We start from the raw sequence: 576,716 nt of genomic DNA, 5'->3' as shown, positions 1-576,716 counted from the left end.
TGCATTAAAATGTAATAACGGGAGGATCAAAAGATCGTATCTGCAACAAAATAGTATCACTAAAAATGTCAGCTCGGCATGCAAATAATAAGCCCTCACCCAACCTGAGATCACGGAAAATTGGAAATGCTGTAGGTATTGGAAAATGGCACAATTTTTTTTTTTTTTTTACAAATTTTTGAATTTTTTTTCAACACAAATAAAAAAGAACCTAGACATGTTTGGAGTCTGTGAACTCGTAATGACCTGCAGAATCATAATGGCAGGTCCTTGTAATGACCTGCAGAATCCTAATGGCAGGTCAGTTTTAGCATTTAGTGAACATGGTAAAAAAAAGAACTGTGGGATTGCACTTTTTTGCAATTTCACTGCACTTGGAATTTTTTTCATGTTTTCCAGTGCACAATATGTTAAAATCAATGGTGTCGTTCAAAAGTACAACTTGTCATGCAAAAAACAAGCCCTCACTTGGCCATTTTGACCAAAAAATAAAAAAGTTATGGCTCTGGGAAGGGGAGCAAAAAGCGAAAACGCAAAAACGGAAAATGGCCCGGGGGTTAAGGGGTTAAACAGGAGTCTTGTGTGGTGAGCGAGCGTGCATACAGACCATGGAGCTTTAGTGCATTACTTATTGTTTTCTTTGAAACAATTGCACCTGCTGATTCCAGGCCCTTCTGTAACTCTCCATAGGTGGTCCTTGGCTCTTGTACAACTCATCAACTGTAACCAATGCCATTAGTATGTTTTGCAGAAATAAGGTTGCAGAGGTCTTGATACAGCTCACTGATTTTACACTTCATGAGATGTTTCTTGTGTGGCACCTTTTTATAGACCATCAGTGGAACCAGCTGATCTTATTTTTCACTAATTGGCAGGATTGCTTTCTAATTACTGATATATTTTAACTGGTGTCATACCTTTCCATTGATTTTTGCACCTCTCTTTTTCATGTGTTCAATACTTTTACCCTGGGTTATTTCTCATTATTATACATAACTTAATTTATGGACTTCTATGCAGGGCCAGTTTTGAACAAAGTGAGGCCATGGGCAAAAGTTTAAGGTAGGGCCCTAAATAGTCACATATTGCATCATCACACTGAAACATTTTGGTCATAGTTCAGATTATTAACTGAGTGTGACTAACAATATCGAAGGTGTTCGGCACTTGTTTACTGACCTCTTTATACTGGCTAATGAAGAATGATGGGGACAGAACAGTCTATTGCTGCTGAGTGAAACAGCTGTCGTGTGGCAGTAGATTTGTTCCAGTGTGCTAGATCTCATGCTTTTGTACTGATGAGGGGCAGCACCCTGAAACATCATGTCTGCAAATTAAGATTCTGGTTTGGCTTTTATCCTTAGTTATGTAGCGTGGCTCATTAAAGTGTCTATATTGACTTTTAGGATTACTACTTCCTATAGGTGTCACTAGAGTTCTAGTCCTTTTCCTCTCTGAAGAGACAATTTGCATATAGAACTACTTTGGTTACTGTTACTGAGATGTAATACATTGCATATGCATACACTGAGATTTTGTAAATGTGCATTGTAATTTGTACTTTGCTGCCATCTACTGGTTACTGTATGCTTATGAAAGTTAGGTGATTAACCTCCTCACAATGAGCTACCATAGAAATTGTTGGGAGGAGCGTCCCAGCTCAGTGCACATGGGTCGCCCTCACACCCAGGGCAGCGGGGTACCCGGTACCGGGCCGGTGTCAGGGGGGATGTGTCACAGCAGCAGTGACCCGGTCCGTGGCCCTGGGTGCCCAATATCAATGGCAGTGATGTTAATAGTGTAATAGTTTATTTAGATGGTTCGTGACACCACCCGTGGTGTTTGGCAAGCAAGATGTTGAGCCAATGCTGCATACAGATCCGCTGGGACTGATGGTGTGGTGCAGCAAAGATGGTGTAGCTCCCCACAGGTGGAGCTGTAGTCCCAGGTCAGTGTGGGTGCAATGGATGAGGAGAGGCGCAGAATGGTATAGATGCTGGTACCCAGATGTAGCGGTGCTGAAGGTGTTAGCGGCGAATGAATGGAGGACACCAGGGCTTGCAGTTTCAAAGCTTTACTCAGAGTTCATGGTATCCACTGGTGCCTGCCTCCGTGCCGTGTCCTCCGGGGTAGAGACTCAATCAACCTCCCGGGCAAGTCAGGGTTCTCCTCTCCAACACTCCGCCAACATGTACCTTTCCTGAACGACTCCTCTATTGCACCTTTTAGTGTGAAGAACTCCAGTACCTTGGTTACTCTGGAATGCCTCTCTTCAGATGTTCCTAGAACCTTACTTGTATGACAGACAGCTGTAGCCTCTATCGGGGACTCCCTTCTCAGAAGTCCTGGCTCTCTATCCAGTTGCTGTTGTGTCCCAAGTCTTTGATGGGAGTAGTGCATTTACAGCCAAATGCTACACCGGTGTCTGCTGCAGAACCATAAGTGTCCATACAACCTCAGGGACCGGGCCCCGGCCTTGCGCTGAGAACCTATAGGCAGGGTTCCTCTTCCAACCCACAACTCCTCTCTGTTCTCCTACTCCTTTGTTCCACACTGTTCCTTCTCTCTCTTATGGAAGCTTAGGTTGCAGGTCTACGTCTTTCTCCTTCTCTTCTCTTTCCGGTGCCAGCTGGCTCAGATCACTGAGGCAGCTGCAGCACTCTTTCTAAACTGAGCTCAAATTGAACTCAAAACTAACTTCAGAACTGAACTCCTCTCGTCTGACCTCCTGTCAGACTGACCTACAATTCTCAACTTTCCCTCTCTTTTATACTAACTCCACCCACCTCCCAGCACATCTCGTGTTACGAAGCAGGGTTCCACGAAGGGTGCTCTGCTACCCCCAGCCTGAAGCTGCTACGCGGACTTACTGAACTATCCTGTGTGTGGGATGCAGATGCTGGCGTGTGGAAAGGAGTTCCCAACTTACCTAGGCGGTGGGGCACCACACCTTAGGAGAAGGTGCAGTACCTCTGTGGCAACTGAGCCTCAGGGGCGCCACACACACACTTCCTGTGAGCTGGTTTAAAGAAGCACTCCCATCAAAGGGTGTATCCTTTTAATATATTGCAATCATCATATACACTCACTGGCCACTTTATTAGGTACACCTGTCCAACTGGGTGTTAAGACTTAATTTCTAATCTGCCAATCACATGGCGGCAACTCAGTGCATTTAGGCATGTAGACATGGTCAAGACAATCTCCTGCAGTTCAAACCGAGCATCAGTATGGGGAAGAAAGGTGATTTGAGTGCCTTTGAACGTGGCATGATTGTTGGTGCCAGAAGGGCTGGTCTGAGTATTTCAGAAACTGCTGATCTACTGGGATTTTCACGCACAACCATCTCTAGGGTTTACAGAGAATGGTCCGAAAAAGAAAAAAAATCCAGTGAGCGGCAGTTCTGTGGCCGGAAATGCCTTGTTGATGCCAGAGGTCAGAGGAGAATGGGCAGACTGGTTCGAGCTGATAGAAAGGCAACAGTGACTCAAATTGCCACCCGTTACAACCAAGGTAGGCAGAAGAGCATCTCTGAACGCACAGTGCGTCGAACTTTGAGGCAGATGGGCTACAGCAGCAGAAGACCACACCGGGTACCACTCCTCTCAGCTAAGAACAGGAAACTGAGGCTACAATTTGCACAAGCTCATCGAAATTGGACAGTAGAAGATTGGAAAAACGTTGCCTGGTCTGATGAGTCTCGATTTCTGCTGCGACATTCGGATGGTAGGGTCAGAATTTGGCGTAAACAACATGAAAGCATGGATCCATCCTGCCTTGTATCAACGGTTCAGGCTGGTGGTGGTGGTGTCATGGTGTGGGGAATTTTTTCTTGGCACTCTTTGGGCCCCTTGGTACCAATTGAGCATCGTTGCAACGCCACAGCCTACCTGAGTATTGTTGCTGACCATGTCCATCCCTTTATGACCACAATGTACCCAACATCTGATGGCTACTTTCAGCAGGATAATGCGCCATGTCATAAAGCTCGAATCATCTCAGATTGGTTTCTTGAACATGACAATGAGTTCACTGTACTCAAATTGCCTCCTCAGTCACCAGATCTCAATCCAATAGAGCATCTTTGGGATGTGGTGGAACGGGAGATTCGCATCAGGGATGTGCAGCCGACAAATCTGCGCCAACTGTGTGATGCCATCATGTCAATATGGTCCAAAATCTCTGAGGAATGCTTCCAGCACCTTGTTGAATCTCTGCCACGAAGAATTGAGGCAGTTCTGAAGGCAAAAGGGGGTCCAACCCGTTACTAGCATGGTGTACCTAATAAAGTGGCCAGTGAGTGTATATCACTGTGTACTTACAATTGCTCATTTTGCCCTTCTACCATTAGGTTTTCCATAAGGTCTATGGCATCATGTGATTAAAAAACTGACTAGCTGAATCCTTCTAAGCTCTATGTAGAAAAAGGAGGTGATTTTTCCCTGCATGAGTCATCAGTCACTGCAAAGGTCCCTGGCAGGGGAAGGTGGGAGCAGCTGGGTGCGGAGTTGAAGAGAGGAATGATTTCTGCAAGGACAAGACACTTTCTTTTTCTACATAGAGCAGAGAAAACAGAAGAATTAGCAGGGTAGAAAGGCAAAATGAGCAATTGTAAGTGCACAGTGCTATATAATATGACGATTGCAATATATTAAGAGGATAAAAAAGAGGAGGAGTGCTTCTTTATCCAGTCTAGTCCTGTCTAGTAAAGGTAGAGGAAGCAAGCTCCATTGCTCCATGAATCCATTCCAGTCCACACTGAGGCAACATCATTCTTCACAGTGGCCTCCACAAAGAAGTGAGCCCTAAAACAGTCAGGCATGATAAGGCTGAACAAGTACTTTCCTGCATACTGGCTTTTCCTATGTGCTTCCAGCCAGAAACCAGATCCATCGTGTCTGCCAAGCCACAAACTTTGTTCCCCCTGTAATAGGGAACAATAAGGCCAAAACCATGACTACTTCCACACTACTAGTGTGGCAACACGGGGAGCCAACCCATGAAGGCTCTGCCCTCAGTGTAGCATTACCTGGACTGTGTATAATATTTCCTACAAAAGCAAGTGCAAGGACCTGTGCTCCAGCCTCCCTGAGAGGCCCTAAGCGTACTTATTTCATAAGGAGAAGACACCTTCTTTCATATGCACAATATGCAGTGTAACCTATTATCAATTAATGCCACTTTGTCTTTAAGTAAAAGAGACTGTACCCTGTTTTCTGCATCAGAAAAGTGTTACGTTAACAAGTTCACATGTGTGTCTGGCTGCTTGAAATTGCATTGACAAACACCATCTCTAGAGGAGTGAATCCGGTGGGGGGTCTTATATCATCTCCATAAGTGCCACCTCCTAATATTGACAATTTTTGTGGACACCACAAGGGAAATGTTTAGGGGCCAGCGAGTCACTTCAGCTACCATGACATTAAAATCTGCTGCCCATGGAACTATATGTCCCAGCTGGCCCCTCTACAACATATGGTGCCTCCTCTGTAGCGCAACGCAAATCTGTCGTCATACATCATCATCTAATATATACTTACCTTGTAATGTCTTCACATCCTGTTCCATCCAGATGTGTCCGGATCCCAGAATTCTAAGAGGCGGAAGTTCACCGACCACCATTTTCGGACACCCAAGTGATGGGTGTCTCAATATGGAAACTGCTGGTGGTACCAGCCTCTTGCGCAGTAGCACCAGAGGAACACCGTGGCGAACACGCCGCCGGGATCAGCCGAATTATTCGATTCACTGACCGCTGACATTTTTGTACAGGAGAATCACTTGTGCAGTTTTAATGTGACCGCCGCTATCTGTCTGCACAAAGATGGTGGCAGTCTGATTTACTGCGCTTGCGCGAATTTTGCACAGGTGCAGTGAATCATTTGGGTGATCCCGGCAGCAGATGCGCAACTTGTCTACAGGCAGATGAAGTCGGTCACATTGAAGGAGTTTTCCCACGGGGTGAGAGAGACAGAACACAGGGGGGGACAGCTAAAACGGGACAGCACATGAGGGGAGAACACAGCACAGGAAGGAGAGAAACTGCAAGGGGGATAGAACATGGGCTATACAGGTCAAAGAACAGAGCACAGACAGGAGAAGTCAGCACATGGGGAAAAAAGAGTGGATAGGTGGGTGAGCACATGGGGGGAGAGATTGTCAACGCTGCAAAGCCTGCCCCCCATCGTGACATTACCGCCCTCCCGATGCGATAGCATCGGGCCTCCATCTAGTTTTATCATAAGCACTTCTGCAGTTTAGACTGAGCGACGTGCTGTTGAGAACAATGATTTTTATTCCACCTTAAACAATTACAACAAATTAATTGACTTAACACTATGTGCAAATAGTCATGATAAAACATCACTTTTACAGTATTTTAAATCTCTAAAATCTCCAAAAGTGAATTAAAAACAAATAAGTCTGGCCAATATGAATGTATTTGACAGGAAGCTCCCAATGAAAAGCAAACAAATATAATATTCATAGGGGCTATAGTAACCCTGATAAATAACTATAGTGTCCCTGCCTTGCCGCGGAGGTTGGCACCCTACACAAAACCCAAATAGCACCCTTGTTTAGTGTCAGCTCTCCCTAACTGGCCCTACCAGGTCCTGTCACAGGACAGTATATATTAAGATATATATATATAGGATAAAAAACTTTGTGTACCAAATCATTTTAAACCAACCAGGGTGAACCAAATATAAAAATACATATTTTTGGACTTGTAATTTATAGACAAAATGACTTACACAAAGGTTCACTGATATAATGTATTCTCATGCTTAAGCAGGGCCATCTTATTTTTCTTTAATTATTGTATTGTTAACGTTGTTACTTATGACTTATGTTTGGAACTGTTAAACTGTAAAACGCTGCAGAATATGTTGGCACTATATAAATAAAGATTATTATTAATGCATCACATCAATGGCACGCACCAAAAAAGTTCCTTGATATTGTGTACTTGCATGTTCAGTTCTAGGTCTATATTATGTACACATGTTTCCCCAGACAATCTAAGAAATGGTTGAAAAAATGAAAACTTCATGCAAATTATTCCCAAGCATGCATTATTCTCGATGCTTTTCCTCTACTATATATGCGCTCTTTTTCCCATTACCGTCATTGCATATCCTGGTCAGGTGCCAGGAAGGGGTTTTTAACCCGGGTGTGCTTGGTACAATGACTCTGCTGCACACCAGTACGTTGTATCTTTGTGGAACAAATATTTAAAAAATGAGAGGGACTTTTTATACCCCAAAATTCTGGTCCAGGCTGTCTTCTATTCGATATCGAAGGTGCACAAGGGTCTCAACCCTCTAAAAGGTCGTCTGTTTGTGCCCAAAGTTTTGCATCAGCCCATTTTTCCTTTTTTAAAATGTAAAAAAATGACATATATATATATATCTACTATATAATTGTCTAATTCTGTCTGTCTGTCTGTAATGGAAATCCCGCCTTGCTGATTGGTCGTGGCAGTTAGGCCGCGACCAATCAGCGACAGTTGCTTAGTCGTCGCGGCAACACGGCTGCATTGCTTATTGTACAGGCACATTACAGCCGTTAAAGGCATCACTGCTGCATCACTCATTACACAGGCACAGTCCTGTACATATTTTGGAGTACAACACATTAGGTAATTAGGTAACAGTAGAACAGTGGCTGCAGCTCTGGGTGTAACTGGAGTACAATACATTAGGTAACAGCAGAACAGTGACTGCAGATCTGGGTGTAACTTGCGTACAATACATTAGGTAAAAGCAGAATAGTGACTGCAGCTCTGGGTGTAACTGGAGTACAATACATTAGGTAACAGCAGAACAGTGACTGCAGCTCTGGGTGTAACTTGCGTACAATACATTAGGTAAAAGCAGAACAGTGACTGCAGCTCTGGGTGTAACAGGAGTACAATACATTAGGTAACAGCAGAACAGTGACTGCAGCTCTAGGTGTAACTGGAGTACAATACATTAGGTAACAGCAGATCAGTGACTGCAGCTCTGGGAGTAACTGGAGTACAATACATTAGATAACAGCAGAACAGTGACAGCAGCTCTGGGTGTAACTGGAGTACAATACATTAGGTAACAGCAGAACAGTTTCTGCAGATCTAGGTGTAACTGGAGTACACTACATTAGGTAACAACAGAACAGTGACTGCAGCTCTGGGTGTAACTGGAGTACATTAGGTAACAGCAGAACAGTGACTGCAGCTCTGGGTGTAACTTGCGTACAATACATTAGGTAACAACAGAAAAGTGACTGCAGCTCTGGGTGTAACTGGATTACAATACATTGGGTAAGATCTGAACAGTGACTGCAGCTCTGGGAGTAACTGGAGTATAATACATTAGGTAAGAGCAGAACGGTGACTGCAGCTCTGGGAGTAACTGGAGTACAATACATTAGATAACAGAACAGTGACAACAGCTCTGGGTGTAACTGGAGTACAATACATTAGGTAACAGCAGAACAGTGACTGCAGATCTGGGTGTAACTGGAGTACACTACATTAGGTAACAGCAGAACAGTGACTGCAGATCTGGGTGTAACAGGAGTACATTAGGTAACAGCAGAACAGTGAGGCTGTGTGCCCACGTTGCATTTTTTAAAGCATTTTTAATGCATTTTTCGGGGTCAAACCGCATCCCATTCATTTTAATGCATTTTGGTCTTTTTGTGCCAATGGATGCGTTTTTTACCGCTAAGGAAACGCTTAGCGGTAAAAAACCCATAATGCTCATTAATTTCAACTTAGGTCCGCGTTTTTGGCTATTTCCTATAGTCCAAAAGACGCGCGGAAAAAAAGGCATCAAAACGCGCGGTTTTTGCGCAAAAATTGTGGCAAAAAACGCGCATTTTCTGGGAAGGAGACCAGTTTCCTGAGCATTTAAAAACGCTAACGGGGGCACATAGCCTGACAGCAGCTCTGGTTGTAACTTGCGTACAATACATTAGGTAAGAGCAGAACAGTGACTGCAGCTCTGGGTGTAACTTGAGTACAATACATTTGGTAAGATCTGAACAGTGACTGCAGCTCTGGCTGTAACAGCAGTATAATACATTAGGTAAGAGCAGAACGGTGACTGCAGCTCTGGGTGTAACTGGACTACAATACATTAGGTAAAAGCAGAACAGTAACTGCAGCTCTGGGTGTAACTGGACTACAATACATTAGGTAACAGCAGAACAGTGACTGCAGCTCTAGGTGTAACAGGAGTACAATACATTAGGTAACAGCAGAAAAGTAACTGCAGCTGAGTGTAACTGGAGTACAATACATTAGGTAACAGCAGATCAGTGACTGCAGCTCTGGGAGTAACTGGAGTACAATACATTAGATAACAGCAGAACAGTGACAGCAGCTCTGGGTGTAACTGGAGTACAATACATTAGGTAACAGCAGAACAGTTTCTGCAGATCTAGGTGTAACTGGAGTACACTACATTAGGTAACAACAGAACAGTGACTGCAGCTCTGGGTGTAACTGGAGTACATTAGGTAACAGCAGAACAGTGACTGCAGCTCTGGGTGTAACTTGCGTACAATACATTAGGTAACAACAGAAAAGTGACTGCAGCTCTGGGTGTAACTGGAGTACAATACATTGGGTAAGATCTGAACAGTGACTGCAGCTCTGGGAGTAACTGGAGTATAATACATTAGGTAAGAGCAGAACGGTGACTGCAGCTCTGGGAGTAACTGGAGTACAATACATTAGATAACAGAACAGTGACAACAGCTCTGGGTGTAACTGGAGTACAATACATTAGGTAACAGCAGAACAGTGACTGCAGATCTGGGTGTAACTGGAGTACACTACATTAGGTAACAGCAGAACAGTGACTGCAGATCTGGGTGTAACAGGAGTACATTAGGTAACAGCAGAACAGTGAGGCTGTGTGCCCACGTTGCATTTTTTAAAGCATTTTTAATGCATTTTTCGGGGTCAAACCGCATCCCATTCATTTTAATGCATTTTGGTCTTTTTGTGCCAATGGATGCGTTTTTTACCGCTAAGGAAACGCTTAGCGGTAAAAAACACATAATGCTCATTAATTTCAACTTAGGTCCGCGTTTTTGGCTATTTCCTATAGTCCAAAAGACGCGCGGGAAAAAAGGCATCAAAACGCGCGGTTTTTGCGCAAAAATTGTGGCAAAAAACGCGCGTTTTCTGGGAAGGAGACCAGTTTCCTGAGCATTTAAAAACGCTAACGGGGGCACATAGCCTGACAGCAGCTCTGGTTGTAACTTGCGTACAATACATTAGGTAAGAGCAGAACAGTGACTGCAGCTCTGGGTGTAACTTGAGTACAATACATTTGGTAAGATCTGAACAGTGACTGCAGCTCTGGCTGTAACAGCAGTATAATACATTAGGTAAGAGCAGAACGGTGACTGCAGCTCTGGGTGTAACTGGACTACAATACATTAGGTAAAAGCAGAACAGTAACTGCAGCTCTGGGAGTAACCGAAGTACAATACATTAGGTAACAGCAGAACAGTGACTGCAGCTCTGGCTGTAACTGGAGTACAATACATTAGGTAACAGCAGAACAGTGACAGCAGCTCCGGGTGTACCAGGAGTATAATACACTAGATGGTGGCCCGATTCTATTGCATCGGATATTCTAGAGTCTCTGTTAAAATAAAAAATAGTTATATACTCACCTTCCGATGGCCCCCGGACCCTGTCCCGCCTCTCACCACGCTCCTGGCATCTTCCGGTCCCAGTAATGCTTATCGAGAAGGGCCGGAGATGACGTCGCGCTCACGTGAGAGTGACATCATCAGCGGTGTTTCGCGCAAAGCATTACTGGGACCGGAAGATGCCGGGAGCATGGAGAGGAGAGAAAGAGTCCAGGGGCCATCGGAAGGTGAGTATATAACTATTTTTTATTTTAACAGAGACTCTAGAATACCCGATGCGATAGAATCGGGCCACCATCTAGTATATATATATACACTGTATATACAGCTCTGTCAAAAATAAGAGACCACCGCATCAAAACCCTGTCATGGGTAACCCATTCTCCAGACCTGAACCCCACTTAAAACCTCTGGAATGTAACAAGAGGATGATGGATAGTCACAAGCCATCAAACAAAGAAGAACTGCTTAAATTTTTGCACCAGAAGCAGTGTAAAAGACTGGTGGAGAGCATGAAAGTTGTTTTTAAAAATCATGGTTATTTCACAAAATATTGATTTCTGAACTCTTTCTGATTTAAAACATTAGTATTGTTGCTTCTAAATGATTATGAACTTGTTTTCTTTGCATTATTTGAGGTCTCAAAGCACTGCATTTTGTTTTTTTTATTTTAACCATTTCTCCATTTCAGAAAAAAAATACAAAATTTATTGCTTTGAAATTCAGAAACATGTTGTCAGAAGTTTATAGACTAAAAGAACAATTTTCATTTTTCTCAAAAATATACCTATAAAGAGAAAAATCAGACAAACTGAACATTTGAAAGTGGTCCCTTAATTTTTGCCAGAGCTGTATATATACAATGCATTGTGAAAGTATTTGGCTCCCTGGAACTTTTCAACCTTTTCCCACATATCATGCTTCAAACATAAAGATACCAAATGTAAATTTTTGGTGAAGAATCAACAAGTGGAACACAATTGTGAAGTTAAATGAAATTTATTGGTTATTTTAAATTTTTGTGGAAATTCAAAAAGTAAGTGGGGCATGCAATATTATTCAGCCCCTTTACTTTCAGTGCAGCAAACTCACTCCAGAAGTTCTTTGTGGATCTCTGAATGATCCAATGTTGTCCTAAATGACTAATGATGCTAAATATAATCCACCATGTGTGTAATCAAGTCTCCGTATAAATGCACCTGCTCTGTGATAGTTTCAGGGTTCTGTTTGAAGCACAGAGAGCATCATGAAGGCAAAGGAACACAACATGCAGGTCCATGATACTGTTGTGGAGAAGTTTAAAGCCGGATTTGGATACAAAATGATTTCCAAAACTTTAAACATCCCAAGGAGCACTGTGCAAGTGATCATGTTGAAATGGAAGGAGTATCATACCACTGCAAATCTACCAAGACCCGGCCGTCCCTCTAAACTTTCATCTCAAACAAGGAGAAGACTGATCAGAGATGCAGCCAAGAGGCCCATGATCACTCTGGATGAACTGCAGAGATCTACAGCTGAGGTGGGACAGTCTGTCAATAGGACAACAATCAGTCGTACACGGCACACATCTGGCCTTTATGGAAGAGTGGCAAAAAGAAAGCCATTTCTCAAAGATATCCATAGAAAGTGTTGTTTAAAGTTTGCAACAAGCCACCTGGGAGACACCAAACATGTGGAAGAAGGTACTCTAGTCAGATGAAACCAAAATCGAACTTTTTGGCAACAATGCCAAGCAATAAGTTTAGCATAAAGGCAACACAGCTCATCACCCTGAACACACCATCTCCACTGTCAAACATGGTGGTGGCAGCATCATGGTCTGGGCCTGCTTTTCTTCAGCAGGGACAGGGAAGATGGTTAAAATTGATGGGAAGATGGATGGAGCCAAATACAGAACCATTCTTGAAGAAAACCTGTTGGAGTCTGCAAAAGACCTGAGACTTGGATGGAGATTTGTCTTCCAACAAGACAATGATCCCAAACATAAAGCAAAATCTACAATGGAAAGGTTCACAAATAAAAGTATCCAGGTGCTAGAATGGCCAAGTCAAAGTCCAGACCTGAATCCAATCGAGAATCTGTGGAAAGAGCTGAAAACTGCTGTTCACAAACGATCTCCATCAAACCTCACTGAGCTCAAGCTGTTTGCCAAGGAAGAATGGGCAAGAATTTCTGTCTCTCGATGTACAAAACTGATATAGAGATATAGATATATATTTATAGAGACCTACCCCAAGCGACTTGCATCTGTAATCGCGGCAAAAGGTGGCACAACAAAGTATTAAGTTAAAGGGGCCGAATAATATTGCACGCCCCACCTTTTAGTTTTTGAATTTCCACAAAAATTTAAAATAACCAATAAATTCCGTTCAACTTCACAATTGCGTCCCACTTGTTGCTGAAAAAATTTACATTTGATATCTTTATGTTTGAAGCATGATATGTGGGAAAAGGTTGAAAAGTTCCAGGGAGCCGAATACTTTCGCAAGGCACTGTATATGCTGTATATACTGTATGTACACTACCGTTCAAAAGTTTAGGGTCACTTAGAAATGTCCTTATTTTTTAAAGGAAAGCACAGGGTTTTTTTGCAGTGAAGCTAACATTAAATGATTCAGAAATACACTCTATACATTGTTAATGTGGTAAATGACTATTCTAGCTGCAAACTTATGGTTTGTAATGCAATATCTTCATAGGTGTATAGAGACCCATTTCCAACAACCGTCTCTCCAGTGTTCTTATGGTACTTTGTGTTTGCCAACTGTGTAAGAAGGATAATGGATGGTTAGAATACCCTTGAAAACCCTTGTGCAAGTATATTAGCACAGCTGAAAACAGTTGGGCTGATTATAGAAGGAATAAACCTGACCTTCTTTTGAGCTAGTTGAGAATCTGGAGCATTACATTTGTTGGTTCCATTAAACTCTCAAAATGGCCAGAAAAAAAGAACTTTCATGTGAAACTTGACAGTCTATTCTTGTTCTTAGAAATGAAGGCTATTCCATGTGAGAAATTTGTCACGGTATGCTTCGAGTCTTGGGTAGGGAGTGTAGGAGTTAACTTTGGGAGCCTCTCTGTGGATCTGGGGAGGGTTTTTATAGCATCAGGGGAGAGCCATCCCTTGTCGTTTATACTCCTATCTGAGTGTGCCCGACCCTGCTCTGTCCGTGCTTCACGCCAATTATTGTCTGTCTGCCTGGTATTTTGATCCTGCTCTGTTACGGTTTAAGTCTTTGGTTCGCTGACTCTGTACCTGCTTTGCCCGTGCTGTGTATGATCTTTGGCTTTGTCTGACCTCCCTTCTGAATAGCCCTCCGGTACCGCGCCTGCCCGTGTTGTGTATGACCCTTGGCTTTGTCTGACCTCCCTTCTGAATACCCCTCCATTACAGCGCCTGCCCGTGTTGTGTATGACCCTTGGCTTTGTCTGACCACTCTGTGATTCTCCCGTGTCACCAGTTACAGCAGCGTTTTGGGAGCGCAGCGATAGCTCCGCTCTCTCCCTCTGACGCGCGGTCACGTGACCGCAGCTCCTGCGGGCTTTGAGCGCTTCCATTCTGCCCTGCCCTTCCCGCAGGTCCTGGACCCGGGTTGTCTGCACCTATGTGGTGCCCCTGCCTCCCTCTGCGAGGTAAGACGCTGTGTATCAGTCCACCACCCTGTGTGCTAGCCCCCTGAGCTGTCGGGCAGGAACCCGGTCCCAGACTAGAAGTCTGACAAAATTGCCAAGAAACTGATGATTTCCTACAATGGTGTGTACTACTCCTTTCAGAGGAGAGCACAAACAGGCTCTAACCAGAGTGGAAAGAGAAGTGGGAGGCCCCGCTGCCCAACTGAGCAACAAGACAAGTACATTAGAGTCTTTAGGTTGAGAAATCGACGCCTCACAGGTCCTCAACTGGCAGCTTCATTAAATATTACACGCAAAACGCCAGTGTCAATGTCTACAGTGAAGAGGCGACTCCGGGATGCTGGCCTTCAGGGCAGAGTGGCAAAGAATAAGCCTTATCTGAGACTGGCTAATAAAAGGAAAAGATTAACATGGGCAAAAAAACACAGACATTGGACAGAAGAAGATTGGAAAAAGTGTTATGGACAGACGAATCCAAGTTTGAGGTGTTTGGATCACACAGAAGAACATTTGTGAGACGCAGAACAACTGAAAAGATGCTGAAGAGTGCCTGACGCCATCTGTCAAGCTTGGTGGAGGTAATGTGATGGTCTAGGGTTACTTTGGTACTGGTAAAGTGGGAGATTTGTACAAGGTAAAGGGGATTTTGAATAAGGAAGAGTATCACTCCATTTTTCAACGCCATGCCATACCCTGTGGACAGCGCTTGATTGTAGCCAACTTCATCCTACAACAGGACAATGACCCAAAGGACACCTCCAAATCATGCAAGAACTATTTAGGGAAGAAGCAGGCAACTGGTATTCTATCTGTAATGGAGTGGCCAGCGCAGTCACCAGATCTCAACCCCATTGAGCTGCTGTGGGAGCAGCTTGACCGTATGGTACGCAAAAAGTGCCCATAAAGCCAAACCAACTTGTGGGAGGGGCTTCTGGAAGCATGGGGTGAAATCTCTCCAGATTACCTCAGCAAATTAACTGCTAGAATGCCAAAGGTCTGCAATGCTGTAATTGCTGCAAAGGGAGCATTCTTTGCCGAAAGCAAAGTTTGAAGGAGAAAATTATTATTTCAAATAAAAATCTTTGTTTCAAACCTTGTCAATGTCTGGACTAAATTTTATATTCATTTGGCAACTCATTTGATTAATAAAAGTATGAGTTTTCATGGAAAACACAAAATTGTCTGGGTAACCCCAAACTTTTGAACGGTAGTGTATATGTATATCTATATTTTTTTTAATCCAAAATACAAAGCAAATTTGTCAACTTTGGCCTTTTAAAGTTCATTTCATCTTCAACATGCTTAACTGTTCACAATAACGCTAATTTTGACCAAAGGTGTCAAACATTTGACATGCCACTGTACTTCCCAACAAATTTGCATAAAGAACACAATGAAGACGGTATAGTACGAGAACCATAAAACAAGGTTATCTTTTAAACTAGATATATTGACACTTAAATAAATGGTACAATTTGACTGTAATCAGACCTAAGAAATATTGGTTCTGGAACATCCCTCACCCTCACTTCTCATCACCTTGCATTATCCCTCTGTGGAACAGTGCAGTAAAGAAAGATTAGCATAATTACTTACTGTCATTAAGTATGGCTGCATTACATATGCAAATCAGAGACAAGGGAAGTGTCCAAGAGCATCAGCCACTCATGTGATCAATTGCAGCTCTGCTGTGGCTAGAGGAACAGGCATCTTGCAGGATTAACTGCCAACAGCTGGGATATTTCGGTTGGTCACCAGCAGGCAATGGCCTAGTAAGAGACATGGAAAGCAGAGTACAACATTAGAGGGAATTCTAGTTTGCATAGCAAAACCTACTGATCTTAATCATTTGATCATTCTCAGGACAAAACTCTCAAACACAATCCCAATTATCAAAATTCAGTAAATAGCAAAATAGGATATTATTTAACACTTACTTGACTGTTTGCTGTAGTTTCAAAAAATTACTCTTTTATCAGCAGGAAATTATGACTAGTGGACTAGTAAATCTGTTACCATGCAGTTCTCCATATTCATGAGCGCTGTATAACTCCACCTCCCATATCCCACCTTGAAGATATGTCAAACGATGTAATGTATTGTGGTGATTGGAATGTTTTACATTGTTAGTGATAGAGATGTATTCTGTCCAGCACTAGTTAGCTACAAGGGAGAGACAGAGTTAATAGCTGGGACTAGCCCAGAGGGGAGGGGATAAGTGAGGGCAAAACTGAGAACTTCTTGATAGTGATTCAGTTAAGGCCGACCTCTGGTATGATTAGTCAACAAAACTGCATTGAAGTGGGTGTCCCTGTGGCGAGACGGAGTTGACCTCATGGATAGTAAAACCCAGCAGAGAAGGGAAAAAGCTGTAGGAAATGTGAACAGCATTCCGGTGTTGAGATATAAATAGTGAGAGAGTGAAGGAAGAAGTATCCGAGCCTGAGGCAGGAAGCCTAGCGGGATGGTGCGGAGTAGTCTGACAGTAAGGTAATGGAACGGAAAGGAAAGGTGAAGCAAGACGAAGAGAAAATGCCTGGCGTGGTAGTCCAAAGGCATCAGTAGAAAAGGAAACTGTGTAGCCACCATGTTGCCACAGAAAATTATTGTATGGAGAAAAACATGCAGGTAGGAGTTTAGGACTGGACTGTAGTGTAATTATTAAGAATGAGGGAAGATTCTGAAGTAGTGTGCTGGGCTGTGCTAAGATTAGAGGAAGTGACTGAGGAAGAAAGAGTGTTTCCAGGAAAGGAGCAAAAGTTTGTGATGATGTCGCTTGTTGTTAAAAAAATGTCTTTGAAGATAAATGCCTACTATTCGCTGTATATAGTTCATACCAAGTTAATCTTAAGTAAAAATATGCTTAGTCAGGGGTATATATAGAAACTATGGGACCCAATAGCAAAAGTCCTTCCCTCTCAGTGGAGTAGGCAGAATCACGGCCTCCAAGGTGGGGTCACAAAATGGCATACCTCATAACTTTTAAAGATAGGGAGGAAAACATGTATTGCAACAGGTACAGAGTAATTTTGCTCCTTCTTAAGCCCCTTACTTTTTTCACTTACTACAATTCACCTTTTGTGGCCCCATACAGCAGGGGTCCCCAACCTGTAGCTCGGGAGCCACATGTGGCTTACCAACCCATGAATTGTGGCTCGCGACCATCTGCCAGCTTGGTGCATTAGCTCCAGTTCTAGCAAACAGGTGTGAAGAGCACATCTCAAAATAGTAAATTTTGTGAGTAACCATGCATAGAAGTGCAGATCTGGATGCACATTTACTGGTCTTAGAGGTTTAGACATGTTTTAGGTAAGGTACGCTGGAGGATGGTCTTATCTGTTAGAGGAGGTGCTCAAAGCTGGATGTGACAGTATGTTGGGAGTCCTTGATGGGAGAATACTGAATGGGGGTATTGTGGGAACCCCTGGACCTCAGTGTACTGCTTTGGAGTGATTTCTGTGGAAATGTTTTGGTTATCATTATACCTGTATTGGGGGCTTTGATTGACAATACTTTGAAGGAGGTGGGAGCTGGATGTGGCTCTCGATCCTCTGTGCTGAATGTGACTCGTGATCCTCTCTCTAAGCTGAATGTGGCTCTCAAGGTCAGAAAGGTTGGGGACCACTGCCATACAGTATAATGCATCTAACACACTGCATAATAACCCCACCAACACACATGTTGTTTAATAAGTTGTTCAAAGATCTTTCCTGGTATAGAAGCAAGGCTCACTGGCCTATAGTTCCATGGGTCCACTTTCTTCCCCTTTTTGAAATTAGGGACAACATTTGCTCTTCTCCAGTCTTCTGGGACTTCTCCTGATCTCCAAGAATCTTCAAAGATTATGGAGAGTGGCTCAAAAATTTATTCTGCTATCTCCTTCAGTACTCTGGGGTGTAATTCATCTGGACCTGGAGACTTGAATTCATTTATGCTAGCTAAGTGTTTCCTCACTATCTTTCTGTTTATAGATAGCCTGGATTCTTCTATTACTTTAATAGGACAGTGAAGATCAGTTAATGTTACATTTCCTTTCTGAGAGAAAACAGATGCAAAATAGGAATTTAAAAGTTCAGCTTTCTCAACATCCTTTCTTACCATTTCATCATTTTCATCTTGTAAAAATCCTATAGTATCTGTGACTTTTCTTTTACTTTTGACATATCCCCAAAATCCTTTTTTATTGCTTTTGACGTCTCTTGCAAGCCTTATTCATTGTCAGCATTACCTAATCTGATGCGTCCCCTGCAGGTTCTGCAGACAGCATTATATTCTTCTTTCCATTTGCTAAACATTTATTTCTTCCTTTTTAGCTTGTGTTTAAGTTCTGTGTTCATCCATCCTGGTTTAAATTCTTCCTTTCTTTCCTCTTTTCGGAATTGTTAACGATTGTGCTTTGAGAATCTTATTTTTCAAAATTTCTCATCCTTCCTGGACATTTTTGTTCTTAAGGATATCCCTCTGATTCTCTTTCTGAGTCCCTTAAAATCTGCCTTTCTGAAATCTAACCTTGAAGTTTGAGTCTGAACAGATCTTCCTCTTCTAGTTATCCAAAATTCTAAAATAGCATGGTCGCTACCTCCTAGGATCCTAGCACTCTTACCTCCTCAACCATTTCCTCCCTGTTTATAAGGATTAGATCCAAGGTAGCAGATGCCCTTGTTTTCTCTTCTACCTTTTGGAAGATAAAGTTGTCAGCAAGAGAGGATAAAAATTTGCTTGACATGTTAGTTTTACCTGAGAGAAAATCCCAACAAATGTCTGGATAGTTGAAATCTGCCATAACCACTATGTCATATTTTTTGGAGAACTTGGCCATTTGATGCATAAAGAGTTCATCCATATCTTCAGCTTGCATAGGTGGCCTGTAGTACATGCCTACAATGGTGTCCTTTCCGCTGTTCTCTCCTTGTATTCTTACCCAAACAGTTTCCACAGAACTCCCAGTCTCTGAAGCTTCAATCTCTGTGCAGATATATGCGCTTCTAACATACAATGCGACAACTCCTCCTCGTTTATCAAGTCTGCTTCTTGCAAATAAGTTGTATCCTTCTAGCCTTGTATTCCAATCATGTGTATCGTCCCACCAAGTTTCAGTGATTCCAATGACATCATATTTCTTTTCCTGCGCTAGTAGTTCTCCTTGTTTGTTGCCCATGCTTTGTGCATTTGTATAGAAACATTTTCATTTGTGATTGGTTTCTCTTTCTCCAATATTTTTATTATTTAGAGTTTACAATACTATTTGTCAGGTGTATGGCTTTTTCGGCCTTTTGTTTCCCTTCCCACATTGTTCTAGTTTAAAGCTCTCATGATGAGTGTAGCAAGGCGACTTCCAAATACAGGATTTCCAGTCTTCGTAAGGTGCACCTCATCTGTAGCAAGTAGTCCATCATATACGTAATTTAACCCTGTGATCCAGAAATCCAAATGCTTGCTGATGGCACCATCGACATAGCCAGTTGTTAACCTGCAGAATCTTATTCCACCTCCTTGTTTCATGGCCATCCACTGGGAGGATGGATGAGAAGACCACCTGTGCTCCCAGTTCTTTCACTTTCTTACCTAAGTTTTCAAAGTCACTGCAGATGGTTTCCAGGTCGTTTCTTGCGGTGTCATTTGTCCCAACATGTATTAGCAGGAATGGATAGTCATCTGTAGATCTGAAGAGTCCTGATATCCTGTCAGACACCTCTTTAATTTTTGCACCTGGAAGACAGCACATTTCTTTTCAGGTTATATCCGGGCTGCAGATAGCGGCCTCTGTTCCACTTAATAGGGAATCCCCTATGACCACAACTCTCCGTTTCTTCTTCACATTTTTCTTCCTCCAACTAAGAGGACTCTGAGGGCATACAAGGTTGTTCTTTGTGGGCAAAGTCTTTTCTTGATGTATTTCTTCATCGTTCTCCTGCATGAGATCCTGGTACTGGTTCCTGAACAGTATGGGTGCTGACTGCCTCTTGATCCTTCTGCTTCTCTTGGTCACATGCTTCCATTTCTCTGTTTCTTCAGGTGCATTTCGAATTTCTTCTTTTTCTGTAACATGAAGAGATAATTCTGCTCTGTCTAAAAACTCTTCACCTTCCTTAATGATCTTCAATGTAGCTAACTTCTCTTCTAGATTTTACAACTTTTCCTCCAACAGGGACACAAGCTTGCCTTTGTGGCATGTGCAGTTTGGCTTTTCCACTGGTAAGTCTGTGAACATGTAGCAAGAAATGCAGCTCACCAAATGGCTCCTGGCCTCTTCCATGTTTTTATTGCTAATGATATATGAAAGTGGTGCAGCGGCCAAAATCCAATGTTTTTTGAGCTCACGGAGACTTCACTTATCGCAGAATGCACTGGGAATATGCAATTTATCTCCTCAGGACTCCTTCCCTGGTTTCTTTTGCCTTCCCCATGACTCACAATCCAGAAATGTCAGTGGTTGGATGAAAGATGCAAGAGTCTGTCTTGATCCCAGAAACTCACTCAGCAAACAGGTCACAGGTGAGGATGTTACCTCTAGTAGCCAGTCAAACCCATTTGTGTCTACTTCTGTGCATGTTATCAGGCCAAAATCACCAGGGTATATGAATTTTTGATCAGGGTCATTTGGATGTTTTGGGTTGTCATTATGATTTAAAAAGAGAAAACACAGTAGTTTGACAATAAATGGCTTCACCCAACCACTAACCATCAGTGGAGAAAAAGTTTTGGTGCTATCATTCATATTCTCTGAAAAAAGGTCAAGAAAGCAAAAATTTTGCTGGAATATGTAAACTTTTGAGCACAACTGTAGCTAGATATGTATTAGATAGATAGTCAGACAGACAGACAGACAGACAGATAGACAGACAGACAGACAGATAGATAGATAGATAGATAGATAGATAGATATGGGATAGATAGATATGAGATAGATAGATAGATAGATAGATAGATAGATAGATAGATAGATTGATATGGGATAGCTAGATAGATATGAGATTGATTTTATTGCAGTTAATTTTGGAAATCAAATGCTAAATGCTAGAATGCCTTGGCACTGTATATTTCTTCCCCCATCCCCCAGCACACCCTTTCCTAGCTACAACCTTCTGTTTTGCAGCTGCCTATAAAACCGACAGGGTCCGCATGAGACGGCTGCCCTATTGTCTGCTGAGCCTGGCATGGTGCCCAATCCACACATCATAGGTCCCCTGGCATGCTGCAGAGTGACATTTCTTGATATTCTACTATTGTTCTCCAAGTCAGAGCACAGACGCCAAATAAACTGCAGCGAGCCTCCTCACAAAACAAAAAGCTCATTGGGGTCTGTCTGCACATAGACTGTGCACAGTGACAGTGTGTGTAATTAGAAAGGTACTCCATCAGAATTACAGCTGACAGGGACGGAGATGAAGAACATGGCAAATACACAGGCTAAGTGACCATTGTATCAGAAGAAAATAACTCTAAATCAGTAGAAAAGGTCATAATAACAAAACCAAAAAAACCCACATTAGAGGAAAGTGTTACAATATAGATGTTTGATAAATATTTTTTTTACAGTCATTGTTGTATGCTGCTGCTTTTTTATGCAATACTCAAGGGTCACAACAGGAGGCGCTAAAGAGGTAAAGATAGAAAACCAAGTTCCAGCGTTTTACATTGCACTGCCCAGCCACAATACTTATATTTCCATCTCATTTGTAACCCTATGAAAGTGAGGTTGTTTGTCGCGTTGAATACTTCTGTTTCATCTCCAAAAACTGATGTGGGATTTTGGAATTGCAACTTGAAATTATTAAATGCAAAAAGACTAATAATTTGGTACAACTACTGGTGATATCACAATGCAGTTTCCATTGGTTTGCAGGAACAAAATTGACTGCACTGAAAACACGAAATAGCAGTTCAGCTCCGCTACATCCGTATGGGCATGACTATAAGTATGCATATATGTGTGTTCATCCAGGTGTAATTTTTTTTTAAATGCCGTTTTCCAAATTAAACCTTGTCTGGGATCAGATCTAGGGTCCTAAACAGGTACTATATGAATATGCATGCTGGGTGGGACAAACTATTCTTATCTTCTGTCACATGCTATGTGTCTCAGCAGCTCTAGACTAATCAGGAGCGTCTCCCCCCTTCAAAATGCTTTTAGTTGTCAGAATACATTACAGCCGCAAGAGAGAGAGAGAGATACGAAACAAAAAGACCACATGCTTAATTAAAAAAAATAAATCCCTGCTTACCGGTGCTAATTAATTAGCATGAAATTGCCTCCCTCCGATATGACAGCGGCAGAAGGAAATCTCGCCGTTTCGCTCGTCTCTTATTAAAAGTGTCTCGTCTGATATTTGTGTCAGTCTATTCCTTGTATCGCAAGCTTTATTATCATTTTGGATTTTTTTTTGTTTTCCCCCCTTCCTTTAATCGCTGGATAAAAATTCCGGGGTTCAGAGACAATTGAAAGGACTGCCAGCTGCAGTGTTCTGCTTCCGGTGCGAAGAGAAATGGTAAGCGCATCAGGAGTTGGAAGAGTGATGTGGTTGCGTGGGAAATCGGGTCATGTTAGGAAAGGGAGGAGGGAGACGGAATATTAAGAGAGAAACAAGGAAGAGCACACTACATTGACGGTAACCTCATATTGCTCTGACAATACAGAATATTTCAGGTCACTTTCAATAGAAATAGCATTTAGTTTGCTCATCAGCCAAAACAATAAATGTATGGGTTGTCTTCTACCCAATTGAAAGCATTTAAAAATACATTGGGGTATGTATTAGGCTAGCGTCACACAGGTGCAATGAGATGAGTTGAAAAATGTTTAAATTGTCAAAAAAATCACTAAAATCTGTAATTTCTTTTGTTTTTTATTTTTGTTCAATAACTGATTTTCTTTTTAAGTTTATATTAAAGAAGCACTCTGAGCAAAGTTTTTATCCTCTTAATATATTGCAGCCATCATATTATATAGCACTGTGTACTTACTTACAATTGCTCATTTTGCCTTTCTACCCAAATAATTCTTCTCCTTTCTCCACTCTATGTGGAAACAGGAAGTCTCTTGTCCCTGCATTTAGCATTATCCTCTACTCCTGACCCAGCTCTTCTGCCCCTCCCCTCTGCCAGCGACTTTTGCAGCGACTCATACAGGAAAAATTGACCTCCTGTTTCTACGTAGAGCTTAGAAGGATTCAACTTGTCAGTTTTTAAAACTTAGTGGAAAAGAGAACAATTAGCTGGGTAGAAGGGCAAAATGGGCAATTGTATGTCCACAGTGCTATATAATATGATGATTGCCATATATTAAGAGGATAAAAACTTAAATGGGAAGAGGAGCGCTTCTTAAACTGGCGAAATGGCACATACACAGATGAGGAAAAAGGTAACAATGTTTTGAACTTTTCACTTTCAGGCTCCAGATCTCACCATCCACTTCTGCTTTTCCAATGTGAGACCACCATCATTTTTATAGACAATCTTCTTGGCTATCGCATACATAAATTTGACCTGCAACTATTTTGCATATGATTAAATATGTAGATTTTTGTTATGTAACTGCATTGTTACTGTTTTGCTCCTAGCAGTGGCAAAATCTTTTTCTTCTGTATAGTACGAATTGTAACCCGTTCTCATATTCCCTAATAGCTCAGTGTTATTAGGTTGATTCCCAAGTGAAAGATCACTGATTCAAATCAAAGAGCAGCCATGAAGAAGATTTCCAAAGTAAACAGTAATAGTATCATCGAGGTCATCGACAGCAGTCCCTCGGCTATGATAATTGCCAAACTACATCATGTGAGTGTCATGATAGTTGAAAGAATACAAAATAAAGTCTGTTCATCCATTGAAAAGCCAAAAGGTGGACGTCTAGGCAAAATATCTGAGTCATCAAGTCAGCTCATCATAAGGTCTATCAGTTCTGGTGCAAAAAACACGGCAGTGGAGATGGTTCGTATGTTTGGTAATGGTGAGATCACAGACGCCCAAGCAAGCGCCGTGCGACACACGTTACACAAGTCTGGAATGGTGACCCTAAAAAAGGTGAAGAAGTCTCGACTTCACTATTGTCATAATAAGCGTCAGTTCAAATTTGCAAAAAAGGTAAAAAATTGGACAGTACAAGATTGCAAACAGGTGATTTAACGCTATGAGACAAACGTCAATAGACTAGGCTCTGATGAGTGTAAATGGGTGTGGAAGAAATAAGAGAAAAAGGGGCTAACAGATCGAGAAATTTAAGGAACTGTCAAGTTGGTGGAGGAAGCCTGATATTGTCACGTGCCCCATCCTGAGTGACACGGCCAGCAGGCCGGTAACTGATACAACAGGACACGGCACGTGTAATTGTCCTATGTGACACGGCCCGCAGGCCGGTAACTAATACAATAAGACAAGGGAATAGGGAAAACCTGGGTAACAATAACAATGTCGAGACATGCTTGAATCTGATTGACAGCATGCCCAGGAGAATTCAGGAAGTGTTGGAAGCCAAATGTGGATTTACAAAATAATAAAATTAAAATTTAGATTTTTAGGAGCAAAACAGTAACAATGCAGTGACATGACGTGAATCTGTATAACTAATTACATGTTAAATAATTGCAAGTCAAATTTATGTATGAAATATCCAAGATGATTGTCTGTAAAATGATGGTAGTCTCAGATTGGAAGGAATAGTTGATGATGAGATATGGAACCTGAAAGTCAAAAGTTCAAAACATTTTTACCTTTTTTGCTCATCACTGTATATAAGAAAACTAAGTAAATAACAACGTTTGAGTACCATTTTTTTTTTTCTAATAGATATAGCTCAAGTAAAGAGTTTCTTAAGTGTGTATATGTGAGCAAAACAACTACAGTATTTCTGGCAAGTATATGAGTTGTGTTCCTAATTTTCTAGCAATTTTTTATCTGCAGCCTTTAATTTTCTGTTGTCCCATAGCTATTGGGTAGAGAGTAACTGCTATGATGTCTCCAATACACAGCATAAAGAGACATGGAGGATTTCTGCTCTCCTACCTCTTTCTAGTACATGGTCAGACATAGCAACGTCATGGAGAACTTAACAGCAATACTTAGTGGTGCAGATGTGAATCCAGCTAAAACAAAGCAGCAGTATGTAGGACAATATAGAGTAATGGCGCGTGAATATAGCACTGGAGAGAGATAAACACTGGAAAGTTGTCTGTGTTTCCCTCTGCTTTCTTTCTCTCACTTTTAAGGAGGAGGATCGGGCTGCGGGTACCTGTATTGAGCTGGGTCCGGAACTGTCGAGGCTGCATAACATGTTGCCTGATGAAAGGAATAGGGGACCGGAGAGGCCCCATGACCTGGGGCGAGGGGGCATGTTTAAACAGGAAACAGAGCCGAAAGCGCGCAAAGCGGCAGTCAGTTTCCCACCGTCAGGGAGAATGCAGGAGGGTGAGCAGTGCATTCTGCATCCTGAGCATACGCGCTGCGACGCACTGCTGTCAACATCTCCTGGTCACTCCAGTGGGAAGGCGAGTGTAGAGAGCGCCGTGCGCCCAGGTGCAAGACCATGCAGTCCCCTCTGCCGGACAGCACAACCAGTCGTCGCTTGATCCCGGGATTTCTGCAGCTCTATTTACTTTTAGCTGCACAGGCTTATGGACTAGAGGCTCAAGGAGTAAAACCAGAGACCGCCCATTGACGCCAGAAGTTGCACCGTCGTTTTTGGGACCCCATCTGTTGATACTACCCCAGTCGTTACCGGTACTACAACGGATCATCTGCCGCCGAGGAACCTAAGGACATGATAAGTTTGATAACTGGACTGTTGTTACTTTGCAAATTCTCGCTTCAACTTAACTGTTTATTCCTCTACTAGATGGTGGCCCGATTCTAATGCATTAGGTATTCTAGACTCTCTCTCTCTGCGCCGCAAATATCCCGATGGAGGCATGCATCGTTTGAATGCGCTGATTGGTCACGGCCGACCAGGCGCGACCAATCAGCTCTGCGGGATTTCCATTAAAGACAGACCGACAGACAGAATTCGACGATTATATAGAAGATTGTTGCAATTAAACTGTTATACTGTTAACCCTTGCGCTGCCTCCCTTGCGTCACTGCATCCTGCAACCTGCTTACACACTCACGCCCTGTTCCCTCTACATAGTTTTCAATAGACAGCTGTAATATGACCTCTAAGGGTATGTGCACACGTTGCGGATTCCATTGCGGATTTTTCTGCACGGATTCAGCAAAATCCGCAGGTAAAATGACCTGCGTTTTACCTGCGGATTTTTTGCAGATTTGTGCAGATTTCGCCTCCATTTTTACACCTGTGGATTCCTATAATGGAATAGGTATAAAAACGCTGCGGAATCTGCACAAAGAAATGCAAAAAATAAACCGCTGCTTTTCTGCGCGGAATTTTCCGCAGCATTTGCACAGCGGTTTTTGTTTTCCATAGGTTTACATGGTACTGTACACCGCATGGAAAACTGGACCAAATCCGCTGTGGATCCACAGCCAAATCCACAACGTGTGCACATACCCTTACTCAGCTTGTATGCTGTTAGGCCAAATTTTAGCTTTATTGACTTAATGAGCTCAGGAGAGGGGGAAGAATAAAAAGTGTGTGGTAAGCAAAGAAAAGAGCATATTTCTCTAAGACACATTATAAAGTTTCTTTAATTTGCTTGTATTATTGATTTATGTAAAGTTTGTTGAAATTACATTTTCCTTTTAAAATATACAACGTCGGCTATCGGCAGCCTACACTTTGAGGAAGTGGAGGCAGTTTATACATTCACATCAATAGTAGAATTTTCCTTCTATGTCTATGCAGAGGATTTGGAACTGTATTTTCAATATAAAAAATAATTGGTCAGTGTTGCTTGAAGATATATTAAAAATGTAATCTTCAAATAATGATGGGACAGGGTAGGACAATTGTAACGCTAGTGGATGTGGATCCACTGCGCCAAGGGCTGGGCTTACCCTTGAGGGGTGTGACTAGGTGTCTACTGGGTCTTCACTATGGCTTCTGATGAGGAGGATACAGGAAAGATGTATATCTTTGTACCATGTTAGCCAGTAGATAGAAAAATATTCAGGATTGAGAGTCCTCAGTAGTTGATACCTTTTAATGGCTAACTGAAAAAATGGTAACACATTGCAAGCTTTTGAGACTACTGAGGAGGATAGGCAGTCTTGCCAGTAGACACCAGTTACCATTCCAGGGCAGTCCCCTGACCTGAGGGTCAGAGGCGTTGGTATGTGGTAACCAAGGGAAAAGACAAAGAGGTGGTCAGACAATCTGAGGTCAGGGCAGGCAACACATTTTCAATACACATAGCCAAGGCCAGGACCAGAGAGATCAGACAGGAGACAGGCTTGGTGAACAAGCCAGGTCATTAATAGAGATGTGTGGACTTTCAGAAAACGTTTGCCAATCTCAAATTCGGCATGAACGTTGCACGTTCGGATTCATGTTTGGATTCCCGAGCTTTTTTTCCTAAAAATCTTAAAAGTCAGCCAATGTTTTGTAAATGACCGAGTTCACTAAGAGCTCTTTCAGATGTCAGTGTTTCCGGAAGCAGCACGAGACGAAAACGTCCAAGACATCCCTGTGTCATCTGAGTGACACATACAGGCTCCTGGGAATCAGCGGTACTGTTCACGCTGCTCCCCGGTGACGGGTGCTAAAATAAAGACAGGTCACATCACTGTTCCCTGCTTGCGGTGCGATCAGCGCTAGCAGAGGACAATGTTGAGAGTTGTATTCAACTGTTAACAGTGAAAGTAGGTGGCAGCTGATGGGAGTAAATAAATACGTTTAAAAAATGACAGCTGTGGGTGGCAATCCTCAGTTGTCAGCTTCAGCAAGGCTGGTTATCAAGAATATAGGGGTCCTCACGCTGTATTTTTTAATTATTTAAATAAATATGCACATTGATGTTTCACATCTTGATATCATATCTCAGGGGGTTTTATGTGAACATACTTATGTTTATGTTTTTGAATGCCATATAAGTGAACCATTTATATCTATTTAGCATGTGCCTTTTTCATGCCCGGCTCATATGTATAATTGTGGAGCGCCACTGATTTAATGTCCCACATGGTCACTCTTCAGGGGGTGTTGTTCATTTGTCATGGTTTATACATGTTTTTAAGTGTTTTTTTAACATATTTTCATGTATGTCAATGGTGTCTAACAAAGGTTATATTTTATGTTTATTTTTGTGTCAGGTGGGCACACCATTATTTGTTTGGTCTTTTCTCTTTAGTACCTACACCAGCAGACATGGCTTCCCAAATCATCACTGATTGTAGAAGTTTCACACTAGACCTCATGCAGCTTGGATTGTGTGCCTCTCCACTCTTCCTCCGGACTCTGGGACCATAATTTCCAAATGAAATGCAAAATTTACTTTCATCTGAATGGCTTAGGCTAGTTTCACACATCAGGTTTTCGGCATCAGGCGCGATCCGGCGTCGTGCCGGAACGCCGGATCCGGCAAATGTTTAGTAAAACCGGATGTGACGGATCCGGTTTTCTGCCGGATCCATCTTTTTCTTGACAGACAAAACCGGATCCGTCTCATCCGGTTCATCTGTTTTTCTATCCGTTTTTCGACAGATTACGCCGGATCCGGTTTTTAAAATTGACCCTTGTGGCCTTCCGAACGGGATTGGCTACTGGAAAACTATATATAGCATGTTCCTACAGCCCTTCTTTGACAGGTTGTAGAGGAGAAAGTGCAGGTTGGAGAGAAGAGCAAGTTACTGGCGAAGATGGATGTTGTCATTGGAAATATTTTGAAGAATTTGGCGGATTTTATAGCGGAGGCGAATCGTTTGAGGGTGATTGTTCTGGAGAAGGAGAGAGCGAGACAGCAGCGCATCAGGCATCGTAGACAACGTTTGTGGATCCACCCCATCACAGCCAAGAGAATGACGCGTGGGGTCTATTCTACACTATGCATGGACCTTCGACGAAACCCGGATAAATTTTTTGGATATGTTAGGATGAAAATGGAGAATTTTGATTACTTGGTGGAGCGCATTGCACACCTCATAAGAAAAGCGGACACCTATTGCCGCTTCTCTGTTTCACCCGCAGAGCGTCTGATGGTGACTTTAAGGTAAGCCACATTTATTGGATGTGATCGCATCAGAGCACACTTTCACTGCAATCTTGTTGGTGGTAGTTTGTATCTCCAAGTGTTATAGCTCAGTTTTGGTATGTAATGCTGTGATTTAAAACTAATTTATTGTTTTTTAATTCCCCACAGATTTCTTGCAACTGGAGAATCCCTTTCGTCACTGCATTTCCAGTACAGACTCGGGATTTCCACCATATCTGGAATTGTGAAGTACACATGCCGTGCACTGTGGGACTCCTTAGCTGAAGAGTTTTTACCAGAACCCACAACAGAGAGGTGGATTGAAATTGCTGACAAGTTTCAACAGATATGTCAGTTTCCCAACTGCTTGGGCGCTGTGGACGGGAAACATATCCGCATTGTAAAGCCAGCTGGATCGGGATCGGAATATTTCAATTACAAGAAATATTTTTCAATTGTCCTCATGGCCATCGCTGACGCGGAATACAAATTTATTGCGGTTGATATTGGGGCCTATGGCCGCTCCAATGACTCTCAAGTTTTCAAACTGTCTGCCATGGGGCGTAAACTGTATGGAAACACCTTCCAGTTCCCACCACCTAGACCGCTGCCGCAAACATCTGGTCCACCTATGCCATTTGTCTGTGTAGGGGATGAAGCCTTCCAGCTGTCAGAACACCTTTTGAAACCATACTCTAGCAGAGGATTGACAAGACCAAAACGCATTTTTAATTACCGCCTCACAAGAGCAAGAAGAATGGTTGAATGTACCTTTGGTATTCTGACAGCCAAATGGCGGGTCCTATTGACTGCGATCAACCTCAAGACAGAAACTGTGGACGAGGTGATCAAAGCGTGCGTGGTACTCCACAATTTTGTTATCTGCAAGGAACCCATTTCCATTGAGGACACCTCTGAAGAAACCACCTTGCAAGATTACCATGACATTACCACTAGAAGTTCTGTGACGGTTTCAGTAATGAGGGACAATTTTGCACTATACTTTATGTCACCTCCAGGCAGAGTACACTGGCAGGATGACAGAGTGTGAAAGATTTGTGCCCTAACCAAACTTGTGTACCTTCTGTACCAACAGTATATACCTTTGCCAACCAAAGTTGGCTATCTTGTCATGGTCTCTATTTTTAGCTTTAGGCCACAGGTGTGTACCTGGTTGTGTTTTATGCAAAGTATTTCACCTTTTAACAAAAGTTGTGTACATTGTTAGGAAATCACCAACAATAAACACAACTTTTTAGGTGAAATACTTTGCTTCAAACACAACCAGGAACACAACTGTGGCAAAAAGCTAAAATTTACCCACAGTTATATACCTAGTTTTGAATACCATTTCACCTTTTAAATACCCTGTATTTAACCTTTTTCGCCGCAGAAAGAAATGACAGACAACCAGTGTAAAATAATTTAACTTTTATTGAAAAATGTTTTTTTTAGTAAACTTTTTTAAAATTTTAATAAACTTGTTTAATAAAGCTTTGAAACCATAAAACTGGTCATTTTTATTTAAATACACACATTATAAATCTGTGTAGTGTGTGGTGGAAATACTGCTGGAGGGGCTGCAGGACACTTCGACACTGGGAGTGTGGAGAGAGGACTGGGATCGTGGTGGGGAAGGAACAGTTTGAGGTGAAGGTGTGGAAAAAACTACAGAATGGGTGGACATGTGGGAAGCAGAAGAGGTGATGGGTGGTGGAGTGGAGGGTTGGGCAGGGACTGTAGGAGCAGATGATGATGACGGCAAGTTGTATGGGGAAGGAGTTTGGTACGGGGCAGGTTGCTGGAAGTGGGGAGATGTCTGGTACGGGGCAGGTTGCTGGAAGTGAGGAGATGTCTGGTACGGGGCAGGTTGCTGGAAGTGGGGAGATGTCTGGTACGGGGCAGGTTGCTGGAAGTGGGGAGATGTCTGGTACTGGGGAGGTTGCTGGTACTGGGGAGTTTGCAGGTACTGGGGAGGTTGCTGGTACTGGGGAGGTTGCTGGTACTGGGGAGGTTGCTGGTGCTGGGGAGGTTGCTGGTGCTGGGGAGGTTGCTGGTGCTGGGGAGGTTGCTGGTGCTGGGGAGGTTGCTGGTGCTGGGGAGGTTGCTGGTGCTGGGGAGGTGGATGGTATGTAATAGGAGGGGGAGGATGGAAAGTGGCTGGAGGGGGTGTAGATGTAATAGGAGGGGGAGGATGGAAAGTGGCTGGAGGGGGTGCAGATGGAGGAACTACTGTGGTGGTGGGAGGAGGAGGTTGGGAGGTAACTTGCTGGAGAGCAGCGTGGCATGAATGCATTACATGCATCTGCTGGGCAGGAGAGAGCGTTTCCATGTGCTCCACAACAGACCTGAAAAAGGTGTGGTTTGGCGAAGATCTTGCTTCTGAATGCATGGTTTGCAGAAGTGTCTTCACCTCCAGAATGCTGGAGTTGATCTGCGGATAGCCTGCGGAGATTTGCTCTGACAAGACTTTTAGACAGTTCTGGAAAGATGCATTCAGATGCAAGAACTCTGGCGCATAAGTCTTTTCCTGACCCCTCTGCCGCTGCCGCCCAGTACCCGCAGGTGTACTAGAGGTGGCAGGGGCAGAAGGGTGGGGTAAAGGGAAAGCGATCTCCTCACCAGCAGCTTCATGTAATGTAGGCGGCCACGATGCTCCTGTGCTGGTGGATGGGACAGATGGGTCGAATGTGTGGGAAGGCTGGGAAGGTGCAGATGTACCGGGGCGGTCGAAGTGTCCCTCGGTGCCGGTCTCCTCAGGGATCGCCTCAGAAGGGTCCAATCGTGCAGGCTCCCGAGTGCTGCTCACCGTGCTGTGGAATAAAGAGAAAAAAAAACAATTAAAATAGTGACATGGTATGGCCCTGGCTGAAAAAAAAAAGTTACATCTAAACATTTTTTTGTCACATGTGGTGTGTAATATTTACCTTCTGGTGAGCATTGTCTCCCGGAGGAACGACAGGGCTCGTGCGTACTTGTACTTGCTCCTGCGTCCTCCAGATCCACTCGGGGCCCGCATCTCTTTATTGAACTCCTTCTTGAAACGATCCCTCACAGACCGCCACCGCTTCACAATTCTCTCCCCTGAAACGAGAAAGGACAAAGTGGTTAGTATACAACATCAGTGTTTCCCAAACTCCAGTCCTCATGGTCCCCAGGGGTCATGTTTTCAGGATTTCCAAAGTAAATAGAAATCCTGAACACATGATCCGTGGGGACCACGAGGACTGGAGTTCGGGAAACACTGGTTTAAATCAAGCAACCGGTACTGTATATACTTACGCTCTTTAATCTGGGCCCGAGCTTCGAGGTCCTCCCAGCGGTCCACAAGGAGCGAACAGATTTCCTCCCAGAGTCGTCGGGTAACGATCAGGTCAGCGTGGCGGCGGTCAGCCATATTCCAGAGAGGCTCCCTTTCTCTGACGAGATCGATGAGGCGGTCCACATCAATCCCTCCATCCTCACCGTCAGAGTCGGGAGCACGCTGTGAAGGCTGTTAAAGAAAAAGACAAAAATAACATAATTAGCCTCCACAAAAGAAATGAAATAAAAAGTGCAAAAAAACAAAGCAAAAATATTTATACTTACACGCTGGTGACCGCCGCGTTGCTGTCGCCGACGACCCTGGGAGGCACTGCGAGGACCTCTTGGCCGAGCACCAGATTGGGAAGACGAGAGAAGAAAACAAAAAATGTTATGTCTTTGGATGTAGGCATTTGTTTGCTGTGTGTGGTCTGCAGAACATTGTTTTCTATGTGTTGTGTGTAGTGTGATGTTGTGTTTCTGCGTTTGATGCAAAAAACTTACCAATTGTGAGCCCACTCCAAGTGTCTGTCCACCCCTTCCTTCTTCTTCTGGGAGCTCCTCTTCATCTTGTGATTCCTGTTTTGAAATAAAAGGCAATGAATACACATATATTACAGAGATGATGGATTTTGGAAATAAAAACTTACCGTCAAACGCTGACGATGCGAGGGAGGGCTCCCAGAAGATGTGCTGTCTTCCTCATGGCCAGACTCCATGGCTGTGGGTGGTGTTTCTGCTGCTGCCATTGCTGCTGCTGCTGCTGCTGCATCTATTGGGCGGCTGTTGAATAAAGAGAAACAAAGGGCCAATGAATATCTTGATATTCCATAGCCCTAGTTTGGAGGAATGGGGGATTTGATAATTACCGTCTCTCATCTGCTGCTGGACTCCCCTCCCGTTGTTCAGCATGCTGCTCCATTTGGGGTGGTGCTGATGGTGCTGCTGCTGCAGATGTCTGCTGCCTTCTCCTGCTCCTGGTTCTTGGCTTGGGTGGCATGTTGGGTGTGGCTGAGGGTCCCATTGTCTTGCTTTTATATATGTCCTGTGGGCAGAGCTACTGAGCATGCTCAGACCAAAGAAACCGGATCCGGCTGTCGCCGGATCAGGAGCATTGCGGCGCTCATAGGCTTTCATTGTATGAAAAAGCCGGACACGTCGGATCCGGCATGTCCGGCTTTTTCGCCGGAGACAAAAAACGTTACAGTAGCCGTTTTTTCCAGACGCCGGATCGCGTCACATTGCCGGATCCGGCGAAAATCGAATGAAACGCATGGCCATCCGGCTCGATCCGGCTCTAATGCAAGTCAATGGGGGGAAACCGGATCCGGCATTGCATTTCGCCGGATCCGGTTTTAGTCAAAAGCGCCGGATCGCACCTGACGCCGAAAACCTGATGTGTGAAAGAGGCCTTACCCTCCTTGTGGAGTGTGTCAATTACTGCCTTCTGGACATCTGTCAAGTCAGCAGTCTTCCGCATGATTGTGGAGCCTACTGAAACAAACTAAGGGACCTTTTAAAATGCTTTGGAAGCCTTTGCAGGTGTTTTGAGATAATTATTCTAATTTACTGAGATAATTACTTTTGGGTTTCATTAGCTGTAAGACATAATCAGCAACATTAAGGCCGGTTTCACATGTCCTGATATTTCAGGTACCGGAAAAAAATGGTACCGGAGATATCAGTGTCCGTGTGTTGTGTCCTAGTGTTGCAGCCTTGTTCCACCCGTGTGCCACTGGGGAAGAAGCGCTAATGTAAGCTCTGTTCCCTGGCGGCAGGTGCTAAACACGGCTTTCATCCATTCTCCCCTGCTCTGCCGCGATCAGCGCGAGCAGAGGAGAATGAATGAATGAATGAATGAATGAAAAACTGACCTGCTGTGACCTCAGGACGTGGGAAAATGCAAGTGATAAGGTCAGTTAACAGAGCTTGAACTGCCGTGACCTCATCACTTGCATTCTCCCACGGTCCTGAGGTCACAGGAGTTCATGCCGGCAGTGAGCACAGACTCAGTCACATCACTGCTAGTTACTGAGCCTGTGTCATCTGCTTCTCATTCATTCCCCAGTAGTTTACAGCCGGAGCAGTCACATTAGCACGACAGGTATGGTATATTGTTGGTTTATTATTTTAATTTTTTTGCAGAAGATCGAGTGCATCGCTTGCATTAGCAGTATAATAAAGATGGCAAAACTGTGTGGTGTATGATTTCATTAAAATATTTTATTCTTACTGGGCGGTATTTATTTAACCCTTTGCCAACTATAGGATTAGTAATGGATAGGTGTCTTATTGACACCTCTTCATTGCTAAGCCGTGGGCTTGATGTCACCTTACAATAGGAAGGTGACATTAACCCCACAAACATTAACCCCATTTGCCACCACTACAGGGTAAGGGAAGAGCTGGGCAAAGCTCCAGAATTGGCGCATGTAATAGATGCTCCTTTTCTGGGCAGCTGCGGGTTGCTGTTTTTTGGCTGGGGGGGGCCATATCTATGGCCCCTTACCAGCCTGAAAATAGCAGCCCGCACCTGTGAATTTTGCCGGGTTAATTTAAAAATATAGGGGGAATCTACTTCAGGTTTTTCATTCATTCATTCATTTTTCTCTGCTCACCAGCAGAGCAGGGAAGAATAATGACAGCCGCGTTCAGCACCTGCTGCCGGGTAACAGCGGCTTACAGTAGCGCTACTTCCCCGGCGGCTGTCCGTGCACGTGTACACATGTGCGGCACGTTTTGCTGTCCGGGTGAAAACAGACATGTCTGCGTGTTTTGCACATGGACACACAGTCCGTGAAAACACGCTGATATGTGCATAGACCCATTCATTTGAGTGGGTCTATGTGTGTCAGTGTCTCCAGTACGTGAGAAAACTGTCACCACATGGACCGGAGACACTAATGTGTGAAAGGGGCTTAACAGAGATAAACACGTGAAAAAGATCACTGTTTGTAATGACTCTATATAATATATAAGTTTCACTTTTTGCATTGAAGAACTGAAGTAAATTAACTTTTTGATGATATTCTAACTTAGTGAGAAACACTTGTATGTATTGCAGGTTAGCTATGACCTCCAGTATGTGGAAACGACAATACACAACAGGATGAACAAACATCAATATTTTTTTTTTTATATAAAAGTCTTTGTACAATTTACTACATCATCAGTGACCTCTATAAAGGTCAGAAGCAATATCCTGTAAACCATACATCTGATGAAGGAGCCTGATCGGCTCTGAAACGCGTAGTGTGGTAATAAACTATTAAACCTACTTTTGGATCATCATCTTCGTGGCAGCGCTTTCCAAGTCTGCGGTATTTTGCTCTATATCATAGTTCATTATTAAGCATACTAAATGTGACAATCCCATTTTACCAGCCATCCAGTATTATATTCTATATAGTGTGAGATAAATGAGGAAAACCTTTTACAGACTATGAAAGTAACGTAGAGCTGTAAAGGAGCAGGGGAATTACCTGTCATAATATGTCTATCCGGAATTGGGAAGAGAGCCAGCGTTAGGAGACACAACAATCCCAACATACGATTTCTTTATCTAATAATATTGGCACATAAACTCTATAAAATCTGTACGGAATCTGTAAAACATGTCATCTGACAAAATGTGCATCATGCTATGTCTTTGTCCTTGTCAGGCTATGAACAGTGCCCTAAGGGCATCGTGCCATCTGGATCCCAGGTCTGAGAATTGGATGCGCAGTAAAGAAAATATTTATAAAAGAAAATTGGGAGCCAGATCAGATAATATTATGTGTGAAAAATCTTGTAATGTTCTAAAATACACAGAATATTGATATCTTATAGGCAGTATTTAAAAATTAGAGTTTTTTTTTCCCAAAGAGAAGAGAATCTGTCACCAGGTTTTTGCCACCTAATCTAAGAACAGCATAATTTAGAGTTAGAGATTCTGATTTCAGCAAAGTATCACTCACTTTTTTTTTTTTTTTTTAAATCACTGGTTAGATTATCACCAAAGGACTAGTAAACCTGCTGCCTTGTAGGTCTCCATATTCAAAAGCTATGCATATTCCCGTCTCCACCACTGATTGGCAGCTTTCTGTGTATGTATGTAAAGTGCCGGAGGGAGGTAATCGTGGATGAGCTGCTGCTCCATGGCGCCCTAGCACTTTACAGGAAAATAGAGTCCCAGTTCCAATGTGCTACCAGGTGTGGGGTGTGTAACACTCACTTGCAGGCCACCATCTTCAGGAGCCTCCACACAAAGATCAAGGGATATCCAGTTCTTTTTAATACACAGAAGTTTACTGGACAGTTCAAGTTCAGCAGATTAAAACATGCAGTATCGGGCACAACACTTCTTATTTCTAGTTTCCTTGATGCAGCACATTTTCAGCATTGCTATCAGTGGCGGATCTTAATAGGGGCGGATGGGGCGGTCGCCCCGGGCCCAAGGTTTTTTGGGGGCCCAGGGCAGGGGCCAATCCGGTCGGCATCTGTGTGAGCCGCCGCCGCCCAGTAGCGTAGGAAGGGGGTTGCGGGGGGGTGCAGGGGGGCGGGCTGCCCCAGGCGGCACGTGTGTGGGGGCGGCGCAGCACGGCAGGAGCAGAAATTCCTCCTCTCTGTGCTGTGGGACTCGGGAGAGAAGCGTGGAGGCGGCCGGCCGAGGCACAGTGAGGAGAGAAGAGGACTGAGTATTAGCAGGAGATTTTGGCAGCAGCTAGCGCAGGTGGGTCACAGGTCACTCACCATTTGGGAGGAGGATGCTCTGCCTCTCCCCAGCCTCCCTCCATGCTCAGTCAGCTGCTGAGCTCTCCCTGCGGGCGGCTTCCTTCCTCAGTGTCACACAGAGTCACTCACACTCACACACACAGCAGCCAGGCAGTCGCAGGCAGCCTGTGTAAGGCTGTGTGCACACACTGCGGATTTTGCTGCGGTTCCGCAGCGGTTTTTGACATGTCAATTCTTTCTGCGGATTCTCCTGCGGTTTGCCATCTCCTCTATTGAGGAGATGAAAAACCGCAGGGCAAAACCGCAGAGCAATCCGCAGGTAAAACCGCAGGTATTTTGACCTGCGGTTTCACCTGCGGATTTTACAAAATCCGCGCGGATGAATCCGCACCTAATCCGTAGCGTGTGCACACAGCCTAAGTGTAACTTATATGTTAACACAAAAAAATGGAGTGAAAGTCCAAAATATTTTAGAAACGTAAGAAATTTGAGGAACAACCCCGTTATCCCGTGCTAAAGTGCTTACCCATCATGTGCTCCAGGACAAGTGCAGCGCCGCCACCAGCGCAAGTGCAGCGTGGCGGCGCTGCACTTGTCCTGGAGGCTGGAGCACATGATGGGTAAGCACTTTAGCATGGGATAACGGGGTTGTTCCTCAGGATGCGCACCTGGGTTCTTCCCTACACTTTGTGTCCCGGTTTTATGGCCCACCATTACAAGAAGCACTTGGCTCCTTTTCACTTAATATTATATGGACAGGACAATTAGCAGCTGATATTACCCGATTCCTTCATTGTAGATGTTGTTTATAATTGTCAGTACGATTTTTATGTATAATAAATTTCTTACGTTTCTAAAATATTTTGGACTTTCACTCCATTTTTTTGTGTTAACATGTTATGTGGGAGTGTCCATTATCGATCCCCTTTGAGTCATAATTTTACAAATGGTGACTCGCCTGGGGTACATTGCGAATTGTTCCATTTGGTATTGTTTTATATATATATATATATATATATATAAGTGTAACTTATACTGCGGCCAGGGGCAGAGGAGGCGGAGCTGAGCCTGCACATTACTGTCTGTGCTGCCTGGGAGCACTGTCGCAGGCAGTGTGTCAGAAATGAATGTCTGTCTGTGACTGTGTGATTAATCATTAACATCCCTAACCAGTAGCCGGCCAGGCCGGTACCCCCTCCCAAGCGCGGCCATTTTATTCCTTTCCAGACCCCGCATCCGAGCAGGCCATTCACCGCCCGGGGGGGCGCCAAATTCGGGAACAGCCGATTTAATTTTATATTGTTTGACCATACAATACAATTTCTTGTGAGAAAAAAGTAATTTTTCTTTGTTTTTATGGTCTAATAAATGTTACAATTTGTATACCTAAAAATCAGCATATGCAGTGTTTTTGTGAGAAGAGCCACAAAATTTTGACAGAAAATGTTTTCCTGGGAAGTGGGGTACAGGGGCCCAGGTTTTATGAACAGCCCCGGGCCCATAGTCCACTTAATCCGCCACTGATTGCTATCCATTACTCCTGGACTATTCCCGATTCTGTCGGCCAAAAGGATTTCCTGTCCAGTTCCACAGTACACCCGGGATCCGCTACCTTCCCTACATGCGGTTTCACGTCCATCTTCCTCTATATGCCAGTGAATGAGACACTCTTAGTAGCACCTATATCGAGTCTCTAGCTCAGGACATTGCAGCAATGTCCACAGGCCTCCCACTGACCCAAGCAATATATTCTCGCTTTCACAATCAGCCCACTGCACCTTGAACTTGACCTTACTAACAAACTTCTCTGTCTGTTTTCACTTGGATTAGCCTCTCTCACTATGGGCTAGACCCAAACTTTAACTATGTCTGTCCCTTAAGAACATTATGCATTATTTTTCTAAACACTAAGCACAATACGCTTACAATATTTATTAAAGTCTATCTTACCCTATACTTATTCTGTATTGCACACTACTCACATTATGCATAGGCTTTACATAACAATTCACATTATCTACTATATAATCGTCTAATTCTGTCTGTCTGTAACGGAATCCCGCGTCGCTGATTGGTCGCGCCTAGCCGGCCGCGACCAATCAGCAACAGGCGCAGTCCGGCCGCGAATTGGCACGGCATTCAAATAACGCACACCACCGCTACCTTCAGGAGAACTGCTGCGCTAGCCGCTGAACTCCCGATAGTTGCCACGGGTCATCTCCTGCCACACGGAGGTCAGCGGTGACGCAGCCGGGAGATGACCGGCGCAGCGCTCAATGTGTGGATGGTACCCAGGGTCCGGAGGAGAGTCGACTCTCCTCCAGCCCCTGGGTACCATAAACCTGTTAAAAATAGAAATAAAATAGTCATATACTCACCTTCCGACGGCCCCCGGACTCTTTCCCTCCTCTCACCACGCGCCCGGCATCTTTCCGTCCCAGTAATGCTTTGCGCGAAAGATTGCTGATGATGTCACGCTCTCGCGAGAGTGACGTCATCTCTGGTCCTTCGCGCTAAGCATTACTGGGACCGGAAGATGCCAGGAGCATGGAGAGGAGATCGGGGGCCGTCGGTAGGTGAAAATATCCTTTTTTAAATTTTTTACATTCTATCTTTTACTATTGATGCTGCATAGGCAGCATCAATAGTAAAAAGTTGATGACAATTGTCAAACACTATGCTTGACAAGTGTGACCAACCTGTCACTCACATTCCAAGCGATGCTTCAAATCGCTTGGAATGCGCTTGAATTCCGCACTCGAAAAACGCATGTTTTCCGCGGGAACACACATGCAAATTCGCATGCCTTTTTCCCGCGGTGGGAGTTGCGGAAATGCTGCGGAAATTTCCGCAGCATTTTTGCAACGTGGGTACTTAGCCTCAGTGTGACACGCAGCAGCGACCAGGCCCCCGCTGTGAGATCGCCGATCATGGTGGATCGTCCTGGCCCATCTTTTGAACGTCGGTTTCCCGCTGGCCATATTCTAGAATACTCGATGCGTTAGAATCGGGCCACCATCTAGTATTTCATGATTATCTAATAAATTTCAAAACCGCAGGACATAGTTTACACTTCACACGACATGTATATAAACATATATATATTGTGGTAGATAGGCTCACTCAGCTGTACACGGAGGTAGACATGGGAACACAGCGCGCGGCACTTAGAAACCCGATGTGTACCTTGGTTAACAGCTCCCTGCACCAGCGCACTGGTAACTAAGGTACACATCGGGTTTCTAAGTGCTGCGCGCCGCTTAGAAACGCGACATTTACCTTAGTTACCAGCGCGCTGATTGCTGATCGCTGGTCTCCCGCCTGTCACACGTGCTGGCCAGCGGGAGACCGGCGATCAAAAAAAATCCTGGCCATTCCAGGACGATCAGCGATAACCGGCGGGGGGCCGGTCGATGGTGAGTGTCACACACAGTGATCTCGTTGAGATACACCCTGGGGTGGAGATAAAGAGGAAAACCTCCCACCCACTCAAAAACCCAGCGCTTAAAATGGCCGATTAACCCCTCTCAACACTTAGTGTACTGGAGCAAACATCTGGGTTTCAAATCACTGAACACACTGTATGTCGCCTCCTGCACTGGTAGATGTGCAGCAGAGAAAACAGTTTTTAATCAAAACTTCAGCATCCACTAAAGCAGACCAGGGCAAAGTGTGGCCCACGGACCACATCCGGCCCTCTGGCTGTCTCAGTCTGGCCCACGGACCGAGACAGCCGTGGGGCTGAAAACCTGAGGTCCGCCGGCTGCACCGTGCCCGCCCGCTCGCTGTCTCCCACAGTCAGCCATCATGTCATCGCGTCAGCTGTGTACCGCCGGAGAGTCAGCGCATTGGAGACAGCAACAGAAGCAGGGAGGCTGGGAACGGGAGAGAGGCGAGTATGTGTTTTTTTTTCATGTGTATGAACATGAGGATTCTATGGGGGTGAACATGAGGATTCTATGGGGGTGAACAAGGTGGATTCTATGGGGGTGAACATAGGGATTCTATGGAGGTGAATATGTGGATTCTATGGAGTGAACATGGGGATTCTATGGGGATGAACATGGGGTGAACATGAGGAGGCTATGGGGGTGACATGCTGCACATGGGGAGGCTAAGGGGGTGTCAAGCTGCACATGGGGAGGCTATGAGGGTGTCATGCTGCACACAGGGAGGCTATGGGGGTGTCAGGCTGCACACGGGGAGGTTTTGGGGGTGTCATGCTGCACATGGGGAGGCTATGGAGGTGACATGCTGCAAATGGTGAGGCTATGGGAAGGCTATATACTGTCATGCAATATATGGGAAGATTGTGTGGGGCTCAATCAGTGTATGGGGAGGCTGTGGGGGCCTCATGCAGTATATAGGAGGCTCTGTGGGGCCTCATTCAGTAAGTGGAGAGACTGGGGCTCATGCTGTACATGGGGAGGCATTGTGGGGCTCATGCTGTACATGGGGAGGCTTTGTAGGGCTCAAGCTATACATGGGGAGGCTGTGTGGGGCTCATGCCTTATATGTAGTAGGCTGTGTGAGGCTCATGCTGTATATAAGGGGCTGTGGGGGGGTTCAAAGATACAGTATATACAGGGGTGTCAGTATTATTATTATTATTATTATTATTATTATTTATTGTTATAGCGCCATTTATTCCATGGCGCTTTACATGTGAGGAGGGGTATACATAAAAACAAGTACAATAATCTTAAACAATACAAGTCATAACTGGTACAGGAGGAGAGAGGACCCTGCCCGCGAGGGCTCACAATCTTCAAGGGATGGGTGATAATACAGTAGGCGAGGGTAGAGCTGGTCATGCAGCGGTTTGGTCGATCGGTGGTTACTGCAGGTTATAGGCTTGTCGGGAGAGGTGGGTCTTCAGGCTCTTTTTGAAGGTTTCGATGGTAGGTGAGAGTCTGATATGTTGTGGTAGAGAGTTCCAGAGTAGGGGTGATGCGCGAGAGAAATCTTGTATGCGATTGTGGGAAGAGGAGATAAGAGGGGAGTAAAGAAGGAGATCTTGTGAGGATTGGAGGTTGCGTGCAGGAAAGTACCGGGAGACGAGGTCACAGATGTATGGAGGAGACAGGTTGTGGATTGCTTTGTATGTCATGGTTAGGGTTTTGTAATGGAGTCTCTGGGCAATTGGGAGCCAGTGAAGGGATTGACAGAGGGGAGAAGCTGGGGAATAGCGGGGGGACAGGTGGATTAGTCGGGCAGCAGAGTTTAGAATAGATTGGAGGGGTGCGAGAGTGTTTGAGGGGAGGCCACAGAGCATGAGGTTGCAGTAGTCAAGGCGAGAGATGATGAGGGCATGGACTAGGGTTTTAATGCTTAATTATGCTTAATGCTTAATTATGATCAATATTAAGTGATACAATTAATATTAATAAATTAATATTGAGTAGAATTAATTTCAAGTTATTAGTTCAGCCCTCCACAACAGTCATGGTGTCTCATTTGGCCCCTCGGGAAAATTAATTCCCCACCCCTGCACTAAACATCATTGGTATAGGGAGCTCTGCCCCTCCATCATACTGCCCTCAGATGGAATATTAAAAACCTGGTGACTCAGTCCCTTTACTATGTATGAGAACCTCATGTATCTTCCCCAATAGATGATCTAAAAGGAAAAAAGTTTGGATATGTTGAGTTACAACGCCCAATACTTTTCTTTGCCTGGGACAAGGAGATAAAACACTGGCAATGGTGTCTGGTAGCAGCTTACTCCTCTTTCCCCTTTGAAAATACATGTACTCTTGGATCTCCATATATGTGTATGGGGGAGTTGGGAGAGAATGCTGACCACTATGTATGGTGTGTGGGCACCTTCAGGGTCAAGGGTTGCAGAAGTTCAGGCGCATAGTTTGGTGGATGACTACTGTATTTATGCATGATCCTTAGGTGCTAGGTGCCAAAGAGGTACCAACAAGTCATTCTGCTTTGATCAGGGAATTTAGGTATAAAGTTAGGATAACAAGCTGAGTCATTCTCACCAGTCAATGAAAGTCTAGCTGCTACAATACAGATATTAAGGACATTTGTTTATCTATATTGAGTCCATACATGTGGATTCTAAGGCTGGCTGGACACTTTTGAATTTAAATTTCATTTATAATCCAAAATTCCATTGAGTCAAAATTTTGACTGTGCCTTTAAATATCTAAGAAAATTTCACTAAGCAATGTCCTGGCTTTAAAAGTTTCTGGTAGTTTAATTAATAGAAATAACGTAGAAAGATAACTGCAGATGTACATGTAGTAGTATAAGACCCACTTTCAAAGCTTACTTGCCTCTTTCCTTGACATTACAGTAAAATCAAAAGAAATTAGACACCATTGGAAAGCAAAATGTGGGTGTCCACAAGTCCGGTACATCGTTGGAAGCAATGTTCAAAGGCCTAAAGGTACCGCTTTCATCTGTTCAAATGATAAGTTGCAAGTTTAAAGCACACAAAAAAACTGGAAGAGGATCTACATTGACAGCAATCTTGTTCTATAGTGACATGATCTGAAAGGCTGCTCAGCAAGGGAGAGACTGCAGCTCCAAAACTGCCACAAAAAGCCTGGTACAATTTGCAACTGCACATAGGCACAATTACCTTAATTTTTTACTTTTTTGACAAAAATCCTCTTGTCTGATGAAATAGAAATGGGCAATGCAGCACCTCCCCAAATAGGCAGAGCATAGATAAAGTGGCACAAGGATTCCTAGCGCCACTGCCACTTTGTTCTACCGCTTAGTGAGAGTAGTTCAATCCTCTCTGATAAGACACTTGTGGTATATCCTGCATTGCCAGTCATGTCTATGGTAAGAAAAGCTTTTCAAGGGGATGAAAGTATATTTCTGTGCCATAATCTTCAGACCTGTGGATGCTATGTAACACTATATAGACTCTATTTCCGATGGGGCCTAAGAGCGTAATGTTGAACAAGAGATTTTCCATTTCCTTTGACACATATATTATCTAAAGTAACACCTTGTCTGCCAGTCAGACATAGAAGTTTCAGTATGAGACTGATAAATGAACAGAGGTGAAGGTTCACATATATTGCGTCTGTAGGATATTGCCAGGTGGCACAGTGCACTCACACTGCAATATTCTGTGATAAATTGCTGAAGAACCATCCACTTGGCTGTGATAGATGGTACCTGATGGTGTATTAGACTTCTTAGGCCAATCACTTTCATAGCAGTTTTGCAACCTCTTACTGATTAATAAATGGGACCATCAAAGGCAAAAAGGCTCAATCTGCAGAATATGAAACCCTGAGCTATTCATTCTTATCTCTAAGGCCTCTTTCACACATCAGGTTTTCGCCGTCAGGCGCGATCCGGCGCTTTTGACAGAAACCGGATCCGGCGAAATGCAATGCCGGATCCGTTTTCCCCCCCATTGACTTGCATTTGCGCCGGATCGCGCCGGATGGCCATGCGTTTCATCCGGTTTTCGCCGGATCCGGCAATGTGTCGCGATCCGGCGTCTGGAAAAAACGGTGACTGTAACGTTTTTTGTCTCCGTCGAAAAAGCCGGACACGCCGGATCCGGCGCGTCCGGCTTTTTCACACAACGAAAGCCTATGAGCGCCGCAATGCGCCGGATCCGGCAAAAGCCGGATCCGTCGGCCGGATCCGGTTTTTTGGTCTGAGCATGCTCAGTAGCTCTGCCCACAAGACATATATAAAAGCAAGACAGTGGGACCCACAGCCACACCCAACATGCCACCCAAGACAGCAACCAGGCGCAGGAGAAGGCAGGAGACCACTGCAGCACCATCCGCACCACCACCACCCCAAATGGAGCAGCAAATAGAACATGCTGAGGAGGGGAGTCCAGCAGCAGATGAGAGACGGTAATTATCAAATCCCCCATTCCTCCAAACTAGGGCTATTGAATATCAAGATATTCATTGGCCCTTTGTTTCTCTTTATTCAACAGCCGCCCAAGAGATGCAGCAGCAGCAGCAGCAGCACTGGCTTCACTGGCAGCAGCTGTAACACCACCCACAGCCATGGAGTCTGGCCAGCAAGAGGACAGCACATCTTCTGGGAGCCCTCCATCGCATCGTCAGCGTTTGACGGTAAGTTTTTATTTCCAAAATCCATCTTCTCTGTAATATATGTCTATTCATTGCCTTTTATTTCAAAACAGGAATCACAAGATGAAGAGGAGCTCCCAGAAGAAGAAGGAAGGGGTGGACAGACACTTGGAGTGGGCTCACAATTCGTAAGTTTTTTGCATCAAACGCAGAAACACAACATCACACTACACACAACACATAGAAAACAATGTTCTGCAGACCACACACAGCAAACAAATGCCTACATCCAAAGACATAACTTTTTTTGTTTTCTTCTCTAGTCTTCCCAATCTGGTGCTTGGCCAAGAGGTCCTCGCAGTGCCTCCCAGGGTCGTCGGCGACAGCAACGCGGCGGTCACCAGCGTGTAAGTATAAATATTTTTGCTTTGTTTTTTTGCACTTTTTATTTCATTTCTTTTGTGGAGGCTAATTATGTTATTTTTGTCTTTTTCTTTAACAGCCTTCACAGCGTGCTCCCGACTCTGACGGTGAGGATGGAGGGATTGATGTGGACCGCCTCATCGATCTCGTCAGAGAAAGGGAGCCTCTCTGGAATATGGCTGACCGCCGCCACGCTGACCTGATTGTTACCCGACGACTCTGGGAGGAAATCTGTTCTCTCCTTGTGGGCCGCTGGGAGGACCTCGAAGCTCGGGCCCAGATTAAAGAGCGTAAGTATATACAGTACCGGTTGCTTGATGTAAACCAGTGTTTCCCGAACTCCAGTCCTCGTGGTCCCCACGGATCATGTGTTCAGGATTTCTATTTACTATAGAAATCATGAAAACATGACCCCTGGGGACCATGAGGACTGGAGTTTGGGAAACACTGATGTTGTATACTAACCACTCCTTTCTTGTTTCAGGGAACAGAATTGTGAATCGGTGGCGGTCTGTGAGGGATCGTTTCAAGAAGGAGTTCAATAAAGAGATGCGGGCCCCGAGTGGATCTGGAGGACGCAGGAGCAAGTACAAGTACGCAGAAGCCCTGTCGTTCCTCCGGGAAACAATGGTCACCAGAAGGTAAATATTACACACCACATGTGAAAAAAAATGTTATATGTAAAAAAAATTTTCAGCCAGGGCCATACCATGTCAGTATTTTAATTGTTTTTTTTTCTCTTTATTCCACAGCACGGTGAGCAGCACTCGGGAGCCTGCACGATTGGACCCTTCTGAGGCGATCCCTGAGGAGACCGGCACCGAGGGACACTTCGACCGCCCCGGTACATCTGCACCTTCCCAGCCTTCCCACACATTCGACCCATCTGTCCCATCCACCAGCACAGGAGCATCGTGGCCGCCTACATTACATGAAGCTGCTGGTGAGGAGATCGCTTTCCCTTTACCCCACCCTTCTGCCCCTGCCACCTCTAGTACACCTGCGGGTACTGGGCGGCAGCGGCAGAGGGGTCAGGAAAAGACTTATGCGCCAGAGTTCTTGCATCTGAATGCATCTTTCCAGAACTGTCTAAAAGTCTTGTCAGAGCAAATATCCGCAGGCTATCAGCAGATCAACTCCAGCATTCTGGAGGTGAAGACACTTCTGCAAACCATGCATTCAGAAGCAAGATCTTCGCCAAACCACACCTTTTTCAGGTCTGTTGTGGAGCGCATGGAAACGCTCTCTCCTGCCCAGCAGATGCATGTAATGCATTCATGCCACGCTGCTCTCCAGCAAGTTACCTCCCAACCTCCTCCTCCTCCCACCACAGTAGTTCCTCCACCTGCACCCCCTCCAGCCACTTTCCATCCTCCCCCTCCTATTACATCTACACCCCCTCCAGCCACTTTCCATCCTCCCCCTCCTATTACATCTACACCCCCTCCAGCCACTTTCCATCCTCCCCCTCCTATTACATACCATCCACCTCCAGCCACTTTCCATCCTCCCCCTCCTATTACATACCATCCACCTCCCCAGCACCATCCACCTCCCCAGCACCATCCACCTCCCCAGCACCATCCACCTCCCCAGCACCAGCAACCTCCCCAGCACCAGCAACCTCCCCAGCACCAGCAACCTCACCAGTACCAGCAACCTCCACAGTACCTGCAAACTCCCCAGTACCAGCAACCTCCCCAGTACCAGACATCTCCCCACTTCCAGCAACCTGCCCCATACCAGACATCTCCCCACTTCCAGCAACCTGCCCCGTACCAGACATCTCCCCACTTCCAGCAACCTGCCCCGTACCAGACATCTCCCCACTTCCAGCAACCTGCCCCGTACCAAACTCCTTCCCCATACAACTTGCCATCAACATCATCTGCTCCTACAGTCCCTGCCCAACCCTCCACTCCACCACCCACCACCTCTTCTGCTTCCCACATGTCCACCCATTCTGTAGTTTTTTCCACACCTTCACCTCTAACTGTTCCTTCCCCACCACGATCCCAGTCCTCTCTCCACACTCCCAGTGTCGAAGTGTCCCGCAGCCCCTACAGCAGTATTTCCACCACACACTACACAGAATTATAATGTGTGTATTTAAATAAAAATGACCAGTTTTATGGTTTCAGTTTTATAGTTTCAAAGTTTTATTAAACAAGTTTATTAAAATTTTAAAAAAGTTTACTAAAAAAAACATTTTTCAATAAAAGTTAAATTATTTTACACTGGTTGTCTGTCATTTCTTTCTGCGGCGAAAAAGGTTAAATACAGGGTATTTAAAAGGTGAAATGGTATTCAAAACTAGGTATATAACTGTGGGTAAATTTTAGCTTTTTGCCACAGTTGTGTTCCTGGTTGTGTTTGAAGCAAAGTATTTCACCTAAAAAGTTGTGTTTATTGTTGGTGATTTCCTAACAATGTACACAACTTTTGTTAAAAGGTGAAATACTTTGCATAAAACACAACCAGGTACACACCTGTGGCCTAAAGCTAAAAATAGAGACCATGACAAGATAGCCAACTTTGGTTGGCAAAGGTATATACTGTTGGTCCAGAAGGTACACAAGTTTGGTTAGGGCACAAATCTTTCACACTCTGTCATCCTGCCAGTGTACTCTGCCTTGAGGTGACATAAAGTATAGTGCAAAATTGTCCCTCATTACTGAAACCGTCACAGAACTTCTAGTGGTAATGTCATGGTAATCTTGCAAGGTGGTTTCTTCAGAGGTGTCCTCAATGGAAATGGGTTCCTTGCAGATAACAAAATTGTGGAGTACCACGCACGCTTTGATCACCTCGTCCACAGTTTCTGTCTTGAGGTTGATCGCAGTCAATAGGACCCGCCATTTGGCTGTCAGAATACCAAAGGTACATTCAACCATTCTTCTTGCTCTTGTGAGGCGGTAATTAAAAATGCGTTTTGGTCTTGTCAATCCTCTGCTAGAGTACGGTTTCAAAAGGTGTTCTGACAGCTGGAAGGCTTCATCCCTTACACAGACAAATGGCATAGGTGGACCAGATGTTTGCGGCAGCGGTCTAGGTGGTGGGAACTGGAAGGTGTTTCCATACAGTTTACGCCCCATGGCAGACAGTTTGAAAACTTGAGAGTCATTGGAGCGGCCATAGGCCCCAATATCAACCGCAATAAATTTGTATTCCGCGTCAGCGATGGCCATGAGGACAATTGAAAAATATTTCTTGTAATTGAAATATTCCGATCCCGATCCAGCTGGCTTTACAATGCGGATATGTCCACAGCGCCCAAGCAGTTTGGAAACTGACATATCTGTTGAAACTTGTCAGCAATTTCAATCCACCTCTCTGTTGTGGGCTCTGGTAAAAACTCTTCAGCTAAGGAGTCCCACAGTGCACGGCATGTGTACTTCACAATTCCAGATATGGTGGAAATCCCGAGTCTGTACTGGAAATGCAGTGACGAAAGGGATTCTCCAGTTGCAAGAAATCTGTGGGGAATTAAAAAACAATAAATTAGTTTTAAATCACAGCATTACATACCAAAACTGACCTATAACACTTGGAGATACAAATTACCACCAACAAGATTGCAGTGAAAGTGTGCTCTGATGCGATCATATCCAATAAATGTGGCTTACCTTAAAGTCACCATCAGACGCTCTGCGGGTGAAACAGAGAAGCGGCAATAGGTGTCCGCTTTTCTTATGAGGTGTGCAATGCGCTCCACCAAGTAATCAAAATTCTCCATTTTCATCCGAACATATCCAAAAAATTTATCCGGGTTTCGTCGAAGGTCCATGCATAGTGTAGAATAGACCCCACGCGTCATTCTCTTGGCTGTGATGGGGTGGATCCACAAACGTTGTCTACGATGCCTGATGCGCTGCTGTCTCGCTCTCTCCTTCTCCAGAACAATCACCCTCAAACGATTCGCCTCCGCTGTAAAATCCGCCAAATTCTTCAAAATATTTCCAATCACAACATCCATCTTCGCCAGTAACTTGCTCTTCTCTCCAACCTGCACTTTCTCCTCTACAACCTGTCAAAGAAGGGCTGTAGGAACACGCTATATATAGTTTTCCAGTAGCCAATCCCGTTCGGAAGGCCACAAGGGTCAATTTTAAAAACCGGATCCGGCGTAATCCGTCGAAAAAACGGATAGAAAAACGGATGAACCGGATGAGACGGATCCGGTTTTGTCTGTCCAGAAAAAGACGGATCCGGCAGAAAACCGGATCCGTCACATCCGGTTTTCAGAAACATTTGCCGGATCCGGCGTTCCGGCACGACGCCGGATCGCGCCTGACGCCGAAAACCTGATGTGTGAAAGTAGCCTAAGATGACATGCTTGGAAAATGGCACTTGTACATCAGTATAACATGTGCCACCTACTGTATATTTCTGCGTATTTTAAATACCCCCAATCCAATTGTATATTATGCAGATAGCGGCATTTTAGGTGGCAACTGCGGTACAAATGCTCCCTGGAGAGATGCAGAATATTTAGCCGAAAGACTAAAAGCGAAATTCCTTTTGGAGTTGGCAAAGCACAGAGACTCAGAGATCCATGGATTGCCAGTGTGGATTTCTATAATTGCTAAATTATACCTTTGCATCTAATAGTGTCTATTACTATGTGCATAACATGTAATGACTGTGAACCCACTGCAAGAAGCAGGAGGCAGATAATGGATTCCCGTCTGTGACACGCAGTGTCTGGGTTCTGTCTGAGCCAGGTATCTCACGTCTCCGCTCTTTAAATTCAGTTTACCATTTTCCTTGCCTTAAGTGACAGAAAGTGTCTTCAATTGTGGAGGTGTTCTCTTGATAAAAGGATCTAAAGCTTAATTAAGGTACAAATGTAACATTTTCACACCAACGTTATAATGTTGTTACAGCAAAAAAAAACAGTATAAACAGCAAAAAAACAAACCATTCTTTATACATCACATACGAGCTAGCATATGTATGGTATTATAATTGTGACACTTCACTTTAAAATAAATGAAAATGTGAGCGAAAGATAACCTTTTAAGAAATGTGCAAAACCTTTAAAAAATTAGGTAATAAAATGACATCACATCATACCTCTTTGACCTGTTTCACACCATAGGTAAACCTCCATAATATGGATCTGTAGTGCAGGCATATTCATGGTCATACTAGCGTTATAAGTTCTGTTTCTCTGTTGTAGCAGATAAATAAAAATTGATCTGACAAGTGGCGCGCAATGGGGACCTTATTGACTGGGATCTGCTTGGTTTCTGTTAAGTTCTCCATCATTTTACTGTAAAGATAGGCAGCATGCAACATTTTTCTTCTCTGGTGAAAATTAAGAACTTGTGACATTGCAGTCTATACAATCGGATATCAATTTTTGGACTAAAATTACCTTTGCAGGGCTGGAGTCCAGGTTTCAAATCCCACCAAAGTCAACAACTGCAAGAAGTTTGTATGTTCTCCACATGTCTGTGTGGGATTCCTCCGGGTTCTCTAGTTTCTTCCCACACTCCAAACACATTCCGATAGAGAATTTAAATTGTGAGCCCCAATGGGGAAAGCATTGATTATGATGTATGCAAAGCGCTGTGGAATATGACGGCGCTATATAATCAAAGGAAAATACCGTAATGCATACAGAATGAAGATGTAGTTTAAATCAATGTCAGATTGCATGATATTGAATATTGCACATTTTTGAAATTGGTCAAGTGAATAAAGCCTTACAGATGAAATTGCATCAGTATTTCTGATTAGTTAAAAAGATGGACAGGAAATCGAACTACAAAAGACATGTAAAAAAAAATTGGATTCAATACTGATAAAATATTGATGACATAGTGATGCAATCCAGATCAAATCAAAATCACACACAATAGACCCTGTAGTCTATTCACTGCCCATCAATTCCCAAGAACAGCAGGATTTTTTTATTCTTTAGTGTGTTGCCAAGGTTAGCCACCACCTCAAAGGTGGCGTGTATTAGGCAAGCGATGCACGCTTGCAAGCTGTTCAGCATACGGCCGAGGGATCGCTGGACCTGGCTAGCGTCAATGCCCCTGCGCTCCGCTGATGCTTTAGAGGTAAAACTTCCTTTGATAGCAGCATTGAGCGCACACAAAGTGAGCCGTGCCACCAACCTTTACTGTCAATCACCATTTCCAGGCAAGCAGGAAGCCAGGAGGCCGGGGAGTGGTGCCCTCATGAAAATTGAAAGTGAGTCAACCCGTTTAAATTACCCTGACCCCTTTGTTCTGCTGATTGGTTGGTGGTCAGCAAATACAATGAAAGCTATTAATCTATGCTTTATAATCGGGTCAATTTTTGTAAAATTGTGACCCCCTATTTTGGAGGCACTGTTTTTGTATTGAGCCAGTTGTCAGATTGTGAGACCAGACCACTTTTAGGGAACATAGTTAATCCAAGCCATTTAATTCTCTTCAGAAAAAAATACTATGATTAAGTACAATTGTGTGAAGTTAATCACAAGAGATTATTGCACCCCACGCCCCCTCAAAAAAAGCATGTTTTTATCTCTAAATGAGCATCTCATCAGCTTAACATAATTGCTTAATTTCTCTTGGGATCAGAGATTAATCGCTTATCCCATTAAATTCCTTGGACAAAATTAATTGTTTAGCGCTCTTGAGGGGCATGTGGTTGTAATATTGGCCAATTGCAGTACACCATTGTATTGTTCTTTTAAGTGGAGACAATTAGTGATACAACAAAGGATAAATGTAAAAAGATAACTCGATGAACAGGGCATACAGGGACTCATGTAAGAATGTGTCCCCAGAGCGGGGATGTTAGGCCGGGGTCACACTAGAGAGGAATACAGACGAGTGAGAGGCGTAAAAAGCACGCATTAGACACGGACAAATGATTCTCTATGGGGTACCTCGCACCAGCCGTATATTTCTCATCCGTATTCTACGGTCCGTGCCAATCGCAGCATGCACTTGAGGAGCAGCAGAAAATTAGTAAGTACAAGCCAAAAAATGATTAAAATTAGCTCAGAACAAAAAATGAATATAGATTCAGCACCCTCCTTCCTGTGCTTGAACTTTTTTCCTCATGAGGCCGTTAGATTTTGATGTGACACGTGGTTTGACACTGCCATAATTTGGGCCAGGCCACAAGCTCCCCATCCTCCTAGCCAAACAAGTTATTTTAAGTGTAGTTACTTGATACATAAACTAATGTGACCCTGTGTATCTGGCCTGTATGCCCCAATTACATATGCCACCATGGGTAGAAAGCACACCCCAGAAGGCCCCATGCCTAGACTACTGGTAGCAAATGTGACCTATCAAATATGTAAATTTGACAATATTTCCTGTCACATTGCAGTGGAAGATGTCATGAGACGCTGGCGAAGCATCCGGGACCAATACCGCCGGGAACGTCAGCAGCGGTCCAGGAGTGGGGATGCGGGCTATGTGAAGAGACAGTACGTCTACTATGGCCGCCTCTCCTTCCTCACCCCAATTCTGGATCTCAGACTGTAAGTAGATACCTCACACCACATTACACAGATACTTTACAGGGCCAAAAATATGTAGTTATTTTTGGCTCTGTTCTATTTCATAACAGAACTCAGTCCAACCTTACGGACAGAGGAACTGACTCGGAAACAGACCCCATCATCGATCCTGGGTCTGCAGGGGAAGAGGTGGCTGGCCCATCTTCTCCCCCTACTAGGAGCAGGGGTGAAGATTTGAGTCAGGATGTGCCATTGCCTGCGGCCCAAAGCCCACCACCAGGACCATCTGGTGCTGCTGCAGCATCAGCAAGAGCAGAGGAGCAGGGCAACATCAGCAGCAGCCCAACTGGCCACATCCGGGGCTCCCCACAGCCTGCTGCCACATCCCGGCGAGGAAGAAACCGAAGGCGGCAAATACCTGCCACTGATACCCGCACTAATGTGGACACTGGGGTACTAAATTATTTAGCCAGAGTAAATAGTGATGATGGGGAGGAGGCATACTCACGCAGCCTGGCCAATTATCTCCGTGCCCTTTCCCGTGAGGTCAGGCTCCGTATTAGAGGATGTTTTCAGATCCTGCTTGATGCGTGCACATACCCCACTACGCCCTACGAATTATTTGAATATATTGAGAGGTGGCAGCTTTCCCCAAGAAATCTCATGTGCCTTAGGCACCCCCCACAAATGCATGCTCAAGCAGGATCTGAGGATCCTCAAATACGTGGGCCTATACCTCACCCCCTTCCTCCCACTACCCAACCTTCAATACAGCAGCCACAAATGTCTGCCTCTAGCCAACCCCACCAATATGACCACTTGTTACCACCCAGTGTAGGAGGCTGGTCCCAACCTGGTTGGGGACGATATGGCTATGTTGGGGGGTATGAGGCATGTGCCTACCACAGCCAACAAGATGCCCCTCCCCATTATTAATCTGGCCAGTACCCCCAACATTCACAGGAGGCAGGACACTTCCCACATCATGGGCATCAGTATGGCCCCACACAGGGCGATGTTGGGCACAGTAGCCAGCAGCAACCACAGGCTGCTCTTCCGCATTCTCCTTCCCCAACATATGAGAATTTATAATTCTCTGTCCACAATCAGTCTGATGCCAGGAGATGTCCAGTGCGGTTTCACTGATGCTACAAATACCATTCAAAAGGAAAAAACAGGTGGTCTCCATCACCAAAGTTTGTTAAAAATGTGAAAAGTCACATATTTGCAGAATGTTTGCTAATCAGATTAATAATCCACCATGACAGGCAAGGCTACCTTACGCCTTTCAGACAGATATTACATGTGTGTAGAACAGAGAATATTTAACCATGCTATACTGGTCAAGTGACAGGATGAAAATACACTACTCATTTGTTAAGACATAGAGAGAGCGTGATGTTATTAAGGCTGGTCGCCTTGATTTGTTACTATACATAGCTGGCTAAAAAGGTGACTACTTCACTAAGGCCAGCACGCTTTTCCTAGGCATTAGCAAGTGAGTAGTATATTGTCATCCTTTCACTTTACAGTATAGCGCGGTGAAATATTCTCTTTTGTACAGAGATATAATATCTGTCTAAAAGGCGTAAGGTAGCCTTGCCTGTCATGGTGGAATATTAATATGATTGGAAAACATTCAGAAGAAATGTGAGTGTTATCTTTTAGCAATAATTTTGGGGCTGGAGACTACCTCTTTTTTCCTTTGATACCAAAAAAAGAGACAAGGTGTAGATCCCATATATATAAAAGTACAATACTTTATTAGAAAATGTAATACAGTATCATAAACATGATTAAATACATAATTATTGTATATGGCCAAGAAATATATACTATATCAGACTAGTAATTACACATCCAGGTCATAAATAGACCAGTGTTGAGGATTTTAAATAGATTGGCCTGATGGCTTAAAACAAGCCACTAGAAGTAAACAGTATCCAAATAAATTACAGGAAAAAGTCACGAATATTAATAGTGACACTCTTACCCATAGTCCCTCTTCCCAGAATCCCAAGACACGCAGCCCCAACGCGCGTTTCACATTGGCTTCCTCGGGGGTCTCCTTTTTTCTTTGTAGGGAAATTTTCTCATGTAGCAATGTTGATATTGCATATTGTTTTTTGTTTGTTTGTTTGAAAATGTTACTTTTCAAAAAAGTTTTATTATGCAAAAAGGGCAATTTGGCCCATTGCCATAGTTTGCATATGGCAATATTATGTTTGCCTTTAAAAAAAAAAAAAAGGCAAAAGTAAAAATTTGTCTACTACAAATTTGTCTACTACACTTTACGTATCTGTGTGATTTCTCTAAAACAGTGTCAGCATACTAACATACGCTTACCAATGCAATGAAACAGTCATAGAATCCGAAGGGGTATAAATATATATATTTAGACACACAGAAAAACCAAAATTATAACATTGACACAGCATGCTCTTGCCAAGAAGTTTCCCCCTCAGGTGAGATAAAGTAATTTGTGAAAATATCACGCACTTTCAGCCCAGACAGCGGTCTACGTTGAGGGTAGATAAGTGGTCTCACCCTACGCACATTGTCCGGCCTACGCACAACACCAGCAGAGGAGGAACAATCATGTATCCTGGTGTAGTTATGAAGAACCACACACGCTTTAACAACTTCATTAACATTTTGTTCACTCAGCTGCATGGCAGACTGGAGTACCCGCCATGTGGCACAAAGAATGCTAAAGTAACACTCCACCAGTAGCCTAGCACGTGATAGGCGCAAGTTAAAAATTCTGCACCTGTGGTCAAGGTTGCGACGGGGATATGGCCTCATGACATTGCGCGTTAACTGAAATGCCTCATCTGCCACAAGGACATAAGGGACTGATTCTTCAGTGGAACCTGGTTGCTGGCGTGGTGTTGGTAGGTCCAACTGGTTGGTGCGTAGCCGCCAAGCCATTATGGAAGTATTGAAGACAAATTGGACAACAACTTTTGGGGTTCAATTTCTCCTGTTACCCTTGGGAAAATAAAAAAATTGGGGACTAAATGATCAGGTTTGTGGAAAAAATGCAATTTTTTTATTTTCACGCCCGGGCGTTATAAACTTCTGTGAAGCACGGGGGGGGGTTCAAAGTGCTCACCACTCATCTAGATAAGTTCCTTGGGGGGTCTAGTTTGCAAAATGGTGTCATTTGTCGGGGGTTTCCACTGTTTTGGTACATCAGGGGTTTTCCAATCGCGACATGGTGTCCGATCTCAATTCCAGCCAAAAAAGTCAAATGGCGTCGCTTCCCTTCATGCGCCCAAATAGTCCTATACACCCACATATGGGGTATCAGCGTACTCAGGACAAATTGCACAATAACTTTTAGGGTCCGTTACCCTTGGAAAAATAATAATTGGGGGTGAAAAGATCATTTTTGTGGAAAAAATATGATTTTTTAATTGTACCGCTGTACGATATAAACTTCTGTGAGTTCAAAGTTCTCACCACATATCTAGACAAGTTCCTTGGGGGGTCTAGTTTCCAAAATGGGGTCACTTGTGGGGGTTTGCCACTGTTTAGGTACATCAGGGGCTCTCCAAACGTGACATGGCGTCCGATCTGAATTCCAGCCAATTTTGCATTGAAAAAGTCAAATGGCGCTCCTTCCCTTCTGAGCTCTGCCATGCGCCGAAACAGTGGTTCCCCCCCACATATCAGATATCAGCGTACTCAGGATAAACTAAACTGCACAATAACTTTTGCAGTCCAATTTCTCCTGTTACCCTTGGTAAAATAAAAAAAATTGAATCTGAAGTATTTTTTTGTGAAAAAAAGTTAAATGTTCATTTTTTTTAAATATTCAAAAAATTCCTGTGATGCACCTGAAGGGTTAATAAACTTCTTGAATGTGGTTTTGAGTACCTTAAGGGGTGCAGTTTTTAGAATGGTGTCATTTTTGGGTATTTTCTATCATATAGACCCCTCAAAGTGGCTTCAAATGTGATGTGGTCCGTAAAAATAAAATGGTGTTGCAAAAATGAGAAATCGCTGGTCAAATTTAACCCTTATAACTTTCCTAACAGAAAAAAATTTTGGTTCCAAAATTGTGCTGATGTAAAGTAAACATGTGGGAAATGTTACTTATTAAGTTTTTTGTGTGCCGTATCTCTGTGATTTAAGGGCATAAAAATTCAAAGTTGGAAAATTGCGAAATTTTAAAATTTTTTGCCAAATTTCCATTTTTTTCACAAATAAACGCAAGTTATTTGAATGAAATTTTACCACTAACATGAAGTACAATATGTCACCAGAAAACAGTGTCAGAATCACCAGGATCCATGGAAGCGTTTCAGAGTTATTACCTCATAAAGGCACAGTGGTCAGAATTGTAAAAATTGTCCCGGTCATGAACTTGCAAACCACCCTTGGGGGTTAAGGGGTTAAAGGCATTCATTGACACAAAATTAAGTCCCCTTTGTAGTACAGCAAAATCATCCCTAGAGAGTGCATATGATGACAAATTAATTATCTGGCTTTGAGTAATTGTGGCCTCCGTCTCAGGTCGTACCCTGTCGACAATCCTCGATCCAAAAAAGATTGTGAGGATGAGGATGAAGAGGGTACAGCTACAATAGGATTTACAGAGCCCCCTCTCCCATTCCCCCTTTGCCTGTATTGATTTCTTCGTGCACGCCATTTTCCCCTCACTTGTCTTCCCCTGCCGTGATACCCAGTTATGTTATCTGTACGCTCTGTATCAGAGGTATCTCTATCAGATGAAGATACTTCAACAGGGGTAATATTTTGACAATCGTACGCTGTGTTGTCCCTAAAAACACCAAGGACACGTAAAAATTGGCTATGCTTACAGGATATTCTCCCATCTCACACACTCGGGCTCAGATTTGTGTTTTTGGACCTTCTCTGTAAGACAATTAAGTTTTTTGGTAGACTCCTCAAATAGTTTTTGCTCCTCAGACAAAAGAAGCTGCATGAACCGGATTGAGGCCTCAATAGACTCTTTTGTCAAGGCTGTTAATAAATGGGGGTTCGCGGTTCGGGGTGATGGATGTATGTTAATCTGAAGGCCTTTTGGAACAATGCTATTTTTAATATAATTTTCCAGACCTTTTATCTCCCACCACAACTTTATATTCTTTTTAAAGGTCAACTACACCTCTTTGAAAAGTGTTTTAAGAGACGAGTTATCAGCACTCTCTAGGGAAGTTGGATTAGCAGAAAAGACCTGATTGGTGTCCTGTGCCCATAAATCAGTATTGATGGGAACTGATAAAAAAACAGCCAAATAAAAAGAAATTGTGAAGCACTAATCTCAATCTAATATATCAGGAAAATAGAATTAGCATGTGAACATATATTTCCCCATAAAAACAACTTTATTTCATCAATATAAAAAACACCTACCCAGTGAAAAAGGTTAGATACCCAAATAATAAACTGACCATAATTTTACCTATAGATTCAATACAGTAGGCCTAAAATTGCCCCTGCCTGACTGTAGAGGTTAGCACCCTAAAAGTACGATTTTTTGGCGCCCCCCACTCAACGTGGACTGTCCCTCACTTCCCTATCACAGTCCTATCAATATAGGTTGGAAAACAATATCATATAGGATAGAAATGAAGAGAGTCTTTTCTCAAATCCAAACACACTTCACATGAATTACCTGTGGGTATCTTAATGGCAACACAATAAAATATCAAAAATCATCACAAATTCATGACTGGTACTCCACAATAATGCACATTATAGACTATTTCTAGTTAAGGATAGGCATATGAAAAGGGCATACAGAATATATAGCAATAACCTTGATAATCACGTGCCACAATCTGATATAGATTCAAAACCATCCCCTATAGACAATCCAATAATTTTTAAAAAGTTCCTAAATAAATAAAAAAAAATTCCCTAATAAATTCCTTTTTTTGTAAATTAAAAAAAATAATAAAAGTACACATATTTATTATTGCTGCATCCGTAGCGACCCACCCTATAAAACTGTCCCACTAGTTAGCCCCTTTAGTGAGCCCCTTAAAAAAAATAAAAAACAAAGCAAAAAGCAATGCTTTATCATCATACCGCTGAACAAAAAGTGCAATAAAGACAAATATAAATAAACATGGTACCGCTGAATACTTCATCTTGTCCATACAGCATCATCAGCGAAAAAATTAAAAAGTTATAGCTCGTAGAATAAAGCGATGCAAAAATAATTATTTTTTATATAAAATTGTTTTTATTAAACATACAAAAATGATATAAATGAGGTAACGCTGTAATCGTACTGACCCAAAGAATGAAACCGCTTTATCAATTTTACCACACGTGGAACGGTGTAAGCGCCCCCCCAAAAGAAATTCATGAAATGCTGTTTTTTTTGTTCATTCTGCGTCTCAAAAATTGGAATAAAAAGCGATCAAAAAATGTCACATGCCCAAAAATGGTACCAATAAAAACGTCAACTCGTCCCGCAAAAAAAAGACCTCACAGGACTCTGTAGGTCAAAATAGTGAAAAATTATAGCTCTCAAAATGTGGTGATGCAAAAACTATTTTTACAATAAAAAGCGTCTTTTAGCGTTTGACAGCTGCTGTATTTATTTCCATTTTCCCATTAGGGTTAGGTTTAGGGCTAGGGTTAGGGCTAGGGTTAGGTCTAAGGATAGGGCTAGGGTTAGGGCTAGGGATAGGGCTGAGATTAGGGTTAGGGGTGTGTTGGGGTTAGGGTTGAAGTTAGAATTGGGGGGTTTCTACTGTTTAGGCACATCAGCAGCTCTCCAAACGCTACATGGCATCTGATCTCAATTCCAGCCAAATCTGCGTTGAAAAAGTAAAGCGGTGCTCCTTCCTTTCCAAGTTCTGCCATGCGCCCAAACAGTGGTTTACCCCCACATATATTGTATCAGCCTACTCAGGACAAATTGCACAACTTTTGGGGTCCAATTTCTCCTGTTACCCTTGGGAAAATAAAAAATTGGGGGCAAAAATATAATTTTTGTGAAAAAAATAAGATCTTTTTTTATTTTTATGGCTCTACGTTATAAACTTCTGTGAAGCACTTGGGGGTTCAAAGTGCTCACCACACAACTAGATAAGTTCCTTGGGGGGTCTAGTTTCCAAAATGGGGTCACTTGTGGGAGGTTTCTACAGTTTAGGCACATCAGGGGCTCTGCAAACGCAATATGACGCCCGCAGACTATTCCATCAAAGTCTGCATTCCAAAACGGTGCTCCTTCCCTTCTGAGCTCTGCCATGCACCCAAACAGTGGTGCCACCCCACATATGGGGTATCGGTGTACTCAGGACAAATAAACCTTGTTGTTCTATTGCTGTTCTCATTATTGGAGGATTTTCAAGTCCTCTTTTTGTACTGTGCTGTATTATTATTTAGTGTTAGGTACCCGTAAGCGTGGAGATCTTTGACGTAGGTTACGGGCTCACGTATTTTGGCCAAAATATCAGCTAATACTCCACATTTTTTTAAAATGTGTTTTTTGCACTTTTTATTTGGGGTGCAGTTGGGCCCATTTGGTCTTGTAAACTGCGGTGTCTGTTCACACGGCATGCATTTTGTTAGCGCGGGGCAGCCCGCCTGAACTAATAGAAGGGTGTTGGTACTAGGCTGGCCTGGATGCTGTGCATGGCCTTAGTGTGAACAGCGCCGCATACAAGTTGTTTTGTGCATCAACATACCAGGCAATCGCCCCCTCCATGTATTGGTAGGCTGGAGCAGTTGCTTGATTGGTATTTTTGCACCTGTGTTGCCATCTTTATTATATGGGTCCACTGCATCCTGATAGTGCATTTGTTTGGAGGCCTGGACGAGTAAACCTTGTTGTTCTACTGCTGACATCAGGGGCTCTCCAAACGTGACATGACACCCACAGACAATTCCATCAAAGTCTGCATTCCAAAACGTCACTACATCCCTTCCGAGCCTTGACGTGTGCCCATACAGTAGTTTTCTCCCACATATGGGGTATCAGCATACTCAGGACAAATTGGACAACAGCTTTTGGGATCCAATTTCACCTGTTACCCTTGGGAAAATAAAAAATTGGGGACTAAAAGATCATGTTTGGGGAAAAAATATGATTTTTTTATTTTCGCGCCCGGGCATCATAAACTTCTGTGAAGCACTTGGGGGTTCAAAGTGCTCACCACACATCTAGATAAGTTCCTGGGGAGGTCAAGTTTCCAAAGTGGGGTCACTTGTGGGGGGTTTCCACTGTTTTGGCACATCAGGGGCTCTCCAAACGTGTCATGTCGTCCGATCTCAATTCCAGCCAATTTTGCGTTGAAAAAGTCAAACTGTGCTCCTTCCCTTTCGAGCTCTGCCATGCTCCGAAACAGTGGTTCCCCCCACATATCAGGTATCAGCGTACTCAGGACACATTGTACAATAACTTTTGCAGTCCAATTACTCCTGTTACCCTTGGTAAAAATAAAAAAAATTGGACCTGAAGTAATTTTTTTGTGAAAAAAAGTTAAATGTTCATTTTTTTTTTAAACATTCAAAAAATTCCTGTGAAGCACCTGAAGGGTTAATGAACTTGAATGTGGTTTTGAGTACCGTCATGGGTGCAGTTTTTGGAATGGTATCACTTTTGGGTATTTTCTATCATATAGACCCCTCAAAGTGAAGTGGACTATCATCTAGGAGGCAGCCTAGTTATTATGTTCTTGCGCCCAATATGTGCAATTAGATCCCCTGAAGAGTCAGCAAATGATGAAACGCGTCGGGATGCACAGGGACATTGTAGGGCTAATTTTGTGAGGGTCAGATGTGGACTGCCCTTGTTAGGGCGGGAGTCATGGGTGTTAGGTTTGCAATCCCCTGTAGGGTCTGATTAGGGTAATGCCTTGTCTCCTGACCTGACTTGACTCTGATGGACATCTGATTTTTGGACATCTTCCAAGACGCATGGGTGAGATCTTTCCTTTACTAAGAGTGTTTATGGATTGCTGTTTTTTTATGTCTTTTCTCTGCATATGAATGGGCATATTCCTTGTTATACCTAAACAGGGTAGAGTGTTGTGAGTTCATTTGGTCCACCAGTTGTGAGTTCTCCTTCCAGGCTCCCTCTGGTGGTAACAGGAGGTAGTGAGGCTGATTTAATCACTAGAGATCTGCCACCTGATAATGAGGATGACGATTGGACCTCAGGAATCTCAGACTGGATTTAAGACAGCCGACGCCCTATTCTGGTGCTGGTGATTCCTTCTGGCTTGTCAGGTCTTGGTTTTCATCTCTGTTCCAGTCATCTAAAACTAAGTTTTTCTGCTAATGTTCACACTTGATTTTGTTGGTCTATTCAGTTTTTTGTGTGGTCAGCCAGCCCTGGCTAGGGCTGCGCTAAATTTCCACTCTTATTTATCTGTATTTGCCAATTTGCTTTTTGTCCCTTATTAGATTGGCCTCTTTTTGCTCTGTCTCAGAATATTTCAGAGTGCTGATATAGTGGGAGAAGTCTAGTGACTTCAGGGTTAATTTTGCTATCAGAAGTGTTGGACTTTATTTTTGTAGGGTTTTTTGCAGATTGCAGACAGTGTCTTTCCTTTCCTATCCTTTCTAGCTAGTTTGGGCCCCATCGTTTGCTCAGCCTATTTTCCTGCCTGTGTTTGTGCTTTCATCTTGTTTCACCGTCAATACATGTGTGGGGGCTGTCTTTCCTTTGGGTTCTGCTCTGGGACAGTTAGTTTTCATCTTTTCTTGCTTCAGGCTTATTTAGTCCTCCGGCTGTGATGAAGCATCTAGGACCATCATAGGTACGCTCCACGGCTGCTGCTAGTTGTGTGGCTAGGATCAGGGATCTGCAATCTGCATAGTTACCAACCTCTCGGGTTTTCTGTGACTTAGCTTGTTGTGTTTTTTTCTCCTCGGTGACCCATTCATAACAGAATCACCAGCAATACCGCAGATTCTAGGGTACTCAAAAGCAGGAAAAGTGTCAGAATTGTTTTATATTTTTTTAATATTTTTTCCTCTTTTTCTCTGGGGCCGTAGGAGGATAGTTTTTTTTCCTAAGGGAGATTAAGCAATTGTCTGATCGTGTGGAGCAACTTGCTGCTGAAGTGCAGGGAATTTCCACCTACCTCATTCAGTCACATGCTGCTGAACATAAGATCCCTACGCCTGATGTGTTTTCTGGGGATAGGTCTAAATTTCTGAATTTTAAGAATAATTGTAAATTATTTCTGGCCTTGAAGCCTAACTCATCTGGGAGCTCTGTGCAGCAGGTTAAAATTGTCATCTCCTTGCTGTGCGGCGATCCCCAGGATTTTTTCTCTGACACCTGAAAATCCTATTCTGACTAATGTAGATGCATTTTTTCAAGCCTTGGGGTTATTGTATGATGAACCTAATGCTGTTGATCAAGCTGAGAGAACACTGTTGGCATTAAACCAGGGTCAGGATTCTGCAGAGTTATACTGTCAAAAGTTGCAAAAGTGGGCGGTCCTTACTACATGGAATGATAGTGCATTGGCAGCTCTCTTTCGGAAGGGTTTATCAGAGACCGTAAAAGATGTTATGGTGGGATTTCCTGTTCCCTCTGGTCTGGATGATTCTATGTCATTAGTCATTCAAGTTGATCAGCGTTTATGTGAACGTAAAACTACACGGGAGGCGCTGCCACCTTTTGAAAAAACGTCTGAACCTATGCAATGTGATGTGATGGGGTTTTGCCTAGGGCGCAACGTCAGGAGTTTAGAAGGCGTAATAAGCTGTGTTTTTTCTGTGGAGACGTCTCTCATACTATTTCTGTCTGCCCTAAACGAGAGAAACGTTTTGCACACACATTTGCTGTGGGCAGTGTACAACCTAAGTTTCTTTTGGTAATTACTCTGATCTGCTCCTTATCCACGTTTTCCACGAAGGCTTTTGTGGATTCAGGAGCAGCGTTGAATCTGATGGATTTGGACTTTGCTAAACGTTGTGGTTTTTCCATGACGCCTCTGCGGACGCCTATTCCTTTGAGGGGTATTGATGCTACTCCTTTGGCGGAGAATAAACCTCAGTTTTGGGCCCAGGTGACAATGCGAGTTGCCCCAGACCACCAAGAAAATTGTAAATTTTTGGTGCTGCATAATTTGCATGATACTATTGTTCTGGGTTTTCCTTGGTTGCAAACTCATAATCCAGTTTTGTATTGGAAATCTGGGTCTGTGGTGAGTTGGGGTTGTCAGTGTGTTCTTAGGGACGCTCCTGTTTTCTCCACCTCTCCTCAGTCTCATGATATTCCTGATTATCTAGCCGATTTTTCTGATGTATTTAGTGAGAGCTATTCTGCGTCTTTGCCTCCTCATAGGAGTTATGACTGTGCAATTGAGTTGATGCCTGGGTGTAAATTTCCCATGGGTCGGCTTTTCAACTTATCAGTACCCGAACATGATGCTATGCGATCCTATATTAAGGAGTCGCGGGAGAAGGGTCATATTAGACCATCCTCGTCACCTTTAGGTGCTGGGGGTTTTTTTGTGGCCAAGAAAGATGGTTCATTAAGACCGTGTATTGATTATCATTCCCTTAACAAGATGACGGTTAAATATCAGTACCCGTTACCTCTGATGTCTGATTTATTCTCCAGAGTTAAGAGTGCCTGCTGGTTTACTAAGCTTGACCTCAGGGGGGCGTATAATCTTATTCGCATCAAGCACAGGGATGAATGGAAGACGGCGTTTAATACTCCGGAGGGACATTTTGAGTACCTGGTGATGCCTTTTGGGCTCACTAATGCCCCTTCTGTCTTCCAGTCCTTTATGAATGATATTTTCCGTGACTTTGTGGATACATTTTTGATCATTTATCTGGATGATATTTTGATCTTTTCTAGTGATTGGGATTCTCATGTGGAACACGTCCAGACTGTGTTACGGATTTTGAGGGAGAATTCCCTGTTTGTTAAGGGATCGAAATGCCTCTTTGGTGTACAGAGGATTTCATTTTTAGGATTTATCTTGTCTCCATCGACTATTGAAATGGACCCGGCCAAGGTACAGGGCATTTATGATTGGGTTCAGCCTACTTCTTTGAAGGCCCTCCAGAAGTTTTTGGGTTTTGCTAATTTCTATCGTAATTTTTCTGGTTTTGCCAAACCACTGACTGATCTGACCAAGAAGGGCGCTGATGTGCTGAATTGGTCTCCTGAGACTGTCTCAGCATTTCAGGAGCTTAAGCAGAGATTTACTTCAGCTCCAGTTTTAGGGCAACCTGATGTCTCACTTCCATTTCAGGTTTAGGTAGATGCTTCTGAGATTGGTGCAGGAGCTGTTTTGTCCAAAAAAGACCCTGTGACTTCTAAGATGAATCCCTGTGCCTTGTTTTCTCAAAAGTTCTCCCCATCTGAACGCAACTATGACGTGGGGAATCGGGAATTGTTGGCCATGAAATGGGCATTTGAGGAGTGGAGACATTGGTTGGAGGGAGCTAGACATCAAGTTGTGGTCCTCACCGATCACAAGAATTTGATTTATCTGGAGTCGGCCAAACGCTTGAATCCTAAACAGGCTAGATGGGCCTTGTTTTTCACGTGTTTTAATTCTGTGGTCTCTTTTCTTCCGGGCACTAAAAATGTTAAGGCAGACGCCCTTTCTAGGAGTTTTTTTGCTGATTCTCTTAATGTGACCGAGCCTACTACCATCCTAGATGAGGGGGTAGTTCTTTCTGCCATTTTGCCCGATTTGAGACGCGCCCTGGAGGAATTTCAGGAGGGTAAACCTGAGCGTTGCCCTATGGGAAAATTGTATGTTCCTGACCAGTGGAGAAAGAAAGTGATGTCTGAAATTCATTGCTCCGCATTGGCTGGTCATCCAGGTATTTTTGGTACCAGAGATTTGGTGAGTCGGTCTTTTTGGTGGCCTGTCTTATCTCGTGACGTCAGGAGTTTTGTACAGTCCTGTGGGACTTGTTCTCGGTCTAAACCCTGTTCTTGTTCTAGTGGGTTGCTGATGCCCCTGCCGGTGCCCAAGAGGCCATGGACCCATATCTCAATGGATTTTATTTCTGATCTTCCTGTCTCTCAGAGAATGATTGTTATCTGGGTGATTTGTGATAGATTTTCGAAGATGGTCCATCTTGTACCACTCCCAAAGTTGCCATCTTCCGCTGAGTTGGTGCCCTTGTTTTTACAACAGGTGGTTCGGTTACATGGGATTCCTGAGAACATTGTGTCCAACAGAGGAGTCCAGTTTGTTTCCAGATTCTGGAAAGCCTTTTGTTCCAATCTGGGAATTCAGTTATCCTTCTCTGCGTTTTATCCCCAGACCAATGGACAGACTGAGAGAACAAACCAGACCTTGGAGATTTATTTGAGATGTTTTATATCTGCTGATCAGGATGATTGGGTCTCATTTTTGCCCTTGGCCGAATTTGCACTGAACAATAGAGCTAGTTCTGCCACTTTGATGTCACCCTTTTTCTGTAATTTTGGGTTTCATCCTCGATTGTCTTCAGGGCAAGTGGAATCTTCGTCCTGCCCAGGTGTGGACACTGTGGTTGAGAGAAAGCAGCAGATATGGGACCAAGTGGTGGATAAGTTGTCACTCTCTTAGGAAAAGGCCCAGCAATTTTCCAACCGGCATAGGACCATTGGTCCCCGGTTTAAAGTGGGTGATATGATTTGGTTGTCGTCTAAGAATTTTCCTATGAAGGTTGCATCTCCAAAATTTAAGCCAAGATTTATTGGACCTTATAAGATTTTGGAGATTCTTAATCCTGTTTAGTTTCGATTGGCTCTTCCAGTTACGTTCAAGATCCATAACGTATTTCACAAATCTCTGTTGAAGAGGTTTGTTGAGCCAGTGGTTCCTATGGCAGTACCTCCTGACCCTGTGTTGGTTGAAGGCAATGTGGAATATGAGGTAGAGAAAATATTGGATTCTCGTTTGGTTAGACGGAGACTCCAGTATTTGGTCAAACGAAAGGGTTATGGCCAGGAGGATAATTCTTGGGTCTCTGCCTCTGATATTCATGCCAATAGATTGGTTCATGCTTTTCACCGGGCCCATCCTGATCGGCCTGGTGGCGTGGATAAGGGTTTTGTGACCCCTCCTCAAGGGGGGGTACTGCTGTGAGTTCATTTTCTGGTCCACCAGTTGTGAGTTCTCCTTCCAGGCTCCCTCTGGTGGTAACAGGAGGTAGTGAGGCTGATTTAATCACTAGAGATCTGCCACCTGATAATGAGGATGACGATTGGACCTCAGGAATCTCAGACTGGATTTAAGACAGCCGACGCCCTATTCTGGTGCTGGTGATTCCTTCTGGCTTGTCAGGTCTTGGTTTTCAGCTCTGTTCCTGTCATCTAAAGTTAAGTTTTTCTGCTAATGTTCACACTTGATTTTGTTGGTCTATTCAATTTTTTGTGTGGTCAGCCAGCCCTGGCTAGGGCTGCGCTAAATTTCCACTCTTATTTATCTGTATTTGCCAATTTGCTTTATGTCCCTTATTAGATTGGCCTCTTTTTGCTCTGTTTCAGAATATTTCAGAGTGCTGATATAGTGGGAGAAGTCTAGTGACTTCAGGGTTAATTTTGCTATCAGAAGTGTTGGACTTTATTTTTGTAGGGTTTTTTGCAGATTGCAGACAGTGTCTTTCCTTTCCTATCCTTTCTAGCTAGTTTGGGCCCCATCGTTTGCTCAGCCTATTTTCCTGCCTGTGTTTGTGCTTTCATCTTGTTTCACCATCAATACATGTGTGGGGGCTGTCTTTCCTTTGGGGTCTGCTCTGGGGCAGTTAGTTTTCCCCTTTTCTTGCTTCAGGCTTATTTAGTCCTCCGGCTGTGACGAAGCGTCAAGGACCATCGTAGGTACGCTCCACGGCTGCTGCTAGTTGTGTGGTTAGGATCAGGGATCTGCAATCTGCATAGTTACCAACCTCTCTGGTTTTCTGTGACTTAGCTTGTTTTGTTTTTTTTCTCCTCGGTGACCCATTCATAACAGTAGAGGCTGTGTATGCCCTTGATAAGGTAACCATTCATGATTGGACTCTGGTTGTCATTTACATTGTCCTGACCAAGTAATTTTGTCTGTCCAGGTTTTTCTACTTGGAAATAGAACAAGTCATATGTATATACTCTGGGTGATCTGCTGTGGCAATATATGCAGACACTCTGTGTTACAGTCTGTGGCAATTGATTTAGTGTGTTTTTTAACTTCACTTAATCTTTGGTAGCTTTTTTATATATACTATTAAAAGTTATGTTTTATTATTTCTCCATTGCTGTTTTGCTGCTCAACTTTTAACCCTTATAAATCCCTAGCAAAAAAAATTTTGGTTCCAAAATTGTGCTGATGTAAAGTAAACATGTGGCAAATGTTTTTTGCATGCCATATCTCTGTGATTTAAGGGCATAAAAATTCAAAGTTGGAAAATTGCGAAATTGCATTTTTTTTCACAAATTAAGGCAAGTTATATGAATGGAATTTTAGCACTGACATGAAGTGCAATATGTCACAAGAAGAGCAATGTCAAAATCATTGGGATCCATGGAAGCATTGCAGAGTTATTACCTCATAAATGGACAGTGGTCAGAATTGTAAAAATTGGCACGGTCATTAACGTGCAAACCACAGTTGGGGCTAAAGGGGTTAATGATGTGTCATGCTTTGCTTAGTGACTCTAATACATACGAAACATTACGGAGAGATCCAACCTTAGACTACAAAAGGGAACTGTCAGGGATTTTGGATCATGCTAAGGAGGAGGGTCTTATCTCTGAAAATGAGTGGAAATTTATGGTACTAAACTGTTAGGCATCAGGATCCGGGTGCTGCACAGCAGGAGTCCCAAGCCTTTCCGTCGGCGGTGTCCCATTCCCCTCCGGCCGCAGTGGAGCCTGTTCAGCATACTCCACGATCCTAGCGTTCTGCCAACACTAGCATTGTGGGTTTGGTTGCTGCTGCTACCTCTGGTCCAGTTATGGCAATGCAACCTGTCCAGCAGCAAAAGACTCCAGAGTCTAAGTCCTTCCTTCAATCTACTGAGCATGCTCATGAGACGATCTTCCATTGGGGATCGGGAGTAACATGCTCAGGTATTCCAGTTCTGATTGGTCCATCTGGAGGATCAGGAAGGTCCCGGAAGGGCACGGCTATAAAAGGCTTGCATGGCTGCCCAGCCATGCGCTATAATAGACTCTGAGGCTAATGTATATAGTGTATGTATGATGATGGATGAATGAGCCTGGTGACTGATGCATTATAATTCCCCCTTCGGATATTACGCATGAGTTAGGGTTAGGAATTAGAGTCAGCACATTAGCTCTAACACTGCATAGCGCCACAGTGTTGCTCGTCATCTCCCGCTACCGCCTAGGACATCGGCCAGTATAAGCCTCCTTGGCCACTGCTACTGCAGCGTCCGTTACAGTAGCGCCGTGTTTGCGCTTTCCAGCACTGTTGTTTGGATGGCTAGTGGCGTCTGTCAGAGCGGACACTGCACACGTTGCAAGCAGTGGTTCACACCACCGTGACCTGTGACGCTAACAGGTTGTGATTGTTCGCCGGCTGGTACGTGTTACGTGAAGTAACGGAGCTCGTGCCTGCTAGCACCAGCTCAGTGGTTACCCACTGGTGTCTGGCTTTCCTCCTACACGCCTTTCCCTCATTGTTCAGCAGCAGTTGGTCACCTCTGCACAGTTGGCCCGGGCTGCAAACACACCTCTTCTATTATACATTCTTTATTTATTGGGTGCGTTCCGCCAGCCCGTATCACCAAACAATCCCATCATACCGACCTTCTATGCCTTGCCCAAGGTCCACAAGGGTCTAGAACCCTTGAGGGGCCATCCCATTGTGGCAGGGATTGACTCACTGACTCAAAATAGTGGAATTTATCTTGACAGAGCCCTGAGATCATTTGTTGTGTCTCTCCCCTCGTATGTTCGTGACACATCTCATCTTCTTAATGTCTTGGAGGGGATTACTGTGGAGGCCGACACCTTGGTAGCGTCAATCGACGTGGAGGCACTCTACAGTAGTATCCCCCATGATTTTGGAATGAAGGCTGTTTTTCATTTTTTACAAACAAGAGCAGTTGAATGTCGTGGACATATTTATTGAGAAACATTTGCTCTTTACCCTCACTCATAATTATTTTCTTTTTGACAGCAAGTACTTCCATCAGCTCAGGGGCACCGCGATGGGGAGCCCTTGTTCCCCCACGCATGCTAATATTTTCCTGGGTTGGTGGGAGGAAACCCATATTTTTGGGGAGAGTGAGGGTTGGTGGAATCCTTACATCAGATTCTTTGCCAGATACATTGACAATATTTTTGTTTTTTGGTCTGGCCCAGAGGATATTTTCTGCCGCTTTTTAGAGAGTATCAATGTGAATACTGGGCTTAGGTTTACCTCTGAACATCATAGTACAAGTATCAATTTTCTGGATTTGACAATCTCAAATTAATCTGATGGTAGTATCTGTACTTGCACATATCGCAAGCCCACTGCCACGAACAGTTTGTTGAGATGGACAAGCCACCACCCTATCCCCCTTAAAAAAGGAAGACCCAAGGGGCAGTTCCTCCAACATAGAAGGAACTGCTCCGACTTGGGTAGTTTCAGAAGACAATCTAAGGACCTCTACCAAAAGTTTAGAGCAAGCATCCATGTAGGGTATTGGATGGACCATTAAATGAGGCTTTTTCTGTTGAGAGTCAATTCCTCCTAACAAATAATAAGGCTCAGACTGATGTTGAGAAAAATTTGGTTAGATTGATTGGAATTTTTGATGGTCAATCCGAAAGGGTATACCAGATTATAAAAAAACATTGGGGGATCCTTTTGGCGGACCCGAATATAAATAAGTTTGTATCAGCAAAATCAAGTATTACTTATAGGAGGGGTCGTTCGATTGGGGATCGCTTGGTGCATAGCCTGTATCAGAGACCCAATAGAGCAGGAACCTGGTTGGATAGGAGGCCTCTTGGTTTTTTCAAGTGTGGAAACTGTTCCAGATGTAGTTTGATGACTCAGAGTAAGATCTTTTCTGGTGCGGCAAGTGGCAGGACCTTTTCCATTAGAGATTTTGGAAACTGTAGATCTATGGGATTAGTGTACAAAGCTATGTGTATGGATTATATTGGAAAGACAAAAAGAGAGCTGAGGGAGAGGGTGGGCGAACATCTGGGTGACATAAAGAACAAAAGGAATACGCCTGTTGCCCACCATATAAGCGAGATACATGGTGGCTGGGCGAGCGATCTCACCTTCACCATGACTGAGCTAGTCAAACAAAAAATTACAGGAGGGGACCTAGATAAAACCATTGTGAGACGGGAGGCGGAGAGGATTTTTAGATTGCAATCCCTCTCCCCGAAAGGGTTGAATGAGTGTCTCTCCTATGCATGTTTTTCATTTGACTTTATTGGGTATTGGTCCATGGGCCTTATATGTAATTGTCCTGTTTCCCTGTTTGATGGATAGGCTGTTTGAACTCCATATTGATACATGTCTCTACATGAACCACATGGAGGGTATATATATATATATATGGTTATATTTTGTTAAGTTCTATATTTTGGTTGCTTGTATTGTTGTCTCAAGCTACCTTTTAGCTCTATTTTCATGACTAATGTGCTTTTGTTGGACAGAGGCATCTGGTTAATGGGATCTACAGTATATATGGAGATAGAATGTAACATTAGAACTTAATCCCATTAACTTTTGTAGCGCTCCAGGGGGGTTTAATACAATGCCCAATCCCCCTTTTTTTCATGGCCAGATTAAAGTTATTTGTTTGTGTGTACCACAGGTTGGTGGGCGGAGTGCACTGTCACGAGGATATGGAATGGAGGTTATTTAAGTCCGCCCATTTGACTGCCGACTTATGTCACCTATCATGGTATCCGACATTCTATACATCCTTATTACCTCCTGATGAACCGTGATGATGGGGAAACGCGTCGGGGTGCATTCAACTCATGCTAAGTCTACTCCTCAATATTTATCGCTAACTATTCTCTTATAATGTTTTGCCTCTATAATATACTTGTGCCTAATGCATTGTGATGGGCTGGAATATGGATTGTGTTATGATTGAGTCACCGTAGGAGGCAAAAACAGAAATGCTAGCTATCGGATTGCAGACCCCTGAACCTATCAACACAACTAGCAGTAGCCGTGGGGGGTTCCTACGATGCCCTAGACCCCTCGATCACAGCCGGAGAATTAAATAGGCCTAAAGAAAGAAAGGGGAAATCTAAACTGCCCCAGAGCAGACCCCAAAGCAATAGGCAGCTCCCAACATATAATGACGGTGAAGCAAGATGAAAATACTAACACAGACAGAAAGATAGACTGAGCAAAGACGGGGCCCAAGCTAACTAGATAGAAAAGGACAGGAAGGCTGCTGTCTGCAATCCGTGAAAAACCCTATAAAAATAAGAGCCAACAGACTGACAGTGAAAAAGGCCCTGAAGACGCTAGGCTTCAAAAAAGCTATGTCAGTACTCAGGAATATTCTGAAGACAGAGCTACAGGCAAAAGGAGATTCAGCTCACCCCAGCAGGGAATGGCAGAATACAGAAAAGCAAGGAAAACAAAAAACAAAACAAAAATGCTAACAGGCAAAACAGAAAACTTAGCTTTAGAGGAGCAGGAATCAGACTGGTGTCCTAGAAGTCCACAGAGAAATCACCCGCAGGGCAGAAGGGCGTCGGCAGCCTTATATCCTGTCCGTGACTCCACTCAGCCAGTCATCCTCATTAGGCTCAGGTGCCTGATAATCAGGCTCATTACCTTCTTTTACCAGAATAGGGAGTTCACCAGACCTCAGTGACGAAGGGGAAAATGAACTCACAACAGTACCTCCCCCTTGAGGAGGGGTCACCGAACCCTCAACCACGCCACCAGGGCGATCAGGGTGAACCCGATGAAATGCACGCACCAATCTTTTGGCATGAATATCAGAGGCAGAGACCCAGGAATTATCCTCCTGACCATAACCCTTCCACTTAACCAAATACTGGAGTCTCCGTCTAGCCAGATGGGAATCCATTATTTTCTCTACCTCATATTCCATGTTACCTTCAATCAATACAGGGTCTGGAGGTGCCACCCCAGGAACAACTGGTTCAACAAACCTCTTCAACAAGGACTTATGGAACACATTATGGATTTTAAATGTGACAGGAAGAGCCAAACTAAAAGAGACCGGATTAATAATCTCCAAAATCTTGTAAGGTCCAATAAATCTAGGCTTAAACTTAGGAGAAGCCACCTTCATAGCAAAATTTTTTGATGATAACCACACCATATCACCAATCTTAAACTGGGGACCAATGGTCCTATGTCGATTGGAAAACCGCTGGGCCTTTTCCTGGGAGAGAGATAACTTATCCACCACTTGGTCCCAGATCTGGTGCATTCTCTCCACCACAGTGTCAACACCTGGGCAGGCAGAAGGCTCCACCTGCCCTGAAGAAAATCGAGGATGAAACCCAAAGTTACAAAAAAAAGGTGACATCAAAGTGGCAGAACTAGCTCTATTATTTAAAGCAAATTCGGCCAAGGGCAAAAATGAAACCCAATCATCCTGATCAGCGGAAATAAAACATCTCAAATACGACTCCAAGGTCTGGTTTGTTCTCTCTGTCTGCCCATTGGTCTGAGGGTGAAAAGCAGAGGAGAAGGACAACTGAATTCCCAGCTTGGAACAGAAAGTCCTCCAAAATCTAGACACAAACTGAACTCCTCTGTCAGATACAATGTTCTCTGGAATCCCGTGTAAGCGAACCACCTGTTGCAAAAACAGGGGCACCAACTCAGAGGAAGATGGCAACTTAGGGAGTGGTACAAGATGAACCATCTTAGAGAACCTATCACAAATCACCCAAATAACAGTCATTCTTTGAGAGACCGGCATATCAGAGATGAAATCCATTGAAATATGGGTCCATGGCCTCCTGGGGACCGGCAAAGGCATCAACAACCCACTAGAGCGAGAACAAGATTTAGACCGGGAGCAAGTCCCACAGGACTGCACAAAATTTCTGACATCATGAGACAAGGTGGGCCACCAAAAAGAGCGACTCACCAGATCTCTAGTACCAAAAATACCTTGATGACCAGCCAATGCAGAGCAATGAACTTCAGACATCACTCTCTTCTTCCACTGGTCAGGAACATACAACTTTCCACTGGGACAACGCTCAGGTTTGTCCTCCTGGAACTCTTGCAGAGCAAGTCTCAAATCGGGTGAGATGGCAGAAAGAACTACCGCTTCGCCTAAGATGGTAGCAGGCTTGGTCACCACAGGAGAATCAGCAAAGAAACTCCTAGAGAGGGCCTCTGCCTTGACATTCTTAGTTCCAGGAAGAAAAGAGACCACAAAATCAAAATGTGTAAAAAACAAGGCCCACCTAGCCTGTCTAGGGTTCAAGCATTTAACCGACTCTAGGTAAATCAAATTCTTGTGGTCAGTGAGGACCACAACTTGATGTTTAGCTCCCTCCAACCAATGTCTCCACTCCTCAAATGCCCATTTCATGGCCAACAGTTCCCGATTCCCCACATCATAGTTACGTTCAGATGGAGAGAACTTTTGGGAAAAGAAAGCACAGGGATTCATTTTAGATGTTACAGGATCCTTTTGGGACAAAACAGTTCCTGCACCAATCTCAGAAGCATCCACCTCTACCTGGAACGGGAGTGAGACATCAGGTTGCCGCAAAACCGGGGCGGAGGTAAATCTTCGCTTCAGCTCCTGAAAGGAAGCAACAGCCTCAGGAGACCAATTCAACACATCAGCACCCTTCTTAGTCAGATCAGTCAATGGCTTGGCAATACTAGAAAATTTTGCTCTAAATTTCCGATAAAAATTAGCAAAACCCAAAAACTTCTGGAGGGCCTTCAAAGAAGTGGGCTGAACCCAATCATAAATGGCCTGTACCTTGGCCGGGTCCATTTCAATAGTTGACGGAGACAAAATAAATCCCAAAAATGAAATCCTCTGTACTCCAAAAAGGCATTTCGATCCTTTGACATACAGGGAATTCTCCCTCAAGATCCGGAACACAGTCCGAATATGTTCCACATGAGAATCCCAATCCTTGGAGAAGATCAAAATATCATCCAGATAGATAATCAAAAATTTATCGACAAAGTCTCAGAAAATATCGTTCATGAAGCACTGGAAGACAGAAGGGGCATTAGTGAGCCCAAAAGGCATCACCAGGTACTCAAAATGTCCCTCCGGAGTATTAAACGCCGTCTTCCATTCATCCCCCTGCTTAATGCGGATAAGATTATACGCCCCCCTGAGGTCAAGCTTGGTAAACCAGCAAGCACCTCTAAGTCTAGAGAATAAATCCGAAATCAGGGGTAACGGATACTGATATTTAATAGTAATTTTATTGAGGGCACGATAATCAATACAAGGCCTTTAAAGAACCATCCTTTTTGGCCACAAAAAAAAAACGGCACCTAAGGGTGAAGAGGATGGTCTAATATGACCCTTCTCCAATGCCTCCTTAATATAGGACCGCATAGCCTCGTGCTCGGGTACAGATAAATTGAAGAGCCGACCCTTGGGAAATTTACACCCCAGGCTTAGTTCAATTGCACAGTCATAACTCCTATGAGGAGGCAAGGAAGCAAACTCATTCTCACTAAATACATCATAAAAGTCCGCCAAATAGTCAGGAACATCATGCGACTGAGGAGAGGTGGAAAAAACCGGAGCCTCACTAAAGGCACACCAACAACCCCAACTCACCACAGACACAGATTTCCAATCCAAAACTGGATTATGAATTTGCAACCAGGGAAACCCCAGAACAACGGCATCATGCAGACCATGCAATACCAAAAATCTGCAATTTTCTTGATGGTCTGGGGCGACCCGCATGACCACCTGGGTCCAAAACTGAGGTTTATTTTTAGCCAAAGGAGTAGCATCAATCCCCCTCAAAGGGATAGGCGTATGTAGAGGTGTCATCGGAAATCCACAACTTTTAGCAAAATCCAAGTCCATTAGGTTTAGCGCTGCTCCCGAATCCACAAAAGCCTTGGCGGAAAATGTGGACAGGGAGCAGATCAGAGTAATTGCCAGAAGAAACTTAGGTTGAACACCACCAACAGAAAACGTGTGTGCAAAGCGTTTCTCTCGTTTAGGACAAACAGAAATAATGTGCGAGGCATCTCCACAGAAAAAACACAGCTTATTACGCCTTCTGAACTCCTGACGTTGCGCCTTAGACAAAACTCTATCACATTGCATAGGTTCAGACGTCTGTTCAACCGGTGGCAACACCTCTCGTGCAATCCTGCGTTCACGTAAACGCCGATCAACCTGAATGGCTAATGACATAGAATCATCCAGACCAGAGGGAACAGGAAATCCCACCATAGTATCTTTTACGGCTTCTGACAAACCCTTCCGAAAGAGAGCAGCCAAGGCATTATCATTCCAGGTAGTAAGGACCGCCCACTTTCGGAACTTTTGACAGTACAACGCTGCAGAATCTCGACCCTGGTTCAATGCCAACAGGGTCTTTTCAGCCTGATCAATAGCATTAGGTTCGTCATACAACAACCCCAAAGCTTGAAAGAATGCGTTCACATTAGTCAGAATAGGATCATCTGGTTTCAAAGAAAACGCCCAATCCTGGGGATCGCCACGCAGCAAAGAGATGACAATTTTAACCTGCTGCGCGGAGCTCCCTGACGAGTTAGGCTTCAAGGCAAAAAATAATTTACAATTATTTTTGAAACTCAAAAATTTAGATCGATCCCCAAAAAATACATCGACAACATAGAAAAACATTTTCCAGTGTCTCCAGGAGATAAAATAACAATTGCTTTATTGAAAATATAAAATCTTCTTACCATCAAGTAAAAACAACATAAAGAGGCATATGGAGGGGAGCACTTTCCTACGCGTTTCACCCTGAACTATCCTTAATAATTAAGCCCTTTCAGGGTGAAACGCGTAGGAAAGTGCTCCCCTCCATATGCCTCTTTATGTTGTTTTTACTTGATGGTAAGAAGATTTTATATTTTCAATAAAGCAATTGTTATTTTATCTCCTGGAGACGCTGGAAAATCTTTTTCTATGTTGTGCATGCACTATACACCCGGGTCAGGGTGTTTCCGTGCGTCGGAGGTGTGATAAGGAGTGAAGAGGGGTGAGCAGAAAATTTCCTTTTGTGCAAAAAATACATCAGGTGTAGGGATCTTTGGTTCAACCGCATGCGAACGAGCAAGGTAGGTGGAAATTCCCCGCACTTCCGCAGCGAGCTGCTCCACACGATCAGACAATTGCTTTATTTCCATTGAGAGAGAAAAAAAAAATTCCCTCTACGGCCTCAGAGATATAGAGGAAAGAATATACACACCTTTTTTTTTTTTTTTAAACACAATTCTTTCCTGCTATTGAGTACCCTAGGATCTGCGGTATGGCGGGTGATTCTGTTATGTGTCAGGAACACCGCACTGCACTTGCTCACTGTGCCAGTGCGGGTGTCCTGAGTACAAAGACAGTACTCACAGATACCTGTGGAGCAGGGCAGCAGCGGTGACGATGCGTGCTTCAGAGTATCAGGACCTGAAGCACATGACTGCTGGGGGCGTGGCCTAAGCTCCACAGATCTAGGAGCTGCAGGGAAACTCCTAGAAAGGTAACTACGGGGCAATGTTACCAAGGGGCATAGACAGAGACAGAAACCAGATGAAGCCAGGGTCAAAGCACCAGATAGCAATACAGTACCACGGGGTTTAGACAGAAAGGATAGTCAGGACGTAGCAATAGGTCAGAAAACCAGAACGGGCAATAGACGGTACAATAGGGACAAACTGTAACGGAGTAACGATAGCCAAGCCAGGAGGTCAGAACCGGAGAAGACAGTAGTACGAAAGCGAGAGACGGAGTACAGAGTGAGGGAACAGGCCGGGTCATACACGGGAATCAAACAAGCAACGCAGAATACACGCACACCAGGGGTCAGACACACCAGAACAACAGTATAGCTGACAGAGAACCCTGGTAAAGAGTGAGTATAAATACCCCTCCCAGATCCAGAAAGAGGCCACGAACACCTAAGGCTACTTTCACACATCAGGTTTTCGGCGTCAGGCGCGATCCGGCGTCGTGCCGGAACGCCGGATCCGGCAAATGTTTAGTAAAACCGGATGTGACGGATCCGGTTTTCTGCCGGATCCGTCTTTTTCTTGACAGACAAAACCGGATCCGTCTCATCCGGTTCATCCGTTTTTCTATCCGTTTTTCGACGGATTACGCCGGATCCGGTTTTTAAAATTGACCCTTGTGGCCTTCCGAACGGGATTGGCTACTGGAAAACTATATATGGCATGTTCCTACAGCCCTTCTTTGACAGGTTGTAGAGGAGAAAGTGCAGGTTGGAGAGAAGAGCAAGTTTACTGGCGAAGATGGATGTTGTCATTGGAAATATTTTGAAGAATTTGGCGGATTTTACAGCGGAGGCAAATCGTTTGAGGGTGATTGTTCTGGAGAAGGAGAGAGCGAGACAGCAGCGCATCAGGCATCGTAGACGACGTTTGTGGATCCACCCCATCACAGCCAAGAGAATGACGCGTGGGGTCTATTCTACACTATGCATGGACCTTCGACGAAACCCGGATAAATTTTTTGGATATGTTAGGATGAAAATGGAGAATTTTGATTACTTGGTGGAGCGCATTGCACACCTCATAAGAAAAGCGGACACCTATTGCCGCTTCTCCGTTTCACCCGCAGAGCGTCTGATGGTGACTTTAAAGTAAGCCACATTTATTGGATATGATCGCATCAGAGCACACTTTCACTGCAATCTTGTTGGTGGTAATTTGTATCTCCAAGTGTTAGGTCAGTTTTGGTATGTAATGCTGTGATTTAAAACTAATTTATTGTTTGTTAATTCCCCACAGATTTCTTGCAACTGGAGAATCCCTTTCGTCACTGCATTTCCAGTACAGACTCGGGATTTCCACCATATCTGGAATTGTGAAGTACACATGCCGTGCACTGTGGGACTCCTTAGCTGAAGAGTTTTTACCAGAGCCCACAACAGAGAGGTGGATTGAAATTGCTGACAAGTTTCAACAGATATGTCAGTTTCCAAACTGCTTGGGCGCTGTGGATGGGAAACATATCCGCATTGTAAAGCCAGCTGGATCTGGATCGGAATATTTCAATTACAAGAAATATTTTTCAATTGTCCTCATGGCCATCGCTGACGCGGAATACAAATTTATTGCGGTTGATATTGGGGCCTATGGCCGCTCCAATGACTCTCAAGTTTTCAAACTGTCTGCCATGGGGCGTAAACTGTATGGAAACACCTTCCAGTTCCCACCACCTAGACCGCTGCCGCAAACATCTGGTCCACCTATGCCATTTGTCTGTGTAGGGGATGAAGCCTTCCAGCTGTCAGAACACCTTTTGAAACCGTACTCTAGCAGAGGATTGACAACACCAAAACGCATTTTTAATTACCGCCTCACAAGAGCAAGAAGAATGGTTGAATGTACCTTTGGTATTCTGACAGCCAAATGGCGGGTCCTATTGACTGCGATCAACCTCAAGACAGAAACTGTGGACGAGGTGATCAAAGCGTGCGTGGTACTCCACAATTTTGTTATATGCAAGGAACCCATTTCCATTGAGGACACCTCTGAAGAAACCACCTTGCAAGATTACCATGACATTACCACTAGAAGTTCTGTGACGGTTTCAGTAATGAGGGACAATTTTGCACTATACTTTATGTCACCTCAAGGCAGAGTACACTGGCAGGATGACAGAGTGTGAAAGATTTGTGCCCTAACCAAACTTGTGTACCTTCTGTACCAACAGTATATACCTTTGCCAACCAAAGTTGGCTATCTTGTCATGGTCTCTATTTTTAGCTTTAGGCCACAGGTGTGTACCTGGTTGTGTTTTATGCAAAGTATTTCACCTTTTAACAAAAGTTGTGTACATTGTTCGGAAATCACCAACAATAAACACAACTTTTTAGGTGAAATACTTTGCTTCAAACACAACCAGGAACACAACTGTGGCAAAAAGCTAAAATTTACCCACAGTTATATACCTAGTTTTGAATACCATTTCACCTTTTAAATACCCTGTATTTAACCTTTTTCGCCGCAGAAAGAAATGACAGACAACCAGTGTAAAATAATATAACTTTTATTGAAAAATGTTTTTTTTAGTAAACTTTTTTAAAATTTTAATAAACATGTTTAATAAAAATTTGAAACTATAAAACTGAAACCATAAAACTGGTCATTTTTATTTAAATACACACATTATAATTCTGTGTAGTGTGTGGTGGAAATACTGCTGTAGGGGCTGCGGGACACTTCGACACTGGGAGTGTGGAGAGAGGACTGGGATCATTGTGGGGAAGGAACAGTTAGAGGTGAAGGTGTGGAAAAAACTACTGAATGGGTGGACATGTGGGAAGCAGAAGAGGTGGTGGGTGGTGGAGTGGAGGGTTGGGCAGGGACTGTAGGAGCAGATGATGTTGATGGCAAGTTGTATGGGGAAGGAGTTTGGTACGGGGCAGGTTGCTGGAAGTGGGGAGATGTCTGGTACGGGGCAGGTTGCTGGAAGTGGGGAGATGTCTGGTACGGGGCAGGTTGCTGGAAGTGGGGAGATGTCTGGTACGGGGCAGGTTGCTGGAAGTGGGGAGATGTCTGGTACGGGGCAGGTTGCTGGAAGTGGGGAGATGTCTGGTACTGGGGAGGTTGCTGGTACTGGGGAGTTTGCAGGTACTGTGGAGGTTGCTGGTACTGGTGAGGTTGCTGGTGCTGGGGAGGTTGCTGGTGCTGGGGAGGTGGCTGGTGCTGGGGAGGTGGATGGTGCTGGGGAGGTGGATGGTGCTGGGGAGGTGGATGGTGCTGGGGAGGTGGATGGTATGTAATAGGAGGGGGAGGATGGAAAGTGGCTGGAGGGGGTGTAGATGTAATAGGAGGGGGAGGATGGAAAGTGGCTGGAGGGGGTGTAGATGTAATAGGAGGGGGAGGATGGAAAGTGGCTGGAGGGGGTGTAGATGTAATAGGAGGGGGAGGATGGAAAGTGGCTGGAGTGGGTGCTGGTGGAGGAACTACTGTGGTGGGAGGAGGAGGAGGAGGTTGGGAGGTAACTTGCTGGAGAGCAGCGTGGCATGAATGCATTACATGCATCTGCTGGGCAGGAGAGAGCGTTTCCATGCGCTCCACAACAGACCTGAAAAAGGTGTGGTTTGGCGAAGATCTTGCTTCTGAATGCATGGTTTGCAGAAGTGTCTTCACCTCCAGAATGCTGGAGTTGATCTGCTGATAGCCTGCGGATATTTGCTCTGACAAGACTTTTAGACAGTTCTGGAAAGATGCATTCAGATGCAAGAACTCTGGCGCATAAGTCTTTTCCTGACCCCTCTGCCGCTGCCGCCCAGTACCCGCAGGTGTACTAGAGGTGGCAGGGGCAGAAGGGTGGGGTAAAGGGAAAGCGATCTCCTCACCAGCAGCTTCATGTAATGTAGGCGGCCACGATGCTCCTGTGCTGGTGGATGGGACAGATGGGTCGAATGTGTTGGAAGGCTGGGAAGGTGCAGATGTACCGGGGCGGTCGAAGTGTCCCTCGGTGCTGGTCTCCTCAGGGATCGCCTCAGAAGGGTCCAATTGTGCCGGCTCCCGAGTGCTGCTCACCGTGCTGTGGAATAAAGAGAAAAAAAAACAATTAAAATACTGACATGGTATGGCCCTGGCTGAAAAAAAAATTTACATCGAACATTTTTTTTCACATGTGGTGTGTAATATTTACCTTCTGGTGACCATTGTTTCCCGGAGGAACGACAGGGCTTCTGCGTACTTGTACTTGCTCCTGTGTCCTCCAGATCCACTCGGGGCCCGCATCTCTTTATTGAACTCCTTCTTGAAACGATCTCTCACAGACCGCCACCGATTCACAATTCTGTTCCCTGAAACGAGAAAGGAGTGGTTAGTATACAACATCAGTGTTTCCCAAACTCCAGTCCTCATGGTCCCCAGGGGTCATGTTTTCAGGATTTCCATAGTAAATAGAAATCCTGAACACATGATCCGTGGGGACCACGAGGACTGGAGTTCGGGAAACACTGGTTTAAATCAAGCAACCGGTACTGTATATACTTACGCTCTGTAATCTGGGCCCGAACATCGAAGTCCTCCCAGCGGCCCACAAGGAGCGAACAGATTTCCTCCCAGAGTCGTCGGGTAACGATCAGGTCAGCGTGGCGGCGGTCAGCCATATTCCAGAGCGGCTCCCTTTCTCTGACGAGATCGATGAGGCGGTCCACATCAATCCCTCCATCCTCAACGTCAGAGTCGGGAGCACGCTGTGAAGGCTGTTAAAGAAAAAGACAAAAATAACATAATTAGCCTCCACAAAAGAAATGAAATAAAAATTGCAAAAAAACAAAGCAAAAATATTTATACTTACACGCTGGTGACCGCCGCGTTGCTGTCGCCGACGACCCTGGGAGGCACTGCGAGCACCTCTTGGCCAAGCACCAGATTGGGAAGACTAGAGAAGAAAACAAAAAAAGTTATGTCTTTGGATGTAGGCATTTGTTTGCTGTGTGTGGTCTGCAGAACATTGTTTTCTATGTGTTGTGTGTAGTGTGATGTTGTGTTTCTGCGTTTGATGCAAAAAACTTACCAATTGTGAGCCCACTCCAGGTGTCTGTCCACCCCTTCCTTCTTCTTCTGGGAGCTCCTCTTCATCTTGTGATTCCTGTTTTGAAATAAAAGGCCATAAATAGACATATATTACAGAGAAGATGGATTTTGGAAATAAAAACTTACCGTCAAACGCTGACGATGCGAGGGAGGGCTCCCAGAAGATGATGTGCTGTCTTCCTGGTGGCCACACTCCATGCCTGTGGGTGGTGTTCCAGCTGCTGCCATTGCTGCTGCTGCTGCTGCATCTATTGGGCGGCTGTTGAATAAAGAGAAACAAAGGGCCAATGAATATCTTGATATTCAATAGCCCTAGTTTGGAGGAATGGGTGATTTGATAATTACCGTCTCTCATCTGCTGCTGGACTCCCCTCCCGTTGTTCAGCATGCTGCTCCAATTGGGGTGGTGCTGATGGTGCTGCTGCAGATGTCTCCTGCCTTCTCCTGCGCCTGGTTGCTGTCTTGGGTGGCATGTTGGGTGTGGCTGTGGGTCCCACTGTCTTGCTTTTATATATGTCTTGTGGGCAGAGCTACTGAGCATGCTCAGACCAAAAAACCGGATCCGGCCGCCGGATCAGGCTTTCGCCGGATCCGGCGCATTGCGGCGCTCATAGGCTTTCATTGTGTGAAAAAGCCGGACGCGCCGGATCCGGCGTGTCCGGCTTTTTCGCCGGAGACAAAAAACGTTACAGTAGACGTTTTTTCCAGACGCCGGATCGCGACACATTGCGACACATTGCCGGATCCGGCGAAAACCGGATGAAACGCATGGCCATCCGGCGCGATCCGGCGCAAATGCAAGTCAATGGGGGGGAAACCGGATCCGGCATTGCATTTCGCCGGATCCGGTTTCTGTCAAAAGCGCCGGATCGCGCCTGACGCCGAAAACCTGATGTGTGAAAGAGGCCTTACCCTGTGAGTGCAGGGCAAGAACTCTGTTCAAACCATGACATTATGATTGAGTCACCGTAGGAGGCAAAAACAGAAATGCTAGCTAAGTCCAGAAAACCAGAGAAGTTGGCAGCTATCGGATTGCAGACCCCTGAACCTATCAACACAACTCGCAGTAGCCGTGGGGGGTTCCTACGATGCCCTAGACCCCTCGATCACAGCCGGAGAATTAAATAGGCCTAAAGAAAGAAAGGGGAAATCTAAACTGCCCCAGAGCAGACCCCAAAGCAATAGGCAGCCCCCAACATATAATGACGGTGAAGCAAGATGAAAATACTAACACAGACAGAAAGATAGACTGAGCAAAGACGGGGCCCAAGCTAACTTAGATAGAAAAGGACAGGAAGGCTGTTGTCTACAATCTGTGAAAAACCCAACAGACTGACAGTGAAAAAGGCCCTGAAGACGCTAGGCTTCAAAAAAGCTATGTCAGTACTCAGGAATATTCTGAAGACAGATCTACAGGCAAAAGGAGATTCAGCTCACCCCAGCAGGGAATGGCATAATATAGAAAAGCAAGGAAAACAAAAAAACAAAACAAAAATGCTAACAGGCAAAACAGAAAACTTAGCTTTAGAGGAGCAGGAATCAGACTGGTGTCCTAGAAGTCCACAGAGAAATCACCCGCAGGGCAGAAGGGCGTCGGCAGCCTTATATCCTGTCCATGACTCCACTCAGCCAGTCATCCTCATTAGGCTCAGGTGCCTGATAATCAGGCTCATTACCTTCTTTTACCAGAATAGGGAGTTCACCAGACCTCAGTGACGAAGGGGAAAATGAACTCACAACAGGATTGTCTATAGGGGATGGTTTTGAATCTATATCAGATTTTGGAATGTGATTATCAATTGGTGCATTCAACTCACGCTAAGTCTACTCCTCAATATTTATCGCTATCTATTCTCTTATAATGTTTGGCCTCTATAATATACATTACATGTGCCTATGCACTGTGATCGACTGGAATATGGATTGCATATAGGGGATGGTTTTGAGTCTATATCAGATTTTGGCACGTGATTATCAAAATTATTGTTATATATATGCCATTTTCATATGCCTATCCTTAACTAGAAATAGTCTATAATGTGAATTATTGTGGAGTACCAATCATGAATTGTGATGATTTTTGATATGTTATCGTGTTGACATTAAGATACCCACAGGATATTCATATGAAGTGTGTTTGGATTTAAGAAAAGACTCTCTTCATTTCTATCCTATATATTATTTTCCAACCTATATTGATAGGGCTGTGATAGGGAAGTGAGGGAAAGTCCACGTTGAGTGGGGGCGCCAAAAAATCGTACTTTTAGGCTGTGTGCTAACGCGTTTTTTAAGTGCTTCTGCAGCGGCAATGCCACCACAGAAACGCTTAAAAAACGCTAGTTAAAATGCATCCTATGCAATGCTCTGGGATTACGCAGTTTCTGTGCCCATGCCGTGGTAAAATCCACAGCATATCTATTACTTTTGCTGAATTGCAGCGATTCCGCCACCATAGGAGTGCATTGAAACGCTCACTTTGCGCATGTGGCCATGCCCACCATGCATAAAATGAGCGCTTCATGTGCTGATGGTACCCAGAGTCTGGTAGAGAGGAGACTCTCCTCCATGCCCTGGGTACCATATTCCTGATAAAATAGAATTAAAATAAAAAATAGGGATATACATACCCTCTGTCATCCCCCGGAGTCCTCAGCAGTGCACGCGGCGCTGCCGGCAACTTCCGTTCCCAGGGATGCATTGCGAGAATCACCACAGATGACGTCACGATCGCATGACCGCTACATCATCTGAGGTGATTCTCGCAATTCATCCCTGGGAAAGGAAGTTGCTGGGAGCGCCGCGTGCACCGCTGAGGACTCCGGGGGCCGGAAGAGGGTAAGTATATCCCTATATTTTATTTATTTTTTATTATTTTTAACATTCTATCTTTTACTATTGATGCTGCATAGGCAGCATCTATAGTAAAAAGTTGGTCACACTTGTCAAGTACTATGCTTGACAAGTGTGACCAACCTGTCAATCACTTTTCAAAGCGATGCTTCAAATTGCTTGGAAAAGCGCTAGCATTCTGCAAGCTAAAAAACGCTTGCAAAACGCTTGTGTTTTGCGGGAAAATGCATGCGAATTCCGCATGTGTTTTACCCGCGACGGGGAGTTGCGGAAATGCTGTGGACAATTCCGCAGCATTTGTGCAACGTGGGCACATAGCCTAAGGGTGCCAATCTCCACAGCCAGGCAGGGGCAATTTTAGGCTTACTGTAGGGAATCTATAGGCAAAATTTTGGTCAGTTTATTATTTGGGTATCTAACCTTTTTCACTGGGTAGGTGTTTTTTATATTGATGAAATAAAGTTGTTTGGGGAAATAGATGTTCACATGTTTTTCGGTGACCAAATACTTATTTTCCACCATAATTTGCAAAATAAATCTTGCCAAATCAAACATGGTGATTTTCTGGATTTGTTTTCTTATTTTGACTCTCATTGTTGTCGTCTATCCATGATGCCAATTTCAGGCCTCTCTCATCTTTTTAAGTGGGAGAACTTGCACAATTGGTGGCTGACTAAATTACACCATGTGACAAAACGACGGACAGATGACAGACATTGTTGTTTTGCATTTTTGCTTTATTACAGGGGATGAGGGATGCAATGGAATGGGCATTAGGTGAGTATAACTGTGTTTGTTATTTTTAAATAAAAAAGGAAAAGTGTGGTTTGCTTTTATTTCAAATAAAGGACTTTATGTGGGCTGTGTGTTTATTTACAATATAACGTTAGGATTAGTAATGAATAGGTGTCTTATAGATGACTTTCTATTACAAACCCGTGGGCTTGATGTCACCTGACAATACAAAGGTGACATCAGCCCCACAAATATTAACTCCATTTGCCACCGCTACAGGGCAAGTAGGAAGTGCCAGGCAAAGCACCAGAATTGGTGCATCTAATAGCTGTGGTTTTTCTGGGCAGCTGCGGGGGTCCATTAGGCTGGGGGGTCCATTATCCATGGCCCCTTATCAGCCTGAGAATACCAGCCTCCAGTTGTCTGCTTTAGCAAGGCTGGTTGTCAAAAATGAGGTGGACCCTACACCGGTCTTTTAAATTATTTATTTAAATAATTTAAAAAGTAGCATGGGGACCCTCTATTCTTGAAAACCTGCCTTAACGACCCAGTGTTCGGGGGTTCAAACCCAAACAATACCACGGACTTCCTAGTGAAGTCTGTGTTCGGTGTCCGTGTCCAAACAATAGGTGTTCGGCACGGACGCCGAACATTACTGTTCGGCTTCGTCCATCTCAATATTCTTAATGCGGGCATCATAAACACCCTTAAAAAAATTATAGCGAGGGTAGCATGATTACTCTGCTGATATGGTTGTGGAGGAGGAGGAGAAGAACGAGGACGACACAAAAAAACACTAAACCTGAAGCATGTTTGGGTGGGAAGGGGTGCATGGGAATAGACCAGAAATAAAACGAAAAAACACTGGATTTGAGTTTATTCTCTGTTGCTGTCATCAGGTGGTGTTGAGAAGTCTGGCCCAATCCAGCCATTGTTCATTTTGATAAAAGTCAGTCTGTCAGCATTTTCAGTTGACAGGCGGATGCACCTATCAGTTATAATAGCCCCGGCGGCATTAAAACTCACTCTGAGAAAATGTTAGCGGCAAGGCAGAGACAGTTCATGCTACGTGTCTAGCTTGGATACCCAATAGTTGTAAGGCACAGAGAAATCAAGGAGGACCCTGGTATGGTCGACAAGGTGCTCCTTCAGCATCTTCCAAAATGTTTTCCTCCTTGTTAGAGTACGCCACGCATCAGGATCGGGGTGCTGCGAGGGTCTGTGAAAACTGTCCCAGGCCTTTGATAATGTTCCCCTGCCTTTGCTGCATCTGGTGTGTGTCTCCCTTGTCTCTACTCCTTGGTTGTCCAAGGAACTGTGACCTCTGATGTCAGCATTGTTAGATTGGAATTTTTTTAAATAATTCTTCAACTATGGCCTTCTGGTACTGCAACATTTCATTAGACTTCTCCGGCATGGGAAGGAGAGATGGAAAGTTCTCCTTGTAGCATGGGTCTAGAATGATGACCAAACTGTAATTAGTGTTGGCCAAAATGCGTTCAACACGAGCATCACGGAAAGGCAGCGGAACATAAACTCAGCCATGTGTGCCAGATTGCCAACAGCCAAGACTTCCCTGTCTCCACTAAGAGGATGAATGTCCGTCTTCTCCTCCTTGTCCTCGACCTCCTCTTTGTCCTCCTTCTCCTCATCTTCAGGACATCTACATTGAAGAAGAAGTAGGATCGTCTGTAGCGCAGGCAAACATCATGTGTTTCTCCTCCTCCTCATTATCACCCAATCTGCGTTGAGAACATGAGATGAGGCTGGACTGTGTAGCATCACCCTGTATAGTTTCTTGCTCCATCTCAACTTGTTCTGCCTGAAAAGCCTCCTCTTTAGTTGTGAGCAGCGAGCATTTCGGTAGACGGAGAAGGTGATTATTACGTCATTGCTGCTTACCATGTTGGTCGAGTCCTCAAATTTTGGAGAACCACACAGATGTCAGACATCGATGCCCACTCATCAGCTCTTAAGTGCGGAGGCTGATCATAATACCGATGGGCATGTTGTAGCTGCTAGTCAATCACTACAATCTGCTGCTCACAAAAACTTGCCAACATATGTAAAGTTGAGTTCCAACGTGTGGTGACATCGCACACAAGTCAGTGGGCTGTAAGTTGCAAACGCTGCTGCAGATCTGCCAGGGTGATGGCAGCTGTAGCTGATTTGTGGAAATGGGCACACAAGTAGCTCAGGCAGAGTGAGTAGGTTTTAAGAAGCCGCTGAACCACTAGGTTGAGAACTTGGGCCAGGCATGGTACGTGTGCAAGGTTGCCAAGCTTCAGAGCCACCACCAAGTTACGGCCATTGCCACACATGGTCATGCCTGGTTGTAAGGTCAGGGGAAAGAGTCACCGATCAGTCTGATCTGTTAGACCTTTCAACAACTCTGTGCGGTGTGCGATTTGTTACTTAAGCAGATTAGCTCAGCAGAGCCTGTTGCCACTTGGCCAAGGCAGGGCTTCAGTGCTTCCAGATTTCCACTGATGTTGACATTTTGGAGATGGAGGGTGAGGAGGTGCCAGAACTGGTGTAGAAGGTGGGTGAAACCATGATTGAACCATAGCCACCAATCCTCATTGTCGGTAGCACATGTTCCTTCCCTGGGTCCAAATGGGTCCCGGAATCCCCGATATTTACCCAGTGTGCCATCAGGGAAATGTAGCATTCCTTGCCACAAGCACTTGTCCGTGTGTCCGTGGTTAAGTGGACCTTCCCAGTAACAGCATTGGTCAGAGCATTGCTGATGTTATGGGACACGTGCTTGTGTAAGCTGGGGACAGCACACCGGGAGAAATAGTGGAGGCTGGGGACTGAGTACAAAGGGACAGTCTCCGCCATGAGGTAGCAGAAAGCTTCCATCTGCACAGGCCTAAACGGCGACATTTCCAGGAAAAGCAATCTGGTAATGTGACTATTTAGTTTTGTAGCCTTTTGCGTATTTACGCTTGCATTCCAAGGGCTGGGATACGGACAATTGAAAGCTCCGCTGGGACAAGAACGTGAACATGGTTGCTAACGGTGGTAGCAAGTGTGCAGGGTGGGAGATATCATCACCTGCATCATGGACAGGAGATTGGCGTGCATGTAGAACAGGGGAAGAGGCAGTGGTGTCACCCGCCGATACTGTTTCTGGACCCTGCCGTTCGGCTCTTTGCTGTCATGTGCCTGAGCATGCTGGTGGTGGTCAGGCTGGTAGCTGTGCTGCCCCTGCTGATGCTGGCATGGCAGATGTTTCAAATGGCCTTTTTTGGGTTAACTGGACTGTCTTTTAAAAAGCGCCAGACTCTGGAACACCTAACCCTTGACCTGGCAACTTCACCTGTGTTGGTGCTCTGGGGAACAGTTGCCCGCCTTGTGTCTCTGGCCACCTCACTGCCTCTCCCTGTCTCTTGTAGTGCTGCAGATATCTCCCTCTCTATGCTGCTGTCATCGCTCTGCATGTCAACTTCCCAGGTTAGGTCAGCTACTTCATTGTCCACCACCCTGTTTTCCACTTCTACACCCTGGTCCTACTTCTGACTTAACAGCATCACTTGTTGGCAATTGTGTGTTATCCTCATCCACCTCTTGCAACAGTAATTGCATTTTCTCATCATCGCCTTCTTGTGACCGTGGCTGCTCAAATATTTAGGCATTGCTACATGTGATCTTTTCACTTCCCACTTGAAACGGGCAGGGTGAGAGGCCACAATCTATAAATGTAAATGTGATCACCTCTTCGGAGTGTCCAAGTGGGATGACTTGTCTCCAGGCACTGGGCATAGTGGGAGGAAGGAGGGTCAAGGTGAGGATTATGTGGTACAGAATCACAGCTACTGAGACTGGACCAAGCGGAAGACAGGGTGGTGCTGGCAAAGTGACTGGAAGTGTTATCTGCTATCCATCCAACAACCTTTTCACACTGGTCTGGTTTCAAAAGTGGTGTTCTGCGTCCCCCTACAAAGTGGGACAGAAAGCTAGGTCAACATGATGTGTTGTGAATTCACTTTCTGGTGTGCCTCTGGTTGCTGGTGAGGGTGGTGGAGCTGGTTGTATTGACAGAGGAGTCGTGAGTTCTGTTTCCAGGCTCCCTCTGGTGGTTGCAGGAGGTAGTGAAGCTGATCTAATTAACAGAGACCTGCCACCTGATAATGAGGACGACGATTGGACATCTGGAGTCTCTGGATTTAAGACAGCTGACTCCCTCTACCCCTGCTGGTGATTTTTCCTGCCTCCTGAGGTCTTGGTTTTCAGTTCAGTCCCTGCATTCTCAAGCTAAGTGTTCTTTGCTATTGTTCACATTTGATTTGGTTTTGTCTATTCAGTTTTGTGTGGTCAGCCAGCCCCGGCTGGGGCTGTGCTGCATTTCCATTCTTATGTTACTGTTTGTGCCAGTTTGCTTTTTGCCCCTTATTAGATTGGCCTCTTTTTGCTCTGTTTTCAGAATATGCCCGAGTGCTGATATACTAGGTGAAGTGTAGTGACTTCAGGGGTTTTTTTGCTATCAGAAGTGTTGGACATTTTTGCAGGGTTTTTTGGTGTGAATGCAGACAGTATCTTTCCTTTCCTGTCCTTTCTAGTTAGTGTGGGCCCCATCGTTTGCTCAGCCTATTTTCCTACCTGTGTTTGTGTTTTCATCTTGTCTCACCGACAATATATGTTTGGGGGCTATCTATTCCTATGGGGTCTGCTCTGGGGCAGTTTAGATTTCCCCTTTTCTTGCTTTAGGCTTATTTAGTCCTCCGGCTGTGTCGAGGCGTCTAGAATCATCGTAGGTACGCTCCAAGGCTACTGCTAGTTGTGTGGATAGGATCGGGGGTCTGCAATCCACTTAGTTACCAACCTCTCTGGTTTTCTGTGGCTTAGCTTGGTCTTGTTTTCCTCCTCGGTGACCCTGTTCACAACAATGATGTGTGTGTTTGTTGTGCTCGAACAGCAGACACAGTTTCACCTTGCCACAGCCTCGGAGCTCGCCATCAGCATCACGTCAACTTCCCTTTCACTTACTACGCGCCTTGCTCATTTTAAATTATTAATAACAATGGGAAGTCCAGATGTAGAAAAAGCTGGCACTTCAAATTAGGTAAACAAAATAATCGGACTAACATTCGAGGTTGCCAAGTGAAGAGATCCAGAGAATAACTAAAATTTCAATGCTATATTAGATAATATTAAAACCATGACACATAATAAAATCATTATAGTAAAGTACAAGAGCGCCCTAACTAGGGGGTACACTGAACTGTGTGATAGAATCAGACATATCAAAAACCTATATTATATACCTAGGCAGATATAATTAAAGTCAAGTGACTCACTAAGAACTTATAGATATGCAGTTGCACCGTGCATTTACTGCCTGACTAGGTAAAGGCTATAATGGTGTGCAATCCATAGAAAAATAAACAGTACATATTACTGGTGCATATCTATAAGTTCTTAGTGAGTCACTTGACTTTAATTATATCTACCTGGGTTTATAATATAGATTTTTGATACGTCGGATTCTATAACACAGTTCAGTGCCCCCCCTAGTTAGGGAGCTCTTATACTTTACTATAATGATTTTATTATGTTTTATGGTTTTAATATTATCTAATAAAGCATTGAAATTTTAGTCATTCTTTGGATCTCTTCACTTGGCAACCTCATATGTTAGTCCGATTATTTCGTTTACCATTTTAAATGATGCATGATATATACTTGTTTTACTGCAGAAGAAATATAGGGATTCTATTGATAACCAACCAAGTCTGGCTGTATGTTTTTGACTCACAACTGGTGCAGTTTAAATGGCATATAATATTTCCCTGCTGAAAAAAACTTTGCAGGATTACTATGACAGGAAAATTTGCCCATCTCAAATGGACTTATTTCACTGCTAGCACTACATAGCGATGCTATTGCAACCAACCAAGTCTGGCTGTATACTTTTGATTCACAGCTGGTGCAGTATAAATGCCATACAGTATATATAATAATTCCCTGCTGGAAAAACTTTGCAGGATTACTACAGCAGGAAAAGTTGCCCATTTCAGATGTACTTCTTACACTGCAGTAGCAATATAGCAATGCTATTGCTAAACAATCAAGTCTGGAAGTATGCTTTTGATGCACAACTGGCACAGTATAAATGACATAAAATATTTCCCTGCTGAAAAAACTTTGCAGGATTAGTATCGCAGGAATATTTCCCCAACTTAGATGGACTTGTTACAGTGCAGTAGCAATATAGTGATGCTATTGCTAACCAACCAAGTCCAGCTGTATGCTTTTGACGCACAGCTTGTGCAGTATAAATGGAGTATAAGATTTCCCTGCTTACAACAATTTGCAAGATTAACAGCAAAAAGAATATTATTAGCCCTGAGAAGGGCTTTTGGTATGAGTTGCAGCAGAAAGGATGTGCAATTAACCCTATCCTATCATACACTATCCCTTCAGCACAATCTCTCCCTACGTGCTGCTAACAACAGTATGAATATTGATTATAATTAGTCCTAATAAAGGTTGTTGTTGCAGTTGAAAGAAATATTGATGCTGTCTAAGCCCTGCCTATACACAGCTACAAATCTGTCCCTAGCTCAGCAGTGCAGCAGCTCTCCCTGCAATCCCTGTGTCCATTGGTACACTGTGTCGACCATGACATCATAGGCCTTATATAGGCCCGATGATGCTATACGGCCAACCAACCAAGATGGCTACGGCATTACAGTGACTCTTAGTCAATCCCCGCATGTTTATTGCCTGTCTAACAAGCGCCAAACATGGGGGCCAGGCCTTGGACTTATGCGCGAGCATTCAAAAATACTTACTGCTGCTTGAGCGAGTAACGAGCACGATAACTCATCACTACTTACTACACCTTTATCTTTTCCTTCTGTTTATGACTAGCAAGGAGCGAATTTGTTCGAAAAATGATCACCAAACATAAAATCAGAACAAATATGACACATTCGGATTTGAGATTGGAAACACGAGGAAAATTTTATAAAATCAGAAAAAACATTTAGTAAAAAGTGCAGGAAAATATTTGCATTGCCACTAAAGTATTTTCAGCACTGTGGCTACGAAAATAGTGGCGTATGATGAGCGTGAGCATGAGGCACGTGTTTGATGAGGGTAGGGGGTTTGCAGAGCTCAGAGAAGCGGCGTGCTTGTCATATCCTATACAAAGACAACTGACAAATTCTGTTACTGGACGGGCTACTCCACTAACTTTCCTTGGCAGACGCACAGTGGTATGCCTTGTTGATGAGGCCCAGAAAGAGCATGTGCTTGAGTGAATGGTAAGTGCAGCTTCAAGTGACCTCTCCTCCTCTTCCTTCACCTTAACATCACACCCAATACAGTCCACAGAAGTGGCAACCAAATTCCCCTTGCTTCCCCCTATGTCACAACTCTCCAACCGTACAAATGACTGTTGGGAACCACAGATGGGTGAGTCTGAAGAGCTGTTCACACATTCTATGCCATGGGCATCAGAAGTGTTCTCAAAAGCTTCACAGAGTCAAGAGGAGGAAATCTGCACCGATGCCCAAAATTGTTTTAGCTTGGATCTGGGACAGGACAAAGTAGGGTCCGAGCAGCATCCTGACCCATTCACCAGACGTTAACCCCAGGGGGAGGGTGATCCTGATGAGACTCAGATATCTGAGGCTCATGCTGACTGTACTGTGCTGTCAGGGCAGAAAAAGGAGTAGGGTGGACTCCAGAGGTGAGGAATGTGATAGCACAGAGGATGATGATGAGGTGGTAGATCCCAGAGCTAACTCACGTAATCTGTCATTTTACAAAAAAAACAGAGTAGAGGGAAAAAGTGCAATAATTTGACTACTACATGAATGAACCACATGCGCAATCAACATGCGTTAGTTTGGGAATCCCACTGAGCTAAAATGCAGATCAGCTGCACCATCAATCGCATCTGCTGCTTCTTCCTCCTCCTCTGTTACTGTGCCAAGTATTGTGATGCAGGTCTCTAATCTCAGAACCTCAGGTTCTTTACCCGTTTTAGTCACACTGACTGAGAGCCTGCCGTCAGCTTTAAAGGAAGCAGACAATGACATGCCTGCTGATTTTGAATAATCTCAGAGAACGAGCATACCACAACGTTCTCAATCCACCGCACCATATCTGCCTGCACCTCCATCATGGTCTAGCAGTTTGTACGGTTCACCATACTCTGCCCTCTCTCATCAGTGAGCCAGCCCATGGTCCCGCAGTTGTGGTCACATAAAAGATTGTTTCCTCCTACACATGACAAAGCTAAAAGGTTGAACTCCACTATCTCCAATCTGTTGGTCACGGAAATGCTGCCTTTCCCCTGGTAGATACAGACAGTTTCTGAAAGCTGATGGCCGTTGCAGACCCCAGTACCAGTTGCCCAGCCACCATTGCTTTTCGAAGAAAGCTGTGCCTGCGCTACACCAGCATGTCGCAGTCAACATCACCCGTTCCTTGACTAAATCTTTGTCTGACAGGGTGCATTTAACCACAGACACTTGGACGAGTAAGCATGTCCAAGGGCATTACATCTCGCTAACTGGGCACTGGGTGTTAGGAGTCAGGTTCCTGCATCTGCTCTGCAGGAATCGAGACCCTTACATTCTACGGTCTCTTGCTCTTTATCTACCACAGAGGAGATTGCCTTGCAGCAAATCTCTCCAGGGGCTAAGTCCCTCTGTCCTCCTACTGAGCATGCTCATGAGACGGTTTCCCATTGGAGATCGGGAGTCATGTGATCAGGTCCTGCTCCAGATCTCATTGGTCCATCTCGGAGATCTGGAAGCTTCCGGAAGGTCCCGGCTGCTATAAAAAGCGTGCATGGCCATTCCGCCATGCGCTAGTATAGACTATACTGCTATGTGTGAATGGTGACGGATGTATGATTTTGGTGACTGACTTATTATGAAACCCCTTCCCTCTGATATTACGCATGTGGTTAGGGAATTAGTTCAGCAGTCTGTGCCAGTCTGTGGCAAGCCTTAGGCCACTGTACACACCGCACCTCTGCGCTAGCGTCCAACATAGTGCCTGCTTTGTAGCTGTGTCGTCCAGCGGCAGTGTCCTGCGCCACGCTGCAGTTGCAGCCCTTCTTGGCGTTTGCAGTAGCGACGCCGCACACACGGTAGGTCTAGATGGACGCAGCCCCTCTGTCTTTAGTTCCTGCTCCTGTGACCTTATACCGTGTGTGCATTTACCTGAGGCCTGTGACTCTAACAAGCTCAGCCTTTTGTATGTTTTTGTTGCGGCGCCTCTGTGTGTGAACAGAGCCCGCTCTGCGCACTTCGGGTGAAGTTGAACCCATGCGCATTATATCGCCATATTGCTCGTCTGCCATTACTCAGCAGCGGTTGGAACACCTACTGCACGGTGGACCCCGAGCGGCGAACGCACTTTATTATTATTTTTATTTAGTGCGTTCCGCCGTTCCTAACATTATACTAGCGCCAGGGTCTGGCTAGTGATGGCAGATCAGCAGCAACTCCTCAGTGCATTCGCCAGCTAGAGGGCCGGTTGGCTACTCTTGAGAGTGTTATCGCAGTGGCGAAGTCTTCTGAGGCTGCTGTACAGGCGATCGCAGAGGCAGTTTCTCGTATGTCCACGTCCTCCCACGCGCCGACAGTTACCCGCCTCCCGTCGCCCGATAAATCTTCTGGCGATGGCGCCTCCTGTAGGGGTTTCGTCAGCCAGTGCTCTATCCAGCTGGAGTTACTGGCTGCACGATTCCCTACGGGGCGGGCCAAGGAGGGGTTTATTGTTTCCCATCTGTCGGGCAAGGCCTTGGAGTGGGCTACGCCACTATGGGAGCGTGGTGACCCAGAGGTTCGGACCGCTGCTCAGTTTTTAACAGCTATTAAGCAGGTTTTCCTGGGACCACGGGTCATGCACGACACCTCTCTACAGCTACTGGCTTTGACTCAGGGATCCCTCTCGGTTAGTCAGTATGCCGTTCGTTTTCGGACACTGGCTTCCGAGCTGGAGTGGTCTGACAAAACCCTCATCCCTGTGTTTTGAAGAGGTTTAGCTGAGCATGTTAAGGATGCTCCTTCTACCAGAGAGGTTCCTGCAAGTCTGGAGGAGCTGATTGCCATTGCCACCCGTATTGACCTCCGTTTTTCAGAGCGCGGGCTGGAGCGTCCTCAATCCAGACAGAAGGTTACTCCGGCTCCCAACCTCTTTGAACCTCTGGAATCAACCGAGCCAGGGTGTTCATTCCCAGAGCCCATGGAGGTGTCTTGCGCCAGTCTCGAGGTGCGTCCGACAATAACTTCCACTTGCGGCTGCCACTGTCAGCACTCTGTTCACCAGGATAACGGGGCCGCGCAATGGCCAAACTCTGTGCTGCCGGGCAAGACCTTTGTCCCCCCTCGCCTTCGGCCAAAGTTCCTCACATGGGCACACGTGTCCAGGGCGGGTGGTCACTGTGGTTACATGCAGACCACAAAACTTCTGGCAGGGTCGTATTGGTGGCCGCACAGGGCTTGGGACATTAAGAAATATATTCAGGCATGCGCCTCGTGTGCTCGGGTAAGCTTCCTTAAACAGAGAGTGGAGACATTCGCCAACACACCACGGCGTCCCACTTCAACTCATGCTCCGGGCGGTTTTGCCGTTCCCGTTGTCTCCCACGTGTCCCTTCTTAAACCTGGCGATCTAGCCGCCTCTGATACCTTCCACGTGTCCCGGTTTTCCGTGTCACCTACCGGGACATCAGACTTGCCTTCGGACGAGTCTGAGGCCTATGCCTCTGATGGGCATAGGGTGGTGTATTGGAAGGCTCAGAGAGGAGGGGGCCCTAGGAGGGGGGGTAATGTTAGGAGTTAGGTTCCTGCATCTGCTCTGCAGGAAACCAGACCCTTACATTCTGCGGTCTCTTGCTCTTTATCTACCACAGAGAAGATTGCCTTGCAGCAAATCTCTCCAGGGGCTAAGTCCCTCTGTCCTCCTACTGAACATGCTCATGAGATGGTTTCACATTGGAGATCGGGAGTCATGTGCTCAGGTCCTGCTCCAGATCTCATTGGTCCATCTCGGAGATCTGGAAGCTTCCGGAAGGTCCCGGCTGCTATAAAAAGCGCGCATGGCCGTTCCGCCATGCGCTAGTATAGACTATACCGCTATGTGTGAATGGTGACGGATGTATGATTCTGGTGACTGACTTATTATTAAACCCCTTCCCTCTGATATTACACATGTGGTTAGGGAATTAGTTTAGTAGTCTGCGCCAGTCTGTGGCAAGCCTTAGGCCACTGTGCACACCGCACCTCTGCACTAGCGTCCTACATAGCGCCTGCTTTGTAGCTGTGTCGTCCAGCGGCAGTGTCATGCGCCGCACTGCAGTTGCAGCCCTTCTTGGCGTTCGCAGTAGCGACGCCGCACACATGATAGGTCTAGACGGACGCAGCCCCTCTGTCTTTAGTTCCTGCTCCTGTGACCTTATACCGTGTGTGCATTTACCTGAGGCCTGTGACTCTAACAAGCTCAGCCTTTTGTATGTTTTTGTTGCGGCGCCTCTGTGTGTGAACAGAGCCCGCTCTGCGCATTTCGGGTGAAGTTGAACCCGTGCGCATTATATCGCCATATTGCTCGTCTGCCATTACTCAGCAGCGGTTGGAACACCTACTGCACGGTGGACCCCGAGCGGCGAACGCACTTTATTATTATTTTTATTTAGTGCGTTCCGCCGTTCCTAACATTACTTTATACTAGCGCCAGGGTCTGGCTAGTGATGGCGGATCAGCAGCAACTCCTTCAGTGCATTCGCCAGCTAGAGGGCCGGTTGGCTACTCTTGAGAGTGTTATCGCAGAGGCGTTCCGCCATTACTAACACTGGGTGACTGGTGGCTGTGGGGGAAGATGCTGCTCCACAAGTCTTGGAATCCCCAAGGCTTGCAGGACAAACCTCTATATTTCATACTTCTTTCACTGCTTTTGCCTCTTTCATCTCCTCTAGGACCTCCACCTGCACCCTCAACCTCTGGCTTAATTAGACTTGCGTTTCAACAGGGCAGAGCGAATCCCCACCACCTGCGTACTGCGCAGCCAGGTCTCACCGCAATTCGGTAGTGTTAAAACTGATATGCGTTAGAGATCGCAGTCATACAGCTGAAGAATTGTGGACAGCTCTCCAAGCCGAGTTTGAGCAATGGCTGTCTCCGCTGAAGCTGTATCCAGGGAAGGCCGTGTCCAGTAACGGTGCGAACCTGGTGGCGGCCCTACACCGAGGCAAGCTCACACATGTGGTACAGCATTTTCTCCACCACTATCCTGACCTGGGTGACCTGCTGCAGAAAGCACTGAAGCTGTGTGCTCACTTCCACCGTTTCGCATCCCTCAGGTGATCGAATTGCATCGATATAGAGGTCTTTGTTCATGCCAGTTAACAGGTTGATATTAGTTGTGCCGACACTGTGAAATTCCACTCTGCACATGTTTCAGCGACTGTGGCAGCAGCAACAAGACCTCACGCAGTATGCCATGTTGTATAGCCTGGGCGAACGCAGTACGGACGTGGTGCATATCAAGTTTACAGAGTGGGCACAGATTAAGGACCTCTGCACCCTTATGCACAGTTTGAAATGGCTACTAAGATGGTAAGCGCTGACAATGCCATCATTAGCATCACTATTCTGGTCATCTATGTGATGGAGAAGACTGCAGCATGATCAACGTACAGTTATGATTCGAAATAGTGCTGACTACTGGGTTGCCACTCTCCATGTTATAAGACCAAATTTTGCCAGATGATTCTAACCCAGGAAAATAATTAATGCTGGAATATCAAAACACGCTTTTACACAACCTTAAGAGAGGTTTTCCCCAAGACAGCAGTGAGGCACAGTGTGCACCACAGCTCTAGGCTTTCAACCTCAAGCATATCAATTTGTCAACACCAAAACATTAGCAGAAGCTGCAGTAGTGTAAGTGGAAGAAGCAACTTCTGTGAGTCCTTTGACACGTTTTTTAGACCAGCTCATGCACCAAAGTCCAAGTCTGACACGTGGTGAACGAATGGAAAGGATGGTGCAGGAGTATCTAGAACTGAATATCAATACCATCAGGGAAGGTTTGGACCTTTTCACATTTTGGTCTTCAAAAATGGATGAGTAGCCTGAGCTTGCCTCTCACGCCTTGCAGGCTTTATCATGCCCGGCAGCCAGCGTACTCTTAGAACATGTCTTCAGCGCTGCTGGTGGTGTCCTCAAGGGTAAGCGCATCCGGCTGTCCCCTGAAAGTGTAGACCGACGGCCTAACTTTCATCAAGATGAACAAGTCATGGATCTCCAAGGACTTTTGCACCCCAATCGTAGACTGTACAGACTAGGCAATGTTGCATTTTTTAGTGTGCTGCATTAATCTCGTGTAATTGCACTCTATGATCTCTTTAGTGTAGCTTCTGTACCTGATGTTGCTGCAGATGTTAACGCCAATTTGTCAAAATGTGAACAGTCATGGTTGGTTTCCATTTGTTGGGTTGGTTGTAGTGGAAGACGTGTCGGTCCCTATTATACTATTATACTCTCGTGAAATTGATACCACTTTGGTGGTGTCTACCAATAATTTTTGGAATTGTGGAGAGTCCTGATTGGGTCTCTCCATCTGCTGAGCTGGCTGTAGTGAAAGAGATTTCGTTCTCCATTATACTACTTCTACTTTAGTGAAATTGATGCCACTTCAGTTTTGTGAGGCCCTAATTTTTGGAAATGTGAACACTCCTGGTTGGGTGTCCCTGTGATGGGTTGGCAGTGGCGGAAGAGATGTCAATCCCTATTATACTATTTCTACTGTGGTGAAATTGATTCCGCTTTGCTGGTGTCTGCCAATAATTTTTGGAAATTTGAAGACTATTGGTTGGGTCTCCATCATGCATGTTGCCTATTGCAGTAGGCCTCCGAGACCATCAGACTTCCACTTCCTTTGTGTCAACTACCCGTGTTACTACTGTCCTTAGATTTTTCTGACAATATTAACCTACAAAACTGTTACTTGTGCCACCTGATAGTGGCTAAGCATGAAAGCAGGTTGAGCTGTTGCATGTGGTATCAGGGCTCCCAGCACAGCAGGCTTACACCGATCCCTCACCCCACCTTTTCTTAATTTGAAGTTCAATTCAAAGTTGTAAATGCTAACCCAGACCCCGATACCTCATGTATGGCTGATTGCTGCTGTGTCATGCTACAGTTTGTACTGTGGGTTAATTGATTCCACTTTCCTGGTGTCTGTCCCTCATTTGATGTGTTTTGGCAGCTTTTGTACCCGTTTGAAGGTGTTGTGCATGCGTTTGTTTTGCCTCCCATTGAAGTGAATGGCGTTTGTTTATGTTTGGCCAATATTCGACAAATAAATTGGTGAATATTGCAAATTCGGCGATATTAATCTGAACCGAACATTGAAATATTCGGTCATCTCTAGTTATAATGCACCCACCTGGCTTTTGACCTCCTACTCCTTGACTATCCTGTCTCACGCTTTGCCATGAGAAGTGACTCAGCGTCACACATGGCTTAGTTGCTGTGATTCCTAAATGCTTACACTTTACAATAATGTCACTAACAACTGATTGTAGAATATCTAGTAGGGAAGAAATTTCATGAACTGACTTTTTGCTATGGTGACCTAATATTACAGGATTATGCGCAAATTCAATAAGCTCTTTGGAGGGACCCATTCTTTTCAAATGTTTGTAAAGGAAGACTGCATGGCAAAGGGTTAAATAAAAAACCTAAATTCAATGATTAAAAAGAGTGTTACCAATAGTTATGTCCATGTAGAATGTATGACGATGCTTTTGGTAGAAATAGGCACAGAATTTAGTGTTATGTTCTTGTTGTTTCTGAACTTAGCCTAAAAGTTTTAGAAAAAGACAATACTTGTTGCACTCCTTTTGACTTTTTTTCTTAATAAAACTATTGTAATCCTGAAGAAAAATCATTTTTATCCATGTCACTTGTTATATTCACACATGTTATGGTAAAATCACAGTGTTTGCGGCAATGATTGGTGATGGAAAAAAAAAGCCTCAACAGCCTCGATTCATAAGGCTGTGTGCCCTGGAAGCTTTTTTTCACATTTTTGAAACGTTTGTCCTGGTCAAAACACTTCAAAAATGCACACAAGAAGCATCCCATTCATTTTAAATGAATTCCGCACTTTTTGTGCACATTGATGCGTTTTTTTCCGCGAAAAAAATGCTTCGCGGTAAAAAACGCAGCATGCTCATTAATTTTGCTGAAAAGTCCGCGTTTTTAGCTATTTTCTATGAGTCAGAAGACGCGCAGAAAAAAACGCATCAAAAACGTGTGTTTTTTGTGCAAAAAACGCATGGAAATAAAACGCGTTTTCTGGGAATGAGTCCGGTTTTGAAGCAGAAATTTTCTGCATACGTGGACACATAGCCAAAAAGTGTTTTTGCTTTCAGAACAACACAGGTTTTGATGAATTCAGGGCGAACATGTGAAGACAACTTAATTGGATTAAACTTCACTAGTTGAACTCAGTGTTTAGATATTGAAGGCATTGCTGCCTCCTGATGGACATATCAGGAAGTACATTTTCATTGCTATCAAAGCACCACTGCAGCATATTTTTTTATTTACCTCCTGGAGTAATTGCATTAATGTAAGTCTCCTGCCCATAGCAATTTACTTACCTGCCGCTGTCTTCTTTTGTTATCGGTGCTGCTTCCATTATCTTCTGCAGGTTGCGACCTGCCATTTCACTCCACTGTTTGCTGGGTGATCCGAAGTGACAACTGAATGTAAGTGTATGAGAGCCAGAACGAGGCCAGAATTAGGCTCTCATACACTTATATTGACAGCTTGTTACCTTACCTTGACCTCTGACTTCAGGTTGTGGTCACAATATGTCACATCAGGACCGGAGCGGTGCCGGTAACAGCTGAAGACAGTGGCTGGTAAGGGTCAGAGAACTTAAGAATAGTAGCACCACTCTTACACTGAAATAAAAAAAAAATGATGGAGTGGTGTTTTAAAGGGGTACACTGGGGAGATAAAACATTTTTGTTCTGTCCATGCCCTCAAACTGTAAAACTGAGATGCCCAGTGCACTTCTATTATCTTTATGCCCCCTCTTCTCAGGCTGGCCGTTACTCACAGGGGGAGCTGCACACTGGTGTGTGATGTAACTAGAGTTGAGCGAATTTTTCAAAATTCAGTTGCAATTGTGATTGGTGGAGAATATTGTTTTTGCAACGTCATGGGAGTCAATTGGGAGTAGAAATGAACAAATATCATCAAGCATAATTTGGCGCGAATAGGATACCAATATGGCACAAATAATTCAGATTCGGCATGGGCAAATTCAAATTCGGCGACTGATTCCAAACATATTCACTCAACTCTAGACGCCACGTCCCAGATGTGAGGGAGGAGCAGCTCCTATCACGCTGAATTACAAATGTTATAATGATAACAGAACTGCACTGGGCATCTAATCTTTATAGTGTATGAGGGCAGGGATATTAACCTTTTTTTTTTCAATCTCCCCGGAGTACTCCTTTACGATATTTTACTTATCTATACATCATGGTCAGGTAGGGGTTCCCGATCAATGATGCATAGTTATGTCATGGCAATCGTGTGTGGGACAGGAGCTGTGCCAGCGTGATCGCCACCGGGAGCTCAGTTTACCTGATAGCCGAGCCCCAGCTATCAAACCATTCCAGCAAAATCTACACTCCAACATGGTTTTCCTTCATTTCTGAGCTTTGTACTGAGCCTCAAAAGTAGTTTTTGACCACATATGGAGTATTGGCACCCTCAGGTGAAATTGCATAACAAGTTGCACCACTCACTCTCTTCTATTATCCCTTTCAAAAATTAAAAACTTGCAACATTACAGTGGAAAAAATTGTACATTTTTCATGTATTCAACCTACTGTTGCGCAATTCTGTGAATCACCTGAGAGTTAAAAATGCTCACTACACCTCCAGATGAAATCCTCAAGAGGGGTAGATTCCAAAATGGGGTCTGCTGTTTTGCCATCTCAGGGTCTCTTCAATTTTGACATTGCATCCGCAATCTATTCCAGCCAAAATTGAGCTCCAGAATTCAATTCACTCTTCTACCCTTTTCCACCACATGGGGTAACGGCATACGCAGGAAAAAATGCACAAGAAATTTTATGGTCCATTTTCTTCTGTTACCCATGTGAAAATTAAAAATTTAGGGCTGAAGAAATATTTTTGTGGAAAAATGTTTTTAATTTTCAACTCAACATTAAAAAATTCTGTAAAGCATCTGCAGGCTGAAAGTGCTCACCACACCTCTAGATAAGTTCCTTGGTTGGTGTAGTTTACAAAATAGGGTCACTTTTGGGAGATTTCCACTGTTTATGCACATCAGGGGCTTTGCAAACACGACATGGTGTCCCTTAACTATTCCGGCCGATTTTGCGTTCCAAAAGTCAAACTGTGCTCCTTCTCTTCAGAATCCAGCTGCACGCCCAAACAGTAGCTTTCCACCACCTATCGGACATCAGCGTACTCAGGAGAAATTGCACGGCAAATTGTGCAGTCCTTTTTTCTTGTTACCATTGTGATAATGCAAAATTTGGGGCTAAAGATACATTTTTGTGGGAAAAGGTAACATTCATTTTTTTCTTCCACATTAATTCCTGTATAGCACCCGAAGGTTTAATAAACTTCTCAAATTCAGTTTTGAGCACTTTGAGGTGTAATGTTTTTAAAATGGTGTCACTTTGGGGTATTTTCTATCATATAGGCCCCTCAAAGTCACTGCAATTGTGATGTGGTTGCTAAAAAATTGGTTTTGCAAATTTTGTGGGTAAAATGAGAAATTGCTCACCAAAATAAAATTTTAACCCTTTCTAAATTCCTAACCAAAAAAAATGTTTAAAAAATAATGCTTATGTAAAGCAGACATGTTACATTTTATTAGCGATATTGAGTGATATAATTTGGCTTAAGGGCCTAAAAATTACAAGTTTGAAAATTGTGAAATTTTCGCCAAAATTCTGAAATTTTTACAAATATACCCCAAAAATATAGACCTAAATTTACCACTGACAAAGTACAATGTGTCACAGAATAACAATGTCACAATCACTGGTATATGTTGAAGAGATCCAGAGTTACCATCTCATAAAGTGCCACTGGTCAGAACTGTAAAATTTGGTCTGGTCAGGAAGGTGAAAACAGGGGGTAAAGGGGTTACGGCTTTATGATGGAGTGATGAATAGAGAAGAAATAGAAATACAGTGGGAGAAAAAAAGCATTTAGTCAGCCACCAATTGTGCAAGTTCTCCCACTTAAAAAGATGAGAGAGGCCTGTAATTGACATCATAGGTAGACCACAACTATGAGAGTCAAAATAAGAAAACAAATCCAGAAAATCACCTTGTCTGATTTGGCAAGATTTATTTTGCAAATTATGGTGGAAAATAAGTATTTGGCCAGTATTAACAAAAGTTCATCTCAATATTGTTATATATCCTTTGTTGGCAATGACAGAGGTCAAATGTTTTCTGTAAGTCTTCACAAGGTTGGCACACACTGTTGGTGGTATGTGGCCCATTCCTCCATGCAGATCTCCTCTAGAGCAGTGATGTTTTGGGCCGGTCGCTGGGCAACACGGACTTTCAACTCTCTCCAAAGGTTTTCTATGGGGTTGAGGTCTGGAGACTGGCTAGGCCACTCCAGGACCTTTGTATACTTCTTACAAAGCCACTACTTCGTTGCACTGGTGGTGTGCTTAGGATCATTATCATGCTGAAAGACCCATCCACAATGCCCTTGCTGATAGGAGGTTTGCACTCAAAATCCCATGATACATGGCCCCATTCATTCTTTCATGTACACGGATCAGTTGTCCTGGTTCCTTTGCAGAGAAACAGCCCCAAAGCATGATGTTGCCACCCACCCCCATGCTTCACAGAAGGTATGGTGTTCTTTGGATGCAACTCAGCATTCTGTCACCTCCAAACATGATGAGTTTTGTTTCTACCAGAGTTCTACTTTGGTTTCATCAGACCATATGACTTTCTCCTAATACTCTTCTGGATAATCCAAATACTCTCTAGCAAACTTCAGACGAGTCCAGACATGATTTCATCACACCAAGCTGCTTGCCTATTACAGATTCAGTCTTCCCAGCCTGGTGCAGGGCTACGATTTTGTTTCTGGTGTCCTTCGACAGCTCTTTGGTCTTCACCATAGTGGAGTTTGGAGTGTGACTGTTTGAGGTTGTGGACAGGTGTCTTTTATACTGATAACACGTTCAAACAGGTGCCATTACTACAGGTAATGAGTGGAGGACAGAGGAGCATCTTAAAGAAGTTACAGGTCTATGAGAGCCAGAAATCTTGCATGTTTTTAGGTGACCAAATACTTATTTTGCACCATAATTTGCAAAATAAATCTTGCCAAATCAGACAAGATGATTTTCTGGATTTGTCTTCTCATTTTGACTCTCATAGTTGTGGTCTACCTATGATGTCAATTACAGGCCTCTCTCATCTTTTTGAGTGGGAGAACGTGCACAATTGGTGGCTCACTAAATACTTTTCTCCCCACTGTATCTTCATTGAGAATAGCCAGAACCACTGCTACAATGCTCTGAAGCAGAGGGAGGCCATTCAAGTGTAGATTGCGTCTCCACTAATTGAAGCAATGATGAGGTTTCCATTAGCACAATATGGTGGCATGGGGGTTAGTACTGTTCCCAAACTTCAAAATATTCCAGTAGGTTAACTGGTCCAAATGGAATGGAATCTTTGACTGTGAACACTGTCAGGGGCAAGAAGCAATGTGGGAATTTTGGGGTCCAATCATTTCTAGTTAGCTCCTAGTTTGCATATTGTTCTTTGCGCAGCATCAAGCCCTTGCACCCCATACTGTAATTCTAGGGTCAACAGCCACCATCAGAACGATGATTACACACAACAGAACCAAGTATGCATTTTTCTTACCTGGGATACTAATGTGAATAGTACCCATAATATAAAATACCCGTAAATTATGCCATCAGTATCTCCTCTGTATTATTACAGATGTAGATTCCTCCAAAACCTGCAGCACCATTGAAGCAACTAGAAACCCATAATTATTCAGTATGTTTTGCGTGTCTGTGTGAACATTTTACTTCTCAGCTCCACTTTATGGCTTTTGCTGCCAATCGACAGTAAAATCTGAAAATATCCCACACACATGAACTAAGACTGAAAAGGTTTATTTTTGATATTATAAATGGTAAAAACGGCAAAGTGCATGAAAAAAAACAAGCAACTGTAAAGTTTACTTAAAAATCTTCTTGGTTCCAAGAACTAAGGGATTTTTAAAATGAAAGATTACTGCTCGTTGCCCAAGTTACCGTCCACTGCTGCAGTTTATCAGACACGGCTTGTCTTGTAGATATGGAGTGTAGCACTTACAAGCTGTTTGTTATACAGAGTGCAAGTGCTGCTGTAAAGTTGGCCAGATCCAGTGATCACTGCGCTCCTCTGATGCTGCAGGGGTAAAACTGCGTCATCTTTTCGCAAAGAGCACAGTGCTGGTCTGAACTGTCAATCAGCATGATGTAGAAAAACCCTTTACGGTAACCCTCCACTCTGACAAAATACATTGGGGATTGTGCAATTTTAGGTTCTAATGTATATGAATGATACATGTGAATTAGAGAGGGTGCAGAGGAGGGCAACCAAGTTCATTAATGGAATGGGTGGACTACATCACCAAGACAGGTTACCAAACTTGTTACTCAGTATGGAGAAATGGCAGCATAGGGGTGATCGTATTACAATGTACAAATGATGGAACAGTACAGAGATCTTTCTAATGTTCTTTTTACACCTAGGCCTGCGACAGGGACAAGGGGGCATCCTCTAGGTCTAGAAGAAAAAAAAAAAATGTATAATCAGATTATGATTCCTTACACTACAAGCAATAGGTCTAATGAAACTATGCCATGGCGTGTTGTAAGGGTAAGATCACTAGACAAGTTCAAGGGGTACCTGGATGCACTTCTTTCAAAAATATAATATTTCAGATTATGGTCTCCAAATGCTACTATTGGATGCTGTTCCAAGGTTCTAGTTTAATTGGTGTACATGGATTCGGGAAGAAGTTTTTTCCTAATGTAGGGAGATTAACATCTGCCCCATGGGGGTTTTGCCTTCTTCTGGATCAGCATGTTAGATAGGTTAAGCTTGATCATTTTACAGTTGAAAGACGACATCAGTGTATTAGACGGGGGTTTGAACAGCCCCTTTACTTGAATACTACCATAAAGTACTTCAAAATCTATAAAAACACAAAGATGTGAAATATGTCAAATTAATGACATCTTGATTTCAAGAATCACATTTTAAACCAGTTTACACATCTGTATCAGTCTTATACGCCCACAACTCCGATCAAAATTCCCATGACATAATGACAAGTGTTCAGTGCAAAATTCCTTTAATTGGCCACAAGTTCTTCTAGTCGGGCACAAGAGTGTAAAATAACTTGGAGATTTCTCTGATAACAATTATACTATTATATTCTTTATTGCCTTCCCACTGGTTCTCTCCTTTTAAAAAGGTACATATTGTATGACTCATGAATTCTGTGTCGAATACTTTACTCTGTTCCTTACATGAAACTTCCACGAAGATACCGTAACTTCAGTAGTTTAGGATTTATTTGGAGAACCATTTGGCCAGGATGTTGACAGAATCTCACACACAAGTCTATAGCGTCTTCTATAGTATTGCAGCTCTTTAAGGATGTTATACTACATTATGATAGTATACGGGCATGTCTGTTCAGCTGGTGCAGTAATTCAGTGAGAATGAGATGGCAATATGCAGCCATAGGAGCTGGGGGGACTATCACCAAGATTAGTAACCAAGAATGAATGTATGGATGGATGCACGTTTGTTAATCTACGGTATGCTCCATTATGGATCAGAAGAATTTTTCACGTAGATTCAGGTTAAGGCCAGGTTTTTTTTGTACTTTGTTTTTATTGTGTTTTTATTCTCATGGTAGACTATTAGTTTCAGTAGATGCCCCAATCATTAATTGTAGGTACAGTATAGGTGTAAGCATGTGGATTCAAGCCCATACATACAATAAGTACTGTGCCTGGTTTGTTACAACACAATGACCTAAACACCAAATTGATTGCCACAAAATTTTGCTTAACCCCTTCATGACCGTAACTTTTTTTGATTTTTCGTTTTTCGCTCCCCTCCTTCCAAGAGCCATAACTTTTTTATTTTTCCGTCAATATGGTCGTGTGAGGGCTTATTTTTTGCGGGACATCATTGATTTTAGCATGTTGTGTACTCGAAAATGGTAGAAAACTTCCAAGTGCGATGAAATTGCAAAAAAAGTGCAATCCCACACTTGTTTTTTGCTTGGCTTTTTTGCTAGGTTCACTAGATGCCAAATCTAACCTGCCCTTATGATTCTCCAGGTCATTACGAGTTCATAGACACCAAACATGTCTTAAGCTCTCTTATCTAAGTGGTAAAAAAAAAATTCCAAAGTTTGCTAACAAAAAAAAAGTGCGCAATTTTCCGACACCCGTAGCGTCTCCATTTTTCGTGATCTGGGGTCAGGTGGAGAATTATTCTTTGTGGGACGAGGTGACGCTTTTAATGATAGCACTTTTGTGCAGATACGTTCTTTTGATCGCCCATTATTGCTTTTTAATGCAATGTCACGGCGACCAAAAAAACGTAATTCTGGCGTTTTGAATTTTTTTCTCGCTATGCCATTTAGCGATCGGGTTAATGCTCTTTTTTATTGATTGGGTGATTCTGAACGAGGTGATACCTAATAAGTGTGATTTTTTTTAATAGTTTTATTTTGATTGGGGCGAAAGGGGGGTTGATTTGAACTTTTAGGTTTTTTAATTTTTTTTTTATTTTTAAACATTTTTTTTTTTTTTACTTTTGGCATGCTTCAATAATCTCCATAGGAGGCTTGAAACATGCACAACTATCAGCTCTGCTAGATATGGGCGATGAGCAGATCGCCCATATGTAGCAGATTTAGTGCTGTGCTTTGAGCGGCGGCCACCGGGCGGCGCTCAAAGCGATCTGCCTGCAACAACCATAGAGGCCTCTATGAGACCTCTGGTTGTCCAGGCAACGAGTCTCCGACCCCCGATCATGTGACTGGGGTCCGCGAAGAGCTCACTTCCAGCACGGCGGCCGGAAGCTCTAGTTAAATGCCGGATGTCAGCGCTTGACAGCGGGATTTAACTAGTTAATAGGCACAGGCGGACGGTGATTCTGCTCGCGCCTATTGCGAGCACATGTTAGCTGTTTATAACAGCTGACATGTCGTGGCTTTGAGGAGGGCTCACCGCCGGAGCCCACCTCAAAGCAGGGGAGTCTGACCGCTGACGTACTATCCAGTCAGCGGTCAGAAAGGGGTTAAAAGTGTGTTTTAGTAATCTGGAGTCACCATTTAATAATCTGGACAAGAGCTCATGAATAAAATGATGCATCTCTGATGTGATTTGGCCGACAATATGGAAAGGTGAATAAAAGCATCAGGTGAGTATTACGTGGAACGGCAGGGAGTCATATTAACCCCTTTTTATAATTTAGAAAAAAAGATTCCCCACCTCTGCCCTGCCAAGGGCCATTTGGTTATTTATACCATCCCTCAGGGGCCGTACAAATTGTGCGCCAACTCCGCCCACAAAGTACCTCCTGACGCTGGCACTCACATCCCGATGTAATCTTTCACTGCACATGCCTCAGCGTTCAGTTTGAACACTGTGTGCACGTACTCACATAACAAGAAGAAACTAAAGAGTCGGTGGCCAGCAAAATACAGCTGCCGGTCCAAGTACTGCGGTCATAGAATGATAGAATCATAGAATCGTAGAGTTGGAAGGGACCTCTTGGGCCATCTGGTCCAATCCTGCTCAAAGCAGGATTCGCTAAATCATCCCAGTCAGATGTCTGTCCAGCCTCTGTTTGAAGACTTCCATTGAAGGAGAACTCACCACTTCTCGTGGCAGCCTGTTCCACTCATTGATCACTCTGTCAAAAAGTTTTTTCTAATATCTAATCTGTGTCTCTTCCCATTCAGTTTCATCCCATTGCTTCTAGTCTTTCCTTGTGCAAATGAGAATAAAGTTGATCCTTCTACAATGTGACAGCCCTTTAGATATTTGTAGACAGCTATTAAGTCTCCTCTCAGTCTTCTCTTTTGCAAACTAAACATTCCCAAATCCTGCAACCTTTCCTCATAAGACAGGGTTTGCAGACCGGTCACCATTCTGGTCGCTCTTTTCTGAACTTGCTCCAGTTTGTTGATGTCTTTTTTAAAATGTGGTGCCCAAAACTGGACACAATATTCCAGATGAGGTCTGACCAAAGAGGAGTAGAGGGAAATAATGACTTCACGTGATCTAGACTGTATGCTTGTTAATACATCCTAGAATTGCATTTGCCTTTTTTGCTGCTGCATCACACTGTTGACTCATATTCAGTCTGTGATCTATTAGTATACCCGTCTTTTTCACATGTGCTGTCACTTAGCCCTATTCCTCCCATTCTATATATGGTTTTTTCATTTTTATTGCCCAGATGTAGTACTTTGCATTTCTCCCTGTTAAAAACCATTCTGTTAGTTGCAGCCCACTTCTCCAGTTTATTTAAATCTTTTTGAATCCTCTCTCTCTCTTCTCTAGTATTAGCTATCCCTCCTAGCTTTGTGTCATCAGCAAATTTAATCAGTTTACCCTCAATTCCTTCATCTAAATCGTTGATAAAGATGTTGAACAATACAGGGCCCAGGACAGAGCCCTGTGGTACCCCACTTGAGACATTCTTCCAACTGGATGTGCAGCCATTTACGACCACTCTTTGGGTCCGATCACTAAGCCAGTTATGAATCCACCTAACAGTTGCCTTGTCCATTCCATACTTAGTCATTTTTTCAATAAGGATTGTATGAGAGACTTTGTCAAATGCTTTGCTGAAGTCAAGATATAATATCTACAGCATTTCCTTGATCCACCCAATCAGTGATACCGTCATAGAAGGAAATTAAGTTAGTCTGACATGACTTATTAGTTACAAACCCATGCTGACTCTGTTTAATCACTTCATTCTTATCCAGGTATTGACATACATGTTGTTTAATAATTTGTTCAAAGATCTTTCCTGGTATAGAAGTCAGACTCACCGGCCTATAGTTGCCTGGGTCCACCTTCTTCCCCTTTTTGAAGATAGGAACAACATTTGCTCTTCTCCAGTCTTCTGGCACTTCTCCTGTTCTCCAAGAATTTTCAAAGATTATGGAGAGGGGTTCAAAAACTTCTTCTGCTATCTCCTTCAGTACTCTGGGGTGTAATTCATCTGGACATGGAGACTTGAATTCATTTAGGTTAGCTAAGTGTTTCCTCACTATCTTTCTGTTTATAGATATCCTGAATTCTTCTATTCCCTTAATAGGACAGTGAATAACAGTTGATGTTGCATTTCCTTTCTGAGAGAAAACATGCAAAATAGGAATTTAAAAGTTCAGCCTTCTCAACATCCTATCTTACCATTTCATCATTTTCATCCTGTAAAAATCCTATAGCATCTTTGACTTTTCTTTTACTTTTGACATATCCCCAAAATCCTTTATTATTGCTTTTGACATCTCTTGCAAGCCTCAGTTCATTTTCAGCTTTAGATAATCTGATTTGTGCCCTGCAGGTTCTGCAGACAGCATTATATTCTTCTTTAGATATGCCTCCCTCTTTCCATTTTATAAACATTTTTTTCTTCCTTTTTAGCATGTGCTTAAGTTCTGTGTTCATCCATCCTGGTTTCCTTAAATGCTTCCTATTCTTCCCTCTTTTCGGAATTGTTAACAACTGTGCTTTGAGAATTTCATTTTTCAAGATTTCCCATCCTTCCTGGACATTTTTGTCTTTAAGGATATCCAGCCATTGGATCCCTCCAATTCTCTTTCTGAATCCCTTAAAATCTGCCTTTCTGAAATCTAACCTTGACGTCTGAGTTTTCACAGGTCTTCCACCTCTAGTTATCCAAAATTCTAAAATAGCATGGTCGCTACCTCCTAGGGTCCCAGCCACTTTTACCTCCTCAACCATTTCCTCCCTGTTTATAAGGATTAGATCCAAGGTAGCAGTTCCCCTTGTTTTCTCCCTTACCTTTTGGAAGATAAAGTTGTCAGCAAGAGAGGATAAGAATTTCCTTGACCTGTTAGTTTTGCCTGAGAGAGATTCCCAACAAATGTCTGGATAGTTGAAATCTCCCATGACAACTATGTCATATTTTTTGGAGAACTTGGCCATCTGATGCATAAAGAGTTCATCTATATCTTCGACTTGCACAGGCGGCCTGTAGTAAATGCCTACAATGGTGTCCTTTCCATTGTTCTGTCCTTGTATTCTTACCCAAACAGTTTCCACAGAACTCCCAGTCTCTGAAGCTTCAATCTCTGTGCAGATATACGCGTTTCGAACATACAATGCGACACCCCCTCCTCGTTTATCAAGTCTGTTTCTTGCAAATAAGTTGTATCCTTCTAGTCTTGTATTCCAATCATGTGTATTGTCCCACCAAGTTTCAGTGATTCCAATGACATCATATTTCTTTTCCTGTGTTAGTAGTTCCAATTCTCCTTGTTTGTTGCCCATGCTTTGTGCATTAGTATAGAAACATTTTAGTTTGTGATTGGTTTCTCTTTCTCCAATATTTTTATTAATTAGATTCTTTCGTCTTTGTTCTTCCTTTCCACTTCTAATAGCAGAGTTCTCAATAGCATTTGTCAGGTGTATGGCTTTTTCTGGTCTTTTGCTTCCCTTCCCATGTTGTTCTAGTTTAAAGCTCTCCTTACAAGTGTAGCAAGGCGACTTCCAAATACATGCTTTCCAGTCTTCGTAAGGTGCACCCCATCTCTAGCAAGTAGTCCATCGTATAAGTAGTTCACTCCGTGATCCAGAAATCCAAATCGTTGCTGACGGCACCATCGACGTAGCCAGTTGTTCACCTGCAGAATCTTATTCCACCTCTGTGTTCCATGGCCATCCACTGGGAGGATGGAAGAGAAGACCACCTGCGCTCCCAGTTCTTTCACTTTCTTGCCTAAGTCTTCAAAGTCTCTGCAGATGATTTCCAGGTCGTTTCTTGCGGTGTCATTTGTCCCCACATGTAGTAGCAGGAATGGGTAGTCATCTGTAGGTCTGAAGAGTCCTGATATCCTGTCAGACACATCTTTAATTTCTGCACCTGGAAGACAGCACATTTCTCTTGTAGTTATATCCGGTCTGCAGATAGCGGCCTCTGTTCCTCTCAGCAAGGAATCCCCCATGACCACCACTCTCCGTTTCTTCTTCACATCATTTTTCTTTCTCCATCCAGGAGGACTCTGAGGGCGTACAAGGTTGCTGTTTGTTGGCAAAGTCTTATCCTGATGTATTTCTTCATCGTTTTCCTGCGTGAGAGCCTGGTACTGGTTTCTGAGCAGTATGGGTGCTGACTGCCTCCTGATCCTCCTGCTTCTCTGGGTCACATGTCTCCATTCCTCTGTTTCTTCAGGTGCACTTCGAATTTCTTCTCTTTCTGTAACATGAAGAGATAATTCTGCTCTGTCCAAGAACTCTTCACCTTCCTTAATGATCTTCAACGTAGCTAACCTCTCTTCGAGATTTTGCAACTTTTCCTCCAACAGGGACACAAGCTTGCATTTGTGGCATGTGAAGTTTGGCTTTTCCACTGGTAAATCTGTGAACATGTAGCAAGAAATGCAGCTCACCAAATGGCTCCTGGCCTCTTCCATCTTGAAATTTCTTAAAAACGATGAAAGATGAGCCAAATTTCGCACGCCGATAGGCGTGCGGTTTTTCCGATTTCCTCTTTTCAGCTGCAACGGCCAAAACCCAGTGATCGTTGAGCTCGCGGAGACTCTTCACTTATCCCAGAAGGCACTGGGAATATGCAAATGATCTCCTCAAGACTCTTCCCCTGTTCATCAGTAATCTACCTGGGGCTCGATAAAAGGTCATCAAGGGCTGTAAACTGCCCCCAGGCCTGAGGTTGCCCATCCTTGTCTTAGACCAGGGGTGGGGAACCTCAGGCCCCAGGGCCATATACGGCCCTCGACGACCTTTTATCAGGCCCCCAAGCAGATTCTCAGGGACTGCATTCTTGGGCAGGGAGCTATATTTTGATTGCCACAAGCTCATTAATTTCTTCTTGCTCTGTTAGCACACACACACGCAGTATTCACTACTGAACATTGAAGGGCATGCAATGAAAGATTAAGTCATGAAACCAGTGCCAGAGTCAGGATGTAATTTGTGGGCGGAGTTTGTACGGCCCCCGAAGGATGGTATAAATATACAAATGGCCCTTGGCAGAAAAAAAAGATTCCCCACCCCTGTCTTAGACCATCAGACAAGGAGGCATTACATTTGTCCACAAAAAGTTATAATATTAAAAAGATTGTACTCCAGAAAAAAAGTTTTCTGCCAGAAACACAACACAAGTCTATGGGTTATATCTGAAACATCTCATCTCCATGCTCAATAGAGAAGCACTGCAATCGCAGACCCCGCCCATGAACCGGTGTGGCGCTGTTCCAGAAGAACAATGCCAACGTTCTTTATTTATTACCCTCGACCACTAGGGAATTGTGAACTAGATTAACTAGAAATCATTTTTTCTACTTGATTTTTGTTATATATGCTAGTATTAGCTGATGTACAGAGACAACCAAACCAGATCTGCATTTGTAACATTTATTTTAGGAAATACATTTTAAAACACATCTTTATTATTTATACAAAAAAAAAGACTAGTTATCATAATGCATATAAATCAAATAAAAGGCCACTTTAGGAAGTCTTGGATCTTTTTAGCCCTAAACAAAAAAATAATAAAAGCAAAAAAAAAAAAATAAAAAAATAACCAAAACAAAAAACACAAACACACATTTAGTTTCTTCCTCTTAACAAAGAGCAGAACAACAACATCACAGACAGGGTGGCATCTTTTCAAGTGCATTAAGCATCCTGCCTCTTCATACCTTTATCCTTAGTATGTGAAATATATATCTTTCGGTTGATATAGTATTTTTTATTTGCTAAAATATAGCAACTCAAAATTTTTTTAATTTTTTTTTATAGTTTTTTTTGTTTAATCGAACGCAGCTTAGCGAGTAAAAGGCTTTTCAGAAAGGGATAAATTGGAGATCATTACAGTAAATGACAATTCACAAATGACGGGGGGAAAAAAAAGTTAAATACACAAGAGACAATTTATTTTCAACTCATTTGGTAGGGAGCACATTAGTTTTCCACTCAGTGTAATCATTTTCCATTCCTACCAGCAATAAAGCTGTGAAAATAGGGTGGGTATTATAAACGGGGTCCAAAAGTGAAATCAGACAAACATAACTTATATTAAAAAAAAACAAAAAACAAAATAAAGTGGAATGTAACGAAAAAAAAAAAAAAGAGAACAAGCAAATTGAGATAAATAAGTGAAGCATAAAACTTTGGTAGGGGAGCAACTACCCCCCACTGAGAAAAGCACTAATAGACGATTAATAACCTGTTAAAGGAGGAACTGCAAGGAATTCAGCAATACATAGAAAAGATCTAATAGTCTAAGGCCCTAAACACCATTTAATAAACATTCTCGTCTCCATCTTTGTTCCCTGCCTCCCATTCTTCTTTACAGGTGTAATAAATACTGTATCTAACCTATAGTTCAGCAGTGGGATGCAACACTTTCACATTCATGGTTAACCTTCCGCACGTAGGAATTTGGCAATTTATAAGGAGGGTAACTGGGAAATCCTTCGCACCGTCTATTAGGTGATGGGGTCCACTGTCAGAGAAGGCACCACATAGGGCTAATTTTTTACCCTATTCCTATTGAAAAATGACTGTGATGTATTACCATAGGCCAATGATTGGCTTGACAATACCCACCCTATAAAATTGTGGCTTCACTATTCCCCAGTCCCCCAAATCCTTTACTGCGTCATTACCCTCTCATTTTTATGGCACATCCTTGCAGATCAAAGACAAGATCAAAAAGGAAGTCTCTGAAAATTAATGGGCTAGCCTTCCCAATTTATCCTTCCCAAAGATCCCTCCCGCTAAATGTCACGGGAGCAGAAAACACATGAAAGGAAAACTGAAAGACAGGATGGATCAATAAGGGGAGCGCTAGGCCTGGGAATTACATCTCGTTGGAGGAGTAGTCTTTTTCTGCCGTGCCATTGGAGAGTATGTTTCCTTCTTGGAGCCGCTTGACACGGTACGCCTCAAAGTGAATACTGCTTGTGATATCTTTGATATTCTGCATGTGCGTCCTGCAAGAGATGAAATACAATATGCAATTATATATACAGAGAATAACAAATCCTTCCAGTCTATCAGAAGTGGAGGAAAGCAAATAGCTCACAGCTATAGACGAATACGCAACCGGGCAGGCAAATATCACCAGAGAAATGCGTGACATCATCAGAGGAAGGGAGGAAGGAAGCTGTGGGTGTAAATGAGCACTACGCAGGGAACAACTATTGTTCCTAGTGAAACATGTCATTCACTACAGTTTGGTTGGATAAAAATTCTACAGGCAGTGACAAGTGAACCAAAATATTAAGCACCTCTCTATCATTAAAGTAGATCGTAGAAAACATGATGGGGAAATTGATCAAGAGTCACAATTGCAAACCACACTGCATCGTGACGCGAACAGATTAACAATAGACAAAACACGGCTCTTTATTAAAAAACCACAAGGAGGTAAAACAGGGACATCAGCACTCTGGAGGCATGAAATGGTCTCTTGGATAGTGGGAATCAAGAATGATGAAAATGCCACCTACAGCTAAGCGGGGTCTATAAACGTGCAGAAGTCTTCAATATGTATGCCTATATAAACCTTGAAAGAGTTCTCCTATGATTAACCTTTATCGCAATCTGTGTTTGCTAGATGGTGGTCCCCCGTGGCTGCAGACTCATAAGGCTGTGGCATGGAGTGGTAGCTGTGCATGTTCCCGGTCCCTCTATAGAAGCATAACCAAGTAAGTTCATTCGGGGTCCCAGTGGTTGCATTCACACTAATCCAATATCTTGGATCTGACCGCCACATTCTCTGGTCTTCTCCTGCAGCATGATGCCCATGTGTGTTTGACAAAGGGAATTAAGACTGTAAACCCCATTGGGTGCAGAGATTATTTTAATTATGAAAAGACTGTCACGTCCAAACAAAAAACTGGTGTGAACAGGTGCATAGTAAGAGTAGCCATCTCCATACATGAACTATATGAAATTTGAAATGAATTACTGTTCTACAAAATTGGAAAAACAAAAATACTTAGCACATAATTTGGCCAATTCAGGTGTGAATAGCAGCCACGGCAAGGTGACCTTCTTTGCTGGGAACCTAATCTAATGTGACTCCTCATGGTATGAGAGCCTACATTTATATGGGTAGATAGGCTCCTGCTGTAATTAAAACCACCATGGGTTGATGGGTGGAGTGCTCAGTCAGGGAGCCAATATACAAATATCAAAAGACTGACTGTCATTTCCAAACAGAAAACTGATGTGTACAGGTGTAAACTAAGAGTAGTCATCACCATACAAAACTAACAAATAAAGTTGCACTCTGTAGTGCTATAGCATGCACAGATGAAATATGCTCTCTGGCTGAGCACTTCATCCATCAGCCTGTGGCAGTTTTAATTACAGAAGGTTCCCATCTAACTACCCATGTAAATGCCATCAGCCATGAGAAGAGTCACATTATATTAGGTTCCCAGCAAAGGAGGTCACCTTGCCATAGGTTCCGGGCACACATGAATTGGCCAAATTATGTGCCAAGTATCTTCATTTTTTCCTATTTTCTAGAGTAGAAAGCAATTCAAATTTCAGGTTTACATGCTATAGCACTACAGAGTGCAACTTTGTTAGTTATGTATGGAGATAGCTACTCTTCGCATGCACCTGTACACAGCAGTTTTTTGTCAAAGAGTAATGTTAGTTATGAAAAGTTCTGTACAACGCTGTGGAATATCTTGTGTTTATACAAAGCACACCAACAGAATGCCAAGACTGACTTTCTGGCCACCTTTAACGATGATCTGTCACCAACTATAAATGTGTATTTTACTTACCTGGTAGAGAGGCCGCTGTCCTCCCGAACCTGGCATTGCCTTTTTTTTCCTTCCACGTGCCTCTACGTTCCTAACGTATGTATGGCCCGCTCTTTTTTTTTTTTTTTTTTTAATGTAAATCTGGTCTTGTTAGCAAAGTAAGGGTTGTCCTCCACTCTTAAGAGTCTTTTTTAGAGGAGCACGCCCAGTTGCCTAAAAAGACTAGCTATATATACACAAAAAAGAGGAAGCCATCTCAGGAATGGAAAGGTGCAGAAACAAAAGAAAAACAGGAGAACAGCAGCATTTACCCAAGCTTCAATGACAAATTTTTGGAAGTTTTAAAGGAAACCACAGGAGACCCCCCCCCCCCAAGTCTTTAATATCTAAGCATGGTACCTTGAAAACACTCACCTGATCAGAAGATCTCGCAGGCAGGCAAATTCACAATGAGCTATGTTTTCAACTAGAAGGATAAAAGAAGAAAAAATTGGAGTTACTATGATTTGTGCAGAACACATGAATTGCAAAATTACAAAAGCATATGACACAAAGTAAAATTCCAGTAAGATTCTATAACAAATGTCTGCACACAGCAGTGCCAACATTGTCGCAAGCACCGGAGCTAGGGCACATGGACTATTGGTTGCATGCTAGATTAGGAAAATCTATATATTAAACATTAAAAGTGGAATATTTTCCAGATATTTGTCTTTGCAAAACCATAGTTACTGAAAATATAAAACACGTTGCATTTATAACCACTAGGTGGCAGCCGTGAACCACATGTAAAACTACAAACAAAAAGCCAGAATACCTAAGAAGGCCTGCAGCACAGGAGAAGCCGAAAACCAACAAAACAAACAGTCTGAGACACAACTTTGTGAGGTGTTCACAAAAAAAAATAAATAGGACTCTTCTCCTCTGGTTCTAGTTAGTAAAATGCGTATAGGACTGTTCAAGTTGAACACAGTTACACCGTCCTTAGTTTTGGACACGCTGCTTGTCTGAAGCCAAAAAACAACGTGAGCCTGCAGGGTGGAAAGAGGGGGTGGTGGGAGGAGAGGGGTGCGCAAGTAACCTCGATCTGAATAGAAAAGTACAGACGTGGCAGGAGATGCAAACCACAGATCATGTGCTAGGCTGGTTACAACACTGCGAATACAAGAGTCACAACCTGCAGATAAATGAGGGCAGAGGAACAATGGCGACAAATGTAAATATGATATTACTTCTCCATTCTTCATCTCATCTGCCCTGGCAGCTTACTTCCTTAAAGACGTATTAAAGGAATATTCTCAAGTTTGGAAGTTATCCCCTAACCGAGGGACAAGTAATAACTTTCCAGTCACTGGAGGTGCGACCGCAGTGGCATCCAGCAATGCCGAGAACCAGGGCCCTTTAGAGCATCATGTGAATGGAATGGTGGTCTATCATGCGCACTACTGATCCATTCATTCTTACAGGAGTGTCGAAGACAAGCAAAACGCTGTGCCCGGCTATCTCTAGCAGGCCCATTAAAGGGAATCTGTCACCTCATTTTTGCCCTATGAGATGCGGCCACCGCCATCAGGGGCTTATCTACAGCATTATGTAATGCTGTAGATAAGCCCCCGATGTAACCTGAAAGAAAAACGAGTTATACTATACTCACCGGAGGGGGCGGTCGGGTGTGGTGGGTGTCGCGGTCCGGTCCGGCGCCTCCCATCTTCATACGATATTGTCCTTCTTACTTCTGCCGTGGCTCCTGCGCAGGCGTACTTTATCTGCCCTGTTGAGGGCAGAGCAGAGTACTGCAGTGCGCAGGCGCCGGGAAAGGTCAGAGAGGTCCGGCGCCTGCACACTGCAGTACTCTGCTCTGCCCTCAACAGGGCAGATAAAGTACGCCTGAGCAGGAGCCGCGGCAGAAGTAAGAAGGAGGAAGTCATTGCTAGAAGATGGGAGGCGCCGCACCGCGACACCCATCGGACCAGACTGGACCCCCGGGTGAGTATAAGCTAACTTGTTTATCTTATCTTTCAGGTATCTTTCAGCCCCTGATGGCGGTGGCCTCATCTCATCTCGGAAAAATGAGGTGACAGATTCCCCTTAAGAATGAATGGAGCAGTAGTGCACATGGGAGACCGCCACTCCATTCAGCTCCACGGTTTTCAGAATCGCTGGGGGCCACGGTGGTCAGACCCCCCCCCCAGTGATCAGTAAGTTCTTCACATCCCATGATTAGGGAATTACTTTCAGAGTTTATGTTTCAGCAAAAAAAAAAAAAAAAAAAAAATATATATATTTCACATTTTCCCCCATGTGCCTTTTCAATCAAATTTTTAGAATCTCTACTTGCAGCCATATGATAGAAACCTTTGATGTTACAATATCGGCCCTACAGGGTTCCTTACTGTACAGTTTGGTCTTGTAATCAGGCATGGATGTGTGCGACTGCCACATGAACAGGACCGATTTCTACTGAATGAAGGCAAGATCTTGAAAACTATGAAGCATATTTTAAAATGGCATAATCCTTTAATTATACAGAAAATAACATATTTGCTTAAACTATTACTACATTAAAGGGAACCTGTCATTATAGTGCAAAGAGTTGTCCCAACACACTATATTGATGACCTATGCTTAGGAGATTGGTGGGGCTTTGTAGCAGACACACGCAGCTCCATTCAGTATTTAGCGGCTATTGACAGATACTGCAGAATGGCATAATATTGCACTGTAGAGTATGGGCTGATCTGCAGTACCTGGCTGAAGCTGCTACATGCTGAATGGAGCTGCGCAGATGCATTTGAAATATTTACGTCTGGTCACCAAAAGAGTTCGTAACAGCTGGTCAGTGGGGTAGCCAGACCCCAATCGATCTCATATTGATGTGTTATGTTATGGCTACGGATAAGTCATCAATATGGTGTGAATGGACACCTCTTTTAACTTTATTTTACTATTGCCATGCTGCTACAATGCTTGCAAACAATGGTCTGCATTTGGGTGGTGCCATTCAGTCTTGATTGACATCTGAATTGGCGCAGATGGCACTCTAGAGCTAAATGCACAAGCAGAGTGGGATGTCTAGCCAAGCAGGATACAAAAGCCATCAGTGAGGACATCGACGCACACTAGCCACCACCCATATGCCTACTGGCCAGCCAGCACATGGTGGTCTCGGAATGTCTTTCAGCTTCAGCATAGACGCACAATACAATGTTGGCCACCTCTTTCACAGCAAGCCAGAGAATCATATTAAGACCAGTGACAGGTCCCCTTTAAAAGGCAAGAAATCTTCAAGAATACTAGAAATTAGTAGCATGGGTACCACTGACTGGATCAGGGGGAATGCACAATGCCTTAAGTCTTCCATAGAGACCCTGGATCAAAACTGGGCTGGGAGGTTGATGGCTTCTTATACGCTACATAAATTCATATTTTTACATGTGACTTTTTATCGATTAATCATGTAGGGATGCTTTCATTTGATGGTCAGCAGCTGACGATGAAACTGGCCAGAGGGAAGTTCTGTGGTACATGGAAAAGGGAAAAAAAAAAAATTGTCTTATTGTTACCAGTGTAGAATTTAACTTTTGGAATGGAGGGGCACAGAAGAAAAAGAAAAACTGTTCCAGAACAAATGGAGCAGTGACTGGAAGAGGAGCTCAGTTTAAAATAAGAAATCCCCTTTAATTATTTCGTCTATCCTGTATTACTAACGACTTCTGGTAGGAAATGGGTCTCCTGCATTAAGCCCATTTACCAGCATGCCGATAGATTAAGAGTGAAGAAGCCATGTTGCCTGCATACATAACACAGAATTATACCAAACCTACGCCTCCCATACTTTACCCCTCGTTGGAAAGACACTAACCAGGGAATATTAAAATAACAGCTGTTCCATCCGTTTTACCACGTCCCTAACTACAGGCAGATTAGCCGAGACACCGCTCCAATAATCGCCCTGATAAGTTTTTATCACCCTCTTTCCTTTTACACTTACGACAGGTCAGTGCACACACAATCACCTCTGAACACCATTTTAGTCTCTAAAGTAACAACGTACATAAAAACAAATTATAGTCCAAAACTGCACTCCGGCAAAGGGGGTTATGGCTGTGTCGAATGACAAGTCCCTTAATGGTTTCCAGGGGGGATTGGCAGAATTGTGTATGCAGCTCTGGAGTGGTAGAAGGCCCTAATTCTGGATCAGCACAATGCTTGGACAGTTACGCCACTCTTTATAGAGATTCTCTCTCTGTATAAACTGTGAAATGGTGCTTGAAGTATAACATATGCTGGTCTCCATTCCTGTGAAAATCTACCGGAAACATTTTCAGAGACCGTAATGATAAAAGCATCTAATAAAGCAGAACTGATGAGAGCTCTTTCCTCTGCTCTTCTTCAGCACATGATGTGCTTTGTTGCATCACTTTTATGCTTGTCAAATTAATGACTTGCTATTTAAGGAACGACCCCAAGCTATAAAGATAGTCGAAAGCTTCTAAAATTTCCAAGACAACCATACAAAAACAAAAGTCACATCTCTTAAGGTGGCCATACACACGAGAAGATTGTCAGCAGAAGCGGAATCTCATCAGAACTGTTGGAAAAACAAGGATCAGGCATGTTTGCTTTCAATACACCTGATCCTTTGTTTTCCAGGAAGATAAGCCTCAGTCAGCACTTTGGCAGAGTCTTGCTCGCTACATATTAACTCCTTCATGACCCAGCCTATTTTGACCTTGATGACCGGGCCATTTTTAGCAATTCTGACCAGTGTCCCTTTATGAGGTAATAACTCAGGAACGCTTCAACAGATCCTAGTGATTCTGAGATTGTTTTTTCGTGACATATTGGGCTTCATGTTAGTGGTAAATTTAGGTCAATAACTTTTGCGTTTGTGAAAAAAAAAAAATTCGGAAATTTGGTGAAAACTTTGAAAATTTTGCAATTTTCAAATTTTGAATTTTTATGCTGTTAAACCAGAGAGTTATGTGACACAAAATCGTTAATAAATAACATTTCCCACATGTCTACTTTACATCAGCACAATTTTGGAAACAAAATGTATTTTTGTTAAGAAGTTATAAGGGTTAAAAGTTGACCAGCGATTTCTCATTTTTACAACAAAATTTACAAAACCATTTTCTTTTTTTTTTTAGGGACCACCTCATATTTGAAGTCACTTTGAGGGGTCTATATGGCAGAAAATACCCAAAACTGACACCATTCTAAAAACTGCACCCCTCAAGCTACTCAAAACTACATTGAAGAAGATTAACCTTTCAGGTGCTTCACAGAAACTAAAGCAACGTGGAAGGAAAAAATGGACATTTTAATTTTTCCAACAAAAATTTCCTTTTAGCCTCAATTTTTTCATTTTCAGATGGGCAACAGGATAAAATGGATCCAAAAATTTGTTGGGCAATTTCTGAGTACACCAATACCTCATATGTGGTCATAAACAACTGTTTGGGTGCAAGGCAGGGCCTGGAAGGGAAGGAGCGCCATTTGACTTCTTGAATGGAAAATTAGCTCCAATCGTTAGTGGATACCATGTCGCGTATGGAGAGCCCCTGTGTGCCTAAACATTGTAGCACCCCTACAAGTGACCCCATTTTGGAAACTAGACCCCCCCAAGGAACTAATTTAGATGTGTGGTGAGCACTCTGAACCCCCAAGTGCTTCACAGAAGATTATAACGCAGAGCCGTGAAAATAGAAAATCATTTTTTTTTCCACAAAAATAATTTAGCCCCCCATTTTTTTCATTTTCCCAAGTGTAACAGGAGAAATTAGACCCCCAAAGTAGTTGTGCAACTGCAGCATCGGCCATGGCTGGATTGTAATATTTCATCAAATTTCATTGTTGAAATATTACTATCGCTCTAATTGGCTGTTTCACTTTCAACAGCCAATCAGAGCGATCGTAGACACGGGGGGACTAAGCCACCGCCCCGGGATGAGGCACAAAGCCTTCTGTATCTGCGTGTCGGATGACCTGTCAGTGACCTCGGTCACCCGACCCGCAGGAACGCGCTTTATACATGACACCTACGTTGGGATCATTGGTCGTATTGGCACAGGTTTTCATGACGCCAACGTAGGAGTCATTGGTCGGGAAGGGGTCAATACATGCATGCTCAGCCCAGCAACGCATGCATGTGTATGGCAGGCCAGGGAGGAATAGCTGTGTATCACTCTATGGCCAGATTAAGGTATTCCAAAACAGGTTTCCACCTTCTCACAGTCCTTAAAAAGGGGTTATCCAGAGCCTCTCAAGTCCACATCAGGAGGTGGAGGCAGTTATGCTGTGTCAATGGCCACCTCTGCAAGGTCTCGACAGACTGCAGATACAATGCATGGTCCTATTCTAATTAATTGGGCAACTGCACAACACCGTCAGCGGTGCCTGCGACCTGCAAATAGCTGGCTGGGGACAGCAGACGCCCTGATAGCAGTGCCTCTCACCTCTCAATGTGAAAGTGAGAGGTGCCAGATAATCGCTTTAAAGAGAATCATGATGATGGGGTAGACCCGGCTTCCAGCGACGTGTCACTTATTGGGCTGCTGTCTGTAGTTTTGATAAAATCATTGGTATTTCTGGTGCAGATCTAGCAGTTCTCCGAATGCTGAGCTCCATATAACCTTGCCCACACCGCTGTGCATAAGCTGAAAGTTGGCAGCGTACACAGAAAGCTGCCAATCAGTGATGAGGGTGGTGTTATACAGAGCTCAGGAATATGGAGGACTACAAGGCAGCAGTTTTACTATTCCTCTAGTGATAAAATCCCTGTTTTATCAACAAAAGATCAAATCTACAGTAAGCAGACTAGTAAGTGACATATCACTTCAATCTGGGTTTCTGTCCCTATATTATGCTGCTTTCAGATTAGATTGCAAAAAAAAAAAAAAAAAAAAAACCTGGTCACACATTCCCTTTAAAAGCAAGTAGCTGCAAAATGAACCCCTCCCCACACACACAATGCTCTGTTGGCAATAAGAGAATAGACTCTCTGAGCTTTGTCTCCTGGCTACACGCAAGAGTAACTAGCATTACCAGCTTACTTTTATGTGTTACTGATGAAACAGAACGTCTTGTTTAGGTTCAATATTTAACCAATAAAGACGAAGCTTATCCATCCTGTAAGTTCAGAAGTCTGTGTGGTGGGGGTAGTGGTGAGCGAACGTGCTGGGGATAAGGTGCTATCCCACCACGCTCGGGTGCTAACAGAGTCTTCGGAGTGCTCGAAAAATATGTTTGAGTTCCCGCAGCTGTTCGACAGGCGCAACACGAGAGAATTTCCTGTTTGATAGGCAATCCCTGCATGTGTCGCAGCTGTTTAATAGCCATGAGACATGCAGTCGGGGGGGGGCTAACATATTTTTCGAGCACGTGGAGGACACTGAGCACCCGAGCATGCTCAGATAACACCTTATCCGAGAACGTTCGCTCACCACTAGTGGAGGGTAAACCGTCCTCATGATCACTGCAGTTTTACGGCCATGAAAGAGTTAGGTAGAGATATCACCAAGATAAAGTTCCTATTATACAACACATATGAAAGGGAACCTCCTACACGGACTGCCCAGGATTAGAAAAACATGGCTGCCTTCTTTCATATATCACTTCCCCTAACCATAGGTTGTGTCTGGTAATGTTAATCAGTCCAATTTAAGTGAATGGAGCTGACCTGCAATACTGCACACCACTACAGTCGGGGTAGCGATGCTTCACAAACAAAGCAGCCATGTTTTTAGAAACCTGGACAATTTAAAGAGAAAAAAAGGTAGAGTCCAGTAGAGCATCACAGTAATAGACAATTTTATAGCAGTGAACTCACCTTCAATGGTTCCCCACTTTGTTTTTCGGCCCAGTATCCTCCTGCCATTGATCTGGTATTCTTGGTCACTGCCTACAACTGCAAATGGAATCATTTCCTAAAAAAAATAAAAATATTAATGTTAAAGAGAATGAGTCATTGGAAGATTACTTCCTGTAGAAATACGATTTTTATGTTAAAATGTATTATTTAAAGAAAAAAAATAGCAATTTTCACACTAGTCACTGGTGTTACTCTAGACTCCTATTCACTGGTTCAAGAAACGCACATGTACATTAGCAGCCATAGACCCCATCATTTTATTGAGGCATCTAAACAGCATGTGTATAGGTCATTATTAAGGTAAGGGGGATAGAGGAAAGCTGCCTCTCACATTGTGAATGGTGGATTCTGTGTTACCAAGCTGTATACCGAGGTGGTACTTGGCATTTTAATCCTGATTGTCATGATAAAAAGGCTGATGAAAAGATGGAAGAGCAAGTCCAAAATAATAGCCCTGGTGTTCAAATTTCAAATTACAGATCATAATATACATAAATATTTTAAACACAGATTTTAATACAGAAAAAAATAACACATGACAATGGGACATATGACATCACCATAAAAGGTCTATCCTGCCTGCAACATTGATTTTAATCCAGGTCTTTGATTGTCCGCTCTCGTAGCCACTTACTCTAATCTTCTCATTCACCAGTCTGTCTTCTGCGTCCTCATCAAATTCCTTTTGTGGATAAATATCTATCCCATTATTCTGGAGGTCAGCCCGGATCTAAGGGTCAAGGGGAGAAGTAATTTAGCTGGTGGGGAGGAAAGAGGTAAAAGCCTAGATGAAAGCATCCTGAATTGTACAGAATTATAGTTTAGCACATGGGAAATGGCAGGCATGAATTAGTTACCGCTTTGGTTATCAACTAGATCAGAACATACAGGAAACACATAGCGCAGGGGCTCATTGTAACTTCCACTCCGCACAGAGTATTAGTAGCTGGCAGGGTCTGACACATCTTGCTAGACGCAGTAGATAATCATCTAACAAAACCTTGTGGGGCCCACAGCTATCTCTCCTGCCCCCAGGGTAAATACGTACGCTCCACTGACCATGCATATTTGTTTCAGTGGGGACAAGACTCAGGCAGAAATTATAACATAGACCAGTCTTCTACTGCATCAAGTCAGGCCTGCCAAAAAAAAAAAAAAAACAAGTCCAGTCCTCCTATGTGGAGGTCAGCGCACACATTAGTCACCTGTGACCACAAATTTGTGGGCTTTGCCAACATCTTATATATAACGGTGGATGCATCCTTCTTTCCAAAGCCAGGTGGTGCCTGTGCAGCGTGGCGCCGGAGTCAGCACGTGTTCATAGCTTCGAAGTCAGCACGCACTATGGCACAATTTTATTGAAGACACTGTGTATACGAATTGGCACCAGACATCGTGGGATGTGCATGTGTTGACTTGGACACCATTTTTTTTTTTTTTTTTAAGAATTGTTCTACAACGTCAACATATTGGGGGGCTTGTGCCGGCTATCGCCATTATCCTATGGCTGGCGGGTGTGCACTGCAATGCTGACTATACAGTGTGGCGCCAGAGTGAGCACATGCACATACCGGACTTCAGAGCCATTTTATTGAAGACACTGTGTATGCAACTTTGCAGACACAGTGTCTTCAACAAAATGGCTCCAGATATGGCAAAATGCGCATGCGCTAACTCCGGCACTGTTTTATCGAACAATTCTACTACAACGTCATCATCCCTATGGCCGGTGTGTGCACTGCTATGTTGACATTGTAGTACATTACTTCAATACAATGGCACCAGAGTCAGCGAATGCACATACTGCGATGTTCGACACCATTTTATTGAAGACACTACATAAATTTTCATTAGTTATTAAGTGCACTAAGCACTTTAATTATATACATTGCACAGCTCAAACTGAGTTTTACATTTGTTATAGAAGTCTTATACTAATTAGAAGGACTAAGCGGATTCATTTCTACACTGAGCACTTTTTTAATGCACTGTTTATTTGCACAAATTTATATGGTTATAAATTCATTTTACAAATAGCACTATGCACTATATGTTTTGATTTTTTTTTTAGATGATTTTGTGCATTGTATGAATTTCTCTATATTTATTTGTATTATTATTATTTATATTTTTATAATTGCGGGTCCTCTTCCTAATTGTTTGGTTTCCTGCTGTGCCCCCTGCACACATTGATGCATTTTTTGTCTTTTTAATGTTTTTAATTGTATTTGTGAAAATGGAAAATAAAAAATAAAAAATTATTTTTTTACATATCATCATTGTGGAATTTGCTTGAAACTTGACAAGGTCAAGTAATTTAAAAACATCTGCTAAAATATATAAAATAAGAAAGCATGTTGGGGGGTGGGAACTTCTTTGAATTTATGTTTAAAAAAAATAAATAAAAAACCATGGCTTCATGACATGGAATCCTCCATGTGAACATAAACTTTATAGGGGATTAGAATAGAAAAAATGCCGCTATCTTACTTAAACCGTGCCACACGTGCCCACATTTGTGTATCGTTGCATTTCTGCTCTGTTCACTTTAATGGGGCCAAACTGAAAAATCAGGACAGCTATGGCGCTGTTTTTGGAAGTCAGCGGCCATATTGTTGCCATTTGTATAGCCAACTTATGAGATGTGGTTCTGAAAGTGAGACCATGCTGCATGTACGGTTGGACTGTCAAAAGTGAGACCCTTCTAGATAGAATGCTGTCTTCACAACATACAAGCTGTTCAGTAGCACCAATTTTTATTTATATTCTAGCACTCTTAATGGTAAAATGAATGGTGTCTTTCATAAGAAGAACTCGTCCTGCAAGAAGCAATCCATCATACAGCTAGAGAAATAAAAAAATAGTTATGGCTCTTGGAAAAAGGGAAGGGGAAAAAACAAAAGTGCAAAAGAAGAAAACTGGGTGTGAAGGAACCATTATTTTCATTATTTTAATTTTTTTTCAGAAATCAATAGTACATGTGAAAATAAGATATATCTTAACCTTCTAAAATTCATGGGTAAAAATCTATCTTCAGTTAATACAAATTTCCCTATTACTGAGATAAGCGATGATTGTTGGTGCCAATAACACTCCATGGAGAACTTGCAGCAGAATGTCTGTCTGCATATACCCATCTCCCTCAGATTTTACCCAAGAATTGGGAGTGAAAGATAAGGCCAGGAGGAGACAAAAGATGGATTTTTGGTTCTTACCGTAAAATCTCTTTCTTGGAGCCTTCATTGGGGGACACAGATTACCATGGGTGTATGCTGCTGCTGCTGCTAGGAGGCTGACACTATGCAAAAAACAAGAGAATTGACTCCTCCCCGGCAGTATACACCCACCGACAGATACCAAGTACCTCAGTTGGTGAGAAAGCAGTAGGAGAAGCCACGGAACAATAAACATACGGTATGTACCAACCGAACAAGGGACTCAAGGACCCAACACGGTACAATTTAAACAGGGAGGGTGCTGTGTCCCCCAATGAAGGCTCCAAGAAAGAGATTTTACGGTAAGAACCAAAAATCCATCTTTCTTTATCGCCTTATTGGGGGACACAGATTACCATGGGACGTTCCAAAGCAGTCCCAAGGGCGGGAACAGCAATAAGGAATGAAAGAACAGGAAGGGCTTAGGTCGGCCGATGCGCCACCGCCGCCTGCAGGACCTTCCTACCAAACGACTGCATCAGACGAGGCCTGGGTATGAACCCTGTAGGACCTCGCAAACGTATGCAAAGACGACCAGGTCGCGGCCCTGCAAATTTGCAGAGCCGAAGCCTGGTGTCGAACGGCGCACGAAGCTGCCACCGCCCGGGTGGAGTGAGCCCTCACTCCCGAAGGCGGCCGTTTTTCCTGAAGACGGTATGCTTCCAGAATAGTAGAACGAATCCAGCGAGCGATCGTGGATTTGGATGCCGGAAGCCCTTACCGGTGACCTTCAGAGATGACCAGCAATGAATCGGATTGACGAAAAGAAGCAGTCCTAGCGAGATAAACACGCAAGGCTCTAACAACGTCCAGTTTGTGGAGAGACTTCTCAAAAGGGTGAGAAGGAGCAGGACAAAATGATGGAAGACTATATCCTCGTTGATGTGGAAGGAGGATACCACTTTTGGGAGAAAAGAAGGAACGGGCCTGAGGGCGACTTTATCATGATGGAGGACCAGACAAGGAGAACGACATGACAGGGCCGCTAATTCAGAAACTCTTCTGATGGATGTTATGGCAATTAGAAAGGTTACCTGCCATGACAGAAAAGACAAAGGAATGTCCTGGATGGGCTCAAACGGTGCCTTTTTGGAGAGCGCTAAGAACGAGATTGGGATCCCACGGTTCTACCGTGAATGATGAGGAGGAGTGTGAGCGACTCCTTGGAGGAATGTCTTAACCTGCGGTAAGGAAGCGAGCTCCCTTTGAAAAAGGATAGACAAAGCGGAAACCTGGCCCTTGAGAGTACTGTGAGATAGACTCGAATCTAAGCCAGACTGGAGAAAAACCCAGTATGGACGGAATGGAAAAGGACATTGGAAAGACTCTTATCGTCGCACCAACGGAAAAAGGGCCTTCCAATGCCTATGGTAGATACAGGAAGAGGCTGGTTTCCTGGCTTTGATCATCGTCTGAATCACCTGGTTTGAAAAACCTGAATCTCTTAAGATTGCAGCCTCGATGGCCATGCCGTTAAACTCAGAGAACGAGAATTCTCGTGGTAAAGGGGGGCCTTGCGAGAGAAGATCCGGACGGTCTGGAAGCCTCCAGGGGACGTCCGCGAGCATGTTCACCAGTTCCGCATACCAAGGCCTCCTTGGCCAGTCTGGAGCCACAAGAATCACTGGCACCCCTTCCGATTTTATCTTCTTGACCACTCTTGGGATCAAGGCAAGAGGTGGAAACAGATAAGGAAGTTGGAACTGGGACCACGGAATTCGCCGCAAGTGACGGCTAGAGGGTCCCTGGACCTGGCTACGAAACGCGGAAACTTGTGGTTCATCCGAGATGCCATGAGGTCGACATCCGGATAACCCCAGCGCTGGCATATCTGATCGAAGACCGTGGACTGGAGAGACCATTCGCCTGACGCTAGGCCTTGACGACTCAGAAAGTCGGCTGCCCAGTTTTTCACCCCTGGAATGTGCACAGCAGAGGTTGTTGGAACGTACCGTTCTGACCAGTGCAGTATCTTGGCCACTGCTGACATCACTTGGTTGCTGCGCGTGCCGCCCTGATGGTTTATGTACGCCACAGCCGTGGCGTTGTCCGACTGAATGCGGACCGGCTTGCCGACGAGAAGAGGTAGCCAGCGAAGAAGGGCCAGGAAGATTGCTCTGATTTCGAGACGACTAATAGGAGCAGGGCTTCCTGTGGATTCCAGCGTCCTTGGGCCGTTCTCTGATGGAAAACCGCTCCCCAACTTAGAAGGCTGGCATCAATGGTAATGACTTGCCACTGAAGCGGGAGGAAGGACCTCCCCTGGAGGACTGACGTAGGCATTGCCCACCAAGTCAGGGAATGCCTCACTCTGAGAGGGAGGAGAATGGGGCGGTCTAAGGACAACGTCGTCTTGTCCCAAGCTGAGAGGAGGGACAGCTGAAGGGGGCGAAGATGAAACTGTGCAAAAGGCACTGCCTCCCTGGAAGCCACCATCTTCCCCAGAACTTTCATGCCGAGCCGAAGGGGAATGGGCTTCAGCCGTTTGAGGGCTTGAGTTTCTTTGGACAGAGGCGCAAATTTTTTCCCTCGGAAGAAACACCCGGGGCAGATTCGTGTCAAGTTCCATGCCTAGGAAGGTCAGACGCTGAGTGGGTCTGAGAATGGACTTTTCCTTGTTGACTAACCATCCGAGACGTCCGAGGGTATCCAGGGTTATGTGAAGACTCAGGAGACAGTCTTGAAGGGACGAGCCTTTGATCAAGAGATCGCCCAGATAAGGGATGATAAGAATCCCCCTGGATCGAAGGATGGCCATGACGTCACCATCACCTTCGTGAAAACACGGGGAGTAGAGGCTAGGCCGAAGGGAAGATCGTGAATTGATAGTGATTTTCCTGAATCGCAAACCGAAGATATTTCTGATGTTGCAAGCAAACAGGGATGTGAAGATAAGTATCCCGTATGTCCACAGAGCAGAGGAATTCACCGGGTTCCATTGAGGCTATCACTGATCGAAGAGACTCCATTTTGAAGTGGAGAATCTTCACATGGCGATTGAGCAACTTGAGGTCCAGGATTGGTCGAAGGGTCCCGCCTTTTTTCAGGACTACGAAAAAATTTGAGTAGAACCCTGAAAACCGTTCGTCTGAGGGAACAGGGACAATCACTCCGGCGGAAAGAAGGGAGGAGACGGCTTGAAAGAATCCTGGAACGTGGGCCCGCTGTCTTGGGGGTCGAGACAGGAAAAAACGTCTGTTTGTCTGGGAGCAAATTCGATCTTGTATCCGGATGCGATGATTTCCCTGACCCAAGCATCGTCGACAACAGACAGCCAAGCATCCGCGAAAAAGGAAAGTCTGCCTCCCACCCTGGAAAAACTTCCAGGTGGGGGTGACCCGTCACTTGGAGGAGAACCTTGCTGGGTAGATTTTTCTGTGGACGAGAAGGCAGAAAAGGGCCTAAACAGCCGGAAACCCTTTCTGTTAAAAAAGCGTTTTGGCCGAGACTGAGGGAGAGAAGTGCTCTAACCACCAGTGGCATCCAAAATTATTTGATCTAGCTTGGCTCCAAAGAGCCGAGAACCAAGGAAAGGCAGATTGGTAAGCGACTTTTTGGAGGTGGTACCTGCATTCCATGACTTTAGCCAAAGGACTCGGCGTACGGCTACTATGTTGCCGTTAGCCCTTGCTACGCACCCAGCCGCAACCAAGGAGGCGGCTAAGAGGTATTTAGCAGCATGATTAATTTGATCTGCTAGATCTGTCAGCTCGTCCTGGAGAGCTGCCGCTAAGATGCCTCTGCGAAGAGTTTTTGCCCAAGCTAAAATGACTTTTGCCACCCAGGAGGAAGCGAAAATAGGACAGAGAGAAGCTCAGGGATAGAGCCGTCTTAGAGGCTATACGAGAGACGGAAGGATCCACTTCGGGGGCTTTGGTCCATTTTGTGAGCAGATCCACATCAAAGGGATACAGGACATCTAAGTACCTGCGGCCTGAAAAGCGTTGTTCAGGTGCTCCCAATGTTTGGTTAGAGTAGTATCGAACTCCTTGTGGTTTGGAAAGGTTCGGGATGGAGGCTTCGCTCGTTTAAATGGAATAGAACATTCCTGAGAAGGCTTGTCCTGCGTAATTTCCAAAGTTTGGAAGATGGCAGAAAGAGGACTATCGACCATATTCCGCGTTTTAGATATGTTATCTGCTTCTGAACTAGATCCCGATTGGGGATCGTCGTCAGACCTAGGGTCGTCCTCTGAAGACGGAGAAGGACACCTGGGAGAAGCCGACGGGCCTAGCGAACTGGAAGACGAGCCAGACAGAACACGCTTCCTAGAAATCCTACTCGGCCTGTCCCTCTGAAGGTCGCGGTCAGGTGCGGACGACCCACCCTGAGAGGTGGTCGGTGCACAGGTGGCTGTAGATAACTGAGGCAAACGTTCTAAGACCTGGACCAGGGACTGAGAGACTTTAGTCAGATCGGGGACCGACTGCGACATTGCAACGGCCCACTCTGGGAGGTGGAAGTACCCTCATCCCGGGAATCGTGTGCTCCTGAGAGGCCGACATAACTGAAGGGCTGCAGGACGGACAGATGACTGACCTGAAGCCCACTTCTTGTTACAGCGTGCACAGGCGTAATGGGAAAAGGTGGGCTTGAAAGACAGAGCTGTTGCAGGAAAAGATACGCCTTATGGCTGCACTACACAGAAAAGAACTGCAGAGGGGAGCCAATTTGCCATTAAGCGCTGAGCCTACCGAGAATCTGACGAGCAGCTGGACCCTGACGTGTCCCCCAAGCAGCGCAGGAAGCAGAGAAAAATTGCAGGAGAGAATTGCTGTGAGTCTGGAGGGCGGGATTTGGCGCACGGAGGAGATTGGCAATAGAAGAGGGGGGGGGGGGGGCGCGGTAAAAGAGAGAGTGACATCACCTAAAAAGAAAGACAAGCTGTGATAGGGTGGAGAGGGCGTGAGAAAAACGCGCGCTCAGAGAAGAAAGCGCGCCCAGTGTAACAGGGAGCGCGCTCAGAGCGGGGAAAGAGAAAGCGCGGCTGAAAGAGAAAGCGGTCTCTCTCCCCGCCAGAGCTTCTACACCGACACCCGCGGCGCCGCTAATTAAGGTGAGCCTGCGCTACCCTGCTAAATAATAAAGAGCCCCCTGAGCCCAGGAAGACCCCCGGTGTTATGTGCCTCTGTATTAACAAGGAGCGCGGCTGATATGAGAGACGCGCGGCTAGTAGGGGCGGGAGATTCAAATGCAGACTGATCTCCACTCTTGCTTCCTGAGACATGCGGTGCTAAGGGATCGTTCAGGATCTTACCTGACGTCCCTGAAGAGGAGGGCCACAGGGGCATGAGTAGGGAACAGGCCGCTGGGAGAGGTCCTCTTACCCGTGTCATGTAGAAGACGGCGTCCTTTTGTTGGGAGCGATGGCGACCACCGTCTTCCTCTCAGCCCTGTCCTGGGATAGGGATGAGGAGTTGTTTTGGCAAGGACCGGCCACCTGTCGTCCGCCCATAGCACCGAATGGTGATATGGAAAAAGTATTGCCTGCGGTACCGAGAGTTGCGATGTGGTCGACACCACACTGCTCGCTCAGCCGCATGATATGGGAAAGCAGGGTGAACATTGACCCCCTGTTTCCCGGTGTAGAATCTGGAAAATAAATGGGAAAAGATTAATACACACACACAAAACCTAAAAGAAAACGGTTAGATGTGGATCTGGGGAGATCCCGGTCCGCCTCCTACAGACACTAAGCACAAACTGAGGTACTTGGTATCTGTCGGTAGGTGTATACTGCCGGGGAGGAGTCAATTCTCTTGTTTTTTGCATAGTGTCAGCCTCCTAGCAGCAGCAGCATACACCCATGGTAATCTGTGTCCCCCAATAAGGCGATAAAGAAAGCAGATTTCTCTATAAAGATATATTACTCATTTGCTTGTTTTCATGTGAACACTGAAGTTATAAAATAAAAACTTAATGATGGTTCCTCTTTAATAATCTCTGCTATAGTAGAAGGATATATACACTAGCTGGCTCCGGCACATGTCTGGAAGGGGTTAGTGGAGTCTCTTCAGTTATACACTAGTGTTCAGTGAATGTGCTTTAATAATGTGTTATCTGAGCATGCTCAGGTGCTAACCGAGTGTCTTCGGCATGCTAGAATAATGTGTTTGACTTGCCGTGGATGTTTGACAGCTGCAACACATGCAGGGATTTAAATAGGAAATCCCTGCAAGTGTTGCGGCTGTCAAATAGCCATGAGACATGGATCCGTGGGGACTCGAACATATTACCCGAGCACGTCGAAGACAGTCGGGTTAGCACACGAGCATGCTCAGATAATGCCTTATCCCAGCACTATTAGACACCCAATGGTTTTTATCCTCCTTAACAGTATGCACAATGGTCATCAGCAAGTATTATAGGATAGGATAGAGACTTACTCTCTGCTTGAAATAATCCCTCTCTTCTAGGGTTAAGGTGTCCGCTTTGGCAATCACTGGCACAATATTCACCACCTTACTGAGGCGTCTCATGAACTCGATGTCCAAAGGCCGGAGTCTGTAAAGCAACAGTTGAAAGACAAATTAATAAAACTTCTACTTTGTGACTTTTACAGACTGTAGAGAGAACTGCCTTGTGGTGACGGAGATAAAAGATGGATTTTTGGTTCTTACCGTAAAATCTCTTTCTTGGAGCCTTCATTGGGGGACACAGAATACCATGGGTGTATGCTGCTGCTGCTAGGAGGCTGACACTATGCAAAAACAAGAAAATTAGCTCCTCCCCGGCAGTATACACCCACCGACAGGTACCAAGCACCTCAGTTGGTGAAAAAGCAGTAGGAGAAGCAACGAGAAAAAACTCGAACCATATGTACCAACCCAACAAGGGACTCTAAGACCCAACACGGTACAACTGAAACAGGGAGGGTGCTGTGTCCCCCAATGAAGGCTCCAAGAAAGAGATTTTACGGTAAGAACCAAAAATCCATCTTTCTTTATCGCCTTATTGGGGGACACAGAATACCATGGGACGTCCCAAAGCAGTCCCAAGGGTGGGAACAGCAATAAGGAACGAAAGTAACTGAAAGGCTTAGGTCGGCCGGTGAGCCACCGCCGCCTGCAGAACCTTCCTACCAACCACAGCATCAGACGAGGCCTGGGTATGAACCCTGTAGAACCTCGTGAAGGTGTGCAAAGATGACCAGGTTGCAGCCTTGCAAATTTGCATGGCCGAGGCCTGGTGACGAGCAGCCCACGAAGCCGCCACAGCCCGGGTGGAATGAGCTCTTACTCTTGGAGGGGGCCGCTTTTCCTGAAGACGATACGCTTCTAGAATGGTAGAACGAATCCAGCGAGCGATCGTGGATTTGGAAGCCGGAAGGCCCTTCTGGCGACCTTCAGAGATGACCAGCAAGGAATCGGACAGACGAAAGGAAGAGGTCCTGGCAAGATAGACACGCAGGGCTCTAACTACGTCCAGTTTGTGGAGAGACTTCTCAAGAGGATGAGATGGAGCCGGACAAAAGGAAGGAAGGACGATATCCTCATTGATATGGAAAGCGGAAACCACCTTCGGAAGAAAGGAACGGGCCTGAGAACGGCTTTGTCCTGATGGAGAATGAGGTAAGGGGAACGACATGACAAGGCCGCCAATTCAGAAACTCTTCTGATGGATGAAATGGCGATCAAAAAGGTGACCTTCCAAGAGAGAAGGGACAAAGGAATGTCCTGGAGAGGCTCGAACGGCGCCTTCTGGAGCGCGCTAAGGACGAGGTTGAGATCCCACGGGTCTATTGGCGAATGATGAGGAGGAGCCACGTGGGAAACCCCTTGTAGAAAGGTCTTGACCTGTGGTAGAGAAGCTAGCTCTCTTTGGAAGAGGATAGAGAGAGCGGAAACCTGGCCCTTGAGTGTACTGAGGGACAGACCCGCGTCTAACCCAGCCTGAAGAAACCCCGGGATAGAAAAAGACATTGGGAAGACTCTGTTATCCCACCAATGGAAAAAAGCCTTCCAGTACCTATAGTAAATGCGGGAAGAGGCTGGTTTCCTGGCTCTGATCATAGTTTGAATAACATGACTGGACAGACCTGATTCCTTCAGAAGTGCGGTCTCAACGGCCATGCCGTCAAACTCTGAGACTGAGAATTCTCGTGGTAAAGGGGGCCTTGCGAGAGAAGATCTGGACGGTCTGGAAGCCTCCAGGGAACGTCCGCGAGCATGTTGACCAGTTCCGCGTACCAAGGCCGTCTTGGCCAATCTGGAGCGACTAGAATCACTGGTACGCCTTCCGATTTTATCTTTTTGACCACCCGAGGGATCAATGCCAGAGGCGGAAACAGATACGGAAGTTGAAACTGGGACCACGGAGTCACCAGTGCGTCGCATGCGACGGCTAGAGGGTCCCTGGACCTGGCTACGAACTGCGGCACCTTGTGGTTCATCTGAGATGCCATGAGATCGACATCCGGGGTGCCCCAACGGTCGCATATCTGAGAGAAAACCGCGGGGTGCAGGGACCATTCGCCTGACGCTAGGCCCTGGCGACTCAGAAAGTCGGCTGCCCAATTTTCCACCCCTGGAATATAGACGGCGGAGATTGTCGGAACGTAACGTTCTGCCCAGCGTATTATCTTGGCCACTTCTGACATTACTTGTTTGCTGCGCGTGCCCCCCTGATGGTTGATGTACGCCACGGCCGTGGCGTTGTCCGACTGAATCCGGACCGGCTTGCCGGAGAGGAGGGGTTGCCAATGAAGAAGGGCCAGGAAAATAGCCCTGATCTCCAAAAGATTGATTGGGAGGAGAGATTCCTGTGGCTTCCAGCGGCCTTGGGCCGCTTTCTGATGGAACACGGCTCCCCATCCTAGAAGGCTCGCATCTGTGGTGATGATTTGCCACTGAGGCGGAAGGAATGACCTCCCTTGGAGAACTGACGCTGGCCGTAGCCACCAAGTGAGAGACTGCCTCACTCTGAGAGGAAGCCGAATAGGACGGTCCAAGGACATCGTGGTCTTGTCCCAGGCTGAAAGCAGAGACAGCTGGAGGGGGCGAAGATGAAACTGTGCAAAGGGCACTGCTTCCATGGAGGCCACCATCTTCCCTAGGACCTTCATGCAGAACCCGAATGGGAATGGGAGCAGGCCTCTTGAGAGTTCTGATGCCCTTGGAGAGAGATATAAATTTTTCCTTTGGAAGAAAAACACGGGCTAGCTCCGTGTCGAATTCCATACCCAGAAAGGTCAGACGCTGGGTGGGGATCAGAATGGACTTCTCCTTGTTGACCAGCCAACCTAGGCGGCTGAGAGTGTCCAGGGTTATCTGAAGGCTCCGGAGACAGTCCTGGCGAGACGAACCCTTGATCAAAAGATCGTCCAGATAAGGGATGATGAGGATCCCTCTGGAGCGAAGGATGGCCATGACGGTCGCCATCACCTTCGTGAAAACCCGGGGCGCTAAAGCCAGGCCGAAAGGAAGAGCTGTGAACTGAAAGTGGCGTCCCTGAAACGCAAATCGAAGATACTTCTGGTGTTGCACACAAATTGGAATGTGCAGATAGGCATCCTGAATGTCCACCGAGCAGAGAAATTCCCCGGGCTCCATGGAAGCAATCACCGACCGAAGAGACTCCATTTTGAAATGAAGAATCTTCACGTGGCGATTGAGCAATTTGAGGTCCAGAATAGGACGAAGAGAGCCGTCTTTCTTCGGGACCACAAAGATTTGGAGTAGAACCCGGAAAACCGTTCGTCTGAGGGAACGGGAACAATGACTCCGGCGGAAAGAAGGGAGGAAATGGCCTGCAGAAAACCCGGAATCTGGGTCCGCTGTCGCAGAGGCCGAGACCGGAAAAACCGTCTGTTCGGGAGTGAAGCAAATTCGATTTTGTAACCGGACGCGACGAGTTCTCTGACCCAAGCGTCGTCGACAACGGACAGCCAAGCATCCGCGAAAAAGGAAAGTCTGCCTCCCACCCTGGAAGAAATTCCAGGTGGGGGTGACCCGTCACTTAGACGAAAATCTGCCGGAATTGGCTCCTGCAGATCTGGAATATTGACCTCTAGATCTCCAGCGAGGAGCGGGTTTGTAGGAAGGTTTCCTCTGATCCCGCTCCCTGGTGGCAGGCGGCCGATCCTGTTGAGTGGCTCTCTCCGTGGCAGAGAAGGGACGAAAGGGCCTGAACGGTCGAAACCCCCTTCTGTTGAAAGGACGTTTTGGTCGAGACTGGGGAAGCGAAGTACTTTTACCTCCAGTGGCATCGGCAATTATCTGATCCAGCTTTGCTCCAAAGAGCCTAGAGCCATGGAATGGCAGATTGGTAAGCGACTTTTTCGAAGTAGTGTCCGCATTCCATGACTTTAGCCAAAGGACTCGGCGTACAGCTACTATGATGCTGTTAGCCCTTGCTACGCAGCCGGCCGCGTCCAAGGAGGCAGCCAAAAGGTATTTTCCCGCCTGGTTAATCTGATCTGCAAGATCTGCCAACTCGTCTTGAGGAGCTGACGCTAAGATGCCTCTGCGAAGAATTTTTGCCCAAGCGGAAATGACCTTCGCCACCCAGGCGGTTGCGAAAATAGGGCAGAGAGAGGCGCCAGATGCCTCAAAGATAGACTTAGCCAGAGATTCAATCTGCCTGTCAGTAGGATCTTTGAGCGATGCCCCGTCTGGCAGAGAGAGCACCGTTTTTGAGGCTATCCGGGAAACTGGAGGATCTACCTCGGGAGCCTTGGACCACTTTGAGAGCAGTTCTGCGTCAAAGGGGTACAGAACGTGCAAGTACTTGCGGCCTGAGAAACGTTGCTCAGGGCGCTCCCAGTGTTTGGATAAGGTAGTGTCGAAATCGTCGTGATTGGGAAAGGTTCGAGACGGAGGTCTGGCTCGTCTAAGGAGAACAGAGCTTACCTGAATTGGAGCCTCATCCTGTTTAAGTTTTAGTGTTTGGAAGATAGCTGCAATAAGACTATCGACCATGTCCCGCGTTTTAGAAACGCTGTTCCCCTCTGAGCTAGCTTCCGAATGAGAATCCTCGCCTGATTGAAGATTGTCATCCGAGGAAGGAGAAGGAGGCCTGGGCGCAGAAGGGCCCTGCGAGCCCGAAGACGAAGTGGACAGAGCCCGCTTCCTAGAAGTCCTTCCCTGTCTGTCTCTCTGAAGGTCGCGGTCAGGTGCGGACGACTCACCCCGAGAGGTGGTCGGAGCAGAGGTGGCTGAGGATAGCTGAGGTAATCGTTCTAAGACCTGGACCAGCGACTGCGATACTTTTGTCAAGTCAGAAACAGACTGTGACATTGTAACGGCCCACTCCGGGGGGAGAGAGGAGGGAAGAGCGCCCTCTGCCCGGGACTCTGTGCGTTCCTGAGATGCTGACATATTTGAAGGACTGCAGGGGGGGCAGAATGGGGACGACTGACCCGATGCCCACTTCTTTTTACAGCGCGCACAGGCGTAATAGGTAGCGGTGGGCCTGAAGCAGAGATCCCCTGAAGGGTTGGGCATAAGTAAACTGCACTGATTGGCTGCAGATATTAGGGAATAACTGCCGAGGGGAGCTAATCCCTGTCCCAGAGCCGAGCCTACCGAGATTCTGTGAGCAGCAGAAGAAAAACGCCGAAGTGTCCCCCAAGCAGCGCAGGAAAGAGTGGTTCAGGCATCAGGAAACGCTGTGCTGGGAGATGGGGGCGGAGCTTAGTGGCCGCGCCGTGAATGGTTAATAGCGCGTGGGGAGGGCATGGCAGAAGAGGGGGCTGGCATCCAGGGCTGGCATCCAAGAGAGAAAGAAGCCCTGTGATGGGCTAGAAAGGGCGCGCTGAAAAGAGCGCGCTCAGGAAGGGAGGAGGGAGAGCAGAGGAATTCCCCGCACTGAGGGGAAAGTGAAAGTGCCTCCCACCGTGACGGCGCCGCAGCCCCAAGCCCGACATACCGCGCTAAGGATGATCTGACAGGGTCCTGACGCTGCGGTGAGTGAGGGGATCCCCGTAGACTCCCTGGCTAGAGCAGGGAAAGTGAAGGAAGGCAAGCGCTGAGCGCGCGACAGGCAGAAAAGGGCGGGAGATTCAAACTTGTGGAACTGCAAAACCAGGTCCCTTCTTCTCCCATGTCACTGGAGCTTATGCGGGGCCGGAGGGAACGTACAGGCACTTACCTGACGTCCCAGAAGAGGATGACCACAGGGGCCCACGGAGAAACGGCAGGCCGCTGGGAGGGGAAGGAGTCCTCTGTACCCGCATCCTGCAGAAGACGGCTTGAAACATCTGCGATCGCCGTCTTCCTCTCAGCCCTGTCCCGAGAAAGGGGTGAGGAGGGGGAATTGGCAAGGACCAGCCACCTGTCCGTAACCCTTGTCACCAGAAGGTGATAGGGAAAAGTCCTGCCTGCGGTACTGAGAGTTGCGATGTGGGTGACACCACACTGCTCGCTCAGCCGCATGATATAGGAAATCAGGGTGATAAATATACCCTGTTTCCCGATGGAAAAGAACCTAAAAGAGAAAAGAGGGAAAAATTAAAAAGTTCAAACTAAACCTGAAAGGAAAATTGGATTAAAAACTGCGGATCTGGGGAGATCCCGGTCCGCCTCCTACAGACACTAAGCACAAACTGAGGTGCTTGGTACCTGTCGGTGGGTGTATACTGCCGGGGAGGAGCTAATTTTCTTGTTTTTGCATAGTGTCAGCCTCCTAGCAGCAGCAGCATACACCCATGGTATTCTGTGTCCCCCAATAAGGCGATAAAGAAATCAATCCGTGCAGCTCTATAAAACTATTTTTCTCCTGAATTTCCCCTTCGGCATTGATTCATCTGGCTGTAAATGAGCCAAATTGTAACTCTCGTTATAGCGGAACCAAATGCTATTGTTTTCATCTCGGAGGAGATCAAGAAATTATGTTAGATTAGACAATTTATATATAGAGGAAAAAAGGCCGCTTCAGAAACCACTTCCTAATTAACTCACCATGTGCTGGTTGGATATAAACAGACAAAAATAGTAAAAATTAGGAGAATAAGGTAGGTACTAGTCAGCCACACAGATCCCCTAGAGGGCAATATGCCTTAAGGTCCACTTACACTGCAAGACTATGGTCAATGATCGTTACCAGGATGGCTCGTTTCACAATCATCTTGCAGTGTAAACAGGCTGTAGATCACCCGATCAAGAGCAAAACGCTCATTCATCAGGGAAACTGACCTTTTGGTTTGCACAAAAGATAATCATTCTCGCACATATATATCGTCTTAGCAGCCCGCCTCTCCATCATGAAACATGTACTGTATATATTGGTGCAGATATAGTGGGAAGCTCCCTGCCTCCGGTGTGTGGAGATCAGAGATAGACTCTGGTAATGAACACAAAATTGCAGCGTGCACTACTTTCATCAGAGTCTCGAATCTCACATTCAAATCAATGGGTGCGAGAGAAAAAAATAAAATGACAAATCGGACCCCAGATGGACCATCAGAGTAGTATCTATTGTTTACAGTAGTTTCCTAGATTTCATTAGAAACCTATGTGATCATGTACATGTTTTAGTATAGATTTATGAAAAAAGATGGCACACAAATAGCACACAGTTAAGACAGACATACAGATGATGCATGGATGAAAATCTGTTGAAAATTAGAGACAAAAATCATCCAGAAAACACGGATGATTTTTCATACGCTTGTCTGCCGGGGCCTGTAAATTTAACAAACCAAGGGCCGCAGCCAGTAGTAATTTCATCTCCCCATTGCTGTCAGAATGGGGCGTATTATAAGGTGAAGCCGTCATGTAAAACACTATCAGCCTGCAGATATGGAGTTAATCACACATCAATAGCGTTCTAACACCGTGAGGTGCCGACACCGAGAGCCCTGCTGCAGAGAAAAAAAAAATGAACTTTTTCCCCCAGGCAGGGTTTGGCTTCCAGTCATGTGAGCATCAACAGCTCGGTTTCAGTCCCTGCTATGGAACAAACTGCCATGAGAGGTGGTGAGTTCTCCTTCAATGGAAGTCTTCACACAGAGGATGGACAGACATCTGTCTGAGATGGTTTAGTGAATCCTGCATTGAGCAGGGGGTTGTACATGATGACCCAGGAGGTCCCTTCCATCTCCCTGAGTCTATGATTCAATAGAGAGCAGTGGCTGTAACCGCGCTCCCCAGCACTGACTGACAGCAGGATCAGCATTGGAGCAGACTGTTAGTCGGGGGTGCGGTTATACACAGAGCGGCAACTGAAACCTTGCTGGTGCCAACCCTATGACTGGAAGTCGAATGATGCCTGGGGGAATAAAATTAATTTCCTCCCGGAAGTGGGGCTCGGGGCTCTCAGTGCCGATAAATCTGCAGATGAACCTCATGTCTGCAGGATGATAGCATTTTGTTTTCCCGTGACAGGTTTCCTTTAATAGAAGCGTTACGGACAATACTAGATTTATAGTGTAAAAATTGTCGAGTTTTATGCAACGAAAGATAGATCATTGTATATTCAATGAATGTGCAACTTTCTCACTTTGTGTTTTCAACTTTTGCCCCTTCAAGATTTTGGCAGCAGAAAGAATCATTTCTGTTTATATGAAGCAGCTGAAAACCCAGAGACCTGCGGCTACGCTTTTATGTTATGAATGACAAATCTTATGTGCATTTTACAATAGCGACAAGAGGATCAGTGGCCGGGGTCTGAGGCCAATGCTCAGATTTCAGGCACAGATGTGCTGTCGATTTTTCCCATTATATGCCCGCGTTCATGAGTCCTCTCAATCATGTGCTGCCAAGTCTTGGGTATTCCCGAGCAAACAGCCCCCCACTCACCCACCATTTTCTCATTGATGTCTGCTCGTCTTTGTCGATATGGGACATTTTTTGGTGCACTGACAAGCAAAGATGAAAGAAATTTATTAGAGACCCAAATTTGTTGTAGTCTACTCCACTGGGTTTTTTTCACTCTTAAAATGACGGTTTTAAAGGGAACTTCTTAGGAGGATTTAACTAACCAAGTGGTATGGCTGTATAGGTGAAAGAACATTGAAGAAAAAGGAAATTAAAAAACAAAAAAAAAAAAAAAACATGCTTGTCTTCAATAACCCAATGCACCAGTTCTGAGAAATTAAGCTTTGAAGCCACATATAAATAAGCCTGGAAGCGCATTGAGGGCAAATCGAGGTACCATGAATACATGGACACTCCCGCAATGCACTTCCAGCCTGATCTGTATGAGGCTTCAAATCTTCATTTCTGCTACACATGAAAAATAAATAGTTTACCTTGGCTATAGCAACCAATCACAGTAGTAATGGCAAATTGTCTCTTCAGACAGGAAGATCAGAACTCTAGTGCCACCTATAGGAAGTAGCAATTTTAAAAGTCAATATGGACTCTCCAATGAGCCATGTCACAGGACTTAGGATAAAAGCCAAAACCTATTTGCAGACACTGCACTGAAAGGGGCAGTACCCTGAAACACTAAGTGTGAGATCTGGTTTGGCTGGGTGAGAGGAGGCTGATCGGGATACAAGGGGTAACATTTCGACTTTGCGGAGAATGACATTTTAAGCCAACCTCGCATGCATATTTAAATTGTCATTTCCTTTTGAATAACATTTACGCTGCAGATTATATAAAGCTGACTAAAAGTGACACTGAAATTCAATGTTCTAAAAAGTGTACAAAGTTTAATTACAGTCCTTTCCCAGGACCAACGGGGTAACCTTTCTCCTTGCGGAGAGTGACATGCCAAGGTGAGGAGACTTAAGCCGCAATGCTCCTTTGGGAAATGTGCAAATTGTCTCTTCAGAGTCTGCAAATTGAAACTTTGGTTTTGGCTTTTATCCTAAATCATGTGACAAGGCTTGTTAGAGAGTCAATACTGGCTTTGAGGATTGCTACTTCTAGTCCTCTTTCTCTCTGAAGAGACAATTTGCATAATTCCCAGATGAGCACTGTGGCTTAAAAGTCTCCTCACCTTGGCATGTCATGCTTTGCAAGGAGAACCGTTACCCCGCTTGGTCCAGGGACAGAAGTGTAACTAGACTTTGTACTACACTTTTTAGAACATTGAATTGCAATGTCACTTTTAGTCAGCTTTATACAATCCGCAGCGTGAATGTTATTCAGAGGAAATGACCATTGAAAAATGCATGCAAGGTTGGTGATTTCAAGGAATAGTCTGCAAGACACACATGGCAGAGACAGACATATTAGTAGAATGCCAGCTACGTAGAATGGAACTATGTGGTAGGCTCAACCCAGCCAAGAAATGACAATGTGTCTAATGTTATCCCATACACAGCGAGGACGCAGTGCAAGAGTTTACATTACAGATTTATGTGCTGATAGAACACGTCTTAAGGCCCTTTTACATTTAGCGATGCACCAGCGATCCGACCAGCGATCCGACCCGGTCAGGATCGCTGGTGCTAAATGATCGCTAGTGAGCTTTCATACAGAAAGATCTCACAGCGATGCAGCAGCGACGCAGCGCACGATACTCACCTTTCACACACAGCGATCCTGACGTCCTCCCGCCCGCGTCCACACGTCGCTCGTCGTCACAGCAGGAAGTCTCAGCAGGAAGCGCCCGACGAGAAATGGAGCCGGACATTCTCGCGCGATCAGCGATGGACAGCGGGGGAGCCGGTCGTTGGTAAGTATCACACATAGCGATATCGCTAGCAATATCGCTATAACGTCACAAAACCAGTGACGTTTTAGCGATATTGCTAGCGATATCGCTTAGTGTAAAACCCCCTTTACTCTACAATAACCTAGTAAATTATAGGAATTAATATAGATTCAGACAAAGCTATACCAGACGGTTTTAAAAAGCCATATTTCCATGTTCTGCAGCATTCCTATCTGGGAGAACCCATAACAGTGTGCATCTGAATTCAAGAATAACATCCTGCAGCTACTGTGACACAAATATAAGCAGAGAAGGGGAAAGGGAGACGTAACATGACATCCCCAAAAAGGCTTTGAAAATACTGTTTCTTAGATTATATACAGTGTGTATATATAAAGTATACATGCTACCTATCTTTTTGTAGATAATATTCTATATGCGGATCTATATTCTACATTAGTTACACTGTACATACAACACAGACTGGAACGTGTTGAAGCTGATGACTGACCAAGGAAAAATGTAAGCTGTAGATGGGAGGGAGTCAACCCAGAATCTCTCTCTGAATGGAGACTGCACGGGTCAGCTAGGAAAGCTGAGCAGTCTGTGTTTTGGAGCTGCAGATTATGGTGTGGAAGCTGCAGTCTGGCCAGTGTGAACTGTGCATGGAGTTAAACACTTTACGTGGAGCTCAGGCTGAAGGTGAGACAGAGGGTGGTAGAACCGTACTTCTAATGTGTATAAAGTTCACTCTGTGTGAAAGGAATGCAATCTGTTCATGTAAGCCCACATTGACATATGTGTCTGCTAAATGATTGGTTTATTTGACATTATACCCTTATGCCTGTGTGAACGCTATCTAATCTCTGCCTGAGATCGTGAATCCCTAAGATATATATTGTGACAGGATCACTGGCACAGTATATGAGGGGAGATACGCATCACGAAGATTGCTTTCTTCTGTGATCTGGAAATCCATAAGTTTCTCTCCAGCATGCTATGTGCTGAAGGAGTTAATCAGCCATGTTACGGGATGGGTTTGTAGGTGAGTAGGTAAGAGATGGGCGGGACGCCTACTTACCATATTCTCACCTCAATGATGTGGCTGGGATGTTAAATCTACAGCCACTTTTTTTATTCTCCTCCGAGTTGTGGCTTGGAGAGAAGCGACTACAGATGTAGCTCCAGGTGGAGCTAAAGACACATGGTGGTCTGACCGGGCGAACCCCTCACACATATGGACTGTGCTATAGGTTATCTTTTTGTTTTGCTGTTATGCCAGAAAGGCCAAGTTTACTTTGCTGAACCCTGCTATGGGTTATGCTGATCCACAATAACCCAGCAGGTGATTTACCACAAGTGTGTAAAGTATGTAAAGTGTGTGTGTGTGTGTATATAAAGTGTGCGTGTTTGACTCAATCGATTGATACATATATACACACACACCATAAGACACTTTTTTGCTTTTCTTGATAAACAAAAAAAAATAAAAAATTTGTTAAAGTGTGTGCATTTCATAATCAGGAGGCAGTTTCCTGTGATGGAGAAGAACTCGGACACCACATCCTCCGCGATCAGAAAGCTACTCATGTAGCAGAGCTGTGCGCGTTTATATATGTGCATGTAGCAGAGCCATGTGTGTATATGCGTGTTGTGTGTATAGCACTGCAGAGAGACACTAACAATATATTACCTCCGTACTCTACCCAGTACATTAAAATTAGCGATAATGTCTAAACCTGGAGTGCGTCTTCTGACAAGGCGAGTTTATAGTCTAAAAAGATGGATTTTTGGTTCTTACCGTAAAATCTCTTTCTTGGAGCCTTCATTGGGGGACACAGAATACCATGGGTGTATGCTGCTGCTGCTAGGAGGCTGACACTATGCAAAAACAATAAAATTAGCTCCTCCCCGGCAGTATACACCCACCGACAGGCACCAAGCACCTCAGTTGGTGAAAAAGCAGTAGGAGAAGCAACGAGAAAAAACTCGAACCATATGTACCAACCCAACAGGGGACTCTAAGACCCAACACGGTACAACTGAAACAGGGAGGGTGCTGTGTCCCCCAATGAAGGCTCCAAGAAAGAGATTTTACGGTAAGAACCAAAAATCCATCTTTCTTTATCGCCTTATTGGGGGACACAGAATACCATGGGACGTCCCAAAGCAGTCCCAAGGGTGGGAACAGCAAAAAGGAACGAAAGTAACCAAAAGGCTCAGGTCGGCCGGTGAGCCACCGCCGCCTGCAGAACCTTCCTACCAACCACAGCATCAGACGAGGCCTGGGTATGAACCCTGTAGAACCTCGTGAAGGTGTGCAAAGATGACCAGGTTGCAGCCTTGCAAATTTGCATGGCCGAGGCCTGGTGACGAGCAGCCCACGAAGCCGCCACAGCCCGGGTGGAATGAGCTCTTACTCCCGGAGGGGGCCGCTTTTCCTGAAGACGATACGCTTCCAGAATGGTAGAACGAATCCAGCGAGCGATCGTGGATTTGGAAGCCGGAAGGCCCTTCTGGCGACCTTCAGAGATGATTAGCAAGGAATCGGACAGACGGAAGGAAGAGGTCCTGGCAAGATAGACACGCAGGGCTCTAACTACGTCCAGTTTGTGGAGAGACTTCTCAAGAGGATGAGATGGAGCCGGACAAAAAGAAGGAAGGACGATATCCTCATTGATATGGAAAGCGGAAACCACCTTTGGAAGAAAAGAAGGAACGGGCCTGAGGACGGCTTTGTCCTGATGGAGAATGAGGTAAGGGGAACGACATGACAAGGCCGCCAATTCAGAAACTCTTCTGATGGAGGAAATGGCGATCAAAAAGGTGACCTTCCAAGAGAGAAGGGACAAAGGAATGTCCTGGAGAGGCTCGAACGGCGCCTTCTGGAGCGCGCTAAGAACGAGGTTGAGATCCCACGGGTCTATTGGCGAATGATGAGGGGGAGCCACGTGGGAAACCCCTTGTAGAAAGGTCTTGACCTGTGGTAGAGAAGCTAGCTCTCTTTGGAAGAGGATAGAGAGAGCGGAAACCTGGCCCTTGAGCGTACTGAGGGACAGACCCGCGTCTAACCCAGCTTGAAGAAACCCTAGGATAGACGGGATAGAAAACGACATTGGGAAGACTCTTCTATCATCGCACCAACGGAAAAAAGCCTTCCAGTACCTATAGTAAATGCGGGAAGAGGCTGGTTTCCTGGCTCTGATCATAGTTTGAATAACCTGACTGGACAGACCTGATTCCTTTAGAATTGCGGTCTCAATGGCCATGCCGTCAAACTCAAGAGACTGAGAATTCTCGTGGTAAAGGGGGCCTTGCGAGAGAAGGTCTGGACGGTCCGGAAGCCTCCAGGGAACGTCCGCGAGCATGTTGACCAGTTCCGCGTACCAAGGCCGTCTTGGCCAATCTGGAGCAACTAGAATCACTGGTACGCCTTCCGATTTTATCTTTTTGACCACCCGAGGGATCAATGCCAGAGGCGGGAACAGATACGGAAGTTGAAACTGGGACCACGGAGTCACCAGTGCGTCGCATGCGACGGCTAGAGGGTCCCTGGACCTGGCTACGAACTGCGGCACCTTGTGGTTCATCCGAGATGCCATGAGATCGACATCCGGGGTGCCCCAACGGTCGCATATCTGAGAGAAAACCGCGGGGTGCAGGGACCATTCGCCGGACGCTAGGCCCTGGCGACTCAGAAAGTCGGCTGCCCAATTTTCCACCCCTGGAATATGGACGGCGGAGATTGTCGGAACGTAACGTTCTGCCCAGCGGAATATTTTGGCCACTTCTGACATTACCTGTTTGCTGCGCGTACCCCCCTGATGGTTTATGTACGCCACGGCCGTGGCGTTGTCCGACTGAATGCGGACCGGCTTGCCGGAAAGGAGGGGCTGCCAGTGAAGAAGGGCCAGGAAAATCGCCCTGATCTCCAAAAGATTGATTGGAAGGAGAGACTCCTGTGGCTTCCAGCGTCCTTGGGCCGCTTTCTGATGGAACACGGCTCCCCATCCTAGAAGGCTCGCATCGGTGGTGATGATTTGCCACTGAGGCGGAAGGAAGGACCTCCCTTGGAGAACTGACGCTGGCCGTAGCCACCAAGTGAGAGACTGCCTTACTCTGAGAGGAAGCCGAATAGGACGGTCCAAGGACATCGTGGTCTTGTCCCAGGCTGAAAGCAGAGACAGCTGGAGAGGGCGAAGGTGATACTGCGCAAAGGGCACTGCCTCCATGGAGGCCACCATCTTCCCCAGGACCTTCATGCCGAACCGAATGGGAATGGGAGTAGGCCTCTTGAGAGTTTTGATGCACTTGGACAGAGTTGTAAATTTTTCCTTTGGAAGAAAAACACGGGCTAGCTCCGTGTCGAATTCCATACCCAGAAAGGTCAGACGCTGGGTGGGGACCAGAATGGACTTCTCCTTGTTGACTAGCCAACCTAGGCGGCTGAGAGTGTCCAGGGTTATCTGAAGGCTCCGGAGACAGTCCTGGCGAGACGAACCCTTGATCAAAAGATCGTCCAGATAAGGGATGATGAGGATCCCTCTGGAGCGAAGGATGGCCATCACAGTCGCCATCACCTTCGTGAAAACCCGGGGCGCTGAAGCCAGGCCGAAAGGAAGAGCTGTGAACTGAAAGTGGTCTCCCTGAAACGCAAATCGAAGATACTTCTGATGTTGCACACATATTGGAATGTGGAGATAGGCATCCCGAATGTCCACCGAGCAGAGAAATTCCCCGGGCTCCATGGAAGCAATCACCGACCGAAGAGACTCCATCCTGAAATGAAGAATCTTCACGTGGCGATTGAGCAATTTGAGGTCCAGAATAGGACGAAGAGAGCCGTCTTTCTTCGGGACTACAAAGAGATTGGAGTAGAACCCGGAAAACCGTTCGTCTGAGGGAACGGGAACAATGACTCCGGCGGAAAGAAGGGAGGAAATGGCCTGCAGAAAACCCGGAATCTGGGCCCGCTGTCGCGGAGGCCGAGACCGGAAAAACCGTCTGTTCGGGAGTGAAGCAAATTCGATTTTGTAACCGGATGCGACGAGTTCTCTGACCCAAGCGTCGTCTACAACGGACAGCCAAGCATCCGCGAAAAAAGAAAGTCTGCCGCCCACCCTGGAAGAAATTCCAGGTGGGGGTGACCCGTCACTTAGACGAAAATCTGCCGGAATTGGCTCCTGCAGATCTGGAATATTGTCCTCTAGATCTCCAGCGAGGAGCGGGTTTGTAGGAAGGTTTCCTCTGATCCCGCTCCCTGGTGGCAGGCGGCCGATCCTGTTGAGTGGCTCTCTACGTGGCAGAGAAGGGACGAAAAGGCCTGAATGGTCGAAACCCCCTTCTGTTGAAGGGACGTTTTGGTCGAGACTGGGGAAGCGAAGTACTTTTGCCTCCAGTGGCATCGGAAATTATCTGATCCAGCTTTGCTCCAAAGAGCCTAGAGCCATGGAATGGCAGATTGGTAAGCGACTTTTTCGAAGTAGTGTCCGCATTCCATGACTTTAGCCAAAGGACTCGGCGTACAGCTACTATGTTGCTGTTAGCCCTTGCTACGCAGCCGGCCGTGTCTAAGGAGGCGGCCAAAAGGTATTTTCCCGCCTGGTTAATCTGATCTGCAAGATCTGCCAATTCGTCTTGAGGAGCTGACGCTAAGATGCCTCTGCGAAGGATTTTTGCCCAAGCGGAAATGACCTTCGCCACCCAGGCGGATGCGAAAATAGGGCAGAGAGAGGCGCCAGATGCCTCAAAGATAGACTTAGCCAGAGATTCAATCTGCCTGTCAGTAGGATCTTTGAGCGACGCCCCGTCTGGCAGAGAGAGCACCGTTTTAGAGGCTATCCGGGATACTGGAGGATCTACCTCTGGAGCCTTGGACCACTTTGAGAGCAGTTCTGCGTCAAAGGGGTACAGAACGTCCAAATACTTGCGGCCTGAGAAACGTTGTTCAGGGCGCTCCCAGTGTTTGGCTAAGGTAGTATTGAAATCGTTGTGATTGGGAAAGGTTCGGGACGGAGGTCTGGCTCGTCTAAGGACAACCGAGCTTTCCTGAGCTGGAGCCTCATCCTGTTTAAGTTTTAGTGTTTGGAAGATAGCTGCAAGAAGACTATCGACCATGTCCCGCGTTTTAGAAACGCTGTTCCCCTCAGAGCTAGCTTCCGAATGAGAATCATCGCCTGACTGAAGGCTGTCATCTGAGGAAGGAGAAGGAGGCCTGGGAGCGGAAGGGCCCTGCGAGCTCGAGGACGAAGTGGACAGAGCCCGCTTCCTAGAAGACCTTCCCCGTCTGTCTGTCTGAAGGTCGCGGTCAGGTGCGGACGACTCACCCCGAGAGGTGGTCGGTGCAGAGGTGGCTGAGGATAGCTGAGGTAATCGTTCTAAAACCTGGACCAGCGACTGTGATACTTTTGTCAAGTCAGAAACAGACTGTGACATTGTAACGGCCCACTCCGGGGGGAGAGAGGAGGGAAGAGCGCCCTCCGCCCGGGACTCTGTGCGCTCCTGAGATGCTGACATATTGGAAGGACTGCAGGGGGGGCAGAATGGAGACGACTGACCCGATGCCCACTTCTTTTTACAGCGCGCACAGGCGTAATAGATAGCGGTGGGCCTGAAGCAGAGATCCCCTGAAGGGTTGGGCATAAGTAGACTGCACTGAATGGCCGCAGGATTTAAGGAATAACTGCCGAGGAGAGCTAATCTTTGCCTCAGAGCAGAGCCTACCGAGATTCTGTGAGCAGCAGAAAACGCTGAAGTGTCCCCCAAACAGCGCAGGAAGGAGTGAAACAACCAGGAAATCCTTGTGCTGGAGGCTGGGGGCGGAGCTTAGCGGCCGCTCCATGACTGGTTAACAGCGAAGGAGAGGGCATGGCCGAAGGAGGAGGCTGGCATATGAAACGAAAAGGAGCCCTGTGATGGGCTAGTAAAGGCGCGCTGAAAAGAGCGCGCTCAGGAAGGGAGGAGGGAGCACAGCGATGAGGAGACTGTGAGGGAAAGTGAAAGTGAAAGTGAAGACGCCGCAGCCCCATGCCAGCGCCGACATAACGGTGCTGATCTGACAGTGGCCCTGGGAAGTCTGCCTCCCCTGCTTGTGACGCTGTGTGGTGAGTGGAGGAATCCCCAGTGTCTCCCTGGGAGTGAGAAACAAGCGGCGTGAGCGCGCGGCAGGCAGAGAGGGCGGGAAATTCAAAAATTGTGGACCTGAAATCACAAAGGTACAACTTCTGCCATTCACGGAGGTTATGCGGGGCCGGAGGGAACGTACAGGCACTTACCTGACGTCCCTGAAGAGGATGACCACAGGGGCCCACGGGGAAACGGCAGGCCGCTGGGGGGAAGGGAGTCCTCTGTACCCGCATCCTGCAGAAGACGGCTTAAAACACCTGCGATCGCCGTCTTCCTCTCAGCCCTGTCCCGACAGAGGGGTGAGGAGGGGGATTCGGCAAGGACTAGCCACCTGTCCACAACCCTTATCACCGGAAGGCGAAAGGGAAAAGTCCTGCCTGCGGTACTGAGAGTTGCGATGTGGATGACACCACACTGCTCGCTCAGCCGCATGATATGGGAAATCAGGGTGACAACTACACCCTGTTTCCCGATGGAAAATAACCTAAAAGACAAAAGAGGGAAAAATTAAAAAGTTCAGACTAAACCTGAAAAGAAAAATGCGGATCTGGGGAGATCCCGGTCCGCCTCCTACAGACACTAAGCACAAACTGAGGTGCTTGGTGCCTGTCGGTGGGTGTATACTGCCGGGGAGGAGCTAATTTTATTGTTTTTGCATAGTGTCAGCCTCCTAGCAGCAGCAGCATACACCCATGGTATTCTGTGTCCCCCAATAAGGCGATAAAGAAAATACGGTACATGCATACACATATGCATGCATGTTATGAGCAAGATCCAGGGAGTTCAAGGGTTTGAAAACACATAACTCCAATGTCTTATAGACCTTTTGCTTATTCCGTTTATAGAATAGATACTGATAAAGAGGTTTTTGACAATTTGAGAATAAGAAATAACTATGTGGACTCGTGTGCTGGAACACCTACTACATTGGACCCTTCTTTATAGGATTGACTCTCCCAAGTGCTCCTGTGCCCAGTGTTTCCTGTGATTGCTGGCCGATAGGAGGGTGAGCTGAATAATTACATACAATTGTGGCCAAAAGAATTGACACCCCTGCAATTTTGTCAGATAATACTCAGTTTCTTCCTGAAAATGATTGCAAACACAAATTCTTTGGTATTATTATCTTCATTTAATTTGTCTTAAATGAAAAAACACAAAAGAGAATGAAGCAAAAAGCAAAACATTGATCATTTCACACAACTCCAAAAATGGGCCAGACAAAAGTATTGGCACCCTCAGCCTAATACTTGGTTGCACAACCTTTAGCCAAAGTAACTGCGACCAAACGCTTCTGGTAACCATCAATGAGTTTCTTACAATGCTCTGCTGGAATTTTAGACCATTCTTCTTTGGCAAACTGCTCCAGGTCCCTGATATTAGAAGGGTGCCTTCTACAAACTGCCATTTTGAGATCTCTCCACAGGTGTTCTATGGGATTCAGGTCTGGACTCATTGCTGGCCACCTTAGAAGTCTCCAGTGATTTCTCTCAAACCATTTTCTAGTGCTTTTTGAAGTGTGTTTTGGGTCATTGTCCTGCTGGAAGACCCATGACCTCTGAGGGAGACCCAGCTTTCTCACACTGGGCCCTACATTATGCTGCAAAATTTGTTGGTAGTCTTCAGACTTCATAATGCCATGCACATGGTCAAGCAGTGCAGTGCCAGAGGCAGCAAAGCAACCCCAATACATCAGGGAACCTCCGCCATGTTTGACTGTAGGGACTGTGTTTTTTTCTTTGAATGCCTCTTTTTTTCTCCTGTAAACTCTATGTTGTTGCTTTTGCCCAAAAAGCTCTACTTTTGTCTCATCTGACCAGAGAACATTCTTCCAAAACGTTTTAGGCTTTTTCAGGTAAGTTTTGGCAAACTCCAGCCTGGCTTTTTTATGTCTCGGGGTAAGAAGTGGGGTCTTCCTGGGTCTCCTACCATACAGTACCTTTTCATTCAGACGCCGACGGATAGTACGGGTTGACACTGTTGTACCCTCGGACTGCAGGGCAGCTTGAACTTGTTTGGATGTTAGTCGAGGTTCTTTATCCAACATCCGCACAATCTTGCGTTGAAATCTCTTGTCAATTTTTCTTTTCCGTCCACATCTAGGGAGGTTAGCCACAGTGCAATGGGCTTTAAACTTCTTGATGACACTGCGCACGGTAGACACAGGAACATTCAGGTCTTTGGAGATGGACTTATAGCCTTAAGATTGCTCATGCTTCCTCACAATTTGGTTTCTCAAGTCCTCAGACAGTTCTTTGGTCTTCTTTCTTTTCTCCATGCTCAATGTGGTACACACAAGGACACAGGACAGAGGTTGAGTCAACTTTAATCCATGTCAACTGGCTGCAAGTGTGATTTAGTTATTGCCAACACCTGTTAGGTGCCACGGGTAAGTTACACGTGCTGTTAATAACACAAATTAGAGAAGCATCACATGATTTTTGGAACAGTGCCAATACTTTTGTCCACCCTCTTTTTTATGTTTGGTGGGGAATTATATCCAATTTGGCTTTAGGACAATTCTTTTTGTGTTTTTTCATTTAAGACAAATTAAATGAAGATAATAATAACAAAGAATTTGTGTTTGCAATAATTTTCAGGAAGAAACTGAGTATTATCTGACAAAATTGCAGGGGTGTTAATACTTTTGGCCACAACTGTACATGTGTATGCATCTAGACATGTGGGAGTATGTATCATTGACCAGAGCAGCATTCACAATTCTGCTAGTTAATATCAAACCGTGCACCAGAGCTCAGCTGATTTCCTGTATTGCAAGGGTTTGTAGGTTTTTCCTTACAAGTATTGCACATTTCATTTCCTAGTTTAAAGGCTAAGCTGGGAGATTTCAGCTCTGAAGCTGCAGAATTGTAATGAAGCTCTGGACCATAATACAAGCTGCACCTAAGGATCAGTACACTATTACAAATGCAATATATTTATAACATTGCTTAGCTGTTTATAGTTATTAATTTGATTTGTCAATGAAAAGTCAGATACTTTTGGTTCGTCTTCGTCTCTCAATATCTGCACTCCACAGTTTCTATATTTCCTGGTCTAGTTCTCATTATGGTCATTTTCAGCTATTATTTGGATGGTCAGTTATGTCCATTTATTGTGATCAATATTGCTGAAGAAAAAAGGACTTCTTCATTTCTTTCTATCTTAAGAATGAAAGCATCAGTTACTTACGAGTGCCCTGTTGCTGGGATGAAGTATATACAGCAGTGGACCCGGGAATCAGGAATCCTCTTCTTGCGATTGATGTTCAGCTCCTCTTGTAGATACTTCTCATACTGATCATTAATGAACTTCATTATGGGAAGCCAGCTATCAGGGTAAATAAAGTCTATTTAGCTACAATGCAGATTATATACAGAATATACAGACACAATCACTAATACTTTTATTTCAAATGCAAAGGGAAGGAAGCAAAAACAGGATTTTTTGGGTTGCTTACCGTAAAATCTGTTTCTCGGAGCCTTCATTGGGGGACACAGAGACCATGGGTGTATGCTGCTGCCACTAGGAGGCTGCCACTATGCACAAAAAAAGGTTAGCTCCTCCTCCGCAGTGTCCACCCCACCGACCGGCAGGAAGTTCCTCAGTTAGTGAGAAAGCAGTAGGAGAAGTAACAGAATAGATTGAAAACAGACCAAACAACTCAACTGTAACAAACCGACAAACATAAGAACAGGAGTTGTAGAACATGGGAGGGTGCTGTGTCCCCCAATGAAGGCTCCGAGAAACAGATTTTACGGTAAGCAACCCAAAAAATCCTGTTTTCTCGTTCGCCTTATTGGGGGACACAGAGACCATGGGACGTCCCAAAGCAGTCCCTGGGGTGGGAAACAAACTTCCATCAGGCCAGTGGACTCGCCACCGCAGCCTGCAGAATCCTTCTACCTAGGCTGGCGTCCGCCGAAGCGTAGGTGTGGACCCTGTAGAATTTCACAAAGGTGTGAACTGATGACCACGTTGCAGCCTTGCAAAGCTGCAGCGCGGAAGCTCTGTGGCGCACCGCCCAGGAGGCACCCACCGCCCGGGTAGAGTGCGCTCTGATCCCTGGAGGGGCCACTCGATGCTTGACCCGGTATGCCTCCAAAATTGCCGATCTGATCCAGCGCGCAATAGTGGCCTTTGAGGCTGGGTGATGAACAGAGAGTCTGACTTCCGCAAGGAAGTCGTCCGGGCTAGATAGACTCTCAATGCCCTGACTAGGTCCAGCTTGTTCAAAGACCGCTCCCGAGGGTGAGCTGGGCTCGGGCAGAAGGATGGCAGAACAATGTCATCATTGAGGTGAAACGAAGATACCACCTTCGGAAGAAAAGAGGGCGGAGGCCGCAGAACTACCTTGTCCTGATGAAGGACCAAAAAAGGAGAGCGGCAAGAAAGTGCCGCTAATTCCAACACGCGCCGGATGGAGGTAATGGCCACCAGAAAGGCCACTTTCCAAGAAAGGAGGGAAAGGGAAACGTCCCTGAGAGGTTCAAAAGGAGGACCCTGCAGAACCTGAAGAACCAAATTAAGATCCCAAGGATCCATGGGAGCTCGGTACGGAGGAACCGTGTGAGCCACACCCTGGAGGAAGGTTTTGACCTGGGGCCGGGAGGCCAGCGTTTTCTGAAATAAAATGGACAGTGTCGAAACTTGACCCTTCAAGGAACTGAGAGCAAGCCCCGCATCCAGCCCTGCCTGAAGAAACGCTAGAATAGAAGGGAGCGAAAAAACCAAGGGCGCGATGTCATTGGCCTCACACCAGGAGAAATAGGCTTTCCAAGTACGGTAATAGATCTTCGAAGAAGAAGGCTTTCTGGCGCGGATCATGGTATGAATTACCCGATCAGAGAATCCTGCCCGTCTCAAAACCTCGGTCTCAACAGCCACGCCGTTAAATTGAGCAACCGAGAATTGAGGTGGCAAATCAGGCCTTGAGACAGCAGATCTGCACGTCGGGAAGCTTCCAGGGGGCGTCCGCGAGAAGGTTGACAATGTCTGCGAATCAAGACCTTCTGGGCCAATTCGGGGCGATGAGGATGACTGGAATCCCTTCTGCTTTGATTTTCTTCAACAACTTGGGAAGAAGAGGCAGAGGAGGGAACAGGTAGGAGAGCACGAACTGTGACCAAGGGACGGCCAGAGCGTCGGCGCCCACTGCCAGAGGGTCCCGAGACCTGGACACGAATTGTGGGACTTTCCTGTTGAGGCGAGATGCCATGAGGTCTACATCCGGGGTTCCCCACCGACGGCAGAGCAGATGAAACACCTCCGGATGTAGGGACCATTACCCTGCCGCGAGACCCTCGCGGCTGAGGAAATCGACGGCCCAGTTGTCCACGCCGGGAATGTGAACGGCGGAAATCGTTGGAACAAAGGTCTCTGCCCATTGAAGAATTCTGGACACTTTCGCCAGGGCTGAGACACTCCGTGTCCCCCCTTGGCGGTTGATATACGCCACCGCTGTGGCATTGTCTGTCTGAATCCTGACAGGCAGGCCCTTGAGGCGCCTTTCCCAGTGGACGAGAGCTAGATGGATCGCCCGTATCTCTAGGACATTGATCTGCAGAGCTGATTCCTGAGTCGACCATCGACCCTGAACAGTGTGATTGCGGAACACTGCACCCCAGCCGATGAGGCTGGCGTCCGTAGTGACAATCTGCCAGTGAACGGGAAGAAAAGACCGCCCCAAGAGAATGAGGGGAGACGTCAACCACCAGTTGAGAGACCGCCTGATCCGGCAGGAAAGGCGAACCGGACGATCTGTTCCACCTGGACAAAATGGCCTGCTGGAGTGGCCTGGCGTGAAATTGGGCAATGGGAACTGCCTCTATCGCCGCCACCATCTTCCCCAGGACCCTCATGGCTGTCCTGAGGGATGGAAATCGTGTGATCTGTAATGATCGCACGCCCTGCTGCAGGGAAAGAATCTTGTCTTGTGGGAGAAATACCCTTGACCGACGAGTGTCGAACAGAAGGCCCAGAAACACAAGGCGTTGAGTAGGGACCAGACAGGACTTTTCCCGGTTGACGATCCACCCAAAACTGGACAGGGTGTCTAGAACGATCGCCACACTTAGGCGGGCCTGTTGAAAGGAGGGAGCCTTGATCAGGATATCGTCGAGGTACGGAAAAAGAACGAGACCTCTGATCCTCAACAAGGCCATCAACGCCGCCATAATCTTCGTGTAGACTCTGGGAGCGGTGGCGAGCCCGAAAGGAAGCGCGACGAACTGGTAATGTTCGTGAAGAATCGCAAACCGCAGGAACTTCTGATGTCCGGGAAATATGGGCACATGTAGATAGGCATCTTGGATGTCTATGGAACCCATGAATTTCTGCTCCTCCATGGAAGCAATTACCGAGCGAACTGACTCCATCCGGAAGTGGCGAAGGCGAACTCTCTTGTTGAGTAACTTGAGATCCAAGATGGGTCGAACTGTCCCGTCCTTTTTCGGCACCACAAACAGGTTTGAATAAAACCCTGTGAAGCGTTCCGATTCGGGAACGGGCACAATCACCCCGGAACTGAGAAGAGAGGCGATGGCCGAACCGAACCCCGGGACCAAGGCCGGATCCCTCGGCGGACGGGATTGTAAGAAACGATCCCGTGGAAGAGAAATGAACTCTATTTTGTATCCTGTTGATACAACCTCTCTGACCCAAGCGTCCTCTACTGAGGCGAGCCAGACGTCGCTGAAGAAGAGAAGTCGACCTCCCAATTGGAAGGGACCCACGGGAGACCGATGGTAGTCATGCGGACGTAGACCGTCCAGATCTAGATCTGGACGGTCTTCCCTGGGAAGAGTGGGACCGCCAGGACGGAGTGGGCCTGAAGGAAACCTTCTTTCTTTCCTGACGTGCCTGTGGCCTTTGCTGGTTGGAAGGGTTTTCCGCCGTATTGAAACGGCGGAAAGTCCGAAAGGGACGAAACTGACGCCTTAGAGGAGGTCTGCGAGGCTTGGAGGGGAGAAGAGAACTCGTACCTCCGGTAGCGTCCTTAATAATCTGATCCAATTGTGATCCGAAGAGACGCACTCCCTGAAAAGGCAGATTGGTCAGAGACTTTTTAGAGGACAAGTCCGCCTGCCAGGCCTTGAGCCAAATTGTACGTCGGATTGCCACGATGTTACTTGACGCCTGAACTGCGCAAGATGCGGCATCCAAGGAGGCAGAAAGCAGATAATCCCCCGCATGGGAACTCTGATTGGCGAGATCGGCCAAATGCTCTGGTCGTGCCTTATCCAGAATGGCCTGCCGAAGGTCATCTGCGCCCAAGTGGATATGGCCTTTGCTGCCCAAGAAGAAACAAAGACTGGACATACCACTGCTGATGCCGCTTCGAAGGCAGATTTTGCTAGAGATTCTATGATCCTATCATTAGAATCTTTTAGCGACGCCACACCTGACAGCGGAAGGACCGTATTATTAGAAAGTCTGGGCACGGGAGGGTCCACCGAGGGAGAAGCGGCCCAGTTGTCTGTGAGCTCCTTAGCAAACGGGTACAGCACGCCGAGACGCTTTCCTCTTTGAAAGCGTCTGGTCGGATCTTCTCTCTCCTTTGTAAAAATCTTTCCAAACTCAGAATGGAAGGGAAACACCCTGGATGGTGTTTCCGCCCGTCTGGACGAAACCTCCTGATCTGAGGATTTCGCAGGGGCGTCAGCGATGCCAAAGGTATGGTGAATCGCGGCAATGAGGTTTTGCATCGTAACCTTCATGTTCGCATCCTGGTCCGAATCCAGCTCTAAGACCCCTTCCGATTCCGAAAGCGCTTCGCCTGACTCGGGGGAGGAGGCCCGAGAGGGAGACTGCTGGGGACTATGGGGTGAGGTAGGACGAGGGGAGGACTCCGCCTGGAGGTCCTGCCTGGGCCTCTTGCGACTGCCGCTGGCTGGCTCAGATGGGACGTCCTGAGACGTGCTGGGTCCCGCCGAAGCTCCCAAGGGCAACTTGTCCAGAACGGCTACTAGGGACTGAGACACCTTGGTGAGGTCTGCCACTGACTGTGATTGAGAGGAGGCCCAACCCGGCATGGGGGGCTCACTCGCCCCTGGGGCTATGGATGGCTCCTGAGCGGCGTTGGGCTGGATTGGATTGCTACAGTCCAGGCAGAGGGGAGTGGACTGACCTGAGGGAAGTTTGCGATTGCAAGACGAACAGGCAAAGAACTTCACCAGAGTGCTAGGGGGGCCGCAGAGCGGGTACAATCAGACTTAGCGTTGGACATAGTGAAAAGAGAGGCAGTGCCGGCCGGTTGGGGGACAGAAGGCAGAGAAGGGTGTCAGTCTGCAGGTGCAGAGCTACTCACGGTCCGGTGTCCCCAAGGGCAACGCTCTCTGATCTGGCTGCAGGATGAGGCCAGGCCAATCCGGCTGAAAAAAGGCCCAGCGACCGAAATCCGGCAGGGAATGAGGTCCGGCTGTCAGGCTGTGAAGATGGCGACCACCAGGGAAAGGACGCGCTGCCAGAGGGAGAAGGGCGGAGCTCGCCGCAGAGATCCCCTTAGCACCGCCCGCTGTCTAATAGCAGGCTGGTGTGAGGCAAGGTGGCTGGGAAGGCCTAGGACGGGCGGGAGAGAAGCCCGCTTAGAAGAAAGGGGCAGGGGGCGTGGCCGCGACGCAGCGGTAGGCCCGAGATGAAGCCGGGGCCTAAATTAATAGCGCCGGCCGCCTGTCAGCAGGGGGTCGGCGCGGAAGACGCGCCGCAACACCGGGCCGCAACCCCGGGCAGCGTCCCTGCTTCCCACAGCCCGACCCCTGTATACCCCTACCGGGATGAAGAAAAAACGGGGGGGGGGGGGCGCAGAACAAGGCCCGAAAGAACAGGGGCCTTCATGGATGCGGCGACCGTGGGGAGAAGCGGGCGCGCAGGCCCTACCGTGGTCCCCTGGCGACCGCCTTAGGATGAAAACGCCGGGGGACCGCTAGACCGCATACTCACCCAGGCCGAGGGCCACAATAAAGGTACCTGAGAATCCCACGCTGTCTGTCGTCTTTATGGAATCCACGCCTCGTCCAACCATCAGGCTCTGGTAGGCGAGATGGTGGGAGGCGAGGGGCAAGGACCGTCCGTATAGCTGGCACGCACCTGTGCGAGGCTCCTGGTCCTGCCGCGGAGACCTATGAGGATACGGGGTGGCAGTACACGCCGTACTCAGTCTCTTTGTGGGAGTACGGATGTGACTGTTCACTCCGTATCCCTCCGAAACCTGTAAAGGAACAACGCACGACGAGGTAGATAGGGGTCTAATAAAAGACCCGTGTCCACCTCCTACTGACACTAAGCTAAACTGAGGAACTTCCTGCCGGTCGGTGGGGTGTACACTGCGGAGGAGGAGCTAACTTTTTTTGTGCATAGTGTCAGCCTCCTAGTGGCAGCAGCATACACCCATGGTCTCTGTGTCCCCCAATAAGGCGAACGAGAAAATGGGATAAACCCAATCAACAACTTCTCGCCAAGTCACAGAATTACTTTGCACTGTTCTGAAGTTTTATCATTCTAAAATCAAAGCTACATTCTCAATGCTGTTAGCTTCAGAGCCGAAATCTACCAGCGTCCTCTCCCGACACTCGTACACTGACTTTACATTAGGCACTGTACTGATTACAGACAGGCACAGAGCCTTACATTAAGGTCATGTGCTTGTCAATATCCTTGTTTAGTGTCTCAATTAGCAACCAACAGAATTAAGAATGCAGCTCTGGACATGTGATCACTATTAGAGAAGTCTAGCACAGTAATGGCAACTTTGTTCTACTGTTAATGTAGATATTTTAAAAAATGCCTTTTTTCAAAAAAGCGTCCATTACCAATTTTCGTTATTTATGTGGTCCCCAAATCCGGGAGTGTCAATAACCGTCAGTTTCATCCGCACACCTTTCTCTTCAACGTCTGAAAGAAAATAAAGTATATTAATTTAGGATCAAGTTTATACGCGCAAGAAAATGACTCCTGACAACTGTGCCCGGTCTTAAAGCTTTCTGCTCATCATTCTCACTCCTCTCCCAACTATTCCACAGTATCATCCCATGCACCACCCCTGATAATAACCCTTATTCTACTTACATTGTTCTTCATGAACCCCATTACCCACAATCCAAATCTCACCATGAGTGATACTTTTAATTTCTATAGTTTTAGGGATTCGTTCTTCGGCTGTGGGTTGCACAGATTTCCTGCTGACCTTGGATTTGAAGAGGGTGTTTATTAATGTGGACTTTCCTAGACCACTCTGACCTGGGAACAACAATGAAAAATATTTACAATTAATATATTTACCAAGCCACTCTAAACTCCCATTATTAATTTTATTTTTATTCATAAAAGCAAATTATCTACAAAAAAGGTACAAAAATGTAACGAGAACTCCAGTTTCAGGCACTGCTAACTTGACGCAGCTTACGTCAGAAAGGGATGTAGAGATGGTGCTTTTAAAAAGACACAAAAACGCACATTAGCGAATTACCGAATATAAAATTACAGGCAAAGTTTAACAATTTTTTTTCTAGTGCAAAATTAGATCATGATCATTTTAGCTTTTACCGTTCATTTGCGCTGTCAAATTGTCATCTCTTTAACAAGCGTCTCTCAAACCGAAGGTCAACTATTATTTTTTCAGGAAGTTTATCAGAATTACAGATTTACTATCAGTTTCTGAGAAGCTAATTCAAATTTAAACAACAGATGTAGCTGCAATTAGTGTTGTCGTTTCTAATTAAAAGGGGATGTCCTAATTTCTTAGAATGGGTCAAAATCGCAAAGTTGCTACTTTTTACAAGAACTTTGCAATTTACCTTTAATTAAAAGGGATCGTCCAGTAGAAAAAATAAAAAAAAAAAAAAATAAAAAAAAAAAAAAGATGGATTTTTGGTTCTTATCGCAAAATCTCTTTCTTGGAGCCTTCATTGGGGGACACAGAATACCATGGTGTATGCTGCTGCTGCTAGGAGGCTGACACTATGCAAAACAAGAAAATTAGCTCCTCCCCGGCAGTATACACCCACCGACAGGCACTAGGCACCTCAGTTGGTGAGAAAGCAGTAGGAGAAGCAACGGAAACTCTCTAAACATATGTACCAACCCAACAGGGGACTCAAAGACCCAACACGGTACAATTTAAACAGGGAGGGTGCTGTGTCCCCCAATGAAGGCTCCAAGAAAGATTTTACGGTAAGAACCAAAAATCCATCTTTCTTTATCGCCTTATTGGGGGACACAGAATACCATGGGACGTTCCAAAGCAGTCCCAAGGGCGGGAACAGCAATAAGGAACGAAAGAACAGGAAAGGCTTAGGTCGGCCGATGCACCACCGCCGCCTGCAGAACCTTCCTACCAACAACTGCATCAGACGAGGCCTGGGTATGAACCCTGTAGAACCTCGCAAATGTGTGCAAGGATGACCAGGTCGCGGCCCTGCAAAGTTGCAGAGCCGAAGCCTGGTGTCGAACGGCCCACGAAGCTGCCACAGCCCGGGTGGAGTGAGCTCTCACTCCCGGAGGGGGCCGTTTTTCCTGAAGTCGGTATGCTTCCTGAATGGTAGAACGAATCCAGCGAGCGATCGTGGATTTGGATGCCGGAAGCCCTTTCCTGTGACCTTCAGAGATGACCAGCAATGAATCGGATTGACGAAGTGAAGCGGTCCTAGCGAGGTAGACACGCAAGGCTCTAACAACATCCAACTTGTGGAGTGACCTCTCAAGAGGGTGAGAAGGAGCCGGACAAAACGATGGAAGAACGATATCCTCGTTGATGTGAAAGGAGGAAACCACCTTTGGCAGGAAGGAAGGAACGGGCCTGAGGACGACTTTATCCTGATGGAGCACCAGATAAGGAGAACGGCATGACAAGGCCGCTAACTCAGAAACTCTTCTGATGGATGTAATGGCGATCAAAAAGGTCACCTTCCATGACAAAAGTGACAAAGGAATGTCCTGGATGGGCTCAAACGGCGCCTTTTGGAGAGCGCCAAGAACGAGATTGAGATCCCACGGTTCTATTGGTGAATGATGAGGAGGAGCCACATGAGCGACTCCTTGGAGGAACGTCTTAACCTGCGGTAAGGAAGCGAGCTCTCTTTGAAAGAGGATAGACAAGGCAGAAACCTGGCCCTTCAGGGTACTGAGAGACAGACCCGAATCTAAGCTAGACTGGAGAAAACCCAGTATGGACGGAATGGAAAAAGCCATTGGAAAAATTTTTTTATCGTCGCACCAACGGAAAAAAGCCTTCCAACACCTGTGGTAAATGCGGGAAGAGGCTGGCTTCCTGGCTTTGATCATCGTCTGAATCACCTGGCTGGAAAAACCTGATTCTCTTAGGATTGCGGCCTCAACGGCCATGCCGTTAAATTCAGAGACCGAGAATTCTCGTGGTAAAGGGGGCCTTGCGAGAGAAGATCCGGACGGACTGGAAGTCTCCAGGGAACGTCCGCGAGCATGTTCACCAGTTCCGCATACCAAGGCCGTCTCGGCCAGTCTGGAGCCACAAGAATTACTGGAACGCCTTCCGATTTTATCTTCTTGACCACTCTTGGGATCAAGGCAAGAGGTGGAAAAAGATAAGGGAGTTGGAACTGGGACCACGGAATTACTAGGGCATCGCAAGCGACGGCTAGAGGGTCCCTGGACCTGGCTACGAAGCGCGGAACTTTGTGGTTCATCCGAGATGCCATGAGGTCGACGTCCGGAGAATCCCAGCGCTTGCATATCTGATCGAAGACTGAGGGATGGAGAGACCATTCGCCTGACGCTAGGCCTTGACGACTCAGAAAGTCGGCTGCCCAGTTTTCCACCCCTGGAATGTGCACGGCGGAGATTGCTGGGACGAAACGTTCCGCCCAGCGCAGAATCCTGGCCACTTCTGACATGACTTGGTGGCTGCGCGTGCCGCCCTGATGGTTTATGTACGCCACAGCCGTGGCGTTGTCCGACTGAATGCGGATCGGCTTGCCGACGAGAAGGGGTTGCCAGCGAAGAAGGGCCAGAAAGATTGCTCTGATCTCGAGCAGATTGATAGGAAGAAGAGCTTCCTGAGGGTTCCAGTGTCCTTGAGCTGTCCTCTGATGAAAAACCGCTCCCCAACCCAGGAGGCTGGCGTCGGTGGTGATGACTTGCCACCGAAGCTGGAGGAAGGACCTCCCTTGGAGGACTGATGTAGACATCGTCCACCAAGTGAGGGATTGCCTCACTTTGAGGGGGAGAAGAATTGGCCAGTCTAAGGACCTCGTCGTCTTGTCCCAGGCTGAAAGGAGGGACAGCTGAAGAGGACGAAGGTGAAACTGTGCAAAGGGCACTGCTTCCAAGGAAGCTACCATCTTCCCCAGAATTTTCATGCAGAATCGAAGGGGAATGGGCGTTGGCCGTTTGAGGGCTCGAATCCCTTTGAACAGAGCCGCAAATTTTTCCCTCGGAAGAAACACCCGGGCCAGGTTCGTGTCGAACTCCATGCCTAAAAAGGTCAGACGCTGAGTGGGGCTGAGGACGGACTTTTCTTTGTTGACTAACCATCCGAGACGGTCGAGAGTATCCAGGGTTATCTGAAGACTTAGGAGACAGTCTTGACGGGACGAGCCCTTGATTAAGAGATCGTCCAGATAAGGAATGATGAGAATCCCTCTGGATCGAAGGATGGCCATGACCGTCGCCATCACTTTCGTGAAAACACGGGGAGCGGAGGCTAGGCCGAAAGGGAGAGCCGTGAACTGGTAATAATCGTCCTGAATCGCAAACCTGAGATATTTCTGATGTTGCAAGCAAACAGGGATGTGAAGATAGGCATCCCGTATGTCCACAGAGCAGAGGAATTCTCCGGGTTCCATTGAGGCTATCACCGATCGAAGAGACTCCATTTTGAAGTGAAGAATCTTCACGTGGCGATTGAGCAATTTGAGGTCCAGGATTGGCCGCAGGGAACAGTCTTTCTTCGGGACTACGAAGAGATTTGAGTAGAACCCTGAAAACCGTTCGTCTGAGGGAACGGGAACAATCACTCCGGCGGAAAGAAGGGAGGAGACGGCCTGAAAGAATCCTGGAATGTGGGACCGTTGTCTTGGAGGACGAGACAGGAAAAAACGCCTGTCTGGCGGGGAAGAAAATTCGATCTTGTAACCGGATGCGATGATTTCCCTGACCCAAGCGTCGTCGACAACCGACAGCCAAGCGTCCACGAAAAAGGAAAGTCTGCCTCCCACCCTGGAAAAACTTCCAGGTGGGGGTGCCCCGTCACTTGGAGGCAAACCTACCGGAACGGGCACCTGAGGACCTGGAGTATTGTCCTCTAGATCTCCAGCGGGGAGCGGGCTTGTAAGAAGGTTTCTTCTGCTCTCGCTCCCTAGAAGCGGAAGGACGCTCTTGCTGGACAGATCTCTCTGTGGACGAGAACGGACGAAAAGGCCTAAAGGGCCGAAAACCCTTTCTATTAAAAATGCGTCTTGGTCGAGACTGGGGGAGAGAAGTACTTTTACCCCCAGTGGCATCGGAAATTATTTGATCCAGCTTGGCCCCAAAGAGCCTAGAACCATGGAAGGGCAGATTGGTGAGCGACTTTTTTGAGGTGGTATCCGCATTCCATGACTTAAACCAAAGAACTCGGCGTACAGCTACTATATTGCTGTTAGCCCTAGCTACACAACCGGCCGCATCTAAGGAGGCGGCTAAAACGTATTTACCCGCGTGATTAATTTGATCTGCTAGATCTGCCAGCTCGTCCTGGGGAGCTGCCGCTAAGATGCCCCTGCGAAGAATTTTTGCCCAAGCCGAAATGACTTTAGCTACCCAGGAGGAAAATAGGGCAGAGGGAGGCACCGGAGGCCTCAAAGATAGACTTCGCCAAAGATTCTAACTGCCTGTCCGTCGGATCCTTAAGCGATGCACCGTCTGGAAGGGACAGAACTGTCTTAGAGGCTATGCGAGAAACGGGAGGGTCCACTTCCGGGGCTTTGGTCCATTTAGAAAGCAAATCAGCCTCAAATGGGTACAAAACATCCAAATACCTGCGGCCCGAAAAGCGTTGCTCAGGGTGCTCCCAATGTTTGGCTAGAGTAGTATCAAACTCGTGGTGGTTTGGAAAAGTTTTAGATGGAGGTTTTGAACGTTTAAATGGAACAGAATATTCCTGAGGAAGGGGCTTGTCCTGCTTAATCTCCAGGGTTTGGAAAATAGCTGAAAGAAGACTATCGACCATACTTCGTGTTTTAGACATGTCATCTGCTTCTGAACTAGATCCTGATTGTGGATCGTCGTCTGACCTAAGGTCGTCCACTGAAGGAGACGGACACCTGGGTGAAGCAGACGGGCCTAGTGAACTGGAAGACGAGCCCGATAGGAGACGCTTCCTGGACATCCTATTCGGCCTGTCCCTCTGAAGGTCGCGGTCAGGAGCGGACGACTCACCCTGAGAGGCGGTCGGAGCAGCGGTGGCTGAAGATAGCTGAGGCAAACGTTCTAGGACCTGGACCAGGGACTGAGAGACTTTGGTCAGATCGGATACCGACTGAGACATAGCTACGGCCCATTCTGGGAGAGGAGAAGTGCCCCCATCACGGGGATCTGTGTGCTCCTGAGAGGCCGACATAGCTGAAGGACTGCAGGACGGGCAGAAAGGAGATGGCTGACCCGAAGCTCACTTCCTTTTACAGCGCGCACAGGCGTAATGAGTAGCGGTGGGCCTGAAACAGAGCTCCCCTGCAGGGTTGGGCATAAGGAAAACTGCACTGAATGTCCGCGGAAATTGGGGAAAGAACTGCGGAGGAGGGCTAATATCTCTGCATAGAGCAGAGCCTACCTAGTTCCGGCGAGCAGCAGAAACGCTGAAGTGTCCCCCAAGCAGCGCAGAAAGGCAGGACCGAAGAAACAGGAAATGCATGATGAGGTGAGCGGTGGGCGGAGCTTAGCGGCTGAGCCGCAATTGGAGCTGACATGAAGGAAGGGGACGAGGAGCCCTGTGATGGGCTAAAAAAGGCGCGAGGAAAGCGCGCTCAGAAGGAGGAGGAGGCGCCCTGAGAGCGGGAGCAGAACTGAAAGTGAAAGTCAGCACCGCAGCCCTGTGATTAAAACGCCCAGGAAGGAGAAGATAACGTCCCTGTAATGGAGGTACTGGCGCGCAGGAGAGCTGTGGAAAACCATGGCCAGCTATGAAAACAGGGAGAGAAAAACCCTGTATTCAGCCCTTTAATATGAGTGGAGAGGCGCGCGGCTGGTGAGAGCGGCGCCCGTCAGGCAGGGAGAGGGGCGGGAAATTCAAATAGCCTGGTGATGTCCAGTTACCCACCAATGTGCCTCTTGGGAATGCTTCGGGCTGGAGGGATCGTTCAGGCACCTACCTGAAGTCCCTGAAGAGGATGACCACAGGGACCTCTCACAAGGGTAGTGGCCGCTGTCCTCTGTACCCGCTTTCTGTAGAAGACGGCATTAACCTCTTGATGGCGAGGGGAATCTTGCGATCGCCGTCTTCCTCTCAGCCCTGTCCCGAGAGAGGGGTGAGGAGGGGGATTTTGGCAAGGACCAGCCACCTGTCCGCATCCCATAGCACCCGGAGGTGATATGGGACAAAGTCCTGCCAGCGCACTGAGAGTTGCGATGTGGGATCACCACACTGCTCGCTCAGCCGCCTGATATGGGAAAGCAGAGTGAACTTTCACCCTGTTTCCCGACTTGAATCTGCAAACCAAAAGACAAGAGAATTAAAAAGTTCACACTAGAACACCTAAGGAAAGAAAAGGTTAATTGCGGATCTGGGAAGATCCCGGTCCGCCTCCTACAGACACTAAGCACAAACTGAGGTGCCTAGTGCCTGTCGGTGGGTGTATACTGCCGGGGAGGAGCTAATTTTCTTGTTTTGCATAGTGTCAGCCTCCTAGCAGCAGCAGCATACACCATGGTATTCTGTGTCCCCCAATAAGGCGATAAAGAAATTATGGTTACTCCCCCTTCCACGAAGGCGTAGTTCCAGCGATGTCGGTGATGCTATTCCCCGCGTGTTTGTTGTGCCAGGTGGCCTCCAACTGCGTTACCCGACCCCTGTAGTCAACGTCACATTACCCCACCGGGAATAGCAGCGCCGCCGCTTCAGGAGGAGAGTATACATCGTTTTTATTTTCTGAAGCAATTATGAAGCTGTCCAGTAGAGGACAAAACCGTTAAAACTCCTTTCCATTCTGATGAACTAATGGATTGTTAAGTTTTATAGTTTAGTTCTTGTTGTCTAGATTACTGGACACCTCTGCAATCCATCAGTTGTGGTTAGTCTTCTAGGCAAGGTGTCTGCAGCATTGGATGAGAACACCAATCTGGTCAGCTTCAGAGCTGCACTCGCAAGCCGAACAGCAAAAGCAAAGTCACCTCCGCTAGCAGCATGGAAGATCACACAGTTGACCAGCGACATGACAGGCAAGAAACAAGCAAGAAAAAAAGCGTGGAAGCAAGGAAGCAGTGTGCCCCTGAAGACAGAAGATTTAACAACCCCTTGAAATTGTTGTGAAGAAAAAAATCCAGTATCTCTGAGCATAAAATCAAACAGTTTTGATTTCCTAGTATATGGCAACATATTGGAAAATTCTCAGGTCTGTCCTAGAAAATACATAATTGATTAAATGAAAATGCTGTAATATCTTCTGTACTTTTCCTCTATTATTCCTCAAAGAAATGCATGAATGAATTGACGCAAGAAATGGTAACATGTAATTGTCATAATTTCAGAAAAGACACCCTATAGACCGACAGATAATACCCAGTTGTCAGTTTGTAGATACATTTCCAGAAGGAAAAGAAGAGGAAATGCAAAATCTGAGTTGTAAGAAATACTATATCATTTCCCGTTACCCAAGAACGATGCAAATATTTACTAAAACAGACATCAGAAGAATTGACAGATTGGTTTTATTAGAATTACATAATTAAAGTTTGATGATGATCGTCTGTACCCACATGGTAGCTGTAACCTGTGAGAACATTGCAGTATGGCTATTCCTGACAGAGCCACGACACCGCATGGTGCCCATTACAAATCAATAGACTGTCCGTAAATTGCATGGTCATGCTGGGTCTTCCAACACAATTCTTCGTAGCCATTCTATTGCCTGGTTAATTGATTGAACTAAAAAAAAGGCATTTTCTACACCAGACAATCCCTTTATGTTATTATAGGCTCCCCATCAGTATTGCCATGACTTCTACCACTAAGTCGATACCACTGTCAAAGGCATTGACCTTCGGTCAGGCAATCGTATGGTCGACAATACAGTAAAATTACTGTACCTCTAAGGTCACAGCTGAGGAACCCTCTAGAAATGCATTGGTCTCAGCTCCGAAAGAGTGAGAATTGAGGCCCGAACAAGTAAAATTACAACTAAGGCAGAGAATATGCTGCTGTGGCAAATTTCTGTGAATATCAGCACAAGTCATCCATATTCTACACTGAACCCACTGAGGAGTACAGTCATTGGCACAAGTATGTCATATTAAACCAAAGCAACATTTCTAGGTACATACCAACCACCATGATGTTCAGCTCAAAACCTTGCTTCATGGCCTTTTTCCTCATCTGTTCCAAAATGGCATCTATTCCCACGTAACCAAAATCTGTAGCAGGCTTTTCACCCACTCCCCGGGTGGGAAGAGGCTGCTTCACCCCCGCATCCCTGATCATGTCGGTCATAGTGACGGCGTATGGTTGTACGTCCTCAATAACTGTGGAAATAAAGAGAAAACATGATCGTTACCTCTAGAACAAGTTGTATGTGTTGCCTCAGTGCCATCTGTGCCACACGTAGCTTCTTATCAGCAGTACATTAGCTTGCATGGTGCCCAGTGTGTTGGTAACCAAGGGAGGGGAATGAAGGCTATTCGGTGCACAAACAGTTTGGTGGCAACATAAAGAATACTACAACAGCACATAACACCTGGGTGTACAAATCTCAGGAGCGCCATAGGCTTATGATCCACCTTCCTTGGTAAATAATACAGGATTAAGGATGCTTTTTATTGCAGGAAAGGATCATTAATCCAGCATGTACGAGACCTAAAAGTTCTCTGATCAGGAATAGCAAGACACGCTCAGAAAGATCTGTTGAAGAACATTTTTGGTTTCAATATTTAGCCTGGGGAATACTTGACCTTCATGCCAGAAGAAAGTGAAACCAAACCCACATCTCATAATGTAGGTCCCTTAGAAATCTCTAACTGTATGGGTAGCTATATTCTAACAATGGACACAAGCGACCTTACTTTTAAAGGAATAATAATAATTTCCATAATTGGATGTGGTTAAATAAAATGTTCCTGTTCTGAGATAACCTTATAAATGTGCCCCTGCTGTGTACTGTGTAATGGCTGTGTCTGACCGTACAGGGACATGGTCTGATCATATCAAGGCTCCTCGGCAGGGGAGGAAGCAAGAGAGTATACACACAAAAGGGACAGCTCGGGATCACAGCTGATTCTGTAAGGTAAAACACTTTTTTTGTCCTCCCCTGCCCAGGAGCTGTGGTATGATCAGACCATGTTCCTGCAGTCAGACACAGCCATTACACAGTACATAGCAGGAGCACATTTATAAGATTATCTCGGCACAGGAACATTTTTTAACACATCCAATTGTGAAATTATTCCAAGATCTATTAAAATATACTTTGGGAAAACCCCTTTAAGAGATCATTTTATGTAATGGGACCCAACTGATCTAGAATACGAAATGTGCTTAAGCAAATAGATTAGTGTGAAAACAGTACAGTAATGATTTGGTGTGCACACTGAAAGAGCCCTGCTGGACCCTAAACATGTACGTTATGTGCCCCTCCATCCTTCACTGAAAAGCAACAATATATTTCTTATTTCACCCTACCTGGTATCCTCATGTTGCCTCTCACTGCCTCCTCTGCTCAGATCGTTCCTACTGGCTCTAAAATGGCTGCCGCAGAGGCCATCTTAGATGTAGTAGGACCAGAACAGCAATCTCAGGAGGGGAAAATATTTGACTCAAGGTGGGGTGGCTATATGTGACATATGTACATACAGTTGTGCTCAAAATTTTTGCTTTCTTGGCCTTTTTTCAGAAAACATGAATGATAACAGCAAAACTTTTTCTCCACTCATGGTTAGTGGTTGGGTGAAGCCATTTATTGTCAAACTACTCTGCTTTCTCTTTTTAAATCATAATGACAACCCAAAACATCCAAATGACCCTGATCAAAAGTTTACATACCCCATTTATTAATACCGTGTATAGCGCCCTCTAACATCAATGACAGCTTGAAGTCTTTTGTGGTAGTTGTGGATGAGGTTCTTTATTTTCTCAAATGGTAAAGCTGCCCACTCTTATTGGCAAAAAGCCTCCAGATCCTGTAAATTCCTGAGCTGCCTAGCATGAACTGCGCCGCTTGAGATCTCCCCAGAGTGGCTCCCTCAAGATGGCTGGACCTTCATTGTAAATACACCATTGTAAATACACACCTGTACTTTGCATCTCCTCCACCTCATTGTAGATTGTAAGCTCTCACGAGCAGGGTCGTCTTAATTTGCTTTAATTATTGTATTGTTAACATTGTTACTTATGACTTGTGTTTTGAAACAGTTAAACTGTAAAGAGCTGCGGAATATGTTGGCGCTATATAAAGATTATTATTAACGATATTGAGGTCAGGAGAAGGAGATGGCCACTCCAGAACCTTCACTTTGTTCCGCTGTAGCCAATGGACAAGTTCACTTGGCCTTGTGTTTTGGATCGTTGTCATGTTGGAATATCCAAGTACATCCCATGCGCAGCTTCCGAACCGATGACTGCAAATTTGCCTCCTGTATTTGCTGATAACGTGCTGAATCCATTTTTCCTTCAACTTTGACCAAGTTTCCTGTGCCTTTGTAGTTCACACATCCCCAAAACATCAGCAATTCACCTCCGTGCTTTACAGTAGGAATGGTGTTCCTTTCATCATAGGCCTTGCTGACCTCTCTCCAAATGTAACATTTATGGTTGTGGCCAAAAGTTATTTTGGTCTCATCTCTCCAAATTACCTTGTTCCAGAAGTTTTGAGGCTTGTCTCTGTGCTGTTTTGCGTATTGTAGACAAGATACTTTGTGGCATTTGTGCAGTAATGGCTTTTTTCTTGCGACTTGACCATGCAGCCCATTTTTCTTCAAGTGCCTCCTTATTGTGCATCTTAAACCAGCCACACCGCTAGTTTTTAGAGAGTCCAGTATTTCAGCTGATGTTATTTGTGAGTTTTTCTTTGCATCCCGAACAATTTTCCTGGCAGTTGTGGATGAAATTTTTGTTGGTCTACCTGACCGTGGTTTGTTTTTACAGGGCCCCTGATTTTCCATTTGTTAATCACAGTTTGAACGCTGCTGACTGGCATTATCAATTCCTTGGATATCTTTTTGTATCTCTTTTCTGTTTTATACAATTCAACTACCTTTTCCCGTAGATCCATTGACAATTCTTTTGCTTTTCTTTTGACTCACAGTCCAGAAAAATCAGCAGCTGGATGAAAGATGCAAGAGTCTGTCTGGATCCCAGAAACTCACTCTGCTTTTATGCACACACACTGATTACAAGCAAACAGGTCACAGGTGAGGAGGTTACGTACCTTTAGTAGCCATTCAAACCCATGTGTCAATTTCTGTGCAGGTTATCAGGCCAAAATCACCACGGTATGTGAATTTTTGATCAGGGTCATCTGGATGTTTGGGGTTGTGATATTAGGATTTAAAAAGATAAAACATAGCTTGACAATAAATGGCTTCACACAACCACTAACCATGAGTGGAGAAAAAGTTTTGGAGTTATCATTCATATTCTCTGAAAAAAAAGGCCAAGAAAGCAAAAATTCTGCCGGGGTTTGAAAACTTTTGAGCACAACTGTATAACTGTATTTCAGGGCTATCCAGCTTTTGCTTAAATCTGAGTATAGGAAAGCTTGGAGATTAGAGGATCACCATCCCAAGTACTAGGCTGTCATCCAGCTTCACCAGAATCCTAAATGGAACTCATTACGTAAAGACTCACCCTCTCCCATATTACTACTTATAGACCTAAAAGGGACAGCAAATGTATTAGCTTTTATGGATAAACATTTATTGCCAATTCCCCCCCCCCCCAAAAAAAAAAAAAAAAAAATAGCTAAATGGGCCACTTAAGAACATTTTATTGGAAATATATCAGAGGCACAAAGCCCATCTTCTGCATAATTGTGAGGTTTCTGGTGATGGGGTCTATAGAACAACCCTGTCTGAATATGATCACACAACCGGCAATCCAAGTATGCACAATGTTCCAGCTGCCCTGCATAAACCACAACATGCCATTCCCCAGATTTTTTACCGTTTCACGCACCGAGTACACCCGGCTGGCCCTGTGTTACCAGAGGGGGGCAGAAGGAAAATTTGTAACAAAGTAATAGGGCATCAGAGGACAACACAGAGGAGAAATGAATAGTCATGCTCTGGAGCAAAGGAAGCACGGAGCATGAGTCAGGTAGGAAATGTGGAGACTCGGGAGCGGGGTGGAGGACAGCACAATCTGGAAGCAATGTATATTTAAAAGGAGGAGAAAAAAAAAAGTGTGAAAGTAGATGGCAGGCTGAGCTGAGACCTTTGTTCATGTGCCTGTGTTAAGAACTGGGGGCAATCCCAAAATATAGTATAATAATGGTTGGAACCACAATTACTGTTCTACACACAATTGTAGCAATGTAGTCCATAAAGCACATACATTTGCGTGACTGCAACCCCATCCTCACTTCCTATGCTAATTTTTTTTAAGACAATATTGTGGTTTAAAACAACTGAAATGCAAATAGAGGGTGGTCCCCTATAGGTACAACAGTACAGGAAACCACTTCATCTGCATATGAACTGACATAGCGACAGATTCACTGACTTTTTCAAAGTATGACTGCAGCAGAGGCACACACAAAAATACCTACACTAGACAAGTCTTGTGTGGATGCACCACATGGCTCCAAGTTGTCCATTTCCTTAACAGGAAAAACTAGCCAAAATTGTGAGACGCTCAATATGAAAAAGCTCTGATCTCACACTAGTTCAGAATTAAATTTGGTAAACCCCTTGGGGATAACTCAAATGATTTCAATTACTAAAATGTTATAAAATGTCATTTTAATCATGTATCAGATTTCCAGTTATAGAAATTTCTCAGCAGTGCCAACGGGGTTACACCAGTGTACCTGGTAATCCTTGGTGATCGGTGATCTTCACATGTATCCAGGACATGTCAGAAGATCAATTTGACTTTGATTTCCAGCTGCAAACCGCTAAATCCCTTCTTATTCTGTAATATGGTATTAAATATGAAGCCCCCATTAGGTCTCACCTTTCAACAAACGTGCCAACTACAAGCTAAGCTAATAAGCGAAACGCATCCGAAGGCACGTTTAATGGTGATGAATCCGATCTCCTTGGATACACGTCCATGCTGCCAAAGTTCTTTCAGGACCTAACAATCTGCCCAAACTTACAGGAAACATCATTCATGGCTGGGTGACACCTGCCCCAGAATAGCTTAACTATTTCAATAACAGATGCCTGTAGCAAACCAAGCTCTAAGTGCAAGTACATATTATAATATATATAGGAGCCCAGAGGTATATATATTTTAGTCACCGGTACTCGAATGTCAAAATGGTTGGGAAACACTGCTAATATAATAAATCATAAGCAATCATACAGCCACAGGACAACAAGGGTCTTCAGAATATCATGCATTTCCTTTGGAGAAATAAAGTAATCAAGACACCTATTCCTCTCCAACTTAGGCCTGTTTCACACATCCGTTTGTCACCATCAGTCAAAATCCGCCGATTTGCAAAAAAACGGATCCGCCATTTATCTTGGCGGATCCGTTTTTTTCCCCATTGACTTTCATTATCAGCGGATTTTGACTGAGGATCGTCCGTTGCATCCGTATTTCTGCGGATCCGCCAAAATTTTGAGATCACCGAACGGACAATGCAACTTTTTTTTTGTTGTCCGGATCCGTATTTTCCTCTTTTGCTACATGTTTAACCCTAAATCCAATCTGGTTGCTGGATAAAAAATCTCTCTCTCTCCTCCACTCACCGCCTCATCGCCCAAGATCTCGCCTCCTCTGACCGCTACATCGCCGGTAGTCATTTTTTCTTTTCAGCCCGAGTTCCTTTAAAATTCTAAAATCGGCGGATCCTGGCGCACCAACGGACTGGTGGCTCCCGTTGGTGTTTCATCGCCCACGGATCCGTTATCCGCCATTTTAGCGGCTGCCAACGCACAGGAAAAACGTAAGTGTGAAACAGGCCTAAGACAGATGATTTTTCTTCTGGCTAATGTCAAGAAGCTGTTTTGTCTAAATGAGATCTTGCTATGTAATGCTGGCCTCCGTTATGTATATAGTGTGCCTGAATGACAAGACATCTCTGGAGGATAAGGCCACAGAGATCTGGGGGGGGGGGGGGGGAATAAGGCCACAGAGATCTGGGGGGGGGGGGAATTAAGGCCACAGAGATCTGGGGGGGGGGGAATTAAGGCCACAGAGATCTGGGGGGGGGGGGGGGAATTAAGGCCACAGAGATCTGGGGGGGGGGGGAATTAAGGCCACAGAGATCTGGGGGGGGGGGGAATTAAGGCCACAGAGATCTGGGGGGGGGGGGGAATTAAGGCCACAGAGATCTGGGGGGGGGGGGGAATTAAGGCCACAGAGATCTGGGGGGGGGGGGGAATTAAGGCCACAGAGATCTGGGGGGGGGGATTAAGGCCACAGAGATCTGGGGGGGGGATTAAGGCCACAGAGATCTGGGGGGGGGATTAAGGCCACAGAGATCTGGGGGGGGGGATAAGGTCACAGAGATCTGGGGGGGGGGGAGATAAGGCCACAGAGATCTGGGGGGGGGGGGGGGGGGAGATAAGGCCACAGTGATCTGGAGGCGTGGGGCAATGCATGTAAAGAGAGGCATGAGATACTGAGTAAGGCTAATTTCACATTAGCTTTTTTTGCGCAGCGCATTGTGCACAATAGAAACGCATACAAAAAAAAGCATCATGCGTTTTTGCATGTGTTTGAGTTTATGCGCATTCATTCGTTCTCTAGGGGTTAAAACCAGTGTCTACACATTTTTACGCCAAAAATGCATGCTCACGAAAACGCAGATGAACGCATGTCCATGCGCACGCCTGTGTTCCCATAGACTGTCATACGTTATTTTGTCGCATTCCGTGCGCATGCGTTTTTTGGACCCAAAAATGCAACAGGTTGCGTCTGGCACGCTTAGGAGGCACACCTTGAAAAAACGCACGTGCACGAAAACGCATATGAACGCATGCAAAAGCAAGACCATGCGCACGCCATGTTAAACATAGGTACGCATGACGCATGCGCATGGACGCGCACGATGCGCTGCGCAAAAAACCGCTAATATGAAACCAGCCTAACATATCCTTAAAAAAAAACAACCTACAATCTGTGCTACCTGTCCTACAAAACTAGATCACTGAACAAGAGGTAAAATTAGAGGAGAATATTAAGCCAAGGGCAACTTGACTGATCTTATGAAAGCAGCAGAAGAACGGCTCAGGGCCCTGACCACACTACCTGTTTTTACAAACCACAAGAAGATTGTTCTGTGATCATCGCTCCTGCAGAGGATACACGTGACCTTGTCTCCTAAACGACAGACATTATCCCACCAATAGTCACACACACACTGCTGCATTCAGAATTCACACACACTAGAGCTCGTCTATTAAGCTGCCTATACATGAGAATACATAGTCTATGAAACCAATTCTATATTCATAGATTGTAAGCTTGCTAGCAGGGACCTCACTCCTCTTGGTATCTGTTGTTTATGTGATTACTGTTATTCTGTAAGGTCTTTTATTATCTGTACAAGTGCCCTCTAAAATGTAAAATGCTGCAGAATATGTTGGCGCTACAGAAAATTATTATATGATTACACTATGCCATAATGAAGGTCAGTAGCGCTTCATAAAAAAAAAAAAAAAAAAATGAAGCTGATTCATAATGTTATGATACAGTATATGCACACTTTGGTTATGCCGTGCATAGGCTGTTTGGTAACAGGAAAAAAAAAAAAAAAAAAAATGGCATTCAGATAAATGATAGAGCAGCTGTGTCCCACGTGACGTCCACAGCAGAGCCTCGGCGTGTCCCACGTGACGTCCACAGCAGAGCCTCGGCGTGTCCCACGTGACGTCCACAGCAGAGCCTCGGCGTGTCCCACGTGACGTCCACAGCAGAGCCTCGGCGTGTCCCACGTGACGTCCACAGCAGAGCCTCGGCGTGTCCCACGTGACGTCCACAGCAGAGCCTCGGCGTGTCCCACGTGAAGTCCACAGCAGAGCCTCGGTTCCTTCTAAGCAGGTTGAAGCCGGCATTAAAATACCCAAGAATCCTTCCACTCTACAAAGCTCTTCTCCTGTCTTATGTATCATTGAGTTGCTGTTCCTAACAAATCAATGATCAGCTTCACTTTTCAAAATGACACATTGCTATGGGCAACAAGGATTCATTTAATAAAAGGCCCATTGTATCCTTGCAAATAAAAAAAAAAATGAAGTTAAATGTTAATTAGGATATCAAAATATAGAATACTGAAGGATTATGATCAGTACAAACAGAATAAACACTTGTCTCCCCCCTCCAATGACCTAATTGGCATTTCTAGTGGAATGTCAGCAAACCCGAGGAATGGACATTATGGCAGAGCTGTGGGCAAACCCTAATAGCCCAGCAGTAAAATGACATGTACAATGTACTGGATATTAGCCCTACTGACGATCCTGTAAGGAGACAGAGGTGAGAACGGAACAGAAAGTCATTTCATATGGCAGAAAGAGCGTTGCTCCCTGTGCGGGCTCAGGAGGGTGTGTGTGTGTGTGTATACCCCTCTGCCATCTCCTGCTCCTTGCCTGACAGACAGATGAGATGTTAAGAGCTTCCTGTTTATGTTAAGACTACAGAGAGAATAAGAAAGGGGACAGAGGAGGGGTGATGCCCCTAACATGGCCTGACACTGCTCTCTTTCTGAAGCACACAATGCCCTGTGCTGTACGGGCCATTACCACATCAATGTGGAGCCTTCAGTCACTTGCTGCACAATAATCTGTAATAATAATAATATTATATTATTATTATTATTATTATTATTATTATTATTATTATTATTATTATTATTATTAATCTGCGGTTTTACCTGCGGATTGCTCTGCGGTTTTTCATCTCCTCAATGGAGGAGATGGTAAACCGCAGCAGAATCCGCAGAAAGAATTGACATGGCAATTCTTTCTGCGGATTGAAAACCGCAGATAATCCGCGCGGAAAATTCCGCACCGTCTGCACTGCGATTTTTGATTCCCATAGGGAATCATGGTACTGTACACTGCAGCAAAAACTGCTGCCGGTCCGCAGCGGCCAAAACCGCTGCGGAACAGCAGCAAAATCCGCAGCGTGTGCACACAGCCTAAAGGCCGCGGTGTTTATTTTAGGGTTACCCAAAGTAAATTCAAATAATAATACATTTGAATCAAATATGTAATAATTATACCAAAATTACCTCAATACATTAAAATGCTGTCCACCCAGCATTAGCTGGGCGACCCCCCCCAAAAGAATCACCGCAACAAGAAAACAAATAAAATAGGGGCAGGTGGGTGGGGAGATGCTTCCGTGTAGAACTCTTCAGTCAGACAGCCCCAGATCTAGAAAGCAGAGGTTTAAATAGATGCCCGTTTCCCGCCTAAACTGCCAACTGCCAATCAAATTCCTGTTACCAAAATCTGCCTTATCACATGACACACTGAAGAAACCTCTAGAAGGTTGATACCACTAACAGAACCTTAAAAAACAGGGGGTGGATGAAAATGAATGATAAATGGAATGTACCACATTAGTAAAAACTAATAACATTAAATTAATAAAAGGCAAAATGATTCAAAGTGCCCCCTTTGATGATATATTACGGGGGCTCACATTCTCCTCTAGAAGGTATGAAGAAAGAATAAGGGGTTGCACACAGTGGTACAGGAGCCGACACAGACAGAAGAGGGTCCCTGTGCATAATCAGTATGTGGCCCCTATGCAGTGTAACCGTTCATCATAATACACAAGTCCACCTGCTTTGGGGGTAGAATTAGCCCCCCTTACCACCTCTTGGGCAGGGGCACATAGTGTTCCTATACATCCCAAATACAGGCCGTATAGAACGCATGTGTCATTGTATGAGGTACATGCATAAGGTAGCAGATTTACTAAAAGCAGTGACATTTGTGAGGGTCATTAAAAAGGGCTGTATGAAGGACAAGGTGTAGATAAAGGCAGGGCGTCATCTCATCCCACATTAATATGGTTGGAAAAAGACATATGTCCTATTAAATGAAACCGTGGGATGGGAAATGATAAAAGAGGATGGGGTAAATGTACAACCACGACGCATTATCCAGCCCGCCCCAAAGAGATTACTGATCCCAAGTCTTGATCCACTGGGCTAAACAGTCACAAAATACGTTTCAATAATTATATTAAAAAAAAAAAAAGCATCAATGGTTCCCGCTTTGACCAGCTTTTGGAGGTAGAGAAGCCTGGTCTCATGTGGCAGTTGAACCAGTCATTTACCAGATGGAGGGAGAGCCCCCATGTCTTTTGAGAGGGTCTTACATGAAACCGATTTTGACCATACTTTTTGTATGGGCCATTTACATGTACAAGTTCATCATGTCCTCTCTTAAAAGAAGACTTACTATCCAGCTGCTGCTTCCCATACGACTACATCATATTCTTCCAGGACAGACAATTTACGGGAAACTCAATGCTTAAAAGTCAACAGGGTCGCAGCATTGAAAGATGCCCAACATGGAGCTACTGAGGTAAAAAAAACTTTTCCACCTATGTGAAATATCATGTTCCATGAGGTGATTATTGGGCGGTCTTCCGTGGTAACTTTTTCATTTCCCGTGACCAGATAATCTGACCTGACCGAGCTACAGTTGGTTGCAAGTACAATACTTCAGTTTTATTTGCTCACATAGTGTCAAGAGATGACGCTTGACAATGGCAAACAGTTCAGTTCTTAACCCATAGCTGTTTCCACACCATCTTAGCACGTTTCCCGATAAAACCAACAACAACAAAAAAAAAAATCTTGATTATTGCATACCCTAAACTCCATGAGTCATAGGTGCAATTGCAGAGTCAAGGGTTAAATAGTCATATTTTTGCCCAGAAATAAGTTCTATCTTGTTCTCCTGCAAACCCATCACAGCCTGCAGGACAGCGATGCTGCAGTTACATCAAGTTCCTGCCAAATCGCTGTGTCCTCAGGCCAACGCCTTGATATGAGCTAGAGAAGTGACAGCACACCTTCATTACAGAACAATCACAACCATTAAATAAATCTAACGTTTCCAGATTTATCCGCTAACAGTGTATGATGTGGGGGATTAATGGAAGCAGCCTCCAATATTCAGAAGTATCGTACATTCACAGGGGCGGCGAGGAGAGTGCTGAAAATTCTAAATACACTGCAGGATTATTTTAAGCTCTGGGGCAAGAAAAAAAAAAAAAAAAAACTAGATGAGAAGGATGCAGGATAAGTACAGTTCAGGGTAATCGCTATGCAAACTGCCAGAACAGTATGGGTTCTTCACACAGTATTTCCGTTGGTCAAAAACAGAGTTTTCTAGTGGAAACTGCTTCAGGAATCATTTCTCCATTGGAGAGTTTTTGGAAGAGTTTTTCAAACTTTCTTTTCTATAAAAACACTGAATATTTTATGGGCTAAACCATGTAGTGTAAGTGTATTAAAATCCTCACTGATCGCCATTTTCTCTGGTGCCCAGAAGAGCTCTGGTCCTCTTCTGAGTTCCACATCTCAAGCTAAGGCTGGAGTCACACTGCGTTACTGCAGTCCGTTCAACGCAGAGTGTTGACGGATCGCGAGGGTCCGTCACAGAATGACGACACATCGCTAGTGCAAGCAGATTATGGCATGCTTTAGCGATGCGCCCGATAATGGGAGTGAATGGCAGCGTTAACGGATCGTGTTACATCGCGTTATGCCGCGGTGTAATGCAATCCGTTAAACGGACTGCATTAACGCAGTGTGACCTCAGCCTAAGACTCTTCGGATCACACAAGGCTCTTACAATCTCAGTCTACGGAGCGTCAGAAGTAGGTTTTAAAGGTTTACATTACAAAAGTGACTTCTGGCTCATACATAGACCGCAATGTGATCCGGCAAGTCGGAATAGGCGTCACGTGAGCAGCTGCGCAAACCGGAGAAAAATGAGATCTCACTACATCCGAGTGTCTACCCCCGAAAATGATGGACGATAGAGCACATGTTGCCTATTATAATCAATGGCACCGTTAGCGCATACAACCAAATCCAGTTTTGGGGGGGGGGGGGGGGGGGGAGGGTTAGATGAGGGACAAAACGCCATGTGGAAGAACCTTAAGCGTTTTTTCCCCAGTTTTTTATTTGAAGCATTTCCCATCAGAAGCCGTTTCAAATAAGTGATGGGCACTTTCTTTTCTCCCACCAGGTATTTGTGAAAGCCTACATAGTTTAGAAGATGCTAAAAAATCTGATCATCATATTTTTCCATAGATGTGACCAAGAAGATAATAATAATAATCTTTATTTTTATATAGCGCTAACATATTCCGCAGCGCTTTACAATTTGCACATATTATCATCACTGTCCCCGATGGGGCTCACAATCTAAATAGATCCTTTTACGCGCACTTTTTCTGGTGATTTTAGGAGTAGAGCATGTCCAGAAAAGAAAAAAAAAAAAAAAAAAAAACACACAAAACAAAAAGCAGTATGAACATACACCAAGAAAAAAAATTATTCACCAATGCCAGTAACACATCTGACACTCAAGTATACATAGGAGACATGAGTTTTGCTGCAGGTCTGGACATATTGAAGTCAATAATTCCCTAAAAGTACTTTTTGATATGGCACGAGATTAGACCACCATGGGTCTGAAGGTACAAGCTGTGCACATCTGTAGACTGCCTGATACTAAACACTAATAGAAATTATTTTATCGTTGAACTAATAGAAGATGTGAGTGTGAACATGGCTAATTACACAAGTTTACAGTAAATCCTGACGATCCTGCTCTGATGGCAAATAGGAAAACAAGTTTTTCTCTTTTCAAGAAATCGTCACATAAAAAAGTCTTAGTGCTGAAGGCACCCAAGTACCAGGCCGCGAGCAGCACCCTTTCAAGAGCAACAACAGTGACCTTTCCTTATCCTGCGCCAGCTGGTCCAGGAGAGGATGTGGGGCTGTGCTGGGGGAGGAAGGGAAGGAGAGGCTTGCCCTAGGGAAGGAAGAATAAAAAAGGTCCTTAGGGGGGAGAACATGTAGGCGGAGAAGAGACACACCAGGGAGGTTTATCACTTCCTTATACAGGCCTGTGAAATGTAAATGCAACCATGTGTTCTGAGGTACCAGTTATATACATGTATATGGGCTCCTACATGCCAGACGCAGAGGGCAAGAAAAAGAAAACCTGCAGAACAGCATGTGGGAGGGACCAAAAGCAGTGAAGTGATCCTGATGGTCTCCACATAATGAAATCCAGGTATATTATAAACTATAGCAGAAGCTTCTTGTTAGGGCCTGTTCATGAAATCAGATTTTTGGTCAATATTTCCTCTGTAGATTTTGGTTATAAACAGGACTGGAATGGCAGATGGAAAGCTTTAGTAAAGAAACGACCCTCCACTATAAACTAATCCCATTTTTTTTTTTTTTGTCAAAAGAAAGAAGAGCAATACAGATTCAAACGGCAATGTCTGTATGATGGACTACAGAAGATGACTTCTCTGAACTATAGGATTGTGTCATGTTTTATGCCATGTCATAATTATTTTTATAACAAAAAACAATCACATGAAAGCGAGTGACCCTCCATCCCTATATAAAACATGGGGACAATTCTAATGTCTAGTCAGTAACCCAAATGTCTTCCGTTGTGCTGAGATAAGGGACAAATCTTCATGATAAATGGCTACTGCAGCAGCATGGGGAGTGCCGTGTGCAGTCCAAACGTGAGGGATGGACCAGCTATAAGAACAGTGCTATGACCATCCCGCAACAGAGGGCGAATTGGGAGGGATGGTCCAGAATTTCCAAAATGGAGCTACATGGGGAGAGCCATGGAAACTAAGATTAGTTTAGTGAATTTTTCAAAATTTTTGTTCCGATTATGATCGTCGACGAATATTGTATTTGCAATATTCGCCTAACACAGCCGGACGGCATTGGTGTCAATGGGAGTAGATACGATCGAATATGTTCGGAATCAATCGTCAAACAAATTCGGAAGATCGTGTTAAAGTGGTTACCTCATAAAGAGACTGATTGCCTAAATTTATGGCTTATGCACTTATAGGATATGAAATAAATGAGAACGATATCTATCTCCAGAACCGGGGCCTATATACAACTTCTGTATAGGAGGTACAGGTCTACGTTATTGGTAAAACTCTAGACCTCTTAGGCTCCAAATCATTAGTTTTTGCAGCATTCCCAGGATAACGTGGTTTAAAAAGTTATGTTTTTTAGGCTTCTGTAACGGGGGCCCAGCGCGGTCACAGGCTTCTGTAACGGGGGCCCAGCGCGGTCACAGGCTTCTGTAACGGGGGCCCAGCGCGGTCACAGGCTTCTGTAACGGGGGCCCAGCGCGGTCACAGGCTTCTGTAACGGGGGCCCAGCGCGGTCACAGGCTTCTGTAACGGGGGCCCAGCGCGGTCACAGGCTTCTGTAACGGGGGCCCAGCGCGGTCACAGGCTTCTGTAACGGGGGCCCAGCGCGGTCACAGGCTTCTGTAACGGGGGCCCAGCGCGGTCACAGGCTTCTGTAACGGGGGTCCAGCGCGGTCACAGGCTTCTGTAACGGGGGTCCAGCGCGGTCACAGGCTTCTGTAACGGGGGTCCAGCGCGGTCACAGGCTTCTATAACGGGGTCCAGCGCGGTCACAGGCTTCTGTAACGGGGGTCCAGCGCGGTCACAGGCTTCTGTAACGGGGGTCCAGCGCGGTCACAGGCTTCTATAACGGGGCCCAGCGCGGTCACAGGCTTCTATGAGTGCCATATTACAGATGCATGAACTTGGCATTAGTAAGAATCATTATCTTATACACAATTTCACAGATGATGCCAATGCTGGAAACTGCTCACAAAACCAACTCTTAGGCCTGTTTCACATTTCCGTTTTTTGACGTCAGTCAAAATCCACCACTTTTAGAGAAAAAAATGGATCCGCCCCTTTTGTGGCGGATCCATTTTTTTGCTCCATAGACTTGCATTAGCGGCAGATTTTGACTGATGGTCATCCGTCGCATCTGTTTTTTCACGGATCCGTTAGAATTGTAGCGTCTCTCCCGGGTGGAGATGGACTCTGAAATGTTTTTTTTGGAGCGACGGACCGCTATTTTCAATTGCGCATGCCCGGCAGATTTGCTCAGCCAAGCATTTTAACCCTGAATAGCGTTCTGGACTCGCCGTGAAAACTCTCTCCCCTTTTCCAGAACGCAGTTGCTTTAAGTTTCATCCACTTGCCGGCTGCAGCGAATCCGTATGAAAAACGGATCCAGTGGCATCCGTTTGGCCCATGACGGAAACGGATCCGTTTTTTAACGCTCTGGCGGATTTTGACTGACATGAAAAGACGGAAATGTGAAACAGGCCTTATCAGACAGACAGTTATGTCGGTACTTCAGGACCATGTTGCTTTTTGTTTGCTAGTTTTTTTGTTAACAAAACAAGACCTACTAGGTTTAACTCAAAATGAATACATGCGTGACCATGTGCTACAAATGTGTGATGCCGCAACATCGACTAACTAAAGTAATTGTGAAACTACTTTTCTAACTGAAGTTTCAGTGCGTTGATAAAGAAGTGACAAGTTTGTAGTTTGAGACTTCTAAAAAGAAACTTGGATAAGCCTGTTCCACGAGAGGAGTACGTCAGGCATTCATCACGTTTGATTATCTTTAGGATATAGACATCGGCAAACAAGGAAACATATTACCGTATATGCACGTCACAACTGGCTGCTTGTGGAATTATTCCACTCAACCAACCGAAGATGAGAAAATGGATAACTCCATGTGTTGGTTTTCAAGGTCCTACAAACAGTAAGAGAACTTGAAATTTATTGCTGCGGGCCAAGAAATAATTAGAAGGAATAGTTATTCAAAATTTGCCTCCACGTGCCCTTAAGGATGTTATACAACCAACTGTATTGTTTGGTTCTGGCCACAACTTATCGCCACCCTCCCGACAGAACAAGGTCAAGGCCTTCTACTTTCACATCTCTGATTAGAAGTGCAAACTTCCCAGCTTTAAATCAATAAATTTACTTTATTCTGGCATCATAAGCAGAACATTGACATAACAAAAATTATATATTTTGGCATGTGTACATACATATGTCCATTACTAACATAAAAAGTAGGATTTGCCATGATGGACTTTTTCAGCCAATCCTCTATTGTGTCCCCCTGAGATGTGCTGTCACTTCTTTTCCAACATGTCAATGGGGATTGCCAAAGCTGATATCTCCAAGCCAAACAGCCTTCATCCAGCATGATATGACTATTGGCAACTTAAAGGGGGTTGTGCATTTTCACTCAAACTTGAACTACAGAATAACCCAATAATCGTCGCAGTTGAAGCCCCTGCCAGACCAGTGACCCCTATGATACTCAGAGTTGCTTCTTGATTTAAATGGCTGCTGAAGATTATTGCCTTCAGTGTCTATGCCAAGGTAGACGGGCCAGGACCAGGCTTGTGACTGGCTACACTGTTCATGTGTTGTGGAAAGGGTATTGCAACCTATATAATACCTATGGAGAGCATTGGAGAAACGGCACTGGAGAAGTAGGGGCTTCAACAGGTAAAAAAAATGGTTATTTTGCCATTTCAAAGCTTTTGCTGCCTGTCATCTAATTTTTGAAACTGAACAATCTCTTTGAAAGAGTTAAACGCCAGTGAGGCATATGGCTATATCATATGAACGGGGGTCCTTTGCTTGGACTAGAGGATCCAAAACCAGCTCCGTAGGACTCGGATTGATCATTATATGGTTGGCATGTAGCAACTGTGTGTTGGGATGTCGCGGGCACCCAAACAGATTAAGCAGGTTGGCATGCTCATCGCAGGGGTAAATTCCTGCTAGAAAGATTGAAGTGCAATTTTTGGACATTTTCTGAACAGCCCTGCAGAATGTCGCACTATGGGCTAAATAATAGAAACCAAAATATTGTAGCCAGAATAAGGTGTGTAGAAATGTAGTTACACAAATCCTGCAGCGACTACAGACCATAGACAATCACAGAGCAGGACGGCGTGACCTGGAAGAGGTTACAGAATAGGCTGCTTGGGAGGATGTGTGCTTTTTTGGCAGATTACAGAGATTAACCAGGAGAGAATCTGAGAATGGTGGGGAGAAGACGGGAGGGGGTGAAAAGGGTGAGGTCTGTGTCTTCTCTCTCCGAACAGGAAACTGCCACAGATCTCAGATGTAAGGCGAGGCGGAAAGGGTTACCAGATCATTTACCGTGCTCATCGATCAGCGGTGAGATACAGGCAAGCAATTGGGGCCACTTGGACCCTATTGCTATTTAGCTTGCAGGGAAGCGCTCCATCCACTGCGGTGTGGGTGCCACGGAGGTGCGAGATTACTCACAATAGCGCTGAATGGGGATGCAATGCCATAGCCAAAATGATGACAGCTTGTTAGAAAGCGCCATTCGAAAAGTGACAAACGTACGGATGTTATTCATGGTGATTAAACACAGTCTTTCCAATAAAGGTTATAGCGCTGAGACTATATGGAGGGGATCCAGTGACACCCAAACTCGGGGGTTAAAATGCCCAAGAAAAGGTGCTCCGAGATTTATGACAGATCAGACTCCATGCAAATTGCACAAACAATCTTTTAAATGTTTCGGATGAAAATGTTTTCCCACGCCATAAATCACTAAGGCCACCTGCCGCAGAATTATACGCGGCTGGACTGGCGGTGGTCTCATTATACATTCATGGAAGCCCCATCCGCATACATTAAGGCATTGTATGGCTGCTTGGGGCCATTCATTGACTGACACTACAGGCCCGATGCTCAGAACCATTTCTCTTGATATTTGACAAGACTCCTGGCGCTGTCATTAGCTGCTCACACCGCCATGTGCGGACAGAAGTGCAGGTGCTAAGATTCCTTCCCCCCAGGCGCTGGTTATGACAAATATACATTTTGCAACCCAAAACCAGTTATGGAGAATGCATAGCCGCTTTGCTGATTACCCCGGAGGATTCACACACAGGTTTAGGCGGAAGATGGAAAATTAAAAATATAAAAACATAATACTGTATAGATGCATTTAACCCCTGATGAGCTAGGCAGCTGCATTAGGCCCATCATTGGTATGGCTGGCGTGCTGCCGCTGCAGACTGATGTTTTCCCCTGTAGCATTGCATAATGTAATCCCAGCTCCGGGAAGATTCAATAAATGGTTACAGGTCCACAAGATGTCTTATTATCCATAAATGGTGGCGCACAGGAGATCCTGGGCCCTGGTGCCAAAGCTGTGCCACCTAGTAGCCAAGTGCCAGGATGACGTCACCAGGTACAGATAGATAGGCAGCACTCAGGTATTACCCCTGTGCCATTATAGCGCTGTGCACCCATCAGATGGCAATGCCCCAACCCACGGGGGATGAAGGGGTTAATGAAACAGGTCGCACCAGATGCAAGCCATCATTTTCTAGGTTCCCTCCCAAATCCATGGCCTGCAGAGATCTCCCATCCCCTGCACCAACACTGAGCTCAGTAAATCGCCCAACTTGCAGAGAGCATGGCTTTTAATAGCCGCTCCCCCCTCCCCCTTGCATATGGTATGAGCCCTATTCATCAGTGCAGGGCAGAATCCGTGACTCCTCCCAGCACACGCGGCAGCGCCGTGCCAACTTACCCCCGAGACCAGTCACCCCCCGGGCAGCAGCGGCGGCGGCGCAGGATCACCCGGAGCACTCACGGAGCAGCACTAGTAACTGCGATGTGAAGCTGAGCGCCGGAGACACGCGGCCACACCCCCCGTCACATGGGCTGTGGGGCGGGGCCTCGGCGCGGAAGGGGTTAACGGGCTGCAGGGTCCTCCGGCCAGATCCCAGGTCGCTGATAGGTGTGCGGTGCGGTCACGTGTCCGTCAGTCCGAGCCCGGCCGGCTTCCCCTGCAGGTTCTGCCTAGCGCTGCACTCACTCGTCGTCACTGATGTCGCCTTTTCTCCGGAGATGCCTCACCTGTGATGTGTAACTTTCCCACACCTAGCCATGTACACGGCGGGAAGATTCTCCCAGAACACAATTCTCCCATGGACTTTCTGTAGCTCTCCCTGTTCTCCAGACCTCTCCTTTTTTCTCCCCAATAGTCAGAGTGTGTGCCCAACACGTCTTTCTCAGAGGCACTCCGCCACCAAAACCTCCTGAGTGAGGAAGGCCCATTCAGAAAGCTGGCCATATGCACTTCTGCGGTAAAGCCACCGGCTGTTCACATGTTCAGGCTTTTCAGCGTCTTTTATTGCTCCAGGTTTCCATAGACGCCGAGTGGTTATAGATGTGAGGTCCTCTCAGGTGTGTTCTGCTCTGTACTTTACACTACAAGTCAGCGACACCCCTCCAAAGACCCCCGGACGTTGTGCTTAAAAAACTCTAGCGGTTTCTTCATTGGCGTTAAGGACAAGTCCAGAAGTCGGCGATAAAAAAAGACGCCGGAAAAACTCTAAGTCAGTCAAAAACTGCCAGAAAAGGACTCCGAAAACAATAAAAATGTAAAAAAAAAAAAGACCCTTCAGGGAAAAAGCACTGGCATTTCTTTCTCTGGTTCCCCTACTGGAAATAACACACACCCAAGTGATCCCCTCTCCACAGAACGTCCACAGGATGAGGAGTAACTCCACACGCTCAGTATTTGGTATTTTACCTCAGTATCTGTAAACCAGGAGTGGGACAGTCAGAGGAAAAGTATAATAGAAACCCGTCACCACTTCTGGATTTATCACCCACTCCTGGTCTTGGCTTACAGATACTGAGGTAAAAAACTTACCAAATTCTCAACGTGTGATTGTGGCCTTATACTGAAGATCTGTGACAGAATCCTGCTTTAATTTTTTATTTTCAGTGGATCTAGAGATGGACAACTGTAAAAAGATGGATATATTGTCCACATCCCCCCTTGAAGGATAGGTGTAATGTGAATTGTGACAAGATTTAATATTGTGTGTTACCCAGTAGGGAGAGTTAGAGTTAAGTTTGGGATGATCCCAGAGTGGGAAGGGACAGGGACAATTTCCTGCCAGTACGTCAGATAGGGCCCAGTGTGAGTAGAAAGCAGACCTAAAGTCTGAAGTGAGCAGTGCTGCATGACATGAGTGTCCTTATAACATGAGGAGACTGAGATAGAGCATAGCGTGATCCTAGCGGAAAGTAGGCTAGAAGTGACTGAAAGGCAGCGTGATCGGAGAGGACGCCTAGCAGCACGGCACCGAGTTTATAATTACAAGAGGTAGCGAGCCAAGATGGGACGAAGAGAGTGCACCCAGCGGGAGTTCCAAGGCGTCAGTGACAGGGAAGATAAGTCCTGGAACTACTGGCAATATAGTTCCGTGGCGGGATGAATAAAGAACTTTCATATACCGGACTGTAGTGCTGAGCTGGGCTGTGATGAAGTAGAGAGGAACAGTGAAGCTAGAGAACAAGCGTGCCAAGAGGAATAGAAACTGTGAGGAAGCATTCATCAAGCTATGTACCCGCTATCTGCTGTATATATTCCCCACCAAGTTATCGTTTAGTAGAAAGTTTATTTTTACTGGTGGTCTCCCTCATTGACCTATCAAACAGCTGGTGCTGGCCAACCAAAGTCATTGCACCCCACAGCACAAGTCCACACACCCACCCAGGACCCTCATCTTCATGTAACGTGTTGGGGTGTAAGAGACGAGTACCTCGCCCACGTCTCCCACCCCACGCCATGTTACACAAGGTCTCATTCAGACATCAGTTTTTAACATTTTTGGTCTATGGGGTTGTTCAAATGTCCATGTATTTTTGCAGACTGAGTGGTCCGCACTGGAGCACAGAGACATGTCTGATTTTGATCTGAGTCACTTATCAAATTTGCCAGTGAAATCAGACAGCACTCAGATGCCATCCATGTTTCATCATCCATGCGCCATCTGTGTGTCATCCGTGTGCTGTCTGATTTTCATGTTTGATAGCAGAAGCTTGAGAAAGCTTTGTGCATACAAAAAGCCCACTAACCAAACACCGCTGACTAACACTGATGGAAATCACACCATTTTTTGCATACAAGAAAAATCATTGACGTCTGAATGAGGCCTTGGGCCATGTTCCCAAGAGGAGTATCTGGTGAGTTTTTGATGTTGCAGATTTTCTGCATCCATTAAGTAAAGTCGGTTACTTGCATTTTTTTCCCCCAAAAATCCGAAGCGTAAAATTTTATTTTACTATTTATTATACTCTGGAAGCAAACAATGAAGGCTCCTATCTAATGACAGCAAGCAGAGATCTTGAAAACAATGGAGAATTGATGCACAAGCTATGCTGGAGCATGGTGTGACTTTTTGTTTCATAGGAATGCCTTTTATTTGTAATATACAGTGTCTGTCAGTAAAAATAGGGTGTTGTGGGCTGCAAACTCTACTTCACTCTCAAGACTATATCAGGCTGTAACTATCATTGCTCCCTGTCAAAAAAACGCCATCGAATGTCAGTAATAACACGTTGGTACTATTTTCAGAAAAGTTGGAAATGATGCATCTAATTTATTAAATTTCTATTGTTTGGATCCATATTACTGTGCACATTAATGAATAATCATCCTATTTGGTGGGACCATTCCACAATGCAGATGGCAAAAAGTGTGGAGCTTAGTAAAACCATGCCAGTTTTAGGGTTAAATAAATAGATGTTGCAAGCATTGGTAAGGAAATAAGTACAAATAGCAGGCATTGTTTAACTCAGCCACAACATGGTCTTCTATTTGACTGGTAATTTTGATCCATACAGTATCTGTAGCATAACTCTGAAATTGCCAGAAACAGGATGAGTTGTCATGGGACACAGGAGCAAAAGTGTAATAGGGCCTATAAATTCAAGTGCTGAACCTAACTTATGATAGTCTGTACATACAGAGGAGCGCTCCTGTAATCTCTATGACAAAGTCACTGCAAGTATCATCTGGCAGAGTCTTATATCCCAGAGAACAACATAATCTGCTGATTGAATTCCAACAGCCAGAATCTTATATTTTGCAACATCATCTGTTGAAGGCGAATCTGGTGGCCACATATTATATGGTTAGCTGATCCAACCTAATCAATAGGTTCAGCTCTTTTGTAATGTGTACAGGGCCTTTAACCCCTTTCCGACATCGGGCGTAATAGTACGCTGATGTTGGAATTCTTCCCTTTGATGTGGGCTCTGACAGCATGAGTGCCACCTGATGGTCATAGCAAGTGAGTAATTCTGCTACATACTGGCGATCTGATCATAACCTGTATGCAGCAGAGCTGATCGTACAAGTGCCACTTCTAGTCTCCCATGGAGATTATTAAAGCATGCAAAAAAAAAAAAATGGAGTGGAGTGAACAAATCCTTTAATTCAGAATTTCCCCATAGGATATATTAAATGAGTTCTCATTCTAGACATGTATCATCTCACCCTTCATTTTCCGGAACAGAGCAGGTCCCTAACATCTGACCCCCACAATCACACAATGATGATATATCCCAGCATTATGATATTACTTTCTGAAATTGGAAAGCCCTTTAAAGGATCCCAAAATCTGTAGGCTGTAGGCCAGGTTCATTAACATTGCCGACCCTAAGACTATGATTACACGCTGTGTACTGGTTAAAACCAGTAAGAAGACTGAGTATCTCCTAGAGACCAGATGTGGACAAGCAGGTTGGGAACCAAGGATTTAGGATATCTATTAGGTCTCATTATGGATTAAAGAAAGTAAATTGAGGGGGATGTCTCATCTTGCTTTCAGGAGCACACTGCTCCCCAACTTTACGTCATCCTCCTAGGGGAGGTGCACCCCAGATTGATTGACAGTCCAGGCTGGCTGCACCGATGTGCCACTGGCCCAATCTGTGCACTCACCGATGTCACAAGTAGCAGCACCTTTGCCTTTGTGGTATCAGAGGAGCACAGGGCCACTGAAGCTGACCAGATCTGACGGTTCAACTAGATATAGAGCACCGATTGTAAATTAATTGGATAGAGCGTGTGCAGAGCTTGTAAGCACTGCACTCCTTGCCTAGGAGACCGGCCATTACTGAAAGACTGCAGAAGAAGTAAATTGCTAAGTTGTCCTAACAAACCTTTACGAAATATTTCTGTACTATGTGAGTGAAGATTGTAAAAGAAAATCTTCTTTACAAAATGTAAGAGCGTATGGTCACAGTGAAAATGATAACACCGCTCTCAGTGCAGCAAAATGTTTGCCACGCCACCAAGGCTACTACTACCAGAGAAGTTGCAGTAACTCGTGGTAACCTTTTCTGCGCGCCATGCTGTCCTACATTAGCGGCAGGTGTGCCAAGATTTCAGAAAGTTGTTTGGCCGTCAGATGTCTCTGGATTGCGCGTGATATACATACACATCTTTTCCCAATATGTGCTGCTTATTGTAACTGCAAGCAGGACATTCCTAACACTATAATCTGTATGTCAGCAAATATCCTAGAAAAGATCATCTGAAAGGGGCCAAAATCGCTAACTCTAGAACACCATTTTCCATTACCAATCATTCTAACAGATAATATAAGCTTAAAGGGAAACTGTTACCTACATATAGATCTGTGGACAGCACGGTATAGAGGAGAAGCTGAGCAGAATGACATATAGGTCTGTTGTAAATGATTCAGAATATCCTTTATTTTACGCACTGAAATCCCTGGTGTTTGTATGCTCATGAGTCCAGTGGGTGGTCCTACAGGTGAGTGACATTTATATACATGCACAATTGTTACAGGGACGACTGTCAATCACTGAATAGGACCACCTACTGGACTCGTATGTCTTTAAACACCAGGGATTTCAGTCAATAAAATGTAAGTTTTACTACTCCTGCTCTATAACCTCCTGCTTGCAGATCAAATATCCCTTTCAACAGAACAGGTTTCCATTGGATACTGCGCTAACTAAAATGAAGATCCTTGATCCAATAACATCAAGAAGCGTGTTTTATTCCACAACACATTTCCACCCAGGACTGGCATCTTTCTCAAGTGTAAAAGTCAACTTCACAATGCACAAACAAGCAAGAGGGGTTTAAATAGCTGTATATAAGAACACTTATGTCATTAATAATCAGTAGCATCTCCAAACCACAAAGGTCACCATTCTTGGAGGGTTACTCTGGGTTTCAGCAATTAATGTCAACCATTCTAAGCTAAGTATTAGTCAATTTCTAATGCTCATCTGGTTGAGATTATTTGTGTTTCTGTTGCATTTTTTAAGGCCACCACTTTATTTTTCTTTGCATTTAGAGACTGAGAACTAGGTCATGTCGGCAGGCAATAAGCATGACCTACTGAACCACATCTTCCATGGCTTTACTTGTGATCTTCCTGCTTCCATCTCATGGAGTGAGCAAACCAAGGAAACAGAGGCCTGGGATTCTACTGGAAATATGGTCACATGCTGGTTTCCTTCCAGTGACAACTACAGCTGCCATAAATTTGTACACAGGAGGTACAAAATATATACAGAATTAGGTCTAAAGTGGGCCAATTGGAGGATCACTGTTTCTCAGTGGCCACTAAAGCTGACCATACACCTTAGATGGCTGAACTATCATTAGGCTGACAGCCATTTCTAACAACATCCCCATGCACAGGAATGATCTCTTTGCATAAGCGCCCATTTTCTCCATGATCGTTTTGTGGGTTTCCTCCGGGTACTCCGGTTTCCTCCCACATGCCAAAGACCTACTGATAGGGAATGTAGATTGTGAGCCCCATCGGGGACAGCGATGATAATGTCTGTAAAGCTCTATGGAATTAATGGCGAGTAAAATAAAAAAATGTCTATGAGGGCTTGAACACCTGAATAGCTTAAAGTATGAAAACCTAAAAACTCAATCAAGTATTTGTGAACCTGTCATCCCAGACTTCCTTACGTGGCTAAAGCCAGGTTAATGGAGTGTGGAATATTAGCATTTTAAACATGTCTTTGTGGAAATTAGAAGTATTGGTGGAAGACAAAAAATTATCTTTTATCACTGCTGTGTGGAGCTAGATTCCAGTAATCTGGGATCGAGCACTGATCAGTCACTGATGTAACCTGTGTCTGGGACATAATCACCCACCGTTGAATGACTGACATTTTGCTCAGCACAGTTGGGTCGCCCTCCCAGGGCCGTGGGGAACCGGGTACCGGGCCGGTATCAGCGGGACGTGTCACAGCAGCGGTGACCCGGACCGTGGCCCTGGGCGCCCAAGTAATAGGAAGATGTTGTGAATGGTGGAATGTAGTTAGATGAATAGTTCGTGACGCCACCTGTGGTGCTCGGCAAGGGAGGTGTTAAGCTGACGCTGCAAACAGATCCTCTGGGACAGATGGTGTGGTGCAGCAATGATGTTATAGCCCTCCACAGGCAGGGCTGTTGTCCCAGGGCAGGATAGGTGAAGAGACACTTAGATGGTGTAGTGTCCGGCGCAGGGGATGTAGCAGTGCCAGGCGGACGGACGCAGGCAGGAATGGAGGACACCAGGGCATGCAGTTCCAAAGCTTTACTCACAGTCTGTAGTGCCCGCTTCTGTGCCGTGTCCTCCGGGTCAGGGACTCAGTCAACCTCCAGGCAAGATGGAATGCTCCCTTCCACGCTCCGCCAACTTATGTGCCTTTTCTGAACGTCGCCTCTATAGCGCCTTTAAGTGTGAAGATCTCCTAGTACTGAGTTACACTGGAGTTCCTCCTGACAGATGTTCCCAAGAATTCTACTTGCACGGCAGACAGCTGTAGCCTGCTTCGGGGACTCTCTACTCCTAAGTCCCGGCTCTCTATCCGTGTTGCTGTTGTGCCCTCAAGTCTTAGATGGGAGTAGTGCATTTACAGCCCACTACTCCACCGGTGTCTGCTGCAGAACCATTAGTGTCCATACAACCTCGGGGACCGGGCCCCGGCCTTGCGCTTAGAACTTCTAGGCAGGGTTCTTCCTCTAACCCACGTCCTCTGTGTTCCCTTTTACTCCTATGTTCCATATCTATAATAATAAATGCCCTAAGCAACTTCCGGTTGTAACAACTTCCGTCCAGTTGTAACCGGTGACGTCACCGCACACCTCTTTCCATGTTAACCCTCAACACACACTCCTCTCACCTTTCACCATCTCAACTCACTCTTTCACTCCACATACGACCCTTTCTCTCACTCCGTCTCTCATACTCACGCTGTCATCGCCGCTGATCCACGATCCCCGACATCTTCTTCCGCCAGCGCCATCCTGGATCCAGACGTCCTCCACGCCGGCGACATGTTCTTGCAGCGACGCCATTTTGGATCGACGAAATCCCGCGATACTCAAGATGGCGTCGCCGCAAGAACATGTCGCCGGCGAGGACGACGTCAGGATCCAAAATGGCGTCGGCGAAAACTCGCGAGATTTCGTCGACGCCATTTTGGATCCCGACGTCGTCCACGCCGGCGACATGTTCTTCCGGCGACGCCATCTTGACTATCGCGGGATTTCACGATACTCAAGATGGCGTCGCCGCAAGAACATGTCGCCGGCGTGGACAACGTCTGGATCCAGGATGGCGCCGGCGGAAGAAGATGTCGGGGATCGTGGAGCAGCGGCGATGACGGCGTGAGTATGAGAGACGGAGTGAGAGAAGGGGTCGTATGTGGAGTGAAAGAGTGAGTGGAGATGGTGAAAGGTGAGAGGAGTGTGTGTTGAGGAGTGTGTGTGTTGAGGGTTAACATGGCAAGAGGTGTGATGCTATCGCATCCTCCCGATGCGATAGCATCGGGCCATAATCTAGTGTTCCATACTTGTCTTTCTCTCCTATGGAAGCTCAGGCTTCAGTTCAATGTCTTTCTCCTTCTTTCCTTTCCCGTGCCAGCTGGCTCAGATCACTGAGGCAGCTGCAGCACTCCTTCCTCCATCCCTCTTCCAGAGATCCCCACTCCTCTCCGAGTGGCTTCCTCTCTCAGCCTCACTCACTGACTGACTGACTGACCAACTGACTTGTAATCCTAAACCATCCCGCTCTTTTATGTATTCTAAACTCCACCCAACTCCCAGCACATTTAGTGTTCCAAGCAGGGAACCACCAACGGTGCTCTGCCTCTCTCTAGGCAAGGAGCCGCAATGTGGTTTTGCTGAACTACTTTATTGTGTGGGGTGCGAGTGTTGGAGCGTGGTCAGGAGCCTCCAACTTACCTGGATGGTGGGGCACCACACCTTAGGAGAAGGTGCAGTACCTCTGTGGCGACTGAGCTTCAGGGGCGCCACACATTCACATTGTCAATCAAGGAATAATAGGCATGATTATAGTCGAGACACTGATTACACAGTTACTTTCCCATACTGCGGCTCCGCCCCCAGATGACTGGAACTAAAGTGCACAACATGAATAAAATGTACATTTTTGGACATGTTTAAAAAGGTAATAATTTACCTTTTGTTACCCTAGGGTCCTTACATAGGAAATTTGTAATGACCGCTTATGGTAAACTTAAGAATGTTCACCCTTGTGAACTCAAAGTACTAAGTACAGGCACACAAAAAAAGCATCAAACCCATTTGTGAGGAAAAAAGGGCCAATTATAGCCAAGGGCACCATATTTTGGGTTGTAAATGTAACTCATACCCAGGTAAGACAAAGAAAAAATTACATTCCGTTTAATGTCATCACTTGCACAATCTGCAAATTTCTCTTTACTATCACAGATACTCTGTTGTGTAGAACAAAACCTGGATGATTCTGTATGAGAAATATCACACAGATTGGCGGTTAGGATTTCCTCTAAAAGGTTTGCATTGGGACTGGTCTTCCTGTCCCAGAGGGGGTCTCACTCCAAGGCGGAGTGTGACATAATCCTGGTCATTGCTCTCTGGCTGAGATTTCAGGAGGCTGTTATGTATTACTGCAGGACAGATGGCTGCCAGATGTGCCTTTATGTGCTTAGTTCCCAGAATAAGGGTCTTCTACGACTTTGCTGCATAAGCTACCCTCCTCACTTTCTCCACAATGTGTTCATATAATGCATTTTACTCTCTGTCGACATAGTAGAGAATAGTTTTATTGCAGATTGTTGTGATTTTTCAGGAAAAACGAATGGATTAGAGAGGAGCGGATCGCTTCGTGCAACCAGGTCAGTGTTCTCTGGCTGTGGATAAGGAGCTGCGCAAATTTTCTTACCCTCCAGGATCCCAGGCTGGGTTTATGATTTGCCAGACTGGTGCGTCGTCACCTGTGCACATGAATCAAATGCTGTACCTGGGAACCAGAATTTCATGCAGCGCCTGTCCACATCCAGATATCACTAACCTACTTGACCAGGGTTGACGTGAACCAATCCGCTCATCTCTAGTAGACATATCCCTTTCTCCAAAGTTGCAATGTTTTTAGGAAAAAAAGAAGCTGGCCCTATCTTCTAATATCTGACGTCCTTTTTTGTGATAAATCATACTCATAGTTAATACTGGCCAACTTGAGGATCCAACCACAATGGATGGATAGATACTGTACATTGTGAAGGAAGTAGAAAGTACTGTGTTTGTGTATTTGAGAACTTACAGGGAAGTGGGTAGACAGGAGTAAGAAGTGACAGTGCTGTTTCATGAATTAAAATATACTAACTCTCATCTTTTTATAAAAGGGTAGCAGCCACAAGATCAAACGATGGATGACATGGTAACGATTTTCAACAAGGGTAAGGAGGTGCATCCGCATAGGTATCATTTGGTACCTTTGATATCAATGGTGTGCAAAGAAAAAAAAATAATAGAAGATGACCTACAAAATATATATAGCAGAGAACAATACAATAACTGAGAACCAGCCTGGATTCATTTTCATGGAAGACAAGTTGTGTCTAACTAACATGCTGGGTTTTAAAGAGGAGGTATTTTCAGATCTAGATATTTGTCATATGGCCCATCTGATATATCTGGTCTTTTGAAAAGTATTTGATATTGTACCACACAACAAAACCTAAGATAGAAATAAAAGGAGCAAATACCTTGCTGCAAGTAACAACCAGGAACAGGCAGAGAGGGCAGCACGTCCAGGGAAAGGCAATTAATATCAATATTTAATAGTTCATGTTAAAAAATTGGAATAATTTAAAAAAAAGAGTGGAAGAAGGAACTCTGGGGAATCCACTTTTACGCGTTTCAAACATTCAAATTCTTAATCATAGTGTAGGGGATCAAACTATGATTAAGAACCTAGGTGTTCGAAACGTGTAAAAGTGGATTTTCGGGAATTTCCTCTTCCACTCTTTTTTAAATACTTCCAATGTTTTAAGATGAACTAATAAATATTGATTGTAATTACCTTTCTCTAGACGTGCTGCTGGATACACCCTCTCTGCATGTTCCTGGTTGTTGCTGACACGTCCATGTATCGTCCAGGTGATTTGTACACAACATGCATCAACTTCAATGGTGACCTGGATTTTTTCCCTTTATCCCTGCTGTAAGGAAGTAAAGTGTAATAGTACATATAAATAACATAGAATACTTGGTAAATACTGTTTTTGAGCAAAAAAAAATGCAAAAGCTATCTCACAGCGTCAAGGTGTACACAAATTGGAAAAGTTCTACACTGTCTTCATACCACTAGTACTACTGCACAGAGGCCCATTAGATAAAGGGACCCAGTTCCACTCCAAAGCAGAAGCAACTTTGTCACAGACACATAAAGAGGTACATTATGATGACATATTGGACTACAAAAGGCTCATATGCTGTTCATGCACAGAGGTCTCATTCGATGTCTTTTTTTGCAAATAAGAGAAAATGGACTGTTTTTCATCATTTTGTTAGATGTATTTTATTCTATTTGGTCCATGTTTTTGTGTCTGTTCAGATACAAGTGTGGTGAGGATTTATGGAGTTATCTCAGGGTCTAATCCTACTCCATACTGTGTTCTACACAGGCTTCAGGTAGAGTGACATGTACAAGCTCCAATCATCGCTGTTTATTGCCAAGAGCAGAGTGGAACCTCAATGGGTTTCAACGTTGTACCCCCATATGGAAAATATAAGATGGAATGGTTTGTGAAAGAATTTGCATACCCCAATTTGTTATTTCAGAAACAGTGTAAACGATGCTGCTTTTTAGAGATGACTTTTTCGTTTTTGATGCCTACCCTTGAGGCATTTGGGGAAATTCCTGAATTCTGTATAGAAAGGATTAAAATTCACACTCCATAGCAATTTGGTCAGAATCAGTGTTTTGGACACTTGGGTGATCAGAGGAGAAGATGGCAGGTTATATACTAATCTCTATAAGAAAAATATGGATATGAATAGTCTGCTACCCTCTTCTAGTAAATACCCAATGACGGTCCTGAGACGCCAATTTCAAAGAGTCGGCCATATAGCGGCTAATCCTGACAGTCTGGAGACAAGACTGAATGAAATGGAATGCAAAATTAGCAAACAAGGTTACCCACAGAAGCTATTATCTGAAGAAAAGGAATATTGTGGTTGAAAGAGGTAAACCTCGCATTAACCTTAGCAAACATATCCCATTTATCAATAAATATCACAATTGGATGTACAGAATACCATCCACCATCAGATGCGATTGCAATGTCCTGTCTAGGTTCTGTCCATATACAGAAAATTCTCAGACCACTCTGTTCATGAGTTTTAAATGGAATCTGTCACCAGGATTTTTCTGCCCCATCTGCGAGTAGCATGATGTAGGGGTTTACCCTTATTCCAGAGCATTTAATCATTTGCTGGGCTGCTTGCTTCAGTTTTGATAAAATCACAGTTTTCTCTACTGTAGATCTACCAGTTCTCTAAATGCTGAGCTCTTTATATTCTTCACCAACACAACTGATTGGTGGCTTTCTGTGTACATTGTGCATAAGCAGAAAGCTGCCAATCAAAGGGGGGCAGGGTTATACAGAGCTCATGAATATGGAGGACAACATGACACAAGATTAGGGTTGTTTGGCCTTAAGGGTGTTTTACACATAGCGATATCGCTAGCAATATCGCTAAAACGTCACCGATATTGTGACGTTGTAGCGATATCGCTATGTGTGATACTTACCTCTGACCGGCTCCCCCGCTGTCCATCGCTGATCGCGCAAGATTGGGCGGCTCCATTTCTCGTCGGCCGCTTCCTGCTGGGCTTCCTGCTGTGTGAGATGAGCGACGCTGGACGCGGGCGAGAGGACGTCTGGATCGCTGTGTGTGAAAGGTGAGTATCGTGCGCTGCGTCGCTGCTGCACTGATGTGAGATCTGCCTGTGTGACAGCTCACTAGCGATCATTTAGCGATGCACCAGCGATCCTGACCGGGTCGGATCGCTGGTCGGATCGCTGGAGCATCGCTAAATGTAAATGGGCCTTTAGCCTACAAGTCTGCAGTCACTCTATGTGACTGCAGATATGAATGCTCACATCACGCTCACTGCTGTGAACATTCGCCAACTCCGGAAACAGTTGTTTGCATACTTCCGACTACATTCCGACTAGACATGTCCATCCTTACTCAATAAACTTGTGTTGAGAAAGGCCACACATGGCTAGTTGGCATGTGATCGCATGTGTGCAAATCGCATACTTGTAGGCATGCGTTCCCCATTTCTGGAGCTAGTGACTCCTCACAAGTCAGACAGTTCCTTTAACTAGTCATCTAGTGATAATCTCCTGCTGATAAAACAGTGATTGTATCAAACCTACAGCACACAGCCCAGTAAATGACATAGCACTGGAATCAGGGTCTCTGTCTTTACATTACGTTACCCTTGGATTAGGTGGCAAAAACTTGGTGAGCTGATTTTCTTTAAGAGATCAGTTAATATAAGAGACAAGCTTATGTTGGATGAAATTGGGCGGTGATAAACCTCCACACAGACAGAGTTTCTCTCCACACCAATAATGGGCACATATTTGTGCCTGGAGGAAGTGTACTTTTACCATGATTTGTATATTGTTTCTATCCCAAAGTTGTCATGACTGGCAGAGCGAATCTCGACCATAAAGGTATTATTGTAATTGTGCAGCTATACAGCCATAATATTACTTCTAAGTGTACAAAGGTGATAACAGGTTCTGTTTAAACCAAAACTAGCAAGCTGCTAATGTTACAGGAAAATATAGTATTTTTAGGATGTATTATTCTTTTTATGGTTTTTAATTGTTTATTTGCCTCCTAGTACCCACAGCAGCACTGTTTTACTATTTTGTGGTAGCAGGGCCTCAAGAACTGCCCGTCCTACTCTCCTGGTTCATGATTTATATGCCCCAATTTGGGTAATTTACGCAATGATTTGTGGCCCTGTGACTTGAAGTCGCCACGTCAGATTGCCACATTTCAGGTCATGATAGTGAATGCAGTAGCAGCAAGTGGGCTGTAGACATTGATCACGTCTAGTCATAATGGTTATTATGGTTTTCCAATGTGTCCGTAAAAAATATTGTCTTTCCATGATTTTTTGATAAGTTGTCCAGAAAAAAAAGAAAAATTAAAGTTGACAACCATGGTGATCAGATATGTGATACTTCACCAGGGTCACATTAGGATCTGATTTTCTGAACCCATTGATATCATCATTTCAGATAAGCTCACAGCTGCAGAGTATGGCAATGCTCGCTACAACCAGTGGGAAGTACTAAATATTGAAATATTTCTATGAGAAAATATTCCCAGGGACAAATATTAGTTTGTGCTAGATGCTGAGATCAAAGACTGGGAAGTGCTGGGAGGCTGGGGTCAGAACAAGCTGTTCATTGTAGCTCAGCGGCTGGTACCACTCTGCCAACTGAACAGAGCCGCCTTGAACAACAACAGCCCCCACTAGAGGTTGTAAATGGAAGTCTAAGTGTCACATATATGACCAGCTGTGCCTGACACTGTGTAGGAATGAGAATTATTTCTCTGGGTGAGTGGATGGAGGTGGGAGGGGAGTTCAAGAATGAGGTTTCAACGCATTCTTCAAAGTCCTGGTAAATTCTTAGCCCAAAGTATGTGATGCCAATATATAACCAGACTCTTATAGGAAGAGTGATTCTGTCTTCATTCAGAGTACAGAGTGGAATTGGCATGTAAATAGACATTTCTTTTGGCCATTACCAGTTAGGGCCCATTTAAAGGGCATCTGTCATCAGGTTTTTGCTACCTAATCTGAGAGGAGCATGATGCAGGGGCAGAGACCCTGATTCCTTCAATGTATAACTTACTAATCTGCTGTCTGCAGTTTTGATTAAATCACTGTTTTCTTTGCTGCAGATCTATCAATTCTCTGAATGATGAGCTCTATTTAACCCCAACCACACCACTGATAGGCAGCTTTTGTATACACTGTGCATAGGCAGAAAGACGCCAATTAGTTGTGGCTGTCGAACAGCCACAGGACTCGAAAAATATTATGCGAGCACGCAGAAGACACTCAGTTAGCACCCAAGTACGGCAGATAACACTATATCCTAGTACGTTCGCTTATCACTACTGCCGATCAGTGTGGGAGGGTTAAACAGAGCCCATGAATTTGGGGGACTACCTGGTAGCAGGTTTTCTAGTCCTATAGTAATAATCTCCTTGTTAGGCGTCAGGTTCATGCCTCTGCACAGGAGGAATTCCGATCCTTGCCTTCTGCAGTCTCCCATTCCTCTCCAGCCGCAGAGGAGCCTGCTCAGCAGAAGCCGTTCCTGGCGTCTTGCTCAGTCTACTACTGTTGGCTTGGTTACTGCTGTCAATCAGGGTTCAGCTATAGTAACCTGCAATAGCCAGCAGCTCTTGGGACTTAATCCTTCTTTTGGCCCACTGAGCATGCCCTTGGGAAGTCCTCTCATTGGAAGTCTGAGGTCACATGCTCAGGTCCTATTGCTTCTCCCATTGAACCACTAGGAAAGTCTTGGAAGGACGCTGCTATAAAAGAGTTGCATGGCCGCACGGCCATGCGCTAGTATAGAAAGTAATTGGTAGTGATGTGTGTGATGATGGATGCTTGTGAACCGCTGAATGACTCATTAAGAAACCCCTTCCCTTTGATACGCATGTTAGTAGGGTTTAGAGTCCTGAGTCAGCGCCGAGTTGTGGCACTGCCTAGCGCCGCAGTGCTCCCAGCTCCTCACACATGCTAGCGCCAGAATGCGCCACTCTACCTAAGGCACTACGCTACTGCAGGTACTGCAGCATCCGTTAGAGTGGCCTATGCGCTTTCCAGTCCTAAGCTTAGGCTGGTTAGTGGCATCCGCCAGAGCTGCGCTGTACATAGTGCGGTAAGCAACAATCAGCTGCACCCTCTGACTGCTAACAGGGCACTGCATTCTATAAGCTTCTATCCAGGCATCGCAGTCACGGTGCTGAATGCTAGTGGGGCTAGAGGGACTCTAACCCTGTGTCCTTGGGGCAGAGTCCTGTGTCTTAGCTCTAGCGCTCTCCTGCCGAGTCCTGTGAGGATTAACAGGCTCTCGCACTTGTTCCAGCGGCTCTGTGAGGTAACTGAGTTCGCTCCTGTACACACCGGGTCAGTGGTTAACCCGCCGGTGTCTAGTTAGTACTCCGCCATTACCAAGCAGCAGTTAACATCTCTGCACGGTGGACCCCGGGCTGCGAACTCACCTCTATACCATCTTATATTATTTGGTGCGTTCCACGAGCCCGTAACACTCCTGCTGAGTAAAACAGTGATTTTATCAAAACTGCAACAAGCAGCCCAGTAAGTGACACATTGCTGTAATTACAGTCTGGGTCTCTATATCATGCTGGCAAAAACCAGATGACAGATTGTGCACTTGTCCAATCCATGTGCAAGGATTTCGTCTGAAAATTCAGACCCAAAAAAGCAAGACAAATGATCCAGTGACAAAGTGGAAAAATCCAGTAAAAATAGCTAAAGTCCAAGCATAAAAGATTAAAAGATGCAGACAATATACCAAAAGTATAGAAGCTGAACAATTGTTTAATGACATTTCATCGCCATACACTTTACTTTCACACGATTAAAGGGGCCTTTAGATGAATGTCGATTAAACTGATATATAATATAGGCGCATATTATGGTTAGAAATCAGCCAGCTGGAAAGGACCCGTACTCAAAGCATTTATTACTGTTGTGATTGGTACATTGATCATAGCTATACCAGTCCCAGTGCTTTATAGGAGGCTTATTCAACACCTCTGAATTAATTTTTGCTTTAATTTTTCCAAGACTATGTATACTGAGCTCAGGCAAGGGCGCATATGTATTTCAAAAGAGAAAGGAGAATACGCAGCTGTCAGCAACTTATCTCTTGTGCTATAAAAGGAATGGGCATAATGCAGTTCAGCATGCACAATCCTTATTGTCCAGTCTCAGACGAAAAGTCTACAGTAACTGTGTTTGACTTAAGAGTGACAAATCATAACTGCGATGCCAAAATCTCCCTGTGTGGGGGCTCTGTCTTTCACAGACTTTGGGAATGTTACAAAGATTAAATTGTTAGTCGTATAAAAAAGCAACTTAGCTAATGTCTATGGCCAGTCAAAGGGTGGAGATGGCAAGATCCTGGTCAGCAGAAACAGTTTTTTTTTTTCAGAGCAGTACTGCACTACAATAAGAGTCCTCCAGAAGGCACCAGAGTAATTCAATTTCTATGTTCTGTTCACATACACAACAATCAGCTCTTTTAATTAACCTTCAATGGAGACATAAACGTAGAATAAAATGCATGTCACTTAGGGTATGTGCACACGATCCAGAGTTGCTGCGACTTGGACGCTGCGTACTTGTGCAGAGTCCAGACGTTACAGCATAGTGGATGGGATTTCAAGAAATCCCATGTCCCACTATGCATAGAGTCACCTGCAGATCACCCTCGGAGACTGACATGCCCTTCCAGACAACAGCATGTCTATTTCTGTTGCAGAGGCGCTAGTGTGGCACCCCTGAGGCTCAGTCACCCCAGAGGTACTGCACCTCCTCCTGAGGTGTGGTGCCCCACCATCCAGGTAAGGTGGAAGCACCTGACCACACTCCAACACCTGCACCCCACACCACAAAGTAGTGTAGCAAAGCACCTTCGGCGGCTCCCTGCTTGGAGTATAGCAAAGCACCCATTGATGGCTCCCTGCTTGGAACACGAAACGTGCTGGGAGGTGGGTGGAGTTTAGTTCACACCAAAAGAGCGGGAAGAGTTGAGTCAGTCAGTCAGTCTTTCATTCAGTGAGTGAGTGAAGATGTAGAAGGACAGAGTGTGAGACAGAGAAGATCCCCGGGAGAGGGATGGAAGAGGGAAGTGCTGCAGCAGGCCACAGTGATCTGGGTCGGCTGGCACAGGAAAGAGACAGAGGAAGGAAGCTTGATTCTCCATTGGAAAGAAGGATTAGCACGGAACGTGAGGAGAATAAGAGAACAAGGACCAGGGTTAGAGGAGGACCCTTTTCAAGTTCTAAGCGCAAGGCCGGGGCCCGGTCCCCGAGGTTGTACGGATACTAATGGTCCTGCAGCAGACACCAGAGGAATAGAAGTAGTGACCGCTTTATTCCCACAGCAACATATTAATGACCGGGACTTAATAGCAAGGAGTCCCCGAAGCAGGCTACAGCTGTCTGCCGTACAAGTAGAGTTCATTGGAACATCTGACAGGAGGAACTCCAGTGTAACTCAGTACTAGGAGTACTTCACTCAAAGGCGCTATAAGAGGAGACGTTCAGAAAAGGCACATATGTTGGCGGAGTGTTGAAAGGGAGTATTCATCTGGCCTGGAAGTTGACTGAGTCCCTAACCCGGAGGAGACGGTGCGGAAGCGGGCACCTGTTTGCACAATAGGCTGTGAGTAAAGCTTTGGAACTACATGCCCTGGTGTCCTCCACTTACTCCTGCGCCAACCTGCCCAGCACCGCTACATTCCTCCCCTGTCTGAACTTCCATGCGACAGCATCATGGCCCACCCCCCGAGGGGTTCGTATACTGGCTTGGTATGGAGGAGTTGGAAGAAGACGTCGCCCCCAGAAGGAGGAGCAGAAGCCAGTGGTGGGAAAAGAGCCGAGGCGGGAAGAAGAACGCCAGAACGCCATATTGGAAGGAGAAGGGAGGAGGCCTGCAGAGCGCGAGGAGGTTGAGTTGAATCTCCCAGGCGCCATGGCTGAAGGCTCTGACCCGGCTTCGAGGATGAACTGTCAACAGCTGGAGGAGGAGATTGCCCGGTTGACTCGCGAACTGCAGATGAAGCAGGAGGCGCTCTGGAGGAAGAAGTGGCAGCCCGCCCTGGAGGGGTCTACACTGGCGGTACCCCAGTTACCGGTACCCGCCATCGCTGCACCGGATCTCCCCCAGACGAACCCTGTAGAGCCTCCGACCACTGCAACACCTGCAATCTCTCTGTTAACACCACCTCCGGTATCCACCTGGACAGCAACCATGACCCCCCCGCTGCCACCAGGACCCGCACCATACCGGCACCGGAGCCATGACTGCACCACCGGGAGGCACCGAGTATAGATGCTGGCTCTCCTAACGGGCTACCCCCCGAATTCTCATTGTCGGAGGCTTGAAATGGGGCTGTTGGACGAGTCATCCGGGGCACTAGGCTGACGGAGATGGAAGAGATCCCTGCTGAGGAGGGTGCGGTTGGAACAGGCACACACCATACGACACCTTCAGGGCTTGGGAGAGTCTAGGCCGCTTTGGGACCGTGAAATACGTCAGGGGTTCTCTTGGCCACAGCTACAAAACCCCCATGTAGCCTCCTACCAACGCTAACAGGCCACGGCATTCCTAGATGTTAGACCAAGGACCAGAACAGCGGTACCCCCTGAGGATGAGGAATCTTATCCATCGGTACTAGCTGCCGCTCCTACAGAATTATTGGTAGCAGAGACATCGCCGGCAGCCGTTGATATCACAACACTGTTGTACCTCAGGCAGCTGCCATGCCAGAAGAGAACCAGCTTCCGGAACCCCAGGAGGGGATAACTAGCCCTAATAACTAACTTTGTTACCTTGGAGGGTATTTGCACCCTTTACTCTTGTTTTCTATTTTTCTTTTTGGTTATCATGTTTTTGTTTCTTCCCAGTTGTTGCCCAGTTTAGTTGGCAGCCTTTACACTTGAACTATGGAGTGATCCCGAACTGTTAATGTATATAGTTTGCACCTCTTTAGGTGCTTTCTCTTGGTTTTACATAGGAACCTGGCCTTGGAACAAGGACTACCTCGTTATAAGGACATTTCCAGACATGATGGTTGGTCCAATGTCTACTCTTTGCACTTATTGATAATGCTTAGTATTTTTGAATAAGAAACTAGGAAGTGAAAGTATTAATGACAGATTTCATAGGGTTTAATTGAGACAGAAATACAGTGAATGTTTTACAATGCTTGAATAAAGATGTGAGAATTGAATAAAAATATGCAGATGACGAATCAAGCAATAACGGTTGTCACTCCTAAGATAAAAGGAAAGAAGAGAGTAGAAAATGTGAAAGACAGCAGAAAAGAAATGTGTTGCTAGAAAATGTGTTACTCAAGCTGATAGTGAATTTGCTTCTATAGCACTTTAAATTAGGTAGCATAACTTTAAATATAGATAGACAGTTAAACTGTTTGTAACGTTCAAGAATGAGTGGCTCTCATATTGAGAAGATTAGATAAGATATGTTCATTATGCAATATAACAATTTGTATGTTCCTGTATTGTCAACTTTGTTTCCTTGCAGCCCGCAGACATGCTGTGTTTAACGGGGGGGGGGGGGGGGGGTATGTGGCGCACCTGAGGCTCAGTTGCCACAGGCTCAGCACACTGAAACAGCCCCTTTTACAAGGGGCGCCCAGGGCCACGGGCCGGGTCCCAGCTGCCGTGACATTTCCCATTGAAGCTCATCGGGTCCGGTACCGAGTACCCCACAGCCCTGAGTGTGAGGGCGACCCACTAGTCTTGTTAAGAGAAATTTCCCCAATAGAATGCATTGGACGTGGTGAGTCCGCTTGGTTCAGTGATCAGATGTGGACTTACCTGTGTTCAATAGACGGTAGCGCTTTGGACGCAGCGGATATGCACCGCGTCCAAAGCGCTGCTACTTCCGGATCATCTGCACCCAGCCTAAAACTGATTTCCCAATCCTGATTGTCACTGGTTAAAGGGACAATACACTACATCAGAAGCTATAAACCTAATAGTATGAAACTGTCCACATATACACAGTACAATTACACAGAGCTCCTTGACAAAGCCTAACATTCTGCAGCATCATCTGATCATCACACAGAGGATTCATATGACCGACATTCGTACTTGTACAAAAAGCCAATTGTTAAAAAGATTAAATGCAGCATTAGCACTCACAAACATATGTAGACATAGTGTTAGGGCTGGCGGAACGCACCAAATAATAAAGATGGTAATAAGGTCGTTCGCAGCTCGGGGTCCACCGTGCAGGGGTGGTAACCTGCTGCTCAGTAATGGCGGATGCTATATGGCGGTATACTATAAGAACACACGCGGTTTATCGTCACCCGGTGTGTATGGGGACGGACTCTGTTGCTTCACAGAGCCGCACTACCACTGAACATAAACGCCGGACCCTGTTTGTGCTCACAGAGCTCTGCCAAAAGAGCGCACAGTGTACAGCCACAGAACGCTACCCCAAGGACACGGGGTTAGAGTCCCTCTAGGCCCACTGAGCGCCCGGCGTCGCTGCCATGAGCGTCGCTAAAGACGCTGGCAGTGGAGTGTGGAGCACGTGCACTGAGGCGTGCTGGGTCACTGGTGAGGACCAATGTCCGACTCAAACCCTGAGCTACCTACACCTAAGCCTGGGTGCTAGCAGGCTAGGCTGCACAACACATGCGTACCAAGTGTAGGGGTTTCATAATGAGTCAGTCACCAGATACATTCATACGTGCATACATCTCTCACACCTTATAGTCTGTAAATACAGTCTGATCCTAGCGCATGGGCGAGCGGCCATGCGAACCTTTTATAGCCACGGGCGTCCGGGACCTTCCTGGCTTCTCGGATGGGCCAATACAAACATGAGTAGGACCTGAGCACGTGACCCTCGATCTCCAATGGGAGATCACTCCACGGGCATGCTCAGTGGCCTGACATGAGGACATAGTCCCTGGAGAATCAGGCTGCTGAGCAGCCTGTATTGTCATAGCTGTGCCAGAGATGGCAGCAGCAAGCAAACCCACGGAGTTGGCCAGGGCAGAGCGCCTGGACCGACGAATCTGCTGAGCAGGCTCCACTGCGGCTAAAGAAGAATGGGAGACCGCTGGGTGCAAGGCTCTGTATTCCTGCTGTGCAGTGGCAGGAACCTGACGCCTAACATTACTCCCCCTCCTAGGGCCCCCTCCCCTCTGAGCCTCGCTACGCTCAAATGCCGCAATGAGGAGCGGAGAGTGGATGTTCTCCACTGGCTCCCAGGTCCAAGCCTCTGGACCATGACCCTTCAAATCCACCAAATATAACTTTTTGCATCACTTTGCATTCCACGATGGCATTGACCTCAAACTCATCTGAAGACAAGTCTGATGTCCCGGCAGATGACTTGGAGAACCGGAACAAGTGAACAGGCTTAAGGAGGGACACGTAGAATGTATCAGAGATAGCCAAGTGTGGTGGAAGGGCCAGACGGTAGACCACAGAGCTGATCTGCTCGAGGACCTTGAAGAGGCCAGTGTAGTGCGGTGCGAACTTAGCGGACTCTACCCGCAGCCTGATGTTTCGGGCGGAGAGCCACACCAAGTCGCCGGGGAAAAAGTTGGAGCAGGGCGCCGGTGTTCATCAGCGGAGGTCCTCATTCTCTCCTTGGAAGCCCGGATAGCATCCTGGGTGTGATCCCAAATGTCACGTGCCTCCACCGCCCAGTCTGCCACCCTGGAGTCGGTGGATGACACAGGCATGGGCACAGGGACGCGCGGATGCTGGTCGTAATTTAGGAGGAATGGGGTCTGACCGGTGGAGTCGGCCACAGCATTGTTCAAAGCGAACTCTGCCCATGGCAGCAAGGATGCCCAGTCGTCCTGTGTGGCCAAGACATAATGTCGAAGATATGTGATCAGGGTCTGGTTGGCTCTACCAACCCGTTCGTCTCGGGATGATAGGCCGAGGAGAGATTCATCTCAATGCAGAGCAGGGAACAAAGCTCTCTCCAAAACCAGGATGCAAACTGAGGACCCCGGTCACTGACAATCTTGTCCAGCATGTCATGCAGGCGGAAAACGTGCTTAATGAACAACGCTGCCAGGCCCCGCGCAGAAGGTAACCGGGAGAGAGGTACCAGGTGCACCATCTTAGAGAAATGGTCAGTGACAACCCAAATGACCGTGCTGCCACTGGACTTGGGTATCCCCACCATAAAGTCCATACCGACCATGTCCCAGGGCCTGTCCGCTACTGGCAGAGGATAAAGAGGCCCAGCGGGCCGCTGCCGAGAGGACCTATTCTGGGGGCAAGAGACGCATGCCTGAATATAGTCCCTGACGTCACGGGCCATATGTGGCCACCAGTAATTCCTCGCCAGAAGCTCAGAGGTCTGTTTTGTCCCGAAATGTCCACCCACCCTGGACGAATGAGCCCAAGAGAGGACCTCTGGTCGCAGACGGGCAGGGACAAATGTCTTGCCCGGAGGTACTGACTCAATGGCAACCGGAGCGACAGTCCTCAGACTCTCGGATGGGACGATCAGCCGAGGCTCCTCCTCCTCCGATGACACCATGGAGCGGGAGAGAGCATCGGCTCGGACGTTTTTCTTCTCAGAGAGAAAATGGAGGGTGAAGTGGAACCGGGAAAAGAACAAAGACCATCTGGCCTGGCGAGAATTTAGCCGCTGGGCTGTTTGCAAATACACCAAGTTTTTGTGGTCGGTGAACACCTGGAAAGGGTGACGAGCCCCCTCCAGGAGGTGTCTCCACTCCGAGAAGGCCAACTTCATCGCTAGCAACTCCCTGTCCCCGATGGCATAATTCCTCTCCGCCGGTATGAAGGTCTTGGAGAAAAAGAAGCATGGGTGCTTCCGACCTTGCGTGTCCTTCTGAAACAGGACCGCTCCAGCACCGACGGAAGAGGCATCCACTTCCAGAATGAAGGGCTTATCTACATCGGGGCGATGTAGAATGGGAGCACTAGCGAAATGGGACTTAATGGAGGAGAAGGCCTTGGAGACCGGTTCCGACCATAACTTGGGATTTGCACCCTTCTTGGTGAGGGCTACCAAGGGTGCTACCAAAGTCGAGAAGTGGAGGATGAATTAGCGATAGTAATTTATGAACCCCATAAAGTGCTGCACTGCTTTGAGAGAATGAGGTTCCTGCCAATCCATCACCGCCTGTAGCTTGGCAGGATCTATGGCCAATCCCCGGGCGGAGATGATATAGCCCAGGAAAGGCAAGGACTCCTGCTCAAACACACACTTCTCCAACTTGGCATAGAGGGAGTTTGCCCGCAGGTGATCGAAAACTTTGCAAACATCTCTCCGGTGGGAGTCAATATCTGGATAGTATATGAGAATATCATCCAGATAGACTACAACTGAGGTGGTAAGCATATCCCGGAAGATATCGTTCACAAAGTCTTGGAAGACAGCCGGGGCATTACAGAGGCTGAAGGGCATCACCAGGTATTTATAGTGCCCATCCCTGGTGTTAAATGCCGTCTTCCATTTGGCCCCATCACGGATGCAAATCAGGTTGTAAGCCCCCCGCAGATCAAGTTTGGAAAACACCCTCGCTCCCCGTAGCCTATCAAACAGCTCTGATATCAGGGGCAGAGGATACTTATTCTTAACGGTGATGGCGTTAAGACACCTGTAATCAATGCAAGGATGTAGTTCCCCACTCTTCTTCTAGACGAAAAAGAATCCGCCCCCGCTGGTGACACTGATTTCCTAATGAATCCTCTTGCCAGATTCTCCCTGATGTATTGAGACATGGCCTCTGTCTCCGGGAGAGATAGGGGATAGACTCGACCCCGGGGAGGCTCAGCCCCATGCAAGAGGTCGGTCAATAGGACAGTCATAGGGGCAATGCGGTAGAAGGGTCTCCGCCGCCTTTTTGGAGAACACGTCCGCATACTGTCGATAGTGTTTAGGGAGCGAGGTGAGATCTGCGGGAACCTCAGTGGAGGCAACCTGAATGCACTCCCTCAGACATCTACCCTCACATGATTTACTCCACCCAATAATCCTCCCTGAGGGCCACTCTATATGGGGGGAGTGGTACCGCAACCAGGGGACCCCTACAAGTACCTGGTCAATACCCTCAGGCATGACGAGGAGGGATATCGTCTCCTGATTAGATGGAGCCACTGAGAGTAACAAGGGGGCGGTCTGGTGGGTTATCTGTGAGGGTAGAGTGGCGCCGTTCACCACTCTGACGGTGACTGGTGTAGACATCATAACCATGGGTATAGCGTGCTGTTGAGCGAAGGCTGATGGCATAAAATTGCCCTCTGCCCCAGAATCCACGCAAACCTCCACTGCCAGAGTGGAAGAATCAAACTCAAGTGTCCCCTTAAAAGGACAGCTTGGAGGAAAACGCCGCAGAATCTAGTGTGCCGCCTCCTACGGCCACTAGGCGCGAGCGTTCTCCCAGCTGCTGTGGGCACTGGTTGGCAAGGTGACCGGACTGCCAGAAAACATGACAGCTCACAGGAGCTCGAGCGGACCGGGGCCTGGATCCCTCACGGGAAGCCCCCTGACGCTCGGACGCCTGATCGGAAGATTCCAGAGGTTTAGCAAAACTAGGTGCCAACCTAAACCTCTGCCTACACTGGGCCCGCTCCAACCTTCGCTCGGCGAAGCAAGATCAATACGGGTGGAGACAGTGATAAGCTCCTCCAGTGTAGCGGGAATCTCCCTGGTGGCCAGAGCGTCCTTCACATGGCCAGCCAAACCACTCCAGAATGCCGGAATGAGGACCGTATTTGGCCACTCTAACTCCGAGGCCAGCGTCCGGAACTGGATGGCAAAGTGGCTGACCATGGACGAGCCCTGTGACAATGCCAGCAGCCGGAGCGCAGTGTCATGGGTGACTCGTGGTCTCAGGAAGACCTGCTTCAGAGTGTCCAAGAACCGCGAGACACTGCACCACATGATCACCACGCTCCCACAGCGGTGTGGCCCACTCCAGAGCCCTGCCCGACAAGAGGGAAATAATAAATCCCACTTTAGCCCGCTCAGAGGGGAATCGTGCGGCCAGCAGCTCCAGGTTTATAGAGCACTGGCTTACGAAACCCCTACAAGAAGTACTATCACCCGAGAACTTCTCGGGCAGCGGGAGGCGGGATAAAGTCGGGGCAAGGATGGCTGAGGTCACACGGGAGACAGCTTCTGTGGCTGCCTGAACAGCGACCACAGTATCATCCGCAGCTGAGGCTGAATGCTCGAGAGCCGCCAACCTGCCCTGCAGCTGCTGGATGTACTGCAGCAGTCGCTGTTCATCCGCCATTACTAGCCAGACCCTGGCGCTAGGATAATGTTAGGGCTGGTGGAACGCACCAAATAATAAAGATGGTAATAAGATGCGTTCGCAGCCCGGGGTCCATCGTGCAGTGGTGGTAACCTGCTGCTCTCTAATGGCGGATGCTATATGACGGTATACTATAAGAACACACGCGGGTTATAGTCACCAGGAGTGCCGCACTACCACTGAACATAAACGCCGGAGCCTGTTTGTGCTCACAGAGCTCGGCCAAAAGAGCGCACAGTGTACAGCCACAGAACGCTACCCCAAGGACACGGGGTTAGAGTCCCTCTAGGTCCACTGAGTGCGCGGCTTCGCTGCCACGAGCTTAGCTAAAGACGCTGGCAGTGGAGTGTGGAGCACGTGCACTGAGGCGTGCTGGGTCACTGGTGAGGACCAATAAACCCTGAGCTACCTTCACCTAAGCCTGGGCGCTAGCAGGCTAGGCTGCACAACACATGCGTACCAAGGGTAGGGGTTTCATAATGAGTCAGTCACCAGATACATTCATACGTGCATACATCTCTCACACCTTATAGTCTGTAAATACAGTCGGATCCCAGCGTATGGGCGAGCGGCCATGCAAACCTTTTATAGCCACGGGCGTCCGGGACCTTCCTGGCTTCTCGGATGGGCCAATACGAACACGAGCAGGACCTGAGCACGTGACCCTCAATCTCCAATGGGAGATCACTCCACGGGCATGCTCAGTGGCCTGACATGAGGACTTAGTCCCTGGAGAATCTCGCTGCTGAGCAGCCTGCATTGTTATAGCTGTGCCAGAGGTGGCAGCAGCAAGCAAACCCACGGAGTTGGCCAGGGCAGAGCGCCGGGACAGAAAAATCTGCTGACCAGGCTCCACTGCGGCCGAAGAAGAATGGGGGACCGCTGGGTGCAAGGCTCTGTATTCCTGCTGTGCAGTGGCAGGAACCCGACGCCTAAGGGTACTGTCACACTTAGCAATGCACCAGCGATATGACGCGGTCAGGATCGCTGGTGCATCGCTAAGTGGTCGCTAGTGAGCTGCCACACAGGCAGATCTCACCAGCGACATCGCAGGGGACGGGGGTCGCTATTTACCTGTCACATTAGGCGATCCTAACGTCCTCCCGCCTGGCTCCTTGCTCGTCGCTCGTCTCTCCACAGGAAGCTGACGACGAGAAACAGTCCTGGACGTTCTCGCGCGATCAGCGATAACCAGCGGGGGAGCGGGTCGTAGATAATGTCACAAGTTATAGCGATATCGCTTAGTGTGACAGGCCCTTAACACATAGTGATGGTAACAGTCGTCTCAGCAGGATCTATATGATAAGTATTAGTCTCATGAATAATTTTCTGTTAAACGTATGATGTGCGTTTCTTGGTATCAGTATAAACTGAACAGCTGGAAGTAATTCTTTACTCATATATAGTTTAAGTTTCTGGAAGAAAAAAAATCAGGGAAGAACAAACAATTGATGCAACCTTTGCAGCCGCACAGGGGCCCAATAGGCAAGGGGGCCACATTTACCACCAAAGCAAGCAGCTTCTGCCATAGACACATAAATTGTACATTACAGCATACTATTGGACTGCAAAGAACCCATATACCGATCTTCCACAGGACTACTACAGTCTCAGAATTATTCACCTCCTTCATGACAAGCGTCTTTAGTGCTTAGTAGAGCACTTTTGGCTGTTTTGACCTGCCACAAATTTGATACAAAGAGACAGCAGCTTCTCGCAGCGATCGTGAGGAATTTCATCCCATTTGTTGTGGTCACTGGCCTCCAGTTCAATAATATTTTAGGCTTGTGTGCAGCCTCTACCTTCTTCAAAGCCTTCTGTAAAGCCAACAAAAGATTTTCCTTGGGGTTCAAGTCAGGCACCTATGATGGACAACCCTGAATATTCTAAGATTTCTTCTGATGAAGCGAAGCCTTGGTGCCTTTAGGTATGCTGTCATTATCCTGCTTGAAGTTTAATAACGCCCAAGTTTCAGCTTTTTCACAGAAGACCTGATGTTTTCCCGTTATATATTCTGAATGATACTTGTTTGAATCCATCTTGCACTCCGCATGCTGCAGGTTTACAATCAGCTCTTGAGCATCGCCAAGCCACCACCATGCATCACTGTAGGAAGGGCGTTCTTTTCAGTGTATGCTTTATTCATCCTCCTCCCGACATACCGTTTCTCCATAGGCCCAAAGAGTTCCAGTTGTGTGTCATCTATCCACAGAACAGAATCACCAAAGTTCTGTGATTTATTTATATAGTTTTAAGCATATTGGAGCCAACTTTAGAGTCACTAAAGGTGTATGTCTTAGAGTTTATGCATGGTCATTCAGCATTTCGTCTGCTACCGTATTTCTGTGCAAACTGAAACTTCAGTGCTTGCTGCCACAAAATCCTGGTGCAGGTCTTTTGCAGTCACTTGACGGTTTATCACCACCTGCCTCCTCAGGAATCTGGTGGCAGTCAATGAGATCTTCCTCTTTCTGTCCTGTCCAGGTAGTTTAAGCACTATGCCTTTAACTTTGAACATATGAGCTCTGCTTCCATCTGTAATCTGTATCTCCCAGAACATTCATTGCCTTTGCTATCTTTTTGTATTCTTCTACTTTTTTGTGTAAAGCAATGATCTCTACCCTTAACGGGATTGCCGGTCTAAGGGTATGTGCACACGCTGCGGATTCTGCTGCGGATGTGCAGTGGATTTGGCCCTGCGGATCCGCAGCAGAATCTGCTGCGTTGTACAGTACCATTATAACCTATGGAAAATGGAAACCGCAGTGCACACAGTGTGGAATTTTCCGCACGGTTTTTGCTGCGGTTTCCAATCCGCAGAAAGAATTGACATGTCATTCTTTTCTGCGGATTCCGCTGCGGTTTACCATCTCCTCCATTGTAGAGGTGATAAACCGCAGGCTAATCCGCAGATAAACCGCAGGTCTTCTGACCTGCAGATTTACCTGCGGATTTTGAAAAATCTGCGTGGCAAAATCGGCAGACCAATCCGCAGCGTGTGCACATAGCCTAAGGGTCCAAGTCTGCAGTCGCTCTATGTGACTGAAGACTTGTGAATCCTTACATCACACTCATTGTGTGCTGCGAGGATTCTCTGGTGCTGGTGCAAGGAGCGTGCGTTCATGTGACTGCAAGTATGCAATATGCCTACTCCAAGTCACTTTCCAGCTAGATGGGTAATTTTTTTTTTGTGTAATTGTAATTTTTAGATGAAAAATGTCTCATATTAATCAATGGGTACATCTGCAAAGTGCTTGTAAGAAAAAAAAATAGTTTACTGCTCATTGTCTAGCTTACCAGCCACTTTTGCAGTCTATCACGAGTGGCTGGTTAGTCAAGGAGCCCATTCTTTTCGCAAGCTCTATGCTTTAGAACCTGCAAGCACCAATCTGAAGCTGGATGGATCCCTAGATCTCGCCAATGCTGTGCCTCTTCTCCTGTGCAGCAAAGCAGCGCTGCCTCTGCTTGCAGCATGGGAGAGGACTACGTTCAGAACAGCAAGATCATGCTGCTGGTTGTAGCACTCAATCTTCAGGAGTGCATCATTGCCTGGTAAGCAGAGGGCTGGGAGACAGTGGAGCAGTGTGCTCCTGAAAAAAGAAAATTATACATCTAAGAGAAGCATGCTGTAGGGGCAGAGAGCGTGATTCCAGTGATGTGTCACTTAGGCCGGGGTCACACTGGCGAGGAATACGGCCGAGTGAGAGGCGCAAAAAGCACGCATTAGACACGGACAAATGATTCTCTATGGGGTCCCTCGCACCAGCCGTATATTTCTCATCCGTATCCAACGCTCCGTGCCACTCGCAGCATGCTGCGATTGTCAGCGTACTACGCCCGTAATACGCCAATGCAAGTCTATGGGTGCGCAAAAAATACAGATTACACACGGACCACACGTGTGACTTGCGAGAAATACGCACCAGGTGTCTTTTAGAAACCCTGTCATAGGGCTCCATTATATGTCCATTTTGCAAGCCTGCGAGAAAATCTCGCCATACGGATGCCATACGGATTACATACGGATGCTGACATGCACAAAATACGCGACCACACCTTGATTACGGATGACATACGGAGCACTATTTAGGGGTCTGTCATCCATATTACGCATGTAAAATACTGACCGTATTTTGCGCAGGTTAGTGTGACTCCAGCCTTACTGTTTTATCTGCTGCAGATCTACTTGTTCTCTGAATGCTGAGCTCCGTATAACCCGCCCACACCACTAATTGACAGCTTTCCGTCCATGTACAGTGTACACAAAAAGCTGTCAGAGTTGGGGGAGGTTTTTTTTACAGAGCTCATAAATATGCTTAACTACCTGCCAGCAGGTTTACTAGTCCTCTAATGATAATCTTCTGCTCATTTTGCAGTGATTTTATTACAACTACAACAAGCAGCCTAGTAAGTTATACATCGCTGGTTGAGGACCTCTGCACCTTCATCATGCTCGCTCACAGATGAAGTTGCACAAACCTTGTGACAGATTCCCTTTATAAGGGGTTTTCTATTTATTAAAGGGGTTGTCCTATCTTCTGATAACAATCAGCAGTCACTCTATGAGACTGCAGACTTCTAAATGCAATTTGCATAATTTTGGGGACATTTCCACTTGACATTCTCCACCTCACTCAATTCACTTATATTGAGCAAGGCTGAGCACATGTAGTCAGAATGTTGTAAAAAGTATGCAAATCACATAGCTGCAGTCACTGGACTGCCCGCTCTCGCCGGTAATACCGCAGAATCCTGACAGTATGTGCACCGCTCACATAGAGTAACTACAGACTCTTATCAGAAGATGGGACAATGGAGCATACTGCTTCTCTGCCTCCCGGTTGCCGAGGGTGGTGACTCCTGAAGACTCACAGTTTGGATCAGTGGTATGACTGCACTACTGGTCTGAACTGAGCGCTATTCAAGACTGCTAGAAGAGACATCTGCTATGCAACATGGGAGAAGTGCACAAAAACTGAAGCTTCAGGCTGTGTGCCCACGTTGCATTTTTTTAGGGTTTCCGCAGCGCTTTTAGACAAGCTTTTCTGCTGCGGAAACGCTTATGAAAAGCATCTAATGTAATAGAATGGAAAACGCACATGTTGTGCTAATGGTGCGTTTTTTCCGCTGCGGAAACGCTTAGCAGAAAGAAACGCAGCATGTTCATTAATTGTGCGAAATTGCATGCGATTCTGCATACATACACTGTAATTGCAAAAACGCATAGGAAAACGCATGTCAAAACGCTTGCCAATCGCGTCATAAACGCGTGTCAAAAAGCGCATGCGTTTTCTCTGTCAAGGGCATTCGTTTCTGCTCAGGAAAAAAACGCTTGTAAAACGCTACGTGGGCACGTAGCCTCAAAGTGGCATGAGCAGGCTCAAAAGCATAGGGTCTGCAAATGCCGTGTGTTTCTTCCCTAGGTATCCGGATACTCTAAGTGCATGGTGGCCAGTGACCTTGGCAATGACCTGTACATTATAAATGTAAAAATCTCTCCAGGCTTGAGAACAGAGAGGACTTTTAATAGGAAATAAATTGCACTGTCACTTGTTTTATCAGGCAGTTTGCAAATTTACCCATTTAAGACTTTCAGACAACCCCCTTAAGGCCGGTGGACCAGGCAACTCTGGTTTGTCTCCAGCAATTCTCATACAAGTTGCATGTCTAAAAAATATCTTGAAACTTGTCTTTGACTTGTCGTGAGTATTTTAGAGCTGTGTTTTGGTTGTCAAACAGCAGCCAAAAGGCAGAGAGGTTGAGTGGGGGTCACAAGTCTCTCAAGTGTCTTAAATTGTGCCTATGGGGATATATTTTTTGTGATTGTGGAGTTGTAGACATGGTAGGTTGAACCATAACCCAGTTGGAAATCATTAGATAGTGATGTAATTATAAAACACCACTATCTTCATCAGTGTCAGACTGAAGAACATTGGGCCCACCAGAGGATTTGATTCTGAAGGCCCACCTTTCTCCCGCACTCAAGAGCCCAATTCCAGCAGCAAGGTTTGCAGTATGTAATCTCCTGAAGGAGAAGTGAGGTCCCACCGGAGGATTCTCCGGTTCTCTGGCCCACCAACCCTGATCATCATGAAGCATGACCTGAATGGCCATCAAAGAAATGTCACCTTGTTATGACAGATGAGCACACACACAAATTGTAAGTACCTAAGTATAAACTCATGTAGGGAGGGCAACATACTTGGAACCTAAATCATCAAGACTGCTGATTTGTATGCCAGTCTTGATGAACTGTGCAGTAAGACCGTAAGACGCATTAAATAGGGGCACGCCTCTAAATGAATGTGGCGCATCCTTCAATTGCCGTATACCATGGCTAGAAATGTTACATCAGTCAGGACTGGAGTCCATTTCTGGTATGTTTTGCTACGTTAACAGAGTAAATTATCATGAATGATTTGGGCACACTTGGTCCTGCTTCATCCACTCTTCTAAAAGTTGGCAGAGCTGACCCCAGGAATGGTGTAAAATTCCAGAAATTCCAACGTTGTAGGCATCCTTGAGTTAATAGTAATTTTGCCACATTTCTAGGCATTTCTGGTGAAAACACATTGATGAATTGGGCCTTTCATTTTTAAAAGTCCAATTTTACCAAGTTGCAGGCTGCACTTTAGGGCACCGACTGGGACAGCTACTGTTATACAGTATACTGAAAGTAATGATCAATTGGAGAGCTTTAAATCTATATTCACCAATCAGATCACAAAATGTATTCCTATGTAGATAAAAAAAAAGACAAAAATTAGACCTCACTTGGCTTACACCTACTGTTAAAAAGACCAATTAATGACAAAAAAAAGCATCTTTTGCTTGTAGGGTGGCCATGTGGCCATTTCATTCCAGCACAAAGGGGGATTCGGATACATATTTTTTTTTTCATCTTTTAAATTTTAATAATTTTTCGAACCAAAAAAAGGGGAAGGATGGACAGGGTGCAAACTATCAAAACCTATTTTTGCCCTCTTGGAGTCTTTATTTATTGACTTGACTATCCAGAAGCAGTTGCCTTTTGTCATTTTGCCCTGTGACGAGCACGGTAAGGAGGCCTCGGACAATGCCTTTTTCTCTGGCGCTGAAGCGTGTGGGTCATTGGGGAAGAAGTCATGGGCTGCCAGGCCATGACCCACAGAAGATAGCTCAAAATAAATGCGGGGGGCTGGTTAAAGACAAAGCCAGGCAGTGCTGGGTCAGTGGCAGAGTTTCCACTAAACTGGAACTCAAGAGAACTTCCAGGCGGGAAGCTGAAGATCTCAAATTGAAAGCCAGAACCTGTTACACTTGAAGTGTTTGCTCCTGTGATGTTAAAGCTTTGGGGTGCTTGTGTTGTACACTGAGCACCCGCTCCAAAGACAACTGGTGCTGCAGCAGCCTGGGCTGTGCTTGTTGCGGTCACTGCCGGTTCACTAACTTGTCCAGAGAAAACAGGGGCCGCACTGCCAAACACAGTGCTGGAGCTGAACGCAGCAACAAAAGGAGTGGCACTTCCAAATATTGTGCTGGAATTTGTTCCAATACTGCTTGGTGCAGGTGCTGTAGAGGATCCATTGTTGGAATGGAGATTCCTTTTGGGTTTTACCCCCCCCCTTTTGGGTTTTACCCCCCCTTTTCCAAAACTACCCTCAGCCCGTACTTCCCCCCCACCTAAATACCATAGTCTGCCACAAAAATGACTCAACACCGTATTTGGATAAATTGGCCACAGCAGCCATTTATTAAAACATTCAACATAACAATTTTTTAAATGTTATTCAAAGGGGGGCGGTCCTCGAGGCCCCAAATTGTAACCGCCTCAGGTTCAAGTCCCATAATAAACTTGGCCCCAGGTCGAGTCCTGCCTCTAGCCGCTAGGCACTAGCTCAGAGACATTAAGAGACTCGACTGGCCACTATCCGTCATAAATTCACAGTAATCAAATTTTTCTGTGTAATCCACCCAAGGGGGAGTCCAGGATCTTAGAGATCCCCCCCTCCAAGCTGCCAATTACTATCACCACCAACCTCGAGGACCACCTCCCCCACGCCACCCACACAAATGTTCTTATCCCTCAAACATTTGTGTGCCGCCACACCTTCAAGCCTTTTTTGATGCCTTCTTGTACCGTCAAACACCATAAGTTCAGATGAACACCATTATTTCTAAAAAAAATTTCCTTCTCCCCATTCTAAATCAGTATGCCACACCATAATTGCCCCATTCCTCACCATAAAATGGGACACCGCCCTATTTAATTTGATCCTGGCTCTATTAACACCGTGTGCCGACCTGGCCCCAAATCACACTTTAGGCACGATGTCCGACCAAATTACAAGCAATTTGGGAAACATGGACCAAAGTCTCAACGTATCAAATTTAATGTCATTAATTAAATCCCTACACGGTCGTTTTCCCAGGTCATTCCCTCCCAAATGTATCACTAACAAGTCGGGCGTCCGGACAAATTTGTGAAACTCCGGTAGCAATTGACGCCACACAATTCCCTGTTTACCAATCCACCTCAAGATCGCCAAAGTCCTCGGCACACCCAGCTGTCTCCCTTCTGAACGAACATCAGCCCTCAATGCAGCCCAAAAGACGAAGGAGTGACCCATAATCCATATGAGCAGATGCTCCGACTCTGAAACAAAATTGAAAATATCACAACCAATCAAGCTTAACCAATGTAAACAAACTCACAAGTCATATCATAGATGGATGAACATAGGAGCGAAATCTCACTGACTCCCAACGCCCAGTCCTCTTAACCATGTCCTCCCCTAATCCTCTCCTAGCAGCTTCAGTAGCTGCCCCAATCCGAAACGAATGTCCACTATAATCCTTCGCTGGAATACCCCCACGTTCCAGACAGCGCCTAAATATCGCTATAAATTGGAAGCGTGATAGCACCTAGCCGTCATCGTGTACTAACAACGGCTCTGTTCCTAACCCCCTCCCCTGTAAAAAATGCCTCATACAGCACAAAGGGCATAGGGGTGAACCATGCACTTCAAAAATCACTATCTTACAACCTTTTCATTCTACATCTGTTTTAGAACATCTCAAAAATATCTCCAGCCTATCGCCATACACATCCATATCCTGTCTAAGCAACCCACCTGTATAAGATTTGGAAGCACTGACCTGTTCCCCTAACCGAAAAGCTCCAAAAAAGGCTTGCGAAAAAGCCACTTTAAACAGGACTACTTCGCTATGGGAATAGAAAAACATTTGTCAATTGCTCGCCCAGTACCAATAGCTCCTCGTAGGATACAGGACGTCTCCCATCGGACACCCTCCAACCTTTACACCAACCTTTCACCATCTGAAGAACCAAAAAGGACTTTGTCAAGTCCAGTAATCCTCTGAACTTAAAGCCAAAGGCCAACCCTGACAGGTAATTATTTAATTTTGGCACAGACCAACCACATTCCCAATTGTGTCCCAATAACATCAGCAACTTGCTCTCATCTTCCAAACCCACCCCTAGTCGAGACTTCCACTCCTCCCAAATACCTCAAGACCTCAAATAGTGGGCCCAGGTTCCAGCTGCCAAAGATCTGAATAACAAATCTCTTACTGGCTGCCCCAACAGAAGGTTCCATAGTTCCTCCGGACATGCCAGCCCCGTGGATTCCGCCTGAGGCGTCAACTCCCGAACTTGGTCCCACTGTGAACAAGAAAGATCTTCAAGAATGGGGTAACTCTCTTTAGGCCTAACATCTGCCGTCACCCATAAATTGATACTCAGGCCCACCCATACTATATGCTGAAGAACTTTCACCAAAACTTGATCAGATGACGACAGCGAATTTATGTGTCAGGAACACCGCACTGAACTTGCTCACTGAGCCAGTGCGCGTGTCCTGAGTAAAGCGAACAGTGCTCAAAGATACCTGTGGAGCGGGCAGCAGCCGAGTAGATGCGTACTTCAGAGCCAGAGGACCTGAAGCACGTGACTGCTAGGGGCGTGACCTAAACTCCACAGAGCTAGGAGCTGCAAGATAACTCCTAGCAGGGTAACTGCGAGACAAAGTTACCAAGGGGCATAGACAGGGAGAATAGTCAAGACGTAGCCAGTGAGTCACAAACAGAGATAGCTGCAAAGGTACAAGAGGGGCGAGCAGAGAGTAGTCAGGTCACAGGCAATGAGTCATACACAGAGATAATAACGCAGTACAAAATCACAACGGGAAACAGAAGCGGGTCAGAACCTATAAACAAGCTATAGCAACAAACAGGCACACAGGGGTCAGCACACTAGGCCAAAGGCAAAAGTATAACTGGCAGGGATTGAAGCTTCCCCGGAGTTTAAGAAGCTCTCCCAGAACCAGAAAGAGGCCACAATCATTAACCCCAGGTGTGCAGGTCAAAACCTGCACCGAGCTCCAGACATTAACCCCTGGTGTGCAGCTCAAAAACCTGCACTGGGATCATGACAGTACCCCCCTCTCAACGGGGGGGCCTCTGGACCCCCAGGCTTCCCCGGGTACTTGGCATGGAAACCCCGAACCAGGCGATCTGCATGTACCGAGCGAGCAGGGACCCATGAGCGCTCCTCTGGTCCATATCCCTTCCAGTGGACCAGGCACTGCAAAGAGCGGCGCACCCGCCGAGAGTCCACAATATGTCTGACCTCATAGTCCAATTGACCCTCCACCAGCACTGGAGGAACAGCAGACTCAGAGTTCTCTTTGACAGATCCTGCAGGTTTCAACAGAGATTTATGGAACACATTAGATATTTTTAAGGAGGCGGGGAGCCGCAACCTATATGCCACTGGGTTGACTATCTCCATAATCTCGTACGGACCAATGAACTTTGGTCCCAACTTAGCTGATGGTACCTTTAAGTTGATGTTACGTGTGGAGAGCCAAACCTTCTCTCCCACCTGAAACATGTCTCCCTAGGCTCTCTTTTTGTCCGCAAAATATTTGTATCTCCCCTGGGCCCGAGAGATATTACGCCGGACTTCAGCCCAGAGGTTTTTTAACCGTTGAATGGACCCCTCTGCCCCTGGACAACCGGAATCCACCCGAGAAAACTCGCCAAAATGCAGATTAAAGCCATAGTTAATCAGGAATGGGGACATGTTGGTGGACTGACTCACCCGGTTGTTAAAAGCGAATTCAGCCAACGGTAGCGCATCACACCAATCCTCCTGTCTGGCTTTGGACAGACACCTGAGAATTTGTTCCAGGGATTGATTGGTGCGTTCTGTCTGACCATTACTCTCCGGGTGATATGCCGACGAGAAGGAGAGTGAGATGCCCAATTTCATACAGAACGCCCTCCAAAATCTGGCCACAAACTGCACACTTCTGTCAGACACAACATTCAGGGGTACCCCATGCATCGGACCACATGCTGCACAAACAACCTTGACAATGTTTCTGCTGAAGGTAATGCTGCCAAGGGAATGAAATGGGCCTGTTTAGAAAACCTATCCACCACCACCCAGATCACGGTATTGCCCCTGGAAGGTGGAAGGCTGGTAATAAAATCCATGGAAAGAGGAGTCCATGGCCTATTAGGAACCGGTAAAGGTAGGAGTTCCCCAGCCGGTCGGTTATGCGAGCTTTTGGAACGGGCACACATGCCACAAGCAGAAACAAATTCCTTGACATCGGACCTTAATGAAGGCCACCAAAAACCCCTGGCTACTGCCTCTCTAGTGGCCGTGATACCTGGATAGGTACTCAGCCTAGACTCATGAAACTCCTGCAGAAGTCTAGGCCGCAATGAATCTGGAACAAACAGTTTATCCCCTGGCCTGTTTGCCAGAGCTAGGGACTGAGCCCTTAGAATTTCTTGTTCCAACTCAGTTGAGACCCCCGCCACTACCACCCCTGGGGGAAGAATGGAGGATGGCAGCTCAGGGGGAGACACTGGATCAAAACTTCTGGACAGGGCATCCGCTTTAACATTTTTGGACCCCGGTCGAAAAGTAATGGAGAACTGAAATCGTGAAAACAAAAAATGACCAACGGGCTTGTCTAGGAGTAAGCCTCTTAGCAGATTCAAGGTATGCCAAATTTTTGAGATCCGTGACAACCGTGATAGGGTGAGCCGCCCCTTCCAAAAAGTGCATCCATTCCTCAAATGCCAGCTTGACCGCAAGAAGTTCCCTATTGCCTACATCATAGTTTTTCTCAGCTGAAGAGAACTTCTTGGAGAAGAATGCACAGGGTTTGAGATTGGCAAGGGTGGCCGGACCCTGGGACAGCACAGCCCCCACCCCCACTTCAGAAGCATCCACCTCCACAATGAATGGTTTGGACGGGTCAGGTTGTACCAACACCGGGGCAGACATGAAACATTTCTTAATCACTGAGAAAGAATTCCTTAGTGAGTACAGACCAATTTTTTACATCAGCGCCCTTCTGGGTAAGATCCGTGAGTGGTTTAACCACTTGTGAGAAACCTTTAATGAATCTCCGGTAATAGTTCGCAAATCCTAAGAAGCACTGGAGCCCCTTGAGATCTCGAGGCTGAACCCAGTCAGCGATCGCCAGCACCTTCTTAGGATCCATACAAAACCCCTCACAGGACACAATCAACCCCAAAAAAGACAGCTCCTGTACAAAAAACGAACATTTTTCCAATTTAGCGAACAATTGGCTCTCCCTGAGTCTCTGGAGAACTGTCTTTAGATGTTGCAAGTGAGATTGACTGTCCGGGGAATACACCAAAATGTCATCCAAATAAATAACAACAAAACGGCCTATCAGATCAGAAAACACAACATTGAGAAAATTTTGGAAAATAGCGGGTGCATTAGTTAACCCAAACGGCATTACCAGGTTCTCAAAGAGTCCTTCTGATGTGAGGAATGCCGTTTTCCACTCGTCCCCTTCCCGAACCCTTATCAGATTGTAGGCCCCCCGCAGATCTAACTTGGAGAACCATTGGGCCCCAACTAACTGGTTACATAAGTCTGGGATGAGGAGAAGCGGGTAAGAGTTCCTAACCGTTATCTTGTTCAGTTCCCGAAAGTCGAGGCACGGCCGCAAACCACCATCTTTTTTCTTCACAAAGAAGAACCCTGCTGCCACAGGTGACACAGAAGGTCTGATATGCCCTTTGCAGAGGCTCCCAGCTATGTACTCCTTCATGGCTTGGCGCTCAGGCCCAGACAAATTGAACAATCGAGTCTTAGGTAACTTGGCTTCGGGTACTAAATTAATGGCACAATCATAGGGTCTACGTGGTGGCAGCACCTCAGCCTCACTTTCAGAAAAAACGTCTTCGAAATCCTTCAGGTACTCCGGAATACCTTCCAGACCGACAGACGACACAGACACGGATTTAACAGCGTTAACAAGATGTCCCAGGTGACCACATTAATTATTGCATCCCCATTGAGTGATTTCCCCTGTAACCCAATCAATGGTAGGATTAGGGCATTGAAGCCAAGGCATCCCCAGTACCAGTCCTGCAGGCAAGTTATCTAGCATAAGACAACTTAGTTTTTCCACATGAGTGGAACCCACTTTTACAGAAAAAAAGTTCAGACCTGCAACAGATACCGTCTTGGGTAAGAGGAGACGAGTCAATTGCCACAAGTTTAACAGGATCGTGAATCATGACTGTCCCTATCTTATTAAGAGTCATAACCTTGGTATCAATCAGGTTCACAGCAGAACCGCAGTCAATAAAAGCAGTAGTCTGAACAGGACCATAACCAAGTTCCAGTTCCACCTGCAGCACCATTTTTGCACATGAGGAAAATTGTACCTGAAGGTCAGGATAGCCTCCTCGACTACTACCCAGACCTAGTTTTTTCCTGCCATCTTGGAGGATGACGGACAGGAGGGGCAGTCCTTCTTCCAATGTCCAGATTTCCCACAATAGAAGCACAACTGCTTTTCCCGGCGGCATCTTCTTTCCTTTCCCTCACAGGTGACAGTGCTCACCTCCATAGCCATAGGAATAGTCCGGGACTCATCGCCACTGAAGAATAATGGTGTTTCCCATTGCATAATGCCTCTAGCCCGCAGCCTGCGATCCATGCGAACTGCTTGGATCATGGCATCCTCCAGGGAGTCAGGCGGAGGATGAAGTGCCAAAGCATCCTTCAGACGTTCACACAGGCCTCTGTGGAACAGCCCCCGAAGGGCGGCATCACTCCAGGAAATCTCGGCTGCCCAACGTCTGAATTCAGTACAGAATCATTCGGTCGAGTGCTCCCCCTGACAGACACTCATCACCTTGTCCTCAGCCAACCGCACTCTATCAGGCTCATCATAAATAAGCCCTAAGGCTTCAAAAAACGCATCCACAGACATTCTCTCAGGGGCAGAAGAGCAAAGCAAAAATGCCCAGGCTTGTGGGGACCCCCTAAGCAGGGACATCACCACCCCCACCCTCTGTTTCTCATCCCCAGAGGAGCGGGGTCTCAAAGAGAAAAAGAGCTTACAGCCCTCCTTAAATGCCCTGAAATCATCCTTGTTACCAGAAAATGTATCTGGTAATTTAACCGGGGATTCGGGTGGGACTAAAATGATATCTCTATTCCCCACCTGCTGGAAGCCTGCGGAAAGCACCCCCTGAACTGAGTCCTCCACCCACCGTTGGGACTGGCCCAGAGCTTGGTGTTCCAAACTAAGCTTCTGCAGTGACTGAGTCAAGCATTTCACCTGCTCAGATAAAGCACACATGGGGTCCATGCTGCAGAAGTGAGGAGAGAAAAAAAAATTGTAGGCTAGTTATAATGTCAGGAACACGGCACTGAACTTGCTCACTGAGGCAGTGCGCGTGTCCTGAGTAAAGCGAACAGTGCTCAAAGATACCTGTGGAGCGGGCAGCAGCCGAGTAGATGCGTACTTCAGAACCGCAGGACCTGAAGCACGTGACTGCTAGGGGTGTGGCCTAAACTCCACAGAGCTAGGAGCTGCAAGATAACTCCTAGCAGGGTAACTGCGAGACAAAGTTACCAGGGGGCATAGACAGGGAGAATAGTCAAGACGTAGCCAGTGAGTCACACACAGAGATAGCTGCAAAGGTACAAGAGGGGCGAGCAGAGAGTAGTCAGGTCACAGGCAATGAGCCATACACAGAGATAATAACGCAGTACAAAATCACAACGGGAAACAGAAGCGGGTCAGAACCATATAAACAAGCTATAGCAACAAACAGGCACACAGGGGTCAGCACACTAGGCCAAAGGCAAAAGTATAACTGGCAGGGATTGAAGCTTCCCCGGAGTTTAAGAAGCTCTCCCAGAACCAGAAAGAGGCCACAATCATTAACCCCAGGTGTGCAGGTCAAAACCTGCACCGAGCTCCAGACATTAACCCCTGGTGTGCAGCTCAAAAACCTGCAACTGGGATCATGACATTATGGCTCTCATCGCCCCCAACGACTCATAACCAAAGAAAATTTTTTTATTTTGTACACTCCTTCCCCACCACGATACTGCCGCAGCGATAGGGAAAACGTCAAACAGAACCTGATTGGCCGACCAACCCCTTGCAACCAATCTCAATGGCCATTGCTCCACCAACCACATGCCTTGAAAAAACAAACTGAAATGCTTCTCTCCCACTGCACCAACAAAAATGCCCAAAGACTTCGCAGACACCACCGGTGCAATCCAGGTCGACTTCCCATTGTATGACTCCAGGAAAAGTGACCAAACTTTCAAATCGTCTTTCAACTCCTTCCTCAACCTGGTAAAGTGTGAAGGAACCGTAACTCCTATTGTAGCTAGAGAAAACCTCCTGCAAAACGGTCTCCCCATCGGCATAATCCGACAAACACGTTTCGAAATAAGCACATGACAACAAACACCCCATCGGCAAACAACGATCAACATAAAAACCCCCATTCCAAAAACACCCCAACAAATGCTTACACCTACTGTTAAAAAGACCAATTAATGACAAAAAAGCATCTTTTGCTTGCAGGGTGGCCATGTGGCCATTTCATCCTAGCACAAAGGAGGATTCGGATACATATTTTTTTTTTCCATCTTTTAAATTTTATTAATTTTTCAAACCAAAAAAAGAGGAAGGATGGACAGGGTGCAAACTATCAAAACCTATTTTTGCCCTCTTGGAGTCTTTTTTATTGACTTGAATATCCAGAAGCGGTTGCCCTTTGTCTATTTACCTTGTGATGAGCATGGTAAGGAGGCCTCGGACGATGCCTTCTTCTCTGGCGCTGAAGCGTGTGGGTCCTTGGGGAAGATGTCATGGGCTGTCAGGCCATGCCCCATGGAAGATCTCAAAGTAAATGCGGGGGGCTGGTTAAAGACAAAGCCAGGCTGTGCTGGGTCAGCGGCAGAATTTCCACCAAACTGGAACACAAGAGAACTTCCAGGGGGGAAGTTGAAGATCCCAAATTGAAAGCCAGAACCTGTTACACTTGACATGTTTGCTCCTGTGATGTTAAAGCTTTGGGGTGCTTGTGTTGTACTCTGAGCTCCCGCTCCAAAGACAACTGGTGCTGCAGCAGCTGGGGCTGTGCTTGTTGAGGTCACTGCCGGTTCACTAACTTGTCCAGAGAAAACAGGGGCCGCACTGTCAAACACAGTGCTGGAGCTGGATGCAGCGACAGAAGGAGCTGCACTTCCAAATATTGTGCTGGAATTTGCTCCAATACTGTTTGGCGCAGATGCTGTAGAGGATCCATTGTTGGAAAATCCAAACCGCTTAGTGGTTCCATGATGGTTAGGTATTCGAGATTCCTGTTGGGTTTTACCCCCCCTTTTCCAAAACTACCCTCAGCCCGTACTTTCCCCCACCTTAATACCATAGTCCGCCACAAAAATGACTCAACACCGTATTTGGATAAATTAGCCACAGCAGCCATTTATTAAAACATTTAACATAACAATTTTTTAAACTTTATTCAAAGGGGGGCGGTCCTGGATGCGCCAAATTGTAACTGTCTTAGGTTTAAGTCCCATAATAAACTTGGACCCAGGTCGAGTTCTGCCTCTAGCCGCTAGGCACTAGCTCAGAGACACTAAGAGATTCGCCGGCCACTATCCGTCATAAATTTCCAGTAATCCAATATTTCTGTGTAATCCACCCAAGGGGGAGTCCAGGACCTTAGAGATCCCCCCCCCCTCCAAGCTGCCAATTACTATCACCACCAACCTCGAGGACCACCTCCCCCAAGCCACCCAAACAAATGTTCTGATCCCTCAAACATGTGTCCCGCCACACCTTCAAGCCTTTTTCGATGCCTTCTTGTACCTCCAAACACCATAAGTTCAGATGAACACCATCATTTCTCCAAAAATTTCCTTCTCCCGATTCTAAATCAGTATGCCACACCACAATTGCCTCATTCCTCACCATAAAACGGGACACTGCCCTATTTAATTTGATCCTGGCTCTATTAACACCGTGTGCCGACCTGGCCCCAAACCACACTTTCCTAGGCACGATGTCCGACCAAATTACAAGCAGTTTGGGAAACATGGACCAAAGTCTCAACACCATTCCCCGTTTACCAATCCTCCTCAAGATCGCCAAAGTCCTCGGCACACCCACCCACATATAGCTCAAGGAGTGACCCATAATCCACATGAGCAGATGTTCCGACTCTGAAACAAAATTGAAAATATCAAAACCAAACAAGCTTAACCAATGTAAACAAACTCACAAGTCATATCATAGATGGGCGAACATAGGAGCGAAATCTCACTGACTTCCAACGCCCAGTCCTCTTAACCATGTCGTCTCCTAATGCTCTCCTAGCAGCTTCAGTAGCTGCCCCCATTCGAAATGAATGTCCACTATAATCCTTCGCTGGAATACCCCCACGTTCCAGACAGCGCCTAAATATCGCTATAAATTGGAAACACGATAACACCGAGCCGTCATCGTGTACTAACAACGGCTCTATTCCTAACTCCCTCCCCTGTAAAAAATGCCTCATACAGCACAAAGGGCATAGGGGGAACCATGCACTTCTAAAATCACTACCTTACAACCTTTTCCTTCTACATCTGTTTTAGAAGATCTCAAAAATATCTCCAGCCTATCGCCATACACATCCTGTCTAAGCAACCCACCTGTACAAGATTTGAAAGCACTGACCAGTTCCCCTAACCAAAAAACCCCGAAAAAGGCTAGCGAAAAAGCCACTTTAAACAGGACTACTTCGCTATGGGAATAGAAAACATCCGTCAATTGCTCGCCCAGTACCAATAGCACCTTGTAGGACACAGGATGTCTCCCATCGGACACCCTCCAACCTTTACACCAACCTTTCACCACCTGAAGAACCAAAAAGGACTTAAAGCCAAAGGCCAACCCTGACAGGAAATTATTTAATTTTGGCACAGACCAACCCGATTCCCAATTGTGTCCCAATAAGAGCAGCAACTTGCTCTCATCTTCCAAACCCACCCCTAGTCGAGACTTCCACTCCTCCCAAATACCCCAAGACCTTGAATAGTGGGCCCATGTTCCAGCTACCAAAGATCTGAATAACAAATCTCTTACTGCCCCAACAGAAGGTTCCATAGTTCCTCCGGACACGCCAGCCCCGTGGATTCAGCCTGAGGCGCCAACTCCCGAACTTGGTCCCACTGTGAACAAGAAAGATCTTCAAGAATGGGGTAACTCTCTTTAGGCCTAACATCTGCCGTCACCCATAAATTGAAACTCAGACCCACCCATGCCATATGCTGAAGAACTTTCACCAAAACTTGATCAGGAGACGAGAGCGAATTTATGGCTCTCATCGCCCTCAACGACTCACAACCAAAGAAAATTTTTTTATTTTGTACACTCCTTCCCCACAACGATAGCGCCACAGCGATAGGGAAAATGTCACACAGAATCTGATTGGCCGACCAATCCCTTGCAACCAAACTCAATGGCCATTGCTCCACCAACCACATGCCTTGAAAAAACAAACTGAAACCCTTCTCACCCGCTGCACCAACAAAAGTGCCCAAAGACTCCGCAGACACCACCGATGCAATCCAGATCGACTTCCCATTTTATGACTCCAGGAAAAGTGACCAAACTTTCAAATCGTCTTTCATCTCCTTCCTCAACCTGATAAAGTGTGAAGGAACCGTAACTCCTATCGTAGCTTGAGACAACCTCCTGTAAAATGGTCTCCCCATCGGCATAATCTGACATGCAAAGTTTAATTTGCCTAACAGTGATTCAACCTCTCTCAAAGTTACTTTCTTCAGACCGCAAACCCGATTCACTACCGCTCTCATGTCCAGCAATTTATCCTCAGGGATTCTGATTTCCATTGTGACCTTGTCAATTTCAATACCAAGAAAATTCAGTGACGTCACTTGGCCTACTGATTTTCAGTCACCAAGGGGAGCCCGAACTTTTCTGCCACACCCTCCATTGTGTGGAGTAAAACAGAACAATCGGGGGACCGCGCAGAACCAACAAACAAAATCATCTAAGTAGTGAATACACGAATTAAGTCCAGACAGCCTTGACCGTCCACTCCAGAAATGCGCGGAACGTTTAGAAATAAACACATGACAACAAACACCCCATCGGCAAACAACGATCAACATAAAAACCCCCATTCCAAAAACACCCCAACAAATGCATGCTGTCTGGATTAACCGGTAGCAGGCAGAACGCCACCTCAATGCCTGCCTTTGCTAACAACGCCCCCTGACCACACTCCCTAACCAAAATCATAGCCGCTTCAAAAGACGTGTACAAGACCGAACACAACTGGGGATCAATCCCATCATTAACTGACAATCCTTTTGGAAATGAGAGGTGATGTATCAACCTGAATTTATTTGGCTCTTTTTTTGGTACTACACCCAACGGTGAAACCCTGAGATTATCCATAGGAGCCGACAAAAATGGTCCGGCCATTCTGCCCAGAGCCACCTCTTTTTTCAATTTTTCGGTGACCACAAACTGTTTGGCCAATTTCAAATTTTTGGTTGACAACCTCACCTCGACATCTACAAAAGGGATCCTAAAACTGTCCTTAAAACCGTCCCATAAAAGATCAGCTGCTTCCCTATCTGGGTATCTACTTAGAAAGCGCTCCATCTCTGCTAGGCGAATTGGCGTCACCCCTTTTTTCAGCTCTGTCTGCTCCTTTTTGTTTCTCTGCTCTAAAACATTTTGTGGACCCATGATTGCCACCACAGGAGCCACATTCATGTTTGAATTTGCATTTTGCCCCAAATTTACATGAGCCTTCATTGAACGAAAAACACAGTCCCTTTTGTAATGCCACCAAGTGCCCTTACTGTCCTGAGCCCCTGGGGCCCCCGGAAAAAAGCTGAGATCCCTGCCCTGATCTGCTCTGAGCCGTTACTCTCATCAATAAAGCAATATCTTTATGATCCCAGCGAATGCTAGGCCTAACTGCTTTTCGCTGACGAAATTGCTCATCATACCTGAGCCATCCCTGACCCCCATAAACTCTATATGCTTCACCAATTGCATCCATGTAGCAAAAAGGGATTTACAATGCTCTGGTGACTTCTCGCCAATAACACTAGCCAATATAGCAAATGTTTGCAACCAATTAGAGAACGTGCGAGGGATTAACCGATACCATCTCTTAACCTCATCCTCCTTTCTAGACTCATCCCTCCGCACCCTATCCAAATTAAAGTGATCAAGTGGGAGTAGTGAAAAAATTTCCACATAAACTTCTTTCTGTCATGATCCAGGATGGGGTTTGTCTTTGGCCCGTCCTGGTCAGACAGGGGTTAATTCTTTCTGTCTCTCTCTGGCAGAGGGCGGCTATTTAATGCTCACTTGACTTAGGTCCGGTGTCAGTTATACTCCTGCCCTCGGCTGAGTTAGTTGACATCGTGCGTACGTGTGCCTTGTGCCTGATAACTTGCTTGCTGGTTTGGTTTTGATCCGGTTCTGTTCCTGTTACGAGTTCTGCCTGTCCCTCTTGTACTGCGCTACCTCTCTGTGTATGGCCCTCTGCCTGTGACTTGTCTATTCTCTGCTCGTCCCTCTGGTACTGCACAGCCCTCTCCGTGTACGAACCCTCGCTTGTCTGACCTGTGTTTTCCTCTCCTCTTCTACAGTTTCCCTGCAGTAGGTACATTTCATCATCTACAGCAGTAGGACGCTAAGCCCCACCCCCTGCAGTCACATGATCATAGGTCCTGGGACTCCTTACTATTTCCAGTGCCGCAGGTCCTGTCTGCTTGAACCATCACTACAGTATTGGACCCAGCGCTCTCCCATAGTGTGGGTAAGTCACCCTGCTCTGAGTGGCAGTTTGCCGACACTGACAGGGTCCTGACATTAGAGTCCCGACACTCTCCATATCCTTTCTCTCACGTCCTGCTTTAAATGTGTACCCAGAGGCCCGGGGGGGTTACCTAAAAACTAGTCCTCCGAGGCCATCGCCCGTCATCTTGAGCCTGCTCCTGCCTGTCCCCCCATCTAGCAGCAGGCCTTGGAGAGATGCCTGCAGCCATCCTGCCCCCCTAGAGCCGGCAGCGACCTTTAATTGCTGAAGGATCGCCTCTACGTCTATTCCACAGGTACAGCTTGTGTTCACCCTTATATTGTATTCACCCAACCCCCCCTTCTACCCCTCAGCCCTATCAGATATCATCATTCAAATTCTTTAACCCTTACTGGCCTGTCCCTCTTAACAAGTATCCTACCAAATAGTCCCTCTCAACTCCGTCATGTTGCCCTCCCTTTTATGGCCTGTGGCCCCCAGTACGGCCTCACTGGACTGCTCGCAGCTGGTGTCTTCTTCGCCTGGGAACAGAATGATGACACTTTCATAGCCGGCACACTAACTGTGAAGCCAACCTCATATTGTGGGTGACCAGCACAAATCAAGAGAAGGTCCAGCGTTCGGAGGTCTCCCAGCTCGTGACCTGGAGTAGAAACGATCTTCTCTAGAAAAGTTTCACACAGTTTTGTAAACATCTTGCAATAGTTTATCATGTTGTCCATGTCGTTTTGGGTCACCGCCATGTGATATGCTGGTTCAAGTGTGAGCACTCCCTGGAAAAGCTGCCTTCCCAGGTTCAGGTGGATCTCAACATTTTCAATAGCGTAGAGCACAGAACAGACACAGTCAGAAGCAGCTTCGTGAAGATTGGAAGGGGTCTGGTCTTGCTGCAGGACCTGGAAGAGGAGCAGCAAGAGTCGATTGTTTGCCATGAAATTGCTGTATAGGACCCCCAAATTAAACCAGCTACCCAAACATCTGAAGGTTTTTATCAGCTTTTTCTTATTGCCAGCAGGTTTTTCTACACAGTTCATCAGAAGAAAAACCACAGTGCTCAAATAAAACGCCAGGTCTTCAATGATCTCAGAAAGACAATTAGCAGCGATTTGCAGGGATTGGCTATGCACCTCCTCAGGCAGCACAGTAAGGATCTCCAAGAGGAAGGGTAATGACGAGGCATCATTACTATACGTATCTACAAGTGTTTGCACACAGCTTTTCCAAGAAGCCATCTGCAGGGCCCGATCTGCTGTTGCTAAAGCCAGCTGAGTTACAATGGCAGGTGATATGTCCTTCAAGTTCTGTGTATCAGACAACAAGGAGTCCCACAGGGAAGCATGAGAGTCTGCAGGCAGTTCATAAAAAGAGGTTTGAATCTTCACTTTCATGGACTGTGCTGCAAAGTAGCAAGACTCCACATCCTGGTGAATCTGCAGCAACTGAGATCTTCCAAGCAAACACAATCAGCGTGCAGGAGAGCCGGGTCGGCGAGGAGCGCCCCCCAGACCCTCCCCCCATGGCCACCCGCCGATCCCTGCCCGGGCGGAGAGATCCGACGCGGCGAGTGTCCGCCCCGTTGCCCGCCAGCCACAGCGCCCGTGACCGGCAACCTGCCCAGAGGACTGGGGAGGCAGCAGACAGGAGGAAGGCACGGAGAGGGCGAGAGACCAAGTGGGAAGCCCAGGCGGACAGACCGGCCGCACAGACTCACCCGCAGACGGCAGCCGAGCAGGAGGCACGGGCCGTGCGAAGGTCTGGGCGCCGGACCCCCCCACTGTCCCCGGTGAACCCGGATACATATATTTTTTTTCTATAACATCAGGAAATGTTTTAAAATAAAATAATGCCTTCATGCAGAGCCGCTGAGGCTAGTGATTGGCTGCAGCGATCACTTAGATGTGCAAAAAAATTAAACAAAGACCAATGGGGACTTCCAGATATGCAGCTGTGAAGAAGTATGGGGAGTGTGTGAGAAATCATATATATATTTTACTTTTTTATTTTCTCTCGTTTCTAGGAAAAGTCATATGCAGAATAACCCCACTAAGGTTGGCTGCAACTCGCACGAGTCTTACGTATTAATACCCGGCACCGCCGCCGGTACTCTCAGCTGCATAGAAATACATGCAGCCGCACACTCCGGTCCTGAGTGACGGTGGCAGTGCCGGGTATTGAGATGCGAGACTCTCGCAAGTGTGACCCCGGCCTAAGAACTAAAATCCTGGTATACAGTAATTGCCTACTGAGTCTGTGTGTAGTATATATTAAGTATCAATCTATCTCCCTCATGCCTTATAATTGTTCCATTATTGTCAGCCTCATTCTCTTGAGACTAGCATCTATTCTTTTCCATCTTGAAGATCCAGATGATAAAACAAATGAAGTAAAAGGGTTTGTGGACCTGACAGAAGGCAGTGGGAGGCTGGGTGAGGCCACTGAAAATTAGACACACACTGATGATGCTCAGGATGGACCTCTGACACTTGTGAAGTCATTTCCCGAGTTCCTGTATCTGCTCCTCTCCCAGTAGAGGAAGAGAGTTCAGCCAAAGTTTGTGCAAACACTCCCATATCTACTGCCTTTAAAACCTGTGCCTTTACCACGCTATCTCTATGGAAGCTGGTTGTTCTGGTCACCAATCAATAGACAGAGAAAAGCTTTAATGGGAATATTATTTGTTCAAAATATCATATAATCACATGGTCAAAATGTATATATCAAATGCTGTCGCTTCATATGATCCCGGGGTCCTAAGTGCCTGACAAAACACTGATGGTAAAAAATAACTCTGACCAAACAATCATGAAACTTGGACTGTTTTTTTTTTGTGCACCAGAAAAATCATTGATGTCTGAATGAGGCCTTATGATTCATCTGTCAGGTTTCTGTTATTTTCTAATTTTTAAAATAGCATGGCAGATGCCATGTGATACCAAGCAGTAGCATAGCTACCAGGAGGCAGAAGGTGCGGTCGCTCTGAGCTCCTTGCTCAGAGGGGCCTGTCCAGAGTTACTATGCTACTGTTAACTACTTTAGTGTGCGCAGCGTGACAATACAGTTGATCTCTGCGGTAGAGCAGCGAGACACAATCCTGTGCACTACCCCTGTTCTGTAGACTACAGGTCTATAAGCCAATGGTCTACACTCTACAGAACAGCAGGTAATGCACCTGCACACGCACAGAACTTCAGAGTCCCGGCACTGTGACGTCATTGCACTGTGCTGGGACTCTGAGATCCCTGTGCTTTAGCAGAGGAATCCTCAGGATCCTGGATGACATGAGTATAGGATGTTTATTTATTTTGTTTAAATGTGCGATGGGACTGTGGAGGCATCATAAGGTATGGAGGCTCCTCATACAGTGTGAGGCATAGTGTGGGGGCTCCCTCTTGCAGCGTGGGAGCTAAAGCGGGGGGCATTATACTGCGTAGGAGTTAATCTGAGGGCCCTCGTACTGTGTGGGAGCTAATGTGGAGGGGCCTTTTATACAGCATGGGAGCTTAGCCGGGGGCCCTTATACAGCATGAGAGCGGAGCTGAGGTCCCCTATACAGCGTGGGACCTAATGCCCAGGCCCCTACACAGCGTGGGACCTAATGTCCCCTGCGGTTCGTAGATTCCCACTGTTTACCCTGGAAACCAGCGTGCCGTGCGGCTCTTAGATACCCGCTGTTTACATTGGAAACCAGCTTGCTCGCTGGTCCTGATCGCTGGAGGGGTTGTCTATGTGACAGCTCACCAGCGATCAGCCTAACGATGTCCCAGCGACCCCATCCATGTCGGATCGTTGGTGGGATCGCTGGGACATCATTATGTGTAACGGGGCCCTAAGTCACTATCTGTAACTGTGCTGTGATCTCCTATATGATCTGCAGGACTGATATCTACTACAATATGGTCACTATATGGTGGTAATATTGGTGTTGGTCTTTGTATAGAGATTATTTTCGGTAGCAGCTCAGTCATCTGCTGAGGATCCCCTATATCCAAAATTAGGGTGCAAGACCATAGTTGTAATCAGGGTTACCTGGTTAGTGACCCACTCAAAAGTTTGGCCCCCCTGAGCTGAACCCCTATCCACACCTCTGGGATCAGAGTCTCAAAGAGTTTGTACAGTTTGGAGAATTTCATTTAGTTAAATCACAGGTGGATCCACATACTGAATCCATAACAGTTAGCTATCTGTGACGCAAGTAGTCAATAGCACTGCAGCACCACCATAGTAGAACTGATAAATTGCAAAGTTTTCATTAACCCCTTTCCGACCTTAGTCATATAAGTAGGTCTAAGGTTGTGTCCCCATGTTTGCTGCAGGCATCATCTATGAGCCCACAGCTTTTCTGGCAACTTTTACGGCACATTTCAGCTGATTTCAATAGCTGACGTGTGCCCCTAACAGAATCTTGATCCACTCGCCGCTGTTATCATGTTAAATGCCGCTGTCAATTTCTGACAGCGGCATTTAACAAGCTTGTGCCTGAAGTGCGTCACAAACACAGCCCATCGGTGCCTGTATCACATGACCGCGGGTCGCTGATGGGTTGGCATGACAACCCGGGGTCTGCAGGAGTTCCCTGTAGTTGTCATTACCGGATAGCTCTGAACGCTGCCCAGTGACTTTTGCTCATAGTAGGTAAGCATTTTAGCTACACAGAAAAAAGGGCAGCAGCCCTGCTCTGTGTAGCAAAAGCGACCAGAAGATTGCAGCTTCAAGTCTCCCACAGAGGCTATTGAAGAAAGTGAAAAGTTAAAAAAAAGTTTTTTAAAAAAAACAAACGTTTAAATCACCCCCCCATTCAAAATGAAACAATTAAAAAAAATACATATTTGGCATCGCTGTGTTCAGAATCGCTCAGCTAATATATAAAGATGATTAAACTAATCGGTAAATGGCGTAACGAGAAAAAAAAATCAAACCGCCAAAATTATGTTTTTTTCGGTCGCCACAACATTGTATTAAAATGCAACCACGGGCAATCAAAACATCATATCTACCCCAAAAACGTCAGCTCAGCATGCAAAAAATAATCCCTCACCCAACCTCAGATCCTGAAAAATGGAGACACTACGGGTATTGGAAAATGGCAACTTTTTTTTTTTTTTTTACAAAATTTGGATTTTTTTTTTACCACTTAAATAAATAAGAACCTAGACATGTTTGGTATCTACGACCTCCTAATGACCCGAAGAATCATAATGGCAGGTCAATTTTAGCATTTAGTAAACATGGTAATAATAAAAAAAACAATTGTGGAATTGCAGCTTTGTTGCAATTTCTCCTCACTTTGATTTTTTTTTCTGTTTTCTAGTACACGACATGGTAAAACCAATGGTGTCATTCAAAAGTACAACTCGTCCCTCAAAAAAGAAGCCCTCACATGGCTATATTGACGGAAAAATAAAAAAGTTATGACTCTGGGAAGAAAAAAATGGAAACTCAAAAACGTAAAAGTTGGTGAAAAGGTTAAAATTAAAGGGATTTGGACACCAGGTTTCTCCCACCTCATCTGAGAACAGCGTAATGTAGAGTCAGAGTCCCTGATTCCAGCAATGAGTCTTGCTGTAGTTTTGATAAAACCACTGTTTAATCAGGAGTAGATGATCACTAGAGGACTAGTAAACCTGCTGCAATGTAGTACTCCATATTCATGAGTTCTGTATAACCTTTCTCCCATCACTGACTGGCAGCTTTCTGCACAGTGTACATAGAAAGCTGCCAGTCAGTGATGTGGATGGGTTATACAGAGCTCAGCATTCACAGAACTGCTAGATCTCAGATTAAATAATTATTTGATCAAAACTACAGCAAGGATCCTAGTAAGGCCGGGGTCACACTTGCGAGTGCAGCGCGAGCATCTCGTATCAATTCCCGACACTGCCGCCGCCACTCAGGACTGGAGTGCGCGTCTGCATGTATTTCTATGCAGCTGAACGCAATGTCGGGTATTGATGCACAAGTTTCCCGCACTGCACTCGGAAGTGTGACCCCGGCCTAAGGCTGAGTTCACACATGGCGTTTTTTTCGCGTTTCCGCGGCGGTTTTAACCGCGCAATTTTGCCGCGAAAACGAGAAAAATAAGCATCCCATGCATTCCTATGGGATTCCGCAATGCTGTGCTAATGCTGCGGTTTTTGCCGCGGCGGAATCGCTTTGCGGTAAAAACCGCAGCATGCTCATTAATTTGCGGAATCGCGGCGATCCCGCACCCATAGGAATGCATTGTTCCGCTTACTTCCCGCATGTGGCTGTGCACACCATGCGGAAAGTAAGCAGAACATTTGCGGATGGTACCCACGGTCCGGAGGAGAGGAGACTGTCCTCCGGGCTTTGGGTACCATATCCCTGTAAAAAATAGAATTTAAAAATAAAAAATATTGTTATTCTCACCCTCCGACGTCCCGCGCAGTCTTCCTGCCTCTCTTCACGCTTTCGTTCCCAGTAGTCCTTTGCGAAAATGCCCGCGATGGCGTCCGTTCTCGCGGGATCGCGAAGTCTCGCGGTCATTCGCGCGACGTCATCGCGAATTACCGCGAGACATCGCGATCCCGCGAGAACGGACGTCATCGCGGGCATTTTCGCAAAGGATTACTGGGAACGGCTGCGCGGGACGTCGGAGGGTAAGAATAAAACCATTTTTTATTTTTTTTTACATTCTATCTTTTACTACTGATGCTGCATAGGCGGCCTCAGTAGTAAAAAGTTGGTCACACTTGTCAAACACTATGTTTGACGAGTGTGAGCAACCTGTCAATCAGTTCTCCAAGCGATGCTACAGATCGCTTGGAGAACGCTAGCATTTTGCAAGCTAATTACGCTTGCAAAATGCTAGTTTTTCCACGGGAAAATCGCAGGAATTTAAAATGCGATTTTCCCGCGGACTGGAATTCCAGAATTCTCGCGGTAATTTCCGCGAGAGTTCCGGTACGTGTGCACTTAGCCTAAGTCATACATCATTGGAATCAGGATCTCTGCCCCTACATCATGCTGCTCTCAGATGGGGGGAGAAGACCTGGAGACAGATTCCCTTTATTAGTGTGTTCTTGTAATTATTAACACTTGTGCCAGGTGGTCCAAACAGGGAGACTCTTTGGATCACCTGGCACAAATCTTTAAACATTGGTATAATCATCAAATACAAATGTTTCTTGATTTCTTTCAGAGCATAAAACAGACTGAAAAGTAAAATTTATAAACAACAGTACATCAATATATAAAATGCAAGATACTTTATAAAGGGAAAAAAGTCGGAACCGTTCTGACAACTAGTTAAAAAGAAGGATGAGATGTTTACCCAGAGAACTTTCCCCCCACAATCGACCTTCCTAATTTCCACAAATCATTTGATTTTGACATTTTCTGAAGTTTCTCACTGGCAGAGAATGGATTGTTAATATTTGTGTGGGGTCACTCACAAATGTTTGGGGTGGGGCTGGACTCTGTGAAACGTTCTTTTGTCTGAGAGAGGAGTGTCTGCGTCCCCCCAGCCCAGCTTCTATCACAGGCCTCATCTGCTTCCCTCTCAGGTTACTAAGAGCAAAGTGGGAGACAAGGAGCAGACCTCCATAGGGTAACACCCCACACACCATGGATCAGCAAACTAATCTATGCAGGATTAGGCTATGTTCACACGTCACATTTCTGCTGTGAAAACCCCAGCATTTTACTGTCCCAGCAAAGTGAAGGAGATTCCTGAAATATCATGCACACGTTGCTTATTTTTTCCTTGCAGATTTGAAGTTTCATATCTTCAGGATGTCAATTATTTCAGCATTTTGTGGTGTGTAATGAGTGGGGAAAAAAAAAATTGCATGCAAAACGTATGCGAAAAAAGTATTTGATTTTATAGTCGTGTTTTTCTTGCCAAGAGACACATTTTTGATACAAAATGTCTGCAGCAAATACTTAAAGTGTGCACCTACCCTTAGGGCTTGTTCACACAACCGTGTTTTCGGTCCAAGTGCTGACCGGGGAAAAAACGGACGGAACTCAGACAAATGATAATTAATGAGGCAGAGCCAGAGCCGTACGAAATGGCACGCTTTATGAATCGGCCCCATAGACTTAATGGTTATATATCGCCTCAAACACTCACATAAATACGCACGCCTGGATATAGCTAGCAATGCATCTTCGGTGCCATAGCTAGAATTTGTGCCCCTAAATGCGGATAAATGTAGGCTGCTTGCAAACACCGGGGGGGATCACCAACCTTTGTCTCTTTTGTGTAGCCTGTTTTAGACCAGTACATGTAGATGTTTCTTGATTATACGTTGCCTGTTTGCATTCAGCAATACCTTGGATCTGAAAGTAATGATGGTAGGGGGTTGGAGAAAGAGTGTAGCCTCTTAGACCTGCTGTTTGGGGGTATCACAGAGGAGGAGAAGACCTCCACAGCTGGCTCTCTGCACTCACAAGTGGTTTGTAGAACATCTGGCTAGGAGAAGATTAGTAGATGTACTCACAAAATGATGGAATTCTTATATTTAGCGTTAGGACCATCACCAAGACAAACAGCCAGCAGCACAGTTGCCAATGCAGTTTGTAAGTCATTTATACTATAACGGAGCAAAGCACAATAATATTCCTGGGCTGTAAGATACCACATATTTGCTTGGATTATAAAGTCAAAGCGTTGATGTGTCACAAAATATTGGCCAACTCAGAGTTGCGGCAAAATGTTGCGACTTTTGGTGTTTTAATGTCAGTTTCTCCCAGCTCCACTGAAATATTTGGGGCGGGAGCGGTATGGGTGCGTGTGACGCCTTGGCTCATCTGATTCATGATGAGCTGTGGCCCTCACTATGGCAGATATATCACTCCAGTCCCTGACCGGAGTAAGCTTTCTGGAGTGTCGCACGGCAGTGCAACACCACGTGTCAGACGCTCCAGATTCATGAAGAGTCGACACATCTTCACAAATCTGGAGCATCTGCTGTCCCCACACCTCCTCATAAAGAATGGCGAGAAAATTGCTGGAGTTGATGAATTGTGGACCTATGTTTTTTACTTGATGCACACTGATCATTAAAGGGGTTGTCCAGGACAAACATATTAATTACTTACCTAACCAATGGATCATCAATATCTAGTTGGTAGGGATCTGACACTCCCACCTATCAGCTGTCATCTGCTCCTGCAGTGGCCGGATGTACATAAAGTATAGCTACGGAATAGCCGAATAGCACAGCTCCATTATCTTGTTTAGTGTCCTTTCCCTGGTTCCCTGGATCAGTTCCTATTCCTTTGAATAGAAGCCAATCTGTAATACTCAGGAGCTGCTACTAAACAGTATAAGGTGTCACGCTGTTCAATACTTACATCCGGCCGCTCTTGCAGCAGATGACAGCTGATCTGTAGGGGTACTACTACTGAGTGCTGGTCTGACCCCCACTGATCTGATATTGATGAAATATCTTTTGGATAGGTCCTCAGTATGTTAGTCCTGTGCTCCACTTACTAACCCTAATGAACAAGCTGATGGTACGGTATAATAAATGGACGTAATAACATATAGTATATTACTGTGCCTTATGTGATTTAGCCAAAAAAGGCAACAAATCCCACTGCCATGCAAAAACTTTAGAGTCAATGGGATCCACTGTGGATATACTAGCAGCTGAAGAGTTGACTCACTAAACTACCCCAAGATTCTCCATTGTGTGCAGAACCCAAATGTCCAGCAGAAGGCACCCCATTTGGATTCAGCATTCTACTAGGGCTTATTCCTTGCGTAGTGATACACTAACAACCTATTAGACCTCATTACGGTAATATTAATAACATTTATGATGCCACTAATGTAGGCTTGGTGCTCACCATTCTATCCTGCGATGCGCCCACAGAACCTCAACTTGAAATTTGAGTAAAGGTTGTTCATGTAAAGGTACTCTGCTGTCTGTGTACACTTTGGTATACATTGGGCTAATAAGCCCTACACCTCCATGGCCATGGCATCTAAGACTGTGGCTCGAGGACCACTGTGGCATTACAGGCTATAGTATGACAGACATACTATATACACCTTTCTCTCGGACATATCCTTTTTGTGATTTGATAAAGAGATAGGTATAAACATTCAGGGCATACACAATAGCGTTCAACACTTTATTACAACCCAGAAAAAATGGGCCACGTCTATATCACAATATATCCAAGCACGTGGCACCATTTGAAAGTTCCTACTTATGATGTTTTTCTCTCCGTAATATAACTTGTATTTATTACATCCTTGATAAATACTTATGCCTGACTAACAATTGTTAATAAGTGCAAAAATGGCCTAATTTTAGTAGAGGGAATAAAGCTCGTGTAGAGAAAGAGCTTATTGTACAAAATGCCATGTGCTGATATTAGTAATTCTACAGTATTTCTGGATTTAAGTCAGTGTAAAAACTGAGTTCACCACCAGGGGGTGCTATGGGGGATATAAAACGTAGGTCTGTAAAAAGTTTGTGTTTTGTGTAGGGTTCCTCCACACTAAATTGGTTTTCATCATGTCTTTTTAATGAAAAACACTTCCATGCATGGAAGTTACCGTGCAAATATCATTTCAGCAGCTAAAGGATATGCATTATATGGTGAACGGTCATACCAGTCTTCTGAAATACCTCATTCCATCGGAAAATTCATGGTTTACAGCCGGTGAAGACAAATCTGTCCTGGTCATGTGATGGACCCACAGGTGCAGGGCTCGTAACAAAACCCAGCTGTAATGTCCCGTAACGAGCCCTGCACCTGTGCGTCATCACATGACCAGATTTCCATTTTCCACTAGAAATAAATAATGATGATTTTATATTAATTGACTGCAAGCAGAGATACTAAAAACAAATATAAAGAGTTGGAGCAGCAAGTATATTGGAGAACTCCGTAAGTTTTCATCACATACATAATAATCTTGAGCTGCTGAAACATAAAATATCCCTTTAATTAATTTATAATTTATGTGAAGGAGAAAAAAAACTTGTATTATATCTAAGAGGTGTGAAATATTTAATTTTCTGCTTCTCTATTATTTGTAATAAGTAATAATATTTTTATGTCAATATATATGCAGTCATATTTTTAATCCTTTTAATGAGTCCTTTCACTTCTACTGGTTGTGTTATGCAGTGTCGGACTGGGTTGCCAAGGGCTCACCAGTAATATTGACTTTGGGAGGGCCCCATTTAGTGGGGCTGGGGGGCAGATCTGTAAAGGGGCCCACCGGGGGATTGCCCTGTTCCCCTAAGGTCCAATCCGAACCTGGTGTTATGTTTTATTTGTGTCTTTGATAGGTTAGGGCTAAAATCCAACGTTGGGCGCAAGTCTTTAGGATCGCATTGCTGCACTGTGAAATTGCATCTGATGACTTTTTTTTAATGTCGTCAAGTTGCAGCACATATTGTAATTGTGATGGGGTTACAGCCCAAAATACAAACCTATTGGATTTTTTGGTCATAGGCGACTTGTCATTATAATCTGTGGGATTATGACCGACTTTGGTTCTTCTATTACAGTCCAATCACAACTGTAAAATTACATTACAGTTGTAGTGAAACCTCCACCAGGGGGAGCTGGTGAGGGAAGAGAGGTTACACACTAAGAGCAGCAACCCTGAGCAACAGCACAGGTGCCACAGGTAATGAGAGAGAATAGTCAGACGAACCGAGTCAGAAACTAGCAGGAGCAGACATACCAGAAGGAGCAGCAATACACGTAGTCAAAATACCAAGCCGAGAGTCAGAAAGCCAGAACATGAGCACGGGGTCCAAAACATGAGACGAAATACGTGGTCGGGGTACAAGCCGGGGAGTCAGATGCCAGAGAGGGAACGTAACAGCAGAGACAAATACCAAGAGACGGGGTCAGAAATCAGTCCGGGTCATACACGTGAATATCAGTCAAAGGCAGGAGGAACACCAAGGTACAAGGGTCAGAGGCTCTAAACTGGAAGCTTGAACTATCACTAACACTGGTCAGCAGGCTGTGAGAGACTGAAATAGCCCAGCTAGCTCCAAAACGAGGCTGAGGAGATTAACCCCCGCATGACCAGTCCGGAGTGAAGACAGCAGAAGATAAACTCTGGACTGGACCATGACAGTACCCCCCTCTCAATGGGGGGCCACTGGACCCCTAGGCTTCCCTGGATGACGAGCGTGAAAGGCCCGGACCAACCAATCCGCATGGACCGAACGCGCCGGCACCCAGGACCGATCCTCAGGACCGTATCCTTTCCAATGGACCAAGTACTGAAGTGAACAATGGAGCATATGAGAATCCACCACCTGTTCCACCTCATACTCGGTCTGACCATCTACCATAACAGGCGGCGGGTGCGAGGGAGACTCATCAGAGGAAGGCACCGACGGCTTCAGAAGCGCTTTATGGAACACATTAGGAATCCGTAATGACGGAAGCAAACACAGGCGAAAAGCCACAGGATTAATCACCTCTAAAATCTCATACGGACCAATAAACTTGGGACCCAACTTAGCAGAGGGAATTCTCAGCCTTATGTTTTTGGTGGATAGCCATACCTTATTCCCCATCTGATAAGCCGGCCCCACCGAGCGTCGTTTATCCGCAAAAAATTTATATTTGCCCTGAGCCTCCCCAATGTTTCTCTGAACCTCCCTCCAAACCTCCTCCAACCGCAAAAAGGCCGAATCAGCCCCTGGACACTCCGAATCTAGTCTGGAGAATTCACCAAAATGAGGGTGAAACCCATAGTTGCAGAAGAAAGGAGAAGTACCAGTAGACTGATTGACACGATTATTGAAGGCGAATTCCGCTATAGGTATCACAGAGCACCAAGCATCCTGTCTGGATGTGACAAGACACCGCAGGATCTGCTCCAAAGACTGATTGGTCCTTTAAGTCTGACCATTGGTCTCGGGATGGTAGGCCGATGAAGAGGTCAGACTGATGCCCAGCCTTTTACAAAAAGCTCTCCAGAATTTTGCCACGAATTGCACCCCTCTATCAGACACCACACTGACAGGCACACCATGCAACCGAATCACATGCTCAATGAATAGGTTAGATAGAGTCTCAGCATTAGGAAGGCCCGTTAAGGGTACAAAATGTGCTTGTTTACTGAACCTATCCACAACTACCCAGATCACGGTTTTGCCATTAGAGGGTGGGAGATTGGTGATAAAATCCATGGACAGGTGAGTCCACGGTCTATCCGGAATTGGCAGTGGCACCAATTCCCCAGCCGGCCGGTTGTGGGAGGCTTTAGCGCAGGCACAAGTTTCACAGGAGGACACAAAACCAGTGACGTCAGAAGTCAACGAGGGCCACCAGAACAGCGTAGTGATGGCTTTACGAGTGGCCGAGATTCCAGGATGCCCACTCAGAGCTGAGTCGTGGAACTCCCGAAGCACCCTTAACCGATACTGGACAGGCACAAAGAGCATATTTTCAGGTATGGACGGAGGAGCAAGAGATTGGGCCTCACGAATCTCCTGCTCCAATCTCGGGGACACCACAGCCACCACCACCCCGTGCTGAAGAATGGAGGAAGGAGGCGATACCGGATCTAGGCTGTGAGACAAGGCATCCGCCTTCACATTCTTGGAACCTGGTCTGAAAGTGATGGAAAACTGAAATCGGGGAAAAAAAAAGTGACCACCTTGCCTGTCTCGGAGTCAGACGTTTGGCGGATTCGATGTAAGACAGGTTCTTGTGATCTGTAATGACAGTGATACGATAGACAGCCCCCTCCAAAAAATGCCTCCATTCTTCAAAAGCCAATTTAATGGCCAACAACTCTCGGTTACCCACATCATAATTCCTTTCAGCAGAGGAAGATTTTTTAGAAAAGAAGGCACAGGGTCTTAAGTTAGTTAATGTGGTGGGCCCCTGGGACAACACAGCCCCCACTCCCACCTCAGAGGCATCCACTTTTATGATGAATGGTTTAGACAAGTCAGGTTGCACCAGTACCGGAGCAGTCATGAAACGTTCTTTTAACAAAGAAAATGCCGCCACAGCTGGAGCTGACCAGTTTTTGAGATCTGCCCCCTTTTGGGTGAGATCAGTGAGGGGTTTGACCACTTGAGAGAACCCCTTGATGAATTTTCTATAATAATTGGCGAAACCCAGAAATCGTTGAAGACCCTTGAGATCTCTGGGTTACACCCAATCCACAATGGCCTGTACCTTCCTAGGGTCCAAACAAAACCCCTCAGCAGACAGGATGACCCCTAGAAAGGACAATTCTTGAGTAAAAAATGAACATTTCTCCAATTTGGCAAAGAGTGAGTTCTCCCTGAGCCTCTGGAGAACCGCATGAAGATGACCCATATGACTTTGTCTATCAGAAGAATATATGAGTATATCGTCAAGATAAACAACTACAAAGCGTCCAATAAAATCAGAAAAAACATGGTTAATGAAATTCTGGAATACCGCTAGTGCGGTAGTCAAACCGAAGGGCATAACCAAATTTTCAAACAGACCCTCAGAGGTGAGAAACGCAGTTTTCCATTCATCCCCCTCCCGCATACGGATGAGATTGTATGCTCCCCTGAGGTCCAACTTAGAGAACCACCTTGCCCCCGACAATTGATTGTACAAATCAGGTATCAGTGGGAGAGTGTAAGCGTTTCTTATGGTTATTTTATTCAGTTCTCGAAAATCGAGGCATGGGCATAAACCACCATCCTTTTTTTTCACAAAAAAGAACCCCGCTGCCACGGGAGAGACAGATGGCCGTATATGCCCTTTACGAAGGCTCCCAGAGATATACTCCTTCATAGCAGCCCGCTCAGGGCCAGAGAGATTGTACAGCCGGGCTTTGGGCAATTTGGCACCGGGAACAAGATCCACGGCACAATCGAATGGGCGGTGTGGTGGTAGAACCTCAGCCTCCTTCTCGGAGAACACATCCTCAAAATCCTTCAGGTACTCCGGAATACCCTCCAGACTGACGGATGACATAGACACAGTAGCAAGACAATTTTCTGAACAACCAGGTCCCCATTTAACAATATCCCGGGACCCCCAGTCAATAACCGGGTTATGCCGTTGCAGCCAGGGAAACCCTAACACCAGGCCAGCAGGGAGGTTATCCAAAATAAAGCATGACATGCGCTCCTGGCGTAGGGCCCGCACCCTGAGGGTGAATTCTTTAGAAATGAAATGGAGACCTTCCTTATTGAGAGGTGTAGAGTCAATAGCCACAATTTTTAAGGGAGTCCCCAACCTAACTGTCCCTAATCTACAGCGAGCCACCAGCTTAGAGTCAATCAGGTTCAGGGATGACCCACAGTCTACAAAAGCCAAAGTATGGAAAAAGCTGTTCTCAACACCAAGTTCCACCTTTAGCAGTATCTTTGAAAAAGAATAAATAGGTACCTGAGAGTCTGGGTGACCTCCACGATTATCACCCAGACTCAGCCGCTTGTTAGTCGGAGGACAGGAGGGGCAGTCTTTTTTCCAATGTCCGGGATCTCCGCAGTAAAAAACACAATTTTCCATCACGTCTCCGTTTCCTCTCTTTCTCCTGGGGGTTGGTGGCTCCCACCTCCATAGGTTCAGATGGAAGCAAAATATCAGGGTTAGCAGGGAAAAACGGAAACCCTCACTGAGTAACACCTCTCTCCCGCAGTCTCCGATCCATACGGATAGCCTGAGTCATAGCCTCCTCCAATGAGCTCAGAGGTGGATGGAGAGCCAGAGCGTCCTTCAAGCAATCCGACAGTCCCTTCCTGAACAGACATCTCTGTGCAGAGTCGTCCCAGGACACCTCAGTGGACCATCGACGGAATTTGGAGCTGTACCATTTGACTGAGTGCTTCCCTTGCCCCAGACCCAAAATAGTATCCTCTGCCACCCTAACACGGTCTGGTTTGTCATAGATAAGTCCTAGGGCCTCAAAGAACCTATCTACCGACATCCATTCAGGGGCAGTAAGGGGCAACGAAAAAGCCCAGGATTGGGGACCCTCCCTAAGTAAGGAGATAACAATCCCCACCCGCTGAGTCTCATCCTCAGACGATCGGGGTCTAAGAGAAAACCATAATTTACAACTCTCCTTGAATATGTGAAATTTATCTTTTTCGCCAGAAAATGTGTCAGGAAGTTTAACTGAGTGTTCAGGAGAATGCAAAATAACACATACAGTTTCACCTGGTGGACAAACAATATGAGAGGTGTTTCCCTGCATGGTCTTAATAGTCTCAGTCAGTTCTTTCTGTAAGTGGGTATGAGACATGACAAGGGACTGATGATTCTCAAAAAAGTCCTGCGCCATCTGCGTCAAACTGGACACTTGATCTGCCAAGTTATGCAGCAGATCCATGACCAAAGAAAAAAAAGTGCAAAATCCTGTTTAAATGTATAGGTTAGTGATAATGTAGTGAAACCTCCTCCAGGGGGAGCTGGTGAGGGAAGAGAGGTTACACACTAAGAGCAGCAACCCTGAGCAACAGCACAGGTGCCACAGGTAACGAGAGACAATAGTCAGACGAACCGAGTCAGAAACTAGCAGCAGCAATACACGTGGTCAAAATACCAAGCCAAGAGTCAGAAAGCCAGAACATGAGCACGGGGTCCAAAACGTGAGACGAAATACGTGGTCGGGGTACAAGCCGGGAAGTCAGATGCCAGAGAGGGAACGTAACAGCAGAGACAAATACCAAGAGACGGGGTCAGAAATCAGTCCGGGTCATACACGTGAATATCAGTCAAAGGCAGGAGGAACACCAAGGTACAAGGGTCAGAGGCTCTAAACTGGAAGCTGGAGCTATCCCTAACACTGGTCAGCAGGCTGTGAGAGACTGAAATAGCCCAGCTTGCTACAGAACTAGGCTGAGGAGATTAACTCCCGCATGACCAGTCCGGAGTGAAGACAGTAGAAAATAAACTCCGGACTGGACCATGACAACAGTAAGTCACAGACAAATTGTTCACATTTTTGGAACGCAACATTTCTCAAAATCATAGCATAGCCCAAAATCTATTATTGTTATTATATATTTATTTCAGTTTTTTTATTGCTTTTTTTTTCACAGCTTTAGATGGTAACAGAAACAATGCAGTAAATGAGTGAAAATGAACAATGGGCTCATTTCTAGGAAGGCTAATTTTATACAAATTATTCCATAGTTTTTGTATTTTAAAATGTTATTAGAATGAGTTTACATGTTCCATTGAATGTTATCGGCATTCTTTTGGCCTACCAATATGTTTTGTATTGGTCAATGAAATCGCACTACCAATAACTTCTGAATGCAAAAAGACAGGCACGGTTTATTACTGCTGAATGTTTGCATTGTTTTGTTATTTTCAGGGTACTGTAATCTGCTAAATTAACTAACGTGCTGTATCCTTGACAATAAATACAGGATTTCTATGAGCTCCTGGCATTGGAATGATTTGAATAGAAGAAAGAAACAGCATGACTTTTTGGATACTTAGTGAGCAATATTTTCCAACATACCCTCCTCCCCAAGAGCGTTCTCGCTCTAAACTGCAGAAATAGTTCCAGAATCCCCCTGGGTAACACTTCTCTGTACAACCCTCGCACACACTTGGAACAGATGTGATCAGGACAAAACAAGAGTCCTGCCAGAAACGAGAGCAAGAAAAGGGATCAGTATAGGAGAGGGGCATGTTATGGTGGAGATGAAAATAAGAAGTAGGTAACTACCAGTTGAAGAGGAACTGACAGCGAGTGCAACATAATTTAATAGAAGATTTACCAGAAACTGGAGCTGCTGTTTCATTGTAGCATGGGGTCTCCCTCCCTCCCTTCATCATCTAATCCTAACTTGGCCAGGTCTGTGGAATATAAACAGTTTGTAACTTTGTATACAACTGAGGTAAGAGATCCTGTCTTCTCAGAGGGGGCAAGTGCCACCCCTAGAGCACAATTCTGTACAGTCGCTGCTCTATGCTTTACTATGTAGCAAGTCTAAATGAGAATTAATCTGAACATATCAGAATCAGTTCATATAAATCCATTACTGCATATGAATTAGATCCATTTTGCAACATATGGCCAGAAACCGGCTGACTATGTGTGTGTGCACTGTGCAAGTTTCCGAAGCTTCGTTAGAAAGGATATTGATCTAAAAATATAAGACTGAGAACTCAGCACTAGAGATGATTGAACTGTTTTCCCAAAAGTTTTGATTCACGGCGAATAACTTTGTAGCGAATCACTGCAAAACCTCTAATTGACCTGAAACTAGGTGTATGACATAGGTCTTCTATTACTGTATTGAACCCCTTTTGAGCTCTTCAATGCTAACAGCTTTGATAGTGTCCAAGCAACCTCAACCCATCATGTAGCTCTTTCAGAAAGAAGTCCATCAATAACTTTACATGGTCAGTCATTCCTCCACTCTTGAGGAAATAGTATTTGAATTAATATGCAAATGAGGTAGTAGATGCGAAGCCTGTCACTCCAGCTCTACTTCCTGCCCAGTACCGCCTCCTCCTATTTGAGTGACAGCACCTTTACCTGAATTTCCACAGCACAGATGCAGTCAATCAAGCAAGAGAAGGCAGCAAGGGGGAAATAGAGCTATAGTGACAAAAGCTCCAAATCTATAGCATCATTTGCATAACAATTCAAAAGGTGATTTCTCAGTAATGAAGGAAACAACTGGCTATGTAAATGTATTGCTGCACTAGTCTTTGAAAGAGCTACTTGAACATGCGGAGGTGGTTTTGGGAAGTTGGGTAAGGAAATTGCTTTGGTTCGAATGTCGGGACCTTTTAGTGACCCTCCTTTTGCAGATTTGGTAGTCTCCCCCTTGGTGGTCGTACCTAAGAAGGAGGCAAATAAATGTCATCATTATTCATCATTTGTCTTATTCCCGGGGATGTCGGTGAATGACGGAATTGACCCGGAGCTTTTCTCTGTGGTTTATACATCATTTGATGAAGTGGCATGTTGGGTTAGGAATTGTGGAAGGGGGGCACTTGTGGCGAAAACAGACATTGAATATGCATTTAGATTGTTACCAGTCCATCCTGAGAATGTTAGATTGTTGGGTTGTTATTGGGGGGGGGGATTTTTCATTGATAGATGTTTATCAATGGGTTGCTCTCTGTCTTGTGCCTTTTTTGAGGCCTTCAGTTCTTTTCTTGATGTGTCAGGTTGTGACTTGCTGATACAGTATTTGAGCAATTTCTTGTGTATTGGTCCCGGTGATTCCGGCTGTTGTGAAACCATTTTGAGGGCAGGTGAGTGGGTCTTCAAAAAATTAAAATTTCATGCAAGATTAAAAAAATGTCACCACCCCCCCCCGATATTTTAACGCAAAAAAGGACAGGACAGTAAAAGCTTGTTAGCTTTGCTTCTCAAAAATGAGCACCTGCAATGACACTGTATGGGTATTTACCAGCTAGCACACTTTTGTGAGTTGATTTTACATTTCTGGATTCTGGAAATGATTTGTAATAAAAACATTGATGGCATTCATGCCTGTGACACCCAAGCCTAGGTTTCAGGATTTTTCTTTACTAGCAAAATTAATGCTCAGGATATTAAACTGTCCCCCTAGTTTGCAATTGCTGTGTTTGAAGATTTTAAAAAATGCTGTTATTCAGGGACAGTGCTGTCACTGCAGTATATCACAGACTGACGTGCAGATACATCACTTGTCTATCTCAGCCTGATGCTGAGTTAAACCATGTGAAGTGATAACTGCAGAGTATTATGGGAAAGGACGCACATGATGTCATTACTTTACTTTGCGACTCTTCAGTAGTGTGTGAAATGGCGCTGCGCTTTTTTCCTTGGCCTGATCCACATGAACTTGATAATTTCGGGAAATTTGACTTAAAGTCGTTTCTCCACGTATTTGATCATCTCTAGTCAACACCATCCTTCCTTTTTCTTTGGAAAAACTGCAGTTTCTTCATACATAGATTGTCCATGATAAAAACAGTTATCTGAAGCCTAATTCTCATCCATTTGACAGACCATACATGGACAGTTTTAGAAACATTTTCAGTTAAGTTAGCGACAGCGTCACGTGTTGGACTTATCATGATAGGAGATGTAGATAAATGTCCATAAAAGTCTTCTATGAAACATCTTTTAAGAGATGACTATGAGCATCACCTTACAGCCACTTCTGTGTTTTTTTATGAAGGATATTACTAGTGTAATGTGTGACTTGCTTTGTCCACTATATTACTACTCAACTAGAAGTAGATAGAGTAGGGTCACGCCTTACACCACTGCTCTCATAGAGGAGGACGGAGTGGGGTCCACAATAACACTACTGCTCCCATAGACGTGGATGGAGCGGTGTCACACATTATACCAGTTCTCCTATAGAAGTGGACAGAGTGGGGTCACGCATTCCACCACTGTTCCAATAGAAGTGGATGGAGCATTGTCACACATTACACCACTGCTCCCTTAGAAATGTGTAACCTTGCTCTGTCCATTTCTATGGGAGCAGGTGTGTAATAAAATAGATAAATAGAATAAACATCCTGAAGATATACAGTATAATTTCACAAGCCCCCTAGATATAATAAATTTGCACCCTTTAGTGCCTTTCATGTGTTTATCCTAATAAAAAAAACTATATGGGGTCCCCCCAGCTCGTTTTGTTAACCAAGTATGGTAAAGCAGACAGCTGCGGACTTTGTATTATCAGGCTGGAAAGGTCCCTGGTTGTTTGGCCCTTTCCAGCTTAAAAAATACCAACCGGCAGCAGCCCCAGTATTGGCGCATCACATTAGCTGCGCTAATTCTGCTGCTTTGCCGGACTCTTCCCGATTGCCCTGGTGCGATGGCAATTACAACTCCACTACTGAAAACAAAAACAGATACATACACTTTTCCTGGTTCACCAATTTATTTAAAAACAAACAAACATGTAGATCCAACATAGTCCATGGCATTCCCACGACGATCCCCAAATAGGACATCCAAAGGCTATGCAGCCTTGTTCAAAGAATGACACTACATAGGCTGTTGCAGCAGTTACTCTGGATTCTGCTGCACTCCACAAGACCTGGCGGCTGCGATAAGCTGTGACTACACCGCCGAGCCCTCTGTAATGGCCCCATATAGTGCCCCACAGTATAATGGCACCTTATTGTACACCACAGTATAATGGCCTCACATAGTGTCTCACAGTAAAATGGTTTATTTAGTGCTCCAAAGTATAATGCACCCATATAGTGCTCAACAGTATTATAGACCTGTATAGTGCACTACAGTATAATAGCCCCATATAGTGCACCACAGTGAAATGGCCCCATATAGTGCTCCACAGCATAATGGCCCCATATATTGCCCCCACAGTATAATGGCCACATTTGGTGCCTAATGGTATAATGGCCACATATAGTGCCCCACAGTATAATGACACCATATCGTTCCCCACAGTATAATGACCCCATATAGTGCTCCACAGTACAAAGGCTAAATATAGTGCATCACAGTATAATGGCCCCATATAGTGCCCCACAATATAATGGCCACATTTGGTGCCTAATGGTAAAATGGCCCCATATAGTGCCCCACAGTATAGTGGCCCCATATAGTGCTCCACAGTATGATGGCACCATATAGTTCCGCACAGTATAATGACCCTATATAGTGCTCCACAGTACAAAGGCTAAATATAGTGCATCACAGTATAATGGCCCTATATAGTGCCCCACAGTATAATGGCCACATTTGGTACCTAATGGTATAATGGCCCCATATAGTAAAACACAGTTAAATTCCCCATGTGATCAGTGCTCCCTGCCACAGATACTCATCTCACCTCGGACCTCTGCTTCCCGACACCTCCTCTACCCAGCAGCTTCTCTACCTGGCAGCTCCTGTTATGTCATGCCCTGACACAGCAGTGCGTGCAATAACAGGGGGAAAGTGGAGCCCACAGTATACACAGGTTACAGCTAAGAGGAAGGAGGAGCGGCCTCAATACAAGAGATGCATTCACCTTCCGACCGCGGGCTCTTATGCCCAAGGGCTGCCATAAGTGAGGTGTATAGCTGGCTTGTTCAGACAGTTATATTCCCCAAATGAAAATGACAACCACCAGAGGTTAAAGTAAAAATTAACAAATAAAAAACTAATAAAGTCTTACATTTCATTTTATATTTAAAAACAATTATTAAATAATAATTATTAATACAAAATTAAACATCACGGCCCCTTTCCTTTGAACAAAGGACACAGTTTTCATAGACTTGATCAGGGGTGGACAGCCACACAGTAGCACAAGAGGTAAGAGGGCCACTTCCACCTTCAAATCAGCAAGTAGGTTCTGTCACAGGCACAGAGAGGGGCCCATAAATTGCTCTAGCACAGGTTCCCTCTTCAGTCTGTTTCCGCCACCGGACATGATCATATGCTGCCCGATCCTTTCTACGGCTACTGCAGTCTTTTGTCTAACAGCACAATTGGCTCATTTTTAGATTTACTATAATTAATGTTATAGTGGGTACGAAAGACTAAAATGGGGAAATTAAAAAATAATTATAATTTTAGTATGGACTTCCACTACAGTTAGAGAAGCCCAGACACCACCTGTAACGCTCAAGGGATTGACTAAGTCCGAGAGTGGACCCTCTGGGTCACGGATCTGGAGCCCCTGGGTCGAGCGCGCCAGGTGATGACCGACCCCTATACAGGGATCGTTAGGGGCAAAACCACAGAGGACAGAACCGCGACAGCCGGTACCAGGAGGGACGGCTCAAGGACAGAAACCAGAAGGCGGCTAGGTCACAGGACAGAGACAGGAGTGCCCGAGCAGGTTATAGGAAGCGGGGAACACCCAGGCGGCAGAGGCAAGTGGGGAGAGCAGGAATAGCCACGGGGGCAGGAGGTATGCAAACGAGGGAGACGCCAGGGAGGGTAAGGGTGGCGATAGGCTGGAGGAGAGGAAAGACAGGGGAGAAGGAGAACGAGGGAGGAGGGCAGGAACAACACGGGAGCTGACAGGAGGAAGCAGGAGAATTAACTGGAGTAACTATAGAGGCTAGAGCGGCCAGGAAGACGTGGGTTAGCACAAAAATCCTCAGGCGTCCTCTCAACAGAGAGGACGCCTGAAATACCTTAGGAACCGGAAGGAAGATGACAAGCGCCGCCCTCAATGCCGCCCACCACCAGCAGAAGAGGGAGCGCTGGTGCGCGCCCGCGGCCTAAGGAAGGGGCGCAGGAGCGCCACAGTGCTGGAGGCAGGACGGGAGTGCGTGCTGCGGCGGAGACGCCGGTAAGGGGAGGCGGCGGCGGGCGCCGCTGCAGAAGACGCGGCCGCCGATGTTACAGTACCCCCCTCCTTACATCCCCCCTTTCCGAGGTTGGCCAGAAATCTTTTTAATATTAGGGGGGCGTTAACATTCTCTCGTGGCTCCCAGGACCTCTCCTCAGGACCAAATCCCTTCCAGTCAATAAGAAGGAGAGTCCTCCCCCGGACTCTTTTCATGGCCAAAATATCCTTTATTTCAAAGATGTCACCCGACCCAATAGGTAAAGGAGGGACCGCGGAGACAGGTTGGAACCGATTCAGAACTACAGGTTTCAGAAGCGAGACATGGAAGGCGTTAGGGACCCGAAGTGAAGCCGGCAATCTCAGTTTATAAGCCACCTCGTTGTTGCGTCTCAGAACTTCGAAGGGACCGATGAAACGAGGACTCAACTTATAGGATGGAACTTTCAAGCGGATGTGTTTAGTCGAGAGCCAGACCTTGTCGCCGGGATGATATGGAGGAAGATCCCTCCGTCTCTTGTCCGCATGCTTCTTGATTCGGGTGCTGGCTTTCTCGAGCGCCTGTCTGGTCTCCTTCCAAATCTCCGAAAATTCTACGGCGAGGGCATCTGCCGCGGGAACTCCAGATGATGCAGTAATGGGCAGCGGAACACCAGGATTCTGACCAAAGACCACAAAGAATGGCGAGTAGGTGGTCGATTCGTTGGGATGGTTATTATGAGCGAACTCTGCCCATGGTAGAAGCGAGACCCAATTATCCTGATGGGCGTTGGAAAAGTGACGTAGGTAGGTCGTCAGGCCCTGATTAATCCGCTCTACTTGTCCATTGGACTGTGGATGATACGAGGAGGAGAAGTCGAGAGATGTACCCATAAGCCGGCAGAGAGCCCTCCAAAAGCGAGAAGTAAATTGAACCCCATGATCAGACACAATACGCAGCGGGAGACCATGTAGCCTGAAGATCTGGTGAATGAAGATCTCGGCCAACTTCGGGGCTGACGGCAGTCCGGGCAAGGGGATAAAATGAGCCATCTTAGAGAAGCGATCCGCCACGACTAGGATGGTGGTGCAACCAGCAGAGCGGGGCAAGTCGGTTACGAAATCCATTGCAATGTGCTGCCACGGAGCCTCCGGGACAGGTAACGGATGGAGAAGGCCAGAGGGCAGGGTTCTTGGGACTTTGTTTTGAGCACAGGTTGTGCAAGAAGCGACGAAATCCATCACGTCTTGGTGAAGAGTGGCCCACCAGTAATAACGGGAGAGAAGCGAGAGGGTCTTCTTGGTCCCCACGTGCCCAGCTACCTTGGAGGAGTGCCCCCAGCGCAACACCTCTAGACGTTTGTCTTGAGGAACGAAGGTCTTGCCTGGTGGTGGAGTAGAAAAGTTTACAGGAGCCACGGGGATCACCTTGGTAGGCTCGATAATATATGATGGGACCTCGTTCTCCTCAGGCGACTGTAAAGACCGGGAGAGTGCGTCCGCTTTGATGTTTCTATCACCGGGCCGGAAGAGAAGCTTGAAATCGAACCGAGAAAAATACAAGGCCCACCTGGCCTGTCTGGAGTTGAGTCTCTGAGCGGACTGCAGATAGGCCAGATTTTTGTGATCCGTGAAGATAGTAAAGGGATGCACAGCCCCTTCGAGCAAGTACCGCCATTCCTCTAGAGCCATCTTGATGGCCAGCAACTCCCGGTCTCCGATGGAATAATTGCACTCTGCAGGCGAGAAGGACTTGGAAAAGAACCCGCAGGGAACCAGTCGTCCCGAGGGAGCCTGCTGGGAAAGGACTGCCCCAGCTCCGGTGGAAGAGGCGTCCACTTCTAGAACAAAAGGCCTACTGGCAACCGGCCGATGTAGGACCGGTGCAGAACAAAGGCGCGTTTCAGCGCCAAAAAGGCGTCTTCAGCCTCGGAAGACCAGCTATTAGGCTTAGTTCCTTTACGGGTCAGGGCCGTGATGGGCTTGGTCACCGTGGAAAAATGCGGCACAAACTGTCGGTAGTAGTTCGCGAATCCGAAAAACGCTGGATGGCTTTTATACCGACAGGACGGGGCCACTTGAGTACCGCAGAGAGTTTCTCGGGATCCATCTTCAGACCGGAATCTGTGATTATATAACCCAAGAAGGGTAGAGAGGTCTGCTCAAAAAGACACTTCTCAATCTTGGCGTAGAGGTGATTCTCCCGAAGGCGATGCAGGACCATGCGTACGCTTCTCCGATGAGAGGATAGATCTGGTGAAAAGATGAGAATATCATCTAAGTACACTACTACGCATGAGTAGAGAAGGTCCCTAAATACCTCGTTCACAAATTCCTGGAATACAGCCGGAGCATTGCAGAGACCAAACGGCATGACTAAATACTCATAATGACCGTCACGGGTATTGAAGGCCGTCTTCCACTCGTCTCCTGCGCGGATCCGGATCAAATTGTAGGCTCCCCGTAGGTCCAGCTTCGTGAAGATCCGAGCCCCTCTCAGCCGATCGAAGAGTTCCGGAATAAGCGGAAGCGGGTATCGATTCTTGACCGTGATATTGTTCAGGCCCCGGTAGTCGATACATGGCCGAAGGGATCCGTCTTTCTTCCGAACGAAGAAAAAGCCTGCGCCAGCAGGGGACGAGGATTTCCAAATGAACCCCTTGGCCAAGTTCTCCTGTATGTATTCAGTCATAGCCGTGGTCTCTGCGGCGGACAAGGGGTAAGTTCTCCCTCTGGGAGGGGTGGCTCCGGGAATTAAGTCGACAGGACAGTCGTAGGCCCGATGCGGAGGCAGAGAATCCGCTTCTTTCTTGCTAAAGACGTCTGCGTACACGTGGTACGGTGCGGGAAGGCCCGGGAGATCGGCCGGCATAGGCAGGGATCGAGGGTGAAGGACGGACTTCAGGCAACGTGCGTGGCAGGAATGACCCCAGCGTAGAATCTCCCCCGAGCGCCAGTCGACAACTGGCTCGTGCAGCCTAAGCCAGGGTAATCCTAGGAGGACAGCGTGGGACAATTTAGGCAGGACGTAGAAGGCTATTTTTTCATGATGAAGCGCTCCAATTTGTAGGTCGACTTCGGCCGTAACCATGGTGACAAGCTCAGGAAGAGGCTTTCCATCAACGGAGGCGATAGCACGCGGGTCTTTTAGGAAGACCACCGGAATCCGAAGTTTATCCACCTCTTCTTGTCGGATGAAATTCCCAGCCGCAGCCGAGTCCACATACGCCTCCACAGATCTGCGCTCCCGACCTGCAATAATTAAAGCTGACAGGGTAAGAGGCCGAGAGGAATCATGATCACCTAGGGAGGCCTCTCTTACCTGACCTAGGTGGAGGCGTTTCCCGGTCTCTCAGGGCAGGTGCGCACAAAGTGATTGGCCCCCCCGCCGCAGTACAGGCAGAGCCCGTTCGTCATCCTCTCCCTGCGTCGCTGCTCGGACAACCTGATCCGATCTACTTGCATGGGCTCGGGAGCGACGCTAGTAGCGGAAGCTGGGGAGCGCGGAATGGGCGCTTGATACAGCCTGAAGGGTCTCCGCTCCCTAACCGACTCCCGAGCGCGCTCCAAAAACCGCAGGTCTATGCAAGTGGCCAGGGATATGAGATCCTCTAGAGTGGTCGGGGTATCTCATCCGGCAAGCTCGTCCTTAATTTTACTCGAGAGACCTCTCCAGAAGGCCCCTACAAGTGCCTCGTTATTCCATCCAAGTTCCGACGACAATGTCCGAAAGCGGATGGCGTACTGTCCCACAGTAAGGGAACCCTGGCGGAGGTTAAAGAGGGCCTCAGTAGTAGACGCCAAGCGTCCGGGTTCATCAAACACTCTCCGGAACGTCTCCAGAAAGATCTGGATACTAGACACGACAGGATCATCCCTCTCCCATAAAGGATTCACCCAGGCCAGGGCTTCTCCCTCAAGATGGGATACAATGAACGCCACTTTGGCGCGATCTGTGGGATATTGTTGGGGCAAAAGCTCAAAGTGCATTCTGCACTGGTTTAGGAAACCACGGCATAGCTTAGGATCTCCGCCATACCGGGGAGGCTTCCCCAGGCGAGGTGGCGGAGACGAGACTGCGTCCCGGGGTGGGGTAGGAGCGACCACAGCAGACTGCAAGGCAAGCAGTCGATCGTCAACGGACGCCATGTAACCCAAAATGTGAGACTGGGCATCGCGCTGCTGCGCGAGCTCCTGCTGAAGACTAACTAGAAGGAGAGCGTGCCCTGGGTCGGAGGTCTGCAGCGCGGATAACCGGGTGTCCATAGACTTCATAAAGGACATTATCCGAGTCTGATTCTCACGCAGGAACAGTAGTTCCTTCTGCGTGGCGGCCGCGGCACCGGCGGGGTCCATGGCCTGAGGATACTGTAACGCTCAAGGGATTGACTAAGTCCGAGAGTGGACCCTCTGGGTCATGGATCAGGAGCCCCTGGGTCGAGCGCGCCAGGTGATGACCGACACCTATACAGGGATCGTTAGGGGCAAAACCACAGAGGACAGAACCGCGACAGCCGGTACCAGGAGGGACGGCTCAAGGACAGAAACCAGAAGGCGGCTAGGTCACAGGACAGAGACAGGAGTGCCCGAGCAGGTTATAGGAAGCGGGGAACACCCAGGCGGCAGAGGCAAGTGGGGAGAGCAGGAATAGCCACGGGGGCAGGAGGTATGCAAACGAGGGAGACGCCAGGGAGGGTAAGGGTGGCGATAGGCTGGAGGAGAGGAAAGACAGGGGAGAAGGAGAACGAGGGAGGAGGGCAGGAACAACACGGGAGCTGACAGGAGGAAGCAGGAGAATTAACTGGAGTAACTATAGAGGCTAGAGCGGCCAGGAAGACGTGGGTTAGCACAAAAATCCTCAGGCGTCCTCTCAACAGAGAGGACGCCTGAAATACCTTAGGAACCGGAAGGAAGATGACAAGCGCCGCCCTCAATGCCGCCCACCACCAGCAGAAGAGGAAGCGCTGGCGCGCGCCCGCAGCCTAAGGAAGGGGCGCAGGAGCGCCGCAGTGCTGGAGGCAGGACGGGAGTGCATGCTGCGGTGGAGACGCCGGTAAGGGGAGGCGGCGGCGGGCGCCGCTGCAGAAGACGCGGCCGCCGATGTTACAGTACCCCCCTCCTTACATCCCCCCTTTCCGAGGTTACACCACCTAGGTTTGGTGAGGCATGAACCTGGTCTGTCTGATGAGAGAGGCCGTACTGGGCCGCAGGCCTTAAAAGGGAGGCCGACATGACAGGGTTGAGTGGGAATATAGTGAGCTGGAGATAGGGATTAGGATGGTACTACGGAGTTAATGTATTTGGATAAGGTGGGGGCTAGTGCTGGGATGAGGGGGAGGCGGGGTCAGAGCTGGAGTAGGAGTTATCATTCTAAAGACAGTGACCATCTTAGTGGGGCAACCAGTTTAGGTTCCCCCACATAGTGACAAGAAGCTGTGGGGTCTTTTCGGTAGAATCTTAATTATGGATGTGGAAACAATGCTCCAACTACTGAGGAGTCTGCTGAGGAGTCGCTGGGTGCTAGCTGGATGCAAACTGCCTTCCAAGACTTGCTACAGGGAGCTGTGACTGCGTCAACTCAGGCACTGCAGGATGGACGTCGCAGGAAGCTAATTCTCCGGCATACCTTAGTCTGCAGGTCCCCTTCTGGTTCGGCACCGCATCAGGAGCCCCTACTGGGACCCACCGGCTCGGAGTGTGAGCTGTAAGCCGGCAGCTCACGTTATGAGAACCGGGAGGAATCCGATTAGGCGGTGGGGCCTGCAGCGGAGGACGAGTCGGCCTCCCTCTCTACATCGTCACAGAAGGCTTACGGTCCGGGTTCGGCGGACGCCCTGTCGGGTGGCAGATCCGCTCAGCGTGGTCAGGAGGATACGGTGAGAGGGACGGGGGCCTGGTACGCAGGCCCCTCAGAGAGGATACCATCGCGTGCGGCAGCCGGCCGGCACCACCCATTCAGCGGCGCTTCAGCAAGATGGCGGACAGTGTCAGGCTGGCCCGGGGGCAAAGAGCAAGGGGGAGCCTGATGGAACATGCAGGCAGCAGATCGATCACCAGGATGGCGTGAAGCATTAGGACACTGCAACATTTCGGGGACCAGCACGAATCGATTCAACCGGATTCAGGATCTGCGGCTGCTGGGATCACAGCACCCAGGCAGCCAGGTGAGACTGATCATTTTTTCCTTACTCTTAACCCTTTGCTAGCCTTTTATGAGTGTTTGTGTTTGAAATTTTGTTTTATTAAGGGGGGCTAGCAGAGGCATAATGTTTATTTTGCATGGGCTACGGAATTTTGTCAGGTTATAGGGATCTGGGATCCATACGGTATTTAGTCAGCAGGGTAGCACCTTCTGCAGCAAGGCTGGGTAGTGCTTAGGATAGGTGTTTAAGGCGATATGAGTGGATGAGATGCATACATCCAGTTCGGCACGAAGTGCAGCCTATTAGTGATGGCAGGAGGCGAGGAGGAAAGAGTGGATTCATTGCTATTAGATGAGTATGCTAAGGGTGAGGTTTGTGTTTGGGGCGACTTTGGGGGTGCACTTGAAACACGGGGTAGAGGAGAAACGATTTGGAAAGGACAATATGTTGAGATATTTTCATTGCTTCAAGTGGAAAGTTTTAATTTAGACATGGTGAGGTGAGGATAAAAAGAGGGTTCATTTAATTTGGAGAATCTTCTCTAAAGGGTACAGTTATCCGCTATACTAGCTATCGTTATTTAAGAAAGGTCCCCGGAGAACTGCTTGGGATTTGTGGTTACATGAATGTGATTGGTGAGGTTTCTTTTTGGGTTAAATATGTTGAGCAGTTTCGACAGTAAAAAGCAGGATAAGGGCCCCGGGTAGGCTGGGGCATAGGAAATCGTTTCCTGTATGCAGCGGGACTTTGTAGCGGTCAGGAGACTTGGTGGCAGTGGACAAAGGGTCGTGTTTATTATTTAAGTAGGTCATGGGGTGGTAAAGTGTTTCATGGGAAGAAAGCAAAGGGGGTAATGATGGAATTGAAAAAAGGGTCGAGGTCATTGTGTCAGGAAGAGAGGCTTCCTAAATAGGTGTCTTAATAAGACGGCAGCCCACGGGTAAGAGAGAGTTTTAGGGATGGTTTTCAGGATTCCTCTTGTTGACGTTAAAATTTGGTTCTCTACCGAAACTTGAAGTGGCTTTGCTTTCTAAACAATTATATAAAGATGTGGCTTTTGGGTAAAATGGCTGGACTGTTTAAATAGGCTCTCCTTCAATAATTTGAAGGTTTCAACAATTTGTGTGGTGGTAAATGGAGGGGCCTAGTACATTTAAAGAAATTCATCACAACTCTTTTATGTAAAGGTCATCGGTAACTGAGGGTATCGACCCTCAGTTGGGTTTGGTGTTCTACACTTTTTTGTTGCTGCTATGGATTGGGTACGGTTGTGTTGAAAGGGAACTAGGCCAAAACGGATAGTATGCATTGGTTGGGTTGTTTTTTTTTTGGGAATGGGTCTCTTTGTTGATCATTGTCTACTTATGGGGTGTCCCCTTTCATGTTCATATTCTTGTGATGCTTGGTTTGCATTTTGGAATGGTCGCTTACAGAGTTGTTTGTTTTCAATTCCTCTATTCATTAATTGGATGAATTTTTGGTCACTGGTTTGGCCCAGGATCCTGATTGTTCATTCTATAACGGACAATGGAGAGCATGGCCAGGAAGTTTCGGCCACTTAAGTGGCCCAAAATACGGTGGGCTCTGTGACGGTATTGAGTTTTTTCTTGGGTATCAAATTGATACAATTTGCGTTGGACGGCAGGTCACCGGTTAAAATGATGGTTGACATGAAGGCAGAAGCGAGTCGGGTTAATGATTTGTAGATGGTGACGTTGCATGAGGCTCAATCTCTACTGGACAAGCTAATTTTGCCTGTAAGATTATGCCATTGGGCAAAGCGTTCTGCCGTCGGCTATCTATAGCGACAGTGTCTACGCATTTGTTTGCCTCAAAAGAGAGTTGTATAATAGCAGGTCCATCTGGATCGCACTGGTGGATTTAGGTCCTTTTGTTGGCTTGATGGGTCAGCATGGTTTCGGTTTGGACATTTCAATTTGGGTGGTTGGTAGAGTCGGGGCAAAAGGTTTGGTTTAGTAATGGTGGTTGGTAGAGTCAGGGTCAGATGTTGGGAGTAATAATGGTCTGGCGTATAATCGGGTTTGGTGTCAGGTATTCCCAATCATTGTGGAACTATCATTGTAAGTTAATGGAGTTCTTTTCAGGGTGGAAGATTAGGTTTGGTTTCGATTTCAAAGGTTTGGGAGGATAGGCCCCTAAAATTCCTTACCTCCTCCCGAGCGGCCATTGGGACTGGGTGTTACAGCATTCGGTTTGGTTGGGCCTAATTTGACTTGTGGTTATCAGCTGAGGTTGGGCGTGGCGTGAGTTACTCTATTCTATTCTTGAAGCTTTTTCTGGTCCACAGTAGGAGCGAGTTTAACAAGGTGGATGTGTCCGGTGGAGTTCTGGAACTTTCCATCAGGCAGTAATGGCAGTAAGGGATTTATTGTCTAGGTCTTTAATGTATGTGGACATAATATGTTTAGGCATGTGGTAATAGGGAGAATTGGAGGTCGGCATTGGGCAAAGGGTTGGAGGAGGAGAGCAATTCGGTGTTATTGGTTGGGTATAGTCGGGAGAAGAGTTGGTCTGTTCCTAAATTGAATAAATTAATGTCGGATGTAGCTTTTGAATTTTTAAGTTCAGGGGTATTTAGCAAAAATCCTTCTGGTCTAAGGGTATGGGATGGAAGTTGGCCGGTGTTTTATCATATATTTACTGATTTTGTCAATCAGCTAGTGGATGTCTGTTCCTCTTCACGGGAGTAACCTCCTTTTCAGGGCGCTTTACTGGCAACCTTATTTTGGGTTTTTTCTTTTCAGTTGAGGGAGTTAGTCCTTCTAGATTTCGGGAAGGAGTGCTGCGGAAATGGGATGCAAATGGGTTTGAGAACAGGGGGACAACATTTATCCATATCTCCAAAACGGATGTCGAAGGCAAAGATTGCAAAGTAATGTTGTTTAAAGTGGTTGGTTCTCCTTATATGTCCAGTGGATTTATAGGAAGAGAAATCTTTCTGTGTATAATTGGTACGTTTGGTGCCCTGTTATTGGTACATAAAAAACGGTTCGTTGCTGTCACATTTTCAAAAAACCGATGTCGTAGACAAAGGTTGCAAGGTAAGGTTGATTGATGTGGTTAGTTCTCCTTATATGTTAAGTGGATTTATATGAAGAGTTCTTTCTGTGGGTAATGGGCGCGTTGGGTGCCCTGTTATTGATACATAAGGATGGCTATTTTCTGTCACATTTTCAATTTGAGGCAATAAAAAGAGGTGTTTGGACTAGGAAGTTATCCTTTTTGAGGATTACAATGGGCATTAACTTCTGATGGGAGCAGCCATGGAGACAGTCAGGAGAGGCTTAGGCTAGGAAGTGACAAAAAGGATCGGTTGTTGGGAGTCTGTGAGGTTTTAACAGTACGTTGGTCCAGCGTTGATTTTGTTTAAGCATGGATAACTGCGCTGGTGCATTATGGGACGTTCATTTGTCTTCTGGGCAGCATTAAGGGCAGTGGTCTACCTAGATAGTTGGCAGCTTGGGTGCCAAGGAATCTAGCGGTCTCACGGTGGATCAGAAGGCGGGGGGATGGTTTGGAAACAGTTACGCTCCGAATTTCAAAGATTTGTTTGCTTGGGCCCAAGCTTCAGATGTACTGGCAATTCATCTGGGTAAGACTGGTTTTTGGAAAAGGCCCTACAGGGATGTGATTAAGGATATGAAGTTGATATGTTGCAGCTATGGCTATGTCTCCTAGGTTTTGGTGGTTGGGTATGATATCATTTTCGGAAAGGTGTGGCATGGAGCGAGGTCTGTTCAGTGAGTGAACAAATCTGGGATCAAGGTGAATAAAGCAGTGTCCTGTCTTTCATGGCAAGGAATGGGGAGGTTGTGGTGCGCCACACGGAGTTGGAATTTGGTAAACGGGGAATTTTGGAAGAGGAGCAAAATCCGCCTAAACGGGGTCAGTTTGGATACGTGGCATTTGGTGGAACCAGAGGACATTAAAAAGAGGCTCTGAAGTGTGGAGGGACATAAATGTTTGAGGGATCAAAACATTTATGTTGGTGGCATAGGGGGGAGGTCCTCGAAGTTGGTGGTGCTGGTAAATAGCGGTTCGGGGGGGGATCTCAAGAGGTCCTGGACTCCCCCCTGGGTGGATTCAAGTGGACGGGTAATTGAATTATCCCGCGGAAGGGATTAAAGTGGACCCGTGCTTAATGGTAATGGAAACTGGCCAGGTGGGTTGATATGTGTCTCTGAGCTGGTGCTTAACGGCTAGAGGCAAGACTTGACCTGGGGACCAAGTTGGGAATATCAAATCTGAGTTTTATTGTTTGGGGCTTCGAGGACCACCCCTTCTGGGACGTTGTGTTTAAAATGTTATGTTATATGTTTAATAAAAGGCTGCTGTGGCCAATTTATCCAAATACCTCTGGAGTGTTTATTTTATTGGGGTATGAATCGATGGGGTTGGATGGCCAATAAGAGTTTTAAATTACTAGGTACGGAAGCTCACATGAATCACGAATACCCATTTGTCAAGAGAGGCCGTACTGGGCCGCAGGCCTTAAAAGGGAGGCCGACATGACAGGGTTGAGTGGGAATATAGTGAGCTGGAGTTAGGGATTAGGATGGTACTACAGAGTTAATGTATTTGGATAAGGTGGGGGCTAGTGCTGGGATGAGGGGGAGGCGGGGTCAGAGCTGGAGTATGAGTTATCATTCTAAAGACAGTGACCATCTTAGTGGGGCAACCATTTTAGGTTCCCCCACATAGTGACAAGAAGCTCCCATCCACCCTCCCTTAATTATATTTTTGGTTAGGTAATCGCTTTGGGGTTAATCTTGTGTTAATAGGTTTCCTTTCCTTGTATGGATATGGGCGGTATTTAGGGGTTGGGGTTATAATTTGTTTGTAAGTCTGTATAATTACTTGTCACAGCAGTGTGGCGTGGGGGGGAGGTCCTCGAAGTTGGTGGTGCTGGTAAATAGCGGTTCAGGGGGGGGGATCTCAAGAGGTCATGGACTCCCCCCTTGGTGGATTCAAGTGGACGGGTAATTGAATTATCCCGCGGAAGGGATTAAAGTGGACCTGTGGTTAATGGTAATGGAAACTGGCCAGGTGGGTTGATATGTGTCTCTGAGCTGGTGCTTAACGGCTAGAGGCAAGACTCGACCTGGGGACCAAGTTGGGAATATCAAATCTGAGTTTTATGGTTTGGGGCTTCGAGGACCACCCCTTCTGGGACGTTGTGTTTAAAATGTTATGTTATATGTTTAATAAAAGGCTGCTGTGGCCAATTTATCCAAATACCTCTGGAGTGTTTATTTTATTGGGGTATGAATCGATGGGGTTGGATGGCCAATAAGAGTTTTAAATTACTAGGTACGGAAGCTCACATGAATCACGAATACCCATTTGTCAAGGCCCTGGCATGATCTTAGACTGTCTGATGAGGACCGAGTAGAAAAAGTTTGAGAACCCCTAGTCTAGCAGATCTTATAGGTTAAATAGTTGTATATATTTTAGTACTAACCCATATTTATTGATTATCCTATTTTCATGGGTAAGTGGGATTTATACTGGCTGTAAAGTACAAACAAAAATTAATTCTCAAAACCTCTGCATAATGGCTGTAAAAAAAATCAACCTTCAAAAGCTTATTGTGGTGAACTTAACATTCAGCACTTTAAGAAAATCGTTTTGCCAGCATGGACATGGGGGACCAGATGACCGATCCTGTGCCGATTTATGGAACATGAACTCATGCTAAGGGGGCATATACCTGGGCTGATTATCGTGAACTTGTTTCGTCATGTAATTGGCCAGTTTAAATAGGCTTCTGATCACACGAAGAATAAGCAAAATGCTCATTAATAGGGAGAAATTAGTTTTAAAGGGGTTGTCATCTACCCACAGGATAGAAGATCGGTAGGAGTCCGATCACTAGGACCCACATCGATTGGCAGAACGGGGAACCTTTCCCCTGCTTACAATGGAGCAGCAATGCACATGTTTGATAGCTGTTCTGTTCATTCCCTATGGAGCTATACAGGGTGGGCCATGTATATGGATACACCTAAATAAAATGGGAATGGTTGGTGATATCAACTTCCTGTTTGTGGAACATTAGTATATGGGAGGGGGGAAACTTTTCAAGATGGGTGGTGACCATGGCGGCCATTTTGGATCCAACTTTATAAATGGCCCACCCAGGTCTATCCATATAAATGGCCCAACCTGTATATTTTTTCATATGATATTGGTTTTGAACCGACTTTTATCCAATTTTCATCTGTTTTTCGGTCCATCAGTTTTTACCATCAGCCACGCATCCTTTTTACACAAATAGAAAAAAAATCCAACCAAAAAAAGAAGCTTTTCCTATCCTTTAGATGGTAGAAAAACGGACAACACTCTGATGACATGTAGATGGCATCTGAGTGATATCCGTTTTTTATTATGAACCCGTTCACTTGAATAGGCAAGTTTGATCCACAAATTGTATTATATATGGACATCACTATTTTTGTGGACAATCGTTCATTAAAAACGGTTATGTATCCAAAAACATGGATGGAAAACTTATGTAAAGAATGGCCATGTGTATGGCTTACAGCATTGTGACCGAGATCTGGATTACTGATACAGCATGCCCCATCTTTTTCTATACAGATCCTGGTTTCCTATGTCCAGTGTCAGACTGAAGAACATTGGGCTCACCAGAGAATTTGATTCTGAGGGCCCACCTTTCTCCCCCACTGTAGAGCCCCATAGCAACTGCAAGGTTTGCACTATGAACTCTTCTGAAGGAGAAGCCAGGGCCCACCGGAGGATTCTCCGGTTCTCTGGTGGGCCAGTCCAAAACTGCCTATGTCTGTGAGATTAATGTGAGTGATTAATGATCAGCACACTGTCATACAGAATATGTCAACGCTACATAAGGAACAGGAAATGATTTTATATAAATTAAAAATTGCCTTGAGTCATAAAAATAGTAATTCAACTCCGGCAACAAAGCAAGCTGTAAAAGACATCAAAGCAATTGTAGATCCCATTACATACAGTATAACAGTCTGGCAATTACCATACCCCAATAAATAAGAATCTGTTATTGGAACAGCAACATGCATGTCACAAGATTTACTGGAATTAATGGAAAATCTGTTTTTCAGGACAGAGTTTCCTGCTAAGTATAAGTCGTTAGGTCTTAAGCTACAACCAGTAGTAGAATTCTGTTATACCAAAATGCGACATTAAGATGCTATTATTACCATCTTAAAGGGAATCTGTCAGCAGGTTTCTTTTATGTAATCAGAGGGCAGCATGAGGTTGAAGTTGAGTCAGATTTCCGGGATGTGTCACTTATTAGGCTGCTTGCTGTTTCCATACAGTGAAGGTTTTATCACTAGGAGATTATCATGGCCTGGACTACAGCTCATGTGAGCCTTGGTCGACCACGCCTCCTTCTCTGATAAGCCACTCACTGCCAATAGACAATGTACAGAAAGCTGTGGTGTGGGTGGGGTTAGCTTTTTATGCTCTGCTACATGCTACATCTAAGAACTCTGATTGTGTCACAACTGCTGCACCCAGTAAATTAAGTGATACATCGCTGGATTCAGAGTTTCTTTTCCTACATCAAACTGCTCTCAGATGAGGTAGCAAACCCTGGTGACAGATTCCCTTCAATTAGAAAAACAAGCAACTATTTCACATTATTGTTATTATTGACAATTTGATGATGTTAATGCCCAGTGGCGTGTTTATGACGTAAAAGTGGCATGTAGCTTTCTCCTTATCTACATACCCCTTACGTAGGTGATGCTAAAATATTGAGTGATAATGTCTGTAAAGCGCTGTGGAATATGATGGCGCTATATAAGAAACGCATAATACCGTAAATAATACTAGTGTCCCCTTTCCATTATTAGTGCCATATAACGAATGAATAACTTAGGATAGATGGAAAAAGGAGAAACTGTCAGGACCTGACAACAATCTAACATGGAAATGAGAGTAAACGGGGCTTCGATCGATTAAGTAAAATTTTGATCAGCACTTTTATTCTTTTAATAGAACAATAATGAAGAAGGGGGTCCGTATGATTGTTCCCTTCATTATTATTGACAACACGTTCCCGACTTACGGTACGCACTACGAAGTGTTGACAAGAAAAAGTAACTTTTATGTCCACATAAGAAGCAATAAGATAACACTTGAGCGTTTTCTCATTGGTTGTTTGTTGATGGGGCCCATCTCTAACCATCATCGCTCCATGTTACAGAGCCGTCGGGTATTTACACTATAGATAGAAGATTCATTTCTACACTGGTGGTGACAGAAGGGATTTACAAAATAATTCCATTGCAACCGTCTGCTGATGCTGTCTACATTCAAGAATAGAAGAACAACCGTGATTGTCAATGATAGACGCTCTGTTCTTATCCAGAACTCATATGTGGATTCCGCTGCAGATAAGACAATATTTGCCCACGAAGAAATTCACCAAGAAGTAATTCTGAGAAGAGTGGAGGCTGATGAATTGCGCAGTGTGGATATGTCACACTTTAATCATATTTAATGCTGTATATAAATCAGCCTCTTGGCCAGCTGTTGGCATTTAATTAGCCCTATCCAAAGCAGCTGTGCCGCCCCTTGCGCAATCACAGCTACACCTCCTCTTCACTGCCATCCAGACAGCTGCTGGGCTGCGTCCTGAGCTTAAGGATCATCCCCCCAAATCCTAAACAAACGTCTGCAGGATCTGCAGGCCCCCACGAGACGCCAGAGATTATATCCTTCCTGTCCCACTGACTCTGACTAATGGACTGATTGGGACAAGACATTCTGCTGCCAGGGAGTACCATGTTCTTAGACAGCTGGCCCGGCTGAGGGATCGGGACTTAACCACTTGAGCGCTTGTCAGTAACACAACAGTTAAGATGCCCTTGGAGTAAGTAGGAAGTCATTTCTTCTAATGGAAGCTGGCAGAAAGATTGGCTGTAATAGGTACTGGAAAAAAAAATACAGTATATATTTATTTTACTCCCTTATATAACGCCATTAATTCCACAGCGCTTTACAGACATTATCATCACTGTCACCATTGGGGCTCACAATTTAGATTCCCTATCAGTATGTTTTTGGAGTGTGGGAGGAAACCAGAGTACCGGAAGGAAACCCACGGGAAGAACATACAAACTCCTTGCAGATGTTGTCCTTGGTGGGATTTGAACCCAGAACCCCAGTGCTGCAAGGCTGCAGTGCTAACCACTGAGCGAATATTAACATTAAGTTGAGGATGTTGCTGCAACTCCACAATGATTTATTTTTTTTTCAAACAAAACTCACTATATGCTATAAATAACATGTTAAAAGGATATTCTCAAAATATCAAGTTATTCCCTATTCGATCCCAAGAGTCATCTCCAAGTGAGCCCAATGCTCTGGAACCTTGAGAACAGGGCTCTGCATACAGACCCATCCTACATTGAGTAGAGGTGTGCAAATGCTTCCTCCGATCCATTTGTTTTCTTTGTAGCAGCCACAAAAAGCTAAGACCTACACTCAGCAGTCCCATAGACAATGAATGGAGCAAGGGCCGCACATCTATGCCTCTGCTCCATTCTTGGGAATCCAAAGTCCCAACCGGGATTGCTGAGGATTCGACCCCCAGTGACCACTATGTTACCCCCTATCCAACAGATAGGGAGTAGCTTGTTTTCTGGGAAATAACCATTCACTTTTTCTGTCAGTCAATATCATTACAGAGATATTACATTTTGCACAATAAAAACAATTTAAAAACTTGTTTTTTTTTTTGCTGCCATATTCCAGAAGCCATTACATTTTATTTTGCCTTTGTTGGACTTATGTGACGGCTTGTAATTTGTGGCATGAACTGTAGTTTTTTATTAATACCATTTTAGGGTACAGAGAATTTAATAAACACAAGGAGAACATACAAACTCCTTGCAGATGTTATCCTTGGTGGGATTTGAACCAAGGACCCCAGAGCTGCAAGGCTGTAGAGCTAACCACTCAGCCACCGTGCTGCCAGCAACTATTTTGTACATGATCAGTAGTGATCAGCTGAATGTCCAGAGTACAACTCTTGAAAGCACACAAAAGACGTCTGATTTTCCTGAGAAGGTTACTATTGCAACACTCACAAATGGGCATTCAGTAAAGACTGATTTGTAAGGGTGAGAGCTGATGCTTGTAAACATCTCTCTGTATTAGATCTTGGTGATCCCAGATTGGGGAATCCCTTATTATGACATACATATTCCATCAAAAGACATATGGACAAATTGCCTTAATAGGATCACTCCTTCATATTTCCTAGTATAACCAAAGTTCGGTGACTTCTTTATCTATATATAAACACACACACTTTATCGATATATATATATATATATATACACCCACATTTATATTGTAGGGGATAACGCTCTCAGGTTGGCGCTAGAGTTCACACAGGCGCCGGATTCTTGGGTCAAAGCAGATTGAGGTTTATTAAACTTCATAAACTTGCACAGCTTGTGTCAGGCACATCTTTGACACTCCCGAGTTCAGGCGCAGTACGCCACACAGGCACAGGTTAAAAAAATTCCTATAATATCTAGTTATCTCAATTTCTGGTCTCTAAAAGTAATCAGTGACCTTCATAGGGATGTATTAAAAGATAGTATACAAAATCAGATGAAGAAAAAACAATTAATAGCCTAAAAGTAATTAAACAAAAAGTACCCAAATTTCACAACTACTGCCAAATAGCCCCCAGTTTTCTGATTATTATTACCTGGTCGGGCGCAATGTGCATGAGAGGCCATTTCCAAGAAAACCATCTTATTTGTAAGAAAACCCTACTTATTTCTACGAAATATCCACAAACTTTACATTATTCATTCATAAAATGTTCAAAATAAACAATTGCGATGAAAACGCTCGAGAAAGTATGAACCTTCAAAAATGAGAACCTTCAGGTGCAATTAGCCTGAGTGGTCATGGAGGTCACACCTGCTCTCCACCAGGATGGAGGTACAACTGAGTGGGGGGGTTCAAGCGGACACTAAAGATAAAGTACTGGAAGGGGCGGAGCGGAGGGTGAAACAAAAATGTGTGAGCTGTGCCTGTAAGGTCTATTGCACCTGACTCAGGGTTAAATGAAAAATACGTAATAACAAAAATCACAGTCCTTTTTCAATGAATGCAAAGCAACAACAGGGTCTCACACAGATAGAAATTCAGGTCCTGCTTTAGGTTCAATGGACTCATATTCAGTGGTTACTCGGCTGAGCTAGAACCTATTATAGCAACCAGTTATACTTGCAGCTTGGTGCACACAGCCTGTGCAGTCTCCTCTCAGAGAGATTCTGGCTGGTCTCTCTCCAGCTCCAACACAACCCACTCTGCTCAGCTTCCCCGGCTGACTGACCAGTGAAAACATGTATGTGTACAGTATGTATGTATATATATATACTTTCTGTAATATTCACTTTTTTTCTGCCTTGTTGCAAATCTTACAAAAGTAAGCCAAATTGCATAAATTGCTTGTTACTTTTAATTAGATTTCCTATAGGGTGAAATACAATACACATTAAAGCTGACCAAACTTGATGATTTTTATGAAACCTGCTTACCGTTTTACTAACTTTTAGAACATGTGGTAGTACATAAATCGCAAAATCTAAGACATCATAGATGATTGTTCTGAAAACAAACACTCATAAAACTAAGTGATTTTTTTAGTGATGGAAATTTTATATTGTTTTCAGAAAATTAAGACAGCCTCCTCACTTGGCCATCTCCTGTACAGATTTACATTACTTCTCCAGCAAACTCATCTAAAGCCATATTCTTACTTTACAACTGGTTACAGTGTCCGGTGTTAAACAAAACCATACAGGAAACTGACAATAAGAAAACATCTCCGTGCACCACAGAACTTCCTTAGCTCTTCATGTAATACTGTCTGTAAACATTTGTAAATAGGGGTTGTCCAAGACTTTTATATTAATGGCCTACCTTTAGGATAGGGTCTGACTGATCAAAAAAATTCACCCCAATAAAAGATAACATTTATTTATCCCAAATAAATAGGAAAAAATATCATGAAAAGTTCCTGAAATTTCCAAATAATGTTGGCCTGAAAGGTTATCCATTACTATGGCAAATAAACTACAGGATCTAGTAGATCAGGATATAGAGAAAAGAAGGGACCTGATACTTTCCCATAAGGATGCCCTATCTGACCGCAGAAGTTGGTACTAGTGATAATCGCAAGTGCTCGTTACTCGAGTTTGCCTAGGGTGCTCGGGTATGCACAGAGTATCGCGGGTGCTCGAGTGACATGTTCAAGTACCCATGGCCGCATGTTTTGCGGCTGTTGGACTGCCGCAAAACATGCGGGGATTGCCCTTACTTGTTAGGCAAACACGGGCAATTCCCGCATGTTTTGTGGCTGTCTAACAGCCGCGAAACATGCGGCCGTGGGTACTTGAAAATGTCACTCAAGCACCCGCGATACTCTGTGCATACCCAGGCACCCTAGGCAAACTTGAGTAACGAGCACTTGAGCTCATCACTAGTTGGCACTCTTGAGTAAAGCACGCTCACCGTCTTCTAGCCCTAGGAAACCACAGGGAGCCCTTTACTTAGGAAAGGTAATCAATTTCAGATCATGAGGCTGGGATAGCCACCACCCTCAATGATCAGCTGTTCCTGATTCTGGTGGCTGCCGGATGTGCTCAGTTGTGGAGCTGCACAGCACAGATCTGTCATCTGTATAGTGGCCACAGCTCCTTTTCAAATCAATAGGCATGAGGTATACGGCTGCGGCCACTATGCAGTTGAACGAGCTGTGCATATCCACTTCGCAACAGCACATTCGTCCGGCAATGGGAACAGTTGATCAGCAGGAATGCCGGTTATCGCACCCACAATGATTAGATACTGATGAATTAGTCATTGTGGTGATACAGTGAGTTATAGCAATCATCGTTCACTACATAGTGAGTATGCTGCGATCATTCCCCAGCACATTGACTGACAGGCTCCTCTGCAGTGTGTAATGTGTACAGCATATATGTGCAGAGCAGGCTATCACTCAGTTTGCTAGGGAGTGAGATTACAGCTGCACTCACTGTGTATTGAGCAGTGACAACAACAGCCTATTGAATCCCCCCCGAGGACTGGAAGCGAGCGGCCACAGGGAGAATAAAACTTCATTTTCTCCCTGTAGCTGTACTTCTAGTACGCCTGCCAGACATGACTTAAATTCTGTTTACCTGTAGATTACAACTATATGTGCAGGTAAATAGCAATTTTGGAGATGGATGACAGATTCTTTTTAACCCTTTAATGAGGAATAAGCTTGTAATGGTAAGGAACTTATAAGTGTGCTCCAGCCCCAAATTTTTTTTAGAACTTATTCAATAGAGAGAAAATACATATTAGATATGTGAGGTCTGAATGTTAGGAACTATATTGGGGTCTTAGTAGTGTCTTTCACAACATCTCGTTAGTTCAGTTATAAAATTAGTCGAAATTAGTGGCTGTGATAGCTGGTACTGTAGCATAATGACAGATCAGGACCCAAGCACGGGCTGTAAAGATGAAACTCGGGCCAAGGACAAGCTGACTTGATGAATTTTCTGTGTAGAAAACAACTAGTCCTAGCAATTTTCCAATATCTAATATTTCTACAGCTGATTTCTAGCAAATTCTGCTAAACTGTGATGAAAGAAGTTCTCATTATTCAATAATGTTTCCACTCCACTAAAATCTGCCAAATGATACAAACAAAAGGTAGCGTGACACGATGCACTGAGTCCATAATTGGCCAACAACAGGGTTTAAATTGAGGAATAGAGCCAAAGTTTCCAGTCTCCTCCCAGAACAACAGAATTCCCAGATTTACTGAGTATGTTTCATGACTCACTAGGTCAGATGTCCCTGCACACCCCCTTCCCTAAGTCCCATAGACATAGCTCATTTTGCAATCAAAGCCAATACACTTCAACCAACATTTTCCTTACTGTGTGTATTTCCATGTTTCACTGTAGTTCAACGAGTGCAAATTAGTAATTTCAAAATTAAATTAGGGATATGACTGTGTACTGCAAATGATTTGCCTCATCCTAGGCCTCCATGGCTAAATGTCACCTACTCCTGGTGTCTCTGACTTGATATGCTGGTCACCTATGTAGGTTACTAGGCCCGGCAACATCTAATCACTGGGCCTACATGACATCATGACGTGCGCTGACCTGAGACGTTTTGATGTCTTAGGACCTAGAGAACACACGGGAATCCCAGGCCCAAGATGACAGGTACAGAAGTTGAAGGTGTTTTCCACTACTCAGATATCCCTTTTTCAATCTTTATTTTCCCATTTATAAAATAATAATAATACTTATACTCCTCTATTTTTATGTCACGCAATCCCTGTGGCCAATCAGCACTGGCTTCACTCTCACCACATTTGGACAAATCGCATACTTCTGGAGGAAATGAAAGAGCAGCAGCGCTGACTTGCTCCGGATGTATGTGATTTGTCTGAAGGTGTGGACCACAGGTATCATGTGACATAACAATGTTGCGCGATACCCAGTAGAGGCAGTGCCGACACTACTGGAATGGCGCTGGCAACGGATATGAGTATAAGCGTTATTATTCTACAAGGGGGAAACATAGGGATTGGGAAGTGGTTGTCTGTGTAGTGGAAAACACCTTTAAGACAGGTTGTCATGAAGGACTTAACTGGGTGCCATATCAGTCCAGTGTGCATTAAACTATTTATCTCTACTGTGTATTGTAGAAAAAAATGGAAATCTCCTTACAAAAGCTCAAATATTGTAATAAGATTTCTAAAAAGTTTGAACTTGTTTCGCACCTATTTGCATTTTAATTGTACTGTACATTATTTTTTTTTGCATTTCATACTACAGCTTTAGACCAAAGACGATAACTTAAACATATTCTCTATGTGCACATCTTTAACTGAATAGGAGCTGAGCTACAATTCTTAGCAGCAGTCACTATTCCGGACCTGCACTGGTCACTCTGTACATGGTCTACATCTGGCCACTTCTGGAGCTAATCATAGCTAATCGGTAAGGCAGCTGGGTTTCGGACCCTGATATTGATTACCTATCTTTTCAGAGTTGTGGACAACATATAAGCCCGCCACACATAGTATCTCAGTCGGCTCTTCTATACAGAGGAGAGCTTGTTTGGCCAAGCGCTTCTGCATTTTCTAAGTGAGAGCCATTGCGAGACATGTCTATAGGTGGTTTATCTCTGGTAGACAACATGATAAAAAGTCCACAATCAGACATGTCGGATTAATATTTTCCCCAAGAATCATCTATCCAGGGCCCTCATACACATTAGACTTTTGGCCGAACCTGATAACATTGGCAGATTTTCCGACATTAGTCTTATGTGTATGGGAGCTTTAGAGCTAAAAGACAAAACCTCTGTAACCCAACTCAGACACCTGATTAGACCAGTAATGTGCACAGTTCGTCTAGAGTAGCTGGTACAACATCTTTATTTATTGTGGGGTGTTCTGACATCTCATTGTATAATGAAAAGTTATAACATTTTCTAACATACATTGTGTGTGTCAATTCTTTATGGTTGTCAAGATCTCTGCTGGCTGCAGTTCTTAATTTTTCCCTTCCTGGGGATACAAAAATCTGTCCGAGTCATGTGATGAAAAAGTCAGGTACGTAGCTCCTTAAAGAAGCACTCCAATCTATATTTTATTAAATGTGTGTATATGTCTGTGTATTGTAGTGTGAGTGTATATATATACTCACCCACCTGCACCTTCTCCGGGATCCAGACCCGTTTCTTCTCTTCTCAGTGACGTCACTGCAATTCCGACTATCTGGCCCATCCTGTGCTCTATGAATGAGCCAGAAGTCTCTTTTATAATGAAAGCCTATGGAGGTTACTTCTGAGGCTCCATAGAATTACATTGTAAATGCCACTTCCGGGTCACGCAGCGCTCAGCTTGACCAGGAGAGTCGGCAAAGGGGTGACGTCACTGAGAAGAGAAGAAGCATGGCGCTGGATCATCGAGATGGTGGCGGTAGGTGATTATGTTAATACACTCACTACATACATATATACACATTTAATGCAAAAAATATAGATGGGAGTGCTTCTTAAAAGACACAGCTCTGATAACGGTACTGCAGCTGTATTGAGCCGTGTACCACTGTGTCCATCACATGACTACGACAGATTTTTTGTCTTCATATAGGAAACCATTAATGTTCCCTCTGATTAACTGCAAGCAGAGATTTTGAAAAAAAAAATAAGGAATTGATTCATAAAGAAGCTAGAAAAACTGAACTTAAAGGGATTACACAAAGACTATAACTTTTTACCTATTTACAGAATAGAGAAAAGTTGAAGTTCTACAGTACTCCAAATTTGATCCAAAAGATAAGCAGTGTTAAAGGGAATCTGTCACCCTTTCTTTGGCCTTTCAGCTGCCGGCATAGACATCGGGGGCTTATCTACAGCATTCTGTAATGCTGTAGATAAGCCCCCGATGTAACCTGAAAGAGAAGAAAAATACGTTATACTATACTCACGGAGGTGGGCGGTCCGGTCCGATGTGTGTCGCCGTCCCGTCCAGCGCCTCCCTTCTTCATGCGATGACGTCCTCTTCTCCCATCTGTAAAGGCTCAGGCGCAAGCGCACTGCTCTGCCCTGTTGAGGGCAGAGCAGAGTTCTGCAGTACACAGGCATCGGGAGAGGTCTGGCGCCTGCGCACTGCAGAATTCTGCTCTGCCCTCATCAGGGCAGAGCAATGCGCCTGCGCTGGAGCCATTTCAGGACGGGAAAAGAGGACGTCAGTCCATGAAGAAGGGAGGCGTCGGACCGGACCGCAATACCCACCGGACCGGACCGCCCACCTCGGTGAGTATAATATAACTCTTTTTTCTTATCTTTCAGGTTACATCGGGGGCTTATCTACAGCATTACAGAATGCTGTAGATAAGCCCCCGATGTCTATGCCGGCAGCAAATAGGGCAAAAAAAGGGTGACAGATTCCCTTTAATTTACCTTGGTGCATGCAACATTTTAACCATTGCTGGTCTTTGGCAATTTATCCACAAGATGAGGCATAACTGCCTGATTACTGAAGCTCTGAATGCTGCGAAGCACACCAGTCACAAGAACGCTAGTCAAGAGTCCCCCTTTTCATTAGAGTGGCTGTCAAGAATAGGCACGTCTCCATTCAAAGTCTTTGGGGGTGTAGGAGATAGCTAAGTACAGGCTTGGCTATCTCCGGCAATCCCATAGACATTGAATGAAGTGACAGTGAGCTTTACTCTTGACCCTGATCTCCTGATTCAGCCTTCAGCAAGTTATCACTTAGGTTTTGCATAGCTTTTTAAATGGGTTTTTTGCTTATAGAAAAGTGTACCCCAAGCAGTCAGGTAGTTGTAAAAAAAGAGAAAGTACTAACCCTGCCTCAGTCCACTTGCAGCTCGCCGACGGAGCTAGTGTTTAGGTTGCAGTGGTGACATCATGACTATAGCACTGACTATCCCGCTGCAGCCAGTCACTAAGCTCAGCAGCTCTGCTTTTGTTGACGGCACAAGTCACCAAGCTCAGTGACTGGCTGCAGCGATTATGTGCACTATACTTGTGATGTCACTGCTGCATCCAAAGCACAGAGCTGGAGTTGGACAGAGGGAGGGTGAATACTAACTCTATTTTTCTTTTCTACTATCTGATGAGTTTGGTTCCGCTTTTCTAAATGTGGAAAACGCCTTTAACACTATTTTATGCATTATGTAAGACTGTAGAAGAGGGAATATTAATATGAAAAGTATCATTCATCCATCTCTCTGAGATCAGGGGGCTAAAGTGAGCTCTATATGTTACTGAAAACCAGGAACAGTCATGTGACGGGTGAGCCAAACAATAAGACCATTTTGGAAGTCTGAGAGCAGGGCATTCTTCAAGGGTTATTCATTAATCATATGATGCAATATGTCCAAAGAGCTTTTAAGTGTAAAATATCCGAGGAATATCGTACTTTGCTGTGCTAAACCAATAAATAATAAGAAAAACGTATTAGCAGACAAACAACTTGACGTTTCTAAACTTTTCAGTCTATATTTTATGCCATAATAAAATTCTAATTCTACGCCTCACACGAGACGCAAGTCTACCTCTGTCTATCCCCAGTGTCAACATTTGATTAAAAAAGGAAAACAACCACAATAAAATTATAAAGACATGAATATCCTCTAGCAAGTCCTTGTATTGACTGAGCTAGTAATGGAGTAAATGATAGTAAGTAGGAGGCTATAGCTTCCATCAGTCTGGCGCCACAACTGTTATCAACTGCAAAAACCTGGTGTCAAATTTTGCATAGACTTATACTTTCATAGAAAGCAATGCATCAAATAATAAAACATTAGGAGGGTGGCATGTTGAATTTGGATCTATTAACATTATACCAACTGTACAAAAGCTTTTTGCACCATATGATGGCTTCTGACCTACCAAATTTATCTCCTAGTACTATTGGAAAACAAGGGGAAACAATCCTTTGGGTTCAAAGGCCACATTTCCAGAATGTGGTACTCATGGTATACAGTAACTTTCAGCTCTTTAGGCAAACAGCTTTTTTCCCAAATCCACCAATGAAGAAGCATGCATGGCTCAGCTGTGAATAGATGCTTATTTCTATAGAAGGGAATAAAATGCTGTCAGACCCTTGGTCAGTGGCTTATTTCCTGTAAGAATAAATGAAACTAAAATCCAATACGTTCAAACCTACATTCCTTAAAAGGAATCTGTAAGAAGAATTTTACCTCCACTCCCAAACCACTTATATGTGCATGTAGCTCTTTTAACAACAAATCCAGCAATATCTTTACATGGACAGTCTGTTTCTCCATTACTGAGAAATCAGCCTTTGAATTAATATGTAAATAGCTATGGTAGATCTGAAACCAATGCCACTCCTGCTCTATTTCCTGACCAGCGTTGACTCCTCCTGCTTGACTGACAGCTTCTATGCTGTGTGATTTCAGGCAAAGAAAAGGAGCTGTCAGTCAAACAGGAAGAGGCAGTGCTTGGCAGATTATAGAGCTGGAGTGACAGAAGCTTCAGATCTGCCATGGCTCTTCAGCCTTATTTGCATATAAATTAAAATGCTGATTTCTCAGTACTGGATGAACATACTGACCATGTAAAGGTATTGCTAGACTTGTCTTTGACAGAACTATATGTGCATAGAAATCATTTACGGTATAAAATCCTTCTGACATACTCCCTTTAAATTTGCATGTGAAAGAAATTCAAGAGGCTATGATACACACATTAGTGCCGGCCATTACCATTGAAATAGTTGAAATTGGGCAAATAGTTGAATTTCTCTCATGTAGATAGACTGCCTAAAGGCATATGAACAACAAAAATAAAGTAGGAGTTGTCCACCTTACAACAGGACAATCACATTCTATAAGAGCCAAAACAGAGATGAGCACAACATATATTCAGTGTTGCAATTGCATAGGACCTACTAGGTAAGACATCCCACTTTCTGCTGTCTACTTGATTGTATATAAGCTTATGAATTTCATGGCTCATAATTACTTTTGGATTATTAGGGAAACAAAGGGTGTGTTACTTTATACTGATTTAATAAAGAACAAGGGGTCCATATAGTGCTCTGGAATAGTGGCCCCATGATTTTTGGGTCCACCCTCTGCAAAAATATTGGGTCAGATCTACGTTGCCATAATGTAGTGTGGTATCCTAACCAATTAACACACCATTTTTTTTAAATGACGTTGGTACATTACAGTTGATCCAAATAAAAATCTTTTGACAGGTTTAAGAAGACATCACTTACTCTCAGGGGTCCTTTGTTGAACTTCTATCTGGACATGTTGTGGTTTGGGTTCTTGTTGGTTGTGAAGCGCTGTGGATGTTGGAATGGAGTTTTCAACTTGCTTGACTGGAAGAACTTCTGGAGATTTAGGCACCTGTATCTCAATTCGTTTGGCATTGGTTTCTTCTACTTTTCTTTGGATCAGTTCGGGTATTTTTGAAGTAGGAGACTCTCCACGGAGATCATGAGGTTTTCCCAGAGAAATCTCTGCTCTTCTTGGTATGGGTTCCGGAGGTTTATGCCCAGACAGTTCAGCTCTCTTCAAACCAAACCTTGACACTGCTGGAGCAGAATTTTCCACTTGTTTGGATGAGATGTCAATGGAAATCTCTGTTCGTCTTGACATAGGTTCTGGGTGCCGGGATCCAGACAACTCTATACGTCTTAGTAATGATTTAGGGGATCTCTGGCCAGCAACATCTCCTTGTCTCAATGGTGGTTCATTTCTAGCACTAGAGTCTTGGAATTTCTGTGCAGCTGCACCTCTCAGCAGTGGGTTTGGGGTTCTGCGTGGTGGGATAGAGGGGTTCGGAGATTGGTCGACCTCCTCGACCTCAAACGACCTCTTCAGTGCTAAGAATAATAGAAAATCAAAATTCAATTTTTATGACATTTCTATTAATAAACATGTGGTAATATACAAACATAAGAACTGACTCATAATTAGAAACAGAAGAATATCGTTGCTGTATACATAGGCAAGGTTCACGCCAACTTCACCATTAGTCTAGCTTTTACACTAATAATGAATCTCCATCAATTTATCCATAACGCCATCCACTTTGGCTTATAGACTTTGTATTTCCAAAAATCACTTGTTTTATGTAATAATCCTTCCCAGCTGGGTTATTGGTCTACGTATCAAGTTCTAGAATGTAACTTAAAGCTTGTAAATGTCCCAAATAAAATGATAGACTATGGAAGATAGTTTACCCATAAGTTCTACTCATATAGATTTTATTTGTACCTATATACACTTGAATTTTTAATTTTTAATAATATTTAGGAAACTAATTTGTGAAATTAGCTCACTATAAATATTGGTACATATACAATTGGTCATGAACAGACATGTGACTTTAAGTCTCCCATGTGCAAAGGGACTATTTAGCAATAATTGAAACAAGTTTTCCATGGCATCATAGCAGAACTCAATACATTGCTGTAAAAGATATACACTTGAAAATAAATAAATAAAATTCTGTAGGTCACTTAGTTAAAGGGTTCTAATTTGCTTTAAGGACTCATGCACATCAGCACAAGGACTATCCAACAGTGCACAAAGCCATACATTATGGAGCTATGTAGCATTCATCAGATCATATGTTCATGTCATTAACAAAGTTTCTGGTACAAAACTCCAAGACTATTTCATTTGGAGAATAAATAGGAAAATATCATATTATTGCGGATCAGTACTTGAAAATAGTTAGTAAAATCTAGTAATAAGCAGATCTGTTTTTTCTCAAGCCTCACTTAATTACGAGAAGATTTGATAGTGACCCCAAAGTCTTCTCTAGTGCCAAATGACCCTTAGGAAGAGAGAAGTAAAGATCCCATGGGCATTAGACAAACCTCAAGTCATAGACCCTTATGTTAAATAGTCCCACTGGGACAATGTTACTCATTAAGAACTTTGGTTTACTTATTATTTTTGCGCACATATCCACACATATCCACACAGTTCTACGTAGTTAAGGAAGAAATGTATGTAAAGGGACGACTCCTCTACAAGACAAATTCTCATCGACTTGGGTGTCTATTTTTGAAATGGATGAATATTCATTCTCAGGGAAAAGTATGGCTGGCGGATTATACTTAGCTGATCAGAAGCTGGACCTACAATGATCATTGGATTGCCGATGAAACTTAAGGGGTTGTCATAGGGGGCCTACCTCTTTGAAGTGTACTGTTAGAAGTGTGTTGCTGGATAGGTTTAAGGGTATATCCCGCGTTACCTAAACTCTCTAGCAGAAAATTCCTCTGTCAGAACTGTAAGAAGCAGCAGGGCACTCGCCTTCTGTAACAATTCATAGTAAGCACTTCCATTTCTTTTAATTACTGAGGGATTATGGATCAGAAGAAATGTGACTTAACTACTTTGCTACCGGTAGACCTGAACTTTATAGCTGCCACAAGGCAATGGACTCAATAACATTTTCACTTTGTTTCTTTTCTGCTGACAAAGGGTAACCACATCCTACACCCAGATGTAGCCCTCGGTTCTATACTCCTATTCATTCACCAAAACAGTAAGGAAACAGTTAACAAAAATCCAACATCAGCAAATCTACTTCCAGGACAAAAAGAGAAACATAAGGCCAAATGCAATAAAAAAACTTTTATATTATGGATTGAGCAGATTTTAGGTCGACATAGTGAGTTGTTGGAAAACCTATTATGCAATGACAACAAGACGTCCATATGCAGAAATTAGGGGTTAATCAACATATTGCAGAACAACACATATATAGTCTATACAGTGTGCTCTATCTAATAGTTCACAGGACCTTCACATTGGTATAAGTAACACTATTGATCAATGTAATGGCATATTGAATAGCAATCTTGTTGATTGAGCTTATATAGGGGGAAAACTAACATATTTTCAAGGCTCGCTCATCACTTTGGCATGAGCGCTGGTAAAAACGTTGAATGCTCCAGAAAATAGGTCTTGCTTCAAATGAGAATGCTAAAGAGGTCTCCCAACAATCTGAAAAGCCTTGTATGGATAAAAATATCAAACTATCATACTGTATTTTCATCCATTAAAATCCCCAATACTCCTGTGACAAGGAACGGCAGGTCCTCGCTCTACTCTTTGTGGTGCTTATAGCCGCCAATCACATGTAACAGAGAGAGCACCTTTATGGAGAGCACCTCACTCCTGCAATCAATGATTGATCACATTACCATAGCCTCATTTTTCAGGATATCAGGAGAACAAGTCCTTTTGTCATCCAGCAAAGTTTTTATTAAAAGGAATCTGTCAGGTCATTTTTGTGTACCATACTAATAGTATCCTGAAGTGGGGCTTGAGCATCCCTTTCAGGACATGTAACTTTTATTGCTGTACGTTGCCGTTATGTTACTGTAATCCCTGGACAATATATATCTGTGCATATGTAAATGAATGTTCACTCCTTCCCCTGCCCATAATCCCACTCATCTCTCTGAGCCGACATCAGATGGCAGCAATGAAATTAATCAAGTCTTAAAGGGAATCTGTCAAGTCCCAAAACACTATTAACCTGCAGATATTGGGATAATTTGCAGGTCAATAGCATTTCAAAGCTGCCTGGCCGCTGTACTGAAAGCCCAACTATCGAGAGAAACTGAAATTTAGTCCTCCCAGCAGCCTCGAGCTTTCAGTCGTAGAGGCGCGACTTGGGTCACTGCTCATTACATAGTGAGCAGCGGCTTTAGCCACAACCCTGCCACTGATGGACAGCTCGCTCAGTACAGCATCAATACAGAAACGGCTGTCAGTTTGTGCCAGGGCGTGGTTATAGCTGCCGGTCACTATGTACTGAGCGGTGTCTGAAGCTGCACCTCTATAACTGAAAGCCTGAGGCTGCTGGGAGGAATAAAGTTAATTTCTTCCCGGCAGCGAGGCTCTTAGTGCAGCAACTGGGCAGTTTTGGAATGCTATTAATTTGCAGGTTAATCCCACATCTGCAGGTTCATAGCGTTTCGGGGCATAACAGGTCCCCTTTAACTAGACTCTAAAGCAATGATAAAGATTAGAGAGGTTCTTTAGATGTGTTTTGATGTAATTTTGTAAAATGTAGTAATTTACTTCTGTTATCAAAGTCCCACCGATTTCTCATGGTCATGGGCCTTAGCAGCGTTTCCCATTTCAGGCATGTCATTAGAGCTGGAGAGGAACAGAACTGGATCTGCCAGTACCTTGCTTCTTATAGTGGACCTGTCAACTGATTGTCTGCTATTAAATACACGCCTCAACAATGAAATTGCAACAGCAAAAAGCAATAGTTGTAAAGTTTGGAAATCGATAGACGTGTTTATCATATGTTAATGATGAACAAATTGATACAAAATTTTAAACACATCTCAATTTTATCAGTATCTAGAATGAGTGTCTTGCACAGAAATACACATACTCAGATGCCTTGGTTGCTATCAGTGAGGTAATTATTCATTTTCTGAGAAATGTGTTGCCACACAGAATTAACTTGGGTATGCAAATCATCAGGTCCATTGCTGGTAGCTCCGTTTACAATTGTTGACCAATGTAGTACCAGATGTGAGCTACCTTACATCATGCCACGACACACCATAATCTGATGAGTAAGACCAGTGTAACATTCTCTTATGAAAACCACTTCATGGTGCTGCCAACGTGGTCTCCAAGCCAATTTCCAGCTATCATTGCATCCAAGACAAAAGTTGAAATCTTCACTGATGAGGATAGATTTCCATTCCAGCCTCTTTTGCTGTCTTGTTCTGCACCATGATGGGAACACCTGGTAGCTGGATGTCTGGCTCGTAGCCCAATGTCAAGCAAACGTCTTATTATGGCCTGTGTAGACACTATATTAAGTCTCAGGCTTGGTTTGTGATGTTCAAATTCACTTGCAGTACAGGATGGATTATTTGTGGAACCAGTAGTACATACATTTCTCCCAAGTGGTCTACGAGCTGTTTTTCAAAACAACAACAGATTTTCACACTGGTCCCACTCACGGAATTATGGTGTGGATGACATAATGTACAGCTGCTGGACTTCTCTAGCCTTCATTCCAGGTACACTGAAAGTTCAGCATTAAATAGATTTGGTTGTCAAACAGCTGGTTCAACTATTTCTCCAAAGTGTCCCAGGAACAGTTTTTCAACTTAACTCCAAACTTCATTTAACTTGTGCTACTGTTAGCAGCATGCATGGCCAAAATGTTGTACTAGGGCCTGCTCATCTCCAGACTTGTCTCCCAGTGAGCATATCTGGGATGGGATATTGTTGGTCAGCAATTGCAAAGATTTGCATGCCCAAGTACATTCAGAGTTACAGAACATTTCTCAGACAACCATTAATAATCTCATTGGCTCATTGATGGCAGCCAAGGTGTGTAAGTGTATGTATTTCTCTCTCATACTTGATACTGAATAAATTGAGATGTTTTGAAAATTTTGTTTCCATTTTTTCATAATTTGCATATCATTAACATGTCTATTGAACCTGTGATTAACATATCGTAATTCCATAATTTTGAAATGTAGTTTCTGCATATACATTTTTGTAATGAGGATCATAAATTACTGACCTTGAGGAATAGCCATATAGTTTTAATTATCCCCCACTGCGTCTTAATATTTGGACATGTTTTATTAATTTACTCTTCACAGAGACTGTACTATGGTTGATAGGATGGCCAACTGAAATACTGATGCTGCATTGAAATGAATCTAAATGTATCACTTGCAAGCAAGCATCAAAACTAAAGCAGAAAGAACAATTCATACCTTACTTGAACTACATGATCTGGAAACTATGTGGAAAAATCAATAACATTACCTAATGATACCTCTTAATCTAACAAAAGGATAAGCTCTCCTGACAATTCACAATAGTTACGCTGTTATTTCAGAAGCATCTGCTCTAGACAACTACAGTACCTACTAGTTTGATGTTGATTTCCATCAATAAGTTTCAAGTTGTCAAACAAGCAGAAATTCCGATACTCAGGGGTGTATCTATAGGCACTAGAGAGGTAGCAGTGGAGCCAAAAACACTGCCATCAGAAGCTAAAAGGGGAACCTTTTACAGATTTTGCACTGAATCTTAGGTGCTCCACGTTATTCCGTATGTATATTCATGAGACAATGGCATGTATTTCGGGGTCCTATGTCTGGGATATCCATGGATTGCCAGAACGTGTGTCCTGATTATCCCATCGAATGGAGTGGTGCTGCATATTTCAAAGTCTAAGGGACTATCAGAGAGACCTGAATACAGCACTTATCCTGCTACACTCTGAGAGGAGCAAAAGTGGACATACGTGGCTACAGTTGAGGCCACAATGTCTTGAATATTTGTACATTTATATACACTGCTCAAAAAAATAAAGGGAACACTTAAACAACAGAATATAACTCCAAGTAAATCAAACTTCTGTGAAATCAAACTGTCCCCTTAGGAAGCAACACTGACAATCAATTTCACATGCTGTTGTGCAAATGGAATAGACAACAGATGGAAATTATTGGCAATTATCAAGACACACTCAATAAAGGAGTGGTTCTGAAGGTGGGGACCACAGACCACATCTCAGTACCAATGCTTTCTGGCTGATGTTTTGGTCACTTTTGAATGCTGGTTGTGCTTTCACACTCGTGGTAGCATGAGACGGACTATACAACACACACATGTGGCTCAGGTAGTACAGCTCATCCAGGATGGCACATCAATGCGAGCTGTGGCAAGCTTTGCTGTGTCTGTTAGCATAGTGTCCAGAGGCTGGAGGCGCTACCAGGAGACAGACCAGTACACAAGGAGACGTGGAGGGGGCCATAGGAGGGCAACAACCCAGCAGCAGGACCGCTACCTCTGCCTTTGTGCCTGGAGGAACAGGAAGAGCACTGCTAGAGCCCTGCAAAATGACTTCCAGCAGGCCACAATTGTGCATGTGTCTGCACAAATGGTTAGAAAATGACTCCATGAGGATGGTCTGAGTGTCTGACGTCCACAGATGGGGGTTCTGCTCACAGCCCAACACCATGCAGGACACTTGGCATTTGCCACAGAACACCAGGATTGGCAAATTCGCCACTGGCACCCTGTGCTCTTCACAGATAAAAGCAGGTTCACACTGAGCACATGTGCCAGACGTGACAGAGTCTGGAGACGCCGTGGAGAGCGATCTGCTGCCTACAACATCCTTCAGCATGACCGGTTTGGCAGTGGGTCAGTAATGGTAACATAGTAACATAGTAATATAGTTGGTAAGGCCGAAAAAAGTCCATCCAGTTCAGCCTATAAAATTCTGTCAGAATAAATCCCCAGATCTGGGTCCTTCTAAAGAACCTAACAATAACTGTAAGATACAACATTGTTACGCTCCAGGAAGACATCCAGGCCTCTATTGAACCCTTCGACTGAGTTCGCCATCACCACCTCCTCAGGCAGGGAATTCCAGATTCTCACTGCCCTAACTGTAAAGAATCCTCTTCTATGTTGGTGGAAAAACATTCTCTCCTCCAGATGCAGAGAATGCCCCCTTGTGACCGTCACCTTCCTTGGTATAAACAGATCCTCGGAGAGATATTTGTATTGTCCCCTTATATACTTATACATGGTTATTAGATTGCCCCTCAGTCGTCTTTTTTCTAGACTAAATAATCCTAATTTTGCTAATCTCTCTGGGTATTGTAGTTCCCCCATCTCCTTTATTAATTTTGTTGCCCTCCTTTGTACCCGCTCTAGTTCCATTATATCCTTCCTGAGCACCGGTGCCCAAAACTGTACACAGTACTCCATGTGCGGTCTAACCAGAGATTTGTACAGAGGCAGTATAATGCTCTCATCATGTGTATCCAGACCTCTTTTAATGCACCCCATGATCCTGTTTGCCTTGGCAGCCGCTGCCTGGCACCTGCTGCTCCAGGTAAGTTTATCATTAACTAGGAACCCCAAGTCCTTCTCCATGTCAGATTTACCCAGTGGTTTACCGTTCAGTGTGTAATGGTGATATTGATTCCTTCTTCCCATGTGTATAACCTTACATTTATCATTGTTAAACTGCATCTGCCACCTTTCGGCCCAAGTTCCCAACTTATCCAGATCCATCTGTAGCAGAATACTATCTTCTCTTTTATTGACTGCTTTACATAGTTTTGTATCATCTGCAAATATCGATATTTTACTGTGCAAACCTTCTACCAGATCTTTAATAAATATGTCGAAGAAAATAGGTCCCAACACCGACCCCTGCGGTACCCCACTGGTCACAGCGACCCAGTTAGAGAATATACCATTTATAACCACCCTCTGCTTTCTGTAACTAAGCCAGTTACTTACTCATTTCCACACATTTTCCCCCAGACCCAGCATTCTCATTTTGTGTACCAACCTCTTGTGTGGCACGGTATCAAACGCTTTGGAAAAATCAAGATATACCACATCCAATGACTCACCTTGGGCCAGTCTATAGCTTACCTCTTCATAAAAACTGTTTAGATTGGTTTGACAGTAGCGATTCCTTATAAACCCATGCTGATATGGCGTTAAACAGTTATTCTCATTAAGATAATCCAGAATAACATCCCTCAGAAACCCTTCAAATATTTTACCAACAATAGAGGTTAGACTTACTGGCCTATAATTTCCAGGTTCACTTTTAGAGCCCTTTTTGAATATTGGTACCACATTTGCTATGCACCAGTCCTGTGGAACAGACCCCGTCACTATAGAGTCTCTAAATATAAGAAATAATGGTTTGTCTATTACATTACTTAGTTCTCTTAGTACTCGTGGGTGTATGCCATCCGGACCCGGAGATTTATCTATTTTAATCTTATTTAGCCCGTTTTGCACCTCTTCTTGGGTTAGATTGGTGACCCTTAATATAGGGTTTTCTTTGTCTCTCGGCATTTCATCTAGCATTTCATTTTCCAGCGTGAATACCGTGGAGAAGAAGGTGTTTAATATATTAGCTTTTTCCTCATCATCTACAACCATACTTTCCTCAGAATTTTTTAATGGGCCTACACTTTCACTTTTGATTCTTTTACTATTGATATAGTTGAAGAACAGCTTGGGATTAGTTTTACTCTCCTTAGCAATGTGCTTCTCTGTTTCCTTTTTGGCAGCTTTATTTATTTTTTTTTGATAAAGAATTTTTCTCCTTATAGTTTTTTAGAGATTCAACGGTGCCATCCTGCTTCAGTAGTTTAAATGCTTTCTTTTTACTGTTAATTGCCCCTCTTACTTTTTTGTTTAGCCTCATTGGGTTTTTCTTACTTCTTGTCCTTTTATTCCCACAAGGTATAAACCGCTTACAGTGCCTATTAAGGATGTTCTTAAACATTTCCCATTTATTTTCTGTATTCTTATTTCTGAGGACATTGTCCCAGTCAACCAGATTAAGGGCATCTCTAAGCTGGTCAAACTTTGCCTTCCTAAAGTTCAGAGTTTTTGTGACTCTCTGACATGTCCCCCTAGCGAAAGACAAGTGAAACTGTACAATATTGTGGGCGCTATTTCCTAGATGCCCAACAACCTGCAGATTTGTTATTCTGTCAGGTCTGTTAGATAGCATTAGGTCTAAAAGTGCTGCTCCTCTGCTTGGATTCTGCACCAATTGTGAAAGATAATTATTCTTGGTATTAGCAGAAACCTGTTGCCTTTATGGGTTTAGCAGGTCTCTGTTTCCCAGTTAATATCCGGGTAGTTAAAGTCCCCCTTAACAAGGACCTCATCATGGGTTGCAGCTTCATCTATCTGCCTTAGTAGTAAACTTTCCATGATTTCTGTTATATTTGGGGGTTTGTAACAGACCCCAAAGACAATTTTGTTACTATTTTTCGCTCCATGTATTTCGACCCATATGGACTCGACATCCTCATTCCCTTCGCTAATATCTTCCCTTAAAGTGGACTTTAGACAAGACTTTACATAAAGACAAACCCCTCCTCCACTCCGATTTTTACGATCCTTTCTAAACAGACTGTAACCCTGTAAGTTAACTGCCCAGTCATAGCTTTCATCTAACCATGTCTTGGTTATTCCCACTCTGTCATAGTTACCTGTAGATATTTCTGCTTCTAGTTCTTCCATCTTGTTTGTCAGGCTTCTGGCGTTTGCGAGCATGCATTTTAGAGAATTTTGCTTTGTTCCTATCTCCTCCCTGTTGATTGTTGATTGATGGTGTGGGGTGGCATTTCTTTGGAGGGCCACACAGCCCTCCATGTGCTCGCCAGAGGTAGCCTGACTTCCACTGGGTACCGAGAATAGATCCTCAGACACCTTGTGAGACCATATGCTGGTGCGGATGGCCCTGGGTTCCTCCTAATGCAGGACAATGCCAGACCTCATGTGGCTGCAGTTCCTGCAAGATGAAGGCATTGAAGCTATGGACTGGCCCGCCTGTTCCCCAGACCTGAATCCGATTGAGCACATTTGGGACATCATGTCTCCCTCCATCCACCAACGTCACGTTGCACCACAGACTGTCCAGGAGTTGGCAGATGCTTTAGTCCAGGTCTGGGAGGAGATCCCTCAGGAGACCATCCACCTCCTCATCAGGAGCATGCCCAGGCGTTGTAGGGAAGTCATACAGGCACGTGGAGGCCACAAACAATACTGAGCATCATTTTGAATTGTTTTAAGGACATTACATTCCACTTTAATTTTGTGTGGGACTCCAAATCCAGGCCTCCATTGGTTAATAAATTTGATTTCCATTGATGATTTTTGTGTGATTTTGTTATCAGCACATTCAACTTTGTACAGAACAAAGTATTCAATGAGAATATTTCATTCATTCAGATCTAGGATGTGATATTTGATTGTTTCCCTTTGTTTTTTTGCGCAGTGTATATTGAATGACACTATGCTACAAATCTTCTTTACAAAGAAGAGCTATAATGTGGAAAATGGCTAGTATTTGACGCTCAAATGGGAAATCCAAATGTCTATTGGAATTTCCTGATGAACATTTATATTTCAGTGCAAAAGTTATAGGCAGGTATGGAAAAAATGTTACAAAGTAAGAATGGTTTAAAAAATAGAAGTGTTAATCATTAATTTTTATCAATGATAAAACGCAGAGAAAGGCTGAAGAGTGGTACTATAATGAGTGTTTGCAGGTAACAGTGAAGCATGGTGGAGATTCCTTGTTTGTTTTGGGCTGTATTTTAGCAAATGGGGTTGGGGATTATGTCAGAATTAATGTCCTCAATGTTGGGAAATACAGATACTTATCTATCATATAATTCTATGAGGGAGGTGTCTGATTGGCTCCATATCAATACAGAACAAAACCCCAAACATACAGTCAATGTGATTAAGAACTATCTTCAGCATAAAGAAGAACAAGAAGTCTCTAAGTGATGATATGGCCCCCCACAGAGTGATGACAAGGCCACCTAGAGACAGAAGGATTTGTGCAAGTCTTCATCCACTGAAGATCTGTGGTGGGTTCTTCAAGATGTTTGGAACCTCCATGCCAAGTTCCTTGAAACACCTGTGTACACGTTTACTTACAAGAATTGATGTTACTTTGAAAGCAATCACAAAAAGTATTGATTTAATTTAGATTTCTCTTTTGTTTATTCACTTTCCATTTTGTTATTTGATAAAAAAAAATATTAGCACTTCTATTTTTTAAATCATTCTTACTTTACATAATTTTTCCCCACCTGAATAAAACTTCAGTTTTTCAGGTTGCCTGAATGGCATACCATACCTATATGTGGTATCTTGCCTGTAGAATCTATCAAAGTGTTTTATAGTCACTAATCAACATTAGTTCTAAGATTGATGCCATTCCTAGCTTGTTGATAGGTAAAATTACTTAAAGGGGTTGTCTCAGCTTCTTAAATGGTCAAAGTTGCAAACTACTTGTAAAACAAGCAACTTTGCATTTTACCACTTATTAAAAATCCTATCTGTTATCAAGAATAGAGTTATTTTTAATTCTATAGTTTACTGCTTGTTGCCTAGTTTACAGACTATCCCTGCAGTTGGAGAGTGGCTGGTTTCCTAGGCAAGAAGCGTGCGTATGCAAGAAAGCATGCACTGCTCTGAAGGTGACTGGATCCAGACGATTTCTGGGTCCCTGCACCTCTCTGATGTTTCAGAGGCAATGCTAACAGTGTTGGAGAGCGCAAAGTTCAGACTTGCAGCATATCCATCTCTCTGGCCTGAATTTTTCGGAAGTCTTCAAGAGTACACCACCCCCAGGAGGTTGAAGAGCAATGCGCTCCTGAAGACAGAAGATTAAGTATATATAAAGGCAACTGGCAATAGTAGAGGCCTAATGGGGGAGATTATTGGACTGTAAGGCTATGTGCACACGTGCGGAATTGCCGTGGAAATTTCTGCAGCAATTACGCAACTCCCTGTCACGTGAAATACGCATGCGAAATTCCCGTGAAAAACTAGCGTTTTGCAAGCGTAATTAGCTTGCAGAATGCTAGCGTTTTCCAAGCGATCTGTAGCATCGCTTGGAAAACTGATTGACGGGTTGGTCACACTCGTCAAACATAGTGTTTGACAAGTGTGACCAACTTTTTACTTTTGATGCTGCCTATGCGGAATCAATAGTAAAAAGATATAATGTTAAAAATATAAAAAAAAAAAAATTGTGATATTCTCACCTTCCGGCGGCCCCCGCAGCCTTCACGATCCTCACGATGCTCCCGGCAAGTCCCGTTCCCAGCGATACCTTGCGACAATGACCCCAGATAATGTAGCATCACGCGACACCGCTACGTCATCACAGGTCATTGTCGCAAGGAATTGATGGGAACGGGACTTGCAGGGAGCATCGCTGAGGCCTGGGATTTTTAATTTTAATTCTTTTTTTTTTTAACAGGAATATGGTACCCAGGGCCTGGAGGAGAATCTCCTCTCCTCCAGACCGTGGGTACCATCCGCACATGATCTGCTTACTTTGCGCATGGTGGGCATAGCCACATGCGGAAAGTAAGTGGATCAATGAAGTCCTATGTGTGCGGAATCCCCGTGATTCCGCACAAAGAATGAGCATGCTGCGTATTTTTCTGCGATGTGATTCTGCCGCGGAAAATCACGCAGCACTAGCACAGTGCGAAAAAACGGGGCAAAAATGGTTACAATCCGCAACATGTGCACATAGACTAAATAAAAAATGGAGTTAGAGAGTTTTATAATGTTGATGTAGCTGATTTTGAACTGACCAATATACATAAGAGAGAAATCTCAGGAGGACCATGTTTTAGCTTAAAATGACTACCTCGTCCATTTGGCACTGCATCACTGATTCACTGGAACAATTTTTCATTTTTTTCTATGCTCCTCTGTCCCAAAGTTTTGTTCCGCTGTAATAATGGTGCTCATTTTTTATTCAACCAACTGGACATATACCACAGAAATTCTGGGTGGGCATTTGCTCTTTCTTCTCTGATGCTGGCAAGTCAAAATTTGGCCATGCACACCACAACGTTTTGTGGTCTACTCCCAGTTCGCTGTAAGGAAAATGTAATCCACATTATTATTATCATCTGAGAGCATAACTAAGGAACGGAGGGAGCAGAGAAGAAAAAGAAAAACTATTATAGAATCAATAGAATAGTGACAAATAGAGAAGGCATCAGTCCAAACACTAAGGTCCAGTGACAGGTCCGCTTTAAAGGGAATCTGTCACCCCATTTTTGGCCTATAAGCTGCGGCCACAGCCATCAGGGGCATTCTGTAATGCTGTGGATAAGCCCCCGATGTAACCTGAAAAATAAGAAAAATGAGTTAGATTATACTCACCCGGGGATCCGATCCGGTCCGATGGGTGTCGCGGTCCGATCCGGCGCCTCCCATCTTCATACGATGATGTCCTCCTTCTTACTTCTGCCATGGCTCCTACGCAGGCGTACTTTATCTGCCCTGTTGAGGGCAAAGCGAAGTACTGCAGTGCGCACGTGCCGGACCTCTCTGACCTTTCCCGGTGCCTGTGCACTGCAGTACTTTACTCTGCCCTCAACAGGGCTGTATTACTGTACACTACACTATTGTGTCGTAAACTATAAAAATTTTTCATTATAACTTTTTTTTTTTGCATCAAAACGTCCAAGATACTTTACTTCCACTCCTTTTACATGTTTGTAATTAATCTGCAATCCTTCAGAAGTGTAATTTTGAATGTTCGGGGTTAAAATTCTAAATCTGTAGTGGGTCCTCCTCCACCCTCATCCCCACCCTGTCATTTTCCATGTGCTATTGATGATGCTGGTGTCTTCTTATTTGGCAGAGGGGCCCTTTGACCCCGTCAGATGTCATGGCCTACATATGACTGCTGTCTCCTCATCCCCTATAGTTACACCCCTGCCTGCGCTCTAATCATTGTGCTTTCTTGGCTTCATGCCCGTTTGATATGCAAACCACACAATACATTTATTAAATTCGTGTACTCAGAATCCCCCAGTCTATTTATTATGCAGCTGTACGTGTCTATGCATAGAGAATTTTTGGCCTTCATGTCAATCCTACAATTACAAAACCCCTTATCAGTGGCCAGATGCGCTCAGCCTTCCTATGATAACTGTACAATAAGGGTGGGGGCTAGGGAGGTATCCTGTCACTTCCCCCTTCCAACTTTTCAATGGACAGGCCAAATACAGAGATCCGATTGTGCTTCAATATGTAACTCATATCAATGCAACAATCCATCTACATGTCTTTGTTATGGTCCTTCATTAATCCCCAAGCTCGCTGTACTACGCAGTACTACTTTTATATTATTTGATGGAATTGGATACAAAATATATTTTAGCGCCGGTTATTAATATAATATGGAAAATTTGGAACCTAAAGACTTGCATGTACAGTATAGTCTACCTGATATGCAGCTATATGTACTCACTACCTGCCAAATGCCCCCCGTTTATGGGAACCTGCTCATATTTTTACATATGTAAGTAGCGTTATGGCTCTATAACCACTTATCAAGCCAGTCATGAGAAATCTCAGATAGACGTTATATGCAAACCATGGAAGTGCACTGGGGGTGTGCTAATGCACTTAGACTGCTTTTTCCACACCTCCGGTGCACTTCCAATCTGATTTGCATATGAGTTCTGTGGTAGATTTGAGTGGAAAATACAATATATATATATATATATATATCTATATATATAGATATATATCTGTACAAGCACCTATAAAGCCATACCACTACTCTCATATGTAAAAATGTGCTGATAGGTTTCCTTTAAGTTTTATGACATTTTCTAATCAACATAAATATGCTGTGAGGGCTAGAACAATAATTCTTACTATGTGCCAAAAGAAAACAGATACTAGTATCATATGCCATCAATCATCTGATTATAACCCTACATTACAAATGTGTTAGGCGTTGTATTCCTGCGGCTACACAGCAGGAGTCCAGAGCCTCACATACTGCTTCGCAGCAAGTTACTCCTGAGGCTAAGGCCCTCTGCAGCTCCTCTGAGCATGCTCATGAGACGATCTCCCATTGGAGGTCGGGAGTCACGTGCTCAGGTCCTTCTCCTGATCTGATTGGTCCATCTCAGAGATCTGGAAGGACCTGGCAGCGCACGGCTATAAAACGGCCGCATGGCCTTTCGGCCATGCGCTAGTATAGACTTTACTTGCTAGATGTGTGAATGGTGATGGATGTATGATTCTGGTGACTGACTTATTATGATTCCCCTCCCTCTGATATTACGCATGTGGATAGTCAACTACAGAGATAGTCAGTGCCAGTCAGTGGCAAGCCATAGGCCACTATGCACACCGCACCTCTACACTAGCGTCCGATCGTGTCACGTCTCACGGCACTATCGTATAGCGGCTGAGGTTACCGCCGCGCTACAGTCAGCAGCACTTACCGGCGTCCGCGGTAGCGACGCCACACGCACGATAGGTCTAGACGGACACCGACCTCAGCCTTGGGTCCGTGTCCTGTGACCATATACCGCGCATGCAGTTTAGCTGAGACCTGTGAGGCAAACAGGCTCGGCGTTTATGTTTAACCCCGTAATGACCGCCAATACGTCTTTTAACGGACCTGAGATCTAAGAGAATAGCATCCCCATACAGGGGACTATCCGGCAGCTGTCGGCTGTACACTGTAGATGACAACTTTCTGCATCAGCCACGATCAGTGTTTGCACCGTCCAAATCTGTTTAACCCCTCAGATGCTGCTGTCAATAGTGACTACATCTTATAAATTGTTAACAGAGTGTGGCTTCTCCCTCTTTATCTCCTTCGGCACCCTGAGATCATGATTGTGTGGTCCTGATGTTTGGCATGGCAATTCACGAGCAAATAGCGGCCTTAGAGTCTGACGGATGTTGTAGCCTGTTCAAAAGTAAGCGCCATTTAGGTGGTAAAAATACACATTTTCATTCCTGACATGCCACTTTGCATTAATTCCTAAAAATCATCAGAAGGGTTAATAAACTACCTGACTGCAGTTTTCAATATGTCAGGAGGTGCTGTTTTTAAAATGGTATCACTTTTGGCGTTTTCCAATACATATGACCCTCAAAGTCACCTCAAACATGGATAGCTCTCTTAAAAAAACAAATTTTGTAAATTTCCTTGAAAAAATGAAAAATGACTGCTACATTTTTAAACCTCCTAAAAGGCTAATAAAATAAAATAACATTTTAGAAATGGTGCTGACATAAAGCAGACATGTGGGGAATGTTATTTATTAATGTTTTGCTGTGGTATGACTATCTGGATTAAAGGGATAATCATTAAAAGTTTGAAAATTGCTAATTTTTTAACATTTTTCTCAAATTTCTGATATTTTTTATAACTAAAAACAAAACATATCAGCCTAAATTTACCATTATCATAGAGAATAATGTGTCATGAAAAAACATTCTCAGAATCACTGGGATTTGTTGAAAAATATTCAGGATTGAGAGTCCTCAGTAGTTGATACCTTTTAATGGCTAACTGAAAAGATGGTAACACATTGCAAGCTTTTGAGACTACTCAGGTCTCTTCATCAGGCTAGACTAATACAAAATCTGAAGTCACATATTTATGCACAATACAGCCTAGAAATTAGTATTAGTCTAGCCTGATGAAGAGACCTGAGTAGTCTCGAAAGCTTGCAATGTATTACCATCTTTTCAGTTAGCCATTAAAAGGTATCAACTACTGAGGACTCTCAATCCTGAATATTTTTCTATCTACTGGCTAACACAGTACAAAGATATACATCTTTCCTGTATGGGATTTGTTGAAGCATTCCAGAGTTATTACCAGATAAATTGACACTGGTCAGATTTGAAAAATTTGGCTTTGTCACTAAGGGGTTAAGTTTGTTACAGCACCTCTGTGAACTAACAGAGTCCGCTCAGCGCACATCGGGTGGCGTTTAACCCGTGCGCGTTATAACGCCATATAGCGCGTCTGCCATTACTCAGCAGCAGTGATATCACCTTCTGCACGGTGGACCCCGAGGGGCGAACGCACTTTATTATTTATTTATTTATTGCGTTCCGCCGTCCCTAACAAAATGCTACCATCGCAAAGTAAAAGCCAATATACTGACTACAGAGGATTGTTAGCGTGTCCTTTATTTTCCATTTATAGGTGATATGTTATTTACTTGACCCCAGAGAATCAAATGTATTGAATGCTATCGATATCAGACTGGTAAAATACACATAATTATTGATGGTAAATGTTTCTCATATCATGGTTACAAATGTTCCATATCGACCTATCTGCAGGTCCTTCATATCTCTTCTCTTTATTTAATTATACAGTCTATGATCCCTAGATTTAGGGCTCGATCGGACGAGCGCTGATTCTCTCATGCAAGAGAATGGGATCTATTAGGTTAATGATACTCTAATCAAACTCTGATCCATTCATGCTACTGTCCATCCCCTGATGACGCCAAACATGTGGTGAAACATGTTGCTATACATTCTATGTCCTATTCTACCAGTTAGTAATGACACCCTGGGGTGCCGTCACTTGAAAATATAGGTAGTTATCCTCACAATTCACATTAGGCAGATTAAGGACATTATTTTATGACCACGTATGCATTTTAAATTTTAGGAATAAAAGCTAAGTTTCATGGTGTTCAGAGAGGGATTCAATGGTGTGGTTCTCCTCTTTCTGCTTAGAAACTCTGATCCAAGTTTGATCAGAGTGTCAGCTTAGTGAGATCCGGTTCTCTCCGAGTGCTATCCGATAATACATTGGAAAGCACTAGTCCGATGTCTACACTCGTGTGAGCGAGCCCTGATAGGACTTTCCATTGAAGGAATCAATAGCTTTCCAAAAATTACATGCACTATATATAAAACTACCATGTACTCCATTGTTCAGCAGGTCACTAGTATTCTGCTCACTTCCTTAATCAGGTCCAACCCCCTGCTAAAAGCAGGATTCGCTAAATTATCCCAGATATCTGTCCAGCCTCTGTTTGAAGACTTCTATAGAAGGAAATCTCACCACCTCTCATGGCAGCCTGTTCCACTCATTGATCACTCTAACTGTCAAAAAGATTTTTCTAATATCTAATCTGTGTCTCCTCCCATTCAGTTTCATCCCATTGCTTCTAGTCTTTCATTGTGCAAATGAGAATAAAGATGATCCTTCTGCAATGTGACAGCCCTTGAGATATTTGTAGACAGCTATTAAGTCTCCTCGCAGTCTTCTCTTCTGCAAGCCAAACATTCCCAAATCCTGCAACCTTTCCTCATAAGACGGTTTGCAGACCGGTCACCATTCTGGTCGCTCTTTTCTGAACTTGCTCCAGTTTGTTGATGTCTTTTTTAAAATGTGGTGCCCAAAACTGGACACAGTATTCCAGATGAGGTCTGACCAAAGAGGAGTAGAGGGAAATAATGACTTCACGTGATCTAGACTGTATGCTTCTGTTTATACATCCTAGAATAGCACTTGCCTTTTTTGCTGCTGCATCACACTGTTGACTCATATTCAGTCTATGATCTATTAGTATACCCAAGTCTTTTTCACATGTGCTGTTGCTTATCCATATTCCTCCCATTCTGTATATGCTTTTTTCATTTTTATTGCCCAGATGTAGTGCTTTGCATTTTTCCCTGTTAAAAACCATTCTGTTAGTTGTGCCCACTGCTCCAGTTTATTTATATCTTTTTGAATCTTTTCTCTCTCTTCTCTAGTATTAGCTATCCCTCCTAGCTTTGTGCCATCTGCAAATTTAATCAGTTTACCCTCAATTCCTTCATCTAAATCGTTGATAAAGATGTTGAACAATACAGGGCCCAGGACAGAGCCCTGTGGTACCCCACTTGAGACATTTTCCAACTGGATGTGCAGCCATTTACAACCACTCTTTGGGTCCGATCATTAAGCCAGTTATGAATCCACCTAACAGTTGCCTTGTCCATTCCATACTTAGTCATTTTTTCAATAAGGATTGTGTGAGATACTTTGTCAAATGCTTTGCTGAAGTCAAGATATACTATATCTATAAGCGCTAGTTCCAGCGCTTAGTCTCCGCCGCTGCTTCCAGTGTCCATTATTGTCACATTGACAGTGATGCAACCAATCAGCAAGCTTAGTGGCTCTGATGGCACTAGACGCTGAGAACCAGCCGCCTTCCTGATTGGCTGCAGTGCAGCAGACATTAACAGACACCTGGAGCAGCGGACACTCATCGCAAGACCCGAAGATGGTGAGTAAAGCATGCTTTTTTGTTAAAAATACAAACTGCACCAGAGAACACTAGTTTTCCAAACCTGGAATTCCCCTTTAAGGTCCAACAGAGCAGCTAATTTTTTGGCATGTGTTAGGCTAGTTTCACACTAGCGTTAGGAGGCGCAGCGCAGGGCCGCTGCTAAGCTCTGCCCCCGGCTGTGCCTCCTCCGGTCAGCTCCTCCTATGGGCGCATGACGCTGCATGCGACCGCCATACCCTATATTTAGCGTTCGGTATGCTGGTCATGCGCTGGTATGTTTTTGTCGGCACCTGATCCCTTTTTGCGCTGTGCCGAGCGCACAAAAATGCAACATGGTGCGTTTGGCACACGTCGGCGCAGCGCAAAAAGGGCGCATGAGCCGGCAAAAACATACCAGCACACGGCCAGCGTACCCAACACTAAATATAGGATACGCCGGTCGCATGCAGCATCATGCACCCATAGGAGGAGCTGACCTGAGGAGGCGCGGCAGGGGGCAGAGCTTAGCGGCGGCCCTGCGCTGTGCCTCCTACCGCTAGTGTGAAACTAGCCTTACACTTGACTTGTTCGGGCAGAATTATGTGCTACCAAGTGGCTTTGTGCTACCAAGAACTATGTGCTACATCTATATCTATCTGTATTCTCTTCTCTAGTTATCTCTGTCCTGTAAAGAACCAAAAATACCAAAATTACAGCTAACTTTCATCAAGGTAGCCACCACTGCAATATTCACCTATTAGGGATCTCCTTTTGTGCTGTCTCTTATTTGCACAGGTACAGACTACTATTTTCCAAGATCTCACATGGTCAACTCAATTGTGATATTTTATCAGTTTGTATCAACAGTACCTCTTTTTTTGCTTCTCCTGAAATGTTCATTAATTTGAATCGTTATTTCCATTTTCAGTATTTTTCCAACAGATAATGTAGGAATAGTCTAACATTTCTGCTGAGACCTGTGTCTATCACAAAAGTGAAAACTTCAGGAAATATAGCTTTGCCTTTTCACACATACAAGCATCTGCATGTCTTAATAGCACAATATTGTAGGATGAATTTCTGTAATATTTGAAGAGTCATAATTCTGACCTACAAAGGTCAAGTTCTAACATTTAGAATTTCCTACTTAAACGGTAACTTGTCACGAGATTCATGTTGCCGAAACCACGGCAGAATGAATCAGAGCTTGAATTGTAGCTAGGAATATGATTTTTTGAAATATTTTGGTGTTTCAAGGAAAACATAGTTTAAATGTCCGGGCAGGTACAAATGAAAAGATGAGGCTTTCTCCAGCTCCCCTGAAAGTGATTAAAAAGTCTCTTGCTACGGGAAAGACCTGTCAATCACATGCAACAGTGCTGGGAGGAGCCGGCCAAGGGTGGTGCTGGACTAGTCTCGTCTATTCTTATGGTTACAGATCTTCTAATTGTATGTTCTCTAAAATGCCGGTGCAGTTTAGAGAAAAATCTATTTGCAGTCCAGTCTTTGATTCATGCTGCCCGTGTTTTAGGCTGCATCAATCGCATGCCAGGTTTTCTTTAAAAAGTGCTGAGAGAAAGCTAGCCAAATTAGCAGTTCTGATAGCCTTGAAATTACCGTACATATTTTCATAACATATGATATTGTCTTGTTAGTTTAAATCTGACAATAAGATTTTCTTAGTAATAGAGATTGGGAATAAAAGACAAAAATCAACAGTTTAAAAAAATGGTTCCCAACCTGACACAATGTTCAGTATTTCAAACAGATTAAGCAGGATGGAAAAAACAATGAATAAGAACTCCTACTGTCACATCCTGCACTGCGGGTGGAAATCCCATCTTGTTATGATGGGGGATGAATTTAGGACGATGATGGACACATAAAAGTGAGGGCGTGAGGATGAGGTGGGGGTGATCTGACACAACATGACCTCCCTTTCAAAGCAGATCTTTTCTTGGCGTATAAATAGGCTGCACCTTAAGTTTTTGCTTATCCACAAATTCTTGTGATGATCCAGATTTTCAGGAAATTTTTGTTGTCAACTAGGGAAAGTTATAATTTACACCAATGATGCTTCTCTGCCACAAGAAAAAGAATAATGTTCTATTACTATATTTAATAATGTTCCTGTTACTGTATAACCAGTAGCACATTTAGGAAAGGGTTCCCAGCATGTGTGAGTTTGTGAAATTGACATTTGTGAAGGCCATTTATGGTTAAAGGGGTTGTCTAGACAGAGAATAATCATCGGTGGGGGTCCGACATTTCGCACCCCCAACGATTAGCTGAAAACAGCTGTGGCGGCACAGCAGCTGGATGTGAACATGTTGGGCGGAGCTGCTCAGCACAGCTCCATTCAATGTGTAGTGGCCGCTGCCTGCTACTGCAGAACAGCTGCTTTTCTTTTCAATAGAAACTGTGCTGCAGTAGCAGGCAGCGGCTACACATTGAAAGGAGCAGCACTGTTCAGCATGTTTACATACTGCGGCCACCATAGCTGTTTTCAGCCGATCAGTGGTTTTGCGGGATGTCAGACCTCCACCAATCTCACATTATAAAATTATAACAATAATAATACATATTATTATTATTATATTACAAAGTAATAATATTTTATGCAAATATAACCCTTTTGATACTATTAGACTAACCATGCTTTTATGCCGATTTTGTGGCAATAAACAACCGCCGATCGATAAATATTTACCGATCAGCGATCATTGAATAGCCTGTTTACTTAGGCAGACAACGCTTCAGATGTGCATTGAACGATCCACAATAGATCTTTCAGTGCACATGGGCTGCCATTGTTCTCAGCAGCATGAACCATGGTTACACAGAATGATGTGCTGCCGAGAACGGTGATCATTCTTCATGTGATCCACAGCCTGTTAACACTGCAAGTTTAAAATTAAAATAATGTTCCCAGGAGTGCTCTTTCACAATAATCTTGCAGCATAATTGGACCCATAGGCACTTTAAATTAATAGATCAATCAGATATTCATAAACTGTTACCAGTCGTGTTAATGGCTTTTACCAAATATCTACCAGAACCGGAGTTTGAGTAGTAGTGTCTGGATAATTTTTGGAGGACCTATATGCGCTTTTCAAACATCAGGCAATGATTACACAGCATAAAATGTTTTCATGGAATATATTTACTTAGGCTATGTTCATATTGTGTTTGAGCCTAGAGTGAGTAGGGGCTTATGTCTTAACCCTGTAAAATCTCCGGCCATATCTGCCTACTCAAGTTGGCTCCACCTGTGACCAAAAATTATCATCGACAAAGTGCACAGTGACTCTGTTTGCACCATTAAGGACAATGGCCTCGATAGCGCAAACGTCCACTTCCCATTTTTCCAGGGTTTCAGATGTAAGCCCTGACGCAGCCACTGACAGTAGGTTAGATGTGAATACAGCTTTAATGATTCTGAGATAATAGATGTCAGTCAAGATTAGCCTTTCCTACTAAACAAAACCTTGCTGATCCAGAAGAGAGCAAACGAAAGACCTTGAAATGATAGTCCATTGTGCCAATTCTTGCCTGACCTAGATGATATACAGATAATGCGTATGTGTGGGCTACATAAAGATGTTTCACAAAGTTGTAATTTTAACGTTTGTATAAGTATTCTAGCAAAAAGTAGTTTATTTTCCCTGGCATGTTACTTGTGATGTATTATTGAAATGCTGGTATTATGTACGGTTTTCTACAGTTGGATTTCTCAGATCTTACAAATATTAGGCAGTTTCCCAAAGACATATTGACACTTGACACTTTTGCACTTGATAAAGGCGCCGGTACAGTGTTAAAATATGTTGTGATTGTGAATTTAAAAAATCTTAATATCATGATTGTTAAGCATCGATTTAATCCACCAGCGCAGCCCACCTAACGTGTTTCATCCAACTGGATCCAATATTTCATGGAGCATTTATCCACCAGTCACGGGGCAGCAGCAGCAGCTGTTTTTCGTCATGCCTACATAGGAGGCACATCACCAAGTGAGCGTTAAGCACTTACCCACTCTCCTTCCATCACCCTATAGTGCGCTCTGCTCCCCACATCTAGATTTCTTCTTGCTTATGTAGCACCATCATATTCTGTAGTGCTTTATCAACACTAAAATCATAAACTATCCCTAGAAAGTCTCAAAAAGTAAATTCTCTATCAGTATGTCTTTGGATCGTGTGAGGAAACCCACCAAAAACGGGAAGAACAAACAAACTCTATGCAGATGTTGCCCTTCCTCAGGTAGGAGTGGAGGATCCCAGCACTGAAAGGCATTTATGCTAACCCCATAGCAATCATGCTACCATCAAATACTAGTAAGGCTGGTTTCACATTTGCGCTTTATAGCGCAGCGACGGCCTGCGCACGGCCGCCACTAAGCCCCGCCCCCTGCCGGCTCCCTGCCCGCCCCATCCGGTCATCGCCGCCTACTAGCGCACATGGACGCTTGCGATCTGCGCACCCTATCTTTAGCATAGGGTGCGCAGATCGTGCGCTGGCCGTGCGCTAGCAGGATTTTGCCGTGCGCTGCGCACTTTTGAAGGTGCGCCCGTGTGCGCCGAACGCAGCATGTTGCATTTCGGCACGCACGGTGCACCTTCAAAAGTGCACAGCGCACGGCAAAATCCTGCTAGCGCACTGCCAGCGCACGATCTGCGCACCCTATGCTAAAGATAGGGTGCGCAGATCGCAAGCGTCCATGTGCGCTAGTAGGAGGCGATGACCGGATGGGGCGGGCAGGGAGCCGGCAGGGGGTGGGGCTTAGCGGCAGCCGTGCGCAGGCCGTCGCTGCGCTATAAAGCGCAAATGTGAAACCGGCCTAACGCTCCATTTCTGCTAGGGTCAGCTCTGCTTGGCGACATGATCAGCCATTGACTATACTGGTCCAATCATTCAGCTTGTGAAAAACACTGAGTGAGCACAACCAGACCTGAAATGGCATGGTACTTTGCAAGCATCCTGAATACTTTGTTCAAGTGATTATTGTTTGGATATCAATAACAGATCCTAGCAAAATATACCGTTATTTTCATAACCACTTTAATATTGAGTCACATGTGAAATTTTTGAGCGTCACTCAAAAATCTATTTAAAATGGGCCACATGGAGAAACATAACAGATTTTCCCTATTAAAGGGAATGTGTCATCAGGTTTTTCCATCTAATTTGAGAGAAGCATGATGTAGAGACAGAGACCCTTATTACAGCGATGTGTCACTTACTGGCCTGCTTGTTATACTTTATCTTATCGGAAGGAGATTATCACTATAGGACTAGGAAATTTGCTAGTATGCAGTCTTCCATATTCATGAGCTCTGTATAACCCCACCCACACCTTTCATTGGCAGCTTTCTGCCCAAGTACATTGTGCACCAAAAGCTGCCAATCAGTGGTGTGGGTGGGGTTATACAGAGCTCAGAATTCAGAGAACTGCTAGATCTGCAGCAAATAGACCAGTGATTTTATAAAAACAGCAAGTAGCCTGGTAAGTGACACATCGTTGGAATCAGTCAGTTGCTCTATATCATGTTGCTCTCAGATGTGGTTAGCAAAATCCTGGTGACAGATTCCCATAAAATATCCATTTAATATGTCTATATGACTATATCTGACCTCAGTAGCCATATTGAATTCACATCCTACCTGCACATGGCCGTTTTTACTCGGACAATCCCTTCTCAATTGCAATATTCCCCCAAATAGAATAAAATGCTTTGTAGTCATCTCCAATGCCAGCAGCGTTCCAGTGACATTGGCACCAGGTTTCCCGAGGGTGATGTCATGTGATCCCTGCAGCCAATCAGTAATGGGACACTTCATTCTCAGTTCCTTCGGACAGAACTGACATCCAGAAGATGTGAGAGCTGCTGCTGCTCTCTGACTCCCTCCAGATCTCAGTTTCATACAAAGGTGGTGAGAAAGAAGCGGCCACTGACTGGCTGCAGGGATCACATGACATAATAACATCACACAAGCCCTGGGAGACCTGGGGCTGACATTGCTGGTACGGTGCTTGCATCGGAGGTGAGTATGAGGTGTTTTATTCTACATGGGGAAATATTGTATTTGGGAAGGAATTGTTGAAGTAATGGACAACCCCTTAACAACGCCCCAAACGCCTTTTAACAGTGGCAGTTAAGGGTATTTATTCCTCAGCGCCGCTTTTTAACGGCGCTGATAAATAAGTGTATAGCGCCCCCCAGCATTAGAAATTCTCTGGGGTCTCGGCTACCGGGGGTAGATGAAACCCAGGAGCACATAATTTGGGTCGGTTTTACTGACCCCAGTGTTGCGATCACCGTTATTCATGGAGATTTCCCATTTAATTTCTCTCCACTGATGTGTTATTATAGCACATCAGAGGAGAGAGAAATGGGGTTCAACGGTATCTCCGGTGTCTATGGACCCTCCTGCATCCACCTGGTGATGTTCCCCAGCTGTCGACGTCTTCTTCCAGAAAGAAAATTGCGGGCGCACTACACATGTGCCCGCCGAGATCTGCTGGCACCCGACAACAATAGGAAATTTTTCCTACTGGTTAATTTTGATCACTGTGAAAGACCATATCACAAAGATCAAAATAAAAAAATAGTAAATCAACCCCCCTTTATCACCCCCTTAGTTAGAAAAAAATAATAAAATAAAAACAAAGTATTTATTTCCATTAGGGTTAGGGTTTTGTAAATTTTGTTGGAAAAAGGAGATATCACTAATCAACTTTTTAACCTTATGACGTCATAACAAAAAAAGTTATCTTTCCAAAATTGAGCTAATGTAAAGTAGACATGTGGGAAATGTTATTTATTATCTATTTTGTGTGATATGACTCTCTGATTTAAGGGCACAAAAATTAAAAGTTTGAAAATTGCAAAACTTGCAACGTTTTTGCCATATTTCCGATTTTTTCATAAATAAACGCAAGCCATAGCGAAGAAAATTTACTACTAACATGAAGTACAATATGTCATGAAAAAACATTCTCAGAACCAGTGGGATCCGTTGAAGCATTCCAGAGTTATAACCTCATAAAGGGACAGTGGTCAGAATTGTTAAAATTGGCCTGGTCATTAACCCCTTCCCGACATTAGAGGTACTATCCCATCCATGGTACCCGGGCCCCTATGACCGAGGAAGGGATAGTACGTCTAAGCGATCAGAGGGGCCCCCCCATGGGGAGCGCCGCTGATCGCGGCCGGGTGTCAGCTGATTATCACAGCTGACACCCGGCACTATGTGTCAGGGGTGGTAACGGACCGCCCCCGGCACGTTAACCCCTGGCACACTGCGATCATACACGATCGCAGTGTACCAGGGGTTTAGGGAAGCATCAGAAGGGAGGGGGCTCCCTCCATGCTTCCCTGCGACCCCCACAGCAGCGCAATGTGCAGCGCTGCTGCGGGGGTCTCCTTCCCTGCAGGTTCCCGGATCCAATATGGCGATGGGGACCTTCGGGGGCCTGCAGGGAGCTGGCTTCCTCACTGCCTGCAAAGCGCAGGCATGAGGAAGTCTGCTTCAATGGCTGTGACAGATTTTAAATTTTAAAAAAATCGCTAAATAAGTTAAAAAAAAAAAAATTCCCTAATAAATTCATTTTTTGAAAATATAAAAAAAACCAAAAGTACACATATTTAGTATCGCCGCGTCCGTAACGACCCGCCCTATAAAACTGTCTCATTAGTTAACCCCTTTAGAAAACCCCTTAAAAAATTAAAATAAAAAACAAAGCAAAAAATAATGCTTTATCATCATACCGCCGAACAAAAAGTGTAATAACGCGCGATCAAAAAGATGCATATAAATATCCATGGTACCGCAGAAAATGTCATCTTGTCCCGCAAAAAATGAGCCACCATACAGCATCAGCAGCAAAAAAATAAAAAAGTTATAGCTCGCAGAATAAAGCGATGCAAAAATAATTATTTTTTATATAAAATTATTTTCATTGTATAAAAGCGCCAAAACATAAAAAAAGACATAAATGAGGTATCGCTGTAACCGTACTGACCCGCAGAATAAAACCGCCTTATCAATTTTACCGCACGTGGAACGGTGTAAACGCACCCCCCGAAAAGAAATTCATGAAATGCTGGTTTTTGATCATTCTGCGTCCCAAAAATCGGAATAAAAAGTGATCAAAAAATGTCACGTGCCCAAAAATGGTACCAATAAAAACGTCAACTCGTCTCGCAAAAAATAAAACCTCACATGACTCGGTGGGTCAAAATACGTAAAAAAAATAAAATAAAATAAAAAAAAAATGTATTTATTTCCATTTTCCCATTAGGGTTAGGGCTAGGGTTAGGGCTGAGATTAGGGTTAGGGGTGTGTTGGGGTTAGGGTTGGAGTTAGAATTGGGGGGTTTCCACTGTTTGGGCACATCAGGGGCTCTCCAAGCGCAACATGGCGTTAGTGCTCCTTCCCTTCCAAGCTCTGCCATGCGCCGAAACAGTGTTTTACCCCCACATATGGGGTATCAGCCTACTCAAGACAAATTGCACAACAACTTTTGGGGTCCAGTTTCTCCTGTTACCCTTGGGAAAATAAAAAATTGGGGGCAAAAATATCATTTTTGTGGAAAAAAAATATGATTTTTCTATTTTCATGCCCGGGCGTTATAAACTTCTGTGAAACACTTGGGGATTCAAAGTGCTCATCACACATCTAGATAAGTTCCGTGCATGGTCTAGTTTCCAAAATGCGGTCACTTGTGGGGAGTTTCAACAGTTTAGGCACATCAGAGGCTCTCCAAACACGACATGACACGGGCTAACCATTCCATCAAAGCCTGCATTCCAAAACATCACTACTTCCCTTCCGAGCCCCGATGTGTCTCCATACAGTAGTTTTCTCCCACATATGGGGTTTCAGCGTACTCAAGACAATTTGGACAACAACTCTTGGGGTCCAATTTCTCCTGTTACCCTTGGCAAAATAACAAAATTGGGAACTAAAAGCTCATGTTTGTGGAAAAAATATGATTTTTTTATTTTCACGCCCGGGCGTTATAAACTTCTGTGAAGCACTGGGGGTTCAAAGTGCTCACCACACATCTAGATAAGTTCCTTAGGGGGTCTAGTTTCCAAAATGGGGTCACCTGTGGGGGGGTTCCACTGTTTAGGCACATCAGGGGCTTTCCAAACGCGGCATGGCGTCCAATCCCAATTCCAGCCAAAAAAGTCAAATTGCACTGCTTCCCTTCCGAGCTCTGCCATGCACCCAAATAATGGTTTACCCCCACATGTGGGGTATCAGCGTACTCAGGACAAATTGCACAATAACTTTTAGGGTCCTATTACCCTTGGGAAAATAAAAATTGGGGGTGAAAAGATCATTTTTTGGAAAAAATGTGATTTTTTTAATTTTATGACTGTACGTTATAAACTTCTGTGAAGCCCTGGGAGGTTCAAAGTTCTCACCACACATCTAGATAAGTTCCTTGGGGGGTCTAGTTTCCAAAATGGGGTCACTTGTAGGGGGTTTCCACTGTTTAGGTACATCAGGGTCTCTCCAAACGTGACATGGCGTCCGATCTGAATTCCAGCCAATTTTGCATTGAAAAAGTCAAACGGCGCTCCTTCCCTTCTGAGCTCTGCCATGCGCCGAAACAGTGGTTCCCCCCACATATCAGGTATCAGCGTACTCAGTACAAATTGCACAATAGCTTTTGCAGTCCAATTTCTCCTGTTACCCTTGGTAAAATAAAAAAATTGAATCTGAAGTAATTATTTTGTGAAAAAAAGTTAAATGTTCATTTTTTTAAACATTCAAAAAATTCCTGTGAAGCACTTGAAGGGTTAATAAACTTCTTGAATGTGGTATTGAGCACCTTGAGGGGTGCAGTTTTTAGAATGGTGTCACTTTTGGGTATTTTCTATCATATAGACCCCTCAAAATGACTTCAAATGTGTTGTGGTCCGTAAAAATAAAATGGTGTTGCAAAAATGAGAAATCACTGGTCAACTTTTAACCCTTATAACTTCCTAACAAAAAAAATTTGGTTCCAAAATTGTGCTGATGTAAAGTAAACATGTGGCAAATGTTATGTATTAAGTTTTTTGTGTGCCATATCTCTGTGATTTAAGGGCATAAAAATTCAAAGTTGGAAAATTGCAAAATTTTCGCCATATTTCCATTATTTTCACAAATAAACGCAAGTTATATGAATGAAATTTTACCACTAAGGCCGGGGTCACACTGGCGAGGAACACGGCCGAGTGAGAGGCGCTAAAAGCACGCATTAGACACGGACCAATGATTCTCTATGGGGTCCCTCGCACCAGCCGTATATTTCTCATCCGCATTCTACGGCCCGTGCCAATCGCAGCATTCTGCGATTGTCAGCGTACTACGCCCGTAATACGCCAATGCAAGTCTATGGGTGCGCAAAAAATACGCATTACACACGGACCACACATGTGACTTGCGAGAAATACGCACCCGGTGTCTTTTAGCAAAGCCGGGAATTCAGTGCGCTATACAGTAAACTCACACTGACAGGTTTAATAAAGAAACGAAAGAATAGATATAGACACATAGAATACACACATATATATCTATATATATGCATTCTATGTGTCTATATCTATTCTTTGGTTTCTGTTAGAAACCCTGTCATAGGGCTCCATTATATGTCCATTTTGCAAGCCTGCGAGAAAATCTCACCATACGGATGCCATACGGATTACATACGGATGCTGACATGCGCAAAATACGCGACCACACCTTGATTACGGATGACATACGGAGCACTGTTTAGGGGCCATTCATCCGTATTACGCATGTGTAAAATACTGACCGTATTTTGCGTCGGTTAGTGTGACCCCGGCCTTATATGAATTACAATATGTCACGAGAAAACAATGTCAGAATCACCGGGATCCATGGAAGCGTTCCAGAGTTATTACCTCATAAAGGGACAGTGGTCAGAATTGTAAAAATTGGCCCGGTCATTAACATGCAAACCTTTGGGGGTAAAGGGGTTAAGTACCAAATTGGCTCTGTCACTAAGGGGTTAATCAGATATGTGCTGTCTGAAGCCCTCAATAATAACTGACTATCTTATTGTACATGGTATCTGCTAATGCTACTTTCGCAATAGGCACAGGTAGAGATCAAAATCCAAAGTATTTTATGTCAAAGCAAGCGCTGGTTTCAGGAAGCAATACTGATCATTAATCCACTAATCAGAATCAGGACCATGTTGGATTTAAATGGACAGGCAGCCATTGACCTCCATCCTGTGGTTGTTGCAAAACTAAAACTTCCAGCATGTTCCAGAGAGTTGTAGTTTTGCAACAGCTGGAAAACCACAGGTTGCAGACCAGTGTGTTAGAGGGTAATGGTGAATGGGTCAAAAATGGAATTACGGGATCTGTATTTTCCATTCTGTCCAGTAAATTCACCTTGTGGAATGAAATGCCATAAGCCCCAGGCTGCGTCCTGAACACCTGAGTAGAACTGGCCGTGGAAAATGCATTCCACACAGTGTACACGGTGCTGCTATGTGCAGCATAATGGAGGACAAGCAATATTTCACCTGCAAATCACTCCGCAAATCATACAAAGTCGTACATAAATGTTTAACTAAACACTGTAAATGATTTATTACAAGTGTTTCACAAGTTTCAGAGGAGCAAAGTAATGCTCTGAGGCTAAGGAAGTATTAATTCAAGGAGGTCTAGTCATGGTTAAGAAAGAATGAAATGCTTGCGGCAAATATATACTTAATGAAACAAGTTCTACGGATGCTAAGGGCTCCTCAGTGCAGTTTCTCATCTTCCTCTCTCAATAAAATATTGAGAGATGCAGGAAAAATTTCTAGTCAGCACGGGATTGCAAATAAGCTAATGACATACTTGCGGTCAAATGATGATCACTGGAGGAAGCAGCAGGGCGGAGTCCTGCAAGCGTGCACAATGCACACTGTCAGGATTTTGCAATCTGAAGCTACATAATGTGATTGCAGAAATTTAGCTGAAACCCGGAAACCTCTTTTAACTATGCTGAAGAGACTGGTAAAGATGGGTATAAAAGGGGTTGTCTGTTTGAAAAACAATTAAGCCTATAAACCTTCTTACCTTTGTTATGTCAGGCAAGTCACTCTCCATAAGGAGAAATGTTACCCCTTAGACCCCAGTCAGAGGTCTTTCACACAGTCAAATCAGATCTCATGCTTTGCAATGAGGAGGGGCAACTGTAACGTGCTGCTGCAGTGCAGTACAGCTCAACCTCCACCAGGGGGTGATGGTGAGGGAAAAGAGGTTGCACACACACACACTGCTGTTATGAATGGGTCACTGAGGAGAAAAAGGCAAAACAAGCTAAGTCACAGAAAACCAGAGAGGTTGGTAACTATGCAGAGTGCAGATCCCTGATCCTACCACACAACTAGCAGCAGCCGTGGAGCGTACCTACGATGTTCCTAGACGCTTCGTCACAGCCGGAGGACTAAATAAGCCTGAAGCATGAAAAGGGGAAAACTAACTGCCCCAGAGCAGACCCCAAAGGAATAGATAGCCCCCACACATGTATTGACGGTGAAACAAGATGAAGGCACAAACACAGGCAGGAAAATAGGCTGAGAAAACGATGGGGCCCAAACTAACTAGAAAGGAAAGGAAAGACACTGTCTGCAATCTACCTGTCCAAAACCCTACAAAATAATGTCCAACACTTCTGATAACAAAATTAACCCTGAAGTCACTAGACATCTCCCACTATATCAGCACTCTGAAATATTCAGAGAGCAAAAAGAGACCAAACTAGTAAGGGACAAAAAGCAAATTGGCAAAATACTGATAAATAAGAGTGGAAATTCAGCACAGCCCCCAGTCGGGGCAGGCTGACCACACAAAAAAACTGAATAGACCAACAAAATCAAGTGAGAACATTAGCAGAAAAACTTAGCTTTAGATGACTGAAACAGAGCTGAAAACCAAGAGCTGACAAGCCAGAAGGAATCACCAGCAACTGAATAGGGCGTCAGCTGTCTTAAATCCAATCTGAGACTCCTGAGGTCCAATCGTCATCCTCATTCTCAGGTGGCAGATCTCCACCGATCAAATCAGCCTTACTACCTCCTGTTACCACCAGAGGGAGTCTGGAAGGGGAACTCACAACTAGTGAACCAGAGAATGAACTCACAACACACTGCGTAGTAACACTGAGCAACAGCACAGGTGTCACAGGTAACGAATGAGTGGTCGGACTAGCCGAAGTCAGCAACTGTTAGGAGCAGAAGTACCAAGGGAGACAGCAAGTGCGTAGTCAGGGACAAGCAAGAAGTTAGGACCTACCAGGAGCATGGTATCAGAAACATAAGACGTAAGCCATTGTCAGGGTACAAACCATAGGGTCAAAAGCCAGCAGGAAAGCGTGGTATCAGAAACAGAAAAAAACAGAAGCAGAATCCAGAGATCAAGCCAAGTCATACACAGGTCCAGGTAATCAGGGGCAGGAGGAACACTAAAGGAATACAGGTCAGAGGCACTAGCTTGGAAGCTTGCAGTATAGTTGATGCTGGCCCGCAGGCTGCAGAGGACTGAAATAGCCCAGCCAGCTCAAGAAGGAGGAAGAGGGGATTAACCCCCGCATGACAAGTCCAAAGAGAAGACAGCAGAAAACAAACTCTGGACTGGATCATAACAGCAACACCCTAAAAACACGTATCTGGGGCGCGTCATCTGCAAATTTAGATTCTGGTTTGGTTTTTAACCTAAGTCATGTGGCAAGGCTCGTTAAAGGGTCGATATTGACATTTAGGATTGATACTTCCAAGAGTTCAAGTCCTCTTCCTCACTGAAGAGGCAATTTACATATTTAGCATTGCAAGGCCTTTAAGCCTAATTACTCTGGCATGTCAGGCATGCCACTTTCCTCAAAGAAATACGTTACTCTTAGGGACACGTCTCTCATACAGCCAAATCAGATCTCATACTTTGCACTGAAGATGGGCAACACCCTGAAACATGTGTCTGCCAATTGAGGTTCTGGTTTGGATATTATCCTACGTTTTGTGGCAAGACTCGTTAAATGGTTTATATTGACTTTTAGGATTGCTACATCCAATTTGTGGCACAAGAATTCAAGTGCTCTTCCTCTCTGAAGAGACAATTTGCATTTTTTTTTTTTAAACGCCCTACTAAGGAAATGTGATAATCAATATGGGAACACTTTTTAAAATCCCCATATGTTGGGTGGTGTTAAAAGGGGCTGTAACCAGTGTCTCTTGTTCTGAAAGACACCAAATCTATGTGGTACACAGGCACACAGCTCATTAATTTTAATAAAACTGTAATACTTTATCTCTTGTCTCGGTGCTGCAGGGGATTAAAATACTTTAACTTTAAGCTGCATTCTCCTCTATATTACAGCTGATTTCTAGGGGTTCCAGGAGCAGGACACCACATTATCAGCTAATTGCAAGGAACCTGACAGCCGATTCATGCTGCCTGAACCATGGACATCATATATTGGACACAGGCTGCGTTACTACAATTGTGGATGTTTTACTCTGAAATACTGTGGCGTTTCATAGAAAAGATCCTTTGAAAAGCTGGCTGGGGTCTTTGCATCTCGGATGACTTATGTAAGGCAGATCCCCCGTGAGGACCTGCATTTTGTACTAGTGATCCAAGGCACAATGGGGCCGATTCATTAATTCTGGTGTTGCGCACACCATTCTTAATGAAGGTCTGGAGTATGATGCAGACTGCACTTAATTAATTTTTTTGTATCATCTCAGTGCCTCTGTGCACCTTGCCAGAAAAGCTACTTTAGTCACTGACCAGAGTTGCATTTCTGGCGTAAGAAACGCTGGCACTTTTACTATACTTGATAGACAGGTGTAGCCACCATGTCCCACCCTAGATCCTCCCCAGCTTGGCCCATTTTGGCTGATATGCTTTTAACTGACACCAAAAGCACAAGATTTTGGGCAAACTTTAAGTTACGCAAAATTTGGAGACTTTATAAAGTGTTTTACTGCCCCCATAGTTCCCGGATGGCTTTCCAAAGTATGTTTCCAAACATACATGGCAAAAATAACACTGCACGGTTCTGATTCATGCTGCGCGTACTTCGGGCAGCATGAATGAACTCACGGGTACCTAAAAATAAATTGTCCAAAGCGGAAAAATCTGGGATGAGCAACCTGTGCAGCTGCATAGGAGCCCAATAATTAGAGAAATCCACTGGGGTCTGAATGCTGTCTCCTACTGTCTCTTAGATTTCATGTAGAGGAATAATAGACAATGAATTGTTAGAGGATTGTGCTAAGATGAGCTACTGGAAAGCTGGAGGCCCATTTATTGTATTTACCTATGGGTCGCCTGTTTTCTTTGACCTCCCCTGGCTTTAGTATTCATTGATTTCCTAGAAATGCTATGTACAGTACATCACAATTTAACAATGATCAGTTACATAAGAACACCACTCCTGTTGTAAGATAGAGCTCTGCATACTTGTAGTTACACCCATTGTTGGGTTGGGATCATGTGAGATTCAAGTGTAAGAATATTCACAAAGATTTCCAGCATTTAATTAATACTGTTACCGCATGTATGGCACCATATCAAAGGGCTTTGGATAACCTGAACAGGGCACAGGGAAACTATGTATAATCCTGCTGACTTTTTCTAAGCCACTTAATTAGATATCCATGTAAAATTATTCGTGGGTGCAATAAAGCTGATGGATGGAAAAGTCTGTGTGACATCTTATGACATGATAATGAAACTGTCTCAAAAATGTAAAGGTTTTAGTTAAAATTACACGCTGAACTAGGAAGTCATAAAGAAGTATCTATATACAGTCATATGTTAAAGTTTGGGCACCCCTATTAATGTTAACCTTTTTTCTTTATAACAATTTTGGTTTTTGCAACAGCTATTTCAGTTTCATATATCTAATAACTGATGGACTCAGTTATATTTCTGGATTCAAATGAGGTTTATTGTACTAACAGAAAATGTGCAATCTGCATTTAAACAAAATTTGACCGGTGCAAAAGTATGGGCACCTCAACATAAAAGTGACATTAATATTTCGTAAATCCTCCTTTTGCAAAAATAACAGCCTCTAGTCGCTTCCTGTAGCTATTAATGAGTTCCTGGATCCTGGATGAAGGTATTTGTGACCATTCCTGTTTACAAAACAATTCCAGTTCAGTTAAGTTTGATGGTCGCCGAGCATGGACAGCCCGCTTCAAATCATCCCACAGATGTTCAATGATATTCAGGTCTGGGGACTGGGATGGCCATTCCAGAACATTGTAATTGTTCCTCTGCATGAATGCCTGAGTAGATTTGGAGCAGTGTTTTGGATCATTGTCTTGCTGAAATATCCATCCCCTGCGTAACTTCAACTTCGTCACTGATTCTTGCACATTATTGTCAAGAATCTGCTGATACTGAGTTGAATCCATGCGACCCTCAACTTTAACAAGATTCCTGATGCCGGCATTGGCCACACAGCCCCAAAGCATGATGGAACCTCCACCAAATTTTACTGTGGGTAGCAAGTGTTTTTCTTGGAATGCTGTGTTTTTTAGCCTCCATACATAACGCCTTTTTGTATGACCAAACAACTCAATTTTTGTTTCATCAGTCCACAGGACCTTCTTTCAAAATGTAACTGGCTTTTCCAAATGTGTTTTTGCATACCTCAGGCAACTCTGTTTGTGGCGTGCTTGCAGAAACGGCTTCTTTTGCATCACTCTCCCATACAGCTTCTCCTTGTGCGAAGTGCGCTGTATTGTTGACCGATGCACAGTGACACCATCTGCAGCAAGATGATGCTGCAGGTCTTTGGAGGTGGTCTGTGGATTGTCCTTGACTGTTCTCACCATTCTTCTCTGCCTTTCTGATATTTTTCTTGGCCTGACACTTCTGGGCTTAACAAGAACTGTATCTGTGTTCTTCCATTTCCTTACTATGTTCCTCACAGTGGAAACTGACAGGTTAAATCTCTGAGACAACTTTTTGTATCCTTCCACTGAAAAGCTATGTTGAATAATCTTTGTTTTCAGATCATTTGAGAGTTGTTTTGAGGAGCCCATGATACCACTCTTCATAGGAGAATCAAATAGGAGAACTACTTGCAAGTGGCCACCTTAAATACCTTTTCTCATGATTTGATACACCTGGCTATGAAGTTCAAAGCTCAATGAGGTTATAAAACCAATTTAGTGCTTCAGGAAGTCAGTAAAAAGTAGTTAGGAGTGTTCAAATCAAGAAAATGATAAGGGTGCCCATACTTTTGCACCGGTCAAATTTTGTTTAAATGCAAATTGCACATTTTCTGTTAGTACAATAAACCTCATTTGAATCCAGAAATATAACTGAGTCGATCAGTTATTAGATATATGAAACTGAAATAGCTGTTGCAAAAACCAAAATTGTTATAAAGAAAAAAGGTTAACATTAATAGGGGTGCCCAAACTTTAACATATGACTGTATATAAAATTGAATGTATGTGTGTATCACCAACCAATCACGAAGCATCTTTCATTTCACCAGAGCGGTTTAAAAGAAGCTGAGCTGTGATTGGTTGCTATGAGCAACAGTTTTCCCACGCCACAACACCTCAGCAGACATTGACCGGGTGGGAGAAATCTAGCATCCTGGGAACATAAGCTCCCAGCCAGGGCAGGACTTGCCATCTGGCAATTCTGGAAAATGCCAGAAGGGCCTGTATGGTCATGGGCTACCTTGTCTGCTGCGTTGTTAACAGAATCAGTGTACTCAAGACATCCATACTGTTAAGAGTTGTGATGGAGCACAAAGTCGCTGACTCCGACACTTACCACAGCAGGCCATGGGTATCATTAGAAATATTGGTGTCATAGAAAATCTTCCTTTCCTCCATCCAGGGTAATATTAGTAATATATCCCATGTGGTTCATGGGGATGGGGACAACATGGGCCTGTGTGATTTCAAATGCCAGGGATGAATTTCAGCCCCAGTCCGCACCCGCTCCCAAGCCATTGTCAGCTCCCCAGAAAGGAGCAGAGAGCACATGACAGAAATGAATCAGCCCCTCCCGTGTCCATATACCCATCACACATCCTCCATCCCATAGGGACATCTTCCCTCTTAAAGGGATCTCCAGTATGGAAGTTAGGGAAAATCCTTCAGCGCTCTGATTCTGACCCCAGGCTTCTATTATGGGATCATTGGTATGGAAGTCAGGGCAAATCCACCCAGCTCTTTGGTTTTGACCCCAGGCCTCTCTTAAAGGGATCCCCGGTATGGAAGTTAGGACCTTTCCACTAAGCTCTCTGGGTCTGACCCCAGGGTCTCTTGATCATTGGTATGGAAGTTAGGGCAATTCCACTAAGCACTCTGGTTCTGACCCCAAGCCCCTCTTAAAGGGATCCCCGGTACGGAAGTGAGGGCAAATCCACTCTGCGCTTTGGTACTGACCCCAGGCCTCTCTTAAAGGGATCTCGGCTATGGAAGTTAGGGCAAATCCCTCAGCGCTCTGATTCTGACCCCAGGCTTCTATTAAAGGGATCATTGGTATGGAAGTCAGGGCAAATCCATTCAGCGCTTTGGTTCCATAAAATTAAGTTTGTTCATTCAGAGAAGATGGTGGTAAAGTGGTAGGATTCTGAAAGTTTATATAGACTGACGGGGCAACGTAGGATTTATATTTGACCAGTTTATAGATCCTGCTCCTGTCACCAGAGTAAATTACTATTCCCTGTAGTATGATACCGCCAGCTCTATATGAAATGCCACAGTACACCTGCAGAGGCATTTCTCTGACATTCTATGACTAAGGGCTGATAGCCAGAAACGCGTAAGAATGTGACTATGTTTTTATCAATTTGTGCATATATCTACACATTTTTATGATGGTGTGAAATAAAGAAGAATTGTTTTTTATTATTAAGCTGTGTGATCCCACAACTTTTTCTTCCTCGCATTTCTCTGATAGATTGCTGCTGTTCTACCACCAATTATAGGAACAGTGCTTTCACAGAAGCTTCCTAACTACTTCAAAAACAATTTTATGCTGTCAGCTCTGAGAACACAATAGTCTGTAGAAGGAGAAACTATTTTGGGTGCCCAATGGTGACTTTATAATTTAAAAGAACACCAGTGCTATAAATTAGCCCTGATAATTAGGGGTTCTTGTTTCAGATTTGGCCAAAGATCTTCCAGTCGTTCTGCTTGGAGGTCTATTGGCCAACAACAACGGTTTCTGTTATGATTGAGTCACCGTAGGAGGCAAAAACAGAAATGCCAGCCAAGTCCAGAAAACCAGAGAAGTTGGCAGCTATCGGACTGCAGACCCCTGAACCTATCAACACAACTAGCAGTAGCCGTGGGGGGCTCCTACGATGCCCTAGGCCCCTCGATCACAGCCGGAGGACTACACAGCCTAAAGACAGAAAGGGAAATCTAAACTGCCCCAGAGCAGACCCCAAAGCAAAAGGCAGCCCCCCACATATAATGACGGTGAAGCAAGAAGAAAGAACAAAACACAGACAGAAAGATAGACTGAGCAAAGATGGGGCCCACGCTAGCTTAGATAGGAAAGGACAGGAAGGCTGCTGTCCACAATCCGTGAAAAACCCTATGAAAATAAGAGCCAACAAACTGACAGTAAAAAAGGCCCTGAAGACGCCAGGCTTCAAAAAAGCTATGTCAGCACTCAGGAATATTCCGAAGACAGAGCAACAGGCAAAAGGAGATTCAGCTCACCCCAGCAGGGAATGGCAGAATCCAGAAAAGCAAGGAAAACAAAACACTAATGCAAAAAGGCAAAGCAGAAATCTTAGCTTTAGATGAGCAGGAATCAGACTGGTCTCCCAGAAGTCCACAGAGAAATCACCCGCAGGCCAGAAGGGCGTCGGCAGCCTTCTATCCAGTCATCAACTCCACTCAGCCAGTCATCATCATCAGCCCCAGGTGTTTGACAATCAGGCTCACCACCTTTCTTCACCAGAAGAGGGAGTTCCTCGGGCCTCAGTAGTGAAGGGGAAAATGAACTCACAACAGTACCTCCCCCTTGAGGAGGGGTCACCGAACCCTCAACCACGCCACCAGGGCGATCAGGGTGAGCCCGATGAAAGGCACGCACCAATTTTTTGGCATGAATATCAGAGGCAGAGACCCAGGAATTATCCTCCTGACCATAACCCTTCCACTTAACCAAATACTGGAGTCTCCGTCTAGCCAGACGGGAATCCAGTACTTTCTCTACCTCATAATCCATGTTACCTTCAACCAATACAGGGTCTGGAGGTGCAACCCCCGGAACAACAGGTTCAACAAACCTCTTCAACAAAGTTTTATGGAACACATTATGGATTTTAAATGTGACAGGAAGAGCCAAACGAAAGGAGACCGGATTAATAATCTCCAAAATCTTGTAAGGTCCAATAAATCTAGGCTTAAACTTAGGAGAAGCCACCTTCATAGCAATATTTTTTGATGATAACCACACCATATCACCAACCTTAAATTGGGGACCAATGGTCCTATGTCGGTTGGAAAACCGCTGGGCCTTTTCCTGGGAGAGAGATAACTTATCCACCACTTGGTCCCAGATCTGGTGCATTCTCTCCACCACAGTATCAACCCCTGGGCAGGCAGAGGGCTCCACCTGTCCTGAAGAAAATCGAGGATGAAACCCAAAGTTACAAAAAAAAGGAGACATCAAAGTGGCAGAACTAGCTCTATTATTTAAAGCAAATTCGGCCAAGGGCAAAAATGAAACCCAATCATCCTGATCAGCAGAAATAAAACATCTCAAATATGACTCCAAGGTCTGGTTTGTTCTCTCTGTCTGCCCATTGGTCTGAGGGTGAAAAGCAGAGGAGAAGGACAACTGAATTCCCAGCTTGGAACAGAAAGTTCTCCAAAATCTAGACACAAACTGGACTCCTCTGTCAGATACAATGTTCTCAGGAATCCCGTGCAAGCGAACCACCTGTTGTAAAAACAGAGGCACCAATTCAGAGGAAGACGGCAACTTAGGGAGTGGTACAAGATGAACCATCTTAGAGAACCTATCACAAATCACCCAAATAACAGTCATCCTTTGAGAGACAGGCATATCAGAGATGAAATCCATTGAAATATGGGTCCATGGCCTCTTGGGGACAGGCAAAGGCATCAACAACCCACTAGAGCGAGAACACGATTTAGACCGGGAGCACGTCCCACAGGACTGCACAAAATTCCTGACATCACGAGACAAGGCGGGCCACCAAAAAGACCGACTCACCAGATCTCTAGTACCAAAAATACCTGGATGACCAGCCAAAGCAGAGCAATGAACTTCAGACATCACTCTCTTCTTCCACTGGTCAGGAACATACAACTTTCCACTGGGACAACGCTCAGGTTTGTCCTCCTGGAACTCTTCCAGAGCACATCTCAAATCGGGCGAGATGGCAGAAAGAACTACCCCTTTGCCTAAGATGGTAGCAGGCTTGGTCACCACAGGAGAATCAGCAAAGAAGCTCCTAGAGAGGGCGTCTGTTATGCGGGGCTTAGGTCAAAGGAGGCTGACAAACCCGGGCCCCTGCGGAGTCCCTCAAACTAGGGAAAACCCTGTCTGACCCTCAACCCAGGGTTTTTGCTAAAGGTGCAAATGCCTGAGCCTCCAGCCTCTCCTTATCTCCTGCTCAGCCCTAAACTGAACCCTCCACCCTCCACCCAGTGAGTTGTAAAACCACCAAAGCCCACACAGTAATGACAGACAGGGAGAACTCAAACCACACCGCGCCGCATACACACAGGACAATACTATAATGTGAACAGGGCAAAACAAAGCACAAATATAGGAAGGCGAAAAGGTAACAACGGATCATACGACACCAGATATGAATTTCTCTCTCCAACACCTCCTCTCCAGACCGGAACCACTTGGCACAAAACACAAGCTATAATCGGCGACGCCCACAGGCCAGCACGACTATTTAAAGACCGTGGGCATGACCAAACATCCCACCTGATTTCCAGCTAGATTAACCCCAGATAACCTGAGTAAAATCAAGACGGCGCCACTGAGGCTATAGTGGACGGAGATGGAACTACCGCTGCCTGCCGGACGCTGTGGTGTGAACAGCGTCCGACATGACAGTACCCCGTCTTCTACGAGGGACCCCAGGGCCCTCAAGACTCATAGGACCCGGCTTGTCCGGATGGCGGCGGTGAAAGGAACTGACCAGTCGATCCGCGTGTATGTCCGAGGCTGGTACCCAAGACCTCTCCTCCGGACCATACCCCCGCCAATGCACCAAATACTGAAGAGTACGGCGCAGTACTCGAGAGTCCACCACCTTGGAGACTTCAAACTCTAAATCGCCATCCACCATGACTGGAGGTGGCATCGGCGTCGTGTCCACAGAGCCTACCACCTTTTTCAATAAAGACCTGTGAAACACGTTGTGTATCTTGTATACCGCAGGAAGCTCCAACCGATAAGCTACCGGGTTAATGATGGCAGCAATCTTAAAAGGGCCAATTTCAATGATGGAATTTTATGTTTTTAGTAGCTAACCACACCCAATCACCCACACACAGGTCCGGACCTGGCACGCGTCTAGAGTCAGCCACACGTTTGTATCTTGCACTCATGCTCAGCAATCGCTGTTTCACACTCCTCCAGACCGATGATAGTTGAACTCCTAACCGGTCCTCCTCTGGGACGCCCCCAGAGACCCCCTGACGCAAGGTACAAAATTGAGGATGGTGCCCATAAACACAAAAGAACGGAGACTCTCCCGATGATTCTTGGCGGTGATTATTTAATGCGAACTTGGCCAAGGGAAGGAACGTCGACCACTCCTCTTGGTTGTCAGACACAAAACATCGCAAATACTGCTCCAGATTTTGGTTCATGCGCTCAGTTTGACCATTTGACTGCGGATGAAACGCCGACGAATGAGACAACTTGATCCCCAATCGTGAGCAAAAAGCTTTCCAAAACTTCGCCACAAACTGGGTACCCCTATCAGACACTATGTCCGACGGAACTCCGTGCAGTCTGACCACCTCCTGCACAAAGACCTGAGCCAACGTCTTCGCGTTGGGCAAGGAAGACAACGACACAAAATGCGCCATCTTCGAAAATCGATTAACCACCACCAGGATGACCGTGTTCCCCGCCGAGGCAGGCAAATCTGTGATAAAGTCCATGGAGATTTCTGTCCATGGCCTACTAGGTATCCCCAGCGGCTGTAGAGTGCCAGCAGGACGGGTTCTGGGAGACTTGGCCCTGGCGCACGTGATGCAAGCTGTCACGTATGAAACCACGTCCTGACGGATTTTTGGCCACCAGAAGCGGCGCGATACCAGTTCCAAGGTGCCCCTAACCCCTGGATGACCGGCCAGGACCGAGTCGTGGTGTTCCCCCAACACCTTAAGACGAAGATGAAGGGGTACGAACGACTTATTAGCGGGAAGTCCTGGTGGTACCTCCTCCTGGGCCTCGGCAATCTCCGCCTCTACCTCAGTCGTGAGAGCCAAAACCACTACACCTTCCTGGAGGATGGGTACCGGATCTTCCCGAGGTTCTCCCCCCGGAAAACACCTGGACAAGGCATCCGCCTTGGTGTTTTTTGCCCCAGGACGGTAAGTCACCAGAAAGTTAAAACGTGTAAAAAACAATGCCCAGCGAGCCTGCCTGGGAGACAGACGCTTGGCCGACTCCAGATAGAGCAGGTTTTTATGGTCGGTGATGACTGTGACCTGGTGGGCCGCCCCCTCCAAGAAGTGTCGCCATTCCTCAAAAGCCAATTTGATGGCCAACAACTCCCTGTTGCCGATGTCGTAATTCCGTTCGGCCGGCGACAGTTTCTTGGAGAAGTAGGCGCATGGACGCAAATTGCTCAAGGACGAGCCCTGTGACAGTACTGCCCCCACTCCCACCTCAGACGCATCGACCTCCACCGTAAAAGGTTTAGATACGTCCGGTTGCACCAGAATAGGGGCTGAAGCAAAACGGTTCTTCAGAAGCTCAAATGCACGCACCGCATCCTCAGACCAGATAGCAAGATTGGTACCTTTTTTCGTCATGTCCGTGAGCGGTTTGGCTATAGTAGAGAAATTCTTAATAAACTTCCTATAATAGTCAGCAAACCCAAGGAACCGCTGGAGCGCTTTTAGATTACCAGGCCGTTCCCATCGCAGCACCGCTTGCACCTTCGCAGCATCCATTTTAAACCCTGCGGCGGACACAATATATCCCAAAAAAGGCAACTCTTGAACAAAAAACATGCATTTTTCGAGCTTAGCATAGAGCTTATTCTCACGGAGCAGCTGTAACACCTGCCTGACATGCTCTAAATGAGTGTCCTGGTCGCTCGAATAAATGAGGATATCATCCAGGTACACAATCACAAATTTCCCCAGCACATGAGCAAATACATCATTTATGAAATGTTGGAACACAGCTGGCACGGTTGTCAACCCAAATGGCATAACTAGGCTTTCAAAATGACCCTCAGGGGTATTAAATGCCGTCTTCCACTCATCCCCGTGACGGACCCTTATGAGGTTATATGCCCCCCTGAGGTCAAGTTTGGAAAACCACTTCACACCCGCCACTTGGTTGAACAAATCAGGGATCAGAGGCATCGGGTAGGGATCACGGACCGTAATCTGGTTTAACTCCCGGAAATCCAGACACGGGCGTAACCCCCCATCTTTTTTCTTAATGAAGAAAAACCCCGCTGCTACAGGTGAGGATGAAGGCCGGATGTGCCCTTTACTTAAACTCTCCGCAATGTAATCCTTAAGAGCTTGTCTCTCCGGACCTGAAATACTAAACATCCTCGCCTTTGGCAATTTAGCCCCGGGTTTTAACCTAATCTGACAGTCATAGGCTCGATGTGGAGGTAGTTCTGAGCAACCCCTCTCAGAGAATACGTCCGCAAAATCCAGCAATGCCTCCGGAAGGCTGGACTTCACGGCGGACACACATGTGGCCAAGCAATTTTCCTGGCAGAAACTGCTCCACTGGACTATGTCCTGGGTTCTCCAGTCAATCACCGGGTTGTGCTTAGACAACCATGGGAAACCCAGGACTATTTGTGCTGGGAGATTATTGAGTACCTTACAAGTAACCCACTCAGAATGTAGGACCCCAATGTGGAGTTTAACCTCAGCTACAAACTCAGTAATCTCCCCCTGTGGGAGGGGAGCGGCATTAATGGTAACCACGCGAATAGGATGAGGGAGTTTTTCGATCTTGAAACCTGCCATGCGTGCAAACTCCTCATCCATGAGATTGGTGGCTGAACCGCTATCCACAAACACTGATATTGGTAGCTCTCTGCCCGCAATAATAACCCTGGCAGGGAGCATACATTGAGATACCATCATGGAGGATATGCATACGCTCAGTTGGGCCTCCTCCATACCCTCTGAGCTTACCAGTTTTCCGCCGGTGCGACTTTCTTTGGTAGCACAGGACAAGCATTTACATAATGATCTCTTTTACCACAGTAAAAACATGCTCCATGCTTCCTGAACCCAGGAGCGCGGCGCTGCACATGCGATACCCCCGCGATTTGCATAGGTTCCGTGGGGTCACCTGCAGCAACCACACTGGCACCCCTGCTTTCCCCCAGAGGCAGCGTCTCCTGCGCCCCTTGACGCAAACGGCGATCAATACGAATAACCAAACTCATGGCAGACTCCAACGATGCCGGAGTCTCATACATCAGGAGGGCCTGTTTAACTCTTTCTGAGACCCCATGAATAAACTGACTCCGCAGCGCTGGGTCGTTCCACTGTGTGTCTACTGCCCAACGGCGAAATTCTGAACAATAGTCTTCCGCTATACGTTCCCCCTGACGGAGGGCGCGGATTTTAGATTCCGCCAAAGCCAATCTGTCGGGGTCATCATAAATTAGCCCGAGTGCTGAAAAAACATTCTCAACCGAATGAAACGTAGCAGAGTCGGCTGGTAAGGAAAACGCCCATGCTTGGGGGTCCCCACTCAGTAAAGATAACACCAGACCCACCCGCTGAGCCTCATTTCCTGAGGAGACCGGGCGCATGCGGAAGTATAACTTGCAGGCCTCCCGAAAGATGACAAATTTGCTGCGTTCCCCAGAAAATCGTTCAGGCAGCGGAATCTTAGGCTCTGCACCTGCACCTGCAGAAGCCGCTTGCACATTAGCTACAACCAGGCCCTGCTGCTGAACTGCCCCCTTCAACTCGGTGACCTGTACGGACAGCGCCGCCAACTGGCGGTTTATGGAAGTCATGGAATCCATGGAAAAATGTTGGGCCGATTATAATGTTATGCGGAGCTTAGGTCAAAGGAGGCTGACAAACCCGGGCCCCTGCGGAGTCCCTCAAACTAGGGAAAACCCTGTCTGACCCTCAACCCAGGGTTTTTGCTAAAGGTGCAAATGCCTGAGCCTCCAGCCTCTCCTTATCTCCTGCTCAGCCCTAAACTGAACCCTCCACCCAGTGAGTTGTAAAACCACCAAAGCCCACACAGTAATGACAGACAGGGAGAACTCAAACCACACCGCGCCGCATACACACAGGACAATACTATAATGTGAACAGGGCAAAACAAAGCACAAATATAGGAAGGCGAAAAGGTAACAACGGATCATACGACACCAGATATGAATTTCTCTCTCCAACACCTCCTCTCCAGACCGGAACCACTTGGCACAAAACACAAGCTATAATCGGCGACACCCACAGGCCAGCACGACTATTTAAAGACCGTGGGCGTGACCAAACATCCCACCTGATTTCCAGCTAGATTAACCCCAGATAACCTGAGTAAAATCAAGCCGGCACCACTGAGGCTATAGTGGACGGAGATGGAACTACCGCTGCCTGCCGGACGCTGTGGTGTGAACAGCGTCCGACATGACAGCGTCAGCCTTGACATTCTTAGTTCCAGGAAGAAAAGAAACCACAAAATCAAAACGTGTAAAAAACAAGGCCCACTTAGCCTGTCTAGGGTTCAAGCGCTTCGCCGACTCTAGGTAAATCAAATTCTTGTGGTCAGTGAGGACCACGACTTGATGCTTAGCTCCCTCCAACTAATGTCTCCACTCCTCAAATGCCCATTTCATGGCTAACAGTTCCGATTCCCCACATCCTAGTTACGTTCAGATGGAGAGAACTTTCGGGAAAAGAAAGCACAGGGATTCATTTTAGATGTTACAGGATCCTTTTGGGACAAAACAGCTCCTGCACCAATCTCAGAAGCATCCACCTCTACCTGGAACGGAAGTGAGACATCAGGTTGCCGCAAAACCGGAGCAGAAGTGAATCTTCGCTTCAGCTCCTGAAAGGAAGAAACAGCCTCCGGAGACCAATTTAACACATCAGCACCCTTCTTAGTCAAATCAGTCAATGGCTTGGCAATACTAGAAAATTTTGCTATAAATTTCCGATAAAAATTAGCAAAACCCAAAAACTTCTGGAGGGCCTTCAAAGAAGTGGGCTGAACCCAATTGTAAATGGCCTGTACCTTGGCCGGGTCCATTTCAATAGTTGACGGGGACAAAATAAATCCCAAAAAAGAAATCCTCTGTACTCCAAAAAGGCATTTAGATCCTTTGACATACAGGGAATTCTCCCTCAAGATCCGGAACACAGTCCGAATATGTTGCACATGAGAATCCCAATCCTTGGAGAAGATCAAAATATCATCCAGATAGATAATCAAAAATTTATCGACAAAATCTCGGAAAATATCGTTCATGAAGCACTGGAAGACAGAAGGGGCATTAGTGAGCCCAAAAGGCATCACCAGGTACTCAAAATGTCCCTCTGGAGTATTAAACGCCGTCTTCCATTCATCCCCATGCTTAATGCGAATAAGATTATACGCCCCCTGAGGTCAAGCTTGGTAAACCAGCAAGCACCTTTAACTCTGGAGAATAGATCAGAAATCAGGGGTAACGGATACTGATATTTAACAGTAATTTTGTTGAGAGCATGATAATCAATACAAGGTCTTAATGATCCATCCTTTTTGGCTACAAAAAAAAACCCGGCACCTAAGGGTGACGAGGATGGTCTAATATGACCCTTCTCCAACGCCTCCTTAATATAGGATCGCATAGCCTCGTGCTCGGGTACAGATAAATTGAAGAGCCGACCCTTGGGAAATTTACACCCCGGGCTCAGTTCAATAGCACAGTCATAACTCCTATGAGGAGGCAGAGACGCAGACTCATTCTCACTAAATACATCATAAAAGTCCGCCAAATAATCAGGAACATTATGCGACTGAGGAGAGGTGGAAAACACCGGAGCCTCACTAAAGGCACACCGACAACCCCAACTCACCACAGACACAGATTTCCAATCCAAAACTGGATTATGAATTTGTAACCAGGGAAACCCCAGAACAATAGTATCATGCAGATTATGTAACACCAAAAACCTGCAATTTTCTTGATGGTCTGGGGCGGCCCGCATTACCACCTGGGTCCAAAACTGAGGTTTATTTTTAGCCAAAGGAGTAGCATCAATCCCCCTCAAAGGGATAGGCGTCTGCAGAGGTGTCATCGGAAATCCACAACGTTTAGCAAAATCCAAGTCCATTAGGTTTAGAGCTGCTCCCGAATCCACAAAAGCCTTGGCGGAAAATGTGGACAGGGAGCAGATCAGAGTAATAGCCAGAAGAAACTTAGGTTGAACACCACCAACAGAAAACGTGTGTGCAAAGCGTTTCTCGCGTTTAGGACAGACAGAAATAATATGCGAGGCATCTCCACAGAAAAAACACAACTTATTACGCCTTCTGAACTCCTGACGCTGCTCTCTGGAAAAAACTATCACATTGCATAGGTTCAGACATCTGTTCAACAGGTGGCAACACCTCTCGTGCAGCTCTGCGTTCGCGTAAACGCCGATCAACCTGAATGGCTAAAGACATAGAATCGTCAAGACCAGAGGGAACAGGAAATCCCACCATAGTATCTTTTATGGCTTCTGACAACCCCTTCCGAAAGAGAGCAGCCAAGGCATTATCATTCCAGGTAGTAAGTACTGCCCACTTTCGGAATTTTTGACAGTACAATTCTGCAGAATCACGACCCTGGTTCAATGCCAGCAGGGTCTTTTCAGCCTGATCAATGGCATTAGGTTCGTCATACAACAACCCCAAGGCCTGAAAAAATGCGTTCACATTAGTCAGAATAGGATCATCTGGTTTCAAAGAAAATGCCCAATCCTGGGGATCGCCACGCAGCAAAGAGATGACAATTTTAACCTGCTGCGCGGAGCTCCCTGACGAGTTAGGCTTCAAGGCAAAAAATAATTTACAATTATTTTTGAAATTCAAAAATTTAGACCGATCCCCAAAAAATACATCAGGTGTAGGAATCTTTGGTTCAGCAGCATGTGAATGAGCAAGGTAGGCGGAAATTCCCCGCACTTCCGCAGTGAGCTGCTCCACACGATCAGACAATTGCTTTATCTCCATTGAGAGAAAAAAAAATTCCCCCTACGGCCTCAGAGATATAGAGGAAAGAATATACACACTTTTTTTTTTTTTAAACACAATTCTTTCCGGCTATTGAGTACCCTAGGATCTGCGGTATGGTGGGTGATTCTGTTATGATTGAGTCACCGTAGGAGGCAAAAACAGAAATGCCAGCCAAGTCCAGAAAACCAGAGAAGTTGGCAGCTATCGGACTGCAGACCCCTGAACCTATCAACACAACTAGCAGTAGCCGTGGGGGGCTCCTACGATGCCCTAGGCCCCTCGATCACAGCCGGAGGACTACACAGCCTAAAGACAGAAAGGGAAATCTAAACTGCCCCAGAGCAGACCCCAAAGCAAAAGGCAGCCCCCCACATATAATGACGGTGAAGCAAGAAGAAAGAACAAAACACAGACAGAAAGATAGACTGAGCAAAGATGGGGACCACGCTAGCTTAGATAGGAAAGGACAGGAAGGCTGCTGTCCGCAATCCGTGAAAAACCCTATGAAAATAAGAGCCAACAAACTGACAGTAAAAAAGGCCCTGAAGACGCCAGGCTTCAAAAAAGCTATGTCAGCACTCAGGAATATTCCGAAGACAGAGCAACAGGCAAAAGGAGATTCAGCTCACCCCAGCAGGGAATGGCAGAATCCAGAAAAGCAAGGAAAACAAAACACTAATGCAAAAAGGCAAAGCAGAAATCTTAGCTTTAGATGAGCAGGAATCAGACTGGTCTCCCAGAAGTCCACAGAGAAATCACCCGCAGGCCAGAAGGGCGTCGGCAGCCTTATATCCAGTCATCAACTCCACTCAGCCAGTCATCATCATCAGCTCCAGGTGTTTGACAATCAGGCTCACCACCTTTCTTCACCAGAAGAGGGAGTTCCTCGGGCCTCAGTAGTGAAGGGGAAAATGAACTCACAACAGGTTTCTATTTTATGCGAGAAAGAGTGTTGTGGGACTTATCAGAGCTTCTGCCTCCCTGCCAGTGCAGTTGGGTCACTTTTTGCCTGAAACAGGGCATATGATGAAACCATGTCAGGAAATTCCCATCCAGTATAATATAACACTACAATCCCAGAGGAGTGTCCATGCCCAGTCATTTGATGTATGACTTTAGTTTCGCTTCTTATCTCTGGCATGAAATCTGTTTGCTTCTGCAGAAATTTCTGGTACTTTTACACCTGATTTACCATTGGGATGCATGCATGAATAATATTTATTACAATGTTATAAAAGCTTCTGGCAATCAGACATCACCATCTTTTGTTTATATATCCATATATGTCTCATACAGCTCTGGCGAAAATTAAGAGACCACTTTCAAATGTTCAGTTTGTCTGATTTTTCTCTTTATATGTATATTTTTGCGTAAAATGTAAATTGCTCTTTTATTCTATAAACTACTGACGACATGTCTTCGAAATTCCAAGCACTAAATTTTGTATTTATTTTCAGAAAATGAGAAATTATCAAAATAACAAAAAATGCAGTGCTTGCAGACCTCAAATAATGCTAAGAAAACAAGTTCATAATCACTTAGAAAGAACAATACTAATGTTTTAACTCAGGAAGAGTTCAGAAATCAATATTCTGTGGAATAACCATGATTTCTAATCACAGCTTTCATGCGTCTTGGCATGCTTTCCACCAGTCTTTCACACTGCTTTTGGGTGACCTTATGCCACTCCTGGTACAAAAATGTAAGCAGTTCTTCTTGTTTGATGGCTTGTGACTATCCATCTTCCTCTTGATTACATTCCAGAGGTTTTCAATGGGGTTCAGGTCTGGATATTGGGCTGCCCAGGACAGGGATTTGATGTGGTGGTCCTTCATCCACACATTGATTGACCTAGCTGTGTGGCATGGCGCATAGCCCTGCTGGAAAAAACAGTCCTTAGAGTTGTGGAACATTGCCTGAGCAGAAGGAATCAACTGTTTTTCCAGGATAACCTTGTACATCCTTTGCAAAGATTAACCTGCTTAATTCCAGCCTTGCTGAAGCATCCCCAGATCATCACCGATCCTCCACCAAATTTCACAGTGGGTGCAAGACACTGTGGCTTGTAGGCCTCTCCAGGTCTCCGTCTAACCATTAGATGAGCAGTTGTTGGGCAAAGCTAAAAATTAGACAAATCAGTGAAGATTACCGTACTCCAGTCCTCTATGGTCCAATTCTTATCGTCGTTGGCAAACTTCAGCCTGGCTCTCCTTTGCTTCTCATTGATGAAAGGCTTTTTTCTAGCTTTACATGACTGAGCCCTGCCTCTATGAGCTTGTTACGAACTGTTCTTGGCGTGCACTTCACTCCAGCTGCCATTTGCCATTGCTTTTGTAGGTCACTTGATGTCATCCTGCGGTTGCTGAGTGACATTCTAATAAGATGATGGTCATCCCGGTCAGTGTAGAGTCGCTTTCGCCGGTCTATAGCTTTGATGTCTCCAATGTCCGCTGTTTGACCTTGTTGTAATGGACTGCCATCTTAAAAATTTTAAGGATGGAGGCAACATGACGCTCACTGTATCCATTTGTTAGTAAAGCCAGAATTGAGCCTTTCTTTTCTTCACTCAAGACTTTTTTTTTCAACTCCTCTGGCATGGTTAAAAGTTATTTTTTCCTTCCTATTACTTTTGGGATATTACTAGCACTTGTTTTGCCATCCAGTTGTCCTATTGCACGAGGACCACAGCAGGGTTTTTTATACTTTCCTTCGGTAAATAAGATTTGGTTCAGGTGATCATCTAATCAGAAGCCATTAAGTAGAATGAGGTGTACTCTGGTTGGAATTCAACTGACACTGGAATGGAATGGCTGTCAGACATGTAGAGAAGCTGATTTTTATAAAACTGTGCAGTGGTCTCTTAATTTTTGCCAGAGCTGTACAGTAGATGTACATGTGTTATATTTCCTTCTATGGATTAGTCTGAAAGTGTGTTTGTTTGTTGGTATGAGGTTCCACCCTTGAGAATATCTCCCTATTTGGATATTTTGACAAAATCTGCTTGAGTAAAGTGGAATGATTAATTTGAAGTAACTTTCAATTATTAAACTAATTTTTGTCTAACGTCCAGAAGCAGCAATAAAGGGGGTCATGACTTTTTATTTGGTACAATTCCTAAACTGTCATATGTACTAGAGTTCCTGTCCTCTTCTCTGTAGAGACAATTTTCAAAGGAGCATTGCATGACTTATAAGTCTCCTTATATCTGCTTGACACTCTCCATGAGGGCTTGTTCACATGTCAGGTTTTTGTTCATGAGTGGCGTTTTTTTTTCTCTGTTCGAGTGGTCTGCAGAGAATATCGGAGAGATGTCCAATTTTGACTCAAGAATCAAATCAAAATCGGCAATGCAAGTCAATGGGTCTATGAAACAAAATCGGACCACACTTGGATGATATCCAAGTGCGGCCCGATTTTCACAGACTATTACATAAGAGACGGTGGAGAAATTATTTGTTTTAATGTCTCCACATACAGTACAAAAAACAGATGTCTCTAGGACCACACATTGATCAGTGTCTGATCAGAATAATCGGTCTGTTTTTCTCGTACATGGAAAAATCGGACATGTGAATGAGCTCTAAGGAGAAACTTACTAACATGTCCTTAGATGCAGCTCCGACACTTGGCACTTTTCAACTACAGAATTTACAAATGCCGAAAAAAATCCAACATGTCAGTGGAACTTTTGATTTCAATCAGTATCTGATACCCTTGTTTGTTCCTGAAAAAGCACAGTTGAAAAATGGTCTACATTTCCGATTCCAACAATTAAAAATCATGCAACCGATAATTGTAAATTCTAATTATGTGAATAGTTAAGCAGCAAGAGAAATCTATAGGTATAGTCTACATAAAGCTGTATAGGAGTATTTGTGACAGAAGAACATTCTTATGAAATTCCAACCACCATGCAACATGTAAAAACAATACACTTAATGAAGTAATGCCATCCATTTGAATCAGCCTAAAATTGACATGGAGAAAAAAAAACCTCATGCTGCTGCCCCACCTTTCAGGATCCTCACTTTTTGAAAGTGACATGCTCAGCTGCTGACCCCGTCCAATGTACAGAAGGAAACATGAGAGGCTCAGGCTTTCTTTCAGCTGGGCTGAGATGTGACAAAATACCACTTGACTACTACAAAGAACCAGCAAAATATTAGGATGAAGAAGGCCTCTCGGGAGAAAAAGAGATCACATAAAGTCCTTGGGTGCCATCTGGAACATAACCCAAGGGACATATGAGGACATTAGGCCATCGTTAGTCATTCTGTAGGAACCATGATGGTGGATTGGGACAAGTTATACTAAGGTTATGGTACTGCAAGTTTTAGAAGGGACATATGGAGGCTTTAGGCCATCGTTACAGTCATTTTGTAGGAACCATGAGGGTGGATTGGAACAGGTCATACTAGGGTTACAGAACTACAAGTTTTAGATTGCAGAATCCATTCTTAGCTGCAAGACTAATAGTGAACAAAGGCAGATTTGTGACTCGCCTCCATCTGTCAGTGATTCACTAATACTCTGCTGGGAGTCAGAATACTTGTCTCCTTATCTCGTCAGACAATATGCAGTACACAACTTGTATGTATCATATTGTGTTGGACATTTCATACATAACTGTGGCACTTGTCAATTCTCGCTCTTATCTCTGCTGTGCGTTTTTTAGCTTTCCATACAGATGTGTTGCAGTAAAATCTATTCTATGTCTCATACTTCCTCCCCCTCTGTGTGACTCACCGCTATTTTTTCTGCTCTTTCTGAGTAATTTTCAGCTAGCTCTCCTTTACCCTTCATCCACCATGTCGCTCTCTCTCGTTCATTACCTGTCTCTTCCTACAGTCACTATTTCCTGTCCATACGTCTCAATTCGCATTTTCGAGATGTATATTTAAAAACCCATATCCGTCCTTGCACACCATTTTCTGCTAGTCTACATATATCTCTCCTTCCATTTGATGCGTTACAACACACGTCTTAATTTTTCCCCGCTCACACGCGCACATACAGCTGTAATAGATCACCGTACATTCGGAAGACGTAAAGAAAACAGAGAAATCTGGTAACTACATACCTTCAAAATCGGATATAATACCTTCCAGGTGCGCATTTACTGTAGGATCCGACATTTCTTGGGATCGTCCACAATTCCACGATCTGCCTGGATCCCAGCAGTGATTTGTTTCCCCCCTCTATACAACAAATCCCAAATTTGGAAAAAAAATGGGCTCACATCAGAAGCTGCCGCCAAGAAGGGGGGAAGGAGGAGAAGGGAGGGGGGAAGGATTCTCCTGTTATGACTGCGATTGTAAACTTTTTCCCTTTAATATGTGTGGGGTTTTGTCTCTCACTCTCTCTCCCTAACTTGAAGCTGAGGATAGAACACAGCCCCTAAAGGCTGACTTGAATCAATGGTGCAAAGGCAGCCTCAAACTCCACCCATGTCACACACACACAGACACACTCACAGTGCTCACATCTCACATTCCCTAGGCTTCCCAGCTCCACTGAGGTGGCTTGTGGCAACGGCTAGTAACCCTTTACAAGCCACAATTTTCATATTTCATGGCTGATTCCTAGAATAACTTCAAGGTTCTTTTGTATCTAGAGGAAATTATTCTTTTTTTTCTAATTGAATTTGTCATTTCACTTTTTGGACGTTAATCTATTGTATATACTAAAAACTTCTTGCTAAGCAAAAACAAGCATCTACTACAACATGATAAATAACCAACTCATCTGGGCGCCATCTGTATATTTTCTGACCGTATGGTCTTTTTTGCAGCTTTTTGTGTGGGTGAATATTACAGAATCCTATTTATTTATTGTATCACAGGATTTTGTTACAGTTTGTCACTCCCCATGATTACTGTAGTTATCTTTCCCCTAACAACATTTCCACTGCTGTCATTAATGTTTTTCCGAAATGCCATTTCCTTCCCTAATCCCACAGGTTGTAACTTTCCCAGTATCTCTTTTTGATTCCTCAGCATTGGAAAGCGGGTCGTTCAGCAGTTGAGGGGTTACAGTGATGGCGTCACCATATCCTGGAGCTGGATTGATAGGCAGCAGGAACTCCCGAAATATCAAGAAAGAGGAAAGGCCAGCTGTCAACAGGAAGCCAGCCACACACAGGGGGGTACTGGCTTTGACATATGTTCACTGGGCCAGTTTTTGTGGGTGGTAAATGGGCCAGGCGCATATTGTGACAGTAGAATTGTCTTTTTTGCCCCTAGGCTCCTTAGAACTCTACCAAAGTCTGCTTGCATGCTACTGTTTTTTGTGCCGACAGTGATGAAGAACATGTTGGCACACTTTCACAGGGAGTTAATTATCAGCAGTGGGCAGACCATTTCTTTATAGTGCAAACCCACAGCGTTAAGACGAAAAGTTGCAAAAAGAACTGTGTATTAAAAGGTAATATAATGCTGTGAGTACACTAGATCCGAATACCCATGTAGAGTCTTTGCCATCAAAAATTACTTGAATGGGCAATAGAAACCTCCTTTGGGCATTTATAACATATCTTGGGGGTACATTTATGTGATCTTAGAAAATCCCTTTAAATTTTTGCATATATTAACTTTTATACATGGGACCTTTGTAAGGACGCTATTGACTGCTATATCTAGATTGTTAATTGGCTAGAGCCAAGACCCAACTGTTCGCCGGGCTGGGCTCTGCGGAGAATAACATAACTGTAGCCCAAAAGCAATCTCTAATATACAGGAATTTTACAAAATGGGCTAATAACAATCTACTGTTTTATAGTGTTTTAAAAGGATATGTCTGAATGGTTGGCGCTGACTGCCAGGGCCCATTGATGCCGATGATATAGGAACATTATAGAGATAACGCTTACTTAGCTGTTTTCATGCTCAACCCATTATTGCTTCCGAGATCCCTTTTCTCAATTAGTGGGGTTCCCAACAGACAGATTTCACATTTCAGGGTTTTTTGGCCTATCCATTCAACAAGGGATTTTTGAATTTGCAGTACCAATGGTACAAAAGGGGGGGTAAATAGAAGAGCACAATTAAAGGTCTCCATTGGGGAGGAAAATCTACCCATAAGCCAAGTGCTCTCAGATGGAGAGGGCCCAATGTAATAGGACTAAGATCTCTGTGGAAGGAAGTGAGCCCAATCTATCAAAGAACAAGTGCTCTGTGAGGAGAGGAACCACAGTCAACAGGCAAAAATGACTGTCAGGATAGGGAATACAATCAATGAAGGGCCAAAGGCATAGTAAGAAGGGTTGGTTATAACATGACACCAGTGGGACTGTAGCATGAAGTGAGTAGAGGCTTTGTATGGAGAGGAGCCACATTAGGAGTGCAGGAACATTGCATGTAGTAGGGTGTAACCAATGAGTGATCATGGTCTCTGTGGGGAAAAGAAAATAATTAATGAGTGCAGGTCCAGGGGCTGTATAGGAAAAAGGAGTAGAATTTGTGTAGCCAGGGGCTCTAGAAGGAGATGAACATAATCTGTGAAAGGCCAGAAAATCTATAGGGACAGGGTGCATAATCCTTCAGTGCTGAGGAGCCATTTTCATTGAGAGACTGGAGGTTCGGTAGACAGAGGAGGAATCCGTGAGGGTCCAGGGGCTCTGTAAGAAGAGGGGTGTAATCTGTGAAATATAATCTTCAAAGATGAGGCATAATCATTGATGGACCGGGGGTTCTACATGGAGAGGAGTTCTAATCTACAACGGACCAGGGGCTCTTTAAGAAGAATGGACCTAACCATTAAGCAGCCAGGGAATAGAAGGAGGACAGAAAAATGCTGTAGACGATGCTTCTGGGCCCATGCTTCCATCGGTTTTGTAAGCAGCGTAATGGTGCGCAAAAGATGACTAGCAACAGCCGCAAGACCATTTTTTTAACATTTGACATGGGCTCCTGACACATGTATACATGGGCGTTCCCACCATGGGGCAGGGGGGGCAGCTGCCCCCCCTAGAAGCAGGGGCGCGTACCTATCATGATAAGGCCACCTGTTTTTCCTGCCGCTGGCCCTTTAAATCTTTGGGCACGGTGGCTTTACAGGTGCGCGCTAGGGATGGGCGAATCTACTCGTTAGGACTCGTTACTCTGCGAGTAGTAGGGGACTCGCAGGAGTCGGTACTCTGCGAGTTTCCAAGCGATTACTCGCACAGTAACGAGTCCAATGCAAATAAGGCTAAGTGCACACGTACCGGAACTCTCGCGGAAATTACCACGAGAATTCCGGAATTCCATTCCGCGGGAAAATCGCATTTTAAATTCCCGCGATTTTCCCGCGGAAAAACTAGCATTTTGCAAGCGTAATTAGCTTGCAAAATGCTAGCGTTTTCCAAGCGATCTGTAGCATCGCTTGGAGAACTGATTGACAGGTTGGTCACACTCGTCAAACATAGTGTTTGACAAGTGTGACCAACTTTTTACTACTGAGGCCGCCTATGCGGCATCAATAGTAAAAGATAGAATGTAAAAAAAAATAAAAAATGGTGTTATTCTTACCCTCCGACGTCCCGCGCAGCCTTGCCGCCTCTCCACGCATCCGTTCCCAGTAGTCCTTTGCGAAAATGCCCGCGATGACGTCCGTTCTCGCGGGATCACGATGTCTCGCGGTAATTCGCGATGACGTTGCGCGAATGACCGTGAGACTTCGCGATCCCGCGAGAACGGACGCCATCGCGGGCATTTTCGCAAAGGACTACTGGGAACGGATGCGTGGAGAGGCGGGAAGGCTGCGCGGGACGCCGGAGGGTGAGAATAACAATATTTTTTATTTTTAAATTCTATTTTTACAGGGATATGGTACCCAAAGCCCGGAGGACAGTCTCCTCTCCTCCGGACCGTGGGTACCATCCGCAAATGTTCTGCTTACTTTCCGCATGGTGTGCACAGACACATGCGGGAAGTAAGCGGAACAAAAAAAATGGCAGCACAGGAATCGCTGCAATACTCGCATCCCCATTCATTAACATTGGACTCGCTAGACTCGCAACGAATAGCGAGTTTCCGAGTCGGACTCGTTAGAGTCTAGCGATTCCGAGTATTTCAGGATTCGCCCATCCCTAGTGCACACGCTCGTGCAAGCATCAGTGAGTCAGTGGCCGGGTGCCCTACACATAGGGGTTAAGAACGCCTGACATTGAACGGCAGGACGTTCTCTGTGGGCGGAGAGAGAGCGCTCTGCTCTCTCTGTCTCCCGCCCCTGGCTGCAGCGCACCGCTGAACATATCAGGTCAGGCATTTGGAGGAGTTCCTAGTACCCGCGCGCTCCTGAGGCAATGACTGTTATTCTATTCAGTCAGTGACGTCACGCCGGGTCTGGGTGAGTGAGTGCTGGCTGGGCTGATGTATATACAGGGGCTGGCTGTGGCTGAAGTATATGCAGGGGCTGGGGGCCGGCTGTGGCTCGTGTATACAGGGGCTGGCTGTGGCTGGGCTGATGTATATACAGGAGCTGGGGGCTGGCTGTGGCTGATGTATATACATGAGCTGGGAGCTGGCTGTAGCTGAAGTATATACAGGTAAGGCACCCCAGGAGTCCAGTTGCCACAGTGGCATTGCCTCCCTCACAGGGGGGTGATGACATGCCTGGAAGCAAGGAGGGATCCCTTAGCCAGGTAGTACCAACATCCAACACTTTTCCTACTCCAGACCAGAAGGGGGAGCTCTAAACCCAGTTTCAGTGGAGCTTTCCTATAAGTTCTGGGCTGGAGGTGGAGTTAGTTAGTGGCAGTCTGTGAGTCTGTACAAGGGACAGCAGCTGTGAGGAGCTTGTCCCAAGAGCAGAGTAAAGAGAGAAGAAAGGAGAAGTTTAGGGAACCCTGGGGATTGGGGCTGTGACCAAGCTCACCCCAGGGCAGAGCGCTTGAAACCAGACGCAGGAGTCTGTGGCTGCACAGGTACAACAGTCCCAGCAGCCAAATCCAGAGGACAGGAGACTGCAGGTCTCCTTGCCCCATCACACACCTGAAGGCACAGCAGCATACCAGAGCCGGAGCCACCACGAAGGAGTGACACCTGTAAAAGACTCAAGCTGCTTGCCATACAGGCAAGGACTAAAGAACAGTAAGGAACAGAGAACTGGGCATAGATTTAGGCAGCAAGGACCACAGAGAACAGCGCAGTAAGGAGGCTTCCAACCCATCTGGCTTAGTGGATCCTACATTGCTTCCAGGCTGGCTGGATCTCCATTACCATCTGTACTCAGTGCCCTGGTCTGCACCTCAAACTGTGAGTAAAAGTGTGAAGAATGCACCCTGCTGTGTCCTCCTGTTTATTTGCTGCTTCACCTCAACCCTGCATTACATCCATCATTACCATCTTTTATAATATAATTGCCCTGGGACTTAGCTCTACCTGTGGAGCTGTACCAACTCTGCTGCACCACCATCAGCCCCAGCGGTCTCTTTAAGCAGCGTCGGCTATCCCTTGCCTTATCTTATAAACTTTATTCCCTTTTATCATCATTTTTATTGGACGCCCTGGGCCACGGACCGGGTCACTGCTGCCGTGACACATCCCCTTAAGAACCGGCCCGGTACCGAGTATCCCGACGGCCCTGGGGGCACTCCACAGGGGTTAGGGGCTGGCTGTGGCTGATGTATATACAGGGGCTGGGGGCTGGCTATGGCTGATGTATATACAGGGGCTGGCTGCGCTGATGTATATACAGGGGCTGGGGGCTGGCTGTGGCTAATGTATATTCAAGGGCTGGGGGCTGGCTGTGGCTGGGCTGATGTATATACAGGGGCTGGAGCTGGCTGGGCTGATGTATATACAGGGGCTGGGGGCTGGCAGGGCTGATGTATATACAGGGGCTGGCTGTGGCCGGGCTGATGTATATACAGGTGGTGCTGGGCTCAGTGGACTGGTGATGATGTATATACAGGTGGTGCTGGGCTGGACCTGTTGATGATATATACAGGTGGTGCTGGGCTCAGTGGGCTGGGGCTGGTAATGATGTATATACAGGTGCTGGGCTTAGTGGGCTGAGGCTGGTGATGATGTATATACAGGTATGGGGTTCATTATACTGTATGGAGCAGTTTCATTCACCTTTTTCGTTCCAAAATTTTACAACCTGAACAACCATGCCTTGCCCCCCCTAGTTTTGATCTTGGGTATGCCCATGCATGTGTAAGAAGGTGGACCGGACCACAGGTACCTGTACGCTGGGTCCGAAACTTGAAAGGCTGCATCCTCTGTCCCCAGGAGGATTAGGGAGGTGGAGGTTCCCTGCAGTCTCTGGGAAGCTCGAGGAAGATGGAGCTTCCTGCTGTGATAGGAGGGCGGGGGGAGGCTGTAAAGAGCATGCAGCGTTGGCAGGATAAAAGGGAAAAGCGCGCGAAGCTGCGGGGCCTGGCGCTGGGAGACAGGAATGCAGGGGCAGGCGCTGAGAGCAGCCAGGAGAACGGTGCACTCTGCCTTTCCCAAGAGAGTCCCGGTGTGCAGACGGACAAGAAAGAGGGAGCTACGGTTGTCAGCAGAGATAGTCTTGCAGAGCAGAGTCTTGCTGAGCCTAACCGCGCAGAGCAGAGCCTCGCTGAGCCGTATACCCAGAACGGAGCCAACCTGGGTGTCGCAGTGGACATAGTGAGAAGTGCTTCGGCCGGTAGCAACAACGCCAGACAATCCAGCACCGCCCGCCACCAACAGCGGGGACCCGGGGGAGCAGGGCCTACGGTATGTGCCTAGTGACTGCCAGAGAGTACCGGTGCCGTGCAAGACGTGACCTGGAGTACTGCACACATGCTGCCCACGAGGGACCACTCATAGTCCTGACACCATCATCCCTGACGTGGAGCCTCAATAGTGGTTCTGACCCTTTGTGACCTGACTGCGTCAGTTACGTCAGACTTTCAAGAGCCACACTTGGCTCGCACAGTTCTTTGGCCCGTGCCTTTAATTAGTCATGTTAATATATGGACAAGGGGTAGTGGAAGGTGCCGTTGTCGGCGATATTGAGTAGGCAGCAGAAGCTGCAGAGTCAGGACTTCCTGATATACCTGTTACGCAAATTGTCGTGTATTTGTACTGTTATTATTGTGCTGTGCCTTTAAGATTAATTCTTTTATCTCCCTGACTGGAGTAATTTCTCCTGTAAATAAACCTGTTAACCCTTGCTCTGCCTCCTGCACGTTGCTGCATCCAGAGTTCCTGCTAGTATCCTACACATGTGTGGCCAGCTAAAGGAGCAGGACATTTTTTGTTAGGCTATATTGTAAGATCCTAGATCAGATCAAATATTAACTTGTAACTTTTAAGATTACTTTAGACATAAGATTTTGAGGTCATATTTAAAGCTGATGCACAAAAAAAAGCGATGCCACTCTCAGGAGTGTATTATATGACCATAAGGCCCCTACAGCAAAACCAGAAGAAATACTGGAATAAAGACTGAAAATTCATGAATGTCACGGTAACCCTCCTGGCTGACTGCCTGCATATCTGTACGGAAAAGTGCCCATACATCTCCCAGCTCAGCTAAGCATGCATATGCTGTCAGTGAGAAGAGAGGAGCTACTCACAGTCAGGAACTCCAGCAGCCTATCTCCTGCGAGAAAAAAGATCAGGAGTTTGTATTCAAACTGCTCAATCCTTAAAGGAGTTGTCCCACAAATAAAAGTTCATTTTATTCACTAGATCTTGGAATAATAATAATTTCCACAATTGGATGAGGTTAAATAAAATGTTACTGTGCTGAGATAATCTTATAGATGCGTACCTGCTGTGTACTGTGTAATGGCTGTATCTGACTGTGCAGGAACATGGTCTGATCATACCACAGCTCCTGGACAGGGGAGAAAGAGCAAAAGAGAATATAAACAGACTAGATGGTGGCCCGATTCTATTGCATCGGGTATTCTAGAGTCTCTGTTAAAATAACAAATAGTGATATACTCACCTCCCGACGGCCCCCGGACTCTTTCTCTCCTCTCACCACGCTCCCGGCATCTTGCGGTCCAAGTAATGCTTAGCGCGAAACACCACTGATGACGTCGCGCTCTCGCGAGAGGGACGTCATCTCCAGGCACTTCTCACTAAGCATTACTGGGACCGGAAGATGCAGGGAGCGTGGTGAGAGACGGGACAGAGTCCGGGGGTCGTCGGAAGGTGAGTATATAACTATTTTTTATTTTAACAGACTCTAGAATACCTGATGCGATAGAATCGGGCCACCATTTAGTGTATTATACTCCTGTTACACCCGGAGCTGCTGTCACTGTTCTGCTGTTACTTAATGTATTGTACTCCAGTTACAGCCAGAGCTGCAGTCACTGTTCTGCTGTTACCTAATGTATTGTACTCCAGTTACACCCAGAGCTGCTGTCACTGTTCTGCTGTTATCTAATATATTGTACTCCCGTTAATCCCAGAGCTGCAGTCACCGTTCTGCTCTTACCTAATGTATTATACTCCTGTTACAGCCAGAGCTGCAGTCACTGTTCAGATCTTACCAAGTGTATTATACTCCTGTTACACCCGGAGCTGCTGTCACTGTTCTGCTCTTACCTAATGTATTATACTCCTGTTACAGCCAGAGCTGCAGTCACTGTTTAGATCTTACCTAATGTATTGTACTCCAGTTACACCCAGAGCTGCATTCACTTTTCTGCTGTCACGTAATGTATTATACGCAAGTTACACCCAGAGCTGCAGTCACTGTTCTACTGTTACCTAATTACCTAATGTATTGTACTCCAGAATATGTACAGGACTGTGCCTGTGTAATGAGCAATGCAACAGTGATGCCTTTAATGGCTGTAATGTGCCTGTACAATAAGCAATGTGGCCGTGTTGCCACGACGACTAAGCAACTGCCGCGACCAATCAGTGAGGTGGGATTTCCATTACAGACAGACAGACAGACAGAATTAGGCAATTATATAGTAGATTACTGCATGATATCACAAATGATTCTTTTGGTGAGATAAAACATTTCTTTGCTTGGTTTTAAACAATGTTTTACCTCGCAGAATAAGCTGTGACATCCCATGATGTCCTGTCTGTATACTCTCGTTTGTTTCCTCCTCTGTCCATGAGCTGTGGTATGATCAGACCATGTTCCTGTACAGTCAGACACAGCCATTACACAGTACACAGCAGGGGCACATTTATAAGATATCTCAGCACAGGGACATGTTATTTAATCACATCCAATTATGGAACTTCTTATTATTCAAAGATCTGGTGAATAAAATTAACTTTTGTTCATTGGAAACCCCCTTTAAAGGGGTTGTTGTCACTACTATACAACTGCTTAATCAATTGAGGACCCCAATTAAAATAAAAACAATGTATACTTACCTCCTACAGTGGCGCATTTCCAGTGATTTCCACGCTGCTGTTCCTGGAGAATGACATGACTTGTGTCACATGCTGCAGCCAATGCTAATCAGCTTCAGCCTTCACTGGTTCGTAAGAGCAGCTGTCCGCCCTGACGGGATATTGATGCGCTGCATGCAAAGAAAGGTGTCCATTATTGAATGCAGCCGGCACATGAGGCAAGTCATATTACTATCCAAGAACAGCAGCACTACAGGAGGTGCTTATACACTGTTTATATTTTAATTGAGGTCCTGAATTGTTTAACCCCTTAATGACCACCGATACGCCTTTTAACGGCGGTAATTAAGGGTACTTAAACCACAGAGCCGTAAATTAACGGCTCTGTGGAGAAAGTAAATAGCGCCCCCCAATGTCGGATTTTCTCCGGGGTCTCGGCTGCAGGGGGTAGCCGAGACCCCGCAGACCATTCCATCAAAGTCTGCATTCCAAAATGGCGCTCCTTCCCTTCCAAGTTCTGCCATGCGCCCAAACAGTGGTTCCCCCCAACATATGGGGTATCAGCGTACTCAGGACAAATTGCACAACAACTTTTGTGGTCCAATTTCTCCTGTTACCCTTGAGAAAATAAAACATAGCGGGCTAAAAAAAATGATTTTTGAGGAAAAAAAATGATTTTTTATTTTCACGGCTCTACATTATAAACTACTGTGAAGCACTTAAAGGTTCAAAGTGATCACCACACATCTAGATGAGTTCCTTGGGGGGTCTAGTTTCCAAAATGGGGTCATTTGTTGGGGGTTTCCACTGTTTAGGAACATCAGGGGCTCTCCAAACTCAACATGGCGTCCGATCTCAATTCCAGCCAATTCTGCGTTGAAAAAGTCAAAAGGTGCTCCTTCTCTTGCAAGACCTGCCGTGCGCTGAAAAAGTGGTTTACCCCCACATATGGGGTATCGGCGTACTCAGGAGAAATTGCACAACAAATTTTGTGGTTCATTTTCTGTTTTAACACTTGTGAAAATAAAAAAAAATTGGTTCTGAAGTAAATTTTTTGAAAAAAAAAGTTAAATGTAAATTTTTTTTCCTTCCACATTGCTTTAGTTCCTGTGAAGCACGTAAAGGGTTAATACACTTCTTGAATGTGGTTTTGAGCACCTTGAGTGGTGCAGTTTTTAGAATGGTGTCACTTTTGGGTATTTTCTGTCATGTACACCCCTTTAAAATGACTTTAAATATGATGTGGTCCCTAAAAAAAAAGGTTTTGTAAATTTTGTTGTAAAAATGAGAAATCGCTGGTCAACTTTTAACCCTTATAACTTCCTAACAAAAAAAAATTTTGCTTCCAAGATTGTGCTGATGTAAAGAAGACATGTGGGAATGTTATTTATTAAGAAATTTGTGTGACATATCTCTCTGATTTAAGGGCATAAAAATTTAAAGTTTTAAAATTGCAATATTTTCAAAATTTTTGCCATATTTCTGATTTTTTAATAAATAAACACAAGACATATCGAAGAAATTTTACCACTAACATGAAGTACAATATGTCACGAAAAAACAGTCTCTCAGAATGAGCGGGATCCATTAAAGCGTTCCAGAGTTATAACCTCATAAAGTGACAGTGGTCAGAATTGTAAAAATTGGCCTGGTCATTAAGCTGCAAAATGGCTCTGTCACTAAGTGGTTAAGCTGGACAGAGGTGTACATAGTAATTATGGGGTAAAATAGCACATATTCTAATTTGGCACGCTACCCCCAAAAATATTAGGTGGAGTAGGTGGGATCACAGAACAAAGGCATAGTCACAGAAGGGCATTTCTCTCATCTTTTAAAAACAGAGAGAGGAATATATATTGCAACACTTGCAAAGTAATTTTTCTCCTTTTGAAGCCTCTTGGTATACTGACCCACTATGATGCCACATTCATTGCTTCCATAAAGTATGATGACAACAAAAATGACCCGCAAACACAGTTTGATACTCCCACAGTGATTTCCTCCACATTATCCCCACATTCAGAATATGATGCAGCACAGAACCAATACAGTTCTGTCTCCATAGTTCTTCCACATACATTGAGGCCCAAGTGACCCCAACACATTATGATGGCCCCTACAGTCCAACTGGACCTAAGAGCAAAGACAGTGGAAAACAGTGACTTCCCCTACATATGAAAACCAGGTATCACCTCCCTTAATCTGACCAACATATAGGAGCAAATACTCCTGGCAGTATTATATGGAGACACCAAAGGACTAGAATGAAGGTAAGTAAAAACAATACATGTCACCTACACATCACAAGCAGCACACCTCACACCATGTTCTGGGCATGACATGCTGGAAATGGGTCCATGTTAACCCCTTTCCGACATTGTATTAAAATGCAGATGTCGGACACCCTCCCTTCGATGTGGGCTCCGGCGGTGAGCCACATCTTTTCCAGCACATGTCAGTTGTTTTGAACAGCTGACATGTGCCTCTAACATGTGCCTCTAACAGACGTGGGTGGAACCGTGAATGGCTGGTAACCCATTAAATGCCGCTGTCAAACTTTGACAGTGGCATTTAACACACGCTTTCGGCAATGCGTGCCGGAAGTCTCGCCCATCAGTGACCCCCGTCACGTAATCGTGGGTCACCGATTGGGTTGGCATCACAACCAGAGGTCTCCAGCAGACCTCTATGGTTGTCACTGCTGGATTGCTATGAGCGCCCAGTGGTCGGCACTCATAGCAAGTCAGTAATTCTGCTACATACAGGAGATCTGATCATCGCCTGTATGTAGCAGAGGTGATAGAGTTATGGAGACTATTGAAGCATGCCAAAAGTAAAAAAAAAAGTTTTTAAAAATATTAAAAAAATAAACATAAAAGTTCAACTTTTCCCCTTTCACCCCATTCAATATAAAACAATAAAAAAATCAAATATACATACAGTCATATGTTAAAGTTTGGGCACCCCTATTAATGTTAACCTTTTTTCTTTATAACAATTTTGGTTTTTGCAACAGCTATTTCAGTTTCATATATCTAATAACTGATGGACTCAGTTATATTTCTGGATTCAAATGAGGTTTATTGTACTAACAAAAAATGTGCAATCTGCATTTAACACACAGAGTCACTCACACTCACACACACAGCAGCCAGGCAGTCGCAGGCAGCCTGTGTAAGGCTGTGTGCACACACTGCGGATTTTGCTGCGGTTCCGCAGCGGTTTTTGACATGTCAATTCTTTCTGCGGATTCTCCTGCGGTTTGCCATCTCCTCTATTGAGGAGATGAAAAACCGCAGGGCAAAACCGCAGAGCAATCCGCAGGTAAAACCGCAGGTATTTTGACCTGCGGTTTCACCTGCGGATTTTACAAAATCCGCGCGGATGAATCTGCACCTAATCCGTAGCGTGTGCACACAGCCTAAGTGTAACTTATATGTTAACACAAAAAAATGGAGTGAAAGTCCAAAATATTTTAGAAACGTAAGAAATTTGAGGAACAACCCCGTTATCCCGTGCTAAAGTGCTTACCCATCATGTGCTCCAGGACAAGTGCAGCGCCGCCACCAGCGCAAGTGCAGCGTGGCGGCGCTGCACTTGTCCTGGAGGCTGGAGCACATGATGGGTAAGCACTTTAGCATGGGATAACGGGGTTGTTCCTCAGGATGCGCACCTGGGTTCTTCCCTACACTTTGTGTCCCGGTTTTATGGCCCACCATTACAAGAAGCACTTGGCTCCTTTTCACTTAATATTATATGGACAGGACAATTAGCAGCTGATATTACCCGATTCCTTCATTGTAGATGTTGTTTATAATTGTCAGTACGATTTTTATGTATAATAAATTTCTTACGTTTCTAAAATATTTTGGACTTTCACTCCATTTTTTTGTGTTAACATGTTATGTGGGAGTGTCCATTATCGATCCCCTTTGAGTCATAATTTTACAAATGGTGACTCGCCTGGGGTACATTGCGAATTGTTCCATTTGGTATTGTTTTATATATATATATATATATATATATATATATATATAAGTGTAACTTATACTGCGGCCAGGGGCAGAGGAGGCGGAGCTGAGCCTGCACATTACTGTCTGTGCTGCCTGGGAGCACTGTCGCAGGCAGTGTGTCAGAAATGAATGTCTGTCTGTGACTGTGTGATTAATCATTAACATCCCTAACCAGTAGCCGGCCAGGCCGGTACCCCCTCCCAAGCGCGGCCATTTTATTCCATTCCAGACCCCGCATCCGAGCAGGCCATTCACCGCCCGGGGGGGCGCCAAATTCGGGAACAGCCGATTTAATTTTATATTGTTTGACCATACAATACAATTTCTTGTCAGAAAAAAGTAATTTTTCTTTGTTTTTATGGTCTAATAAATGTTACAATTTGTATACCTAAAAATCAGCATATGCAGTGTTTTTGTGAGAAGAGCCACAAAATTTTGACAGAAAATGTTTTCCTGGGAAGTGGGGTACAGGGGCCCAGGTTTTATGAACAGCCCCGGGCCCATAGTCCACTTAATCCGCCACTGACTAGCGCACAGCGCCGCTGTAAGGAATGCTGCTGCTCGTGTGGTGCAGAGGTGCCTTGTGCTGGATGGCACTAACGCTCGTGTGGAGAGCGGGATGCTCTATGGCACATAGACTATGCCACTAATGGCGCAGACTCTGACTCAGTAAGGCCAGTTTCACACTAGCGTTTATTCGACGCAGCGCACGGGGCCACTAAGCCCCGCCCTATCTGGTCATCGCCGCCTACTATTGCACATGGACGCTTGCGATCTGCGCACCCTATCTTTACCATAGGGTGCGCAGATCGTGCGCTGGCCGTGCACTAGCAGGATTTTGGTGTGCGCTGCACACTTTTGAAGGTGCGCCGTGCGCGCCGAAATGCAACATGCTGCGTTCGGCATGCACGGGCGCACCTTCAAAAGTGCGCAGCGCACGCCAAAATCCAAGCGGCCATGCGACTCTTTTATAGCGGCGTCCTTCCGGGACCTTCCTAGTAGTGGACCAATCTGAGGAGGAACGGGACCTGCGCATGTGACCTCCGACCTCCAATGAGAGGTCGTCCCACGGGCATGCTCAGTACCCAAAGCACAGGACTTAGTCCCAGAAGTGGCTACTTGCTGCTGACCCAAGCATGGAGTTATAGCAGAGCCAGAAGAAGCAAGCAGATGCCTACTATCAGCCTGGGCAAGACGCTGGGACCGACGTCTCTGCTGAGCAGGAATCTCTGCGGCTGCAGAAGAATAGGAGACCGCAGAGGACATGGCTTGAGATTCCCCCTGCGCAGTGGGGGAAGCTCGACGCCTAACACACCCGACCCAAGATCATGAAAAATGGAGACAAATTGTACTTTTTTTTTTTAACAACTTTGGAATTTTTTTTCACCACTTAGCTAATAAAGAACCTAGACATGTTTGGCGTCTATGAACTCGTAATGACCTGCAGAATCATAATGGGAGGTCAGTTTTAGCATTCATTGAACATAATAAAAAAGCAAAACAAAAAACAATTGTGGAATTGCACTTTTTTGCAATTTCACCGCACATGGAATTTTTTTCTCGTTTTCCAGTACACGATATGTTAAAACCAATGGTGTCATTCAAAACTACAACTCATCCTGCAAAACCCAAGCCCTCACATGGCCATATTGACCGAAAATTGAAAAAGTTATGGCTCTAGGAGAAAGGGGAGCAAAAAATGAAAACGCAAAAATGAAAATACCTCTGGTCATGAAGGGGTTAAGGATCATGTCAGACCAGGCTATCTGACTCCTGAAAACTTTACACTGAGTTCCAATTTCTTGTTCCTTTGTACATATTTGAGAATGACTATCCCCATCCCTAGATAGGAGTAATGTTACTATATGCATCTACATTAAGTCTTTTTGAATACGGTACATGTGCCACCAGATAAAACTGTTAGGATTACCGTAATTCCCTGGATTGGCACTTATGTTTTGACATGTAGATGACATGTATGCTGACAGTATAATGGGCCCCCACATAGCACTGCGCACAGTATAATGGCCCTCACACACCCCTTAAACAGTGGCCGCCACAGTCATCCACACAGAATCATGATCCACACACAGTAAAATGGCCTCCAAACAGTATAATTGCCCCACACAGCCATCCACAAGGCTTAATGCCCCCCCCCCACATAGTATAATGGGCTCACACAGCCCTTCACACAGAATAATGGCCCTCACAGTCCTCCACACAGTATAATGGTCACCTATAGTCCTATGTTTTTCAATATATCTGAAATAAGGTGTGCAGCACAAAAATGCCAGGCGTACGCCAAGACAATTGATCCTGAACTATGGTCTTACATAGTGACACAACAAGTTACCACTCTTTCCAGGAACATCAGCGCCAACATCTCTGGAATAGCATTGCTGCATTGGTGAGTATTTATTTTTTTATTCTAATTGGGGTCCTGAATTGATTAATCAGGGCAGGGTCCTATATAGAAATCATGGGGTCCTCTAGCTGGAATCATAATTGGGATTTCCTTCCCTCTCCTAAAAAAAATATTCACGTAAATATAACCTCATGTTAATATACATTTCTGAAATCTACGTGAAGTACAAAATGACTCAATCATGTTTTTGTCACAATAACGGGAAGTTTCTTCAGGATTGTCTTGTCTTGGTAGAGGCATAGTGGTAACTTTTATTTTCTGATATACATATTATTCACCTTGTGGTTATTGGTTTTATGTTGTGACAGTTTAAGTCAGGAAGTATGATTGTAGATCAGCAAGCATTTCATATAGCAATGTGAACAGTGAATTTGCTTATATTTCTTTTTTGTTGTTGGTTCATGCTTGTAAGGATATGGGCATGCTACCCATGTTCCCCACTGAAGAACGAAGTGTTACTGTAATGTATAATGTAGATTGTGACTTGCTTTAGTAATGTTGATAATGTGTGCTGCTTGACAACAGGGAAACCAATAGTTAATGTTTGGGACAAGCCCAGAGTGGGTAAGCTAAGCTGAAGGGAAAAAGACAGTTTTATACACAGGATTGGAGTAATGGGCTCCTCTGTCTTCCAGAGGCTGCAGTGGTGATCAGGGGTTAATGTGTGCCAAAGAGACGTGGTATCAGACGAGCGGCGGATACCGCGTCTCTCTGGCACACATTAACCCCTGACCACTACTGCAGCCTCTGGAGGACAGACATACAGTGCTGTGCAAATTAATTGTGACAAAGCATTTTTTTAAGTAAAATCATAAGTTGGTTACCAGACAGTGATTCAAAACAAGTTTTAACTGCTTTGAACAGGCACTCACACCTGTTCAAAGCAGTTAAAACTGGTTTGAATCACTGACTGGTAACCAACTTATGATTTTACTTAAAAAAATGCATTGTCCCAATTAATTTGCACAGCACTGTATATTTATAGGTCGACTGTGCCCTCACCTTATTTCCACAGCAGGGACCATTTATACGGAGCACATTAAGCCCCTGTGGCACCAGGACTGTAATCCTATTATAGGCACATTCTATGCCAGGACTAAGACTGCAACCTACTATATGCTATCTTGCTACAGTTATATCTATTTTCTGCACGTGAATTCTGATAGGAGCAACTCATTTACCGAACTTCATAAACATTTTGAGGAGCCCACTACTCCAATCCTGTGTATACAATTTTAGAAGTTAATCCTTCTGTGACAAGCAGTTGGACTGATGAAGGTCTAGATAAGACCGAAACGTTTACAGACTGCAACAATAAAAAAATCCTTTTGCAATGGCATTAAGTGCCAGGTTCTTTATTTTATCATTAGGAAATCCCGGCATGCGTTGCGGCTGTTGAACAGCGAGACATGCAGGTGTAGGATTCGCAGGTACGCAGGATGCAGTGACGAGATGAAGACGGAGCAAGGTTAAATGCAACTTTTATATATGGGCTATTTGAGTAACTAGCAAGCTGACAACAGTTGTCCTCACAGGGATGCAAACAATAATACACAGATAACACAATATTAACTACCTGGTCGGAACCAGTAACTATAAGGCCGCGGTATGGCCGGCTATCAGTCCTAGAACTCTAACTAGTTAACTATGACGTGTGACTTATCCTTTCCTGACGTCCGGCAGAGTGGTTGTAGATGTCTATTCGGCGTCTCAGCCGCTGGGCCCAGCCTGGATGTATAGGCCGCAGCCGTGGGCTGGAGTCGGGAAGTGGCGGCCGCGGGTGGCAGCGGGCAGGCCGCAGCCACGGGCTGGGGTCGGGCAGCGGCGGCAGAGGGCAGGCTGCAGCCGCGGGCTGGAATCGGCCCGGGTACATAGCGGGGGCTCCCTCTCCTACACTCCCCCACCCTGTCTGCTCGCCAGTCCTCGGGCGAGGGTTTGAGGAGGTTTGAGTTTTTATCTTGATGCTGAAGTCTTTTCTGCCACATTAACTGATCCTGCTCATATAGTTCGGGGGGTTTTCCTGCTGTGGTCCGCTCAGAGCGTCGCGGCTCGATTGTTGTGGTGGAGTCTTCTGGGGTGATGGAAGGTGGTTGGGTGACTGGGGCCACAGGTGAATTGGCCCTAGAAGTGTCCGCTCATACTACCTCGTACCTCGCCTTCATCATCACAAACAACTGGCGGGGGATCTGTGGCCTGGGGGGAGGCCTTGGGCTGCTCGGGGTCCGTGGATATACAGGGCCGCAACATATTGCAATGTACTGTTCGGGTGGAGTGGTCTCCCTCTTTTTCAGACTGTATTTCATACGCCGGACCATCTGGACTTATTTGTCGCAGTACTCGGTAGGGATTTTCTTCCAACTGGTGCCCCAATTTGTTTTGGGGGCGCTAGTCTCGTTCAAGTACGCAATCCCCTGTCTGGAATTCGGTGGGTTGTGACGGGGCCTTCCCCGGGTGTTCCAGGTCTCGGAGCTTTGTTTGTACTAGCCAATGCAGGGTATGCAGGTGATATCAATGATTTCAGACCCACAAGGGGATCCCTGCCCATGGTCGCTCTTGCTCTTGGTCCAACTCCACCTTGGTGATCCCCTTGCCTTTTCGGCCCAAGAGTAGTGAGTATGGGGTGTAACCGGTGACTCGGTGTACCCGGTTGTTGTATACCCAGACCAGTTCGGGGACGTACTCGGGCCAACGCGTCTTTCGGTCGTCCTCCAGGGTACGTAACATTTGTATTAGGGTCCGGTTAAATTGTTCACAGGCCCCGTTCCCCTGCGGATGGTATGGTGTGGTTCGGGATTTGTCGATGCCGTATAGACGATGTAGTTCCTCCATTACTTTCCTCAAGAAACAGGCACCTTGATCCGAATGAATCCATTGGGGGCAGCCATACACTTGAATAAAGTTTTTACAGATCGTGTAGGCGGCCGATTCCGCTGTTTGATCTCGGGTAGGCGTCACCACGGCGAACTTGGTAAAATGGTCCACCATAACTAGACAGTGTTCATATCCCTGATGGGCCGGACCGATGGTTAGATAGTCTATCATTAGTTCGAGGGATGCTGTCGTTACTATCGTTTGCACAGGGACTTGTTGCTCTGGTGGTTTAGTCAGCTCACATTGGCGGCATGTACAGCAAACTTCTTCCACCTCGGCTTGCAATCTGGGATGGTAGGCTATTTGTTGTAGCCACTGAAAAGTCTTTTGCACCCCAAAATGAGCCCCTTTTTTGTGAGCCTCACAAGCAAGTTGAGTGAGCTGGGCCCTCGGCACCACCACCTGCCATGCTACCGTTGGTTCTGTGCGTAGTACTGTCTTTCGCTACAATAGTCCACCTTTAATCACCAGTTTCTCCCACTGGCGTAGCATTAGCAATGTGTTTCTAGACAGTGTCCTTCTTTGGGCGTCGTTGGGCAGCTGTTTCGTGGCCACCCATTGACGTAGGGGGCCGATTTCCCCATCTTCTTGTTGCTGCCGTATCCATTCGTCCCGGGACTGTTCCAAGATGCCCCTAGTGGGTCCCGCATGGGACTGCTCTCGTGTCACGGCTCTTCATCTCGGTTCGATCCTGTGGCCATGCGTTGGATTCGGGACATGGAAATGGCATGGACGTTCTCTGCTCCCCGTTTGTAAATGATTTTGTACTTGAATTTGGCCATCCGAGCCACACACCGTTGCTCCAAGGCCCCCAACTTGGCATTTTCAAGGTAGGCCAGCGGGTTGTTGTTGGTTCGTACCACCACCTCAGATATCGCTAGGTACTCCGCGAATCGCTCCGTCATGGCCAATACCATCGCGAGAATCTCGAGCTTAAAGGAGCTGTAGTTATTGGGATTGCGTTCGGAGTCGTGAAGTGATCGGCTGCCATAGGCAATCACCTTCTCCCGGCTGTCCTGCATTTGAGACAACACAGCTCCCAGCCCGTGCAGGCTCCTGTTGGTGTGCAGGATGAATGATTGCGAGAAATCCGCGTAGGCCAGCACCCGGGCTTCCGAGAGTGCGATCTTGAGGTCTCGGAAAGCTTCTTCTTGGGGTTCACGCCATTGGATCTTCGAGCTATTGGCTCCGGCTGGGGCTCCCAGTCGGGCAGCAGCGGCCACGGGTGGCAGCGGGCAGGCCACAGCCGCGTACTGGAGTCGGACAGGGGCGGCCGCGGATGGCAGCGACAGGCCGAAGCCGCGGGTCTGGGTGTCGGGAGCGGGAGCGCGGTCGTCTGGTCAACGTCCCCCTGCTGGCCTGCTTGGTGCCGTCTGCTCCCTAATACCGGTGAGTCCCCGTCCAATCCCTCTGGTAGACGCTCGCTCCTTCTGGCTCTCTGGCGCCACCTAGGTTCCTGCTTCCTGCTGCTTCTGTCTCTCCCTGTCGGGTGCCCCCTGCTGATTGCATGTGCTCCTTTTATAGTAGCCCCACCCCATGCTTTCTGGAAGAGTCTCTGTGCCACCTGCTTATTCCTTCCAAAACCCCCCGGGAACCTTGGTGACAGCCCCCTTAGTTCTGGCCTGGGTACACAGCGGGGGCTCCCTCTCCAACACAGGCGCGAGGACTCGAACATCTTATTCGAGCAGGCCAAAGTCAATCGGTTAGAACACGAACATGCTTGGATAATACCTTATCTGAGTACGCTCGCTCATCACTAATAGTTACCATATGTCAAATAGAAAGGGTTTGTCCAGGCCATTTGATTGCCTATTCTCAGACTGATACCTTGGGTAGCTGCCAATAGAAGGTCACAATGTACATTTTGAATCAGATGTCAGTATTTTTGGTCAGTATTTAATCAAGATTTTTAAGCCAAAGCCTGGAGTGTTTATAAAACACTGACCAGACGTCAATCTTTCCATTTTTTTTTCTCTCTGCAGGTTCCACTCCTGATTTTGGCTTAAAATTACTGATGGAAAATACTAACCACAATAATTATGTGGAACACCACAGGTCTGTGCACTGTGAACATCTGTGAGCCTGAGAAATCATCAAAGCAGTGGGTTTGCTGTGGGTTTGCCCTTAGACCACCACCGATCTGATACTTATGGCATATCTTAGGCTCTCCATACACATTCGATAGTAGTTGGCCAACTTCTATCTCCCCAGACTCCTCAGGAGCGCTCGGAGCTATAACAACTGCATATCTGCCAGAGAACAAAGAGATCTGTAATCTAACAGGCCGGATGCTTCTCTTTCCCGACAACAGAGAGTTGGGAGGTCCCCATACACAAGTGATAAATACATACACTTGTAAATCCCACCATCGGCAAGTTTAGCTGATTTCAGTCTAATGAGTATAGTGGAACTTAAAATCGAGTCATCAACATATTAGTCCTGGACAACACTGCGTTCACATGCAACGGTCAGCCCTGTACAGCTGAAGTCCTCCCACTGTTTCCTTGCACGATTATTCAATCTTACAAGTGTTGCACCTGCGAAACCGTAATCCGTGATCGTAATAGCCGTGCAGTAATTATAGAAGGAAACGGTGGAAAGACTGCAGTGGAACAGAGCTTCTGTGGTTTAAAGCTGCAGAATGACCGCTCCAATAATTGCAGGCTTAAAGGAGTTGTCCGGTCCAAAATGATAAGTCTGCAGTCACTTTGTGAGCCGGTTTCATACGCAGGAACCGAGGGTAGGTATTAGTTATACATACCCCTGGCCAGTGGGTGCGGCCTCGCTCCATACACTTGTATAGAGCCGAGGCTGCATCCCGACCACTGATGCAGATGGCCAGTGGGTGTGTACGACTAGAGGGGGTGGCCTGGCTCCATACAAGTGTATGTAGAGCGGGGTCGCACAAACTGGCTAGGGGCATGTATAACTCATACATACCCTCTGTTCCCCAGTCTGAATCCGGCGAATCCCATTTGAACTGTAGATTAAACGTCACATTTGAAGACAATTTATATGTCCGGTGTAATGCACGGAGAAGTAATATGATTTGAGACAAAGGCTTCATAGACACATATATTTGGAAGTTGTAATTGGGGTTTAGTGAATAAAATATATTTCCTGGTTTTAAAGGGGTTTTTCCATATTATTGAGTAATGGAATATTGCTAGGATATGTCACCACTTTATGATCTGTCAACTTCTCCAAACCCTATGATCCTAAGATCCCCTATTACAAAAAGGAGTAGCAGGTCAGATGTCCGACTGCAAGTCCATTCATTTTCTATGAGGCTGCCAGAAAAAGCAGAGGACAGCCCCATAGGGAATGAATGGAGCCATGATTGAACATTCACACTACCGCTCACTCTATTCTATCGGGGATAAAAGGGCCCCATTCTAATCGGTGCAGGTCAGGACCTCACTCATCATCACTTTATCACCTATGCTGTGGACAGGTAATCATTTGATCTTAAAACCTGAACAAAAACATTGATCTGCAAAAACACAAACGTGAACCGCCCCATAGAGAATAATGGGAACTTATGTGAAAAATGCAATAATGAGGATCACTTAGATTTTCTCATTTTCTATACACTTCTAACATGTCATATGGGATGTAGATCTATCTGAAATAGTGATGGACTAGTGTATCTTGGGTCCACCAGATAAAATGATTCTAGCTATACAAAACACTTTTTAGTATCATTCCTCACAGGCCATAACATTTGGGAATCGACAATATTGTCCAGCCCCTATGATCTTTGCACCCACAGCTTGCCAAGTTATAAAATAACAAAAAGGAGATAACAAGGCTGTCTGGCTCAGTTCATTAACTAAACCTGGCTATGTCTTAGATGTGGCTGATACTGAGACAGAGAAGGGGGCTGGTTTTGTTAAAAAAAAAAAAACTGAACCAGACAGCGACTTCATTATATCACCGACATATAGGCATGGGGAGAAGTTTCCACCAATCTCAAAATTTGGTTGATATTTAGAAAATTAAAGTATATATATATTTATTTGATTTACGGTACATTTTGTCCCCCCTTTTGCTGCTGGAGTAGGCTTTATACAGAATTAGTCTCTTTCCCCCTCTTGCAGCTGACAATTTAGTCTATTCTTACTTACACTTCCTATGTGTAATAAAATTCCAGAAAAAAAGGGGTTAAAAAAACAATAACCAGAAATAAAAGGTATACTCCAAATAAAATTGTATATAAAAGGACCAAAGGAGTACAAAACATCTTATAAATCGTATAAATTTATTAAATATCCATTGTACATATAATGTTAAAATAGTTATATAAATAATATACCAAAAATGAAGGACATAGGACAAAAAGTGCGACACACTAACAATATTATTTTGAGGACCGGGGCTAATAAGACCTATTAGGACATCATACTGCAGATATCATTGCAATTACAATTGCTATAGCAGCATAAACATAATATTAGACCAAAAATAGAGGTTTCTATATCTCTCACTCTGGGTGCCATAGAAGACATAAAGCGTAATGCCACTTTGATATATATATATATATATATATACACACCCAGATACAAGACACAAGATAGAAAGGTCCAATAAAAAAGTCTTACCCCAATGAATCCCTGTAAGTGGTCACACACAGCAGCCCCAACACGCGTTTTGCGTGGACTTCCTCAGGGGACAGTGAAAACAGCATAACGTGAAACTCCTGGGCCTCAATTCAAATTATATTAATGATGGACCCCCCAAATACCATCTGCAACTTACAATACTGGTATAACATCTCAGGCTCCGAGATATGGGTATTCCCTGCAATGCTTTTCCCATGGATTAATCACTGACCTGGGGTCTAGAGTTATGGAAATACAGACTCGGCAAGCGTAGGTCAGGCGCTTGTAATATGATACCTCAAACAGATACTACAGACTATATCATGAAGGGGGCTTCCATTGTAGTTTACTGTGTCCTGTTCTATTCATACTACTGCTTGTATTGAAAACATGAGTTCATTATATGTGACTTTTAGGCCTCATTTAGGTGTCTGATTTTCACATAAGAGTGTTTTCTGTTGTTTTCATGGATAACACGCATAACTGTGATATTATATGAGGTTATTCACAAGTCTGTGATTATTTGCGAACAGAGCAGTCAGTGGAAAATCATGGAGACATGTCCGATTTAGATCTGAATGTCAGATCAAAAATGACAATGCCAGTATATGGGTTTATGAAAAAAATTGGGCTGCTTGCAAATGATATCCAAGCGCAGTTCGATTTTCAGAATAGAGAAGCTGGAGAAATTTTTTTTTTCCTCCACATACGAGAAAAACCGATGACACTTGGACCACACTCTTATCAAGCTCTGATCAAAGTCTGATCAAAATAATCGGTCTGTTTTTCCCGTATGTGAGAAAATTGGACATCTGAATGAGGCCTTAGACTGCATTTTTCCCTATTGAAATCATTAGAAGAAAGCATGTGAGAATAACACAGACGAGAGGACAAGCTACAATTTCATTTTTGGGATGTGTGAATCAGGTTGTGAAGAATAGACTGCTACTCAATTCTTTTTCTCTATTATATCTTCAAAAGAAAAAAAAGTCATTTAAACCAATTACTGATACAGTGATTCAGGTTTCTAGGAAATTAACTGGATTATCTCTTGTTTTACAATGAGTAAAATGTGCAGTGCTTGTAAAAACAAGCAATTTTGCAATATACCTCTTCTTAAAAATCATCTCTATTCTCAAGAACAGAGGGATTATTAATGTTTACAGCTCATTGCCAATGTTTCAGGCCACCCTATGTTCTCAGAGAAGCCGATTACCTAGGCAAGAAGCATGTGTCGTTTGCAGACTTTGTGCTTTAGAGCCTGCTAGCGCCACTCTCTCAGCTGGCCAGATTGCTGGATCTCATCAGCTTAGGCCTCCCTGTGCTTCTGCCATGCTGCAGAGGCAATGCATCCTCTGCAAACATTAATCAGAAGCTGGACAGATTGCTGGATCTCATCAGCCTTGGCCTTTTTGTGCTTCTGCCATGCTGCAGAGGCAATGGCATGCATCCTCTGCAAACATCAGTCTGAAGCAGGACAGATTGCTGCATCTCATCAGCATTGGCCTTCTTGTGCTTCTACCATGTTGCAGAGGCAATGCGTCCTTTGCAAACATCAGTCTGAGGCTGGCCAGATTGCTGGATCTCATCAGCCTCGGCCTTCCTGCGCTTCTGAAATGCTGCAGAGGTAATGCGTCCTCTGCAAGCATCAACCTGAAGCTAGCCATATTGCTGGATCTCATCAGCCTCAGCCTCTCTGTGCTTTTGAAATGCTGCAGAGGCAAAGCATCCTCTGCAAGCACAAACCTGAAGCTGGCCAGATTGCTGGATCTAATCAGCCTCAGTCTCCCTGTGTTTCTGAAATACTGCAGAGGCAAAGCGTCCTCTGCAAGTGTAAGGGGGTGTGGGCTTTACCCCTTTAAATGTTCATGCTGCTATTTATATTTATCTGTATATAACTAATATATTGCATTGTGTTGTATTTTCGTATCTTTGTATGTTGAGTAAGATAAGGACAGTGCAGTTAGGGAAAAGGGTCACTAGATGGGGGCACTGAGTACACTGCATGGTACGGTTTAGTTGTAGGACACTTAGAGGTTAATACTAGGAGGGGTAGCTGGGGAATAAGATAGAGACTTCCTGTACATAGTCAGTCAGGGGTAGACCCCTGTGTGCTGCTCAGTTGACCTTTGGCCTGGGCTGCCCTGCTATCCTGAAACGTCCTAAGCAGAAGCCCAGCTATCCTTGGAATAGAGTGGGAGTACAAGGAAGGAAGAGAAGAGTTAAGAGCACAGTATGGGCAGCAATGTAGTGAAGAGTGAAGTAGAGTACAAATGAAGTTAGACTGGGCCACCGTGAAAGTGCGCTGGCAGGATAACCATAGAAGGGGTGGACGACCCTGTAGACAGTATTACCGAGTCTGAGACGGAGCTGGTTTCAGGGAGATATATTGCAGTGCGTTTTCACCGGGCTCTTCGTCCCGTTATATCTTTGTGGCCTATTCTGTTGTGAGTTCATTTTCCCCTTCACTACTGAGGCCCAAGGAACTCCCTCTTCTGGTGAAGAAAGGTAGTGAGCCTGATTGTCAAACACCTTGGGCTGATGATGATGATTGGCTGAGTGGAGTTAATGACTGGATATAAGGCTGCCGACGCCCTTCTGGCCTGCGGGTGATTTCTCTGTGGACTTCTAGGAAACCAGTCTGATTCCTGCTCATCTAAAGCTAAGATTTCTGCTTTGCCTTTTTGCATTAGTGTTTTGTTTTCCTTGCTTTTCTGGATTCTGCCATTCCCTGCTGGGGTGAGCTGAATCTCCTTTTGCCTGTTGCTCTGTCTTCAGAATATTCCTGAGTACTGACATAGCTTTTTTGAAGCCTAGCGTCTTCAGGGCCTTTTTTACTGTCAGTTTGTTGGCTCTTATTTTCATAGGGTTTTTCATGGATTGCAGACAGCAGCCTTCCTGTCCTTTCCTATCTAAGCTAGCGTGGGCCCCATCTTTGCTCAGTCTATCTTTCTGTCTGTGTTTTGTTCTTTCTTCTTGCTTCACCGTCATTATATGTGGGGGGCTGCCTTTTACTTTGGGGTCTGCTCTGGGGCAGTTTAGATTTCCCTTTCTGTCTTTAGGCTATGTAGTCCTCCGGCTGTGATCGAGGGGCCTAGGGCATCGTAGGAGCCCCCCACGGCTACTGCTAGTTGTGTTGATAGGTTCAGGGGTCTGCAATCCGATAGCTGCCAACTTCTCTGGTTTTCTGGACTTAGCTAGCATTTCTATTTTTGCCTCCTACGGTGACTCAATCATAACACTATTCCGTGAAGAAGAAGTTACGGGAAGACAGAGAAATGTATTGCTGGTACTGTGACAAATGTGCTGGAAGTGTTATGGATGTGCTGTGTCCAGAAGATAATAAACCCGTATTGTTTAAAGTTGCTTTGGACTCTGCCTCCTGTCCTTTGAACGCAAGGAAAAATGAGGGACACAGCAGGGAAGAAGCAGCTGCCAGCACAGTGAGTACCGATTGTGCTGACATGACTTCAACCCTGTCGCTATCTTACAGAAGCACTAATGTGAAGAGGGCCAGATTGATGGATCTCGTCAGCCTCGGCCTTCCTGTGCTTCTGAAATGTTGCAGAGGCAATGCGTCCTCTGCAAGCTTCAATCTAAAGCTGGCCAGATTGATGGATCTTGTCAGCCTCAACCTTCTTGTGCTTCTGAAATGCTGCAGAGGCAAAGCATCCTCTGCAAGCATTTATGTGAAGCGGGCCAGATTGCTGGATCTCGTCAGCCTAGGCCTTCTTGTTCTTCTGAAATGTTGCAGAGGCAATGCGTCCTCTGAAAGCATCAATCTGAAACTGGCTAGATTGATGGATCTTGTCAGCCTCAACCTTCCTGTGCTTCTGAAATGCTGCAGAGGCAAAGCATCCTCTGCAAGCATTAATGTGAAGCGGGCCAGATTGCTGGATCTCTTCAGCCTTGGCCTCCCTGCGCTTCTGCCATATTGCAAAGGCAATGCACCCTCTGCAAACACCAATCTGACTGGCTAGATTGCCGGATCTCGTCAGCCTCGGCCTTCATGCGCTTCTGAAATGCTGCAGAGACAAACCATCCTCTGCAAACATCAATCTGAAGCCAGCCAAATTGTTGGATCCCATCAGCCTAAGTCTCCCTGTGCTTACCCCATGCTGCAGAGGCAAGTTTGTAGCCTAGCCATGTGCTGGTCCGAACTGTCAATATTCAGGAGCGCACCACCTCTGGAAGTAAGGTAGGTGTGGTACGCTCTTGAAGAAACATGAGAAAACCCCTTTAACAAAAAAAACCAGTGAAGACGTTTCTAATGCATCTTCTTGTGGTGGACTATGTTTCTAATGGCTCGTACTGTTTATTGAGGGCTTGTACCACTTTAAGAAATTGCAACGTAATTTTATGCCGGCTGTGTCTTCATTCAGGGAGATATTGAAGATATTACCAGCTGCTGGCTAAGGTATTTCCGTCTCTCTTTATGTCTCAAACAGACGAACTGGAAAATACAGATCTTTTCTTCCTACTATATGAGCTGATATAGATGCTCTGTAATGTTCATTGTTCAAGGACACAATTGTAGACTGGATCTGAGGATGAGACATGTGACGCTATAGGTTATGATTTGTGCGGCTCTATAGCCACTACATAATGATATGCAATGTCCTATATCTAGAATGACAAGACTATGCACCTATAATCTGACTACCACTAATGAAAACAGATACGCTTACATAAAGTCGTAACATTTTTCTCGTCCATATAGATTATTTTTCTTGTGTCCTGAATGTATGCTGCAGAACACAAAGATAAAAAAATGTGAATCAAGCCTTTCTGAATCCTCAAAGGAAATATTGCAATGCATATGTACAAACTAGACAAGAAAATCAAGATAATAGTAACAACAGGTGGCAGAAAATAATCTTCATTTATGGTGATTTGAAAACTGGACAGTGGACACTAATAGACAATTATTACAAATGACCTGAATGTACTAAACCCACTACAGCAATGACCTCATCCTAAGTGGAGGAATGAGTACAACACTCCCACCTGCTGGTTGTTACACACATTGCAGGCTAAGTATATCATTGCTTGTTGCCATGGACATACTGGTGCACAGTGAATATATCACATGCAATACCGTGCCTAAATATCTAGTACAATACCCATCCCAACCTGTAATGGCTATTTTTCTATTGACAAGAGAAATAACTTAATGCTCCTTGGCCCCAATTAAAATGGTTAATGCTCCCCATCTCCTTCTACCATGTGCCATTTATAAAACTGGTGACCAATATGGCAGTGTAGCCATTTGGCTTTGTCAGGTACTGGGGCCTGGGTATGACTTTAAATGTGGAGGTAAGATTTGATGACAGTAAACCCCGACATGTAAGACATGAAGGGCTGAAGGAATTTCATCATTCTTTGAAGGTCTATTCAACAAACAGGGCTGATTGTTGTGACCTCCTCTAAGTGTTGTGCTTAGGGAAGTGTCATAACTCAGACGAGGATCACAACATAATGCTCTGACTGGCTGGCAGCTCTCCAGACCTGAGCGTGACAGCATGTGTTTCTATGCATCTGTCACACTTGGGTCAGGAGAGCAGCCAACCAGTCCGAGCATAGCACTGTGATCCTCAGAGTTAGGCCAGGTTCACATCACGTTTTAGCAGCCCGTTCAATACCCGGCACTGCTGCCTGCACTTGGGACCGGAGTGTGCGGCTGCCTGTATTTTTATGCAACTGAGTGCTCCGGTCCGAGTGCCGGCGGCAGTGCCGGGTATTGAGACGCGAGACTCGTGCGAGTTTCTTGCAAGTGTGACCCCGGCCTTATACAGCCTCTGCCTGTTCCCTTATCAAAACAATCTCCTAAAACAGGATTACCCCCAGAGTTACTAAGACAGGAGTTGAGCTAAGGCCGGGTTAATATTGTGTTGTGGCAGTCCGTTAGACAGACTGCGTTACACTGCGGCATAACGCGGTGCAACGCAGTCCGTTAACGCTGCCATTGCCCTCCATTGTCGGGCGCACTGCGACACATGCCGTAAAGCGGCATGCATTCGCGACGTGCCGTCATTCAGTGACGGAGCCTCGGACGCTGGCTGCAGCGTCTGAGGCTCCATCACCGCTAGCACAGATGATTCATCTGCGCTAGCGGGTATAGCATAACGTGATCGCGTTATGCTATACCGTTTAACCAGCCCGTCAACGCTATGCTTACTATTTGGAGGCCTTTTACAGAATGAAGGTTGCTATAAGCAGTAGCCTGTAGACTTTTGTTGGATTCACAGGAGAAAGGCGTGTGTCATATCAGTATGTTGCACGCACTGCTATAAGAATCAACTGAAATCCTCACTCTACAGTCAATTTTACACACTTTACAACTATATCTATATTCAGGTGAAAGGAGTTCGCTACGAGGCACTGAGCAAGCATGCATAGCTCAGTGTCTCTGCTGGATGGCAGGCTGTACAGTCCCATCATGAAACAATGCAGTCTGCCATCTAAATTTAGCAGAGCTAGAAGCATACAGGTAGGAATATTGTTATTTATTATTTTAATTCTGGTACAGGAGACATTGGCTTCAGTGGACTGGGCGATTAAGTGAGTATGGTCTAATTTAGATTAATTAAAGGCGCCTGTGTCATTCTTTCAATTAAAGGACTTTATTTTGGGTGTGTGTGTGTTTTTTTTAATACAATATCACTATGTGGTTAGTAATGGGGCCATCTTAGAGAAGCCTCTCCATTACTAACCTCGAGACTTAATGCCAACTGACAATATAAAAGTGTCATCAACCCCCCCACCGTACCAGAGCAAGTGGGAAGAACGAGACTAAGTGCCAGAATTGTTGCATCTTATGGATGTTTTTAGTCTGGGAGGCGACCAATGTCCATGGCCCCTTCCTAGGCTATTAATATCAGCCCACAGCTGTCTGCCTAGCCTCTGCTGGTTATTAAATATAGGGGGACCCAGCATCATTTTTTTGGGGGGTCCCCCATTTTAAAAACTAGGGAAAGGCTAAGTATACAGCTGTGATCTGATAATAATAGCCTGGAAAGCTCTATGGGTATTACCCATTTCCCAGGCTATAAACATCTGCCCCCAGCTGTCTGCTTTCCCTCTGCTGGTTAATAAAATGTTAGGAGATCCAATGCCATTTTTTTCAGAAAATAATTTAGTAAGTAAAAAAATACAAGTACAGTAAGTTACACAAGCACTGCACTATGGTAATTATGTATGTGACAGAAAGATTTTTATTCTGTGTATATATACAGTGGGCAAAAAAGTATTTAGTCAGCCACAAATTGTGCAAGTTCTCCCACGTAAAAAGATGAGAGAGGCCTGTAATTGACATCATAGGTGGACCACAACTATGAGAGTCAAAATGAGAAAACAAATCCAGAAAATCACCTTGTCTAATTTGGCAAGATTTATTTAGCAAATTATGGTGGAAAATAAGTATTTGGCCATTATTAACAGAAGTTCATCTCAATATTTTGTTATATATCCTTTGTTGGCAATGACAAGTCTTCCCAAGGTTGGCACACACTGTGGGTGGTATGTTGGCCCATTCCTCCATGCAGATCTCTTCTAGAGCAGTGATGTTTTAGGCCTGTAGTTGGGCAACAAGAACTTTCAAATCCCTCCAAAGGTTTTCTATGGGGTTGAGATCTGGAGACTGGCTAGGCCACTCCAGGACCTTCATATGTTTCTTACGAAGCCACTCCTTCGTTGCCCTGGTGGTGTGCTTGGGATCATTATCATGCTGAAAGACCCATCCACATTTTATCTTCAATGCCCTTGCTGATGGAAGGAGGTTTGCACTAAATATCACTATACATGGCCCCATTCATTCTTTCATGTACACGGATCAGTCATCCTTGTTCCTTTACAGAGAAACAGCTCTAAAGCATGATGTTGCCACCCCCATGCTTCACAGTAGGTATGGTGTTCTTTGGATGCAACTCAGCATTCTGTCTCCTCCAAATATGACAAGTTTTGTTTCTACCAAACAGTTGTACTTTGGTTTCAAAGTATAGTCCAAATGCTCTCTAGCAAATTTCAGACGGGCCCGAACATGTACTGGCTTAAGCAGGGGGACACATCTGGCACTGCAGGATCTGAGTCCCTGGCAGCATAGTGTGTTACTGATGGTAGTCTTTGTGACGGTGATCCCAGCTCTATGCAGATCATTCACTAGGTCCCCCTGTGTGGTTGTGATTTTTGCTCACCGTTCTTGTGATCATTTTGACCCCAAGGAGTGACATCTTGCGTGAAACCCAGATCAAGGGAGAATTTCAGTGGTCTTGTATGTCTTCCATTTTCTTATTATTGCTCCCACAGTTGATTTTATCACACCAAGCTGCTTGCCTATTGCAGATTCAGTCTTCCCAGCCTGGTGCAGGGCTACGTTTTTGTTTCTGGTGTCCCTCAACAGCTCTTTGGTCTTCACCATAGTGGAGTTTGGAGTATGACTGTTTGAGGTTGTGGACAGGTGTCTTTTAAAATGATAATAAGTTAAAACAGGTGCCATTACCACAGGTAATGAGTGGAGGACAGAGGAGCCGCTTAAAGAAGTTGTTACTGGTCTGTGAGAACCAGAAATATTGCATGTTTATAGGTGACCAAATAATTAATTTCCACCATAATTTGACAAATAAATCTTGCCAAATCAGACAAGGTGATTTTCTGGATTTGTTTTCTCCTTTTGACTCTCATAGTTGTGGTCTACCTATGATGTCAATTACAGGCCTCTCACATATTTTTATGTGTGAGAACTTGCACAATTGGTGGCTGACTAAATACTTTTTTTCCCCACTGTATCTATTCTTCTATCTATTCTATTTTGTCTGGTCACATTGTGATTTTACTGTACGCAACAGATGAATTGCCGGCTTTTCAAAGGACATCGATGTGTAAAAAATCGGACGGCAATCGCTTGGTCTAGGTGTCATGCGACTTTTTTCTCGCACCCATTGACTTACATTGGCGAGTCTCATCCAAAATAACAAGGCAATTGAAGCTGAGAAAAAAAATTGCAGATGAGCAGGGACTCAGTTTAACATTGGTCCGAGTGCAATCCGATATTATGGCATATTCTTTTCAATTTTTGTAAAATTAGAAGATGAACATATCTCCTTTAAAAAAAAAAAAAAAAAAAATTGGAGATAAAAGTTTTTCAAGCTTGCTCTTGGGCCATTATTTCTTAAATTAAAAACATGTATTACACTGTGCTGGTGATAGCTGTGTAGGCCTGCCAACCACTGGCCTGGAGGCAAGCAGAAGAAAGTCTTATGGTACTATAGTTCAAGCTTTACATGTACTATTATGGGAAAGACTCAAGCGCTGTTTTTCTGCATAGACAAAGCATTGGCCCAACTATCTCAATTTCCTCTTCTGAGGATACGTGCCCAGGATCAGGAATTGCTGCAGTTTTGAAGCTGTGTATTTATGCAGCATCAAAACTGCAGCGGGCAGATGTTACAGCATGGTGGAGGGGATTTCTGCGGATCACATGCGCATAATTCAGTGAACACACTGAAATATGTTGCGTCCAAAGTGCTGCTACTTCTGGATCATGGGCACATAGCCTTAGAGAACCACATTTAGCATTTGGAGCGGGGAACAACAACCCCCAATGTAACCCTTTAATCTCAGAAAGCAATTACACTCTAGGACCCTGGTTGGATGGAAATATAATATGAATGACATGCAGCTGCAATTTAGATGACAATACAGATGAAAATAGTCCGTTTAATTTTCTGGATTAAATCATAAAATTTTTCATACACTCATCTGAACCCCATCTAAAGGGGTTGTCTGGGATTGGTGAAAATTTCTTTTTTTCAATCCCTTCACCACCCCAAGCCTGTTTTCACCTTCATGACCAGGCCAAATTTTACAATTTACAATTTTACGATTCTGACCAGTGTCACTTTATGTGGTAAGAGCTCAGGAACGCTCCAATGAATCCCACTGATGCTGAGTGTTTTTTTCAAGACTTTTTATACTTTATGATTGTTGTAAAATTTGTTAAATATGACTTGTGTTTATTTGTGAAAAAATCAGAAATTTGACAAAAAAAATCTTGAAAATGTTGCAGTTTTCAAACTTTTAATTTTATGCCCTTAAACCAGAGACTTATATCACACATAAAAGTTAATAAATAAAATTTTCCACATGTTTACTATACATCAGCACTATTTTTTAAACAATTATAAGGGTTAAAAATTGACCAGTGATTTCTCATTTTTCCAACAATAGTTACAAAACCATTTTTTTTCTTAAGGACCACATCTCATTTGAACTGACTTTGAGGCGTCTGTATGACAGAAAATACCCAGAAGTGACACCATTCTGTAAACTGCACCCCTCAAAGTCCTCAAAACCACATTCAAGAAGTTTATTAACCCTTTAGGTGCATCACAGGAATTAATGGAATGTGTAAGAAAAAATGGACATTTAACTTTTTTCACAAAAATTTTAATTTAGACCCATTTTTTTTCATTTTCACAAGGGTAACAGGAGAAAATGGTTCATGAAATTTATTGTGAAAATTCTCCTGAGTATGATGATACCCTATATGTGGGGGAAAACTACTGTTTGAGCGCACTGCAGGGCTCGGAAGAGAAGTAGCACCACTTGACTTTTAGAGCTCAAAATTGGCTGGAATCAAAAGCGGATGCCATGTAAACAGTGGAAACCTCCTACAAGTGACACAATTTTGAAAACTAGAACTTATCTAGCTAGATATGTGGTGAGCACCTTGAAACTTCAGGTGCTTCACAGAATCACGTAGAGCTGTGAAAATAAAAAAAATAAAAAAAGATTTTTCCCACAAAACTGGTTTTTAGCCCCAAAAATTGTTATGCAATATCTCCTGAGCACGCCAATACCCGATATTTGGTTGAAAACTACTGTTTGAGTGCATGGCAGGGTTTGAAACTGAAAGGGTGCCATTTGACTTTTTGAACAATATGTGCTGGAATCATTAGTGGATGCCATGTCGCCTTTGGAGAGCCCCTGATGTGCCTCAACAGTGGAAACCCCCAACAAGTGACCCCATTTTGTAAACTAGATGCCTCAAGGAATATATCTAAATGTGTGGTGAGCACCTTAAATCCCCAAGTGCTTCACAGAAGTTTATAAAGTTGAGCTATGAAGTTAAAAAACAAAATCACATTTTTCCCCTTTTTTTATTTTCACAAGGGTAATGGGAGAAAATGGACCCCAAAATAGTTGTGCAATTTTTCCTGACTACGCCATATGTGGTCGAAAACTACTTTTGAGGTACAGTGCAAAGCTCGGAAGGGAAGAAGCTCCATATTGGCGTTCAGATTTTGCTGCAACGGTTTGAGGGTGCCATGTCATCCTGAGGTGCAAGAATAGAAGAAATCCCCAATAAGTGATGTAATTTTACAAACTACACCTTTCAATTACTCTAGGGGTGCAGTGAGCATGTTGACACCACATGAGTATCACAGAACATTATACCATTGGGCAGTGAAGAAAGAATAATTACATTTTTAACCAATAAAATATTGTTTTACCCTCATATTTTTTATTTTTATAAAGGCTAATAGGAAATAATGGATCTCTCAGTTTGTTGTGCAATTTCTCCTGATTAGGCCAATACCCTAAATTTAATCGGGAACTACTCCTGAGGCACAGCGTAAAACTGGGAAGAGGCGCCTTAATTTAGTGCAGATTTTACTGTTATGGTTTGTGGGTGCTATAATCCACTGGGAGAAGAGCCCCTGAGGTGCCAGAACAGCAAACCCTGCCATAAGTGATCCCATTTTTTAAACTATACCTCTCATTGAATTTATCTAAGGGTGCAGTGTCACAGAATTTTATACCATTGGGTAGTGAAGAAAAGATAATTAAATTTTTACCACAAAAATGTTGTTTTATCCCCAGATTTTACATTTTCACAAGGGTAAGTGGGTAAAAATGGCACCAAAATTTGCCACACAATGTCTGCTGAACCTGTAAATACCCGATCTGTGGCTGTATAGTACTGCTTAGGCACATGGCGAGACTCTGGAGGGACGAAGCGTTATTTGCTTCATGGAGCGCAGATTTTTTTTAGAATAGTTTGCAGACTCCATATATGGAGCCCCTAAGTGCTAGAGGAGCAGAATACACCTCTCAAGTGGCCCCATTTTGGAAATTATACCCCTTTGGAAAATCATCTACAGGTGTGGTGATGATTTTGACTACACCTGCTGGGTAAAAATTGCAAATCTGCTAGTGCCCAGCCCAGTATGTTGTAGTTCCCAGTACCTTATGCACAGCTCGTGCTTCTAGAGAGACAAACTCATAAATTTAGGCGGGTTCTCATCTCTACAGAAATGCCAAACATGTGGACGCTAAATGTGGTTTAGGCATACAGTGGGGCTCAGAAGGTAGTGGGGCCTTTGGATTTGGAGAATTTGCTGGATTTGTTTTGAGGAGCAAGGAGCCATAGTGCTTTTTCACTGCCTTTGTGCTACCAGTAACATGAAAGCCCCCTATATTTCCGTTAACAGATGACTTACCTGAGTGGGGGGCTTTTGCTTTTTTTGTGGATTGAATTGAAACTTTTATTGGGAACATTTTATGTAACGCTTGGGCTCTCATTTATTTGGCTCTCTATGCTTACATCGGCGTTTCCATCTAAATCTCCGAGTGACGTGAATCAGATGAAACCCTCGAGGGAATCATTCACTATATGAAGCAGCAGAGTTACTCTGGACTCCGTCTGGCTTCTGTTCAGCGGTGTCCTTCTTTTTAGAGGTGCACAAAGTTGTTGCGGACAGAACTTTTATGCACACCTAAAAAGACAGACACTACGGATCTCAGACCAGACAGCCTCCATTTGCCTCAATATAGGGAATCTTCCGCCTAACGTTCCATCTGAATCACGTATTTTAGAAATCTACATGGATACCCCAGTGTAAGCATTCAGCACAGGGTGCAGGATAAATGTGACCCAAGCATTGCTGCAATCTTTGGGAGTCAGAATGAACAAATAAACAGCAGGTCAAGAATTGGCTTTATTTATTTTTTACACAGTTCCTCTTGCAGTATAAGTGATTAGACGACTTTATTCTTCGGGTCAGTGCGATTACAGGAGTTAGAGGGTTAAAGTACTGGGAGCATGGGCAAAGTTCATTGTGAAAGAGGTGAGAGAAAAGGATCAGCTGTGACATTTGCCTCTTGTGATTAGTGGATCCTGTGTTATCAGCTATGTACGGAGGCAGTGGCATAACTAGAGTCTGATGGGCCCCGATGCAAGATTTGGACCAGGCCCCCTGTCCTGGTTAATACTTATGTCATCCATCCTGGTATATATATCCCCATCCTGTTATATATGTCCCCTATCCTGGGCTCCATGCTGGCAATATGTCCCTTATCCTGATATATTATCTTGGACCCCATCTTGATAATATTTCCCTTATATGTCCCTTATCCTGGGCCCCATACGGGTAATATGGCCCATATCCTGGTATATGTCCTTTATCCTAGGCCACATCCTGGCTGTATGTCCCCCGTTCTGCCGCTGTTCTTTAAGGCATAGAAAAAAAACAATTATCGGGGTCAAGATGTACTTAATCTACTTCTAATGTATCATACGTCTTTTACTATTTTTCCTGTCTTTCTCTTTCAGCATTTAACTCATAATGAGGACTAAGCAATAATTTTAATAAGTAACTTACGGTGCATGTTAATTTTAAAGACAGCTTTTTTATACACTTGTCTCCTCTTTCCTTATTTTCTTAGGGATCACCTTTTCCCTTCTTTTCATGTCCTTTCCCCCATTTTTCACCCTATTAAAATCTTGCTAACTTTCCTACCTCCTCCACTTCCCTCCCCAACCTTTTAGGCTTACATTGTGTGTGTGTGTGTGTGTTTTCTCCTTTTAAAATGTTATTAAAATACCAATAAAAATATTTCAATAAAAAAAAACAAATATACTCACCTGCCCTCTGCTCCCATGATGCACAGCACCCTCTTCTGAAGCTGGCAGCTGACTTCAGCGTGCATGCTAAGCGAACATATGACGTTACTGCCATGTGCCCCAGTCACGTGCTTGTCGATGTCAGTCACTAGCCTCTGATTAGCCAGCAGTGTGTATTGTCGTGCACAGATCCGATGAGTCTGTGCACCGCAATACACTTCGACTCGAAGTGCGTCCGAGAACGCACATCCATTTGAAGTTTCTGCTGGCATTGGCAGTTCCCTTCTCGCACAGTTGCGACTATGGTTGTTACGCCCATGTATAGAGGTGTTACCTGTAATTGCATTCCTGCCTCTGCTATTAAGGAGCCTGTTGAAAACTCTTCATGAAAGAACAGGAAGTATGAGTCTAAAACAGCCCCTATGGCCAGTGTGAAAACTACAAGCTTACTGCTTTTTGATATATATCAAGATTATGAATATGATATAAAAAAATAAAAACCTTAACATTTTTGTAAATTCAAGTAACACAAAAACCTGATACAAGATTTAAACGATAGATAATTTTCCGATTGTAGCTTCCCTTCAAGGTGTGGGCCTAACTGTGCCCCCTCAGCTGATCTACAGGTCTATTGGTGTATGAAAGTTCTTGTGTTAGGGAACATGCTGGTGATATGTTTATATCTCCTTTCAGTTTAGTGTTATCTAATAGAGTAAACCAGATTTGATCAAGGATAATTGAAAAACATTTGAATGATTTGTCTGCGTGATTCCACCAGGAAGTGGAGAAGGAAATGATAGGCAACTGATCTAATTGGAGAACTCAGCATCCCTAGAGCTTGTTGCCTGTGTTCTCTGGTTTCCTTGTGTGAGCAATTACAGTAATTATTATTATTCTCTATTTTTAACCCACCTTTAATTCGAAATAGAAGTTCATAAAACAAGGTGCATATGGGGATAAGTAAAGGAGATCAGAACACTGACAGAACAGAAAATGGAAAAATGCAGTGCGGGATTGTACGCTTTATCACCTGCGCATCCATTTTTCTAACTGTATCTAAACTGGGTGTTCCGTTGGGGATGTATCCTTGCACACCATTACACTGTCCAATCAGTGCATCAGACTGTATACTGACACACCTCTTTCCCCAGGGAAATAGTAACACCCATTTATCAAGTTATTTACGAATTTATAGAGTGAATTACAGGGAGAGAATAGTACAAACGTATAATTAACATCAACTTGATAAATAATATTATCCAAAATAAAGATATGTGTCATGCTCACCATGTCTGTTATGCTGCATGACCCCTGGAGCAGTGTGCACGCGCACCAAACTATCATGCCCGCCATGTCTGGTATGCCGCATGACTCCTGGAGCAGTGTGCACGTGTACTGAACTATCATGCCCATTATGTCTTATGCTGCAAGATCCCTGGAAGCAGTGTGCACACGCGACTCGTGACTGCTGTGCTGCAAGATGTCTGGAGCAGTGTGCACGTGCGCCTCATCTCATGGCTGCCTGCAGTGCGCATGTGTGTTTTACTTTATGGCTACACGCCGTTGCTGTGTGACCAGCCTTCTCTGCTCTGCCTGCTGTGGTTGTCTCTCTGGTCCTGCCCCTGATCATGTGACCTTTCCTATGTTCCAGCACTGTCTGACCCAGCTAACCTCTCAGTGTTTCTGGAGCCCCTGATCATGTGACCTTCTCTATGGTCCAGCTCAGTCTGATTTAGCAATGCTCTCTATGATCCTGGAGGAACTGAACTGGAAGTCCTTCTCTGGTCCTGACCCGGAAGTGCAGGTGCTATGGTGCTATATCAGACTGCCCCTTCCTATGGTCGGGGCCTGAGTATTGTGTTGCTTCCCTGCATGGCTGCTTGGTCTGCTTGGTCGCTCCCTGTATTCTGTGCCCCTGCACTCTGCCCTGTCGTGCGTCTCTGCACGCGCTCTGTGCTTGTATTCTGCCTCTTGTTCTGTGCCATGTCTTGTGTTTGTCCTTTGTGCCATGTTTTGTCTCTGCTTTGACTTGTAGTCCTTCCTGTGTTCTCTGCCTTGCCTGCTTTTCCATGTCTTGCCTTTGCTATGCTTTATCTTGTAGTCCTTCCTATGTTCTCTGTCTTTGCTTGTTCTTCCTTGCTCTGACCTATGATGCTCTGTGGTGCCTCCTGGCACATGCACCATTCCTCCTCTCTTACCTATGGTGCTCTGTGGTGCACCTGGCACACGCACCATTGCTTCTCTCTTACTTATGGTGCTCTGTTGTACCTCCTGGCACACGCACCATTCCTCCTCTCTTACCTATGGTGCTCTGTGGTGCACCTGGCACACGCACCATTGCTTCTCTCTTACTTATGGTGCTCTGTTGTGCCTCCTGGCACACGCACCATTCCTCCTCTCTTACCTATGGTGCTCTGTTGTGCCTCCTGGCACATGCACCATTGCTGCTCTCTGACCTTTTGTGCTCTCTTGCACATTTCGGGGCTAGTCTCAACATTCCCCCTTGACCCGGCTCTGGGCTTCGGCCTACGCTCTGCTGCTAGCTCTGTTCTCACTCTGACCTTACTCTGTGTTTCTGCCTACGTTCTGCTCCTTGCCCTGTACCTTGTCTTACCTTGTTTCTCGCCTTGCTTTGCCTTGTTTCTTCGTGTGCCCTTTGCATGCGCCTGGCCTTCCTAGCCTCCTGTCTGTGCCTCAGCCGTGCCCGCCCTAGCCGTGCCCGCCTGCTTGTGCCTCAGCCATGCTCGTCGGCCAGTGACAGCTGTGTCGCCTGTTATGCCTCAGCCGGGTTCGCTGGAGTCTTGCCCGTTTGTCTGTGCCGCAGCCCGACCAGCCGTGCTCTCTGTGCTTCCTTGCACCCACACTTTCTCTGCACTGTGCTTTGCATGCTTCTCTAATAGCACGCGCAGGCCCTAGCCTGCTCGTTGGCATATCTCCCCGTGCTTCTGTAAAAGTATGCGCAGGTCTTGCCATGTACCCTGGCATGCCTCCTAGCACGCACAGGCCCTTGCCTTAGCCTGAACCCTGGCGTGTCTCTTAGCATGCACCATGACTTGAACCTGACCCTGGCGTGTCCCTTGGCACGCGCAGGACCTTGCCTTGAACCCTGACCCTGGTGTGTCCCTCGACACGCGCAGGACCTTGCCTTGAACCCTGACCCTGGCATGTCTCTCGGCATGCGCAGGACCTTACCTTGGACTTTGAACCCTGGCGTGTCCCCTACACACGCACCTTGCCCTGGACCCTGTTGTGCACCTAGCACTCACCCTGCCTGGAACCTTGCCTTGGACCTCGGCGTGTTCCCTAACACGCACCATGTCTGGGGATCTGTTGTACCTCCTTGCCTGAACCCTGCTTTGCCTGCCTGATGCCCGGAACTTGCCGATCGCTGCCTGGGATTCCGAGCTTGACGACTGCGGTCTGATGTCCGGAGCTGTTATCCGCAGCCTGAAGCCCTGATCCTGTTGATCATCATCAGCTGTCTGGAGTCCGATGCCATCGACTCCTTGCCGGTATCCTGACTGTCACCTGGCACGCACCATGCCATGGACCTTGGTGTGCCACGCACGCACCTTGCTGTGTTTTGCCTGTCATCACATTTTGCTCTTAATGTTATCCTGAGTTTGCCTTAATGAAGATACCTTGAATTCACGTATTGTCTTGTCTTGTTTCCTCCACGTCCCTTGTCGTCAAACACTCACATTGTGTCTTCCTTGAGCCGGCCGTCTGGTCCCAGCAGTCGTGGTGTGGCGGCTCACCCCCTTGGTCTTGCCCCTGACACTCCCTGTATAGGGGGTGGTTCCTCACAAGGTCAGCTCGCCCTCGGTGCGTGGGTGCCACGACCCAGAGGGTCCACTCTAAAGAAAAAGTCGACTCAGCTAAAGCTGACTCGTCACAATATGTACAAGTGTAAGGCTATGTGCCCACGTTGCGTTTAAATCCGGACACTGAAAACCGGACTCCTTCCCAGAAATCGCGCGTTTTCACCACGATATTACCGCGATTATGTTCGCGATTTTGCTGCGATTTTCGTGTGCGATATTCAAGCACTTTCCAAGCGATTTGAAGCATCGCTTGGAATATGATTGACAGGTTGGTCACACTCGTCAAACATAGTGTTTGACAAGTGTGACCAGCTTTTTACTATTGAGGCTTCCTATGCGGCATCAATAGTAAAAGATGGGATGTTAAAAATGATAAAAAAAATAAAAAATCGGGGTATATTTACCTTCCGACGTCCCGCGCAGTCTCAGCGGCGCTCCCGTTCCCAGCAATGCCTTGTGAGACCTGTGATGACGTTGGTCTTGCGTTGCTATAGCAATCTCACGAGACAGCTAGAGTCACGCGAGACTACGTCATCACAGGACCTTGCCGCCAGGCATTACTGGGAACGCTGAGGCCCGGGAAGACTGCGCGTCGCCGGAAGGTAAATATACCCCGATTTTTTATTCTTTTTTTTTTTACAGGGGTATGGTACCCAGGGCCTGGAGGACAGTCTCCTCTCCTCCACACCGTGGCTACCAACCACACATGAGACGCTTAATTTCTTGCATGGTGGGCATAGCCACATGTGGGAAATAAGCGATTGTCATGCATTCCAATGGGTGCGGAATCGTGGCAATTCTTTGCGATTCCACACAAAAGAATGAGCATGCTGCGATTTTTTCCGCGATGTGATTCCGTCGCGGAAAAAAGCGCAGCATTAGCACAGCATGTGCGAATGCCATAGGAATGCATGGGGTGCGTTCTGTACAAGATTTTTAAACATTTTCGCAGCGTTTTCACGCTGAAAATTGCGGCAAAAATGCTTAAAAATCGCATAGTGGGCACACAGCCTAAAAGGGGTTTCCCGGACTGCCACTGATCTGGCCACACCAATGATCAAGCACAAACGCGGTCTTGCGTGTTGCACAGATTCCAAGCATGAAGATTGGAATTTCCTTACCACATGAAAGGCAAAAATGGCAACAGATTGATAGAGACTACAATGGTTAAGGAGGAAAGTTTGAATTTTGTCTTATTGGCCTGTTATTCAGTACAACCACCAAAAGCCTTAAGATCCTAATACACATTAGTCTAATGTCAGCCAAACTTGTCAATATCAATGGGTTCGGCCAACAGTTTAATGTGTATGGTGGCCTGCCTGATTGTCCCAATTTATGATGACAGTGAAGATAAGAATCAGATTATTTTATTCTCTAAGAGATAAACCAAAACCGGAGATATCTGGCAACAGCTTTCCCATACAGAACACATTAACAATCGGCAGGACGATCGCTCCTGTGTATGACAGAGTCGGGTGAGATAGCTGCTGGCCACAAAATTGATCATCTAAATTAAATAAGGGACTTAACAGTTTTCAAATTTTGCAGTAGGTGGAAACTTTAATGGTAATCTACGGTAATCTAAAACAAACCCAGAAATTCATCCACAATCTTTATATCTTTAATGCTGCCCTAACGAGTCACATCTTCAGCACAAATATGTGATGCATTCAAAATTTTATCTCATATCTATACTTGTGCTACAGCGACAAGTACAGACATCTCACTTGTTCTCTGTTAGAATTTTTTCTGTAATAGTTAATGAGTTAGTGACATAACAGCAAGGTGACAAACCCTGTTTCTGTAGTGACAAAGACCCATTCATACATAAAAAGAGCAAATAGACTGTTAACATCAAAGGCATTGGAATTTGACTTACTTCAGGGGCCATGGTCACTTTCTATTATTTAAACTAATTTTGTCAGTATGACTTTTGTAATCAGTAACATGTAGACGCTCTCTACTGCTAAAGTCACTCGCAATCAAAATAAATCAACTCGTTTGCAAATTTAGGTTTCTTACCAAAATTTCCAAACTTTCTGCTGTTTGTTCTTATTTGATTGATTTATGACAATCTAAATATCTTAACACACCTTATAAAACAGGTGGCTTCTCCAAATTCAACCCAGAATCACACTTTTAATAACTATTGCAGTCTCAGAATTATTCAACCCCTTCATGTACTTAGTAGATCACCTTTGCTGTGGCTGTTATGACATACTGCAAACCTGATGCATAGTCAGACACAAGCTTCTGGCAGTATTCCTGAGGAATCTTAGACCTTTTCTTATGGGCAATGGTCTCCAGTTCAGTAATATTTCTGAGTTGTCGAGAGTGGACCATAAAGTTTAGAGAAGAGAATATTGCTTTGCACAAGAAAGGAAAATAGTAACCCTGCCACACTACCTAGACATGGCAGAATGAGTAAATTCCTGAAGAAGCAGGTGGTCAAAACCCCTCAGGTTACTGCCGAACACTTGCAGCAAGAATTGGAGGCACCAAGCACTGTGATTTCAGTTTGCCCAGTAAGTCACATACTAAATTCTGAAAGACTCCATGCTTGAACTTCAAAACATAACCTCTACAGAATAGCACAATTAAATTTGACTACAATCTGCTTAAACCATATAAAATAGCAACAGACGTTTTAGGATAATATTCTATAAAGCGATCAAACTGGATTTTTTTTTTTTCCTATGGAGCAGCGGTATCTCTGGAGGAAGAAAAATGAATTATATACTGAAAAGAGCACTCTGCCTACAGTGGAGCATGGCGGTGGCTCAGTGATGCCTACAATGAAGCATGGCAGTAGGTCAGTGATGTTCCAAGGCTGCTTTGCTTCCTCTGGCACTGTAAACCTGCAGTGTGTGGAGAGCATGATAGATTTTTAAAATAAATCAGAAATTTGTGTAAGGCATCATCATGTGTTCTTTGAGGTAGTTGAAGCTTGGTAATACACACATGGTCAAAATTGTTGGTACCCCTTGTTTAATGACAGAAAAACCCACAATGGTGACATAAATTGCTTGAATCTGACAAAAGTAATAATAAATCAAAAATCTATGAAAATGAACAAATGAAAGACAGACACTGCCTTTCCACCAAGCTGCCACAGAATTAAAAAAAAAAAAATAAAACTCTGACACTCTGTGGCAATGCCCAAGATCGGTGCTGGTGTCGATCACGGGCGTTTAATCCCTCTGATGCTGCTGTCAATAGACACAGAGACACCGATCGGCATAGCAGAGGGACGAAGCTCCCTCTCTGCTCTGATCAGCACAATGCTATTGCGATCGCATTGTGCTTATGGGCTCCATGGTGGCTTTGCGTAAAAGATAGCTGGAAGGTTACCAGGTACGGTGGCCTGTAAGCTCCTGCTCAGAGCAGGAACTGACATGCCTCCTCACTGTGACACACAGATCTAATTCCCTGCAATGTAAAAGCATTGCAGAGTATTAGGGGCAGGGAAAGTTGATGTCTCATCCTGAGACAAAGTAAAAAAGTAAAAAAAAAAAGTTTTTGAAAATTGTAAAAATATATATAAAAAATCCAAAAAGCGGGAACAGCACACCGGTTTTTCAGGGTTAAAGGAGACCTGTTTAATTAGCCCATAAGTGCAACGTTTCGGTTCAAGTGGAGAACCTTTTTCAAGCAGGCTCGCCACTTGAACCGAAACGTTGTACTTATGGGCTAAATAAAGAGCTCTCATTTAACCCTGAAAAACTGGTGTGCCATTCCTGCCTGCTTTTTGGATTTTTTTGCATCATAAAGGTTTGGTACATGTCTTTGGGAGGGGAGCTTTGCATCTGGACTCTTTTTTGTATTTTTGTACTGCTCTATTTCTTGTCTTCAATATATATATATATATATATATATATATACACAGTATATATATAAAAAAAATCACAAAATAAAGACCCTCCCAAAGAAGAAAAAATGTTAATCCAATAAATACATATATTTATGTGAAAACGAAAATAAGCAAAGTACGCATATTTGGTATCATCGCGTCCAGAACTAACTGACGTATAAAACTGTCCCACTAGTTAACCCCTTCAGTGAATAATGTTTAAAAAAATGGCAGAAAACTATCTTTATCTTCATACCGATGAACAAAAAAATGGAACATAACGCGATCAAAAAGTTAAATGTAAATAAAAATGGTAACGCTGAAAACATCATCTTGTCATAGAAAAAACAAGCCATACCATTCTTGGCACTCCTCGTAAGCGAGTCTCAGATTCAGGGGCGGACATATCATTGGTACCACCTGTGCAGCCACACAAGGGCCCATGAGATAAGGGGACCAGCTTCCACCTCCATGGCAGAAATAATTGTGCATTATGATGACCTGTTGACCTACAATGGATCCATAGGCTGTTCTTGCACAGGGCCCTCTAGTTTCTGTGTCCGCCAGTGCTCAGATCACATTTAAACCACCTGAGCAGAATCTGTGGTGTTAATAGATCGGAAAGCAGCCTATATGCTTTAGCATCATACATTGCCATCGGTCATGGATAGAACCTCTCCTACCATAGAAGTCAGCTCAGTGTTGGCTGGCCTGAGAATTCAGACTCTTCGCCTGTGACATAGCTGAGCTGTACGTGGTGAGCCCCCGCCCTCTGCCTGTCTGTGAGTAATGTGCTGACAGCAATTCCTTGGTGACCACATCCTCCTGGTGATGGCTTGGTCTGCACATGCTGATTTCTGATTTTCTTTTTCTGGCCTTTGAAATTGTCATGTGCAGTTTAATAAAGTCTCAGTCCTATAGAATAAACCTTTTAAATAGCGGTGTGCTATTGGTAACAAATACGATGCTTGTCGATGCAGTTATTCTTTAGCGCACTCTAGCCCTTCTGCATTGTTCTTTACAGGCCCATTTAATGACAGCTGTTTCCTTCCTGCTATCATCTTTCCACATTGATCTTTGCAGTCAAATAGCTTAGAGTGACTAACACAAAAATGACAAAACCCTAGAAGAGAACAAATGACCAGACGATGACACAGAGATGATGCAGATCGCGACAAGGTCCGTTCTGCCGCACCATTAAGACTTTCAGCATTATCTGCTCACGTGGCAGGCAATCTAGACCTCCTCTTTCCAAAAACCCTTTAACCACTGGAAAGTTACTTGTGACAGTGCCCGCGTCTCTGTGCACAGAACAAGTTTTACCACCCTTATCCCACATCAACAAGCAAAAAATGAACACACATGGTTGTAGAGAAAAAATCCCTTGTTGGTACTGTCAGGAGTAGGTTAAGCTGGTTAACTTGCAAACAGAAGAAGCTTTGTAGGACACTGAGTGTACAGTCCTACTCAGCACGCCTATGCTCTGTAGCATGTTCAGTTGCAATGCCAAGTTATGGCTGGCAAAGCAAGCAGATTTCCAATGTTTCTTTATCAGGTGGTCACTCAATGATAATGAAGCCCAAAAGGAAAAGAGAAGGAATACTGAGTGGGTTCAGATAGGGTCTTAAGTCACTCCTCCTTCATATCCCAACTACCAGAAGCCATGAGGAAGTTAGGAGGTGCCGCAAGAAGAGGAAGAAACTGTAGAAAATGAAGAATGGGAAGGGAGGGCTGATCATGATTCAAGACAATATCTTAACAAGTGATAAGGTCTCCTCCTATTTGTTAGACTCATAACCCTAGATCAACTGATACTAGTGGATTAAGCTACATTGGTTCCCATTCAAACTTTGACCCATCACAGCCTAAGGGCAGATACAGATGCAATGTGTGTGTGTGTGTGTATATATATATATAATGCATGCCAATCAAGTTCCATATCCCTTTTTCCACATTGTAAGGTTTTATGCATGACTTGGAATATGTATTAGAACAAAATGGGTTAAAAAGACTGGAGATGTTGTCCTTCGATTGCGTCCTAGAGTGACCTTTCTTCTCTTTACGACTCATCACATAGGGAATTAGGATTAAAGTGTTAAAAACTGTAAATTCAGAATAAACTTTGGAGCAATATTCCCTACCTGAAATGCGCTCCTTGTCCATCACTCCCCCAGCATCAGTTTATCTGCAGCCCGGCCTCTCTGCCCCTGTTTAGGAGGCGGTAACTTGCTCTGTCCTCCTCTTTCCACCCCTTTAGTCTTCTGTTCCCTGCCTCTCACTTTCTCCCTCTTTCACTCCCTCCTTCTACTTTTCTCATTCACCCGCTAATATAATATTCTCTCTTCACCGGTTACACTTATGTCCCTGGTTATCTCCTCCCTCTTTGTCCGTCTTCTCTCCGGCTTTTCCTTTGTCTGAGTCTCACCAGTTTGTTTTCCAACTCTGCCTTTTTCTACGTTTTCATTCTGTCAGAGCTGCAGTTACCAGCTACTTCTCCTTTCCCAGCCCTCCTCCTTCCTATTTTATCTTTTAACCATTCATTTCCTTCTCTTTCTTCTATTCTTTAACTTGCCTTCCAAGTTTTCAAGGCTTTCTATTTCTCTCTGTTTACTGTCCAGCATCAGCTGGATCTGATAGGTGCCAGATTGATCAAATAATGTGGGTAATAGAACAGTAGGGTGCCAAGGAAATGCATGGTAAAAATTAAGTAGCAAGGTTTTAAAGGTCTTACCTCCTAATTTTGTTCCTTTTTGGTCATAGATATTTTATAATTTTCTTTTTTTAAGATTAGTTATCATTCACTGGTTGCTCAATGGCACATCATATTGCACTTTTAAATGTTTGTTTACTATTTATCGTCATGCATATCCCACGTTATGTATGGTATGTTATGCCGTTTACCGATCAGATTAATTGATTTTATATTTTTTGATAGATCGGGCGTTTCTGAGCGCGGCGATACCAAATGTGTGTGTATATATACATATTTATATTTATGCTGTGTGTATATATATATATATATACTTGAGAAAGTGGTAAATCTAAATTTAATGTCAACATATTTTACATGGTGAATCCTTATGCCAAAAGGAACAAATTTGAGGGGTAAGACTTACCAATTTGCAAAGTTCATTTTTCCTTGGCACCCTATAGAACAGTCATGTAAAAATGTATAGAATTGCACTGCAAAAGCAGAAAATCTCAAGTAAAACATTACCATGAAATATAATTAATTCGAAGTCCGGAAAAAATATTGAGCCACTGGCGCTATTGGTCAAGGAAGTCCGGATGGAATACATAGCATTTCCAACATGAAAACAACACAGGCAAAAAGTTAATGATATAAAGCCACGGCAACACGTTATAGCTTGATATTACACATCCATCTTGAGGATACTGTGCTAGGAGACACCTTTCTTTCTTTCTTTCTTTCTTTCTTTCCCTAACTCTTCAAAATACAATAAAACATTACCCCACAATTTCTGTTGTTGTCTAATACGGAGTCAATGTAAACCTGAGCTGCAAAAACAGGAATCTCGCACTGCTGAGGACAATAGCAACCGATGAACGTTGAGGGATCTATTACAGATTTTTCAGTGCACATCATTTACTGTGTAAATACACTATTAAACCACTGCCGATTGGTGAAGATTTACCAGTTGGTGGTCGTTTAGTTCCACCGATAAGTCTGTGTAAATGGACCCTTCCACTAAGTAGTCCAATTTATCACTGTGTTGTATGCTGTGTGATATGGCTCTTCTTACTCGAATGTTGATGTGTTCTCTTACTCACAAATTTTTTGTTAAGTTATAGGGAGTCTGTGACCCCCAAAATTTTAAAAGGGTTATACAGTGTTGCTGGGGACTTAGCCACTATAACAACCATACTAGCACTTGCATTTGTTACTTGTTCAGTGTCTGATAACTTTAAATTCACATGGAGGAGGCTTCAGTGCACCCTTGGTGTAGCCAAGATTTTGTTGTGGCATTATGCCTCCTCTTTTGTATATTAGGATTCACCTCCGATTCTTATAGGGGCCAAGTTCCCTACAACACAGTGGGCTGTACTGGGCCACAGGCCTTTGAAGGGAGGATAACATGACTGGGTTGAGGGGACTCATAGGGAGATGAGCATGGTAATATGGGCGGCATATTAGGGGTTCTGAGATTTTTAAATAATAACAGGGCTGGGATAGGGCTCTGAGGAGTAGGAGGGGTTAAAAGTGGAATTAAGGGGGTTATTATAAAAGGGGAGGCCATGTTAATGGGGCAACCATTTTAGGTGCCCCCAGTACAGTGAAACAAGCTGCCACCCACCCTTCCCTTATTAGGAATTATATTGAGGTCATGTACACATTGAAAATCCGAGTATAAAGGCTGATCAAGAAATAGTCTAAAGGTTTGGGGAAAGTTTTTGTCTAAGTATTGGCATACTTTTGTTGCAGCAGCACGGCGTGGGGGGGAGGTCCTCGAAGTTGATGGTGCCAGTAAATGGTGGCTCGGAGGGGGGATCTCAAGAGGTCCTGGACTCCCCCTTGGGTGGATTATGTGGACGGGAAAGTGATGATCTCAAGGAAAGGATAAAAATGGGATCCGTGGTTATTAGTGGTGGATACTGGCCAGTTGAGTCTTTTTGGTGTCTCTGAGCTGGTGTTTAGCGGCTAGAGGCAGGACTCGGCCTGGGGCCAAGTTTGTATATTGACCTGAGGCTGACATAATTTGGGGCTTTGAGAACCGTCCCCCTTTGTGGAAAATTTTTAAATGTTATATTAAATGTTAATTATGTTAAATATGTTAAATGTTATTTAACATATATTTAATATTTGCAGATGATTCAAAACTATGTAAAGCAGTAAATACAAGAGAAGATAGTATTTTGCTACAGATGGATCAGGATAAGTTGGAAACTTGGGCTGAAAGGTGGCAGATGCGGTTTAAAAATGTTAAATGTAAGGTTATACACATGGGAAGAAGGAATCAATATCACCATTACACACTGAACAGGAAACCACTGGGTAAATCTGACCTGGAGAAGGACTTGGGGATCCTAGTTAATGATAAACTTACCTGAAGCAGACAGTGCCAGGCAGCGGCTGCCAAGGCAAACAGGATCATGGGGTGCATTAAAAGAGGTCTGGATACACATGATGAGAGCATTATACTGCCTCTGTACAAATCCCTGGTTAGACCACATATGGAGTACTGTGTACAGTTTTGGGCACCGGTGATGAGGAAGGATATAAAGGAACCAGAGCAAGTATAAAGGAGGGCGGCAAAATTAATAAAGGGGATGGGGGAACTACAATACCCAGAGAGATTAGCAAAATTAGGATTATTTAGTCTAGAAAAAAGACGACTGAGGGGCGATCTAATAGCCATGTATAAGTACTGTATATAAGGGGACAATATAAATATCTCTCCAAGGATCTGTTTATATCAAGGAAGGTGGCGGTCACAAGGGGGCATTCTCTGCGTGTGGAGGAGAGAAGGTTTTTTCCACCAACATAGACGAGGATTCTTTACTGTTAGGGCAGTGAGAATCTGGAATTCCTTGCCTGAAGAGGTGGTGATGGCGAACTCAGTCAAGGGGGTCAAGAGAAGCCTGGATGTCTTCCTGGAGCATAACAATATTGTATCTTACAGTTATTAGGTTCTTTAGAAGGACGTAGATCTGTGGATTTATTCTGACGGAATATAGGCTGAACTGGATGGACAAATGTCTTTTTTCGACCTTGCTAACTATGTTGCTATGCTAATAAAAGGCTGCTGCGGCCAATTTAATCAAAAGTGTGATGAGTAGTTATTTTATGGGTTGTGGAATTAGAATTGGTGGGTTGAATTGGTGTGGGAGGCTTTGAAAAAAGGGGTGAAGCTCACGGGAATCACAAGTACCCAATTGTCAAGTGTAGGCCATGTAAAATGCATGTGGGGGTGATGGACTCCCTTTAAAATAGTTAATAAATCTACTCTTACAAACTGGGTCTTAACAACAACAATTCTTGCAAATTTTAGACTCGCTAAATCTTTGCCCCCTTTTCTAGATACTTAAAAAAAAAATCTAGTGAGATGCACACATCTGGTCTTTTTGGTAGAAAGTCAATAATAAATTTGTCTTGACTGATATGAGCTAAAAAGAAGGAGCAATATGATGCATCCAAAATAGTAAATTAGGGCAATTGTTTTTTAATCAAATAAGTTTTCTTACTTTTGGACTTTTAATATTACCTATTACCTATTACATTAAAGGTAATCTGTAAGTTAGTTTTTGCTACCTCATCTGAGAGCAGGCAAAGAAAAGCTGAATCCAACGATGTAAAACTTAGTTTACCGCATGCAGCCGTTCTGATACGATCAACGTTTTTAGATTTAACTTGAAGCAGAGCGGAGGAAGCTAACCCCACCCACACCAGACTTTGTATATACAATGTCCATAGACAGTGAGGTGCTTATCACAGAAAGAGGCGTATCAGACTAGCATGCAGGTGCTGCTGTGTCCCAGCAATGATAAGCTCCTGGTGCTAACAAAACCATGGAGCTTGATAAGAGTGACATGGCTGAAATCTGTGTTTTAACCCATATAGCATGCTGTCTTCAGCTTACATAGCAAAAACTTGCTGACAGATTCCCTTTAAAGCTCTGTGCTGGAGACAAATACTATTTGAATATATTCTGTATAAAATGAAACTCTTGTGAAAAGAGAATGTGATCATTTTGAAAGTCTGATAATTCAGAATCTGTATCCAGCATAAAGCTTTAATATAGTTCTCCTGACCAGAACTTGACTGCCTCATAGACATATGTGAGGCTGTCAAGTTTGAGTTAGGAACCCAGTGACACAGAGATGTGTGAATTTGGCATAGGACATAAAAAACAGTTTAATGGCATGTTAAGGGATAACATTTGACTTTACAAACTTTTTCTAAATGTTGTCTAACCTTCTATTTTGAGATTTCTTTCTAGAACTGTTTCTCTTTCCAGAACTGTCTGATCATCTACAATATCTGTTAATCCAGTGCTCGCATGGGAGCTAGAATCATTAATACTGTATTCATATATTTTTTGTCAAATTCCTTAAAATAAAGAAAACTGATTGGTCCTAGATATACAGATATTCTGGATACTTAATGTTCCTTGAAATAATAGATTACTAATTAGTACGGGTAGAGAACCTTCCATGTAGCAGAGGTAATTAGTGAGCCATTCTTGTGTATAGTTAGGGTTTAATCCGTGTTTATTCATCATCATCTTGCCCTAAGCAATTCAGTAGGCATGTGCCTGTCAGATGCCTGGTGACGACATCCTCTAGTTGAGAATCAGCTTTTTTAGTCACCGCTCAGTAGCTTTCCCTGATTCATTTTCCATAACTTTTTTTTTTCTGACTGATGTATAGCAGCAGAAATTTTATAAATACCCCTCATTGTATTACAGAAAACCCAAATGACTTCGGCAATAAGCAAGAAGGCGAGATGGTAGCCCCCTCTTTTCATCCTCTGCTCAGTATAACTAAAATTAGACTGGGTTAAAAAAAACAAGAGTAGAGTTGAGCGACTTTTGGTTTTTTAGGGTCGAGTTTCGTTTCGTGAAACCCGACTTTTCCAAAAGTCGGGTCAGTCGGGTCGAGCAAGATCGGCCGATTATAGGGAAAAGTCGGGGTCGTCCCGAAACACGAAACCCAATGTAAGTCAATGGGGAATAAAGTCGGCAGTGAGAGGAGGACAGGAAACACACCTACAGTGCCCATTTGAATGCCAAAAGCATCAATTCTTCTTACTTAAGCTTGTCAACCTTAATTAACTTCATAACACAAGTTATGCACTGAAAAATGGGGGTTAATTGGCTAAAGTTGTGGGGGGGTAGGGCTGGCTCCAGGTTTTCATGTGCCCTGGGCGAAAGAGCGCCCCTTTAACACATACCACAACTCATCATGCTCCGATACGGCAGAGAAATAGCGGTATAGTACAATGAAAAATACTTCACTTTTTACATCTCATGACGAGGCCCATCTATTTCTCCATACAGAATCATTGGTCCCATATAATGTTTGAAACAGTATATGATGAGCTCCACATAATGCTACAGTATATGTTGGTCCCCATGGATGAAGCTCCACTGTCTTATGGGCCCAAATAATGCTCCAAACATAATGGGCCCCATTTCTAATGCTCTAGTGTATAATGGGCCCTGTAAATGCTGCTCCAGTGTCTGATGTCCACCTTTGGAATGTTCCAGTGTATGGTGGGCCCCATCTATCATTCTCCAGAGTATAGTGCTCTCCAAAAATTGCTGTCCCAACATTGAAAACAATCAAATAAGTCTCCTCGCTAGGGAATCCCTGTACTAGTCTGGACTCCTCGTCGTCCCCATCTTCCATCTCACTGCACAGTATTTCAACCTTGCAAGTGCTGTGATCCTGAGCAAGCAGGGGGGGCCCACTCGTTGGCGACGGCACTGGCACAGGGCCCCTGATAGTACGGTGGTGTGTCTGATGGCGGGTGGGCCGAACCTGCACTTTCATCTGCAGCTTCCTCTTTGTCACCGTGTAAGATGGAACTGTATATGGGAAGGGTAACCTGAGTTTCATCAGGGTCAGATTCAGGCCGTGTAGCGTGCGAGGGGAATGTAGTGGTCTGGGTCAATGTACCAGCAGATTCATCGAGCAGTGGCTGGGCATCAGTGCACTTGTGTCACCCCCAGGAGTACGGTCGCCACAGTGGCATTACCTTCCTCCTAGGGAGTGTGATGTCATGCTTGGGAGCAACGAAGGATCTCTCTAGCAGGTTAACTGATTGGGCGGCGTTATTCCCACGAGTCATGACCCTCCAAACAGCATTCATGAAGGCAAAGTGTTTGTTTTACGTGGGCAGTATGGTTGCAAAGCTGAACCTTAAAGGAATGTCCAGAAGGGCACCACCAGGAGTGGAGCCTACGGTTAAATTCGACTCCACCTGGGAAAACTCAACCATGCCAGCTACAGAACAGATGCACACATTGCAAGCTAAATTCCATTAACGAACGAGACTCCGTCATGCCCCACGGTCCAAGTCCGGCTTACTAGAGGGACACGTGAGGCTCTGGCACATGAGATTGGCCAATAACTGGTGTGTTATGCCCTTACATGTCCGTGGCTGCATGTGCGCTACACTGAAAAGGCCAGCGTTTGTCGCTTACAGGTGCAGATAACCCGCTGAACAACGTTAGTGATGGGGATCACTGATTACAATTATTACCCGCGAACGAAGATTTCCCAGTAAGTGCAGGTCAACCGCAGTTCCGGAATTAGGCCTAACCGTCATTCCTGAAAAAATGAAAAACTTACGTGTGCAAACCACAGGTGCTGTAGCTTGCTTAACAGCTCGCCAGTCGTTCTCACGCCCAGTATGGATTACACGTGATTGCACAAAGGTGAGAAAGGGTACCGTATCCCCGGATAACATGTATGGATAGCGTACACATTCAAAATATATGTCTATACATCAGGAGGCAGGCTCAGACGGTGTTAGGCCCAGTATGGCTTGCACGTGATTGCACAAAGGTGAGAAAGGGTACCGTATCCCCGGATAACATGTATGGATAGCGTACACATTCAAAATATATGTCTATACATCAGGAGGCAGGCTCAGACGGTGTTAGGCCCAGTATGGATTGCACGTGATTGCACAAAGGTGAGAAAGGGTACCGCATCCCTGGATAACATGTATGGATAGCGTACACATTCAAAATATATGTCTATACATCAGGAGGCAGGCTCAGACGGTGTTAGGCCCAGTATGGATTACACGTGATTGCACAAAGGTGAGAAAGGGTACCGTATCCCCGGATAACATGTATGGATAGCGTACACATTCAAAATATATGTCTATACATCAGGAGGCAGGCTCAGACGGTGTTAGGCCCAGTATGGCTTGCACGTGATTGCACAAAGATGAGAAAGGGTACCGTATCCCCGGATAACATGTATGGATAGCGTACACATTCAAAATATATGTCTATACATCAGGAGGCAGGCTCAGACGGTGTTAGGCCCAGTATGGCTTGCACGTGATTGCACAAAGGTGAGAAAGGGTACCGTATCCCCGGATAACATGTATGGATAGTGTACACATTCAAAATATATGTCTATACATCAGGAGGCAGGCTCAGACGGTGTTAGGCCCAGTATGGCTTGCACGTGATTGCACAAAGGTGAGAAAGGGTACCGTATCCCCGGATAACATGTATGGATAGCGTACACATTCAAAATATATGTCTATACATCAGGAGGCAGGCTCAGACGGTGATAGGCCCAGTATGGCTTGCATGTGATTGCACAAAGGTGAGAAAGGGTACCGTATCCCCGGATAACATGTATGGATAGTGTACACATTCAAAATATATGTCTATACATCAGGAGGCAGGCTCAGACGGTGTTAGGCCCAGTATGGATTGCACGTGATTGCACAAAGGTGAGAAAGGGTACCGTATCCCCGGATAACATGTATGGATAGTGTACACATTCAAAATATATGTCTAAACATCAGGAGGCAGGCTCAGACGGTGTTAGGCCCAGTATGGCTTGCACGTGATTGCACAAAGGTGAGAAAGGGTACCGTATCCCAGGATAACATGTATGGATAGCGTACACATTCAAAATATATGTCTATACATCAGGAGGCAGGCTCAGACTGTGTTAGGCCCAGTATGGCTTGCACGTGATTGCACAAAGGTGAGAAAGGGTACCGTATCCCCGGATAACATGTATGGATAGCGTACACATTCAAAATATATGTCTATACATCAGGAGGCAGGCTCAGACGGTGTTAGGCCCAGTATGGCTTGCACGTGATTGCACAAAGGTGAGAAAGGGTACCGTATCCCTGGATAACATGTATGGATAGCGTACACATTCAAAATATATGTCTATACATCAGGAGGCAGGCTCAGACGGTGTTAGGCCCAGTATGGATTGCACGTGATTGCACAAAGGTGAGAAAGGGTACCGTATCTCCGGATAACATGTATGGATAGCGTAGACATTCAAAATATATGTCTATACATCAGGAGGCAGGCTCAGACGGTGTCAGGCAGAGTATGGATTTGACGGCCCAGACTACACAGCGGAGGAGCAGGGAGAGGTAAAGATTGCAAATGCTGGGGCCCTGCCCAAGCAAGGGGGGCCCACTCGTGGGCGTTGGTACTGGCACTGGGCCCCTCATAGTACGGCGGTGTGTCTGACGGCGGGTGTGCACCACCACCGTCAGAGACACTTGATTGCACTATGAGGGACCCTGTGCCAGTGCCCGCGCCCAAGAGTCGGCCTACCCACCTGTCCAGGGCAACGGCACTCGCACGGTGTCGTGCGCTAGGTGGTGACCCCGGCCATGGGGGGGGAGGCAGCACAGTTAGGGAGTTTTAGAAAATGGCATATGTTGATGTTGGACATTCAGCTGATGCAAAAGGCGAAATAGGTCAAGTCCTAGGAAGAGGTGGACCAAAGCAAGCCATTTTTCTGTCACCCTATGTGTCATCAGGGGAAGGTGGGACAAAATCCTTGGAAACCCATGCATGGTTCATTTTAATGAAGGTTAGATCATCCACATTTTGGGTTGACAGACGGGTCCTTTTTTCGGTCAGGATTGATCCAGCTGCACTGAAGACTCTTTCCGATAGCACACTTGCAGCTGGGCAAGCGAGCTCCTGTAAGGCATATTGTGCCAATTCAGGCCAGGTGTCCAGTTTAGCGGCCCAATAGTCAAAGGGGAATGACCTGTGTGGGAGAACATCGATATGGGAGGAAAAGTAGTTTGTAACCATAGTTGACAACTGCTGTCTCCTGTCACTTTCCATCGATGCAGTATTACCAGTTGTGTGAGCGGTCCGTGAAAAATCAGTCCACAACATTGTCATGAAACCCCTGTCTCCAACGCCACTTCTGCTGTGTGCACCATGAACACCTCTGCCAAGCTGCCCCCGGCCCGTACGGCTCGTGTGAGAACCATCACCGCTGCTGTGTGCTGGGAATGCCTCAAGCAACCGATTTACCAGAGTTGCTTGTTTATTAGCCAATATTAGGTCAAGGTTCTCCTGTGGCATGATGTTTTGTAATTTGCCTTTATAGCGTGGATCCAGGATGCTGGCCAACCAGTAGTCGTCATCGTTCATCATTTTGGCAATGCGGGGGTCCCTTTTTAGGATCTGCAAGGCATAATCTGACATGTGGGCCAATGTTCCCGGTGTCAATGATGCACTGCGAGTGCTGGGTGGAGGAGCACTTTCTGGCAAATCCACATCCCTCCAGTCACGCACAAACCCTGTACCAGACCTTGCCACGCCAACATTTTCACTTGCCCCACGAGATGCATCCTCCTCCCCTAAGTAATCATCCCCATCATCATCCTCCTCCTCCTCTTCTTCCTCCACCTCGTCCAGGAGAGGTCCCTGAGCAGACAATGGCTGAATGTCATCAAGGATTCCCTCCTCCTCATCAACATTGGCTGCAGACGCCTGCTCCTTAAGGTGCGTCAAAGTTTGCATGAGCAGGCGCATAAGTGGGATGCTCATGCTTAGGATGGCGTCGTCTGCGCTTACCAGCCGTGTGCATTCCTCAAAACACTGAAGGACTTTACAGAGGTCTTTCAGCTTTGACCACTGCACACCTGTCAACTCCATGTCTGCTCTCAAAGTGCCTGGCCGTGTATCCTCCCACAAATGCATTATGGCCTGCCTCTGCTCGCACAGCCGCTCCACCATATGCAGGGTGGAGTTCCACCTTGTTGCAATGTCGATAATGAGGCGGTGGTTGGGAAGGTGGAGCAATCGCTGCAGCTTCTGCATATGAACGGAGTGTACAGGCGATCGGCGGGTGTGTGTGCACAGTCTTCGCACCTTCTGGAGCAGGGCTGTTAACTCCGGATAATTTTTGAGGAAGCACTGCACCACCAGGTTCAAGGTGAGAGCCAAGCAAGGTATGTGGCTGAGTTTTGAAAGGGCTATGGCTGCCACAAAATTACGGCCGTTATCACTAACTACCTTGCCTGCCTCAAGATGTACACTGCCCAGCCATGACTCAGTTTGTCGCTTCAAGTACTCGGCCAGCACCTCGGCGGTGTGTCTGTCGCCCAAACACATCATCTGCAACACAGCCTGCTGACGCTTTCCACTAGCTGCTCGATAGGGGGACACCTCGTGTGCAACAGTGGCAGCTGCAGATGGAGTGCTCATACGACTGCGCTCTGTGGACGAGCTTTCGCTTCTGGAGGAGGAGGAGGAGGGTCGAACGCCTACAGCGAACTGTTTCCTATACCGTGGGCTAGGCAGCACTGTCCCACCACCGCTGTCCCCTGTGGACCCTGCATCCACCACATTAACCCAGTGCCCAGTGATGGACACGTAACAGCCCTGGCCATGCCGACTGGACCATGCATCAGTTGTGAGGTGCACCTTTCCACTCACTGACTGCTTGAGTGCATGGACAATGCGGTCTTTTACATGATGGTGGAGGGCTGGGATGGCTTTGCGAGAGAAGAAGTGGCGACTGGGTAGGTCATAGCGTGGTACTGCATAGGCCATGAGTTTGCGGAAAGCTGCGCTTTCCACCAACCGATAGGGCATCATCTCAAACGAGATTAGTTTGGCAATGTGGGCGTTCAAACCCAGTGTACGCGGATGAGAGACTGAGTACTTTCTTGACCTACTCATAGTGTCTGGGAGGGTGAGCTGGACTTGAGAGCTGCATATGGTGGAAGTAGCGGTGGACAGGGCGGACTGAGAGAATGTTGATGATGGTGATGGAGTTGGTGTTCTTTCTGATGGCCTAGATTCAGTATTTAGTTGATATAACAGCGGGATTCCCTGACTGCTGTGGCCTTGCAACGACACCTCAACATTTGCTGCTGTGCTAACCGGTGGGCTTACAGTGGGGGAAACAATGTAGCGTTGCTGACTACCTTCTTTGTGATCAGTTGCACATGTGGCACTTGAGGTTTGGTGTTGTGTCCACGCTTGCAAGTGCATGCTGGTTAAATATCTAAGCATGCAACTGGTATTCAAATTTTTCTGATTTTTCCCTCGGCTAAAGGTCTTTGCGCACTTCTTACAGATAACCTTGGCCTGATCATGAGGATTTTGTTCAAAAAAGTGCCACACTGCACTCTTCCTACTTTGGCAGACATTTTGCGGCCTAGCACGCTGTGATCTTTTGACCCTCTGGACAAGCTGTCCAGCAACTCTTTTGATTTTTGGAACCTGTCTTTGGAGTGCTCCGGGCCTGCCAGATAACAGCTGTTGCGATGTCGATGTCTGCTGTGGATGCTCCTCCTCATCTGAGCTATTGGAAGCAGCACCCTCTTCCCCCAATGGATGCCAATTTGGGTCAACAACTGGGTCATCCATCACCTCCTCTTCAATGTCATGTGCACCTTCCTCTGTGTCACCGTGTATGGTGGTATAGTGTGCGGGAAGGGGCACCTGAGTCTCATCAGGGTCAGAATCTGGCTCTGTACACTGCGAGGACAATGAGTGAATGTACCAGCAGAATCATCTATCAGCGGCTGTGCATCAGTGCACTCCATGTCAGATTCATCTTGGCCTGGGTAATTCACCATTTCACTTGATAATCCAGGCATGGTATGTGAAAACAGCTCCATGGAGTAATCAGTAGTATGGCCTGCGTCATCCTTCAATCTTGGTTGGGGTGAAGGACACAAGGAAAGGTGTGGTTCATGAACATGAGCCTCCAATGACGACTCAGTGCTTTTATTTTTTACAACTTCAGAAGAGGAGGCGATAGAGCTGGATGCTGAGTCAGCAATGTAAGACAAAACTTTTTCCTGAAGCTCTGGCTTTAAAAGCGGTTTGCCAACTCCTAGAAAACTAAGCCTTCGAGGCCTTGTGGAGCCAGATGATGACGCAGGCTCAACACCTCCTGCATTCGGTCCTATTTTGCTTTTGCCACTACCATCAGATCCACCACCAACACCATCATTACCAGCTGCCAACCCCCGCCCAATTCCACGGCCTCTTCCACCAGCCTTCCTCATTTTTGGTAGAAATGTAGACAAAATCCAACAAACTATATAGTAATGTAAAACAAGGTACAAGGTGTCTATAGGACAGGGGAGATTTTGAATTTCTGCAGACACTTGTGGACACTGGACACTTTTGGATTGTGTGAGGCCCACTGAATATCAGAGCGCTATGTCACAGGCTCGATGGCACAGGTGTGAAAAAAGTGACTACAGGATAAGGGAGATTTTGAATTTCTGCAGACACTAGTGGACACTGGACACTTTTGGTTTGTGTGAGGCCCACTGAATATCAGAGCGCTATGTCACAGGCTCGATGGCACAGGTGTGAAAAAAGTGACTACAGGATAAGGGAGATTTTGAATTTCTGTAGACACTAGTGGACACTGGACACTTTTGGATTGTGTGAGGCCCACTGAATATCAGAGTGCTATGTCACAGGCTCGATGGCACAGGTGTGAAAAAAGTGACTACAGGATAAAGGAGATTTTGAATTTCTGCACACACTAGTGGACACTGGACACTTTTGGATTGTGTGAGGCCCACTGAATATCAGAGTGCTATGTCACAGGCTCGATGGCACAGGTGTGAAAAAAGTGACTACAGGATAAGGGAGATTTTGAATTTCTGCAGACACTAGTGGACACTGGACACTTTTGGATTGTGTGAGGCCCACTGAATATCAGAGCGCTATGTCACAGGCTCGATGGCACAGGTGTGAAAAAAGTGACTATAGGATAAGGGAGATTTTGAATTTCTGCAGACACTAGTGGACACTGGACACTTTTGGATTGTGTGAGGCCCACTGAATATCAGAGTGCTATGTCACAGGCTCGATGGCACAGGTGTGAAAAAAGTGACTACAGGATAAGGGAGATTTTGAATTTCTGCAGACACTAGTGGACACTGGACACTTTTGGATTGTGTGAGGCCCACTGAATATCAGAGCGCTATGTCACAGGCTCGATGGCACAGGTGTGAAAAAAGTGACTACAGGATAAGGGAGATTTTGAATTTCTGCAGACACTAGTGGACACTGGACACTTTTGGATTGTGTGAGGCCCACTGAATATCAGAGCGCTATGTCACAGGCTCGATGGCACAGGTGTGAAAAAAGTGACTACAGGATAAGGGAGATTTTGAATTTCTGCAGACACTAGTGGACACTGGACACTTTTGGATTGTGTGAATCCCACTGAATAACAGAGCGCTATGTCACAGGCTCGATGGCACAGGTGTGAAAAAAGTGACTACAGGATAAGGGAGATTTTGAATTTCTGCAGATACTAGTGGACACTGGACACTTTTGGATTGTGTGAGGCCCACTGAATATCAGAGCGCTATGTCACAGGCTCGATGGCACAGGTGTGAAAAAAGTGACTACAGGATAAGGGAGATTTTGAATTTCTGCAGACACTAGTGGACACTGGACACTTTTGGATTGTGTGAGGCCCACTGAATATCAGAGCGCTATGTCACAGGCTCGATGGCACAGGTGTGACAAAAGTGACTACAGGATAAGGGAGATTTTGAATTTCTGCAGACACTAGTGGACACTGGACACTTTTGGATTGTGTGAGGCCCACTGAATATCAGAGCGCTATGTCACAGGCTCGATGGCACAGGTGTGAAAAAAGTGACTACAGGATAAGGGAGATTTTGAATTTCTGCACACACTAGTGGACACTGGACACTTTTGGATTGTGTGAGGCCCACTGAATATCAGAGCGCTATGTCACAGGCTCGATGGCACAGGTGTGAAAAAAGTGACTACAGGATAAGGGAGATTTTGAATTTCTGCAGACACTAGTGGACACTGGACACTTTTGGATTGTGTGAGGCCCACTGAATATCAGAGCGCTATGTCACAGGCTCGATGGCACAGGTGTGAAAAAAGTGACTACAGGATAAGGGAGATTTTGAATTTCTCCACACACTAGTGGACACTGGACACTTTTGGATTGTGTGAGGCCCACTGACGCTGTATGGTGTGAAAAAATGCACGCTCAGTACCTCAGCAGGACAAAAAAAAAATTGGGATTGCTTTTAAAAAAGCAGTTTGCAGAGCAGTGGGTAAACAGGAATGCAGCTGTCAGGAAGCCTTAGAAGGCAGCCTAACAACCAACACCGCTGATCCACCACAATATAGCCTCCCCTTGCACTGCACACACAGTGACTGGTGTGTTGTACAGGCAAAATCGCTAGCAGCAGAAGCAGTTTTTTTTTCTTCTTCCCTGCCTAACGCTCTCCCTACAGAGTCAGCAACCTCTCCCTATGCTAAGATCGGCAGAAGTAAGATGGCGGTCGGCGTGCACGCCCTTTTATAACCCCTGTGACACCCACCAAAGTAAGCCAATCACTTGCTTGCCCTTCTGAAAGATGGTGGTGACCCCTGCCTATGTCATCACGTTGCCCACAGTGTCCGTGGATCCTGATTGGCTGAAAAAGAGCGCAAAACAAACTTTTGAAACGCGACTTTGGCGTGTAAGTCGCCGACCTCGTGGCCAACCTCATCCTAGGGTCGGGTTTCGTTTCATGAAACCCGACTTTGCCAAAAGTCGGCGACTTTTGAAATTTTTCGACCCGTTTCGCTCAACTCTAAAAAAAAGCATAACCTTTGAATTGTTATTAATAAAAGTGGCTAAATTCTAGTCCATCGTTTTCACGTAGGACAAATCTTAAAAGGGAACCTCTCATGTGCGATAATACCATTACCCTTCAGATACAGGGTTCATCGATAGGTTAATAGCGTTATGAAGGTGCCCGGCTGCAATGCTGAAAGTGCGGAACCCAGGAGAAAATGAATTTAATTCCTCCCAGGAGCTGCCGGCTTTCAGTTATGAAGGTGTACCTACCTGGAGCAATTACAGTCACTGCTCACAGCACTGAAAGCGGCAACTGTAAGCGCTCCCCAGCCCTGACTGACAGCCGGCTCTGTAGTGCACCAGGACAAAGTAAGCTGTCACCAACCATAGAAGAAAGCAGCCGACAGCACATTCAGGATCAAGGAGCTGCACACTCCAAGTCCAAAGACCCAATTGGACATGAAAAATCCAGAGAAAATAAAGAGGAGCAGCATCCAATCTGGGTGAAAAAAGTGTACAAAAATTTATTCTGATATTAAAATGTACAATGTTTCGACCACAGCATGGTCTTTATCAAGTATACTTGATAAAGACCATGCTGTGGTAGAAATGTTGTACATTTTAATGGCAAAATAAATTTTTGTATACTTTTTTCAACCGGATTGGATGCTGCTCCTCTTTATTTTCTCTAAAGTAAGCTGTCAGTCAGTATCAGGGCGCGCTTACAGGTGCCGCTCTCACTGCTGTGACTGAAAGCCGGCGGCTCCCGGGAGAAATATAGTTGCCACACTTTCATTACGCTAGTAACCTTTTGCTTAACCCTATATCTGTAAGTCAAAGCAGGAAAGTTATGTTCATAGTCTAGAGATTTCCATTTTCAATATATATACTGCTCAAAAAAATAAAGGGAACACTATTCTATTTGCAACAGGCTGTTTGTGTTCCCTTTATTTCTTTGAGCAGTATATTTTCTATTCCAATCTGTTTCTTTATAGGCTTGTACAATGTAGAAATTTCATTAGCCAATTATTGAATTTTGTGTTTATATTGGGTGGTCCTATTTAGGATCTTTATTTCCAGGTCAGAGTGGAGAACAACTTCAAAGAGAGGCGGTATGCGGAGTGCTCACCATTGCAGGCATTACCAACACAGCTCGAGAATTTGAATGGGCACTGTCATTGTATAATTAATAATTTCCCCTGTTATGGCACAGTTTCATGGAAATGGAGCCATTACTACCATATTTTCCCACTGATAAAGATTGTTGAGAAAAGATTCAGCATAGATAGAAATTTTTCATTTTAATTCCTCCTCATTTTGACCTTAGGAGTCCAGTGGGTGGTCCTACTCAGTGATTGACAGTCAATCACTGATAGAACCACTGACTGGACTCCTATTGTCCTATAGAGCAGGAATTTCAATAAATTTAAATCTTCATAGCTCCTCCAGCTCTGTTACACGCTGTTTGTAGAAAGGACTGCATTTTCAGTGTGTCAATGTAACATGTTTTTTTCCAGGTGCCTGTATGAGCTGCTGTATACATCTGCAGTCATATATTTTAAAATTTCACAAATATGCACATGAATTTGGCCACACACTCTTAAGAAGGTCAAAACGGAAGAATGGTGAGATCGGGAGATTATGGAGAAATCAAGAGTCAATGCACTTAACAGCTCAGAAGAACAGCAAAGAAATAACTTTTTTTGTAAGAAATCCTTCTTTACTCCACCAGAAATCAAAGCCACAATATTGTATCAGCAATTATGAAACCAGAGAAGTTGTGTTGTTACCAATATGTAAGTCATGGGCAGATGGAATCACTGTTTAACCCTACATTTTTGGAAGTTGGACTGTGAAGATATACATAAAGTTGATGTGCATGTACACTTTTGGGGAAAAAAAGACTTCAGGTGTGCAATGTATCACGTGACCCTATGTTTCACCCATTCAGATTCTTCTGGGGCATTTTGTTTTTAATAATTTTATGCTTTGTAGCTATTTTGGGTACTTGTTGATTTAATGATCTTTTTTATTTGTTGGGTCACCAAAATAATAATTTTACCATTTTTTGTGACACAGGGCTGTCTTTTAAGACCTCATTAGATTTTTTTTAACATTTTTTAAGAGTACAGTGGTAATACAAAAAGTAAAATAAAAAAAAAATCTTTTTTTTACATTTGACAAATTGATGCTTAACCCCTTTTTTGGCTTAGTGATTTTCCCTTTTTGCAATTTTGTTTTTTCCTTCCCTTGTTCCAAGAGCCTTAACTTTTTTACTTTTCTCTTGACATAGCCGTATAAAGATGCCTAGCATGCTACACTCATTTTGATATGTAGTATATCTAGTCTGGTATGAACAGGGTGGCATCCACTTTATGGCCATACTTGCAAGGTAAAACAGCTCCGTTGTGACATTAGTCAGTTGCAGAGGTGATCTGAGTCTGTCCTGCAGCTATGCCATGCCAGAATGCACCCACCTATCCTGTGATTAATGGGTCCAATCAGGGCTGCCACTAGGAATTTCAGGGCCCCATACTGGCAAAATTTTCGGGGCCCACTTGTAACTCCGCCTAGGCTTCACCCCTTGAACCGTCCACAGTCCCATCACCCTCTCTTGGAAAAACTCCACTTCTGCACCATATCCTCACCAATCACACATTTACAGTTCCCATCACCAGATCACATACATAGCCAGCAGCTTTTGTTTTGGCCAAAAGATTTTTTAATCTTCCACAACGACAAGGTGGACACTTTTGGCCAGGCCCTATTCTACGGTAACCTATTAAACATTTGATAATATATCCAATACAATTTAGGTACATTTTTATTTTTCAATTTTTAAAATGACCAATAATATCACATACAAGTGACAAATACTGTCACACCATGACCAGGCCACATATTACCACTATATAGTGATCAAATAATAGCACATACAAGGAACAAATACCGCCACACCATGGCGAGACCACAAATTACCACTACATAGTGACCGAATAATACAATACTGATCATTAATAAAAAAAACACAATACTAATAACAACATAAGTGCCATTATACACAGGATCCTATCGCATCTGTCTCCATCCTGCCACATCTGTTTGCATCCTGCCGCATCTGTCTCCATCCTGCACCATGTTCCTGCCGCATCTGTCTCCATCCTGCCCCATCTGTCTCCATCCTGCCCTTTTAAATAATCCTGCCCCATGATCCTGCTCCATCTGTCTACATTCATCCCCATCTGTCTCCATCCTGCCCTATAATCCTGCACTATGTGTCTCCAGTGTGCCCCATTTGTCTACATCCTGCCCCATAGTCCTGCACCATGTGTCTCCATCCTGCCCCATCTGTCTCCATCTTGCCTCAAACGCATGTTTAGTTACTGCACCAGCCAGGGGCGGAAAATGACAGCTTGGGGCCCCTGTGCAAGAAATGGGTCTGGGCCCCCTTCCCGGCCTGGTATGCTGCTTATGATGAGGGCAAACTGGTTATGGGACCCCTGGAGCCTCAGGCTACGAGTAACAAGCCAGTTCCCCCTCATTATTACTGCCCTGCAAGCAGGGGCATACATAGAAATCATAGGACCTCATAGAAAAAGTTCTTTTTGGGCTCCCACACCTTTAAAAAATATATATTTATATTTTTTCACTAAGATGGAGATATATATACTGTATGTGTGTGTAATACATAAATAAAGTGCTGCCAAATATGTTGGCGCTAAAGAAATAAAATTTATTATTATTATATATATCCTTTCGCATTCGGTTCTGCTGGCTCCAGCGCAGTTAGGTTACAACTAGTGTCCACTGTCAGTGAATAGAATACTGTAGACCGGGCTGACACTTTAGTTGACACATGACAGCAAGTGTGCAAAGTGCATCCTCGTGGTTACGTGATAACTGCTGGAACCGGCAGAGCCTGGCCATGTATTTATTATATTACAATATATGCCTGGTAGCTGTATCATCTGGTATCTGCTCTACATATACTGTACATACATACACACACATACCATACATATATATACTGTACATACACATAGCTACACATACATATACCGTACATACATACACACATACACCGTAAATACATACAGTATACTGTTCATACACACAGATACACATACATATAAACATACACATATACCAAACATAAATACACTGTACATACATATACCGTACATACATACACACATATACCGAACATACACACTTATATACACGTATAGCATACACATACCGTACACAAATATACATACACATACGTAGATACCCACATATACATATGCTGTACATAGATGCACACATATAGATACACGTATAGATATATGCACACACGTAGATATACATATACAGTACATACATACTGTGGCGTGGCTAAGGGTTGTATAATCGATAGGAGATATGTGTCTCATAGATGGCTTGTCTCCATAATGTAAGGCATAATAGATGTTGCTTTATTACTGTTTTGCAAGGACCTGTGGTGAGGTCACAGTCACGTGACCAGTCAGCTGCTGGGTTCCTGGGTGTGGCTACACCCTTACAATGTGGCCTGCTCCTGAACCAGGCAGCTGTATGTGAGGAGGGGCAAGCCTCCTGTGTGTGCTGAGGCTCCAGGAATGAAACTGAAGAAATGGACCTTTATGTTTTCCTTTTGAGCTGAAGGCTATTTTCTGTGTCACTTGCTGCTGGATGGGTTTATGATGTAATAAACTGCATGAACTTTAAAGGAACCTGCCTCTTGACTGTCTCCCGCTGCACCTGAGCGAGTCGAATCCCTACAATTGGTGGTGAATGCGGGCAGCGTTCCCAGCAGAGCCTTGAGACTGTTACTGCATGTCCTGGGTCAAGTTTGTAGCAAGCCAGCAAACATTGCCTGGAAAAATGGAGGACCTGCTGAAACACCTGGTCCAGGCCCAGTCACAACAACAGGAGACCAACAGGCTGTTGTTACAACAGATCCAGCAGAGCCAGCAGGAGCAATGGCAGCAGATGCAGCTTCTGGCTGCCGCCATCCGGGAGGGCAGGATGAGCACCCCAACCCCAGGTCTGGCTGATGCCACCCACGTCGGGAAGGCGGTAAGACACACATTACAAAAAATAACCCCTGAGGATGATGTTGAGGCCTTCCTGACGGTGTTTGAGAGGGTGGCTGAGAGGGAAAAACTTCAGCCAGAGCAGTGGGCAGAGGTACTGGCGCCATACCTGACGGGGAGCCACAGAAGACATACTATGACTTGACTGTACAAGATGCCAAGGAATATCCCAAACTAAAGGCAGAAATTCTCGCACGTTTGGGGGTGACAATGACTATCAGGGCACAGAGAGTTCACGCTGGGCCTATCACCGGGACAAACCGCCACGCTCCCAAATGTTTGACCTGTTGCACCTGGTCCAGAAATGGCTGCAACCAGAGTCATCTTCCCCTGCACAGATGGTAGAGTGAGTAGTAATGGATCGGTTTGTGCATTCCCTGCCGAGACCCCTACAGTCGTGGATTGCCCAGGGGGATCCCCAGAATGCCGATGAACTGGTTGGACTGGTCAAGAGATACCAAGAGATGGAAGGCTCCTTGGGGAAGCAACCCGTTCCGTATTGGGGATTCCAGCGGGGGGCGGAGTCCCAAAAAGGAGTGGGGCGTCCAAGGTCAAAAGGGGCGGGGGAGGCAGTGCCCAAGGTCCCCCTGGGTGATGTTATTTTCTGGAAGTGCCACGGGCCAGACATATAGCTGCCCGTTGTCCCCAGATTACCGAGCAGATGGACTGCAGCATGGGACGCCGTAGTTCATACTATGCATATCCAGCTTGCAGTGTGAACTCGCCACCTAACGAGGGGCCACAAGTGTGTCCCGTGAAGGTGAACGGTCGAGCAGTAATGGCACTGCTAGACTCAGGGAGCTTGGTGACTCTTGTATGAGCCACTTTTCCTCTCTGCCTACTCCCGGTTAAAAAGGTCGGCGTTCGGCGCATACATGGCAATGCAAAAGACTACCCTATGGCCAGGGTGAACATTGAAATAGCGCATGGCACTGAGTCCCATGAAGTTGGCGTCGTTCGGGACTTGTTGCATCCGATAATTATAGGCCGGGATTTTTATCTGTTTTGGGATCTGTGGGGTAAGGGTTCTGAGATTGCTAGCCAGAGCAGGGAACCAATGAACCCTAATAAGGTATCGCCGCCATCAGAGGTAGACGGGTTTGCTTTATGTGTCCTTGTTAGGGATGAGGAGGAAGGGGCCCCGGTATCTGACATTCCGGAGTTAGGGGTGGCCGGTGAGAATTTTGGGACTGCCCAACATAGGGACCCAACGCTGAGGGAAGCCTTCAACAATGTCACCGTCATTAATGTTGTTGAACTTGCACAAGAGCCGGGAGCAGACACCAGGTTTCCTTATTTTATGATGAGTGGGGAGTTGTTATACCGGGTCACGAAACTAAGGGAGGAGGTGGTAGAGCAGTTAATAGCACCAGCCCCCTATAGACGGAAAGTGTTGGACATGGCCCATTCACACATCTTGGGGGGACACTTGGGGGGTGGAAAAAACGCAGGAACGAATTGTACATAGGTTCTATTGGCCTGGGTGTCACCGGGAAATAGCAAACTATTGCAGGTTCTGCCCGACATGTCAGTTAACTGCCCTCACATCTCATTTTCGGAACCCCCTTGTGCCACTGCCCATTATTGAGATGCCATTTGAGAGAATTGCCATGGACTTGGTCGGTCCCTTAGTTAAATTAGCTCGGGGCTATCAGTATCTATTAGTCATCCTGGACTATGCCACACGCTATCCTGAGGCAATTCCCCTGAGAAATTCCTCCGTGAAGAGTATAGCCCGCGAGCTGGTCCATGTGTTTTCCTGGACGGGTTTGCCGAAGGAGATCCTGACCGACCAGGGGACACCGTTTATGAGCAAGGTGATGAGGGAATTGTGCAGAGTCCTGCAAATCTCCCAGTTGAGGACTTCAGTGTACCATCCGCAGTCAGATGGCCTTGTTGAGAGGTTTAACAAGACACTGAAGAGCATGCTAAGAAAAGTCATAGAGAAAGATGATAGAAACTGGGATTGTCTTTTACCGTATCTGCTGTTTTCTATCCGTGAAGTCCCCCAAGCCTCCACAGGGTTCTCGCCCTTTGAGCTTCTGTACGGCCGACATCTGCGAGGTCTCCTGGATATAGCCAAGGAAACCTGGGAAGCCAAAGGCACACCCCACAGAAGCGTCATTGAGCATGTGGCACTGATGCAGCAGAGGGTTGCGAAGGTGATGCCAGGCACAAGAGGCTCAGGCCAGGGTCTACAACCGGCAGCAAGAGTGAGGCAGTTCAGTCTGGGAGACCGAGTTCTCGTGCTAATCCTGACGGTGGAGAGTAAGCTCTTGGGCAAGTGGCAAGGGCCGTATGAGGTGGTGGAGAAGCTGGGAGACATAAACTACAAGATCCACCAACCCGGAAGACGGAAGCCATACCAGGTTTACCATGCCAACCTCATCAAGCCGTGGCAAGATAGAGAGCCAGTGGTAACTCCGTGCTTGCTAGGCAACCTAGAAGGGGAGGTTGGAGCAGTTACCATAGCGGAGAAGCTATCGAAGGCCCAGAAACAGCAGTGCTGGGAGTTACTCCAGAAAAACAGGGACCTGTTTTCAGAGTTGCTGGGGTGCACGAAGGTTGTGGAGTACGAAGTTCTGACCGAGCCACATGTGCGGGTTAGCGTGAAACCGTATCATATTCCTGAGGCCCTTCGAGAGGTAATCTCTAAGGAAGTGCACCTTATGTTGAAGCTTGGGGTCATTGAGGAATCCAAGAGCGGCTGGTCAAGCCCGATTGTCCTGGTCCCAAAACCTGATGGTGAATGGAGGTTCTGCAACGATTACCGGAAGCTGAATGAGGTCTACAAGTTCAACGCTTATCCCATGCCACGCGTTGATGAGCTCATCGAGAGTCTTGGACCTGCCAGGTACATAACCACCTTGGATCTGACAAAGGGATATTGACAGATCCCCATGGCACCGGAAGCCAAGGAGAAGACGGCATTTTCTACACCAGATGGGTGCTTCCAGTATGTCCGGATGCCGTTGGCCTGCAGGGTGCTCCGGCAACCTTCCAGAGGGCTATGGACAGAATCCTTTGCACCTCTTAATCTATACGCAACCGCGTATCTGGATGATATCGTCATCTTTACCCCGGACTGGGAGACTCACCTGGAAAAGGTCCAAGCAGTGTTTGATGTGCTAAGAGAGGGGGGTTTACCATAAACCAGAAGAAGTGTGCCTTGGGTAAAGAAGAAGCCAAGTACCTCGGATATGTAGTGGGGCATGGTGAGATCAAACCCCAAATCAATAAAGTAGAGGCAATTCAAAAATGGCCGAGGCCTCTGTCAAAGAAGCAAGTTAAAGCCTTCCTGGGGATCGTGGGATGTTACAGGAAGTTCATCCCAAACTTCGCCACAATGGCTGCACCTCTAACTGATCTGCTTAAGGGGACAAAGTCGGTGATGGTCAAATGGTCCGAAGAGGCAGAGTCAGCCTTCCAAGAGATGAAAGGAGCTCTATGTAAGCAACCCATTCTGGTTGCCCCAGACTTTTAATGTGAATTTGTCCTCCAGAAAGATGCCTCAGATGTCGGAGTAGGAGCAGTCCTTTCCCAAGAGATACATGGGGAGGAGCATCCTGTTCTCTACTTGAGTAGGAAGTTGTCTTCTTGTGAGAAAAATTACTCAGTTGTAGAGGATGAGTGTTTGGCCATAAAATGTGCAGTGGATACAGTACGGTACTATCTGGTGGGACGTAAGTTTAGATTAATATCCGACTATGCCCCACTCAGAAGGATGAGGGAAACAAAGGGTAAGAATGCTAGGGTTACCCGCTGGGTCTTAGCCCTGCAAGACTTCAGCTTCCATGTAGGGCATAGGGCCGGGAAGCTACGTTGGAATGCCCTCTCAAGAATCCCTTGCCTGGTAGGTGAAAGTGCCAAGCCCCACGGCTTTAGGCAGAGGGGGGTGGTATGTGGCATGGCTAAGGGTTGTATAATCGATGGGAGATATGTGTCTCATAGATGGCTTGTCTCCATAATGTAGGGCATAATAGATGTTGCTTTATTACTGTTTTGCAAGGAACTGTGGTGAGGTCACAGTCACGTGACCAGTCAGCTGCTGGGTTTGTGGGTGTGGCTACACCCTTATAATGTGGCCTGCTCCTGAACCAGGCAGCTGTATGCAAGGAGGAGCAAGCCTCCTGTGTGCCCTGAGGCTCCAGGAATGAGCCTGAAGAAACGGACCTTTATGTTTTCCTTTTGAGCTGAAATGTTGTGAATTCTCTCTCTGGCTTCCCTCTGGTGATTTCTGAAGATAGTGGAGCTGGTCAGATTGAGAGTTCTCTTTCTGGGCTCCCTCTGGTGGTTACTGGAAGTAGTGGAGCTGATCTGATTGACAGAGGCTTGCCACCTGATAATGAAGAAGACGATTGGAGATCTGGTGTTTCTGACTGGGATTTAAGACAGTTGACTCCCTCTATCCCTGCTGGTGATTTTTTTTCCTGTGCCTCCTGAGGTCTGATGACTCCTGCTCTTTCCCTGCATGTTCAGCTGAGTGGTTCATTTGCTATTCTGTTTGCATTTGATCTGGTTTTGTTTATCTCTGCTTTGGCGGGTCAGCTAGCTCCGGCTGGGGCTGTGCTGAATCACCGCCCATATGCTTCTGCATGTGCCAGTTTGTTTTGTCGCCTTTTATGTTGGTCTCTTTTTGCTTTGCTTTCAGAATATACCAGAGTGCTGATATAGTGGGGGGCGAAGTCGTGCGACTTTGGTGTTTTTGTGCATCAGACGTGTTGGACTTTTTGCAGGGTTTTTTGCGTGATTGCAGTGTCTTTCCTTTCCTGTCCTGTCTAGTCAGTCTGGGCCCCATCGTTTGCTCAGTCTATTTTTCTGCCTGCGTTTGTGTTTTCATCTTGTCTCACTGATAATATATGTTTGGGGGCTATCTATTCCTTTGGGGGTCTGCTCCGGGGCAGTTTAGATTTCCCCTTTCTTGCTTTAGGCTTAGTTAGCTCTCTGGCTGTGCCGAGGCGTCTAGGATCATCGCAGGTACGCTCCACGGCTACTGCTAGTCTTGTGGACAGGATCAGGGGTCTGCATCCGCTTAGTTACCAACCTCTCTGGTTTTCTGTGGCTTAGCCTGGCCTGCTATCCTCCTCGGTGACCCATTCATAACACTGAAGGCTATTTTCTGTGTTACTTGCTGCTGGATGGGTTTATGATGTAATAAACCACATGAACTTTAAAGGAACCTGCCTCTTGACTGTCTCCCGCTGCACCTGAGCGAGTCGAATCCCTACAATACGCACACATAGAAACACACATGCATACACAGATGTACATACACATAGATACACACATATACATATATTGTACATGCATACACACAAACACACAGAGGCACACATACTGTGCATACACACATACATATAACACATACACATACATATACCCCCCCCCACACACACACAAATTTATGACCTCAGGTGATCAGATGAGCTGAGGAAGAGGTCAGCAACATAGTGCAGAGATCAGATGGAGAGGGCTGCAGAACCCACTGTGGAGGATGGGGACACAGCAGAGAGATTATATCAGCCCCCTGCTGCTGCCATGCTGTCCCATGCAGGAAGCCTCCTCCCCCGACCTCTTCTTTGTGAGGAGATGCTGCAGCTTGCTGGGAATAGAGCAGTGGAGGAGGCAGAAGACCCCCTGTAAGTCCTGCTCTTCCTCCACAGTTGTCCCCATTGTGCTGTGCCGCACAGGCCCCCTGACTACAGGTGAGCACTCACCATTGGGACGCGCATGCAGGAGGACAGATATGGCAGCCAGTGAGCACGCTCATCAGTCTGTTGGGGAAAGCGTTCATTGGCCAGCGTGTCTCCCTGCATGACACGCCCCTCTTTGAACTTCTGCACTCTGCATGCTGCTTTCTCCCTGGCTCTGGGTATTTGCATGATTATGGGAGGGATTGAGAAGGGCCCAATGCTGCATGACACGGGATCCCGCTCACTCCTGCCTGCAACCTTGACTCAGTTGCCCCATAGCGGCTGCATACTGTGCCGCTATGAGCAGTACGCCCCTGCCTGCAGGGGCCCGGCCCCCCTCCAGCTTCAGGCCCCAATGCAGTTGCACTGGTGGTACGTCCGCTCCTGGCACGGCATAATCCTGCCGCTGGGACCTGTGAACAGAAGAGACAGGGCCCACTCTGCTCACCGGGCCCCATTCACCAGTCAGGGCAGTAATGGTGGCCCTGGGTCCTATAAAGGCAGGACCAGCTTTGGTCTCCCTGAAAAGACCGTGGTCAGTAATTGTGATGTTAATGCTGCAGCCCTAGAGGGCCTGCAGGTGACCATCGTATTCCTACCCCTGAAGACACCAATTGCGTTGCATGTATTATGACGTGCGTCTTTTGTATATATTGTGTAGTGGTTTTGTAAATTGTAATGTATGGTGATGTGGTTAGCTATATTGTGAAGTAATGTATAGCGTAGGATGTCATAGTGTAAGGCATAGTGTAAAGGATAACAGGTAGATAGTTGACTATAACATATGTAGTTATGTTAGGGTAAGACAGAGTTAATGTTTGGGACTAGCCCACAGTGGTGTGTTTAGTTTTAGTGCAAGCAACCGCTTCCTGATAGTTAGGGAGTTTGAAGTTTGGAGTGCAAAGTGAGCAGTGCTGAAAAGATCAAAGGCTAGGGATAGCGAGATTCTGAAGAGAAGTTGCAGATGAGACAGAGTCTCCTTCCATAGAAGGGTGTTTGGAGGGAATGCCGAGTTACGAACCCCAGAGCTTGTAACGCAGAAGGTAATAAGACTAAACAGGACTGAGTAGGTGGGACTAGTGGAGGTCCTAAACGGTAGATCCAGGGCGCCAGTAGTGGAAAAAATAGGACGCAGGACTTCTGAGCTAGTAAGTAAACTTGTTGATCAGGACTGTAGCGTTAAAGCTGGTTTGTGGGGAATAAGGACAAAGCAGTGTGCCACACTAGCCCAGGTGTAGACTAGAGAAAGGATGCTGGGTAAAAGGAAATGCTTCATACTGTAGAGGAAATGTCCATAAGATTTTGTACCGCTATCCCTTGTATATAACCCTTACCAAGTTACCGTTTAGTAAAGACTTTATTTTTGAATGGTAGTTTCCATTATTGAAATGTGGAACCTGTGGTGCTGACCAATACACACCACTGGCAACATGTGGCCTGCACGGGCATAATGCCCTCACAGCACAAGTCCACACACCTGCCAAGACCCACAGTTTCAAGTAGCGCGCCGGGGTATTAAAGAAGAAGAGTGCCTTGCCCACGGCTACCGCTCCGTGCCGCGCTGCACACTGGTAGTTGCCTACCGTAGATTTTAAAACAGTCAAAAAATGGAAAACCACTTATAAGTCAGTGTCCCAAATGCTGAAGAAATCTTCATTAATTGCATTGTATCAACTACAGTGGGTATGGAAAGTATTCAGACCCCTTTAAATTTTTCACTCTTTGCTTCAGTGCAGCCATTTGGTAAATTCAAAAAAGTTAATTTTCTTTTCTCATTAATGTACACTTTGCACCCCATCTTGACTGAAAAAAACAGTACTGCAGAAATTCTTTTGTAACCTCGGCCAGATCTGTGCCTTGCCACAATTCTGTCTCTGAGCTCCTTGGCCAGTTTCTTTGACCTCATGATTCTCATTTGGTCTGACATGCACTGTGAGCTGTGAGGTCTTATATAGACAGGTGTGTGCCTTTACAAATCAAGTCCTATCAGTTTAATTAAACACAGCTAGACTCCAATGAAGGAGCAGAACCATCTCAAGGAGGATCACAAGGAAATGGACAGCATGTGACGTACATATGAGTGTCTGAGGAAAGGGTCTGAATACTTATGACCATGTGATATTTCAGTTTTTCTTTTTTAATAAATTTGCAAAAATGTCTACATTTCTGTTTTTTTTTCAGGCAAGATGGGGTGCAGAGTGTACATTACGTACGGGCAGCACGGTGGCCCAGTGGTTAGTACTGTAGCCTTGCAGCCCTGGGGTCCTGGGTTCAAATCCCACCAAGGACAACATCTGCAAGGAGTTTGTATGTCCTCCCCGTGTTTGTGTGGGTTTCCTATGGGTTCTCCGGTTTCCTCCCACACTCCAAAGACATACTGATAGGGAATCTAGATTGTGAGCCCCATTGGGGACAGCGATGATAATGTGTGCAAACTGTAAAGCGCTGCGGAATATGTTAGCGCTATATAAAAATAAAGATTATTAATGTGTATGAGCTCTTCCTCATGTGAGCGACCACATTATTGAAAGTGTGCTCATTGTCAAGTGAGCAAGCTCATTATTAAGAGGGTGTGTGGGAGCTGATCCTTGTGTGAGCAAGCTCATTGTGGAGAGGGTGTGTACAAGCTCATTCTCATGTGAGCAAGCTCATTATATTCTATGGGATGAAACTGGGAGGAGACACAGATTAGATATTAGAAAAAACTTTTTGACAGTTAGAGTGATCAATGAGTGGAACAGGCTGCCACGAGAAGTGGTGAGTTCTCCTTCAATGGAAGTCTTCAAATAGAGGCTGGACAGACATCTGACTGGGATGATTTAGCGAATCCTGCTTTGAGCAGGGGGTTGGACCAGATGGCCCAGGAGGTCCCTTCCAACTCTATGATTCATTAATGAGAAAAAATGAACTTTTTTGAATTTACCAAATGGCTGCAATGAAAAAAGGAGTGAAAAATTTAAAGGGGTCTGAATACTTTCGGTACCCACTGTAAAGTAAGTTTCCTTCCAGATATATGTGTCAGCTGAAGAACACTTGGAAAAGTCAGTTTAGTATAGTGTAAATAGAAACACAAAAGAAGATAAATCACATCTAGAGCGTTATCTGAAATCTACTTGAAATGCCAAGAAGACGACTGCCATCATCTCTTAGAAATGAAATGAAGAACGCTGTGCAGTTTTGAGTAGCTGGACCAACAGACATTTCCTGCAAGATGTTGGACTGAATGGACAGTTTCCTGTGAATAACCACGGATATGGAAGCTGGCCATGCAACAGAGATAGTAGACGGCAGAATAGGCCATTTTGTTCTGTTTTCTTTCATATTGACTGAATCCAGCAGCAGACCGGGGTGTTCTGGTAAGACCAGTCCAAGTTTTTGATGTTAAGCATCAATGATAGAACATATATATTCAAACTGCTAATAGCCAACTAAAATTCTGTCTGCATAACACCAGTGCTAAAGCATGGAGGTTGTGTGATGATCCATGGCTGCTTCAACCCTAGAGACTATGAATACATTTCACATGGAAAAAAAGTGTCTTTGACTAAGAAAAAGGCTATACATAAAAATAAAATGATCTCCTTATGTTAAAAAAGTGCATTAAGTTCAGGCTGCAATCTTAAAGGGGGTTTCACATAAGCAAAGTACATTTTAATTAATAGATTTTGGAAAAAAATATGTTTCATAATTGGATGTGTTTAATAAAATGTTCCTGTGCTGAGATAATCTTATAATGTGCCCCTGCTGTGTACTGTGTAATGGCCGTGTCTGACCATACAGGAACATAGTCTGATCATACCATCGAGCAATTCACACATACGGTACTTTACCTAGATCCCTTCCATTGTGTTGGAAACGGACTCAGTGACACAGAATTCAAGAGAACATTATTAGAACTCAGACTAAGGCTAAGTGCACACGTACCGGAACTCTCGCGGAAATTACCGTGAGAATTCCGGAATTCCAGTCCGCGGGAAAATCGCATTTTAAATTCCCGCGATTTTCCCGCGGAAAAACTAGCATTTTGCAAGCGTATTTAGCTTGCAAAATGCTAGCGTTTTCCAAGCGATCTGTAGCATCGCTTGGAGAACTGATTGACAGGTTGGTCACACTATGTTTGACGAGTGTGACCAACTTTTTACTACTGAGGCCGCCTATGCAGCATCAGTAGTAAAAGATAAAATGTAAAAAAAAATAAAAAATGGTGTTATTCTCACCCTCCGACGTCCCGCGCATCCGTTCCCAGTAATCCTTTGCGAAAATGCCCGTGATGACGTCCGTTCTCGCGGGATCGCGATGTCTCGCGGTGATTCGCGATGACGTTGCGCGAATGACCGCGAGACTTCGCGATCCCGCGAGAACGGACGCCATCGCGGGCATTTTCGCAAAGGATTACTGGGAACGAGAGCGTGAAGAGAAGCGGAAAGACTGCGCGGGATGTCGGAAGGTGAGAATAACAATATTTTTTATTTTTAAATTCTATTTTTTACAGGGATATGGTACCCAGAGCCCGGAGGACAGTCTCCTCTCCTCCGGACCGTGGGTACCATCCGCAAATGTTCTGCTTACTTTCCGCATGGTGTGCACAGCCACATGCGGGAAGTAAGCTGAACAATGCATTCCTATGGGTGCGGGATCGCCGCGATTCCGCAAATTAATGAGCATGCTGCGGTTTTTACCGCGAAGCGATTCCGCCGCGGTAAAAACCGCAGCATTAGCACAGCATTGCGGAATCCCATAGGAATGCATCGGATGCTTATTTTTCGTGCTTTCGCGGCAAAATCGCGCGGTTAAAACCGCCGCGGAAACGCGAAAAAACGCCACGTGTGAACTCAGCAAAAGGAACCTGTCATCAGAAAAAAGTTCTTTATCTGCAGTCATAATGCTAATCCGATAAACAGTGAGAGTGCTGTAAGCATGCCCGCTGCGCTGTGAGTGACATCTATCTCAGCACTTAAGGATCAGAGCTGGTATTACGGTGCTTTCACTATTTAGAGAGTGGTGACTGCACACTGCGAGCGCTCCACCAACTTGACTGGAAGAGAGCGGCTTCAAGGAGAATATAAATACATTTTTCCTGCAGCCGAACATCACATTGGCCAGCCAATTATATTTGAAACAGAATATACCTGCAGATTAGCACTCTGCCTGAAGATATTTTTCTTTCTTTTTATGATGGGATCCCTTATAGTAATAATTATTTTTTATTTGAGGCAAGAATCCACCACCAGATTAAGGCACTTTGCTGAAACGTGTCGTTTTCTATACATGCCATCATCCTAGGTGGCCAGTTTTTATATTTCTCATGTTGAGATAATAAAAGGCGATTTTTTTTATTCCAACCGGATCATCAATTTTTATCGTGGATATTTGCCGCTGGAGGACCTCCTTCTTCTTTAAAAATCTTGAGTTGTTTGAGTTAAAATGCCCCACCACCTTGACCCTGAAAAGTAATTGTGCATTTGTCATGTATAATCACTCTAATTGGTCCCCTCTGTATACCTTCAGCTGCCTCCACTGCTCAGATCAGCATTTCCTCCCTCCTGCATCTAAGGCTACTTTCACACTAGCGTCATGTGACGTACGTCGCAATGCGCCGTTTTGGAGAAAAAACGCATCCTGCAAAGTTGCCCGCAGGATGCGTTTTTTCTCCATAGAGTTGCATTAGCGACGCATTGCAACGTATGGCCACACGTCGCATCCATCGTGCGACGGATGCGTCGTATTTTGGCGGCCGCGACGCACACAAAAACGTTACATGTAACGTTTTTTGTGCATTGTGTCCGCCCCCTCCTCCCTGGACATTACAATGGGGCAGCGGATGCGTTGAAAAACTGCATCCGCTTCCCCCGTTGTGCAATTCTTTCACAACGTGCGTCGGTACGTCGGCCCGATGCATTGCGACGGGCCCGTACCGACGCAAGTGTGAAAGTAGCCTAAGATAGCCTCCACAGTGGCATGGAGGGTTCAGTGCTAAGTGTGAACTATGCTTCCTCTGCCTTCCCTGTGCAGCGGTTTCTGTTGCCCCCTATACCAGTCCAGTGGCCATCTTGGAAGCATCCATATGAGATTGGTGGTAGTCCAACACCTGGCATTCCCACTAATCAGCTGTTATTTGCTCCACAGGGATGCCTGATGTAATTACAAAGTGCAGCTCTATACAATATGTAGCTGCCACTGCCAGGTGCAGTAGAACAATTCTTCCTCTTTTGAATAGGAGATGTCCTGCAATATCCAGCAGTGGCTGCTACACATTCATCAGGTTCAAAGTGTTTACATCAGATGACCACCAGGATTAACAACATCTGATCCTTGGGAGTTCGTTCTAGGTGTCATCCACCCACCGATCTCGTTCTAGGTCATCAATATGTTGTGTCTGAACAAACAGTGAACAGACTGAATCTTTTTTTTTCAAGTGAATTACTGCAAGCTAAATGGTTAAAAATTATAGAAGTGGTATGCCTCAGCTGAACCCCATGCATTCCACATCAAGGTCAAGACCGGAGTTACCCTCTCTCATCACCTCAACTCCTCTTATTTCTGCTCAGTTCAATATGCATGGTACAGAATGTGTTACCTTTTCATCACCCCTCTCTCCTCAGATTAGACTATGGCCTCCCCCTCTGCTCTGCATTGCTCACTCTCCAGCAACAGGTTACCTGTCCCCGGACATACGCCAGCTCCCAGCTGTTACCCTGTCACCCTAAAAATGCCTGGAATATCTTCATTCCATGTCTGAAATAGTTGTCTCTTGCCATGACACCTCTCACCAGTCGTCCCTGTGGCTGGCACTTATTATTTTATTTCACTTTTTGCACATTGTATCTTTTATTTTTATACTTTTTTTTTCTTCATCTTTTTGCTTCTTGGCATCTTTTATGTTGAGTGACAGGCTATAGGGGCTCCCAGTTGCTTTTCTTCTGTAGGGTCCATATAACATCGTCGATGGTGCCCTGTGTACCTACATTCCAAGTCAACAGTAGAAATATTAAATCATACAATATAAAAGGAGCAGGTATAGAAGACTGGAGTACTCCTTTATTTTCTCAATACGTTTTCTGCATCTTACAGCCCTTGTTTCAGTCTTTCCCTCAACCTTTTTTTTCCTTTCTCTCCTAATTGTTTCTCTCCCAACTCTCTAGTTCTCATTCCTTTCAGTGTTCATATTGCTCTCCCCTCCCCATCTCTCCCTCTTCTTTTCTCTTTCACTCTTTCAGTCCTGTCGCCAGCTCAGCAAAGCCATGGCCACTGCATCCTCCAAGAATTATACTACTGCATGAATTATGCCAGAGCTCCTTGTGTTCGAAACGGTCTGGATTCGCTAATGGTGCGCTAACGTCTGCGCTGATCACACATATGTGTAGTCTATAGGTATGTGTGTGAGTGTATGGAGATCTACATCACCCACCCCTCTCAGCAAAGCTGGTTCTCCAGCTAAAATCACTGCCAATGTGTAATACATTGTTACAGTGAGGGATCCTGCTGTACCTGTTAGCAATTATACTGTTCCATTGCTAAATCCTTGGCCAGAATGCGGGGATTACATTGGCCGCTTACTATTTAACCCCTCAAACACAGGACATTTTTGTATTGTTATGCAGGAACTTGCAGCAACATGGGGTTAATGTGGTGGAAACCAATTGATTCGGCCTGATCCTAGTAGAACAAATTTTTTAAAAAAAGGCTGAGAGACGATACTTTGATGTTACACCTGCAGAGAGTTATACTGGATCTGTGGTTATATTGGTTTAAAATAGAAATCACTGTAATCTATATTTAGAAGAGTGCGTCTGTCGTCTTTTCCAAAATCTTCTGCTGCCATGTGTTTAGCTCAATAAATCTGAAGATCAGCTTTTCCTTGTATGAACCAGACGTCGCAGATTATAGCTATGCGGCTATCAAGTAAGGCACTCACATAGACATAGCCACGTTGTAAGGGAAGGTTTTTGGTAAAATTTCTGTTATTTTATAGATAGGGTTGATTTCAACAAAAATATTCAAATTTTTTAATAGTTTGTGGCTATCAGACCAGAGCACCACAAACCTCTTCCTACATGAGCCAGAGCTTATTGGTAGGACCGATGCAACGTCATTGTGGTAGGACACAAGCATGATGTCACACCGGGCCTACTAATCACAGACTACTGACAAGACCTATGGACCAGGGTCCTACTCTAGAACTATGGATTTGTGATAAATAATCCCAAAAGTCTTAAGGTTTATGGGTATAAACACTGCGTATACAGCAGAAGAAGTGTCAAAAATTGGCTGCAGATGATCACATATATAGAAATGACAATACAACAACATAAAAGTGAGATCCGAGTATTATTCACAACCTCACAGACCCTGTTAAACCAAGATAGGAAACGCAGGCAAACTGAAATGTGGACGTCAACCAAGTGCTGAATCAACGCTCTTCAGGGCACCATGAATCACTGGATTGAGGATGAACGCAGTGCCAGCCCAAACAATTGGCACAATAGCCATTTCATGTTCAGTCTAACTTCCTGGGGTAGATTTACAACAATCTGAACAGTCTATAAATCCAGTATCTCTCACTTGGTCTACATTATTACAACCCACAGCAGGAATCCTATTTTTCTAAGATAAAGGGTTACAGAATGATTTACATTTCTTAGAATTCCTGGCTAGGACTGTATTAGGGTCCACAGAGAACACGTTCCGCTACTTCGTCCAGCACCTTTTGCATTAGACAGCTGTTGCCCTGTGAGCTGTCTTACATGTTACTTGGATACATAATGATGAAAGCAAACATTCAGGATCTTGAAATTTCATGTGTGGAGGTATTTTTCGTACTTCGAAATTGGGCTCTCCCTTTACACAATACCTCCTTGAGGCTATGTGCCCACGTTGCGTTTTAAAACACACACTAAAAACCGGACTCCTTCCCAGAAATCGCACGTTTTTTTCCGCGTGATTTTGCTGCGATTTCCGCGTGCGATATTCAAGCACTTTCCAAGCGATTTGAAGCATCACTTGGAAAGTGATTGACAGGTTGGTCACACTCGTCAAACATAGTGTTTGACAAGTGTGAACAGCTTTTTACTATTGAGGCCGCCTATGCGGCCTCAATAGTAAAAGATAGAATGTTTAAATGCTAAAAAAAATTAAAAAATTGGTGTATATTTACCTTCCGACGTTCCACGCTGCCATCCCGGGCCTCAGCGTTCCCAGTAATGCCTTGCGAGACCTGTGATAACGTTGGTCTCGCGTTGCTATAGCGACCTCGCGAGACCACTAGAGTCACGCGAGACTACGTCATCACAGGACCTTGCCGCAAGGCATTACTGGGAACACTGAGGCCGGGAATGCAGCGCGTGACGCCGGAAGGTAAATATACCCCGATTTTTTATTTTTTATTCTTTTTTTTACAGGGGTATGGTACCCAGGGCCTGGAGGACAGTCTCCTCTCCTCCACACCGTGGGTACCAACCGCACATGAGACACTTAACTTCCCGCATGCTGGGCATAGCCACATGCGGGAAGTAAGCGATTCTCATGCATTCCTATGGGTGCGGAATCGCGGCAATTCCTTGCGATTCCGCACAAAAGAATGACCATGCTGCGATTTCTTCCGCGATGCGATTCCGCCGCGGAAAAAAGCGCAGCATTAGCACAGCATGTGCGGAATGCCATAGGAATGCATGGGGGGCATTCTGTACACGATTTTTAAACGTTTTTGCAGCGTTTTCGCGCCGAAAATCGCGGCAAAAACGCTTAAAAATCGCTACATGGGCACACAGCCTTAATGTGATAATATGTGGACACACTATGCAGTGTCTTGAAAAAGTATTCAGGCTGTGATGAACACGTATCTTGTCACCCCACCTGACGTCACTATTACGTTGGACGGATCACATAGTACGGTCTCCTCACTTGCACCAATGTGACATTCTGCACCCCGTAGGGACACATAAGGTCAGCTTGGCACAGTTTTGCACAGACACTCCCTGACCACACTGGCCCAGGAAGACACGGGGACTGTGAGAAGGTGGCCTATGCAGCCTCTGAGGTGACACCACACTCGCTCATATCTCTAACAGGCTGAGAGGCCTCTTTCACTAGCACAAGTGAAACAGCGCCTGGTCAGCCCGGTAGGACTGCTAACAGTTTCCCGTTAGATATAAGTCCGGTCTGTTTACAGGATTATATTGGGCCAGAAACCAGCCACGTTCGCATGGAAAGTTTACACTGAGAACACGGACGTGTAGATATGTGGATTATAATAAAAGAGTATCCTAAGGTTAAATTATATATTTAAAGGGAATCTGTCACTGGGAGTTGCAGGCCTATGTAAATGGCCTGGGTCCGGTCCGATGGGCAGTGTTTCTTCTTTTTTCTCCACCCCATCCGTGGCCCCGTCCGCGCTCTTCTCCGGTATTCTTCTCCATCGTTCGGGTGTGCGCAAAGCAATCTTGCTTCGTGTACGCGCAGTATGCTTTGACCAACTGCAGGCAAAGTCGAAAATCATTACTGCGCATGTGCCGGTACACTATGTCCCGGAAGTATTTCTCTGTGTTCCGGGACATAGTGCATCGGCGCATGCGCAGTATTGATTTTCGGCTTTGCCTGCAGTTGAGCAAAGAATACTGCGCGTGCATGAAGCAAGATTGCTTTGCGCACACACGAACGATGGAGAAGAATACCAGAGAAGAGCGCGGACGGGGTCCATGGATGGGGTGAAGATAAAAGAAGAAACACCGCCCATCAGACCGGACCCAGGCCATTTACATAGGCCTGCAACTTCCAGTGACAGATTCCCTGGAATCCCGCGCTGCGCCAATCCTCTGGAATGCTCTACCCCAAGAAATTAGGACTATCCACAATTTGCATAGTTTCAGGAGCTCCCTCAAAACACATTTGTTCAGAGCGGCCTATCACGTTCACTAATCACAGTCATTCTACAGTTGTAGCCAAAAGTATTGACACCCCTGCAATTCTGTCAGATAATACTCAGTTTCTTCCTGAAAATGATTGCAAACACAAATTCTTTGGTATTATTATCTTCATTTAATTTGTCTTAAATGAAAAAACACAAAAAGAATTGTCCTAAAGCCAAATTGGATATAATTCCACACCAAGCATAAAAAAGAGGGTGGACAAAAGTATTGGCACTGTTCGAAAAATCATGTGATGCTTCTCTAATTTGTGTAATTAACAGCACCTGTAACTTACCTGTGGCACCTATCAGGTGTTGGCAATAACTAAATCACACTTGCAGCCAGTTGCCATGGATTAAAGTTGACTCAACCTCTGTCGTGTGTGCTTGTGTGTACCACATTGAGCATGGAGAAAAGAAAGAAGACCAAAGAACTGTCTGAGGACTTGAGAAACCAAATTGTGAGGAAGCATGAACAATCTCAAGGATACAAGTCCATCTCCAAAAACCTGAATGTTCCTGTGTCTACCGTGCGCAGTGTCATCAAGAAGTTTAAAGCCCATGGCACTGTGGCTAACCTCCCTAGATGTGGACGGAAAAGAAAAATTGACAAGAGATTTCAACGCAAGATTGTGCGGATGTTGGATAGAGAACCTCGACTAACATCTAAACAAGTTCAAGCTGCCCTGCAGTGTCAACCCGCACTATCCGTCGGTGTCTGAATGAAAAGGGACTGTAGGAGACACAGGAAGACCCCACTTCTTACCCCGAGACATAAAAAAGCCAGGCTGGAGTTTGCCAAAACTTACCTGAAAAAGCCTAAAACTTTTTGGAAGAACGTTCTCTGGTCAGATGAGACAAAAGTAGAGCTTTTTGGGCAAAGGCATCAACATAGAGTTTACAGGAGAAAAAAAGAGGCATTCAAAGAAAAGAACACGGTCCCTATAGTCAAACATGGCGGAGGTTCCCTGATGTTTTGGGGTTGCTTTGCTGCCTCTGGCACTGGACTGCTTGACCGTGTGCATGGCGTTATGAAGTCAGAAGACTACCAACAAATTTTGCAGCATAATGTAGGGCCCACTGTGAGAAAGCTGGGTCTCCCTCAGAGGTCATGGGTCTTCCAGCAGGACAATGACCCAAAACACACTTCAAAAAGCACTAGAAAATGGTTTGAGAGAAAGCACTGGAGACTTCTAAGGTGGCCAGCAATGAGTCCAGACCTGAATCCCATAGAACACCTGTGGAGAGATCTAAAAATGGCAGTTTGGAGAAGGCACCCTTCAAATATCAGGGACCTGGAGCAGTTTGCCAAAGAAGAATGGTCTAAAATTCCAGCAGAGCATTGTAAGAAACTCATTGATGGTTACCGGAAGCGGTTGGTTGCAGTTATTTTGGCTAAAGGTTGTGCTACCAAGTATTAGGCTTAGGGTGCCAATACTTTTGTCTGGCCCACTTTTGGAGTTTTGTGTGATATGATCAATGTTTTGCTTCTTGCTTCATTCTCTTTTGTGTTTTTTCATTTAAGACAAATTAAATGAAGATAATAATACCAAAGAATTTGTGTTTGCAATCATTTTCAGGAAGAAACTGAGTATTATCTGACAGAATTGAAGGGGTATCAATACTTTTGGCCACAACTGCATGTGTAAGTGTGCATGTGTAGCCCATTCACTATCTCCATCCATCCCTCACTCCCTCAAGATGGCTGGACCTTCATTGTAAATACACCATTGTAAATACACACCTGTACTTTGTATCTCCTTCACCTCATTGTAGATTGTAAGCTCTCACGAGCAGGGTCGTATTATTTTGCTTTAATTATTGTATTGTTAACGTTGCTACTTATTACTTGTGTTTGGAACTTTTAAACTGTAAAGCGCGGCCGGATATGTTGGCGCTATATAAATAAAGATTATTATTATTATTATTATTATTAAATCTGCCAAAAGTATTAATAAATAAAAAATCTATGAAAATGGACAAATGAAAGTCAGACATTGCTTTTCAACCATGTTTCCACAGAATTTAAAAAAAAAATAAAACTTATGAAATAGGCCTGGACAGAAATGATGGTAACCCTGGAAATGATGTGACAAATATTTTTACAGACTTTTGACTATTATTTATTTAGCTTTGCAAAGTTAACGCCATCATAGACCGCAGTGCTTTATAGACTTTTCATCTGTGTCCCCAACTGGGCTCACAATCTAAATTTCCTATCAGTATGTCATAGGAACGTGAGAGAAAATCTGAGAACCCAGAGGAATCCCACGCAAACACGGGGAAAACATAAACTCCTTGCAGATGTTGTCCTTGGTATGATTTAAACCCAGCTCTGCAAAGCAACAGTGCTAACCACTGAGCCACCGTGCTGCCCATAAGTATCTACATCCTATTATGGCAACAATTTTCCCAAATGGCAGTGACCTCTTTCTCCCGGATATTGAACCCTACAATACTGTAATAACTGAACAAACATTATTTTACAAGCATGTTAGAGAGCTCAAGGTGTTGACTTGGCCTTCAGATTCCCTAGATCTCAATCCAATTGAGCATCTGTGCTGGAAAGCAAGTCTAAACATGGAGGCCCTATTTACAAACTTAGAGAGCTTAAAGGGAACCTATCCGGCACACTACCCCTCCGCAAGTAGAGGTAGAGTGTAGTGCTTAATAGGGCAGTGTAAAATGTTATGAAATATGCAAACTAAGTCCACAAATGCGCTTGCAGTCAATTGCTCCTTTTTACTTCTCACCGGATGTGCCACACATTTTTAACTTCTTGATTCACAGTAGAAACCAGAAGTAACTTTATGCAGCAGCACCTTTGTAATTGCTGCCAGTCAAGAAGCGTGGATCAGCATTGGAGAAGCCACATAATTTCACTTGCATTATGTGCTCCCATGAGCACTTGCAAACCCAATCGGCATATCAATAAAAGCCAACTTTTGGCGACTAGGCGCAGTGAGTGGCATTTGAATTCGCATCTTTCATAATGTTTTACTAGCTCTGTGAGCTCTGGGGTTTTGTTACTGAGAAGTTCTCTTTAACCCCTCACTGACCAAGCCAATTTTGACCTTAACGATAAAGCCAATTTCTACAATTCTAACCACTGTCACTATATGAGGTTATAGCTCTGGAACACTTCAACGGATTCCACTGGTTCTGAAATTGTTTTCTCATGACTAGAGTTGAGCGATACCGTCCGATACTTCAAAATATCGGATCGGAATGGATCGGCCGATCTTTAAAAAAAGTATCGGTATCGCCGATGCCGATACCGGAAGTCCCATTCAAGTCTATGAGACTACTGTCCCATCATTGGCTAATGTGTCAATCACTGTCATGGTAGCAGGCATCGCCAGATGGGACTTGTAGTCCCATCGGATGATGCCTGCACAGACCCCCGGACATCAGCACAGCCCCCCGGCAGGCCGGTACAGACCCCCACAGGGTGCACAGACCACCGGCAGGCCGGCACAGCCCCCCGGCAGGCCGGTACAGACCCCGGGCAGTCCACACAGCCCCCCGGCAGGCCGGCACAGCCCCCCAGCAGGCCGGCAGAGACCCCCGGAAGGCCCGAAATGACGGCGCATCATGATGCGCACACACCGCGCATCATGATGACGTCATTTCGGCTGTCAATCAACTTTGAACTTTCGATTCCGATGCCCGATATTGAAAAAATATTGGATGTCGGTATCGGAATTCCGATACAGCAAGTATCGGCCGATACCCGATACTTGCGGTATCGGAATGCTCAACACTACTCGTGACATATTGAACTTCATGTTAGCTGTAATATTTCTTCGATATGACTTGTGTTTATGAAAAAAATGGAAATTTGCCAAAAATGTTGAACATTTTCAAACTTTTGTGCCCTTAAATCAGTCATGTTACACAAAATAGTTAATGAATATTATTTCCCATATTATCTACTTTACATCAGCACAATTTTGGAAACATAATTTTTTTGTTAGGATGTTATAAGGGTTAAAAGTTGACCAGTGATTTCATTTTTTTAGGGACCACCTCACATTTCAAGTGAGTTTGGAGGGTCAATATGACAGAAAATACCCCAAAGTGACAACATTCTAAAGACTACACCCCTCAAGGTGCTCAAAACCACATTCAAGAAGTTTATTAACCCTTCAGGTGCTTCACGAGAACTAAAGCAATGTGAATGGAAAAAATTAACATTTTACTTTTTTTTTTACAAAAAATTTACTTTAGACCCAAACTTTTTTATTTTCACAAGGGTATCATGTGAAAATAGATGACAAAATTTGTTGTGCAAGATCTCTTGCGTACGCCGATACCCTGAATGTCGGGGAAAGCCACTGTTTTGGTGCATGGAAGGACTCAGAAGGGAGGAAGCACCGTTTGAATTTTTGAATGCAAAATTGGCTGGCATCAATAGCAGGCACAATGTCATGTCTGGAGACTCCCTGATGTACCTAAACTGTGGAAACCCCTCAATTCCAACTCCAATCCTAACACAGCCCTAACCCCAACACACCCCGAACTCTATTCCCAACCCTAACCCTAATCCCAACCCTAACTACAACCATAATACTAACCCAAACCCCAACACCACTCTAACCCCAACACCACAACCGTAACCCCAACCCTAATCCCAACACAACCCTAACCCCAGCTCCCCAACTGTAACCCCCAACACAACCCTAACCCCAACACAATCCCAACCCTAACCCTAGCCCCGACCCTAACCTTAGCCGCAACCCTAACGCTAACCCTAGCCCCAACCCTAAACCTAGCCCCAACCCTAATCCTAGCCCCAACCCTAACCCTAGCTCTAACCCCAACCCTAACCCTAGCCTCACCCCTAACCCTAGCTCTAACCCCAACTCTAACCCTAGCCCCAATCCTAAACCTAACTGCAAAGAATGAAAAAAATATTTTTTTTTATTTTATTATTTTTACCTAAGTGGGTGATTAAGGGGGGTTTGATTTACAATTTTTTTTATTTTGATCACTGTGATAGGGTCTATAACAGTTATCAAAATTAGCCAATAGGAAAAATCTCCTTTTGTTGGTCGGCTGATCTTGGCGGGCGCACTGCAAATTTTTTTTTTGTGATCTCTGCTATTCGGTGAATAATGGCAATCACAAGACTTGGGACAGTAAAAACCAACCTGAATCATGTTTTGCGGGGTCTCAGCTACCCCAAAGATTTTCCTATGCTGGGGGAGCTATACCCTTATTTCTCAGAGCCGTTAAAAAGCAGCGCTGAGAAATAAGGCCCCTTAACTGCCGCCTTTAAAAGGCTTATCAGCGATCGATAAGGGGTTAAAGCAGAACTGTTAACTAATTTGATATTATAAACTGCATATATAAGGCCCCTTTCACACATCAGTTTTTTGCTATCAGTCGCAATCCGTCGAATTCTGAAAAAACGGATCCGACGACTGATGCCGCTCGATCCGTTTTTTTCTCATTGACTTGTATTGGCGACAGATTGCGATGGATGGCCCCACGTTTCATCCGTCGTTCGCTGGATCCGTCGAAAATTGTTTGTCTGTCGGCCGGAGACAACGGACATAACAACGTTTTTTGTCTACGTCGAAAAATCGGACAGCAACGGATCCGTCGCCGTCATTTGCTAGAATGGAAGCCTATGGACGATGGATCCGTCGTAATCCGTCAAACGACGGAATCTCGCGACAGATTCCTATTTTTAACTAAGCATGCTCCTACAATTGAGTCAGGCACTTCCACAGCAAAACCGCAGATGTAAAAAAGATCTGCGGTTTTGCTGTGGATGTGGGTGTGAGAAATGCTGTGGACCGGGAGGAGGGAAGTGTGTGGGCGGTGACTGTGTGCGGGCAGGGTCTGCGGGGCTGTGTGTGTGCAGGTCAGTGTGTGCCTGTCCCTGTGTGTTGTGTCTGTGTAGGCAGCCATTGTCTGATAGGACTACTGCTCCCATCCGGCAATGAATGCTCACAATGACAGCATTGCCGCTGATGGGAAAGAGGTCCCATCAGACAATGGCTGAAATCTGTAGTAGAAAAAAAAGACATACATAACTGTTAGGCCTCTTTCACACATCCGGTTTCTGTAATCCGGCACGATGCGGCAAAATTTTTAATAACCGGATCCAGCACCGGATCTGGTTTTGTCCCATAAGCTTTCATGGTCGCCGCATCGTTCCGGATGGTTATGCGTCGTGTCCGGTTGTTGCCGGACACGGCATAAATTAGCCGTCCGGCATCTGCAAAAAACGTTCCTTGCAACGTTTTTTGTCAGCGCATGCCCGGACTCTGTGAATGTTAACCCCACAAGTGCCCGGTGAGAGAGAGAGAGAGATCTCTCTCTGTTACCCGGACACTTGTGAGAGATCTCTCTCACCGGGCACTTGTGGGGTTAACACTCACAGTGTCTGGGTGAGAGAGAGAGATATCTCTCTGTGGGGTTAACCCCACAAGAGAGAGATTCTCTCACCTGGACACTAAGTGTTAACCCCCATGTCTCTCTCTCTCCACCCCCCCTCTCCTCTCTTTCAGCAGCTGTCTCTCATCGGCTGCCTCTGACAACCTCGTCCTGCGGCTCCTTTAAATAATGTCCAAGCTGTATCTCTCGCCGCACACACATCCGGTGTCACGGCTGCAGGCCGGATCCGGCGGCCCGGCTTTTCGCCGCACGCCGCCGGACCCCACACACCGGATGTGTGAAAGTAGCCTTAGGCATCGGGTTCCTGCAACTGCACAGCAGGAATCCAGAGCCTTGCATCCAACGGTCTCCCATCCTCCATCGACCGCTCAGGAACCTGCACAGCAATCTTGGCGTCCCTGACGCGCTGCTCAGACCAGTTCTGTAGGACTGGTTGTTGCTGCTACTTCTGGGTCAGCAATAGCAACGCAGGCTGTCCTGCAACAAGCCACTCCAGAGGCTAAGTCCTCTCATCGCGCTACTGGGCATGCTCATGAGACAATCTCTCATTGGAGATCGGGAGTCACATGCTCAGGTCCTTCTCCGGATCTGATTGGTCCATCTCAGAGATCTGGAAGATCCTGGAAGCGCACGGCTATAAAAAGCCCATGCGCTAGTATAGACTCTAATTGCTATCTGTGTGAATGATGATGAATGCATGTGCCTGCGAATGACTCATTAAGATCCCCTCCCTCTGATATTATGTGTGTGGATAGAGACTTAGTCATAGAGTCAGCACCAGTCAGTGGCGAGCTACAGGCCACAGTTCACATCTTCCAGCACTAGCGTCCGACAGTGCGCCCCCTCTTGGGCATTGTCGTGTGGCGGCTGAGTCGGTCACCGCACTGCAGTCAGCAGCACTTGCTGGCGCCCGCGGTAGCGATGCCGCACACACGGTAGGTCTAGACGGACATTGACCCTGAGTCTTGGGCCTAGACCTGTGACCGTATACCGTGTGTGCACACTGCTGAGACCTGTGAGGTCAACAGGCTCGGCATTTATGTTTATAACTTAGGCGTCTCTGTGAGGTTAACAGAGCTCGCCAGTGCACATCGGGTGACGTATAACCCACGTGTGCTATACCGCCATATAGCGCGTCTGCCATTATATAGCAGCAGTTTAACACCTCTGCACGGTGGAACCCGGGCAGCAAACCCACTTTCTGTTATTTAATATTTAGTGCGCTCCACCGTCCCTAACATTATACTAGCGCCAGGGTCTGGCTAGTAATGGCAGATCAGCAGTAGCTACTGCAGTACATTCGGCAGCTGGAGGGCAGGTTGGCGGCTCTCGAGAGTCCCACCTCAGCTGACAATGCTACAGCGGCTGCTGTTCAGGCAGTCGCAGAGGCTGTCTCACGTATGCCCACGCTCACATCGGCACTGACATTATCCCGCCTCTCGCTGCCCGACAAGTTTTCGGGTGACAGCGCCACCTGTAGGGGATTCGTGAGCCAGTGCTCTATTCAGCTTGAGCTACTGGCCACACGGTTCGCTACAGAGCGGGCTAAGGTGGGGTTTATTATCTCTCTCCTGTCGGGCAGGGCATTAGAGTGGGCTACGCCATTGTGGGAGCGTGATGACCCCGTGGTTCTGAGCACCGCTCAGTTTCTCACATCCATTAAGCAGGTCGTTTTGGGACCATGGGTCTCTCATGACACCTCTCTCCAACTATTAGCCCTAACACAGTGGTCCCTCTCGGTCAGCCATTACGCTGTCCGATTCCGGACATTGGCTTCCAAACCGGAGTGGCCTGATAAGACACTCATCCCTGTGTTTTGGAGAGGGTTAGCGGAGCATGTCAAGGATGCTCTAGCAACCAGAGAGGTCCCCACAACTCTGGATGAGTTGACTGCCATTTCCACCCGCATTGATCTCCGGTTTACGGAGCGTGGGCTGGAGCGTGCGCAATCCAGGCGAAGGGTTATGTTGGCTCCTACCTTCTCCGAGCCGCTAAAATTTCCCGCTCAGGAGCTGATACCTTCTGAACCTATGGAGGTATCTCGCGCCAGTTACAAGCCGCGTCTGGTGCGAAGCTCCGCACATTGTTACCAGTGCCGACAGTTTGGTCACTCGGCTAACACGTGTTCACTGCGGTTGAAAAAACGATCACGTCCAGTGGTCTAGGTGGGGGTCTATCAGATATGAAACCTTTCTCTCCCAAACTGGTATTCCGTAGGACCTTAGATAGCGGAGCTTCCACCTGGGAGGCAGAGGTCACCGTGGATTCCGGGGCAGAAGGGAACTTTATGTCCTCGTCCTTCGCCCAAAAGCATGCTATTCCGCTGGTGTTACTGCCTCAACCCTTGACCATCAGGGTGGTTAATGGTGCACCTTTACCATCTCAGGTTACCCACCAGACAGCACTACTAGGGCTCTCAATCTCACCATCCCACTGTGAGATTTTGTCCCTGTTCATTTTGCCAAATGGCATCGACCAGGTGCTTCTTGGAGTTCCCCTGCTCCGTTGCCATTCCCCTCACATTGATTGGGCTTCGGGAAAAATACTGGGGTAGAGCAAGGACTGTGAGGGAAGGTGCCTGTGGGGCAGTGTTCAGGTAGCCTCCACTGAAGTGCCCGCAGATCTCTCTGCACTTCCTAAACCATACCACCAGTACGCGGACGTCTTCTCTAACAAATCTGCGGAGATGCTTCCGCTGCACCATCCTTACGATTGTCCGATAGATCTATTGCCAGGCACGGAACCTCCTAGGGGCTGCATGTATCCGCTATCACTCCTCGAGACGGAGGCTATGTCTCAATATATCTGGGAGAACCTGGCAAGAGGTTTTATCAGAAAGTCGGTGTCGCCGGCTGGTGCAGGGTTCTTCTTCGTGTAGAAGACGAGTGGAGAGTTACGTCCCTGCCTTGACTACACAGGTCTCAACGCCATAACAGTTAAAAACAAGTACCCTCTTCCGTTGCTCTCTGCCTTATTTGACAGGTTACGAGGGGCCCGGATCTTTACAAAATTAGATATACGGGGGGGGGGGGCGTACAACCTGATCCGCATTCGCGAAGGAGACGAGTGGAAGACAGCCTTTAATACAAGGGATGGCCACTATGAATATCTGGTCATGCCCTTCAGCCTCTGTAATGCACCTGCTGTCTTCCAGGATTTTGTTAACGACGTCTTCCGCGATATGCTCTCTACCTTGGTGGTGGTCTATCTGGATGACATCCTCATCTTTTCGCCAGATTTGACCTCCTACCGGAGAGACGTCTGCAGTGTCTTCGACCGTCTGCGGGCGAACTCTCTCTTCGCCAAGCTGGAGAAGTGCCAGTTTGAGCAGGAGTCCTTGTCGTTCCTGGGCTACATCATCTCGGCCCATCGGTTGGCTATGGATCCTGCCAAATTGCAAGCGGTAATGGACTGGCAGGAGCCCCATTCACTCAAAGCGGTGCAGCGCTTTTTGGGGTTCGTCAACTATTACTGCCAGTTCATTCCCCACTTCTCCACTCTGGTAGCTCCTCTGGTTGCCCTCACTAAAAAAGAAGCTAATCCCAAGGCTTGGTCAGAACAGGTCTCCAAGGCCTTCTCGTCTCTGAAGACCCATTTTGCCGGCGCTCCCATCTTACACCGTCCCGATATGGATAAACCTTTTATCCTAGAGGTGGATGCTTTTTCCGTCGGTGCATTAGCAGTCCTTTTTCAGAAGGATGCTCAAGGTCGGAAGCATCCCTGCTTTTTCTTCTCAAAAACCTTCTCACCGGCGGAGAAGAACTACTCCATCGGGGACAGGGAGCTGCTAGCAATGAAGTTGGCCTTTTCCGAGTGGAGACATCTCCTGGAGGGAGCCCGGGTTCCCTTCCAGGTGTATACGGACCATAAAAACCTGGTCTATTTACAAATGGCTCAGCGCTTCAACTCTCGTCAAGCTAGGTGGTCGCTCTTCTTCTCCCACTTCCGCTTCACCTTGCACTACCTATCTGGAGAGAAGAACGTCTGTGCGGATGCTCTCCCTCACTCGGTGGTTTTAGCGGAGGAAGAGGAGGCTGAGCCTCGGCTAATTCTCCCTACTGAGAGTTTCAGTACCGTGGCCCCACTTGCTCTCAAGTCAGTGCTGCAGGGCAAGACCTTTGTCTCTCCTTAGCTACGGCCGGAGGTTCTCGCGTGGACACACGCGTCCAGGGTGGGTGGTAACTTCGGCAATAAGCGAACCACAGAACTCCTGGCAAGGTCTTATTGGTGGCCGCACATGGCCCGGGACACGAAGGAATACATACAGGCATGCGTCTCATGTGCGCGGAACAGGTCCTCTAGACAAAGGCCGGCTGGGTTACTGTATCCTCTGCCGGTGGCAGACAGACCTTGGGAGATGGTTGGCATGGATTTTGTGGTTGGCCTGCCCAAGTTTGGTGGCAGTACGGTCATCTGGGTGGTCACCGACCATTTTTCTAAAATGGTGCATCTGGTGCCACTCACGCGCCTGCCTTCCGCTCGTGGTCTTGCCACACTGTTCATAAAACATGTATTCCGTTTGCATGGCATGCCGGACAAAACTGTTAGTGACCGAGGTCCCCAATTCGCGTCTCAGTTTTGGAGGGAGCTCTGCAGTCTACGCTTATCATCCCGAAACGAACGGGTTGGTTGAGAGAGCCAACCAAACTCTGGTCACTTACCTGCGACATTTTGTCTCTGCCAGGCAGGATGACTGGGCATCCTTACTACCATGGGCTGAATTTGCCCTGAATAATGCAGTGGCTGATTCCACTGGTCAGACGCCTTTCCTTCTTAATTACGGCCAGCCTCTGCGCGTCCCTATCCCGATGCCAGTGTCCTCCACTGATTCCAGGGTGGCAAACTGGGCAGTGGAGGCTCGCGACATTTGGGATCGCACCCAGGATGCTATTCGAGCCTATAAAGAAAGAATGAGGGCGTCCGCCGACACACATCGGCGCCCCGCTCCAACCTTATCCCCCGGTGACTTGGTGTTGCTCTCTGCTCGAAATATCAAGCTGCGGGCCGAGTCCACCAAGTTCAGGCCGCGATACATTGGTCCCTTCAAAGTCCTCGAGCGGATCAGCTCGGTGGTCTACCGCCTGGCTCTTCCACCACACTTGGCCATCTCTGACGACTTCCATGTGTCCCTTCTCAAGCCTGTTCACATGGCACGGTTCTCCGAGTCATCTGCTGGGACATCCGACTTGTCTTCGGATGAGTTTGAGGTCAACGCCATTGTGGGACGCAGGATTGTGCGTGGCAAAAAATTTTATTTGGTGGACAGGAAGGGTCATGGTCCAGAGGCCCGGACCTGGGAGCCAGTGGAGATCATCCACGCCTCGCTCCGGATCGTGGCTTTTGAGCGTAGCAAGGCTCAGAGGGGAGGGGGCCCTACTAGGGGGGGGTAATGTTAGGTGTCGGGTTCCTGCAATTGCACAGCAGGAATCCAGAGCCTTGCATCCAACGGTCTCCCATTCTCCACCGACTGGTCAGGAGACTGCACAGCAATCTCGGCGTCCCATACGCTCTGCTCAGACCAGCTCTGTAAGACCGGTTGTTGCTGCCACCTCTGACTCAGCAATAGCAACGCAGGCTGTCCTGCAACAAGCCACTCCAGAGGCTAAGTCTTCTCATCGCTCTACTGGGCATGCACACGAAACGATCTCTCATTGGAAATCGGGAGTCACGTGCTCAGGTCCTTCTCCAGATCTGATTGGTCCATCTCAAAGATCTGGAAGGTCCCGGAAGCGCATGGCTATAAAAGGCCCGCATGGCCGCTCGGCCATGCGCTAGTATAGACTCTAATTGCTATCTGTGTGAATGATGATGAATGCATGTGCCTGCGAATGACTCATTAAGATCCCCTCCCTCTGATATTACGTGTGTGGATAGGGACTTAGTCATAGAGTCAGCGCCAGTCAGTGGCGCTCTACAGGCCACAGTTCACATCTTACAGCACTAGCGTCCGACAGTGCACCCCCTCTTGGGCACTGTCGTGTGGCGGCTGAGTCAGTCGCTGTGCTGCAGTCAGCAGCACTTGTTGGCGTCCGCGGTAGCGATGCCGCACGCACGGTAGGTCTAGACGGACATTGACCCTGAGTCTTGGGCCTAGTCCTGTGACCGTATACCGTGTGTGCACACCTCTGAGACCTGTGAGGTCAACAGGCTCGGCATTTATGTTTATAACTTAGGCGTCTCTGTGAGGCTAACTGAGCTTGCCAGCGCACATCGGGTGACGTATAACCCACGTGTGCTATACCACCATATAGCGTGTCTGCCTTTAATGTATATAGCAGCAGTTTAACACCTCTGCACGGTGGACCCCGGGCGGTGAACGCACATTCTGTTATTTAATATTTAGTGCGTTCCGCCGTCCCTAGCAATAACATACATGACATATATATAACATAAAGTACATGCACATAACATACAACACATAACATAGAGTACATACTTACCAAACACCTAGTCCCTGACGCCCTCGTCTCCTTTAATAAAAATAAAATAAAAAAACAACCTATACTTACCTTTCCGCTATAGTCCAGATAATAACAAGTGTCTCATGACGATCTCCTGTGTAGAACACTGACATCGGGTGATGTCAGTGCTCTACATGGCCTCCGGCATGCACTGACAGCGGAGGTAACCTTCCGCAGTGTATATCCCTCTGCCACTGCCGGGAGAGAGGTCACTTGAGTTTTATGTCATTAAAACACTTTATTCTTATGTGTGTGTGGGCCGCCCTCCCAGGGCTGTGGGGTACTCGGTACTGGGCCCGATGAGCTTCAATGGGGGATGTCACTGCAGCTGGGACCCGGCCCGTGGCCCTGGGCGCCCATTGTAAAAGGGGTTGTTGCAGTGTGCTTATTGTGATGAAAGTTTATAAGTGATTCATGACGCCACCTGTGGTGTTCGGCAATGGAGATGTAAGCCGACGCTGCAGACAGATCCTCTGGGACTGATGGTGTGGTGCAGCAATGATGTTATAGCCCTCCACAGGCAGGGCTGTAGTCCCAGGGCAGAGTAGGTGAAGTGACACGTAGATGGTACAGTGTCTGGCACAAGGGATGTAGCAGTGCTGGGCGGGTTGGCGCAAGAATGAGTGGAGGACACCAGGGCATGTAGTTCCAAAGCTTTACTCACAGTCTGTTGTACAAACAGGTGCCTGCCTCCGTGCCGTGTCCTCCTGGTCAGGGACTCAGTCAACCTCCAGGCCAGATGGAATACTCCTTTCCAACACTCCGCCAACATGTGCCTTTCTGAACGTCTCCTCTTATAGCACCTTTAAATGAAGTACTCCTAGTACTGAATTACACTGGAGTTCCTCCTGTCCGATGTTCTTATGAATTCTACTTGTACGGCAGACAGCTGTAGCCTGCTTCGGGGACTCCTTGCTACTAAGTCCCGGCTCACTATCCAGCTGCTGTTGTGCCCCCAAGTCTTGTGTGGGAATAAAGTGGTCACTACTTCTATTCCTCCGGTGTCTGCTGCAGGACCATTAGTATTCATACGACCTCGGGGACCGGGCCCGGCCTTGCGCTTAGAACTTCTAGGAAGGGTTCTCTTCTAACCCACATCCTCTGTTCTCTTTTACTCCTCACATTCCGTACTAATCTTTCTTTGAATGGAGAATCAGGCTTTCAGTCTATGTTGCTCTCTCTCTCTTCCTTTCCTGTGCCAGCAGACCCAGGTCACTGGGATCTGCTGCAGCACTTCCATCCATCTATCCCTCTCTCCGGGGATCTCCTTCTCTCTCCAACTCACTAGCCAACTGACCTCTAAATCCTAAACTCTTTCCACTCTTTGTAATGTAAACTAACTCCACCCACCTCCCAGCACGTTTCGTGTTCCAAGCAGGGAGACACCAATGAGTGGTTTGCTATACTCCAAGCAGGGAGCCGCCGAAGGTGCTTTGCTACACTATTTTGTGGTGTGGGGTGCAGGTGTTGGAGTGTGGTCAGGTGTCTCCACCTTACCTGGATGGTGGGGAACCACACCGCAGGAGGAGGTGCAGTACCTCTGTGGCGACTGAGCATCAGGGGCGCCACATGTGTGTTTTATTAACCCTTTGATACTATAAGATTAATAATGGATAGGAGTCTTATTGACGCCTCTCCATTATTAACCGGGCTTAATGTCACCTTACAATGCAAAAGTGACATTAACTCCTTAGTACTTCATATGCCACCGCTACACGGCGGTGGGAAGAGAGAGGCTAAGTGCCAGAATTGGTACATCTTACATATGCACCATTGCTGGGGTGGCTGGGTGCTGGTATTTGTAGCTGGGGGGGGGCAATATCCATGGCCCCTTCCTAGGCTATGAATGTCAACCCGCAGCTGTCTGCGTAGCCTATCTGGCTATAAAATATAGGGGACCCCACGTCATTTTTTGGGTGGTCCCCTATATTAATAGCTAGTAAAGGTTATGCAGACAGCTGCAGGCTGATATTCACAGCCTGGGAAGGGGCCATGGGTATTACCCCCTGCCCAGGCTACAAATATGGGCCCCCGGCCATTGGCTTTCCCTCTCTGGCGCAGAAAATTGTGCGAGAGCCCACGCCATTTTGTTTCTGCTTTTTTTTCACAATTAAACATTGTCCATTAATAAACATTGGGCTTGCTATTATCTATCTATCTATATCTATCCATAGATATATCAAAAGATATATCTATAGATATATCAAAAGATATATCTATAGATATATCCATAGATTTATCTATCTATGGATTCTATCTATCTATCTATCTATCTATCTATCTATCTATCTATCTATCTATCTATCTATCCCATATCTATCTATCTATAGATAGATATGGGATAGATAGATCTATAGATAGATCTAGACATAGATCAATAGATATTATCTATCCAGTATCTATCTCTATGTATCTGTCTATCTCTGGGCGTTTTCAACCCCTTCGCACCCGAGCCTGTTTTTGCCTTCGTGATCGGGCCAATTTTTTCTATTCTGACCAGTGTCACTTTATGAGGTCATAACTCTAGAACGCTTCAACGGATCCTGCTGATTCTGATATTGTTTTCTCGTGCCATATTGTACTTCATGATGGTGGTAAAATTTCTTAGATATGAACTGCGCTTATTTGTTAAAAAAATCGAAATTTGGCGAAAATTTTGAAAATTTTGCAATTTTCAAACTTTTAATTTTTATGCCCTTAAATCAGAGAGTTATATCGCACAAAATAGTTAATAAATAACATTTCCCACATGTCTAGTTTACATCTGCACAATTTTGGAAGCATAATTTTCTTTTTTTAGGAAGTTATAAAGGTTAAAAGTTGACCAGCGGATTTCTCATTTTTACAACAAAATTTACAACACCATTTTTTTGGGGACCACCTCACATTTGAAGTGAGTTTGGGGGGTCAATATGACAGAAAATACCCAAAAGTGACACCATTCTAAAAACTTCACCTCTCAATGTACTCAAAACCACATTCAAGAAGTTTATTAACCCTTCAGGTGCTTCACATGAATGAATGGAATGTGGAAGGAAAAAATAAACATTTAACTTTTTTTCACAAACATTTTACTTCAGAACCATTTTTTTTTATTTTCACAAGTGTAAAAAGAGAAAATGAACCACAAATTTTTTTGTGCAATTTCTCCCGAATACGCCGATACCCCGTATGTGGGGCTAAACCACTGTTTGAGCACACGGCAGAGCTCAGAACGGAAGGAGTGCCGTTTGACTTTTTCAATGCAGAATTGGCAGGAATTGAGATCGGATGCCATGTCGCATTTGGAGAGCCCCTGATGTACCTAAACAGTGGAAACCCCCCACAAGTGACCCCATTTTGGAAACTAGACCCCTAAAAGAACTTATCTAGATGTGTTGTGAACACTTTGAACCCCCAAGTGCTTCACAGAAGTTTATAACGTAGAGCCATGAAAATAAAAAATCATTTTTTTTCCACAAAATGAACTTTTAGCCCCCAATTTTTATTTTCACAAGGGTAACAGGAGAAATTGGACCCCAAAAGTTGTTGTCCAATTTGTCCTGAGTACGCTGATACCCCATATGTGGAAGAAAACTACTGATTGTGCACACGGTGGGGCTCGGAAGGGAAGTAGTGACGTTCTGGAATGCAGACTTTGATGGAATGGTCTGCGGGTGTGATGTCGCGTTTGCAGAGCCCCTGATGTACCTAAACAGTGGAAACCCCCCACAAATGACCCCATTTTGGAAACTAGACCCCTCAAGGAAGTTATCTAGATGTGTGGTGAGCACTTTGAACCCCAAGTGTTTCACTAAAGTTTATAATGTAGAGCCGTGAAAATAAAAAAAATCATTTTTTTTCCACAAAAATGATCTTTTAGCCTCCAATTTTTATTTTCACAAGGGTAACAGGAGAAATTGGACCCTAAGAGTTGTTGTCCAATTTGTCCTGAGTACGCTGGTACCCCATATGTGGGAGAAAACTAATGTTTGGGCACATGTCGGGGCTCGGAAGGGAAGTAGTGACGTTCTGAAATGCAGACTCTGATGGAATGGTCTGCGGGCATCATGTTGCGTTTACAGAGCCCCTGATGTACCTAAACAGTGGAAACCCCAATTCTAATTCCAACCCTAACCCCAACACACCCCTAACCCTAATCCCAACCCTAACCATAACCCTAACCACAAACCTAACACCAACACACCCATAACCCTAATCCCAGCCCTAGCTCTAAGTCTAGCCCTAACCCTAGCCCTAACCCTAGCCCTAGCCCTAACCCTAACCCTGGCCCTAACCCTAACCCTAACCTGCGTGCCTGCTTTTTTTTTCATTACTTTTTTTTTCTTTTTGTGACATGATCGCTGCCCTGCGATCTGACTCATAGTAACGCCACTTCTCCTCTGATCTCACACTGATAGATGATCAGAGGAGAAGCAGCGTTACTATGTGACAAGATCGCTGCCTGGCACATAGTAACACGACTTCTCCTCTGATCTCACACTAACAGATGATCAGAGGAGAAGCAGCGTTACTATGTGACAAGATCGCTGCCTGGCACATAGTAACGCGACTTCTCCTCTGATCTCACACTAACAGATGATCAGAGGAGAAGCAGCGTTACTGTGTGACAAGATCGCTGCCTGGCACAGCTGTGCCAGGCAGCGATCTAGTCACACAGTAACGCTGCTTCACCTCTGATCATCTGTCAGTGTGAGATCACAGGAAAAGTCGCATTACAATGAGTGAGATCTCCGGGAAACAAGCAGCTTTCCCAGTGAGCGCTCTTATTGGCTGCTGTGACGCTGACGTCATCAGGACCTGAACCAATCAGGTCTCGATGACGTCGGGGGTCCCAGCATACATTGTGCACCGGGATCCCCGCGTTATAAGGTATGTGGGGGTCCCGGGGGGCACAAAACCGCCGACAGTAGATAAACGTTGGCGCTGCACAAAGCCCAGCAAGCGCCAACGTTTATCTGCTGTGGGCAGTTGGGAAGCGGTTAAAAAACGGCTGTGTCGAAAAACAGAAGAAATGGATGAAAAAACTGATGCGACGGATCCGTTTTTTCTCCGGATTTGCTAGTCGGATCCATTGAAAAAACGGATCCGTCGCATCAGTTTTTCACAATCTGCAATGGATCCGATGATCTGTCGAGCCAACGCATTGTGACTGACGGCAAAAAACTGTCTAATCTAATGATTCTTAAATATTTGCTTTAAAAACCCATGAAATTTGCATTTTATTAATACAGCTAGAGTGCGAGAGATAATGAGTCTAAATGTTTTCAGGCTTGACTCTTCCAGCCTGATCGTCAGTCAGGGCAAATTGGTAGAAATTCGGTAAAGTGTAAAATACAACTCTTAACATTGTCCACTGCTCGCGCTAATTGCAGAGAGAGTAGGGACAATAATGTGAGCTGTCTTCAGCACCCAACTCCTGAGAAGAGTGCGAACTGTACTGGCTTTTCTCAGGCGCTGGTATGTATGACACTGATGCGGCACACGGGCGGCACACGTATGAAACACACGTAAACACGGACATGGATATCTCCGGTACTGGTGTTACCGGTATCGGAAATATCAGGATGTGTGAAAGAGGCCTACTGATGTATGAAGTCTGTATTTAGAAATTTGGTGACAGATCTGCTTTAGAGATCTGCTGTTAACATTTCTGAACCATCTATGACAAATGACCATCACGGTTTGAATAATATAGTCAGCTTTTTGGACAACTAATTCTTTGGTGCACAATATTATAGTCTTTCTTAGCAACTGTTTTAATCCTGTCAATTTCAATTTATTTTGTAGAAACAGAAGATCTGGTTGGCTTTTTTTTTGGCAAATGATTTTTATCTTCAGCCAAACTGTATGCAAGCAAGAAGAATTGTCCAGTTGGCAGAAAAGGTAATCTTGTGATGATTCATTTGAATGCTTTTCTATTTGTGTAGCTAGCACATTCTAGTATTGCTGAGACAAATGAGGTGCTCCCATACCACCGGTTACCAGTCACATGGCAATCCATATGCCGCTATTCTACAGTAACAAACATATTATGCTGGGGAAGTGGGATCCTAAAAATAAATTCTAACAAAGGCCCCAATTTATGTAATAATTAATGTGCAATTGGTCGCCTCCAATAATTACTATTTTACCCCTTTACCCCCCAAGGTGGTTTGCACGTTAATGACCAGGCCAATTTTTATAATTCTGACCACTGTCACTTTATGAGGTAATAACTCTTGAGGGCTTCAACGGATCCCACTGATTCTGAGATTGTTTTTTGTGACATATTTTACTTCATGATAGTAGTAAAATGTATTCGATATGACTATGTTTATTTGTGGAAAAAAACAGAAAAGTGGTGAAAATTTCTAAAATTTTGCAATTTCCAAATTTTGAGTTCTTATGCCCTGAAATCAGATAGATATGGCACACAAAATAGTTATTAAATAACATTTCCCACATGTCTACTTTACATCAGCACAATTTTTGAAACAACATTTTTTTGTTAGGACGTTATAAGGCTTAAAAGTTGACCAGCGATTTCTCATTTTTCCAGCAAAATTTACAACACCATTTTTTTTAGGGACCACATTACATTTGAAGTGACTTTGAGGGGTCCATATGATAGTAAATACCCAAAAGTGACACCATTCTAAAAACTGCACCCCTCAATGTGCTCAATACCACATTCATTAAGTTTATTAACCCTTCAGGTGCTTCATAGGAATTTTTGGAATGTGGAAAAAAAATTAACATTTAACTATTTTTCACAAATATCCTACTTCACCACCAAATTTTTTTAATTTTTACAAGTTAAACAGGAAAACAATGGACCACAAAATGTGTTGTGCAATTTCTCCTAAGTACGCCGATACTCCATATGTAGGAAAAAAATCACTGTTTGGGAGCACGGCAGAGCTTCAAAGGGAAGGAGCGCCATTTGACTTTTTGAATGCAAAATTTGCTGAAACAATTAGCGTTCGCCATGTTGCATTTAGTGAGCCCCTCATGTGCCTAAACAGTGAAAATTCCCCACAGGTGACACCATTTTGGAAACTAGACCCCTCAGGGAACTTATCTAAATGTATGGTGAGCACATTAAACCCCCAGGTGCTTCATGGAAGTTTATAACATGGAGCCATAAAAATAAAAAAAATCACATTTTCCCCACAAAAATATTTTTTATCCCCAAATTTAGCATTTTCATAATGTTAACAGGAGAAATTGCATCATACAATTTGTTGTGGAATTTTTGCTGAGTATGCCGATACCCCGTAATGGAAGAAAGCTACTGTTTGGGTGCATGGCAAGGCTCGGAATGGAAGGAGCGTCATTTGACTTTTTGAACGCAAAATTTGCTGGAATCATTAGTGGACGCTGTGTCCCATTTGGAGAGGCCCTCATGTGCCTAAACAGTGGAAACCCCCCCACAAGTGATGCATTTTGGAAACTAGACACCTCAAGGAATGTTTTTAGATGTGTGGTGAGCACCTTGAACCTCCATATGCTTCACAGAACTTTATAGCGTTGAGTCATCAAAATAAAAATATCAAATTTTCCCCACAAAAATGTTTTAGCCCCAAATTTTGCATTTTCATAAGGGTAATAGTATAAATTGCACCATACAATTTTCTTTTGCAATTTCTCCAGAGTACTCTACAGTACTCCGATACCTCATATGTGGGAGAAAACTACTGTTTGAGCGCATGGCAGGGCTTGGAAGGGAAGGAGCGTTATTTGACTTTTTGAATGTAAAATTTGCTGGAAACATTAGCGGATGACATGTCCCATTTAGGCACATGATGGGCTCTCCAAACAGTAGAAATCCCCTACAAGTGACCCTATTTTGGAAACTAGACCCCTCAAGGAATGTATTTAGATATGTGGTGAGCACCTTGAACCCCCAGGTGCTTCACAGAAGTTTAGGATGTTGAGCTGTGAAAATAAAAAAAAAAATCACATTTTCCCCACAAAAATGTTATTTTAGACACAAATTTTGCATTTTCACAAGGGTAACAAGAGAACTTGCACCAATTTTGTTGTGCAAGATCTCCTTAGTTCGCCAGTATCCCATTTGTGGGGGAATGCTACTTTTGAGGAACAGTGCAAAGCTCAGAAGGGAAGAAGCACCATATTGGAGTTCTGATTGAATGGCTGGAGGGTGCCATGTAACATTGGCAGAGCCCCTGAAGTGCCCGAATTGACTGGATGGGAGGCCATCAATCTCTAACCTTCTGGCATCCCCGATGCAGCTTCTGATGACCCAGAGCTGGTGCGACTTCATCTGTGCATCCGGCTCCTCTCTAATTGGGACCTGTGGACCTATTTTTTGCTCCTTCATTCAGTCGGAGCTGCCAGAACGTTCTCATCTTGATGTAGACTCACTATACAACATTCGGCTTTTTTATGTCTGTAAGGCTAGGTTCACATTTGCATTTGATTCCGCAGTGTATCATCCGCATTCCCAAATGCATGCAAAAATGCATGCAAACGCATGGTTATGCAGCGTTTTTTTATCCGCATCATATTATGCATGTAGGCAAAAAAGCTGCCTTTACATGCGTGTGTTTGCGTTTTTGCATGCGTTAGTGTTGTTTATGCGCATGCGTTTGATATGACATCAGACAAAAACGGGCGTGTATCATGGGATTTATATGTATTTTGAATAATGCATGCGTATCGAAAGCATGCGTACGCATGTCCTTGCGTATGCATGCGTTCCCATAGACATTAATGCGTTTATTTAACGCACTCACCCGCATGCGCATGAATGCACATATTTGACGGATTTTTGCCACTTTCAAAAATCCAACATGCTGCTTTCCCCGGACCCCGCCGCAACCGAGAAACGACACATGCGTACGCTAACGCATGCAAACTGATGCAAATGAATGCTCCTGCGAACACCATATTAAAGATAGGGAAACATGACGCATATGGATTGCTTTGGATGAAACGCTGCGCAAAGAGACACAAATGTGAAACCAGCCTAAGTCCACGTTCACACTGTGTTTTTTGTTTTCTACAAAATAACAATATTCTCCCTCTAATTTAATGCATTTTTGGTACAGATGTGAAGCTGCATTTTTAAAAGCTTTGATTCTGCACATAAAAAAGTAACTGCAGTTTTTTATATGTGTTTTTTTTAGGTTCTACATAGAAGACGAGAGAAAAAGAAGCACCAAAAAAGCACAGATGAGTAGCGTCCTTGCGCGCACAGTGGGTGCATTTTGTTAAAGAAGTTTCTATTAAGGATTTTTTACATAAATGGGGTAAAGAAAAAGGGTTAAGACATATTATAAATACACAGTAAGGCCTCTTTCACACATCAGGTTTTCGCCATCAGGCGCGATCCGGCTCTTTTGACAAAAACCGGATCCGGCGAAATGCAATGCCGGATCCGGTTTCCCCCCATTGACTTGCATTTGCGCCGGATCGCGCCGGATGGCCATGCATTTCATCCGATTTTCGCCGGATCCGGCAATGTGTCGCAATCCGGCGTCTGGAAAAAATGGCTACTGTAACGTTTTTTGTCTCCGGCAAAAAAGCCGGACCCGCCGGATCCGGCGCATCCGGCTTTTTCACACAATGAAAGTCTATGAGCGCTGCAATGCGCCGGAACCGGCGAAAGCCGGATCCGGTTTTTTGGGTCTGAGCATGCTCAGTAGCTCTGCCCACAGCACACATATATAAAAGCATGACAGTGGGACCCTCAGCCACACCCAACATGCCACCCAAGACAGCAACCAGGCACAGGAGAAGGCAGGAGACCACTGCAGCACCATCAGCACCACCACCACCCCAAATGGAGCAGCAAAGGGAACATGCTGAACAATGGGAGGGGAGTCCAGCAGCAGATGAGAGACGGTAATTATCAAATCCCCCATTCCTCAGAACTAGGGCCAAGGAATATCAAGATATTCATTGGCCCTTTGTTTCTCTTTATTCAACAGCCGCCCAAGAGATGCTGCAGCGGCACTGGCAGCACTGGCAGCAGCAGCAGCACCACCCACAACCATGGAGTCTGGCCAGCAACAGGACAGCACATCTTCTTCTGGGAGCCCTCCCTCGCATCGTCAGCGTTTGACGGTAAGTTTTTATTTCCAAAATCCATCATCTCTGTAATATATGTCTATTCATTGGCTTTTATTTCAAAACAGGAATCACAAGCTGAAGAGGAGCTCTCAGAAGAAGAAGGAAGGGGTGGACAGACACCTGGAGTGGGCTCACAATTAGTAAGTTTTTTGCATCAAACGCAGAAACACAACATCACACTACACACAACACATAGAAAACAATGTACCGCAGACCACACACAGCAAACAAATGCCAACATCCAAACACATAAATTTTTTTCTTTTCTTCTCTAGTCTTCCCAATCTGGTGCTCGGCCAAGAGGTCCTCGCAGTGCCTCCCAGGGTCGTCGGCAACAGCAACGCGGCGGTCACCAGCGTGTAAGTATAATATTTAAGTTAAATTTTGGTACACTTTTTATTTCATGTCTTAAAGTGTGGTGACTAATTTTGCTATTTTTCTATTTTACTTTAACAGCCTTCACTGCGTGCTCCCGACTCAGATGGTGAGGATGGAGGAATTGATGTGGACCACCTCATCGATCTCGTCAGAGAAAGGGAGCCGCTATGGAATATGGCTGACCGCCGCCATGCTGACCTGATTGTTACCCGACGACTCTGGGAGGAAATCTGTTCGCTCCTTGTGGCCTGCTGGAAGGACCTCGATGCTCGGGCCCAGATTAAAGAGCGTAAGTATATACAGTACCGGTTGCTTGATGTAAACCAGTGTTTCCCGAACTCCAGTCCTCGTGGTCCCCACGGATCATGTGTTCAGGATTTCTATTTACTATGGAAATCCTGAAAACATGACCCCTGGGGACCATGAGGACTGGAGTTTGGGAAACACTGATGTTGTATACTAACCACTTTGTCCTTTCTCGTTTCAGGGGACAGAATTGTGAAGCGGTGGCGGTCTGTGAGGGATCGTTTCAAGAAGGAGTTCAATAAAGAGATGCGGGCCCCGAGTGGATCTGGAGGACGCAGGAGCAAGTACAAGTACGCACAAGCCCTGTCGTTCCTCCGGGATACAATGGTCACCAGAAGGTAAATATTACACACCACATGTGAAAAAAAAATGTTTAGATGTAACAATTTTTTTTCTGCCAGGGCCATGCCATGTCACTATTTTAATTGTTTTTTTTTCTCTTTATTCCACAGCACGGTGAGCAGCACTCGGGAGCACGATTGGACCCTTCTGAGGCGATCCCTGAGGAGACCGGCACCAAGGGACACTTCGACCGCCCCGGGACATCTGCACCTTCCCAGCCTTCCCACACATTCGACCCATCTGTCCCATCCACCAGCACAGGAGCATTGTGGCCGCCTACATTACATGAAGCTGCTGTGAGGAGATCGCTTTCCCTTTACCCCAGCCTTCTGCCCCTGCCACCTCTAGTACACCTGCGGGTACTGGGCGTCAGCGGCAGAGGGGTCAGGAAAAGACTTATGCGCCAGAGTTCTTGCATCTGAATGCATCTTTCCAGAACTGTCTAAAAGTCTTGTCAGGGCAAATCTCCGCAGGCTTTCAGCAGATCAACTCCAGCATTCTGGAGGTGAAGACACTTCTGCAAACCATGCATTCAGAAGCAAGATCTTCGCCAAACCACACCTTTTTCAGGTCTGTTGTGGAGCGCATGGAAACGCTCTATCCTAGCCAGCAGATACATGTAATGCATTCATGCCACGGTGCTCTCCAGCACGTTACCTCCCAACCTCCTTCTCCCACCCCAGTAGTTCCTCCACCTGCACCCCCTCCAGCCACTTTCCATCCTCCCCCTCCTATTACATACCAGCCACCTCCCCAGTACCAGCAACCTCCCCAGTACCAGCAACCTCCCCACTTCCAGCAACCTGCCCCGTACCAAACTCCTTCCCCATACAACTTTCCATCAACATCATCTGCTCCTACAGTCCCTGCCCAACCCTCCACTCCACCGCCCACCACCTCTTCTGCCTCCCACATGTCCACCCATTCTGTAGCTTTTTCCACACCTTCACCTCTAACTGTTCCTTCCACACCACGATCCCAGTCCTCTCTCCACACTCCCAGTGTCGAAGTGCCCAGCAGCCCCTCCAGCAGTATTTCCACCCCACACTACACCGATTTATAATGTGTGTTTTGTAATAAAAATGGCCAGTTGGTTTCAAACCTTTATTAAAAAAGTATTTTTAACTTTAAAAACATTTTACAAAAAAAAAATTTTAAATAAAAGTTAAATTATCGTTTTACAATGGTTGTCTGTCATTTCTTTCTGCGGCGAACTATGTTTAAAAAAAAGGTTAAATACAGGGTATTTCAAAGGTAAAAAGGTATTCAAAACCAGGTATATAACTGTGGGTAAATTTTAGCTTTTTGCCACAGTTGTGTTCCTGGTTGTGTTTGAAGCAAAGTATTTCACCTAAAAAGTTGTGTTTATTGTTGGTGATTTCCTAACAATGTACACAACTTTTGTTACAAGGTGAAATACTTTGCATAAAACACAACCAGGTACACACCTGTGGCCTAAAGGTAAAAATATTAAGACCATGACAAGATAGCCAACTTTGGTTGGCAAAGGTATATACTGTTGGTACAGAAGGTACACAAGTTTGGTTAAGGGCACAAATCTTTCACACTCTGTCATCCTGCCAGTGTACTCTGCCTTGAGGTGACATAAAGTATAGTGCAAAATTGTCCCTCATTACTGAAACCGTCACAGAACTTCTAGTGGTAATGTCATGGTAATCTTGAAAGGTGGTTTCTTCAGAGGTGTCCTCAATGGAAATGGGTTCCGTGCAGAAAACAAAATTGTGGAGTACCACGCAAGCTTTGATCACCTCGTCCACAGTTTCTGTCTTGAGGTTGATCGCAGTCAATAGGACCCGCCATTTGGCTGTCAGAATACCAAAGGTACATTTAACCATTCTTCTTGCTCTTGTGAGGCGGTAATTAAAAATGCGTTTTGTTCTTGACAATCCTCTGCTACCGTACGGTTTCAAAAGGTGTTCTGACAGCTGGAAGGCTTCATCCCCTACACAGACAAATGGCATAGGTGGACCAGATGTTTGCGGCAGCGGTCTAGGGGGTGGGAACTGGAAGGTGTTTCCATACAGTTTACGCCCCATGACAGTTTGAAAACTTGAGAGTCATTTGATCGACCATAGGCCCCAATATCAACAGCAATAAATTTGTATTCCATGTCAGCGATGGCCATGAGGACAATTGAAAAATATTTCTTGTAATTGAAATATTCTGATCCCGATCCAGCTGGCTTTACAATGCGGATATGTTTCCCGTCCACAGCGCCCAAGCAGTTCGGAAACTGACATATCTGTTGAAACTTTTCTGAAATTTCAATCCACCTCTCTGTTGTGGGCTCTGGTAAAAACTCTTCAGCTAAGGAGTCCCACAGTGCATGGCATGTGTGCTTCACTATTCCAGATATGGTGGAAATCCCGAGTCTGTACTGGAAATGCAGTGACGAAAGGGATTCTACAGTTGCAAGAAATCTGTGGGTAAAAAAACAATCAATTAGTTTAAAATCACAGCATTACATACAAAAACTCAGCTATAACACTTGGAGATACAAACTACCACCAACAAGATTGCAGTGAAAGTGTGCTCTGATGCGAGCACATCCAATAAATGTGGCTTACCTTAAAGTCACCATCAGACGCTCTGCGGGTGAAACAGAGAAGCGGCAATAGGTGTCCGCTTTTCTTATGAGGTGTGCAATGCGCTCCACCAAGTAATCAAAATTCTCCATTTTCATCCGAACATATCCAAAAAATGTATCCGGGTTTCGTCTAAGGTCCATGCAGAGTGTAGAATAGACCCCACGCGTCATTCTCTTGGCTGTGATGGGGTGGATCCACAAACGTCGTCTACGATGCCTGATGCGCTGCTGTCTCGCTCTCTCCTTCTCCAGAACAATCACCCTCAAACGATTCGCCTCCGCTGTAAAATCCGCCAAATTCTTCAAAATATTTCCAATCACAACATCCATCTTCGCCAGTAACTTGCTCTTCTCTCCAACCTGTACTTTCTCCTCTACAACCTGTCAAAGAAGGGCTGTAGATATCAAAGAAATAATTTTCGGATTAACAGTGCGCTGCTAGACAAAACGACTCTTTTCCAGATTGTGTACTTGTATACTTTTATTTTCCCAACGCGTTTCGAAGTTTCAAACTTCTTCCTCAGGGGATGATATGTACAAACAGACAGAGTAGCTCCCAGTTTTATACATACAAATTTCAAATATTGGCGCCAAAGGTCACATGTTACAGGGAAAGAATGTCAAAGGTCATCAGTACCAAAAAAATGTACAAAAAAATGTTTAAAACTGCATTGTTTCTACCTTAATACATTCTCTTAAAATATTTATTTGCAGGTCATAAAAAGAAAAAAGAAGAATAAACGAAAAAAGCAATGAAATAAATATATAAAAATATAAAATGATAGACCTGTGCTAGAACTTATAAAAAAAGCAAGAAGGAGCAGTAAATCACAGCTCAAACCATCATCCTAAATGGGCAGACGAAAGAGAACGCCCATTTAGGATGATGGTTTGAGCTGTGATTTACTGCTCCTTCTTGCTTTTTTTATAAGTTCTAGCACAGGTCTATCATTTTATATTTTTATATATTTATTTCATTGCTTTTTTCGCTTATTCTTCTTTTTCTTTTTATGACCTGCAAATAAATATTTTAAGAGAATGTATTAAGGTAGAAACAATGCAGTTTTAAACATTTTTTTGTACATTTTTTTGGTACTGATGACCTTTGACATTCTTTCCCTGTAACATGTGACCTTTGGCGCCAATATTTGAAATTTGTATGTATAAAACTGGGAGCTACTCTGTCTGTTTGTACATATCATCCCCTGAGGAAGAAGTTTGAAACTTCGAAACGCGTTGGGAAAATAAAAGTATACAAGTACACAATCTGGAAAGGAGTCGTTTTGTCTAGCAGCGCACGGTTAATCCGAAAATTATTTCTTTGATATCTGATGATTTATGGTCACGGAGTGGCCATTTGGATGTGCAGCAGCTTTGACTTCTATTCCTTTATGCCTCAAACTCTCCTGCTATTGGTGAGTATAATAGCTTGAACTATATCCCTTTTACCTGGGTAAGACCCTATTGCGCTCTTTCTCTTTTAGTTTTAACCACAAAGAAGGGCTGTAGGAACACGCTATATATAGTTTTTCAGTAGCCAATCCCGTTCGGAAGGCCACAAGGGGCGATTTTAAAAACCGGATCTGGCATAATCCGTTGAAAAACGGATCGAAAACCGGATGAACCGGATGAGACGGATCCGGTTTTGGCTGTCAAGTGCAAGACGGATCGGATCCAGCAGAAAACCGGATCCGTCACATCCGGTTTTACAAAACATTTGCCGGATCTGGCGCTCCGGCACGACGCCAGAACGCGCCTGACGCCGAAAACCTGATGTGTGAAAGTAGCCTTAGATAGACGCAAACAAGAACAAAATAGAAGCAAAAAGAAGTATTGGGGCGGGGGGCAGGAAGCCTAGCGGGACGGTACAAAGTTGTCAGTCGAGTAAAGAGATGGTACCCACAACAATTTAAGGTTTAAGGAAAATCTTTCATCCAAGATAGATAAGGGATTTGGCTTCATTAATAATTAAAACCCGCCTACTTGAGTCAGAAGGACTGTGAAAGTGGACCTTCCTGGACTGTGAGAGGAGAAAGTAATATTTTGACATCAGTACAGATTTCATGCTTACCATATTTTCAGTTTTCTTGATTTTCAGAACATGTTAACAATTTTCTGTGTTGCCTGATATTAGTACAAAAACAGAACAGACACTTACTTGGACTAATTACATCACTGCTCAGTTTGCGTAGTCGCCCACTAGTCGTCCTTGTGACCCCTAAAATAAAATGAGGTTCAACAGGTTATAATATGGTAACATTTGAAAATGTTTTAAAACTTCAATAAAAATATTTGAACAATAATAATATGTTAACATAAATCATTTTCAACAGTATTTCACCTATCGTCCACAACACAAACACGTGAGATTTTTTTCATGTGATAACTCGGATGACGCTCCTTTAGAATTTGGGCCTGTTTTATTTTTTAATTATTGGAAATGCTTAAGGCTGAAAAGGACAAAATATTTTGGCACAAATTGTAGATCTATGATTGCTCTTGCTAGCATAACCCCCATCTTTGTTTGACATATGACATGAGTCCATTTCCAAGGGTGTATCTTTACCCTTTAAAATAGCATTCAGAAGTGCCCCCAATTTATCCATTTACTAGAATAAGAGTAATGGACAGGGGTGAATGTTTGTACCTATTTTATCTCCTTTCCATGAGTGTCCTTCTATTTGTGTTGACTATTCTTTTTTATCCAACAAAAATGGACACCAACGGAAAGGAATAGAAGCAAATTCCAAACGATCATCGTTTAGTCTCAGTTTATATTATATAGATAGATAGATATATCAGGAATGCTCTTGAATTCCATTTTGGTGGATAAAGATATACGGTACCTTAACCACCCCCCGACTTAGTGCTTGGCTCAGAGAGCAACTAAAGTGTGAATTTGGCCTATTAAATGCTTTTTCCATCTGTCATTTTATCATTTTTATTTTATTTTATTTATTTTTTTAATTGTATTTACAGCATTCTTTTGATTTTGTCATTTGTCAATCAAAGATTTCTAAGGAAAAAAGTTGTAATGTCAAAACTACAACAAAAGCACAACAACAAAAAAAAGTCACTTTATTGCATGCATTTTTTAAGCAATAAAGAAAGAATGGCCTTCTATGGGCATAAAATGCCACAAATTGAAAAAACAAACAAAAAATGCCACACTTAGAGTTTGAAAACAGCCAGAATCAAAAAATACAGATCTTTAAAAAAAAATGGCACTTGAAAGCATCCAGTGTGTGCCTTCCTTTATATACTTTCCTATCCACTTTAAGCCAAAATGAGACTGCAGTCAAAGAGGATGAACCTATTTGCATAACAGATGGCTATATTAAAAACACGCTTTCTTTTTTAACTTTCATTAGTTCAACTCTTACGCTTACTTTGGTAAAACTTTATTATTTAAAACAGAGGTCTTTCTTGATATTAGGTCCTTTTTAACGGAAATATGTCACCAGTTTTTTCCTACTCCATCTGAGACAAGCATGATATATGGCCAGAGACCCTGATTACAATGATACATCAATTACTGGGCAGCTTGCTGCAATTTTGATAAAATCCCTGTATCTGCTGCAGATCTACCAGTTCATTAAATGTTGAGCTCTGCATAGGCAGAAAACTATGAATCAGTGGTGGGGGCGTGATTATACAAAGTGTGGAGGGCTACATGGTAGCGGGTTACCTAGCCCTTTAGTGATAATCTCCTGCTGATAAAACAGTGATTTTATCAAAACTACAGCAATAGGCACAGTAAGTGACACATCACTGGAATCAGGGACTTTTTCTCTACATTATACCGCTCTCCGATGAGGTGGTAAAAACCTGATGACAGATTTCCTTTACAATAAAACATTCTGGATGCTTGCAGCCACCAGGGAGGGAATGTAAAAGCCTATTATAGCTAGCTGTAAACATTTAATCTCCCCCTAGTGGCAGCTGCAGGTTGCCACATGTTCTCCTCTAATTCTTTGTTTATGCAGGGAATTTTGATCTCTATATACAGAAGTCTGAATATTATAAAGGTATACTATGAGATAAATCTGCACATAATTTTTGATCTATATAACTATAGACTGTACGTTGTGTTTCCTCTAGACTCGGAATATTGCTGAATAAATTTTAGAAGTTGTAGTTCACATTGATGAGTAACAGATAAATACACTGCATGCATTGTATGTGAGAGGCATTTGTGTTGTTGAATTGAAGTGACACAAATACACAATAGCCTTTTCATATAATAGCGAGCTTCCAGGGCTGCTGAGCGCAGATGGAAAAGATCCCACTCCAACGAGCATTTCATCGCATTCAAACAGTCCCTCACTACTTTCAAGACCACACTCGCCACAGCTAAACAAACCTACTTCTCATCTCTCATATCCTCCCTGTCTCACAACCCTAAACAGTTATTCAACACCTTCAATTCTCTCCTCCGCCCCCCAGCACCTCCTCCCTCCCCACTCATCTCAGCTGAAGACTTTGCCTCATTTTTCAAGCAGAAAATTGATAACATCAGGGACAGTTTTGGTCAACAACCCCCAGAGCCCTTCCTCCCGACTTCCCAGCCCTCCACCTTCAAAACCAACTTCTCCACCATTACAGAAGATCGACTCTCCACTCTACTCTCAAGATCACATCTCACCACCTGTGCACTCGACCCGATCCCATCCCACTTCATCCCAAACCTCACCACAGTCTTCATCCCAACCCTAACCCATCTCTTCAACCTATCACTAACAACTGGTGTTTTCCCCTCAAGCTTTAAACATGCCTCCATCACACCTATCCTCAAAAAGCCCTCTCTTGACCCATCCTCTGTATCTAGCTATCGCCCTATATCACTTCTCCCATACGCCTCCAAGCTACTGGAACAACACGTCTACCTTGAACTGTCCTCCCATCTCTCTTCTTGCTCCCTCTTCGACCGCTTACAATCTGGCTTCCGGTCACACCACTCCACTGAAACTGCCCTTACTAAGGTCACCAATGACCTCTTAACTGCCAAGAGCAAGCGACACTACTCTGTCCTCCTCCTCCTGGACCTGTCGGCTGCCTTTGACACAGTGGACCATTCCCTATTATTACAGACCCTCTCATCCCTCGGCATCACAGACTTGGCCCTCTCCTGGATCTCATCATACCTAACAGACCGGACATTCAGCGTCTCCCACTCACACACCACCTCCTCACCTCGCCCCCTATCTGTCGGAGTCCCACAAGGTTCAGTCCTAGGGCCCCTGCTGTTCTCTATTTACACCTTTGGCCTGGGACAGCTCATAGAATCTCATGGCTTTCAGTATCATCTTTATGCTGATGACACACAGATCTACATCTCTGGACCAGATATCACCTCCCTACTAACCAGAATCCCTCAATGTCTGTCCACTATTTCATCCTTCTTCTCCACTAGATATCTGAAACTCAACATGGACAAAACAGAATTCATCATCTTTCCCCCATCTCACGTGACCCCCCCTACGAACCTATCAATTACAGTAAATGACTGCCCACTCTCCCCAGTCCCACAAGCTCGCTGCCTCGGAGTAATCCTTGATGCTGATCTCTCCTTCAAACCACATATCCAAACCCTTTCCACTTCCTGCCGACTTCAACTCAAAAATATTTCACGCATCCGTTCATTCCTCACCCAAGAATCTGCAAAAACCCTAGTCCATGCCCTCATCATCTCTCGCCTTGACTACTGCAACCTCATGCTCTGCGGCCTCCCCTCAAACACTCTCGCACCCCTCCAATCTATTCTAAACTCTGCTGCCCGACTAATCCACCTGTCCCCCCGCTATTCCCCAGCTTCTCCCCTCTGTCAATCCCTTCACTGGCTCCCAATTGCCCAGAGACTCCATTACAAAACCCTAACCATGACATACAAAGCCATCCACAACTTGTCTCCTCCATACATCTGTGACCTCGTCTCCCGGTACTTTCCTGCACGCAACCTCCGATCCTCACAAGATCTCCTTCTCTACTCCCCTCTTATCTCCTCTTCCCACAATCGCATACAAGATTTCTCTCACGCATCTCCCCTACTCTGGAACTCTCTACCACAACATATCAGACTCTCACCTACCATCGAAACCTTCAAAAAGAGCCTGAAGACCCACCTCTTCCGACAAGCCTATAACCTGCAGTAACCACCGATCGACCAAACCGCTGCACGACCAGCTCTACCCTCGCCTACTGTATTATCACCCATCCCTTGAAGATTGTGAGCCCTCGCGGGCAGGGTCCTCTCTCCTCCTGTACCAGTTATGACTTGTATTGTTTAAGACTATTGTACTTGTTTTTATGTATACCCCCCTCACATGTAAAGCGCCATGGAATAAATGGCGCTATAACAATAAATAATAATAATAATAATAATAGTAATATTGTTGCAGAGCTATCGTGACCTACTTGAGGCCACACTTCAACATTAAGTCACACATGCCAAATGATGATAACCTACTGGACCTCTTCAACGTTTCATTCCAATTAAGTTTGCAACAGTTTCATTAATGATTCATGCCAGTAACTTTCCACCATGTAGTCCATTGTACTGCAAAATGTTTTATATAAAATTATTATAAAAAAGGAGAAACTATTTAGAGCAGGGGTAGGCAACTCATTTTCGCAAGAGGTCGCATGAGAGACCCTGACTGTTGTGGAGGGCCAAACCAACCTGCCCAACATAATTCTGATTATTATTATTTTATTTTTTTATCTTAATATTGAGTAGAATTAAGTATATTGAGCTACTGCCAATACATGTTATGATTATGATAGGACTTATTGAAACCTTTATACTTAACTGTAGCAGCTAATCAAAACCATTATGATTTTTGACTTTTTAGAACGTTTATATCAAACTGCTCGTTATTCAGCCACAGTTCGATGCATCACAGCCCCTCATACAGTATTATGTCCCTTCCACATAAGTATGATGTCCCCACAGCACCTCACACAGTATGATGTCCCAACACACAAGTATGATGTCCCTACAGTACCTCACACAGTATGATGTCCCCACAGCACCTCACACAGTATGAAATCCCCACAGCACCTCACACACACAGTATGATATCCCCACAGCACCTCACACATTATGATGTCCCTACAGCCTGTCACATAGTATGATGTCGCGACAGCCTTCATACACTTATGAAACCCAAGCACAAGCAACGAGTATACTCACTCGTTACTACTCTGGAAGAGGCTTTCATCCAGGATATCTATGTAATTGGCCGCATTCATGTTTCTTTCAATTGCAACCAGTCCTGTCCCTCCAGCTGAAAAACACCCCCATTGCATGATGCCACCACCATGTTTCACTGTTGGGTTTGTATTGGGCAGGTGATGAGCAGTGCCTGGTTTTCTCTACACATAGCGCTTAGAATTATCACCAAAAAGTTCTATCTTCGTCTCATCAGACCAGAGAATCTTATTTCACATAGTCTGGGAGTCCTTCATGTGTTTTTATAGCAAACTCTATCCGGCCTTTTATATGTCTGGCACTGAGGAGAGGCTTCTGTCGGGCCACTCTGCCATAAAGGCCCAACTGGTGGAGGGATGCAGTGATAGTTGACTTTGTGGAACTTTCTCCCATCTCCCTACTGCATCTGTGGAGCTCAGCCACAATGATCTTGGGGTTCTTCTTTACCTCTCTCACCAAGGCTCTTCTCCCATGACTCCTCAGTTTGGCTGGACGGCCAGGTCTAGGAAGATTTCTGGTGGTCCCAAACTTCTTACATTTAAGGATTATGGAGGCCACTGTGCTCTGATCTTAGGAACCTTGAGTACAGTAGAAATTCTTTTGTAACCTTGGCCAGATGTGTGCCTTGCCACAATTCTGTCTCTGAGCTGCTCCTTGGCCAGTTCCTTTGACCTCATGATTCTCATTTGGTCTGGCATGCACTGTGAACTGTGAGGTCTTATATAGACTGGTGTGTGCCTTTACAAATCAAGTCCTATCAGATTAATTAAACACAGCTGGACTCCAATGAAGGAGTAGAACCATCTCAAGGAGGATTACAAGGAAATAGACAGCATGTTGTCATGATCCTGTGGTGAAGTTCGACCTGGAGCCTCGGGGTTTAACTCTATGGCCTCGTTTTGGGCATGGGGAGGATTTTTATAGCCACTGTGGACCTCCATCCTTGTCAGGAGGATAGGTCAGAGAGATCCAGTGCCTGCGCACTGCATGACTTTGTTCTGCCCTCAACAGGGCAGATCAGTACGCCTGCGCAGGAGCGTGGCACGAAGCAAGCAGGATGACGACATCGCATGAAGATGGGAGGCACCGGACCCAGACCTGCAACACCCATCGGACCAGACCACCCCCGGGTGAATATAATAAAACTTGTTTTTCTTCTCTTTCAGGTCGGATCGGGGGCTTATATACAGCATTATAAAATGCTGTAGATAAAGCCCCAAAAGGCAGTGGCCATATCTTATAGCAGCAAAACGAGGTGACAGGTTCCCTTTAATGATGTAAAATGGACCCTGGGTATTGATGTTCCATCTTGTGGATGCCGATACCAGTGAAAGTAAGACACTGAGCAGGGAATTGCTGCATGGTGTGGGACACTACTGTATCCAGCTCTTTGGTCTTCCCAGTCCACAGGACACACTGGAGCAGCATGTGGTCCACATGTTGCACATTTCGCAGGACTGATTTAGAGTAAAGAAATATCTCTACAGGTGAAGGTGTCACTATGTGTAGAAATACTACCATCTAGACTCTTAAATACTGTGAATTTAAGCCTTCCATAAAGTTTAGATGGCTCTTGTTTGACCAGTTGCCACCTCGGATGGCTTTCTCATACAAGTTCCTGTGTTCTCTACAAGAGAGCCGCCAAAAAATGTGTCTGGTGTTGGCTTGTCTCTGGGAGAACAAAAAGGTCAATAGTCCGAAATCAAACTTGCCAGATCTTTAGCTCCCAAGACAATCAATTGTTTGGGGCCTCATTTTTGCATTATAGTGACAATTGAACCAGTAGATATCAGCAGATTCAGCCGATATCAGTCTAAAGTGTATAGTGAGTTTAAAGGTCCTTTAAACTTGGTGGCATTTGAACCCAGGACCCCAACACAGCTTTAGTCTCCAAAACACAACAGTTAATAAACACTATTAACTGTTTATTAACACAGAACACAGTTGTTAATAAACACTATATTTCAATGAGCTTTATTCTTGCACCTAACAAGACCAGCTTTAATGCCTCCCAAAACATGCCAGAAATAGAGACTGGTTGAAAATGCTATCCTCAGTTATGCTTTACAGTACCAACCTAGTGATGCTTGATTTTTCTGATTGAAACTGAAAACACCATCCTTATGCTGTCACTTTATAAGGTTAAGCAAGAACGCTGGATGCAGCAACGGACCGGAGGCAGAGCAAGGGTAAAAGAGGGGTTTAATTATACAGTGGATACTCCATGCAGGGAGAAGTGGGGAAAAGGCTTACTTCAGCGGAGGTATTATAACCAAGAAAAAATAGGTTTGGTAAACAAGGCAATCAGTTTAGTTGTAATAAACTTATAAAACCAGCGACTTCAGCAGTTGGAGTCCAGGGTGTAAGCGTTGACGCCAAGGCTGTGGCGCATATGGGGTGCGGCGCTGTCCTAGAGAAGATGGCATCCTGGGTCCTGGTGACGGCGGTCATTCCTTGTGGTCCTGGCGACTGTCCCAGGTCCAGGGGATGAAGGGACGGAGTGGATTAAGTCTCTATCCTGGGCAGAGGTTAACACTGTGCGGCGACTGTATGCGGACTTATCAGGGCACAGTTCAAAACGCATCACCTGGCTTTCCTGCCAGTACAGGCACATGTCTATGTTCCTCCCATGGGCCATATGACTCACGGTCAGCGGTATCAGTGGCGTCAGGGGTGTCAGCGGTAGCCGCAGTGACAGTGGTGTCAGTGCTTGTCGGCGGACACAGGACAAGTGTCTGTCGACAGTCTCTGGTTGTGGCACTGCGGCCCCTCAGGTTTGGGCCTGCTCTGACACGATGTTCTGATGTCGGAGCACTCTCTGTCCACCTGTGCGCTGTGCGTTCCCACCAAGTGTGACTTGTTTCCTGCGCGCCGCGGCTTTTTAAGCTTAGCCGCGCCCCCTGTCACTGAGTGCAGCAACTGGTCCGGGACCTTAAGCTTTCCCCCGTGCAACAAAGGTGACAGCCCCAACAGTTCCGGATCCGTCACGGAAAAGGTACACCTGACCTGGTTCTTCTCCTTACAACTTGAATAGATGAAGAAGAGACAAGAGAGTTTGTGACTATTTGTGCCACATCTGAATGGTAAAACAACAAGTGAAAGTCCCAACACCAGTTGGTACCAGGTATCTTTGCTGGGTGCTATTCCCAGAAGTACTCTGTTCTAGTTTGGAGAGAACTATAGTATCTCAACCTTGCAATGTGTAAATGGGTAGCTGTAAAATTTGCGATGTGTAAATGAGTGACTGTAAAATGGCTCCAACTTATATGTTTATGCAAGTATTTTTTTTATTCTAAAGATGTTTTCAACATAGACATAGTTTATTCCATCTCATTAACTAAACAGTGTTGTCAAAAAGGATAAGACGAGAGTGGAGTTGAGAGGATAGACAGAACGTGTACACAAACGGGGCGATTAATACTAATATGTACGTAGACGGAACACTAGGGACGGACTGCCGCTAAAAACGTATCAACCAAATACCCTGTTTTGTTATCTTTTTACTAGCACTTGCTGTTTACTGTTACTTTTTTACAACAGGATATTTTTATGCGTTTGTTTTACTGTGTTTTTCTGTGTTTCAGTCTTTTGGTGGTGTGAACACTGTCATACAGATTTGTTCGCTGTGTGCATGGCCCATGTGTTTGTCTCTGTATAATGACTTGTATATAAGGCAAAATTAAAAGGCAAAATTAAAAATGGGGGAAAAAAGCCTCTTCTCTTAATAGTCTGGTCATTTCTCACCATATTTCCCTATTGGGTATGACTACATTCAGGACCGACGTCACTACTTGGCGCACACAAGCAAGTGCCACGGCACTGAGAAAGCAAGGGTTCCAATCGGTTATTTTGATTCCCACCCCTCTCTATAGGGAAGGGGTGGGGAATCTTTTTTCTGCCAAGGGCCATTTGGATATTTAAACCATCCTTCGGGGGCCGCACAAACTCCGCCCACAAATTAAATCCTGACAGTTGCAGTGGATTCATGACTTAATCATTCATTGCATGCCCTTCAGTGTTCAGTGGTGAACACTGCATGTGTGTGCTAACAGAGCAAAAAGAAATTAATGAGCTTGCGGCAATCAAAATACAGCTCTCTGCCCAAGAATGCAGTCCCTGAGAATCTGCTCGGGGGCTTGATAAAAGGTCATCGAGGGCCGTAAATGGCCCTGGGGGCTGAGGTTCCCCACCCCTGCTATAGGGGCTGTGCACAACAATGCCTAATGACATTTTATATTTTTTTATTGAATTACTATTAAAGAATATTTTTATTGGATTTTTGTGAGAGCTGGATTTTTCTACCTTTCCTACTTCATTGCATCCACGTCTGGTAGAGACGGAATCCTGTGCTCCACATATGGACCATGTGAAGTCCTTTATAAGGGTGAGCTGAACATTTTTTCATATTTTACTAGGGGTTCCAACTTGCTGTCGGAGACACCGGCATGCTATGGGGCCCGTGAGTCGCTGGCACAGGGCCCCCAGGGCCGCACCTACAATGAGGCCATTTGAGCCTGTGGCTCAGGCGGCAGACAGCTGCTATGCACAGGGGGCGGCATTATGCGCTCTGCTACCAGCAGCACCTGCAATTTAGCCTGCACGCTGGTGCTGCTGGTAGTGTGCAAAGGCTTGTAACTGATGAGGTCACAGGAGGGATGGAGTCAGAGCCCCCGATAATGTGACCCCTGACTCCTCCCCTCCTGTGACCTCATCACAGGTCCTGTGCGCATTAGCCCTCGGTCTATCGATCATCTCCGTCCCTGCTCTCCTCTGCCGCCATGTTCTATTCTCTGCCACAGGACCTGTGATGAGGTCACAGGAGGGGAGGAGTCGAGGTCACATGATCAGAGGCCTCAGTGTATGCAAGACTCTGCTGTGCTGGTTGTCATCGTGCTGAATGAGGCAAGTTTCTGTGTGGGGTCAGGAGGGATTTACAGGGTTGATGTAGGAGAGCCCAGGGCTGTGGAGTCGGAGTCGGTGCTCATTTTGGTGGAGTCGGAGTCAGAGTCGGTATAAAATGGACCGACTCTGACTACTAAAATATATAATAAATTGCGTACAGTAGTTCAGTGCAGAATGTGCTGAATATTTTTTCATAGGAATTTGGGAAAGTTATGAAATGTCCTGTAAATGGCTGTTCTATTCGTGATCTAAGGATACATTCACACACATCGTTTTTGCTGCGTTTTTTGAGGATACGTTTTTCAGCTGCGAAAGCAGATAAGCTTTTTAAAAAAATGCATCACCTGAAAGGTTTTTGAGCTCATAGATAATGTTTTCAATAGCAAAAGCAGATTAGAAATCTGTTCTATCTATCCATTTATCCATATCTGTCTATCCATTTGTTATTTGTACAAAAAAGAATGAAAGCCGGGTAGCACACAGATTAACGCTCCTTTTTTTTAGCACCAGTCAGGTACACCTCATAGCTGCCCAAAAGTAAGCCCAGGACAGGCATTGCTCATCTTCAGTAACACATCAACATCAATTGATAGTTGGAATAAATAGACTGAATTCATCACCACATCTTCTTAAGGTGCAGGCTTCATTTTCAAGTGTAGGGGTGTGCAGAATGAGGTTCTACAGCAGCTGAGGTATGCAGTATGAGATTCTGCAGAACAGTATGAGGTTCTGCCCCCCCTAGGTTTGATCCTGGCTATGCCCATGGTGTGAATGTAGCCTGCTTATCTCTTAGCTGAGATAAGTCAGTGCTGCACTTCAGCACCAGTGAAGCTCTGATTGGAAAAGTGAGGAAATTGGTTATTGCCACCAGAACCCCTGAAATTGATTCCATCTTGAAGAGACATGCTGGGAAAGGGGCAATTGTAGATCAAGCCACTTGGTGGGGCAGCACTTGTGTTTCAGCGATTGCTTGAACTAAAACCATTTCTTATAGATATGGCGAACCCTCAGGTAACCATAAATGAAGGTCAATGGACACAGGTGGCTGAATTGAAGGATTTGCTTAATCACCCATTTACCGTGACTAAAATATTACAAGCTGAGGATTTAACTCCTGGCATTTTCATAAGGGAGTGGAATAACTTGCTATTTTGCCTGTCCCAAAGAGGAGGTTTAATTGCAGATGGCATTTCTACTTCAATTAAATGGAGAGAGATACATCTATTGGAAGATAAAAATTTTCTGGCAGCTGTTTATGTGGACCCATGTCATCGTATACTGCTTGATGATCAACAGCTTGCTAAAGGAAAAGAAGCTCTGACTGAGGTAGCAGTTAGGATGAGTGGCCTACAGGAGGACTGCCAGGCGCAAGAGGACTTGGGTCCTGCCAGGCTACTGCTGCCATATCTTCATCCCCATCAGATGAGGAGTTTGACTTTGACAAGTATTTGGATGACATGGAGCAGGCAAAGCGTTGCTGCAAGGAAAAAGATTTCACTCCGTCTCCTATAGCAAGCAGATTGACCATGTTTCAGCAAAATGTTTCACTTGCTCTCAAAGAAATAGAAAAATTCAACCGTTCATCAAAACTGACTGTGCATGAGGCAATTCCTTTATACCCGGAAATTGTTAGCTCATGAGGTTACGGCTTTGCCCCCAACCCAAGTTAGTGTAGAGAGGTTGTTCTCTAGCCTTAAAATTATTAGGTCAGATTTGAGGTCATCTATGAAGGAGGATCTGATGGAGGCAATTCTATTTCTTTGAACAAATTCATAGACTGCACAAATGTTATTTAGTATGTTTTTGTTGAAAATTGTTTTTTGCCACTTACATAGTTTTTTACATAGTGTTATATATATACTGTATATACAATATATATACATATATATACATAATCGATATTACATAGTGTATTACATATTTACAATTTATTACAGTTTTTTGTGTTCTAAAGTTGTATTCCAATAAATATATATTATGTTCTAGCTAAATATCTTGATTATTGTATCATAAAAATGATTATGTGTCTGATGTTCATATTGTACTACAATAAGTTTTTCACTTAAATATAAGCAATATGTGGGAGTCGGAGTCAGAGTCGTGGAGTCGGTGTTGGAGTCGGAGTAAGTGTAAGGGAAATTGAGGAGTCGGAGTCGCAGGTTTGGCTTACCGACTCTACAGCCCTGGCAGAGCCGCACGTGTGCGAGGTGTACGGAGCGGAGCCGTGTGTGTGCGAGGTGTACGGAGCAGAGTCATGTGTGTGTGAGGTGTACGGAGCGGAGCCGCACGTGTGCGAGGTGTATGGAGCGGAGCCACACGTGTGTGAGGTGTACGGAGCAGAGCCATGTGTGTAGGAGGTGTACAGAGTGGAGCCGTGCATGTGCGAGGTGTACGGAGCAGACCCATGTGTACAAGTTGTTCAGAGCGGAGCCGCGCATGTGCGAGGTGCACAGAGCGGAGCCGCGCATGTACGCGTTGTACGGAGTGGAGCTGTGTGTGTATGGGGCATACAAAATGGAGCCCTGTGTGTACGGAGCTGAGCCGTGTGTGTATGAAGCGGAGCAGAGCCACATGTGTATGGAGCGGAGTCGCGTGTGTATAGAGCGGAGCTGCGTGTGTGCGAGGTGTACGGAGCAAAGCCGCATGTGTCCAAGGTTTACTGAGTGGAGCCGTGTGTGTACAATGAGCACAGAGCGTGGCCACGTGTGTAAAAGATGTACAGAGCACAACCGCATGTGTACGAGGTTTACGGCGTGGAGCCATGTGTGTACTGAGTGGAGCCATGTGTGTGCGAGGTGTACAGAGTGGAGCCGTGTGTTACGGAGCGGAGCAGCGTGTGTACAGGGTGTACGGAGCGGAGCCGCGTGTGTACGGAGGAGAGCTGCATGTGTACGGGGTGTACGGAGCAGAGCCGCGTGTGTACAGAGCGGAGCCGCGTGTGTAAGGGTTGTACGGAATGGAGCTGTGTGTGTATGGGGCATACAAAACGGAGCCCTGTGTGTACAAAGTGTACGGAGCTGATCCATGTGTGTGTGGAGCAGAGCTGTGTGTGTATGGAGCGGAGCAGAGCCATGTGTGTACGGAGTGGAGCCACCTGTGTATGGAGTGGACACCGCGTGTGTACGAGGTGTATGGAGCAAAGCCGCATGTGTATAAGGTTTACGGAGTGGAGTCATGTGTATACAAGGTGTACAGAGCATGGCCACGTGTGTAAAAGGTGTACAGAGCAGAGCCGCATGTGTACGAGGTTTACGGAGTGGAGTCGTGTGTACTGAGTGGAGCTGTGTGTGTGAGAGGCATAAAAAGCAGATCCGCGTGTGTATGAGGTGTGCAGAGCCATGCGTGTACAAGGTGTATGGTGGGGAGCATCCATATCTCCCAGTGGGACAGTCCCGATTTTGAGAGAGTCTGCCCCTCTGCCCCGACCGGGAGCTTACTTTTCCCGCGGACACAGGAGTACATGGCGGAGCCCCGAGGAGCACTTTAAAATTCGCACATGACGTTCCACCGGAAGTGAAGTGCTAGAAGCTGACCGGAAATGAGGGAATTTCGGGAGGAGATTGTGACGGAACCATGGAGGCACTTCAGGGAATTCTTCAGATCCATCACCGTGTCCTCCGACAGCGCAGACAGCGGGATTGCCTTGGACTCGGGGATGCCGGCCATGTGAGCGATCATGATATGTCCTGCATCGGGAGGCTCAGGTGGGCACTACAATGGGAGCTGGGCTGCTATAGTATCTTTATAGAATCTTTCTTTCTCTCTCTAATCTTTCTTTTTTTTCCTCTCTCTGTTCTTTCTTTCCTCTCTTTCTCTCTCTTCTTTCTTTCTCTCTGTTCTTTCTTTCTTTCTTTCCCCTCTTCCTTTATCTCTCTCTCTGTAATTTTTTTCTTTCCCCTCTTTCTTTCTCTCTCTAATCTTTCTTTTTCTCTCTGCTTTTTCTTTCTCTCTGTTCTTTCTTTCTTTCTTTCTTCCTTTCTCTCTCTCTGTTCTTTCTCTATCTGTTCTATTTCTTTCCCTTCATTCTTTCTCTCTCTCGCTCTGTTCTTTCTTTCCTCTCTTTCTCTCTGTTCTTTTTCTCTCTGTTCTCTTTCTTTCCCATCTTTCTCTTTCTCTGTTCTTTCTTTCTTTCCCCTATTTCTTTCTCTCTCTCTGTTCTTTCTTCCCCTCTTTCTGTTCTTTCTTTCGCTCTGTTCTTGCTTTCTCTTTCTTTCTCCTCTTTCTTTCTCTAATCTTTCTCTCTCTGTTCTTCCTTTCTTTCTCTCTGTTCTTTCTTTCTCTGTTCTCTTTCCCCTCTTTCTTTCCTTCTATTCTTTCTTTCTTTCTCTGTGTGTTCTTTCTTTCTCTTTCTTTCTCTCTGTTCTTTCTTTCCCCTCTTTCTTTCTTGCTCTCTCTGTTCTTTCTTTCCTTGCTTTCTTTCTCTCCCTCTCTGTTCTTTCTTTCCCCACTTTCTTTCTTTTTTCTCTCTCTCTGTTCTTTTTATCTGTCCCCTCTTTCTTTCTCTCTCTGTTCTTTCTTTCCCCTATTTCTTTCTCTCTCTGTTCTTCCTTTCTTACCTCTCTTTCTTTCTCTCTCCCTCTGTTCTTTCTTTCCCTTCTTTCTTTTTTCTCTCTCGCTGTTCTTTTTTTCTGTCCCTTCTTTCTCTCTCTGTTCTTTTTTTCTGTCCACTCTTTCTTTCTCTCTCTGTTCTTTCTCTCTGTTTCTTGCTTTCTTTCTTTCTTTCTCTCTCTGTTCTTTCTTTCTTTCCCCTCTTTCTTTCTCTCTCTTCTTTCTTTCTTTCTTTCTCTCTGTTTTCTTTTCTCTCTCTCTCTGTTCTTTATTTCTTTTCCTCAGTACCAGTCAGTGTGCCCACAGTACCGGTAGAATAAGAAGGGTAGGAAACTAGGTGGCACTGGTCACATTGAGCCTTTCATACTTTTTACTGGTGTATAGTCATATGCCCAGAGCACCCCCATAAAGTGGGCCAGCCCCAGACAACAGGGTACAAACAACTCATTATTACTATCAGTCCAAGTGGGCAATTATACAGATAAAGTTAATGATGTCCCTGTGCCAAGCAGTGCGGAGGATCAGAATACACTGAGGAGACCAGAGCAGTGGGGTATGGTGAGAAGAATTATATGGGGCCCATTATGCTGTATGAAGTAATATATGGTGCCCATTATACTGTATGAGTAGTATATGGGGCCCATTATGCTGTATGAAGTAATATATGGGGCCCAATATACTGTATAGAGCATTATATGGGGCCCATAATACTGTATGCAGTAATATATGGGGCCAATAATACTGTAAGGAGCATTATGTGGGGATGGGGATGACTTTGTTGTGGATCTGACCGCTGGGACGCCCATGATCCTGGGAAACATAGCTTTGAAAAGCACCATGTAAATGGAGCTGTGGTCAATCATGCACACTGTGGTGCCATTCACATGTGGCTCTTCAAATAACTCCTTTAAGAGAGTGATGAGGGGACGACAAAGTATAGCAAAAATTCACTGATCGGGGCTGATGAGTGTTATAGTTTGTGGGTTCGTGGGATTTGTGTGGCAGGGCTGCATTTTTGTCCCAGTCCGGCAGTCCGGCCCTGTGCCAGGCCTTTTATTGCCATTAATGACCCTTGTTCTGGATACTTCTGTGTTGTTCTTGTATGTGCGTGTGATGGCACTGACATCCTTGTGTTTGGACACCTTTTTTTTCTATTTATCTAAATCAAAATGTGCACTATTGTACTCAGTTTTACAATATAGATATAAACATTTACTTTGTGTGCGGTGGGGGGCGTCATTTTGCTGATCGCCTCAGGCAGCAGAGATGCTAGGTTCACCCCTGAGGGACCCCATGCTTTAAACTGTTTGAAATACCCCTTCTCATTCCCTGCTGGCCACAGGTCCTGTCTCTTCCCCGTCTTCAGACTCAGTAATGTTTCAGGCCCGAGGGTGCGATGATGTCACTACAGTGTGCTTTCTGCGTCGAGCAGTGCAGATCCAGAATAGGCTGAAGACATGGGAGCTGATGAGACCAGAGCTGCAGCTAGCGGGGAACGAGGAGAGGTAAGTATTTGATTAATTATTTTTTATGTATGGAGCCCATTCTGTATGGAGTATTATATGTGTCCCATACTGTATGGAGCATTATGTGGGGCCCATTCTGTATAGAGCATTATGTGGGGCTGATTATTCTGTATGGAGCATCATATGGTGCTCATTATTCTGTATGAAGCATTATATGGGGCCCATTCTGTTTGGAGCATTATATGGGGTCCATTATTCTGTATAGCGCATTCTATGGAGCCCATTCTACATTCAGTATTATATAGGGTCCATTATTCTGTATGGAGCATTATGTAGGTTTCATTATAATGTATGAAAATAATAATAGTAGATCAGATACCATAGTTATATGAACCATCAAAATAGAGGCCTTCTGCCTTAAACATACCAGTTGTATTATGGACACACTATAATTACAATTTAAACACCAAACAATCCTTTAAAACATTATTACAAAAAATATTCAGAAAAGTACATATAAAGACAAGTAAAAAAGATGTACATTTGTTGGAATATGTTTGGTGCAACAACTCCATTCCTGTCTATGAGTGTTCAGTGGCTAGATTTGTATGCTGTTTATAAAGTTAAAAAAACACTCCCAGAGGCTCACACAGGGAGAGCATGTGACTTTATTTCCTGTTTTCCTGTGTCTGTGTATGAGAGAAGCAGCCTGTTGTAGATGCTGCACAGATAGAGACACAGAAATTATTTATTCCTGATCTATTAAGCTTATCATATATTGTTCCTGAATAAAGAAGCTTTGCTGTCACACGCTTGGAGAGTATCCTGAATAATCTGCTGCATATAGGTTATGGGCCAAGAGTGACACAGAACCTCAGAGTAACACTGCAACAGAAGCCATGAGCAAAAGCAGCACAGAGCAACAGAGAAGATGTCCACTAGCAGCAATCCTGTCAAGTTCTCAGTGCCAAGCCTCACTAACCAGAACTACCAGTCCTGGAAATTCAAGGTGAAGATGCAGCTCATAAGATAAAGTATGTGAAAATATACTCAAGAACAAGTGCCTCATCCATTACCAGATGATTGGCTAGAGAAGGATCAAAAAGCACAAAGCACTATCTCCTTCAGTGTAGATGATAATCAAATTGTGCATATATGCAAGTGTGCAACTGCAAAGGAGATGTGGGATGAGTTACAGAAAGTACATGAAAGATCAAATCTCAGCAATAAGCTTCATCTCATGAGAAAGCTGTATCAGTCTAAGCTAAGTGATGGACTGAATAAGCAGGACTATATAGGAAACACCCTAGAGATTGTGGAGCATCTCAGGGGTATTGGAGAAGATATTAAAGATTTTCATGTTGCTGCACTTCTATTAAGTGGTCTATTTGGGAATCCAAATCCATAGAGAGGAAGATGGGAGTTTTATTCTCAACCAAAGTTATGAAATTTCTGCAATAGTAAACCAGTTTGGAATGTCAGAAGCCAAAGGTGTGTCAACACCAATGGATCCGTCCTACTTAAAATTGGAAGGAAAAGAAGATCTGATACCCAGCAATGAGAGCTACAGACAAGCAGTGGGGGTGCTTCTGTACATAGCAACCACAACTCGTCTGGATATCACAGCCACAGTCGGAATTCTGTTGATGTCTAAGCAAGCCACGCCAAAGTGACTGGAATACAATTAATAGAATTCTTCAATATCTTAAAGAAACTCAAAGGTTAAATTTTAAAATATCTGCACCAGGAGATCTCACTCTCAGAGGTTATGTGGATGCAGATTGGGCTGGAGATTCAAGTGATCGGAAATCAACAAGTAGTTACTTGTTCAAGTTAGGAGAAAATTCAATTTCTTGGTCCAGCAGAAAACAAGTGTCAGTCGCATTATCTTCTACAGAAGCAGAATATATGTCTGCTGCTTATGCAAGTCAAGAAGTAATTTTGTTGAAACAACTTTTGAAAGATTTTGGCAAGCCATTAGCTCAACCAACAGTTATCTATGAGGACAACCAAAGATGCACTAAACTTGCCAGCAGTGAGAAGATTAGTGCAAGGGCTAAGTACATTAATGTAAAACATCACCACTTACGTGACTTAGTGGAACGTGGTGTACTCGAGTTTGTTTATTGCGAGTCTGACGAGATGATAGCTGATGGTATGACAAAGCCATTATCAAGAGCCAAGTTTGTGGACTTCAGAACCACAATGGGACTAACAGGATAAGTAGTTGTTGAGTGGGGGTGTTGGAATATGTTTGGTGCAACAACTCCATTCCTGTCTATGAGTGTTTAGTTGCTAGATTTGTAAGCTGTTTATAAAGTTAAAAAAAAAAACTCCCAGAGGCTCACACAGGGTGTCATGTCGGACGCTATTCACACCACAGCGTCCGGCAGGCAGAGGTAGTTCCACCTCCGTCCACTATAGCCTCAGTGGCGCCGGCTTGATTTTTTCAGGCTATCGGGGGTTAATCTAGCTGGAGATCAGGTTGGATGTTTGGTCACGCCCACGGTCTTTAAATAGTCGTGCTGGCCTATGGGCGTCGCCGATTATAGCTTGTGTTTCATACCAAGTGGTTCCGGTCTGGAGTGGAGGTGTTGGAGAGAGAGAGAGAGAGAGAGAGAGATTCATATCTGGTGGCGTCTGATCCGTTGTTACCTTCTCGCCTTCCCATATTTGTGTTTTGTTGTGCCCTGTTCACATTACTGTATAGTCCTGTGTGTATGCGGCGTGGTGCAGTTTAAGTTCTCCCTGTCTGTCTTTATTGTGTGGGGCTTTGGTCGTTTGTCTCCTCACTGGGTGGAGGGTGGAGGGTTAAGCTTAGGGCTGAGCAGGAGATAAGGAAAGGTTGGAGGCTCAGGCATTTGCACCATCAGCAAAAACCCTGGGTTGAGGGTCAGACAGGGTTTCCCCTAGTTAAAGGGACACCACAGGGGCCCTGGGTATTTCAGCCTTAGTTGACCTAAGCCCCGCGTGACATTATAATCGGCCTACATTTTTCAGGAGTCCATGGATCCCATGGATTCCATAACCCGCCAGTTGGCGGCGCTGTCCTTACAGGTCTCCGAGTTGAAAGGGGCAGTTCAGCAGCAGGGCCTGGTAGTAGCGAAGGTGCAAATGGCATCTGCAGGTATCGGTGCAGAGCCGAAGATCCCGCTGCCAGAACGATTCTCAGGGGAACGCAGCAAATTTGTCATATTTCGGGAGGCCTGCAAGTTATACTTCCGCATGCACCCTATCTCCTCAGGTAATGAGGCTCAGCGGGTGGGTCTGGCGTTATCATTACTGAGTGGTGACCCCCCAAGCATGAGCATTTTCCTTACCAGCTGACTCTGCTACATTTCATTCTGTCGATAATGTTTTTTCTGCACTCGGGCTCATTTATGATGATCCTGACAGATTGGCTCTAGCGGAATCTAAAATCCGCGCCCTCCGCCAGGGGGAGCGCTTGGCGGAGGACTATTGTTCGGAATTTCACCGTTGGGCAGTAGACACACAGTGGAACGACCCAGCGCTGCAGAGTCAGTTTATTCATGGGGTTTCAGAAAGAGTTAAACAGGCCCTCCTGATGTATGAGACTGCTGCATCGTTGGAGTCTGCCATGAGTTTGGTTATACGTATTGATCGCCGTTTGCGTCAGGGGGCACAGGAGACGCTACCCCTGGGGGAAAGCAGAGGTGCAAGTGTGGTTGCTGCAGGTGAGCCCACTGAACCTATGCAAATTGCGGGGGTGTCACAGGTTAAGCGTCGCGTTCCTGGGTTCAGGAAGCCCGGAGCATGTTTTTACTGTGGTAAAAGAAATCATTATGTTAACGTTTGTCCTCTGCTACTGAAGAAGGTCACACCGGCGGAAAACTGTTAAGCTCAGAGGTTATGGAGGAGGCCCAACTGAGCGTATGCATATCCTCCATGATGGTATCTCAATGTATGCTCCCTGCCAAGGTTATTATCGCGGGCAGAGAGCTACCAATATCAGTGTTTGTGGATAGCGGTTCCGCCACCAATCTCATAGATGAGGAGTTTGCACGCACTGCCGGGTTTAAGATCGAAAAACTCCCTCATCCCATTCAGGTGGTTACCATTAATGCCACTCCCCTCCCACAAAGGGAGATTACGGAGTTTGTGGCTGAGGTGAAACTCCACATTGGGGTCCTACATTCTGAGTGGGTTACATGTAGGGTCCTCCGTAATCTCCCAGCACAAATGGTCCTGGGTTTTCCATGGTTGTCCAGGCACAACCCGGTGATTGATTGGAAAACTCAGGACATAGTCCAATGGAGTGGTTTCTGCCAGGACAATTGCTTGGCCACATGTGTGTCCGCCGTGATGCCCAGCCTTCCGGAGGCTTTGCAGGATTTCGCGGATGTATTCTCTCAGAGGGGTTGCTCAGAACTGCCTCCACATCGAGCCTATAACTGTGTGATTAGGTTAAAACCCGGGGCCAAATTACCTAAGGCCAGGATGTTTAATATTTCTGGTCCAGAGAGACAAGCTCTGAAAGACTACATCGCGGAGAGTCTGAGCAAAGGACACATCCGGCCTTCGTCCTCGCCTGTAGCAGCAGGGTTTTTAAGATGGGGGTTACGCCTGTGTCTGGATTTCCGGGAGTTAAACCAGATTACGATCCGTGATCCCTACCCGATGCCTTTGATCCCTGATTTGTTCGACCAGGTGGCGGGAGCTAAGTGGTTTTCCAAGCTTGACCTCAGGGGGCGTATAACCTCATAAGGGTCCGTCAGGGGGATGAGTGGAAGACGGCGTTTAACACTCCTGAGAGTCATTTTGAGAGCCTGGTTATGCCATTTGGGTTGACAACCGCGCCTGCTGTTGTCCAACATTTTATTAATGATGTATTTGCTCATGTCCTGGGGAAATTTGTGATTGTATACCTGAATGATATCCTCATTTATTCGAGCGACCGGGACACTCATTTAGAGCATGTCAGGCAGGTGTTAAAGTTGCTCCGGGAGAATAAGCTCTATGCTAAGCTGGAAAAATGCTTATTTATTGTTCAGGAGTTTCCTTTTTTGGTATATTGTGTCCGCTGCAGGGTTTAAAATGGACACCGCAAAGGTGCAAGCGGTGCTGCAATGGGAAAGGCCTGATAATCTGAAAGCGCTCCAGCGGTTCCTTGGTTTTGCTAATTATTATAGGAAATTTATAAAACACTTTTCTACTATAGCCAAACCGCTCACGGACATGACAAAAAAAGGTACCAATCTGGCTAGCTGGTCTGAGGTGGCGATACGTGCATTTGAGCATCTGAAGAACAGTTTTGCTTCAGCCCCCATTCTGGTGCAACCGGACGTGTCTAAACCTTTTGTGGTGGAGGTTGATGTGTCTGAGGAGGGAGTGGGGGCAGTACTGTCACAAGGCTCGTCCTTGAGCGATATGCATCCATGCGCCTACTTCTCTAAGAAGCTGGCGCCGGCCGAACGGAATTATGATATCCGCAACAGGGAGTTGTTGGCCATCAAATTGGCTTTTGAGGAATGGCGACACTTCTTGGAGGGGGCGGCTCACCAGGTCACAGTCATCACCGACCATAAGAACCTGCTCTATCTGGAGTCGGCCAAGCGTCTGTCTCCTAGGCAGGCTCGCTGGGCATTGTTTTTTACATGTTTCAATTTTCTGGTGACTTACCGTCCTGGGGCTAAAAACACCAAGGCAGATGCCTTGTCTAGGTGTTTTCCGGGGGGAGAACCTCGGGAAGAGCCGGTACCCATCCTCCAGGAAGGTGTAGTGGTCTCGGCTCTCACGACTGAGGTAGAGGCGGAGATTGCCGAGGCCCAAGAGGAGGTACCGCCAGGACTTCCCGCCAACAAATCATTTGTACCCCTTCATCTTCGTCTTAAGGTGTTGAGGGAACACCACGACTCAGTACTGGCTGGTCATCCAGGGGTTAAGGGCATCTTAGAGCTGGTATCGCGTCGTTTCTGGTGGCCCAAAATCCGGCAGGACGTGGTCTCGTACGTGGCAGCTTGCATCACGTGCGCTAGGGCCAAGTCGCCCCGAGCCCATCCTGCTGGCACGCTACAGCCTCAGGGGGTACCTAATAGGCCATGGACAGAAATCTCCATGGATTTTATCACTGACTTGTCAGCCTCGGCGTGGAACACGGTCATCCTGGTGGTGGTTCACCGATTTTCAAAGATGGCGCATTTTGTGTCGTTGCCTTCCTTGCCCAATGCAAAGACGTTGGCTCAGGTGTTTGTGCAGGAGGTGGTCAGACTCCACGGAGTTCCGTCGGACATAGTATCTGATAGGGGAACTCAATTTGTGGCGAGGTTTTGGAAAACTTTTTGCTCACGTTTGGGGATCAAGTTGTCACATTCATCAGCGTTTCATCCACAGTCAAATGGTCAAACTGAGCGCATGAACCAAAATCTGGAGCAGTATTTACGATGCTTTGTGTCCGACAACCAAGAGGAGTGGTCTACTTTCCTTCCTCTGGCCGAGTTCGCGTTAAATAATCACCGCCAAGAGTCATCGGAAGAGTCTCCGTTCTTTTGTGTTTACGGTCAACATCCTCAATTTTGTACCTTACATCAGGGTGACTCGGGGGCGTCCCGGAGGAGGACCAGCTAGGAGCTCAATTATCATCGGTCTGGAGGAGGGTGAAACAGTGATTGTTGAGCATGAGTGCGAGGTACAAACGGGTGGCTGACAGTAGACGCATGCCAGGTCCGGACCTGTGTGTTGGTGAATGGGTGTGGTTAGCGACTAAAAACATAAAACTCAAAATTCCATCTTTAAAATTGGGTTCAAGGTTTATTGGGCCTTTTAAGATTGCTGCCATCATTAACCCAGTTGCTTATCGGTTGGAACTTCCTGCGGTATACAAGATACACAACGTGTTTCACAGGGCTTTATTGAAAAAGGTGGTAGACTCTGTGGACACGACGCCGATGCCACCTCCCGTCATGGTGGATGGCGATTTAGAGTTTGAGGTCTCCAAGGTAGTGGACTCTCGAGCAGTGCGCCGTACTCTTCAGTATTTGGTACACTGGCGGGGGTATGGTCCGGAGGAGAGGTCTTGGGTACCAGCCTCGGACATACATGCGGATCGGCTGGTCAGTTCTTTTCACCGTCGTCATCCGGACAAGCCGGGTCCTATGAGTCTTGAGGGCCCTGGGGTCCCTCGTAGAAGACGGGGTACTGTCATGTCAGACGCTATTCACACCACAGCGTCCGGCAGGCAGAGGTAGTTTTACCTCCGTCCACTTGTCATGTCGGACGCTATTCACACCACAGCGTCCGGCAGGCAGAGGTAGTTCCACCTCCATCCACTATAGCCTCAGTGGCGCTGGCTTGATTTTCTCAGGCTATTGGGGGTTAATCTAGCTGGAGATCAGGTTGGATGTTTGGTCACGCCCACAGTCTTTAAATAGTCATGCTGGCCTATGGGCGTCGCCGATTATAGCTTGTGTTTCATACCAAGTGGTTCCGGTCTGGAGTGGAGGTGTTGGAGAGAGAGAGATTCGTATCTGGTGGCGTATGATCCGTTGTTACCTTTTCACCTTCCCATATTTGTGTTTTGTTGTGCCCTGTTCACATTATTGTATAGTCCTGTGTGTATGCGGTGCAGTTTAAGTTCTCCCTGTCTGTCATTATTGTGTGGGGCTTTGGTGGTTTGTCTCCTCACTGGGTGGAGGGTGGAGGGTTAAGCTTAGGGCTGAGCAGGAGATAAGGAAAGGTTGGAGGCTCAGGCATTTGCACCATCAGCAAAAACCCTGGGTTGAGGGTCAGACAGGGTTTCCCCTAGTTAAAGGGACACCACAGGGGCCCCGGGTAGTTCAGCCTTAGTTGACCTAAGCCCCGCGTGACACAGGGATAGCATGTGACTGTATTTCCTCTTTTTCCTGTGTCTGTGCATGAGAGAAGCAGCCTGCTGTAGATGCTGCACAGATAGAGGCACATAAATGATTTATTCCTGATCTATTAAGCTTATCATATATTGTTCGTGTTTGTTCCTGAATAAAGAAGCTGTGTTGTCACATTCTTGGAGAGTATCGTGAATAATCTGCTGCCAACAACATTAAATATAAAGGCAAGGTAATATGAAGAGTTCAGTGGAAACAGGAAGACTAGATCATCCAAAAAACATGTGTAGTAGATATGTGTACTGGACCATGGAGAATTTACTCAGAGTGACAAATGCTAACCATAAAGTGCCAATGCTTCAGCATTTTAAATACACAACATGGTATTGCTGGTAAAAAAGTAATTAGTCGTAGTGAGTTAAACAACTGAATTAGAGTGTACTGGAAAGAAAGAGTCCCAGGCAGCATACCAGTGCATGTTTGGAGAATACAATCTATTACTTAGTCCATATCCTTACCCATATTATTTATTTATATAGCACCATTTATTCCATGGTGCTGTACATGAGAAGGGGTTACATTCAAATTACAGATATCACTTATAGTAAATAATCTAACAGTCACAGACTGATACAGAGGGGAGAGGACCTTGCCCTTACGGGCTTACATTGTCCCAGTACAATGAGTCAGTCAGCAGCCCCAACGTGCATTTTGTGTGGGCTTCCTCGGGGGACTTTGATTGCTATAATAGCCTGGGAAGTTCCATGGGTATTACCCTTCTTCCGAGGCTATAAGCATCGGCCAACAGCTGTCGGCTTTCCCTCTGCTGGTTACAAAAATTACGCGGGAGCCTACGCCATTTTTTTCCAGAAAAATAATCTTTTATTAATTAAATACATGTACAGTATTTTGCACGCACACACACTATACTAATTGTATTTGTCACAGACATCTGTATATCTGCCTATTCTATCTGTATTTACTGTATGTAATCCATCTCTTCTATCCTGTCGGCTCCTGCAGTGATTTTACACTACGAGGCACATGAATTGCCGGCTTTTCTTCTATCTATCTATTATATATACATATATATGTGTGTGTGTGTCACTGACATCTATACAGTATATATATATATATCTAATATATAAAGCTGAATGTGTGTGTGTATGTATGTGTGTATGTCCGGTATTGGCATCTGCACCATCATAGCTACAGCCACAAAATTTTGCACAGTCACACGTCTGGACCCCGAGAGCGTCATAGGCTATGTTGTGAGGTGAAATTTTAACGCCGCGCATTCCAATTCACCAAACAATTTTGCCTATTATTCTTATCATTTCTATGGTGTTATCATCCTTCTGTAATGCTGGAAATAACACAATTTATTACCGTGCCAACACAGACTACCCTCTGACACAGACTGCAGAGGGAGCCCAGTATCACACAGGATAGGATTAGATACACGTCTCAGCAGTCAGTATCACACAGGATAGGATTAGAAGAACAGCTCAGCAGTCAGTATCTCACAGGATAGGATTAGAAGAACAGCTCAGCAGTCAGTATCACACAGGAGAGGATTAGACACATGGCTCAGCAGTCAGTATCACACAGGATAGGATTAGATACACAGCTCAGGAGTCAGTATCACACAGGATAGGAATAGATACACAGTTCAGCAGACAGTATCACACAGGATAGGATTAGATACACGGCTCAGCAGTCAGTATCACACAGGATAGGATTACATACACAGTTCAGCAGTCAGTATCACACAGGAGAGGATTAGACACATGGCTCAGCAGACAGTATCACACAGGATAGGATTAGATATACGGCTCAGCACATAGTATCACACAGAATAGTATTAGATACACAGCTCATCAGACAGTATCACACAGGATAGGATTAGATACATGGCTCACCAGTCAGTATCACATAGGATAGGATTAGCTACATGGCTCATCAGATGGTATCACACAGGAATGGTATCACACAGGATAGGATTACATACACTGCTCAGCAGTCAGTATCACACAGGATAGGATTAGATACACGGCTGAGCAGTCAGTAACACACGATAGGATTATTAGATACACAGATACACATGATGTTTATCAAAAGGCTCTTGAATGAGTTGAAAATAAAATACTATCATTACTTGGGTAATCGTTTAGTTAATTTGTGTTGAAAATCTGTAGTGTTGAATATATGATGTGAAATGTTTTTATGTGCAATATAATCATTATAGTTTGTTATAACTAACCCCAGTTGGTTACTATGCCCGGGCAACGCCGGACTCTTCAGCTAGTGTATATATCTATTCTATTTATTCTATTCTATGTGTGTGCGTGTTTTGATGAATATTTCCTTTGAAGCGATGTGTTAAATGGCTTAGAGAATTGCTGTATGTAAAAGCTCACATTAAAATCACATTGCAATCGGATGTGAATTGTATTGTACTCGCATGACACTCGCATGAAACTTGCATTACATTCGTGTGACTCTCGGCAGGGAGACACTGACCGATTTTCATACGTTTAGTGCCTAATGGCTCATGCACACATTGAGTATTTGGTGAATTTCTTACCCCAGTATTTATAAGCCAAAACCAGGAGTGGAACGGCCAGAGGAAAAGCATAATAGAAATATTTGCATCACTTCTGCATTTATCACCCATTCCTGGTTTTGTCTTAAAAAATACTGGGGTAAAAAACTCACCAAATACTGAATGTGTGCATGTGGCCTAACACTCGAATTGTTTATTTATAAAAACGAATCTTTATTTTAAGTTTTGCTTCATCAATATCTTTACTTCCTGATTCATGCGCTATTTTACATGTTCAGTATAAGTCCATGCCCCAGCTGCCTAAGGCTACTTTTACACTTGCTGTGTTTTTGCGGGCCCAATAGATTTCTATGGGGCAGCAAAAATGGCCCGCAAAAACACATCGGAGCGCCGTGTGCCATATGGTCGTGAGTGCCGTATATACGGCCGTGAAAAAATATCGAGCTTGCTAGATATTTTTCACGGCTCACGGACACGGCCTCCATTTAAATCAATGGTACCACAAAAACAACAGTAGCCTGTTTTTGTGGTACACCGTATTTGTGGTACACCCCTATTCTCTGGAATTCTTTGCTCCAACAAGTCCGACTAACAACCACATTTGGATCCTTCAGACGGAACCTGAAAACCCACCTCTTCAAGAAAGCCTACAGCCTGCAATGACCCCGCTACCTCCTTCTCTCTCACCACTACCGGTGATATCACCTCAACCAACACCGGAACTGCTGCAGCCCACCAACCTACTGTCTCCTTCCCCACCATCCTGTAGCATGTAAGCCCGAAAGGGCAGGGTCCTCTCTCCCCTCTGCATCAGTCTGTCATTGTTAGCTTGTTTACTGTAAGTGATATCTGTAACTTGTATGTAACCCCTTCTCATGTACAGCACCATGGAATCAATGGTGCTATATAAATAAATAATAATAATAAATAATAACTTACAGATCGCCGTTTTTTCCCTGCAATTTGTTACAACAGGGAAAAAAGGCGATCCGAGAAGGTTTTTTGAGGCCTGTTTTTGCGGGAGACCACAAAAATCACGGCAATGCGGCCCGCCAAAACGGGCCGCAAAAAACACGGCATGTGTGAAAGAAGCTTAACAGACTATTAATTCCTTGGTTACTTTGCTCCTGGAAAACACTACAGAAATAGTATTCTTAGGCCCTCTAGTGGCATTCCTATGTGTAGCGTTCCGCACCAATAAAATGAAGTTTGTGCTTGAATAAGGGATCTTGCCTAAAAGCAAATATCACCTAAAGTTAGTCTCTTTTTACACATTGTTAAAAAATGGTGCAATTAATGGTTTCTTTGTTAAAAGTGTTTATTTAGATGGCTACAAAACGGTTCTCAAAGGAGATGTTTAATCCAACTTTTCTAAGGGTACCGTTACACATAACGATGTCCCAGCGATCCCACCAACGATCCAACGTGGATGGGATCGCTGGGACATTGTTAGCTGATCGCTGGTGAGCTGTCACATAGACAGCCCCTCCAGCGATCAGGACCAGCGAGCACGCTGGTTACCAACGTAATCATCGGGTTTCTAAGGGCCGCGGGGCCCTTAGAAACCCGGTGTTTACCCTAGATACCAGTGTGCACTGCAGTCAGGACGGGAGGTGGAGGCAGAGCGGCGCAGACAGACCAGCGTAGCTCTGCTGTCTGCTACTCCGGTCTAACAGATGAGTAGCAGATAGCAGAGCTACTCCGGTCGGTGCGCCGCTCTGCCTCCACCTCCCGCCCTGCCTGCAGTGCTGGTATCTAGGGTAAACATCGGGTTTCTAAGGGCCCCGCGGCCCTTAGAAACCCGATGTTTACGTTGGTAACCAGAGTGCAGCATCGCTCATCGCTGGCTCCCGCTGCCACACGCAGCGATGCGCGCTGGCCAGCGAAAGACCAGCGATGAAAAAATGGGTCAGGACGATCCAGCACGATCAGCGATACCCCGCGGGGGGGCTGATCGCTGCTGGATGTCACACACAGCGATCTCGCTGGAGAGATCGCTGCTGATGTGTCACAAAATCAGCAATCTCGCCAGCGAGATCGCTGTGTGTAACGGGCCCTTTAGTGAACAACAGCACACAACTTGATAAGAAACACATTGTTGAAATCTGTATTTTAACCCCTACCTCATGCCATCTGATTACATAGCAAAAACTTCCTGACAGATTCCTTTTAAACTACAAAATTGATTGGCTAAGGTAAAGAGACAAGAATAGATTTAAAAAGTATAAGTAATGTAAAGATGTGTTATATGTGTAGATCTTGTGCGGCAGATTTCCTTGTATTCATCAATACTGTTTAGATATTTAGAAAATATCTAGTGTAATAAGTGCCATTGCTCAACATACCATATTTAGGGAGCAATGTTATAATAATATGCTGGAATTATTTGAGTCAGATTTGGGGCTTGGATTTACTTTTCCAAGGTGAACTGTTATGAGTTCATTTTCCCCTTCACCATTGAGGTCTGATGAACTCCCTCTTCTGGTGAAGGAAGGTAGTGAGGCTGATTGCCAAGCACCTGAGCTGGGAGAGGATGACTGGGCGACGGGGATCTCTGACTGGATATAAGGCAGCCGACGCCCTTCTGCCTCGCTGGTGATTTCTCTGTGGAATTCTAGGAGACCAGTCTGATTCCTGCTCCTCAAAAGCTAAGTTTTCTGCTTTGCCTTTTTGCATTTGTGTTTTGGTTTTAGTTTGCCTTGCTTTTCTGGATTCTGCCATTCCCTGCTGGGGTGAGCTGAATTCCTTTTTTGTCAGTTTGCTCTGTCTTCAGAAAATACCTGAGTACTGACATAGTCTTTTTGAAGCCTAGCGTCTTCAGGGCCTTTTTCCCTGTCAGTCTGTTGGCTCTTATTTTGATAGGGTTTTTCGTGGATTGCAGACAGCAGCTTTCCTATCCTGTCCTATCTAGTTAGCTTGGGCCCCATCATTTGCTCAGTCTATCTTTCTATCTGTGTTAGTGTTTTTTCTTCTTGCTTCACCGTCATTATATGTTGGGGGCTGCCTATTGCTTTGGGGTCTGCTCTGGGGCAGTTTAGATTTCCCTTTCTGTCTTTAGGCTAGGCAGTTCTCCGGCTGTGATCGAGGGGTCTAGGGCATCGTAGGAACCCCCCACGGCTACTGCTAGTTGTTGTTGATAGGTTCAGGGGTCTGCAATCCGATAGCTGCCAACTTCTCTGGTTTTCTGGACTTAGCTAGCATTTCTGTTTTTGCCTCCTACGGTGACTCATTCATAACAGAATCACTAGCCATACCGCAGATCCTAGGGTACTCAATAGCAGGAAAGAATTAAAAAAAAAAAAAAAGTGTATATTTTTTCCTCTATATCTCTGAGGCCGTAGGGGGAATTTTTTTTCTCTCAATGGAGATAAAGCAATTGTCTGATCGTGTGGAGCAGCTCGCTGCGGAAGTGTGGGGAATTTCCGCCTACCTTGCTCATTCACATGCTGCTGAACCAAAGATCCCTACTCCTGATGTATTTTTTGGGGATCGGTCAAAATTTTTGAATTTCAAAAATAATTGTAAATTATTTTTTGCCTTGAAGCCTAACTCGTCAGGGAGCTCCGCGCAGCAGGTTAAAATTGTCATCTCTTTGCTGCATGGCGATCCCCAGGATTGGGCGTTTTCTTTGAAACCTGATGATCCTAGTCTGACTAATGTGAACGCATTTTTTCAAGCCTTGGGGTTGTTGTATGACAAACCTAATGCTATTGATCAGGCTGAAAAGACCCTGTTGGCATTGAGCCAGGGGCGAGATTCTGCAGAATTGTACTGTCAAAAATTCTGAAAGTGGGCGGTCCTTACTGCCTGGAATGATAATGCCTTGGCAGCTCTCTTTTGGAAGGGTTTGTCAGAAGCCGTAAAAGATACTATGGTGGGATTTCCTGTTCCCTCTGCTCTGGACGATTTTATGTCATTAGCCATTCAGGTTGATCGGCGTTTACGTGAACGCAGGACTGCACGAGAGGTGTTGCCACCTGTTGAACAAGTGTCTGAACCTATGCAACGTCAGGAGTTCAGAAGGCGTAATAAGCTGTGTTTTTTTTGTGGAGATGCCTCGCATATTATTTCTGTCTGTCCTAAACGAGAGAAACGTTTTGCACACACGTTTTCTGTGGGTGGTGTTCAACCTAAGTTTCTTCTGGCAATTACTCTGATCTGCTCCCTGTCCACATTTTCCGCCAAGGCTTTTGTGGATTCGGGAGCAGCCCTGAACCTAATGGACGTGGATTTCCTATGACACCTCTGCGGACGCCTATCCCTTTGAGGGGGATTGATGCTACTCCTTTGGCGAAAAATAAACCTCAGTTTTGGACCCAGGTGGTAATGCGGGTCGCCCCAAACTATCAAGAAAACTGCAGATTTTTGGTGTTGCATAATTTGCATGATACCATTGTTCTGGGGTTTCCCTGGTTGCAAATTCATAATCCAGGTTTGGACTGGAAATCTGTTTCTGTTGTGAGTTGGGGTTGTCGGTGTGCCCTTAGTGAGGCTCCGGTTTTTTCCACCTCTCCTCAGTCGCATGATGTTCCTGACTATTTGGCGGACTTTTTTGATGTATTTAGTGAAAATGAGTCTGCGTCTTTGCCTCCTCATAGGAGTTATGACTGTGCAATTGAACTGAGCCCGGGGTGTAAATTTCCCAAGGGTTGGCTCTTCAATTTATCTGTACCCGAGCACGAGGCTATGCGATCCTATATTAAGGAGGCTTTGGAGAAGGGTCATATTAGACCATCCTCTTCACCATTAGGTGCTGGGTTTTTTTTCGTGGCCAAAAAGGTTGGTTCATTAAGGCCTTGTATTGATTATCGTGCCCTCAACAAAATTACTATTAAATATCAGTATCCGTTACCCCTGATTTCGGATCTATTTTCCAGAGTTAAAGGTGCTTGCTGGTTTACCAAGCTTGACCTCAGGGGGCGAAAAATCTTATCCGCATTAAGCATGGGGATGAATGGAAGACGGCGTTTAATACTCCAGAGGGACACTTTGAGTACCTGGTGTTGCCTTTTGGGCTCACTAATGCCCCTTCTGTCTTCCAGTGCTTCATGAACGACATTTTCCGAGACTTTGTGGATAAATTTTTGATTATCTATCTGGATGATATTTTGATCTTCTCCAAGGATTGGGATTCTCATGTGGAACATGTTCGGACGGTGTTCCGGATCTTGAGGGAGAATTCCCTGTATGTCAAAGGATCGAAATGCCTTTTTGGGGTACAGAGGATTTCATTTTTGGGATTTATTTTGTCTCTGACAACTATTGAAATGGATCCGGCCAAGATACAGGCCATTTATGTTTGGGTTCAGCCCACTTCTTTAAAGACCCTTCAGAAGTTTTTGGGTTTTGCTAATTTTTATCGGAAAGTTATAGCAAAATTTTCTAGTATTGCCAAGCCATTGACTGATCTGACTAAGAAGGGTGCTGATGTGTTGAATTGGTCTCCGGAGGCTGTTTCTTCCTTTCAGGAGCTGAAGCGAAGATTCACTTCTGAACCGGTTTTGCGGCAACCTGATGTCTCACTCCCGTTCCAGGTAGAGGTGGACGCTTCTGAGATTGGTGCAGGAGCTGTTTTGTCCCAAAAGGATCCTGTAACATCTAAAATGAATCCCTGTGCTTTCTTTTCCCGAAAGTTCTCCCCATCTGAACGTAACTATGATGTGGGGAATCGGGAACTGTTGGCCATGAAATGGGCATTTGAGGAGTGGAGACATTGGTTGGAGGGAGCTAAACATCTAGTCGTGGTCCTCACTGACTACAAGAATTTGATTTACTTGGAGTCGGCCAAACGCTTGAACCCTAGACAGGCTAGGTGGGCCTTGTTTTGTACACGTTTTGATTTTGTGGTCTCTTTTCTTCCTGGCACTAAGAATGTCAAGGCTGACGCTCTTTCTAGGAGCTTCTTTGCTGATTCTCCTGTGGTGACCAAGCCTGCTACCATCTTAGGCGAAGGGGTAGTTCTTTCTGCCATCTCGCCCGATTTGAGACGTGCTCTGGAAGAGTTCCAGGAGGACAAACCTGAGCGTTGTCCCAGTGGAAAGTTGTATGTTCCTGACCAGTGGAAGAAGAGAGTGATGTCTGAAGTTCATTGCTCTGCATTGGCTGGTCATCCAGGTATTTTTGGTACTAGAGATCTGGTGAGTCGGTCTTTTTGGTGGCCCGCCTTGTCTCGTGATGTCAGGAATTTTGTGCAGTCCTGTGGGACTTGCTCCCGGTCTAAATCGTGTTCTCGCTCTAGTGGGTTGTTGATGCCTTTGCCGGTCCCAAGGAGACCATGGACCCATATTTCAATGGATTTAATCTCTGATATGCCTGTCTCTCAGAGAATGACTGTTATTTGGGTGATTTGTGATAGGTTCTCTAAGATGGTTCATCTTGTACCACTCCCTAAGTTGCCATCTTCTTCTGAGTTGGTGCCCCTGTTTTTGCAACAGGTGGTTCGCTTGCACGGGATTCCTGAGAACATTGTATCTGACAGAGGAGTTCAGTTTGTGTCTAGATTTTGGAGGATGTTCTGTTCCAAGCTGGGAATTCAGTTGTCCTTCTCATCTGCGTTTCACCCTCAGACCAATGGGCAGACGGAGAGAACAAACCAGACCTTGGAGTCGTATTTGAGATGTTTTATTTCCGCTGATCAGGATGATTGGGTTTCATTTTTGCCCTTGGCCGAATTTGCTTTAAATAATAGAGCTAGTTCTGCCACTTTGATGTCACCTTTTTTTTGTAACTTTCGGTTTCATCCTCGATTTTCTACAGGGCAGGTGGAGCCTTCTGCCTGCCCAGGTGTTGACACTGTGGTGGAGAGAATGCACCAGATCTGGGACCATGTGGTGGATAAGTTATCTCTCTCCCAGGAAAAGGCCCAGCAGTTTTCCAACCGACATAGGGCCGTTGGTCCCCAGTTTAAGGTGGGTGATATGGTTTGGTTATCATCAAAAAATATCGCTATGACAGTAGCTTCTCCTAAGTTTAAGCCTAGATTTATTGGGCCTTACAAGATTTTGGAGATCATTAATCCGGTCTCTTTTCGGTTGGCTCTTCCTGTCACATTTAAAATCCATAATGTGTTTCATAAGTCCTTGTTGAAGAGGTTTGTTGAACCAGTAGTTCCTGGGGTGGCACCTCCGGACCCTGTATTGGTTGAAGGTAACATGGAATATGAGGTAGAGAAGATACTGGATTCCCGCCTGGCTAGACGGAGACTCCAGTATTTGGTTAAGTGGAAGGGTTATGGTCAGGAGGATAATTCCAGGGTCTCTGCCTCTGATATTCATACCAAAAGATTGGTGCGTGCCTTTCATCGGGCTCACCCTGATCGCCCTGGTGGCGTGGATGAGGGTTCGGTGACCCTTCCTCAAGGGGGAGGTACTGTTATGAGTTCATTTTCCCCTTCACCATTGAGGTCTGATGAACTCCCTCTTCTGGTGAAGGAAGGTAGTGAGGCTGATTGCCAAGCACCTGAGCTGGGAGAGGATGACTGGGCGACGGGGATCTCTGACTGGATATAAGGCAGCCGACGCCCTTCTGCCTCGCTGGTGATTTCTCTGTGGAATTCTAGGAGACCAGTCTGATTCCTGCTCCTCAAAAGCTAAGTTTTCTGCTTTGCCTTTTTGCATTTGTGTTTTGGTTTTAGTTTGCCTTGCTTTTCTGGATTCTGCCATTCCCTGCTGGGGTGAGCTGAATTCCTTTTTTGTTGGTTTGCTCTGTCTTCAGAAAATACCTGAGTACTGACATAGTCTTTTTGAAGCCTAGCATCTTCAGGGCCTTTTTCCCTGTCAGTCTGTTGGCTCTTATTTTGATATGGTTTTTCGCGGATTGCAGACAGCAGCTTTCCTATCCTGTCCTATCTAGTTAGCTTGGGCCCCATCATTTGCTCAGTCTATCTTTCTATCTGTGTTAGTGTTTTTTCTTCTTGCTTCACCGTCATTATATGTTGGGGGCTGCCTATTGCTTTGGGGTCTGCTCTGGGGCAGTTTAGATTTCCCTTTCTGTCTTTAGGCTAGGCAGTTCTCCGGCTGTGATCGAGGGGTCTAGGGCATCGTAGGAACCCCCCACGGCTACTGCTAGTTGTTGTTGATAGGTTCAGGGGTCTGCAGTCCGATAGCTGCCAACTTCTCTGGTTTTCTGGACTTAGCTAGCATTTCTGTTTTTGCCTCCTATGGTGACTCATTCATAACAGTGAACTGTTCATTAAACTAACCTAGTCCTATAACTAGATACCTGGGCAGAGGCAGAATGCTTCTCCTCCAATAGCAAGTATCCAGGGTACAAGTGTAAGAGTGGTGGACTGTGCTGTCGCGTTTCTGCCCCTGAAGACGACCATGGCGTTGATATAGACTGTGATATCGTAATGTATAGAGTAAGACATAGGTTAGGTTTAGGACAAAGGTAGTGACCATAGGGTAAGATAGACTTTAGTAAGCATTATAGATGTTATATGTTTAATGTACATAAATGCAATGCATAGTGTTTGGGAAGGTGATCTGACCAGATACATTCTATAGAGACAGACATATTTAACGCTTGGGACTAGACCATAGTGGGAGGGATAAGTTCCAGGCAAAAGGACTGCTTCCTGATAGATGTTCAGATAGGGAAGTACAGTCACCAAGGTCAAGTTTAAGTTCAGTAGGCTGCTAGTGCTAGCAAGAATTTATGGTTCGGGGCAGTGGTAGACTTTACTGGAATCCCTTGCAGACATTCCTGCAATGTACAGAGCTCAAGGCTAATTACAGGTACTACAAAGAGTGACTGATCCTCTGGCATACAGGGGACGATGGATGTGGAACCGTGTGAAGGGAAGGTAATGGGTGTACTGCGGAGCTGGATGGGAAATTCCCGGGGCTTACAGAAACAGTAAATGCAGGGATAGTCCAGGAGAAACAGATAGTGATGCTGAAAACGTTCTGTATTAAGGAAACAATAAATAGATTGCGTGTTACAATTTGATGAAGATGAACTGTCCAGTAAATTTTTGTCAGTAAAACCAAACTGTGTGTCTTCTGAGTTATGTGCGGCGGCTCCTGAAGATGGAGGCCTAGAGACAGGGGAGGCCTGTGGCCTACAAGTGAGTGTGATGCCTCCCCACACCTGGTAGCACTGGGATTGGGGCATGATTTTCCTGTAAAGTGCCAGGGCGTTATGTAGCAGAAGTTCGACCACAGCTACCGCCCTTGGTTACTTTACGCAAGCCCCAGCAGATCTGTCCACAAGTACACAAACTTTGTGATTTAACCAAATCTGTTTTAGCTGCAGGTTACAATAAGCATGATCCCTACATTCAATGATCCTTACATTCAATGTGCTTGCTCTTCATTACTTTTCCTGCCATGTTATCATCACAGTCAGTGACAAAATGAAATCACAAGTCATAGTCATACATATGCAGGTTGTATACAGTCAGTCAGAATTTGTCAGGTGAAGATTTAGCCATGATTCAGGTGTTTAACCCCTTCACCCCCAAGGGTGGTTTGCACGTTCATGACCGAGCCAATTTTTACAATTCTGACCACTGTCCCTTTATGAGGTTATAACTCTGGAACGCTTCATCGGATCTAGGCGATTCTGAGATTGTTTTCTCGTGACATATTGTACTTCACTTTAGTGGTAAAAAATTTTCGCTATAACTTGCGTTTATTTATGAAAAAAACAGAAATATGGCAAAAATTTTGAAAATTTTGCAATTTTCAAACTTTGAATTTGTATGCCCTTAAAACAGAGAAATATGTGACACAAAATAGTTACTAAATAACATTTCCCACATGTCTACTTTACATCAGCACAATTTGGAAAACAACATTTTTTTTGTTAGGAAGTTATAAGGGTTAAAATTTGACCAGCGATTTCTAATTTTTACAACAAAACTTACAAAACCATTTTTTTTAGGGACCACCTCACATTTGAAGTCACTTTGAGGGGTCTATATGGCAGAAAATACCCAAAAGTGACACCATTCTAAAAACTGCACCCCTGACGCTACTCAAAACTACATTCAAGAAGATTATTAACCCTTCAGGTGCTTCCCAGGAGCAGAAGCAACGTGGAAGGAAAAAATGAACATTTAACTTTTTAGTCACAAAAATAATATTTTAGCAACAATTTTTTTATTTTCCCAAGGGTAACAGGAGAAATTGGACCCCAAAAGTTGTTGTCAAATTTGTCCTGAGTACGCTGATACCCAATATGTGGGGGGGAACCACTGTTTGGGCACATGGCAGGGCTCAGAAGGGAAGGAGCCCTGTTTGACTTTTTCAACCTGAAATTGGCTGGAATTGAGATCGGACGCCATGTCACGTTTGACGAGCGTCTGATGTGCCTAAACAGTGGAAACCCCCCACAAGTGACCCCATTTTGGAAACTAGACCCCCTAGGGAACTTATCTAGATGTGTGGTGAGCACTTTGAACCCCCAAGTGTTTCACTAAAGATTATAATGCCCAGGCGTGAAAATATAAAATCCTGTTTTGTTCCCACATAAATGATCATTTAGTCCCCAATTTTTAATTTTCCCAAGAGTAACAGGAGAAATTGGACCCCAAAAGTTGTTGTCCAATTTGTCCTGAGTACCCTGATACCCCACATGTGGGAGAAAACTACTGTTTGGGCACACGTCAGGGCTCGAAAGGGAAGTAATGACGCTTTGGAAAGCAGACTTTGATGGAATGGTCTGCGGGCATCATGTTCCATTTGCAGAGCCCTTGATGTTCCTAAACAGTAGAAACCCCCCATAAGTGACCCCATTTTGGAAACTAGACCCCCTAAGGAACTTATCTAGATGTGTGATGAGCACTTTGAACCCCCAAGTGTTTCACTAAAGATTATAATGCCCAGGTGTGAAAATATAAAATCCTGTTTTGTTCCCACATAAATGATCATTTAGTCCCCAATTTTTAATTTTCCCAAGAGTAACAGGAGAAATTGGACCCCAAAAGTCATTGTCCAATTTGTCCTGGGTACTCTGGTACCCCACATGTGGGAAAAAACTGTTTAGGCACACGTCGGGGCTCGAAAGGGAAGTAGTGTTGTTTTGGAATTCAGACTTTGATGGTCTGCTGGTGTCATGTTCCATTTGCAGAGTCCCTGATGTGCCTAAACAGGAAAAAACCCCACATATGACTAGAGTTGAGCGACTTTTGGTTTTTTAGGGTCACGTTTCGTTTCGTGAAACCCGACTTTTCCAAAAGTCGGGTCGAGCAAGATCGTCCGATTATAGGGAAAAGTCGGGGTCGTCCCGAAACACGAAACCCAATGTAAGTCAATGGGGAATAAAAGTCGGCAGTGAGAGGAGGACAGGAAACACACCTACAGTGCCCATTTGAATGCCAAAAGCATCAATTCTTCTTACTTAAGCTTGTCAACCTTAATTAACTTCATAATACAAGTTACGCACTGAAAAATGGGGGTTATTTGGCTACAGTTGTGGGGGGGAGGGCTGGCTCCAGGTTTTCATGTGCCCTGGGCGAAAGAGCGCCCCTTTAACACATACCACAACTCATCATGCTCCGATACGGCAGAGAAATAGTGGTATAGTACAATGAAAAATACTTCACTTTTTACATCTCATGACGAGGCCCATCTATTTCTCCATACAGAATCATTGGTCCCATATAATGTTTGAAACAGTATATGATGAGCTCCACATAATGCTACAGTATATGTTGGTCCCCATGGATGAAGCTCCACTGTCTTATGGGCCCAAATAATACTCCAAACATAATGGGCCCCATTTCTAATGCTCTAGTGTATAATGGGCCCTGTAAATGCTGCTCCAGTGTCTGATGTCCACCTTTGGAATGTTCCAGTGTATGGTGGGCCCCATCTATCATTCTCCAGAGTATAGTGCTCCCAAAAAATTGCTGTCCCAACATTGAAAACAATCAAATAAGTCTCCTCGCTAGGGAATCCCTGTACTTGTCTGGACTCCTCGTCGTCCCCATCTTCCATCTCACTGCACAGTATTTCAACTTTGCAAGTGCTGTGATCCTGAGCAAGCAGGGGGGGCCCACTCGTTGGCGACGGCACTGGCACAGGGCCCCTGATAGTACGGTGGTGTGTCTGATGGCGGGTGGGCCGAACCTGCACTTTCATCTGCAGCTTCCTCTGTCACCGTGTAAGATGGAACTGTATATGGGAAGGGTAACCTGAGTTTCATCAGGGTCAGATTCAGGCCGTGTAGCGTGCGAGGGGAATGTAGTGGTCTGGGTCAATGTACCAGCAGATTCATCAAGCAGTGGCTGGGCATCAGTGCACTTGTGTCGCCCCCAGGAGTACGGTCGCCACAGTGGCATTACCTTCCTCCTAGGGAGTGTGATGTCATGCTTGGGAGCAACGAACGATCTCTCTAGCAGGTTAACTGATTGGGCGGCGTTATTCCCACGAGTCATGACCCTCCAAACAGCGTTCATGAAGGCAAAGTGTTTGTTTTACGTGGGCAGTATGGTTGCAAAGCTGAACCTTAAAGGAATGTCCAGAAGGGCACCACCAGGAGTGGAGCCTACGGTTAAATTCGACTCCACCTGGGAAACCTCAACCATGCCAGCTACAGAACAGATGCACACATTGCAAGCTTAATTCCGTTAACGAACGAGACTCCGTCATGCCCCGCGGTCCGAGTCCGGCTTACTAGAGGGACACGCGAGGCTCTAGCACATGAGATTGGCCAATAACTGGTGTGTCATGCCCTTACATGTCCGTGGCTGCATGTGCGCTACACTGAAAAGGCCAGCGTTTGTCGCTTACAGGTGCAGATAACCCGCTGAACAACGTTAGTGATGGGGATCACTGATTACAATTATTACCCGCGAACAATAATTTCCCAGTAAGTGCAGGTCAACCGCAGTTCCGGAATTAGGCCTAACCGTCATTCCTGAAAAAATGAAAAACTTACGTGTGCAAACCACAGGTGCTGTAGCTTGCTTAACAGCTCGCCAGCCGTTCTCACGCCCAGTATGGATTACACGTGATTGCACAAAGGTGAGAAAGGGTACCGTATCCCCAGATAACATGTATGGATAGCGTACACATTCAAAATATATGTCTATACATCAGGAGGCAGGCTCAGACGGTGTTAGGCCCAGTATGGATTGCACGTTATTGCACAAAGGTTAGAAAGGGTACCGTATCCTCGGATAACATGTATGGATAGCATAGTGTACATATTCAAAATATATGTCTATACATCAGGAGGCAGGCTCAGACGGTGTCAGGCACAGTATGGATTTGACGGCCCAGACTACACAGCGGAGGAGCAGGGAGAGGTAAAGATTGCAAATGCTGGGGCCCTGCCCAAGCAAGGGGGGCCCACTCGTGGGCGTCGGTACTGGCACTGGGCCCCTCATAGTACGGCGGTGTGTCTGACGGCGGGTGTGCACCACCACCGTCAGAGACACTTGATTGCACTATGAGGGACCCTGTGCCAGTGCCCACGCCCAAGAGTCGGCCTACCCACCTGTCCAGGGCAACGGCACTCGCACGGTGTCGTGCGCTAGGTGGTGACCCAGGCCATGGGGGGGGAGGCAGCACAGTTAGGGAGTTTTAGAAAGTGGCATATGTTGATGTTGGACATTCAGCTGATGCAAAAGGTGAAATAGGTCAAGTCCCAGGAAGAGGTGGACCAAAGCAAGCCATTTTTCTGTCACCCTATGTGTCATCAGGGGAAGGTGGGACAAAATCCTTGGAAACCCATGCGTGGTTCATTTTAATGAAGGTTAGATCATCCACATTTTGGGTTGACAGACGGGTCCTTTTTTCTGTCAGGATTGATCCAGCTGCACTGAAGACTCTTTCCGATAGCACACTTGCAGCTGGGCAAGCGAGCTCCTGTAAGGCATATTGGGCCAATTCAGGCCAGGTGTCGAGTTTAGCGGCCCAATAGTCAAAGGGGAATGACCTGTGTGGGAGAACATCGATATGGGAGGAAAAGTAGTTTGTAACCATAGTTGACAACTGCTGTCTCCTGTCACTTTCCATCGATGCAGTATTACCAGTTGTGTGAGCGGTACTTGAAAAATCAGTCCACAACATTGTCATGAAACCCCTGTCTCCAACGCCACTTCTGCTGTGTGCACCACGAACACCTCTGCCAAGCTGACCCCGGCCCGTACGGCTCGTGTGAGAACCATCACCGCTGCTGTGTGCTGGGAATGCCTCAAGCAACCGATTTACCAGAGTTGCTTGTTTATTAGCCAATATTAGGTCAAGGTTCTCCTGTGGCATGATGTTTTGTAATCTGCCTTTATAGCGTGGATCCAGGATGCTGGCCAACCACTAGTCGTCATCGTTCATCATTTTGGCAATGCGGGGGTCCCTTTTTAGGATCTGCAAGGCATAATCTGACATGTGGGCCAATGTTCCCGGTGTCAATGATGCACTGCGAGTGCTGGTTGGAGGAGCACTTTCTGGCAAATCCACATCCCTCCAGTCACGCACAAACCCTGTACCAGACCTTGCCACGCCAACATTTTCACTTGCCCCACGAGATGCATCCTCCTCCCCTAAGTAATCATCCCCATCATCCTCCTCCTCCTCCTCTTCTTCCTCCACCTCGTCCAGGAGAGGTCACTGAGCAGACAATGGCTGAATGTCATCAAGGATTCCCTCCTCCTCTTCCTCCTCATCAACATTGGCTGCAGACGCCTGCTCCTTAAGGTGCGTCAAAGTTTGCATGAGCAGACGCATAAGTGGGATGCTCATGCTTAGGATGGCGTCGTATGCGCTTACCAGCCGTGTGCATTCCTCAAAACACTGAAGGACTTTACAGAGGTCTTTCAGCTTCGACCACTGCACACCTGTCAACTCCATGTCTGCTCTCAAAGTGCCTGGCCGTGTATCCTCCCACAAATGCATTATGGCCTGCCTCTGCTCGCACAGCCGCTCCACCATATGCAGGGTGGAGTTCCACCTTGTTGCAATGTCGATAATGAGGTGGTGGTTGGGAAGGTGGAGCAATCGCTGCAGCGTCTGCATACGAACGGAGTGTACAGGCGACCGGCGGATGTGCGCGCACAGTCTTCGCACCTTCTGGAGCAGGTCTGTTAACTCCGGATAATTTTTGAGGAAGCACTGCACCACCAGGTTCAAGGTGTGAGCCAAGCAAGGTATATGGCTGAGTTTTGAAAGGGCTATGGCTGCCACAAAATTACGGCCGTTATCACTAACTACCTTGCCTGCCTCAAGATGTACACTGCCCAGCCATGACTCAGTTTGTCGCTTCAAGTACTCGGCCAGCACCTCGGCGGTGTGTCTGTCGCCAAAACACATCATCTGCAACACAGCCTGCTGACGCTTTCCACTAGCTGCTCGATAGGGGGACACCTCGTGTGCAACAGTGGCAGCTGCAGATGGAGTGCTCGTACGACTGCGCTCTGTGGACGAGCTTTCGCTTCTGGAGGAGGAGGAGGAGGAGGAGGGTCGAACGCCTACAGCCAACTGTTTCCTATACCGTGGGCTAGGCAGCACTGTCCCACCACCGCTGTCCCCTGTGGACCCTGCATCCACCACATTAACCCAGTGCGCAGTGATGGACACGTAACGGCCCTGGCCATGCCGACTGGACCATGCATCAGTTGTGAGGTGCACCTTTCAACTCACTGATAGCTTGAGTGCATGGACAATGCGGTCTTTCACATGATGGTGGAGGGCTGGGATGGCTTTGCGAGAGAAGAAGTGGCGACTGGGTAGGTCATAGCGTGGTACTGCATAGGCCATGAGTTCGCGGAAAGCTGCGCTTTCCACCAACCGAAAGGGCATCATCTCAAACGAGATTAGTTTGGCAATGTGGGCGTTCAAACCCAGTGTACGCGGATGAGAGACTGAGTACTTTCTTGACCTACTCATAGTGTCTGGGAGGGTGAGCTGGACTTGAGAGCTGCATATGGTGGAAGTAGCGGTGGACAGGGCGGACTGAGAGAGGGTTGATGATGGTGATGGAGTTGTTGTTCTTTCTGATGGCCTAGAATCAGTCTTTCGTTGATATAACAGTGGGATTCCCTGACTGCTGTGGCCTTGCAACGACACCTTAACATTTGCTGCTGTGCTAACCGGTGGGCTTACAGTGGGGGAAACAATGTAGCGTTGCTGACTACCTTCGTTGTGATCAGTTGCACATGTGGCACTTGAGGTTTGGTGTTGTGTCCACGCTTGCAAGTGCATGCTGGTTAAATGTCTAAGCATGCAACTGGTATTCAAATTTTTCAGATTTTTCCCTCGGCTAAAGGTCTTTGCGCACTTCTTACAGATAACCTTGGCCTGATCATGAGGATTTTGTTCAAAAAAGTGCCACACTGCACTCTTCCTACTTTGGCAGACATTTTGCGGCCTAGCACGCTGTGATCTTTTGACCCTCTGGACAAGCTGTCCTGCAACTCTTTTGATTTTTGGAACCTGTCTTTGGAGTGCTCCGGGCCTGCCAGATAACAGCTGTTGCGATGTCGATGTCTGCTGTGGATGCTCCTCATCTGAGCTATTGGAAGCAACACCCTCTTCCCCCAATGGATGCCAATCTGGGTCAACAACTGGGTCATCCATCACCTCCTCTTCAATGTCATGTGCACCTTCCTCTGTGTCACCGTGTATGGTGGTATAGTGTGCGGGAAGGGGCACCTGAGTCTCATCAGGGTCAGAATCTGGCTCTGTACACTGCGAGGACAATGTAGTGCTCTGAGTGAATGTACCAGAAGAATCATCCATCAGCGGCTGTGCATCAGTGCGCTCCATGTCAGATTCATCTTGGCCTGGGTAATTCACCATTTCACTTGATAATCCAGGCATGGTATGTGAAAACAGCTCCATGGAGTAATCAGTAGTATGGCCTGCGTCATCCTTCAATCTTGGTTGGGGTGAAGGACACAAGGAAAGGTGTGGTTCATGAACATGAGCCTCCAATGACGACTCAGTGCTTTTACTTTTTACAACTGAAGAAGAGGCGATAGAGCTGGAGGCTGAGTCAGCAATGTAAGACAAAACTTTTTCCTGATGCTCTGGCTTTAAAAGCGGTTTGCCAACTCCTAGAAAACTAAGCCTTCGAAGCCTTATGGAGCCAGACGATGACGCAGGCTCAACACCTCCTGCATTCGGTCCTATTTTGCTCTTGCCACTACCATCAGATCCACCACCAACACCATCATTACCAGCTGCCAACCCCCGCCCAATTCCACGGCCTCTTCCACCAGCCTTCCTCATTTTTGGTAGAAATGTAGACATAATCCAACAAACTATATAGTAATGTAAAACAAGGTACAAGGTGTCTATAGGACAGGGGAGATTTTGAATTTCTGCAGACACTTGTGGACACTGGACACTTTTGGATTGTGTGAGGCCCACTGAATATCTGAGCGCTATGTCACAGGCTCGATGGCACAGCTGTGAACAAAGTGACTAGAGGATAAGGGAGATTTTGAATTTCTGCTCACACTAGTGGACAATGGACACTTTTGGATTGTGTGAGGCCCACTGAATATCTGAGCGCTATGTCACAGGCTCGATGGCACAGCTGTGACCAAAGTGACTAGAGGATAAGGGAGATTTTGAATTTCTGCTCACACTAGTGGACAATGGACACTTTTGGATTGTGTGAGGCCCACTGAATATCTGAGCGCTATGTCACAGGCTCGATGGCACAGCTGTGACCAAAGTGACTAGAGGATAAGGGAGATTTTGAATTTCTGCTCACACTAGTGGACAATGGACACTTTTGGATTGTGTGAGGCCCACTGAATATCTGAGCGCTATGTCACAGGCTCGATGGCACAGCTGTGACCAAAGTGACTAGAGGATAAGGGAGATTTTGAATTTCTGCTCACACTAGTGGACAATGGACACTTTTGGATTGTGTGAGGCCCACTGAATATCTGAGCGCTATGTCACAGGCTCGATGGCACAGCTGTGACAAAAGTGACTAGAGGATAAGGGAGATTTTGAATTTCTGCGCACACTAGTGGACAATGGACACTTTTGGATTGTGTGAGGCCCACTGAATATCTGAGCGCTATGTCACAGGCTCGATGGCACAGCTGTGACCAAAGTGACTAGAGGATAAGGGAGATTTTGAATTTCTGCTCACACTAGTGGACAATGGACACTTTTGGATTGTGTGAGGCCCACTGAATATCTGAGCGCTATGTCACAGGCTCGATGGCACAGCTGTGACGAAAGTGACTAGAGGATAAGGGAGATTTTGAATTTCTGCTCACACTAGTGGACAATGGACACTTTTGGATTGTGTGAGGCCCACTGAATATCTGAGCGCTATTTCACAGGATCGATGGCACAGCTGTGACCAAAGTGACTAGAGGATAAGGGAGATTTTGAATTTCTGCTCACACTAGTGGACAATGGACACTTTTGGATTGTGTGAGGCCCACTGAAAATCTGAGCGCTATGTCACAGGCTCGATGGCACAGCTGTGACCAAAGTGACTAGAGGATAAGGGAGATTTTGAATTTCTGCAGACACTGGACACTTTTGGATTGTGTGAGGCCCACTGAATATTTGAGCGCTATGTCACAGGCTCGATGGCACAGCTGTGACCAAAGTGACTAGAGGATAAGGGAGATTTTGAATTTCTGCTCACACTAGTGGACAATGATGAATGCTCATCGTCACACAATAAGAGAAAAAAGAATGGATCTACCTGTGGCAAAACATTTCTGTATCCCTGATCACAGCAGCATGGATATGAAATTACTGGTATTGAAAGGTAACTTCACATCTCAGAGAGAGAGACGAGTTTGGGAGTACAAATTTATGACGAACTTTGACACTCTCAGTGCTGGAATGAATGTGTCGCATGGATTTATGTCTTTTTACATCAATTAAGGAATTTCCTTTTAAAACCTTGCGGGGGCAACACAGAACTAGACCCCAATCAGAGGACCATAAAACATCCAGACTCCTTATCTATGAACTGGTCCAATGTTTATATTTATGTTTCTCCCTCTCCCATATTGATAGTTCTGCTTCACGTCACTTGTCTTATCTATTGCATTTTTTCTAGGCTGTATTGTGCATAAATATGTTACTTCAGATTTTGTATTAGTCTAGCCTGATGAAGAGACCTGAGTAGTCTCGAAAGCTTGCAATGTGTTACCATCTTTTCAGTTAGCCATTAAAAGGTATCAACTACTGAGGACTCTCAATCCTGAATATTTTTCTAGTGGACAATGGACACTTTTGGATTGTGTGAGGCCCACTGAATATCTGAGCGCTATGTCACAGGCTCGATGGCACAGCTGTGACCAAAGTGACTAGAGGATAAGGGAGATTTTGAATTTCTGCAGACACTTGTGGACACTGGACACTTTTGGATTGTGTGAGGCCCACTGAATATCTGAGCGCTATGTCACAGGCTCGATGGCACAGCTGTGACAAAAGTGACTAGAAGATAAGGGAGATTTTGAATTTCTGCAGACACTTGTGGACACTGGACACTTTTGGATTGTGTGAGGCCCACTGAATATCACAGCGCTATGTCACAGGCAGAAATTGGCTAGTGTATCACAAACTACAAGGTGTATGTAGAATTGGGCAGAATAGGAATCTCCCTAGAGTGCAGGTCTGTAAGAACGGAACATGTCCTCGACTTATTCTCACAGAGTGACACAGATAGCTTCACTGTGGCTGTGATAACAGCCGTTACACGCAGGGGTGGATTAAGGGTAGCCAGGGCCCGGGGCAGTTCAGACTCTGTGGGCCCCCCTCGTCACGTGACGGGGGTCACGAATCGTAGAGCCACACTCTACATAGAGAATAATGGGGCCTCCAGCACCGACCTCCACCCGCAGAGCCACACTCTACATAGAGAATAATGGGGCCTCCAGCACCGACCTCCACCCGCAGAGCCGTACTCCACATAGAGAATAATGGAGCCTCCAGCACCGACCTTCACCCGCAGAGCCCCACTCCACATAGAGAATAATGGAGCCTCCAGCACCGACCTCCACCTGCAGAGCCCCACTCCACATAGAGAATAATGGAGCCTCCAGCACCGACCTCCACCTGCAGAGCCCCACTCCACATACAGAATAATGGGGCCTCCAGCACCGACCTCCACCTGCAGAGCCCCACTCCACATACAGAATAATGGGGCCTCTGGCACCGACCTCCACCCGCACTCCACATAGAGAATAATGGAGCCTCCAGCACCTACCTCCACCCGCACTCCACATAGAGAATAATGGGGCCTCCAGCACCGACCTCCACCCGCAGAGCCGCACTCCACATAGAGAATAATGGAGCCTCCAGCACCTACCTCCACCCGCACTCCACATAGAGAATAATGGAGCCTCCAGCACCGACCTCCACCCACAGAGCCGCACTCCACATAGAGAATAATGGAGCCTCCAGCACCGACCTCCACCCGCACTCCACATAGAGAATAATGGAGCCTCCAGCACCGACCTCCACCCACAGAGCCGCACTCCACATAGAGAATAATGGGGCCTCCAGCACCGACCTCCACCCGCAGAGCCGCACTCCACATAGAGAATAATGGGGCCTCCAGCACCGACCTGCACCCGCAGAGGAACACTCCACATAGAGAATAATGAAACCTCCAGCACCTACCTCCACCCGCAGAGCCGCACTCCACATAGAGAATAATGGAGCCTCCAGCACCTACCTCCACCCGCAGAGCCGCACTCCACATAGAGAATAATGGAGCCTCCAGCACCGACCTCCACCCGCAGAGCCACACTCCACATAGAGAATAATGGAGCCTCCAGCACCGACCGCCACCTGCAGAGCCGCACTCCACATAGAGAATAATGGAGCCTCCAGCACCTACCTCCACCCGCAGAGCCGCACTCCACATAGAGAATAATGGAGCCTCCAGCACCGACCTCCACCCGCAGAGCCGCACTCCACATAGAGAATAATGGAGCCTCCAGCACCTACCTCCACCCGCAGAGCCGCACTCCACATAGAGAATAATGGAGCCTCCAGCACCGACCTCCACCCGCAGAGCCGCACTCCACATAGAGAATAATGGAGCCTCCAGCACCGACCTCCACCCGCAGAGCCGCACTCCACATAGAGAATAATGGAGCCTCCAGCACCGACCTCCACCCGCAGAGCCGCACTCCACATAGAGAATAATGGAGCCTCCAGCACCGACCTCCACCCGCAGAGCCGCACTCCACATAGAGAATAATGGAGCCTCCAGCACCGACCTCCACCCGCAGAGCCGCACTCCACATAGAGAATAATGGAGCCTCCAGCACCGACCTCCACCCGCAGAGCCGCAATCCACATAGAGAATAATGGAGCCTCCAGCACCGACCTCCACCCGCAGAGCCGCACTCCACATAGAGAATAATGGAGCCTCCAGCACCGACCTCCACCCGCAGAGCCGCACTCCACATAGAGAATAATGGAGCCTCCAGCACCGACCTCCACCCGCAGAGCCACACTCCACATACATGGCTGCTCTCAGTGCTCTGTGCTGTGCGCACAGGACCTGTGATGAGGTCACAGGAGGGGAGGAGACAGGGGTCACATGATCGGGGGCCCTGACACCTTACCTCCTGTGATCTCATCACAAGCCTCTGCACGCTACCAGCAGCATCAGCGTTCACGCTACTTGTAGATGCTGCTGGTAGCAGAGCACATAATGCCGCCCCCACGGTCACTCACTTTTAGGTGGGGAGAAGATGGAGTGCCATTGCAGCAGCCAGCAGGAATGTGGTGGGGGCCCCCTTAGAAGCTCTTGTGGTGGGGGCCCCGGGGCTGAAGCCCCGCCTGCCCTGCCTATAATCCGGCCCTGCGCGGTGGCGGATTATAATGGGGCAATTTACTGGCCTGGGCTGTGGGCCCCTTAACCCCACTGGGCCCGGGGCAACTGCCCAAATTGACCTCATTATAATCCGCCACTGGTTACACAGTACTGTGTGAGGAGCGTACACCGCTGTATGGTGTGAAAAAATGCATGCTCAGTACCTCAGCAGGACAAAATAAAAAAAAAATTGGATTGCTTTTAAAAAAGCAGTTTGCAGAGCAGTGGGTAAACAGCAATGCAGCTGTCAGGAAGCCTTAGAAGGCAGCCCAACAACCAACACCACTGATACACCACAATATAGCCTCCCCTTGCACTGCACACACAGTGACTGGTGTGTTGTACAGGCAAAATCGCTAGCAGCAGAAGCAGTTTTTTTTTCTTCTTCCCTGCCTAACGCTCTCCCTACAGAATCAGCAGCAACCTCTCCCTATGCTAAGATCGGCAGAAGTAAGATGGCGGTCGGCGTGCACGCCCTTTTATACCCCCTGTGACGCCCACCAAAGCAAGCCAATCACTTGCATGCCCTTCTGAAAGATGGTGGTGACCCGTGCCTATGTCATCACGTTGCCCACAGTGTCCGTGGATCCTGATTGGCTGAAAAAGAGCGCAAAACAAACTTTTGAAACGCGACTTTGGCGCGTAAGTCGCCGACCTCGTGGCCGACCTCATCCTAGGGTCGGGTTTCGTTTCATGAAACCCGACTTTGCCAAAAGTCGGCGACTTTTGAAATTTTTCTACCCGTTTCGCTCAACTCTACATATGACATCATTTTGGATACTAGACCCCCAAAGAACAAATCTAGATGTGCCCCCAACTAATCTAATGTAAATTAGTAGTGCATGGAGGTGTGGTACAATTTGAAGCAATCCTTCATGCACAGGCCAGGTTTTTCGGGGCAGGTGTCGCATTGATAAGTGGTGTCCCTGCGTATTCCTTTTTTGTAACACACTCGACACCTTTTTTGCGGCTTACCTTTTCTTGGGGTTGGCGGGACCACCCCCGGAAAATCCTGACCTGGGACAATCCGAGCACCTTCAGTTCCTGAAGTACTGGGGCCCGCTCCTTCCTGAGTGCCAAACATCAGGGCCTTAACCACTACCTCCTGGAACTGAAGGTACGTCGTATCGCTGGGGCATGCACATTGTGACAGCAGGAATGCGTTGAGCATTGCCATTTGGACGATGTGCACGGCCAGCTTTTTGTACCACGCCTTGGCCTTCCTCAATGCATTGTACGGTTGGAGGAGTTGATCGGAGAAATCAACTCCCCCCATGTTTTTGTTGTACCCCACTACACATGTCGGTTTGCGGACCTGTGTAGAGGTACCCCGTACAGTGCAGAGGGTACTGCCATCACCGTGTATGGTGGTCAAGAGATGGACATCTCTCTTGTCCTTGTACTTGACCACCAGCAGGTAGTCGCTACATTGGGCTCTGCTCTCACCTTTTCGGAGCATCTGCCCAAGTAGCGTCTTCGGGAGGCCTCTCTGATTTTTGCGGACAGTACCGCAGGCTGCGGTACGTCGCTCAGAGAGGGATTTGTAGAGTGGGATGCTGGTATAAAAGTTATCAGTGTAGAGGTGATAACCTTTATCCAGCAGTGGGTGCACCAAATCCCACACAATTTTCCCACTCACTCCCAGGAAAGGAGGACACTCAGGGGGTTCAATCCGGGTATCCTTCCCTTCGTAAACTCTAAACTTGTGGGTGTACCCTGAGGTACTCTCACACAACTTATAGAGTTTGATTCCGTACCTAGCCCTCTTACTGGGCAGGTATTGACGGAATCGTAGCCTTCCCAGCCTTCCCTTGAAGTGAACCAAGGATTCATCCACGCAGATGTCCCTTTGGGGCACGTACACTTCAGCAAACTTTTTGTTGAAGTGTTCGATGACCGGCCGAACTTTGAACAGACGGTCAAAGTTGGGGTCATCTTGTGCGGGACACTCTGCATTATCAGTATAATGCAGAAACTTGTGGATGGCCTCAAAATGCATCCGGGCCATGACCATTCGGAACACTGGAGTGTTGATATTTTATACAACACTCCAATATTGCCGAATTTCTGGCTTCTTCAGTATCCCCATATGGAGGACCAGGCCCCAAAACTGCGTCATTTCAACTGTGTCTACAGGAGACCAGTTTGAAAATGTTGAACGCGGGTTTTGCTCCAAAAATTGACGAGCGTACAAATTAGTTTGCTCCACCATGAGGTTAACAAAATCCTCAGAGAAAAAGACTTTGAAAAAGTCAATTTCTGTGAGGCCGGTGGGCGCTGCCTCATCTTCTGTCCTGGAGCGTCTGCGTGGCGGTTCCGCAGGACCAGAGGAGGAAGATGAGGAGGGGGAAGAGGAAGAAGAAGAGGATGAAGAATCCGAAAAATAAAGAAAAGTCGGATCGTCATCCAAATCGCTATCAGTGTCGGAGGCAAGTATAGCATATGCCTCCTCCATTGAATAGCGCTGTTGGGATGAATTTGATGACATTTTTGTGTAAATATGGTGCTTGGGTGTACACTTTATTGAAAACTGTATGTGTACGTGAGGGTGGGGAGTGATTGGTGTAAACTTTCTGTAAAGAAAAAGCTGTGGAAAAAAGTCTAAAACAGCAGGCCCTAGCTGATAAGTGTCACTTATCAAAACTAGGCTGCTGGATGTGCGCACGGGGTGGCGCAAGGGGGGGGTGGAAAAAAAAAAAGGAAAACGGCAGGCACAAACTCTGATAAGTGAACTGTGTCACTTATCCAAGTTTCGCAGCTGCGGGATGTGTGTATGGAGGGGCTAAGGAAAAAAAAGCGAGCTCGAGTGTTGATCAGTGAACTGCGTCACCAATCAACGCTCGGCGGCTGCGCACGGAGGTGGCGCAAAAATGGGGTGGAGGGGGTAAAAATAGGGAGAAGGGGGATGGGGGGATTGGGGTGGATGAAGAGAGATTGGGCAGGGATCAACAGTTAGGGTTGTAGTTAGGTGGCACAAGGGGGGTGAAAAAAATGAAAAACGGCAGGCACAAGCTTGGATAAGTGACGTGTGTCACTTATCCAACTTTTGCGGCTGCGGGATGTGTGTACGGAAGTGGCGCAAAGGGGGCTAAGGAAAAAAAAGCGAGCTCGAGTGTTGATCGGTGAACTGCGTCACCGATCAACGCTCGCTGGCTGCGCACGGAGGTGGCGCAAAAGTGGGGTGGAGGGGGGTAAAAGGGGGGTGAAAGGAGGTAAGAGGGGGGTGGGATGAAGATAGATTGGGGGGGTGAAGATAGATTGGGCAGGGGATCAGGGATCAATTAACACTTACAGTTGTAGTTTTCTTCTTTCTTCTGCAGGGATTGCTGTGGCACCACAATACCCAGCACAGGAGCTCTTGCTTCGTCCGACCTCTCTGCAGGAATCCTCAGCTAGAGTGAGGACCCCTGCAGACAGGTCAGACAGGTCAGAGGCAGGTCAGGGGGCAGGTCACAGAGCGGTCACATCGCTGCTGTGACCTGTCATTGGTGGGATCGAATGATTACATCGATCCCACCAATACCTGATCTGCCTGGTGACCATGGCAACTGCCTAGAATCGGAGCTCAGAGCTCCGATTACTAGGCAGGTCATGCCCAGGTCACCAGCAGGGCACAGAGCGGTCACATGGTGACCGCAGCTGTGCCCTGTGGTTGGCGCGATCGCCGATCTAATCGATCATGCCAGCCAACTCCTGCAGGCCCTGCTGGGCCTACATCAGGCTCCAGCCTAGGATCGGTGCTAATATAGCACCGATCCTGGCCGGTACTGGCAGGGCACAGCGGCGATATAGCGCCGCTGTGCACTGCGATTGGCGCGATCGATCAGATCGGCGATCGCGCCAATCCGGGTGCTTTTTGCCGGTGCCTGGCGTTGCCAGGCACCGGCTCTTGGATCGAGTACATCAGTACTCGATCCCAGCCTAGGACATCATTGTTTCAGCCAAGCTAATTGGCTGAAACAATGAGAAACGCTGCGATTGGCTGTTCAGAAATGAACAGCCAATCACAGCGCTCTGGATGCCGGGGGGGGCGGGATCGCAGCCTGGGATGCCAACGCCATCTTTTGTAAGGTGAGATGGCGTCGGAATTTTAATGCGATCACCGCGACTTTAGTCGCGGTATCGCATTAAAGGGCCCGACGTACTATCCCGTCCACGGTCATACGGGCCCGGGTACCGTGGACGGGATAGTACGTCGGATGTCAGGAAGGGGTTAATAAACATTGATATCCTACATTGCCTCTGTGATCTCGCTCTATCCTTGGCTTTGTACAAAACCAACATCGAGACATTGCCTGGAAAATTGTGAATTAAGTTTGAGTCACTCTTTCTACAAGCTATTGACTTATTGCTATCTTAGCAGTGATAAAAATAGCTTGGTGTATCCACTAAAACCTTTAGTTTGTAAACTCTGATAAGTGGTGCCTTCTTTGTTTTAGGGGTGGCTGGTGCTAAATAGAAGGTGGCCTTGATGTTAATTTGGCTCTTTCATATGTAACCATGGAATAAATGGCGCTATAAAAATGAATAATAATAATAGTTAGGATTCTTCTACATCTCACTGCTAGGTAGAGTTTTAGTGGTTACTTTACTATTCCTTCTACTACTAAAGGTTATAACTCGGCATATTTACTTTTCGTAGTGAAATCTGTGATAATAGTCTGTTGTTATTGCCTTGGCACCTCTCCCACAACCTCTTTAACAAAATGCTGTGCTATTTATTCACAGATTATTGGAATGTGAGGCCAGTATGTGCCTTAAATATTGATTTTAACATCTGTAGCAGGCCGAGACCTGCAAACACCCAAGCAGTACAATACTGGTAGAAATGCGTGTCCCTCTTCGTCTCCACTGGATCACCTTTTGAGAGCCTCCATGACAGTCCTATAGGTTTACATTGAGAAAGAGACTTCTAGTCTACGACACTGTGTAATCCAGCTAGTCTGAAGTGCGGCCACGTGCGGGAGAAATGGACTAAAACAGTGCAAATTACAGGATAAGATGGAAATCGAGACGTATATTAACACAAGCACAGTGTACAACTTATCCATTACAAAGGAATTAAGAAATAACATTTTTGGTAGTAGTGCCACTTTCACCCCTTCAACCCCCAGGCCTGTTATCACCTTCATGACCAGGCCAAATTTTAAAATTCTGACCAGTGTCAGTTTATGAGGTAATAACTCTAACTCTTCAATGGATCCCGGTGATTCTGATATTGCTTTCTTGTGACATATTATATTTCATGATAGTGATAACATTTTTAAATAAGACTTGCGTTTATTTGTGAAAAAATAAAAAAATTTGGTGAAAATTTTGAAAATTGTTGCGATTTTTAAACTGTTAATTATTATGTATTTAAACCAGAGAGTTATGTCACACAAAAATGTTAATAAATAACATTTCCCACATGTCTACTTTAGAGAAACACAATTTATGAAACATCATTCTTTTTTGTTAGAAAGTTAGAGTTGAAAGCTGACCAGCGATTTCTAGTTCTTCCAACAAAATTGACAAAACCATTTTTTCAGGGACCACATCACGTTTGCAGTGACTTTGAGGGGCCTATATGACAAAAATATGCCCCAAATTAAAACCATTCTAAAAACTGCACCCATCAAGGTGCTCAAAACCTCATTCAAACTGTTTATTAACCCTTCAGGTGCTTCACAGGAATTTTTGCAATGTGGAAGGAAAAAATGGACCAAAAAATAGCTGTGCAATTTCTCCTGAGCATGCCGATACCCCATATGTGGTGGAAAACTACTGTTTGGTCGCACAGCAGACTTTGGAAGTGAAGAATCACTTTTTGAACACAAAACTGGCTGGAATCGAGAGCGGATGCCATGTCGCGTTTGGAGAGCCCCTGATGTGCTTAAACAGTGGAACCCACCCACTTGTGACCCCATTTTGGAAACTAAACCCTAAAGGAAAAGTATTTAGAGGTATGATGAGCACCTTGAACCCCCAGGTGCTTCACAGAAGTTTACACCTTAGAGTCTTGAAAATAAAAAATCAAATTTTTCCCACAAAAATTTTCTTTTATCACCATTTTTTTATTTTAACAAGGGTAACTGGAGAAAATAGAACTCAAAATTTTTTGTGCAATTTTTCCTGAGTATGCATATATATGTGGGGGGAAATTACTGTTTAGGTGCACGGCAAGACTAAGAAATGACAGAGTGAATTTTTGGAACACAGACTTTGATGAAATGGTCTGGGGATGTTATGTCGCATTTGGAAAGCCCCTAATGTGCCTAAACAGTAGAAACTCCACTCAAATAAGCCCATTTTAGAAACTAGACACTTCAATGAATCTATCTTGATGTGTGGTGAGCACCTTGAACCCCCAGGGGCTTCACAGAATTTTACAACATTGATCTGTGAAAATAAAAATATATTTATTTTTCCCACAAAAGTGTTTTTTTCTATTATTTTAAAAGGATAGCAGGAGAAAATGGCCTCCAAAATGTGTTGTGCAATTTTTCCTGAGTACACAGTGTGAGGCTGTGACCCCTGTTATAGCTAGGGGGCGCTGTATGTGCTCCTCAGGATACGCATGGAGGCATAACTGTGATGGTGAGACAGTGACCGGCAGTAATGTAAATGGCCAGTATGTGTTGCAGAGGAGGTCCTCTGCGCTGTAAGCCTGAAATGTTGTTGCTATGGGACTTGTAGTTCCACAGGTGTTTGTTTACTTATAAGGGGTGGCTTACAGGGTTAGTCGGACAGCTGGGCGGGACTGACTAAACACACACACCGCCCACCTATGGTGGTGGGTACAGCTACATAATGAGACCAGGGTTTGGGTCACATGGTCAGAATGTAAGGTCCTGGAAGGCCTGTGTGTTGGAAGGTCCTGGTAGTAGGATCGGATTCTTGAAGAGAACATAGTGAGGCCATGGACATGGAGGCGTGTGTGTTGGAAGGTCCTAGGTGTGGACGGACTTCCTGAAGAGCATATGGAATGACCGTGTATGTGTAGAGTTTGTGACGGCACTGCGTTGGGGAATCTACTGTTCCTCTGAGGGTCAACACTGTCGGGAGTGCCGTGGTCACAAAGATGGTGATCCCAGTAAGGCAGATTCCCCAGGAGTGAGGACTGACAAGGAGTCAGCATGTGGAGCAGGAGCTACAGGAAGGAAACTCCAGATAAAAGGGGTTTAATAACGGCAGACAAGTATCTGCCATTGGAACAGACTGTTGGTGTTTGTTGTGTTCCGTGGCTGTTAATGAACTGTTCGGCATGCTGTCACCCACGGTAACTGGATAAAGTGCAGTATATGGTGGAAAATTACTTTTGAGGCACAATGCAAAGCTCAGAAGAAAATAGCTATATTGGAGTTCAGATTTTGCTGGAATGGTTTGAGTGTGCCATGTCACATTGGCAGAGCCCCTGAGGTGCCAGAAGAGCAGAACCCCCTCATATGTGACCTCATTTTACAAACTACACCCCCAAATGAATTAATCTATGGGAGCAGTGATGATATTGAAGCCACATGTGCCTCACAGAATTTTATACCATTAGGCGGTGAAGAAAGAATCATTTACATTTTTACCTCTAAAATGTTGTTTTAGCCCAAATTTTTAATTTTTTCTGGGCTAATAGGAGAAAATGAAAAATGAGGCTGAATGACCTCATGGAGATCAACATCCAACACTGCAGAGACACCATCACATGTTTCTCAACGCAGTGATGCTAGAGCAATGCCCCCATCCCTTATGGGAAATATGCAAAAACATGTAAATCAAAAGCCGCGGAGACACCATCACATGTTTCTCAACGCAAGCAATGACTAGCCAGGTCTTTCACCGGGAAGGAACAACCACAGGAAGGGCAGTCTCCAATGAAGGAAACCACCTATGCCAAAACATGGTATCCATCACAGACAGCTGTTTCAGGGTATTGCCCCTCATCAGTGTGGAGTAGGAAACTGGCTAGTAGGAGCAATGCCTAGTAAAAGACTGTGAAAAATGAGGATGAATGACCTCATGGAGATCAACATCCAACACTGCGGAGACACCGTCACATGTTTCTCAGCGCAGTGATTCTAGAGCAATGCCCCCATCCCTTATGGGAAATATGTAGACACATGCAAAACACAAGCCACGGAGACACCATCACATGTTTCTCAAGCAATGACTAGCCAGGTCTTTCCCTGGGAAGGGCAGTCTCTTCATTGGAGACTGCCCTTCCCTTGGTTGATCCTTCCCGGTGTAAGACCTGGCTAGTCATTGCTTGCGTTGAGAAACATGTGATGGTGTCTCCATGGCTTTTGATTTACATGTTTTTGCATATTTCCCATAAGGGATGGGGACATTGCTCTAGCATCACTGCGTTGAGAAACATTTGATGGTGTCTCCGCAGTGTTGGATGTTGATCTCCATGAGGTCATTCATCCTCATTTTTCACAGTCTTTTACTAGGCATTGCTCCTACTAGCCAGTTTCCTACTCCACACTGATAAGGGGCAATACCCCAAAACAGCTGTCTGTGGATGGATACCATGTTTTGGCATAGGTGGTTTCCTTCATTGGAGACTGCCCTTCCCGTGCTTGTTCCTTCCCGGTAATAGGAGAAAATGGACCTAAGTTTGTGGTTAAAAATTTATCCTGAGTGCGGCAATGCCCTACATGTAACTGGGAAATACTTTTGAGGCACAGTGCAAAGCTCAAAAGGGAAAGAGCGCCATATTATAGTGCAGATTTTACTGTCATGTTTTTCTCCACTGGGAGAGCACCTGAGGTGCCAGAACAGCAGAACCTCCCCAAAAGTGACCCTATTTTACAAAGTACACCTCTCAATGAATTCATACAGTGATCATATTGACACCACAGGTGTGTCACAGAATTTTATAAAATTGGGCAGCGAAGAAAAAATAATCACATTTTTACCACAAAATTTTTGTTTAGTCCCAAATTTTACATTTTCACACGGGGAAATGGCTAACAATGGCACCAAAATTTTTAATACAATTTCTGTTGAATGTAGCAATACCCTATATACATTATGGCCATACAGTACTGCTTAGGCCTGTTTCACACTTCCGTTTTTTCAAATCCGTCAAAATCCGTTGGTTTCCGTAAAAAAACGGATCCGCCATTTTTTTGCAGGATCCGTCAAAAAAACGGATCCGTTTTTTTAAAAACGGATCCGTTTGCATCAGTTTCCGTCAAAAAAACGGAAACAGATCCGTTTGGCGGACACAAAAACGGAAGTGTGAAACAGGCCTTAGCCATATTGTGAGACTCGGGAGGGACAGAGGGCTATTTGCATCCTGGAGCACAGATTTTCCTAGAATAGTTTTCAGACTCCATATGCAGAGCCCATAAATGCTAGAAAAGCAGAATCCCCATTTGAGTTACCCCATTTTGGAAATTATACCCCTTTGTGAATTTACGTACAGGTATAGTGACGATTTTGACTCCATGGGTGTTTTCCAGAATCAACCGTATAAATTCTCACCAGCAAAGGCTAAACAGACAGCTGTGGCCTAACATTAATACCCTGGGAAGGGCAAGGGATATTGGCCCTTCTCCCAGGCTAACAACATCAGCCCTGGGCCACCCCTGAAATGGTGCATCCATAAGATGGAAGCAATCTGGGGTTAGCCTCGCTCTCCACAATTGCCCTGGTGCGTTGGCAAGTAGGGTAATAGGGTTGGGGTAGATGTCAGCTGTTTTATAGTTGCTGACATCAAGCTCAGGGGTTAGTAATGGAGAAGTGTCTATGAGATGCCCCCATTAGTAACCCCATAGTCATATTATAAAAAATACACCCCCAGAATAAAGTCCGTTAATTGCAAAAAGACACAGACTCCTTTATTTGAAATAAACACACCCACCCTTTTTTCCCATTCATTACTGTAAAAATTAAAATAATAAAAAAAAATATTCCTCACCAGTCCGATGACAATCCATTTGTCACACGAATGTCCTTGTAATCCAGATGTGGCAGAGCTGGAGTTCTGCACTTCACTGCGCATGATCTAACTAACTAGATGACGTCGAGTCACTGTGGCAACTATCGGGCCCTCGGGATGACGTCCTGGGGGTGCCAATCGGAGGGCAGAGGGGGCTCTGTCCCTCTGCCTGCCTTCTAAATGCAGTGATCAATATGGCAGCATTTAGGGGGTTAAACTGCAGTGAGGGTTGTGGGCACGCTCCTGGCAGTGAGTGCCGGGTGTCAGCTGTCAGAATCGCTGAACATCTGGCAGCGATGGCACGCGCACAGCTCCTGTGTGTGCAAAATCCCCATGATGTTATCGATACATCCAAGGTCGGTAAGTACTTATCGATTTGGAGATATGGATACTTCCAAGGTCGTTAAGGTGTTAATGTAGGAGACAGAAATTAAATTTGTAGCGAATTACAGGTCATACCTGTCTGCCTCATATTAATGGTCTAGATGCTGAGAAATGTTATATTCTGTCTTTATGTTAATGATTTCTTCTAAGCTCTGGGGCATGCGGTGCCTGGAAGAAGTCCCTGCCTTCTGTCCTCATTGTAATACTACCTCCACCCATCAGCATCAGTTATGGCCCTGGAAACCTGTGCCAACGCTGTGCACTCCCTCAGAAATTCATACCTCATCTGTCATGGTCCAGTCCAGAGTTTATTTTCTGCTGTCTTCACTCTGGACTGGTAATGCAGGGGTTAAGCTCCTCAGCCTCGTTCTGGAGCTAGCTGGGCTATTTCAGTCTCTCACAGCCTGCTGACCAGTGTTAGTGATAGCTCAAGCTTCCAGCTTAGGGCCTCTGACCCTTGTACCTTGGTGATCCTCCTGCCTCTGACTAGTATCCACGTGTATGACCCGGACTGATCTCTGACCCCATCTCTTGGTATTCTTCTCTGCTCCTACGTTTCCTCTCTGGCATTTGACTTCCTGGCTTGTACTCCGACCACATATTTCGCCTCACGTTTCTGGACCCTGCGCTCATGTTTTGGCTTTCTGACCCTCTGCTTGGTATTTTGACTGTGTATTGCTGCTCCTTCTGGTACGTCTGCTCCTGCTAGTTTCTGACTCGGTTCGTCTGATCATTCTCTCTCGTTACCTGTCACACCTGTGCTATTGCTCAGTGTTTGCTACTCTTAGTGTGTAACCTCTCTTCCCTCACCCCCTGGTGGAGGTTTCATTGTCACTAACCTATACATTCAAACGGGATTTTGCACTTTTTTTTCCTCTGGTCATGGATCTGCTGCATAACTTGGCAGATCAAGTGTCCAGTTTGACGCACATGGCGCAGGATTTTTCTGTGAATCATTAGTCCCTTGTCATGTCTCATACCCATTTACAGAAAGAACTGACTGAGACTATTAAGACCATGCAGGGAAACACCTCTCATATTGTTAGTCCACCAGGTGACTCTGTAGATGTTATTTTGCATTCTCCTGAACCCTCAGTTAACCATCCTGAAACGTTTTCTGGTGAAATAGATAAATTTCACATATTCAAGGAGAGTTGTAAATGATGGTTTTCTCTTAGACCCCGATCGTCTGGGGATGAGTCTCAGCGGGTGGGGATTATTATCTCCTTACTTAGGGAGGGTCCCCAATCTTGGGCTTTCTCGTTGCCCCCTACTGCCCCTGAATGGATCTCTGTAGATAAGTCCTAGGGCCTCAAAGAACCTATCTATGACGAACCGGACCGTGTGAGGGTGGCAGAAGACACTATTATGGGTCTGGGGCAGGGGAAGCACTCAGCCGAATGGTACAGCTCCGAATTCCATTGATGGTCCACTGAGGTGTCCTGGGACGACTCTGCACTGAGATGTCTGTTCAGGAAGGGAATGTCAGATTGTTTGAAGGACACTCTGGCTCTCCATACACCTCCCAGCTCATTGGAGGAGGCTACGTCTCAGGCTATCCGTATGGATCGGAGACTGCGGGAGAGAGGTGTTACTCAGCGAGGGATTCCATTGTTCCCTGCTAACCCTGATGCTTTGCTTCCATCTGAACCTATGGAGGTGGGAGCCACCAACCCCCAGGAGAAAGAAACTAAACGGCGTTGTGATGGAAAGTTATGTTTTTACTGCGGAGATCCGAGACACTGGAAAAAAGACTGCCCCTCTTGTCCACCGACTAACAAGCGGCTGAGTCTGAGTGATCATCGTGGAGGTCACCAGACTCCGAGGTACCTTTTTCTTCATTTTCAAAGATACTGTTAAAGGTGGAACTTGGTGTTGAGACTGACTTTTTCCATACTTCGGCTTTTGTAGACTGTGGGTCATCCTTGAACCTGATTGACTCTAAGCTGGTGGCCCGCTGTATATTAGGGACAGTTAGGTTGGAGACTCCTTTAAAAATTGTGGCTATTGACGCTACACCTCTCACAAAGGATGGTCTCCATTTCAGTTCTAAAGAATTCACCCTCAGGGTGGGGACCCTACACCAGGAGCGCATGTCATGCTTTGTTTTGGATAACCTCCCTGCTGGCCTGGTGTTAGGTTTTCCCTGGTTGCAACGGCATAACCCAGCTATTGACTGGGGGTCCCGGGATATTGTTAAATGGGGACCTGCTTGTTCTGAAAATTGTCTTGCCACTGTGTCTATGTCATCCGTCAGTCTGGAGGGTATTCCGGAGTACCTGAAGGATTTTGAGGATGTGTTCTCCAAAAAGGAGGCTGAGGTTCTACCACCACACCGCCCATTCGATTGTGCTGTTGATCTGGTTCCCGGTGCCAAATTGCCCAAAGCCCATCTGTGCAATCTCTCCGGCCCTGAGCGGGCTGCTATGAAGGAGTATATCTCTGAGAGCCTCCGTAAAGGGCATATACAGCCATCTGTCTCTCCCGTGGCGGCGGGGTTCTTTTTTGTGAAAAAAAAAGAATCGTGGTTTACGCCCATGCCTCGATTTTCGAGAACTGAATAAGATAACCATAAGAAACACTTATCCTCTCCCACAGATACCTGATTTGTACAATCAATTGTCAGGAGCCAGGTGGTTCTCTAAGCTGGACCTTAGGGGAGCATACAGTCTCATCCGTATGCGGGAGGGGGATGGGTGCAAAACTGCGTTTCTCACCTCTGAGGGGCTGTTTCAAAATTTGGTTATGTCGTTCGGTTTGACTAACGCACCAACAGTATTCCAGAATTTCATTAACCATGTTTTTTCTGATTTTATTGGACGCTTTGTAATAGTTTATTTTGATGATATACTCATATATTCTTCTGATAGACAAAGTCACATGGGTCATCTTCATGCGGTTCTCCAGAGGTTCAAGGAGAACTCACTGTTTGCCAAACTGGAGAAATGTTCATTTTTCACTCAAGAATTGTCCTTTCTAGGGGTCATCTTGTCCGCTGAGGGGTTTCGTATGGACCCTAGAAAGGTACAGGCCATTCTGGATTGGGTGCAACCCAGAGATCTCAAGGGTCTTCAGCGATTTCTGGGTTTTGCCAATTACTATAGAAAATTCATTAAAGGGTTCTCTCAAGTGGTCAAACCCCTCACTGATCTCACCCAAAAGGGGGCTGATCTCAAAAACTGGTCAGCTGCAACTGTGGCGGCGCTTTCTTTGTTAAAAAAAAGTTTCATGACTGCTCCGGTACTGGTTCAACCTGATTTGTCTAAACCATTCATCATAGAAGTGGATGCCTCTGAGGTGGGAGTGGGAGCTGTGTTGTCCCAGGGTCCCACCACATTAACTAACTTAAGACCCTGTGCCTTCTTTTTTAAAAAATTTTCCTCTGCGGAGAGGAATTACGATGTGGGTAAATTAGCTTTTGAAGAGTGGAGGCATTTTTTGGAGGGGGCTGTCCATCGTATCACTGGCATTACAGATCACAAGAACCTGTCTTACATCGAGTCCTCCAAACGTCTGACTCCAAGACAGGCAAGGTGGTCACTTTTTTTTTCCCGAGTTCAGTTTTCCATCACTTTCAGACCAGGTTCCAAGAATGTGAAGGCGGATGCCTTGTCTCGCAGCCTAGATCCGGTATCGCCTCCTGAGCCTCCCTCCTCCATTCTTCAGCGCGGGGTGATGGTGGCTATGGTGTCCCCGAGATTGGAGCAGGAGATTCGTGAGGCCCAATCTATTGCTCCTCCGTCAATACCTGAAAATAAGCTCTTTGTGCCTGTTCAGTATCGACTAAGGGTGCTTTGGGAGTTCCACGACTCGGCTCCGAGTGGGCATCCTGGAATCTCGGCCACTCGTAAAGCCATCACTAGGCTGTTCTGGTGGCCCTCGCTGATTTCTGACATCACTGGCTTTGTGTCCTCCTGTGAAATTTGTGCCCGCGCTAAAGCCTTCCACAACCGGCCGGCCGGGCAATTGGTGCCACTGCCAATTCCGGATAGACCGTGGACTCATCTGTCCATGGATTTTATCACCAATCTCCCCCCTCTAATGTCAAAACTGATCTGGGTAGTGGTGGATAGGTTCAGTAAACAAGCACATTTTGTACCATTAACGGGCCTTCCTAATGCTGAGACTCTATCTAAACTATTCATTGAGCATGTGATCCGGTTGCATGGTGTGCCTGTCAGTGTGGTGTCTGATAGAGGGGTGCAATTCGTGGCAAAATTCTGGAGAGCTTTTTGTAAAAGGCTGGGCATCAGTCTGACCTTTTCATCGGCCTACCATCCCGAGACCAATGGTCAGACTGAAAGGACCAATCAGTCTTTGGAGCAGATTCTACGGTGTCTGGTCACATCCAGACAGGATGATTTGGTGCTCTATGATACCTATAGCGGAATTCGCTTTCAATAATCGTGTCAGTCTACTGTTACTTCTCCTTTCTTCTGCAACTATGGGTTTCACCCTCATTTTGGAGAATTTTCCCGACTGAATTCGGAGTGTCCAGGGGCTGATTCGGCCTTTTTGCGGTTGGGAGAGTGTTATGAATGAGTCACCGAGGAGGAAAAAAACAAAAAGCAAGCTAAGCCCAGAAAACCTGAGAGGTTGGTAACTAGCGGATTGCAGACCCCTGCTACTATCCACAACAACTATCAGTAGCCGTGGAGCGTGCCTACGGTGGTTCTAGACACCTCATCATGGCCAGAGAACTAAATACGCCTAAAGAAAGAAAGGGAAAATCTCAACTGCCCCAGAGTAGACCCCAAAGCAATAGACAGCCCCCAACATGTATTGTCGGTGAAACAAGATGAAAACACAGACACAGATAGAAAGATAGGCTGAGCAAGCGATGGGGCCCTCACTAACTAGAAAGGGCAGGAAATAAAAGCTGCTGTCTGCAATCACGCAAAAAACCCTGCCCAAAAAAATGTCCAACGCATCTGATAGAAAAAGGCCCTGAAGTCGATAGACTTCAAATCACTATATCAGCACTCAGGTATATTCTGAAGACAGAGCAAAAGCGATCAACTGATCAGAGACAAAATGGGGATTCAGCCCAGTCCCAGCCAGGGCTGGCTGAACACAAAAACTAAGTAAGCCAGACAAAAACTTATATGAACAATAGCAGAGAAAACTTAGCTTTAGGAAGGCAGGAACCAAACTGCAAACCAGAAGCCACAGTCAGGAAAATCACCAGCAAGAAACTAGGGAGTCGGCTGCCTTAAATCCAATCAGAAACTCCTGATGTCCAATCGCAGTCCTCTTCCTCAGGTGGCTGGTCTCTGCCATTTAGATCAGCTTCATTACCTCCCTTCACCAACAGAGGGAGTCCAGATAGAGAACTCACTACTCCTCTTTCAGCACAGCCAGCTCCATAACCCTCACCAGAAGCGACAGGGAAACCCGAAAATGAGCTCACAACAGGGGAGGTTTGGAGGGAGGTTCAGAGGAACATTGGGGAGGCTCAAGGCAAATAAAAATTTTTTATGGATAAACGACGCTCTGTGGGGCCGGCTTATCAGATGGAGGGATAAGGTATGGTTATCCACCAAAAATATAAGGCTGAGAATTCCCTCTGCTAAGTTGGGTCCCAAGTATATTGGTCCATATGAAATTCTAGAGGTGATTAATCCTGTGGCCTTTCGCCTGCGTTTGCCTCCGTCGTTGCAGATCCCTAATGTGCTCCATAAGGCGCTTCTGAAGCCGTCGGTGCCTTCCTCTGATGAGTCTCCCTCGCACCAGCCGCCTGTTATGGTAGATGGCAAGACCGAGTACGAGGTGGAACAGGTGGTGGATTCTCGTATGCGCCGCCGTTCACTTCAGTACTTAGTCCTTTTCAAAGGGTAAGGTCCTGAGGATCGGTCATGGGTGCCGGCGCGTTCGGTCCATGCGGATCGGTTGGTGTGGGCCTTTCATGCTCGTCATCCAGGGAAGCCTGGGGGTCCGGTGGCCCTCCATTGAGAGGGAGGTACTGTCATGGTCCAGTCCGGAGTTTATTTTCTGCTGTCTTCACTCTGGACTGCTCATGCGGGGGTTAAGCTCCTCAGCCTCGTTCTGGAGCTAGCTGGGCTATTTCAGTCTCTTACAGCCTGCTAACCAGTGTTAGTGATAGCTCAAGCTTCCACTTTAGAGCCTCTGACCCTTGTACCTTGGTGATCCTCCTGCCTCTGACTAGTATCCACGTGTAAGACCCGGACTGATCTCTGACCCCGTCTCTTGGTATTCGTCTCTGCTCCTACGTTTCCTCTCTGGCATTTAACTTCCCGGCTTGTACCCCGACCACGTATTTTGCCTCACATTTCTGGACCCTGTGCTCATGTTTTGGCTTTCTGACCCTCGGCTTGGTATTTTGACTACGTGTATTGCTGCTCCTTCTGGTACGTCTGCTCCTGCTAGTTTCTGACTCGGTTTGTCTGACCATTCTCTCTCGTTACCTGTCACACCTGTATTATTGCTCAGTGTTTGCTACTCTTAATGTGTAACCTCTCTTCCCTCACCAGCTCCCCCTGGTGGAGGTTTCACTACATTATCCTTTCTTCTATGGGCGCTGCATTCAGGGATTTTCTGTGCAGGCGAGTCACTGTGACCTCCGGTGTGTGTGTGTGTGTGCAGATGAGGTGCTCTCCCCACTTCCTCCCTGCACAGTCATCGCTAGGAACCATGTGTACATGGTGATAAGCATGCAGGGAAGAAGTGAGGAAAGCACCTTTTCTGTGCGCACACCGGAGGTCACAGTGACTCGCCTGCACAGAAGATCCCTGACTACAGCACCCACAGAAGGGAGGATGAGGTATGTATTTCTCGGGGAGTGCAGGGTGCATGATTCCGGGGCCATAACTGACACTGATGGGAGGGGGGTAGTATTACAATGAAGACAGAAGGCAGGGACTTCTTCCAGGCACTGCATGCCCCGGAGCCTGGAAGAAATCATTATCATAAAGAGAGAATACAGCATTTCTCAGCATCTAGACCATTAATATGAGGCATACAGATAGGACTAGCGCAACATTTCTATTACCTGTATGCCCATATTAATAGGTCATATACATCCCGGGGTGTACAGATTCCATTTAAAGAGCTTGGTATTCATTCCCTTTAAGGGATCATGCTGTCGAACGGATGTCCTGACCTTTCGTGTACTACAATAAACCGCCTTGCAAATACCTTTAAGTTGAGTGCTAGGTTTATATTTGTTGCTTTAACGGTTTGGGAACCTAACCTTAGCACCATCTTGAGTTGTGCTCACGGTGTTCTTTCTATAGAATACTGAGTCTGCAGCTCATAAGCGGCTGCAGCAATCACATGACATAACAACGATATGTGACCACTAGCAGAGAAAGGGACCACCCTCGGAAGATTGGCACCAGTTCGGGAGGCAAGTATGCATTTATTTTGTTCTGCACGCTGCTGCTATTAAGAAGGGATGGATTTTCCATTTAATGTTTTGTTAAAAAATGATGAAACCTTTTTTTATGTAAAGCTGGACAACCTACTTAGTGTGCCCTTACCTGTACCAGTAGGATGTCACATGCCTGAGAACCATGCATCACCATGCAAAAATAATTGCACGGGTGAAGCAGAACATTTTAACGTGCCTAACCTGTACATGTCAAATTGAATTGCATGTTTTGTCAATATGTGATAAAACGACATGCAAGCTTAATGACTGACATGGATAACAACAGCTCAGTATCTTGAGCAGTAGACAAAAAATTAATTGTTAAATACTGAATGAATATTAAGGATAAATTGCTTTTGTGAGAGTTAAAACAAAACCCTGCAGACATTTGTAAGTTTGTAGGGGGTTGAAGATGTGGCTCATCAAAGTTCCACATCACTTGTGACCAAATGTCGCCATCTAATGTGCTATCTGAGTATGGTGGAACCGAAAGCGTTTCTGGAGGGGGTGAATTTGAAGAGAGCACCAAGTCAGGTGGTAGCTGTGGTGCAGTTATCAAATATAAAAAGCCAGAGTGACAAGCAGAAAGTCATTTGGCGCCAACAACAAACGAGGAGGACGTGTGACAGGGACTGTGCAGCAGAAGGGACTGGGGCCAGCCAGTGTGAGGAGTACACATAGGGTACTAAGTGATTTCCTGCTAAGGTCTTGCAGCATAGTGGGAAGTACCAGTGACCCCCATTTGTGCCAGGTCATATTGCAAGACTTGTTAAAGGTTCGATAATGACTTGTAAGATTGCTAGTTCCAATAGGTGGCACTAGAGTTCAAATCCTCTTCCTCTCTGAAGAGACAATTTGCATATTTAATCTCCCAGAGGAGCATGAAAAGAGTTTAAGTTTCCTCATACTGGCATGTCAGACCTGGCATATCACTCTCCACAAGGAGAAGCCTTACGCCTTAGAATATAGTAGGAAATTGCTTAAATAGTAAACCTCTGAATACTTCTTCAGCAATGGGTCATATTCCAATGATCACCTGCTAGTCTGCATGAGATGCTAATTGTTGGTATCTGTATATATTCTGACCACCTTTGCTCCATAATTCTCGTCTTGCTCATGTAGGAGTGTAGCTATATGGGAGGCAGAGACAGCACTCGCTTCTCAGCACAAGGTAAAGTAGGTGGGGGGTCTTGTTATAGATCTCACATTGGAGCCCAGAAGCAGATCTGTCTGCTACTAATGAAAATATTGCTATAATACATGACTAATACAAGGTAGGGGTGAAAATACAGATTTTGCATCAAAGCCCAGAAATTATGCCTTTGTTCTTACGTATCTGAACCAAGAATGCCAAATATGTGTACGTAAGAGTGTTCATGAGGACCAATTATTTTAGCATAGCTACTGAGTTTATTTTCATTTTGGTAATTTTTCTCTTAAACTGCCTTTGTGCACTTTGTTCTTCATATTTTCTTTCTTCTGAATATTCATCCTCATTATCAAGATAAGAGGGAACACTGTTATGATTGAGTCACCGTAGGAGGCAAAAACAGAAATTCTAGCTAAGTCCAGAAAACCAGAGAAGTTGTCAGCTATCGGATTGCAGACCCCTGAACCTATCAACACAACTAGCAGTAGCCGTGGGGGGTTTCTACGATGCCCTAGACCCCTCGATCACAGCCGGAGGACTATATAGCCTAAAGACAGAAAGGGAAATCTAAATTGCCCCAGAGCAGACCCCAAAGCAAAAGGCAGCCCCCCACATATAATGACGGTGAAGCAAGAAGAAAGAACACTAACACAGACAGAAAGATAGACTGAGCAAAGACGGGGCCCAAGCGAACTAGATAGGAAAGGACAGGAAGGCTGCTGTCTGCAATCCGTAAAAAACCCTATGAAAATAAGAGCCAACAGACTGACAGTGAAAAAGGCCCTGAAGACGCTAGGCTTCAAAAAGACTATGTCAGTACTCAGGAATATTCTGAAGACAGAGCAACCGGCAAAAGGAGATTCAGCTCACCCCAGCAGGGAATGGCAGAATCCAGAAAAGCAAGGCAAACAAAAAAAACACAAATGCTAACAGGCAAAGCAGAAAACTTAGCTTTAGAGGAGCAGGAATCAGACTGGTCTCCTAGAAGTCCACAGAGAAATTACCCGCAGGGCAGAAGGGTGTCGGCAGCCTTATATCCAGTCCGTGACTCCACTCAGCCAGTCATCATCATTAGGCTCAGGGGCCTGATAATCAGGCTCATTACCTTCCTTTACCAGAATAGGGAGTTCACCAGACCTCAGTGACGAAGGGGAAAATGAACTCACAACAGTACCTCCCCCTTGAGGAGGGGTCACCGAACCCTCAACCACGCCACCAGGGCGATCAGGGTGAGCCCGATGAAAGGCATGCACCAATCTTTTGGCATGAATATTAGAGGCAGAGACCCAGGAATTATCCTCCTGACCATAACCCTTCCACTTAACCAAATACTGGAGTCTCCGTCTAGCCAGACGGGAATCCAGTACTTTCTCTACCTCATATTCCATGTTACCTTCAACCAATACAGCGTCTGGAGGTACCACCCCAGGAACAACTGGTTCAACAAACCTCTTCAACAAGGACTTATGGAACACATTATGGATTTTAAATGTGACAGGAAGAGCCAACCGAAAAGAGACCGGGTTAATAATCTCCAAAATCTTGTAAGGTCCAATAAATCTAGGTTTAAACTTTGGAGAAGCCACTTTCATAGAGATATTCTTAGATGACAACCAGACCATATCACCCACCTTAAACCGGGGACCAATGGTCCTATGTCGATTGGAAAACCGCTGGGCCTTTTCCTGGGAGTGAGATAACTTATCCACCACTTGGTCCCAGATATGGTGCATTCTCTCCACCACAGTGTCAACACCTGGGCAGGCAGAAGGCTCCACCTGCCCTGAAGAAAATCGAGGATGAAACCCAAAGTTACAAAAAAAAGGTGACATCAAAGTGGCAGAACTAGCTCTATTATTTAAAGCAAATTCGGCCAAGGGCAAAAATGAAACCCAATCATCCTGATCAGCGGAAATAAAACATCTCAAATACGACTCCAAGGTCTGGTTTGTTCTCTCTGTCTGCCCATTGGTCTGAGGGTGAAAAGCAGAGGAGAAGGACAACTGAATTCCCAGCTTGGAACAGAAAGTCCTCCAAAATCACAAACTGAACTCCTCTGTCAGATACAATGTTCTCAGGAATCCCGTGCAAGCGAACCACCTGTTGCAAAAACAGGGGCACCAACTCAGAGGAAGATGGCAACTTAGGGAGTGGTACAAGATGAACCATCTTAGAGAACCTATCACAAATCACCCAAATAACAGTCATTCTTTGAGAGACCGGCATATCAGAGATGAAATCCATTGAAATATGGGTCCATGGCCTCCTGGGGACCGGCAAAGGCATCAACAACCCACTAGAGCGAGAACAAGATTTAGACCGGGAGCAAGTCCCACAGGACTGCACAAAATTCCTGACATTATGAGACAAGGTGGGCCACCAAAAAGAGCGACTCACCAGATCTCTAGTTCCAAAAATACCTGGATGACCAGCCAATGCAGAGCAATGAACTTCAGACATCACTCTCTTCTTCCACTGGTGAGGAACATACAACTTTCCACTGGGACAACGCTCAGGTTTGTCCTCCTGGAACTCTTGCAGAGCAAGTCTCAAATCGGGCGAGATGGCAGAAAGAACTACCCCCTCACCTAAGATGGTAGCAGGCTTTGTCACAATAGGAGAATCAGCCAAAAAACTCCTAGAGAGGGCATCAGCCTTAACGTTCTTAGTGCCCGGAAGAAAGGAGACCACAAAATCAAAACGTGTGAAAAACAAGGCCCACCTGGCCTGTCTAGGGTTGAAGCGTTTAGCCGACTCTAGGTAAATCAAATTCTTGTGGTCAGTGAGGACCACAACTTGATGTTTAGCTCCCTCCAACCAATGTCTCCACTCCTCAAATGCCCATTTCATGGCCAACAGTTCCCGATTCCCCACATCATAGTTACGTTCAGATGGAGAGAACTTTCGGGAAAAGAAAGCACAGGGATTCATTTTTGATGTTACAGGATCCTTTTGGGACAAAACAGCTCCTGCACCAATCTCAGAAGCATCCACCTCTACCTGGAACAGGAGTGAGACATCTGGTTGCCACAAAACCGGGGCGGAGGTAAATCTTCGCTTCAGCTCCTGAAAGGAAGCAACAGCCTCCGGAGACCAATTCAACACATCAGCACCCTTCTTAGTCAGATCAGTCAATGGCTTGGCAATACTAGAAAATTTTGCTATAAATTTCCGATAAAAATTAGCAAAACCCAAAAACTTCTGGAGGGCCTTCAAAGAAGTGGGCTGAACCCAATCATAAATGGCCTGTACCTTGACCGGGTCCATTTCAATAGTTGACGGAGACAAAATAAATCCCAAAAATGAAATCCTCTGTACTCCAAAAAGGCATTTCGATCCTTTGACATACAGGGAATTCTCCCTAAAGATCCGGAACACAGTCCGAACATGCTCCACATGAGAATCCCAATCCCTAGAGTAGATCAAAATATCATCCAGATAGATAATCAAAAATTTATCGACAAAGTCTCGGAAAATATCGTTCATGAAGCACTGGAAGACAGAAGGGGCATTAGTGAGCCCAAAAGGCATCACCAGGTACTCAAAATGTCCCTCCGGAGTATTAAACGCCGTCTTCCATTCATCCCCATGCTTAATGCGGATAAGATTATACGCCCCCCTGAGGTCAAGCTTGGTAAACCAGCAAGCACCTCTAACTCTAGAGAATAGATCCGAAATCAGGGGTAACGGATACTGATATTTAATAGTAATCTTGTTGAGGGCACGATAATCAATACAAGGCCTTAAAGAACCATCCTTTTTGGCCACAAAAAAAAAACGGCACCTAAGGGTGAAGAGGATGGTCTAATATGACCCTTCTCCATCCCCTCCTTAATATAGGATTGCATAGCCTCGTGCTCGGGTACAGATAAATTGAAGAGCCGACCCTTGGGAAATTTACACCCCGGGATCAGTTCAATTGCACAGTCATAACTCCTATGAGGAGGCAAAGATGCAGACTCATTCTCACTAAATACATCATAAAAGTCCGCCAAATAGTCAGGAACATCATGCGACTGAGGAGAGGTGGAAAAAAACGGAGCCTCACTAAAGGCACACCGACAACCCCAACTCACCACAGACACAGATTTCCAATCGAAAACTGGATTATGAATTTGCAACCAGGGAAACCCCAGAACAACGGCATCATGCAGACCATGCAACACCAAAAATCTGCAATTTTCTTGATGGTCTGGGGCGACCCGCATGACCACCTGGGTCCAAAACTGAGGTTTATTTTTCGCCAAAGGAGTAGCATCAATCCCCCTCAAAGGGATAGGCATCTGCAGAGGTGTCATCGGAAATCCACAATGTTTAGCAAAATCCAAGTCCATTAGGTTTAGCGCTGCTCCTGAATCCACAAAAGCCTTGGTGGAAAATGTGGACAGGGAGCAGATCAGAGTAATTGCCAGAAGAAACTTAGGTTGAACACCACTAACAGAAAACGTGTGTGCAAAGCGTTTTTCTCGTTTAGGACAAACAGAAATAATATGCGAGGCATCTCCACAGAAAAAACACAGCTTATTACGCCTTCTGAACTCATGACGTTGCGCCCTAGACAAAACTCTATCACATTGCATAGGTTCAGACGTCTGTTCAACCAGTGGCAACACCTCTCTTGCAATCCTGCGTTCACGTAAACGCCGATCAACCTGAATGGCTAATGACATAGAATCGTCCAGACCAGAGGGAACAGGAAATCCCACCATAGTATCTTTTACGGCTTCTGACAAACCCTTCCGAAAGAGAGCAGCCAAGGCATTATCATTCCAGGTAGTAAGGACCGCCCACTTTCAGAACTTTTGACAGTACAACTCTGCATTATCTCGACCCTGGTTCAATGCCAACAGGGTCTTTTCAGCCTGATCAATAGCATTAGGTTCGTCATACAACAACTCCAAGGTTTGAAAGAATGCGTTCACATTAGTCAGAATAGGATCATCTGGTTTCAAAGAAAACGCCCAATCCTGGGGATCGCCACGCAGCAAAGAGATGACAATTTTAACCTGCTGCGCGGAGCTCCCTGACGAGTTAGGCTTCAAGGCAAAAAATAATTTACAATTATTTTTGAAACTCAAAAATTTAGATCGATCCCCAAAAAATACATCAGGTGTAGGGATCTTTGGTTCAACAGCCTCACAGACTCACAACAGAACACTATGTTCAAAATGCAAGTATGCTCTCCAAATTAACTTGCTGCTTTCTTTCGTATTTTTGCATGAATCTGATTTTTGGAAAGTTTCTACATACTTATCACTGAGCTAGATACATAAAGAAAAAAAGACGGTCCGATCAACAATATGTTAGTCCTGTGGCAGGTTTTCCAGGGGCAAAAAATTTAGTCTGGAGCTTCAACATCATTTGAAACTTAATTCTTTTTGCCACTTCCCAAATTAATAAATTGCAACTTTATTTTTTCATTATTTTTATATTTTGTGAGATTGGGGTTAATCCTCTAATTTGCTTAATAACTAAGAAAAAAGCTTTATGCAGGCCAAGAAGACCAAGCACAATCAGACAGGAGGACAATGATGTGCGAGCTAATGTTACACAATATACTATGTACAGAGTCTATGCACAGAGTACTAGGAATGGACAGAGCAAGAGTGTGAAGTCAGACTTGTTAATTTTCTTTATTGGATTTCTTTATTTTATGAATGTGTGCTCCAGACCACTGCATGACCTCAATTTATGCACCTGCCAGCCCCCAACATCTGCAAACTGACAATATGTAAGTGTTATTTGTTACTGCCCCTGCAATCAGCCATTCATCATCTTTATTTTTTAAGGTGGTTCTCCCTTGGAAACATCAGAGTTGTGTAAAATGTAAAGTGTAGTGTGTATAATGTCATGTATTATGGTGATGGCGATGTGTAGTGTGGATTGTGATGTAGCTTATTGGAATGATTTGCACTGTACTGTTAGGAAGCTGAGTTCTGCCCAGCAACAGGCAGTGAGTAGGGTAAGACAGAGATAAGTGTTGGGACTAGCCCAGAGAGGGAGGGACTATGAAGCAGGATCAGAGAGGACTTCCTGGTAGTGACTCAGACAGGACCTAGCTTGCAGCTAGAGCAGACATTTTGGACTGAGTGCTCAGCAAGGCCGCATGCAGTGGGTGTTTTGTGGCTAGAGAGAAAGGAGATTGGGACAGAGATAGCATGGTCCTTAGTAATAGACAGAGAGAGAGTTACAGGCTCTCAGGTGGTACTGTGGATCATTTGAATATCCAATAGGATTGTCTGTTAATGAGTCTTTGGAATCTGCTGGGTACATTCTCTACTACCTGTTCAAGCATAATGAGTTTTGTACCCGAGAATCCTATTGGACATTCAAATTGTCCACATTAACACCTGAGCGCCCTAATGAATTCATAGACACTACTATTCAATGAAGGGTGCTATGAGCTTGATTTTTTTTTTTGTAGGGGGTTCTTCAGACTAACTTTTGATTATATGCTTTTGAGTATGTATTTTATATTTCTATCGATATTCTGTATTTAACATTAAGGCTGGAGTCACACTAGCGAGAAAAACGGATGAGAGCAATGCGATAAAAAAAATCGCATTGCACTCGTCCCAATGTTAATCTATGGGGCAGCTCCCATCAGCCGATTTTTTTTTTTTTTTTTTTTTTTTTCCTTTTTTCCTCAGACATGTTAGTCGAGTTGAGAAAATCGCAGTATGCTGCGATTGTCACCGATCGGACAGGACTTGCCAATGCAAGTCTATGGGTGCGAGAAAAAATTGGATTACACACGGATCACAAGTGTGACTTGCGAGAGATATGCACCGGCAATTCATTTTGCGATACAGTAAAATCACACTGACATGTTTAACAAAGAATAGAAGGAATAGATATAGACACATAGAATACATATATATATATATATACACACACACACACACACACACACACACACACACACACACACACACACACACACACACACACACACGTCATTGAGACACATATATATTTATATTTCAACTGATGAGCGTGGGAAAAAGTTCAGCAACTTTCCCACGCTTATAAGTTCATCTCTGGTCAGCCAGGTAGGCTGCGCAGAGATGAATTGATTCATTCGGCAGTGGTTTACAGCCAGGCTGATCGCATTAGCACCGGTCCCCTTTGTAAACTATTTAAACCCCTTGTGATGGATTGCATCGGGGACCAGACTGAACGGTGGAGAGGTATGTATATTGTTTTTTTAATTTTTTTTTTTTTTTACAGATCCATGGCTGTTTTTGGATTAGCAGATTAATGAAATGTGGTCAAAAACTTGGTGTGATTATTTCATTAAAAGAATTTTTAATTAATGTGTGTGTTTTTTTTAACCCTTTACTACTCTAGGGTTAATAATGGATAGGTGTTTTATTGACACCTCTCCATTATTAACCCAGGTTAATGTCACCTTTTTAATATTAAGCTGACATTAACCCATTAGCCACTGCTACAGGGCAATGGGAATAGAGAGGCTAAGTGCCAGAAAAGGTGCATCTTATAGATGCGCCTTTTCTGGGGTGGATGGGGGCAGATTTTTTTAGCCGGGGGGCAAAAGCAATGGTCCCTCTCTAGGCTATTAGTATCTGTCCTCACTCACTGGCTTTCCCTCTCTGGTGGAGAAATTACCACGGGAGCCCACACAATTTTTTTCAACGAATTAACCCCTTAATTTAACACCTACATGTCCCAAATTTTACCCACATACCCTAATCTAATTATTAGTCAAAGATATATAAAAAAAAGAAATGAAATGGTTTACTGTATGTAAACCATGTGTCATTTCATGTCGGGTTTTGTATTGATTTTACCGACGCCGGCAATTGATTTAGCGGCTATTCTGCTATGTAGAACTCTATGAAATATAAATATATATACTGTATATATATATGTTTCTAAATGACGTGTGTGTGTGTGTGTATATGTGTATATATATATATATATATATGAGTATGTGTGTCAGTGTCCAGCTGCAGCAATGAGACTCATGGGTCTTTCCCACCTGGTAATCAAGTACCTGCACGGACTGGATTAGGAGTAAATCCTTCAATAGGAGAACAAAAAGGAAATCCAGTAAGAACTCAGCAAACCAGGGTTGGAGTAAAATGATGCTTTTCTTTATTTCTTCAACAAGGTTAAAAAGACGACCCACGAGGATCAGGAACCAGAGTGCATGGCAGAAATAAACGCAAATGGGACTACGCGTTTCGGCGACCTTTTGGACCGTGAAGAAGGCGGATTAGGTCGCCGAAACGCGTAGTCCCATTTGCGTTTATTTCTGCCATGCACTCTGGTTCCTGATCCTTGTGGGTCGTCTTTTTAACCTTATTGAAGAAATAAAGAAAAGCATCATTTTACTCCAACCCTGGTTTGCTGAGTTCTTGCTGGATTTCCTTTTTGTTCTCATATATATATATATATATATATATATATATATATATAATCTCTTCTATGTGTTTATATCTATTCTTTCATTTGTGTTTTAACCTGTCATTGGGCTCCATTATATGTCCATTTTGCAAGCTGGCGAGAAAATCTTGTCATACGGATGTCACACGGATGCTTAGATGCGAGAAAATCACATCCTCGCATGACAATCGGATGACATACGGATCACTCTTCATGAAACATTTGTGCGAGTCTGGTCCGTTAAAAACGGACCGATTTTTTTATTTTTTTTTTTTTTCTTTATACGTTGTGTGTGACTCCAGCCTTATTGTTGATGTTTTTTAACACTTTTTAGTATGTTGTATAACGTGTGGAAACCAATTAACTTGATTTGTGATGTCACTGTGGACGATAAGGTTAGGGCATATTATCTGTCCTTATAAGCCTGAGGAAGGAGCCAGACCAACTCTGAAACGCAAAGCTTGAATAAAGAAATTAATTTTTTATAGCTTTTCTATCTCCAATCATTGGCAGTGCTGCTTTGGAGCCCTGGGAATTCACTTTTCCACTTCTTTTGTTAAAGTAGATGGATCACTGTTGGGTGACCTGAGCCCTGACCACCTGCATATTTATGTCACATACTGTATGTGATGACTATACTATAAAAGAATAACTATAGAGATACCTACTGTATCCCTTTCTATCTTGGTGGGTGAGCAATATGGGATCCAGTGAGGGATAGCGAAGCAGGAGACTCCTATATTACCTATGGGGAATGGTCTGTATCACCTCATTTGCCAATACAGCCGTCCGGCTCTTAAACCAATAAGAGTGCACACTGATGCATTAAGACGTTATAAATCGGCTTTGCGCAAGTGCGGCCTTTTCCAGTGATTGCATTGGCTAACACGATTTGGGAATACTGCGTATGATTGATAAACTGAATGTGATTAGTCAGGAGTGGCCATCTTGACCAGTGCATGCAGATACATGCTATGGAGAGATCTGTGTAACTGCATGTGATTGGTTGGCGGTGGCCATTTTACCAGAGCTATGGACCAATACACACAGATACATGCTATGGAGACATCTGTGAAACTATGTGTGATTGGTCGGCAGTGGCCGTATTTCTGGAGACCAATGGATGCAGGTACATAGTATGGAGAAATTTGTCTCCGTTGTAAAGATATCCACCACAGATATAACATGCTTTCCTATACTCTGAAGACAAGGTAGTCACTCTGTCCATATTATGAAAGAGTCACTGGTGAAGTGATAGAGGAGAGATACATGTCACTGTGTATGATGGCGTCAGTGATGTAAAACCAGAGTAGTTTCCTCCAGCACACTATGTGTTGACAGGATGAAATGAGAGTTATGTTATGAGCTGGTTTTAGTGGACCTCCATAGAGCTGGTGAAAGGGGGTCCACCGTATCTCCACATGCAGAGTCCTGACAAGCCTCCCTTGTACTGCGTTGCTATCTCTGTGTATGATTCATTGCTTATGTTTTGACTATTCTCTGCTTGTCCCTCTGGTACCGCGCCGTCCTCCCCGTGTATGACCCCCGCTTGTCTGACCTGAGTTTCCCTAGCCTTTGCTCCAGGATTCCTGTAATTGAACCCTATCATGCAGCAGGATGCTAAGCCACGCCCCCTGTGGTCACATGATCGTAGGTCCTTGTACTGCTTAACTACTTTCAGTGTCGCAGGTCCTGTTGTCTGAACTTTCCCTGCAGTATCGGACCCCGGGTCCTCCCGTAGTCTGGGTGAGTTACCCTGTTCAGCCGCGGCAGCCCACCGGCGCTGACAGGATCCTGAAAGGGACTTTTGTATAGTTAGATTTTGGTTATATTCCTCACCTTATTATTATATATTTGTTAGTAAAAACTATGCTTCATGCCCAAAACTCAAGTAAAATTTACACATCTGGCCATGATAGCAATGGCAGGCGTGGTACTTTTCCTTAAGTATATAGTCAACGGTAACATTTCCATGGAGAGCTGGCTCACATATTGGCATAAGAAACAAATTGCCAACTTTGCCTTGAGCGATAAAATAACTTGTTCTGCCACTGTCTAAATAAAACCTACCAGTGTCATTGCTTTGGAGTGAATGACTATTTGTTGATATTCCTCTTGTTTGTTCAGTGATTTTTAAAAAAAATTGTTGAATGTTACTCACCTTTGTACCTATAAGACACATAAAATGAATGCAATATGTACAGTATATGAATATATACCTATATCTGTTTTTAGGGCACAAAAGAAACTTCAGTTTTGGGATCACATGGAAATGCGATATGTAGTACAAACCAACATTCTTTGTGGCATATTCTCATATGGCACTCCTTCCTTACATCTGCTCCTAAGATATGTGGAAGGGGGTGGACAAGAGAGAAGATGAGAACAGTTGATATCCAACTGAGTAAGTGCAAGCGAACATCATCAACAGGTCAAAGGCGAAAGTGAAAGTAAAAACAAGGAACTTCAATAGTGGAAGTGCATGTTCCCGGGGAAGAAATTGAAGACGACACTGGGTTAGGTGACACCTGTGTTGCAGTTACAACATATAACAGGCCTGGTCAAGCCGAGAAGGGAGAAGTTAGCATCCTAACCTGTATAAGGCAGGTTGTGTGGGCTGCGAGGTGGGCTTACGGCCACCATTGCCACAGAAAGGTCAAAGAGTGGTGAGGAAGAACTGTGACCAGCACCAGTAGAAGACCGTAAGCAGTGCCAATAGGAGAACATAACCAGCACTAATAGGAATACTGTGACCAGATCAGAACCAGGCATGGGAGATGATACAGCCGTAGCAGAGGAAAGATCCTGTGGGCTGTCACTTCCAGTGTAGATGTACAGTATGGAGTGAGGGCTAGGGCTGTGCTTCAGAGAATGGAGATGGCCAGTGCGACAAGCACACTGTATATCTAGTGACTCACATATCTAGAACTTGCATCCTAGCAGGAAATACTGGTGACACCCACTAGGGCCAATGTAACGATCAGAGGAGCTTACAGAGACTACAACAGGGACTAGCTTAGTACTCAGAGTGACACCCATTAAGCCGAGTCATATAGGCATTAATAGTCCTTTAACTGCTAAATAATAAGAACGTTAAGAAGTGTGTATATAATAGAATGTTGCATAGATATTATATTTAGTCACATCACTGTGTTCTGGTAGTGTCATTCTTTCTGTGTTAATCAAATAAATAGTACTGTTTAAGTACCACTGTCTCCTCATTGTCTGCGCTGTTGCATCCAAGTAACCTGCTTATATATGTTCATCAAATGTTTTTTTCAGGCAAGTTCAGAGTAGGTCAATTCCGAAACTTGTCTGTAAAAAGTGCTAACTACACTCAAAAGCGTGAACATATTCATGTTTATGTTAATAAGACTTGCTGTAATCTGTTCAGGTTTTTGAGCATCTTTTAACCGATCAAGGTTTCCAAAAGTGCAAACCTGTTAAAAGAAGTGACCTGATCATTGTTCCGACGTTTTCTGCCCTGAATATGCTCTATACTTTATAATAAAAGCCAATAGAAAAAGCTCAAAAGACACCCGGAATACACCCATTAAGTGTTTTGTCAGTGTTTACTTCAGAAACCGGTAGAGCTTTCTTCTTTGTTAAAAGGAGAGTCAAAAATCTGGAAAAATGCTGGAAATACTGACTTTTTTGCCACCTGAAAAAAACGTCATGTGAACGTAACCTTAGCTTGACATACGGTTTCTTGAGATGTGTGGTGCGCAAAATAAAATAAAAACATGACGATTTAGTATTTTATTCAAGAAATCTTTATACATGTATGAGCATGAGTGTGAGCAACTTCTTGGTTATTATGTGATTTGCAGCCTGTCAAGGGTTTTACTAGCTTACCATGATATTGTTTGAAATGTGTTTAGTGATAAACTGGAGTTCTTAACCAAATGGAAGAAAAGGTATGAGTGGACACATCTGTATACCGGTATTTATTCTTGCATTTTATTTGCCACCTTTTTCTTATGTATCACCAACCTATTCCTCTCCCCTCTCTCAAGAATATCAACATTGTACGTCAGTCCCAAATGCCACTCATGGTCAACTTCTGTTTCCTCTTCTAGGCCAATTTCACACGTCTGACACTTATGGTCCCAGTATGAACCGGCCACAGGTCTCCTGACCAAAACTGAAGAATATAGATATATAGCATATAATAGTTTTATTAAAATGACTATGATCATTATATTCGTAGACTATGTATGGCAAAATGGCACTAAAGACTTCACACATTAAAAAAAATAAAATTTAAGTGGAAGACTGAACTAATGTCCATTTACTTTCTGCAGTGTTAAATGACCACTGATCAGCTACTTGTTTGCTGTTTGCCGGTAGTTTACACAAACAGGTCACCCTTCAGATGTGCCCAGAATGACTGGTAAGGTAATAGATTGTTCGGAGCGCATAGGCAGCCATTGTTCTCGGCAGCACAAGATCTATTTCCCCAACACAATGTTCCACAGAGAACGATGATCTCTGAGCATGTCAAAAGATCACTTCACCCAACAAATACACTTTTTTGCTTGTTCGATAGGTGATTGGCAACTTGTTTACACTGAATGATATTTGGGAAATGAGTGTTCTTAGGAACACTTGTTCTCGATAGTCTTGCAGTGTGAATGCACCTTTACTCATCAGATGATCATAAAGCTTTCATTGTCAGACTGCAGCACAATATATTGCTCTGTTATACATCAGTTTAACCATTAAACAGATCCCAAGCAGAACCAGTTACAACAGCTGATGTGTGCTAAACAAAAAAGCCCAGGAGGAAGGCGGGCATATAAAACAGACACCGGCTGATAGACACCTTCTACAATCTAAGAGCCAAATATGGGCACAATATATAGCCCTAGTAAGTAGCAAACCATTAAATCTAACATGTACAGTATATGCAAGTCATAGCAGTCATTTACCACACAATAAGCTTATAAATATGGACATGACATTTACCCATCTGCATGTGGATATATGTCATGGCTTCCCAGTGCGTCTAGACACAGTTTAGTCTCAAAGTAAGAAGAAAAGGAAATTTAATCAACTTTCTAAAGGCAATGAAAGTCCTTGCTAAGTTATTAATTTAATAGAGAATTATCAGTGACGTAGATCCCATACTTTTCTATTATGGATCCATGTTGTGAGTTGGACAATGCTTCTAACCTGCTATGGCCCTACACTGATCCTATGATTTTATACACAGGAAACTGGAGCATTTTCTCATTGAAATATATATCCATGTAGAAATATATTGCGTCTGCAGCTCTTCATCTGTCTGGTGACAGGAACATCTAAGGGTTTCCTTTTTCAGGACCTGTGTCTCTCTATGGGTTCGTTCAGAAGACCATGTATTCAGTCCTTGTGCCATTACACATGGGCGATTTTTCTCACTTACCATCAAAATTGCAGTACCACAGGTCATAATTAATAGTCCATGCAATGGAACGCAGTGCAGACAAGCATACCGGGTCAGTCTTGTTCGCAATTTACAGATATGATTGTTTTTTATTACAGCCACCTTAATCCAGCCTAATATTTTCTGTCTTTCTCAGCAACTTGTCAGAATTCACTAGTCCACAGACTCTAGTTACTCCCTGTCCTCACTTTTACAGCCCATTGGCATGATCCTAAGAAGCTGCAGGTATCACTTGTATAGCCATTGGCATGATCCTCACTGGCTACAGGTGTCACTTGTATAGTCATTGGCATGATCCTCAGTGGTTCCAAGTGTTCAGACCTTTACCTAGCCTCACAGCAGGTCTCACTGTCTCTCATGTTCTCATTGCTCACATATTCCCAGAGTTGCCATTTGCACCAGTTTTTGTGTATGTACCTCAAATCCATATACAACTCAAAGCTTCTAGCACTGCAGTACTGAATATTAAGTAAGACACAAGGCACCACAAACTGACATGTCCTTCTCCTGCAGGATGACATCCCGGAATACTGGTATTAACACTGGAATGGCAACACCGAGACAATGATTCCCCAGATCCTACTCTTCCCACAAGGGTTATACTCCAGTAGCGAAAAACGAAGGAATAATAGATCATAAAATATGTAAAAAAAAAAAAACAGAAAGCTAAAAAGCAGACACAGACCCTGGGGAAAAGACCAAGCATATCATATATTTATATTAATAACATATCAAAATATATATGTTGTATATCAGATATGTCTGGTAGAAAGTCCACTGTCTATGTGACACAGTATATACAGGCTCAGGTATCAAAAAAGTCCATAATGCTACTTCAAAGCCTAAGAACAAATAGAGCACCAATTTATATATATATCATCATGGCTACAGGTAGTTACATTTTATGATTTATTGCCTCATCATTGTATATGCCTTGGTTTGGGACCTGATACATCTATGCACTTTGCTTTTGTCGTTATGATTTGACACTCAGCACTTTATTTCCCCTGGGGTCTACTGTATGTCTGCTTTTTAGCTTTCTGTTTTTTTGCCCCCAGTAACTGTAGTCCTATTTATAATTGTTCTGCAATATTGTGAATGATTGTTGTAATAAAATTTCTGTATTTTTTTTACATATTTTATGATCCATTATTCCTTCGTTTTTTGCTATTGGGGAATGTCTAGTCATACACGAAGGGATCAATATTTATTTGTTTATGAGGAGTCTTATTGGTTCTTCCCACAAGGGTGTTCCCAAAGTCTTTGGGTAACCTAACATTTGTTTAACTGTGCATTATCACACATTGTAACATTTATTGCCAGCAGCATGGTTCCCCTTCTCCCTGCATGCGGGGACTCTGACATACTCACTGCCCCGGTTGTGTCCTCTTCTGTTTCCTTCTGCTGTGCACGCCACACATGCTCCCAGTGGTCTGCCTAGTGCGCTCTCCCCCGCTCTTAAAGAGCAGCATGCGCACCTGCAAAGATGCCCCCAGCCAATCTCCTTATCCTGCCTGTCAGTGACTCCATTCCCTTGTCCCTTTCTAGTGAATTCGGCCCCTAGGGTAAACAGCTGTGGTAATGGGGACTGCCTTGGAGTGGTTTTTGGTGTCTACCTGCAGCTCAAGCCTGACTCCACCATCAGGAGCTCCTGTGAACACCAGGTAGCTGCTTAGCTACACTTCACCTAGATAAGCCTGGCCACGTGGTTCATGAACCACGTGCACCACCTGCAAGCATGACACACTTCATATTATTATAATGACACACTTCATCTATAATATAACGGGCTAAGCGTCACCCTGTCTGAAGCCTTTATAGACTGCGCAAGCGCGACTCGCCTGTGCAGTCTGGCTCCAGACAAAATGAGGCAACCAGCGGTGAGGAGTGTATATGGCGCCCGGAGATGGCGATATGCTTACATACCGTGATCTCGGGCGCCATACTTACCTGACCGGGAGGAGCCTTGCGGCGGCGTTTCTCTGCGGCCGGAATCGCGCATGCGCATAGCGCGATCCGGTGCCATTTCACTGAAGACACATTTGCGGTATGTCTTCAGCAATATGGCACTGGACAGCGCTATGGGCATGCGTGTACTCCGGCGCCAGACTCCTTCCTCGGCCTCCGGCAGAACGTGACAGCACTGGACACAGGAAGAAAGGTGAGTATACATTTTTTTTTTGTATGTGTGCAGTTTAATAGGGGTGAGGGGAACCATACACATCAGGATAGGAGGTGAGAGGACCATGCATACCAGAAAAGGGGGGGTGAGGGGTAGCATGAATACCATGAAAGGGGAGTGAGGGGTAGCATGCATACCACGAAAGGGGAGTGAAGGGGACCATGCATACCAGGAAAGGGGGGTGAGAGGACCATGCATACCACGAAAGGGGGGTGAGGGGTAGCATGCATACCAAGAAAGGGGGGTGAGGGGACCATGCATACCACGAAAGGGGAGTGAGGGGACCATACATGCCATGAAAGGGGGGTGAGGGGACCATGTATACCATAAAAGGAGGGTGAGGGGACCATGCATACCAGGAAAGGGGGGGTGAGGGGACCATGCATACCACGAAAGTGGAGTTGAGGGGTAGCATGCATACCATGAAAGGGGGGTGAGGGGACTATGCATACCATGAAAGGGGGGTGAGGGGACCATGCATACCACGAAAGGGGGGGTGAGGGGTAGCATGCATACCACGAAAGGGGGGTGAGGGGTAGCATGCATGCCAAGAAAGGGGGGTGAGGGGACCATGCATACCACGAAAGGGGGGTGAGGGGACCATGCATACCACGAAAGGGGGGTGAGGGGACCATGCATACCATGAAAGGGGGGTGAGGGGACCATGCATACCACGAAAGGGGGGTGAGGGGACCATGCATACCACGAAAGGGGGGTGAGGGGACCATGCATACCATGAAAGGAGGGTGAGGGGACAATGCTTACCATGAAAGAGGAGTGAGGGTACCATGCATACCACGAAAGGAAGGTGAGGAGACCATGCATACCACGAAAGGGGGGTGAGGGGACCATGCATACCACGAAAGGAGGGTGAGAGGACCATGCATATGACGGAAGAGGAGTGAGGGTACCATGCATACCACGAAAGGGGGGTGAGGGGACCATGCATACCACGAAAGGGGGGTGAGGGGACCATGCATACCATGAAAGGGGGGTGAGGGGACCATGCATAACACGAAAGGGGGGTGAGGGGACCATACATACCACAAAAAGGGGGTATGGGGACCATGCATACCACGAAAGGGGAGTGAGGGACCATGCTTACCACGAAAGGGGGGTGAGGGGACCATGCATACCACAAAAAGGGGGGTGAGGGAACCATGCATACCACGAAAAGGGGGGTGCGGGGACCATGCATACCGCGAAAAAGGGAGTGAGAGGACCATGTATACCAGGAATGGGGGGTGAGGGAACCATGCATACCAGGATGGGGGGGTGAGAGGACCAGGCATACCAGGATAGGGGGGTGAGAGGACCATGCATACCAGGATAGTGGGGTGAGTGGACCATGCATACCAGGATACGGGAGTGAGAGGACCATGCATACCAGGATACGGGAGTGAGAGGACCATGCATACCAGGATAGGTGGGTGAGGGAACCATGCATACCAGGATTGTGGGGTGAGAGGACCATGCATACCAAGATTGGGGGGTGAGGGGACCATGCCTACCAGGATAGGGGAGTGAAGGGACCATACATACCAGGATAGGGATAAGGGGGTGCCATGCATACCAGGATGAGGAATAGGGTGCCATACTTACCAGGATTGGGGGGGTCCATGCATACCAGGATAGGGATGAGGGGTGCCAAGCTCACCAGGATAGGAGGGGGGCAGCACATACCAGAATGGGAGACCATATACCAATAAAAATGCTCACTACCTGGGCATAGAACGGGTTCATAGCTATTATTATAACTTTATAAGGTGCTTTCAGTTTACCCCCTTATATAGGTCCTAAAAGTCATTCTTTTATGCACATACTGACTTTTCAGACAGTGACATTTTCTTGCTCACTTATCATTTGATGACCTATTCATGGGATAGTTAATGAATAGGAGTTCAGTGGGAGTCCGAAGCATGGCAGCCCCACTAATCAGCTGATAACTTCTCTGGCAGCTGCCGAATATTAATGATGTATGGTGCATGATACAGCAGCCCCCTACTCTTAGCAGCTGCTGAGTACTGCTGTTTATCTCCTATTCACGTGATGATGATTGTTTATATTCATCTGATCGTGGGAGCGCCAGGTGTTGGATCCTCATTGATCTCATATTGATGACCTGATCAACAAGAGGTCATCAATGGTTAAGTCCTGGACAATCCTTTTAGGAACCATTTAGATTCAGTTTTGTAATTGCTTTGTTAGAAAAACAGTTTTGTGTATTACTTCCCACACTAGGTGAGGTACATTCTCCAGTAATCTCAGAAAAATGTCATTGTCATCTTTTGCTTCATTTCTAACCCAAATACCAGATCAAGCTCAGCAGACTTTTCAATCAGGTCACACAGAGGTGAGAAGGTTGCCCTGTCTGGATGGCACTGGCACTCTTGTAGGCTGATAATTGTAGAATGTGACCCATGTATCACCTCCATTCTGTCACTCATCACCTCAGCTGCTGGTGAAATAGTTGGATGACTGTATCTTAAAAAAGCAAGGATATGGGTGGGGTATGAGAAAAAAATCTATAAACACAAGAGTGAAAATGTAATGACTATCAGTGGCCTACATTCAGGGTCTTGCAACACCTATTACTGTTTTTAAGTCTAAGGGATCATACTCACTTGTGAGAGACTCGCACGATTCTTGTGCGAGTCTCTCACATGAAAACCTGCCACTGCCGCCGGCACTTGGACCAGAGCGTGCGGCTGCATAGAAATACATGGAGCCGCACGCTCCGGTCCGAGTGCTGGCGGCAGTGCCAGGTTTTCATGTGAGAGACTCGCACAAGAATCGTGCGAGTCTCTCGCAAGTGAGTAGGAGCCCTAACGGTGGCAATACACCTACAATGGCTGTTGGCTTATATTTTATTTAGCCAACAGCGATTCTTCCAGAACCATGATACGCATGCACACTCATCTCCCCTGAGCATGAATAGGTTCTCAGTACGTAGACGTTAGCTTTCTCCAGATACCTCTGGCAGCTTATGCCACACAAATACAAAGCATCAAGCATGTTAAAATTCGATACGACCTATCCTTTCTTTCCCTAATCTCAGCCAGTGGGATAGAGTGGGGGACATATAATATTTATGTGCAATTTTTTCATTTACCTGTCACAAATATATTCTACTCAGTCTAGTTTTTGCCTCATTCAGTTCAGTTAGTTCAGTCCATTCATTGAGAATGAGCTATAATACCAGACACAGCCTGTGGTCAAGAGTAACCCTGTTTCCAGGGTAAAAAGAGGATTCTTTTTTATCATCTTGAAAACCATTTTAAAAAGGAATCTTTCAGTAAGATCAACCCCCCCATACATGTACAGTGTAGTGGCTCAGTGGTTAGCAAATCCATTGACACCTTTATCTTTTATCTGAGGCTGTATTCCTGAGACATTAGGACTTGAATTAGCCTCTTTAGCTTGACTGATGGCTCACTGTTTGATACTAGCTCACTATGTAATGTCAAGCCCCCAAGTAAGGAAATCAATCAAGTGAAAGAGCCTAGAGCTGGATGGGGAAAACCTTGAGAGGCAGTGATTCCTTAAGTGATCTTTTCTCCTTGCGGAGAATGACATGCTAAGCATGTCAAGATGAGGAGACTTAAAGCAGCAATGCTCCTCTGGGAAATATGCTAATTATGCAAATTGTCTCTTCAGAGGGGAAGAGGACTAGAACTCTAGTGCCACCTATTAGAAGTAGCAATCCTAAAAGTCAGTGCCGACCCTTTAACGAGCCTTGTTACATGACTTAGGATAATAGCCAAGCCAGAATCTCAATTTGCAGACACTGTGTTTTGGGGTACTGCCCCTCGGCACAATTAGCTTATTTCCCAGAGGAGCATTGCGGCTTTAAGTCTCCTCATCTCGACATGCTTAGCATGTCTTTCTCCGCAAGGAGAAATTATACTTCTTGGATATCGGTCAGACGCCTCTCTCACAGTCAAACCAGATCTCACGCTTTGCACTGACGAGGGACAGTACCCCGAAACACAGTGTCTGCAAATTGAGATTCTGGCTTGACTTTTATCCTAAGTCATGTAAGAAGGCTCGTTAAAGTGTCGGCATAGACTTTTAGGATTGCTACTTTCAATAGGTGGCACTAGAGTTCTAGTCCTTGTCCTCTCTGGAGAGACAATTTGCATAATTAGCATATTTCCCAGAGGAGCATTGCGGCTTTAAGTCTCCTCATCTCGACATGCTTAGCAAGGAGAAATGATACTTCTTGGATATCTGTCAGACACCTCTCTCACAGCCAAACCAGATCTCACACTTTGCACTGACGAGGGGCAAAGTTTCCTGAATACCTTGAGTGCTGTCTCTTGGCCTTCCGGCATCGCCACTTCGGTGGCTTAAGGTGGTTGCTGCTTTTGGGAGATAGCCAGGAGGTTTCGGGGAGGACGATGGGAATCCGACTTCAGTTCTCTGGGACCGGTGATAGCCAGGTCAAAAATGGATTCAGGATTGACATCACTGAAGATAAGAAGTTGCATTTTTCCCTGGGATATTTGGTCAACATGGTGTTTTATGACATCCTGAAGATTCGGAAGTCCGATATAATATGCCTGCAGGAGTTTAGGAGAGAAGGCAGGTATGTACTGGTGCTATCTTCTATGGTGGTTTGCCAGAATTTGTTTACTGCCCTGAAAAATGGAGTGGCAAATCCTTTGCTGGAAGGTTACCTTTACTGTGCTGTACTCTTGTAGTTTTCATGCACAACCCTTTTGTTTCCGTGGAGGACATTGCTTTATTTTTGAAAAGACATTGCATTTATGTTCAGTACTCCCACAGGGTCCTGAATGGAGAATGGCTCTGGACCGGGAAATACAAATTTTTTGTGAGATTTGGGATGGATCCCCAAGGCCCGGGAGGCATCCATTACCCCCCTCTTAATTTTTCAATTGGGAAAAATAGTGGTTTTTTGTTCTTTCCAGATGCGCCGATGTATTGCAGGAGGTGTAAAAATTTCAGGCATACCCAGGATAGTTGCAAGGAGATGCCAACTTGCAGGAATTGCAATGCTTCTGGCCATATGGCAAAAGACTGCACAAATCCTGTTATGTGTAATGCTTGTGGTGAGGAGGGCCATAAGTATTGGGACTGTAAGGCCAGGATCAGTCCTAGGTCTTACGCTGAGGTCTCAGGTGGGGCAGCTGCACCCCCTGCTGCTGTTGTTGACATTCCACAGGTTTCAGACCCGGATCTTATTGAGGAACCTGAAATCATGGATGCACATGAGGAGGTCCTGCCCCAAACGGAGTCTCCCAGCCCAGAGGTGGCAGTTTTGGAAGTTGCTGATGTTGACTGTGAGCTCCCTCACCCGTCTGATGTCTGTGGGGAGGGGGAGTTGGAGAGTACTCTTTGAAATACCTCCAGTGTATCTTGGTTTGCTACTGAGGAGGAGTTGGCCATTTGTGGAGATCATGGTGACTTCACTCTTGTGAGGTCCTCTGAGGATGAGGAGCCTGGAACTTCCTGTAAGAAGCCCAGAACAGATTGGGCAGACCCCGGTGAAGTTGGTTTAAGTCTGGTGAGTGAACGTAGTTACCCTCAGAATGGCTTCTCTCCTGATCTCCTGACACCAATGCTTTTTTAGGCATTCCCGCAGACGTAAACAGATTCGAGGAGTTCCAGATGGAAGACGAAAATGGCTGAAGAGGAGGTGGCGTGTTTGTCATCATGTAAATAACACAGTCATATTATGACTCTACAAGCTGGTTGGGGCATTGCGTCCCTGAATGTCAGGCAAATTAGATCCAAATTCAGGAGGGCAATTGTTCTAGATTATCTTAAACAGATGAACGCTCACATCTTTTGTCTTCAGGAATGTGGGATTGTGGACTCTCCAAGTGATAAGGACTGGCCTTACGGACGGCATGTATGGTCTGGCTCATGTGTTAATAGGAATGATGGTGTAGGGATATTAATGGGTAACAGGGAGATTAGTTTAGATAGCTATACTGTGGTAGAGGTGGGTAGATGTATAATTGCACATGTTAGCTATAGAGGGTGGCGGGCTAGAATTATTAATGTGTACTGTCCATCAGGACACGACAGGAAAAAGGAGTGTCTGGCTCTTTTGGAAAAATTAAGTTTGTTTCTTACGGGCAAAATGCCTACAGTTTTGGTTGGAGACTTTAATTGCATCACAGAAGGGAATTGTGACATAACTGGTAAAAAGTTATCCAGTCTTATTTCTGATTTTTCCCGTTGCTGCTCTGAAATTTGGCATCCCACCACCACCAACGTACCATGCTGATAGGGGTGGTATTGCATCCAGGATAGATAAAATGTTGTTTTCCAAAAATATGTTGTGTATGAATTTTGAACAAAATGCTGTATCTTTTTCTGATCATGAGTGTTTGAGAGGTGTGTTTAGTGCGATTGATGACTGTGTGTATGGGGGTGGGGTTTGGAAGATGAATGTAAGATTGTTAGAAGATGAGGATGTGATGAATGAATTAAAAATAAAGTATAAAGAGTGGAGAGTATGTAAGAGGGATTTCGCGTGTGTGCTGGAATGGTGGGACTGGGTTAAGGTGTGTTGCAAAAAATTCTTCAAAAAATGGGGCTATAAAAAAGCTGCTATTTATTGGAGTAGATTCAATGATTTAAACATGCGCTTAGACTGGTTAAGGAAGTGTGGAGAAAGTGGGATGGATGTGTCTGATCTGCTGGCTGAGACTAAGAGTGAATTAAAGCGTGTTATGGATGAAAAAGGGAAAGAAATCATCTATCGCACCAAAATAGAACATCTTGAGAAAGATGAAAAGTGCACGAGGTTCTTTTTTAACAGAATGAATGGGAGAAAGGTTGATATGGATAAAAATCCTGGATAGGAACGGTTTGTGTGTGTCAGGTGAGAATGTGATAAAGGAGGTGAATAGGTTCTATAGCAAATTATATGATAAAAAATGGATTGATTCTGGTCTTGTTTCAGAAGTGTTGAATGGGTTAGAGAACAAGTTGGATAGTGGAGAATGTGATATTTTGAATGAGGACGTCATTATGGAAGAAGTAGAAAACGTGATGAAGAGTGCTAAAAAGAATAAGACACCAGGTAAAGTCGGATTGCCGGTAGAATTCTATGTGAAGGCGTGGAATTTTCTTGGTGCTGATTTGACTGAGATATGTAAGTATATGTGGGAGAGTGGTAAGTTGTGTGAATCAATAAAAGAGGGGGTGGGTGTGCTTGTGTACAAGAAAGGTGAGAGAAAGTGTTTAGAGAATTGGAGACCTATAACATTGCTGAATGCAGATTACAAAATCTATAGCAAATTGTTGGCAAATCGTATGCGTGAGGTGATTGGTAGTGTTGTGGATGAAGATTTAGTGTGTGCTGTGCCTGGAAGAAGTATGAGTGATAACTTATTGCTATTAAGGGATTTGATTGGAGATTGCATGGGAAGGAAACGGAAGTGTATGGTTCTGTCAATTGATTTTGAGAAAGCGTTTGATAGGGTCTCGCATGTGTTTTTGTTTAAACTTCTGGAGAGAATGGGATTTCCTCAAAAATTTGTGAATGGGATAATGTCTTTGTATGATTGTGTGTCAAGTGAGTTTCTTGTTAATGGGTGGTTGAGTGAGAAAGTGAATATCAAGTCTGGTGTAAGGCAGGGGTGTCCCATGTCCCCTGTCTTGTTTGTATGTGTGATTGAACCTCTGTTGTGCTTAATGAGACGTGATAAAATGATGCGAGGTTTGTTGGTACCTGGGAGTGGTGGGAAGCAAGTGAAAGTTCTTGGATATATGGATGATGTTGTGGCTGTGAGTGAAATTGTTGCGTCTATGAGTAGGGTTAAGTTGCTTCTGGAGTTTTTCTGTGGTGCGTCTGGCTTTAGAGTGAATTGGAATAAATGTAGTTTTAAATGTTTTGGGGATGACAGGGTTAAAATGGAGGGGATAAAGTGTGAGGAGGGTGCTATCAAAGTGCTGGGAGTATTATTTAATAAGGACTTGGAGGGTAAGGAGAGCTGGGAGGAGTGTGGATTGCGCATAGAGCGTAAGTTCAATTTTTGGCGACTGAGAGACTTGACCTTGAGTGGTAAGATTTTGGTCATAAAAGCGGTGATTCTTCCGATTTTGATTTTTATTGCAACAGTTTTTCCACTATCGTGTAGGAAAATAAAAAGAGTGGAAAAGTTAGTTTTTACTTTTTTCTGGAGCAGTAAAATAGAGAAACTTAAGAGAGAGAGAGTCTTTTCAAGGCATGTCACCATGGTGGCAAAGAGAAGCATGTATCTGTGAATAAGTGTGTTGGGCTGATCCTTTCTAGATTATACTTGATTTATAAATTATAAAGCAAAGGCGGTGGTGGTTCTGATGCAGAGGGTGTCTGGAAATATAAAAAATGGCAGCACCTGATAAAATATCAGTGAATTTTAGTGATGCTTATTGATGTTTAGGATGTATTTTGTGTATACCCTTGGTTTGTTATACTAAAATAAATATGAACCATGATGATGAGAGTTGAAACAACGACGTTTAAGTTGATCAGTTTATATTAAGTTGTTTATAACTAACCTGAATGGTTTAAAAAAAAAAAAAAAAGAAACAGTGTCTGCAAATTGAGATTCTGACTTGGCTTTTATCCTAAGTCATGTAACAAGGCTCGTTAAAGGGTCAGCATTGACTTTTAGGATTGCTACTTCCAATAGGTGGCACTAGAGTTCTGGTCCTCTTCCTCTCTGAAGAGACAATTTGCATAATTAGCTTAAGTGATCTGTCACTCCAAGAGCACTTAACACCTCATTTGAATATGAATAAAAACTCTAATTACTCCCCTTGAATCCAGCAACAAAAAATATAAAGGTGTCAAAGGATTTACATTACAGTGGCCTGCATGGCCACTGCCCATAAATGAGGTTTGTTGGGGTTGAACTTACTGACAGATTCCCTTTAACATAGTTCACACATAGTTTGAAACCCAAATTTCCTGCAGTTATTAGATTGCCCATTTTCAGGAAGGTATTAAATTCCTAAAATAACAAGCACAGCAGATACTCCTTCTATACCAGGAAAGATCTTTGAACAAATTATTAAACAACATGTATGTCAGTACCTGGATAAGAATGAAGTGATTAAACAGAGTCAGCATGGGTTTGTAACTAATATGTCATGTCAGACTAACTTAATTTCCTTCTATGACGGAATCACTGATTGGGTGGATCAAGGAAATGCTGTAGATATAGCATATCTTGACTTCAGAAAAGCATTTGACAAAGTCTCTCATACAATCCTTATTGAAAAAATGACTAAGTATGGAATGGACAAGGCAACTGTTAGGTGGATTCATAACTGGCTTAGTGATCGGACCCAAACAGTGGTCGTAAATGGCTGCACATCCAGTTGGAAGAATGTCTCAAGTGGGGTACCACAGGGCTCTGTCCTGGGCCCTGTATTGTTCAACATCTTTATCAATGATTTAGATGAAGGAATTGAGGGTAAACTGATTAAATTTGCTGATGACACAAAGCTAGGAGGGAAAGCTAATACTAGAGAAGAGAGAGAGGATTCAAAAAGATATAAATAAACTGGAGAAGTGGGCAGCAACTAACAGAATGGTTTTTAACAGGGAGAAATGCAAAGTACTACATCTGGGCCATAAAAATGAAAAAAGCATATACAGAATGGGAGGAATAGGGCTAAGCAACAGCACATGTGAAAAAGACTTGGGTATACTAATAGATAACAGACTGAATATGAGTCAACAGTGTGATGCAGCAGCATAAAAGGCAAATGCAATTCTAGGATGTATTAACAGAAGCATACAGTCTAGATCACGTGAAGTCATTATTTCCCTCTACTCCTCTTTGGTTAGACCTCATCTGGAATATTGTGTCCAGTTTTGGGCACCACATTTTAAAAAAGACATCAACAAACTGGAGCAAGTTCAGAAAAGAGCGACCAGAATGGTGACCGGTCTGCAAACCCTGTCTTATGAGGAAAGGTTGCAGGATTTGGGAATGTTTAGTTTGCAAAAGAGAAGACTGAGAGGAGACTTAATAGCTGTCTACAAATATCTCAATGGCTGTCACACTGTAGAAGGATCAACTTTATTCTCATTTGCACAAGGAAAGACTAGAAGCAATGGGATGAAACTGAATGAGAGGAGACACAGATTAGATATTAGAAAAAACTTTTTGACAGAGTGATCAATGAGTGGAACAGGCTTCCACGAGAAGTGGTGAGTTCTCCTTCAATGGAAGTCTTCAAACAGAGGCTGGACAGACATCTGACTGGGATGATTTAGCGAATCCTGCTTTGAGCAGGGGGTTGGACCAGATGGCCCAGGAGGTCCCTTCCAACTCTACGATTCTATGATTCTATGATTCCCTCCCATTGTTTTGGTTGCAGCAGTGACACCACGCCAACAACACATGTCACTGCTCTAGCCAGTCACTAAGCTCAGTTGCGCTTGCAGTCAACCTCAGCACAGTCGCTGATCTCAATGCCTGGCTAGGGTGGTGATGCAAGCATTCAAAATGCCAGGACTGAGACAGAGGTGGAGAGCCAGCACTGGAGCTCAGGAGAGGGAGTACCTTCTGAGTTTGTTATTTTAGGCATTCTACACAATTCAGGGCCCACTTTTCTGACAATGGACAGTTGCTGTAAAGCAGTTATCTGGGACTATTTTATTTATTTCTCAAGGTAACATGGGATCTCATGTTCTGCCCGGCACTGGGTTGGAGTGATCACAGACCGCTCCTTCCAGAGATTCTGCTGTTTCACGTTAACAGAGCAGCTCTTCTTCTGGGTGGCTCTGTTGATGTGGTGTGATTACCGATGTCACACTGCTGAGCAGCTGGCTCCCTGTAATCAGCATGTTATCAGCATTTACACCCCTTCAACAGAGCTGATAGACTGCTCTGTTTGCATGATGTCAGCAAAAACAGCAGAGTCGCTGGCAGGAGCGATCTATGAGTGCTCGGAGCCAGGAGAGATCAGCACCGGGCAAAAGCTAGTAAACAACTACCTCCTGTAAGTTCATAGGCCCATATGAAAAACGCAAATAGTCCGAGATAACCTATTAAGGGCATTGTTATTTATTCACTGTCATTGCATGCATTATTTTTTATATTTTTAGACAGATTTCTTGTTAGAGGGGTTTGCCACTTTAATTTAATTTGAACAAATGTGCTGGGAACACAAGTTTTTATCACTAATCAATATAATTGTGTTAGCAGGTTGTCCTCCTTAACTTGTTAGTACAGCCTTCCTTAATGCACTCCTGTGCATAAAGTAGCTGCTGGTGGAGGAGAAACCAGTTCATCAGCCAACTCCACTAAAAAAAAAAAAAGAAAAAGCTTTTTAAAGTGAAGGGTTTCAATTTAAAGGGAATCTGTCACCTCATTTTTGGCCAATGAGATGCGGCCACCGCCATCAGGGGCTTATCTACAGCATTCTGTAATGCTGTAGATAAGCCCCCGATGTAACCTGAAAGCTAAGAAAAACGAGTTAGTTTTATACTCACCCGGGGGTCCGGTCCGATAGGTGTCGCGGTGCGGCGACTCCCTTCTTCTAGCGATGATGTCCTCCTTCTTAATTCTGCCGCGGCTCCTGCACAGGTGTACTTTATCTGCCCTGTTGAGGGCAGAGTAAAGTACTGCAGTGCGCAGGCGCCGGACCTCTCTGACTTTACCTGTTGCCTGCACACTGCAGTACTCTGCTCTGCCCTCAACAAGGCAGACAAAGTACGCCTGCGCAGGAGCCGAGGCAGAAGTAAGGAGGAGGACATCATCGCTAGAAGATGGGAGGCGCCGGACCCGGACCGCGACGCCCACCGGACCCCCGGGTGAGTACAATCTAACTCGTTTTTCTTATCTTTCAGGTTACATCGGGGGGCTTATCTACAGCATTACAGAATGCTGTAGATAAGCCCCTGATGGCAGTGGCAGCATCTTATAGGCCAAAAATGAGGTGACAGATACCCTTTAAGTGAAGGGTTTAAATTGTTGGATGCTGATGAGCTTGTCCCGTCACATGCCCCTCTACCAACAGCCATTTTCTGTAGAGGAGAGCTGTGGAACTGGTGAATAAAGCTGTGCTTATACAGTAAGGAAAATAAGTATTTGAAGCACTGACAATTTTGCAAGTTTTCCCAACTACAAAGAATTGGAGGGGTCTGTAATTTTTATCACAGGAGCACTTCACCTGTGAGAGACAAAATCTAAAATTAAAAACCAGCAAATCACATTGCATGATTTTTAAATAATTATTTATGTGATTTTCTGGTTTTTATTAAATTGCATTTTATTGCATGAAATAAATATTTGATCACCTACCAACCAGCAAGAATTCTGTCTCTCACAGACCTATTAGTTTCTCTTTACGAAGCCCTCCTACTCTGCACTCATTACCTTTATTAATTGCACCTGTTTGAACTTGTTACCCGTACAAAAGACACCTGTCCACACAGTAAATCAATCATACTGCAACCTTTCCATCATAGCCATGGTCATCCAGCATGACAATGACCTGAAACACACAGCCAGGGCAAGTAAGGAGTGGCACCATAAGAAACATTTCAAGGTCCTGGAGTGGCCTAGCCAGTCCCCAGACCACCTGAACCCAATAGAAAATCTTTGGAAGGAAATGAAACTCAATGTTGAAACTCAAAATCTGAAAGATCTGGAGAAGATCTATATGGAGGAGTGGGCCAGTGGGCCAAAATCCCTGCTGCAGTGTGCGCAAACTTGGTCAAGAACTATGGGAAACGTTTGACCTCTGTAATTACAAACAAAGGTTTCTGTAACAATTATTAAGATCTGTTTTTCTATTGTATCAAATACTTTTTTCATGTACCAAAATGCTAATTAATTATGTAAAAATCATACACTGATTTTGAGGATTTTTTTTGAGATTCGGTCTCTTACAGTTAAAGTGTACCTGCGATAAAAATTACAGACCTCTCCATTCTTTGTAGGTGGGAAAACTTGCAACGTCGACAGTGTATCAAATACTTATTTTCCCCACTGTAAGTTTATATATAAGAAACTATTATTTACAGTGGGGAAAAAGTATTTAGTCAGCCATAAATTGTGCAAGTTCTCCCACTTAAAAAGATGAGAGAGGCCTTTAATTGACATCATACGTAGACCACAACTATGAGAGTCAAAATGAGAAAACAAATCCAGAAAATCACCTTGTTTGATTTGCCAAAATTTATTCTTCAAATTATGGTGGAAAGTAAGTATTTGGTCATTAACAAAAGTTCATCTCAATATTTTGTTATATATCCTTTGTTGGCAATGACAGAGGTCAAACGTAAATCTTCACAAGGTTGGCACACTGGTATGTTGGCCCATTCCTCTATGCAGATCTCCTCTAGAGCAATGATGTTTTGGGCCTGTCGCTGGGCAACACGGACTTTCATATCCCTCCAAAGGTTTTCTATGGGGTTGAGATCTGGAGACTGGCTAGACCACTCCAGGACCTTCATATGTTTCTTACGAAGCCACTCCTTCCTTGTCCTGGCAGTGTGATTGGGATCATTATCATGCTGAAAGATCCATCCATGCTTTATCTTCAATGCCCTTGCTGATGTAAGAAGGATTGCACTAAATATCACAATACATGGCCCCATTCCTTCTTTCATGTACATGGATCAATTGTCCTTGCTCCTTTGCAGAGAAACAGCCCCAAAGCATGATGTTGCCATCCCCATGCTTCACAGTAGGTATGGTGTTCTTTGGATGCAACTCAGCATTCTGTCTCCTCCAAACATGACAAGTTTTGTTTCTACCAAAGAGTTCTACTTTGGCTTCATCAGACCATATTACATTCGCCCAATACTCTTCTGGATAATCCAAATGCTCTTTAGCAAACTTCAGACGGGCCCAAACATGTAGTAAGTGCTTAAGCAGGGGGACACGTCTGGCACTGCAGGATCTGAGTCTGAGTCTACTGATGGTAGTCTTTGTTATGGTGGTCCCAGCTCTATGCAGGTCATACACTAGGTCCCCTTGTGTGGTTCTGGGATTTTTGCTCTCCGTTCTTGTGATCATTTTGACCCCACAGGATGAGATCTTGCGTGGGGCCCCAGATCGAAGGAGATTATCAGTGGTGGGGTCATAATGATCATTACTAACATTTGGGTAGAAATGTGTTGGGTGATTCATGTATTTTTTATATGATCTATCACAGGATGTTTCCATACCTCTTATCACTTATATGTGTTCAAACTGTTATAAGTTATGGTCTAACTTACACCTGGCTACGTTTATGTCCTTGTACTCTCCATTGTTGCACCCGCATGTCTCTACATTTTTCCCCTCCTCTGTGCCAGTATTTGTGGCTTATATTTTATGTATGTAATTTTGCTCAATAAAATTGTTGGATTTTATGTCCAATGGTCTTATGTACTCGATTCTCTGTGGTGTTTCATATTCATGGGAGTATTCTATCTATGGATTTGTATCTTGCAATTATGTATTCATTTTGGGAGCGAGGCTTTAAGGGCGTTTTACACATAGCGATATCGCTAAAGCATCACTGATTTTGTGAAGCAACAGCGTTATCGCTAGTGATCTCGCTACATGTGACACTTACCTCCGACCGGCCCCCCTGCTGGATATAGCTGATCGCGCGAGAACGTCCTGGGCCGTTTTCTTCTCGCTAGAGTCCCACTGGCACCGACACATGGACGCAGGCGGAAGACGTCATCATCGCTGCCGTCTGACAGGTAAGTAACGACCGCTGAGCATCGCTGCGTCACTGGTGAGATCTGCCTGTTTGGCAGCTCATTAAGGACCATTTAGCGATGCACCAGCGATCCTGACCGGGTCGTATTATTGTCGGGATCACTGGTGCATCGCTAAATGTAACGGGACCTTTAGCCTCCCTCGGCCTTGGTATTTTGGATTGCTTATTTTGACTTTAGTTTCAAGTGACTTTTCCAGATATAGTACCATAATTTCCAAATTTTTTATCTCACGGATTCTGAAAAGAGCCATGACAAAATACCTCCATTTGCCGCAATGACAACATGGATATACTTTAGGTATATAGTAACATATATTGGCAATACAGCCATGTGTACATGTGTACAAGCCCTTATCCTGTAATCTAAGAACAGATCACAGAAGGAGATTATATTAGTCCTCAACATCAAGAGTGTTGACAGGAGTGGCCCATGAAGAATATGTGCCTGAGTTTCCCAGGCCTCCTTCTTCGTATCATTTTCTTTAGTGCTTAGCAGTAAAAGAAGATTTATAGGGCTACATCAACAACGTAATTGTTTTTAAATGTTTTAGGCGGAGACTAAAGCTTATACAATAATTACAAAATATTTTTTGTTGCATTTGTACAGACTATGGTGGCATGATTTGTGGGTTAATCACTGTTTCCAAGAATTAGAGATGAAGCTATTATGGATAAATATTTAGGCACCTATACAAGGTGAAATGAAAAGACCCATAAGCAATATTTACAATTCAACAACCCTGTAAACCACAGCATTTGTCCTAAAGTTTGTATTTATTTTCACAAAGATCCCAAAAACGTTTCCTTTGCTGACGGTCTACCATATGCCTATACTTGTGTCAAACTAGAAGAGCACATATTTTAGGTCCTGCCTCCGAAATCACCCATTTCAATCTTGCCTTAAGCAAAGGTGAGCTACAGAGAAAACTCATAAAACTGATATAATATTCCATTGAATCCTTTAATTGCTACTATTACTTCAGTCATTGCAATGATACAGGAAGTTACACAATGTGAAAATAGGTTCAAGCAGACATAGATTCTGAATTCAGAGCAGAAAAGCACCTTTGTAATCATCTGACTTGACTGTGTAAGTTCACGCATCTCTTGAGTCCCCTCTACACATGGGATGTGAGGTCAGTCCATATTATCTGGTTCATCTGCCCCATTGTTCATAGGGTCACTAAGTTTCGTCATGTTTGGCACGTTCCTGACACAGAGGTGGAGTTGCTTCAGGGTGTGCAAGTAAAGTCTTTCTTCTTATTCATTGTGTCATCCCAGCGTGCTGGCTCTTGCCTGAATCTTAGTGGAAGGATAACGGCGATGATTGCACAGTGTGGGGGATGGCTTTGGACATGTACATTCATTCTTAAGTAACTTTGATATAGTTTATTGCAGCAGCTGAAGGCACCTATTGCCAATTCAACCCACTGTTCTCAAATGTACAAGTATAATGATGAAGGCATCTTATAATGCTCAATTACAGCAGCTACGGACATGACCCCAAAAGGGCTACAAACTAAACCCCCCAATAGACATTAAATTCATATTGACGATCGTTGGGCTGGCTGCAATCTTGACTGACTCTCACTTACACAAGAGCGCTCACTCTGCCAATCGCTCCTGTATTCTGTATGAGAGAGGCACAGACAGACATCTCTGTTGGCATCTTATCTATTAGACAACAAAAGGATGGGCAGTCCAAAAAAGGACATGTTGTATCCATATCTTCCCATGCAACCTTGTGTCAGGTCTTCCACACACATTAGACTCTGGGCTGAATCCATTAATATTTTCCAGTATTAAGGCCCTGTCACACTTAGCGATGTACCAGCAATCCCGACCAGCGATATGACGCGGTCAGGATTGCTGGTACATCGTTAAGTGGTCGCTAGTGAGCTGCCACACAGGCAGATCTCACCAGCGACATCGCTGGGGACGGGGGTCGCTACTTACCTGTCAGACACGGCGATCCTGCGTCCTCCCGCCCGACTCCACGCGTCGCTCGTCCTCACAGCAGGAAGCGCCGCAGGAAGCTGACGACGAGAAACAGTCCTGAACGTTCTCGCAAGATCAGCGATAACCAGCGGGGGAGCGGGTTGTAGGTAAGTATCAGACACAGTGATATCGCTAGCAATATCGCTATAACGTCACAAGTTATGGCGATATTGCTAGCGATATCGCTTAGTGTGACAGTACCTTTAGTGTAATGAGTATGGGGGCCTTTATTCAAACATTTTATATATTTAACAAAACAATACAAATTTGAAAACAGTCAAGTCACATACAGTGGGTACAGAAAGTATTCAGACCCCTTTACATTTTTTACTATTTGTTTCATTGCAGCCATTTGGTAATTTTTTTCTCATTACTGTACACTCTGCACCCCATCTTGACTGAAAAAAAAAAAGAAATGTAGAAATTTTTGCAAATTTATTAAAAAAAAATGGAAATATCACATGGTCATAAGTATTCAGACCCTTTGCTCAGACACTCATATTTAAGACATGCTGTCCATTTCCTTGTGATCCTCCTTGAGATGGTTCTACTCCTTCATTGGAGTCCAGCTGTGTTTAATTAAACTGATAGGGCTTGATCTGTAAAGGCACACACCAGTCTATATAAGACCTCACAGTTCACAGTGCATGCCAGACCAAATGAGAATCATGAGGTCAAAGGAACTGGCCAAGGAGCTCAGAGACAGAATTGTGGCAAGACACAAATCTGGGCAAGGTTACAAAAGAATTTCAGCAGCACTCAAGGTTCCTGAGAACACAGTGACCTCTATAATCCTTAAATCCTTAAATGGAAGACATTTGGGACCATCAGAGGCCTTCCTAGACCTGGCCGTCCAGCCAAACTGAGCAATCATGGGAGAAGAGCCTTGGCGAGAGAGGTAAAGAAGAACCCCAAGATCACTGTGGCTGAGCTCCACAGATGCAGTAGGGAGATGGGAGAAAGTTTCACAAAGTCAACAATCGCTGCAGCCCTCCACCAGTCAGGCCTTTATGGCAGAATAGCCTGACGGAAGCCTCTCCTCAGTGCCAGACATATTGAAGCCCGCATAGAGTTTACTAAAAAACACATGAAGGAATCCCAGACAATGAGAAATAAGATTCTCTGGTCTGATGAGATGAAGATAGAACTTTTTGGTGATAATTCTAAGCTGTATGTGTGCAGAAAACCAGGCACTGCTCATCACCGGCCCAATAGAATCATAGAATCGTAGAGTTGGAAGGGACCTCCTGGGCCATCTGGTCCAACCCCCTGCTTAAAGCAGGATTCGCTAAATCATCCCAGTCAGATGTCTGTCCAGCCTTTGTTTGAAGACTTCCATTGAAGGAGAACTCACCACTTCTCGTGGCAGCCTGTTCCACTCATTGATTACTCTAACTGTCAAAAAGTTTTTTCTAATATCTAATCTGTGTCTCCTCCCATTCAGTTTCATCCCATTGCTTCTAGTCTTTCCTTGTGCAAATGAGAATAAAGTTGATCCTTCTACAATGTGACAGCCCTTTAGATATTTGTAGACAGCTATTAAGTCTCCTCTCAGTCTTCTCTTTTGCAAACTAAACATTCCCAAATCCTGCAACCTTTCCTCATAAGATAGGGTTTGCAGACCGGTCACCATTCTGGTCGCTCTTTTCTGAACTTGCTCCAGTTTGTTGATGTCTTTTTTAAAATGTGGTGCCCAAAACTGGACACAGTATTCCAGATGAGGTCTGACCAAAGAGGAGTAGAGGGCAATAATGACTTCACGTGATCTAGACTGTATGCTTCTGTTAATACATCCTAGAATTGCATTTGCCTTTTTTGCTGCTGCATCACACTGTTGACTCATATTCAGTCTGTGATCTATTAGTATACCCAAGTCTTTTTCACATGTGCTGTCACTTAGCCCTATTCCTCCCATTCTATATATGCTTTTTTCATTTTTATTGCCCAGATGTAGTACTTTGCATTTCTCCCTATTAAAAACCATTCTGTTAGTTGCTGCCCACTTATCCAGTTTATTTAAATCTTTTTGAATCCTCTCTCTCTCTTCTCTAGTATTAGCTATCCCTCCTAGCTTTGTGTCATCAGCAAATTTAATCAGTTTACCCTCAACTCCTTCATCTAAATCGTTGATAAAGATGTTGAACAATACAGGGCCCAGGACAGAGCTCTGTGGTACCCCACTTGAGACATCCTTCCAACTGGATGTGCAGCCATTTACGACCACTCTTTGGGTCCGATCACTAAGCCAGTTATGAATCCACCTAACAGTTGCCTTGTCCATTCCATACTTAGTAATTTTTTCAATAAGGATTGTATGAGAGACTTTGTCAAATGCTTTGCTGAAGTCAAGATATACTATATCTACAGCATTTCCTTGATCCACCCAATCAGTGATACCGTCATAGAAGGAAATTAAGTTAGTCTGACATGACTTATTAGTTACAAACCCATGCTGACTCTGTTTAATCACTTCATTCTTATCCAGGTATTGACATACATGTTGTTTAATAATTTGTTCAAAGATCTTTCCTGGTATAGAAGTCAGACTCACCGGCCTATAGTTGCCTGGGTCCACTTTCTTCCCCTTTTTGAAGATAGGAACAACATTTGCTCTTCTCCAGTCTTCTGGCACTTCTCCTGTTCTCCAAGAATTTTCAAAGATTATGGAGAGGGGTTCAAAAATTTCTTCTGCTATCTCCTTCAGTACTCTGGGGTGTAATTCATCTGAATACAATCCCAACAGTGAAACATGGTGGTGGCAGCATGATGCTATTGGGGTGTTTTTCAGCTGCAGGGACAGGATGACTGGTTGCAATTGAAGGAAACATGAATGCAGCAAAGTACAGAGATATCCTGGATGAAAACCTCTTCCAGAGTGCTCTTGACCTCAGACTTGGCCAAAGGTTCACCTTCCAACAAGACAATGAACCTAAGCACACAGCTAAAATGACAAAGGAGTGGCTTCAGAACAACTCTGTGACCATTCTTGACTGACCCAGCCAGAGCCCTGACCTAGACTCAGCTGTCCACCAACGTTCACCATCCAACCTGGCAGAACTGGAGAGGATCTCCAAGGAAGAATGGCAGAAGATCCCCAAATCGAGGAGTGAAAAGCTTGCCTCATTTCCAAGATTCATGGCTGTACTAACGCAAAAGGGTGCTTCTACTCAATACTGAGCAAAGGGTCTGAATACTTATGACCATGTGATATTTCAGTTTTTCTTTTTTAATAAATTTTACAAAAATTTCTACATTTCTGTTTTTTTTTTCAGTCAAGATAGGATGCAGAGTGTACATTAATGAGAAAAAAATATTAACTTTTTTGAATTTAGCAAGTGGCTGCAATGAAACAGAGTGAAAAATTTAAAGGGGTCTGAATACTTTCCTTACCTACTGTATTTACAGTGGCATGAAAAAGTTTGGGCACCTCGGGTCAAAATTACTGTTATTGTGAACAGTTAAGCAAGTTGAAGATTAAATGATCTCTAAAAGGCCTAACGTTAAAGATGACACATTTCCTTTGCATTTTAGGCAAAGCAAATATAAGGTAATTTTTTATATTTTAAAAATTAAAAGAGGAAAATGGGCTGATGCAAAACTTTTAGATTTGTTTTCTCAGATAACTTTGACCAAGGTTTCAGACATTAATTAGCCTGTTATCGTTATGGCTTGTTCACTATCATCGTTAGGAAAGGTCAGGTGATGTGTTATGAATGAGTCACCGAAGGAGGAAAAAACAAAAATACAAGCTAAGTCCAGAAAACCGGAGAGGTTGGTAGCTATCGGATTGCAGACCCCTGATCCTATTCACCACAACTAACAGTAGCCGTGGGGGGTTCCTACGGTGCCCTAGAACCCTCGATCACAGCCGGAGAACTAAATAAGCCTAAAGAAAGAAAGGGGAAATCTAAACTGCCCCAGAGCAAACCCCAAAGCAATAGTCAGCCCCCAACATGTATTGTCGGTGAAAAGTAGATGAAAACACAGAAAGACAGGTTGAGCAAACGATGGGGCCCAACTAACTAAATAGGAAAGGACAGAAAAGATGCTGGCTGCAATCCGCAAAAAACCCTACCAAAAATGTCCCAAACGTCTGATAGGGAAAAAAGCCCTGAAGTCGCTAGACTTCAAAATCACTATATCAGCACTCAGGTATATTCTGAAAACAGAGCAAAGAGATAAACTGATCAGAGACAAAAATGGAGCTCAGCCCGTCCCAGCAAAGGCAGGCTGAACACAAAACACTAAGCAAACAGACGAAATCTCATGGAAAAATAAGAGAGCAAAAACTTAGCTTTCAGTAGACAGGACTAAACAGGTTGCAAGAGCTCAGAGCAGAAAGGATCACCAGCACCCCTGTAGGGCGTCGGCTGCCTTATATCCACTCAGTAATTCCGGGTGTCCAATCAGGCTCCACCTGTTCAGATGACAGGCTCTTCTCAACCCAATCAATTTCACTACCTCTCTTCACCAGCAGAGGGAGTTCATCAGACATCAACGGTGAAGGGGAAAATGAACTCACAACAGTGATGCATATTTTCCAGCTTTATAAATACCCATCCTCTTATAACCTTGCACCAAAAAACTGCAGCTATGGATTCTTCTAAAGCAGCTGCCTCGCACTCTGAAAATGAAAATGGTGGAAGCCTAAAAAGCAGGAGAAGGCTACAAGAAGATAGAAAAGTGTTTTCAAGTTGCCCTTTCCTCAGTTCGAAATGTAATTAAGAAATGGTAGTTAACAGTAACAGTGGAGGTCAATATAAGGTCTGGGAGACCAAGTAAAATTTCAGTGTGAGCTACTCGTAGGATTGATAGAGAGGCAAATCAGAACCACCTTCTGAAGACCTTGAGAAAGATTTAGCAGACTCTGAAGTTTTTGTACATTGTTCTACTATTCAGAGACACCTGCAAAAATAAGGTCTTTATGGAAGAGTCATCCGAAGAAACCTTTTCTGCATCCTCACCATAAAATTCAGCATTAGAAGCATGGAAAAGAACATCTAAATAAGCCTGGTGCATTTTGCAAACAAGTCCTGTGGACCAATGATGTTAAAATAGAACTATTTGGTCACAATGATCAAAGGTATGTGTGTAGAAAAAAAGGAACATAATTTTAGGAAAAGAACATCTCACTAACCAATAAGCATGGGGGTGGATCAATCATGCTTTGGGGTTGTGTTGCAGCCAATGGCACGGGGAACATTTCAAGGGTAGAGGGAAGAATGGGTTCAATGAAATTTCAACAAATTCTTGATGCAAACATAACACCATCTGCAAAAAAGCTGAAGTTGAAAAGAGGATGGCTTCTAGAAATGGATAATGAACCTAAACAAAGGTCAAAATCCACAATAGATTACCTCAAAAGGCACAAGCTGAAGGTTTTACAATGGCACTCACAGTCCCCTGATCTGAACATCATTGAAAATCTGTGGCTAGACCTCAATTAGCAGTTCATGTAAGATGACCCAGGAATCTCACAGAACTGGAAGACTTTTCCAAGGAAGAATGGATGAAAATCCCTCAAACAAGAATTGAAAGACTCTTGGCTGGCTACAAAAAGCATTTACAAGCTGTGATACGTGCAAAAAGGGGTGTTACAAGGTATTAACCATGCAAGGTTCCCAAACTTTTGCATCGGCCCATTTTCTTTTTTGCAATTTTTAAACTATAAAAGATGAAAATAAATTTATATTACAAAGGAAATGTGTCATCTTTAACGTTTAAGGCCTTTTAGAGATCATTTCATCTTCAACTTTCTTAAATGTTTACAATAACAGTAATTTTGAAAAGGGGTGCCCAAATTTTTACATGCCACAGTTTTTATGTAGTAATGTACAGCAGTCATGCCCATGACTTCTATGTCTACTACCAATCTGTTAGATCATGTCAGATTATACCCGTCATAAGTCGGCACCCCGCATTTGATGCGGGTTCCCATGCCGAGCCTGCATCTTTCTTGGCAGATGATGGCTATGTTATTCAGCCATCATCTGTCTCTAATAGCCGCAGGTGAAGCGAAGTTACGCTCATGGCTGTTAACCTGTTAAATGCTGCTGTCAATCTGTGTTGATGTGTTGCCATGACAGCCAGGGGTCTGCTGAAGACTCATATGTCTGTCATCACCGTACTCCTGTGAAAACCAGCCTGTGGCTGGCGATCATACAGTGTGGAAAAAAGTATTTAGTCAGCCACCAATTGTGCAAGTTCTCCCACTTAAAAAGATGAGAGAGGCCTGTAATTGACATCATAGGTTGACCAAAACTATAAGAGTCAAAATGAGAAAACAAATCCAGAAAATCAGCTTGTCTGATTTGGCAAGATTTATTTGTCAAATTATGGTGGAAATTAAGTATTTGGTCATTAACTAAAGTTCATCTCAATATTTTGTTATATATCCTTTCTTGGCAATGAGAGAGGTCAAACGTTTTCTGTAAGTCTTCACAAGATTGGCACACACTGTTGATGATATGTTGGCCCATTCCTCCATGCAGATCTCCTCTAGAGCAGTGATGTTTTGGGCCTGAGCTGGGCAACATGGACTTTCAAATCCCTCCAAAAGTTTCCTATAGGGTTGAGATTTGGAAACTGACTAGGCCACGCCAGGACCTTCATATGCTTCTTACGAAGCCACTCCTTCATTGGCCTGGGGGTGTGCTTGAATCATTATCATGCTGAAACACCCATGCAGGTTTCATCTTCAATGCCCTTGCTGATGGAAAGAGGTTTGCACTCAAAATCTCATGATACATGGACCCATTCATTCTTTCATGTACACGGATCAGTCATCCAGGCCCCTTTGCAGAGATAGAGCCCCAAAGCATGATGTTGCCACCCCCATGCTTCACAGTAGGTATGGTGTTCTTTGGATGCAACTCAGCATTCTGTCTCCTCCAAACATGACGAGTTTTGTTTCTACCAAACAGTTCTACTTTGGTTTCATCAGACCATATGACATTTTCCCAATACTCTTCTGGATAATCCAAATGCTCTTTAGAAAACTTCAGACTGGCCTGGACATGTACTCGCTTAAGCAGGGGGACACTTCTGGCACTGCAGGTAATGAGTGGAGGACAGAGGAGCCTCTTAAAGAAGAAGTTACAGGTTTGTGAGAGCCAGAAATCTTGCATGTTTTTAGGCGCCCAAATACTTATTTTCCACCATAATTTGAAAAATAAATCTTGCCAAATCAGACAAGGTGATTTTCTGGATTTTTTTTTCTCAGTGTGAGTCTCATAGTTGTAGTCTACCTATGATGTCAATTACAGGCCTCTCACATCTTTTTAAGTGGGAGAACTTGCACAATTGGTGGATGACTAAATACTTTTTTCCCCACTGTAGGAGTTAGAGATTTTTACTATATAACACAAGCAATCAATTGATCGCAGGTTCAAGTACCATAAGGGGACTTACAAACGCAACACAGGAAAAAAATATGAAAGTTCACTCTCCTTTTCCCTCCATTAAGAAATAAAAAATTGCACATATCTCCACATTACCAAAAGTCTGATCTATCAAACAACAACAAATATGTAAATAACAGGTGATCAAACCATCATATATACCCCACATTGATGTCAATAAAAACATCAACTTGAGGTGCAAAACACAAGCCCTCACACAGACCCATACCCTGAAAATTGAAAATGTTATGGCTCTCGAAAAGTGGTGACACAGGCAAATTTTTATTTTTACAAATTTATGGCTTTTTTTCACCACGTAAACAAAAACTATGCAGTTTTGGTATCTGCGTAATCGTACTGATCCGGAGAACTATATTGCCAGGTCAGTTTTGCCAGAAAAATCAATGCTGTAAATAAAAAAAACAATTGCAGAATTGCACTTTTTTTTGCTATTTTATCACAATCTTTTTTTTTTCCTGCATTCCAGTTCTTCATATGATAAAATAGATAGTACCATTCATCCCACAAAAAACAAGCCTCAATATGGCTATATCAATGGAAAAATTAAAAAGTAAGTGGCTCTTGGAATGAGAGGAAAAAAACGAAAGTGCAAAAATGAAAAATCACATGTCCTAAAGGAGTTAACCAGCATTTGAAAAAGTTGGATAAGAGCAGAAAATAGTCTAAAATAAAATAAAAAAACATTACTCACCCAATAAATTTCTTGCCGTTATAGTACCGCTGATTCCATGCCTCCATTGATCATACAATGATAGTCACATACATCATTTGCATGATTGCTGCAATTAGTCCCATCAGAGGTGATAACTGCATCTAAAGCATGTACCGCTGAGGCCAGTTATTGACAGCATGCAGTAGTCATGGCATGTACATGACCTCATGGCTCCAGGAGCAGTGTCCTTTTTTAATGTATTTATTTTTTTATTTTACTCAATTTTCTGCTCTTAGGCTACTTTCACACTTGCGTTTTTTTGCACTGTGCCACGTGCGCAGTGCAAACGAGCATAAAAAACGCATCATGCATTTTTATGCGTTTTCTTTTTTTTGCGCATGCGTTTTTTTACACTGACATGCGCATGACCATGCGCGCGTCAGAGCTCCCATAGACTATAATGTGTTTTTGGGTGAATTTTGTGTGCATTGCGTGAGCATTCGTTTTTTTGAGACAGGTCGGACGCACAAAAAATGCAACAGGATGCATTTTGTGCGCCCGGGTGCACAGTACAAAAACGCATGTGCATACAAACACGTACAAACGCATGACTATGCGCACCCATGTTAAGTATAGGAAAAAAAACGCATGTATGCGCAAAAACTCAGCGCAAAAAAGCGCAAGTGTGAAACCAGCGTAAGGCAGGATTTTAGTAGATTGTCAGGGTAATTCAGAGCCAGAAAATCTCTTTGTAGCCACTTTGCACGTTAGCTAATATATTTTAAATGAAAATGACTGGAGGCAGTAGTAAGAGAAGTCAGTGTTAATCATATCTATAGACCTTTCACTCTTGTGCCTTGATAGACACATAATTACAAAGCAGATTTCATTATTTGCAACTCATTGGTGGTTCAAAGCATTTGCATGTAGAAAAAAAAATATTCTACATAGATAGCTCCCATAGTAAAGACTGGAGCCTTGGAGGCAGAGGAGGATGCTCTCTCTTCTAGAGCATAGGTAGGACCAGTCCACAGTATAGACCAAGGTGGGTGTCACGCACAGTGAGGGAAGACTAAGTGCAACATGAGGGAAAGAGGGGAAGGAAGCCAAAACAATAAAAAAAAGGGGAGTGGAGACCCCTAGGCAGATCTAATAGCACCCTGTTTACCCTACCGTCCCTGTTATGAATGAGTCACCGTAGGAGGCAAAAACTGAAATACTAGCTAAGTCCAGAAAACCAGAGAAGTTGGCAGCTATCGGATTGCAGACCCCTGAACCTAACAACAACAACTAGCAGTAGCCATGGGGGGTTCCTACCGTGCCCTGGACCCCTAGATCGCAGCCGGAGAACTACATAGCCTAAAGACAGAAAGTGAAATCTAAACTGCCCCAGAGCAGACCCCAAAGCAATAGGCAGCCCCCAACATATAATGATGGTGAAGCAAGATGAAAAAACACTCACACAGATAGAAAGATAGGCTGAGCAAATGATGGGGCCCAAGCTAACTAAATAGGACAGAATAGAAAAGCTGCTGTCTGCAATCCGCCAAAGCCCTCTCAAAAACAAGAACCAACAGACTGATAGGGAAAAAAGCCCTGAAGACGCTAGGCTTCAAAAAGACTATATCAGTACTCAGGTATTATCTGAAGACAGAGCAAAAAGGAATTCAGCTCACCCAGCAGGGAAAGGCAGAAATCTAGAAAAACAAGGCAACACAAAGGCAAAAAGTAGAGCAGAAAACTTAGCTTTTGAGGAGCAGGAATCAGACTGGTCTCCAAGAATCCCTCAGAGAAATCACCCGCAAGGCAGAAGGGCGTCGGCTGCCTTATATCCAGTCAGCAATCCCAGTCACCCAGTCATCATCATTCTGCTCAGGTGCTTTGTAATCAGCCTCACTACCTTCCTTCACCAGAAGAGGGAGTTCATCAGACCTCAATGGTGAAAGGGAAAATGAACTCACAACACGCCTCTATATTGGTTCCACATCAATCGCCGAGCAGGAACCTAATCCCTGGATATCCCTAGAGCTAGGCCCTGAATAGGTAAGGGGGATGAGCACTGGTCAGTCCCTACTGAACACTAAAGAGAAGAAGGGAGACAAACAAGGGGGAAGCAACTTAGCTTGAACAGACTCAGAGAGGTAACACAAAACATCATCCAACAGCACCAGAGAGGAAGTTAGCCAACAGTTATTGCTCCAAGCCTTCACAAGGGAAAATGTGAATATCACTGCTGACTCCTTGAAGCAGACTGGGAGTCTATAAACACCCAGACCCAGGTGTGTCAATTAGAGCCGGTGAGAGGTTGCCACTGGGTTTAAAAGTCAGAAGTTTTAAGAGGGCATCTGCAATGCCAAATGCAGAGACCTTCTGCAGCCAGATGCAGAGCGACTGTCTGTAGCATCTGAGACTCCCATGACAGCCAGTCTGTGCTTCTATAGAAGCAAAATCTGCTATACAATGTCTTTAAGATAAAAAGATTATTTGTACACTCCTGCAATATGATTAATTTGTATTTATAATTAGAAGTAGTGTATGTCTTAGTTATTTAATATTTTATTTATAAATCATATGTATACTATGTATAAAGTATTCTAATATTAGTGATTTTTGGTACCTTATGCAGAATTTCGTGTGGCTGGTCTGCAAAGAACTTCTTGGAGCAGTGTACAGTAAGGATTAGTATATAATTTTAAATTGTTACCTATTGGTTAGCCAATTTGTCCTGAAGATGAACTTCTCTGTTAAAGATATTGTCCTATAGACAATTCTTTTTAGTATTATAGACAGCTGCTTTAAATGGAACCTTTTTTTTGCTGCTGCGCAGGGATTCCGTCAGCAGGGTTTCACTCCCCCAAACTATTTACACGTGCAGCTCTTTCAAAGTCAAGTTCAGCAAAATATGTACATGGCTCGTTAGTTCATCCACTACTGAGAAATCAGTGTATAACTTGTCATACAAATGAGTCTGTAGATCAGCAGCCTCTGTCACCCCAGCTCTGTTCCATGACCAGAGCTTCTGTCTCCTGCTTTACTGATGCCAGCACAGTATAGAGGTTGTCAGTCAAGCAGGTGTAGGTGGTGCTGGGCGGGGAATTTAGCTGGAGTGACAGGAGCTTCAGATCTGCAAATAACTCTTCAGCCTCATTTGAATACGACTTCAAACACTGATTTCTTAGTAATGGAGGAACAGACTGGCCATGTAAAGGTATTGCTGAACTTGTCTTTAAAAGAGCTATATGCACATATGAGTTTGGGGGTGGTAGATTGCTGCTCTGGCAGATTTTCTTTAAGTTCAAAGAATGTTCTTTTTTTTTTCTATACCCTTTGCTACTCATGTCTATGGATTCTGGTATTTTATCCCTACTTAGAGGGTGTATTATTTATGGGAAAAAAAGTTATTTTTTTCTCAAGTACTTTATTGGAATTGAATTTTTATATTGTATATAGTAATTATTTATTTTTAGAGAACTGTGCCAAAATGGATATTTACCACCTACAGTATCTACAGCTGGGAAACCCATAGATTGGAATCTTAAAACCCTATAAGGAAACTGAGAAGAGAAAGCGGTTGTGTTTAGGAAACATGCACCCTCCAAATATTACCACATTGTGAGTGAGATTAGGAAAACAAGGTAAATAAGGCGAAAACAAGGTAAATAAGGCATAAACAACCAAAAGAATAAATGAATAAAGGTAAAAACCACTTAAAACACACCAGAGTGTATCACGAAAAGACAATTGGGTGGATGATGCAATAGATGCCCAATCCCATATCCCAGCCCATGCCCTTGCCTACTATTGCTTTAAAGGGAACCTGAAGCGTGAAAAAATGCTATTGATCTGCAGATATGGGGTTAATCTGCAGATTAATAGCGTTCTGAAGCTGCCTGGTGCCGCCACTTACAACCCTGCTGCTGGGAGGAAATTGACTTTATTCCTCCTGGTAACATTTGGATTTCAGTAATGGGGGTGGCACCGAAACAGGTTCAGTCACCACTGTGTATAGATAGCATCTGAATCTGCAACCCCGCCATTGACTGACAACAGCTGAGCCTTAGGGTTGGCTGTTTGTCAGTGTTGGGGCGTGGTTACAGCCGCCACTCTCTATACGCAGAGTGGTGACTGAAGCTGTGCCGACCCCATCCCTGTGACTGAAACTCAAACGTTACCGGGAGGAATAAAGTTAATTTCCTCCTGGCAGCGGAGGATAAATTCCAGCGCTGGGCAAATTCAGTGCACTATTAACCTGCAGATTAACCCCATACCTGCAGGTTAATAGTGTTTTTTTTCACATCACAGGTTCCCTTTAACATTAAATATAGTGTACAAAATACCATACCATACTCATGATATATCAGAATATACTATCACAAACTTGGAAGCAAGATTATAAGGCTATGTGCACATGTGCGGAATTGCCGCAGAAATTTCCACGGCAATTCCGCAACTCCCTGCCATAGGAAATATGCGAGAAATCCGCATGTGTAATTCCCGAAAAAAACTAGCGTTTTGCAAGCGTAATTAGCTTGCAGAAAACTAGCGTTATCCAAGCGATCTGTAGCATCGCTTGGAAAACTGATTAACAGGTTGGTCACAAGTGTTACCAACTTTTTACTATTGAGGCTGCCTATGCAGCATCAGTAGTAAAAAGATATAATATTAAAAATAATAAAAAAATAAAAAAATCATGATATTCTCACCTTCCGGCGTCCAACGCAGTGTTCCCGATCCTCGCGATGCTCCCGGCAAGTCTCGTTCCCAGTGATGCTTTGCGACAATGACCCCAGATGACGTAGCATCTCTCGAGACCGCTACGTCACAGGTCATTGTCGCAAAGCATCACTGGGAATGGGACTTGCCGGGAGCATCTCGAGGATCGGGAACACTGCGTGGGACGCCGGAAGGTGAGAATATCATGATTTTTATTCTATTTTTTACAGGGATATGGTACCCAGGGCCTGGAGGAGCGTCTCCTCTCTTTCAGACCTTGGGTACTATCCGCACATTTTCCGCTTACTTTGTGCATGGTGGGCATAGCCACATGCGGACAATGCATTCCTATGTGTGCAGAATTCCCGCGGTTCCGCAAAATGAATGAGCATGCTGCCTCTTTTTCTGCGATACGATTCCACCGCGGAAAAATACGCAGCATTAGCACAGCATGTGCGGAATGCCATTGTATACAATGGGTTGCTTATTTTATGCTTTTTCGCAGCGAAAAACGCAGCAAAAACGCATAAAATCCGTGGGAATTCCGCACGTGTGCACATAGCCTAACTGCAACTCCATTCACACTCCCCAGAAATGCAGGCAGTGAGAAGAAAAGGGGGCGTGGGACCTCTGTTCTGGTAATTTATGGGGGATACAGTGATTAATTCCTCCTATATTTGACATTTATCACCTATCAATCTACTGTTGTACAATTATCTAACTATAAATTACATCTTTGTAAATTAGTTTTTTCTTACTTTTTTTTTAAATGGAAAGTTAGTTACATTTATCATTTTATACGTTTTGCATACTAATATCAAGTATACTCAATAGCCACACCTTTCACTTAAAGGTGGACATAAAGGAGTACACCGTTGAGGTCATATTGCAGTAGTAATCTCCCCCAAATCATCCTCCCGTCATACTGTACAATGAACCCGCTACATTGGATTGCACATTCACTCACTTAACAATATGCTGGTGGCCTGAATATAGAGTTTTGCAACTTTTAGACACAAGATAGTATATATCATTTTAAATTGTAGCTTTTATTATACGTATGTCTGTGCAACTTCTCCCTAATTATTCTTACAGCCATATAACAGAGATTTGCTGTCTGGATATGCAATGTAGCACCCATTACCTTTTATAGGGCTTTTTCCTTTTTTTAATTTTACAGGTTCTATAAAAAATAAAATGGGACATTGTTCTTACAGTTTATAATAAAAGTATTCTACCCGCATGTCTCCATAATAAAACCCGTAAGAGGTCTACGTGGCACCGTACGGGGTTTATGGCCTTGTTAGATGAGACTATGGCATGAAGAAATCATACACCATGTTAAGGCTCATTCACACGTCAGTATTTGGTCAGTATTTTGCATCAGTGTTTGTATGCCAAAGCCAGGAATGGAACTTACCAAGAAAAAATATAATTGAAAGACTGACTCCTGTTCCTTATTTTGGAGACATTCCTGGTTTTGGCATACAAATACTGATGAAATACTGATCAAAAATACTGATGTGTGAAAGAGGCCTTAATAAGCACAGTCATCATGAATGTAGAAGATTGCATAGAGTATGACATTGACAGCTCTTCTTCAGCGAATTTAGTCTTTATTATAGGTGATACATCCCTATAGACTCCATGGATCTTCATGGCTAAGATCTGCTACTGTATGGCTCTTTTGCTCTTTTCTAGGTCAGATCTGACAACTGGCGTCACTCACTCACATTGCTGTCGGTTAAAGTTCCCTTCTGCTGTCTTTGCTCCAAGCGCTTGTAATTATGACCCCTATTACAAGCCACAAAGCTGTAAGGTCACACATAGACGTGTTTGGCATTGATGAATGGCAATGCTTATACAATGAGTATCTTCATACCTGATACTTCTATTTTCACGTCATTCCGCAGGTTGTTTCCCCCACACTTCATGGCATTGTGTCTGTTCTAAAACATTTGTATCTACTTTCCCTTTTATTTCCATAGACTGTTCTGCATCCATGTAACTTTATGATCAGCAGAGATATCAAACTGGATTTTTTACACAACAGTTATTGTTAACGAGGTGACACCTAACCAGGAAGAAAAATGGGGTCAACTTACCGGTGCTAGATGACTTCTTCATGGTACCCCAAGGTTTCTCCTGCAGCTTTCCAAGCTAAGATCCTCAGGGAATTCTGACCTCCCAGGAGAGACAAATGCAGAATGAGAGGGCAGTCACACACTTCCACAGACACACAATCAGTACACTCCCATTTGTTCTGAGGAACACACCTTTAGTGAACTTGTGCACAGTTATGGAATGCACCAACGCACTCGGAGACAGAGGGTACTGCTGGCACCTCAAAGCTGACATCACGCTTTAACCCTTTCCCGCGCCATACACGTTTACAAAGTGTTAACCCGTGAAAGCTTGGGAATCTGAGCCAGATTTAGGATTGAGAAACAATGAGCCCTATGTTCGTAGAGTGTTTGTTTTGCTAGTGCAGGTGAAGTTCATTGCCACAGAGGGTCAATTCCTGTTTCCTCTAAAAAGTCACATAACGTGCAAATAGTTCATGGTGATGCGGTGGATTCAAGGTCAAGGACAGCGCTGTGACATTCAGGAAATATATGGGGAACGATAAGACTGTATTTACATGTAGCGTAAATGCTGCTTTTTATCGGCTATACAGGTGTCCGCACAAAAGTACAATCTGCTCTATTTATTGCGTCTTTGCTGTGTCTTTGGATGGAATTTCCCTTTATTTGATGCAAGTTTGGAGCGAAATTTAAAGTGTCTTTTTAGTATAAAAAGCTTTATTTCTGCACTTAAAACATAACTGTGTTTATTGCATTTTTCAGACACCTCAAAGAGGAAAATCTTACCAAAAAAGCACTCCTCCTCCCATCAAAATTTTTATCCTCTTCACATATTGCAGTCATCATATTATATAGCATGCTGTACTTACAATTGTTAATTTTGTCTTTCAACTCACTTAATTCTTATCTTTTCCATTAGATCTATAACATCACATGATTAAAACCTGACTAGCTGCATCCTTCTAAGCTCAGTGTAGAAAGAGGAAGTCAATTTTTCCTGTATGACTCATGAGTCACTGCAAAAGTGGCTGGGAGAGGGAGAAGGGAGCAGCTGGGTCTGGACTCAGGAGGTGAAGAGGGGAATAATAAATGCAGGGGCAAGAGACTTCCTGTTTCTACATAGAGAAGAGAAAAGAGAAGAATCAGCAGGGTAGAAAGGCAAAATGAGCAATTGTAAGTAGTGCTGTATAATATGATGAGTGCCATATATTAAGAGGATAAAAACTTTGATGGGAGGAGAAGCGCTTCTTTAAACACACGGTGAGCAAGATTTCTTTTTAAATCACATCCATTTTGCTTGGACAGTTAAATGCAGCACATTTTCTTCCCAAAAAAATTCAGTGGAAAAAAGGCAGCATTTATATTACTTGGGAACACGGCCTAGGAGAAAAATACATAACAAGTAGGCAAAGATTTAAATGTTTTATTTGTTTGCAAATGTTTTATAATGTCCACTTGTTTCTTAGCTGGGGAAAGCCAATTCTTTAGCTCTAGTCACCCAATAAATTTCTTCAGTTTTCACATACTGTATTCATTTCAAAACAAAAAAAGAACATTCACAACTGCTGTCTCCTCTGAAATCAGAGGTCCGATTAAATGATGTTTCCCATAAAATATAAAAACCCACAAAGACATATAGCTCTCCATATTATCTTCCTGAATTTGAGTGATTATATGAATTAGCCTTCTAAGGGCTCATTCTGACGTCAGATTTTTTTGTGTATGAGAAAATCGGATTGATTATTCTCATCAGACTCAGATCAGAGTTTGATCAGGGTAAGGTAAGACTGTCAGATTTTTTTGTATGTGGAGAAATTTTAAAAAAGTCTCCAAGTTATCCATTTTGAAAGTCCGTGAAAATAGAAACCATTGATTTGTATTGTCGATTTTGATCTGACATTCGGATCAAAATCGGTCAAGTCTACGTGATTTTCCTTGGACTTCTTGGTCTGAGGAAATATTCTGACACATGAATGGCCCCATGGACTATCACAGGTTCGAGTGCTATCTGTAAGAATCATGGACAGCCATCGTGTGAAAAAATTGGACGTCTGAATGGGAAAGCATGGACTGGCTGGCAGCTCTCCTGACTTGAGTGTAAAAGTATATCTCTGTGCTGCTGGGGTCGTGAGAGCTGCCAGCCAGTCCATGTATTGTAGTCGGATCTCAGTCTAATTTATACATTTATAAGGCCGTCTGCTCAGCTATGATAAAACCAGGCAACAGGTTTATGACCATTATGGCTTCAAAATCCAGCAGCCATTGGTCACTGCATGTGGAAATAGCTTTGGTTGCGTGTAACTGCCATGATACGTGTCCATACTCTGTGTCACCCAGCTTTCTCAGACTTCTGAATGTTAATCTGCTTAGATATAGATTAATACATCTTACTTTCTAAAATTACTGCACAAGTAAATGTAAAAGTCCCAACAATATGCAAAGGGATCCTGGTGAATGACTGTGGCACTGGCGGCGCGGGAATGGTGGGGAACACTAGTCATTGCTCTTTAAATCCCTTTTATCCCATAATGAACTTTGTATTATTATATTTCATAGATAAACCCATGGACGTCATATGATTGACAGTCCATGGAAGATTCACTTTTCCCTATATAAATTTTCCTTCTCGTTTCTTGATGAAAGCGGCCCATTATGAGTCATTCTTATGCCATCATACACAGTGGCTGTATATCCGCTATGGTCTGAGCTTTAGAACATTTTCAGTACTGTAGTTATTTCTGACTGCAGGACGGCGCCTTCCACCCCCATGTTACTAGCAATGGTACAGCTTGCTGGGATAGTCCAGGCTAGGTAATCTCTATCAGTACAAAGTGCTGCTCTCTGTCAAAAAAGGAGCTTTTTTTTTCCTTTCCAGGCAGTTGTGAGGGTAAACATATCCAATTTCAGCAGAGTAAAGGGGAGGGTTGACGTCAACTAAACATGCACATTCAGGACTGCCAGTCATTTAAGATGAAGAGAAATCCCTCGCTATTAACTCTGCAGACACATAACATCAATACCTTTCCTTTATTCTGACAGGGGATAGAGCAAGGAATGTTCTACTAGAAATCCTTAACCCACCTGGTTTACTGTGATTTATTACTAAAGATGAAATTCTGCATTTCATACATAAGACAGACTAAAGGGAACCTGCAAAGCTTCCAATTGTAATTATCCATTGGGGGATCCATAATGGTCAATAATAATTCATGCTTGTTGGTAAAGTATTCTAGGCTGTGCCTTACATATGCCTTAGGCTGGTTTCACACTAGCGTTTGATCGCGCAGCGCATCGTGCTCTATCGGGCGCACGAGCAATGTTCCCCTATCTTTAACATGGTGATCGCAGGGTTTTGCGAATGTACGCGCTCATCAGCGTTTAGCATGCACTGCGCATTTTACAGGTGTGTGCCCAGACGCGCCGAATGCTACATGTTGCATTTTTTGATCCGCCTACATAATTAAAAAAATCGCGCACGCACGTGTGCGCTCGGTGTGTGTCCAAAAATAGCATTACAGTCTATGTGATCGCTGACGAGCGCTTGGCACCGTGCACGTCAGCGCCTTGTGCGCGCACGCGCTTTGAGTAAATAATGTCTAGACACTTGTCTAAAACTCCCCCTAAATAAGCAACATTGTTTGGGAGGAGTGTAGATAAAAGAAGGTGTCTTCAGGGACAATTACTCTACAGACAGCCTTGCCGAGAGACCAGACAAGAGCCTAGAAGAGCCTTTACAAGTGTGGATTCAAGCTTCAGGAGCCAAAATGTGAGTATTCTTCAACATAATGTCTGTGTGTCCTGTACAATTTTATAATGTACTAATGTATTTTTTGTTTTCATTTCAGCATGTCTTCTTCTGGATCACTGTATTCGCCATCTCGGCAAGAACTGGCCCAAGCTGATCGTGAGGTGAGGATGTTGCTGCCTTTGGGTAAGTATAGCTGCCTCTAGAAATGTGTTTTAACTTTTGATTTCTTTACAGACATCGGACATGGGCAGTGAAGATGGAGTGCGGGAGCGGTCTGAGTGGGAGCAGTCTGAGCGGGAGGATTCAGAGCCGGAGCAGCGTAGTCAAGTCGTGGCGAGGAGACGCAATGTGAGTATATAATGTGCCTTTTTTTTTCTGTCTTTATTTTCATCTTTTATCTTGCTTCTTCTCTGTTTCTTTTTCTATCTTTTTCATTCTCCAAAATTACAAACATTCTAATATATTTCTTTTTTTCTAGGTTCCACAACGGGATGACGAAGAAGTCTGCATCGACAACGAGCACCTGATCCGCCTCGTTGAGGATCATATCCCGTTGTGGGACAGCCGTGACCAGCAGTACAAAGACACAGTGGTGACCCGGCAGCTCTGGAATGAGGTGGCTGCAGCGATGATGGATGGCTGGGACAGTGCCTCTGCAGCTTCCAAAAGGGCATTCAGTAAGTATAAAGATGCTCTGTGATACTGCATTGATTTTTTTGTCCTGATGGTGCTGGTGTTTGGCAAAATATATTCTTGCATTGAAAACACCAATGCCATGTGGCACACTGTGATTGATTTTGGTCTTCAACTGCTGCATTGATTTATGGTCCTGATGGTGCTGGTGTTTTTTTTGGCAAGATATATTCTTGCATTGAAAACACCAATGCCATGTGGCACACTGTGATTGATTTTGGTCTTCAACTGCTGCATTGATTTATGGTCCTGATGGTGCTGGTGTTTTTTTTGGCAAGATATATTCTTGCATTGAAAACACTAATGCCATGTGGCACACTGTGATTGATTTTGGTCTTCAACTGCTGCATTGATTTATGGTCCTGATGGTGCTGGTGTTTTTTTGGCAAGATATATTCTGGCATTGAAAACACCAATGCCATGGGGCACACTGATTGATTTTGTCTTCAATTGCTGCATTGATTTATGGTCCTGATGGTGCTGGTGTTTTTTTGGCAAGATATATTGTAGTGAAAAGTTCAATCTGTTGTGTGTGCTGATAATTAAGTTGCCTTAAGTGCATTTTATAATTTTTTTTTTTTATTTTTTTTCCCCAACAGTGAACAAAATACGCACACGTTGGCGATCGATGAAAGACCGCTTCCACACTGATGTTCGTGCTGAGGGACAGGTTCGGAGTGGTTCAGCGGCAAGGTGCAGAAGAAAGTACCGCTGCTATCGAGAGTTGGCTTTCCTGAGACCAGTCCTTGCCAGCAGAGCGTAAGTATTTTTTTTTTTTTGTTTAGTTATTACTATGTGCTTTTCAATTCAACAGGTGATGCTTCTTGTAAATACATGATGCTAATGTTTTCCCTTTCTTTCCACAGCACTTGGAGCAGCACCCTGCAACCTGTCCCGGGAGCAGTTCTTCATCGATCGACCTCGGACCCGTCCCAGCCATCCGACAGCCAGGAAGCATCTTGCAGGTCAGCAACACAGACAGCTGGTGACCAGGAAGCTGGTCCATCAGGTGTTCCCCTGTCCCAGGTCTCTGTCACTGGTTATGCGGGCACTACCCGCCAGCGGCAGGGGGCCTCGGACAGGCCTGTCATGCTAGAGTTCATGCTCTTGAGCGAGGCCTTTAAGGGCAGCCTCAAGGCGCTGTCCGCCAGAAAGGAAAGCGGTTTTTCCCTGATGGAGCGTGGTTTTAACCACATGGAACACCGCTTCCACTCTGTCGACCAGCGTCTTGACCATCTGGAGGCCGACCTCAACAGACCGACGCACCATTTTTTCAGTAAAATTGAACAGGGCATGGCGGAACACCATAGTCCTGAGCAACAGCTGAGTGTGTCACAGGCCTGCAACCCTGCTTACTTGCAGGCTATGCAGCAGAATCGGTATGTTCAGCAGTCAGTGGTGCCATTTCCAACAGTTCCACCGCTGACTCGCTTTACCACACTACCGACTTCTCCTGCATACCACTGCACGGCCACCTGCATTCCCAGTGAAGCCGGACACCACTACACCACCCCAAGTCTGAGTGTTGCTGGACACCCCTCCGCCACCACCACTATGTCAAGCGCTGCTCCTGTATGGAGCACCACCACAGCACCATCAGCTTGGATCCAAACCACCACAGAACCTGCTTGGGCCACTGACACCACCAGTCAACACCAGAGGAGCACGGCCAGCACTCCTCAGCAACAGAGCACCGCCAGCACTCCTCAGCAACAGAGCACCGCCAGCACTCCTCAGCAACAGAGCACCGCCAGCACTCCTCAGCAACAGAGCACCGCCAGCACTCCTCAGCAACAGAGCACCGCCAGCACTCCTCAGCAACAGAGCACCGCCAGCACTCCTCAGCAACAGAGCACCGCCAGCACTCCTCAGCAACAGAGCACCGCCAGCACTCCTCAGCAACAGAGCACCGCAAGCACTCCTCAGCAACAGAGCACCGCCAGCACTCCTCATCGAAAGATAACCATCACCAATTCTCCTCCTCGGAGTCCCCAAAGAACTTTGCCTGAGATCCCAGACAGGCAGCCTCCTGCTTGGAGCACGACCCAACTTTCTCCCCTTCTAGGAGCACCGCCACTGCCACTTCCAGCAGCACCGCCACCACAGAGCAGCAAAGTGGGGATCTGCATTCCCTTTTTTACAGGGCAACGCCACAGTCCACCGTCACCAGGAGGTCAACAAAAGTAAGGCGTTCACAGGCTGCCTGTCGGTTCGGGCAGGATATTCCTGCGCCAAAGAAAAGAAAAAAAAAACTTTGTTCGTCCATCCACCCTCTCCTCCTAATGTCTCTCAACATGCCTCCTTGTCCATTCCAGAGCTCCCTTCCCCCAGTACTTTCGTCGCCCCTTCTCCTAGAACCCCTTCCTCAACCTCCAGTCTTTCCTCGTCTCTCCACACACCCAAAGTATCCCAAACTTCCCCCAAAGGTAATTCCTAATAAAAAAAAAATTTTTGTTTTGTTTGTTGCAAAATAAATGTGCACTTGTGCTTTCACAAAATCTGGATTGGTTACTGTGTCTATCGCCAACTACACACACTGCGCCGTACACACGCTGCGCCGTACACTTAGCGTTTTTGCCACCAGATATCTCCATTACTGACATGTTTCTTGTGTCAGTCTTGAAGGTATGTGTTGTCAACGCAACAAATCTACATGACTTGTCTTTTCCACAGCAATCTCTACATTCTTGTAATATTGCACGGTTCCCCAACTCCATTCCTCATGGGCCACCAACAGATCATGTTGTATGGAATCCTCTTTTTATTTCATTACAACATGATCTGTTGGTGGACCTTGAGGACGGAAGTTGGGGAACCTTGTGTATTAGTGAATTCATGATGCACAAAACACAGCATCATAAATTCACTGATACACCTGGCTACTTGCTAATGGTATTGGGAGTGTAAAAACAGAGAATGCACTCAGTACAGGTATCAAAACAGTTTTTTTAATTAACATACCAACAACATGCAATAAATTTTTTTTACAACATTTGCTCTTGCCATTCCACCTGTCCTACATCTGAGTTGAAGTAGGCCGCAAATTGGTCCCTCTTTTGGCCAACTTCAATGGATGACATGAGAGGGTGCTGTGTAAATTCTGGCAAAGGATTAGGAGCAACATCTTCAAGATCAAAGTTCAGGTGCTCTCGAGAAATTACAAAATTATGTAGAACAACACAGGCCTTGACCACCTCATCCACTGTTTCCAGTTTCAGATTAATAGCTGTGCCAAGAATGCGCCATCTAGATACAAGTATACCAAATGCACACTCTACTGTTCTCCTGGCCCTGGTCAGCCTGTAATTAAAAATTCTTTTTTGTAGGTCCAAGTCCCGGCTGGAGTAGGGTTTGAGGAGGTTTTGGCACATCTGGAAAGCTTCATCACCAACCATTACAAATGGCTGTGGCGGACCTTCAGTGTTGGGAAGAGGACGTGGCATGGGGAAATCGAAGTTGTTGCCATACAACCTCCTGCCCATGTCCGATGTCTTAAAAGCCTGGGAGTCATTCCCACAGCCAAATGCCCCAATGTCCACTGCAATAAACTTACAGTCTGTATCCGCAATGGTGATCAGTACAGTAGAAAAGTAGTTTTTGTAGTTATAGAACTCAGAGCCTTTTCTTTTGGGCTTGATAATCTGGATGTGTTTCCCATCCACCGCTCCTAAACAGTTTGGGAAATTGCATACAGTCCAGAATCTTTCGGCGATTTCCAACCACTTTGCTGCAGTGGGCATGGGCATGAATGCGGGACAAAGAACGTTCCAGAGAGCCCGGCAGGTATCCGCTACAATTCCAGACATCGTGGAGATTCCAATCCGGTACTGGAAGTGCAGTGACGAGAGGGTCTCTCCAGTAGCCAGGAATCTGTAACACAAAGAAAACAATAATTAATATTTGTGTATACGTAATTTTTTTACACACGTTTAATTAAAAACTTAAAAATAAAAAAATTCTGCAGCCTTTGGTTCAATACATGCCATGAAAAAATTACCACAGCTTTTATTAGTTAACGACATGGCAGAACTGCAATTCTGCAAGATGTGGAAGAGTACATGTCACAACCAAGAAAAATCAGCAGCCATTGGTTTATGAAAACTGCGTACCTTAATGTGACCAGGAGCTGTTCCTCAAGAGTAATCGCACGCCGGAGCTGCGTGTCCTGTCTCCGGATGACTTCTTTTACCTGACCAAGCAAATAGTGAAAGGTTTCTTGGTCATCCGGGTATAATCCGTAAATTTCTCCGGGTTTGCCTGGAGCTCACTGTAGAGGGTGTGGTACGCTCCACGGCTCTCCCGGAGTTCAATAATGGGATGTATCCACATACGCTGCTGCTGCCGTCTTCGCTGCCTCTCTCTGCCTCTGTTCATGGCAAGCAACGGCATAAGCCTGAGCCGTCCTCATGTCCAGATCCAAGTCAAAGTAAAAGCTCTTCCAGAGCAGATCCATGTTTCTCAAGTCAAATGCAAGCAAATGTGAAGAATTCAGCTGTAAAAAGGGGCTATATAAAGAATTTCCATAAGTCACGCCCACTGCTTTCCCATTGCTTGAGTGTGTTGCAAGAAAAGAATTTTCCAAGGATTTTTTTTCTAGTTTGT

The 576,716-nt window shown here is 45.1% G+C and overlaps 1 protein-coding gene across 5 annotated transcripts; it reads right to left on the bottom strand.

The window, feature by feature from the left end:
* Positions 1 to 115,274: 115,274 nt before the first annotated feature.
* On the bottom strand, positions 115,275 to 567,818 carry SEPTIN9 (septin 9). 5 transcript variants are annotated; one of them, XM_073555419.1, is made up of 12 exons: positions 567,695 to 567,818; positions 453,122 to 453,181; positions 286,471 to 287,082; positions 171,913 to 172,110; positions 163,534 to 163,662; positions 163,236 to 163,317; positions 156,619 to 156,756; positions 136,140 to 136,257; positions 127,173 to 127,268; positions 126,497 to 126,593; positions 119,077 to 119,128; positions 115,275 to 116,871 (listed from the first exon to the last, which is right to left on the bottom strand). In XM_073555419.1, the coding sequence occupies exons 1-12, from the start codon at positions 567,714 to 567,716 to the stop codon at positions 116,739 to 116,741; spliced, it is 1,737 nt and encodes a 578-aa protein (XP_073411520.1). In that variant the 5' UTR covers positions 567,717 to 567,818; the 3' UTR covers positions 115,275 to 116,738. The 5 variants fall into 5 exon arrangements, with proteins under 5 accessions (XP_073411520.1, XP_073411522.1, XP_073411521.1 ...); XM_073555421.1 differs by lacking the exons at positions 453,122 to 453,181; positions 567,695 to 567,818 and adding an exon at positions 387,247 to 387,358; XM_073555420.1 differs by lacking the exons at positions 453,122 to 453,181; positions 567,695 to 567,818 and adding an exon at positions 340,408 to 340,700.
* Between the last annotated feature and the right edge of the window lie 8,898 nt (positions 567,819 to 576,716).

The sequence above is a fragment of the Dendrobates tinctorius genome, unplaced genomic scaffold (assembly GCF_039654945.1).
Source record: "Dendrobates tinctorius isolate UK_male_01 unplaced genomic scaffold, ASM3965494v1 ptg000223l, whole genome shotgun sequence".
NCBI classification, from domain to species: Eukaryota; Metazoa; Chordata; class Amphibia; order Anura; family Dendrobatidae; genus Dendrobates; species Dendrobates tinctorius.
This window is presented reverse-complemented; position numbering and strand designations above follow the sequence as displayed.

Excerpts from the sequence above, each read along its gene's own strand:
- SEPTIN9 (XM_073555419.1), bottom strand. The coding sequence starts at position 567,716 with ATGAAGAAGTCATCTAGCACCG. Across the intron at positions 156,757-163,235 it reads CACATAAATAACGAAAATTG|CTGGCTTCCCATAATGAAGT; the intron begins GTAATGGACGCT and ends TTACCCTGATAG. Across the intron at positions 136,258-156,618 it reads ATCCCAGCAACAGGGCACTC|ACTCCGGCCTTTGGACATCG; the intron begins GTAAGTAACTGA and ends GTTGCTTTACAG.